Below are 576,716 nucleotides of genomic sequence, written 5' to 3'. Positions count from 1 at the left end.
CCAGAGAGCTGCTTTGGGTCAGTTTAGAGTAGACAATGCAGTAAGCCTGCAATTTACATGCATTTTTGTGCATATTCAGCTTTATGCACGGGGCAAAATAAAAAATTACAACAATTAGGAAGTGGGGTCATAAAGGAGGCAGCATTCTAGGATAAATGACTTTGGCAATCCTACCTGCCATTGACCCCCAACATGGTTTGACAACACCTGATTTTGGCTTTCGGCACGATCCCTGGAAATGTAAGGTTCTGCACTTAGGCAGGAAGAACCAAATGCACAAATATAAGATGGGGGACACCTGGCTTACTAGCAGTACATGTGAAAATGATCTGGGGGTCTTGGTGGACCACAAGCTTAATGAGTCAACAGTGTGATTCAGCAGCAAAAAAAGCGAATGCTATTCTAGGCTGCATCAATAGAAGTATAGTGTCCAGATCAAGGCAAGAAATAGGACCACTCCATTCTGCTTTGGTGAGACCACACCTGGAATACTGTGTCTAATTCTGGGCACCACTATTTAAGAAGGAGGTTGACAAGCTGTAATATGTGCCAAGGAGGGCAACCAAGATGATCAAGGGTTTGGAAACGAAGCCTTATAAGGAATGGTTGCAGGAAATGGTTATGTTTACCCTGGAAAAGAGGAGACTGAGAGGAGATATGATAGCCATCTTCAAATATCTGAAGGGGTGTCACATGGAGGAGGGAGCATGCTTGTTTTCTCCTGCTCTGGAGGGTAGGATTCGAACCAATGGCTTCAAGTTGCAAGGAAGTAGATTCTGACTAAACATTTGAAAAAACTTTCTGACAGCAAGAGCTGTTTCGGCAGTGGAACAGATTCCCACGAGAGGTGGTGGACTCTCCTTCCTTGGAAGATTTTAAGCAGAGGTTGGATGGCCATCTGTCATGGATGCTTTGAGTTTCCTACATTGCATGGGGTTGGACTAGATGATGATGATGAAGAGTTTGGATTTGATATCCCACCTTATCACTACCCGAAAGAGTCTCCAAGCGGCTAACATTCCCCTTGACCCTTGGGGTCCCTTCCAACTCTACATTTCTATGATTCTATGAAGAGTACGTAGTGAGAGCTGGACCATAAAGAAGGCTGATCGTTGCAGAATTGATGCTTTTGAATTATGGTGCTGGAGGAGAGTCCCATGGACTGCAAGAAGATCAAACCTATCCATTCTGAAGGAAATCAGCCCTGAGTGCTCACTGGAAGGACAGATCCTGAAGCTGAGGCTCCAATACTTTGGCCACCTCGTGGGAAGAGAAGACTCCCTGGAAAAGACCCTGATGTTGGGAAAGATGGAGGGCACAAGGAGAAGGGGAGGACAGAGGACGAGATGGTTGGACAGTGTACTCGAAGCTACCAGCATGAGTTTGACCAAGCTGCGGGAGGCAGTGGAAGACGGGAGTGCCTGGCGTGCTCTGGTCCATGGGGTCACGAAGAGTCAGACACGACTAAACAACAACATGTGCACTACTGAGCTAGGGGAACCTATGGTCTGACTCAGGATGAGTCCCGTACGCAGGACTGCAGTGGGGGATGGTGGGCTTGTGCAATTGCCTGCACTTTTGCAAGCTCGACTTCCTCCCCGCTCTGTCGCAAACGACGTGGTCCTACATCTCCTCCTGCGGTTCCTCTTCTTCTTCGCCGCCTCCTTCCCTTCTACCACCATCCCGACTCCGCCTCCCCCCCTCCCCTTTTAGACTCTGGCCCCGGCGCTGCTTCCCCACTCCGCCGCCGGGATTTCCGGGCGATCCTCCCCCCCGCAGTGCGTTCGCATGCTGCTGGAAGACGTCACCCGGGCTCCGGCCAATCGGCTCGCAGAACAACAAGGCATGGAGCAGCTCCACATGGGCACTCTGCTGCGTGTGTCTCCGACGGCGTCCTCTTTAAAGGGACAGGCGCCCCTTTCGCCCGCAGTCTCTCCCGGCGCTCCTTCTCGGGCGTCCTCCAACCCCTCCGGCGCGCGGGGTGGAGAGGGGCACGTGGTCACCCCCGGTGAACTCTGGCGGAGGAGGCTGCGCTTCCATCTGCGTGCCAGAGAGAGAGAGAGGGTTTTTCCTTCCCACGCTGCCGCTGCTACAGGCGGCAAGAGGGAGCTGGAGCGCCCAGTGACAGGAGGCTGTGGAGGTGATGCGTCCCCTCCTTGTCAGCGCCGCAGCTCATCGCAGCGCTGCAGGATACGCCGCGCACGTTTCGTTTTGTTGCAAGAAATCCGCTTCTGTTCTTGAAACCCAGGACTTGCGCATTGGATGCGTATGGGGCCAAATCATGAGCTTCTATATATATAATGAGCTTTTATATATATAATGAGCACGTGTAGTAAGTAAACCCCACGGAGTGCAAGGGAATTTGCTCCCAGGAAAGCTGGAGACGGGTGTAGGATTGCGCCTTTCGTTGAATGCATGCCGTGTAAGGTAGATTGTAAGCTCCTGCGGGCAGGGACCTGATCAGTCCAATGCTGCGCGCGCGCTCTCGCTCTCTCTCTCTCTGTGTACTGTACTTATATGCAACAACAAAATCATCAAAAATAATAATGTATTAATGTGAGAGAGGTATTTTCCCCACACTGGTATTGGGCAAGTGGATTCCTCCAGGTCTTATCTTTAAGGCTGCAGCCCTGTACAGAAGGTCTCAAGCGAACTTAACGGCGTTTGCTTATGAGTAGGATCTTCCCCACTGAATTTGTTCCTTCTGCTGCACCTGATGAGCCTAGGTCGGCAGTTCAGACCATTGGTCTATGTAGTTTAGCATTGTCCACACCGACCAGCAGCAGATCTCCGACCTTTCGCGGCAATCTCTATATTTCATCCTTGTTTTTTATGGTTTCACATTGGGAGAAGAGACCGAGTGTTGAGAGGCCTGCCTTGTAGGGGTTGGACTAGATGGCCTCTGGGGATCCCTTCAACTCTACGATTCTATACAGCCAGGGTTGCAAGGGCGGGCATGGGAAGCTGCACAGTTACGGAAAGCCCTCCGCCTTCCTCCTTTTGCAATACTTGGAGGACCAGGCGGCGAGCGGGGGGGGGGGGACAGGAGGCGTGGCTTGCCCCAATCCCACCCACGTGGCTGACTCTGCGGGAGGCGGCGCTTCGCCCAACCCCGGGACCTATCTGGGACAATCTGTCTAGTCATGGCTGGTTGGGAGCATGGCGCGTTGCATTCTTAAAGGAGCCTCGCCCTATTTCCACCCCGAAATGGGAGCGGGCGGGGGAGGGGGAGGAGGAAGCACGTGAACCCGGGATGCGTGATAAGGAGGAGGAGGAGGAGGAGGAGGAATTATTTGTGCAGCAAAACAGGAAAGGCTGCTGCTGGGGACGCGCTTGGCAGCCGGGCAGAGGGAGGGAGCGAGGCACCGCCTGGTTTGCGCCTCCCTCCGATGGTGTCAGATGAGATCACATGCAGGCATGCGAGGCAGCCCCGGGCGGGAGCGAGCCTGGAGGAGGAGGAGGCGAGGGAGGGGGCAGCAGCGCGCGCGTGTTTTGCAAGGATGAATGACAGCCGGAAGTCAGGCTGCAGAAATCGCACCCCGCCCCCGCGCCGAGCGAAGCTGACCTCGCTGGCTGGAGTTTCTGGCTTTCCTCTCCGGCAGGAATGTTTCGCTCCCCGTGATTCATTATTGCCCGACAAGATGCAAGCAGTCACAAGGAATAAATGCAAACGTCCCGACCGGGATGCAACAGAATTAAAAACAAACTCCCAGCCAAATTCGTAATAGGGTCCAGCAGTGAAGGTGCAAGAATGGAACGAATGTGGCAAGTCCAGCGAAAGCGAAGCATCTCCGGAATTAAATCTTTTGACCGCCCCCACCCCCGACGAAAATGCCTATACAATGTACCCCCACAGACGATTGCATAAGGTCCGCTCTTGAAAGTAAATTCCATAACTAAGTGTGAATGGTATTATTATTATTATTATTATTATTATTATTATTATTATTATTATTATTATTATTGCTGTTACAATATTTCTACCCTATCCTTCATCCCAAGGGAGCCCATGTCAGCAAACAGCAGAACAATAACAGAATCAGAATTGTAGGATTGAGCAAAAAAAATTGTTTTAGTGGATGGGCCTGATGAGACTGGTAGGGTGGAAGGCAGGGAGAGGAACAGTAGGTGGCGCCAGAGCCAATGATAGGGAGAACTGCCCCCTGCTGGCTGGAAGCAGAAGACAGGCAGGTTGGGGGTAGACTGAAATTGGTGGGGCAGTGTCCCATTTGCCCTCATGGACCAGCCTCCCCTGTAATTCACACACAGCACATCCGCACCATATAATTAAAAGACATGGCTTCCCCCAGAGTGTCCTGCGAAGTCCTGTTTGCCACTCACAGATCAATTCTCAGCATTCTTAAGGTTCAATGTATGGTGTGCCAGGGAAGGGGCAGTGCTTCTGGTGGGGGACACATTGTGCTTATTCTGGGGGCGTTTTTCCACCTTTGGCCCCCGCCCTGCACTCGGCTCTCCTCGGTGTCTCCTGGAAGCTGTCAGGATGCGACAGCGGCCACGCCTTGGGAAATGGCTTTGACTGACTGGCTACACCATAATAATAATAATAATAATAATAATAATAATAATAATAATATATTTATATCCCACCCATCTGGCTGGGTTTCCCCAGCCACTCTGGGCGGCTTCCAACAGAACACTAAAATACAATAACCTATTAAACATTAAAAGCTTCCCTAACTACCAAGTGAGAGGAGCCAATGGGTCTCAAACCCTTGGTGAGTTAGGGACATCTCCTGCCTGCGAAGACAAGCTCAATAGTGGGTCCAGCAAACAAGAAGGTAGTTTCTGCATGTGCTGTAGAGGGAAGTGAGGGGCAGATGGGGCTCATCAAACTGGGAAGAGAGCCCATCTAGGAGAAGGAAAAATCTGATCCTAAACCTCCTCTGCCTTGTGAGATATCTTCAGAGAAGAAAAGGCTCAGGAGTAAACCCTACACCTAAGGTGGTTGGTGGCGCCTCCTTCTGGCAACTCCTGCAGCCAAGCCGGGGCCAAAAATATTGCTCTGCTTTCCTTTGGACCACACCAGTGAGGCCAAGAGAGGCGTCTTGTCATCTGGGCAGCTCAGGACCTCCATACACACTGCCTAGGCTTGCACCTTGGAGAGGTCACTTCGGTGCTGCTAATGCAGTGGTTTGAGTTCACCCCCAGAGGTGCACTCCATTGTATCCTGAGACAGAGCGACACAAACAACAAGTCTCAGTTCCCAGGATTCTTGGGGGGAGATAGAGGAGAAAAAAATAGCTGATGTTGAAGCTCTAGAGCATGGGTAGGCAAACTAAGGCCTGGGGGCCAAATCCAGCCCTATCGCCTTCTAAATCCGGCCCGCGGGCGGTCCAGGAATCAGCGTGTTTTTACATGAGTAGAATGTGCCCTTTTATTTAAAATGCATCTCTGGGTTATTTGTGGGGCATAGGTATTTGTTCATCCCCCCCAAAAAAAAATATAGTCCGGCCCCCCACAAGGGACAGTGGACTGACCCCCTGCTGAAAAAGTTTGCTGACCCCTGATGAAGTTTGCACCTGGTGACTTCAACATCAACCAAGCACTCCTTTTCTCTCATACTCATTGCTCTGTTTACCATCTAACCCAGGGGTAGTCTACCTTTTTATACCTACTGCCCACTAATGCATCTTTCTTGATGGTAAAATTTCCTTACCGCCCACCAGTGCTCGATGGAAGGAGGATTCAGCTTGTGCCATGGAACCCCCTACCGCCCACCTAGGATCCTGAAACACCCACTTGTGGGCGGTAGGGACTGGGTTGACAACCCCTGATCTAACCTGATAAAAAGAGTGCTGGAGAATTCAAAAGTCTGCACATCGCTAGCTGCAGCAAGGGGGAGACCAAGCTGTCCCCATCTATTGGCCAGCAAAGCAGCAGTTTTTCCGGTGTTTGCTTTCCTCTGCCCTCCCCATACCTTTTTCCTTTTGTATCTTGTTCTGTACAGTGCTTTTAAAATAGTAAAAGGTAAAGGTACCCCTGCCCGTACGGGCCAGTCTTGCCAGACTCTAGGGTTGTGCGCCCATCTCACTCAAGAGGCCGGGAGCCAGCGCTGTCCGCAGACACTTCCGGGTCACATGGCCAGCGTGACAAGCTGCATCTGGCGAGCCAGCGCAGCACACGGAACGCCGTTTACCTTCCCGCCAGTAAGCGGTCCCTATTTATCTACTTGCACCCGGGGGTGCTTTCGAACTGCTAGGTTGGCAGGCGCTGGGACCGAGCAACGGGAGCGCACCCCGCCGCGGGGGATTCGAACCGCCGACCTTACGATCGGCAAGCCCTAGGCGCTGAGGCTTTAACCCACAGCGCCATCTGCGTCCCTGCTTTTAAAATGCTAGGTGCTTAATAAGTATGATAGATAGATAGATAGATAGATAGGCAGGCCAATGCCCCGATCAGCAGTCTGACTACCATGTTCTGCACCAGCTGGAATGATTGCTGGGAGGAGCGAAGGGAGAAGAAATGCAGTGGCGCATCTTCAGCAGAGCAACCAGACGCCTTCATGTGCCCCAGCTGCAACAAAACATGTCTCTCCTGTATCTACAGCCACAGCTGGCGCTGCAACCTTCCAGCAGTTTGACTTCACCCCCAAAGGTGCACTCCTCCATTGTCTCCCGAGACAGACGGGTGCCAGCAACAACAAGGAGCTTCTGAACCAGGCCCAAGGGCAGCCCCACGTAGAGTGCATGGCAGTAATCCAGCTTCCAGGTTACCAACTCATGGACTACAGGAACAGCCGTGTTGGTGAACCAGACCAAGCTGGCCAAATGCACGCCAAGGCTGGATCTAAACATGTCAAAGAAGCGATTCAGTTAAACACGTAAACTCATACAGGGAAATCTGGTAGGGAAAGACGGGACTCCACAGCGCCATCTGGTGTCACAGTGTAATATCGCATATAAATGCTTTTTCTTTACCAATCTAGCTGAGTCCCCAGGCTCAGATCCGCATGATGGTGAAGATTTAGGAATGGGAGCTCCAACCTCAGAAAGAACCTGCTTCAGATAGCACCCATCACTAGGGACGTTCAATTGAAGAGGGCATTTGTGCCCTCTTTGTGGGCTTCCCAGGTTAGCTCAGTCGGTAGAGCATGAGACTTTTAATCTCAGAGTCGTGGGTTCGAGTCCCACATTGGGCAAGTTTCCTGCATTGCAGGGGGCTGGACTAGATGAACTTCACGGTCCCTTTTCAACTCTACAATTCTGTGATTCATTTGGGATGCTGGATGAGTGAGACTTTTGATCCGATCAAGCAGGGCTCTTCTTATAACGACAAGGAAGGAATGCCGGTTCTTTTCCAATGGGTAGGGAAAGTGGGGAGGGAATAAAAAAACCCCTAGAGATTTAGCAGAAAAGGGAATATGATTTCCAAAGGCCTGTTTCCCACTCCCAGCTGCCATACTAAGAGGTCTCTGCAAATGGTTGTGTGTGCTTTGCTGGGTTCTGCCATACAATAGCCTGTTTGTTTGGCTTTGCAAATCACTTAACCAAGTTAGAGTCCTTTCCCTCCTCCTTCTTCCCTCATTGAAAAAAAACAACAAAAAACCATGAAGGGGATGATTTATCAAGCAGCACTTTCAACCCAGCATGGTTCCAGGAGGGGGAAGGAGGAGGAGAAAAAGCCTCTGGGCTTTTTTTGAACCCTGGCCTAGGATGAAGGAGAAATTTCTAAAAATACAGTGGTTTTTTTAAATAGCTTTAAAAAAAAAAAAAGCAAATCTCTTGTCCTTCGATAACCCCATCCTTGGGAACGGTTAGATTACGTGCTGAAAGTAAAAATAATAATAATGATCATAAAATCCTAAAGCCCATCATAGGGTAAGACTTTTATTAGGCCTGAATTTATTGTTGTTGTTTTTTTGAAAAGTGGGAAACTTTCAGGTTGTCTAGAATTCTTCAAGATATTGTATGAGGAAAAACAGTTTAAGAAGTAGAACAATTAGACTGGATCTTATGGCCGTGAGGACTGCTTGAAGCCAGGGGTGGGAGGGAGTCAGTTTGGTTCACACTTTTATTACCAGTGCTGCTTAGTGCCCATTGGGACTGATGGGACAGAAAGCAGGGAGCCTACCAGTAGGTGGCGCCAGAAATGCCCCCTGGTGTCACAGGAGCCAGGAGCAGGTCACCAGTAAAAAACACACCAAGTGCTAGCGAATTCTTCATTCAAATAAAGCAAAACAGTGGATGCCTAGTGATCCCAGCAATTATTCCCAGTAGCTCTTGCAGACCCAAGGAGGCAGTTGCAAGGACTGAAGGTCCCCGCCTTCCAACAGCTGTCTAAGACTCCTTCCTCGGGTCCTTTCCCAGCAGCCAAAGGTTCAATTGTCTTGCCTGTCATTGCTCTGTCCTCTTCATACCTCTTCTGGTTCTGGGGGACCAGGGAGCTGGTCGCAGCAGGAAGGGAAGACTCCCTGACTTCTTCAGCAGCCCGCCTCATCCCTGGTCCTCTTCCTCTCCAGCCTCTGAGTCTGGGCTGCTCTCTGTCACAGTCTCTTCCTGCTCACTAAAGCTTGTTGCCTCTTCAGCTTCCGATGCCTCCTCCTTCCAGCCTGCTCCCTCTTCTCCCTCTGACCATTCATCATCATCCCACCACCAATCCCCGGGCTCTGAGCCCAGAGGCAGAGCTAGCTGCTCCGGCACCCAGGGGTGGGACAATGGGGGCGGGGCAAGTGTCCTGGGGGGGACGACGACAGAGTGAGCCACCTGGGGGAGGAGTGAGACGCCCATGGAGGGCTGCTTCCTGGGCAGGGAGTGGGGAGGGAGGTGTGCTGCTTTGCCAGCAGCCTTCCTCCCTTCCCTCTTCCTTTTGACAGCTTGGGGGAGACTTTCCCCCCAGGAAGCAGCCCAGGAGCGGGGGGGGGGGGGGCAATGGCGCGCCACCTACCTGCGATTCCCAAGCCTCCCCCAGCTGTCAAAACGAAGGGGGGAGGGGGGAGGCCACTGGCAAGGTGGCGCAGCTCTGCCTCTTCCCCCAATGGCTCGGGGTAGGCTTGGGAGTCATGGGCAGGTGGCGTACTGAATGTCACCCCCCTCAGTGATGACACCCAGGGCGGACCACCCCCTTCCCCCACCCCTGTCTGAGCCTCCTTCCCCTGGGGGTTCCCTTCGGGGCCTCCCATCATTCCTTGGCATCCATCACACCTGTATGCAGAAGACAGGCAAGTGGAGGCAGACTAGGATTGGAAAACTCCCATCTAGTTTTATCCCTGTTCTCCTCCTCCCTGATAAGTTCTACAGCGGTACCTTGGGTTACAGATGCTTCAGGTTACAGACGCTTCAGGTTACAGACTCTGCTAACTCAGAAATATTACCTCGGGTTAAGAACTTTGCTTCAGGATAAGAACAGAAATCGTGCAGCAACAGCAGGAGGCCACATTAGCTAAAGTGGTGCTTCAGGTTAAGAACAGTTTCAGGTTAAGTACGGACCTCCGGAAACGAATTAACTACTTAACCCAAGGTACCACTGTACAAGGGCAACACTGAGAAGAAGGAGGTGGAGGAAACCGAGAGGCAAGACCATTCTCTGGACTGGTTGCTAGTAAAAAAAGAAAAAAGCAGGCAGGAGGCACCTCGCTGACAGCAGACTTGAGGTTGGTGGGGCAGTGCCCCATTTCCCCTCTGGGACCAGCCTCCATTGTTTTCTAGAAACCTACCCAATTCGCATTTCCCGAAATACGCAGACCAAAGGAAAATTTCCCCGAATTAAATGCAAACATCGCATGCAAGCAATATGCAAAATTGCATCACGGTTGGGGAAATTACTTGCAGAAGGGTGTTTGTTGTGGAAAAGTGTACGGGGAATTGAAACGTATCAAGAGAAGTTTGCACTAAGATGCTTTCCAAAAACGTTCCAAAACAGAGCCGAATTTTGCAATGCGGTTCGCTAGCCAAGTAATGTCTACAAAAATGCATGTGCCTAAAGTGTGCCTAAAAATGCAAATATCAGCATAAAAAAACCATGACAAAACTGCTTTGAAGAAAATCACACAATACAGTAAAGCTTATTAATTTTCATGGGGAACCCTAAAAATAATAATCACAAACTGATGTGGAAAATCAGACTCAAGATTGGGGGAGAAATTAGAATCAGAGAAGAAGCAAAACTGATAGATTCACCCATCCCTGTTAGGCCAAGGACTTGGCTTAAACTTTTTGAATATGATATTCTAGTGCCTTCTCTCTCCTCTGCCCCTCTTCCAATTTGCTAGTTGATGTCATGGGGTGTGTGTGTGTGAATCTCCCAGTTTTGATTTCTCATTTTTCCAATCTCAAACTCAGTCCGCCTAATTTCTGCATGTGATTCCATTTTTTGTTTTGTTCACATGAACACATGTATGCATTTGCATGCTCATTGCTCCTAATATGCATCAGCCGAAACTGATCCCACAACATATTGTCAGTTTTGGCATTTGAGACCTTCAGCCGCAGCTGTAACAAGTGCAGATTCAAGTTCATGCCTTGCACTTCTCACTGCGAGACACATTTTTGCACACTCTCTTTGGTTTGAGGACAGAACCGCAAAATTCTAAGAAGTGTGAATTTCAGAGGAGAGCCGAATTCCGGTTTGCCTATTAGTCCAGGGTGTGAAAATGTGGCAATGAAAACCAAATTTGTTTCTTCCTCATTATTCTTTACAGTGCAACCCTACACATGCTTACTCCAAAGTAAGCATTGTGGAATCCAGTGGGGCGTACTCCCAGGTAAATGTGCAGAGGACTGCAGCCTTAAAATTGTGTGTTGCTCCAAAGCTTGAAAGGGAGCAAAGAGGAAATAAAACCAAACCAAAACAGAAAAAAACGATCATTATACAGTAAAGGAAAAGACTGTCAAAAGTTTCTGTGCAATAATATTAAAAGCACATGGATTCTAATGCCAACTCTGCCATCTACTGGGCACAAGAGGAAGCACAATAACAAAGGACTTCATCTGCTGTTGGGGGACCAATCTGCATTTTACACAGATATATTCTCAATTGGACACACACACCTCCGTTTTTCAGCTAAATTCAGGCACATGCAATGGGAAATGAACCAGACTTTTGCAATATGGAAAGAGGCAAGACAACTTTCTGGAATGCACTAGCTAACATCTGCTGGGCACAACATCCCTGCAAACAAATCAGAATGCTCCATGAATAGCCAACGTCATCTAATGGCCCCACAAACTTCGTGCAAATAAAGCAAGAGTTGAAATAAACAGATTGCTTGGAAACGAACACAGGTATCTGCACCAGAGAGGTTGCAAGCAGCATCTTCTAACCAAAATGCGGCCCGTTCTTTTATCTGGCCACAAGGTGGTGCCCTGTTCCCACCACACAATAACGTCAAACTCCACTCTTTCCCTAAATATTATTATAATAAGCCAGCCTCCAGATCCAGTTTTTGCGAAGTAGAATAGTGATGGGCAGCTTTCCAAAGAAACCGGAGCTTTAAATCTCCCCTAGTGCAATCCTATATGCGGTAAAGGTAAAGGTAAAGGGACCCCTGACCATTAGGTCCAGTCATGGCCAACTCTGGGGTTGCGGCGCTCATCTCGTTTTATTGGCCGAGGGAGCTGGTGTACAGCTTCCGGGTCATGTGGCCAGCATGACTAAGCCGCTTCTGGCGAACCAGAGCAGCGTACAGAAACGTTGTTTACCTTCCCGCTGGAGCAGTACCTATTTACAGTGGTACCTTGGGTTACATACGCTTCAGGTTACATACGCTTCAGGTTACATACGCTTCAGGTTACAGACTCCGCTAACCCAGAAATAGTGCTTCAGGTTAAGAACTTTGCTTTAGGATAGGAACAGAAATCGGGCTCCGGCGGCACGGCAGCAGCGGGAGGCCCCATTAGCTAAAGTGGTGCTTCAGGTTAAGAATGGACCTCTGGATTGAATTAACCTGAGGTACCACTGTATCTACTTTCACTTTGACATGCTTTCGAACTGCTACGTTGGCAGGAGCAGGGACCAAGCAACGGGAGCTCACCCCGTTGCGGGGATTCGAACAATCCTTTAAGAGAGGATCAGACAAATGCATGGAGGATAGGACTCTGGAGGGTAGGACTCGAACCCAGGGCTTGGACTCTCCTTCCTTGGAGGCTTTTAAGCAGAGTTTGGATGTGCCATCTGCCAGGGACTAGATGACACTTGGGGTCCCTTCCAACTCTGCAATTCTGTGATTCTATGATAAGGCTATCAGTGGCTACTTGCCACAATGGCTATGTTCTACCTTCATTGTTCTTTTATAAGGCAGCATTGCATTAAAAATGGGCATATTAGGGGAAATTCTGGAGGGTTTTTGTGTGGACTTGTAAAAAACAACAACACCACACCACAAACTAATGCAGGAACAGGGCAAAATGCATTGAAGATTAGAAAAACGAGAAACCATAATTGTCAGATTCATTCAGTGCAGGGGGGCGGGATATTGAGTTCTATCAGCATCGGATACAAACATGGCATTCTGATAAAATTGGGCTTTAAAAACAAATCTGCAAAATGGCTAAGCACCCTGAGAGATGCATTTTTATATTTCTAATGGCTATTTGAGGAAAAACAAAGCACCCAGGTCTTTTTCAAGAGCGTACACAAAGAGCCACGCTTGAGCTTTGCAGGCAAGGAGCAAGCATACATTATTCAGCATTTTGCGATGTTTCCAGATTGATGCCTGACAGCGGCTAATCCAGCTTAATGCAAGGGCTGGGAGAGAGCCAACGAGTCAGCGCTTTCGGATGATGCGGAGAGGTGCTTCTGGAAACAGTTCCTCCGAATAAGATCCACCTTTCCTGTGTCGCTGCTCAGAATGTTAATATATCCGGGAAACCCTTTCGCCACGGTTTGGCAACATGCGCTGTGGCTTTCTGCACCGGGGGAATCGGCGTCGTTCTGCTTCTGATGTGAACGTTGATTAAAGCTGCTGCTTAAAAATGCTGACCTGCGTTCTTTTCGGGAGCTGCATTCATTGACGTGGCTTCCCCTGCGTGCGAAAACGGGATCTGGCACATTGAGCGGATGAGACCAATTGTGGGTCCAACGATCAAGAAGTGTCAGGGAATGGTCTGAAGATGAGGACTGGGGGGTGCATTGCATGGTAGACCAATTTCTCTCTGATGGAGAGGGAAGAGTTGCTCCCCTTGTCCACTGCGTGTTCAGAAGCAGAGAGAGAGAGACAGGAGCTGAACAGCTTAGGGAGGAGTTACCCAGTTAGGAGATAATGGCAAGAGAACCAGAAGGGAGGGGGCAGCTAGTTGAGACAACACTTGAGATTGTGGGGGACCCCCTCTTACCACGGACTCAGAGGTCCGAACGTATCAGAGAGCAAAGGAGTCAGAGGGAGGGAGGAACTTCCCGTTGGCACCTAAAATGCTGCGGAAGTTGGATTTAGAATAGCCAACTGCCCTCCTTGCCGGAAGCTGTGTACAGTATTTGTGCTTGCAACATCATGCTGTAATAAAAGGACTACAAATATATCAACTGCTTGTTAATTCTTATCTGTGAAGTTACCGAAGGGAGAAGAGGACTCTCCACACATGACAAGAAGGCAGTTTTTGCATGTTCTGTAGAGGGAAGTAAGGGGCAGATGGGGCTTGTCCACCTGGGAAGGGAGCCCATCTAGGAGAGGGAAAACACTGATTCTAGAACTCCGCTGCCTTGAGGGACATCTTCAGAGAAGAAAAGGCTAAAGAATAAACCCTACACAAATCCAGAGTGGAGTCCCTAAGATGGTTGGATGGTGCCTTTTATGCCTCCTTCTGGCAACTCCTGCAGCCAAGCTGGTGCCAAACATATTGCTCTGCTTTCCTTTGGACCACATCAGCGAGGCCATGAGAGGCGTCTTGTCATCTGGGCAGCCCAGGACCTCCATACACACCACCCAGGCTTGCACCCCAGAGAGGTCACTTTGGTGCTGCTAATGCAGTGGTTTGACTTCACCCCTGGGGGCACATTCCATTGTATCTCGAGACAGACAGATGCCAACAATTCATTGACATGCTGTACTGGAATTCCAGGGAGCTGATGTGCAAATAAAATTCCCACCTCACCCAGTGCTGCTGACTCAGACTGGCAGCAGTTGTTCAGTCAGGGTACCCGGGATCTGCAGGCAGTTACTGGGGCCCAGTCCTCTGGCAGGGGCCCCCTGTAAGTCTCTCCCTGCCCCCCAGACTGATGCTGTAAGCAGCACCAGGAAAATTGCAGAAAATGTTGGTCCAGATTGAATGAAGACACAGGAAACTGCCTTGCGCCAAGGCAGGCCGTTGCTTTGTCTAGCTAAGTATTGTCTACACTGACTGGGAGGAGCTCTGCAAGATTTCTGATAGTGATGCTTCTCAGACCTATGCACTTGGAGATGGCGGGGATTGAACCCGGTACCACTTGCAAGCAAGGCAGATGATCTACCATAGAGATGTAATATGGGATGGTGATTTGAAGAGGGTGCACACCGTGTGGACCCTGCGCAAAACCTCTGTGTGTAAGCAGGGCTACGTCCACAAGAAAGTCCCCCTGGGATCCCAGTGCCTTGTCTCCCAGGGGTTGGAAGTGTGGGATGTTATACATAACTAACAGTCAAGTACAACATTCCTTGTTTTCCTAGAGTGGACATGCAAGGGGATGTTGGACCAGCCAGTCGATAACTTCCTGTTTCCTCCTGGGCTGGGACATACTTCCTCTTGCAAGTGACTAGAGATGGGCATGACCTTACCTGTGCAGGTAACAAAAGCACAAGGCCCGCAGCCCTCCTCCCTTCTTCTCCATCTTCCTTTTGTCGTGTGAACTGCAGTGACTGCCAGTCTGCAGTCACTGGGATTAACCCCCCCATACGGGGTATATCCACATATATATATGTAACTAAGTCTGCCTTCAGGGATCCAACTGTGAACTGATGATGTGAGTAAACTACTTTTATATATCTTAAATAAGATTGTGGCATGTTTATTCTTTTAAGAAGGAAAAAAGGGATCTTACCAAGAATCTATATTGAGAAGCTTAAATAAGCTTGCAACCAGCTACCTGCTGTGCATTTAAAAGGGGAATGTTAAAACTCTCTGCTAAGTTATAGAACTTAGCACAAGTTAGGAAGGATATTAAAAAAGAATTTATCCTCTCCTGCCTCTCTGAACATTCCCACAGGAAGAGTAGCTGGCAGGGGGTGGAGGAATCATAGAAACAGCCCATGGGGAGAAAGTTAAGCTTCTTCTTTCCCCGCCCCTGCTGCAGTCAAGTTTGAATTCCGCTTGCATGTTGGTTGAAACATAAAAATAGCTAGAAGAGGCTTCACACATCTCCTGCATTCCACCTAGATTGGGGCAAGATTTGGCTGCTTTGTTTATTAGAGAAAGAGCGGTAAAAATGTAGAGAAAGAGGGTTCTTTGTTTCATTTGTGGTGGTCTTGTAAGGTTAAAGCTTACTGGGAAATGATATCTAATGAATTGAAAAATATGTTTAAAATAACATTTATTTAAAAAAACAAACCAGAAGCTTTTCTTTTAGGAATTATAAGGTCAGAACTAATTGTATAGAAATTTATTTATGTATGCTACTACAGCAGCTAGAATGTTGCTTGCCCCAAAGTGGAAAGAAGCAGAAGTCCCAGCAAAGGAGGAATGGATACAAAAACTTATGGAATATTAAGAAATGGCGAAAATCACCGGAAGAATAAGAAATCAAGATAACAAAATTTTTAATAAAATAATGGAAATGGATTATTGAATATTTACAGATGAATTGTAAACAGATGAAAACATTAGCAGGGTTAGTGTAATAATAATCTGCAGTTTTATAAGAGCATATATTTACAGTAGATAATTAAATGAGTGAGTTGGATATGCAGAAGATATTAAGAAATAAATCTAAGGAACCACAGAAAGAGGGGGCAGGAAGTCAAATTTCGGAATGTCAAATTGATTGTAAAACTAATGAAATGTATAAATTTGAAAACTATAAATAAAATACTTAGAAAAAGAAGAAGAAGTAAAAACTCTTCCTTATGGGGGACTCTCTGTTTTAGGTAAGCATAGCAGGGGATCTTTACAAGCCCCAGAAGGCAAGAACTCTGCTGGGCATGCAGAACATTAAGAAATAAACCTTCTGTATGCCTCTTTATTTCTTCTTTGTTAACATTGCATTGTAGCCAACACAACACTATATATAGAGAGAGAGGGATGTGGAGGCCGCATCTTTCCATTTGCCTCTAGGGAGAAGTTCTCTCCCCGGCAACGTGGCTGCTTTATCCCAAGAAGCACTCTCCTTTTGACTCCCGCTGTTCTCCATTGGACTAATGTGCTGTTTTCAAAACCTGGGGCAGCAGGATATCAAACAGGCTTTCAGGCTATTGGCCGTTTTCTCTTGCAAAGCTAAAATGACTGTGGCTGGGTTCCTGCGATGGGCATTTTGGAAGGAGGTTCCAGCTGGTGCAAAAATGCTGCGGATAGACTGTTCCTGGGGAGAGACTCCTGCCAGCACATGACTCTGGTTCTCAAAAGCTTGCACTGGCTGCTCATATCCTGTGGACCAGGTTCAAGGTTGCTGTATTAATTTTCAAGGTCCTCAACCAAGTAGGTCCAGTGTATGTCAAAGACCACCTGATCCCTGCTCTCCCTGTCTGATCACCGGGAACTTGCTCTTCTCCCGGATGTTTCCCAAACAGTCTCAAACTGCGTCTGCCCACCTCTGACCTCTGTCTTGCCCTCCTCATTACTGCATTCTTGGAGACCAGGAGAGAACAGAGCTTGTCACAGCAGGAGGAGGAGACTCCTCAGATTCTTCAGCAGCCTCTTGCCCTGCCCTCCTCTGCTTCAGCCTTGGAGTCTGAACTGCTCTTTGTCACCGGCTCTCCCTGCTCACAAAACCCTGTTGCCTCCTCCCAATCTTTCCCCTCTGACCTCAGAGTCCCACCACCAATCCCCAGGCTCTCAGCCTTCCTCCTCTGGGGTTTCTCTTGGGGGGTTTCCTGGTTGGTGCCTCCCACCACACCTCCTTGTCCAGCCAGCCCCTGACATCAGATAGGAGGAGGATGGGAAGGGGGGGGGGCAAATCTGGAATGAGTTGGCTCTGCCTGTCATTGGGTTTGGCGCCACCTACTGTTGGGTTCCTTGCCTCTCGCCCTACCCGTGTCAATGGGCGCTCACAATGCTGGAGAAAGTCCACTGAAGGGCATTCTGTTGGGGGCCCCCTCAAACCGAGAGACAATCCTGTGTGTAGCAAACACATCCCACCCAATTTATCCAGCCCCTGTAGCTTTGATGCTGGACAGAGCGGCCAACTGATGTCCTGCCCAGGATATTGACCCTCCTGGCTATCTTTGGCAAGGAAGAAAAACCCCCTTTCTGAAAGACCACATGGCTTTTCTTTTGCCTAAAGGAGCCAGAGGGCTCACTGGGCCAGAAAGCCAAAGTTACCATAGAAACAGTGCAACCACAGAGGTTCGGGTTTAGAATATAGGCCAATATTTCTGCTCAGCTGGCTCCTGGGCTTGATGTATTCTTCCGCCTACCCGGATTAAGCAAGGACATGTGGAAGAGTCGATTTCCCATCCCCCCCCCCACCAGGCAGTGGGGATGCCCTTGTCCCTCTCCCGTTCCTGGGAAAATGGTCTCTCTGTGTGCACACACATCGGCCGGGCCAATGCTAAGAAACTGTTGCTGGGTTACTACGAACCAAGAAGCCTCTCTCTCTCCCTCATTTAAGTGCATCTGGTACAGTAGAGCACAGGGGAATGCAGCATGAAAGCAAAGGGCTGGTGGCAGCTGCAGGATTTTGACAGGAGATGGCAACGGCTGAGCATCATGGTTGACCAAAGTCTTGAAGGTTGCCAGGCCAAAAAAAGGAGAGATACTGGTTCTCTTAAACATCCAAGTTTACAATATACAGTGGTACCTCAGGTTAAGTACTTAATCCGTTCTGGAGGTCCGTTCTTAACCTGAAACTGTTCTTAACCTCAAGCACCACTTTAGCTAATGGGGCCTCCTGCTGCTGCCGCACCGCCAGAGCATGATTTCTGTTCTCATCCTAAAGCAAAGTTCTTAACCCGAGGTACTATTTCTGGGTTAGCGGAGTCTGTAACCTGAAGTGTATGTAACCTGAAGTGTATGTAACCTGAAGCATATGTGACCCGAGGTACCACTGTATTGGCTCCCTAAGGGCATGTAAAGGATGGATAAGTCTGATAAGACCTAGGCATCTTTAGCGGTTATGTAACAGGACAGCGAGGGTCTTTGCTGGCTCCTAAACACACCAAGATTGTTTTGGGCAGACTGTCAGTGCTGCTAAAATATTGAAACAGGGCAAGAATCTGTGAAGACTGCAAAAATACTTACCATTTTTAAAAGGAAGGAAGGAAGGAAGGATTTTTATCGTTTTCCATTTTACAACAAAACATACAAATTAACAAAACCAAAAATAACATAAAATAATAACATCGAATTGACTCCCCTCCCCATCTGTAGTTCCTTCCATTTTATCTCTACTACTGCATCTCCACAATAATTCCTTAATTATTTATTTTCGCTAAAAATTTCCCTATGTTTTCTTTACTGCTCATTTTACATTAACCCTGCTAGCATTTTAAGTTGTCTACAATATCCAATATTCTTTCTTCCTGGTTTCTTATTCTTCCCATGAGTTTACCCATCTCCACATACTCCATCAGTTCTATCTGCCAGTCCTCCTTGGTTGGAACCTTTTCTCCCATTAGCTTTCAGTGTTTCTCAAATTTGGGTCCCCAGCTGTTGTTGGACTACAACTCCCATCATCCCTGACCACTGGTCCCGATAGCTAGGGATAATGGGAGCTGTAGTCCGACAGCAGCTGGGGACCCATGTTTGAGAAACACTGGTAGGTGCACCTTTGATTCAATTCATAATCTGCGCCTGCCATTTGTAACTGTGATTTTAAGTTGTGAAATCTGCAAAAACGAATATTTTTTTCCGGAGTGTGGAGAGGAAATAAAATAAAAGCAAATGGGCAAATCTTTCCAGTTTGGCATCTCTCAGTTTCTCATTGTTGCAAATGTCAGTTGTTGTTTTCCGGTCCACTGATGGATCCCACAGAAGAGGTGGGTCAGAAGTTGCAGGACCATGGAGAGCTCCAAGTGAGCCACCGGTTTGGACAAAGGTTGGAAGCAGATCTGGAGGGGCTTTCATGCCTCTGTCTCCAGACTGCCTTTTCCAGGTTCCACCAGCTTGTGGATAACTTTAGACTGAGCCTCAGAGGACTAGCCCTCTGCCTGGTTCCCTGTAACCGCATTTCTCGCAGTGAGGGAACCACCAGGAGGCCCTCAGAGCTGGACCTCAGTGTCTGGGCTGAACGATGGGAGTGGAGACGCTCCTTCGGGTACACAGGGCCAAAGTTGTTTCTCTTTACACAGCAGCATTTCTTTATTTTTAAAGCCCTTGTGAAATTTCACCAGTATCTTAGTGGGAATTGATCGTACCTTTTTTTTTTATAAAGTTTTTTATAAACAATTTCAACATATCAAAATATCAAAACGTATCATATTCATTATTTCCTCCCCTTTCCCCCCTCCCCATCAAGCCCTCCCCCTGAGACTTCCCTCAGCTCCTCTCTCTGATTTTTCAAAACATATTATTCTCTGCATACTGTGAAATTGTATAAATCCTTATCTATCTGCTATGGTAACAATCAATAAATTTGTGTATGTTTATTCAAAACCCGCCAAGGAGTCAAATTCATTTTGTTGTCTTTTAAAGCAATTTGTCAAAAGTTCCCATTCTTCTTTGAAGTCACAGTTGTCCTTATCTCACAGTTTATATGTTAGTTTAGCCAGCTCTGCATAGTTCATCAATTTCTCTTGCCACTATTCTTTTGTCGGGGTTTCCTCATTCTTCCATTCTTGTGCTATCAAGACCCTTGCCGCTGTTGTTGCATACATAAATAAATTCTTTATTTTCCTTGGCAAGTCTTGTCCTACGGGAATTGATCATACCTAATGCACAGGTTTTTATTTGCAAGTTTGCCTAGTGCACGCATTCGCGATGTCCCCTGAAAAAAATGCACACTGAGGCTTATTATGCCATCTTGTTTCGAAAAGCGGCTTTAAAGGAGAACTGAATCGAAATCCACACGCCCACCCCCACAATTCCTCTGTGGCCCTTATCATTCTTAAGTGCAGCACGTGTTGAAATCTCCTTGCTTACAAGCGCGCCTGACAGCTGGGGAGACAGGTGGCTGCAGGCCACACCTTTCCCTTTCAGAGGCTCTTGCAGGGACGGAACATCTCAATCTGCAAGCGATCTGTGTCAGTTCAGCTATGACAGCAGCCCGTTCTCTCATGCAGTTTCCAATTCCCTAGGGATCCACATAATTACATTGAGCTATCCGCTGGAGGGGAAGTCAATACAGAGGTACGACAGGGGGTGTGCGTTGGGTTTCTTTTCATATTGTCGCCGCTGCAATACTAAGGGTCAGGATGCCTGTCTGTTGCAGCAGGAAACGTGTCAGTGTGTTGCCGCAAATGACAACAAAGAGGGGCGACACCCAGCGCTCCGAGCAATCTCAAGCAAGCGGAACTCTCCCCCTGTTTAAGTTCCCATGATGCCCCTGACCTAGCGCTGCTCAGAGACGTTGTGAAAAATTAAGATCGCGCCCCAGACTGCAGGAGGGATTCAAGGGTATACTGGAAATTGAGGTTTATTTACTTATTAAAATTATATCCTGCCTTTCCTCCCAAAGGAGACCAGGGCAGCCAACACTTCTGTGATACAATTTAAAAGTTATTTTTGTAAGTGTTAAGAACATCTAAAAACGAAATAAGAGATACCATATTTTTTGCTCTATAAGACTCACTTTTTCCCTCCTAAAAAGTAAGGGAAAATGTGTGTGCGTCTTATGGAGCGAATGCAGGCTGCGCAGCTATCCCAGAAGCCAAAACAGCAAGAGGGATTGCTGCTTTCACTGCGCAGTGATCCCTCTTGCTGTTCTGGCTTCTGGGATTCAGAATATTATTTTTGTTTTCCTCCTCCAAAAACTAGGTGCTTCTTGTGGTCTGGTGCATCTTATAAAGCGAAAAATACGGTATATTAAACAAACTGAAGAACAGCTGCAGCCAAATCACACGTCTGAAGAGGCCTGCCAAATCAGAAAGGTTTTCAGCAAGTGTCTAAACAATTACGGTGATGGCAGCTGCCTGATGTCAATATGCAAGGAGTTCCGAAGTTCAGATGCTGCTATGCTAACGGAACGGTTCCTTACAAAAGGGGGAATGAACACTCTGTGGCATAGAGATGGCTGTGGACAGGATTCCTGCGCTGCAGAGGGTTGGACTAGATGACCCTCGTGGTTCTCTTCCAACTCTACAATTCTAAGTTCAACAGATTCAAAGTGATTGATTTGGCGCATATAGCTTCCTTTTGATTGTTTGCATTTAATTGGAATTCTGATTTGCGTGTGCGATTGAATCGTTCGTTTGCTTAGAAGCCCGCTTGGAAGGTCTCAGTGCAAAGTTGGGATGGGAGTGGCCGGAATAAGAGAAAAGCTTGTCCAATGTATCGTAGGGTGAACTTGCAAAGCCCATTTCATCACTTGCCTCCGCTGATGGGAAAGGCTTGCCTCCAGGCCAGGTTAGGCATTAGGAGGGATGCTTGGCTGCTGTCTCCGTGGCAACCGGGCATTGTGCTTTCATGCTCAGAGTTTCCCTGCCACCCACAAGTGACAGCTAATGGCAAGGAGTGATGTTGAGGGACAGCTATGAGAGTGGTGACATCACTTCCTTTATGGATAGTCTCGGTTGTAGCTAAGGTCCGACAGAACTGTCCATTTTGGTTTCTTGCAGCTTGTCGTTTTATAAACCTTCAGCTGAGTTCTCTGCATTTCCACATCAGTTTGTGATTTATTTCTAGAGTCCTCACGAAAATTCACCAGCGTTTTCATTCACATTTTTGCAGTGCAATTTTCCGTAAGATACGTAATGTTATTTTCACTAATATATGCATTTTGTGTGCAAGTTATCTTAACATACCTTTTTTTATGTTGTAAACTGCACTGTGATTTGTGAACGAAGGGAGGTATGTAAATTTAACAAATAACAGCAATTAGTAAATGAATTTTGGTACACATTAATGGGCTAAAGAACTGCATTGTTGAACACAAAGCAGTGTGAATTTCAAAGGACGGCATACAGGGATTGAAACACAGCTACCCTTCAAAGTGTGGCAGGTGTCTGAGGCAAAGAACGTATGCATTTGAGAAAATAACATTAAAAAGTGCATTATATTAGGGAAAAATGCATTGCAAAATGTATATATTAGGCAAGAATTGCATATGAAAATGCATATGTTTAGGAGAAATTTGCACTAAAATGCTGATGAATTTCATGATTTTTTAAAAACTGTGAACTGATGTGGACTTGTGCAGAATGGAATTTAAGTCTGGAAAAATGAGAAACGGAAAGAAACAAAAACGGACAGATTCACCCAACTCTCACTGCACATTCCTGACTGGGTCTTATTTCTAAAAAGCAACAGACACCTGAGGAATGTTCCACTGCTCTTGTTTCTTAATGTGCAAATTTCAGAAATTCTGTCAATGGAAGCAGAATTCAGGTTGAATCCTGATGCAAAGGCAGTTCCTGGAGCAATAAAGCAACAAAGAGTGTGACGTTTGCTGACTGCAGTCTCTAAGCAAGCAGCCTGTCTGATAAAAGGCATGCGCTCCACTTTGTGTTAAACCACCATTCCAGGTTTCTTTCGATGTTTAGGAAGTAATTGATATATGCTCTGTTGAGCTTATATGCTCAACACCTTCCTTTCTTAGACCATTCAGCATCTCTGAGTTGAATTCTGGGATGCGAGAGCTCAATTATTCCTCTCCTGCAACGCCTGTCATTTCAGCCACATGTGGCAGGAAGAGAAATCAGGCGAGACAAATGGCTGTTCCTTTGGTCCGCTCATTCGTCTAATGACAGGTGTGGCTGTCCTCCATAATTAGCCATCAAGAAGAGATCCTCTTCACCCTCCTCTGAAAAGCCGTTAGCGGCCTCTGTCTAACTTCATTAAGCCTTTGACAGTTCGCCGTGTACACATCTGTTTTTCGTTTGCTGGTTTGATTTGGAGAATGAAATGGGGGGTGGAATCAGAGGAGAGTGGCCGCAAATTTATTTAGTCTCGCGACTGAGAGCAGAGTCTACCTGGTTGCTCATCAAAAGCCATATCTCAAATGCATCGTGACGCTGTTTTCAGAAACGCCACCAGCTTTTTCGTGTGGAAATCCCATTCCTTGCACGTACCTGAGTCGGAGGTGCACATTGGTGTGCTTTACCTATGTGCTAAAAGAACGCCGCCTTTAAGCGAAACCCCAGCATTCAGCAGTGCGGCACAGTGGTTAGTGTGTCCCAGGCTGTGACTGAAGAGACACAGTTTCAAATCTCTCCCGTAGCCACAAGGCTCACCTTGGGACCGGTTCCTCTCAACTGATCCTAATGTGAAAAATGAGGCAGGTAAAGAACCACATATGCTGTCTTGAGCTCCTTGGAGGACAGCAGGATATGAATAATTTCAGAGTTATAATTGTTATTTATTAAATTTGTATACTTCCCTTATACCCTCCCTCTCTATCTATCTATCTATCTATCTATTTACTTTACCCCACAAATTTGGCTTGGTTTCCCCTGCCACTCTGGGCAGCTCCCAATAGAATATTAAAAACATGATAAATACATCAAGCATTAAAAACTTCCCTAAACAGCGCTGCCTTCAGATGTCTTCCAAAAGTCAAGTAGTTGTTTATTTCATTGACATCTGCTGGGAGGGCGTTCCACAGGGCGGGCGCCACTACCGAGAAGGCTCTCTGCCTGGTTCCCTGTAACCTCACTTCTCGCAGTGAGGGAACTGCCAGAAGACCCTTGGAGCGGGATCTCAGTGTCCGGGCTGAACAATGGGGGTGGAGACGCTCCTTCAGGTATAATGGACCGGGGCCGTTTAGAGCTTCTTTTTTTAGGTCATTGCTCACTAGGATTTTTTTTTCTACTTTCAATTAAGAATAATAAAAAACATCCAGGAAGCTCTAGGAAGAGAACATAGAACAATAGAAATATTGGAATTATAGGAATTACTCATCTAAAAGCCCCCCTCCCTTCTCCATTAGAATGGATTGGCTAAAATGAGTACAAAACCCCTAGATTTTCTTTTTTCTTTCAAATTCAAAATCCATATTCTTTTCTTACATAAGCCTATTACATAGATTACCTAAATTAAAATATACATAATTACTCTAGGCTTCCTTTTGTTATATGTAAATACAACAAAGTTAGCAATTTTATATTATAAATAATATTATAGATTCCCACATGCCCCCCACTCCCCTTCACACATATGTGATCTCAGTATTTTACTTCTTCCATTTTGTTGTGTTGTTATAGTTTAATAATTATTCAATTAATTCTATTGTTATTTTCTTGCTTACCCCTGCACGTTTTACCCATTATCTATTAATATTTCAGTTCCAGAACAATATTTTTTCATGTATTCCTTCACACCATCCCACTCTTTGATTATTCTCCGATTTGAGTGGCCTCTAATAATTGCCGTCAATTTTGCCATTTCTACAAACTCGCAGAGTTTGTGTTGCTATTCTAATAATGATGGGATTTTCTTCCCTTTCCAATTCTTTGCAATCAGTATTCTGGCCGCTGCAGATGCGTAAAGGAATACCGTTTAGAGCTTTAAAGGTCAGCACCAACACTTTGAATTCTGCTCGGAAACGTAGATCTCAGGGTGGTTCACAACAGAAAACCACAATATTTTAAAAAAAGACAAAATACAGTGGTACCTTAATTAGTTCCGGGGGTCCGTTCTGAACCTGAAACTGTTCTTAACCTGAAGCACCACTTTAGCTAATGGGGCCTCCTGCTGCTGCTGCGCCGCCGGAGCACGATTTCTGTCCTCATCCTGAAGCAAAGTTCTTAACCCGAGGTACTATTTCTGGGTTAGGAGAGTCTGTAACCTGAAGTGTATGTAACATGAGGTACCACTGTACATAATAAAAATAAGAACAAAAACAAATCAGTAATCCCCCCCTCCAACAACACTTTAAAAGGGCATCGGATGTTCATCAGCCAAAGGCCTGGTTGAAGAAGAGGAACGTTTTTGTCTTGTGCCTAAAGGTGTACAGTCGTACCTCAGGTTACAGACACTTCAGGTTACAGACTCCGCTAACCCAGAAGTAGTACCTCAGGTTAAGAACTTTACCTCAGGATGAGAACAGAAATCCCACCGCAGCGGCGCAGCGGCAGCGGGAGGCCCCATTAGCTAAAGTGGTACCTCAGGTTAAGAACAGTTTCAGCTTCAGAACGGACCTCCAGAACGAATTAAGTTCTTTTAAAAATTATTATTAGTTTTTTAATATATCATTTTCAACAATACTTAAACACACTTTAACATCTTATACCGCTTTTTTTTTACTTCCATCAATCACATCTGAAAATTTCCAATCTGTTCACTTAATATACATTTCTTACTTTCAGTACAGTGGTACATCTGGATGTGAACGGGATCCATTCCAGAGCCTCGTTCGCATCCTGAAGCGAACGCAACCCGTGTCTGTGCGTGCATGGGTCGCGATTCGCCGCTTCCGTGCATGCGCGTGACGTCATTTTGAGTGTCTGTGCATGCGCAAGCGGCGAAACCTGGAAGTAACGCGTTCTGATACTTCCGGGTCGCTGTGGAGCGGAACCTAAAAACACTCAACCTGAAGCTACTTCAACCCGAGGTATGACTGTATTACATTTAAATCTCATAACTAATATCTCTCAGAACGAATAACTGTATTTTTCACTCTATAAGACGCACCAGACCACAAGACGCACCTAATTTTTGGAGCAGGAAAACAAGAAAAGAAAAAATTCTGAATCTCAGAAGCCAGAAGAGCAAGAGGGATCGCTGCGCAGTGAAAGCAGCAATCCTTCTTGCTGTTCTGGCTTCTGGGATAGCTGTGCAGCCTGCATTCACTCCATAAGACGCACACACATTTCCCCTTACTTTTTAGGAGGGAAAAAGTGAGTCTTATAGAGCAAAAAATACGGTAAGTTCTTAACCCGAGGTACCAGTGTATAATGAAGGCACCAGCCGAATCTCCCTGGGGAGAGCATTCCACAATCTTCTCCCTCTGACCGCTCATTGTGGTCCCACCTCCACTCCTCGGGCCCTGAGACTTCTTCCCTTGTGGGGGATCCCCAGCTGGCTCCTGCCACCATTCCTCTGCACCCAACTGGTCCACGACCATTATGCTGAGCAGCAGCGGATAACCTGTACATCCTGGCAGCAGATAACCTGTAGCACGCTCTTGCGCCTGTCACTTCCCCGACATCTTTTTAATCGCCGACTTCCAAAAACAAAGCAGCTGGATTTTTTTTGAGCAATCTCCACTTGATGGTCGGAAGCAATTCCAGAGTTATTACGGAGATAATGAAGTGGAACAATTTATTAGTCTATCATCACTAAACAAATGGGTTCCCAGTCATATTAAAGCCTTAATGGAGTGTTCCGAGGTTAACCATCTCGCAAAGCCCCCGCAGGCGCTTCTCTATGTGGGGTGGGGCCGTGAAATAAATAAACAAACGAGCAAGATGGCTCCTGTAGGCTTGCGAGCTTCATCCTTGGACACGCCAAACCATACCTGGTAGATGTAATGAGGGTTTATCGCAGCGGCGGCGAACAGCGCAATCAAATTGCAGATTAATTTCCCTTCTTTTCTCTGTTGAGGGATGATTGCTTTAATTAGACCGAGCCCCATGAAAGCCGTTTCCCTCTCCCATATTAATTCTGGGCTAGCCGGAGGCAGTTCTGCACCACACGGCTCTGTGGAGCGTTGGCCCTCACTGCTGCAAGCGGGCAGCCAGCCTAGCAACTGTGGAGAGCAGAATGGTTTTTGCTAGGCCTGGCAAACTTAAGAACTAACTTTGCTAGCGCAGGGCGAGGACCCATCGAGCCTGGCGTCCTGTTCTCACAGTGGCCAACCAGATGCTACTTGGAAGCAGCCCGTCAGTGGGACCTGAGAGCAACGGTGCTCTCTGCACTTGATATTCCCAGGAAGCAGGATTCAATTCTCTCCTGGACCTGGGAAACAGAGGAGCGGGAGAGGTGCTGGCAGCAGCAGGAATCATAGAATCATAGAATCATAGAGTTGGAATAGACCACAAGGGCCATCAAGTCCAACCCCCTGCCAAGCAGGAAACACCATCAGAGCACTCCTGACATATGGTTGTCAAGCCTCTGCTTAAAGACCTCCAAAGAAGGAGACTCCACCACACTCCTTGGCAGCAAATTCCACTGTCGAACAGCTCTTACTGTCAGGAAGTTCTTCCTAATGTTTAGGTGGAATCTTCTTTCTTGTAGTTTGGATCCATTGCTCCGTGTCCGCTTCTCTGGAGCAGCAGAAAACAGCCTTTCTCCCTCCTCTATGTGACATCCTTTTATATATTTGAACATGGCTATCATATCACCCCTTAACCTCCTCTTCTCCAGGCTAAACATGCCCAGCTCCCTTAGCCGTTCCTCATAAGGCATCATTTCCAGGCCTTTGACCATTTTAGTTGCCCTCCTCTGGACACGTTCCAGTTTGTCAGTGTCCTTCTTGAACTGTGGAGGAAGTATGGAAGCCCTTATTGTGGAGAAGAAGAAGAGTTTGGATTTGATATCCCGCTTTATCACTACCCGAAGGAGTCTCAAAGTGGCTAACATTCTCCTTTCCCTTCCTCCCCCACAACAAACACTCTGTGAGGTGAGTGGGGCTGAGAGACTTCAGAGAAGTGTGACTAGTCCAAGGTCACCCAGCAGCTGCAGGTGAAGAAGCGGGGAATCAAACCCGGTTCACCAGATTACGAGTCCACCGCTCTTAACCACTACACCACACTGGTTCTCTAGACACCAGCCTGACCTCGCTTCACCTCTTCCTGCCCTGTTCTTCACTCTAATTCTGCAGCTTCTCCTGCCTCTGACTCTCGTCTCCTGGCTGATACAGGTCCCCCCAGTCAGAACGCCGCTTCTCCCGGTGCCCACTCATCCAGCCACCAGTTCTCAGCTTATGCCAGGGGACAGCAAACTTTTTCAGCAGGGGGCCGGTCCACTGTCCTTCAGACCTTGTGGGGGGCCGGACTGTATTTTGAAGGGAAAAAATGAACAAATTCCTATGCCCCACAAATAACCCAGAGATGCATTTTAAATACAGTGGTACCTCGGGTTACAGACGCTTCAGGTTACAGACTCTGCTAACCCAGAAATAGTACCTCGGGTTAAGAACTTTGCTTCAGGATGAGAACAAAAATTGCATGGCGGCGGCACGGTGACAATGGGAGGCCCCATTATCTAAAGTGGTACCTCAGGTTAAGAACAGTTTCAGGTTGAGAACGGACCTGCAGAACAAATTAAGTTCTTAACCTGAGGTACAATTGTAAAAGCACACATTCTACTCATGTAAAAACACCAAGAAGGCCTCACAAATACCCAGAGATGCATTTTAAATAAAAGTACACATTCTACTCATGTAAAAACACGCTGATTCCCGGACCATCCATGGGTTGGATTTAGAAGGCGATTGGGCCGGAGATCTGGTCCCCAGGCCTTAGGTTGCTGTCAGGGAACTGCCATCGGAGCCAGAGGGAGAGGGAGGGCTCCAGAGGGATTCCGAAGAGCGTCCCGGGAGGGAGAGAAGCAGCACATCTTCTGGGGAAGGAAATCAGTGTACCACCAGTGGAGAAGGGGGGCAGATGGGGGAATCGGCATGGTGGCTCCAAGACTTGTCGCCGGGAACCAGTGGGGAGACACGGGTCCTCCAATGCCCATACCCTCCCTGCGCAGAAGGCTTCCGCGCAGAGAAGCTAGGCGGAGACTAGGCGTCAAAGAGCTTCTTTGCTGGAAGAAGTTCAAGAAACGCCCACTAACGGATTCTACCAGCGATTGAGACAGCCACGGGCACGTGGCTGTCCAGACAGAAAGGGTTCATTCAGGCAACCAGCCAAGGGTGGCGTTGATTTACACACAAGCAACCCCTAGAACCATTACAGTTGTCTACCCATGGCTTATGCTCACCACCCTTGGGTGTGGACTTCCTACCTCCCACCCTTATTACTGAGCTGCAGCTCCTTCCCATTCCTCCTTCTCAAATGTTCCCCGAATCAGCCGTCTTCCTTCCCAGGCAAGGGGTGACTAGGGGTGAGCAAACCTGTCAATTTTGGTTCTTCGTCCTTCCATGCTTAGATTCCGTTCTCCACATCCGTTTTCATGTTCTTCGTTTAAAGAAAACATCCTCGTGGAAGTGCGTTGACTTGTTAGTGCAACTTTCTCCTGATCTACACGTTTTTTGGTAGGCTATGTTCCTACCCTCCAACATTTCTCCGATGAAAATAGGGCCATCCTATTCCATAATGATAACTTTACTATTTATACCTCACACGTCTTACTGGGTTGCCCCAGCCACTCTGGGCAGCTTCCAACATATATAAAAACATAATAAAACGTTAAACTTTTTTTTTAAAAAAACTTCCCTATACAGGATTTCCTTCAGATGTCTTGGGGGGGTCGGATAACTCCATACCCTTCAAAAATTCTCCAATGAAAATAGGGAGATCCTAAGGAAAAGTGGGACATTCTGGGATCAATTCAGAAACCAGGGCGGCTTCTCTAAATCAGGAACGTCCCTGGAAAATAGGGGCACTTGGAGGGTCTGTATGTTGCCAATAAACATTTATTTTTATTTTTGCAAGTGACTTCCCTGTATGCAATGCATTTCTATCACCACAGATATATGAAATTTGAAGCACTTTGCCCCCTATAGTCTGTGCATTTTTGTACGTATTACTTAGCCAGAGAAGAGCACCCCAAAATTCAAAGGTGTTGCGGCTGTCAAAGGGTGCTTTGGTCTGCGTATTGTCCTAGGAAGTGCAAATGAAGCAGGATGAGCTTTCAAGGCAAAACAGGCCCATATTTTCTCTCCATGCCAAGGTGTCCCTGACATTTGGGGCCACAAGCCCCATGACCCAACAGAGGTGCCTGCCCTGGGCCCTCCTCCTCACCTCTGCCACTTCTGCTTCCGAAGGAGAGGACTGTCTTTATGGAGAGCTTCTCTCCTCAGCCCCTTGGCTATGGGCAGCTGTCCCCAGCCCTCCATTGTGCTGCTTAATGGACTGGTGAAGCCGGCCGTGATAACCTGGATGATTTTCATGCATGACAGAGAAAAGGGAAATAATCCCCACGGGCTCTGGGTGTAACATTGGCACAAGGGCTTTTCTTTTCAGCTTCTGACTCTGCTGCGGTTCTTTCTGCTCAGATGGTAGAGTCAGCTGCCTCTGCGGTCCTTTAAGAAAAAAACACTATCTAAGAGGAGGGGGAAAAACTAGGTTAAGGCCTTTCAAAGTGGAAGGAGAAAGAGAGGGTAGGAATCACAAATCTGCCTGGTTGCATTCCCCGTCCCTTCCCACAAACCTCGGCCCTTTGCAGCTGCAACATTAAAAACATCACATTCCAGGTGCTCTCTTTTTGCAACCTCTGGTTTTTAAAAAATCCTTGAAAGGAGACAAACCACATGCTTTTATTACCGTATATCACAGCCCGCTTTGCAGCAGGCATTCCCTTGCGCCGATTAGCTCTTATATATTCCACGCCCCGCCAAAAATTAGATTTATTTATAAACCACTCATGCGTCGCAATGCAATCATCCGGGTTATGATGATATCAGCCGTGGCTGGGGGCCATTTTATGTGGATGCCTGGACCGTGAAAAGTGTTAAGTCGTTGCCTGGTTATGCCTGCAGAGGGCAGCAGTTCCCCTACAGCAAGGGGGGGGGAGGCAGACCTCGGATCACGACTCTAAATGGCGTATCCCCCCCCCTTTAGCGCAGTTATGTAATGTTCATGTATAAGAGCATTTGTGTACCACCATCTCATGTAAGAGATCAAGGTTGCGTTCAACAATATATACAAATATAATAAATTGGATTCTCACCTAAGTCGGATGCCTTTATAGTTTATGTAGTTGACTTTTTCTTAAAACAGATCCCTGGTATCAAAATTTCTCCTGCAGCTCAGAATAGCAGTTTCCTAAAATTGGGGGTGGATCTACACACAGGAAAACCCCGCTATAAATAAGTCAGAAATTAAATCGTTATAACAAAAGAGAGAGAAAAACTCTATGGAAAATTGTATAGAATTTTTTTTGCTCTCCAGCGCCATCTGGTGTTGCATGTATATAATGCATTCAAAAACACTGGTGTTTTTTTTACTAATGTAGCTGAGTCCTAAGTTGCAATAACCATATTCCCAGTGGGTTGGGGAAATGTAGAATTGCACCAGCCTGACCAGAATGAGGGAAAGAAGAATGTGGTTTTGTTGGGGGTGGGCATGTGATTGCTCTGAACACCTATGGCTGATGCTAGAATCCAGCTGATCAAACCCAAAGATGTAATTTGGTTGTGCCAGTTCTGATAAACCCCCTACACACCTGTGCCAGGGATTGCTTCCATTGCCAGGTGTTTGCCTCAAATTGCTGCTTTTAAGGACATGCGCACAGACCTGGCCTAAGGAAATTTGGCACCTGAGGCGAACCACAAAATTGTGCCTCCCCCACCAGGTGATTGAAGATCTACATTGGGAACACTGGTAAGAAGAAACCAGCAGTGCCTATTTCCATTTTCCGTTCTGCCCTGTATTTGTCTCATGCAACGCTGTTTCTGTTCTGCTGCACCCTGTCATCCACCAAAAAAATAAATGTCTCAGTGTCCGCTGTGACAGCATTATGTACCTTATGTAATTTACACAAGAAATTACTCTACTTTTCCATGTATAAGACTATGTTTTTTAATTCAAAAATCATGCTCAAAATTTGGGGTAGTCTTATACATGGGTAGTGGCATTGTGGGGACGTGGGATTGGTTGCTGCCACGAGTCTGAGATTGTTATTGATGAGTGCGGCAAAGGGCTGGTGTTGATTGGCTGTCGTTCTGGCAATTGGGCGGGCGATTTGCTGCTTTTGTCGGTGGGGGGACAGAGGATAGTTTGGTCTGCTCAACAACTCTGGACGATCCTTCTCCCAAAAAACTCAACAACTTTGGGGGATCTCCCCCCCATTTTCTTAATTTTGAGTCCCCCAAAATAGGGGGTGTGTTATACATGAAAAAATGCGGTACATTGTCATTATGTTATTCTACCTCATGCATTTCATTGCAAAGGAAATACAACACAAATGGGGGCGGGAAACATGAGTTATATATTGTTTGTGGGTTGAAATGCATGTGTTTATTTCTATATTGTAAGTCATTTTGAGTCACCTTGAGAAAAAGGTGACCAATAAACTTAATTATTATTATTAATTTGTAATGTTTGCTGCACTGAGAAATGACCCAGAGACACCTCTTCTCTTTTAAATCATTCCGTTCGTCTCTTCTAACAGGGAAAACTCTATTTTCTTTTGAAGTACATTTTAGCTATTTGCTCAGATCATGCCCGTGTGTGTTACACACACAGATATCCATGCAGACAAACGAACGAGGCAAGTCCACAGATCCAGATGCTGATCTTCAGCCTCTGGGAACGAAGGTGCCAAGTCCCAAGGTCACAAATGATTAATCTCAACCTATGAACCTTGAAAGCATCAAAGCTTCCTAATCGGCGCCTCATGCCGTACATCAAAAGCAGAACATGCTATGCAGCCTGTGCAAAATAATGAACTGAACCTTCCCAACCTGATTCTCTGGGTGGCAATTAAAACACTCTGCAGATGAGATCTTTTAACCTCTGCAGGGCCCTGTGGAATTAGGATGTTCACAATTTTCTGCGCTGTTTTCTGTCGTCTGTGGAGGGCGCGGGGCTGTGTATATTTGAGCACAGCATTTCCACTGATTTCGGGTCTTCAGAGAGCTTTAGTGCTGCTAACAGGTCGACCAGACAATTGCAGTATTAATTACAAGTCGCTTGGAGACCTTAAGAAATATCAATAAATAATAGTATAGATTATTTGGGAACAAATTGTTATACAATTGTACACACACATGCAGGGTGTATGGGGATAAATGCACTTTGCACCAAGCTCATAATATTCTCACAACCGAGCAAAACCGAGGCTACGTTTAGCCCTTTTAGGTAAAGGTAAAGGGACCCCTGACCGTTAAGTCCAATCGCAGACAACTCTGGGGTTGCAGCGCTCATCTCGCTTTATTGGCCAAGGGACGGACACACACACACACACACACACACACACACACACACAGCAGTGGGTATGGGACACTGGCTTGTGTTTTATTGTTGTTGCTTTTATCATGGACTTTGTGTTTTTATATTGTACAGTGGTACCTCGGGTTAAATACTTAATTTGTTCCGGATGTCTGTACTTAACCTGAAACTGTTCTTAACCTGAAGCACCACTTTAGCTAATGGGGCCTCATGCTACCGCCATGCCGCCGGAGCACGATTTCTGTTCTCATCCTGAAGCAAAGTTCTTAACCCGAGGTACTATTTCTGTGTCAGCGGAGTCTGTAACCTGAAGCATATGTAACCTGAAGCGTATGTAACCCGAGGTGCCACTGTATTTTTATGTTGTAAACCACCCGGAGATCTACTGACGAAGGGCGGCGTACCAATTTAATAAATCATCATCTCACTCATACCAGTCCCCCAAACTCTGCCGTCAACTCTGGCTTTTTCTGTCGAGGGACGTCCCCCTCCCCCACATTTGCTGTCTTGCACTGAACCCCACATCACCTCACCAGGAAAATAGCTTGGCCATTTCCTGGAATTAGAAGGCTGGGTTAGATTGTAACACTTGCTGAAACCAGGGATTAGAGGGGTCTGGCACACAAACACACAATTTGCAAAGGAAGGTCAGGGAGGGCTGGTGGGCCTGAGGAGCTGAGTTGCGTCCTGGGTTCCAAGCGCTGGGCAGAGAACCCCGGAGGGCTATGTGTGGTTCTCCACCCCTATTGGAAAAGAACCAGATGTAAGTTGGGTCAGACTGGATGAACTTTGGGTCCCTTCCAACTCTACTTTCCATCTCAACAATTCTGTGAACACCAGCACCAGAAGCAGGAAAAGACAGTTGGAAGTTGGCAATGCCGCTTTCAGCCGAAGAACAGTAGTTAGGTAAACCTGAGGGCCAGCCAGTCTGAAGCAAACTCTCCGCTCCCGTATAAACAGGCTGTGAACTGACCATTCACGCTGGGACCTTTCTGCTCTGAGATTTAGCCTTAGGTCAAGACAAGCCTTTCTCTCCAGCCCCAGAACCTTATCTGCCGCTGCTCGTTTTGTAAACTTCAGCAGGCGGGTGATGTGGCAATAATTTATTCCGCTGGGCTGTTTATGTTTCGTGTCATAAGGGCTGCTTTTCGCGGGAGACAGTCTCGCTTTTGTGTCAAATGGCTCCCAGAAAAAAAGGCTTGTTTATTAGCCGAAATACAATATTGCCATTATGTCCTCTCTGGCATCGGAGTGGCACCGGGCCTCAGAGCCAACTTAATATGTTGGCTGTGGAACTGAGGTCATGTGTGAACCGGGCAATGTTATAACACCTTCCCAAATGTACAGCTCGCACCTCAGCTTCCCTCAGTCTCGCGCAATTCTGCAACTTGTGGACATCCAATGAAGGCGAACGTTGGAAGATTCAGGAAAGACGAAAAGGGAGGAGTTCTTCACTCAGCACCTCTCCCACAAGAGGCAGTGATGGCTGAAGTGTAGGTGGGTTCCCACAAGGCAAGACACGGTGATAACAGCAGGGGGGGCAAACTCGGCTCTCCAGATGTTTTGTTCCAGGTTTTTTGTTCCAGGTTTTTTATATTGTCATTTGTTCCAGGTTTTTTATATTGTGAGATTGTGGTCTGGAACATGAATGTTTTGCTTGTACAATATCTAATATGTTTTTATTTCTAAATATTTTCACCCCACACTTCAGCTATAGTGATAGGACTGTTTACAAAATTAATTGTTTTATTCTAACTCAGGCATAGGCAAACTCAGCCCTCCAGATGTTTTGGGACTACAACTCCCATCATCCCTAGCTAACAGGACCAGTGGTCAGGGATGATGGGAGTTGTAGTCCCAAAACATCTGGAGGGCCGAGTTTGCCTATGCCTGGATAACAGCAAGAACCTTTATTGAACTAACAGAACTGGACAACAGGGCCAAAGCAACTGCTTATATACATTTCTGAAGGCCTGGGCCACTCCCACTCCCACTGTGACTGGCTGTCTAAACTTTCAAGCTGCGAATCATGAATCAGACTTTAAGGGCCAATGGCAGAGGCCCAAATCCTGAAATGTCCTGTGATTGGATATCATGTATCAAATCAGAACACAGGGGCTCAGAATCCTTAGTCCAGGCTCAAGCTCAGGCAAACACAGACCCCTGAATACATAACAATGGCCACCATCTTAGATGACTTTGAAAGAGGATTAGACAAATTAATGGAGGATCAACAGCTATCAGTGCACCTAGTCATGATAGCTATGTTCTGTCTCCATTATTGGAGGCAGCATGCTTCTGAATTGTAGTTGATGGAAACCACAGGAAATGGTGGTTCTCACAGTGGCCAACCAGATACGCAGGGAAGCCCACATTTTAATGTATTTTTAATCTTGAATGTAATTTTAATGTATTTTTAATCTTTGTTGGAAGCCGCCCAGAGTGGCTGGGGAAACCCAGCCAGATGGGTGGGGTACAAATAAATTATTATTATTATTATTATTATTATTATTATTATTATTATTATTATTATCATCATCATCACCTGAGCACAATTGCACCCCCACTTCCTGTGCCCTTCTTAAACCTGGACTGAAAGGCTCATCTAATTCGACAGCCGTTATATCAGAGACATTCAATGAGGTGCCCTCCATAAACTTCCACCTTCCCTGATCGGTCGGTACTGATGGGTGCTGGAGTCAAAGGAATATTGCACTTTCTAGCCCACAGTTCTCCGTGGCCTCTCAGGCAGAGAGGGGGTTTCTTTCCCATCACCTGCTCCCCAAATCTTGGGGAAGTCAGGCTTTGAACTTGTGGCCTTCTGGATGTGAAGCATGTGCCCCACAACCGCCTCTTATTTCTGAGCCAATAGAAAACCTCCTTTCCAGACCCCAGGCTGGTGGCGAGGGCAAAGGCATTCTGAACAGGCTTAGCATCCTTCTCCACTTCCTAAATTCCAGCAGAGAACCCTGAGGGGCACAGCATTCTGCAGAAGCAATGAGCCAGATTCACTCCAGATTCATTTGGGGAGGCAATGCCAAAAGGCACAGGAGTGGGTACACAACTGCACTGCGAGCAGAGGACAATGGCAAAAGGGACATGACCACCTGCTCCATTCCTCTGTAACTCCCCCCGCCTCCACCTTCCCGGCAAGGTCACATTTTGCGTCTTCGTTCCGGTGATCTATGGCGTCTCTGAGTTGCCCCGGGTGATGGACAGCTCCCTGTCCCTTCAACGGGCTTCTCGGTGGATGGCTGCCGATTATGGCTCAGCGCCTCCTTCTCCGAGGGAGAATGCGTGCCCCACAGATCTGCCGCAGCTGGGGGACAAGGATGGATGGCATCACAGATTGGCTCAGACGGCCCTTGGCACCGGCACTGTGCCGCGGCTTCCAGTTGGAAGGGCACTAAAAAGCCCGCATTGTACCCATGGAGGAAGTCGGAGCTGCCAGGTGTCCCAGATCATCCTGGCCTACTGACTTGGCTCTGGTGGTTTGGGGGCTTTCTTTTCTCCCCCAGGACAAAATGCGAGGAGTGAGGTTTTTTTAACTAGTCGAGACCTGATGTACTTTCAGAGCCACGCAGTCCTCTGCTTCATTTCATACTGGTGGTAATGAGGAAGGAAAGGGGCTGGCAGAGAGAGAGAAGGAGGAAGGGAGGGAGAAGTGATATAAGATTCCTTACCTTGTGTGTGTGGGTTGCCAAACTGGGCTTTTTGGCCCTGGGTGAAATAAAGTCTAGTTTTACCCCTGCCCAAGGAAACTGTCCTCTCCAGAAAACTAAAATAAAAATTCTGTCAACCTTGCCTTACAGCAGCAGATCACTCCCTACAGTCGTAACTTGGTTTTTGAACAGAATGCATTCTGGAAGTCCGTTCGATTTCTGAAACATTCAGAAACCAAAGTGTGGCTTCTGATTGGCTGCAGGAGCGTCACGCCACGGAAGTCACGCCAGACGTTCAACTTCTGAGGCAAAGTTCGCAAACCGGAACACCTAATTCTGGGTTTGCGACATTCAAGTTCCAAGTTGTTTGTGAACGAAGCTGTTCGAAAACTGAGGTACGACTGTATTTGACCACAGGGGCACTCTTGCAATCTCTCTCTCTTTTTCTCATGATTTTTATTAAAGTTTTTCACAATGCAATAAGATAACAGCTACAAAAAAACCCAAACAGAAGAAGTAAAATTCAGAGTCCTCTGCTAAAGGCCATTCTCAGCCTCCACCACCCAGAGAAGGGAGCAGCCCCTCCTGGCTCTCCCCTGGGATCCTTCCTTTCTCCTCCCAGCCTCTTACCCTGGGAGTCCGACATTTTCCTGTCTCCCACCCAGGGTCCTTCATCCACCATCTACCACCCTCAGGAGTACGGTGGTACCTCGGGTTACAGACACTTCAAATTACAGACACTTCAGGTTACAGACTCCGCTAACCCAGAAATAGTACCTCGGGTTAAGAACTTTGTTTCAGGATGAGAACATAAATTGTGTGGTGGCGGCGCGGCAGCAGTGGGAGGCCCCATTAGCTAAAGTGGTACCTCAGGTTAAGAACAGTTTCAGGTTAAGTTCTTAACCTGAGGTACCACTGTATGCAATCCCTGGACCTTAGCAAAGGCTTCAGACGTGGGACTTCAGAGAAAGAAGGAAAGGAAAGAAAGGACAAAAAATAGAAGAAGAAAAAAAGGAAAGGAAAGGAAACTCTTGGAATTCTAAGGAACTGCTGTGGGCACGCCAAACGACCCATTTCCCAGAAGGAAAAACTGGTGATGCTCACGACCCTCCTTGTGGAAAAACTAGGCAAAACACCTACACCTCCCCCCCAAATAAAACCAGGCAGAAAAAGCCAGCGACCACCCATGAAAACGAGCAGCCTCAAACCTGCCCCAGCAAAACAAAACAAAACAAAACCCTCCATTATAAAAATAAAAAACTGAAGGTGCAGAGAATGTGCCATGGGTGTGTGTATCTGAGGGTGCTGTCGGCACTTTTTCCGCTGAACCTACATTTGAGGTGGACCCAGGGCCTGTCCGCCCATGAGGCGAGGTGAGGCAGTTGCCTCAGGGTGGCTGGGCTCTGGGATCCAGCTTCTGCAGAGAACACCATGCGTTTGTCAGCCTTAAATTAGGGCTGCCATATTTCAAAAAGTAAAAACCAGGACACCTCCAAACTGTTAAACTTTTAAAGGAAAACCCAAGGTTTTTTAGACAAACCCCAAGTTGCTGAGGTTTTTTTTGTTTTGTTTTTTACAAACCGCCCCCCCCCCCCCATTTTTGGATTGACTTGCCTAAGATCCAGGACAAAGCGCCACATTTCTGACATATGGCGGCCCTAGTTAAATAAAATATGATAAAATTCTTTTCCTATACATACATGCTTATACATTATTTAAATAATCATATTGCTTGCAAGTCCTACTCAGAATAGACCTATTAAAAATAATAGCCGAACTTGGGCTGTACGCTGAGTAAAACTTGGTTGGCGACGACCCATTGCTATTTCCCACATGCAATCAATTAATTAATGGCTCGATCAATTCAGGGACTCGTATGATTAAATCAATCAAATTGTAGAAGTTAATTGGCTTACAGCACTACGTTATGCCCTTTTAGAAGATCCTGAGGATGATGGATGTAAATTTCACACACATTGGCAGGACTCAGAGATTCTAGTAAAACCAGACCACACAGGCTATATGGCCCACCCTGATCCATAGGACCTTACAATGCCATTTCATCAGTAATACACACAGTTCATTATATAGCATGCTGATATCTATGAATCATTTAAGTCTGTATGAATAATTCATTTTAGTTTCAAAAAAGAAGGGGAGGGGGCCCTGCTGGTTAAAGGTGAATGGCTGTTTAGGGGCATCCCAAATTATATTCAAAACCCAGAAGTGAAAAGTGGGAGGAACCAAAGAGGAAATGTCCACCTTTGTCATGCAGGCTATGTGCAAAATGATCATAGAATTGTGGAGTTGGAAGGGACTACGAGGGTCCTCTAGTCCAATGCTCTGCAATGCAGGAATCTTTTGTGGGGCTCGAACCAACAGTCCTGAGATGTCTCGTGGTCTACCAACTGAGCTATGCCAGGAAGTACGGTGGTACCTCGGGTTAAGTACTTAATTCCTTCCGGAGGTCCGTTCTTAACCTGAAGCTGTTCTTAACCTGAAGCACCACTTTAGCTAATGGGGCCTCCATCTGCTGCCGCGCTGCCGGAGCACGATTTCTGTTCTTATCCTGAAGCAAAGTTCTTAACCTGAAGCACTATTTCTGGGTTAGCGGAGTCTGTAACCTGAAGCGTATGTAACCCAAAGTAGCACTGTATTGCAATAAGAATAAACAAAGGCTTATATGACAGGTGAAAACAATTAAACAGAGGGACGGTTCGTATTTCGCAGGAGATATTCCAATGCGTACCAGATCTCGAGGTTTGCGCGATTAAAGTGGATCAGAGTGCGCTGATCCAGCTTGGAAAAGAGCTGTTCTCTACAAAGGGAATGGAGCACTTTGATTGATAAAAGGGTATATAAAGGTAAAGGTACCCCTGCCCGTACGGGCCAGTCTTGCCAGACTCTAGGGTTGTGCGCTCATCTCACTCTATAGGCCGGGAGCCAGTGCTGTCCGCAGACACCTCCGGGTCACGTGGCCAGTGTGACATCGCTGCTCTGGCAAGCCAGCGCAGCACACGGAAACACCGTTTACCTTCCCGCTAGAAAGCGGTCCCTATTTATCTACTTGCACCCGAAGGTGCTTTCGAACTGCTAGGTTGGCAGGCGCTGGGACCGAACGACAGGAGCGCACCCCGCCGCAGGGATTCGAACCGCCGACCTTTCGATCGGCAAGTCCTAGGTGCTGAGGCTTTAACCCACAGCGCCACCTGCGTCCCAAAAGGGTATATAGCTCCTGCTATACACTAAAAGCAAACTCAGTTTGGTCAGCATCAAGACAGCATCACTTATGCGAAAGGGGAAAGTATCGGCAGGCTTGAGCGGATCTGAAGTTGACAGAAGTACCATTTTGCAATGGGGGGGGGGGAATTAAGGAGGGGGGGAATCCCAAAATCAATCTAATCAGGACTGACGTGGCAACAAAATGCTTACTGACTATTGTGGGGAGGAATTAGAAAACCAGGGAGGAGGAAGACTGGAATGGGAAATCCTGAGAAATGACTTGGCTAGCTGGCTGGAATCCTGACCAGGAGCAGTCTACGCTGCAACATTTTGTTGTAGGGTCACAGATGCAGAACCTCCGGGGTAGAATTCCTCTAGATAAAGATGATCAGACCAATAATGGGATCTTCATCGTGCTGTCAAGTTTTCTCTAGAGTCCATTGGATCTTCAGAGTTCTTTTCAAATCCTGGGCAGACAGTGCAGGTCAATGACTCTCATTTCAGCCTCAATTTTATTTTATCTGACTTTTATTTTATCTGACTTCCTAGAACCCTCAAAGGCTTGGACGTATATTTGCCTGTAAGAGTAAAACTGTGTACCTGCTGGATGGAAACGAGACTCCATTGCCTGGAACTGTTTGAGGGCAAGGATGTGTGCAGGATGAATATGTTCATTAAACTGTCAAGGTATAATGCTGGATTTTACAGCTTGAGTAACCAGTCCAGTGGCTGCAGCACGCTGTCAGTTACAGGCCTGCCTTTGCTTAATTAATGGTAAGGATAGATTGATAGGGCTGCCTTGAGCCAGGCGAAGAAAGAGGATTGCAAGGAGAAAGTTTATTCAAGTGAAGCAGGAAGTGGAGTGAGACCTGTCTGCGCCCCACCCTGACCCAGGCCATTCTGTTCTGCAGCTGTGAATCCAAAAGATCTGAACTCACGGTCGGAAAGGTGCAGTAGAATCTCCTTCCGTTGTAAGTATGGACTGAAACAATGAAAAGGAAATTTCCCCCTCTCAAGTGAGCTAAAGGAGCTGGATCCATGTTGAGCAGAGCTAAAAAGTGTGCTGGAGGGAAATTCAGATTTTAATGCAAGTCTACCCAATTTGCATTGGGACGCAGGTGGCACTGTGGGTTAAACCACAGAGCCTAGGACTTGCCAATCAGAAGGTCGGCGGTTCGAATCCCTGCTACGGGGTGAGCTCCTGTTGCTCGGTCCCTGCTCCTGCCAACCTAGCAGTTCGAAAGCGCGTCCAAGTGCGCGTCCAAGTGCAAGTCCTCCGGCGGGAAGGTAAACGCCGTTTCTGTGCTCTGCTCTGATTCGCCAGAAGCGGCTTAGTCATGCTGGCCACGTGACCCGGAAGCTGTACGCCAGCTCCCTTGGCCAGTAAAGCGAGATGAGCACCGCAACCCCAGAGTCGGTCACGACTGGACCTAATGGTCAGGGGTCCCTTTACCTTTTACCCAGTTTGCACTTTCCAGCATTTTCATGCCTCCAGCTTTGGTGCAATGCAATTATCCAGACAAATAACACATACAAAAATTTCCTGCAGGAAAGCATGCCCCCCCCATCACATCTGAAAAGCTTTCTATTGGGGCACTTTGCTTGCAAAAAATGTGCATGTTGGGAGAAATTTGCATTGAGATGTCAACAGATTTGAAGCTTGGAGAAATGACAAACGGAGAAACCGAAATTGGCACGTTCTATTCTGAGCTGCAGGTGGGTAAGTGTGGGGCTGGGGAGAGGCAGCAAGGGGCTTGGGCTTGGGGGACCTTCCAACTCTATGATTCTGTGTTGGAGGGTATGATGATCCCGGCTAACCATTTAGCAGCAGGAAAGTTTGATGGAAACCCACATGCCTTTGCTTTGTCCTCATGCTCTTTAGGTACAAGAAAAATAATGGCCATGTTCTCCCCATCAATATTTAACCATATTTGAAACAAAAAAAATTCCTTCCAGTAGCACCTTAAAGACCAACTAAGTTAGTTCTTGGTATGAGCTTTCGTGTGCATGCACACTTAACCATATTTGCTTCTGCTGAGTAAGGCCACATCTGCCATCTGGGTGCTAATAAGCAAACAGCTTAAAAGGGGAATGTTTTCCTTTTGGCCTCCAATAGTCTGATCACATCTTCCCAGCCCTCAGATCCTACAAAGGATGCAAAGCCGATGTTCCTCTGCTTTCTAAAAATTATACTATGCACACACTTTGACTGTAGCCTTTCCACATTTGGCTGGACAATGTCACCAGGAGGGCTGTGGACTCAGCTTTTAAAATATGATTTTACTAAAAAAAAATTCTCACCATTTTGCAGCTCCTCTTGCTTTTTATAAAACCTGCAGGTTGCATTTGTTGTATTAGAAGGAATATTCCCCTCATAGGGGAGAGAATAAAGGAGATCCATCTCCATTGCTGGCTTCAGATATCATCCCTGCCTGATCTGCAGGCTCCAGCACCATCTGTCTGGTCACAACATGCAGGGATGCCAGATAACTCCGACCAAAACAGAAGCAGGAGCGGCAATTGCTGATTTTTGCTTATTCATCCCATGACCACAAAAGAAATCGATCCAGCAAATGCAATCGTCATTCGCCACTGTTGCTTTCGGTCCGCGATTAACACGTAATTGATTTACAGCTCTCCACCATTTGCTTTGTGTTTCCTTCGCAATGAAATGAAGTTTATATAGCTATAGCTCTAAAATAGCAATGGGAAATACACAATACAGTGGTACCTCGGGTTACAGACGCTTCAGGTTACAGACTCTGCTAACCCAGAAATAGTACCTTGGGTTAAGAACTTTGCTTCAGGGTGAGAACAGAAATCGATCGGTGGCAGCAGGAGGCCCCATTAGCCAAAGTGGTGGCTCAGGTTAAGAACATAAGAACAGTTTCAGGTTAAGAACGGACCTCCAGAAAAAATTAAGTTCTTAACCCAAGGTACCACTGTATACCTGCTAGCTTCTTTTGTTCATCAAATCCAGTACAGTCATACCTTGGGTTAACTACGCTTCGAGTTGAGCGCATTTGAGTTGCGCTCCATGGCAACTCGGAAGTAACGGAGCATGTTACTTCCGGGTTTCACCGCTTGCGCATGGGCAGACACTCAAAATGACGTCACATGCATGCGCAGAAGCGGCAAAAAGCGGCGTGCGCGTGCGCAGACATGCTGTTGCTAGTTACGTTTACCTCTAGATGAGAACGGGGCTCCAGAACGGATCCCGTTCGTATCTAGAGGTACCACTGTAACTGGTTGAATAGACAATACAACCTTTAAGGCACATTCAAAGCACATTTCCCCCCTCAAAGAATTCTGGGCACTGTAGTTTACCCCTTATGGATTTACAATTCCCTGCAGCCCTTCACAAACGGCAGTACCCATAATTCTCTCTCTCTCTCTCTCTCTCTCTCTCTGTGTGTGTGTGTGTTTTGAATGTGTTTTAAGGGTATAGAGCATATGCAGCCTGTGAAAGGGCAATTTGTCTGTGAAGAAGACCTGCTGCTTCTTTCCTTTAGGCAACATTCCTTCTCTTTAGTTTTTTCTGTGCTCTTCAGGGAACGTCGCTGCCTTTGTGAGTCTGGCTGGGCCACCAACATCATCTAACCCAAATTTTGTTACAGCAGCCATGCTGCACGTGGCAAATTCAGGGTGGAAAGGGAAACAATGCCTTCTTACACCCCAAATGATGTGTAAACTGAATGTTGAGCAGGATAGCTCGGTGGTCTAAATCAGGGCTGGTGTCATGGGGCTGTCAGGCAAGGCATGTCCAGAGGAAGGAAGTAACTGTTGTCAAAAAGTACACTTACAAGTTAGGGAAAGGCACGTGCATCAGTCCTACTTTTTTCAGCTAGTCCTAGGTGAGCAGAAGCAGCAGCAGATAGCCCCCCCCCCTCCAATTGCAAGGGGTAGGACTAGATGACCATTCTGGTCCCTCCCAGTTCTACGATTCTATGATTGTATTCTATGAGCTCGGCTTGTGTATTTCCCCCATCCGAGCTGCGTGCAAGCAGGAGAAGGCTACACCCACAGGTACACAGGTAACTTTCTGCTCTTTTCTCTTCAATCCTCTCCTGGTCCTGGGAGACAGTGGAGCAGGAGAGGGAGGGGCAGGAGGAGGAGGAGGAGGAGGAGGCGGGTGTGTGGAAGCCAATACATCTCTCTCTCTCTCTCTCTCTCTCTCTCTCTCTCTCTCTCTCTCCTGCTCCTGTTCTTCACTCTCCAATCCTGCAGATTCTCCTGCCTCAGATTCTCATCTCCTGGCTGTTTCAGGCTCCCCCAGACCACTACAGTGGTACCTCGGGTTACAGACGCTTCAGGTTACATACGCTTCAGGTTACAGACTCTGCTAACCCAGAAATAGTACCTCGGGTTAAGAACTTTGCTTCAGGATGAGAACAGAAATCGTGCTCCGGCAGTGCAACAGCAGGAGGAGGCCCCATTAGCTAAAGTGGTGCTTCAGGTTAAGAACAGTTTCAGGTTAAGAACGGACCTCCAGAACGAATTAAGTTCTTAACCCGAGGTACCACTGTAGTCCCTTCTTCCAAGTCAGTCTCCAACCCGGCTTCTCTCGGTGCCCACTCATCAGAATTCAGCCACCACTCCTCAGGGTCTAGCCAGTCCATGGTAAAGGTAAAGGGACCCCTGACCATTAGGTCCAGTAGTGACCAACTCTGGGGTTGCGGCGCTCATCTCGCTTTATTGGCCGAGGGAGCCAGCGTACAGCTTCTGGGTCACGTGGCCAGCATGACTAAGCCGCTTCTGGCGAGCCAGAGCAGCGCACGGAAACCCCATTTACCTTCCCGCCGGAGCGGTACCTATTTATCTACTTGCACTTTGAAGTGCTTTCGAACTGCTAGGTTGGCAGGAGCAGGGACCGAGCAACGGGAGCTCACCCCGTCGTGGGGATTCGAACCGCCGACCTTCTGATCGGCAAGTCCTAGGCTCTGTGGTTTAACCCACAGTGCCACCTGCGTTCCGTGCCAGTCCATGGACTCAGCTACATTAGGAAAGAAACAGCGATTTGGTACCATTGGTCCATGCTTACCTGTCAGGAGTAATCATGGACCAATGGTACCAAATAGTATGGGAAACAGCCTTATTAGAAAAACTAACCAATAAACTGAAACTGACACGGGGACAAATGGAAGAAGACGCCTTCACCCAAGTATGGCTCCATTTTATCACATACACAGCCCAACAAGACAACGACAAGAACCCACCAACAGCATACAAATCAATATGGCTAACCTGATTCAAAAACACCCACCCACCCCATTCACACATGAAAACAAAGTTCACCACAGCCAGTCACAAACAACCACACCCTAGGCCAACCCCCAACCTCTCTCACCACCAAAGGAACACAAGCGAATAGTAAAGAACCCACACAAGCCACACTGGCACAAAATCTCACACATACATTAAGTAAAATAGAAACATCGCCACCCGACTCCACCCCCACTCACCATTCCCCGCCTCCACCTCTTTCCCCCTTTTCCTCCTAATGTAACACTAATGTCTCAACAAATGAAACTGATCTGTAGAAAATGTAACTTGAAAAAGAGACATTGCACATACTTTTGTAAACCAAGAAATCTTTAACAAAAAATACGTTAAAAAACAACGAAAGTGATTTGAATGCACTACAGTGGTACCTCAGGTTAAGTACTTAATTTGTTCCGGAGGTCCGTACTTAACCTGAAACTGTTCTTTACCTGAAGCACCACTTTAGCTAATGAGGCCTGCTGCTGCCGCCGCGCTGCCGGAGCATGATTTCTGTTCTCATCCTGAAACAAAGTTCTTAATCTGGAGTCTGTAACCTGAAGCGTATGTAACCTGAGGTACCACTGTATAAATATGCAACACCAGATGGCGCCAGAGAGCAGAAAACGTTAAAAAGCAGTAGAGATTTTTTTTCTTTCGTTATAACGATCTAATTTTTGACTTATTTATAGCGTTTCCCCCCTGTGTTTAGATCCACCCTATGTCACCTGCTGTTCTCCTGATATGGATAGGTTCCAGCTTCCACCAGCCCCTCCCACCATGACCAAGGCCTATGAATGCTGGGAGCTGTAGTCCCCAAACATCTGGAGAGCCACAGGTTCTCTGCTGCCGCTCTGGAAGATTAACCTGTTCCACACTGCAGATGTGCAACGAAACCCCAGTGCACTACAGAGAATTATGGAATGTGCTCTAGGCCTCGCCCTGCACCTTTGGGACTTCCTGTTGCACCATCTGACCTGACAGCGCCTTCCTGAGTACACCCTTGTCAGGGCTGAGCTGTGGGCAGCTTCCCGAGGGGAGCCAGGAGTCGAGGAAACTGGCGTCGCAGCCAAGGAACAAAGCAGAACGCAGTTGATCAGGCAAAATTCTGGTTCAAACCAGACAGCTTTTATCGTCTTTTCTGTCTAGGAGGGTCCAGTGGACAGTCTAGGTGCGCAGAGGCCACTTCACTGCCAGGAAGGTGTCTAGACCTGCAGTTCAAATGACTCCTCACAAAGGATGGCTTAAGGTTTGTTATGTACTGAGTTGAATAGGATCCAAAATCAACAGTCTGATTGGTCCTAGAACAGTAGGATTCAGAATGCAGCAGTCTGGTTGGTCCTAGAACAATAGGATCCAGAATGCAGCAGTCTGATTGGTCCACAGGAGCCACCCAATCCAGCTCCAGGTGGAAGTGAATCCGCAACCTGATTGGCCTACAGGAGAATCCCGGAATTAGCCAATCACGCGGGACCCATTGTGTAAATAATGTATATAAAGCAGACATCCTGGGGGAACTTCCATTCCTCCTTACACTATGAGCTCAATCAAGAGCATGTAATCCACTCTCGACTCCGAGTATATTTCTGGTTCCTGGTTCTTGCTCTGAGAGGGGGGGCTCCTCCCCCTACCCACTGTTGCACAACCATAGGAGTCAGCTCCTATTGGCTGAGGTCCCTTTAGCCCCCCCAATAAAATATTTAAGAGGCCCAGCGCCCCTCAAGATGTTGGGCATTGCCATTCAACTGGTGTGTGTGCCATTGTGATTGATTACATGGGGTGGGCCTTACCTCCCCCCCACCAATATTTCATTCATGTTGGCACCCCTGCCCACAACTGCATGTGGTTCGACTGTCTTTCCAGGGAGTTCATCCACCATTGGTCATCCTGTTGAGAAATCGCAGATAAACCCAAGAATTTAATCTGCTCCAACTATCCCTATTTATCAGAGCCGGCCTCAGTGTGCCCTTAGTGAATCATTGCAGCAGATTGGGCAATGCCCAATGGCCCATTGCTTCATGAAGTGGAGATGGTGTTTACCCTATTTCTCACCTGAAAAGTATATAGAGGAAGTTGCAGTGGTTGCAGAGGAGAGGGAATTTCAGCAGGAATGCCTTCCGCAACACATGAAAAGGTGCAAGGAGCCCTGCTCTCTTTGCATCTTGAACTGGGCCACCCTAAGTCCCACTGCATAGAAGCACAGCATTCATCTGGATCCTACAATCAGGGTTTGCACCTAACCATCACACTTGGATTCAGCTGATTCCTCCTCCTCTTGCCAAATTAGGGTAAGTGACCAGGAGGGATGCAATGGCGTATTGGAAGAAATAAATGCATTTGCCCCAGGAAACAGCACCCAGGGATCATTCGTCCTGATTTGTTTTTCAGGATGAATGCCCCAGATGACCTGTTTATTGAGCATTTGCCCTAGTTTATTTGCACCAAATATGTGCGGGGATCGTATGAAATCACCATCAAGTGGCAGTTGTCCTGCATTTTCCAGGGCAGGACTTGGGCATCTTAAAGACAGGTGAGAATAAATAACAGAAAGGCAAATTTAGATTGCACAGTTAAAGTGGACTCGGGGTTTTTGCATAAAAACCCACTTCTCTGCCCTCTTCCTACCCCACCTACTTTTTGCAGTATGGAAAATCATGGAAAAACACACTGGAAAATGTAGGATAGCAATTGATTCACACAAAATTGTGTGCATAAACAAATCAGTATTAAAGATCAATAAACAGATTGTCTGGAAGAACCCCTTCTGCAAAAGAGTCTCTTTTTAATTTTTTAAAAAGTGGTTTTGATGTGCAAGAGTTCTATAGTGCCATTAATATACCTGCCTTCTTTTGGTTAGATTACGAAGGCACACTTTTTGCATGAATAGTGCATACTGGCATCTGAAGTGATCTGGTCATACTGCTCTCGACTCCCTTTAAAGCAATTGTCAGCCTCCAGTCTTTCCTTCCCCAACCCTATGCAGATTTTCATTTTTTAAAAAGGATAGGACTCCTGATCTCTGAGTTTTGAAAAGCACCATTGCAGAACTACCATTCCCAGGGTTCCTTTGGAGGAGCTAATATTAGCACAGTTCATATTAACTCGCCGCAAGCATGATGCAACCCAAGCAGGGAGAATACAAACAAAACAAAACACCAAGCCCAATGCTCAGCTATATTATCGTATTAAGAACTGACCTGTCAATCTTTTCTGTATCAAACTTTCTGTTCTTCTACCTGTCTACTTGAAATTGCTACCCTGATCAACCTTTCCCAGCTCCTAAATTGTGCTTTGTCCATTTCCTAGTGAAAGCTACCAGTCCAGGAAAGATATTTGTTTGGTCTCGGGTAGGCCTTGTCTCCGAGCAGCCCTGGGGCCTCCGGAGAATCATATAACGCTCACGCGCCACAAGTTGTCACCAGACACCTTGCTATGTACGTCGACTGGGCGTGGGGGATGCCGTCATTGGGGAAGGGGAGGGGGGAGAGGAAGGACAGAATAATGGCACACGAGAGAACCACCAGCCAGCACGCCGATTGCTGAAAACATCACCACGTCAGCAGGGAGGAAAGAAGCCCCGCCTTGCTGTGAGCATTCCTGAAAGGGAGCATGTGGGCAGCGATGCTTGCAGCCAGCTAGCTCCTCCAGTCCTCATTTGGCTGCTCCTGTGGCAGCTCTGCTGAAAGAGGGAGGGGGAGAGGGAGGATGATGCAACCGCTTTGGCTTCACTTGTGGCAATCGCTAGGCCGTGCCCTTTTCCAGAGGAGGAGAGCAGGCATGTGAATCCAGGACAGACAACAAGGCTAGGCCGGAAGCAGCAGTGCCAGAGATCAGAGGAAGAACACCTTCCTCTCTTCCTTGTTAACCGTCTCTAAGTGAGGGAGAGCCGGTCACCACAACTTCGGCTAAGCGCTTGAATTAGGGAGACTCTGGACTCTTAGTATGTTCCGGGAGGAATTCAGGCGCATACCCAGATTTTTTGTTTGTGCAATTAAAAAGCAGAGTAAAGTACTCATTTGTTACCTTGTCACAATGTTTCCACTTTTAAAAAAGCATAGGGATGGATGAATTTGGCCATTTCAGCTTCTTGCTTTTCCGAGGTTCAGTTCAGTTCTCCACATTCCTGTGCAAGTTTGTAAGATTTTTTAAATGAAAAATTCTGGAATTTTTCAACCTTTTAGTGTGCACTTCTCCTAACATACACATTTGGCCTAATATACACATTTTCAAAACTAATGTTTCTTAATTGTATGCATTCTGCAGGTTGTTTTTGTGCATTTTGTAAATTGTTTCCCCTCATAGACATTTTTCTGTGAACATTGTTTCATGGGAGAATTGCATTGCAAAATTCAGAAAAGTGCAAATTTCGAAGGAGAGTTCTGTTCCAGTTTACATATTGTTTGGGGAACTGTGAATCATGTTAAAACGCAAACTGAAGCTTGGATTGAGTGATTAATGGGAAGGCGTGTAAACTCTCTGCAAACAAATTGGGATTGAGGCAGGACGAAGGCTCATTGTCTACCCACCCTATGAACAAATCAGAATGCTTTCAGAACGAATGTGCAGCAAAGATTTGAGCTTTGCGCAAGGAAATCAGGGTGAACGCTGAACAAACTGGATGTTGAAAGGATCACTTAGAATGGTTGTGGGTGTCTGTCCCTGCTCCCTTGGCCACTGTTTTTAAGAAGGTTACAAGGGGTCCATGGTTTGGCTAAAAACTTAACGGTGCTTGGGTGGTGTGGCTTCAAGCTCCCTTCCTTTCTCCCCACAGTTCTGGCACTGCTTCCCATTCTGTTCCAAAATGTATCTGCACATTTTGCAGGGTTACAGGTGCATCAATCTGGGTTGCCCCATCTCTGCAGTTCAAATACACTCAGCTTAAAGGTCCTTGAGGTAAGTCGAGAGGGGCTCATGCGGGCAACAGGAAGATACACAACATGGCTTTTGTTGCGCCTTCAACTCAGTGTTGGACTTGGCAGTAGCAATCACTTAGGACTAGTTGGCCAGGCATCTCTAAAGCCGTTTCTGTGCCCATAGAAGCAGCTTTTGAACTGCTAGGTTAGCAGAAGCTGGAACAGAGGAACAGGAGCTCACTCCATGGACTTATCTGTCCAGGGGTCCTTTAACTTACATTTTAAAGGCAACTTCTTTATCCTAAGTCGGACCACAGGTCCATCTAGCTCAGAACTGTCCACAGTCACTGACAACAGCTGCCCAGATGAAGCGATCTCACATTGCTTTTTTGTTCCTCACTGGCCCACACAAATAGTTGCATGCTTATTACGGCTGCAGCTGGAGTCCCATTTGCCTGGTCTGAATTCAGCAAGGCTTCCTTCTGAGTAGTCACGGTATTGCGCTTAGCTAGCAAAAATGCTCCTTCCAAACTGATGCCACGTTCAGCATGCTAACACGACACACGATACTAATTCCCAGATGTTTGCAGCGCATTTGGTGCAGGCCAGAGGAGTGTTGCCACTACACCAAATCAAGACTGGCATGTGGCAGAGCACAAACGGGCGATGCCCACTTCATTCTGGTTTGGGGAGGTTGCCTGCCTATTTGGCTTTGGGCCAGGCTGATTGTTAATTGCAGCCTGATAGAGCTGGCACTCTCCTGGGCTCAATCAGCTCACTTGGCAAGCTAAGAGGAGAACAGGCCACCTGGCTAATAAAAGGGCTATGGAACATTTTGCTAGCTTGACTATCAGCCTGATGAGGCAATTTTCTGTAGCTGACATTGAAAGTAGCCTCTCTTTTCATCCTTGCTCAGTGGCCTTGCCTGAGTTTGCATGCTCCCCAAGCAAGGAAGACTCGTCCCCCTCTCCTGTCTGCCGCCAAGGATAAACGGAGGCCTTTTTCATAATTGCTAAATTGAAGTCAAAATAGCACTTTCTCCCCTTTCAGTTTCCTTAGTTTCGGGTGCCACATCGCCTGTCCTGAATCCTGGTCTCTTAATCGTTGCTGATTGCAATTTCATATTTCTGTCTGCATCGGTGTACGTGTTTATGACGGTTTGCATATATAAGCACATTTCTGACAGTGGAACTGGGTGGGAATGGTGAACTCAAATTCTGTTCTTATTTACCGGTCAGGAAGGTAAAACAAAACAAAAAAATATGACTGCAATCACAGTATGGGAGTATGGAATATAAGGGTTTGTAATGCAAAATTCAGTCAAACTCCTAAGAGTCAAGTTTCTGGCCCTCGTGGTTGCAGAAAGAAAACTGAAAATGTGTACAGTAACATCTGTTAGTGTAGAATAGCTAGAAATGGGTTTCCACTCCTGTTCCTTTGATATTTCTTCGGTTGCCTTTGGAGATCTGTGCTGTGGGTTGGGTCTAGCCTGCTTCTTTTGCTCCTCAGAACCAATGACTGCATTTGCAGTGTGTGTGTGTACAGAATAAAGCTGCAGTTTCATTCCATTCCCCTTTTCAGGTGCCAAAGCATCGCAGACACAACTTGTCTGTTTCCCTGTCAGCTTGCTGCTTCCTCTCCATCTCCCGGAGATTAAGCAGCCAAGTTATTCGGTAACAGCTCATTGGCTCTGAGGCTCTTCTGATACCTTTTGCTGCCTCAGCCTTTTTCTACCCAAGAGAGTGCTTTCTATTTTCCCCGGCTGACAATGCAACCCTTTGGCAAGGACCCACATTATTATTATCGTTTTTAATCTTCAGCTGGAAAAGGGCTGCAGAACAAGGAAGCACAAGTGTCCTTTCTGAACGTGACATTTACCGCCGCAAAGTGTTTGACTCTATTGCCTCTGCTGAGCATGCTGGCGTAATTCTGGGATTATGGGCTTAAAAACAACAACCAACAGCCAGGTTTCTATCTCTGGTGAGCACAGCTCATGCAGTCACAACAATCTCAGGGGTTGCCAGGAACAGTATATTTCACCCACAAATGGGGAGCTGCCACCGAAAAGGCCCTGTCAAGAGTCACTGCCAACTGGGGCAGCTCCCAGTGGCAACATCACCAGCAAGCTTCACCTGTCAATCATAGGGTCTGAGATGGCTGACATTATTTGGGTAGCCTGTGTATTTCATAACAACTATTATATTTCCATCCTGGTGCTTCAAGTCACAAATTTTCCTCGCTGTCCTCCATTTTGTGTGGTTATATCAATTATACGGCAGTTCTAGCTAATTCCCTCAAGTTAGCAAGGCAGTCCTGGCATTTCTAAATTTGTAATAATCCAGTTCAATAACCACAGTGGCAAAAATAAATGAATGAATGAATATTCAGCTTAAAGTTCCCTGAAGTGATCACTTTTGTAAACATACATGTAAGATATGGATTCATACGTAGCTGTGAAGGGATACACAACCAGATCTGTTAACAGCTAGAAAATGTGTGTCTAATTGTGCAACAGTCATAGTACATCGTTACTGCCTCCTTCATTAGTTATTTCGAAGCCTTGATCAGTGTGTAATGCTACATGTTTTAAAAAAGTAATTTACTGGGCTTTAAAATAAGGTACACTGTACGGGATTAGGTTGCTTTGAGGTTCTTTCCATTTCTCTGGCCCAGGTTGTACAGGAATAGATTTCTACAGAGCAGTAGGCACAGCATGTGTAAGTAATGACAGATAATGCTATCAAGGACTTTTCCTAGAATGCGAGGCTTAAAGCATCTCATTAAACAGTACAGGATTCCGCTTAGTCTGATGTACTACGGCTTCAGGAGTGATATTTATGCCAATCGGAGGGCATTATCCTCCACGAGGGACAGAGCACTCCCAGCACGACCTCGGTGCATTTGGATTTTCTTTGTCCTCACAGGTTGGCACTTCAAAATGAGAGTGGCAGGGGCTAATACAAAGACTTAAAACCGAGACTTTCCATTTGATTTCACAAAGAGCACACAGATAGGAAACTGATGTGGCCAGTATACACCGTAAATTGGTACAGTCCTCATGCAGTGGATTGCAATGATGAAGGGGAGCTTTTGTGTGCAAGCGCTTCTCCCTGATGAGGTGTATGTTTCGTAAGGCACATGGTGCAGGGAAAACCCTCTGGACAGAGGAGGATAGCAGAGCTGGACACACATGAGGATTCAACCACAATGGTACAAGTAGGCAGCCCCTTACTTAATATACCAGTGATGCCAAGAACCCAGAAGTGGCTGAAGGCTTGTAGAGATTAGCCGCTTTTCCCGATTGGTTCCTTTACTATTCTGTAAATTCACCCCACCTTGCATCCAACACTTCCTGAGCTCTGAAATAACCAGAAGAATTTATGGAATTTATTAATGAATTAATTCCAGTTTGCTACAAACTTTCATTTCCTTTGTTTGACTGATTTCCCTCTCGATGGTGGCAATCCTATACACACTTACCCGGGGATAAGGCAGATACAGAAGGACGTGCTTCTGAGTAAGGATGTTGAGGAATTGTGTAAACAAAAGGGGGGACATGGAAATTGCTATAGTTCGCTTGTTCGCTTGCAGTCAGGAATGAAAATCAGTCAAGCGAATATAATCTGTATCAGTTCACATTTTTAAGTCCACAAAAGAGATGTAATTAATGACTTGCTTTTGACATTTCCTTTTTATTGAAATGAATGTAAATCTTGAAAATGAAATAGTGTTTGGTGAGATGATTCATGTAGGATTCGTTGGGAACTGATGTGCAGTGGAACAGAAACAGCACTGATTGTGACCATTAACAGTTAGAATGGAAATTGCTGCATTCTTACATCCCTGCTTCTGAGTAAACATGCATAGGATGGTGCTCCATGCTACCAATGTGCAGGTGCAAAAAAAAGGGGGGGAAGGGTGCATCTGGCATTCAGAAGCATATTGCCTCCAACAGTGGTAGAAGTTAGGCATTAGGATTTGTGGCCTCTCTGATAGCCTTATTCTCCATCCATGATAGCCTTGGAAGGAAAGTCTGGGTGCAAAAGTCCCAGCATCTTTCCCTTCAGCTTTTCAGCATCACAAGGAAGTATGGAGGAAAGGACTAAATTGCCAGCAGCCTCTTAGATGGGTGAGGCTGGCTCACCCTAAATTTTAATTAACACTGGAGGGAATCACAAGGGCCCAAAGCTGAGAACTCACAACAAACTAGAAAAGGTTGTCTTCTGCTGGCCCCTGAGCCAAAGCAAACTGAAGTCTGGCTGTCTAAAGGCAAGAACAATGTGGATGTCCCTGTTTTCAAATTGCAACCTTATCTTTTCTCTTGAAAAAGAAAGAAAAAACACCTGAGACCATTGTATCTCAAATTTCAGGGTGTGCTTGTCTTGGTCCCCTATGATGACAGAAGTGTCTGTGAGAAATTCTGTTGACATGCTTGTGTCTCGTTGGACCGGCATGTCGTTGGAACAGATGGAGAAACAAGGTACTATGCCTGGTTTTTCATACAAAGATACCTGACAGTCAGGCCCCTGCTCTATCGAGCCTAGTAGTATCTGCTAGGCCAGATATAACAAACAGCATCAAAAAGATTGCATCAAAAAGGTTTCTTGCATTTGTGGCCATGGGAATAGTTATAATGGCCATTATGGAATGTTACCTGGGAAGAGCCTTTTGTATTACTGAATCACATCCTAAATCATTTCATTTCACTATTTCCACTTCCCCACGGAGTGTGACAAAATCTTTAAAATAATTAAGCCTTATATTCTGGATTCTCTCCAACATCTATATTGGGGAAAAATAACTTTGCCTCCAGCAGAGAGGAGACAGACACCTTCAGATTTACATAATGTTCATTCTGTTGACTTGGCACACTCTCCTTATTTGATTCCCCTATAACCACCTTCCCAAACACCTCCTTAAAAGGGCATGCTATTTCTTAAAACAAAGAGAAAAGGAGAGCAGCTCAATAACCATAACATTTTAGAAACATTCTATTGATTGCACGCCTGGGATCAATGCCTTTCTACACCAACAAGCCGCATGCTTTGTAACCTGTCAGAAGGACGTCGAAATGATTATTGTATTCTCTTGCATGATAAAATGTCAAAAGTGGTTTAATTTAATATAGCTTTCACAAAGCCACCTTAATACTAAAAGAGCTCCTGTGTTATGTCTGGAAGTGGCTGCAGATTTAATGGCAGAACCTGTATATGGGGATGAGGCCGGACGGGGGAGGGAGCTCAGGGAGAGAGAAATGCTTCTGGTTGTCAGAGACGTCCACAGGGATTATTCTCTTGGAATGAACTGAACTCTCATTTCGAAAGAGGTAGCAGACTGCCAATTGATTCCCACCACCTCAAAATGGGAAAAACAAACCAAAACCAGCTGGTTGTTATATATTGAAGGATGGGTCGGATATAAAATTGCACAAGTGATGGCGGCACACCAGGGGGTTGGACTAGACGACCCTTGGGTCCCTTCCAGCAATTTATTGAAATGTTTTCATGAAGAAAAAAAAATCCCTGTTTTGTTATTTTTCGAAGAGTATTTCTAAACACCCAACTCATAAAAAACCGTGGTGGTGTACAGTAGCATCATTAAAACGTACTAAAATAATAAAATCCAATATCAGTTTTGCTACAAGGGCCTTTTCAAGGAAGTCTCAGGCGATTCATGAAATTAGGAAACAGACATTCCCATTCAAAGGAAAACAATACAGGTACTTCATAATTACTAATTTGTCTTTTCCAGTTTTCTGTTCTAGAAGGCAGACAAATTTCATGTCTGAGTGGATTGGCAGCTTTAAAATTATGCCTGCTATTATTTTAATAAAAAGGTGTGTGTGTCCCACACTATGCTCCTCTCATATCTTTTTGTGAGGCGTTACCCCCCCCCTTTTGCTATTAACAATTTATTGAAATATTTTCATGAAGAAAAAAAATCCCTATTTTGTTATTTTTCTAAGAGTATTTCTAAACAACCAACTCATAAAAATTGTGGTGGTGTACAATAAAATCATTATAATGTACTAAAATTATAAAAGCATACAGAGCAGAACCAATTCCCAACAGTGAACTAAATTAATTCTCTAAAAAACAACAACACTTGACGGAATGTTTTTACCAGGCAGTGAAAAAGCAGAGTTGTTTAAAAGAGCACCCCCTCCTCTTCTTTTGAATATCATGTATCATGCTGCATACCTACGATCCATTTAAAGCACACTCCCCCCCCCCGAACCTTGGGAACTGTAAGGGTGCTGGAAATTGTAGCTCTGTGGGGGGCAAACCACAGTTCTCAGGATTCTTGGGCGGGGATGTGTTTTAAATGTATGGTGTGTCTGCAGCCATAAAGAAAGGGAATGTATATGTATGTACACGTACATATGTAAGTGGATAAGTCATATAAAACACTCCTGATTTTTAGCTAAAATTTACACAGTGAGCATCCCCCTTTGATGTGGTCCAGGTGACATCTAGACCATGTGCAGCTCCAAGAACAACATCCAAACACAGGTCCCCCCTCCATGTAAATGACTGCAGTGAGTGACCCTTTTATGATATCCTTTCTTTGCTCCTCATATATCAAATCTGGTGCATGTAGAGAGGAGAGAAAGATTGGCAGCTACAGCTCTTAGAATAAATAGCTGATACTCTTAGGGAGGGGCGTACAAATCTGTCAGTTTCCATGTCTCTCATTTTCTCATTTTCCCAGCCTTCGGATCATCCCATTTCTATCTTGATTTTTGATATTTTTTCTTTAAAAAGTCTGCATGGAAATTTGCACTCATTTTTTTTAGCTCATTTCTTTTAACATACTGTTAGTGTGTGTAGTTTTGTTCAGCGTGTTTCTTTTTGCAAGCCATTTCCCCTATCAGAATGCATTTTTGTACATTAATTTCACTGATATATGCATTTCTGCGCACACTTTTCACTAATATACACATTTTGGCATGCATTATACGGCTGGAGAACCATATCACAAAAACTGGAGAAGAGCACAGTGTGAGGGAGAGGAATGTTTTACCTTTACCTATTAGTTTGAAAGTGCACGTCTGGTAAATTACATAAAAACCAAATGAATAAATCCCCCAACACAACTCTTGGGCCAATTGACTGGAGGACAGTAGCATGTACAGTGGTACCTCGGGTTACATATGCTTCAGGTTACATATGGTTCAGGTTACAGACTCCACTAACCCAGAAATAGTGCTTCAGGTTAAGAACTTTGCTTCAGGATGAGAACAGAAATTGTGCTCCTGCGGCGTGGCAGCTGTGGGAGGCCCCATTAGCTAAAGTGGTGCTTCAGGTTAAGAACAGTTTCAGGTTAAGTATGGACCTCCGGAACGAATTAAGTACTTAACCCGAGGTACCACTGTATATCCTCTTGGAAGAACAGGGAGATGAGGTCTCCTACCTGCAGTAATACGGCAAAACTGCTACTACCTTTGAGAGAGCAGTACCAGCCATTTGAAGAACTACATAAGACAATCTCTCTTTTCCTTACACATTGGCAAGATGTACTGTATAGGAAGAGGAGATAGGAATGAGAGAGGTTGCCCAATGCCGTGTGTATGCGTGCAAGAGTGTGAGAGGTGAACCATAGGCCTGGATGAGTCTCTCTGCCGCTACAGCTACTTGCCCAGCTACAGCCAGGACCAAGCCAACTACCACACAGCAATGGCAAGATGGGATGATCAACCAGTGCTAGTCAACTTTGTGTGTGTAGATAGGTGCGTGGGAGAGTTTCAGTTCAGTCTCTTATTTCCCCCCATGCCAACCACTCTGATACAGGTTTTGGTATGAACATATGTATTTCCTATTCCCTAGAAGTGGGGTGAGGCAAAGTTAGAAGAAGCTGGGGCTTTGAGTATCTCTCTCTCCCTGCTACAAGGTTACCTAAAGCAGGAGATACTATTGCACTTTGATAGCTGAAAGGGCTGGTATGCAAAAACCTAAATCTGGAGAGGGAAAGAAAGGTACTGTCACTGCTCCAAGATGGGTGGGTTAGATAGGAGTCATTTCCTAGGAGGAAATGACTATGCATGCCATAAGAAGAGCCCAGCTGGATCAGGCCAGGGGCCCATCTAGTTCGACATCCCCATTTTTACAGTGGCAAACTAGATGCTTTTGGGAAGCCTGCAAGCAGGACCTGAGCACAATGGGAGCCTCCCCTCTTGTGGCTTCCAGCAATTGGCATTCGGGGGCAGACTGCCTCCAACAGTGGAAGCATAGTCATGTCTTCTTTTCAGCCGGAACTCAGTTATGGCACCATTCTAAGAGAACGAGGGAGGTGCTCATGGTGAGTTCCAGCATGTCTTTTTCTAGAAAAATAGCACTGCCCACAGTATATAAATAAGATCCTTAGCATTGGAAGACAAAGGTAGTATTAATTCCGCCATGCTGAGATGACCTACAAATGACCTACAAAGAGCTTACTGGCTTTGGCTTTTGCCACCACAGAATAAGTTTTATGTGATATATGTAGGTGACAGAGATAATGGCATCGGCAGGCATGCCCACTGACTCATTAAATTAAATGGTAAGATATTTCTAGGAGTTAATTTCCTTCAGTAAATACACGGACAGCTAGTTATGACAATATTTGTGCCGCCAGATTTATGCCTGATTGACAGAGCATTAATCTCCCATACCAGGTCCATGCAAGCGATTCTGCATGTCATTTCATTAAAAACAACTGATTATATTGCAGGGTGGGATAATTATCACTGCTGCTCTGTAAGCAATTGCTGGCAGGGTAGTACTGAAAAGCAGTGGTCTTTGGGGGGCTGCATGAGTTGGGGGTGGCACAAAGGGGATTGCCTTTCCTTGTTATCCATCATTTTAGCTGAGGAAGGATTCTTCTGTACAGAGTGATGGTTATCCAGCGAGCTTCATAGCTGACCAGGGAATTTAATCCGGGTCCCCATGGTGTAAGTCCAGCATGTACTATAGTGCACTTGGTCTCAAATTAAAACAGGCTAATAAATGAAAACAGCAAGCGACTCAAAGCAGCAGCACCAAATTCCATAAAAGTCTTAAATTAGCCTAACACACTAGATTTAACTGATAGTAGCTTAATAAAGGAGCCTTCACTTGGCATCTAAAAGTGAATGACGTATGAGCCAGGCAATATGCCCAGGGAAGGTATTCCATAATCAAGGTGTCACAGCTACTGAGCAAAGCCTCTGCCTAGTAGCCAGCCACCCTCAAAATGAAAACTGCATTTTGAAATACAGCTTTTTATGCATTTCCCTCCAAACCAGCTCTGATCCTAATTGAGAAAAAGAACGACCTAGCTGCTTTTAAGCCAGTAGTGTATAAATAGCCATTCCCATCAGGCCCAATTGGAATCGACATGCTGGCCGGAGCTGATGGGAGTTGTAGTTCAAAACACCTGGAGGGCAACAAGTTGAGAAAGGCAGGTGTAAAATGTCAAGTAGCCCTCATATTCTCTCATCCTGTGCCTGCTCTTCAGGTGTGGTAGGACCACCGAGCGCCTGCCGCTTACCACTGAGTGGTCACAATTTTAGGATCAGGGCTTTACAGTGCATGTGCTGTCCAAGTTCTGGTCCTGGATACTTGCCATGCTTGCGCATTCTGCTGCAGATAGACTAGTCTGTAAATCCTTTTCCTGTTTTATTTTTAGCTAAGGAAGTGATTTATGGAACATAGCCACAACTCAAAGCTTCTACTTTGGGAAATACAATGGCTTGCACCCAACATTAGTCAAAGTAGACCCACTTAAATTAATGGAAGTGAATCAAGCCAACTTGAATAAAATATTGGGGGGGGGGCAAGTAAGCCCTACCCTGCATAACTGATCACATGACGCGGTGCATGAATCCCATTTGAATGGCAATGTGCATCACCTTTGGAGGGTTTGGCCCCCTCAAATATTTGACCCTTGGACCCTAGGATTTGGCTCCTGTGGAAGTGAAGGAGTGCTAGGGACTGACCTTCTGCACTTTAAGTTTCTTACTTGCTTGAATGCAGAATCAGGGCCCCATATCAGGGACTCTGATAGAGAACTGTTGGGAGTTAGGTGCAGATGTGGGGAAGGACCTGGAAAATGCATCTGATCCTTTTATAAAAGGGGTTCTGGAAGCAGGGAGAGGGGCAGGATCAGAGGAGCACACTTGTGTCCCTAACAAGTCAGAGACAGATGGAGAGAAAACTCCTGGATTAGTAACCTTGGGCACTCAGTGAGTGGTAGTCCTTATACGAAGAAAGGAGCAATCCTGAGTCCCTAAAGGGAGTAAGTGTAGACAGGGAAGCAGACCTTATGCAGTGTATCCCTTTACCTCAGTGTTTGCTGACCTGGAAACATGAATAGCTCCTGGAAAGGAATGGCAAGAGAGTTTTCGCCTTCTTCATACCTGTCCCAGAAGAAAAGCCAAGTCACAGTTGTTTCAGAAAGTAAGGACTGCACTTACTGTTTGTAAGAGAGCTTTTAAGTTGGGATCACTGGCATGGACAGGGGCAGCGCCTTTTTCTAAAAAAATGCTTAGGGGTACTCTCATTTTCCTACTCATTGAAATACTGCCCCTCAAAGAGGCCAAACTTTGATTCTGTGTCCCCCCCAGAAAAAAGCACTGGACAGGGGTATTTAGAACATGCTGTAATACCTAATAAAAGCTGCTGAGGTTGGTATTGAGAAAGGAAGCATGATGTGCCCGTCCTAGAGTGGACAAGACTGGCTGAGCTCCATTAAATTCACTGAATCTACTCTGAGTAGAACTTAGATAAACAACAGTGTACTTGCTGCAGTTTCAACCTCTCTTTCCTCTGTGTTTTGCCATGGTCTCCAATTAATATAATGGGCACATCTTATTTAACAATATACTCAAGTAATAACGAAGGCAGATTGGATATTGCTAATGGGGAAAACAATTGTTCCATTCTGTGGGTGAGACTAAATTCAGATCTATGCTATGTGCCCTAAGCATTTCAACCAAACAACAGTTGCTAAATTATTAGAATGCTATGGTATATTTGTATGCTTAAGAAATAAACATGTAATATAAATTTCTGGTGCCTCACCGAAGCTTAGATGATATTGTGAGACCTCAGCCCACTGAAATTCTCTCTGAAATTTTTTATTTTATTTGAAGAAAAAAACTCCCATAGATGATCACAGAGAAGTCTCTTTGATGCTATACACACATATCTGCATGCCCAATCTTCAAAGGCTTTCTTTTTTAACAGAGCCATGGTTTAATACTTTTTAAAAGTTTTGTTCCTATTTCGTACACCATTTGATCTTGTCTTCAATCACGCGAAGTGAGCTTTAAAATATAGTTTGCAGTCTTTCATTCCTTTTACTAGTCTTCCCTACTGAAAAAGCTCATAAAGACCAACGGCCCTTCTAGGGCAAGACTGCATATGTTGGTTCTTTTTCATTATTAGCATGCTTCTGTCACATTCAAGACAGCAGGGAGACCTGATTTGTTACTTAAGAGCCATTAATAGATTACTACATCATAATTGAGTAGAAGCCATTTGTCTCTAGAAGTCAGGTGTTTAAGCCAATTGCAATCAAGCAGGCTGGATGCACATCTGTTTTAACACTGGTCTTACCTGTTGTCTAATCTACTGTATATTTTGGAAACAGTTTGTCTGTCTGTCCATCTGTGCTCTATAAGTTTGGCCACCTCTTTTGAGATACTGCCGCCAAATTTGACACGAATGTTCCCGAGGTAGGGGCTGCAGTCTTGGTTGACGTTTGTATGCCGTGCCATTTTGAATCAAGATGGCAGACTAAAATATGACTAAAACTCACAAATTACACTGTCCATCTAAAAATCTCACAGGGGTTGTGTTATTTGAATTCCTAGGCAGCGCTGGACTGCTAGTGGAAACTTGAAGGATACTAAAGTTTAACAAGAGGACCTTCCACAACTTTCATCATTTCTGACGATTGGCCATTATAGCTGGGGCGGATGGGAGGAGGATTCCAACAATATCTGGAGAGCTGCAGGTTAGCTGCCCCTGTTGTAGAGGGTGAAGCACCATTTACAACTCCTTACATAACATGTCTGCATTATATATTTAAGTCAATTCAAGTTTTGTACAGACCAATTCACCCATGCACCTCCATCTAAGCCAGATGGATTATACCTCTCTAACAGGATGAGGTGTATCTACTTGCTATTTTGCGGCATCACAAAAGTACCAGGAACCCCTGAGAGGAAACCTTAATCCCAATCTGTGTTAAAGTGGATGCAGGAAGGTATTATTTTCATTCCCACCATGTATTTGTCGCATTCAATACTGCTTCCATTCTGCTGCAGTTCAGCTTCCACCAAAAACCAAACTGGAAACTATACAAAATTTTGAAAAAGTTTCTCATTTCTATTAATAAAACCATAATGAACAAAGCAAACTTCTTTTCTGAGTCACAACATTATGTGTCATGCTTGGTTGTTGTTGTTGTGTTGTTGTTTTTTTGCTATTATGTTATATATTTTGTGCTTTTATGTAGCAGACCGCCCTCAGATCTTCAGCTGAAGGGTGGTACATAAATTTAATAAATAATAATATCAATAATAATCCATCTCACCGAAGTCATGACAACTGCGAATAATGGAGAACCACAAGTCCTTCCATTTCTCTCTCTTCCGGTTCTTCCTCTTCAAAACAAACTTGGCTCCAACTGTATTTCAGATAGAGGACTCCTTTAATAGCTGTTCATCAAACAGAGGAGATTTCTGCAAATGAAGACATAGAATTGAATCATAGAATTGTAGAGTTGGAAGGGACCCCAAGGGTCTTCTAGTCCTGCCCACAACTGTCCCTGGGTAGGCTTGAACCACCAATCTTCTAGTTAACCATAAGCAGCATTGACCCACATGCCCACCCTACCTCCTATGCAGGTTAGAGTCCATGAGACCTGCTTCCAAGCAGACATGGGGTAGCCAGGTTGGTTTTGACCATACACAATTTTGGCTTTACATGGTCTCCTTGGAATGTAACCCCAGCATAAATTGAGTCGCCTGTATGTAACTTTGAAAACAGCAACCTTTGTGTACTTGTTTTCCTCTTCCCTCCCCATTCCCTTTTCCTCCAATGTGGTGTCTATTAGACTGTAAGCCTATGCACAGGTTAATCTGTGTACTGTCCCTAGGAAAATTAAAGTGCTTTGTAAATGATAACAGCAACAGTATTTTCCCAGTATACTCCTGCCTCCACTTCCTTGTGAGTTTAATTTTAGATTACTAGCTTTTAAGACAGCGAACTGTAGTCTTATACTTTGCAACCCCCGTCACCCCTTTTGAATGAAAGTTCAGAATGAAACTATTTATTAATTGGCCAAACTTTTAACTCTTACCTATTTTGGGATTTTTAAATTTTATTTTCTTCTTTGAATTGTATTGTTTGGGGCCATTTCAATGGCTGAAAGGTTGTATTATAGAACAAAACACCTATGCTGATATTTCCACCTACGTGGTGCTGTTAGCGCAACTAAGACTGACACTATTGTTATTCCAAAGCCTTTTTTGAGGGTGTGAGAGTAGCGCTATGAATGCTTTTATAAAAAAGGCACATTGAAGTAAAAATAAATGAATAAGGCCGCCACTGTATTTTTTTACTTGGGAATAAGACCTATGGAACTCAGGAGGTTGTACTTAGAGATTTAGCTTGTAACAACATAAAGATGTAAGAGGTGTTGAGAACAAATTTTAGTGGACTAGACTGTGTAAGAGAATTTCCACCTGTTCTGTAAGAAAAACGTGCAAGAGGACGTTAGTAATGTCATTAATAATATAACATTTATATTGCTGCCCATCACTGTATATTTCATGGGTGGTTTACAAAAAAAAGCTAAAAGATAATGAAAATGAACCGCCAGTCGTTTAAGAAACACAAAAGACATGATTGTTCATAAAATAAATAATTGGCTAAGACATTTTTCTCCGCTGCTTGTCTGTGAAGGACTGCTGATTTCTGCGGGTGGGTTGTTGTTGTTTTAAAAGGGGGTCTTTAATTTTAAAATATTGTTTTGACAGCGCGACTTGTGAGCCGTTTTTGAATTTTAAAATGTTGTTGTTGGTGCTGCGGTTCGTCCGCCGCCTTGAGCTCGTCAGAAAACGCGACGATCACAACGACGATTGTTTGAAATTAAGACCAATAGAAGTATTTTAATAATCATAACCATAATCATATTGTTGATGAGTGTGATAAGAGAGTAACAATGGTGATTGTAAACGGGAGAGGGTTGAGGAGAAACCGACCGACCGCCACACAGGCAGAAGCAGCCAGGCGGGCTGAGGTAAACTGGCCGCGGTGCATGTCGGGAACAGAGTCCGGGCGGGTGCTGCTGCTGTGGCGGCGGCGGCTACCCTCGTCGTCGTCGCCGCCCACCCCGCGCCGCCGCCTTCTCCTCGGCCGCGCTGCACGCCGGGAGTCGGCGCGCGTCGGCCTCCCCGCAAGATGGTCTCCGGGCTGCTATCCCCTCCCCTCTCCGCACATGCGCAGTTCTTAAAGCGGGCCGAGCCTGCTCCCTCCTCCGCTGCTGCTCCCTCCCTCCTTCCTTCCTGGCGGCCGGGGCGCCACTGACAAGACCGGGGCGGGAAAAGGGCGGTCGACGTCGCTGCTGCTGCCGACGACGACGAAGGAAGACGACGACGACGACGACGAGCGCGACGACCATTACCGCCGAAGAAGGAACACCGCTGCGACCCCTCCGCCCGCCCCTCCTCAGCCAGCCTCCTCCCACAAGCTTCCTCCATCTTCTTTCTCCACAAGCCGGCAAAAGGGGAGGGGGCCGAGAGAGCCCTTCTTCGTCGAGGCCGGCTCTGTGCCTCCCCCGGGCCCAAGGAAGCGACCAGCAGCCTTCCCCCTCACTGTACGCGCTCCTCTCGCGCGCGGAACCGGCGCCGGTGAACTGGTGGGAGCGGCCTCGGAGGCTCGGGTAAGGCCGGCCGGCTTCTGGCTCCAGCGGGAGAAGGGAGGGTGTCACACCTATAAGGCGCGACACGGGCTTGTACTGTGGCGCTTTGCTTTATTATGGCTTTATTTATATATGTATAGGGTGGGTTGGGCGCGGGGTGAACAGGCGGTAGGCCCCGGCTTGGGGCTGCTCGTGTTGCTGCTGTTGCTGCCGCCGCCGCCTCCTCCTCCTCCTCTCCCTCCCTCCTTCCTTCCTTCCTCGCTTCTTTCCAGCTCGCTCTCAAAATGGCCGCCGCGCCCGTTGATATTGAGACGGGGGTGGGGGGGGGAAGGGAGGAGAGAAGGAGAAAGGGAGGGATGAATAAGGCTTCCCTCCCTTCTCTCTCTCTCCCTCTCCGACTCGCATCCTTACCGTCGTCATCGCGGGTTTGTGTTCACGCCCCAGCCTTCATTCGCACGTCTCTCTGAAATGCACGCTGCCCATTCTTCTCCTCTGTCGGATACCCCCCCCCCTCTTCTCCCCTTCTTTCCTTAGGTGACTAGGCAAGAAAAACGCGTATGGCGTGCTTTCCATTGCTCCCGCTCATCCACCCTCCACACACAAACGTTGTTCTTCCTCCTGGCCTTTAGCCACCCCTGTACTATGATTACCTCTGCCTCTTTCCCCGCATCCAGCATCTCTCCTAAACATCTCTCCATGCACCCGCACCCACCTCTTGACAAACGGCATGACCCTGTTTATTCTTTTCCCTGTCCTCCCCCCCCCCCATAGTAGGTGGGTGGGTTGATTGGTTCCCCCTCTTTGCACACCCCCCTTTTGATATATTACCCTTTCTCAGTCTCTAGTGGAATCAAGGTTATTTTTGCTCTTTCATCTTACTTTCCCTTATAACCGGAGTGGGGCACGTGTGACCCTCTCTAGTGGGGCTGCGCCTTGTTTCTCCTCTTCCACACCCATCGGATAGGTGACACTTTCTTGTCATCTAATAGGAAGAGAAAGGGCTTCCTTCTTACCCCTCTTTCCTGTTAGAGAGGGTGTACAAATGGGTATATAGTTGCCCTTTGACTTCCAATTTTGTTTACCTATAGAGGAGGTCTGTGGCCCCTCACCTTGGCTGAGAAACTAGCCTCCCTTTAATGGAGAATCTGTTACATTTTCCATTAAAGGATATAGATTTTCCATTGGAGGGGAGGGGAGAGGCTCCTAATACTGCTGTTTTACTATTATCTGAATTCTCAGCATCCCTCTCCAGCTGGATGTGATCTTTTCCAGTTCTTCAGTTCCTCAGTTCTGCCGTAGCATCTCCGCCCCATAATCCTGCGTTACTGCATTTCTCCCCTCCCCTCTGTACACACCTCTTCATCTCCTTTCTCTAGCTGGAGGAGTCTGATCACACCCTTTGCTCTCTGGTTTTCCCCATTCTCAAGCCATCTTTTAAAGCATAATTTGTTGGTACCCTCTACCTCCTACTACCGCAGCATCTCTCTACATCCTCTGTTACTAGCTCCTTCTTGCATCTGCTTTGTCACTCTGAAACCTCATCATGCTGCCTTGCTTGAAGGCCCTTCGTGCTCTAGTCTAGACCAGCCTTTGCACCCATCTTACTTTTGCTTCTGACATTCAGAATCCTGCTTTTCTTCAGCTTTAGTCCTCTACTCCCAGCTCTGTTGTTATATCTGTAGTATTTCTTTACTAGCCTCTTATTCTTGAATCTCCCTCCTTGCAACCTCCGGTCCATTTTTCAGTTCCATATTTCTGTAAGCTTTGTCTCACAGCCCACAACTCTGGTCTCCTACCACACTCTTCTCTTCTTTCATTATCTTTTCTTCATATTTACTGCCACTCCACTGCTTGACCACCTGCATTCCATAATGATGTTTTCTTCTGGCGACTTCACAATAAATGGGGTGGAGGAGGTTGTAGTGATAGTGACCCCAATAAAGGCCTGTAAGTCAGATTGAAAGGAAATATATCATAGATCTCTCCCCCCCCCCCCCCGCATGCTCCTTACATTTCTTTATTCCTTTCTTGTTGACAAAAATGGGAGGAGAATTACTGTTTGTTGGCAAGTTGGCCTGCTTCTCTGTGTTGTTTGTTTTAAACAAGATGAGTGTTGGGGTACTGGCTCATTAAAATAAATGATCTGTGGTACACAACATAAAAGAGATGTCTGGCAGCTCTAATCTGGTGGTCTGTCAAAAGGCCCTTTTCCACCCTTCTCCCTGCAGTGACTGAGTAAGAGAAAAATCATTGCTAGGAGGTGGCTCAGACCTTCAGAACAAGCTGCAGCAAAAATGGGAGGAGGATGTGATGGAAGACTTAGGGAGATCAGTTTCCACATGTTGGGGGTTAGCACCTCATTGCTGGCAGAACCTCATTGCTGGCAGCTTAGAGAAGAAATTGCCCTTTTGAAAGATGGGGAGGAGGAGGAGTGATGCTAGAGATGCCAGCAAGGAATCTCATCCCATTAAGGTGCTTGTTTGTTCTGTATTGTTCAGAATACAGCTCTTATTGTAACAATTTAGCTTTGTGATTCTCTCTTCCCTTTTACCTTACTTCTGTGAAGAAGTTAAGGTGGGTCACACACTTATAGGAGAGGTTTTTGGAGTGGTGATGTGGGTGGGGGAAAGAGAAATTATGCACTCAGCCTCTGAGACTAGTCACATCCTATCTTATTTGCTTTAGTAGCATTGGCTGGGGAAAAGAAATGTTCCGATACTACTGCAGTATGGCTTGATTGATGCAGGTCAAATATTTTTGCAGTGAGTTTCCTAGCCATGAGTGTTGGAAGCTATACTAACAGTTTTTACTGTGCCTCTCCCTCTGTCCACCCAAAGGGCGGCGGGGAGGGGGGGGAAGAATAGTAATGTATTTAGGTGCATTAACCTGTTTGCATATTCAATCCCCCCCCCCCGAATTCTTTTACATCTTGCTACTGTGCATATGTCACATTTGTGGACTTCATTAGCGGGTGTGGAGGAGGGGGTGGAATGGTCCGAATTATCAGATTTATAATTAAACAATTGTGTACCATTGAATTTCTTGGCAGTGTGGGACAGGATTTTTCAGTAGCTGAATTATTATTATTATTATTATTATTATTATTATTATTATTCAAAGTGGTTTAGAATATCCCTGAATCAGATATTTTGAACAAAGAGAACACTTTTAACAAAAGCCTCTGCCACAGATACATTAGTTTGTCAGTAATGTTTTGTGTGTTCTTGTTTGGTTGGATTGTGTTTATGGAGGGCGAGTACAGCGAGCACAGCCATTGAGGAGAAAACTGGGTGGAGTAAGGCAGAAGCTGTGAAATGGCTAGATTACCCTTTTCATAGCATTCACACCACCCATTTTCTGCTTGTGTTTTTGCTGGAGTGGAAGGTATAGTAATTGCAGTAACAATGAAGTCTGTTCTTTAGGGAGGAGTCTAGTGGTATCGAAATCAAGTGAATGTAGTAGTCTTTATTTATCTCACCACCCCCCTTCCGTAGATCTTGATTTGTCTAGCAGTAAAGTAGCCAGTCAATGTTGGAAAGCAAGGGTTTTTGTTGTTGTTTGATTATCTTTCTGATTGACACAGATTTTCACTTTTTTTACTTCATTTGGGATATGATATATTTACACACATAGTACATATCAAATTTCTACATTAGTGAATGGTGACTTCATTTGTTCTTACATTTTGTGGTGGTTTTCTGTAGCAGAGTGTTACCTTTACACTCTGTCTTGTCTTGTCTTCTCTCCACAAATATGATCAAATTGAGCACTGTTATCCTTTGACACATTTTTAAAGAGTACAGAAAAAATGTAGGACAAAAGGATATGGAAAACACTCTGATGGAATGGTAAACATGATGTTCCATCTTTCTTTACACTTACCTAATGAAGGATGGCAGTGTTCTCATTGATATTCAATCTTTGTCATGCCAAATCCAATTCTTAACAAGGGTGAATATACATAGATTGTATCGGACAAAGCACAATTTGATTCTTATCAATATGGGTGTGGATTAAACTGTACCATATACAGTATAATTTTTTAGCATTTCTTTTATGAGTGGCTACTGTTTCCTGCATTTCTTCAAACCAAATAGTTTGGTTGTTCGCTAGAGTGTCTATTGTATTAGGGGACTCAAACTCTAAATTGACTAAAACCATTGACCTTGAGATTTGGGTTGACCCTGAATACTCACACTTAACATAAGAAGAAAATGCATATATGCAAAGAAAAAAATGAGAATTAATAGGATTATAGGTCCTGTTCTGTCTCCTCCTCCCACTTTCAAGGCTTATTTATATATAGATATATAGTTATATAGGTAGTCTTTTTAGCTTATTATATGCCTATATGATTTGCTTGTTGATTATATAATCTTCCTTTTGGCCTTGCTGAAGTGCAACCTAAAATGGAACACGTTTTAAATGTTTTGCAAAGTTTGTGGCAAGATTTAGTATCCTTTCTTTTGGGTTAGAATGTCACACATTGCCTTTAAATATAATCCAGAAATTAAAAGGGTCTTAATTATTATATATAGTGATATTCAGTGTTGAGGTGCTTTTATTTTGTGAATAGGTTAAAGTTGTCATTAGGAAAATCTGTTTTTGGTGTTTTTGTTGTTGTTTACTTCCAAACGGTACTACTATAAGACTTCTAAGGATGCCTACTGTTCTAGCCTGTTGTATTTACATTTTAGGTGGCAAAAAGGTTTGACCCTTTCTATATTTTTCAGTGCCTGTTTATGGGTGGACAGTTCATGTCTGACACATGGTGAATACAGAACAAAGATTGTGGCTGTCATTATATTAGCATAAAATTTAACATGTTGTGAATGTTGGGGTGAACTTCTGCATCCTGGTGTGTGTGTGCTTATCATGTCTCTTAGAAGTATGGGAAACCTTCCCTAGTAAAAGGATGCATTGTCATGTTTCTCAGCCTCTGTAAAAATCTTTCTGGTTTATGATGTTGTACTCTGCAATTTCCATTCTTTCCCTTTTAAATTGTACCTTAAATTGTTTTGTAATATAGCTAAATTATGCTATGCATAATCTTTGTCAGTGCTGTAAGCTGAGTCATGGAATCAGCTGTGCAAATGGAATCATATCTGGGCAGAGGTCTCACTGTTCATTAGTGCATTTAGAATTGCAATCTAAGAGTTCATAAAGTGAATTTATGGCTTCTTGGAGAATAGAGCCCAGATCCAAGTCCAGTCAGATTCTTAACTTTTTTGTATTGCTGTACTTAATTTTTTCTTGATTCCTGTTCATCCAAATCTTCATTTGGGACAGTTACTGTCTTAACTATGTTCTTATCTTCTGTACCATGTCTTAGGCATGATATGGTAGAGATGCCACTCAAGTCATCTGTCAGTAGAACTTATAAATATGCATCAGAGTGGATTTAGAACTTCACTTTTACTAAATACTATTAAAAAAAACCTCCTTTGGATGATCTGTTGATTGTTCAGTGTGGTGTAATAAATAGTGTTGGACTTTGAATGGGAAATCCCAGGTTCAGATGCCTGCTCAGCTTTGAAGTTTATAAGCTAACCTTAGACCCAGAGAGAATCACTGGTTCAATGTACATCACAAGGTAGTTGTGAGAATAGAAGGGAGCAGGGACATTATGTATGCCCTCTGAGCTTACTGGAAGAAGCTGGGATAACTTTTCAGAATATAAAATTTAAGAAATCATGAACAACTAAAATGTAGGCAAGATTACAAGTATTTAAACAAGGATAAATTCAGGAGTAGGACTTAACAGGTTGTATCAAACTTAAGTTCTACTCAGAGTAAACCTATTGGAATTAATGGACCTAAGTTAGCTATGTCCATTAATTTCAGTGAGTCTGCTCTGACACTGTATATTATTATCAAGCTGTGTGGCATAATGGAAAGTCAAAGATAGCAATAATATAGTGAATAGGATACACATGGCCTGTCGAGTTAACCTTGTATGCTACCAGTCATAATTGGAACTCTGCTTCTGTCAACTGTAAAATAAGTGAAAGGATGCTTAGCTACTCTTGAGTACTACACTTGCCTTAGCACTACTTTTAATGGAAGATTAATAGTGTCTTTATTTGAACATGGGACAATGTGTCTTAAATAGGATAAACCTGGATTGAGACTATAAATTAGAGTTCTGGTTTTGGAAGTTGTGGGTTCAATTGCAATAATCTGGGCTGGGCAGTCATTAATTGTTAATGTATGGTGTTTGCTAATTAAGGTGGGGTTTCAGATGGAACATTGTTTGGCTTATACGTCACCTAATCTAGTCTACCATGCACTTTAAGAGGAAAATTAAAGGACTGCTAGGAGTTTGACAGACTTGACTGCTGCTGCTACTACTCATTGACAGTGTACTCTCTTGAATACAAATACACAGCTAGGAATCAAATGTCTTCATTCAAGGCTACCCCATTAGAAGAGAAACATCTATGTCTATTAAAAATTGACATGCATCAGGACAATTTAAATCATTATTGTAAATCAAGTTTCCCATTTCTGATTATTTTTTTTGAACAGCATGCCTGCAAACTAGTTGCTATAACAGTTACCACATATTGGCTGATAACTAAATGAGTCATTATAGGATTACAATTTAAAACATTTGGCCTTGCAGCCCATATGTCTTTTGCACTGCAAAATTATACCTGCTTAACTAGAATTCGGCTTTGTCTGACTCTACATATATATGATGATACTAAGCAAGATCACTTGCTTGAAGGCTCAGAATGCAGTCAAAGTGAGATTTACAGCTCAGTCTCAGAAGTAAGTGTTCAGAACTTTCCTGAAAAGGAACTGGTGGTAGTTACTCAAAATGTATTTATCAATGAGATGGAAGTGTCAGTGCTGTTTAGCTGTTGTAAACACTCATAATTTGAGAACAGAATACATGGCAGAGTTGAGATACTTGGATGGCGTAAAATAGGAGTACAAGAAAATTAATGTGGGTCCCATCCTGATGAGACACGTGATGGCATCTCCTGAGATGTGACACCTTTGACACCCTAGTCCCTAGGTCCCATAGAAAGCACACAATAACTGAAATATTATGTATTACTACTTATGTTTCTTATAATGCTTCAGTTCAAAAGTTTGATATGTCTGCATATGATTTTATTACAGAACATTTAAATTGCTGTTTGGTATGTTATGACTCAGTTTTATGGTAAATGTAGACTTTAACCAACTTTCCCTTTTAAACATTGGCTAAAGAGAAAAGAAAACCCCTACTGGATCAGGCCAAAGGCCCATCTAGTTCAGCACCCTGTTTTCACAGTAGCCAACTAGATACCCAAGGGAGGCCCACAAGCAGGACCTGAATGTAGCAGGATTCTTCCCATTGATTCCAAGCCACTAGTATTCAGAGACATACTGCTCCAACTCTGGAGGTAGAATACACCATTGTGGGTAGTAGCCATTGCATAATTGTAGATTTAATATACCGGTAATTGAAATTTATAAGTTCAATCCAAAATACATTTAGTTTGTAAGAACTTGTAAGAACTTGAAAAAAAAAAATCATACAAATAATTTAATTACTTCTATTAGTGACAGCTTCCCAAATAAATTGATCTGTCAGCTTAACAGATACACAATATATTTTTAGCCATTCTGTTCTAAGTTTTCTTACAGTCAACATTAGGAAGTTCATACAGTGTCCGTTTGAGTACTGTCAACTTCATTCCAAACACTATTTTAAAATTTCATCCATCCAAATTCCTGCAGTGCTTTTAGGTGGTTTAGTTATGCTTACAGTGTTAAGAATGTTGGTATGTTTGATAAATAAAAATTTGCAGTCTTAAGAGGTTGCTCTTGTAAAGTAGTGTGTGATAACGCATTAGGAGGCCAATTTGAAATGTGCCTTTTAAGTTGAGGTATTAAATGAAGCAATTGTTCTGACAATTCTGAAACATTGTGTGTGCTCAGCTTAACCAGCAATGAGTTGTTTAAGCTTAATGTGTCCCACAAGTTTTTGGATGAATCTTCTGGAACAAAAAGGTTTTCTCTGAGGGAGCCACTTACTGGTGCTCCAAGCATCTGTGAAGCTATTGTTTCTGAGATGTCAAATTTCTCTTCCCATTCTTTTTTTGACACATCATGGAAATGTTAAGCTTACTGTTTTAGATGATTTTAGCATTCTCTTCAGCATAATTTTCATAATGCTTTTCATAATTTTTGCTTCTGAAGTATTTCTTTAAAGTGTATCTTTGTTAGAGATTGGACACAGAATATCAGTGCTCAGCTAGTGCTGAAATGGCACTTGAAGGGATATCTACATTGTGGACTTAAAGCAGATTAACAATTGGGGCTGTTTGAGAGCAATGGTTGTTTAGGGCAATGGTTGTTTAGGGCCTAAAGCGTTGGGTTTAGGTGTGGGGGAATGGGATCAGGTTTGAATTCTGCCTTGCAGCTCACTGAGTGGGTTTAGGAAAGCTAGTCAACAGTGTTTGAAGCTTAATGATAATTTAATGACATGTCTGAACTGACAAGGCATCAGCTGGCAAACCACAACTTTAAACAAATGGTTTGAAGGGGACTTGCAGACTGTGGTTTGGTGTGATGCTTGAATCAATAAACTATAGTTTAAAACAATGCTCTGCCTCTGGAGGCTACTTCCTTGTAGTGAACTTGCAAAGCAAAGATGATAAAAAGCAATGCAGGCAAGCCGCTGTAAGCCATGTTTGTAACCATCGTTACAATATTGTTTAAATTCCGCCATTGTCTATTTGCTTTATCTACCAACAATGCAGTCCTAAGGCATACAGCTCAAAGCTTCTTGAAGGAAGGACAATATAGAGATGTAACCAGTAAATTAAGATGAGAACACCTAAAGTGACCATAGGATTGTATTCAGTGCTAATCCTATTCAGAGTAGACCCGTTGAAAATAATGGCTGACTAATTTGGGTCCATTAATTTAAATGTGTTTACTGTGTGTCTACTCTTGAGAAAATTTAGTTGGATACATCCCAAGCATTTTATTCTTTGGAACATCTCTGTGCCTGGATCAGAAGATTTTCATAGATTGTATTGTCCACCGGTACTAATCAGACTTTATCAGGAGATGCTTCTGATGAGAACACTCTATTTTGTAATCAGTGATTAATTGATGCAATCAAAAATTTTCCTACTTTAATTACTATTGACTTACGGTATCTGTCCTTTCTCTTTAATGCATATGTTTTAATCCATTTCCTTTTGGAAATGAATTCATAGTTATTGTCAGGTAACAAAAATAATGCTTGATTTAAGATGGAATATACATCTTTTTGTTCATACTGTTTCAGTATGATCTACTTTATGTAATCCTGCAGCTGGTCAGAGGTGGACTATTTTTACAGAATTCTGTAGTTGTAGTATGGTAGTCTTGCCGAAAGACTTACCTCCTCCAAGCAGAACATTTTGCCCATGAGTGGCTTTCTCTTATCCCACTCAGTCACTGCATGTAATCCAGATAAGTAATCCATGGAGAACTGATGTGTACTGCACTGAGTTGCTAAGTGGCTTAAAATGTGATGATGTTTTTCTCCTTGACCATGAAAAATGAGAACTCGTAACACCATGATGGTGTGTTCTCTTTGCAGCATGTTATGATTTGGATGAGATGGGCTAACTACATAGGAATGCATATAAGGTAGAGTATTGCCTCTTTGTAAGTCCTACCATCCAATTCTGTTGCATTCTGTTTGATTGACTTTTAGACCTTGTCGCTGTTTATTGTTGTAACCAAGGGAAATCAGATATGGTCACCAATTTCTGTGCCAGATGCTTGGCTGGCCATTAGTGGCACACAAGCTTTCTCTACATAACTCCCCTCCAACCCCATATGATTTACTGTATCTGGTGTTGACGTTAAAAAACTAATCAGATATGAATCTGTTCAAGTTATTATCTGTTCCAGTAACTGAAGAGCCCATATAAATTGTAGGGAAGTGTGGTGATTAAGTGTGCCACTTCATTAATTAAAATACAGCCTTCAACATTCCTCTTTCCACAATTTCTTGCTGGGCCAAAGCTTCAGTTTTCCAGAGCTTGGGTCAAGCAATATAAACATTCTTTTTAATTATTCTTTTTAATTATTAATAACTAATGAGGGCTGTTCTTAAGCACTATGTATATACTTGGATCAAATTACCAATTTCTCCAGTTTCTCTAATAATAAATAAATCGGACGTACCCTTTTCAAAATGGTTATATTGTTTTGCCTTTCAAAGGTATATGGACAGCTGCAGTGCTGGTGTAATGAGGCAAGTCAGGGAAGATGTGACTAATAAAATAGCAGTAGAAATGTGAACAGGTAGTGCAGAACTTGGGTCATTAGGCATTCTCTCTTATCTTTCCTATAATAGGAAATGAAAGATTGAAAAATCAGTTTTCTCTGAATAAACTTAAGAGTTTGAATCTTTTCATGTTACAAATTGCCTTCCATCTTTGAGTGACTTAATTTTTCTTACAGTGAACTGTAGTGCACATGCAAATTGCACTGAGGAATTTTAAATACCTTCCTTTTAATCTAATGGATATCTGCCTTGTTAATTACTTGCACTGTAATTCTTAAAGTGTATTAAAATATCAGGTGATTATCACTCAAGGAATTGTGAGACACACACACACACACACACACACACACACACAAACACTCATACTCACTTATAGAAAAGGGTGAGAGGGTTTTTGTGTGTGGCATTTGGGTGTATGTTTTGCTCATACAGGAAAACCAACAGCATAGCTGTTATTAGGGCCAGCAGTTCAATATATGATCTGCAAAACAGATTAACCAATCAACTCCCTAGATTAGGTTTGCATATACCCTACCAAACTTTAAGTATGATCTATTCTTTAAGTGTAATATTATATTTCAATATTATATTTAAAAACTGTAGAAGTAACTTCAGGAATTGTTTTCTGCATTAGAGTGAAATCCCGAGCATGTTAACTTAGAAGCAAGCCCTACACTGAGGTCCAGCGTCGAGGGCCTTCTGGCGGTTCCCTCGCTGCGAGAAGTGAGGTTACAGGGAACCAGGCAGAGGGCCTTTTCAGTAGTGGCGCCTGCCCTGTGGAATGCCCTCCCAGCAGATGTCAAGGCAATAAACAACTATTTTACTTTTAAAAGACATCTGAAGGCGGCCCTGTTTAGGGATGTTTTTAATGTCTGATGCTGTATTGCTTTTAATATTCAGTTGGAAGCTGCCCAGAGTGTTGGGGTATAAATTTATTATTATTATTATTATTATTATTATTATTATTATTATTATTATTATTGCTACTACTGCGTCTAACATCCAATTAAGTTTACTTCAGGATTGCAGCTTTCAAGATGTGGGATCAGGCCTTTACTAGGACATATACAGATGGGATGGAGAATATTTTTTTTTTTTTTAAGTCAGAGGCAGTATGCCACTAACTACCAGTTGCAGATGAACAGCAGACAAAAGTTACTGCCATCATGTCCTGCTTGTAGGCTGTGCAAATCACCTGGTTGGTCACTGTGGGAAACAGAAACTAGATGGACCTTTGATCTGATCTGGCAGAGCTCAGGTTCTTTAAAGAAATACGACTTTAATCAAACCATTCAGTCACCCTTTACATGAATTCAGAAGGGACTGTCCAGTGTTTTCCTTAAACGAAGCCACCAGTTTTCTCCAGGTCCAAATCATTGTGTTGGTGCTTGGTATTTGTGTCCTCATCAAAACTTTGAAGAACAGCAGCTAGCCAGGATGTTTAGTGCCATTTCCCTTTGGAAGATGAGAATATCTTGCTCCCCTCCCCATGTCTGAAAATACTTAGTTATGTATTTGCATTTTTATATCATGCTTATGAGAGGGACCCAGTTTTAATGTTAGTTTTTAAGCATATGGAGTTTTTTGAGACCATATTTTACTGTGTTTTTCTCCATTTTTGGGGGTCAATATGCATTCAAAACTACTGTGCCAAAATACCCACCCACCCACCCCGGTCCTTATATTGTGAACAGGAACTTAAGACAATTCTGTGTGAGTGTTTAAAAGGGGAGAAGTAAGATTACTTTTTAAAATAATGGCGGCTTCATCACTCCTTACAAGAGATCAAGGCTTTAGTTTAGTTCCTAGTAGAATTGGGATCTAAAGCAGCATTTACATTTATGTACATGAAATTGTATCCCGTGATTACTGAATGCATTAATGGGATCATAATGGAAAAGCAAAAGGGAGAAGGAGGTGCAGGTGCTTGAAAGTAAACTTTGTGAACATTTTTACAGAGAATTCTTGCTTAAAGGAGCAAAATCCCTTTACCTCATAAATGCTAGTGAAACAGATAGATATTTAAAAGTAATTTTATTTTGTAAAAAAAGTGATGCATATAACAAATCCATGATGGGAGAGTTGCTTGTCTTGGTGGATAATTTTTTTTACAAAGGAAATATCCTGTAAATTCTCCCTGAGCAGTTTACAACTTGATAATCTGGTCCCATCTCAAGAGAACCTCAGATAGATTCTTGTAAAAATGGGTTGAAATAAAGGTGATCCATAGTCTGACACTACACATACTTACTCTGAAGTAGCCTTTCTCAGTTCAGTGGCTCTTAATCCCAGGTTGTTATGTACAATATTGCTGTCATAGGGTTGTTGTTTTTAAATACCACCTTTAGTGGAAACCAAGGTGGAACTACAGTGGCCAATGAGGACTAATGGTGCATTTGGGTATTGAGCAAGCTTTGTAATACTGGATTCTTTAATAACACACAAACATATCAGTGTTGCAGACAACTAACCATCCTAAATTTGTATGTTACTTTATATTCTTGAAAATGTTTGCATAACTAACATTTCTTGTTTGGTGAAATGTTTTGTTTGGTCCAGGTTGAAAAGACCCCCAGTTTTGAAATAGAAATACAATAGACTTCTAGAAAGCTAAAAACTTGGGATAAATAGAAACTAACTTCTCAGCTTTTCATGTGCCGTTTCTTCTACATGACGTTCAACTGAGGCAGTCAAGAAGCAAGAGCTGAACAAGTTTCCAGAATGCACCACTGATCCAAATACCTGATGTTAGTCTCTGGTTTGAAAACATTTTTCCAGCACAGAATTTAACACACACACCAAATTAACATCTACTTTTTATAATTTGAATTTCAATTGGAAAACCTTTTTCTTTTTATCTAGCTTAATTTCTGTAGGTGGACTTGAATTTTTAAATTGATAAGAATAATGTGTGGAAAGTGGTCCCATGAGGTGGTTGATTATTTTCTGTTACCCTGTTCTGAAAACCTTTAACTCATTGCTTAAACTGTGCAAAATCTGCACATGAATTTTAAGTTCACTGCTTGTATAGCACTGAGTGATAGTGGGATACTACATTAATTTTTAGTAGTAAATCTCTGTATGTTACTCGTGAAAAATGTCTGCTGTTTGGTGGCATTACTGAAAACATAATATTCTGCCTCTTGCACTTGTAGTATCTCTTTGCATAATGCCGGTGCCATGAAGACAGAAAATAAGATCTAAAAATGTAGACAGGAAGCTGCCTTTAAAGAACCGATCCTAGTTAGGAACTTTGGAAGGAGACTGAGAACAAAGCACATGGGAAGAAAAACGGCCAGATCAAAAGCATTTCAGCCATCTTGACACTTTAGTACCCGGTCAGGCCTTCCTTACAACAGACTGAGCAGTATTGACTTTATCCTAATAAGTTGCTTTTTGAGCAAAACATTCAAGCAGGCTGTAGAATTACTACCAGGTGCTCTTTATAGCTTTTCCATTGTGCTTGAAACTTTAGTAGAGTGGGCTAGAGATTTACTTTTTAAAGGACTCGGTCTGGGTCCCATGCGGCTCTGGGACCAGTACAGCAATATACCCCTTTCAGTAACCCTGCCAACTACTCTGATGGATCTTGAATCATAGAATGATAAAACCTGCAACCTTGGCGTTATCAGCACCACGTGCTAACCAACTGAGTTATCTAGCTGCCAAGACAGAGGTTTCCAGACGGGTCTGTGGACCACCAATGGTCTGCGAGCTTCATTCAGGTTCTCCACAGTGTGCCTGTGGATTTCCAGTTGAAGCTGGGAGACAGCAAATCTATCCCATTATGTATTCATATGGATATTTAATTGTACTGAATTGCTTTTTAAATTTCTTCTATTGTATTTTACTATACTAGAATTTGAATTCTATGGAATGCAATAAAATACAATATCTAATAATAAATAAATACACAATAAAAAATCATACAGACTCTAGCACAGCTCATTACAATTGCTAAAACGGGCAAAATAAATAATTAGCAAGTGGTTTGTGGAGAAAAGAAGTTTGTAAACCACTGCTCTCAGTGGTGCTTTCAGGGCAGGACTTTAAGACCAAAGTTCGGGGCCCTACTCAACAGAATAAGAAAGAGGAACCCCAAGCACCTAAACAATCTAGTATTAGGTCGAAACCTTAACAAACAGGCAGGAAAGGTCATCTCACTCCCCAAGGTAAATATTAATCCCTATAGTCCTCTCTGAAGTGAATTTTAGAAACATACTTTTTATGTGTTATGAGCAGGCAAGGCAGATAAAATGTTCCTGCTACACTTGGACATTTGTTTACAACTTTCCCGTTGTTTTATGGTAGTGGCCAGCAATCAAACCTTTGACCGCATTGTTGGCACTCTTTGCTGTACTTTTATCTATATGAAAGATTAAGTTAGCCGTGTATTAATATCAAAAGTGAAAGATGAAACGGCTATAACTGAAATGAAGATAGCCAGAAGTAGGTGGATGTGTTCTTGTGACTGTTTTTTTCTTCCTTTTTCTTTTTCTAAAAGAGATGTACGAGAGTAAGAAATGGCAGCACAAAGGCTAGATGAACACTTTTCTTACTGAACTCCTTAACATAGAATTGTTCTGGGATATATAATTAAGCTGGACAGGTTTAAGAGACATCATGTAGCTTAAAAAAGCACCAAGATGGTTGGATTTAAAAAATGTTTCCGTTTTAGACACCTCAGAAAAGCACTCGCCACAATAAATATTAATTGGGGTGGACCAGGTGAATTTCCAAGTGGCTCTCCATGGCTGGGGTTGATTGGAGAGCAAGTAAAACCAAAGGCAATACAAATCAGTCTTTTTATTAGAGAATTTTTTATGACACACATACGCACAGCCCAGTGTTACGAGCTGGAATAAAACCTGCGTAAGACGAAACAAGCTTATTAAAAAAACGTAACAAGAGCCTGTTGGATCAGGCCAATGTCCCTTCTAGTCCAGCATCCTGTTCTCACAGTGGCCAACCAATTTCCTATGGGAAGCTTGCAAGCAGGACCTGAGTGCAACAGTACTCTGCCCACCTAAATGTCATCTGGTGTTAGCGTTCTTTGTGTTGGGGTTTTTATATATATAGAAATACAGTGTGTGTGCATGAGCGCTGTTAAGTAGATGGGAGCAGTAATGTGCAGAGGCTTTATATATAGATCGCCCACTCATATGGGGAAATGGGTTGTGTGCCTTTGATTTTTTTGCTGGAATAGACACTTAAATGGATCTGTTTGTGTATATTCAAGGCTCAAATTGGTTTTGCTCAAAAAACACAAAAGGCAGCTTGACTCATGCTGATGTTCGGTAAATGCTGTTAGACTACACTGCTTTCTTTTAAACAGTTTACTCTTGAATTTATCCTAGCATGGGCACCTGAATCTTGGCTGCTTCAAATCTTGATCTTTTGACCCCTACTCTAGCCTACCACTTAAAATACCGCGTCTGCTCTTGCAACAGAATGTATGTATTTCTGCTGGTGAGAGTTCAGCTGATGAGAGATGTCACTGGTAACATAAACTGCTTTACACACCTCATGAAACCATGAAAGTTCTTTATATGATTTTAGAGCTGGTTTGAGCAGGGATGTTGAGCCTTTAACAACTGTTGGTTAAGACCTTTTAAACACGGAAAAACAGTTTGGGGCCCTGATTTGCTTTTGGGCCCTTCACCCCATCTACAAGAAATGATATAAATTTGCTAGCTGTTTTTTGTTTAGCCAAGCCTATCCAGATATGCCAGTGTGCATTTTCTTATGTAATTTTAGCCTCTATTTTTAATGCTTGATTTTATGTATTTATTTATTTAAGAAACTTGTTTTAACATTGATGTTTATTAGGTATCCCGATGTATATATTTTTATAAACCGCTTAGAGGCTTTATTTACAATTAAGTAGCAAACAAATAATGTTGCTAAAATTATGTCACAAAGCATATGTAAGTGTGTGCCATTTCTTGCTAACATAGCAGAGGATGCAATCAACATACAGTGCACTGCACCCTTAAAATCCTCTTGACACCCCTGGTTCTTGGCTGTATTATGATGAAAATATAGGATACATTAGCTGTGTTTGGATCTACTTATGGAAGGTGGTATGAAAATTGGTAATATCCTAGCTATTCCAACAGGAATACAACATTTCATCAAACATTTTCCAGGAAAAATTGTAAGGTGGGCACTTACTGGCCAAGCTAAGGTTACATTGAGTAGGTTTTTAGAAATTTGATTTGATCTTGCTGTTTCTGTATTTATATTTTAGCTTGGATGTGTTGTAACTAAGCCTTTGGGACAGCATAGAATAAAAACCTAAAACAAGCTTGGGTATGAATGCTTTTTGACATTTTTTAATTTTTTTAAATTCATTGCATTTATATTGCACTTCTCCCATAGGGGCAAGTGGCTGATACAGAATTTTTTTTCTATTTGAAAATCTAACATCTAATGATTTTCCTCAGCTTCCTGTTGTATGTGATACTCAGGTCACAAATTAAGGCTTAGCTCTGTTCATCGATTGTTTCGGGAAGTTTTAATGTCTGTTCTAATTCTGAAGCAAAGTTCTTAACCCGAGGTACTATTTCTGGGTTAGCGGAGTCTGTAACCTGAAGTGTATGTAACCTTAAGCGTATGTAACCCGAGGTACCACTGTATTAGCGCTGAGAAGCATTGCATTCTTGCATGGAAGCAGCTTTGGTGTCTGGATTTTTGGTGATGAATGCTTAAAAGATTTCTAACTTTCCCACACAGTAACTTTGTAAGAGTGTGAGTATTTGTTTTAGTACGTAGTGGTTAAAATGTTGACAACCATGAATCTAGTCCTGCATAAAAGTTTTCAAAAATTAAGTCACAAAAGGCGTACTAGCCTGCTTGCTTGTCTTTTAAGATACACAGGCAGTCTGCAGCATTCTTATCTTGTTTAGAGCCACCATGGTTTAGCACTATTATGATCAGGTATAGTCATCCTAGGCTATTGGGCTCCTTCTGTGCAGCACTTTCTATCCAAACCAAGCAACCAACCAACTGCAGTTAGCTATGTTTAGTCTCAAAACAAGCCAATTTCAAATCACAGGGTATGAAGCTGGCTTTCTGAAAGTAACCCTAGTTAATGTTAACCACAGTTCCTGGTTTGGATGAAATTATAAGCTACACTTAACTAAAAGCAGAAGCAAAAATTTCTGAACTCATGCAGTGCTGCTCATGAAAATTGAAGGGAGCATGTGTACCTGGGAGGCCAATTTTTGTTCCTGTGGCATTAAGCCCCTGGTTTAGCTTTGTGTCCGAATGTGGTTACTGTGTCAGGGAGTTCTATGGAAGTGGCAACTCTGGTGAAGCTGCACTGTCCATAAGAGTTCTATCTAACCCTAGTTTGGTTGACTAGGAAATCTACCTACTGACACTTGTTGTGTGTGGATAGCCATCCATGTGGAGTAAATGCACTTTAACCAGATCAAAAGGTCAGGGTCCTTAGTCTCTCTTGGTATTAGCATATAAATAGCAGCTAATGCACCATGGTAATTCTATTTAGACACAACTGTGTGTTTCTATAATTATTAGGAAGTGCATTTGCTTTAAAGGGAAATGTTCATGTTAGAACCATCTTTGGTTCAATGCGATTTGATTCCATATAGGTTGCACATCTACCACAGTAAACTCTCTGTGAGGAATTTAAACAGCAATCAAATTCAGGTGAAGAAAAGCCAATAAGCAATGAGTATTTTTAAACAAGTAAATTTTGTACTTTAGAAGCGCATTGTGATGTCACAGGAAAAAACTGATCTCTCCCTACTTCCCCACTCTGCCTACTTGCTTGGAGTGAATTCCATGCACTTTGCTGTATGGAACCAGTGGTGACCAGGGAAGTCGTAAAATACAATACACTCTAGTTGTCATGCATTAGGGTTGCCATACGTCTGGGATTTCCCAGACATGTCTGTATTTTGGGGGCCAGCACCCCTATCCGGGCAGATTTTTGCATTTGGATTAAATGTCAGGGGTCTGTTTGTTTGTTTGTTTGTTTGTTAGTTAATTAATTAATTAATTTGTTAGTTAGTTAATTAATTAATTATGTTTTTGGTTTTTTTTGTGGGGCACGTGCATGCCCAGAAGGCACTTTGTTCCGGAACAGGAAGTGGGGTGGTCTGGAGTGGCCTTCCCAGGGCTGTGCTAGGCCCTGTGCTGGTCCCGGCGGCTGCCAGGCCTTGTTTGGCTTTTCTGGGGCAGCTCAGCCTCCCATCATGAGCAGGAGGCCAAAGACAGGAAAGGTAAGACAGGGGAAGGAAGAGGGAGCAGGCCAGCGAGGAAGGGGTCAGAGGCAGTGAGGGGGTGAGCGAGGGAGATGCGGGATGGTGGGGTGTGTGTGTCCCGATGGTGGGGTATGTGTGTCTGGGTTTTTGATCCTCGGAATATGGCAGCCCTATCACACATGGCATGCCGCTGTATTGTCCAACATTATTTTTTCCTCTGCCTCTGTTCATTTGATAGAAATTGCGCTTTTGGGAATACAGGAAGCTGCCTTACACTATTTCAGACCTTTGGTCCTTCTAGTTCATTACTGTCTACACTAACTGGCAGTGGGTCTTCAGGGTGTTTCTGACCAGCAGTCTCTACCAGCCCTTTTGGGAGATACTGGGAATTCAACCTTGGATGTTCTCTGCACAGAGCATGTGCTCTACCATGGATCTGCAGCCCTTTGTACATTATATTCTATCATTGTTATTTTGAAAATCAAAACCTAAGCTGGAAAAAAGCAAATGTCAGGTATCAAAATCAAACTCTTATTTCTACTTGAAACTAAATTTCTTCAAAATCAAAGCTACTTGTATTGGATTTCTAGGTGCCTGCATGCTAGGCTGGAAAAAAATGATTCTATCTTCCATTAAAAAAATTTGATACAGGCCTTTTGGATCTGAAAATAATTTTCAGCTCTCATTTTAGATAAGTAGCTATCTGTTAAGAAAAGACTCGGGTTCATGAACTCCCAGGCTTTCAACACCAACAGTGATGTTTTGTACTCTGTATACAATCAGATAATCCTAAAAGAAGCAGGATAGTTATTTGTAATTTCTGAGAATTTATTTGATATATGTACAAAGCTGATCTCTGTACTGTGTGCTTTAGCCTTGCAGAAGGAAATGGGTCCTGATGGTAACGTTGGAGTGGACCTAGGCAGAGAGGCAGTGGCTCCACTCTCAGTAGCTTCCCAGTGAGTTGTGTGAATGGATAACAATGTGGGCCACAGCTGAGAGGAAACAAAAACGATCTGATTTGTATTATTGTCTCTTGCTTTATAAAGGGTAGCAAACTTCCTTTCACCTAGGAAAGCCATTTTTTGTTGTGCTTTGTACGTACTTGTTCACTTATCCTGAGGAAAGATCCCATTTGAAGAGGACAAGGAAACATGCATGCACATAAGTGCCATTTAACTCACCGTTGTTTTTTTAACTCAACTCACGTTGTTTTCCCCCCAACCACTTTACTTAGAGGCAGAAGAGGATATTTCATTTAGGTATACTGTTGTAGGGCGATTACAACTTGATTTTGATGGATCCTCTATCTTAACCATGGTGATAATGAAATATGGAAGGTTGTGGCAGGTCTTTGAGTGCAAGGTTCTTTGCTTGGGCCTCTGACAGAGAGAAAGGAGTTAAAACAGCTGATTTTGGGGGGTCCTCCCTGGCTAGGCCAAATCTAGCATGGGTTGGATTCTGTGACTTACAATAACCTCTCCAGCTCTATGTTTAGAATGAAGGTTGAAATAGATTTGCTTCAAGGTTAAGAAGCACCTTGCAAAAAGATTAAAGAATATCACTGGATGGTGGTCTTACTCTGCTTGGCATGGAGTGCAGAATATCCGGTAGGATCAAAAAAGCTGCTTAAGCTCATAAAATTGATTTGCATCTTTTTAAAACGGCTGACTCTTCATTTTGAAAGCCTCCTTACTTTCAAATGCAGTTTATTATTCAGCAAGAGTGGCTGTTGTTCAAGACAATGTAAATCCCTTTGGAATCAAGTAATATTGGATTCGGTTTGAGACTGTTAGTATCCCAACAAAATATTGATTTGCTGCCATTAGAATTCCAACCTCCAGCTTATAAGCATTCTTCTAGTCCTCCTCCTCATGTAGAAAAATGAGAAATTTAGGATCATCAGATGGAATTCAGTAGGAGTCATGCATTAGTTCTTAAGTGTAGACTGGTTTAATGTGCATAAATTATGGCAGACATTCTTTCTGCTTCTGTTTCAGAATTATGATGCAGACTTCCAGACTTTCTTGTTTGTGATTTTGGGGAAATACTTACTAGTTACAGCATTTATACCCCTTCCTTGAATGGCTTAAGAGTAAGTAATAAAAACAACACAGTCCCTACCTTCAGGCTTAGAATCTGAAAAGATGTGACACAAAAGAATAAAGTGATGGGGAGGGAAGAGAAAAATGACACCAGGCTCCTGATAAAAAGTTCTTGCAATGACCAGCTTGAAGGGAAACGAGCTGCTTATAGTCAAAAACAAATTAGGTCTTAATGAGTCACACCATCTTGGAAGTGACTGTAATGCAGACAGAAGTTGTTGACTTTACAACCACCTTCCCTGACAGATGTTGCCTGGGGCTTATAGGAGTTGCAGTCTAAAACATCTGAAGGGCACTGTGTTGGGAAAGGCTCCCTTACAGGGTGGGGCCTGGTCAGCCTAGCTTCATAGGCCGGTGACTTATTCCTCCCACTGCTGCAGGTAGGTTCTCAGGGGCCCAGTTGATACCATCATCCTCACAGCAGATAGTTGCTGTTCTTATAGGCAGTTGGTTCCAAAATCCTGGGGAGGGACCACCTGACCTGGCCCAGGTAGTGAAAGCAATGAGTGGATATGGTAGATCCTTCTGGCGGTTCTTTTAAAACAGGGAGGCTGCAAATGTTATCTGGTAGGAGTTTGTTTTTAATGCACTTTGACCTCTTTTCCTGGATCTAATTTATTTCGATTGCCTTTGTAGCTTTGGTTGCTACTAGTGACTTGTGGCATGCAGAACTTCTTGTCAGAGTACATACATAACAACCAGGCAGTGCTTCTGGCACTGTGCAGGATGACGACACTGCTGTTTACACAGCAGCAACACCTGCAGTACTTGGATTCCTTCTAAGATCATAGAGGCAGCTCTTTGTCGGAATGGCACATTTGTCCTCGCTGAGAACTGCAGCAGCGGAATGATGCCAGTTGAGAGAAGAGGCACTGTGTGTGTGTGTGTGTGAGGTCAACAACAACAAATAATATTCTGTCTGACTCCTAAAATGATAGCAAATTGTTATCATAGGTGAAAGAGTCCATCCCATCCCATGCAAGCTCTGCTAAGAATCTTTATATGTTCATGACTTCTCATGTTTGGGGAATAAAATAAGAGTCTCCAAAGTAGTGCCAATGAGAACTCTAATGAAGTTAGCATCTGTAAAAGAATGCTAAAATTCTTGAGGAGCTGAATTGCTTTCTGTGTGCAAAATTCCAGGAAAAATCTCAAGTGTTTCATATTTACCAACTCTAGTTTGATAGCCAAGTTTTATGAAAAACTATGTAGATACAGTAAGCGTGCAACTTACTGGCATTTAACTTGTGCGCTTTCAGCTTCATGTGCTTGGTAATTTAAAAGGGGGGGGGCAGGTGCCTGCAGAAAAAAGACTTTGGCAATCCCACATGCCATTGAACCCAATGTGTTTTGACTACAGTGGTACCTCAGGTTAAGTACTTAATTCGTTCTGGAGGTCTGTTCTTAACCTGAAACTGTTCTTAACCTGAAGCACCACTTTAGGGCCTTCTGCTGCTGCTGCGCCGCCAGAGCACAATTTCTGTTCTCATCCTGAAGCAAAGTTCTTAACCTGAAGCACTATTTCTGGGTTAGTGGAGTCTGTAACCTGAAGCGTATGTAACCTGAGGTACCACTGTATATGCAATTTTGGCTTTAGGCGAGATCCTGGAATGTAAGCCCCCGCATAAGTTGTGGGCTTACTTCACAAGCGGACTATATACTTAAAACAGGATGCACGAAGTATCTCAAGTTGATATTGAGCAGCTCTTCCTTCCTCATTGACCATTTTAAAAATAGCATTTAGGCCAGGGGTCTGCAACCCGCGGCTCCGGAGCCGCATGTGGCTCTTTTACACCTTTGCCGCGGCTCTGGGGCGGATACTAGTGAGGGGAGGAGGCACATTGTGGGCCCCGACACTCCCCACTGTGGCGGGCGCTGTACTGGCTGTGACGTCGCATGGGGGCGGTGCGTGCGTTAGTCACGCACCGTCCTGACGTCACCTTCCCGGTTTTGCGGCTCCCAGTTTTTTTTTCTTCGGAAACGGGTCCAAGTGGCTCTTTTTGTCTTAAAGGTTGCAGACCCCTGATTTAGGCAGAGCTTTAGGTGGGTCAGTATTATCCTAATGCATATGGGGTAAGTAAAGCCATCTAGTGAGCTCATGGCAAAGTTAACACTTTGTGTAGATACTTAAGGTTGTGTTTTCTTTTTTTAAAAAATCATTTTGTTGTGCTGTTGCTTGAATATTGCTATGCATTAAACCAGTGATTTTTTCTGGGGGTACACGGGGGTATGCATACCCCTAAACATTTTGTCAATCTAAGTTTGGCCTCATTGAGGGGCAGTGTTTCAATATGAGTAGGAAAATGAGAGTACCCCTAAACATTTTTTTTAAGCAAAAAAGCACTGCATTAAACTCTTCTCCCCAAAATGCCACCTTTATACCACCAAGGAAAGTTGGTATGGACTAGTTTCATTGAGGTGTGTAGTAAACCTGTGTCTTGAGTTGTACCACTTCAGTCTGGTGTTTTAAACTCTTTGCTGCACTTGATCACCTGAAAATAGTTGATGATCACAATTCTCTCTTTAAATGTTTCATTGATAGTTGTTTTTGTAGGACTGGCCTTGGAGAGGTTCTATGGATTGAGTGTGTGGCAGTTTGGCAAAGTAACCCTGCCATTCTGGTGTCATCAAGGCTTCAGATTTCGTAGGAGAGACAGTGACAACATAAAAAAATAATGTAAAAGTAAATGCCTTTTCATAGAATCATAGAAACGTACAGTTGAAAGGAATCACAAGGGTAATCTAGTCCAACCCCCTGCAATACAGGAATCTTTTTTTACCCGCAGAGGGTTGAATCCATGGCCCTGAGATTGAGTCTTATGCTCTATTGACTGAGCTGTCCTGTCTGTACCCCATAAAGAAGTGGAGAAGTGTTCAATCATAGCCGTTAACTCTGAGTACAGAAATGACTTGAGTTCTTGGGTCACTATGGTACCCTGTAACCCGCCTGTTAATTTTTTGCATGTTGAATGTAGTAATAATGTTATTGGACTATTGTCTGTAGTTCACTGGGTTTTGGCTGCTCCCTAATTTGTATTGAATTGTATTAGTGGTGTCAATACCGTTTTCAGTTTTAAAAATATTTTAAGAGGAAGAGAGAACATTTTAATGCTATAGGACTGACTGTTTTTACAGTTGTTTCTTCTTCTTGGAGACCCCTGCCTGGAACTGATGTTCTGTGGGAAGGGAACTAAGGGTCTCTAGCAAACTAATTTGCACCTCATCAAGCGATTAAACCAGTACAAAGCCAATACAAAGTTTGGCATGTGTCCACAAACTGAGAGAAAGAAAGAGGATGAGGAGCAAGGTGGCCACCTCTAGTAAAAATAAAACAAAATAGTGAATTTCATATGGCAGGATGGAGCTAAAGGTTGGTCCCCATTCTAAGGGCCGACCCTAGTGGAATTGCAAAAGTATTTATTACATTTTCTGCACTCTGCATAGTTGTTGCTTTTCTCTTTGTTACGATGGATGACCAAATTATATGCAACCCTTAATTTTCCCAGCTTCTACCAACAAGACTTACTTTTCTGCCCCGGTATGGAATCAGCCCCTGTTTAATGTGTTTGAACTTACTCTTTTTTCTGTGTTAGATGCTTTTATGTTTTATTAACTATGTTTTATTAGCTGTGTGTTAGATGCTTTTATGTTTTATTAGCTATAGGCTGTAATTGTCCTTTAATAGAATATTGTACACTGCATAAGAGTTTTTTTAAAAACTTATTAAGCAGTTTATAAATGTTTTCAACAAATAAATAAAAATAACATGAGTAGTCAGTACTTCAGTGTTGCCGAAGTTGTTCATAGCAATAATTGCACAAACTCTTGCATTTTCTAGATGGAATGAATCTTCCTTGTTGAATGCATCCGGTCTGCTTGGTAGAGTTTACTTGTGGAGACACATTGTCCTTTGGGTTGAAGCCACTTTGTGGCAGACTGAATTGTGGATCCCAGAATCCCAAGCTGCTTGACGAGGAGGAGACAGCTGAATCACGTTAACTTGACATCACAGCCACAATGGTGCTGTCACAGAGGCAACGAGATGAACTGTAAGTAGCTCAAGAATATTAATCTTACCTTGCTTTCAGTTGGCTGTTATGGATCGGACGCGATCATGTTTTCTTAACCAATTTTAAAGCTTTCTGTGGGCATCTTAATAAGAATGCACTAGACATTAGTTTTTTAAAAATAATTAAAAAAATAGATCTGGCCACAAAACAAAAATGAAGAAATGGGTTTAGTAATTTTGTGGGATCCTCCAAATTCTGGAGCTAAGCAGTGTGCTGGCCATGATGTTAATTTGTTTTTTTGAGAGATGGGTGGGAATAGGATGGAATTTGTATTCTGGGAAAAAAAAATCTTCCTACTCAACTTGGCAGGCTTTGTAAGCACATGTCTGATATGCTTCTGTTAACTTTGAAGCTGTGGTTATGGGCTGTTCCACAGTTGATGCCATGGGATATCAGGAGTGGGACAGGTGGGAATGGCTTGGGAGAAATTGCCTTGCAGGCCAAATTGGGACCCAGTTACCTCACATTCTGGAGGTTCCTTACTCATGCTACAGAAGGTCCTTACAAGAAATCGGTGGCAAGCCCAGTTCTTTTCAGGTTTATTTTTACTGCTCAGAGGGCTGTCTTTGCCAAGTCTTCAATCTGGACTGAGCATTTTGTTCCTCCTGCTGCTGTTCTAATGATTGTCGATGCTGTTAATATGTATAAGGATGAAATTTTTGTTTTATTGTAGACCATCCTTAGTGCCCTTGATTGGTTGGACATACATTCTTTATAAAAAGAAACACAGACCTGTCAGAAACCTATACAGATAAGCCTGAGTACATTCCTGACTCCCTGCTTTTCTTCCCTATCTGCCTGTCATTTGCTCCAGGTTTTTTATATTGTGAGATTGTGGTCTGGAACATGAGTGTTTTGCTTGTACAATATCTAATATGTTTTTATTTCTAAATATTTTGACCCCACACTTCAGCTATAGTGATAGGACTGTTTACAAAATTGTTTTATTCTAACTCAGGCATAGGCAAACTCAGCCCTCCAGATGTTTTGGGACTACAACTCCCATCAAACCTAGCTAACAGAACCAGTGGTCAGGGATGATGGGAGTTGTAGTCCCAAAACATCTGGAGGGCCAAGTTTGCCTATGCCTGTTCTAACTTGAATACCAAATTTATCTTAAAAGCTTCAAAGTTATAAATGCAGGATTAAAATGACATCTAAAATGCACAGGAAAGTAAGAAGGTCTTTCTTTACTTGCTGCTGAAAGGACAGTAAGAAAGGTGCCAGGTGGAACTTCTGTGGAGAGTGTACCACAACAGGGGTGCCACTACTGGAAAGACCTTGGGTGGGGAAAGCACCTGTTAGATAATATATGGAGTGAGATGTTTCTTAACGTTCCCAGTCCTGACCTGCGAAGGGCTTTACAGGTCAAAACCAGCTCTTCTCAGTTGGGCCTGAAAATGGGTAGGAACTGTTACAGTTTTCAAAGTATGGCTATAATATACCCAGTCCCAGTCTGCAGAATATGGTTTCTATGTTGCTAACAAAAGTTTGTGATAAGAATAAATAATTGTAATGCTCTCTTGAGGAAGGGTTTATTTTCCGTAAATGTACATCTATTGCAGTTGCTGGTGCACATTTTTCTGTATTTGGGGGGTTTTGGGCAGAGTTGGCTTGCATATTCCAAGGAGAGCATTTAGTGAGTAGAATGTGTTTGAGTTCTATTAACTGGATAAGCAAGATAAGGATTCACTGAGGCTGAGAGCACTTGCTCACAAAGGGCACTGCTTTTCTCTTTCTGCATGAGTTGGGCAGTAGACAAAATTATTTGATACTCCTGTTAAGATACTTATGGCGTTCCAAGAACTTAACACTGTATGTCAAGCAAACTTGTAATGCTGGCAAGGTGATCTTTCAGCAGTATTTGAACAGTTAACTGGTCAGTTAATTGCTAACTGATCTGCTGACAAATATTGTCCTGCTTCAGCCAGCCAAGTAAATGCCAGGTCCCTTTCATTTAGGCCACAGTCTACCTTGACTGTCAGAGCACCATCTGTTAGAACAAGGGTGTCTCTTTTGTCCTCATCACTGCAGGGGTCAATATCTGATGCTTGCACTGACATGCATGCTAATCTCTGGAGCATGTGCCAGCATTGTGATGTCTGCTGCTGTTAAATTGACTCCTTGCTTTGCTCATTCTTGGTCACATGGTAGCTCAAAAACAACTACAAATGGTTGGAATAAAGACTGTGTGTTCTGAAGTTTTAACTGCATAACATCTGCAAATAGGATGACAAATTATGTGACAAATGCTAAATTTATATCTCCACGATTGATTTCATTGATTAAAAACATCGTCTAGTAATGGTTCTGCTGGCAGTCATGAGGAGGAGCAGAAAGCTATGCAGAGCCTGAAGCCTTGTACCCACACTTTCAACACTATCTCTGCAAGATTTTGTTTAAAAAGAGAAACAAAGTTCTGTGCCTTCCACAAATTAGTGTATTTTTACACCCACACCCACATACCTGTTTACAAGGGAAGGTGACTCCTAGCCTGCACAGTGCCTCTGATGACTACAGCATTTTAATGAAGGTGTGGTTGAATAGCCTGCCCACACTTTTGCTTGTAACAGAAACTAAAATTGTTTTCAGGAGTTGAACTGGAGTCATGGTCTACGCATGCAGGAGAATGAGGTGGGAAGAAATGCCACTTCTCATTGCTCTCCTGTGTGCTAAGTGTCTTCCAGGTAAAAGTTACCTAGGGTACCAGGGTACCAGGTACCAGGGATACCCTGTGCTATTAGTGTTTTGATTTCAGAGCATTTTTTAATACAGCGAAACATTCAGAAATTGATCTGGCCGCAATCTGAAATGAAAATAGTCCATTCTGCCACTTCATTTTTGCTGCATGTAAAGATCAGGCATAACAGTTCGTTGCTGCATGTCTTTGGGCTGTGTTATGTTATCACAGTGTGTAAGTGCACGTGCTCCATAACTGCAGAACCCCTTACACTGCTCTTCCTGGGATTGGTGATGCTGTGTGTCAAGGTTAACTTCTGTTTCCTGGTCTTTCGTTTTAAGAAATAGTGATTGCCTCCAAGCCTTGCAGAATTTAGTCAACCCTGCTGTGACCAGATACAGATATAAGGTGGGATTTATTAGACCAATTCAGCAATGAGCACACCTTAGGCAAGCAGCTCCCCCATAGGCTCTTATTCCCCTTCCTGCAATTTGGGATGAGAGATAACCAGCCTATAGAATAGTCCAGTATTTTAAGGAATACTTGAAAATGTCTGTAAAGTACTTCCAACGTTTGATTTTGACCCTGTAAATCAGTGATGACCAAACTTGGCCCTCCAGCTGTTTTGGGACCACAATTCCCATCATCCCTGACCACTGGTCCTGTTTGGCAATCACCTCTGTAAATGAATATTATTATTCTAGCCCATGTCTGTCAACACTTGGCAATGAAAATGCCCCTGTAGACCAGCAACACCTGTGTGCAACTTGGTGATATAGCCAAAACAAGGACAACGAAGTCCCCAAAGTGACAGTTTTTATTGAATGCATATCCCACCTTTTCTCCAAGGAGCTCAGGGTGGTATACACGGTTCTGGCACCCATCTAATCATCAGATCCAACCCTGTGAGGTGAGGTAAGCTAAGCTAAGAGCAGTGACTGGTCCCCAAGGTCGCCCAGTGAACTTTGTGGCCAAGTGGGTATTTGAACCCTGATCTCCAAAATCCTAATTTGATACTCTAACCCACTACACCACACTGGCTCTCAGAGTTAACAAGTTGGCTTGTTAGCCATTTATATATTTGAGAGATTCATTTTGTTCTTGTTCCATCTGGTATGGGTGGGGCTGCCTCAAATTAGCAGGTGTGACGTTGCAGAGCAACAACAAACACAAGGAACTTGTGCATCCTGTTACTGCGCAGCAAGGGTGCATCTGAAGATGTCAGGCCAGTGCAGTGCAGGTTTTGCTGACATCCTCGTGCGCATGTTACTTGCATGACAGGAGGACAGAGCTGTGAAGATGCCATTAGATTAATGTTCCTCTAACTTGTATGTGATAAGTGAGTTGGTGGTTTTTTTGCAAGTCTGTTGGCACCCTCCTATGAACCTAGTTCAGGGGTCAGCAGACTTTGTCAGCAGGGGGCCGGTCCACTGTCCTTCAGACGTTGTGGGGAGCTGGACTATATTTTGAAGGGGAAAAAAATGAACGAATTCCTACGCCCCACAAATAACCCAGAGATGCATTTTAAATAATAGGGCGCATTCTACTTGTGTAAAAACATGCTGATTCCCGGACTGTCCGTGGGCCGGATTTAGAAGGCGATTAGGCCAGATCTGGCCCCCGGGCCTTAGTTTGCCTACCCATGACCTAGTCATTATAAAAAGCAATAGTAAATGAGTAGTAGAAAGGCCAATACTCATGTTGTTTTAAACCAGAGGTTGCTAACCAGTGGGCTTCTGGATGTTGTTGAACTCCCAACCTCCAGCAAGATATTGGGAGTTGGGAGTCCAGCAACATATGAAGGGCCACAGTTTTCTTTCACCTGCTTTAAACCACAGCTTAGATTAGACTTATGCATCCTGTTAGATCTGAACCTGCCAAGCCAATGCAATGCAGTTCTTAAACTCTGAGTTGAAGTGAACCAGTAATGTTCTGGTGGTGCATGTTGTTCTAATGTCTCTGTGTTTTATTTCCTCCCTAGAAAACTGAAGAAAGGAGTGAAGCATGATTTGCTTGTTCATCTTAAAGCATAGTTTAAAATAAACTAAGGTTTAATGTGATTGTGAATTGGGACACACACACACACACACACCTCCATCACAGGGAAAGCCCAAAATTTTCAGTCCCTGCGAATGAGTTATATTTGTTCCACTGAATAATTAAACTAAGGGCCTTCATTTAGAGAGAGAGAGAGAGAGAGAGAGAGAGAGAGAGAAAGAGAGAAAGAGAGCATGAGCAATTTTTTAAAAAGTAAATAAAAGGGAAAAATCAATTGTAGCACAAATTGACTTTAAGAATGGGGATATTCTCATTCTCCCGTTGACATTTAGAGATGCAGATGCTTCATGATCTCTGCTCCATCCAACAAGGAGCAGATTCTGGGCCAGAAGGCACTTCCTTCCAACAGTTATTGTACTGGGACCTCTGTAGTAAATAGGCTTAGGTTCCAGGTGGCCTTATCGCTGGTGATGCATGTTAGCTTTGTTTGATTTATTTCAGGCCAATTTGAAGAGAGGTTCAATTGAACCACTCTCATCTTAGCTCCCTGCTTGTCCATTGTTCTTAAAACACCAGAGAAGAGAGTTTAAGCCAGCTTTGCAACTCTGCTAAAAGCTCTCTGAAGTGGAAAGGTTTTCATCCTGCCTTCAAAAGGCTGAAAGAAGTTGCCAAGGGAAATTTTTGGGGTAGGAAGTTCATAACTGCCATATCACTGCCAAGAAGCGACTAGATCAGCCTTCACCATCTTGGTGCCATTTGGGTCTTTCAGACTCCCAACAATCATTAGCCCCTGGCTGGAATGGCCAATGGCCACAGGTGATGAGTTGCAGTCAACAAAACATTTGGAAGGCACCAAGTGGGTGAATGCTGGTCTAGATCATATGACCACACACAGTACCTCAGATAGCAGGAACATTTGCAAAGGAGACTCTGGATGGTCCTAATGTATAGAGGAGTGTCTTGTAACCAGCTTTTTATTATTTATATGAAGTTGCTGGAAGCAGTCATTGAAGGATTTGGTTTGAGGTGTCAGAAAATAATGCTGATGACACCCAAGGTGTCATCCAAGGTGGTTACATTGAGTTAAGACCTAAATTACCTGGGACCCCTAAGGATTTGAAAGAGCTCATTCTCCCTTACCGATCTGTTCATCTCTTTAGATCGGCAAGTGAGGCCTTCCCGTTGGTTCCTTTTTTGGATGAGATAGGAGGTCTGGGATCTGGGGCAGGGCTCTGAGTATATGCAACTCTCCACTGAGGTGCATGTTTCCATTTCGTATTTTAAACAAGAAGTAAGGACCTGACTCCTACCAATATTTTGGAGGGGAGTAGTAGGGCTTTGACAAGTTTTTCTATTTTTGTACTGTTTGTTTTTAAGATGTTGCTTTCTATGTTGTAATTTTGATTCATTGATTTTTTTGATTAAATTCCTACTTGTTTTATTTTTTTTGCACCGTTCTGTGAATGTAGGGGTGTGTGACACACACAAAAATAAAGGCACAGCGTCTAAGTCTGCAAACACCCTTCTAATTGAAATGTGAAATCGACTTAAAAAGACACATATTTTGGGAAGCAGCAGGACAATGGCATGGCTATGAAATTTGAGAAGCAGTTTTATTACGTTTGGGTGGCTCAGCAATTTTTCTATCATTTTTAGCTCCAAAGAGCCTAAGTCTAATCGCAGTAGATCAGATAAGGAAGAACAAACTCTTGGTCTGGTAATCCAGCACCCTTTGTTCTTCTAATTATTTCGGATGATCAAAACTATCTGATCCAACTGCAAACACTTTCTAGTGGGGTGTGGGCCATTGGTCACGTTCCAGGGCCAGAATTTTGTCTGAGCATCTTGGGTGCTCTTCCTTGATGAATTGAAGGGCTCCAGCCTGCTTGGTTGAGCATTCTCATCATTCTTCCCCTGGGGATCAGGGGACCGCACCAGGCTCCCCTCCTTCTGACCCCTCGCCACACAATCCTCAATGCTCTCCAACTTCCAGACGATCAACGCTAGAGACCTTCCAGTGAGAAGGCTTTGCTCACCAATCAAGCTTAACAATTCTCCAGTAAATAACTCCTCTGTTGCTCCAGGCAGATTAGTTAGCTTTTGAGATGTTATTTGAATGGCGGTATGGGCTGTTACTTTGAGCTGCTTGGGTTGCTTTAATCTTTGTGGGCTTTCCTGTAGGTCTGTTTTTCTTTGAACCTTTTGATCTAAGGCCTTTTAGCTGTTTGGGGGGATCTTCCCATTCACTGTCTAACTGCTGGGGATTGGAACTATCTAGGGATTGTTTGTCACCGCCATGGAGATTATCTCCCTCCGCCGTTTGGACTTCCGAACTTGTTCCTAGCCCATCATCAGTAGCCCCTTTGCTATTTTGGGAGTTATCCATTCCGAGAAGTCAGTCAAACTTAGTTGTTTAGATTTGGATCTGGTCAAGTGGCTTGGCACAACTGCTTTTTCTTGGGCATCAGGGCAGGGTCAAGACCCCCGGAACAATCCAAAACAATCCTCGCTACTTACGATTTGTTCGGTTTCTGAACTGGGGATGGAAAATTTTAGTCAGTAGACAAAACTGCAAGTCAGTTACAGAGTCAGGTTTCATCGGGCGTTCATTGTTGTGGTAAATCAGTTTGAGCGTTAAAACAATAAAACAATAAACTAAAAACAAGGAGAGGCGATGAGACAGCCAGTAAGACGTTAAAAATGTGAGATTAGAATCAGGAAGTAGCTAAAAACTACTTAAAAGCTTTATTGAAGGCAGGAGCTCTGCCTAGGCTGCTGTCTCGGCCACCATCTTGGAAAAGTCAGGACTATGCCATTTTTACTTTCGCGAATGAGTGGCCCCCTGTCTCCATTACCGAAGTTACAAGTTTAATTGATCAGATGAAAGCAGGAAAGGCTGCCAGCCCTGATGCTATTCCCTCTGAATTGATCAAAGCCAAGTCAGAGTGGTGGGCTCTGATACTAGCGGATCTGTTCACTGTGATAGATAGAGCTGGTATCATGCCTAACTCATGGCAGCAATCTATAATTATCCCAATCTTTAAAAAGGGTGACAAAAAGCTGCCATCCAACTATCGGCCAATGTCTATTGTCAAACATCGGGAAATTGTGCGCTAAACATTTGCTAAATAAACTACTTGGCTTGATGAAAATAACATCATAGGTCCAAGAGCAGGCAGGGCTTAGGCCAGGGAAATCCACTTTATGCAACTGCATGGTGTTATCTCACTTAGCCGCTAAGTATATGCAGCTTCATAAAGAATGTCTTTGTGTGGCCTTCCTAGATATCAAGGCTTCTTTGGACACTATTGACGGGGCTGTTATGGACCAAATTGGAGACAATGGGCCTAGAACCTAGATGACTATACTTGATCAAAAAGCTTTATACAAAGAACACCTGTCATATAAGAACAACACCAGGGAATGTAATGACAGATCCTGTCATTATAAACAGAGGAGTAAAGCAGGGCTGTGTACTCGCTCCCTCTCTTTTTAATCTTTTTCTTAATGACCTCACTTCTTCACTAAAACAGGTGGATAACCCAAAACTCAATGCATCAAGCATCCCCATTCTCCTATACACAGATGACATGATTTTGCTTTTATGGACAAGAATTGGCCTAAAACAATTGTTAAATTCCTGTGTTGACTATCTGTCCAGAATGAAATTATGCATGAACTTTGATAAAACCAAAATAATGGTTTTTGGGAATTCACGCAAGAGCTATAGCAGGGTACTTGGTGGAAAACCCATCCAGCAGGTATTTGAATTTAACTATCTGGGAATTACATTCCATCATAGGCTTCTATGGTCTTTGCACCGTGCAACGGCGGCGAATGCCAGTAAGATGTCTATGCAGGCCATAATGCGATTTTTCATAACAAGAGGTAATTCGCATATCCCCTCTGCCCTCAAGGTCCTCAACACCAAAATAATAGCTCAGTTGCTCTATGGAATTCCAGTCTGGCTGCCAGGGTTTACCCAACTGGTAGAACTAGTGCAGGCAGCTTTCCTTTTTAAGATTTTTGCTGTCCCACGTTGTGTACCCTATGCAGCCTTGTGTCTAGAGGGAGGTCAACACAAGGTAGAGACCGTTGCCTGGGCGAGATTTCTTCTATGTTGGTTAAACATCTACCCCACATTAGATAAAGATCCTTTCTTCGGTGGTCTTGTCAGACCCCTTTCTTTCCCCAGGGCTACAACAGTTTAACATGAAGATACAGCACCTTGGACTGTCAATGGAACTTTTGTGATCGATGCCTCCACCATCTGCCAAGGCTATAATAAAAACGAGGTTGTGGGACATTGAATGCCAGGAACTAACAGCAGCAGCAGAGAAAACATGTTCCCCTCTTTACTTTCAGCTTTCTTGGGCACATGAAACTAATTATAATTATCTTGAATTTCTGCTTATCCCTCAAGAAAGAAGGGCATTTTTGATGGCCAGGTTTAATTCAAACCCATCAAACCTCCTTTGGGGTAGGTTCTCGGGAATGGTGGAAGGAGAAAGAATTTGCCCCTGTGAAGATCACCTGATGGAAACTCTTACTCACATGGTTCTTAAATGTAAACTATATGCTGATCTCCGCCAGCAGTTTCTAGAACAACGCTGCATTCCCAAATGGAAACCAGAGTTGGAGGTCATACATTTTCTATTAATGGGGAATGATCAGGAGCTCACCAAATTAGTGGCTAAATATCTGTATTTGGTTTTTTGTCGCAGAAACACATTGCAGACGCCTGATCTCCCCGGAGACCTAGAGATGTAATGTTAGATTTTTTTTGCCTCTTTTCATTTGACAAATGAAGGGGAGGTGGTAATTCTGTATTGATTTACTATGGATGTTTGTATGTGATGCCAATAAAAGGTTTGATGATGAGACAAAAAAAGAAAGAAAGAAAAGAAATAAAGGATATGGGAGGGAATGTTGCTTCAGATATTAATGCTAAGTAAGACTTTTTAGGGTCAAAGCCAGCACTTAAAATTGAAGATGGAAACAGGTAACCAACATAGATCTCTTGGGGTGTTGTGTGGTCCTTGCAGAGTGTACCAGTTACAAATACAGATGCTGGCATTTTTGACCTGTTGAAGCTTTTGAATTCTCTTCAAATGCAGATTTGCACAGAGTGCATTAGAGTGATAGGGCATGTATCCCTTATCAAGGCAAGGGTACAGCTGGCGCACTTTGTGAAGAAGGCGGCACTCTGGGCCACAGCCACCTCTTAGGAATCCTAGAGAAGCCCCATTCTGTGGATCAGCAGTTCAAGGATGCATATGCCACTGTCCAGGTCCTGTTCACTAATTACTTGATCAAAAAATCCTACACTCCCCACCACTTCTGTCACACCTGGGTTGAGTTTCAGTTTATTGTTTCTCAGCCAGCTCATTACTGGTTCCAAGCAATGATTCAGGGTTTCCACTGCCGCAGTGGGATTTAAGAAAAAGGAGAAGCATAATTGAATTTCATCAGCACACTGATGATGGTAAACTCTGGATCCTTGGACAACCACCTCCAGTTAGCAACGTCTAGATATTTGAGTAATAGGAAAAGCCCCTGGGATTATTTGCATTGGTCAGAAGAGGATGTTCTATCTCCCCTGCCCCCTGGCACAACAGTAGAAAACTCACCTAACCACAAGGGAACCGCAGCAAATTTTCCCATTCCTATTAGGTGGTCCAAGATTATACCATGGTCTATAAAGCATCTGAGAAGTTAAGGCAAAACAACAAGAATGCTTTTCCCAATCAGTGTCCTGGCAGCAGATAACTATTATCCTACAGCACGTGAAAAACCTTTTTTTATACTACAACGAGTATGGAGGAAAGTTATAAGGACCACCAGAAAGTTCAATAAACCGTTGTGCACAATATCCAAAAGAGAAATAGCCATTAGTTCAAAGAAAAAGGGAAGGAGGTATTCTTTTACTTGTTCTTTTACTTGTTCCAGTCAAGCATGTTTGGGTACATAGCTTTGTGGATGGGAGGGGGAGAGAAATTTCTACAGAATTAATTATAAAAAGAATATTAATTAAAGACCTAAATCTCACTTCATTTAGAAATCGAGCGATAGCAGATTACCTTCGTTCTAATGGCTATGAAGAGGCATACTCTGTTTTTAAAAAGGAAGCAGAGCTTGATGTGGTGAGTACAGACTTCGTATTCCTTGTGTGATGCTCCTGATTAACCTTTCTGTCATATATGCAGTAACTTTCCAAATAGAGGTAATGGAATGGAATGGAATGCTCACAAATCTCTGCAATTAACCTGAATGGCTACTTAAGCTTCTACTATCAGTGACTGTTAAGTTAACCAAGTTTGTGGAATTGTTAATTTCCCACCTATCTTTACTTGAGGTCTGTACATTGAGAATGCAAGGCAAATGGACCAAGATATTCACTACTAGCCACAATGGCCGTGTTCCACCTACACTGTCAGGCACTGTTGCCTCTGAATTCCAGGTGCTGGGAATCACAGGTGGGCAGAGTGCTGTTGCGCTCAGGTCTGCTTGCATGCTTTCCACAGGCATCTGGTTGGTCACAGAGAATAGGATGCTGGACTAGGTGGGACATTGCCTGAAGAAAGAAGCTCTTACATGTCTATAAACCTTTGCACCATGTCACATTGTCCTTGAAACTAAAAAGCATGAAGGATATCTATCCTATCACATTGTAGTTATTAACTTCACACGGCCTATCTCATTAAAAGAAAACCCATTCCTTAATCCAAGCCTATAGTCTTTAACTGTTCTAGAAAGGACCTCGTCGATCACCTTTAATTGGGGAATTCCTCTGGAATAGTTCTAGCTATGTGTAACGTATATAATACATTCTGAAATCAACATGTTTTACACTTGCAGCAAAAACTAAAGGCTCCAATAAAAAACTCAGATTTGGGAGAGGTTAAAATGGGTACTATAAATTTCTTCAGTGGCAACTCCAGCCATATTTCATCACATACAGGCCAAAATATCACATGGACATAGAAACCTTACCAAAGGACTGTGGAAAATGCAAGAGCAGTCCCGTATAGGAATTCTCTTTCTAACAGAAGTTTTTATACCATCTGCAGTTCTTGTTTTCAGATTATTTAGGATTTCTAAACAATTCCATCTTGGTATAATATTTAGGTGCGCTTTTAAGCACATTTCTTGTGAGACAGTGTTGTTTAGCACTTACTTGATTCTGCTTCTTGCAAAGCCTTGCCTGGACTGCCATGGCCTTGCTAGTAATGTGTCATTTGCTACCAGTTTATCCTCACCTCATCTGTACTTTCCTGTCTTCCTCTTCCATGTTTTATCCTGCTGACCTTATTTGAATAATACAGGCTTTCGGTAGAAACAGCAGTGCTGCTTCTGTGTTCCATGCTCCCTACGACAACAAGCATGCAGTTTATACTACCTAAATGTTAAGTGATGGCGTTTAGGCTTTCTTTGTAACGGAAGTGTATGTCTACCCGCCTTAAGGCATTTGACCCAACTCTTTTTGAAATAATTGAAACTCCTAATTCAGCTCTTACTTTGTAGGTTTTGAAGGAGGAATAGCTATCTTGGTGTGATCTATAAATACTGTGCTATTTCTTCAGATCATATAAGCGACTCTGACTGAACCATTTAAATATATGCTAATCTCCTAAGTACCCTTTAGGCCTACCAATCACGCTGTAAAAGCGTAGAATTTTGTCTGCCTTAACCAAAGTACCCACTTGAGGCCCTACATTTCATTTCCCCAAATCTCATTCAAATAAAGTCCTGGTTGTAATCTCATTGTACGCGTAATTGAAAATGGGGCTTGATGAAAGGAGTGCTGGCATACCCGTCAACCTCATTAAAAACTCTTTCCCCCAAAAGGTAAGAAGGAGGACCTGGATATGCAAAGCAGCCTTGTTATACAGCAGTCATTAGGGAGATGTGTTTCACTTCCTTATGAGAGAGCTGTGTAGTGAAGCTGTGGGAGTATGAATTAGGCAGAACTCTTAATGAACTAAAAGACCCCAAAACCCAAGCACCAGTGAATTGGAATCTTATCCGTGCAACTGCTTCAGGGGCTACATTTGGCTCCAGCACAAATTAGTTCCACAAATAACCCCAAATTCCCCCAAGCACAGAGGGTGGTAATGCCTCCACTGTGGCCTCTTAACCAAGAAGATAATCCAATTACCAGTTCTGACGTTCTGCTATTCTCCTGCCTTTTACAATCTCCAGTATTCCTGGACTCTCTGAGACCCCAGAACTTCAACGTTGCATATAGCATCTGTTTGCACTTCCTTTAATTTTTGAGATTAACCTCTTCCCTTAACTTATAGGGCACACAACTTGTTTAAGTAAAGTTGTTGTTGTTGTTGTTGTTGTTGTTGTTGTTGTTGTTGTTGTTGTTGTTGTTGTTGTTGTTGTTGTTATGGGGGAGCTGCTGCACTTTAACCAGCGCCACTCCCTCTGACATTCATTTCTCAGCTGGGCTGTGGTTTCTGGCCATGCCTTTGTTGAGCACCCTGACTCCACAGATAATCAGAATGGTGGCAGACCAGAGAGGAGGGTGTGATTTTTTGGTTTTCATAAACTCTTGAGAACTTCTTGTAAGCAAGAAGTTATTTCCCTGAAGAAATAATGTAAGGAGGGAAACTTGCTCAGGATGCTTCACCGGATAGTTCAGTGCTTGTGCCTGCTTTGTGCTCTTGGTTGATGTTGGATCATGCATATCCTGAGGATTGTGCCTCTTAACACAAACCTGTTCGTCAAGGTCATCCACTGATGATTACAGCAGTGGCTTCCTGGCAGAGTAATTGACAGAATGTGTGTGAGCATGGCACTGGCTGCCACAAGACGGACCCAAGCTTAGGGGATCAGACAAATTCATGGAGGAAGATGAGCTTATTAGGCACAATAACAAAACAGAACCTGTACATTTACTGGCACTGTGCCACAGAATACTGATTACAGGGGAGCAACAAAACATGGAGGGTTATTGCTTTCATTCCCTGCTTGTTCCTTCCCAAAGACATCTGCTTGGCCACTTGTGGGACGATGAAGTTAGATGGTTCTGGAAAATGTATATCAACCCATTAAACCACCACATTTGCAAGGGTTGCAGTTAGTTGCAGCCATGTTAAACAATTCACATGGTCCAAAGGGGGGGAAAAGACCCCCCAAAAGCACAGAAGCACTTGTGAAAGCAGGTGGAAGGAGCTTTCTCCCCTAAATAGTTAGTTCCTTTGGCTTTTAATCTGGATGTGTTTTATCTCTGGCTTCATACATGTTTGCATCCAGCTATATGCAAAGGTTTGTAGAGTTTCTTGATAAGCCCCACAACTCCATGCCTTCAATTTCTAAGACAGTAGAAAATGCTATTCTTATAAAAAATAAAAAAGCTGGCAAAATATTGCTCTGTTTGATGTTCTTAATTTTGGGAGAAAATGCTGCTAAGCAGGACTGATGGCACTGCAGGGGGGTTGGGCTAGATGACCATGAGGGTCCCTTCCAGTCCTACAATTTATGTGTTCACAACAATTGTCTTGATCTTCAGAATGAAGAGTTAGATAAGAAGTATGCTGGACTCTTGGAAAAGAAATGGACATCAGTTATAAGATTACAAAAGAAGGTAAGTACAAGCCTCAGTTGGTATATTGCTGGCAACACTGCTGCAGTGCTTTTAAAAGAAGTATGCAAAACAACCTATCCGGTTGGAAGTCCGTATTATGATAACCAGTTTTATAATTTTTGACCTGACAATATATTGCAAATCATGATTTATGTCTGTGTGTGCTATGCAGAAATCACAATGTGTGAAAAACCGTGAAGTCAGACAATGCCTCCGCATAGCTTCATTCTTATTTCAGACATTGTGATATATCAGTATATAATGATGTTTAGCTGGTTGAAAACCAGGTATCACCCAGCTCTAGTCTCCTAATTCCTCTAAATGTGCCCACTGGTCTCAAGGCTAGGAGGTATGTAGGAGATAGGATCCAGCTGAAGCCTTGGCAGGTTTTTGCTTTAAACAAACACAAGCAGCATTGTTAAAGGTAATCGTAGCAAGGATATTTGATGCAAAACGCAGGAAAGAGAAAAATTCTGGCCGATAAGGAAAGAATGACAGAGCAGTAGACTTGCACTCATATCTAAGGGAACAAAGTTCAGGTAAAGTAAAAATGACGACAAACACATTTTCTCAAAGCTAAAATGAGCTAAGGAGGGTTGGATTGATTTCAAGATAACCAGGCAGATATTTTCCTGTGGCTCTCAGGTTTTGTTCGGTTCCTTTTAGCTGTTACAGCTTGTACTTGGTGATAATTTGAGAGCTGTGTGGCACAGTTCCAGGGCTGCTGTAGATTTGGTGATGGTCAATGTGTGTTGGTCCTTCATGACTTGCAAGGTCTTTTTTCAGACATTGTGATATATCAGTATATCATGATGTTTAGCTGGTGATATATCACAAAGTTGAACGCCAGGTATCACCTTTTGTCTTACACTTTTGTTTGTTCTCTCCACTCCTCTCTCCCTGCCCTCTCTCCAAAACCATTTAGGTTATGGAATTGGAATCCAAACTAAATGAAGCTAAGGAAGAGTTTACTTCAGGTGGACCACTTGGTCAGAAGCGAGACCCTAAAGAATGGATCCCTCGTCCTCCAGAAAAGTATGCGTTGAGTGGACACAGGAGTCCTGTCACAAGAGTAATTTTCCATCCAGTTTTCAGTGTTATGGTTTCTGCTTCAGAGGATGCCACAATAAAGGTAAGACTCTTCTATAAACCTGGTCTGTCTGTGCACCTCAAGGGGATGCTGCAGGCTATTGACACAGGAGGTGTGAGCTGATCAGAATTGGGATATGGCTCCCATTGTGCCTTTTGGACTGTGTTGGCCCAAGTAATATATATATATATATATATATATATTTGCAAAATGGCATTCTGTGTTTGTGGTCACCCATAGAAATGTACAGTGGTGCCCCGCAAGACGAATGCCTCGCAAGACAGAAAACCCGCTAGACGAAAGGGTTTTCCGTTTTGGAGGCGCTTTGCAAAACGAATTTCCCTATGGGGTTGCTTCGCAAGACGAAAAATCTTGCGAGTCCCCGCGGGTTTTTTTCGCTCTCCCCCCCCCTTTTCCTAAGGCGCTAAGCCGCTTATCAGCTGTTCCACTGATAAGCCGCTTAACAGCTGATCGCGAAAAGCCGCTAGACCGCTGTAGCGCTAATCCGCTAAGCTGTCAATGGGCTTGCTTCGCAAGACGAAAAAACCGCTAGACGAAGAGAATCGCGGAACGGATTCTTTTCGTCTTGCGAGGCACCACTGTAGAAGCTTCAGTTAATATGCAGCCTGGTGGTTTGCCTCCTGAAGCTGGCATGGGTTGATGTACTATTCTCACCCACTCTTCGAAGCCTGCGTTCGTTTGCTGCAGGCACGCTCCTGGCACAATATAATGTACAATCTTAAACAGCTTAGGATTCTTCAAGTATGCCACTTATTGTACTGTAGTATTGTGGCCCTTAGTAAGAACACCAAGAACACATGATGAGTATGTTGATAGTAGTTTCCAGTCTTTGGGACTCATTCATGTGGAAGCTTGCTGGAGCCTGAATCTCGTTATAGCTTCATTCTCAATGAGGTGGTCAACCTGTTATCTTCGCTCTGAGGCTCCACTTTGGGCCATAACTATTGCTCTTCTATACACAACACAGATTCCCTCCACAAAGGGCTAGGCTTCCCCCTGACATGCTAGATTTCTGTATGCAGGGATAATGGTGGTGATTATTGGATGGAGGAGCATTCCATCCCTGTGAACTGGTAGAACACAGGTTGGCCACCTTGGTGAGTACTGGGCCCATATTTTGTTGGTGGAAGAATTTTTGCTTAGAACAAGGGTCCTCATACTTTCTACCCAGGGCCCACTTGGGATGGCTAAAAAACTCAGGCCCACCAGTGAAAATTGGGGTGCTGGGGGCAGAACCAGTTATAAAAGTGTGGCAGATAGAAGCAGAGTTTGGCACAATCAGCTGGCAAATACTAGCATAACTTTCTTCTGATATTAATGCATCATTGGAAGTAGCTAAATACTTTGCCACAGCATTTTCCTTGTGGCAGGTTGAGTTCTATAGCTCAACTTTCCTCAAGCTAAGTGCAGACATTTGTTCTTGGAGGCATTGTGATTCAGCCTCCCTATTTCAGGCAGCGTTTGCTGATCTAGTGTCTTTAATTGGAGACAGATTTTCTTCTATTTTTTTTGTTCCCACCCCCACATGCCTCTCATAAGTATTTTAGCCCAGCTCCTGTAATGTCTTTCCTCATTCTCCTTTTCCACTCAACTTGTACCTTATTCCTTCCCCACAACTGCTAGTTTCTTTCATCCCTGCTTCCATGTCCTTTTACATTCATCTCTGTTCCATTCCCCTCAGAGGACTCTTCCCCCATTCCCTGAACTTCTCTGTCTCTTAGCCACCTTTACTCTGCATATAAGGAGTTGCTGGGGCTGGCATTGGTACAGTCAAATATCTTTGGCACAGTTAGTGGGGAGAGGCTGGCAAGCAAGGAGGCACTGGCCAGACTTGTAGTGAGTATATTAATACTTAGGGCTGTGTCGTATAATATATTGTTTTAATACATCACCTGAAGCAATTGGGTTTTTCATACATGACCCATAAAAAACAAAAACAAACCCCAGCACACCTTTTGCTCTGGAGTCACAAGAGACTGAGTTGAACAGTGGAGGATGGGGTAATCACAAGACAGATCCTTAAATGGCTTGGCCCTTTAAGCCTCAAATACTTTAAAGCAGTGATTCCCAATTAGCTAAGTACTGTAGATCCCCTGTTTTTCAAAAGCCAAGCCCCTACTTTTGAAAATTTTGGTATCTCTATGGTAGTTTTTGTTACGTGAATGTCTGCTGAACACCAATTGGGAATACTGCTTTAAAGACTGACTCGTTCCCTACAGACCCCCTTGGCTGCTAAGATTGGCAGAGGAAGCCCTCTTGGTAGTTCCACGTCCCTCAAAAAGGGGGGCATGGCCCAAGAGAGGGCATTTTCTTTGGCAGGCCCTAAGTTGTGGAAGTCGCTATTGACAAAGATGTGTCTGGCATTTTCATTATATAGTTGGTGGCAAATGCTGAAGATACACCTCTGGCTTTTGACACTTGAGAATGTATATTTTTAGGACCCACTTTATTTCTGTAGTTTTAAGTTGCTTTAAACTGTTTTTAATAACTGTTTTAATTGTTGTGACCAATGCTGGAACCTTGGCGTGAAGGCAAATGGAATAATATTTTAAAAACTTGTGTTCTGCCCTGCATCCAATGACCCATTTGGGTGACTGGTTTCTCCCATTTTTTATTCTGGCTTTATTCTTAGTTGCCAATGTGTGCAAGGCAGATATTCAAGAATTTGAAATAAAGTATTCTACCTTGGTATGTCTGAATATTGTTTTTGTCTCATAGAAAGCAGGAGTTTTATGTGTCTACACAAATAAAACATGCGCATCATCCCATAGAAAGGGGGTCTGCTCTTGTTTAAGGCAACAGGAAGAGCAGCAAAATGTGCTGTCTTCTGGCTTATTGATTTATCTTGGAAATGGGTGGGTGGAGAGAGGAGAGGTGCTTATTATTGTCTAATTAATTTGAAAAGTCAGTATACCCTTCGAAAATGTTATTGGTTCTTCCCTTGCTCCATCTCTTCCATTTTGAATTAATGTTGAACAGAGTGCCAGACAGCTGCTTTGAATGCAAATGAGAGCCTGGAAGAAATATATATATATTTTGTGAGGGCAGATATTCACCAATTTCTTTGTCTGCTTCCTAGGTATGGGATTATGAGACAGGTGATTTTGAACGAACCCTGAAGGGCCACACAGACTCAGTGCAGGATATTTCCTTCGACCACAGCGGCAAGTTATTGGCCTCCTGCTCTGCAGATATGACAATTAAGCTATGGGATTTCCAGGGCTTTGAGTGCATCAGAACCATGCATGGTAAGGAATTGAGGAATCCCACACTTGGATTGTGAGTTAAAATCAAACCAGTCCAGACTTGCCCTTTTCTTGAAACTGAAATTAGGAAGGGGATGCAGAACTCTTAAACCAAGGTTGGGGGGGGGGGATGCTGCAAGATAGCGATTTGCAAGGGGCTTCTCAGCTGATTATTGGGTCCTGAGAAATCCCTTTCAGCGTGCTTTGCAGATGCTGCTAATCAGCTGATTGAGGGTACCCGCCCCACACCTGATGGTGTACTGGGCAGATAGGCACGGCTTTGGCTTTGCAGGTCAAATGGGGGAGGGCAGGAGGTTTCCCACCCCTGCCTTACACATATGATGTGGTAAACTCATGGCTGAACTATACAACTTCAGTCAGCAGACGTGGAGGGGAGGGCATCACACGATTGAATGCTCTCCTCTCAATAAAAATTACTGCACATGTAAAGCTAGTTGTTGGAAAGAATGATTCTAGCTTAGCTGTCTCTCTGACTCTCCAGCAGAGAATTGTTCTGTATGAAAGAAGATAATCATGGGGGCTGTCACTTGCAATCTGAAATTTGTATAGTCAAAACACAGACCCACCATGTTCGCATTTTGAGTTATTAGATAAAAAGATGGTTGTTACCTGGTCAGTATCCTGGGTATATTTTGCAGTCTGTGCTTGAAATGTTAACAGGCTTGTGTTCCCTATTGCTAGTTGGACGAAGTGGGAGCTGTAAGGCTTTAATATGGGCCCATTTCCTTAGCTTGCTGGGAAATGAGACGAGGCAATCTTGCTCTACTGTATAGTATGGTTAGAGCTGAAGTACCCATGGGAAGCATCACATTTTGGTTCATTCTGTTGCCAGCTATATAAGAATCTTGGATATTTCCCAAGGAGGGCATAATTTTTGCTCCATAGTTGAAACCTGCCTGCCTTCTGTGATCAGACCATAGCTTGCTTGTTTGAAGCATTGTTAACTGCTCAAAACAATGGGAAGGACTCAACATTTGAAATGGGAAAATATGACTTGAAAGGGATTGAGTGAATTAGGCTAGGCTAGAGTTTTGCAAATGTGAATTCTGCTTCATGTGCAACCCCCCCCTGCTCTGTTCAGCTTTCTGGAGGCAGCTGCCTGCCTTTCTTACCAGGGAAAAATAGCAGAAGCAGCGGTTCTGGCCATTTCTTGTTGCTGCCTAGGAATGTCCTTAAAGAGCCTGTATAAGCAGAATGTGCCTCTATAACTGCATTTACGGCCTGCGGAAAGGAGTACTGTGTCACTGGACCCAGCATGGGAGAAGATGGTTGCTGTTTCCCAGAGAAGCATTGGCGAGAGAGCACATCTTCACAAACTCCCCTCCCGTTCCAGTTCTCTAGAATCTGAGAAAAGCTTCTCCCATCACACTGAGCTTTGGAGCAATACAAATCAAGCCTCGCTGTGAAAGAAAGACTTGGGCTGCTTCTGCTTGCCCCCAAAGCTAACAGGATAAATAGATTTCGCCGCGTCGCTTGCCCCTTGTCTGCTATGCATGCTTGGAAAACTTTGGGGAGGGGTTTCTTCATGCAGTGAAGGAAATCCTCTAAAGAAGAGTGTTGCTGCTTCCAGCTTCTCCTAAGATTTTGTAGTACAAAGATGAGAGCTGTGTGAGGTCTTCTGGCATGCATGCAAGATTTGGGCAAGGGGGCAATGGTGTTTCCACCTTTGCACCTTTTTGCCTGTCCCTTTCAAACTTTTGTTACCAGCTCAATGATAGATTTTTGAGATGTGGCAACCAGAGTGTTCTCAGTATTTCATATATGACCACCTGATGCCTGCTTGCCTGGAACACCACGGTACTGCACACTCCCTCTTCATTGCTGCTGCAGCATCACTTTCTCTTTTGCTGGCAAAAGTGCTGAACATCTAACGCACCTGCCTTGCCTGACTTTGAAACTGGGAAATGCAGCCATGATAGTTTCATGTTGCTCATTACAGCCTGCCAGTGGGTGTGTGGATGTGTGTGTTTTGGGGGTGGGTTAAGCGCCCTGGTTTCTTGCTCAAGTTCATTTAAGAAGAATTTAGATTCACGAGATTCTTTTTTGGAAACCATGCCGCGCACTTCTTCTAATAGCCAGATCACCACTGTAGACATCCTGTATTTCTCTCATTTGGGTCCCTGGTTTGCATATTGAGGGTTATACAGGATTATTGTCGCTTGTGTGAATCGAGTACTCTTCACACACATTGTGAGCTAACACAGTCACAGTAGAAGCCTGATGTGAGCGTGTTTGTTGTGTTGTTTTCTTCTTCTAGGTCATGATCATAATGTTTCTTCAGTAGCCATCATGCCCAATGGGGATCATATAGTCTCTGCCTCGAGGGATAAAACCATCAAAATGTGGGAAGTTCAAACAGGGTAAGACCTTGCAGATGTGTTCATGTGATGGAAGAAACAGTGCCTGGTTGCTTTTTGAAGATTCTCCCTAATACATGGGGATTGGGAACCTCATGTGCTCTTGTTAGACTTCAACTCCCATCAGCCCCAGCCAGAATGGCCAGCAGTTGGGAAATATGGGAATTGTAGTCCGCAACATCTGGAAGGCTAGTGACTAGTGGTATATGCCATTGGTCTTCAGCAAGTGGGATAGGGCTCACGAATGGATGAACAGCCTGATGTAGGCAAGGTTCGGTGCAGTTGCTCTCAAAACATGCAGAAAGGTGGAGAAGACTGCAAGCAAAGGGATATCTTCTGTACAAGCTTAACTGTTATACCTCCCTCCGATCCTGTGGCTTGGTGCTTCTTGGAATCCTATTAGATCTCTGAGAGAAGGAATGACAAACTAGTATGTCACTAGTGTAGAAATGCTGAGAAGGAGAAAGAACAGTATGAAGGAAGAAGAAAACTGGCATAATTAATGTTCATTTTTAAAAAGAGTCTCAAGATTGCCTCAATGTTGAGGATTCTCCCAACTTCTCCTTCTGATATATATTTTGTATTACCTTTTGGAAATGGATTCTTTAAATGATCCAAATAGCCTTTGGTTTAACCTTCTGCTCAGCCCCTTGTTCTAGCTGCTGTTTTCTTGCGGTCCATTCGCCCAGACTTCCCCCAGTCTTTCAACTCAATTTAGACCTTTCATTTATCAAAACATTCTGTTTACAACTGCTGGCAACGCCAGCATTGTCCCTAAACCATCAATACTTCAATTCTTGCTTTATATAGTAGTGTTCTGTCAACAGCGGTCTTCTTTTTGTTTATTTTCCTTGCAAACAGCTACTGCGTGAAGACTTTCACGGGGCATAGAGAATGGGTCCGCATGGTGCGGCCTAACCAGGATGGCACGCTGATTGCCAGTAGTTCTAATGACCAGACGGTGCGTGTCTGGGTGGTAGCAACAAAGGAGTGCAAAGCTGAGCTCAGAGAACATGAGCATGTGGTAGAGTGCATCTCTTGGGCTCCAGAGAGCTCTTATTCCACCATATCGGAAGCTACGGGATCTGAGGTAAGGAGTCTTATATTGCGCTTCTCTCTCCTTTCCTTTCCTCTCCTCTCTCCTCCCCTCCCCTCAGTGTACATTTCAACCTCTTACTCTTCATTGGGGCATGCATGGACATGTGGGATTTGTAGTGGGTGTCTTGTTGCTTCGGATTTCCATCACATGCTGGTGCTGTCTCCCACAGCCATTCCACCCCTTTGATTCAGATAAACATCTGATCTAAAGCTCAAAGTCCCTTTTTTTTTAACTCAAAAAGGAAGAGGTGGTGGCTTTGGGCAAACTTGTGTGGTTACATACTGAAAACCCATTTTTTAAAGAACATCCCTCTCCCCAAGTGCACTAGACTCTTACTCCTTCTTGCTCAGTGCAGTGTTCTGGAGCTCTTCTAGAGCGTGTCAGAATCCTACATACTTGGCCTCTTGAAATAGGCTATCTCCCTTTATGGAAGTGACGTTTCTTTTCTGAATTATTTGGGGCACCACAGTGGACATATGCTATCACTCAACAGTGGCCAAGTTTGAACCTGGTCCCTTTTTTCACTTACTTAAAATAAAAGGTGTGTGTGTGTGTGATTTAAGGTCATATCTCTCAGCTGACTGCTTAGCTGCTTCACTTTCTCTCCTCTGCCCTCTGCTGGCTCGTTGCAGAAATGATTCCCCAAGAAAGGCATGGAAGGTGAAGAGAGCTGTGAAGCTCAAGAAGTCATTTTAGCCTGAGCCTATCCTGGCTTAGATATTAATGGAGGCGTGTACAAGGGAGACGCATACACTTAAGAATTCCGGACTCTTAAGAGAGATGAATGCGTTTTGGCTGAATGTGAACAATAGATTATGGAGTTGTGCATTTATCTCTTTTGTTCTAAGAGCAAAAGATCAAATGATAGATGTCCCTGGTTCCCTTCTCTTTTAGACTTCCCAGTTGAATTTTGGGGGGAGTATCTTAAGCAGCTCTAGTGGGTGTCTTGAGTGAAAGGAGAAAGGGGAGACACACGTATTTGAAAGAAGGAGGTGTGAGCCTCGGTGGAGAATAACGGTGAACAGAATAATTGGCAGTGGGCATGACAGTCTGACATAGAAATGTGGCCTCAGTGTAAAACTTAACAGTCCAAAACAGTAGCATTATGGTAATGGGCTAAATAGTCGCACCAGTTAGTGACTTTAAATTTTCGAGAACTCTTCTTCAGGCTGGATACTGAAGGGAGGGAGTAAGAGAGAAGAAAACAGCCAGTGGAGGCCAAATTTGGCAGGAGTGCCTAGTGCTTGGAGGACATTTCTCTCCCCTGCCCCACATGTTACCCCAGGCAATGTCGTTATTGAGGGGTAGGGAACTTGCTTCTAGTTCTAAGATTTCTTTGAGTGGCTAAACTATTTGTAAGCTTAAAAAAATGCAGACAGTGGTATCGGTGCATTAGAAAAACAAGCTTCTCTTTAAATAGATCATTAATTGTAATTGAACATAAACAACTTTCTATGTTCATTGGCAAAGTCTAAAGAATTATGTTTTAAAAGTGTGTGAGTGTTGCTGCCATGTTCATTAACATAAAGTGTTTAATTGACTTCTGAGTCCTGTTTACCTGGAGCACAACTTTCTTTGTGCTTGCTTTAGGTCTCAGGTACTCCAAAGGTGGGTCTGTGTTTCTACCACCTGAAGTATTCATTTTTGTAATTTCCTTCTCTTTATAGACTAAGAAGAGTGGCAAGCCTGGGCCTTTCCTGCTTTCTGGCTCTAGAGACAAGACCATTAAGATGTGGGACATTAGTACTGGCATGTGCCTTATGACACTTGTAAGTTCCTGTGTGTCCCCCTCCTGTCGGACTGCAATCCTGTATACTGTTGCTTCAAAAGGGAGTAGATGAGACAATATTGCCTGGATGACCTCAAAACAGTCTCTGAGGAATCCAGCCAGACTAGTTAGAATGACTAGAATCTGTACAGATTGAAGGAATAATCCATCACAGGGCCCTGTTCTCATCTGGGGAATTCAATTTCCTATAGTTCCAAGGCGGTTAGTTTGGGGCAAGTAGTGGAATGATCTTACCATTGGATTTCAAATCATGTTGCGAATGTTCAGGTGTGCACACAATACATACTCTCTTGTGACCTTGTGCCATTTTTTCTCTCTCAACAGGTGGGCCATGATAACTGGGTACGTGGCGTCCTGTTCCATTCTGGGGGGAAATTTATTTTGAGCTGTGCTGATGACAAGACCTTGCGTGTCTGGGACTACAAGAACAAAAGATGCATGAAGACTCTCAATGCGCACGAACACTTTGTTACCTCGTTGGGTATGTATGTGCACTTATTCCAGCACAGCGCAGCTGAGTACAGACCTAGGTCTTCTTTGTAGGTTGGTCTTTACCTGGAGCCTGGCGCATAAACCAGTGCCACCACTCTGCAGCTAAGAAGGGATGAACAGCACTGCATTAAATACTCTCTAGACAGTATACCTGTGCCAGGCTGGCTTAAAAGTCCCCATGCTACGAAAAATGTCTGGCCTCCCTCTCTTCACAAAAGAAGAAAGGGGAAGGGGGCATGTTGGAAGTTACAGGGAAAGTATATGCTAGTAGTGTTTTGCCAAGCTAGTGAAGACAGTTGGGTTTCATTTGTTTCTGTGCAGCAATCTTTTTTTCAAGCAAAGGAAAAAGTGGGGAAATTGGTTGCTTGTACAGGCATAATGAAAACTGAAGCTGGTTTCAACAGGAGCAAAGCTCCTTTATATCCCTTGAGGTAGAGGTTCCCTGTTCCCTGTTCCTTTGTTCAGAGCTGGTTGTTCCTCTGCCCCCACCTCTCCAGTTCACAGGACCCGTAAAAGCCAAGCTGCTTTACATTTATTGGCTAGCCATCCCTGACTTGCTGTGCTGACTGTACTGCTAATGATGGCTGATGGCTGATCTGTGACGCGGGCCTTTCAGCTAGTGGTTTGCTGACGTAACTCAAGGTGCGTTGCATCAGTGGCACCATAATTTTTCTTTTAAAAAAATGTTAGGAGGAGGAGGGCAGAGTAAAGGTATGTCTGCACTGTTAGTTTACACTAATAGTATGCATCATCTGCTGGCATGGCTGTCCCTGTGAGAGGGGGAAATAATGAGGGCTGTAGTTTAGGGTAAGCTGGGTATCTCCTCCTTTCACAGATCTGTGCACAGACTGCACTTCTCAAGGTTCCTTAGGGAGGAGGAGCAAGTGTGTTTTTGGAACCCTCAATTAATACAACCCTTACCCAAGAGGAGACTTGGAGGCAGTTTCTCCACTGCCTCAAAATACAGGTTTTTGATGAAAAGCTAAAGGAAGACAATGAAAGCCGGCAAGTCCTAGCAGGTTCCCTTCAGGCATAAACTCTACAGTGTAGGAAACAATAAAGATTTGCCATGGCCACTCACAGTATATGTACTGAATTTTAAAATATTCTGGCTGATCCAGCATCATGGGCATTTTTCAGCTCTAGTATTGACCTATCCTTTGTGGTGCTGTTAGTAACTTCCTGTCTTCCCCCGCCCCCCTCTCTCTTGCAGATTTCCACAAGACAGCGCCCTTTGTGGTTACCGGCAGCGTAGATCAAACAGTAAAAGTGTGGGAGTGCCGTTGATTGAATTCACACCTGGCCCACCCCCCTCTTTCCCTCCCCCTCTGGATGCACTCGGATACCATGGTTACCCATTGAGCTCTGTTTAAAATAAATATTGTCCTTTCATGTAAATTATTCTGGATGTAGATTGAGCTTATTAAATGTTACACACAAAGTATTCATGCATGGTGAATCCAAATTGTATACTGTAAATTTACATACGTTGTCTAGAAGTACCATAGGTTTAAGGACATGGGCTGGCATTGGTCACATCAGACCTGCGAAGGCAGAAGCTGGTTGGTTGAATTAAGGGCACTTAAACCAGCAGCAGCAGCAGCAGCAGCAGCAGCAGCAGCAGCAGCAGCAAAATCCCGTTCTGTGCTGGATAAACTGAACACCCGTTCTCTTCTGTTGGGTGGTGCCTATAACTAGTGACTCTCATACGGATTCTTTTTTTGGGTGGGGTGGGGAGGGCTCTTTCAAGAAACACGTATCTCTGTAACAACATCACTTAAGTGTGCTTAAGAAATCTAAGGATACTAGATAAACAAGGCTGCAACTTAGAACCTTATGTAATTAATGGAAACTAATTAAAACTTCCAGTTTTTTCTCGTCCTGATATATTTGCCAAATCAATAGGATATATTTTTATTTTGGCTTCCTATCACGTTTAAAAAAAAAAAAAGAGGTTAGTATCCTGATACTAACAAGCTGCAATATAGGAAGAGAAACCTTGGTATGATGTGACGTGTATTTTTTTTTTAAAGAAATGGTTGTTGGAGTTCTATTGCATTCTAACACTTGGAGCTTAATGCTTTCCATGCAAAATGTGTCTTAGGGAGTCTGTCGGTCTTGCTTGAACGTAGCTCTTAACTGGACAGTTGGACTCAATCTCCCAGTTGACTCCTGACAGTTCAGCTTTCTGTTGGCTTTGGTTGTGGTTTATCAGGCTTGTGCGATGTCCACAATATCTGAGGGTGTCCTCTCTCCTCCCCTGCTTTCCCTGGTAGTTGGTGAGTGTGCAGCAAACAGGGTAATAGTGGTGTGATTCCCTCTCCTTTCCAGTTAGCGAAAAGGTCTGAAAGCAGGACAGGGAGCCACAGGATGGTCAGATGTGATGGGACATGAGAGCAGAGTTTGCAGTGCTCCAAAAAAAGCACTGTAGAAAGAAAGAAAAAAAGAAGGAAAGAAAGAAGGAAGGAAGGAAACAGGAGGAGGAGGACCACTTATGCTAGCAGGTACATTGCAAGCTTCTAGATAACCTTACAACCGCATGTTAAATCCACCTGTTGACATGCAAAAGCCTGCTCTTGTTACAGAGTTTTGAAGCCAGCTTCAGTTTGGAAGCTGCCCCCTTAATTTGAAGAGCTCTAAAAGAAAGAAATGCCTCCCAATTCATCTTTTTTCCAAGGAGCAAGCATCGTTCAATCAGCCTTTTATTGGTCACGTTCTGTTATAGGCATTTTTAAGTCCAGCCCTTCACTAACCAGGTCTGTTCCAAAAACCCACGTACCCCAGTCTGGACAAACTGCCGGTCTGACAAATTTTAACACACGTGAAGTATTTTGTTTTGTTAGCTCTGTGGCTTTTAAAAGAACTGGCCCTTAAAACAAAAAAGCAACAAAACCCCCCACTTGTTTGGAGGGTTACTTGCATGTCAGTAGAAATAAGGCTTAATCACACATTTTGGTTCACCCGCAAGGAGGATTTTTTGGTGCTTGGCTTCTTTTACGGGAGCTGGGAAACCAAAGGCAGTGAATGACTTGAAAGGGTGAGGAGTAAGTTAGGCTGCAAGTCCTGACTTCTGGAGAATGCAGTTTTTTAGTGAGCAAGTTTCCCACAAGCCGAATCTTACACATTTTGAAGTCTTAACCCTCGTTTTTAAGCTTTGACAGGAAATTCATTGCTGTTTTTGCCTTTTTGAGAATTTCTGAATCTGTAGTGGGGCAGTCATAGCAATGCTGGTTAGCAATTGTAAAGTAATTCTTGGCTGAGGTGTAGAAATCCTGGTTCTTTTCTTTTTTAAGGGTTAAAGGTAAACTCTGCATTTACAGACTCTATGAAACTATGGTACCTATTAACATGGGAGCTTGACCACTATTCCCTTCACTCCTTTGAACATAATACATGGTTTTAGGATAAAAAAGGAACCATTTTGTAGCCTCTAGTAGTCACGAAACCTCCTTGGCATTGAGTAACTTTAAAATTGTAAGCTACACGTCCATTTAGCCGGTTTACAATAATAAGCGCATTACCATGAGTGGTTGTAGACTGCACCAGCAGTTACACCCCTGGTTTTAAAACAAAAGAAAATGGAAGAGGGGAGAAGTTGGTGGTGTGGTGGAGTTGTCCCTAGGAGTTGGCTTTTGTGCTTCTCTCTGGCTATCTTAATCCTGTGCCTTTTCTTTTTCTCCCGTGAAGAGTCTCAAGCGCTGAGGTTTACTGGTTTGGATTGAAAGAGGATTTTTAAAAAATATATCGGAAGGTATTCAGGAGTGTATTGCTGTGTGTTCCGTCACACAAAGAGTGGCATTCTGTTTTTAAAACTGAAAGGGCAGTGGTCAAGCACCACGCTTCCAAACAGACCAGTTTCGGTGTCCAGTCTCTTGAAACAAAGCCACAAATACATACCTAGACACGTATATCAAAACACACACACACACACACACACACACACACACACACACACACACTCCAGAACTGCATGGATTATTAAGATGTGCCCAGGAAAAAATTAATAAATCCTAGATTCATTTTTCTTTTTGAAAGTGCAAAATCCACCCTCCCCTCTTTTTTGATTTGGACACAATCTGAGAGCTGATGACTTGGAGCATCCTGCACTTTACCATTTTCATTTTAAAGCCGTCCTGCTTTTGTGTGTGGTGTGACCAATGAAGTGCCCAGGGCACAATTTTTTTTTTTTAAAGAAACCCCCAGAAAATACTAGTTGCTAGCAAGTTGTCAAGCTGTGGAGCACTGTAGTATTTTGAAAGCTTTGGCTCTCGCCTCACCAAGCTACCCCTACCCCTCCACCCCTGGTCTAATCTGTTGACACCTGGCTGCTTCTCCCATTTACCTCTAAACTCTCTCTTTTTTTTTAATGTGAAATGAACTGCCTGTTTAAATCATTCTTAAATAGCTTTCTCTTCTCCTCTCACCTCACTTCTCTGCCCGTCCCTCATCCCATCTTCCCACCCCATGAAAGCTATTTAAAAGGATACGGTTTGGGTTGGGTTTTTCCTCCGCAGTGGCTTGATAATCCTGACGTGGATTGTTTTGAGTGCAAAATTTTAACAGAATTTGAATGAAGGAAAAAAGAAAAAGAAAAAATCCACTTAATTATTCCATATTCTCACTCTGGCTGTGTATATTTAAAAATAAATAAATACCCAGGGTACTAGCTACTGCAAAACCTCTCCATTAGTGGCAGAAATGATGTGTATAAAATAGGGAAACTTGTTTGGGGGGTTTTCTTTTTGGGGGGGGGGCAGAGGGTGGGCAAAAGTTTGAGCCAGATTGGCAAGTCATGACTGGATGTTAACCAGCCTTTTTTATTCTCTTTCTGCTGTGTCCTTGTAAGTAACCACTTTCTTGTCCTAAGCATATCCTTCAAGCTGTCCAAAGTTCTTTCTGAAGAGAATTAGCAAAATATTCCACGTTTTTAGAAGTTTGATCCCAACACTGACATGACGACAAGCATCTTTATTTCTCCCCCCCCCCCATAAGAACGGTGTAGAGATTGCCATTGGAGAAAGCTTCCCCCCTCACCCCCAGACTGTAGGAGTTAACTGAAGATATTGACACAATTAAAATTTAAAAAAAATCAGTAAAGGAATGTATATAATACTGCTCTGTGTTTTACAGTAAGATTTGTTGCTCTCAGACTGTGTAAAACAAAATTTATTCATGTTTTCTGCATATTAAAACAAAAATCTTATTGTACCAATTGGTAAACTATTAAATGCATATAAAACTAAATGCGTTTCGTTCTTTTTGTTTGTCTAGGTGCAGAAAAGATTATGTGCTTTTAGATTGTGCTTGATTAGGCAGTTAAAAGCAGATGGCAAAAGAATATCATGTTGGGTTTCAAGCTGGAGGAAAGCAGTGCTTCAAGTGACAATGCAAGTTGGGTGAGTGGTGTGGGGCAGAGCAGATAAAAGGAGGGGTGGGCTGGTACAGCAGGGCAACTGGCTTACACAACATTTGTCTCTTGTAAAAGCTCTAAAGGGGGCAGTTGCCCTCCATTTACTAAGTACAGGTGTCCCCCCACATAATGTGTGTTCTATTTGCGCACAACCACATATATGTGGAGCGCCAGGAAATAAATAGAACCATACCAGAAAATGGCGGGGGAGAGTCCCTGCAGCTCACGAGGTGACCCTGCCCAGAGCGGACGTCAGTGAGGGCAGAGGAAGCCCCAGAGAGACCTTAGGCACAGTGGGGCTTTTTTTAGGCTGCCCAGCCTCCCCGCCTGACAGCTGACTTGCATGGTAGACTATCAGCCGGTTTCCTGCACAGCCTCCAGCCAGCCCCAGAACTTCAGCTCTAGTTGAAGCGAGAGTTGGAGAAGCAAGGAAAAATTAAGTTGCGGCGGGGGACACCTGCAGTCAAAATCTGCTTGTGGAATTCATTGTCGTAGAATGTGGTGAGGGCCACGGGCATAGACACAGCAGAGGCTGGCATCTAAGGGCAGATGGGGCACTGCCCCACTAGCCTACCCTCAGCTGGCCCTTTCCTGCTTGCAACCAGTCCAGGAGGTGCTGTTGCCTCTCAGCTTCCTCCTTAGTTGGTGTTGCTCACTTCTAGAATGCAAGGATGGGAGCAAAGCTAGGCCTAGCAGGCTCAGGCGCCACCTCCTGTTGGTCTCTGTCATGCCGGTCTCAGTGGGCATCAGCCACCATGGCTTAGAGATGCATCTAAAAGCAGACATACTTGGAGGTCTTCTTGATGGTGACACAGAATGGAGTATGTTGAGGGGGGTGATTAAGGACAGTGGCATGTGGCTGTGTGTTGCCTTCAGGCCCCGCATTGGAGCTTCTTGCCGGCATCTAGCCAATGTTGAGTTTCTGCTGTAATGCAACTTGGGGTCTTGGTAAGGTTAGATAGCAGCACTGCAGAATGCCCTGTACATCTTGCCACTTGGAAGTGGGCCGCCCAGATTAATGCTTGAGGCTGAAGGTCCCTACTGGAGAACAGTTCGCTTGTTTGTGGGAATGGTGGATTTTTTGGTTTCTTAGCCTGTTGCTGCAATACTTAATTACCAAAACTCATTGGAGCCAATTTGTTTTCAAATGCTTGTGAAGAAGCTGCAGTGTCACCCAGGACTCTTCAGGCTTACTATCACGTATTTTGTGTTGACTTGCCACCCCACCCTCCCCCAGTGGGTAGCAACCCAGTGCAGAAAACGCCTCAAGTTACCAGGGAGGGAGAAGCCACATCAATTAATTTCAAGCCGTACAAATGTAATTTGACCTAAATAAATCTAACACCCAAATGAGCAACTGTGTTAACTGTAGGCAAGTAGAGTTTTATTAACCTAATTAGTATTGACTCTTTGACAGGGCGACCTCTTTCCACTGAGCTGATTTTACCTACATTACTATCGTTGACCTTGATTTTCCACAATAGGCGATAGCAGCCTTTTTAACTAGCATTGGAAAAAACAACAGATTTTCTGTGCTTCACACAAGTGGTTATCCCACAGTAAGCCTTTAACAGCTCTGACCTCTAAAATCTTCTAGTTTTTCTTGTTTTCCTTCTGATTGACTGAAACCAAAGAAGCTTGTCATCTAGAGTGGGTGGAATTTTTTACTAGTTTGATCTAATTTGAAATGGGGTGGTGATGGCAGGGTTGAATTCTGAGTGTCACTCCCCATGTAGCTGTTCTGCTAATGTGGCATCTATATCCCTTTTCCTAATCAGCTAAGACTAGTTAATTCACGGGTAGGCCAAAGGGATATCTAGGTTATATGAAGAAATGGCCCCCTGGTTGGTCCTATTGATGGGTATGTTGGGGAGATCCCATTCCCATTTAGAAGCTTGCTAGGCCAGCTCATGGAGGTGGCCTATAGTTGTTTTCACATGGTTTAATTATGCCAGTTAAATACAGTGGTTCCTTGGTTTACGAACTTAATCCGTTCCGGAAGTCCATTCTTCAACCAAAGCGTTCTTAAACCAAGGTGTGCTTTCCCATAGCAGTGGGGGACTCAATTTACAAATGGAACACACTCAACAGGAAGCGAAATCTGTTCTGCTTCCAAGGCAAAGTTCACAAACCAAAACACCTACTTCCGGGTTTGCAGCGTTTTTAATCCAAGTTGTTCATAAACTAAGCTGTTCTTCAACCCAAGGTACCACTGTATCTTTTATCCTTGCTGGATCGGGACTGTAGAAATAGTCTAGATAGCAGTTTTTTGTTCTCAGCTAAATGTGGATGAAAGCACAAGAGGCCTGTAGAGTTACAAAGCATCTGTGTGTGAACAGTGGCGAGAAGATTGCCTACAGGCGAGGCTCCTAACCTGGCAGCTGTAGTCAGGCACCATGACACCCCAAGATAGATGCAGACACCCTTGCTGAGGGCTTACTCTTTTAGGGGGGATGTGGGCAGAATGCAGATCAGTTTTCTGTGCAATTGGCACTTTGTGGTGCCCTCCCACCTTACAACTGATTGAGACGACTAGGCTCAGAGAGGCGAGCTCAAATCCCGTTGGCTACGAAGCTCACTGGTGACCTTTTTAGCCACTCACCTACACTAGGGAGTGGAAGAAGCAGACAAAGCACTTCCTTCATGCAGTGCATAGTTAAAAGTATGGAACTTGCTTCTACTGGAGGGCAGTGATGGCCACCAAGCTAGGAAGCTTTGAAAGAGGATCAGACAAATTAATGGTGGAGAGGGCTGAACTCTGCTTCCACAGTCGGAGGCAGCAGTGCTGCTGAATACCAGTTGCTGGAAACTACAGAGGGCGCGAGAGCTTTTGCGCTGGATCTTAGTTGCAGGATTCCCACAGGTATTTGGTTGGCCACTGTGAGAACAGGATGCTGGACCAAGTGGGCTGCTGGCCTGATCCAGCAGGCTTTTCTTAGGTTCTTAAGCATGTGTGCCTCCTTGAGGTCATTAAGCTAAGGACTGGCGGGCAGACCTTTTGGGTCTCCCTCTCACTGGTAGTCGCAGCACCCCAGAACATAATGCACACCTCTGGACCCACAAATTATAGAGGTCATGTAGTCTGTAACGTAAGGAAATAACGTGGCAGAATGTCTGAGCCACAGCGTCTGGCAAGATTCTGACCATACCACCTTAGCCCCTCAGGAGACACATACCCAAGGCTGTTGTTGGCTTTAACTACCAAATTAAGCCAAATTGTCCACTGTCTGCGAGAAAAATTGGGCAGATGGTTCTTTTTCTGCTTATGTCACAAATTTATTTGAGGGGAACCATTACTGGGAGATACTACTCAAAACAAAGCACACAAAACCTAAAGTAAAAGTTGCATTGAAATCTGTTCTTTATTCAGACACTTCCAAGGAAATTCTGTATTTTTCTCTCTCGCCCCCCACCTCCACATCTGGACCAAAGAACATTCTCTCCCCCAGGGAAGGGGGGCAGGGCTCTTGCTATGTACCTAAATTGCACTCACGTCAAGGAATAGGCAACCTTCGCTATCTGGGCCCCAGAACCAATGCCAAAGTTTCGCTTTATTTTATTTTGCCCTCTGTAGCAGCAATTTCCAGCCACGCTACGATGACATCACTCACTCACACACTCCCCTCCCACCCACCTTTCTTTGGTAGCCGTTTTTGGCAGGTTTTATAGGGCCGCAGGGACCGTAAGTTGCCCAACCCCTTGCACTGAGTCTGTAACACAAGTCCTGCCCCCCCCAACCCATCCTTTCCCAAAATACAATATTCGAGTCACATGGTAGAAACATGACCTCTCACTCTTGTGGTTTTGAGCAGGGGTGGCGGCTGACAAAATGCAATTTAGTACAAAAGGGAGAGGAGGGAGGTGGTGACCACCAGACTCTGCATTTTGAACTCAACATGATGTGTGTTTTTCTAGGCAGGGAGGGCAGAGCTAGGAAATCAGCTTTATTGTTCTTATGAACACATTCAACCTGTCGGTAATAGCAGGGACGTACAGTAGTGAGAGCTATTAAGAGTAGCTGAAGAACATATCACCGTTTTCCCCCTTCAGGGGAGAGCAGAATATTGGGCAGAGCATCCATTGCCAGCAATGAATGCCTTCTTGGGAAGCTTGTGTTCTAAAGCTGATGAGGCTTTGGGACAAAAAACCTCCACACGAACAAGACCCCCCCCCACACCAATCATCTTGTTCCGTACTATATAGTATCTAATACAAATTTATTATTGTTTTCACTGTGAGAAGGAAATTAGGGGGAGAGAAAAGAGCTTCATTTTAGGTTCATGATTCTTGTTTAAGTACATTCACAGATAAACCTTTTAAAAACAACAACCCAAACATTGATTCAATTCAGCTCACCAATTGAACCAATTGCTTTCGAGACAGCAGTCTTCAGCTCCTCCGGTACGATTCTGGGGCGCGTAACTTGTGAGAGACGACCGAGGCGCTTTTGTTCCATGCCATTCACACAACTCTTTGAGAAGGGGGTGGGGAGAGAGGGAAAGTATAGGCACTAGGGATTTTCCATTGTATAAGGTGAAAAGGGTAGGGGGGGGATTTATACCAGACTTTAGGGATGCTTTGACATGGGAGGAGCCAGCCTAGTTACTCAGCACTCCCTCCCTGTCCCCCAAGCCATCAATTCAGCTTTTACAGTTAACTTGGCATAGGGGGCAGTTGGATGACCAGAGCTGTAGCATCCCATGGCTTGGTTTTCTTTTTAAATACCCCCCCCCCTTTTTTTGGATGCTGTTTCTTATGCTGTGCTCAAGAGGGAGCAAAGCACAAGGAATTTAGGCGGACACAAAAACCACACAACTTCTCCTTTCCTGGGCCATGAAACTTGCAAAAAAAACAAAACCGCACCCCACGTTCCCAACAAATCTAAATAGTTTGAGGGCGGGGGGGAAGACAAGGAAAGAATAAAAAGAGGAACCCTAAAAGGAATCCAATGGCTGTCTCCTAAATTTAGACCAAAAAAAAGTTCTACGCCATCTCCTCAAAACAGTTTCCTCTGCAGTACCAACTCTGCTCAGGCCTTAAAGATAAAACATTGAGATAAAAAATATGGCTGAATTTATATTTAATATATAATATTTATAGTGACACGATCACCTAAACAGTGCAGCAGCAGGCTGAGCCTCAAAAATTGGAAGAAAAAGAACTTTGGGGGGTTGGGGGTTGGGGAGGAAGAACCACCAGGCCCGGAAGGTGGGGAAGGTTCCTTTTCTGCAAAGTTATAGATGTCCTTTAAAAGTCAACAGAAAAAATGACCTGAGAAATGTTATTATACCTCACTTGGAATTAAATCTCTTATGTACACGGTAAAAATGGATTGAAACGTACACGCACACACGCATGCCCCCTTTCCACCCTCCCCACGGCATCCCTGCATTCTCCCGCCCCAGTTAGACTCTCTGGGCACCGCCCCGTTTCGGGTGCCCAGTGCCCGCCTTGACAGGTAGGGTTCATTTCTCAAAATTTAGTTCTTTGCATTGTGTATTCATTGTACCAGTGCAAATTAAAAAATAAAAACAACAACAACACAAAAACACATTGCCGAGGAGAAGCTGCCCCAAGGAGAGGCTGAGGAACTCCCTAAACCCCACCCCTGGGACAGATTCAAACAGCCAGAGCCTTCTCCCGACGTGGACCCCCAAGCTAGGGGGCCGTGGCTGCAGGCGGGCTTGCTTCGGGCTCGCTCTCTTCTGTGGGTTTTTCTTCCGACTCCAACTCTTCGCTGCCCTTGAGGACCTCCTGAAGTTGCTGGCGCCGCTGCACTTCGGCTTTAAGGTTCTCCAAGTCTTTTTGGCTGCAGAGGGAGAAGGGGGAAAGGCTGGGCAATCCCTGGCAGAGCAAATTCAGAGGAATAGCGCGCAGAGCGGGGCGCTCGGGACGGAAGACAAGAGGTAGCTCATCTCCCGAGCTGTTGCCGCAACAGAAAGACCTGACCTGTGTTTATGCATCTCTCCTATCCAAGCTACGTACAAGCAGGCAAGGACTCCGCCTGCGATTAACCTGCTTCTGCTCCTCCCACTTCAATCCTCTCCTGGGTCATGGGAGACAGAAGAGGGGTCAGCAAACTTTTTCAGCAGAGGGCCAGTCCACTGTCCCTCAGACCTTGTGGGGGGCCGGACTATATTTTGAAAAAAAATAAAAAATGAACGAATTCCTATGCCCCACAAATAACCCAGAGATGCATTTTAAATAAAAGCACACAGTCATCTCACGTAAAAACACGCTGATTCCCAGACCATCCGGGCCAGATTTAGAAGGCAATTGGGCCAGATCCGGCCCGGGCCTTACTTTGCCTACCCATGCCCTTGACTCTCCACCAGCCTGAGCTCTCTGTCCCCCTTCTCCTGCCTCTGACTTTCATCTGGCTGTTACAAGCTCCCCCAGTTCACCTACCCCTTCTTCCAAGTCAGTCTCCGACCCCCACTCCTTGGTGCCCAGCCATTCCTTGATAATCTTATACCGAAAGATAGCTCCTAGCTTTTTCGAAAGGTAATGTTGGCAATGCAGATTTGGCCCTGGTGCTTTCTGGGGCAGGGGTATGGAACTGCAGGCTAGCCCCCCCCCCCAGCTTCTCTAGAGACTCCCCCTTGGCCACACCCCCTTCCAAGTCACACCCCTCACCAGCCTTGCATCTCAAGTGCTTTTGTCCTGGCTGAAATGTATCCTTGAACTCTGATGATGATTCAGAATGGAGGGTCGTGTGTGTGTGCTAGCCTACCGTACAATGTTAAAATGTGCATCGGTTGCTCCGCCCATTTTGGGCCCTGGCCCCGCCCACCACTGCCATGTGTCCAGCAGGGAATCTGTCCCTTGGGATGAAATCCTTTCCCCCTCTCCTGCTCTAGAGGAACAGATAAAGGCAGGAGAGACTTAATAACCCAACAAAGGAACTCCCATCACTGTAGAGCAGATGAAGAGTTTGCTATGCACTTTAAAGTTAGGTGTGGATGAATAGTTGGCTCTCCAACTACTGCTCATCTACAGCTTTCATAATCGCTGGCCGATGCTTGCTGGAGCTGATGGGAGTTGTAGTTCAGCAACCTCTGGAGGGCCAAAGGAAGTGTTGCCAAAGAAGTGACTTGTAATCGCCAACCAACCTACACCTAAGCTTCAAAATCCTGCTGAGACCCACCCCCCCGGCCCATTAAAAACAATGGAGGCAACATCCAGTGCCATTCATACACCTGGAGTGGTAGAGAGAAAGACAGCCGGATACACAAAGTCTGGGGTTGCTCTTACCTTAGTGGAATGAAGAGAATCCCATTGATTATGTTCAGCTGCTCCAGGACGCTGGCCATACTGGGAGCTGTGAACTAAACGAAACAAGAGATTAGCTTATTAACCAACAAAATAAAAGCAACACATGGGGCTAAGAAACCAACATACAGTTCTAAGCAGCAAACAAAAATGCTGGGCTGCCTAAATGGGACTGGATCCTAGAGGCAGCCAATGCCTGGTGATTTGGGTAGAAGAAGAAGAAGAGTTTGGATTTGATACCCCGCCTTTCACTCCCTTTAAGGAGTCTCAAAGCGGCTAACGTTCTCCTTTCCCTTCCTCCCCACAACAAACACTCTGTGAGTGGGGCTGAGAGACTTCAGAGAAGTGTGACTAGTCCAAGGTCACCCAGCAGCTACATGTGGAGGAGCGGAGACGCGAACCCAGTTCCCCAGATTACGAGACTACTGCTCTTAACCACTACACCACACTGGCTCTCAGGTAGCGAGCAGAACACAGGGTTTCTGACACAAACAGGACTCTGTGACTGGATGACTGGGAAAGGCTCCCAGCAATGAGGATACGAACACTGGCTCAGGAGCGCAATACCTCAAAGGACCGGCTCTTCCCCTATGAACCAGCCTGGACCCTGCTGTCTTCATCTGAGGCCCTTCTTCATGTGCCTTCTCCATGAGAAATCCGGAGGGCAGCAACACAAGAACAGGACTTTTCTGCAGTGGCTCCTCATATGTAGAATGATCTCTCCAGGGAGGCGCGTCTGGCGCTTTCATTACATATCTTTTGGCACTAGGCAGAAGCATTTCTTTTCTCCTTGGTCTTTAGCTAATTAAACTATGGCCTTTTACACTGGGGGGGGGGTATTGTTTTGGTTTGTTACTATAGTAACATTTTTTTAAAAACCATGCCTGGAATGGTATGTGGGAGCCAGGTGTACACCACACCTTGGGTTCCAGGTTGGAAGAAAGACAGGAAATAAATAAAATGTATGCACTTCTGCACCCTTCTGAACCTGATTCCCAAGAACAGGAACCCTTTAGGTAAGGTTAGGCTTAGAAGGGAGTTGTTTCCTGGCAGCTCAGTTGAGTGGGGAGGGAACAAGTCACCAAAGGATCATTATGCTGACTTCAGTTGCTTCATATCTGCACTACAATGACTTAAGCCTTGGTTTCATCTGCCATTTTTATCTTGCCTAGAGCCCTCAGTGCTTCACACACACACTCTAATGCGATCAACAGTGTGGCTTTGACCCAGACCCAAGTTCAGGTCCCTGTCCAGCTGCGAAGTGGTCAGGCTGATCTTCAACAATCAGCTGCTTGACCCCCACCGCTCAAGGATACTGCAAAGACAAGCAATGCCAAGCTATGAGACAGGAAAACACCACGGCCGAGCTCTTGTGATGAGATGGGAGTAAAAATTCCTGAGTAGTGGTGCAGTAGAGTAAACTGAACAGCACTCCTGGACACTGAAGTGTGCTAAGCATTGCTGCTTAATTCCTCAGACAAGGGAAATTAAGAGGTACGTCTTATGTCTTACTGCCAAAGCCAATCTGGGCAACTACCGCAGGGCAACTCACTTTCAAGGGCATAATGTTGGCGCTGGATCCGTTCTTGTAGATCTCATTCATTGTGCGTTGCAGGGCCACAGCCTGCTGAGTCAGATATTTCAAGTACTCCGAGCTTTCTTTGGTCTTATCGTGATGCTCACCAAGCTGGCCAAAAACACACAGATATATTTATTAATACTTATATATATGTATTAAACAAATGCACATACATAACGGAAACAGAAGGCGTCCAATGTATTAAAGCAAAGCAAGGGCCTTTACCTGGTTTTTGTAGATTGTGTAGCCTTCCTTTTCGTGCTGCAGAGCCGACCGGAACTCAGCTTTGCTCTCGTACACTCGGGCGACCAAGTGGTGACTGCAGAGAGGATGCAAAGGGAAGACGGCAGAATGATGTTTCTGCGCATGGTTGAAAAGCGATTGCGCACATGGGTGAGAATTCGGTTGCAGAAGCAGGTCTGGCAGATGCCTCCCCACCAACTTAACACTAAACAGTGTTTTTCAGTACTTTCATATAACGTTTGATCAATTGCATTTCCGTGGCTGGCAGGTCACGATATACATATTTGCATATAATGCATATATTTTAGCTGCAAAAGCCCCTCCCTCCCCACTGGGCAAACAACAGGATTGGGCGTTTCACCTGAGTGCAACTTTCAGAGACTTGGCGCCGTGGTACTTGGAGTTGATGAGCAGCGCGTTCTCCAGAAACCGCAGGGAGAGATCGTACTCCATCACTCCATGGAGGACCAAGCCAATGTTGTTCTAGGGGTAGAAGCAATGTTCCAGTGAGGCAGCACCAGAAGTAGACCTTTAGTGCTAGAGCTGGCCTTCTCACAAACAAAAGAACCCCTAAGGAGCCCATCCCCCTAATCCACCCTCATGGCACGTACAGGACACACAGTGATCAGAGGTGTGGCAGGGGGCGAGAATCCCACCCCCCTATTTTTATGCAAAAGAAGAACTTGCGCTTGTCAGAAACGCTGCATAAAAATGAACGATCATCATAATCCTTACAATGCTGTATATACAATATTTTAAATCAAATCTGAAAACAAGGGACACAGGAAGATAGCAGTCTCTCCCGTCCCCCACAATCCGTTGCAGTTACTTTTGGTTATTGAGGGAATTTCTTAAAAAGATTTATACAGCACAGAATCAAGTCTGCTGGATCACAGAACTAGAAGCCCACAAGGGGAAAGGAAACTTGCGTTCCAAATTAGAAACGCAAAAGGCAGAGGTTTTTCAAGACGCTGCATCTCATTGGAAAAAGTCAAGTTCAGCTTTAGGTGTTCCGCCTGATGAAACCACACAGGCTCTTTAGCTGGGGCTCCAGAGACCCTGGCCGGCCAACAGCTAAACTTACATCCAAGAGTGCCATTTCTGGGTGATCTTCGCCAAAGACCAACAGCATGAGGTAGCGTGCGCGGTATAGCAAGTTGAGCGCTGTAGACAGCTGGCTGTTTGCAAAGCAGTACAAAGCAAGGTGCATCTAAAAGAGGCGTAAGAGAGAATCTGGTTGCAGATGAACAATTTAGACACACTAATCATCATCATCGTCATCATCTCAACAGGAAACAAAACGGTTAAAAGTCAGAATCATCCCTCCTTGCTGTCCTCCCCCCCCCCCCCCGAGAATATTCCTTCTGTTTCTAAAATTTGGACTGTGATGCCTTTTAGTTCCATAGTCCTAATTGGCATCATTTATGGTATTAGTATGGGACGCAGGTGGCGCTGTGGGTAAAAGCCTCAGAGCCTAGGGCTTGCTGATCGAAAGGTCGGCGGTTCGAATCCCTGCGGCGGGGTGCACTCCCGTTGTTCGGTCCCAGCGCCTGCCAACCTAGCAGTTCGAAAGCACCCCCGGGTGCAAGTAGATAAATAGGGACCGCTTACAAGCGGGAAGGTAAACGGCGTTTCCGTGTGCGGCTCTGGCTCGCCAGAGCAGCGATGTCACGCTGGCCACGTGACCCGGAAGTGTCTCCGGACAGCGCTAGCTCCCGGCCTCTTGAGTGAGATGGGCGCACAACCCCAGAGTCTGGCAAGACTGGCCCGTACGGGCAGGGGTACCTTTACCTTTACCTTTATGGTATTAGCAGCTGGAGGTGGAGGGTGATGGGGGTTTGGAGAAATACACGTATTTAGGATTTGGGGGTGGGTGGAAGGAACTCAAAGATAACCCGGTGAGGATAGAATGTGTTCAGTGACTATGCTAGGATGAAGAAGATAAAAGTTGCTTGCTGCTGGGGATGGAACAGGCTGCATCCTGAGCAGGCAGGACTTTGCGCTGCAATGTTTTGTTGCAGAACCCCGCTGTCTCCACCAAGGGAAGAACACACAATCCAAGGCTGCACCTGCACCTTATATTTAAAGAACTCTTATGCCGCTTTAAACAGTCAAGCGTTCCCCACAAATAATCCTGGGAACTGCAGGTTGTTAAGGGTGCCTGGAGTTGTTGGGGGCACCCTGATCCCCATCACAGAGCTACAATTCCCAGAAAGGTTTAACCAACAACTCTCCTTCCTAGAGAGCTCAGAATTGTAGCTCTGTGAGAGGAACAGGAGTCTCCCAGCAACGCTCGGCACCCCTTAATAAACCACAGTTCCCTGGATTCTTTGGGGAAAGCTGTGACTGTTAAAATGCTATAACAATGCTTATTTTAGTGCATGGTGCAGATGTAGCCCAACTTCCGGGGGGGGGGGGGGGAAGAAACTCAGAACTCTGACACCAACCCCCAAAAGACTGCCGCTTGTAGGCAACAGATCTCAATAGTAAAAAAGTGGGCTGATTTTCTTTTTCTTTTTTTTTTTGGGGGGGGAGACTTCAAATGCAAATGGTAAGGGGAATTGGAATGTTCCGATTTCCAGATCTCCCCGCATTGAGAAAACACAAAAGCTAGCACCTCAGGGAAAAGGGTTCTGACTTCTCCTTGACGTGCTAGTTTTCTGTGGGCAAGGGGGTGTTTGCATGATGCTTCCTCCTTGCCTCCTCATCTGCCTGCTGCAGAATCCCTTCAACCCTCCCCGCTGTCTGCTACTTACATATTCCTGAATTGTGTTGGGGTGCTCTATCCCAAGGACTCTCTCGCTCATGAGCACTGCTTTCTGCTGGTTACTTAAGGCCTGGAACGAAAGGAAGGAGACAGAGTTGAAAAGCCAGGAAAACGTAAAACCTCCTCTGCCTCTCACAAAAAACCCCCAGGAGATTTTCGGGTTTGGGCTTCATAAAACCAGTTGTTCTTTCTTGCTTTCTCAGAACGCTTAAACTATAGTTCCCAGGATTCTTTGGGAAGGAGTGTCGGCCTATAACCCAACGGTGTCATCCGACGAAGATAATTGGTGGGGGAGATTCGGGAGAGAAAAAGGAAGTACTTATTCACACCATATTATAGCTAAACATGCGGAACTCATTGCCACAAGATGTGGGCGAGTTCCCTCCACCAATTTGTCTAAAACCCACCAAGGGCTAAAAGTCATGATACTTCTATGGTTAGTCCTCAAGGTTTCAGAGGCAGGTGTCTTCTAAATGCCAGTGGCTGGGGAGTCAGCAGGAGGGATCTGTTGTTCTCCTGCCCTAGTTGTGGGCTTCCCAGAGGCACCCGATTGGCCACTGTGGGAGACAGGTGGCCAGACTAAACAGTCTAACTGAGCTGGTCTCCTGCTTACGTAACGCAGAAGATTTGGGAGCAGCGAGAGGCCAGGACTGTCCGTACCTCTGAGTAGTCTCCCATGATGTAGTTCAGGCGAGACAAGAGACGAAGGCAGGCGCAGATTTCCATGTGCATGGCGCCATACACGTTGTTGAACAGGTTTAAGGCCTCGCTGATCAGCTCGCAGCCCTCCTTCAAGAAACCTGAAATGCGCAAAGAAAAAGCACTCTTGAGATTGCAGGTGATGCTGAACTATAAGCAGTTGTTGGCATCCGTCTGTCTCGAGAGACAACAGAGTGCATCTCTGGAGGTGAAGTCAAAACCGCTGCATTAGCAGCACTAAAGTGACCAAGCCTGGGCAGTGCATATGGAGGCCCGAATGACAAGACCCTCCTCTCGGCCTCACTGGTGTGATCCAAAGGAAAGCAGAGCACCAGCTTGGCTGCAGGAGTTGCTGGAAGAAGGCATGCAACACGCCATCCAACCATCTTAGATACTCCAGATTTGTGTAGGGTTTACCCCTTAGCCTTTTCTTCTGGATGTGGAGGATGTAAGCAGTGGAGGCTGGTTTTATCAGTGCAAATGGGGCACTGGCCCCACCGCCTCTCAATCTGCCCCCACCTTGCTGCTTACAACCAGTCGGGGAGGGGAGACGCCTCCTTTGTCTCCATATTGCCCACTTGTAGAACTCAGCAGGGAGGAGGAAAAGGAGAAGGTTGCTGGATAGCTCAGTTGGTAGAGCACGAGACGCTTCAAGCCCCACATTGGGCAAGCAATTTCTGCATTGTAGGGAGTTGGACTAGAAGACCGTTGCAGCCCCTTCAGTGTCTGCAATTCTACGAATTACGTGGCCATGTCTGCCGCTGGATCTGGCGCCACCTAGTGTTGGGCTCCCTGCATTCTGCCCTACCCTACCCCAATGACTGTGTTTGCAACATACGTGTTGCAAAATAAGTGCCTATCTCCCTGCCACATGCCTTGCACAGAGATCTGGGTAAACATTTGTTTTTAAAAAAATTATTTTTAAACCTCTCAGGAAGTCAGGATCCGGCATGTAAGAGCCCCTGGGCTGCCAAGGTTAAACCCCACCCCCAGGACCTATCCATCTTGGTTCGAAGCCGAATTCACAGCCAGTAGTACATTGCAAGTGATACCTTGCTGCACTTTCGCCTGGCCGCTTTGGAAGAAATGGAAGGCGTCCGAGGCTTTGGGGTTGACGTGCTTCACAACCGGGAAGATGTTGAGGATGTCCTCTTCTGTGAACGTTGGCTTGTGGCGGTTATCAAAGTTGTATTCTTTCAGAAGGATCTGAAACACAAACACACACAAATGCTTCCATACCTTTCCTAAGAGAAAAGGAAAAGCCAGTTGTTAAGTACCACTCTACGTTGCCTCGGTCCAACCCCAATTGGGAGTCCTGCGCCCGGGTTCTGGATGCCACACTTTAAGGCGGCTATCGACAAGCAGTGTTCTCAATGAGGGCTGATCCTAAGGGCTGCTGTTGCTTGCTTCCATAAAAAACTTTTTTGAAGCTTTTCTACAATGCAATAAAAAGCAAACTAATCTAACTAAACTTTCCAGAGATGGAAAGAAGATAAAAGTCTCTACTAGAGAAGAATGGAAGATTAAGTTGATGGATTATGCCAAAAAGGCAAAAATGGCCGGAAGAATCAGAAATCAGGAAGAAGACCAAAATTTTAATAAGGAATGGGGAGATTTTTATAATTTATCTTAAAAACCATTGTAAACTGCTAAAATCGTTAGTAGGACTGGAGTAACACTTGCAGTTTAATGGTGAATTTTGGACATTATGGAGAGGTAACAGATTTGGATTATTATAAAAGATGCAGCAGGAAATGATTAACAATAGGACCCACAAAGGGGAGGAGGGAAGTCCAGGAGATTCTTTGGAATCTTGTTTTTATATTGTATGCTGGATATGTGCAGTGCTTTCCCCCCCCCCCTTTTAAAAACATGTTTAGGGGTACTCTCATTTTGACTCAAGAAAATCACCATTTTATAGTTCAAATCGGGAAAAATAAATACAGTAAATGGACAAAAGTACAAAGATTCACAAAATGTTTAGGGGTATGCGTACCCCTGCATACCCCCATAAAAAGCACTATATAATATTATCTAAGTAAAAACAAAAGAGAAAAGAAAATGCAAATTCCTCTCTCAAAAAATAGATTTTAATACCCTCCAATGATAATAGGGACATTTTCATCAGAGGAACTATGCAGAGTATGCTGCCCCTTCGGCACCTGTGTTTCTGCTGCCACCCCCACCCAGGATTTCTCACCCCCCCAAAAAAAAACACCTGACCCTCATTGACTGCTCTTTGAGTTCTGAGCTGCTCTGCAGCTGTGGGGTGGCGATGGCTCCTTGACCATAGCTAAGGAGGAGGCCTGGGTCTGCGCGTAATAGTGAGCCATGGTTAATGGTGACCAAATGAGGCTTGTAACCAGAAAGCATAGTCAACTATCTCATTTTAACCGTGATTTATAAACCATAGTTAAGCTGCAGGGGCTGGGTTCACGAGACCAGCTACAGTTAACTAAAACCATGGTTTATAAACCATGGCTCAGAGCAGATGTGGGGAATGTTCTGGCCCTCCAGTTGTTGCTGACCTACAATTCCCAACATCCCTGGGCCACTGGCCATCCTTGCTGGGGAGGAGGAGTTGGAGTTCAGCCAACATCTGAAGGGCCAAAGGTTCCCCACGAGTTACAGATGAACCAGGCATCGTGGGCAACTCAATTGGGAGCCATCCTCTTAGTCACAGTCTTAAACTAAGAGTGTAGGTGGAGATTGCAGAATTAATTGGATTAGGCTCTACCAGGTGGTGTGTGGGTTTCAGGCTGCACCTACGACTGCTGAAGCACAGTAGCAAAATAATGGTTAAAATACAGCAGTTACTGTACTTTTCTCCTGCCTCAAGCCAGAGTTCCTTCTTAGGGAGATTACTGAAGGGGATGCATGACAGTTTCTATCAGCAAAGCTAGAAATTAATCTTAGGTGGCATTGCCTAACCTAGTGGCTGGCAGAACGCAATGCGTCCCTCCTGTTCACTAGAAGAGCTCAGTAACTAAGAATGAGCGATTCCTCCCTCTTCCCTCCCAGTTCCTTTTCCTTTCGTGCTGTCACCCTTAAGATTTTGAGAGCTTAAGGCCTGGGGCTGTTTTACCGCTGATATTTGCAAACTTGCTTTGGGAGCCTTTTCCAGCTAAAGCGGTGTTTCTCAAACTTGGGTCTTCCGCTGTTGTTGTAACTACAACTCCCATCATCTCTGACCACTGGTCCTGAGAGTTAGGGATGATGGGAGTTGTAGTCCAACCACAGCTGAAGACCCAAGTTTGAGAAACTGAGCTAAAGAGCAGGATAAAAATGCCTTTTAAAAATAGTCTATGTTCTTCCAAGTTGTGTTCGGAGGGGTAAGTGAGGGGGAAGAACTTGGAGGTTGTGTACGTTGTTCCCCACCTGGATTCCAGTTTTGAGGGAAATCTCACGTAGCAGGGTGACCTTCTGTAGACTGTACACTTCCACTGCTTGGTCAACACTCTCACTGCAAAAAAAGGAGAAGGGGGAGTCAAAAGGAAGCAACGCACCAGAGGGAGCCACATTTTCAAACTAGGACTTCACAGGGGAGACATGCCCAGATTTACCTGGGCATGTCGGGGATTGAACCTGGGACCTTTCCACACATAACACAGGTGCTTTAACCCTGAGCTACAACCCTACCCCCTAAGCTCTGCACTGCCCAAGTCACATCCTGCTGCCAGCCAAAGTAGAGAGCACAGGGCAAGATAGAGATGTAATCTGATGGTCTCTGGAGTCCAGTATTGTGTGGAAAACCGTGGATCTCTCACCATGGACCGACAGCAATCCTTACACACAACAGCTGTGAGTTGCCTAGGTTTTATTTTAAAGAGACGTACCATTCCAAGCTGAAGTCAAAGTAACTTTTGGCTTCCGAACAAATGTTCTTCCACAATTCTTGAGGGCTCATGGTGGCCCAGGCAGTGTTGTCAGCGGCCCCCAAATTCCGATTTTTCCTCCTCTTGTTCTTTTTCTTGGAGACCAGCTCATCGGCCGGGAGATGGGCCACGGGGTTTGGGAAGGAGCTGAGGAAGCAGTTGAGGAAATGGCTGATGGCAGCTGATAAGCCCGACAGCTCCACTCCCTGTGGGAGGGAAAGAGGAGACCGTTAGCGCGCTACATGTTAGTGAAGTCAAATAATGCAAACGGAGTCCGGGGAGAAAAGTCCTTACTGAGCAAACCCAACACAAGCAGTGTGTGATTTGAGGAGAAGGGAACAGAGAGGTTTCGTTTTCCTTACTTCAGGCCTTCTACATGGCAGGGAGACATTCAACCAAACATACAGAGGAAAACTCCCTCAGGACTACCCAGCTAATCATCTGTTCATTTAGAGATGTGTAAACTGCACTTTCATAAAAAACCATCGCAAGGTGGTATGTCGACTAAAAACACGGTATCACAATAAAAAAACTTAAACCACATAAGAAAGAGCTGGTTGGCAAAGAATCTCAGGTTTGAAAAGACTGCCCAAATAACATGTTTTTATGAGACATCTTAAAAGGAGCAGGGACGGCTCCTGCCCAATTTCTATTGGCAAGGTGTTCCACAGAGCTGGACCTACCATGCTAAAGTCTCATCCCCTGGTGACGGCCAGACGAACCTCAGGGATAAGTGAGACCACCAAAAGTGCCCCCTCAGAAGGCCTTGGCAATTGAGGAGGAGGAGGAATCAAGCAGTCCTGAAGGTACTTTCCATCTCTGAGGGCCTTCTGGCATTTCCCTCACTGCAAGAAGTGAAGTTACACGGAACCAGGCAGAGGGCCTTCTTGGTAGTGGCGCCCTCCCGTCAGATGTCAAGGAGACAAATAACTATACCACGTTTAGAAGACATGTAAAGTTAGGAAGTTTTTAATGTCTGATGTTTTACAGTGAAACCTTGGTTGCCGAATGTAATTCGTTCCGGAAGCTTGTTTGGCTTCCGAAATGTTCGACGACCGAGGCGTGGCTTCTGATTGGCTGCAAGAGCCTCCTGCACTCCAGCAGAAGCTGCGTCGGAGGTCTGGCTTCCAAAAAAACGTTTAAAAAGCAGAGCATTTACATTCGGTTCGGGAGCCGAAATGTTCTAAAACGGAGGCGTCCGGGAGCCGAGGTTTGACTGTCTTATGTTTTTATAAATGTTGGAAGCCTCCCAGAGTGGCTGGGGCAACCCAGTTAGATGGGCAGGATACAAACAATAAAATTACTATTATTAATTCCTACTACTACTACTACTTTGTGTCCAGGTCATTCAGGCTTTGTGAATTAACAGGAGCTTGAACCTTGGATGGCAGTAAATCGATAACCAACAAAACCTCCGAGAATGATTACAGTGGTGCCTCGCAAGACGAAATTAATTCGTTCCGCGAGTTTTGTCGTCTTGCGATTTTTTTCGTCTTGCGAAGCACGGTGTCGGGAAAGTTTTGGAAAAGCTTCAAAAATCACCAAAGTCTTCAAAAACCTCAAAAAAGGCTACCACACCGCGTGCTATGAGTTGCTCCTCGAAGTCAAGTCGCAACTGTATTAACGGTGTTAAGAAAAAAGAAACAAACTTGCAAGACGTTTCCGTCTTGCGAAGCAAGCCCATAGGGAAAATTGTCTTGCGAAGCAGCTCAAAAAACAAAAAACCCTTTTGTCTAGCGAGTTTTCCGTCTTGCAAGGCATTCGTCTTGCGAGGTACCACTGTAGTTGCATCTTCTGGATCAGATTTGCCCAAAAAGTGAATGAAATGAAACAAAGACTGAACTGGATTTTTGGGGGGGCAGGGAGCTATTACACTGTGGGCGTCCCTCCCCAGCTGAGGCATCCGGATGCCAGAAGCCCCATGTGGGATTCCACACACACACACACACACACACACACACACAACTGTGGAAGGCGGCTGGGAGACCCAACTAGCATGCAAAGCATTTTGGAGGAGTCACTGCTCTGGAAACAAACCCAAGCAGATTGCTGCATGCGCTGAAGAAGCATTTTTGGGGGATGGGGGGGGTGGAGAAAAAGGAACCCTATGCAAGCCCCCCCCCCCCCAAGCTTCTCAGGGATCTGGGAACACCAGGCTTTCATTAACTGCGCTGTGGGTCTGACACAAGTTCACACAAACACTTGCCCCTCCTTGTTAAAAACCTTTCCTGCTGAGCGCAAAAGACAAAAACACAAGCTCAGCCATGAAGGAATAGTTTTTGAATCACTCTCTCTCTCTCTCTCTCTCTCTCTCTCACACACACACACACACCACACACAGACAAGTTGCCACTGGTTCTCCCTCAACCACACAGGCCTGCACTTATTTTAGGCCTTAATGAGATTGTGCTTCCGGTTGCTAGGCAACCTGTGCAAGAAGCCTAAGGAGGAAATGGCTTCTCTCTTGATCTGGGAAGACCGGGACTGGGCGGGGGGAAGGCAGAGAGAGAGAGAGAGAGAGAGAGAGAGAGAGGGGCAGACAACCCTTGCGCAGGAGAGGGCATGTAAGGGAAGGTGTTTGGGGTTGCATAATCCGATTTGTACCTGAAGGTATGTCTTGAAGATGTGCTTGGCCGACCGGGTGATCAGTTCTGTGATTCCAATTTTCTGTTCCAAGGAAACAAATTGGGGGACGGACGGACACAAAAGAGCAAACAGGTCAAGCAGGAGACAAGAAACACATTGAACCGCCGACCTTCTGATCGGGAAGCCCAAGAGGCTCAGTGGTTTAGACCACAGCATGTACCCAGAAAATCCCGGACGTATGGCAGCCCTAATATATGTGGGCTTTTTTTTTTTTTAAAGCTGCGGTTCATGAAAGACAAATTATCCCAGCTGGATCTCTGCCAGGGCAAATAATCCTCAAGAAACAACAACAACATTTATTTATTTTTAAGTGTCAATTAGAGGTTGGGGAAAAAAGAAATAAACTTTTGAGGCTTACATAGATGTGATCTAGCTGAGCCCGGCCAGGGGTCTTGGTGATGAATTCCACCACTCTGCCCAGGTAGCGCATGTTGATGCCTCGCTGGTGCATGGCTTCGGCCAAGGTGCCGCCGTCCATCGGGAGCATGGTGTGGTCAAGGCAGTCTTTCACCTGCCAAGGAAGAAGAAAACACACAGCAGAATTTAGCAAGCCTGGCTTTTCTGCATGCAGAAGGTTCAATCCATAATTACATCTCCAGACAGAAATGGGAGAGTCTTCTGGTCTTAAGCACCTGCCAGTCCGTGTGGACAATATTGAGCTAGATGGTCTAGGCCGTTCCTATGCTATGCCGTTCCTATATAAAGACTGCTCCCCACCGTCTTCTCTCCCCCCTTCCTCCTGGTGCAAATTCACTCACCAAGCCTGGGATTTGATAGGACACCAGAAAAGCAGCCGCGTCCTTTAGCAACCGCTTCTGATCCTGAATCTGCTCTTTGCTGGACTCTGGAAAGCGGACCCCTATGAAAACAGGAAAGGAAGATCAGCCAGCTGGAAAAGGAAGCTGGAAGATCAGCCAGATGGGAAAAGGGCCATATATATATGTGTATATATATATATATATATGCAGGTTTTGGTGTCCTCGGGTGTCTTCCCGTGTAAAAGTTGGGGTGTCTAGGCGACGTTTCGACGAGGTCTCACTCGTCATCTTCAGGCTGGTGCTTTCGGCTTCTTGTTACTGGAACAGAGCAGGATCTCAGTGTTTGAGTTCCTATAAATACTGTTGAGGGGTGTGTTCTGGGCCGAGAGGAAGTTCCCAGGCTAGTGTGCCTTTTCTTCTTTTGTTCCTTAATTGCTTGAGGGATATCTTGAGTGATTTCTTGAGTGATATCCTGAGTACCACTTAGGTGGGTCATTAGGTGTGGATTAGTTGCTAAAGCCTTTGTGTCTTGACCTCTTGAACTTTGTGAAGAGTTTTTCTGAGAAGATGGGTGTACTGCATTTAGTTGTGCTCTGGCTTGGCTTCGTGTATAGGGGCGAGATGTGGTTTTGTGGCCTGTGCCAGCCAGATCTGTGTAGGGATTGCAGGGGGGTGCAGCATATATATATATGCGTGCATGCTCGTGTGTATGTACACACACATACGCACACTTATTGCATGTAATTTAAATTAACAAGTTTAAATTTAAAAATACAGTACTAAAAAGAGGGTGGGTGTCTGGGGAGAAACAAAAGGTTTTCACAATCCCACCCACCACTGGCTAGATGGGAGTTTGGCTTTTGTGTGCTATCCCTGGAATGTAACTGCTGTGTTAAGCTGAGAGTTGCCTTTATGGCATATATTTCTGTTAGCAAGATTTTGCCAAGTTCTGCCCAACTCTGCCGGGGGGGAAAAATACACACCTCTCAGAATTGGCCAAAGCTGCCTCCCCTTCAATGTTAACCCTGGGGAAGGATGGTTAGCTAGGAACTTTCCTGCAGCAGGTCAGAGAGTGGCCTGCATTCACACATTGCACTAAACCATAGCTTAGAATGAACGATATGGAAATCATGGGGCTCACAGCAGGCCCACCCCCCTTTTGCCCAGGATAAGATAGGACTAGTGTGGTGTAGTGGTTAGAGGGCTGGAGTAGGAGACCAGGCCATGAAGCTCAGTGGGAGACCTTGGGCCAGTCACTCACTCTCAGCCCAAGCTACTTCACCGTTAGGATAAAAATGGGAAGGGGAGGGGGAAGTATGCAGGCCACCCAGAGCTCCTCAGAGGAATTGAATGAATGAATGAATGAATGAATGAATGAATGAATAAATAAATAAATAATAAAAACCTTCCACTTTCGCTCCAGGTCAGAACCCATCAATTCAACCAGACAGATTGCTTAACATGGTTTCAAGCCATTACAGAATTTTAGAGTTGGAAAGCACCCTGAGGATCGTCTAAATCAGTGATGGCCAAACTTGGCCCTCCAGTTGTTTTTGGACTACAGATCCCATCATCCCTAGCTAACAGGACCAGTGGTCAGGAATGATGGGAACTGTAGTCCCAAAAACCAGTTGGAGACCCAAGTTTGGAAAACCCTGACTAGTCCAACCCCCTGCAAGGCAGGAATATGCAGCCGCCCCATAGGGGGATCGAACCTGCAACCTTGGCGTTACCAGCACCATGCTCTAACACAGTGTTTCCCAACCTTGGGCCTCCAGCTGTTTTTGGACTGCAACTCCCATCATCCCTAGCTAGCAAGACCAGTGGTCAGGGATGATGGGAATTGTAGTTCAAAAACAGCTGGAGGCCCAAGGTTGGGAAACACTGCTCTAACAAACTGAGCTATCCACCCATGTCAGTTTGTACGCCATCTTCTCTTGGTTTAGCGATGGTCAAAGTAATGGGTTGTACTTCAATGTTAGTCCCACTTAGAACAGATCCACTGAAAATAATGGACATGACTAACTTGCAGTCTATTTATTTCATGGGACCGACCTACTCTGAATATAAACTTAGCTTGCTACAACCCAATGTTAACCAGTTTGGACAAAAATGGGCTCAGCTATCTACAGTTTGTGCCAGCAGAAGCAGATGCTTCTGAGCTTCTCCTAGCAATTGCACAGGAAGCGTGTGTTGGCCCCAAGGCTTGCTGCGGATCCTATAATTGTGATTTATTTATTGATTATAGCATTCACACCCCACTTTTCCTCCAAGGAGCTCAAGAGGGCGTACGTGGTTCTCCCCTCCTGTTTCTCACTGTTTCTTGCAGCTTAGGAGCTGCTTTGATGATCGCTGACAAGAAAGGCAGGATCAAGATGCATTGGGGAAAAATACAGAACTGGAGATGCTGGGTGGATTAAAAGCTGGGAGCTTCTGTGTGCAGAGCATCTCTTAAGTGTCCGAAAGAAAACACACAGACGTCTAAACTCAAAAGGGTCAAACATTTGAAGGGGTTACGTGCTGCAAAGGACTCCAAGCGCACCTGAGGCGCCTTCTTACCTGGCGAAAAAATATCTGGGTTAAACCGGATATCGAAGGACGTGTTGCTGATGGAACCGACAGCTTTGCAAGCATTCTGGATCACTTCCCGGCTTTTGGGGTCCACTGGGTGAAGGAGAAAAAATAGGTTGCAGAGCAAATGTGGGGGACCTTTTCCGCTTCATGGAATCACAGAACTGTGTAGCTGGAAGGGACCCCAAGAGTCATCTAGTCCAAGCCCCTGGAATCTTTTTGCCCAATGTGGGGCTCGAACAAACGACCCCGAGATGAATAAGAGCTCTACCGACTGAGCTAAGCATGTAAGTCACGACCAGCATCCTTATTGGGATTGGCCTTCATGGGCCAAATTTGACAGGTGGGAGGGGCTGCGGACCTTTCAAACCCATGACATCACAAAACAGCTGCTAAAATGAAGACTACCCCCCCCCCTTTTCCATTTTAAGCAGAGCTTTCAAATTTGCTTATTGATTCAGGAAGGGCTTTGCATGGAATGTTGCTGACTTGAGCAGGATTTGAACTCTGCTCAGCAGATGATGTGATTTTATCATTTGAACCACCCTGAAGCCTGTGGGTATACGGTGATATACAATACAGTGGTATCTTGGTTCTCAAACGCCTTGGTATTCAAACAGCTTGGAACCCAAACGCTGCAAACCTGGAAGTAAGTGTTCCGGTTTGCGAACTTTTTTCGGAAGCCCAACGTGCTCCGATTTGAGTGCCACACTTCCGTTTTGAGTGTTACACTGAAGTCTGTCTGTTTTTGCTATTTATTTTGCGTTTCTGTTTTTGCGGCTCTTTTTGTTTGTTTTTGTGACTGTGTGGAACCCAGTTCAGCTACTGATTGTGTGACTGCAGTACATTGTTTGGATCAATGGTCTCGTTAGAGAGTAAAATTCATGTTAAATTGCTGTTTTAGGGGTTGTTTTTAAAAGTCTGGAACGGATTAATCCGTTTTGCTTTACTTTCTATGGGAAAGTGCACCTTGGTTTTGGAATGCTTTGGTTTTGGAATGGACTTCCGGAACGGATTAAGTTTGAGAACCAAGGTACCACTGTAAAATAAAGGAGGAGGAGGAGGAGAAGTGATGGCAGCTGATGAGCGCTGAGTGTGTTCTGGGTAAATGTCACACGTAGCCAATGCAAAATTTAACCCCACCCATCAGATGATGTCACAAGTGGGAGCGGGGAGAACAACCTCACTGGCCAACTTGGACCCTCTAGTGGGCAAAGGTCAGCTGACAGGCTGGAGGTTCCTGACCCCCAACTGCAAAGGTGGAAGAAGTGTGACCTTCCAGGTTCAACTGGAAAAACCTAAAGCCTGCCAGTTTCATGATGTCCTTATACAAATCTGTGCTGCATCTGCTTGGGAATTTTTGTATCCAGTCCTGGTGCCACTCACCTCTTCCCAAAGGACAACCAAAATGATCCAAAGGTTGACGTTCTTTCCCAAAAGGAGATGAGGGAGATTTGGCCTAGCAAGGGTTTTTTTTTTTTTTTTTTGGGGGGGGGGATAATGTAACCGAGAAGGGACGTGGGTGGCGCTGTGGGTTAAACCACAAAGCCTAGGACTTGCCGATCAGAAGGTCGGCGGTTCAAATCCCCGTGACGGGGTGAGCTCCCATCGTTCGGTCCCAGCTCCTGCCAACCTAGCAGTTCAAAAGCACCTCAAAGTGCAAGTAGATAAATAGGTACCACTCTGGCAGGAAGGTAAACGGCATTTCCATGCGCTGCTCTGGTTCACCAGAAGAGGCATTGTCATGCTGGCTATATGACCCAGAAGCTGTACGCCGGCTCCCTCCGCCAATAAAGCGAGATGAGCGCCGCAACCCGAGAGTTGGCCACGAATGGACCTAATGGTCAGGGGTCCCTTTACATTTACCTAATGTAACCGAGGGAACTCACTACCATCAAATGACTTTGTACCAGCCTTTAAAAAGGCAGGCAAGCAAATGCATGGAGAAGACCTGTGGACAGCTACGAGGTCCGACGGTCAAATGGATCCTATGGGTTCAGACGCAGTCTACCTCAGATCCAGCATAAAAACCCCATTCTTATGAGTGGAAGGGCTTCTTCATGCACAGGAAGGGGGGTCTTCCTCTTTTTTGGGGTGGTGGCAGTGTTCCCAGTGGGAGAGAGTGCCAAGTTACCTGCTCCATCGTCCGACGCAATCGTCTCCGTGAGCTCTTTCACCTGGTCCAGCCCTGCGACGCTGTCCTCCATCTTGCCGTCCTCCGAGGGGGGCTTCTCCTCACCGTCCTCCACCCCGTTCTCAGGAAAGGAGGAGGAGGAGGAGGGGCTCCCGCCGTTCTCCAGAGGGGAGGGGGTCTCTTGCTTGATCGCCTTCTGCTGCATCAGCTGCAGCGCTGCCAATTTCATGAACATGAGATACCTATCGAGGAGAGGGAGGAAGAGAGACGGGATGAAGTAGCCCAACGCAAAAGGGGTTGCAAGAACACACATATTTCTAGCACCACCTTTTATCCAAGAAGTTTAAGGTGGGGTGCAGGGGTCTCCCCCCTCCCTCACTGTATCCTCACAACCACCCTGCAAAGTAGGCAAGGCTGAGAAGCAGCCACTGGCCTCTCCAAGGTCACCTAGTGAGATTCATGGTCAAGTGGGAACTTGAACCCCGGTCTCCCAGATCCTAGTCTGGCACTGTATCACAGTGGCTCCCTTGTTGGTTTGGAGCAACGGCTACACACAGCCCTCAAAGCTTCCATCACGAGGGCTAGAAACTTGGGGTTTCTGTTTGTGATGATGTAGGATTTTGGGAGCCACAGGTGAGCTGGAAAATGCCCTCGGAAACTTACAACAAAACATTAAAAAGGTAAAGGGGCCCCTGACCATTAGGGTCCAGTCGTGGCCGACTCTGGGGTTGTGGCGCTCATCTCGCTTTATTGGCCGAGGGAGCAGGCGTACAGCTTCCGGGTCATGGGGCCAGCAGGAATAAGCCGCTTCTGGCGAACCAGAACAACGTACGGAAACACCGTTTACCTTCCCGCCGGAACGGTACCTATTTATCTACTTGCACTTTGACATGCTTTTGATCTGCTAGGTTGGCAGGAGCAGGGACCGAGCAATGGGAGCTCACCCTGTTGCGGGGATTCAAACCGCTGACCTTTTGATCGGCAAATCCTAGGCTCTGTGGTTTAACCTACAGCGCCACCCCTGTCCCAACAAAACATTATGCAGCTCTAAAACCAATGGGAGGTTGGACTGGGCATGTTTGGGCCCAAGTGTCTGCCGTTGTTAATTTTTCACGCTGCAAAAATACCTGAAGAGATTCCCCCGCTGCTCAACTGCCGATGGACTAAAATTTGGTTTACTCAGCGGGTGGATGCTAGAAAATGAAGTATGTTCGATATGTAATATTCAAACTCAAAACTTTACTCGACAATACTGAAAGGTATCTTAACTGCACAGCCTCCCCTTCTATAATATAACACTTAAGAAAAACAATTGAAGGCGCTGAAAATTTTTTCACGCGCAATCCTGTGTCTGCTCCACAGACAATTTCAGCAGACACCTCGTATCATAAGCACGGCAGTTGATACGTTTCCGAGCACAATTAAAAGTGTTGGTGCTGAGCTTTAAAGCCCTAAATGGCCTCGGCCCAGTATACCTGAAGGAGCGTCTCCACCCCCACCATTCGGGCCGGACACTGAGGTCCAGCACCGAAGGCCTTCTGGTGGTTCCCTCACTGCGAGATATCAAGTTACAGGCCTTCTCGGTAGTGGCACCCGCCCTGTGGAGTACCCTCCAACTATATGCCAAGGAGATAAACACACAACTTTCCAAAGACATTTGAAGGCAGCCCTGCATTGGGAAGTTTTAACATTTGACGTTTGCTGCCCTTTTATTATGTTGGAAGCTGCCCAGAGTGGCTGGGGCAACCCAGTCAGATGAGTGGGGTATACGTAGTAGTAGTAGTAGTAGTAGTAGTAGTAGTAGTAAGAATAATAATAATAATAATAATAATAATACCTCAGGGCTCCCACTCTCCTCTAGCTTACACCCCTCCCCAGCCTGCTCCAGATCAAACTCAATTGCTTTTCCCTGCCTGAACTCTCATAGCCCTTGCATGGTTGAAACGCAAATTATTGTACTAAGCCAAAAATCAACACCATTGCTCCACCCACCTCTGCCTCTGGCCCCGCCCCTATTGACATGTGGCCCCTGGAAGGTTGCCCAAGAAGGAATGCGGCCCTTGGGCCGATGAGGTCATTTACTACACCCCCCCCCCCCGGACAGAAACCTAGTGCAGCGATGCAAAAAGCCTGAATAGCTTAGTTGGTGAGAGCGTGGCGCTGATCACACCAAGGTTGCAGGTTCGAGCCCGGCTTTGCCGGGGGGAGGGGGGTTGGACTAGATGATCCTCAGGATCCCTCCCCACTCCATGAATTCTCTATAAATTCTGGGCGGTGGCGAGGGTTACCTGTGCTCGACGAAGGCGTCCACCAGCTCTTGCCGCAGGCAGCAGAGCTTGTGGCGGTGCTGTTTGGGAAAGCCCATTTTCTGGCATTCCTCGGGCATCTCCTCGCCGTCGACGGGCAGGAAGTTCAGGTCGGGAGGGAAGGTGCGGAGCAGGTCGAGGATGTAGTGCCGCCCGTCGTTGCCGATGATCCCCTTGCACTCCACGGACGAGCAGAGCTCCACCTCCTCGCCCTTGTCGTTCAGGACCGCGTGCTTCTGGATCTTCAGGGGCCGGCTGGTCTTCTCCAGCAGCTCCAGGTACTTGGGGTGAGAGACCACCGTCTTGCCAAAGTCGATGGAGCCATAGATGACGCTCTGCTCCTGCTCCCGCTCCAGGATGCCGGGGATGATGGACTGGGCCGTCACCCGGTAGCCCCGGTAGTCCACCACCACCGTGCCCAGGGTGTAGAGCCCTTCCACGTCCACCGCATTGTACGTCCGGACCCCGTTGAGGTCGTTGGTGGGGGCCACGTAGGCGGCCACGTCCCCGCCAAAGTCTTTGTAGTGGTCGCGGACGTCGAAGCCCAGGCTGAAGAAGATGTTGTTCCAGATGAACATCTGCATCTTGGTCTCCTCGCTGGGGTTGATGGCCATCACGTTGCCGTCAATGACCGCCATCGCGCCTCTCGTCGCCGCGGCAGTGAAGTCGCTGTGGACCTGCGAGGCAGAGAGGCAAAGTCATGGGAGATGGTTGGCCGCAAGGAGAGATGGCACTCGCCAGCCTCAGAGCAGCAGTGGACAGGAGCGAGCCATCAATAAACATAATGTTAATATAATTATTTTCTATTTCTCATTGGGTTTTTTTAATACATGGTTTTTAACTCTACATTTAATAGTATGCTTTAGGTATTGCATTGTGTTTTATGTGCGCCGTTTTTCTTCTTGTCTTCTCTACTGGTAATTGACCAAAATTAATATATATACAGTCGTACCTTGGATCCCAAATGCCCTAGAACTCGGACGTTTTGGCTCCCAAACGCAGCAAACCCAGAAGTGATTGTTCCGGTTTGCAAACGTTCTTTCGGAACGCGAACGTCGGACCTTCCTGCAGCCAGTCAGAAGCCAAGATTTGGTTTTCGAATGTTTTGGAAGTCGAACAGGCTTCCGGAAGGGGTTCCATTCGATTTCCAAGGTACGACTGTACATTAGTAAATCATAACAGAATTCTGCACGGGAGGGTCAGGCCTAATGAGCACAGCAACTCATCTCCACCAGGCCTTGCCTTACGAAGCAGTTGCTGAGACTGAAGGTCCTAACAGCTGCCTAGTCTCCTCCTCTCTAGGGTCTTCCCCACGCGATCTGAGACTACGCCTGCATGAAGCTAACTTCTCCTCTGCCCTCTTCATGCCTCTCCTGGTCCTGGGAGACCAGGAGGGAGAGGTGGAAGGGGAGCTCGTTGCAGTAGGAGGAGGCGACACCCTGACTTCTTCACCAGCCTGACTCATCTCCGACTCTTGACCTCCCTCCTCTCCTGCTTCCGGACTTCTGGAGTCATTGTCCCACCACCAATCCCCTGGGCTCTGAGCCTTCTCCCCCTGCGAGTTCCCCAGCTAGTTCCTTCCACCATTCCTCCATGTCCAACCAATCCATGACATCAGACCTGTCTGGGAAGCGCCTGGCATAAATTAAACCCAAAACACCATTCAAAACACACAATAAATATTTTTAAAAAACCAAATAAGCTGCAGCCAATGCTAGTCCTACTCAGAGCAGGTTTGCTGAAAAGAATTTAGTTATTTTATTTATATCCCACTTCTCTCCCAGTCCAGAACCCAGTGGCTCAGAGCATAAATTACAACGTATACAACCAAGAGCACACAGTAACACTCTCTCTCTCTCTCTCTCTCTCTCTCTCTCTCTCTCTCTCAAATCGAATAAGCAGCCCACTTAAAAACAGCACAGGAAAACCCTTAACATCATTTAGAAGTGCACACACGCAAACACACATGACAGCACCCACCCTCAGTAGATCCTGCCACAACAGCCAGCTGGTGGCCAAAGGTCTGTTGGAATGAAAATGCATTTGCCTGCTGGAGAAAGGAAAGCAAGGAAAGGACCGGACTGGCCTCCTGCGGAAAGGAGTTCCAACTATCTGAGAGCAGCCACCAAGAAGGCCTTCTCTTGTGAAGGCGGCAGGACTGAGGGAAGGGCCTCTCCAGATAATCACCAAACTCAGGCAGGCTTAGACTTGGTCTTTCAGAGAGCCAAGGCCCAAGATCCATAGGACTTTGTAGGTCCTAAATAAGCATAAGACGGACGTGGGTGGCGCTAAGAGTCATGGGGGTGGCAAGAGGGAGAGAGAATCCCATAGTGCTTTGTTTCTTTTGGGTTGTTAGTTTGCCAACATTCATACAGCTTTGTGTTGAAACGCTTTGTGAATTTCATGACTTTTCTTGTGGCTGTGCTGTTTTGCCTATTTTTTAAAAAAGTTGGTTTGTTAACAAACAGTGTTTTACTGATGATTTTTAATTTGTTCCAACTGATGATTTGTTAGTTATTTTACATGATTTATGTTGATATTGCACATTTATTGTATGTAAGCCGCTTTGTGGTTTGTGTGAGTAAAAAGTGGCATCGAAACAGAATGAGTGAATGAAATTACGTTTTGAGGAGGTTTGCAGCTGTGCTGTGTCTTCCACAACACACCTCCTGGGCAACTCTGAACAAATCCTTATCAATTTAATTTGTTATCCACACACCCCTCCTTCATTCATACATCACAGGGCACCCTGTTCCAACCTCCCTTTTCCAATTACTGAGCAGCAAACGGAAAACTGAAGCTGTGCTCATGGCTTGGCTGCATAATGAGGACTAGAACCTTGCTAGTCCTCTCTGGGCTGCCTCTCTGCAGGGCTCAAGGTTACCTTAAAGATTGCGCGTTCCCTCAGCAGCCTCTCTGGCAGATTTTTGCGTGGCAGTTCCCTGGTTGTTTGCAACTCTTCGTTCCAATCTCTGGTCTGAAAGGAAGGTTGGGGAAGAAGAGATAACAGGCATCACATGAAATCACAACTCTAGCCTGGGAAAGAGAGAGAGATGCAAAACCCTCTCTAGATCAGATGAAAAGGGGACTAAGAGGCCCCATATATCTTTGCCCAGCAACTGCACTGCTGCTGAGTACCACCACATGCCCCAAAGAGGTACACGGTATGTACTAGAAATTGGGCTTTTAGTGCTGTAGTTTCAGACCCCTGGAAACAGCTACCAGCTCAAGTTAGGCAAGGGCCTGGTGTCTTGCTATTTAGGTGGCTACTGAACAAATTTTTGTTTAAGAAGGCTTTTCCTGAAATGTGACCCGGGCACTTAATGGAGCATTAACTGCATGGTTGCAGAAACTGTTGTATTGCTTTTAGTTCATTAATTTGGTAATCTTTTGAATTTTATCTTATTTTATTATGCACTGCTTTGGTAGTTTTTGGCTGTGAAGAGATTTATAAAATGGAAAATTATTATTATTATTATTATTAATAATAATAATAGATGCACACAGGACCAGTTAAGATTTCATTATCTTAACTTTATGTTTCCTCTGCCCTCAAGAGGACTAGAAATGGATGCTGAAGGGAAACATTCCCCCCCCCCCAGGCATGGCAAGTGTGTGCTAGATATCAAAAAGTAAAAATCTGAAGTTTTTCTCTTTTTCTTCTCCAATTGTTATGTTAAAAAAAGTTTGATATTTCATGTATATTTCTGTATGCTGTTCTTCTTTGTTCTTTCAAGGTTTAATTTTTTTAAAAAAGTAAGACAGCCAAGGGTGGTGCAATGGTTAACATGTCAAATTATTTATTATTATTATTATTATTATTATTATTATTATTCATTAAATTTATATACCGCCTTTCATCAAAAGATCTCAGTGCAGTTGACAGAATAAAATACAAAATAAAACACAGGTAAATAATCAAACCAAAACAAGAACACCCCCTTCTCACAGAAGCATTTAAAAGGCCGTAGGGTATGAATAAGCCAAAGGCCTGGTTGAAGAGGAAAGTCTCTGCCTGGCGCCTAAAAATATATAATTTTAGGCACCAGGCGAACCTTCCTGGGGAGAGCATTCCAGAAACAGGGAGCCACTACAGAGAAGGCCCCGTTCTTGTGTAGCCGCCCTCCAGGCCTTTCGATGAGGCGGCACACAAGGAAGGGCCTCAGATGATGATCTCAGGGTCTAGGTCTTTTCATACGGAGAGAGGTGGTCCTTGAGGAATGCAGACTGCAGAGAGACCCCAAGGGCAAGTTTCAGCCGAGAGCCAAGGCAAAGAGCAGCCCCCCAAGCCAAGCCAAGCCAAGCCATCTCTACCTGTCCTGGGATGTGCTCTTCGTAACCCAGCCTTGAGGTGTAAGCATCTTCCGCCCTCACACAGTCCATGGCGTGCTCAGCCAGAGGGGCCGTCCAGCTGTAGACTTGGAAAGGTGTGGATATCCTCTCCAGCGGGTGCCTCTGGACCCTGAGGGGTTGGAGTCAAACAATGCACAGAAGTTGTCACACTCCATTCTCCTGCAAAACTCCCCCATCTTTTCGCCACCCTGCTAAAGACCACGAGACTGATCAAACTCAAATGTAGAGTTTTGGGTCCAAGCTTTGGAGCAAAGGCCATGTTCTCTTCTTTCCAGTCAAGCGCCTTCATCTAAACTGCTCCCTCTCCTGTTTTCTGATTTAAGTTGCTGCTTTCCGTACGCTGCCTGGCTTTAACTGCCTTTAACGCATCTCTCGTCGTTTGATGCGATGGGGGTAGAAAACCAGAAACCCTTCCTGTACTTTTGCTACAGCTTATCTGCCCGTTTATAAGGTGGCGCTGTGGGTTAAACCACAGAGCCTAGGGCTTGCCAATCAGAAGGTCGGCGGTTCGAATCCCTGCGACGGAGTGAGCTCCCGTTGCTCAGTCCCAGCTCCTGCCAACCTAGCAGTTCGAAAGCACGTTGAAGTGCAAGCAGAAAAATAGGTACCGCTCTGGCGGGAAGGTAAACGGCGTTTCCGTGCGCTGCTCTGGTTCGCCAGAAGCGGCTTAGTCATGCTGGCCACATGACCCGGAAGCTGTACGCCGGCTCCCTCAGCCAATAGAGCGAGATGAGCGCCGCAACCCCAGAGTCGGCCATGACTGGACCAAGTTTGGGATAAAGTTTGTTCTAAGACAAGAGCTTGGGGTGGGGAGAGAGAGAGAGAGAGAGAGAGAGAGAGAGAGAGAGGAAGGTTACCGTTTCTTCTGCAGAGAAGCAAAGTTTCTTTTGAAGGCTGGGCTGATCTGGTTCAGAAGCTCGACCAGGGAATGGCTGAGGAAACTGGGGTTGGCAGGCTTAGGGCTGAAGTTGTAGGCCGTGGACCTGAAAAGAGAAGCCGCCGGCAGCATATTTTGGTCAAAGAACATCGCAAGGAACAGCCTTTCAAATAATCCACAATTTCCCCCCAGTCTGTGATAAAGTTTTCTTTCCTCTTGGTTCCTTTATTGCTCCCGTATGTTCTGCGATTTCGGCATCAGCCGTTAGTTTAGTCTGCCGCCACTCCTTGGTTGGTACTGAAAATCTTCTTTCCGTTTCTGAGCATAAATAATCCTGGCTGCAGTCGTGGCATAACTAACTCCTGATTTTATATGTACCTTATATGTTTTACAAATAAATACCGTATTTTTCGCTCTGTTAGACGCACCAGATGATGATGAAGAAGAAGAGTTTGGATTTGATATCCCGCCTTTCACTCCCTTTAAGGAGTCTCAAAGCGGCTAACATTCTCCTTTCCCTTCCTCCTCCACAACAAACACTCTGTGAGGTGAGTGGGGCTGAGAGACTTCAAAGAAGTTTGACTGGCCCAAGGTCACCAGCAGCTGCATGTGGAGGAACAGAGAAGCGAACCCGGTTCCCCAGATTACAAGACTACAGCTCTTAACCACTACACCACACGGGCTCTCGATAAGACGCAGCTAGTTTTTAGGGGAGGAAAACAAGAAAGGAACGCAAAGCATCCTGAGCTAAGAGGGAGCGCTCCTCCATCTTCGCTCAGGAGGCTTTGCGGGACTACCCCTGAAGCCAGGAGAGCAAGCGGGATCGGTGCGCACCAATCCCTCTTGCTCTCCTGGCTTCAGCGAAGCAAGCCTACTGGCTTTCCTCCTGCAAGGGCCGCACGCTCTTTAAAGGGAGCGCAGCTCTTGGGGGGCTTTTCTGGGAGGTGGGGGAGGGACAGAGCTGCCCTCTCTCTCCCTTCCCCCACCTCCTGCAAAAGCCAGAGATAGCCCCACGAAGCCTTCGCAGGGCACAGGGATGAAGGCTCTCGGTGCCCTGTAGAGGCTTCGTGCGGCTAAGCCAGAAGCTAGAACAGCCAGCGGGATCGCAGCGCAGCGATCCCACTGGCTGTCCTGGCTTCTTCTTTAGCCGCGTGCAGCATCCCCTGAGCAAGGGGAGCCCTTCATCCCCTGCCTGGGAGAGGCTGTGCGCGGCTAAGGCTCCCCCAAGAGCCGTGCTCCCTTTAAAGAGTGTGTGGAGTGTGTGTGCGGCTCTTGGGGGCTTTTCCCTGAGGAGGGAGAAGGGCTGCCCTTCTCCCTCCTCAGGGAAAAGCCCCCAAGAGCTGCACACACGCTCCGCACGGCTCTTTAAAGGGAGCGCTGTCAGAGCCTCCATAAGCCTGTATTCGCTCCATAAGATGCACACACATTTCCCCTTACTTTTTAGGAGGGGAAATGTGTGTCTAATAGAGCGAAAAATACGGTAAATGGTTTTTTTTTTTGTTTTTTTTTAAATTCAAGCCTGTCTTAGCCACTTACTGATTGAGGTAAAAGCCACGGGTGGAGGCCGTGATGCTCACATGGCGATCTTCCATCGTGATGACATACAGGTACATGAGGTCTCCGTGCATCTTGCGGTTGCCGGGAGGAGGATTCCAGCCACTCATGGTCAATACTTTTAGGCACTGTAGAGGCTTTGGGGGGAGGGGGGAGAGGGATGGAGTGGGAAAAGAAAGAGGTCTGTGCATGTGGAAAGCTAGCTTCTCAGGGAGCAGGTGACCCTAGAACACCTGTCTCCCAGCACACTAGTTTTGAATTACAGTGGTACCTCGTTTTGAGTCCGACTCGTCGAGCGTCTGCGACAAACCCGGAAGTACCGGAACAGGTTACTTCTGGGTTTGATGCTCGCACATGCGCAGAAGCACTAAATCGTACGTCGCGCATGCGCAGAGCGGCGCTTTGTCGTGCGTCCTTTCCGTATAGCATCCGGGGCTCCAGAACAGATCCCGGTCACAAAACAAGGTACGACTGTACTGTTATATACACTAGTGGCCAAAATTGTGGAAACCTTTTGGGAAAAAGTCTTATTTCTGAGATCTGATGGCTCATAACACCACTTCTTTTGGGAGTAATACCATAAAATTATGTATCAATGGAAAGGTAATTAAATGAAGAATCTAATGCCACGAAGTTTGTTCAATTATCTGTATTCTATCAAAGGTTATAGCCAAATAACTAGAAAAAGGAAGCACAATTGCTCAGGTTGATATGCAGCAGCTTTCCTTGATTTGAATGTAGCCAATGAGCATGAGTGTGTAGAGAGCCAATCAGGTGCCATTGGCAATGATTCAATCAGGGGGTTGGACTAGATGACTCCCAGGGTCCCCTTCCTATGAGACACTGAAACGGGCCACAACTCCCCAGGGTTTCAAGCCAGGGAGTCCTTCTAGCTGGGGACAGAACCTGGGACCAAGCAGATACTCTGCCCCCGAGCTATGATCATCTGGGGGGGGGGGCATGAGGGGGCAGGCAGGTGGATGTCCCGCCATTGGGAAGGCGCTGGCCCAGGTGGGAGAAGCCTGGTGCTTCCCCCTGCTCAGTTCTTAGGTCTCTACCTTCCAGTCTCTGTTCTGAGGCTGAAGGGGGCAGAGGGGGCGCTCTTTACTCCCAGGCAGGATATGTTCAGGAGGGGTACAGTCGATCTGCTCCAATTCTGCGCCCTTCTTCTTCCTCTTGCCGCTGTCTGGAACAAAGCACAGGGGAACAGGAGAGCAGTCAGCACAATCAAGAGGCAACCTTTGCAGGGGAGAAGCAAAATCGTCACCTTTTTTGCATTGGGGCTGGGTGTGGGAAGAAAAGACCATGAGGTGTAGAGCAGGCATAGGCAAACTCAGCCCTCCAGACGTTTTGGGACTACAACTCCCATCATCCCTAGCTAACAGGACCAGTGGTCAGGGATGATGGGAGTTGTAGTCCCAAAACATCTGGAGGGCCGAGTTTGCCTATGCCTGGCCTAGAGACTTGCTTCATGACACAAGCTCATTCTCGGGACCCTGAATTAAAACACCCAATGCTTACTCCTAAGACAGGCTTCCTCAGACTTGGCCCTCCAGATGTTTTGAGACTACAGTTTTTTGGACTACAAATCCCATCATCCCTAGCTAGCAGGACCGGTGGTCAGGGATAATGGGACTTGTAGTCCAAAAAACAGCTGGAGACCCACGATCGAGAAACCCTGACCTTGCTTAACAGGCCATGGGAGCACAAAGCAAAGCATCGCTTCCCAAAACAGAAGCAACAGGCAAACCACGACCCCTCTTTCTCTCGCGTACCTCCAAGGTCCCCTTCGGTGAAGACGGTGAGGAACGACAGGGAGTTGCAGTCGACGCCGTTGAAAGCGTCCGAGGGGTCGAGGCTCTTCAGGAGGTCTCGGATGTGGCGGACGTGTATTCTAGCTTCTCGGACTGTGTAGGGTTCTGGGAAGGTTTGGGGGTTGCAAGGAGAGGAGGAGAAGGGGCAGGGGAAAGAAAAAGAAAAAAGGATTGAGGAGCATGCCTGGTTTCGTCTGGAATCCTGTGTCCAGTTCTGGGGGCTGCACTTTCTGAAGAACCCGAGGGATGCTTGGCTGACCCAGTGAGCTTGATGGCAACATGGGGGTTGTGAAGGCAGGTTTCCACAGCCCTAGTCCAGCAATGTTAAACTCAAGCCGCCCCCCCCCCCCAACCTCCAAATGATGTTCTGTTCCAGCCCTCATGAGCCCCAGCCAGAAGGCCATGGGTTTCTTACTTATGGCTGGAACTTTTGCTGGTTGAATAGCGTTGGGTAGGACCCGGGTTCAAGACCTCCCCCAGGCTTCAAGCTAACTTGGGTGAGCTTGGGGGCCCGTGACTGTCTCTAACCATTCTGTCCTAGGTATGCACTTAGGAGAAAAATATGATGTATGAAAAGCTGCTTTTAAGTAGGCTTCCTTTTTAGGATTTCTCCTCTGTGGGCAGCGACTTCACTCCTAATCTTGGCTCCTTTTCCATGAATGAGTACTCCACAGATGGGCCAAGGCAGCGCTTGAAGGAACCGTCTTTATATCAGGGTGGGCAACTATGAGACTCTGGCCCAAATCTGGCCCGTACTGTATTCAGTCCTTGGCTATCTCTGCTGCATTTCCACATTTCTCCCTGCCCAGTGCAGTAGCCAAGCAGGTTGCCTAAGGAGGAACAGCTCAGTGTGTGCAAATGGCTGGGTCAAGGTCTGTTGCATGGCTGCGCAGTGCTTAGCTTTTTTTTTTTTAAAAAAAATCAGTTTAAAGATATTTTAACAATACAAATCCAACGTTACAATTAACAGGAATAGTTCAACTTCCTCCCTTCTGAGGTTCCCTTATATTATTTTAATTACTGACACTGCATTTTCTTCATTATTCCAGTTATTAGTTCATCCTTGATTTCTCCTTGAATTTCATTCTGTTTGGTTTTAGTTAACTCTGCTAATTAACTTATATATGTGTGCAATAACCTTTCGAAGAATCCACAGTTTCCCCCCAGTCTCTGTGCAATGTTTAGTGGCTAGCAGCTTAGCTTTCTTTCCTCCAGATAAAGTGAGCTGGACCTTACAACTTATGAAACCTTATTGGGCACTATTAGGTCTGTGAAAAGGAGCTCGTATTTGGGCATGTGGGTGTGTAAATGGGTGCGGGAGAGTGGTGCATGAATTGAGAGGGAGTAGGGATGAAGAGGCAAACCTAGACAGCATCTTAAAAAGCAAAGACATCACCCTGCCAACAAAGCTCCATATTGTTAAAGCTATGGTTTTCCCAGTAGTGATGTATGGAAGTGAGAGCTGGACCATAAAGAAGGCTGATCACCGAAGAATTGATGCTTTTGAATTATGGTGCTGGAGGAGACTCTTGAGAGTCCCATGGACTGCAAGAAGATCAAACCTCTCCATTCTGAAGGAAATCAGCCCTGAGTGCTCACTGGAAGGACAGATCCTGAAGCTGAGGCTCCAATACTTTGGCCACCTCATGAGAAGAGAAGACTCCCTGGAAAAGACCCTGATGTTGGGAAAGATGGAGGGCACAAGGAGAAGGGGACGACAGAGGACGAGATGGTTGGACAGTGTTCTCGAAGCTACCAGCATGAGTTTGACCAAACTGCGGGAGGCAGTGGAAGACAGGAGTGCCTGGAGTGCTCTGGTCCATGGAGTCACGAAGAGTCGGACACGACTAAACAACTAAACAACAACAACAAGGGATGGAGAAACTCTGGGTATGTTGTAAGCCACCCTGGGATCTTTGAATGAAGGGTGGAATACAAATTTGATTAATTAAATAATAATAATAAGAGCCTCATGTTGTGAGGATACTAATGGAGAGGGGCCCAATGGCAACAGCATCAGTTGCTGTGAGTCTTATTCCAACAGCATCTAGGGTACCACAGTCTCCCTACCTGGAATTTATAGGTAGCCCCCTGTTTTAAGAACTTTCCTGCCACGCATCGGAGGCTGCAAATGTTCTCCCAAGTTTTACCTTCAACTACTTTTAACACGGAGCCTTCTTGCAACCCTTCAATGGTTTTCAGCTCGGCAAAGTTGTCCAGGACGTTGCCGTCCAGCTGCAGGGAGAAGCACGTTCGGTGACAGGTGTCCTCGCGGTCCATCAGCACCTGGTGGATTTCCTGCACCATCTCTTGGGGGGATACCTTGAAAGAGAAGCCAGGACACAGAGGTTACATATACTTATTTTTTTTATAAAGGGAAGAACGGTATCAACTCAAACCGGCTTACCAAAAAGGTTCATTGCACATGAAACAAAAACGACAAACTTATTAAGGTGCACTTAGTTTGTACAAAACAAAAACGGGCTTTTAGTGTCGCAGTTCCAGCCCTCTGGAATCAGCTCCCAGTTGAAATTAGGTAGGCGTTGAGTGTCAGGACGTTTAGGCATCTACTGAAGACTTTTTTTTTGCTTGAGGAGGTTTTCCCTGGAGGGGAAGGTCATTTATAAAATATTTTAAAAGTTAAAAGGGAGGAAGAGTTTTGTTCTCCTTCCTTAGAGAACTCCACAGCTTTTGAACTAGCAGTGAGAAGACCCTGTCTCATTTCTCCCTCTTGCCCTGCACTGCTTGTTCTCACTGCCAAGGGGCCTTCAGGCAGACACCTGCTCCCATCATCTACTCCCTGAAGTTTTTTGTTTTGGTCCTGGAGGTGTCAGAGAACCTGGGACCTTCTGCATGCAAAGCAGGGGCTCTAACCACTGAGATAGGGGGTTGCTCCAGACCTCCCTTTACAGTGCATTCTGGATGGTTTGTGCTTATGGTCGCATCCAGGCAGTTATGCATGGATCTGCTACCCATACCACTCTGTACCTGCAAACGTTTTGGTGCAGGCACACAGCTTCGTTCCCATTTGGTACATACCCCAGAGCTTTGTTTTGCCTTCTGGTTCCCACTTTTCTTGTGCCCCTCTGTAAAACTGGGAAAGCACTGCAGAACCACTAACAAACTAGAATGATATGTGGATGCCCCAGTATAAACCCATCACCAATTGTTGCACTACTGTCGCATCAATGGCATCTTGCAAAATACACCCACGCACACACACAAAAACCACCCACCACTCCATGGGCAGGCAAACTAAGGCCTGGGGGCCGGATCTGGCCCAATCGCCTTCTAAATCCGGCCCGCAGACGGTCCGGGAATCAGCGTATTTTTACATGAGTAGAATGTGTCCTTTTATTTAAAATGCATCTCTGGGTTATTTGTGGGGCATAGGAATTCATTCATTCCCCCCCCCTTCAAAATATAGTCCGGCCCCCCACAATGTCTGAGGGACAGTGGACCGGCCCCCTGCTGAAAAAGTTTGCTGACCCCTGCACCCGTCCATAGCAACCCGACAGTCACCCCCCCCCCAAATGGCAGGGGTCCTTATACTGCCTTCCTACTTTATGTTCCTGAATGCACAGTTTGACTCCAGTTTCCTGGGGTTCCAGGGTACATCACTACTGGGAACAAAAAAAGACTGCGTACAACAAAACAGTTTGCCTGCCCCGCAGCCTGCTATTTACACGTTTCGGCTGCGTGCGCCACGAGGCTGTGTATCAAGCCCTCTGCACGTTCCCCAGGGATGCTGGAACGGACTCTTCCTCTTATCATCACCACCACCACCAAAAAATAGAAATAAAAATAGAACCCTGCTAGGAATTGCCTGATAAATGTTATCACCGGACAAAGGCCACCCAGACTGATCAGGTTAAGCTCCTAGATTGGAGGTGGTTTATAGTAAGCTGTTGCTGCTGTTGCTGCAGAAGCAGGACACTGGCTAATCTAAGCTTATTTTGGAACCAGCAGAAGCAGCACTTTGAAGAGAAAAGCAATTCCTCCCTCTGCCCCGTGTGTGCCTCAGTTTCCCTTGCAAAGGCTGCTTCACTGACATTCTCCTCCCCGCCCACAAGGGCAGCCTGGGAAGAGAGAAAAGAAGCTCAGGGACATTTTTTTAAAAAAAGTAATTTTATAAGTTATGTGTCCTTGTTTCTCAATTTGATCCTTTCACGTGGTTTTGTATGTTTTGCGGTATGTAATGCATTGTGACTTGCCGTTAATCCTAAAGAATTGCTAAACTATAAATCGAGAGAATTAACTATTATTTGCCGATATTTAATTTTACTTTACTATTATATTCCAATGGATTATGGAATATTGCTTTATTTGATTTAAGTTATTCTTATTTTAAAGTTATTGTGACTTTTTGTATTAGATCAGATTGTCAATATTAACGTTTGATTTTTTAAAATTATGTTTTATATGTGTTGGAAGCTGCCCAGAGTGGCCGGGGCAACCCAGCCAGCTGGGCATGGTATAAATAAAACAACAACTATTAGAGGAGGGAGAAAGGTTGTTTTCTGCTGCTCCAGAGAAGCGGACACGGAGCAATGGATCCAAACTACAAGAAAGAAGATTCCACCTAAACATTAGGAAGAACTTCCTGACAGTAAGAGCTGTTCGACAGTGGAATTTGCTGCCAAGGAGTGTGGTGGAGTCTCCTTCTTTGGAGGTCTTTAAGCAGAGGAGAAAGCTAGAGAGTTCCAGAAAGACATCTACTTCTGCTTCATTGACTATGCAAAAGCCTTTGACTGTGTTGACCACAGCAAACTATGGCAAGTTCTTAAAGAAATGGGAGTGCCTGATCACCTCATCTGTCTCCTGAGAAATCTCTATGTGGGACAAGAAGCTACAGTTAGAACTGGATATGGAACAACTGATTGGTTCAAAATTGGGAAAGGAGTACGACAAGGCTGTATATTGTCCCCCTGCTTATTTAACTTATATGCAGAATTCATCATGCGAAAGGCTGGGCTGGATGAATCCCAAGCCGGAATTAAGATCGCCGGAAGAAATATCAACAACCTCAGATATGCAGATGACACAACCTTGATGGCAGAAAGTGAGGAGGAATTAAAGAACCTTTTAATGAGGGTGAAAGAGGAGAGCGCAAAATATGGTCTGAAGCTCAACATCAAAAAAACGAAGATCATGGCCACTGGTCCCATCACCTCCTGGCAAATAGAAGGGGAAGAAATGGAGGCAGTGAGAGATTTTATTTTCTTGGGCTCCATGATCACTGCAGATGGTGACAGCAGTCACGAAATTAAAAGACGCCTGCTCCTTGGGAGAAAGGCGATGGCAAATCTAGACAACATCTTAAAAAGTAGAGACATCACCTTACCAACAAAGGTCTGTATAGTTAAAGCCATGGTTTTCCCAGTAGTGATGTATGGAAGTGAGAGCTGGACCATAAAGAAGGCTGATCGCCGAAGAATTGATGCTTTTGAATTATGGTGCTGGAGGAGACTCTTGAGAGTCCCATGGACTGCAAGAAGATCAAACGCATCCATTCTTAAGGAAATCAGCCCTGAGTGCTCACTGGAAGGACAGATCGTGAAGTTGAGGCTCCAATATTTTGGCCACCTCATGAGAAGAGAAGACTCTCTGGAAAAGACCCTGATGTTGGGAAAGATGGAGGGCACAAGGAGAAGGGGACGACAGAGGATGAGATGGTTGGATAGTGTTCTCGAAGCTACAAACATGAGCCTGACCAAACTGCGGGAGGCGGTGGAAGACAGGAGTGCCTGGCGTGCTCTGGTCCATGGGGTCACGAAGAGTCGGACACGACTAAACGACTAAACAACAACAAGCAGAGGCTTGACAACCATATGTCAGGAGTGCTCTGATGGTGTTTCCTGCTTGGCAGGGGGTTGGACTCGATGGCCCTTGTGGTCTATTCCAACTCTATCATTCTATTATTATTATTATTATTATTATTATTATTATTATTATTAGGTGTGTTTATGCAGTTACTATCAGCAGTGCATGGATCTTAAACCTATAAGTTCACATGAGCCTTCCAGATGTCCAAATAGGTACCCACACAAAATCGATGCATATATTATTATTATTATTATTATTATTATTATTATTATCACCACCACCACAACCGCTACTACATTTTAATACACGTTCTTCATTCTGAATACGAAATATGTTCAAATTCAGCCAGGGCAGTACTTTCCTCAGTCTACTGCATAATAGATGGATGCAGCCAACCTGAGATGCTTTAAGCTGAGTTTCATAGAATGTGGAATTGCAGAGTTGGAAGGGACCCTGAGGATCATCTAGTCCAACCCCCTGCAATGCAGGAATATGCAACTGTCCCATACGAAGACCAAACCCGCATATTTACTCTTTCCAGGCTCAAAGCCTAAGTCTCTTCTAAGCCACCACTAAGGGCTGGCAGGCCAGATCTACCTGCAGGATAGCCACCCCCTGGCTCCAGAAGATGGGCTCCCCTCAGAGATCTGCTTGCTCTTTTACTCACCTGAGCTCTTGACCAAGTTGAGGACACTTGGAGGCACCCAATGCAAACACCAAAATGGCGGCCAACCCAGTTAGCCACTCTGGGCTTAAGCAATTGGGATCCAAGGCAGCTTTCCCCAATGCAGTATCCTATAAATCAGGGTTTCCAAAACTTGGATCTCCAGTTGTTTTTGGACAACAGCTCCGGTCATCCTTAGCTAGCAGGACCAGTGGTCAGGGATGGTGGGAACTGTAGTACAATGGTAAGGTAAAGGTAAAGGGACCCCTGACCATTAGGTCCAGTCGTGGCCGACTCTGGGGTTGCGGCGCTCATCTCGCTTTACTGGCTGAGGGAGCCAGCGTACAGCTTCTGGGTCATGTGGCCAGCATGACTAAGCCGCTTCTGGCGAACCAGAGCAGCGCACGGAAACGCCATTTACCTTCCTGCCAGAGTGGTACCTATTTATCTACTTGCACTTTGATGTGCTTTCGGACTGCTAGGTTGGCAGGAGCAGGGACCGAACAGCGGGAGCTCACCCCGTCGCGGGGATTCGAACTACCGACCTTCTGATCGGCAAGTCCTAGGCCCTGTGGTTTAACTCACAGCGCCACCCGCATCCTTGGGTTATAGACGATTCAGGTTACAGACACTTCAGGTTCCAGACCCAGAATTAATACCTCGGGTTAAGAACTTTGCTTCAGGATGAGAACAGAAATCGGGTTCTGGTGGTGTGGCAGCAGTGGGAGGCCCCATTAGCTAAAGTGGTACCTCAGGTTAAGAACAGTTTCAGGTTAAGAATGGACCTCCGGAACGAATTACGTTCTTAACCCAAGGTACTACTGTACAAAAAACAGCTGGAGACCTGAGTTTGGGGAAACAGTGGCCTAGATGTTGTTGGACTTCTGCTCCCATCAGCTCTGACCTCCATGGACAATTGTCAGGGATGATGGGAATTGTAGCCCAGCATAATTTAGAGGGTATCCTATCGGGGGAAGACAGATTCGGAGGCAATAACAGCAACAGCAATGAAACACAGCAGTCCCAATTTGTACACCTGGAGAGGATGGGGGGCCAGCCAAGGAGATTTAGACCCGAAGTACTTCCGAGACACTCACTTGCAGGGGGAAAGGTTCGACTGCTGGCGCATGGACTTTGACCGTAAAACCGGTGTCCTGGATGACGATAACCTCTTGGTCGTTCCCATCGTCTGCGTGGTCTGTTTCTTCGTGGCCGTTCTGCCTGGTCTCCTCGTTGTGGTTCTCGTGCAAGCTGTCGCCATTCATCAGGGTTATGCTGGGCGGGGGTTGCTCTAGCCGAAAAGAAAGGGAGACCAATTTAGGTTTTCGCCAGCTGGAGACCCTAAAGGACACCGATACAGACAGTGGTCTCGGTTTTCTGGAAAAGTAATACAGTCATATCTTGGCTCCCAAATGCCACAAACCCGCAAGTGAGTGTTCTGGTTTGTGAACATTCTTTGAACTCGAAGCTGCACTTTGGTTTCTGAACATTTCGGAAGTCAAACGTACTTCTGGAACAGATTCCATTCGACTTCCAAGGTACGGCTGTAGTTTCCGCTGCCCTAAACCACATGGGATCGGGAGCCTCAACTAACTTCTCTCCCAACAGTCAGAAATATTGGAACAGAAACACCCGATTATGAAAACACCAGATAAAAGCGTCATCGACATGAGTTTAAATGCTGCATTTTCCAGTTCTGAAAATGTCCAAGGCAGGACCATTCAAACAACAATTCAACCCCTGTCTTCCCAACCTCCTCCTCGCCCTTAGTCTCAGTGCTGCCCTTGCAGAAATCAGCAGGGAGGATGGGGGACAAAACAGGAATTAGTTGAATCTGCTTGCCGTTGGCTCTGGCGCCACCTACTGTTGGCCTCCCTCCCTTCCATCCAATGCGTACCAGACGCACTGCCCACTAAACCACACTTCCTATGAAACAGCACAAATCCTGGCACAGCAAGGAGAGGGAGGGAGAAGCTGAAACCAAGTCTCTTGCCTTCCCACATTTCACAAAAGCTCACCTCGGTGTGGGTCGCCGGCAGGAGATCCCAACTTGCCACAGGGAACCAGCCCTGCGAGGCTCGATTGTGACAGCACACGCCTTGACGGTTCACAAGCTGAAAACACAGCTCCCGAGCTGCACTAGGCCAGGAGCCCGGTTGCAAATTCCACTCAGGTTCTCCCTCCCCATCCCCTTTTCAAGCTGGTGCTTACGAGAAAGGCGCGTTTAACCTTATCTCTCTTTTTCCCTTGCCCAAATGAGCAACGCCCTTTTCTCTGCCTGAGGCAGGGGACATGCCCCAAGAGGGGAAAAACACAGGGAACCAACAGAGTAGGACTGTACACCAGGGGTCAGCAAACGTTTTCAGCAGGGGGCCGGTCCACTGTCCCTCAGACCTTGTGGGGGGCCAGGCTATATATTTTTTTTGGGGGGGGAATGAACGAATTCCTATGCCCCACAAATAACCCAGGGATGCATTTTAAATAAAAGCACACATTTTACTCATGTAAAAACACGCTGATTCCCGGACCGTCCATGGACCGGATTTAGAAGGCGATTGGGCTGGATCCGGCCCCTGGGCCTTAGTTTGCCTACCACACAGTAAAGGCACATTTAAAGCACCCAAAACAAGAACCCTGGGAAGTGTAGTTTACCTCTCACAGAGCTACAACTCCCGGCACCCTTAACACAGGACGTTTTCCAGGATTCTATTTTTTGGGGGTAGGAATGGAGTGGGGAGTGCTTTAACTGAATGGTTAAAAGAAAAAAAGAGGCAAAAATGCAGGGAGGGATTGCAATTCTCCCCCCCCCTTTTTTTTGAAGAGTAAGAATCATTCGCAGTACAAGTTTGAAGAGACTTATTTAACTAAAATCACCAGGCGCTGGGCGTGGGCAGAGCTGCAGAGCCCAGAGGCATCTTCCTGCAGAGGAGCTGCCAATGGCACGAAAAGTGATTGTTACCTTGATAATCTTCCTTCCTCCCGCGCATGCAGGAAGGGAGGGAGAGCAGAGAGTCTTGTGCTGCCGCAGTTCTTTCCCTCCCTGCCCCCTGAACACCACACATATGGTTCCTTAGCTTGCAAAGACAGGGGCTTAGGGGACTCTGGCGACTTTGAGGAGTTTCAAGTCGGAAGGCAGGACTTATTCTCACGCTACGTACCAGAGCGTGCGGAAGGGAGGCGGAGAGAAAGAGAGGCCGTGCGACCAAGCAAGCAGGCGTGCCTTTTGAGAAGCGGCGTCCCTTTCAGCGCCACGGGAGCAGAGTTCAATTCCCAAGTCGTGCAACTTAAATAAACTTTGCACAACTTTGCAAAATTCAAGCAAGTAAGGCAAAAGGAAGGAAGGAAGGAAGGAAGGAAGGAAGGAAGGAAGGAAGGAAGGAAGGAAGGGGTACTACACAGTCCACCCCCCATGGCCACTAGAGGTTCTAATTCGCACACTGAGGACTGGAAACTTGCTGCATATTGTGGAGTTCTCAGGATGCTTCTTTCCTGCTGCCAATTCTGCATTTATGTGACGCTCGCGGGAGACACACAGTCCTGCCAATCAATGGCCCAACTATTCTTCTTCTTTTCAAATCGTATCCTCCCTGGCAACCAGATTGGGAGCTTGTGGCGAATGTGAGTATCAGTGCTTCCTAATGTAGCTTACAAAAAACACACCCAAGGGCAACTGACAGGCCAACACACAACATCAAAACCTTCGGGCTTCCCGCTAGGGCAACTGGTTAGCGACTGAGATCAGGATGCTGGACCAGATGGGCCTTTAAGTCCGATCCATAAAGGCTATACTCATGTTGCAACACAATTCTGCCCTCTTACATTCTACAGCAGCTTGGGGCTACCACCGAGAAGTCCCTGCCTTCAGCAAATGCCGACTCAACTTCTGAATAGCCTCGGATAATCATTTGCGTAAGGGTTGAGGACAGCACAAATGATTTGGACGCTGAAGTTCCAGATTCATCCCCCTAGCAGATCTGCAAAAGATGCCAGTCAAATCCTGTTTTAGTTACTAGAAAGGAGATTCTGAGTGAACATCAGGAAACGCTGCAGCCAATCGGAAGCCCCGCCGGCTTCCAAAAGAACGTTCAAAAACCGGAATATTCACTTCCAGGTTTTGATCGTTCGGGAGCAAAAACCTTTGAAAACTAGGTTGTTCAAAAAACAAGGTACGACTGTATTGTATCCGGACTGTGACACAATCGGTCGTTTGCTGCCCTGGACTCCTAAATAGGATGAAAGAGGGTATGCAGAGATCTTCAATAAATAAGATAAAGGAAGGGGGATTTTATGTGGGTGAAAAGGCATGCGGCACTCCTTTAGGCAAAAACCACTGGTGCTCAATCTAGGGTGGTGCAGTGGACCAGCAGCTGTCTCCTTGCCAAAAAGGCCAAACACCGTGAAGCCAGAAATTGCAACACAGCAAGATCAAAGGGCAATCATATGAAGGAGGGGGTACCTTTGTCCTGTAAGTTTGGGAAGGGAGAGGGAAGAGCAGGAGAGACAGAAGAACGGCTTGCAAGGCAACATCCTTCCCAGAGATCTCTCTCAGCCCCCCCAATTTAAAATGAACAAACTCCAGACCCTGAATAATGTTCCTTCATTCCAGGACCGTTTCCTACAGAGGGAAGTTTCAGACGATGTGGAAACACCGCGAACTTTTGCACAACAGCATTCCTGCACAGGGGTTGGAATACTTAAAAATCCATTGCACAACCAATTTCCACAGCTATCCTATCACATCCCGAGAGTTCAGAGGGACCCCCTCTGCATGCCCATTTCGGCTCTGCTCAGTTTCTCAATCTTCCAACCTTCTCTTCAGTTCCCTACATATGGTTGTGGCTTTAAAAAAAAGTTCCCATGGAAATTCACGAGCATCTTAGCGCCAAGTCATCCCAACACAGGCAGCGAGCAATTTACGCGCAATCCAATCGACCTGTGACCTTGCACACGCGCATCGCCGCAACCCGAAAGTGGCCAGAAGGGAGGAGGCAGAATGGGCTTATGCGATTGCACACAGGGCTCAGGAACATAACCGCCACACACAAAGGTTGTTGCCTGCGTACATCTTTCTGTAAAGCTGTTTCCCTTAACCTAATTGTCAGGGAACTGCCATCAGCTAATGGGCGAGGGGGGGGGGGAAGGCGGATGGATAACAGAGAGCCCCCAAAGATCGTGGGAAGCAGCACTTCCTCAGCGGAGGAAGGAAGCCACGCCTCTAGTGGGGAGGAGCTTCAGGGCTCGGAGGATGCAAGGTGGTGCCAGGACACCTTGCCTGAGCAAAGCGGGGAGGAGGGAGGTCCCCAGTTACCCAAGCCTTCCTTGCGCAGTAGGCTTTCGTGCAGAGAGGGGAGGCGTAGGCTGGGGGTCAAGAGACTACTCTGCTGGGGAAGATTTAAGGACCGCCCACTCTCAGATTCTGCTAGTGAATGAGCAAGACACGGAATAGAGGCACTCTGCATTGTAAAGGTTTTTAGCACCAATAATAAAGCTTTAGAACAGACCAGTGAGGCATCTTGCCTGATTGCTCTCGAGCAACCACCCGATAGCCTTAACACTAATGCACTTGCGTTGATTTCATTAATAATTGGGTGTGTTGGTTTCAGCAGTACATGCATTTCCATGTGCATTGTACCACAACAGATGCATTTTTGTACACACTGGCAGATTTGAAAAATTCATAGGAACACGAATCTCTAAGGGTGACTTTAGTCTCACAAACTGTTTCAGCCATCATGAGATAGGTAGGTTCACCTTTCATTGTGAACTGAACCGATTTCTTCTCCATCCTTAGTAAGAGCTAAAGGGTGGTGGGTGGTGGTGGGGAATAGCAGTCACACAGCGAGAAATGTGAGCTCAAGTGAGCATAAACACATGAAATTGCCTTACTCAAAGCTTGAACTTTGTCCATTCTGGTCTTTCTCCTCTCTCTCCTCCTCCTCCGAGAGAGTCTTTCAGCTGAAAGCCCCATGGATAGAACAAGGGAACTATTGCATGCAGAAAAGTATCTGCTCTCTCAGCAAGCCAGTGGTTCTCAAATTTTTCTCTCTGCAAGAAGATTTCAGCGTCTGAATGCCAAGCCTCACAAGGGGGTGGGGAGAAGACGCGCAGATCTTCTATGGGTGGCATGCAGACAATGTCATAGAATCATGAAATTGGAAGGGGACCCAAGGATCATTTAATCCGACCCACTGCAATGCAAGGAATATGCAGCCATCCCACCCAGGGACCGAACCTGCAACCTTGGTGTTATCAGCACCGCACTCTAATCAAGAGCTGATCCTGTGTATCGGACCTTGAAAAGTTGTTCATGCAGCAGTGTGGGGAACCTTCAGCTCGCTAGGTGTTGAGGAACTACACCTCCCATCATCCCTGGCCACTGGCTCGCTTGCTGGGGCTGATGGGAGTTGTAGTTCGGCAACATCTGAAAGGCCAGGGGGTTTCCCGCAGTGCTCATGACGCAGCCACAGCGCCGGCACACTTCCCAGCAGTTCCACATGGGGTGGGAAGAAGAAGAATGTGGCTATAGGGCTGGAACGATATGTGAAAACGGCAGGCATCACTTGATAGTCCCGCTCCCAGAGCAGACTTTGTGCTCACATTTCCACAGTCATTGTCAGACGGAGCAGTCTCTCTAAGAACTTGTGTTTAAACAGAAATATCTCCAATTGGATTATCCGTGTTTAAGAGATTAACCCGTCTGTGTGCCAGCCACGCAGGTGTTAAGTTTCTTTTGGGTTTTGTTTCAAAGAGACACGCAAGTCTTTCAACCTTGAAGAGCAAGAGGATGCTACACTGGTGCGAGGGCTGGCACTGCTTAAGTTCAGCAGCAAGCGTGCTTGCTAGCCATAAGCTATTTTCAAATGCGACCCTCTCGGAAGCACTCCCCCCAATGTGGCCCTCTGAACGTTGCTGGACTGTGGGGACTTCTCTTTGCCCCAGAGGAGAGTTGGGGGTTTGTGGGAGTTGGCAACACCCGGAGGGACACAGGTTTTCTGGATTCTCTACATCATCTGCTAATACAACTCCCAAGAATTTCGGCAAAAATATTTCTGCGTCTCGGATGGAAGCTCATTCAAAATTCCTCAACTGACTCTTCCATTAGCTGGGATAGCTCAGTTGGTAGAGCATGAGACTCTTAATCTCAAGGTCATGCGTTCAAGCCCTACACTGGAGAAATAGATCACTGCATTGCAACTCTATGCTTCCATGATATAACACTGGTCCTAAAGGATCTACTTTGACTGCCAATACATTTCCAAGCCCAATTCAAAGTGTTGGTGCCGACCTTTAAAGCCCTAAACGGCCTCGGTCCAGTATACCTGAAGGAGTGTCTCCACCCCCATCGTTCAGCCCGGACACTGAGATCCAGCGCCAAGGGCCTTCTGGCAGTTCCCTCATTGCAAGACGCGAAGTTATAGGGAACCAGGCAGACGGCCTTGTCGGTGATGGCGCCTGCCCTGTGGAATGCCCTCCCATCAGATGTAAAGGAAACAAACAACTATTTGACTTCTAGAAGACATCTGAAGACCACCCTGTATAGGAAAGTTTTTAAACATTTGATGTTTTATTGTTTTTTTAATATTCTGTTGGGAGCTGCCCAGAGTGGCTGGGGCAACCCAATCAGATGGGTGGAATAATAATAATAATAATAATAAATAACAACAACAACAACAACAACAACAACAACAACAACAATTCTGATGGTAGGGGAGAAGAGGAGGTCGATTACAGGACCTCAGGGGTCCAGGCTTTGGCCCAGGGCTGCCAAGGTGGAACATTCTCAGTTGGTTAGAATGTGGTGCTGATAACACCAAGGTTGTGGGTTCAATCCCCATATGGGACAGCTGCATATTCCTGCATTGCAGGGGGTTAGACTAGATGATCCTCAGGGTCCTTTTCCAATTATACAATTCTATGACATGCTGGGTGAACCATAGACACACACAACAGACGGCTTCTGCACTTCCACAAGGTTGTTTTTTAAAAAAACACATGACTCCCCCCCTTCTGTCAGGAGGAAAACGTTAAAACTACCACACCAAGGCGAGGTCAAGGTTCCAAGTCCTCTTTCTGGCTCGATGTTCGATCTCCAGGCACGGCCTGCTTTTCTACAGAAGCCGTTCTTCTCCGTAACAACCATCAAAAAGGCATTTGAATGGCGCTCCGCACTCCTGCGGCTGGCCTTTCTACATTAAACATTAACCCCTGTTCCCTGAAAGCACGCACAGGAAATCAACATACATGGTGCATGTGTGTGTGTCTACTGGAAATTCCAGGTTTACAATATATAAGGTACGTTCTCCTCCACTGACAAGTTTTAGAAGCAGACGCAAACACAGAGAGCAGAAGCCAGTCTTTGCCCAATCTGGCACCCTCCAAATGTTCCGGACTACGTTTCCCAGCAGGCCCAGCCAGCACAGCCTGATGGGAGTTGTGGTCCAAACTATCTAGAAGCCACCAGGGCTGGTGAAGAGTCCACCCGAACCACACTCTAGCTTCACCATAGTTGAATGATTTGAAAGCTGACAGGTCCTCTACAGCTGCCATTACTAAGCTTATACCTCAGCTCTTCTCCACAGAGCTAGAGGCGGTGTGTATGGTACTCACCCTCTCCGCTTGCTCCTCACAACAACCCTGTGAGGTAGGGTTAAGTTGATGTGCGCATGGCTGGTCCAAGGTCCCCCAGCGAGCAGTCAGACCCCAGTCTCCCCGAGTCCTAGTCCAAAACTAACCACGCTGCATAATCGTTGCAACACCCAAACATACATGCTCCAGGCTTCAATGGAAAGGGTTGCAAAATGAGTGAATGAACATGGCGTCCTGCTCTGATGCCTGGACCCACTGGGCCTCTGGGGCCTGACTGGCAGAAGCTGCCCAATGCCTCCCCCAGCCGAGTTACCTGTGGTCCTTTTAACAGGTGGCGCCAGGGATTGAACTCTAAACCTCTCCATGCTCAAGAAACCATGTTCTCTACTCACAAAGGGACTGGGGCATAGGGGAGAGAGAAATATAAAAAAATAAAGACTGCCACGTGTTGTTGCCATTGTTTCTGGCACTTCAAGCCTAAAACTGGACCAGATGGCTTTTTTTTTTTTGGCAGTGGGGTGGAGTTTAATGCAAAACTACCTGGGTTTCACAATGCTTACGTCAAGAGCGACTCCACTCTGAGTCCAGATGGGAATAATGTGGTCAGGAGCCGCCTTTGAGTTCTTTCAGAAATCATTCCCCCATCTCTTCCTGGCCTTCCATATCAACTTCCTCTTCCTTCACACGTATCTGCTTTAAAATCGCATGCAGAGCCTTGTGTCCAAAACCGGTTGCAAGTCCAGATCGTGATTATCAGGTTTCATGATTTCTGACCGGGCAATATATTGCGAGTCACGATGTGTGTGTGTGTGTGTGTGTGTGTGTGTGTGTGTGTGTGCTTTGCAAAAATCACAATGTGGGGGAAACCCTGAAGCCAGCCAAGGCCTCCACATAGCTCTATCCTTATTTCACACACTGCGACTTATCACTATACAGCTGTACCTTGGTTCTCGAACGCCTTGGTACTCGTACGTTTTGGCTTCCGAACGCCGAAAACCCAGAAGTGTTCCGATTTTCGAACATTTTTCAGAAGCCAAACATCCGACGCGGCTTCCGCTTGAGTGCAGGAAGCTCCTGCAGCCAATCGGAAGCCGCGCCATGGATTAAGTCCAAGAACAAAGGTTCCACTGTATTGCGATGTTTAGCTGGTGAAAGATCACAAAGCGGAAAACCCAATATTGCCCAGCTCTAGCCTCACTTGATGCTACATACAGACTAGGCCCCAGTCAGGGCAAACAGGATATATACCCCAAGGCGGGTAGTAGAAACCTCCCCAAGACAAATGCCCTTCTACTCCTCCTCTGGTTGTATCGTGGACCAGCTTCCCCTTCAGGTGCAAGGCCGAACTCTCTACCTGCGTCCCCTTTAGCATCCACAACTCCTTCCACGCTTTCAACTTCCTGTGGCTCATACGAAGAAGCCTGGAGGACAACCAAGCTCTTCTCTCCCGATGGATGAAGCGCAGGCTTCTCCGACGGCACACTGCCCCTTGAGGGCCCACCAGAATCGAGGGCAGCAGAAGAGACTTGACGACTGCAAGCTGCCAAGCCAGTATCAGCTGGCGTGGGCCCCAGAGCCACGTTCTGGCTCGCCGCCACGGTTCCTTGGCACCGGTGCAGCCCAGGAGCTGGTGTCCCGTGCCTGGCATTTGCTCCACTGCCCAGACTGCCTTCCAGCTGGTTTGATTGAAAGCTTACACCTCCAAGAACCTCGTGGGCCTTGGAAGCTCGACCAAGCGGCCAAGAATAGTTTGGAGGCCGCGATGATTCTCGCTCAAGGTCGGCAGGAAGGGCATGCACCAGACAAGATCTCGGTGCATGCTGCAGCAAGCCAGGAGCCACGAGTGTCAGGCACCTGACGCAAGCCTTGCTGGGCTCTTCCACCATCTTCCCCTCGACTAAGCCGCTGGGCAGCTCTGCCCCTCTCTGCAGGTATTCGTGCGACACACTGCTCATGACGATATCCGGGTACGGTGCAGAGCCCTCGGATGCTCTGGAGACGACCAGCATGGCTTGGATTTCCCGGGCACCCTCTAGAGCCACGGCAGCTGGCACAGGCAAGAGGGGAGATCTCTCGTCCGATGAGCCCTCCGCACGGACCTGGAAGATGAGGTTGGCGATGCAGCGGCAGCAGCTGGCAAAGAGGCCGTTCCCCATGGTCCCCTGCCAGGGGGTACGTGTTAAAAACCAGCACGGGACTTCCGTCACATCCAAAGGCAAATCTATGAACAGAGCGACGCTCTCCGGAAATTCACGGTCTGGATGGCAAAATGCTTTCCAAAGGGGCACATCCTCTTTTCCCAGAAGGTGGGCCAAGGTAGTTTTTAATCAGGGAGAACACATGCAGAGCGCCTTGGTGAATCACTGCTTTAGTCATGGGTGGTTTCTCTTTGGGAAAAAAAATATATAACGTCACCAACATCTGACAGGCTGCATTTCCGCGGTCAAAATTCTCCCGGAGTTCCCGCCAGCGACCTTCATTTTCTGCAAAACCAGACGCCAACCGTGCGTTGCCAGGGAAGACTGCAATCAAGGCGCGGTGGGTTTTCTTCCGTGTTCTCCTGGAGAACAAAGTTCCAGCAGAGAGTGCTTCTTTTCCACCCTCAACTCTGCAAGAAGACTGAAAGCAGGAGGACAGTGTTGGCTCCAAAGCCAAGTTATAAATAGAGCCCGGAGCCCGGGCTCCGTACCAACGCAACCTGGGACTGCGGCTAAAGGGTTTTGCCCTTGTCAAGCATACAAACAAATGGGGTTGGGGCTGAATAGCAGAGCCAAGGTCGGTTACTATAGCACGTTGAGACTCCCACACAGATATCCATACTAAACAGAGTCCAACAGAAGAACAATTATGGGGCAGAAAGTAGGTCTGGGGCCCAGTTCGCATTGAGGTAGCAAAAATATATATCTGGGTCTGGACTGGAGAAAGAATAAGGCAGAGCTTTCCAGGCCACCCTAAATAATAAATAATAATAATAATAATAATTTATTATTTATACCCTACCCATCTGGCTGGGCTTCCCCAGCCACTCTGGGCAGCTTCCAAATAATAATAATAATAATAAAATACTGTAATACATCAAACATTAAAAGCTTCCCGAAACAGGGCTGCCTTCAGATGTCTTCTAAAAGTCTGGTAGTTGTTGTTCTCTTTGACATATGGTGGGAGGGCATTCCACAGGGCGGGTGCCACTACCGAGAAGGCCCTCTGGCTGGTTCCCTGTAACTTGGCTTCTCGCAGCGAGGGAACCACCAGAAGGCCCTCGGAGCTGGACCTCAGTGTCCGGGTAGAACGATGGGGGTGGAGACGCTACTTCAGATATACTGGACTGAGGCCGTTTAGGGCTTTAAAGGTCAACACCAACACTCTGAATTGTGCTCTGAAACGTACTGGGAGCCAATGTAGGTCTTTCACATGCAGCGCTGTTTCCATTTCGCTGCGTATCGTCCTCCACCGTGAGGTAGGTTAGGCTAAGAGAAGGTGGTTGACTCCAAGGTCACCCAGTGAACTTCATGGCTGAGTGGGGATTTGAACCCTGGTCTCCCAGGTCCTAGTCTAACACTCTAATCGTAACTCCACACTGGTGCAGATGGAGCAATGGTCTGACTCGGTACATATCACACACACACAAATGCTTTTCTGACTCAGCATAGTTCAGCTTCACGTGTCCCTAGTTGGCACTAACAATTGCAAATATAAAAATGGGATGTAACAGCTATTCTGCATCAGTCAGCACCGAGAACAAGTACAGTCATCCCCCCCCCAATTGAAACAGGAGCTAAAAGTATTGGTTTTAAATTTTATTTTACGGTACTTAATTACTGCTTAATCACGAGCATTTCTATGCACCATACAAAACAAACATTCACCATAAAACTGAACTAAAACCCGGATGCTACCTTAAAACCCCTGTGGAAATACAAGCATTTGTTCTGCGCCTGGAGTTCAGCAGGGAGGGTGCCTGTTTTCTAATACAATCTGGTGGCGGAGAGTTCCACAGGTCTAGGCCCACAACACTGAATGCATGCATGGCTTCCAGGCATTGCAAGCCTTGCATCAGAGCTGTGGAGGAATCACAGGACACTCCCCAAAAGTGATCAGGCAGGGGAGAGAAGGGATCAGGAGATCCTTAAGATACACGGGACCTAGATTGCTGTTGGCCTTGTAAATTAACACAAGGGCATTGAACCTGGCCTGGTAACATATAGGCAGTCCGGAACTGCCATGTTCATTAGTTTTAAAAGATATACTGTACCCTGTCGCCAATCAACATTGGAGGCAACCCCACATTCCCAGGACTGACAAGTAAGAGATTAGCAGGAGCCAGAAACCCTTAAAAACTTGGGAGAGTTGAGCGGGGAATACTTTACTACTTCTTTAAAAGGGGAGTATGGAGAAAGAGAAAGAAAAAAAAAGAGAGTTAACTGGGAATCGGTTTAGTTTGACAAGCCTTCGGCTCCTCCACGCTGGCATTTCTTGGCAAGAAGTTTGGTTCTCATGCTCCGTAGAACAATGGCGGCTTTGCAGTCTTCCTAGGAAAGCTTTCTTAACAGGCACTCTCTGGGCCTCGGCAGGGAAGAAAGGTCCATGTTGGCACCCCTGCCAGCGGCCATTAGAGACGTTGGAGAACGCCGACGAAAAAGGGAGCGGAAATGGCCAATACTTATATGTCCAGAACAGAAAACAACCCAGCAAATGAAGGTGGGATTCCACATTGCCGCTGTTGTGTTCAGTCAGCAAATGGTACACAATTGATTACACCCCTTTTGAACCAAAATCAGTGGGGTGGAATGATGCAACCTTCACCATTAATTACGTTAAGTTACGTAATCCCGCCGCAGCAGACAGAAGGACGAGCAACATGGTTTTCGGCAGAAGGTGATCTGCAGGGGAACAGAAACAGCTCCGCAGGTGGCAAATACAGAAAACGACGCCTTCTTACCTACCTAGGAACCATGCATTCAGTTCATGAGCATACTGGGAAAGTCTACGAAACACTTGCCCCGTAAGAACAATAAACGTCGTTGAGTTGCTGGCTGTTCTTGCAGTAAGTATGGTGGAGAGCAGGGCAGAAGACATGGGGGTGATCCGAGGTTCAAACCCAGCCACTTGCCTGAAACCCTGTTGTGGACAATAGGTAAAGGTAAAGGGACCCCTGACCATTAGGTCCGGTCGTGGCCGACTCTGGGGTTGCAGCGCTCACTTTACTGGCAGAGGGAGCCAGCATACAGCTTCCGGGTCATGTGGCCAGCATGACTAAGCCACTTCTGTCGAACCAGAGCAGTGCATGGAAACGCCGTTTACCTTCCCGCCGGAGCGGTACCTATTTATCTACTTGTACTGGCATGCTTTCGAACTGCTAGGTTGGCAGGAGCAGGGACCGAGCAACTCGGGAGGGAGTTCACCCCGTTGCGGGGATTCGAACCGCCGACCTTCCAATCGACAAGCCCTAGGCTCTGTGGTTTAACCCACAACGCCACCCGCGTCATTGTGGACAATGAGGAGCTACATATTTGTTTAATCAAGTTTATACACTGCTTTATTGGTCTCCCCCTAAAAACCCCCCACCTCAAGGTGATTTAGAGAAAGATAAAACAATTAAACTAAGAGATTTACAACCCTACTTTAAAGCATACCAAAATTGAAATACTACAACAGATTAAAAGGACCTCAGCTTTCTAAAGCACCTGGGTGGGCATTTCTAAGTAGGAATGTTCTCAGCAGGCACTGAAAAGAACAGTGAAGGTGCCTGCTCGATGTCAAGAGGCAGGGAGTTCCAAAGGGAAAGCACTGCCACGCTAAGCAGCCCGGTTCTTACAACTGAGGAAGGGGCATCATGCTTCATCTGTGGTGGTGCCAATTCGATCAAAGCAGTCTAGGGGGCCCATGAAGGGTAAGGCAATCTCGTAAGGGAACTATAATAACCAGGTATAAGTAGGGCAAACTATACGATGCTAACTAACCTAAACTATACTATACTAGGGAGTGGGTGGCGCCGTGGTCTAAACCACTAAGCCTCTTGAGCTTGCCGATCAGAAGGTCGGCGGTTTGAATCCCCGTGGTGGGGTGAGCTCCTGTTACTGTGTCCCATGCTTCTGCCAACCTAGCAGTTCAAAAGCATGCCAGTGCAAGTAGATAAAAAGGTACCGCTGCGGCAGGGAGGTAAATGGCATTTCCATGCGCTCCGGCTTTCATCACAGTGTTCTGTTGCGCCAGAAGCGGTTTAGTCATGCTGGCCACATGACCCGGACAGCTGTCTGTGGACAAGCGCCGGCTCTCTCCGCCTGAAAGCAAGATGAGCGCCACAACCCCATAGTCACCTTTGACTGGACTTGACCGTCCAGGGGTCCTTTACCTTTTTATTAACTATACTGACCAGGTTCCTATTATACCCTGGGCACTGACATGGAATTTAATATTGATTTCACATGGGTAGTATTGTAGCTGGGCCCTACAAGGTATGGTTGCTAAACTTCTCGGCAAAGTACCACTGAAGGTCAGGGGGCCAGAAACTTTAGCCAGGTGCAGACTGGTCTCAGTGGTCCATCTTTCCCAAGCACTTACTGAATACACACACACACACACACACACACACACACACCTTTGATTTAAGACCTAATGCTTTTTGCTGATCGGGCTGATTTGAGAGCCCGGCTCATTCCACAGCACTCAAGAAGCAGAAAAACCAGTGTTACTGGTCACCCCAGATGGCTCGTGGGACTGGTCAGGGTGGGGGATGGAGAACAGAAAACAGAGAAGTCGCCTCCTGTAACTGGATCTCTCACTCTCTTCTGGGCTGGTCAAAGGCAGCCTCCTTCTTTGCAAGGTAATCAGTGCAATTTTGCGTTACGCAATTTTCAAAAAACATGTAGTTGCACATTCCGGCGACTTAAAAGGATCTCCGCGCATACATGTATGGGTAAGGGTGGTTCCCACGGAGATATACCAGGCCGCTGAAGAATTAAGCCAGCCATTCAACGCCAAATTATTAAAACAGGAGGGTTGAACCAGTCATAGGTCCAAATGTGAGCCAGCGCAGCAAACGCACCCCCAGTCCTGCAGCAAAACCACCCTACCTCCTGGAAGAAGACCAATTCAGAAAGTATAGTGCCCCCTCCGCGCTCTGTACAACAAGCCACGCCTATAGCCCATGATGCAAAATTAGCTCCACCCACTTCTGAGTCACGAGAGGGCCTCTTTACACGGGTATCCAAGAACGCGAAGAGAGGGGCTTATAGGACCACATCAGCTAGTCCTGACCCAAATCCCTGACTCCCCTTCCCTGGAAAGTGTGGTTTTACAAAGAAGTGTCTATAGCAGGAGTCAGCAAACTTTTTCAGCAGGGGGCTGGTCCACTGTCCCTCAGAACCTGTGGGGGCCCGGACTATATTTTGAAAATAAAAATAAGAATGAATGAATTCCTATGCCCCACAAATAACCCAGAGATGCATTTTAAATAAAAGGACATATTCTACTCATGTAAAAACACGCTGATTCCTGGACTGTCCGCGGGCTGGATTTAGAAGGTGATTGGGCCGGATCCGGCCCCCAGGCCTTAGTTTGCTTACCCATGGTCTGTAGGGGAAGAATCCTCAGCACCTCACAAACACTATGGTTCCAATTTTTTTACAATTTTTTTTTGGGGGGTGGTGGTGGAAGAAGCAATGGCTATGCCCCAAGAGAAATGTTAAATTTGCTGTGTAGATTTCAGGGCCCCAGTGTTAGAAGTAACCCAGGCGTGTTTGGCAACTGGTGTGGGTCCAATTGCAACCACGCGGGAGATCTCTGGAAATGCCAGGTTGACACCTGGGGAAAGCCAACTTAGAAAAGGCTCTGAAATATTTTCCTTGAAGCTTGAATTTTGTTTTATTCCGGATTATTTTAACTGATGTTTCAATGTGGCGCAAACCACTTTGAGATTTATTTTTTAAATATAAAAAAGAAATGGAATCACCATCATCCCACTGTAAAAAAGACATTCCATTGTGGCAACCGCACCTTAGGTTTAAAATGCAATTTGGTGATTACCGGTATATTATATACCTGAGTTTCTAAGGTTGCTTCTGATGGAAGATTCAGATGTAGTTCCAAAAACCCGGAGAGCACATTGTTGGCAAGCTCAGTGGCACATGAACAACCAGGTGTGCTACACCTGCGAATCCAGCACTACACCAGTTTGTACATGTTTTGCTTATATGTTCAAGCACCAGGCTTACCGGGTTTGGTCCCGCAAAAGAGGTGCGGAGACCTTTCGCCCTTCCAGATGTTGCAGCTGCAACTTCCATCCACCGTTCTGGGTAGCCAACACAGCACACAAGGCACCAGTGAACCAGTGAGGAGAGTTTTCTAGGAAATTCCAGGATGGAAAGTTTCCCACCTGAGGATTCACTTACTAGATGAGTCAAAAGTACACAGGGAGACTTATTGCACGCTTCGTGAGAAAAAGGATCCCCAATATGCACTGACATTTGTTGTTATTGTTAGGAAAGGATTCAAGAGCACTTAATGGGCTCCGGGTACTGTAATAAGTTAGAGGCTATATGATTTGGTGGGAAAGCTAAAGATGTTTTACGACACAAGTATCGCACAACTTCCTTCACAATGTCTCCCCCCCCCCATAATTTTTTATTTTCCTTTAAACAACATTTCCAACATTACAGTAACAAACACAAAACAACCTTTTGCTCTGCCGAGCTTACGACTTCCTTCCTTCCCTTCAACAGGTATTCCATATCACATCCAGTCACGCAATTTAAATCTTTACTATATATCCACATTGTAGGATTTATTTCAATCCTGCTAGTGTCTTCAAATTTTTACAATCATCATTCTGATCGCCCTGGTCTCGGCTCCTGCAAGTCAGTTTGGCCAACTCTGCAAAGTCCATCATCTTCGCCTGCAACTCTGCAATAGTAGGTATTTCTTGTAACTTCCATTTTTCGGCCAGCAAAGTCCTCGCTGCGACTGTGGCATACATAAATAGTCTTTGATCCACCTTTGCAATCTCATTTCCCATCAAACCTAGCAAAAATGCTTCTGGTTTTTGGGGAAAGGTATCTCTAAACATCTTTAGTTCATTGTAGATCATCTCCCAAAATGTTTTTATTTTATCACAGGTCCACCACATATGATAAAAATCAGCGTCTGAATCTTTACATTTCCACCTTCACAATGTTTTTTAAGGGGGAAAGGAACTGAAAACAGAAGCTGCCGAATTTTTCATTCGCGCGTTCCTATGGAACCTTGCAGCATTTTGAGAAATAAGCAGCATCGTGGCGCACTGGTCAGAATGACGGATAAGGATTGGAGGAATCCTGCAGGGTCTACTAACACTCTTGGTAAGGGAAGGCGCACTCCCCACTGCCATAGCAGTCTGCCAACCCAAACACCCACTAGCCAAACCAGATTTATCAAGCAGGCAAATGCGAACAGGAGAATGTTGACAAAGAGGTTATGTACTTCCCAAACACCTTTGAGAGGAGGAGGCACGCTCTAGCAATAGCTCCCGCCAATGTAGACACAGAAACGCTCTGGCAAATTTTGGCAAACTCCCCTTGCAGGCAGCCCTGGCACACAAGAACCGGTTTTTAAACAAGTTGAGGCAGAAATAGATGCTAGAGAGAGAGCGATCTCTGAACCCTGGCACTGCCGTCGCCAAACCCCGGAATGGATGGAAGCCCACAGAAGCAATTTTTTCAGCCTTAGGAGGAATTCGCACCTTGTTCCACCCTACGGGGAGAGCCTCCGACAACCCAACACAGAGAAATTAAGTGTGTTAAGCATACTGGTTTTCAGAGGGTGGGAAGAAGGAAGCAACCGTGAGTGGGAGATGACTTTATATTCTATGCACACAGTCTAACACAGTGGTTCTCCAGATGTTGATGGACTACAACTCCCATCATCCCTGAGCTCTGGCCTTGCTAGCTAGGGGTGATGGGAGTTGTAGTTCAACAACATCAGAGTAATGCCAGACGTGTGCAGGATGGTTTGCTGGGGTCTAGCAGCCTGCCTTGAGGAGCTTACAGTCTCAAGCAACAGAGAAGCAGCAACTCCGATGTGGGGGAAACTTTGAAGCTGCCAATGTTCTGGGCTACCATCAGCTCCAGCAAGCAAAGCCAATGGCCACAGATGAAGGGAGTCGTAGTTCGGAAACAGTGTTAGAAATTCGTTGGGCGCCAGGCATGTTTTGCCCCTGGCGCACGTCCAATTGTGACTACGTGGAGATTTCTGGGCGTCAGGCTGGCAACTGACATCTCCATCGAGCCCGTTTAGAACCCTCCGCCTTAGTCCAGAGTTAATAACCATTTCCACTTCCACTGTGCGAGTTTCTCCTTGTTGCATATTGGGACAAGTGAATTGTAAACGCAAGCTGCAGTCAAGCAATGTGCAGTCATACCTCGGGTTACAGACGGTTCAGGTCGCATTTTTTCAGGTTACGGACCCACCGAAACCTGGAGGTACCGGAACAGGTTACCTCCGGGTTTTGGGGGTCACGCATGCGCAGAAGCACTGGATCGCAACCTGCATGTGCGCAGGTGCGCCACTGTGGGTTGCGAATGCTGCAGGTTGTGAACGTGCATCCCGCATGGATCACGTTCGCAACCCGAGCGTCCACTGTACTCCAGATCACGGAAACATAGAATTGTGGCATTGGAAGGGATCCTGAGGGGCATTGAACCCAAACCCCTAGCAAATCGAGATTCTGCTGTGGCGACTAACCTAGGTTTAAGGTGCCATTTGGCTTAGACAAGGGTCAGCAATTTTTTCCAGCAGGGGGCCGGTCCACTGTCCCTCAGACCTTGTGGGGGGCCAGACTATATTTTGAAGGGGGGGAAAATGAACTAATTCCTATGCCCCACAAATAACCCAGAGATGCATTTTAAATAAAAGGGCACATTCTACTCATGTAAAAACACGCTGATTCCTAGACCATCCGCAGGCAGGAAGTGGAAGGCGATTGGGCTGGATCCAGCCCCCGGGCCTTAGTTTGCCTACCCATGGGCTTATATATACACAAAGGGACTGCCTCCCTTCAGATGCCACCGGCTGCAGAAATATAATATCCATCATCTTAAAAAGATGCATCAAAAATGCTTTGTAAGTGAGAGTTATTCTTCTCCATACAGACCCTTCCAGTTCATCCCAGGAGATCTGGAGTGAATTACACATTTTAACTCAAACAGCACTCCAAGCCCACCACTTATTAATAACTAACTGTAAGCTCCTTGTGGGCAGAGACCTGCCTTCTTATACTCTGCATAACCCTCCCCCCGCACACCGAAGGCACCATATATACAGATTATTCTTCACGCAACAATCACTACTGCCCTCCTCGAGACGATGACCTGAATAGCTCAGCTAGTACAGAAGGAGACTCTTAATCTCAGGGTTGTGGGTTCGAGCCTGACGTTGGGCAAAAGATTGCAGAGGGCTGGACTAGATGACCCTCGTGGTCCCTTCCAACTCTACGATTCTATGAGCAAACAACCAAAGGAATGTTAGGAAGCTGCCCTATCCAAAGACAAGCCATTGCTCCGTCTAGCACCACACCTTTTACATTGTTTGGAAGACTTTCAGAGGTCAGTCCAAGCCTAGAGACCCCTGGAGGATTGAACACGGGACATTTTGCATGCAAGTCGGACCACCCGCCCTATGGTCCTTCCTTGCAAAAGCCCTGTTGCTACCTTAAGCCTGCTATGCGAGGGAAGGAAAAGGGTGCTTGTCTCTTTAAAAATATTGCAGGAATGTGGGAGCAGCTACAGAACTGCCAATTGCATGCATGGAGGGGGGGGAGGAGGGGGAGAGGCCATTTCAGACTGGGAGGGGGGGGCGGGAATCCCCTTTCCAACCAACGCTGAAGGACAACTGGATTCCCCGGGACTCTTCCGCTTCCTAAGCCAGAGATGAGACTTCTGTAAAACCACGTGCGCGCACACACCACGTTAAAAGGGATATAGTTAATTTTGGACTCCCCTCTTGAAGAGGGGAGATGGCAGGAATCAGGGGGTGTGGGGGTGTTGCGTTCCCACCCCCTCAATGAAAAGATATGGGGGGGGGGAGAGAAGAGAGGATACCTTAAAGGATCCTGTGATCTTAAACAAAGAGAGGAGGGGTAGAGGGGAGGAAGGCCCTCCCACTCTGCTCCGATTGGCTGGGCGAAGCCTGTACCCCTTTGAAGGTCACCTTGAAGGAGGTGGCGGAAGCTGGGGGGGGGGCAGAAGGAGACAGAGGAACCAGCTGCAGAGGGCACAGAAGTAGCCCTGGCAGGCCTCGTTTGGGATGCAGACTCTCCATGTTAGGCCCCCTCCCCACTGAAAAAACACACAAAAACCTGGCACATATGAAATCTCAAAGTCACCCCTTCCAAAAATTTATCTACAATCCTCCTACTTTCCTTTCCTCCCTCCGATTTCCCAGCCCCCTCCCTCAGATTATAACTCTGTAAACAGCAGAGGAAGCTGCCAGGGACCAGAGTGAGGCCATCTAAGCACAGAACTGTCCACTCTGGCTGGCAGCAGCTCTCCAGGTTTCCAGGGGCAGGGAGACTCTAGGCCCCGACGAGAGTGATGCTGCCAGGAATTGAACCCACGACCTTCTGCGCCCGAGAAGAGGATGCTCCACCTAGTGAGCTACACTCCAAGTGAGTGCCCTCTGTATGCATGCGTGCTACAACTCCAAGATGCACCTCAGGGCTTATGGGAGTTGTAGTTTGGAGGGGGCCAGGGCTGGCGATGTCAGCTCTGGGCTCTTCAGGTTATTCTCACAGGTCTCTCTTCCACCAGGTGAGGTTCCACTATGCAATCTTGCCAGTCGGACCCATTCTCTCCCCCCCTAAGGTAAAGGTACCCCTGCCCATTCGGGCCAGTCTTGACAGACTCTAGGGTTGTGCGCTCATCTCACTCTATAGGCCGGGAGCCAGTGCTGTCCGCAGACACTTCTGGGTCACGTGGCCAGCATGACAAGCTACATCTGGCGAGCCAGCGCAGCTCACGGAACGCCGTTTACCTTCCCGCTAGAAAGCGGTCCCTATTTATCTATTTGCACCTGGGGGTGCTTTCGAACTGCTAGGTTGGCAGGTGCTGGGACCGAGCAACGGGAGCGCACCCCACCGCGGGGATTTGAACCGCTGACCATGCGATCGGCAAGTCCTGGGCGCTGAGGCTTTTACCCACAGCGCCACCCGCGCCCCCTCTCTCCCCCCCCCTACTGCCCCCTAAAATTCACCCATTCATTCTGACATTTATATCCCACTTTTCCTCCAGGGAGGTCGAGGTGACACACACTCATCTTTCCCCATCTCAGTTTAATCCCCACAATGACCCTGTGGGGTAGGTTAGGCGGAGAGATCGCTACCAGCCCCCCAGAGTGGCAGAGTGGGAATTTGAACCCTGGTCCCCCAAATTCTAGCCTAATCCTCTACACCATGCCAGTGCCATCTGCCGCTGCCTCCCCTACACAAACACCACATTAAGAACACACTGGAAATTACATCCAGGGATCCAACCCAGAACATCTGCACGCTCAGAATGCGCTCAACCCCTGAGATGTGCTTCATTTACAAGGCTATGGGGAATACCTGTGGCCCTCTCTGGCTGTCGCTGGACTGCAACTCCCATCAGCCCCTGCCAACATGCCCAGTGGCAGAGAATGATGGGAATTGTAGTCCAGCATCATCTGGAGCAGCCTTTCTCAACCTGTGGGTCCCCAGATGTTGTTGAGCTCAACTCCCATCACCCCTAGCTAGCAAGGCCAGAGCTCAGGGATGATGGGAGTTGTAGTCCAACAACATCAGGGGACACACAGGTTGAGAACCGCTGATGAAGGAAAGCCTGCTCCTCGTTTGTATTCTGCTGCTATTATTTTATTATTTCATGAAATTTATATACTGCTTGATTGTAGGGAAAACGGGGGGAGGGGGGACCTCAAAAGGTAAAAATAATAAAATTATCCCTAAAATTTTTTTACAACCGCAATTAAAAACATACAGAAAGTTAAAGCCACAATAAAATATACCCAAACACATTCAAACTCTTACAAGCTTTCCAAACATCTGGTTGGCTCATCAACATTTGAACCACAGAACTGTAGAGTTGAAAGAGACCCCAAGGGTCATCTAGTCCAACCCCCTGCAAGGCAGGAATCTTTTGCCCAATATGAGGCTCGAACTCACGACCCCGAGATTAAGAGTCTCATGCTCTACCAACTGAGCCATCCCAGTGATTATATCTTTAAAGGTACAGGTAAAGAGACCCCTGACCATTAGGTCCAGTCGTGGCCGACTCTGGGGTTGCGGCGCTCATCTCACTTTATTGGCCGAGGGAGCCGGCATACAGCTTGCGGGTCATGTGGCCAGCATGACTAAGCCGCTTCCGGCGAACCAGAGCAGCGCACGGAAACGCCGTTTACCTTCCCGCAGGAGCGGTACCTATTTATCTACTTGCACCTGCCTGGCATCAATAGGCAGGGAGTTCCAAAGTGCCGGTGATGCCACACTCAACAGCACAAGCCTAGGAAGCAGCCACATCTCTTATGTCAGTATTGTCTACACCAGTGTTCCCCAACCTTGGGCCTCCAGCTGTTTTTGGACTACAATTCCCATCATCCTTGACCACTGGTCTTGCTAGCGAGGGATGATGGGAGTTGTAGTCCAAAAACAGCTGGAGGCCCAAGGTTGGGGAACACTGGTCTACACAACTTGGAGATCATCCTGCATTCTCTCCTGTGGGGTTTTCTAAAGACTTCAGATGAATTCATGATTATTGTCAACAGAGCTTTTCATCAACATAAAATTTAAAAAATACAAATAAAAAAGAAAACACCATCAAAACCACAAACCACAGGAGCAGTACGGAGCTTGTATTTACCAAACAGATAGAGAGCAGGTAATGTGGAAAAATAAAAGAAGCGAAACACATCCTGGAAAGCCGAATTTTGTGATTTGGTGGGGTAAGAATCATCCAATGGTGGAGCTGGAAAGGACCACAAGGGTCATCTAGTCCAACCCCCTTGCAGTGCAGAAATATTTTGCCCCAAATTCGGGCTTGAATCCATGATCCTGAGACTACGAGTCTCACGCTCTACCAACCGAACCAGAGTTTTGCACATCTGAATTTGACATGTAAAAATAAAATGAAATCCCACCAAGCAGTGCAGGAATGTTCTGGGTCTCCCTTTCCCTTAGAAATGTGCAACTTGTGGCTTATTTTTCATCGCGGGAGCCAGATTCCACATATTTCATACTGCAACGTGAAGCTGAAGCATGCCTTCCATTCCTGGGCCAAATAAGTTCTCACTGCGGTTTGACCATCATACTTGCTCAAAAGGGCTAAATATGGGAAGCCCTGAATGGGGCATTAATTTCCCCCCTGATATCTCTTCAAAAAATAAATTTGGATGCCCAAGAGCCTTCCCACCCCAAGTGGAAAAAGGTCCCCCAACGATCCTTATTATGACCTGGGTCGAATCGCTTTGAAAGCGGCACAGAGGACAGGACAAAGGGGGGTTAAACTAATCAGAGCAAACAAAGTTCCCTCCACCAATAAACTACAGTCCAAGGAAGGCAGCAATAACAATCTAAGAGCTGGTCTGGGGGAAGGTTGTCAAAGAGGCTGACAATTATATGCTTAGACCAGGCGTCAGAAAACGTTTTCAGCAGGGGACCAGTCCACTGCCCTTCAGACCTTGTGGGGGGCCAGACTCTACAGTGGTACCTCTGGTTACGTACTTAATTCGTTCCGGAGGTCCGTTCTTAACCTGAAACACCACTTTAGCTAATGGGGCCTCCTGCTGCTGCCGCGCCACCAGAGCACAATTTCTGCTCTCATCCTGAAGCAAAGTTCTTAACCCAACTACTTCTGGTTTAGAGGAGTCTGTAACCTGAAGCGTATGTAACCCGAGGTACCACTGTATTTTGAAAAAAGAAAAGAAAAGAACGAATTCCTATGCCCCACAAATAACCCAGAGATGCATTTTAAATAAAAGCACTCATTCTACTCATGTAAAAACACGCTGATTCCCGGACCGTCCGCGGGCCGGATTGAGAAGGCGATGGGGCCGGATCTGGCCCCCGGGCCTTAGTTTGCATACCCGTGCTCTAGCCAGTGGTTCTCAACCTGTGGGTCCCCAGATGTTGTTGGACTACAATTCCCACCATCCCTGAGCTCTGGCCTTGCTAGCTAGGGGCGATGGGAGTTGTAGTCCAACAACATCTGGGGACCCCCAGGTTGAGAAAGGCTGCTCTAGACGCAGGGAGATAAGGCAAGGAAGGTTAGGTTTGGGGAAGCAGAGTGCAGGGAAGAAGTTTAATGATTGAAAGGTCAGGGTTTCAAACGAAAGGTTGGTCTCACCAAAGCTGCAACGATATGCACTCACTTGGAAGCCAGGCGGCTCAAACCCAGCAGGGCTTGCTTCCTGAGTAAAGCAGGCAGAGAGGATAGGTCTGTATCGATTTTCAGCCAGGTTCAGGCAGGTATCACTGAGATTTAAGTGGGAGTGTGTTAGGGCCCCAATCCAATACAAAACATGTCAGCCATGGGAGTGGGAAAAGCAACAGAGTCAAATGGCTGACATTTATTTATTTATTTATTTATTTATTTATTTATTTATTTTTATGGCTGACTTAAGCTTCAAAGTCCATCCAGCTTCTCATGGCCCCTGGGAGTTGCCAGTGTTTGAAATTAAAGGTAAAGGTACCCCTGCCCGTACGGGCCTGTCTTGACAGACTCTAGGGTTGTGCGCCCATCTCACTCAAGAGGCCGGGGGCCAGCGCTGTCCGGAGACACTTCCGGGTCACGTGGCCAGCGTGACAAAGCTACTCTGGTGAGCCAGAGCCGCACACGGAAACGCTGTTTACCTTCCCGCTAGTAAGCGGTCCCTATTTATCTACTTGCACCCAGGGGTGCTTTCGAACTGCTAGGTTGGCAGGCGCTGGGACCGAGCGACGGGAGCGCACCCCGCCGCGGGGATTCGAACCGCCGACCTTTCGATCGGCAAGCCCTAGGCGCTGAGGCTTTTACCCAAAATTAGCCAGGCGCATTTTGCACCTGGCTTTTGACTACTTGGGAACAACTGACATTTCCGCCATCTGGGGATCATTGGATGCGGACCGTTTTCACACACTGTAGAATTCTATCATTTCTATCTATCATATCAATTCTACCTATCATATCAAATTTTCACTGTAGAATTCTATCAGTTATACTTTATCCAAACAAGCAGAATGAATTTCTGGAACTGAAATGCTCAGCAGGAACAGTCACCATTAAGAAAAAGAGGTCGGAACAGCCCAATATACTCTATTTTTCCGTGTATAACACGCTCGTGTATAAGACGCCCCCTATTTTGGGGGCTGCAAGCAATCACCCGGCCCCACAATGTACTGCCTGTGTATAAGATGAGCCCCGTTCTAAACATTATTTTTGAGTAAAAAAACCTAGTCTTATACACGGAAAAGTACGGGATATGTCCTTGAATCAAGGGACTTTTCTTCCTTTAGGTTCTCAATGTTCTTAACCTAGCTCAAGGCTGCTATCTGAACTAGGCAGATGTTTAACTGAGAAACAATCACAGTCAGTCCATCATTTGAAAAACAAGACTTTAGAGCCATTGGGCCCCTAGCTTTTAATATCCGAGTTTCTAACACGGGCTGCGTTGCCAATTTTGACTCCCATTAGCCTCTGGGTTGGAAGAAAGTAAGAGATTAAATGCATGCACACAAATTCTTCACAAGAGATCTGGTGAATCTGGGCTCTGGCCAAATTTTATCTGAGCCTTGGAAAGCACATAGAGCTGAAAGAGGAAGTGGGCCAGAGCGCCACACTTCCTCCTTCAACTCTATGCTCTTTTTCAAGTGGGGGAGGTAGGCACTCTGGTCCCCACATGACCAAGGGGGACAGTTCAGACGCACCAGAAAAAGTGGAGGTGGGGAGTGGGAACATTATGCTCACTGACACCTGCCCAAATTACACTGCTTTCCTTTTGGGTCATATTGAGCTAGATCAGCATTCAGTTTGCCAAATATACAGGTGATAAGGAATTGCATTCAGGTGCAAACCTGGCAGAGGAGAGATGGATCGCTTAGTCCCTCTTGTTCGATCCTGCTTGGACAAAAGGGGTGGGGAATCAGTCCTAATCAATGTTTCTATGCTGACTGCAGGGAATGCAGGCCACGGGCCTCCCAGCAGGCTACTAAAAATATTTTTAAAAATCAGTGGAAGTCTAGGAGAGTTTGTGAGTGCATTTAAAAGAGTGAGAGACAGTCATCCCTTCCACTATAGCTAGGACAAAGTTGTGTGGGTCAGTGTCAAGACTATTTCAAATAGCCCTGTGTGGTAGCCTTGGGGAAGCATCATAGAGCAACTAATAAAGCAGAATAAAAGGTAAAGGGACCCCTGACCATTAAGTCCAGTTGCAGACGACTCTGGGGTTGCGGCACTCATCTCGCTCTATAGGCTGAGGGAGCCGGTGTTTGTCCGCAGACAGCTTTCGGGTCATGTGGCCAGCATGACTAAGCCGCTTCTGGCAAACCAGAGCAGCGCACGGAAACGCCGTTTACCTTCCTGCCTTACCTATTTATCTACTTGCACTTTGACGTGCTTTCAAACTGCTAGGTTGGCAGGAGCAGGGACCGAGCAACGGGAGCTCACCCGTCACGGGCATTCGAACCGCCAACCTTCCTATTGGCAAGCCCTAGGCTCAGTGGTTTAACCCAGAGCGCCACCCGTGTCCCTATAACAAAGCAGAATAACCCCCCCCCCAAAGACTATTTCAAATCTGCACCAAAGAGTGCCCTCTCTGGGAGGAGCGAAGTGTGCAGCTTTCGCTTTCCAGCCTCAGTTTTCCCCATCTGTAGAATGGGAAGCACTGCAACCTACCCCATCTGTGTTACCAGACCGAAAGCACAATACATTTTACACCCCCACTTTTGCTCTTGAAGCGGCTTCACCTGTTGTAGTCCACCGGCTGACTTTCAGCAAGTCCACGTGATGGTCACTTGCAAGTGGGCGCAAATTCACAGCAGCAGTTCTTTGCTACCTATGGCAGGTCCGTTGGGCTGCATTAAGACCGTGCAATGTTTAGCAGCATTAAACGCAGGAAAGTTTAGTAGCAAAGTTTTACAGCAGCATTTACAAAACTCCCAAAGATTCCTGGTCTACCAACGAGCTGATTCAAGTGTGCGGTTAAATCAGGGCGGGGCAGGAGTCAGGAAAAACTGCCAAAATCAAACCTATTTTATAGCCTACGATGCAGAGAATGACTGTGCAGGTGAGAAAACAGTATGTCTTGTTACGTTAGAACAGGAACCAAACAGCCCAAACTCAACTCTGTACTACTTCTTGGGACTTTTCCGTCCAGCAAGTTTTCATACAAGGCTGAACCGCTTTCAAAGCTTTATTTAGGATGCTGCTGCACATGGCTGTGATGTTTTGTGAGAGGGTGGTAAGGCCACTGTAACCCGTATGTGCCCAGTGTTAGAAATTAGCCAGGCACGTTTTGCAACTGGCGCAAGTCCAATTGCAACCATGTGGAAAATAAACATTAGAACACCAATATGGATTCTCAAAGTCGGATTGCAGGATTCTTATTCTCCCCGGCAAAATAAAATATATACACAGAGAGCACACAGATTCGTACCCACTGCAACTTTCCCCAAGCCCATTGTGACTTCGCCTCAGCAGTGTGTGGCAGAAAATGTTCTGTTTTAGAAGTTCATTCATAAACAATGAATAGGTGCCAACTGCAAATAAGTATTAGGCCAACCTAGCATAATAATTTTATTATTTATAGCCCGCCCATCTGGCTGGGTTTCCCCAGCCACTCTGGGCAGCTTACAGCACATATAAAAACATAGTAAAACACCAAACATTAATTGCATGTTAAGCTTTATTTACTAAATGCAAGTAAACTAAACATGCCAGGTTACATCATTCTTAGAGCATCCGAATTTCCCCCTGAGGCAAACTAAAAATTGTCCAGTGAAAACCACCCTTCCTTCAAAAGTTTCTGAAAAGCTCACATCGCTGCACTCTGCACATTCTCAGGGTTTGTTAGGACACATGTGCCGGAATTTAGCCCCAGCATTAGAGTCTGGCACAGATTAAACCCCGTACAGTACAAGCCTCTGGCTCCAACTCCGTTAGAGGAGGGAGGGAGGGAAAGAAAGAAAGAGAATTTAAGTTCTGGCAGCAATACCAGGTAACACCTTCTTTACACCCTCCCCTTCCTTTTTTTAAAAAATGGGGGGAAAACACCAGCCTAGGATTACAAAAGAGAAAGCCAACACACTCACTGGCAAAGCCCTGCACTCAAAAGATTACCAAAATAAGGGTAAGCTACAGGAATCATCTATACTGTCATTTAACTCTGAATGGTGAAGGTTCTCCAAATACCTTCCCACAATTTCTCCAGCCCTCAGTCCAAAAGGAGAGGGGTTTGAGAAACCCCAGATAGAGGGACGGCAAAATGATTAGGTGGAGAATGTCATACAGGCAACAGAATTGACAGAGGTACAGGTACACACCTTAGAATATGGAATTGTAGAGTTGGAAAGGAACACAAGCGTCATCTGGTCCACCCCCCTGCAAAGCAGAAATCTTTTTGGCCAACGTTGGGCTTGAACCCACGACCCTGAGATTTAGAGCCCCATGCTCTACCAAAGGAGCTATGAGCCTTCCTACAAGCAGAATGCAAGCTGCTAAGCTGGGTGGGTATCTAATGCCACCAAATGCACATTTAGAAGGTGTAAGGAGCAGGAACGTGGGTGGCGCTGTGGTCTAAACCACTGAGCCTAGGGCTTGCCGATCAGAAGGTCGGTGGTTCAATGGGGTGAGCTCCAGTTGCTCACTCCCAGCTCCTGCCAACCTAGCAGTTCGAAAGCACGTCAAAGTGCAAGTAGATAAATAGGTACCACTCCAGTGGGAAGGTAAACAGCGTTTCCGGCCACGGCTGCCATCTTCCTCCATCACCATGTCAGGCCAATGGTCCATCTAGCTCCACATTGGCTATATTGACCAGCAGCAACTCTCCAGAGTTTCAGACAACATCCACTCCAAGTACTTCTGCTATGGGGCAGCTCTATTAAGTAGGTAAATAAATATGGGGAAAGGAAAACGTCACATAGAGAAAGATCCGAAATATTTTCCTTGATGCTTGAATTTGTTTTGATTCTGGGTTGTTTCTATTTGATGTTTTAGTGTGTTATAAACTGCTTCGAGATTTTCTTTCTTTAAAATATATAGTGGTATAGAAGTGAAACGAAAAATAATAAAAAGGCACCTAGACATTCCTTCGCGGCAACCGTAATCCAGATGTAAGATCGGCTTTTATATCCAAGTTTCTAACAGTAGTTGTAAATGGGTCTCCAAGATATCGCAAGCAGGGCATCGGCTACAGGTCTACATCGGTTTTTCAAAATTATCAGATTTCCCCCAGAAAGGATAAAAGTGGATAAAATGGGACAAAATAAATGGCTGCCATACGGATGAGAAGATGTTATTTGGATGGATGGATGGATGGATGGATAGATCCGATTCCACAACAAACCAGCACCAGGAAGAACTCTTAGATCCACAGTCTGGCTCTTCACAAAATAAGTTATCACAAAGCCCTCTCAATGGAACCTTCAGAGATCAGAGTTGCCCTCCCACCTGGCCTTTACTGGCACATAAGAAAACATCTCCTACCAAGTCAGAACATCAGTCTATCCAGCTCTATGTTCTGAACACTGACTCTCTGAACACTGACTCTGAAACAGACCCTCTCTAACCCAATGACCTGTCCTTCAGCAACTTACATCCTTGGGTCCTAAAGAGATTTGGGTGTTGCCGCCATTTTAACGTCACTTTTTTGCACTGTATTATTTCGATGATTTGCGCTATCTTGAGGGCCCTTCTGGGACAGCTGAAATAGCGGATATAAACCATTTCGTAAATAAAGAACCCCCAATATTAGCCCATGGGCTCTTGGTGATTATAGCATAGGTACCTACCCGTTTCCCCAAGAGAGCACCCAATACCCATCTGACTGGGTTTCCCCAGCCATTAACTCAAGTGTGGGAAATTCTGATCAACACCAAACTTCGCAAGTGTAGGAACCTGTGGTCCTCTAGGCAGGACTGCCAGCATGGATGGGAGTCCAGCAACATCTGGAGGGCCAGGATTCCTCCTCTGTCATCCTGGTTCAATTCTGAGCAACAGGAGAGCAAGGGAACCCCCCCAAAAAGAGAGGACAGAAACTATGGCTCCCCCCCCCCAAGCCGGAACTCAATTCCGGCACCTCTCAGGTGGGTGCCATTGCCATTACAAGAGAACAAGGGATGCATTCATGGTGAGTTCCAAAACCATTTCCCCCCTAGAAAAATAGCACTGACAACAACTGTTGCCATGGGACAGCTCAGTTGGTAGAGCATGCAACTTTTCATTTCACGGTCACAGGTTCGAGCCCCACGTTGCGTAAAAGATCCCTGCATCACTGGGGGTTGGACCAGATCAGGGTTTCCCAAACTTGGGTCTCCAGCTGTTTTTTTGGACTACAACTCCCATCATCCCTAGCTGGCAGGGCCAGTGGTCAGGAATGATGGGAACTATAGTCCAAAAAGAGACCCAGGTTTGGGAAAACCTAAATTAGATTATCCCTGTGGTCCCTTCCAACTCTACAATTCGGTTACCCCTTTCTAGTTATTCACATTGCCTCAAGAAACAAAGAGACCAGGTTTGTCAGCTTCCATTTCACTTATTCTGGGTTCGCATTCCACAAAAGAAACGCCCTTCCACTGTCTCCCTCAGCTGATGTGTAGTTCTGGCCCTCTTCTCAAAGAGGAGGAACTGAGGGCGCCTCACTCAATTTCTACAGCTCTAACCCCCCACCCTCAAAGGAAAGATGGGGAGCTCATTCTCCACTAAGAAAGCGCCTGTGATTCCATGTGTAGGAGATAGTACAGTATGTGCCGCTGGACGACCAAGGTGAGAACCTCCATTGCCAAGAGCAGTGTATCTCGGGAATATCAGATGATGAGGACCTGCAACCAGAGGGGACACTTGCCTCTGTGTGGTGTAGTGGTTAAGAGCAGTGGACTCGTAATCTGGTGAACCAGGTTCGCTTCCCCGCTCCTCCACATGCAGCTGCTGGGTGACCTTGGGCCAGTCACACTTCTCTGAAGTCTCTCAGCCCCACTCACCTCACAGAGTGTTTGTTGTGTGGGAGGAAGGGAAAGGAGATTGTTAGCCGCTTTGAGACTCAAAGGGAGTGAAAGGCGGGATATCAAATCCAAACTCCTCCTCCTCCTCCTCTTCTTCTTCATCTTCTAATTACATTACTTATTACAGTGGTACCTTGGGTTACAGACTCTTCAGGTTACAGACTCTGCTAACCCAGAAATAGTACCTTGGGTTAAGAACTTAGCTTCAGGATGAGAATAGAAATCATGCAGCGGCAGCAAGAGGCTCCATTAGCTACAGTGGTACCTCAAGTTAAGAACAGTTTCAGGTTAAGAACAGACCTCCAGAACGAATTAAGTTCTTAACCCGAGGTACCACTGTACAAACATTTATGCCCCGCACCTACCAATAAGCTCAGCATAGTTACATGGTTCACCCCCCTTCATTTTACCTGCACAACAACCCTGTGAGGCGGACATTGGAGGTGGCAACTGGTGCCAAGGTCACCTACCAAGTGAGCTTCATGGCTGCGAGGAGCATTTGAACCTTTGGCCTCCCAAGCGCGAGATCAGTACCCTTACAGACAAAACACACTTGCAGGGGTAGGTGTCAGGGGACTCCCAAGCAAAGCGTGTGAATCAGATCAGATGAGACAGTTACTACAGGACAGGCCTAGTTCACACCGGCTAAGGGTGGGGGTGGGAATCTGTGTGTGAGCTGTACCATTTCAGGGGAAGGGGGGGGGGCGCTCTCAAAGGATGGAATGCTCTTCAATACAGAAAAACAAATAAATCATTGCAACTGGGTATTATCAAGGAAAAAGGCAAGGCTATCCGCCCTCCCTTCTTGCCAGTTAAGAACAGTTTCAGGTTAAGAACAGACCTCCAGAACGAATTAAGTTCTTAACCCGAGGTACCACTGTACAAACATTTATGCCCCGCACCTACCAATAAGCTCAGCATAGTTACATGGTTCACCCCCCTTCATTTTACCTGCACAACAACCCTGTGAGGCGGACATTGGAGGTGGCAACTGGTGCCAAGGTCACCTACCAAGTGAGCTTCATGGCTGCGAGGAGCATTTGAACCTTTGGCCTCCCAAGCGCGAGATCAGTACCCTTACAGACAAAACACACTTGCAGGGGTAGGTGTCAGGGGACTCCCAAGCAAAGCGTGTGAATCAGATCAGATGAGACAGTTACTACAGGACAGGCCTAGTTCACACCGGCTAAGGGTGGGGGTGGGAATCTGTGTGTGAGCTGTACCATTTCAGGGGAAGGGGGGGGGGCGCTCTCAAAGGATGGAATGCTCTTCAATACAGAAAAACAAATAAATCATTGCAACTGGGTATTATCAAGGAAAAAGGCAAGGCTATCCGCCCTCCCTTCTTGCCAGTGGGACGTCGTTTGCAAATAAGGTTACGCAGGGGTCATTCACAAATCCTGGGAGTCGTGGGGGAAGAGGGCCAAAGGTCATGACCCTCAAGCCTAAAAAGATGTGTTATGATGTAAGCAGATGGGGAGAGGGGGGATTAACAGTTATTTCTCCCCCCCCCCCCAGTATGGATCCGTCCCAAGAGTGGGAAAACCAGCCCAAGGATTACTCTTCTGCAATACACCGCAGCCACTGCTCCGCAATATGGACAAGTAGATCTAGGCGTCCATGCGTGGGCTGGGGAAATGATTGACCACGTGAGGTTGCAAATAACTCCCCTTAGGAGTCCGAAGTTCAACACTTGGGAGGGTCCCCAAATGCAAAGAAGGTGCCGACTGGCTGTCAACACAAGGCCGACACTTTCACAAAGTTCGCTACAACCAAGGGGTGGGTGGGAGAATCTGGGTCACACAGCTCACGGCCCATGCTTCTGTTGTCAAAGTCCCAGTGAGTTCCACCGGGCTTACTCGCAAGCAAGGATAGACACAGGAGGCGAAGCAGGGACCTCAATAACCCACTGTAGCGGCCGAGTTGTGAAAATATGGGTCATGTTCAAGGAGAAAGCCCCCTCCCCCCCATATAAATATCTCATTTTATTTTCTGTTCTAATGGCTTGGCCTTGTAAGCCGCTTTCCATGCATTGCTGGGAATGCGATGTGAGATTATTCAGGAGCAACCACCTCCAGAGCAGGGTGGGCTGGGAGATTTAGCCCAGAATGTGGTGAAAGCAAGCGGAAGTTAAGGCCGCCTACTTTAGAAACCCACCTTAGAGACTTTTACTGACAAGCAAGCGTCACTGGCCTGGAGACCTTGCCCCTAACACCACATAGAGCAGCAGTAAGGCTTAATACCGGGGCGGGGGGGGGGGAGCGTATACAGAACTGCAACCTTTTCACACGTCACAAGCCACCTTGCAAACCACCGTCGGAAAGGTCACATATATGGAACCGTAAGAGGCCAAGGAACAGGAAATTTTTCCGGGTCGCCATCTCCAAAGGGCTGGGAGAGGGGAAATGGAGTTAGAGACAGGGGTCATTACCCCAAGAAACAGTCCAAGCGAGACAGCTACACTGGGGCGGGCGCTTTCTCCCTACCCTAACCCCAACCACCCCCAAATAGTAAAACATGCTTAAAAGGATTGCAGCTTTCTCTATTTTTGGGGGGGGAGGGGAGAGGAGAACAGGTTTGAGTACACTTGTCGGAAAAGCAAAGAAAAAGAAACTAACCGCGCGTGCCTATATACACACTGCACCCATAAAAAAAATAAGAGGGTGGCGAGTTGTTCCAGCGTAACTCCCGTCCCCAAAGCGAAAAAGGCTGCACCCAGCGTTAGGTCTGCTCGAGAGTAACGAAAAGGAGTCAGACCCACCCGCGCCGGGCTGGGGTCTTACTCGCGAGTAGGAAACAAGCCGGAGCAAGGAGAGTTTGAAACACTTTGCCCATGGGCAAGGCTGTCATTCCTTGGGAAGGTGAAACGCTGCAGGGAACCCGGAGGAAGGGTCCACCCGGGATCCGACCGCGCAAGACGGCTCACCTGCGCTGAGCTCCGGCTCCTTGCCGGCCGGGCCCTGGCTGCCCCGCTGCTGCTGCTGCTGGTCCTCGTCCGCCGCCGCCCCTGCAGGAGCCACCTCGTCCGCCTTGATGACCATGGCCGGTCTCTCCGCCGCCTCCGCCTGCCTTCCCTTCCTCGCTGCCTCTGGCGAAGGCGCCGCCGCTGCTCCTGGCGCTGCTGCTGCTGCCGCTGCGAAGGACGGAGAGAGCCACTCGCAGCCCCACGTGGTGCGCGCTTCACCTCCGGCGGCCGCTCTCTCGCTCGCTCTCCCACCCTCTGCCCGAGTCAAACTCCGCCCGGCGACGGCGACGGCGCCCCGGCTGGGACAAAAAACGGGAGGGGGCGGAAGAGGCGGGGCAGAAACGCCTTAAAGGGACAGCGGAGTCAGAGGGAAGGGGGAGGGCAAGGGGGGAGGGGGAGGACAGAGGAAAAGGAGGGGAGAAGAAGATGGGAAGGAGTGTAATGACCAAGCTGCAATTTAAATTATTTTCTAAAAAATAAGTCGTGTCTCTTTGCTTCCCAATTTGTATTCCCCCCCCCCTTCCAGATTTCTTCATTGGAACTTTAAAAAGTACATCATTCTAGGTGCGCTAAACATGGCGAGGCGTAAATGAAAGAAACAGCACCCCGTTTAGACGGGAGAATAAAGGGGGCAGGGGGACAACCCCCCCCAAAGCTGTATACTTTACAAAGTTGTTATGGTACTTCACCAGATCTTAACCTATTACAGTATTTGTAAGAATGGATTCACTGAATTTGTCCAGGGTGAATCTGCGTTTATAGTCACGTTGTTCATATGTTGCGAGTTTGTATAAGTCTCCAATCACAGAAGGGAGCAGCATTTTTATTTTTCCAATTCACCTGTATCAGTCTTTTGGCCGTGGTAAGGGCACGAAGAGTCCGTTCATATTGTCCTTTTGTAAGGTTCCATGTGCTGGACATATAATTCAAAAGGATATTTTTGTTCTGTAAACGTAAGGTTGTTCCGTACAGTTCTGTCAGTGCAGGAGAATAGCCAGTGTGTTGCTATGCAAAGCCCCAAAAAACCCGGGGCCCAGTTTGCCTTAAGGACTGTTGTAGCACCTGGGTCACTGAGAGCATCCAGACGAATACTTTTAGTCCTCTCCCATTTAAACAGGCCTCATTGGCTTCAGCTAGAAGTCAGGCATTTAGTGTTGCCCATATTATGCAGTGGTATACTTTTTCTCTGCAGAGATTTGGCAGGCATCATTGCATTTGACATTCAGGTGTCTCTTGAAGACTTTCCCTCTGAAGACAGGCCTAAGCAAGTATTTTTTTAAAAAAAATGTTTTTGGGCATTTTAATGATTATTCTGTATTCCTTCTGAAAGTCTTCTGGACGCTGCCGTGATGTTTTGTGAGAGGGAGGTATATAAATACCTTTATAAATAAATAAAGAGCAAGGAGCAATAAGAGGATGGTCCCTAGCAGCCACCTAACTAGACACTGACCTGTCAACCCTAATTGCAGCAACATTATAGTTTTTTTCATGTTGCTAAGGTTGCAATCTGATGCACACTTACCTGAGAGCAGGGATGGGGTGGGGAGTTTGATTTTTGTTTGGGTTTTAATGAGAAACTACCTACCTAAAACTTCTCAAACCAATACACAAGCCGAGACATTGCTGTCCTTTGAAATCCACACTTCTCTGAATTTTGCAATGCAGGTCTCCAACCAATAGGTGCAAAAATGTGTATATTTGGAGAGTGTGTGTGTTATATTGGGTGGGAAATGGCTTCCAGGAATGTGTCAAGAAGCCAGGCAAAGATGTGTGTATTAGGGTAAATTCTCACTAAAATCCTGGCAAAGTTACCTGAGAGTAACACAACGGAAATTGCTTTCGAGTCAACTTGCGTGCCCAGTGAAACTGAACCCAGAAGTGAATCCTGAGTCAGCATCTTCTTCTGAACAGGTGTCCCATCACCTGTAGATGCCACATTCTCAGACTTGGGCTCAACGGTGACTAGGAGTGACTCACTCATGGGAGAAAGTACCTGTCACTCTTTGGTTATTTATGTAATACGCCATTTATCCTGGGCACTTCATTATCAGCAGATCTTCACCCTGTTGAATATCTCTGGCTTTCCTTCGTTCTCTCTGAAGCCAAGTCTCTTGGCTCTTCATCTCTTCCAATGCTGCTTTATAATAACATGACCCACTCCCTCCAAAAACTTTCTGTCAGTGGCGTGTGGTCGGTGGACTAGAGGGGCTAGGCTAGTCCCCTAAATGTCTCCTTGGTGCCTCCTTCCCCAAGTGTGGAAAGTTTCTGCCCAGCTTAGGAGAGAGCCACGATACTGATACGTGGGACGTCCGGACGTCACAACATCACACGTGCAACGTAGGCCCCCCCATCGCCCTTGCACTGTTCCCCTATGAAAAATATCACTGCACGCCAGTGCATTTTGTCTTTACCTGTGTGTATATATTTAGAGATATATAGATACACGTCTCTTGCAGAAGATCTGTTTATTGAGCATTCATCCAGCTTTGCTTGCATAAAGCTTACATGGAGGTTAGAATATATCCACATTGGACTGACGTCAGTTCCGATTTGTTTGAGGGGAGGTAATACAACAGTGAGCACCCTAATTTTGCTTGCACACGGTATATATGTATTTGTGTTTCCTTCTCCCCCACTCCTGGCCCTTTTAAGTGCGTTTCCCTGCCACTTTCCAAACCGCAAAAAGAAAGAGTTTTTAACAAGTGGGTTTGTTGTACTGGGGCAACAAATCAATTCAGTCTGCTGTAATTGTGGATTGCAGGGGATTAGATGACCCTGAGCTGTATACCCACTTTGGTGGCCAAATGCCAAAGAGACAGGGCTCCTCTGACTTTAACAGTTGTGCAGATGGGGGAACTTCAGCAGGTGCAGCTTGTCACACAAGGCACACCTGCTGAAATTCCCCTTTCAGTGCAAGTTTTAAAGGCACAGCGCCCCTTGTCCTCTTTTGCATCCAATCAACCTGATGCCAACTTAGGATAGCATCCTGTGCCTCAAGTGAAGTGGCATCTGGCCACAATGAACTGGGAAAGTCGTTAAGGTGCTAATGCTTATGTTCTAATATGTATTAGATTGGTGAGAGTGTGTGAGTGCGTTTATGATGTCTGTAGGATTTATAATGCATGCATAGGAAACTTAACAGTGTAAACCTATCCATACCTACTCAGAGAGAAGTCTCCTTGTGTTCAGTGGGGCTTGCTCCCAGGCAAGGGGGCAAAGCAGGAGAGGAAACCTCTTTTTCTGTTTAGGGTCTCATTCCTTTGGGGGCAATACATTGAGGGCTGCAGGCCAGTGGTGGGAAATAGGGCCACTGCCTGTGTTAGTTAAATGGCACTAGCCCTAGACTAGGTAAAGGTAAAGGGACCCCTGACCATTAGGTCCAGTCATGGCCGACTCTGGGGTTGCGGCGCTCATCTCACTTTATTGGCCAAGGGAGCCGGCGTACAGCTTCCGGGTCATGTGGCCAGCATGACTAAGCCGCTTCTGGCCAACCAGAGCAGCACACGGAAACACCGTTTACCTTCCCACCGGAGTGGTACATATTTATCTACTTGCACTTTGATGTGCTTTCGAACTGCTAGGTTGGCAGGAGCAGGGACCGAGCAACGGGAGCTCACCCTGTCGCGGGGATTCGAACTGCCAACCTTCTGATCGGCAAGTCCTAGGCTCTATGGTTTAACCCACCGCGCCACCCCATTTCCCTTTTCTTTTGCCTCTGCGCTCTCTCTCTCTCTCTCTTTCTTGTGCGCGCCCTATTTCTCTCTCTTTCCAGCACACCCTTCCCCTATTTTTTCACCCTCCCTGCCATTCACATAAAGTTAGGCAAAGCCACATGACCCCCACCGGGGTGTAGGAATGGCATACACACCAACATTTCTCCGATGAAAATAGAGATGTCCCATTCCATAATGATAATTTTAATATTTATACCCCTCCCCCCCATCTTACTGGGTTGCTCCAATCTGGGCAGCTTTCAACACACACACACTGTTAAAAACCTTCCATATCCAGGATTGCCTTCAGATGGTTCAGGGGTAGGGCAACTCCATAATCTCCAACATTTCTCAAATGAAAATAGGGACATCCTAAGGAAAAACGGGACATTCCAGGATCAAATCAGAAACCGGGATGGATTCTGTAAATCAGGGATGTCCCTGGAAAATAGGGACACGTGGAGGGTCTGGAATGGAGCTTGAAAGTAAGAGCTAATTCTCTGTCCCGCCCAACTAAAAACTGATCATCGCCATTTGCAAACTTCTATACTTCAGCGTGGAGTACGGAGAGAAAGGTTTGAATCGGCTCCTGTTAGCTCTGCCCCTTTAAGAATGGTTTGTTCTAGAAAGCAACCAGCACAGCTATCAAGTGATTTGTGCTATTGAGAGCTTCACCTGCCTGCTTCTGTGGTGAAACACCTGTTAAGGTCTCTGTGATTGGCAGAGTTGGCAGATTCAGGGAGCTTCAACCTGATTCCTCCAGAAAAGCAAGGTAGTTTTTCTTACTCTCACACAGCTGGGGCTTCAAGCTCATTGGTCCTTGTTCAAGAGAGTACTCATGCTTATCGTATTAACACACTTGGCCCTATTGTCTCCCCAGAACCATATGACCTCTCATTAGGCATGGAGGAGAAATTAACTCCAGCTGGCATTTAAAGGGGGAACTGCCTAATTCACTTCCTGAAACGATATTTGAACTGAAACCACAGCCAAGCTTTGAAATTTGCAGTGCAATTATCCAGCCAAATAACTTGTTTTAGGGAAAATGCATATAGTTCTATGTGTGTGTCAAGTGTACATAAAATGCATACATTTGTGAAAATAACATGTGAAAAAAACATGCTATTAGGCAAGAATTGCTTGCAGAAATGTGCACAACCTTAGGAGAAATTTGCACTAACACACTTTTTGCGAATTTTCACGAGGACTTAAAAAAATGCAAACTGATGCAGAGGTCATCATCATTGGGTACAGGCAACCCCGAATATCAGGGGCAATGGAAAGACCCTGTTCTGCCCCTGCTCTACTCTTTGAGTGATGACTTTCATGACATTTCCGGATTCAGCGCTGTGCGTGTGTGCGCAATTGCACACATATCAGTCATGCCTAAAATGGGGGGTTTGCCTGTACTTGCAATGGCCCAATAGGGAGCCCACATTGCGATATATCAGTATATCACAATGTTTAGCTGGCGATATATCACACTGTTGAAAATCGGACATCCCCCTAATTTTGACCAGGGAAAAGGCTCATGCCACTTTGACCCAGCCTCTGAAAACAGACGTAGCAGAATGCCTTCAGCCTGTCCCCTCACCGCTGAAGATCATCTCAGTTGAGGATGCTATGAGACTTCTTCTGGTGTGGTGATGTTTATCCTATGCTTGTTTCCAGGCCTGGCAAAGATGGTGGTAAGAGGGATGGTGCACTGTGGAGTGCACCATCACTTCCGGCAGAAGACGTCATGGATGAGTTTCCTTGCTTCCTTGCTTGCGAATGCAAGAGTGCCATTGTGCGTCCTGGGGGTGAGTCAGCGCGAGTGTGGCAGGCACCAGAGCGAGGAAGGGATATCCCTCTTCGCCACCCCCACCCCGAGACTCTGCACAGACAGGCTTAATTGTGGCAACGCAGCAGGAGGATGGATGAGAAATGGACAAGAACAGGCACGTTCAGGAAGGAGACTCCGCTATTTAGTCGAGCACAGTTCCTCTGAGTCGCAGATCAAGCACCTCATTCCCACAACAGTACTAGGAAGCAGGCTGCTAAGAAGCCTTTCTGCGGCACATCACAGCTCCCCTCTGGGAACTGTAGTCAGTTAAGGGTGCTGAGCATTGCTGGGAGACCCCAGCTCCCCTCACTGAGCCTCAGTTCCCAGAGGGGTTTAACAGTGGCTTTCCTTTCCCAGGGAACTCTGGGGATTTCAGCTCTCCAAGGAGAACATCAGAAGAGGCTGCTGGATCAAGCCAAGGGCCCAGCATCCCGTTCTCACAATAGCCAACCAGATGTCTGTGGGAAATCTGCAAGCCTGACCAGAACACAAGACCACTCTCCTCATCTGTGGTTTCCAGCAATTGATATTCAGAAGCATTGCTGCCTCTGACCAGGGAACCGGAGCTTAGCCACCACAGCTAATAGCCATGGATAGCCTTTCCCTCCAGGAATTTGTCATCTTGTAACTCTCAGCACCAGGGAGGGACGCAGGTGGCGCTGTGGGTTAAACCACAGAGCCTAGGACTTGCTGATCAGAAGGTTGGCGGTTCAGGGGCGGTTCGGGGTGAGCTCCCATTGCTTGGTCCCACCTCCCAACCTAGCAGTTTGAAAGCACGTCAAAGTGCAAGTAGATAAATAGGTACCGCTCCGGCGGGAAGGTAAACAGCATTTTCGTGCACTGCTCTGGTTCGCCAGAAGTGGCTTAGTCATCCTGGCCACATGACCTGGAAGCTATACGCCGGCTCCCTCGGCCAATAAAGCGAGATGAGCGCCGCAACCCCAGAGTCGGTCACGACTGAACCTAATGGTCAGGGATCCCTTTACCTTTACCTTAAACTCTCAGCACCAAACTTCCCAATATTCTTTGGGTGGCGGGGGGGGGGGGAACGACCCGTGGCTGCTTCAAGCGATCTGATACGGCTTTAAATGTATAGTTAAAACAGTTGAAGTCCAGCAGTTTTTTTAAAAAAAACCAGTCAAATAACTGTGCTAAAAACGGCAATTTGCTTTATTATTCATAGAGTTGCTATCAAGGCAGGACTTTTGTTGGGGGCCCTTCCCAGTAGAAGGAGAAGGAAGGGACCCAGGATTTACCACATTTTGATGTAAGTTAAATAGAAAACAATGCTGTATAAAGGCTGAGTGTGTGCTAAGACATGATAGTATGCAAGCCAACCAAATCCTACTCTTTAATGGATGAAAATTAGTCCAGTCTGTTAATTTCAGTGGGTCTGCTTTAACAGCCATGCCCCCCCCCCCCCAAGAATCCTGGAAACTGTAGTTTGTTAAATGTGCTGAGAGTTGTGAGGAGACTGCTATTCCCCAACAGAGCTGGGATTCCCAGCATTCCTTGGGAAGAAGCCTTGGTTGTTAAGCTACTCAGAGAACTGGAGCTCTGTGAAGGGAACTGTGGTCTCTTCCCAACTCTCAGCACCCTTTACAAACTACAGTTCCCAGGATTTTTATTTTTATTTATTTTGGGTGGGAGGGGAGCCATGACTGTTTAAAGTGTTTCAATACTGCTTTAAGTATCCGGGGGCCTATGTTAGGTCATTTCAATGCATCTAGTTTGTAAAACTTAATTGAATACCGCACCACAGATCATTACTGTGCCTATTCTTAGATTCAGCCGTCCCTGGCATTTCAAACAAATTCAGGGGCAGGGGGGTGTTGCTGACACAGATTAAGCCTTGAGTAAAGGTTAAGCCAGCCTTCCTTCTCCCCCGAGCAAAGCAGGCATGGGAAACACTAGGACAAGATTTCCTTGTAATCAATCCAGGTTTCCCATTATAAAGCCAGACCCTTCAAGCGCCCCTATTTCCCAGGGATGTCCCTGATTTAGAGAAGCCGTCCCACTTTCTGATTTGATCCCTGAACGTCCCGCTTTTCCTTATGATGCCCCTATTTTCATTGGAGAAATGTTGGAAGGTATGGAGTTATCTGACTCCTGAGCCGTCTGAAGGCAATCCTGTGTAAAGGGAAGTTTTTTTTTAATTAAATGTTTAATGTTTTTATATATGTTGGAAGCTGCCCAGAGTGGCTGGGGCAACCCAGTAAGATGTGTGGGGTATAAATAGTAAAATTATCATTATGGAGTGGGACATGTTGGAGGGTATGGTAGCACTTAAATCCCCCGGTCACTGAGAGCATTTGAAGAATTACTTTTCGTCCTCTCTCATTTAAAGAGGCCTCACTGGCTTCAACTGATGTAAAGGCAGTTTCCTTTGTCGTTTCAAATGTATGAAATTCCCACAACTACACTGTATTTTTCCGTGTATAAGACACCCCCATGTATAAGACGTCCCCTATTTTTGGGGACTCCAAATTAAGAAAACACCCTTCAGCACTATCCATGTATAAGACGAGCCCCAATTTTAAACCTTTTTTTTTTGGTAAAAGCCCCCCCTAGTCTTACACACGGGAAAATACGGTATGTTGCGAGGAATCTAGTAGCTAAATGGACCCAGTTTCTTGGAAAGGGAGGAGGAAATTTGGAGCAATGGATGCCTTTTACCCCTGGGCTCCAACGGATGGTCAATTGATTCGACTTTTGCTGAGTCATCCTTTCTGAAAAGTCGCCAGGTTTACAGTATAAACTTGGCAGGGGAAGGGAGAAAACAAGAGCTCTCCCCGTTCGGCAGCAAGCACAGGCATATTCCTCACGCGGGTGACTCAACAGGAGTGTGCGCGCACAAAATCTCTCTCTCTCTCTCTCTCTCTCTCTCTCTCTCTCTCACACACACACACACACACACACACACACACAGCAAGGCCTCTTACACCTCTCCCCAGTGTAATCTGCCCCGAGACCATTCTGCGAAGGACAGGGAATGTGCAAACAGTTAAAAAAAAAAAAGTAATGTAGTGCTTAGAGTTTTGCACTAGGATAAATCTAATAATTTTAATTAATTTTTTTTTGAGATGGATCTATTTTTTAAAAAACTTGGACTCAATAATAAAGATAAATAAGATAGGACGTGTGTTACAAAGAAAAAAATTACCGTACTTTTCCGTGTATAAGACTAGGTTTGTTTCTTTAAACATTATGCTTAAAAGTGGGGGTCGTCTTATACATGGATAGTGCATAGGGTGGACATTTGATTGGTTGCTGCTGCGGCTGTCAGCGGCTAGTGGGCGTGTTATTGGTTGCTGCGTCAATGGCTGGTGTTGATTGGCTGACGCTGCGGGAGTCGGGCGGGCGATTGGCAGCTTCTGCCGGCGAGGGGACGGATGAGAGGCGGATTTTGGGACACGTGCAGGTGAGTGATTTTCGGCAATCCCCCCTAAAAAAAGCTCAGAAACTCTGCGTAATCCCCCAGTTCAACAACTCTGGGGCTATCCTCTGCAAAAAAAAATGCTCTGTGCCATCTTCCCCCATTTTCTTAAATTTGAGTCCCCCAAAACAGGGGGGTGTCTTATACATGGGGGCGTCTAATACACGGAAAAGTACGGTAGATGTGATTTGCCTTCCAGAAACTCATGTTGCAAAACGACATAGAAGAGTCTTGATAAATAAAAGATTGGGTGTGGACTGTTTAACATCAGTTAAAACTAGAAAAAGAGAGGTTGTAATCTATATACCTGAATACCTGTATACCTGAAGGAGCGTCTCCACCCCCATCATTCAGCCCGGACACTGAGATCCAGCGCCGAGGGCCTTCTGGCGGTTCCCTCATTGCGAGAAGTGAGGCTACAGGGAACCAGACAGAGGGCCTTCTCGGTAGTGGCGCCCGCCCTGTGGAACGCCCTCCCATTAGATGTCAAAGAGATAAATAATTACCTGATATTCAGAAGACATCTTAAGGCAGCCCTGTTCAGGGAAGTTTTTAATATGTAACGCTGTACTGTTTTAACACTGATTGGGAGCCGCCCAGAGTGGCTGGGGAAACTCAGCCAGATGGGCGGGGTATAAATAATAAATTATTATTATTATTATTATTATTATTATTATTATTATTATTATTTTAAATCCAAATATGACCCGAATCAGTGGTTCAAGGATGCACAAGGAAGAATGACTGGGATACAGATAACAGTCCCGAATCTTGCTGGGTGACCTTGAGCAAGTCGCCGACTCTTTCACAAGGTTGTTTTGAGGATAACATGGAGAGAGGGAGAACCATGCATGCTGCCTTGGGGGGAAATGTGGTGTGTGTGATAAATAGCAACACGTACACACCACCCGTGCTCTTGAAAGTTGATATGCTATATAGCCAGCTCCAGAATAATATTTTGCTATTCAGGATAGGGCGAGTCCTCAATATATTGCAACTGGACACACACACACCCTGCACCGACACCTCCCAGAGATTGGCCCCAATCCCCAACCACTTTGCAGTGCATTGCGGGTCGCTCCCCCTGCTGTGTTGGCGCGACTGCTGTTGCAGCCACTGCCTGCCACCTCCAGTCCTGGGCTAGTGAACTAGCTAGCTAGGGACTCAGCGACATTAGTAAAGAAACAGCGATTTGAATGTGCTATAAACATGCAGCACAAGATGGCGCCAGAGAGCAGGGAATTTTAAAACGCGATTTTCCGTAGAGATTTTTTGTTGTTGTTGAAAAGATCTAATTTCTGACTTATTTATGACTCCCCCCCCCCCCCCGTGTCCAGATCCATCCCAACTTAGTTGGCTGTGGGGCTAGAATTAGCTAGGAGGAAGCCGTTTTTATACCCCGTCATGCAATGCAGAGCTAGCTATCCCAGAAGAGGTTGCTGGAGTAGCATGCAAGGCACCAGTCCCTGTGGACCCTGCTAGAACTCCCAGCTTTTGTTCAGTTGTGCTGCGTGTTGACACTGTGAATCCTGCCACCCCCAGTTGTGCAGCATCAGACGTGCGCTCCAGGAACGGCCGTTTCTCAGATCGGAAATTGGTTCAACGTAGGTATCCATCAGTAACAATGGACTAGTTTGGAGAATATGGCTTTTAATTGAAATGGTTTGCGCTGACCGGGAAAGACGTTTCCAACATCCTCAGGAAAGCAAAACGAAACAAAAAAAGCACCCCAGAAGAAACCATTGTGTACATCTGCAGTCTGTGTTAGGCCCAACTCTCAGAAACAGAAATGAAGTGGTAAGCTTATCCACACTGCGCTTTCAAATCACAGGTGAAACACTTTGTTTCCCCGAAAAAATCCTGGTAAACCACAGCTTGTTAAAGCTGCTGTCTGGACTGTACCACTTCAGACTCTGGGTTTGTGGCTGCGTCAGTTCAAAGGATGGAATTGTCCTCTACAAAAAAGAATCCTTACGTGTTGAAAGCTAGCATGTCAGGGAGAAGGTTGCACTCGGACCCTTCCTCTGACATTGAGGTTTCTACATGCAGAGACATATGCAACGTTTTGTACTGAGGAAAGCAATATATATATATTTTAAAAAAACCAAATGCACAGGTATAGAATAAGGGGTCCCTGTCTTGGCAGCAGCAACATTGTCTGGGGGTAATGAGCCTGGTTTTTGTTATTTTACGGCAGGCTTTAATGGCGTTGTGTGCTGCCCTGGCACCTCACGATGAAGAGCAGCTAAGAAATATAATGAATGAATGAATCAACAAGCTCTCAAGAATTGTCTCCTGGGCATTGTCGGCCAATTGGTGCCAAAGAAGGATAGAACTTTTTTTATGTATGCTACAACAGCAGCAAGAATACTCATTGCAAAGCACTGGAAGACACAAGATCTACCCACCCGGGAAGAATGGCAGATGAAGCTGATGGACTACATGGAGTTGGCGGAAATGACCGGCAGAATCCGAGACCAGGGAGAAGAGTCGGTGGAAGAAGATTGGAAATATTGTAAAATTAATGAATGTTAGAAGGATGCTGGAATGAAGCTACATGGTTTTAGCAGAAAGGTTATGAAGAACTAAGTAAAAAAGGGGTTAATGGGTCAAAGTGTAAAATTTAAGGTTAAATTGTGTTAAGACAAATTTTAGAACAAAATCTGAGAAAGATGGAAAGGATTTGCTGAAACAGTTAATTGAATCAGAATACAAAAAAGGGAGGTGTGAGGAGGTCAATGAAACAAGCAAATGAAAGATAAGGATATGGAAATACTGGATGTGTTTTTAAATGTTTTTGTTTTTTAAATGCTTTTGTTTTTCTTATTTTGTTTTTCTTATTGCTTTGTTGTACGGTTTTTTATTGTGTTTTTTTTGAAGTATTGTAACCTTTTGTTGTCTTTTTTTTTATTTCTGTAATTGTCAAACTTTAATAAATATCATTAAAAAAAAGAATTGTAGCTGACAGCAAGCTGAGCACAAATCAGCAGTGTGATGTGACTGAGAAAAAGAAAAAAGGCTACTGAATAATAGAGCCATCGAGTTTCCTAGCCACCGCCACCGCCAGAGTGCTACTTTATTCTGCAAGAGCTACTTCAATCTGAAGTGCTACTTCAGTCTGACCTCATCTGGAGTCCTGTCTCCAGGTCTGGGCACCACATCTTAAGAACAGGGATGTAAAGGAGCTGGAAGACGTATGTTGATTGGAAGAGGTTAGAATGAGGTTGTCAAACATGGCCAGGGCTAAGTCCTATGAGGAAAGCAGTGAGGGACTGGTTATACAGTATTTAGCTTGGAGAAGATTGTGTGGAGACCTGCTAGTCTTATTCAAAGTGCTGTCGCCCTGAAGAGCACTTTGTTTTTTTAAATTTTTTTTTTATTATTATAATTTATATGTTGGAAGCTGCCCAGAGTGGCTGGGGCAACCCAGTATGAGGTGTTGGGTATAAACAAAATAAAATTATCATTATGGAATGGGATGTCCCTATTTCATCAGAGAAATGTTAGAAGATATGCCATTCATATACCCCAAAAGGGGTCATGTAGCCTTGCCTAACTTTATGGATTTACAGAAGCCATCCCAGTTTCTGATTTGATCCCGGAATGTCCCACTTTTCCTTAGGACGTCCCTATTTTCATCAGAGAAATGTGTGTGTGTGTGTGGGGGGGGGGTAATGGAGTTATCCAACCCCCGAGCCATCTGAAGACAACCCTTATAGGGATTTTTTTTAATGTTTAATGATTTATTATGTTTTATATATATTAGAGTGGCTGGAGCAATCCAGTCGGATGGGTGGGGTATAAATAGTAAAATGATGATGGAATAGGACATTCCCATTTTCATCAGATAAATGTTGGAGGGTATGGAACATCTGGAGCAATTTATTGATGGGAAGAGCAAAGACTGTAGGATTTTATGAACGCTATTTCAGCCAAGTAACATTCAGTGACGTGAATCTGCGTCTACAGTCTCTAGTGGCACAGTCCAGAGATCTGCATTTACCACCTCATCTAGCGGTTGTGAGAAGATGGCCTTACACTGTCATTGCCAGATCCAACATCTTACATTGGTGTGGGCAAGCTTTGGTCTTCCAAAGTTTGCTGCATAACAACTCCCATAAGAGCAGTATTCATATATTCCTCCCCGCCCCAAAGTTTCACTTTAAGCGGACACAATTCTCAGAGCGCTTAAAAGCTAGACACACACATTGTGGTGGGGAGGCAACATTTTCATTTGGAAGGAGAACGTGCAATGAAATAAGACAAAAAGAGATGTTCAGCCAGCTGGACAATTCCAGAATGGAGGAGACGGATGCAAAATCAGGAAACCATAGCCCAAGTGATTGTTAAGCAACACCAAAGGCATCTTTAGCCCATGTGAATATAACAAGACGTACTGTTTACATAACTACAATGAGTTATTGCTATGCTATATTGCCTTCCCAAAGTCTCGTTGTGAAGCTGTACAAGTTAACAAAACATTTGAATGTTGGTCCTCATCGTACAAAGCGGGCCAATTTCATTTGGTACGCTCCCTGATAAATGTAAATACAGCAGATATTTACATTTGCGACACCTTTCCCAAAGCTGGCGCCCTTCAGATGTTGGGTCCCATCGGCCCCAGGCAATCCTTGTCAGTCACAGGTGATGGGCGTTGCCGTTCCAAACATCTGCAGGGAGCCAGGTTGAAGAAGGCCAATATACACAACAAATGCGCAACCAGTTATCAGTTCCAGAAGTTAAGTTCCACCTAGTTCAGTGGGACTTGCGCACGGGTAAAAGTACACAGGTAAAATGTGCCATTTCAGCTATTTATAATCCTCTTGCAGGAAGCCTATAACAGAAGATGGAGAAAGAACATCGTAAAAATCTCTTGTTCAGTGTATAATTTATACAAGGCAGTCTGTACAACCACATACACCCATCCACAGCTGTTAGAAAAGATTCTGCATTTCATCAGGTGTGTGCTTTTGCGAGTTATTCCTTCAGACGCAGGGACTCCTTGCTTAAAAATGTAAAAACACTGGTAATATATATATTTATATATTTCTGATTGTGTATATAGAAATACAAAGGTTTTTTTGTTATTGTTATTATTATTTAAAAAAGAAACCCAAATCTTTTTGAATGTACAGTAGTTGCTCCGAATGAGCAAAGCCGCATTGCATACCCAGAAACCGCAACGCTTACGTAGCGCTACATGCGTGCGAAAGCGGGCTCCGTTCTGAGCTTTTCTCTGCGCATGCAATGGGGAAATCTTCGCCGCGCATGCACAGCGCTGGGCAAAGCAGCCTCAGGCGAGCCAGAGCTTCATTCCCATCTCAGAAGCACGCGGAGCTTCGGGCTGCAGCGAAACAGCCACTGAAGAAGCAGGAAAGGAGCGGAATTGCCCACATGTGGGTGTGGAAAAGAGCAGACAAGAATGCGTTATTTGAGGGGAAGCTGTTTTGCAAAAAGAAAAGAAAAGAGGGGGTTTCAGTACTGGAATGGGCATAGGAAGATGCTTATGTTAGGAGAAGTTTGCCTGAAGAGGCTGATGAATCTCCACAAGGACTTTAAATAAGATTCGCAAACTGATGTGAAAACACGGGAAAACTTAAGACTAGAAAAATAAGAAACCGAAATTGACAGATTTGCTCATCCCTTGTGCGGCACAGACACTGGTTTACCAATCCAGTGAGAAAATGGCTTCTGTTTATGTGTCCTGTAGCCTGTTTGCGGGCGCTGATTTCTGGTGCTGTCTGTAGCTGCATATATAAGCAGCGGAGGTTGTTCCCTTAGGACGAATGAGGCTCTACCCCCCCAACCTCAGTCTGCCTCTAGTCAGCGCCCATCTGCTTCCCTTCTTACTTACACACAGTCCAGAGTGGAGCCCTGGCTCTCAGCTTCTTCTTCCTCCTTGATCTCAGTATTGGCCTTGTAGAACTCAGCAGGGAGGAGGAGGAGGACAAAGCTAGAATGAATTCTCATTGGCTCTGGCGCCACCTACTGTTGGGCTCCCCACCTTCTGCCCTACCAGTCGCCAATGGGCATGAGCCACTACCATTCATGTGATTGCCAACATCCCATTCGCGTTTATTCCAAAGGTGGGGAACCTGTTGCCCTTGAGATGTTGCTGGACTACAACTCCCATCATCCCTGGCTATTGGCCACACTTGATGGGAGTTGGAGTTCACCAACCTCTGGAAGGCGACTGGTTTTTCAGCCCAGATCTATACGTTTTCCCAACTGCTCTATGCTTCACAGCATAATGCGACCCTCATGGAAACAAAACTCCTGATGACTGGAACGTTTGATTGCCCAACTAAAAAATAATTATGTTACTGTGCACCTTGTATCTTTTTGCACTATGCAACTGCATGGATTTGCTCCTTCCTACACAAGAGGAAAAGGAAACACAGGACTAAGAAAGACAAGCTGTAAATAAGCAGAGCCTGGTTCTGCGGACTCCGCAGGTCATTCAAAAGCTTCATTCCAAAGAGTGCCAAGTTGGTACCTCTGAACTGCTTCATTCATTAGATAGGATCCAGTCTATGTCAGTTGAAACATAGTTCCCTCATGATTTCAATGGGAAATAAAGTAGGAATACAGGAAGCTAGCCCAATAAGTTTTACTAAGAGCAAACCCATTGAAATTAATGAACATGACTAAGTTAGGTCCATTAATTTCAACTCTTGAGTAAAACCTAGTTGTATACCACCCATAGCAAGCTGTCTTATACCAAGTCCATCTATCTTGGTATTGCCTACTTTGACTGGCAGCGAATTTCCAGGCATTCAGAGAGGGAGTCTCTCCCAGTCCTACCCAGAGAATCTGGGACCTTCTGCATGCGAAGCAGGTGTTCTACCACTACCACTGCTGTCCTTCTCCAAATTAACTTGTCCAATTGGTTTCCGTGGGACCCAATTTCCGCTTACTTGTCTGGAGCCAACCTGCTGAATGTAGTACACAGAGTTACCGGGTTCTGGGTTTGACCCAGAAGTTTGGGGGTTTCATCTCTTGATATGCCACACAGGTGGAAGAGTGATGAAATAGACTAGAAGACCTCTTACATCTGCACTCCTAATCACAGTTATCTTGGAGTAAGTCCCTGTGGGCTGCATCCAACATTCTCTTGTGCTAGCAGACAGGTGAGTCTTAATGTTGAGCAACAGAAGACTCCAACGCAACAGTTGCAGAAGCAGAAACTCTCTGCACTGATTGCTGATTGCAAAAACTATCATACAACCACCTGATGCATTCCTTTGTGCAACCACGTTCCTCTGGTGCAAAACATTTTGCCCACAACGCAAGTATACCATGAAGTGACTTTCACTTTCAAGCCACGTTGAATATAACCCACTGAAATCAAGAGGGCTTACTTCTGAGTAAGTGCTGTAAGTTATTACTGGCTTTTGTGTTTCCTGAATCTTCTGTTGGCTCGTGAAATGTATCAAAACACATTTCTAAAATGTGTATGAAAATACCTATTTCAATGTGAATTTTTGTGCAGTTAAAAAACAAAAGATGAATGTGGAAATGGGATCGGATGGATTTATCCACGCATGCAAAATGAAATGGACCAGATCTAGATTTGATTTGTGCACCCCAGGCTTAGTAATCTGCTCTTGAATAGATTTTAGTCTTCGGAAACTCAGGGCTCATCCAAACTTGCCCTTGCACCTGATCTTTACAGCTGAATCGGAGCAAACTTCAATCAGGGTTTCTCCGGATTGTTGCTTGCACTGATTTATTGCTAAAGAGCGGGTTTCTCCAGGGAAAATGCAGGACAAGGGCAAAACCACTCAGATCAGTGCCGAGAAGGGACAAGTGGAAGCCCAAAGGCATGTAGAAGTTCACGCATGCAGAATATGTAGCAAAACAAACTAAGGGGTCAGCCCCCTCCCAAGAAGAATCCAGTGGAGACTGAGCATGCCAGTGGGCATGGAAATCTGTCAGGGCCCCCATCTGCACTACACATTTAAAGCAGTTTTACACCCCTGTAAACAGTCACAGATGCTCCCAAAGGACTGCTAAAGGTAAAGGTAAAGGTACCCCTGCCCGTACGGGCCAGTCTTGACAGACTCTAGGGTTGTGCGCCCATCTCACTCAAGAGGCCGGGGGCCAGCGCTGTCTGGAGACACTTCCGGGTCACGTGGCCAGTGTGACAAGCTGCATCTGGCGAGCCAGCGCAGCACACGGAACGCCGTTTACCTTCCCGCTAGTAAGTGGTCCCTATTTATCTACTTGCACCCAGGGGTGCTTTCGAACTGCTAGGTTGGCAGGCGCTGGGACCGAACAACAGGAGCGCACCCCGCCACGGGGATTCGAACCACCAACCTTTTGATCGGCAAGCCCTAGGCGCTGAGGCTTTTACCCACAGCACCACCCGCGTCCAAAGGACTGCTAGAAGACCCTTATTTCCCTCACAGAACTATAATTTCCAGAGGTCCCTTAGGAAGAGGAGTTGATTGTTAAATCTCTCTGGAAACTGTAGTTGTGTGAGCGGAATGGGGTGACCTCCAAACATTTCTCAGCACGCTTAACAGGCTACTATTCCTAGGAAGGGACACGGGTGGTGCTGTGGGTTAAACCACAGAGCCTAGGACTTGCCGATCAGAAGGTCAGCGGTTCGAATCCCCACAACGGGGTGAGCTCCCGTTGCTCGGTCCCTGCTCCTGCCAACCTAGCAGTTCAAAAGCACGTCAAAGTGCAAGTAGATAAATAGTTACCGCTCCGGCGGGAAGGTAAACACCATTTCCATGCGCTGCTCTGGTTCGCCAGAAGCAGCTTAATCATGCTGACCCAGAAGCTGTACGCCGGCTCCCTCGGCCAATAAAGCGAGATGAGCACCGCAACCCCAGAGTTGGTCATGACTGGGCCTAATGGTCAGGGGTCCCTTTACCCTTACCTTATTCCTAGGAATCTTTGGGGGAAGTGGTACGATACTGCTTTAAACATACCGTATTTTCCCGTCTATAAGACGCCCCCATGTATAAGACCCCCCCTCTATTTTGGGGGATTCAATTTTAAGAAAATGAGGGGAAATGGCCCAAAGTTGTTGAGCTTCTCCCCCCACGCAGCTGTGGACAGGAAACACTCCCTACATCGTTTCCCGCATGCAGTGGCATCGGGGGAAGTTGTGCTCCCGCCAACCGGCTGGCTGGCAGGCGCACCGCTTCTCCCCCCCCCATGCCACTATCCGTGTATTGGACGACCCCAGTTTTTTTACATGATTTTTGAGTCAAAAAACCTCGTCCAATACACAGAAAAATACAGCATATTGTGCAGCTGATTCTCAGTGGCAGGGGAGGAAAATAACGGAATGGAGTATCCTGGAAAAAGTCATTGCTGAATGGCTGGAATCCTAAAAAGAATATCACTTCCTACTGCAACATTTTGCTGCAGGCCCCACTTGCGTTCCTAGTATTTCATTCATTCATGACCTCTCTCCCCCACATTTGCTCTGCGGGTACATTGTAAGAGCACTTTGGATCACTGCCTTGAATAAGCACAACGTCGCTATGGAAGCAGATGAGCAAAACTTGTAAGCAAAAACTTGTAAGCTAAACTTACACACCGTACATGTTAAGCACCTCCCCACCCACCCTAAGAATCCTGGGAACTGTGGTTTGCTAAGGGCGCTGGGAGTTGTAGCTATGTGAGGTGTGAACTATAGTTCCGAGGATTCTTTGCAGAGAGCAAATGTGATTTCCGTGCATGGCGGGAATGCAGCCAAGCACATGAGCATGGACACGGACGGATGCGTATTTTTAGACCTCGGTGGCTTTCCCAGAACTCCTGAATTCCTGAATTCCAAGCCATACCCTTTCAACCGTCTTGATTGTCATTCAGCAGCCCATCTTCTGCCTCAAAAGGTAAAGCGATCTGTCGACGAGAATTTGGAACCAAACCTCTCCGTCTCAGAACTCCATGGAAGATGGTGGAGTTCTAGCCTAGACTGAGGCTGGTTGATTTTGCCCCGTTCACTCCACTTCAGTGAACAGGTTGCTGTGCAATTTTTTTGTCTCTTCCTACACATGGCTGCATTGCAGGGGGTTGGACTAGATGGCCCTTAGGGTCCCAACTCTACAGTTCTATGATTCTATGCGTGCATATCCAACCCCTCCCCCTCACCATTATGCTGGATAGGCTTTCAGCACCCTAACTTGGGAGGCCAACCAAGGCTGGAAAAATCCCCAGTCCTTCATGATTTGGGCCCCCAAACATATTTTTGAAAGACAAAAACCAAAAACCTGAATTATTCCTCTCGGGCAGGTCAGTACTCAAATTATTGGAGCGGGAGACAGGAATGCATAAGCTCCACAGTCAACTAAATTCTACTCGGAGTAGAGCCATTGCAATTTAAACTGAATTACACCCATTCATTTCAATGGATCTGCTCTGAGTACGGCTAATGTTGGATGCTCCTGTTGGCTCCCCTTCAGTTTTACCCAAATCATGGTCCTCTTGTGGTCATCTAGAAATAGTCACCAAAGGCCCCTCTATCATTTGAGCACTGAGCAGATACTTTAAATTGAGCTCTTAGTATTGTGATGTTAGAATCAAGGAACTGGAATGCATAGATACATACCCCTGTGTTTATGATTCAGCTTTTGCCCTAGACAAACATTTGTCCAAATTCAAAACTTGGCCAAAAAAGAAAAAAAAGGGGGGAAAGAACCCTAAACCCAGAATTTAAGATTGGCTTGAAATTCAGATTTCACTTTCAAAATCTCCCCATTTAACACTGGGTGTGCCTAGGAATTAGAAGCATCTTCCCTGCCTGCAGAGTGCAAAAGCAAAGAGAGAAAAAGAGGAAGACCACAGATGGGGAACTGGTGGCCGTCCAGATATTCAGCTCCTATAATCCCCAGTTGATGATCAGGGAGTTGTAGTGCAGCAACATCTGGAGGGACACAGCGTTCTCAGCCTTGCAGGAGAGACTTAAGACTTAGGACTAATCTACACTGGTGAGTTATAACGTTAAAAATGTGTTATAAAAATGTGACACCAGAGGGCGCCATAGAGCAGCGAACTTTCGCCAATGGGAAATTGCATTGGGAGCTATATTTTTAACAGCATTTTTTATAGCGTTTTCCAGATCAGTGTAGACCCAGCCTTAGTTAAATCCCTCCCCAAATACCTCTGAGGATGGATGCCTGCTATCGCATCCTGTACTGCACTATGGCCATTGGTACTTGCATTATGGGGGGCAGGGAGATAGAGGGCATAACCCCATTGGGCAGAACACCCCTCACAATTCTAGACAAAGCCTCCCCTGTAGCTTCCAAAAAATAGCCAAGGAGGCAGTCACAGAAGACCAATGGGCTAAAATCTCTCTGGCAGCCCTGTAAGTTAAGCCTGGGTATCCATCACAAATACTTTCCAGGATTTCAACTCTGGTATTATATTGTTCTCCTATACTTAAGCAGAACAATGGCCACCATTCATGTTTATGTTTTCTAGAGTTGCACTTTGTTGTCCAACCCCTCGTCGTGCGACCCCCCCAAAGGAGGTGGATTGAATGCTACTTTCTTAAAAGAATACCCTGCTCTAGATACTCCCCCCAAACCCACTCCCTCCCCAGCACATCCCATCAAAGCCCCCTCCCCAAACACTCTCCCATAACCAGCCTCTGAGGCCACCTTCTCTTTGAGCCAAAGGTATCGCAACTAGTGCTGAAACGGAAAAGAAAATCACACCCATTTAAGATGGGATGAATCGTACACATTCAGAAGAGTCAAAAACCCAGCTGCCAGCACCGAAGCATCAGTTTTTGCCGCTGACGCAGAGATTTCAGACAGCAGGCTTTCGAAGCTGATGTCAGAATTCGAAACGGGAAAACTAAAAAAGCAAACAAACGCAAAAAGCTGTTAATCTGAAGGCACGGAAACTTCAGGTTCAGTTCCTCGATCGTCTTTACCGAGACGTTGTGCAGTGCTTGTTGAGTCGTGTGGTGGCTACATTCACTGCGGCTCCGACCGCAATGTCCAAAACCACTCCAGCCTTGGCAGTTCCGCTGTTGTGGACGCCGTTCCCAACTTGGTAGACAAAATGGTGGCACCTACGAGGCCCCACAGCACTTCCCCTCGAGACTACCTCTAATTTAGGGATGTACTTGAAAAGATCGGCCCCCCCTCCCCAGTGTGACCTCTTAAGAAAAGCAATTTCAAAATGGCTGCATGTGTCCCCCCCCTTTTCTAGCATATCTCTCTCGCTTGCCTGCCCCCTTTTAGTCAACATCTTTCGAAGTTTGGGGGCTGGGGCCGCTTCGCTTGCGCTGCTCCCCTTTGGAAGACGGCCGCGGCTTGCCCAAAGTCCTGGCGCCTCCGGAAGCTTCCGTTGGCTCCGAGGAGGCCTGCCGGGCGGACGACCTCATCCGGCTGCCTTTGGGGTCGCTTTGGTCGGCGCCCGCCTTAGCGGACAAGGCCGAGGCTTTGTGATGCTCCGCTCTCTGGCGGTGAGGCGGCGTGTGGTGCCGTTTCATGTACAGGAAAAGCGCCGGGTCGGGCATGGGCTCGACGTCTTCGAAGCTGCTCAGCCGGTCGCGAGGCGGAGGCTCCTTGAAGGCCCCCCTGCTGTGGAAGTTGCTGGAAGCCTGCCGGCGAGTGTGGGACTTCTGCGTCCGTTTCTTGGGCCTCGCCTCGCCGCAGGGCGGAGGGAGGAAAGGTTTCTCAGGGGGCATCTCGGGCAGGGCCTTCCCGCTCTGCCGGGAACTGTGGAGCTTCTGTTTGGTGGCGTGGAGCTGGAAGGAGAGGTAGGCAGCCGCCTCCGTCTGCTTCTGCAGCTCTGTGTTGAGGATGGTCACCCGGTGGCTCCTTCTCTTCAGTTCCTCCAGGAATTTCCTCTCTTTGTTCCTCAGGTTGGAGCGGAGGGCAGCCACCAAGCTCTCCTTGTGCCTCAGCTCCTTGCGCAGCTCCACGTTGTTCATCTCCTTCTCCTGCAGCTGGGCTTCCATGATCTTGCACTTCTCCTCCAGCTCCTGGTCAATGATGTCTGCATTCAAATAGAGAACATATCAAGATATTAAACTGAGAAGAACAGATACTACACTTGATCTTAGCCAAAAGGAAGCGCAAGGAGAAGGAAGGCATGTTCTACCACACGTGGTGGACGTGCAAGACAACAAAAGCATTCCTGGAAATGATATATATACATTGGTACCTCAGGTTAAGAGCTTAATTCGTTCTGGAGGTCCGTTCTTAACCTGAAACTGTTCTTAACCTGAGGTACCACTTTAGCTAATGGGGCCTTCTGCTGCTGCCGTGCCGCTGTAGCACGATTTCTGTTCTCATCCTGAAGTAAAGTTCTTAACCTGAGGTAATATTTATGGGTTAGCGGAGTCTGTAACCTGAAGTGTCTGTAACCTGAAGTGTCTGTAACCCGAGGTACCACTGTATATATAATGAGTTGGGGAAAAAAGTTTAAAATAACATTTCTGGGAAAAACCAGAGGCTTTTTGACTAGGAATTTTAGGTGCAGAGATACCAAAGGAGCAGAAACAATTGTTTATGTATGCGACGACAGCAGCGCGGACACTACTGGCCCAGAGATGGAAAGAAGAAAAAGTTCCTACCAGAGACGAATGGCTTATGGAGATGATGGACTATGCCGAAATGGCAAAATTGACCGGGAAAATCAGAAACCAGGAAGAGAGGAACTTAAATAAGGAATGGGGGGAAATTACAATTTGCATAAGAGAACATTGTAAGCAACTAAAAACTTTGGCAGGATTTGAGTAACGCTTGTAATATACTAAAAACTAAGGTAAAAACGGATTCTTTAAGAAAAATGGAGAAAATATGTGATGCAGTAGGAAAAGATTGAAAATGGAAACCATGGAAGGGTGGAGGGGAGTCTAAGGATTCAGGGAATCCTAAATGCTGGTGATGATGTCTAATGTTTGAATTTAAATGCATAGTGTAAAACTGAATAAAAAAGATTTTCAAAAGAAAAAAGAAAAAGGTCTACATTCAAGAGAAAGGGAGAGGCTTTTGGGCTTTCTTTTTCTTAACTGAGATTTTTCAAGTGGACAAAAACAAGGGCAGACGAGATGCAGAAGACGTAACTGTGAACTTAGTCCTGGTGCTACTTGTGGATGCACAGAAGAAACAGAAAACCCAAACAATCATGAACAGGGAGGGGGGCAGCTCCTGAAGGCTGAGCCCTTTTGGGGGGGTCCCCAAATATATTTGGGCTATAGAAATATTTTTAAGTGAAATGAAAACAAATAATGCTCTACTGAGGGCACATCCACACTTTTGCTTTGAAAAGCATGGGGCTGAGCGGTTTCCTGCTTGACCCACACTTTCTAGATATGGGTCCAAGGAGTTTCCCCTTGTCCCACTCCTTTCCCTGGGAAAACCTGATCTTTAGTGCGGAATCAGAGAAAATATCCACCTGGAGAAAACACATTTTGCTCCACTTGATCACTGTCAAGAGCAGTTTTACCCAGGGGGAAGCAGATGGACAAGGGGAAGTGTGGATGAGTCCTGAGACCCTTCAAGATGTCCTCAGGGGAATCATAGTATTGCAGGGACCCCAAGGGTGCTTAGCCCAGCCCCCTGCAATGCAGGTATTTTCCAATGTGGGATGAAAAAGTAAGAACCATGGATGGGGTTGAGGTTGGACTAGATGTTCTCTCAAGTTGTCCTCCAACTCAAGGATTCTAGAAGATTGAACACTGAAGATTCTAGAACATTGAAGATTAACAACAACAACAACAACAACACCCCAGCCATCTCACTTGGTTGCCCCATTCACTTTGGGAGGCTTCCAACAAATATAAAAGCATAATAAAACCTCAAACATTAAAAGCTTTCCTATACAGGGCTGCCTTCAGATGTGTTCTATACGTCAGATAGTTGTTTATCTCCTTGACATCCGATGGGAGGGCATTCCATAGGGAAGGCAACACTGCAAAAAAGGCCCTTTGCCTGGATCCCTGTAACCTCACTTCTTGCAGTGAGGGAACCACCAGAAGGCCCTCGGAGGTGGAACTTCAGTGCCCGAACAATGGACAACAGTCCAAAGAACAGCAGTGGCTGAACAATGGAGTTGGAGCCACTCCTTTAGGTTTACAAGGACAAGGCCATTTAGGGCTTTAAAGGTCAGCACCAACACTTAGAATTGTGCTCAGAAATGTACTGGGAGCCAGTGCAGATCCTTTAGGACTCGTGTTCTATGGTCCCGGAGGCCGCTCCCAGTCATCAGTGCAGCTGCTGCATTCTGGATTAGTTGCAGTTTCCGAGTCACCTTCAAAGGTAGCATTGCAGTAGTCCAAGCAGAAGATAGCCAGAGCATGTACCACTCTGGCGAGACAACGCACAGGCAGGTAGGGTCTCAGCCGGCCTACCAAATGGAGCTGGTTGACAGCCGCCCTGGACACAGAATGGGTTTTCTGTCAATGTAGGCTGCAAAGCATGTGCTCTACCACCCTTTTCACTGCCCGATGACACAGTTTTTGGAGGAACGACTCCCTACAGATAGCTGCACAAGCTCAGTGCCTGGTGAGTAGTGTTCTTGTTGATCTTTGCCATGGACCTGTTTTGGCTTGCCAGACCGAAAAACCAGGACTGGCCCAGGCAAAAGACAGCTGGAGCGCACAGATCTGGTGTGCCTGCAGGATGATATCCAGTCTCCGAAGAAGAAGAAGAAGAAGAAGAAGGAGGAGGAGGAGGAGGAGGAGGAGGAGGAGGAGGTACTTTGCTTCCACTTCCAGCTTTCTTTGTTAATGCCTGCTAACACACCTCTCAGACACTGTAATGCGAAGACATCCTTGCCAAAGGATTAGCCATGCAAAAACCTGTCCAGAGGGCGTTCCAGTTTGTGGATTCCTTTCATTATTATTAATATTATTATTATTATTTCAACCCTTCTCTTACACGCAATGGCTTCCCAGCATTGCCTCTTCAGAGGCTTACAAGGAGCTCTTTGAGAGACGTGGATGTACACAAGGTGACAAGGGGGAAGCAATGATTTGACTCATCATCAGTTTATTGTCCTATAAGATGTTGGGATAGCGGAAGCTGACATAGGCAAAGAATCCACAGGATGGGAGGCGGGCTCTCGTGTGGAATAGGGTTGCTCGTGAGTCAGTTGCTTGCAGATTCAAGGATGCTGAGGAGGAAATGAATTTGCTCCTCTTGATCTTCCCCTATCACCTCGCTTGCCCTCTTCTAGTTAGGAGTTTAGAGAGCAATGAGTCATTCCGATATCCCATGTTGTCATGCACAGTCCTCACCTAGCCCAGGGATGGGGATCTGTGGTCCTCCAGAAGGTTCTGGGGCTACAACTGCCATCCCACCCTCCTGCTGACCATTGGCTAGATGCCACAGAGCGGTTGGATGCAGAGGAATGGCGGGAGGAGTCAGATGGAGGACCCCCAAGAGAAGAAGGCTCAGAGCTTGGGGAGCGGTGGTGGGACAACATTGAGTGGTCAGAGGGAGAAGACTGGGAACAGGAGGTGTCAGAAGAGAAGCTGAAGAGGTAGCAGGGCTTAGTGAGCGGGGAGGGTCTGTGGCAGAGAGAAGTCCAGAGTCAGAAGCTGAAGCAGGAGAGGAGAGAGGCCAAGAGGCAGAGATAAGTCTGGCTGGTGAAGAGGCATGGGTGTCTCCTCCTGCTGCTGCAACAAGCTCCCCTACCCGCTGGTCTCCCAGTACCAGGAGAGACATGAAGAGGGCAGAGGAGAAATTAGCTCCATGTAGGCGCAGTCTAAGATTGCTTGGGGAAAACCCTGGAGAGGAGGGGACTTAGGCAGCTGCGGGGAGGCAGAGACCTTCAGTCTCAGCAACTGCTTCATGGGGAAAAGACCTGCCGGACATATGTTGCTGTGTTCATTAGGCCCGACACACCTGTGCAGATCTTGCTTTTGCTAATAAAGAGTTAACGCCAACTGGCTCAGTGTGGTTTCCTGCTGGCTCGCTCCTGTCACCATGCTGGGGCTGCTGGATATGGGAGAATCCAGCAACATCTGGTTATACATCCAATATAAAGGTAAAGGGTAAAGGGACCCCTGACCATTAGGTCCAGTCGTGGGCGACTCTGGGGTTGTGGCGCTCATCTCGCTTTATTGGCCGAGGGAGCCGGCGTACAGCTTCCGGTTCATGTGGCCAGCATAACTAAGCCACTTCTGGCGAACCAGAGCAGCACACGGAAATGTCGTTTACCTTCCCGCTGGAGCGGTGCCTATTTATCTACTTGCACTTTGATGTGCTTTTGAACTGCTAGGTTGGCAGGAGCTGGGACCGAGCAACGGGAGCTCACCCCGTCACAGGGATTCGAACCGCCGACCTTCTGATCGGGAAGTCCTAGACGCTGTGGTTTAACCCACAGTGCCACCTGTCTCCCTCTATACATCCGATATACAAATTTAATAAATGATAATAATAAATAAATGACATCTGGGTGGCCACAGCCTCCCCACCCCATGCCTAGTCTTCCAGAGCAGGGTGAGGAAGAAAGGAAGCTGTCTCAAACAGAGCCTGGCCACTGGGCCCATCTAATTCAGTATTGTCTACACTGACTGGCAGTGGCAGGAAGATTCTTTTTGCAAATAATAAAGTCGTATAAATAAATAAAGGTATTCTCCACCAATGAGCTCCACCATTACTGGGAACAAAGCTTTCGCATAGTCTTAAATGAGCCAGACATTTGCATGTGCTGGTGGGACCGAACAACCTCCATATTTGCCTAGAATCATAGATTTGTAGAGTTGGAAGGGGCTGGGGTGTGTGTGTCCTCAAGTCCAACTGTCTGCAGGGCAGGACTCTTTTGCCCAATGTGGGACTCGAACCCACAACCCTAAGATTAAGAGTCCCACACTCTTCCGATGGAAATAAATAAAATCGTGCCCTATCGCAAAGAAACGGTCCTTCGAGTTCTGCTCTTTGGATGCTTTTAGGGACTGGGACATCTTTTCCAGAAAGGCAGTTATCAAAGGCCGGTTTCTGAGGGCTGGCTGAGGTTGGTGGGGCTGCCCTTGATGACCCCTAATGGGCTGACTTCTGCTTTATCTGAACCTACAAAGGGCAGCTGAGGACATCAAGGCGCACCGGATACGTTTCGCTCTGTGCTGTTTCCTCCTCCAGGGTGTGGCAGAGAAGGAGGAGAGGCTTTTTTCGGAATCGGCCACTCGCTTCTCTGCGTTTGCCTTCCACCAGCATTCCATTCGCCTGAGACTTCCTGCTGCCGTCTACGCCTCAAACGCCTTTGTTGTGCCACTTGCAGCCTCGCCTTTTGCCTCTGGGGCCGGGGCGAGGCCGCCAGACGCTCTGCAGCTCCACCTCGCTGTGATAAAAGAGCTGCTCCTGGCGATAAAGATCTTGGGACCTTTTCTCTCTCCCCTTCATCACTCGGCAGCCAAGGTTGCAGGACTACAATTCCCATCATCCCTGACCACTGGTCCCACTAGCTAGGGATGATGGGAGTTGTAGTCCAAAAACAGCTGGAGACCCAACTTTGGGAAACACGATACTGAGCTAGATAGAACTACGGTCAGATATAAGGCAGCTTCCTGTCCTCCTATTGGTGGCTTTGTCACTTGACCACGAAGGCCACTGCTGGTTTGGGGTTTCAGCAATCACAAAATCATAGAATTGTGGAGTTGGGACCTCCTGAGGGTCATCTAGTCCAACCCCCTGAAATACAGGAATCTCGGCTAAAGCATCCATGGCAGATGGCCATCCAAACTCTGCTTTAAAACCTCCAAGGAAGGAGAATCCACAATCTCCCAAGGGAGTCAAACAGCTCTTACTGTCAGACATAGGTGCCAACTCCCAGGGGCTGATGCAGTAGAATATTTTTCTGGACGGGGCTGAGCCCCCTCAATATTCAGAGGATGTTGCCCCCCCCCCAATCCTCTAGAGAAGCTGGCACCTCTTGCTGTAAGAAAGTTCTTCCAAATGTTCTCCTTTCTTGTAACTTGAAGTCCTGGGTTAAAGTCCTACCACCCAGAGCTGGAGAAAACAAGGAGGTGCCATCTTCCATGTGACAGCCTATTAGATATTTGAAGATGGATATACAAATGTAAGAGAGAGAGAGAGAGAGAGAGAGAGAGAGAGAGAGAGAGAGAGAGAAAGTGTCGGATACTCTAATGATCACACCGATCCTGGGCAAGAAATATGGGCGATGTGCAAATAATGAATGTCATGGAATCCAATCTGGACCACTGATCCAAACATCTTGACTTCTTTTTCCTGTGCACCCACGCAGTGGGAAGCGGTGAGGAAAGAAGGCTTCTGAGTACCCAATGCCAGCTTGTTCAGTCTGAAGACTTTCAAACAATACCCGTAAACATCATTGGTAAAGAGCGAAACTAGGCCAGGCCAGAAACCGAGACGGCAAAGCGGAATAATAGTGGAATCCTTGGGAACTGTTCCAAGCCTAGAAGGGAACGTCAATCACACGCTCACTCAGCACCCTCTGCTGGCCGCACTGTCGCTAAGAATTAGGACTTGGTCGAAAAGCATTCACCCCTGGGAGAGCTGGGGAAATGAAACTATTTTCAAGGCCTTGGGTTTTAGCCACGGCTTTTTTTTTCCAGCTGGAACTCAGTTCTGGCACCTCTTATGTGGGTGCCATTGTCATTATAAGAGAACAGAGGAGGAGTTCACGGTGAGTTCTGGCACCTCTTTTTCTAGAAAAAAATAGCACTGGTTTTAGCCAAAGCTAGTCGGAGGGACGCGGGTGGCGCTGTGGGTTAAACCACAGAGCCTAGGACTTGCCAATCAGAACATTGGTGGTTCGAATCCCCATGACGGGGTGAGCTCCCGTTGCTCGGTCCTTGCTCCTGCCATTCTAGCAGTTCGAAAGCACGTCAAAGTGTAAGTAGATAAATAGGTACCGCTCTGGCGGGAAGGTAAACGGCGTTTCCGTGCGCTGCTCTGGTTTGCCAGAAGTGGCTTAGTCATGCTGGCCACATGATCTGGAAGCTGTATGCCGTCTCCCTCGGCCAATAAAGCGAGATGAGCGCCGCAACCCCAGAGTCGGCCATAACTGGACCTAATGGTCAGGGGTCCCTTTACCTTTTAGTCCTACTCAGAGCAGGCCCATTGAAAGGAATTTTTTATTTTATTTATATCTCACTTTTCTCCCAGTGTGGGATGCAAAGTGGATCTTAGCATGAAACAGATACAACGAAGAACATGCAATAAATATAGATGTTTTAAAAATAGCAAATAAGCACTGTTGTATCTCGGAAGTTGAATGCCTTGCGAGTCGAACGTTTTGGCTCCTGAACACCACAAATCCGGAAGTGAGCGTTCCGGTTTACGAACGTTCTTTGGAACCCAAACGTCCAACGGGCCTTCCACGGCTTCTGATTGGCTGCAGGAGCTTCCTGCAGCCAATCGGAAGCCGCGCCCAGGTTTCCGAAAGTTTTGGAAGTCGAATGGATTCCGTTCGACTTCCGAGGTATGACTGTAGCCCTATAAAAAACTGCACTGGAAACACTTAACAACATTTAAAAGCATACACACACAAAAAGACAACAGCTAGCTAGGGGCCAAAGGCTCATTGGTACAAAAAAGGCTTTGTCTGGTGGTGGAAGGAAAACAGGGATGAGGCCAGCCTGGTCTCCTGTAGAAGGTTAAAACACATTATTAAAGTTAATATATATATATTTTAAAGAATTAGCACCGTGGCCTCTGAGGGGTAGTGGCTTTCGAGGGAGTCAGGCAGAGAGGCATCTTTTCTCACCTCCTGCTACCAAACCCTTTTAACTGGAGAGTGCGGGTTTTGAATCTGGGACAGAGCTATACAAATGCCTCGTCTGCTTTTTGAATCATAGATGAAGAGTCCCATGCTCTTAACTATACCTCACCCACAAAGGGGGCTTCCTCTTACCTTGCTGGCTGGCTTCCAGTTCCTTTGTTTCAAGATCATGAGTCAATTCTAGAAGAAGAAAAGAGATCATAAGAACATAGAAACGTAAGAGAAGCCTGCTGGCTCAGTTCAACGACCTGTCTAGTGTAGCACCCCGTTCTCACAGCGGCCAACCAGATGGGATTTGTGAACTACGAACCCCGAAATCTGGGATCCCCTCCAACTTCGTGCCAAAGTTTTGCAGTTGTTTTGCAGCGTTTGCAGCAAAAAAAACCCCCACCCCCATGTTTTGCAATGTAACCACTCTGGGTGGCTCCCAACAAAATATTAATTAATTAATTTTTTAAATGAAGAAACACATTGGGTGGCTCCCCACAAAATATTTTATTTTTTAAAAAATGAAGAAATACATTGGAAAACAAAAAGAAACCACAGTGCTTGCTTTAAAACATAGAATGCAACCACTTTATAATATGATCATGGGACATCCAGAAAGTCTTTATTTTGGGCGGGTGTGTGTGTGTTATTGGGTTCTTGTTTTTATTTTGATCATATATACATTGTGGTTTTATATGTTGGTCTTTTCTGTGAACCACCCTGAGACCTCTGGGTATAGGGCGGTATATAAAAACAACAACAACAACAACAAATAAACAACACAACTACATAAGAATATGAATCACTCCCAAAATATAATTATAAACGAGCCCCTTACATATGTGCCTTAAGTATGTACGTAAAAAAAATCATTGAGAGGTGTGAGCTTGCATTGTTGGGCAATCTCATTTATTTTAGGTGTAATTTGAGCCAAGCCAACTCTCATCTCCACATCAACACAAAGAGGCCTTTCTCTTTTCTTATCATTCACATTTGTCTGAGTTGAAAACCCCTGTTCAGAACAAGGTGTTGTGGGGAACTGCAGAAGAATAGCCAATGCTCTTGAAATGTTTAAATGTTTCTTTGATTTCCCCTTGAATTTTCCTGCCACATTTGCCATCCTCTCTTGCCACACCAGCGCTTCACTCATTGAGAACCACTTCTCTAACCACTACGCCACACTGCCAAATAGCAAGGTCCAAGCTGAGGTGGCGAGGCCAAAGGGATCGCCCTTCCAGATCTGCTCCTGCGCCCTGAGTGCCTTGGATTTCATGCTGCCAGATTCCAAATCAAACTCAAATGCTGGCTGTGCAAATTGAAGGCCGTTTCGGCCTGATTAACTCCGAGAAGCTGAGGCAGGCCCAGAAGTGGGGCAGAAATGCATGCTGGGAGAACACTCAGTCTATCTCCTTCCTCTCTTGTAAAACCAGGCCAGCCCCAGAGGTGGTTGCATTAGAAGGGCAAACAGCACTTTGCTTGGCAGCAAAGCATGAATCCCAGCGCACTCCATGCCAGACTTGGAAACCAATCCTTTTTCGGATGCCGGTTTCTCTGTGCGATGCAACAAACCCAGTTAAATTTCCAGGGAAATTCCAAATGGCGCTCTGTTCTGGCAGTGTGGCCAACAGCGTTCAATTAAACACGGTTTTGTGCCCTTTGATTGGACCTTAATGGCACAATCCTATGTAGAGACATGAATAGGGCAATGAGATTTACTCCATTGTAAGTGCATATCTTGAGAGTCCCATGGACTGCAAGAAGATCAAACCTATCCATTCTTAAGGAAATCAGCCCTGAGTGCTCACTGGATGGACAGATCCTGAAGCTGAGGCTCCAATACTTTGGCCACCTCATGAGAAGAGAAGACTCCCTAATGTTGGGAAAGATGGAGGGCACAAGGAGAAGGGGACGACAGAGGATGAGATGGTTGGATGGTGTTCTCCAAGCTACCAGCATGAGTTTGACCAAACTGCGGGAGGCAGTGGAAGACAGAAGTGCCTGGCGTGCTCTGGTCCATGGGATCACGAAGAGTCGGACATGACTAAACGACTAAACAACAACAACAACAAAGTGCATATCAGATTTCAGCCTTCTGTCAAGGCTCTGTCAAGGCTACGGGAAAGCTATTCCTTCCCTGGTTGCAACAAGAGCAGAGAAAACAAGGTAGAGTCCTTTTTAATCAGTTTTATCCAATGCTAATAGCGAGAGACAAAAGAACGCAACAAGCCTTAACAATGGCGTTGCTCCAAACTGGGTTCCTCCTCCCTCCTTCGTAGCAGCAGCACTTTCCCTTACGGTGGCCACCTGTGGTCAAATGTATCTGATTCTGTTGTTCCTGCACCTTTAATGAACGCCGAGTTCTGGGGGAAGGGGGATCAGAAATACTCTCCAGTGACAATGTGTCAGCTGGTTCCCCTTCCACATCTCCCCCCTTCTTCTAACACTTCCCAACCCTTCTGTTCGCCTGTCTCTGAGCTGTGACTTCCCTCAAACTCCTCAAAGCCCTGCTGTAATTCAATACTGCATTCCTCTCCTTCAGCAGCATCAGGAGAAGCGGGGGGGGGGGGGGGGGGGACGATCCCCACCATTCCTCCTCCTCTCTCCCGCCCCCTCTCGTCTCCAGTCCCTGACACCTTCATTTGCCACCAGGAGCAAGCCCCTCAACTGAGTGGTCTTGATGTCTACCAGCTCCATCTGGTACGCAGGCTGAGACCCTACCTGCCCGTGGACTGTCTCGCCAGAGTGGTGCATGCTCTGGTTATCTCCCGCTTGGACTACTGCAATGCGCTCTACGTGGGGCTACCTTTGAAGGTGACCCGGAAACTACAACTAATCCAGAATGCGGCAGCTAGACTGGTGACTGGGGGTGGCCGCCAAGACCACATAACACCGGTCTTGAAAGACCTACATTGGCTCCCAGTATGTTTCCGAGCACAATTCAAAGTGTTGGTGCTGACCTTTAAAGCCCTAAACGGCCTTGGTCCAATATATCTGAAGGAGCATCTCCACCCCCATCGTTCTGCCCAGACACTGAGGTCCAGTGCCAAGGGCCTTCTGGTAGTTCCCTCACTGTGAGAAGCAAAGCTACAGGGAATCAGGCAGAGGGCCTTCTCGGGAGTGTCGCCTGCCCTGTGGAACGCCCTCCCAGCAGATGTCAAAGAGATAAACAACTACCTGACATTTAGAAGACATCTGAAGGCAGCCCTGTTTAGGGAAGCTTTTAATGTTTGATGCACTAGTGTATTTTAATATTTTGTTGGAAGCCGCCCAGAGTGGCTGGGGAAGTCCAGCCTGATGGGCGGGGTATAAACAAACAAACAAACAAACATTATTATTATTATTATTATTATTATTATTATTATTATTATTATTATTATTAATGATGATGGTAGGAATGCCCTATTAAAAAGAAGACAACTCATGGTCTTGATTCAACAGGAACAAAGGGAGCTGCCTTCCTCCAAATTGGCCCATTGGCCCGTCAGTCCGTAGTGTCCACTCTGTGGTCAGTAGTGTCCACTCCGACTGGCAGCAGCCAGTCTAAACCTGGACCTTCTGCATGCAAAGCTGAGGCTCTGCCACTGAGCAAGGGCCCTTCCTTCTGACTCACGAGAAGACACTGTATGTTCATTGGGAAAGGGGACGCAGAGGGTGGCAGGTTCAACCCCCAGCATGTTCAAGTGGGACCAAACAAGAGCCTTGCATGGATCCCAGGACAGCTGCTGCCAGCCAGGTAGACCAGTGTCTATTCACACCTGCACTGACATCTCTGTGACCTGGGGGACGGAGGAGGCATTACTGCCTTCTCATAGGTGGACAGGACAGGTGGCGTAACAAACAGGTGGGACTGGACATAGATTCATAGAACTGTAGAGTTGGAAGGGTCCAACTCCACCAGGGCCAGGGCCTTTTCAGTGATGGCTCTGACCTGGTGGAAAGCTCTGTCCCATGAGACTAGGGCCCTTCAGGATTTAACCTCCTTCCATCGGGCCTGTAAGACAGAGCTATTGCACCTGGCCTTTAATTTGAATTCAGCCTGATCTTTTCTTTCCCTCCCCTTTCCTCCCTCTCCCCTTTTATGAAGTTCGCCCGCTCTGAGACCCCACAGCTAATTCTCCCCTGGCCTCCTCGCTTGCCCAAGTAGGACCAATTCAGCCAGCTAGCCCTGGTGACCATCTAATGCTTATTAGATGGATTTCCCCCAAATTGATTTCTGAACTTTGAATTTTATTGTTATTCATGTTTTTATACTGTATTTTATGCTGCTTTTACAATTAAGTGTTTTAAATTTGTTGTTAGCCACCCTGAGCCTGGTTTTCTGAACAGGGAAGGGTGGGGTATAAATAAAAAAATATATTATTTATTATTATTATCTTATATTTGTGCAGCTGGACATTCCTGCCTTAGTGCAGATCATGGTTTATGACATTCCCGGAGGCAAAGTTGGTGGCACCACAGGCTTCAAGTTGCAAGAAAGGAGATTCCTACTGAACACCAGGAAGAACGTTCTGATGGTCAGAGCTGTTTGACAGCTGGAGCTGGAGGTGGAGCCTGTGCCTTGCACTGTGGGGACTGGTGGGGAGACAAGGCAAGGGAAATTCACCCCATTAGGACTTTCCCCAGGACCCTCTTCCTTGGGCTCTCCTGACCCAGGTAGAGACCTCCCCAGCCCACTGGATCCTTCTCAGTGGTCATTTGTTGGCCCCTTGTCTCCTCTGTCCTGGCCTGGCCAGCTCCTGCTCCACTCAGAGCCTGTGACATCAGGCTGCTATTCATATCCAGTGTTCTAAACAAAGAACAGAATGAGCATTCTGCAGCCAGCCCCTAAAAAAGCACTGCATTCTTTGACTTGTACAACTCATGCAAGCGTTGCAAATTAAAGTTGCAGTTCAAGCACAATTGCTTCTTCTTTGTCCTGTCTCTTTTCTTCTGTTGCCGATCACAGAGCTGCAACAAATCAAAATTAAACACGGGCTCCTGCAAATCATTTAGTTGCAAAGAACAATTGAAACCACATGTCCCAACTGCCTCTGTTTACAGGGGTTTGTTCCAATTTTCTTTTACCGATCGTAGGTAGTTGTCCCTGTTTGGTCCCCATTGGGGAAAGATCGGATGGGTACCTTCTTCAGACTGCATCAATGTGAGCTGCAAAAAGTCACCACGCTGGAGTTTCCCACCTGCTCTCTGGATTCTCACTGGGGCGGAGAAGCTTAGAATCACAGAGCTGGGACTGCCTCAAAGGTTCACCTATCAGGGATGCTGTTACCAGAAACCCATTGCTCTGCTATCTCTGATAGGTGGCCATTTGGGCTCTGATTACGAAGGAGAGTCCACCACATTCAAGGCACTGAACAGCTTGCACCACCAGGAAGCTCTTCTAGATTTAATTGTAAATCAGCATGGCTAAACTGTGGCCCTCCAGATGTGGTTGGATTTCAACTTCCATCAGCCCCAGCCAAACTGGCCACTGTTTGGGGGTGATAGGAGCTGGAGTTCAGCCGAAACTCTGGAGCCATCCTTCCTCACCCCAGCCCTTGTGAGCTCAACTCCACCACGTCTGGCCTAAGGATGGGGTGTGTGTTATTCAATTCAATTCAATTTCAATTTATTTCACGTCCTCATTTTTCCAGCCTTATGTTCAGTTCTCCCCCTTTCTGTCCAATTTCTCTCTGTGTTGTTGTTGTTTAAAAAAGAGGACCTCATGACCTCACTAATATATGCATTCATGCACACTTTCCCTACTATATGCATTTTTGTAAACATTGTTTTATTGCAGAACTTCTATTGGAGAACTTTTGTAAACATTGTTTGGTTGGAGAACTTCGTTGAAAAATCTGCAGAAGCGAAAACGCCAAAGGACAGCTGCGTTTTGGTTTGAATTAGGTGGATGTGCCTTTAAATGTCAACTGAATTGAATTTCTTCCCTTTAGCTTGGACACGCAGAAGTGCTTTGAAGCAAAAGCAAGAACCACAGGTGAGTCTAAATCCTGGATCTCCCGTGGCGCTGCATCTATTTTTGTTCCTCAGTCTTTCTTTTCTAATAACTGAGCCTGATAGAACCCTGGAATGGTGGAGTTGGAAGGGACCACGTGGGTCATCTAGACCAACCCGCTGCAATGCAGAAATCTTTTGCCCAACGTGGGACTCAAGACCACAACCCTGAGCTTAAGAGTCTCATGCTCCACCAACTGAGCTATCCCAGGCCTTATTTGATGCCTCCAAAATAATTAATGGACTGCCATGAAATGAAGAACAATAGTGGAACAAAACTGGGAGGGGAGGAAGCACTTAGGGAAACGAGGAGGCCGAAAAAAGAACAAGAACTGTAATAGTTAATCGTTGTCTTTCTTAAAAATAAAATAGTTTTCATGTTGACTCTAACCTTCCTTGCTTGAGCACTGTGGTGGATCAATGTTGCTGGAGAACAAACCCCATGACCCCTGGCCATTGGCCATGCAAGCTGGGGCTGATGGAGGTCCAAGAACATCTGGAGGGCCACAGGTCCCCCCCCTTTGTGCTAGTCATTGCTGTGACTTTGAGACAGTGATCAACAGGGCTGAACCTTCACTTCCTCTCCCTCCCCCTCCCCCCCCGGATCCTCTGAGAATGAGATCAGTGGCGGAAACATGCAAGTAATGGACCAGGCACAGCAATTTCTGGTAAGCTATTCAAATCTCTCCTGCTATCCTATTGCAAATCAATACGGGCAGCCTTATGCCCACCTCCTCCTGCCTCGTTCCTGCAGCTACAGTAAAACTCCGCAGCATCTCTCTGGCAGAGATGGGCGAATCTGCCAATTCCAGTTTCTCAATTTCCCCCCAACATTATGTTCAGCTCTCCCCATTTCCACATCAGTTTGCGTTTTTCCAAGAAAACAGAAAGTCCTCATGAAAACCCACTAGCGTTTCAGGGCGACTCGTTCTCAGCACAGACAGTTTTGTATGCAATTTTAACTAATGTGCAGATTTTTTGAAACTCATAGAATTGCATGGAAGGGACCCTGAGGGTCATCTAGTCCAACCCCCTGCGATGCAGGAATCTCAACTATCTCAAAGCACCCATGACAGATGACAATCCAACCTCTGCTTGAAAGCCACCAAAGAAGGAGGGGTCCACCGACATTCCACTGTCAAACAGCTCTTACCAGCAAGAAGTTCCTGTTTAGTCAGAATCTCCTTGCAACTTGAAGCTGTTGGTTCGAGTCCTACCTTCCAGAGCAGGAGAAAACAAGCTTGTTCTATCCTCTGTGTGACAGCCCTTCAGATATTTGAGGATGGCTATCATATCTCCTCTCAGTCTCCTCTTTACCAGACTAAACGTAACCCAACTCCCTCAACCGTTCCTCATCAGACTTGGTTTCTAGACCCTCCCCTCTATACGTTCCAGCTTGTCAATATCCTTCTTGAATTGTGGTGCCCAGAACAGGAAACAGTATTCCAGGTGTGGTCTGACCAAGGCAGAATGAGCGGTACTATTATTTCCCTTAGCTGGCCAAATCCATTGCCCAATTCTGGCATTTCATTATGGCTTCAGAAACAAAACTGAACGTTTCAGCTGAGTGTTTTGATGATTAGCGTCTAAAGAAACACAGCCTCACGGTCCCTTTGTGTGAGACGTCCACTTCTTTTTTGTTCATGGCAATGCTAACTAAGGTTCCCATTTTACCTTCCCAGGACTACAGAAAGAATGGGGTGAGGAGAACTGGAAGCCTACATTTTCCGCCTAAGTTTAGGCAGGATGGGAGGAGGGCCAAGTTGCGCCTTTCGTATGTCAGGCTCATTCCAAGAAATGACTCATTCCAGAATTGTTAACAGCATTTATCTTCCCACAAAACCTGATACTGGGAAAGTGGGGATTACAAAGGACTGTAGAGTTTGGCCCTTTTTCTTTCTGGTGGCTACTCAGGGAACACAATTGTGTTTCGGAAATGACTCACACATGGGAGCCGGATGGGAGTCTTTGGGCTTAGAGGCTGACCGCAGCCATCCAGGCCTCTCTATCTGACTCACGGGGTGGGGGTGGGGTGGGGTGGTCCTCCCTAAGCTGCCCTCCCCAGCCATACAGTAGAACTGTAGAATTGTAGAACTGGAAGTGATCTTGAGGGTCATCTAGTCCAACCCCCTGCAATCTCAACACACAGTCCCCCACCCAATTTGAAACCATACTGGACCCTGCTTAGCTTTGCAGATGTGCTAGCGGTTTTATAGCTGCACCCCTTCTCCACAGACCCTACACCTCACCTTTTGCTTCACTACGATGCGTCCTTGCATTCTGATAATGGGTAGAGGACAGAGGGTGTTGTCTGAGTAAATTAGCATATGTGGCTCCACCCACATTTGCTCCTGGTCTTGCCCACCACTGGCATGTGGGCCCAGAAGGATGCCGGAAATGAGATGTGGCCATCCGGCTTAAAAAAAAAAGGGTTCCCCACCCCTGATGTAGAATAAGCTATTAGGTTTACAGCCTTGCCTAGCTTTTGAACCTGGGAGGCGGGTCTCCTCAGTGGAAGAAGAAGGGAAGCAGGATCCCCTAGCTGATCTCCATGCCACTAGGGAGCTGTCTGCCTATTTCCTGCACCTAAAATACCATGAACAACTTCCAGAGCAGCAAGGCAAGCAGAAGCAAGTGGGCTGACTTGGGGGTAGCACATTTGCTGTAACCGTGGGTCACTAATTCAACCCCCATCCTAAAAGGTTAATGCATTTGAGGCAGAAGGAAGGCATTAAGCAAGTTCAGTCTGCTTTGTTGGTACGACTGTGTCACTGGAAAACAAATATTTCATTTGGCGGTTCCATAAAAAGAAAATGCAGGTGGGCAAGACTCCTGAAGTAAGGGGAAAACAGAGCGACTTTATTTTGAAGTGTAGTCAAAGTGATACATCTCTTGCCTCTTTTTTTTTTTGGGGGGGGGAGCGAGTCAACTGAAGGTTTTCTTATGAAACTGGAGCAAAGGAGAGAGGATGGCGGAGGGGAAGCATCCACTCCTGTTTTGGCTTAGTCCTTCTCCTATACAATGCGTAACAAAGCTCTGATTGAAGGTTACAATTTTGAGCAGTGAGGAGTAAGTGTATGCTTAAGTCTTCCAGGCTTAGTTGTTTTCCTTCACTAAATCACCCCCAAGATTCCTTTACCACTAACAAGAGAGCAAATGCCTACCTGCGGCTCAGCCAAAAACTGCTGAAGCAACATCACCCACCTTTCCTTGGGAGGTCTCCAAGGACCTGAAGCTACCTACCGCTGGACAGTAATATATGTCCTCCCTAGGAGCTCTCCTAAGTCCTGAAGTGGCTCACCCTGCCTACTGCCTAGAGAGCAGCAGTTCTAAGTACAGTGCTACCTTGGGTTACATATGCTTCAGGTTACATACGCTTCAGGTTACAGACTCCGCTAACCCAGAAATAGTGCTTCAGGTTAAGAACTTTGCTTCAGGATGGGAACAGAAATTGTTCTCCGGTGGCGCAGCAGCAGCAGCAGCAGCAGCAGCAGGCCCCATTAGCTAAAGTGGTGCTTCAGGTTAAGAACAGTTTCAGGTTAAGAACGGACCTCTGGAACGAATTAAGTACTTAACCCAAGATACCACTGTACTGTAGTAAGCAGGTTAAGCCTCTTCAGGACCTCGGAGAGCTCCAATGGAAGTCATACATACACTGTTGTCCAGCGGGTCGTAGAGAAGTCAACCATAAATATGTTTCTACCACAAGAGCACTCCAAGATCATGATTTGCTAATATGGTGCCCATGGGACAGAAGTCTTCTCTGGTGTTCACAGGGTCCTGCCCCTCTTATCCTACCCCCATTGAAATTGAGTGAGTTCAATACACAGGGAGTTTCAAAGTGTAGGTTGCTACTAAAAGATTGATTCTCTTACAGTTGCAGAACGAATATTATGGGGAACCCGTCACCGTGCCAGTTCCACAGATGGAAGAAGGTTGAGTGGGCATATGTTGGCTAAGGTGACCCTGCACATAAACTGGTCCCAAGCTTGTTAAAGCTTTATATTCTAACACCTTAAACTTGACCCAGTAGCAAATGGGCCGCCGGTGCAGATCTCTGAGAACAGGTGTTATATATGCTGACTGGGGCTTCACACCTGTCAGCAACCTGGCTGCAGCATTCTGCGCCAGCTGCACTTTCTGGGTCAAGTGCAAGGAAGAATGACTTAACCCAAAGCCAAGTTAATCTCCTCACTCTCTGTTGGCAATATTTTGCCTCTCGACTTTCCTTTCGGATTACACTTCTGGAACTTGAGCAGCAACCGAGGGATCTAAATGTTGGATCCACAGCTTCCTTTGTCTCTTCAGAAGAGACTTCTGCAAGCTGGCTGGATGCGCGGTTGCCCGCCCGTCCCCCACCCATGCGCCAAAACCGGTACAAATGAGATCACTTAACACTGATGCACATGGCACAGGGCTGAAATTAATCCTCTTTGAAGAGGAGGAGACACAGGGGGTTTAATGATGGCTTTGTAACACACAATGTACTTTGCCCCTCCCCCACAGTGGCTCCCTCCCACAATCTTGGATCAGGCAAAGGACTGCTGGATTAACAAAATGCTCACACTCATATGTTCCCCTCCCCGCCCCCAGGCTTTTGTCTATTGTAACTCAAAACACTGTTTAGTCGTCCACCCTAACAGAAAGGAACGTCTTAAACTGGATTGCATTGAAATCAAATTTAGCCCAACCATCCTAATTACAATTCCAACTGCGTTTCCTAAAAGACAGACAGAGAGAGAATGTGGTAGAAAAACCTCTCTCTTTCATTCAACGTGTATTCCCAGAAGGAAACCAATTAGAGAACTGATTACTAACGTAAGCCACATTTGCACCATACATTTAAAGCACCGTGGTGTCACTTTGATCTGTCATGGCTTCACCCAAATGATTCTAGGGGCAGCAGTTTGATAAGGGGGCTGAGATTTGCTAGGAGACCCCTGTTTTCCTTACAGAGCTACAAATCCAGAAGAGGGAAGAGGAATTGACTGTTAGATCATTCTGGGAACTGTAGCTCTGGGAGAGGAATAGGGGTTCTCCTAACAACTCCCAGCACCAAACTACAGCTCCCAGAATTCTTTGGGGGAAGTCATGGCTGGTTAAAGTGGTGCCATAGTGCTTTAGATATAGGGTGTGAATGTGGCCTTACTCTGGCATCCTTGAAACCTTTCCAGGCAGCAGATTACACAATCTCCCAACACCAATGTGTTCAATTGCTGTCTGACTCTTAAAGGTCTTTCTCAGAAGCTGTTGGGTCTATGACCATAAACTTCTGGCTGTGTGTGCATACTGATGCTCTTTGTCAGGGATGGGGATCCAGTGGTCCCTCCAGATGTTGTTGGAATCCAAATCCCATTGCCTCTGACCACTGGCCATGCTGGCTGGTCCTGATGGGAGCTGAAGTCCCTTGGAGGTGGCGTGGAGGGAACGGTCAGATCAGGAGGGGTGGGGGGTGGGAGGAGCCTGGAGAGTTAGAACCAGATGACACCAGGGACAGTCCCAGTGGAGTCCAAAAAGCAATGCTGGAGCCCCAAGAAACTTTGGAGCCAGAGAGGGAGTTGGTGGGCACAGTGGCATAGCATGGGTTGTCAGAGCCCGGGGCCATGAGGAGCGGATGGGAAGGAGGGAAAGGGACAGAGTACACATATGCATTCAACTGCCTAGTGGTATCTGCATCACCCAGGAGATCGCCGCCGCAGAGATAGGAAAAGAAGAGTTGTTTCATTGTCTGGAGAGGCCACTTCCTGGTTTGCATGAAGAAGTCATTTTCAACAGAGCCCAGTGACAGAAGCAAGCAACTGTATTGAAGCAGCACCAGGTGTTGGAATTTTGTGTCCCTAAATTTTTTGGGACTCGGGCAACCACCCCATGCTATGCCACTGGGTGGGGAGGAATGCAAGGAGCTGCAGTTCAGGAGATGGTTTAAGCCCATTGTCAGGGAAAGACCTTTCCCCTGTGTTACCACCCTAGCCAGTTCCCTCCAGAGCCTCCTCTAATAGTAAGGTTTCTCCCTTGGAAGAGACAAGTTGGATGCTGAGCTGGCATTGACTCCCCTTCCTAGGTCCTGGAAATTCCAGCGAGAACATCAACCAACTCAGGGCTTGTACACACTTCTGCTTGCCCCATGCCTAGAAACCACGGGTCTGAGAGGTTCTAGGTTTGACCCACACTTTCCCTGGGAAAACCCACTCCTTACCACTGAATCAGAGCACACATCAACTCACAGAAAACCCGTTTTGACGTTTACTCTGATTCAATGGCAAAGTGCAAGTTTTTCTCAGGGGAAAGTGGTGGGACAAGTGGAAGTTGTGGATGAGCCTTCTGAGCGGTGCCTTGTCCAGTCCCGAGACTCCTCTTGCTTGCTGTGCAAACAGACTGTACCTGGCCTGTTCTAAAGGAAGGTGCAGCGGGCATGTTGCTGGTTGCATCCACTTCTTAGCTTGCCCATAAGCCATGCAATTCACCTGTAGTGCCTTTGAACCTTTGTCTTGCCGATGCACCATAGTGAATAAAGTCTGAACGATTTGGGCAGAAGCAGACATTGGAAATAAATTAAAAAATTGTCCAGTAGCATCTTAGAGACCAACTAAGTTTGTTCTGGGTATAAGCTTTCGTGTGCATGCACACTTCTTCAGATACACTGAAACAGAAGTCACCAGACCTTTATATATAGTGGGAGGGTGGGGTGGGGTTTTTCTCAGAAGGGTAGCAGGAGACGGGTGATTGACTCAGTGGGTATGGTAAACCTGTTGATGACTGTTAACAACTGCAATTAGTCCTACAGGAAAAAGCAAAGGATAGTATGCAGAGGTTGGTGTTCAAGATCTCCCTCCAGTCAGAGACAGGACACCCATAACTTCTGGAAGCCCACAACTCCCACCAGACCCAACCTGCATGGTCTGTGGGGTCAGGGAGCCTCACGAGACTTGGAGGGCCACCGGTTCCCTGCCCCACAACCCGCTCAGCTCACCTGTGCAGTGCTTCTGTAAGTGGAGGATCTCCAGGTGCAAATCGTGGAGGAGTTCCATCTGCTCCTTCTTCAAGAAGGCGATGTGTCTTTGCACACTTTGGATATGGTGCTCCAGGGACAGGGTCTCCATCGCAACACAGTTGTCAACCGTCAGAGCCTAGAGGGAATTAGACGTGGATTCATGAGTTGCCCTCACGGCAATAGTGGCTTGCGGCGGGAAGAGGGAGCTTCTTCTTCTCTCCTGCTACCCTGTCTCAAACGATTTCTGCAGGTTGATGTACTGAAAGACATTGGCTTTAAACAAATCAAGCAATTGATATATTTGAATATATTTGAACATTCCACCTGTTTGAATAAAAACAAATCAAACAGGCTGCTGTTCTTGCACAGAACAGTCGTAGGGTTGGAAGGGGCCACAGGGTCATCTAGTCCAACCCCCTGTGACGCAGGAATTTTTTGCCCAACATGGGTCTCGAACCCACAACCCTGAGATTAACAGTCTCATGCTCTGCCAACTGAAAACTATAACCTGGGAGACCAAGGTTTGAATCCCAACTCAGCCATGAAGTTCACTGGGTGACCTTAGGCCAGTCACCATCCCTTAGCCTAGCCTACCTCGCAGGGTTGCTCTGAGGATGGAATGGGGAGGAGGCGAACCATGTGCACCACCTTGTTCTCCTTAGCAGATAAAGGTGGTTTATAAATGCAAAAAAATAAATAAAACAAAACAGCTCTTTTTAAAAAATTCCAAATATGGTGTTTAATTAGACACTGAATGAGAAATCAAGATTATTCACAGAATTGTAGGTTAAGTGATTGACAGGGAACTGCCATCGGCTCAGATTCTGTTGAAGCAAGTCCCATTTTCAGCTGGCTTACACCTAGATATGCGCTCACAGAATTGCAAAGTGGCTTCAAAGCCTATTTATGCAACTCCTTCTGCTAGGCACTTAGCTGAATTTATTTATATAGTCATGGTATCATATCTGAACCAGCCTTGGAGTTTGACTTCTGATGGGCTTGCTTACAAACCCACATTTAAGATCCTTGGGATTGGAGGGCGTGAGACACAGGGCTACTTTGGTGGTGGCTCCATGTTTGTGGAACCCCTTCCCAAGAGAGATACATTTGGCCCCATCAACAAGGGTTTTCAAACAGGCCTTAAAAATCCATCTCTTTTGGTTTCCAGCTGAGATACTGGTCTGAATCTAGAAACAATTTAATGATAGTGTTGCAGGTGTTAAACCATTTCACTGTTTCAGTTAATGTTACACGAGTGCCCTGCTGCCACGTGAAACTTTTAAAACACCTATTTCAAATGACTAGATTTTTATTAGAATATGATTATGTAGTTTTATGTGGTTTTTTAAAGTTGTCAGCCACCAGCCTAAAAGATGGCCCAGGAGCACAGAAACACAGAGAGCTAGCTGCCTTATACAGAGTCAAACTAGCGGTCCATTTAGATCAGTAATGTTGGCACTGACTGACAGCATCTCTCCAGGGTTCCAGGTAGGAAGTCTTCCCCAACCTTACCTGGGGATTGATCTCAAGACCTTTTGCTTTCACATATGCTTTATCACTGAGCCTCTGAACTATTTCAAGATAACAACCAACCAACCTCTGGCAGATATTTCTCTGTCTGTGCTCCTAATACAAATAAAATAAATCAATGATGCAGAATAATGTCTTATCTCTCCCCAGGAAAAGATCCATACCTGGGAACCTCATAAAGGACACCAATTCATTAGAGAGGGAGCAGTGGAATGTTATATGCCTACTCAGAAGTAAGCCCCATTGAGTAAAATGGGAGTTGGTTACGTTTTTCTTGAACTGCACCCTTCAGACATTGAGATCTTGCTTTTCCGCTGGTGCTATTAAAAGTGGCTTACTGTTTTTTAAGGAAAGATTTATAAACTAAACAATAAATGAACAAACTCAGGTGCTTTTCCCTTGCGGGTTTCTGTATAACCGCAGACCTAAAATCTTGAAATACAAGAAGGCAATTGCAAAGTAGGTACAAATGCATTAAGGAGCATTGAGACCGTATACCCAAGAGAATACAGTGATGTTCTCTAGGTACTTAACTAATATCAAGGGACATGCCAAGTAAACATCTCTAGCAAGAATGTTTATTATTAGTATTAGTATTGGAACGGGGAGATTCTGCTCTTGATCTGCCCATCTAACCTCCAACCAGTCAAGGCTTGTCCGTAAGGTCAACCAGGGTGCTGCCCACCAGCCTCAGTCTGCCTTCAGCCATTCCCTACTTGCCTGCCTTCTCACATGCAACCAGTCCAGAAGGTGGCCCTGCCTGTCAGCTTTCTGCTCTGTTGCCCCTGCAGAACTCAGCAGGGAGGAGCATGGGGCCCAAACTAGAAGCCGTTTGCTCTGGCTGTCATTGCCTCTGGCGCCACCTACTGTTCAGCTCCCTGCCTTCTGCCCTATCAGTCCCAATGGGCACTTGGGAACCAAACCAGGGATTCCAATTATAATATTTCAACCAGGTTCATAGGAAAGAAGGGGACGGACCCTTTCATGAGAAGAAAGGCGTGTGGGTCAGAGGGAAAGTGACTGTGGAAAAGAGGAAACAAGGTGCATAGGAAGTTGCCATACATTGAGTCAGACCACTGGCCCAGCTAGCCCTATATTGTCTACACTGACTGGCAGTGGACCTCCAGAGTTTCAGACAGGGTTCCCTTGACCCCCAGTAGGAACCCTACCTGGAGATGGCAGGAGATTGAACCTGGAACTGTCTGGATGCAAAGCAGATGCTCTTCCATTGAGCTACAACCCTTACCATAGGACAGATCTGCGATTCCACAGCTGTACCGCAGAAGCACAACATTTGCTCTGGAGATTCATCTTCTCAGGACTTTTGGTTGTTTTAGGATTACACAGGCAGGCTGAGTTGCCTGCCAGAGCAGAGGCGGCTATTTGTCTGCATGGACCAATGATCTGACTTGGTATATCAAGCTGCTCCCTTATATGGGAAGTGTTTCCAGTTCCTGGGCAATGCAGTTTTCCTTGGTATCTTCCAACTCAAGAGACATCGCTCCCGGTGGCGTTTTTACTAGACAGACAAACTCCAGAGAGGAAGCCTCGGTTTGTGTGTCGCAGCAAAGTCCAGCCGTTGAGTCTGACGAAACTTTTAAAAGGAAGAGGTTGATGGTGGTGTCACTGGTATGTGTGGGGTCACAGCCCACATTGTCAGAGGCAAAACGTAACCCCTCCTCCTGTGACAGCAGTCTAGAGCACAATCTACCCACTGAGTCCGAAGATACAGGTTGCTCACCTGGAAGCGACCCAATGGGACATAGGAAGCTGAGTGGGATCCTCAGCTCAGTATTGTCTGCCGCCAGTGTGGTTTAGTGGTTAGAGTGTTGGACTAGAAGCTGGGAGACCAGGGTTCAAATCCCCACTCAGCCATGAAGCTCCCTGGGTGACCTTGGGTCAGTCACCATCTCTCAGCCTAAACTCTACCTCGCAGGGTTGTTGTTTGGATAAAGTGGGGAGGAAGAGAGCCATGTATCCCACTTTGAGCTCCTTGGAGAGGAAGGTGGGGTATAAATACAGGCAACAAATAAATAAATTCCCAGACTGGCTTTCCATGGTTCCAGGCAGGAGATATTCCCTGCCCTACCTGGACAGAAGCTGGGACCTTCTGCATGCACAGAAGATGCTGAACCCTTGACCTATGGCTCTTCCCTGTGGTTATGACCTCTTCTCCAGATGTTTGCCCAACTCATAGAGTTGGAAAGGACCTTGGGAGGTCTTCTAGCTGAACCTCCACCCATCATTGCAGGTCAGAAGAGCAGAAGGACCAGACTGAGTGCTCAAGTGGTATAAAGGCAACACTTCAAGGGGGACGAAGAAGCTGACAGGCAGCGCCACCCCCTGGGCTGAGAGTAAGTAAGGAGGCAGGCAGGTGGGGGCTGGCTGAGGGAAGACACTCAGGTTGGTGGGGCAAAGCCCCCTTTGCCGAAATGGACCAGCTTTCACTGGGTATTTGACCTCTGAGTCACCACTTTATCTGCTTTCTTTCTTTTTTTTTTAAAGTTCAAAGATCTTGGGTGCCAACTCTTTTATTCTTCTTGGCAGCTGGAGAGGAGAACACTCTGGTGTTTGCACTAAGGGAAATTGAATTGCTGCTCTCTTGTTTCTGCCTAGGGCAACTGCCTTTGAGCATAAGCAGAGTGCTTTTTCTGATCCCTCCCACCCACTCCAATCTGGGCTTAAAAAGGCACCTTCCAAGCCTGAGGAGTCCCCATCTCTGCTGCCCCGAAACTCAACACCTCCCTTTGTTGAATTTAGGAACAGAGGAAGTGTCTTATACCAAGCCAGACTATTGGTCCATTCAGCTCAGGATTGCCAACACTGCCTGGCAGCCTCTCTCCATGGTTTCAGGTAAGGGCTGTTCCCAGACCTACGGGGAAATGCCAGAGACTGAACTCTGGATGCTCTTCTGCATGCTCTAAACACTGACCTATATGGCCCTTCCCCTGAAATTAACCAGAGGTGGATGAGTTGAGACTGTGCCATGGATTCCAGGCACCAGCAGGGGGTTGGACTAAATGACCTCTGGGGGACCCCCTTCCACCTTTCCAGGACTGCAAAGCAGCTCTGCTCCCTGGCCCTTTTAAAAAGCAACAACCAGCCAATCCACAAACTTCTATTATTTAGCAGGGAGCCAGTGGCATCACCATCTCCAGAAAGCGGCAGCTGCTCTGTATTCAGGTTTCCTTGGAAAATCTTTCTCTCTCTCTGCTCCAAAACAGATCTCAATATGCACATCTTTCCCTCTCCGTCTCCCCCGCTTCCCACCGCCTCGCTTTCCTTACCTGGGCAAAACGAGGAGGCGACAGCAGGAACTGGTGGCCACGACTCGGTGTCATCAATGGAAGGAGATGCCAAGGCAAGGAAGGGCGAACAGGTTGGGTCCTCCTCCCCCCTGGAGGGTTATCCAAACGCTCCCCTCCTCCGTGTCAGCCACAAACCCCCGGCGGGTGGCGGCGGGGAGGTATTAAGGAGGGAGGCGGGAGGGAATGGAGGGGGAAGATCCCCTCCCGCCACCCCTGGCGCCCCCTTGCTGGGTTTTCTCCTCCTCTTCCTCCTGGATCTCCTTCAAAGCCTCCTGGCGCAGTGGACACACAAGGGCACCCGTCCCAAAGTTGCGGACTCCATGGTGGCTCTCTCGGTTGCTTCTCCCCCGTCTCCCCGGTCCCCGTCCTCTTCCTCCTCCTCTTGCGCCCTCTTGGCAAAACTGGGGAGGTGATGGTGATGGAAATGGTGGGCGCCGGAGGTGGTTTGCAGCAGGCCCTGGCAGGTTAGAGGAGAAGCAGAGGCGAGCGAGGGAGCGAGCGAAGGCGTAAACACAGAATAACGTGACCGGAACTGGTGAGATCAGTCTGGGTTGGCTTGTACAGCAGCAGGAGCAGCAGGGAGAGGAGGAGGAGGAGGAGGAGGGAAGAGGAGGATGGCTCCACTTGACAACATCCAGCCGATGAAATCACCTCTCTGTGCCTCCCCCTGGGGACTCGGCCATGGCATTGGAGGCTGCTGATTCAGCACAGAGCCAGGGGAGAGTGGATGGAGACTGGGGTGGTGGTGGCAGAGACCCACCTGGGGAACAGAGGCGGAGACATCTATTTTAAGCCAGACCTCCTCCTCCTCCTCTTCTTTCCCCCCTCCTTGCTTTTCCCTGCAGCTCTCTGAGATCCCAGAGCAGGAAGCGGAGCACCCAATCCGCCAATCGGGTACTTAGAGGAAGCTCACAGGCAGGAATTGAAGGCAATAGCCTAATATCATTTGCTGGCTTCCCGGCGGCTGACATTCAGAGATATGCTGTTCCTCTACATGGAGGTTCCACCTTCGGCCAGGCAGGCTGTTCTCGCACAAAGCAGGGCTACAGCTGCTTATATATGAGTTACCTGAAATCATAGGAGCCTACTCCTAGGGGCTAAGGTCCCACTGGCCCCCCAATAAAATATTTGGGGGGGCACCCCCAATGTTGATGAACATTGCCATTCAAATGGTGTGTGCACGCTGCATCTTGTGATCGATTATGCAGGGTGGGGCTTACCTGCCCCCCCATATTTTATTCAAGTTGGTACCTCTGCTTGAAATGGTCAAGTTCCAAGCAAAGGTGACTTGTACTTTGTCACTGGGTCCAAAGATGCAGCCAAACTGAGATGCTTTAAGCTGAGTTTCATAGAATCGTGGAATCATAGAGTTGGAAGGGACCCTGAGGATCATCTAGTCCAACCCCCTGCAATGCAGGAATATGCAGGGATCAAACCTGCAGCCTTGGTGTTATTAGCACCACGCTCTAACCAACTGAGCTTTCCATTTTGCCAAAAAAGTTGGTTTGGCGCCCAAGCCTGAAACTAAGAAGCAAGATACAATATGTTGGCTTTTAAGTGCCCCACTTTTATTTTAATGTTTACTGGGCACAATGTGCCCAGAAAAAGGTAAGATTTTGAGTTGCACAGAAATGGAGAAAGCTCTGGGACATGAAAGCTTACATCATAAGCAACCATTCTCAATCTCTCTCTCTTTTTTATTTTTTTTAAAATAAATTTTTATTAATTTTCCAAACACATAATAAAAACAAACAATACACAAAACAAAGACATACAAACATGTAAACATGTATAATTTCATAATCTTATTTTCATGCACCTTACTTCCCGGACTTCCCCATACCTCCCCTTTCTCTCTCTCTCTCTCTCTCTCTCTCTCTCTCTCTCTCTCTCTCTCTCCCCCCCCCACCCACACACCCACACCCACACCCACCCACACACCCACACCATTATACAGCTGTATCTGTAGAAATATAAAAGAGAATTCCAAATGATAGCTTTGTCAATGTTTATATGCAGAAGCCCACCTTGGTGTAGGGCTTAGGCCAGCCTTTGCCAACCTAGCACCCTCCCAATGTCATTGGACTGCAACTCCCATCAGCCCCAGCAAGCATCGCCAGTGGTCAGGTTTGATGGGAGTTGTGGTCCGACAGCATCTGGTTGGAAGGGAGGATCACATGCACTGCTCTGAGTGTGGTGTGGTGCTTCAAAGGCCAACAGATTTATAGCAGCAGAAGCTTTCACAGGCTAGACTGTAGAGTCCACTTAATCAGGCTACCAGAGTAATCTCACTAGGAAGGAGCTGACCATGGTGCTGAACTCCAGCAAATGCAGTACCCCATCCTTCTTCCCACACTGTCAGACCTTAGTAAAGCATTGTTGCTCATAAACACAACTATTGCCCATTGCTTCCATCTTCCATATGTAAATTGTATTTAGTAGTCCAAGGTCTAAATATTGCTTAGAATAAACAGTATTAACTTCTGGTCTGGATGGTAACTTTCTTTCTTTCTTTCTTTCTTTCTTTCTTTCTTTCTTTCTTTCTTTCTTTCTTCTTTCGCGATCACTTGTAGCCAAGTAAGATTGTCTTCCATAAACACGGTTTTAACAATGAGTCTGTAAGTGACTGTGGAGACCAATTCTGGATCCATATGTCCTTTCACAGCGGGGACATTGGTTTCTGGGCAGGAGTTGATCACGCTGTGGATTTGCCACATGTGCCTTCCTCTTAGCACATTTCTCCCTTGTGTCCTGAGCTTGAGTGTCTTCAAAGCCCACAACACCTTTGGTAAAGGCTGTTCTCCAATTGGAGCTCTTGCAGGCAAGTGTTTCTCAATTGTTGGTGTTTATACTACATTTTTAAAAAGATTTGCCTTGAGAGAGTCTTTAAACCTCTTCTATTGACCACCAGCATTATGCTTTCCATTTTAATGTCCGGAATAGAGTGGTTGCTTTGGAAGACAATAATCAGGCATCCACACAACATGACCAGTCCAACGAAGCTGATGTTGAAGAATCATTGCTTCAACACTGGTGATCTTTGCTTCTTCCAGTACACTGGTATTAGTTTGCCTGTCTTCCCAAGTGATGTGTAAGTTTTTTTTGGAGACACCGTTGATGGAATCTTTTGAGGAGTTGGAGATGGCGTTTATAAGTGGTCCATGTTTCACAAGCATACAGTAAGGTTGGTAGTACAATAGCTTTGTAAACAAGCATTTTGGTTTCCCTGCGAATGTCCTGGTCCTCAAACACCCTGCACTTCAATCGGGAGAAAGCTGCACTTGCAGAGCTCAGGTGATGCTGGATTTTGTAATCAATGCTGGCCCTTGTGGAAAGATAACTGCCCAGGTAGGAGAAGTGATCAACATTTTCCAGTGTTATACCATTGACTTGGATTCGTGGCGCTGCAGAGGGGTTATTTTGTACTTGTTGGTGCAGCACTTTGTTTTTTTGGATGTTGAGTGAGTGGATGGTAACTGTGGAGCCCAGCTGTCCAGCTACTTTGTGGGTACCACACAATATATCAAATATATGCACCAGGTAGGGCTTGGTGTTGGCACAGGCTGGGGTGAAAAATGGAACAGCAGGGATGGTTTTTACTTTATCATTTTCCCCAACTCTACACAAAAAAGGAGGGCTGTAGCCTTGGTAGCAGAGCACCTGCTTTGCTTGCAGAAGGTCCCAGGTTCAATCCCCGGCAAATCCAGGCAGAGATGTCCTAAGCTCTGCTCATCAGCGTCAACAAAACTGAGCTAGATGGACCAATGATCTGACTAGGTATAAGGCATTTCCTAGGTTCTCATGTTCACATGGGAACAGGCAGTTCTAGAGGGCCAGTAGATAAGATGCAGAGATATGGCCAAAGATGTTGCATGCATATGGCCCCATCAGAGGGTTGTGTCCAGCTAAGTTCTACTCAGAATAGACCCATTGAAATTAATGGAACCAAGTTAGTCATACTCATGATTTTCAATGGGAAACAACCCAATGTGGGATACAACCCAATGGGTGGTATTCAATGCTAGCCCTTCTCAGAGTAGACCCACTTAAGTGAATAGGCATGGCTATTAGACATGACTGCTCTGGTCCTGCTTATATGGTAGGTTTCCCACAGGCATCTGGATGGGCCCTTTGAAACAGGATGCTGGACTAGATGGGCCATTGGCCTGATCCAGCAGGCTCTTTTCATGACTAGGTAAAGGTAAAGGGCCCCCTGACCATTAGGTCCAGTCGTGGCCGACTCTGGGGTTGCGGCGCTCATCTCGCTTTATTGGCCGAGGGAGCCGGCGTACAGCTTCCGGGTCATGTGGCCAGCATGACTAAGCCGCTTCTGGCGAACCAGAGCAGCGCACAGAAACACCGTTTACCTTCCCGCTGGAGTGGTACCTATTTATCTACTTGCACTTTGACATGCTTTCGAACTGCTAGGTGGGCAGGAGCAGGGACCGAGCAACGGGAGCTCACCCCGTCGTGCGGATTCAAACCGCCAACCTTCTGATCGGCAAGTCCTAGGTTCTGTGGTTTAACCCACAGTGCCACCCACGTCCCTTTCATGACTAACTTAGGTTCATTAATTTAATTGGGTCTACTCTCAGTTGTTGGCATCCATTTGTCTTGGGAGACAATGGTGTGTGCCTCTGGGGGTAAAGTCAAATCACTGCATTAGCAACACTCACCAGGGTGCAAGCCGCCCAGGCTACAAGACTGGTAAGAGGTCCTGGGCCGCCCAGGCGACAAGACTCCCCTCTTGGCCTCGCTGATGTGGTCCAAAGAAAACCAGACCAATACATTTGGCACCAGCTTGGCTGCAGGAGTTGCCAAAAGGAGGCATACAAAGATGTCATGCAACCATCTTAGGGACTCCACTCTGGATTTGTGTAGGGTTTACTCCTTCTAGGGCTTTGATTGCCTTCTAGGGCCAATGTTAGAAACTAGAGAAGAATATTCTGAAAAGTATTGGGCCTTTTTATTTCATTTCAAAGAGTTATCTGAGAAAGCTAACAGATAAGGAGGCAATTGCAAATGAAGGTGAAGGGTTTGCCTATCGCTAGTAGTGTGTCAATACAAGTGGAATGTTAACGGTCATGCTTTGACTGCCTTCAGTTTGCATTTGGTTGAAAAGAAGGAAAGAACGAAAAGCAGAAAAAAGCAGAAAAGGAGACATCACCAGAAGTCATGTTTATGTGGCATGAAATTTGAACTTCTTCTGGCACAGATTATGAATAGCTGAAGCTCTGTGTTCTTAGGAGGTGTCTCTCAGCTCCTCTTTGTGAAAGCCTCCGAAATTATATTTCAGCAGAGCTAGTCGGACAAGGGACATATGATTTTTTTGAATAATTTATTTCACATAAGCTTCTTATTGACAATGAATAATTCAACCGGCTCTATTTAAAGCTTAAGAGCCATTTCTGCTAGACCCCTGTTAAGATAGTATGGCAGGTTAGAAGAAAGAGGTTGCTGCTGGAATATTCTCAACTGCCTGGTGAAGGCTTTAAAATGCCAACTGTTTCTGAAATCGCTTGAGTGGAGAAGTGGAGAAACACATGCACCTTGCTGCTGCAACTTCAGATTTGCCACATTTGCGTGGGTTGTGAAAAGAGCACCTTACATTTCTGAACTCAACATTTAGCTAGAAATGCATGACTAGTTTTGTGAACCCAGACATCTGCGCCTCCATGTGCCTCTGTGGCGATGGATTTATGTTTCTTAAAGAGCACTTTCCTCTGGAGCAGGAGTGGGGAACCTGAAGCCCTTCGGTTGTTGACAGACTCCTAACTCCCATCAGCCCCACCCAGCGTGGCCAATGGTCAGGGATGATGGGAGTTGTAGTCCAGTAACAATTGGAGAGCCCACAAGTTTCCCATCGCAGCTGTTTTCTACTACATGTTTTTGGGGGATGTGTATGCTTTGGCCACATGCACCACTGGCATAGTGTCCCTGGAGGGATGGCCAAGGGCGGTGTGTGTGTCTTTGGCCCTCCAGATGTTGCTGCCATGCTTGCCTGCCTTAAATCAACAGAGCCCCATGTAATAACCTCAGTGACCCACCATCGTTTCCAGTAAAGACCTCTAAAATGATAAGCCTGTGAGTATGTCTGCAAGATATAGCATCCCGAGTGTATAGATGCATGTGAGTAGGACTGGTAAGAGCTCCCCTTTCAAGATGAATCTGGAAAACATCCACTGTCTTCTGCTTGCAAAGAGTCTCTAATCAAAGGTGCATTAGGGAACTTTAGACTCCAGACTTAATGGACTTACAGCATCCCTACCTCCAGATGATAGCGTGTTTTTATTTAGCTTACAACACAATATAGCAAGCTAGCAACATTTGAGGGTGGGGGAGCTGATGGTGGTGGCTTCTCAGCTCCTTCTGCAGAGTGGGACCCCTGACTACTGCCTGGAAGCCCTGATCCAACAGGGCCACCATCTCTATTGCAGATAAACGTCCTCTTTCTCCAGTGCCACAACCCATATGCACAAATCAATATTCAACCATCCAGACTTTGAGGGTGTCTATTCTTAGCTTATTATGTGCCTCGCCTGTTATGCTGCCTGCTCTTTCTGCCTCCAGCCCCTTCACCCCCCACCCCAGGCAAAGCCCTAGCTGCTTCCTTCTTATTCTAGGAAACTATACATTTCTGTGAATGGAAGAGAGGGGCCCTGATCAAAAAGGGTCATCGTTTCTGCAGTGCACAGCCCTTTCGGCTTTCTTCATTGATTTCCTATTGCCTGAAACACACACACACAGCCCTCCATGCAACAACGAGACAGGGTTGCAGAAAGATCAAGGTCAGATATTCAGGGACAGACGGCTGTCTTCTTAAATGAGGTCATCGCTCCAGGATACAATCAGAGAGAAGAGAATGGATGGGGTGAGGGGGGGGGGAAGAGGGAGGAGGAGCCATTGCATCACAGTCCTGCCACTCCTCCAGCTAAAGGTGAATGAGAAGCTGGCCATTGTCATCTGAGCTGGGGATAATTCCTGCAGCGATTCATGTTCTTGTTTCAAAACCTTCCACTTTAGCTGGACAGAACTCATGCCACAGAATCAGGGAAGCCAACGCTGTGCTAAGTTGCCCATTCAGAGAGATCCCTATCAATACTCTGCAGGATCCTGGTGTGTTGAAGGCTATAATATGAATTCAACAAGTAACCTGGCAAAAGCAAGGCAGCCAGTTCAGGTGGCAGGTACTGGGGAATGTGTTTGTGTGTGTGTGTGTGTGTGTGTGTGTGAGAGAGAGAGAGAGCAGTGGTGGCAACTCCCCTCCCTCCGGCATTTCTACTTAGCCTAGTGGTAGCTGGTGCCCCTTGGGGACAGAAGGCTGGGAGGTCAACAGTAGATGGCGCCAGAGTCAATGACAGGTGGAGCCACCTCCCTGTGAGTTCTACAGAAGGCAACATTAGGGCTAAGGAGGAGGAAAGAGGCAGTGCCAATCTCCCCACTCTGGACTGGTTGTAAGTAAGAAGGCCAGAAGATACGGATTGGCTGAAGGCAGACTGAGGTCAGTGGGGCTGAGTTTTATTCACCCTAACAGACGGGCCTCCACTACCTAAGCTGATGGTCTTTCTCTTTGCAAGTAAGAGCTGTGCATGTGCTGTTTGGCTTTGCCCTGGGCCCACTAAGCTAGCCTGCTGCCCTCAGTGTGGGGTTTGCAGCCCAAACCACAAATGCATGTTTTGCTAGACAAGCACAGGGCTAGTATGCAGAGAGTTCCTTCTGTGTGTGGTCACTTCCTTTGCCTCCTTTGGGCGGGGACTCTGTAACAAAGAAGAAAATCCTTTACTGTATATTTCCTTCTGCCTGTGAGGAGGACACAACATAAAACTTCTTTGGCTCTTTGGCTGTTGTTTCAGAGGTACAAAGAGTGCACAGAAATTTTCACTGAGTTTGAATAACACATATTTTAAGGGTTTGCTGACCATATATAGTATCCCTGGACTCATCACTGATTGGTGTTGTACATTAAAACTGTTTTCTTTATGCGATACTGACCTCTGGTGACATAGAAGGGAATTACAAACTTCACTTTTCAAATCCTTGATGTAGTTAAACCTACCATAGATATACAGTGGTACCTCGGGTTAAGTACTTAATTCGTTCCGGAGGTCTGTTCTTAACCTGAAACTGTTTTTAACCTGAAGCACCACTTTAGCTAATGGGGCCTCCTGCTGCTGCCGTGCTGCTGCTGCACGATTTCTGTTCTCATCCTGAAGCAATGTTCTTAACCCAAGGTAATATTTCTGCGTTAGCGGAGACTGTAACCTGAAGCGTATGTAACCCGAGGTACCACTGTATCTTTCAGGGGTGTGTGTGTGTGTGTGTGTGTGTGTGTGTGTTTATCCCACTTTTCAAACAATGTTAGAAGTGGCTTACGTGAAAATAAAATATAATAACAATAAAAACACACTTTGAAATTCCAGGTAGCATTAAACCAGCAAAGCACAAATTAAAAGAGGCAGCAGAAATCAGTGATAATGCCTCTCTTTCAGAGCTTCCAGCTGTCTTGAGATCAGGGAAAAGAGGCTTCCCACTTGGAGGAAACAACTTCTGGTCACCTTTGAACACCGGCATCCTCTGCATTCATGAGCAAACCCCACTGTAACTTGCAAGAGCCAGATTCCTACCTGAATCCATGGTTACAGCCAGGTCATTTTAGATCCTGGACTCAACATTGTCTCGCTGGCACTTGCTTTGCAAAACCATGTGGATTACTTCTCCTGCGAAGCACACCGTTAACATTCCTCTCTCTTGGAAGAAATTAAAGACTATTTAGCTAAATATTGTAATATAAGACAATTAGAAGATACTTGAAAGTATCTGAGAGGCCTAGGATTAGAATAAGAATGTTGTATAGTAATATGGATTTAAGTGAAAAAGAAAAGAGATGAAGATAGCTAATTGAAGGAGTTAATTGTATTAGAAAGAGGATTTTGGAGAACTGTTACGAAGGTGTTACAATGAAATTCAGTGAGGGGGGAATTGAGGAAGTCAGACTACAATGAAAGTCAACTTGGATTCTAGAAGTAGTGACTTTTTATTCTTTTGTTCTTTTAGTATTGTAAGGTGTTTTGTTTTGTGTTTTTTATATGTTATATTTGTTATAAATGTGGAAAATCAATAATTTTTTTTTGGAAAAAAAAACCCAACAACATTCCTCTCTCTGCTCCCTCCCAATGTTCCATGCTTTGCAATGGTTTCTACATCCCTGACAAGTTAAAGCAGGAATGGAGGACCTCAGAGCCGGGGTGGGGTGTGGGGTGGGGTTGGGTTCTCCAGGCCTCTCTATCAGACCCTACTGGCTTTTCCCAGGCCACTCCCCCTTTCTGCAGGCAATATATGTCACTGGTCCTGTTTTGCCCCTTCTTCAAGTGTTTTTGCCTGGCTGGAAGTTGTCCTTGGACTGTAACGATGCTACTTCCTTGCCTGGATGGACGATAGACAGGCATGCTTGTGAGTGTGTGTAGATACTAGCCCCTGCACAAAGGCAACATTCACATTATTGCTCCGCCCACTTTTGCACAGGCCACACCCACCTGTGGCCATGGGAAGGTTGCCCAGAACGGATGAATGTGGGATGAGAAAAGCTCCTCACTTCTGTGTCCTCCCCCCTCCCCCCAAAACCCCCGAACTGTTAAAGCAAAAAGCGAAACCCAGTTTCTCAGCCTTGGTCAAAGACATACTCTGAACATGTGCAGGTTTGCATTTAAGGAAAGCTTTTAAATCCTAGTCCCATCACGACTGCAGGAATAAAATGGATCTTGTTTTTGCTGGCCCGTGCAAAGTGGATTTTGGCTGCAGGTTTAACCCTGCTTGCTCGGGAGCAAGCCCTATTGAATTCAATAAGGCTTCTGAGTAAACATGGTTAGGATTGCACTGTTACTCAGCGATATGCAGGTGGGGACTAGCTGAAGGCAGACTGAGGTTGGTGGGGCAGTGCCCCATTTTCCCTAGAGGACCAGCCTCCAATCTTGGAGAGCTGCTGCCAGTCAGTGTAGACAACATGGGGCTACATGGACCAATAGACCAACTCACTGGGTTGTCTCCAGGGCTAGTCCTCCTCAGAGTAGACACACAGAAAATAATAGGCATGGCTAACTTGGGTCCATTCATTTCTGAGTAAAAATGAGTTGGAGGCAACCCAGCATAAGGTAGATCCCTGAATTGCTGGGGGTTGGACTGGATGCCCCTGGGATCCCTTACACCTCTACAGTTCTGTGATTCTGTAAATCTATGATCCCTATGCCTGGCTTGTGGGCTTGAGCTCCAAGGTCAGCCCTCCAGAATGCATCCAGCCTAAACCTCTAGGGGAGGCAAAAAATCTCTGAGCTTTACCTTCCCTGACTTCCACTGGGACCTGGCTTGTGTGCTTGAGGCCAGGACTGGGAGGTTAAGGCAGGCTCCCTCAGCAGTTTTGCTGCTTCTTGATGCACCAACTGAGTACCTGGTTTGGCTGCTGAGTAGCTGCTGCTGCTGCTGCTGCTGTTGCAAAAACACCCTCTATTTGTCCCTGGCTGAAGGCAGAGCATCCTTGGGCTAGGTTAGAGCCGGTCCCTTTCCCCCAAGATCTCGAGAGGAGGAGGAGGAGGCACCATGGCTACGAAGAAGAAAGGGCCGGGGGAGAAGAAATGGGAGCTGGTGCGATGGTGAGTGAGAAACAAGGAGACAAAGTGATGCAGGAAGGATGTCGGCTGGTGAGGAGAGCAGTGCCTCTGCAAACTCCTGCCAGGAAGGGGAGGGTCCAGGCTGCACCACTCTCTGTGTGTGCAGGATCCACGAAGGACAGGCTCAGTGTTAGGACACCTGCTCTGCAGGCAGGAGGTCCCAGGTTCAAACTGCAACATCTCCAGGTAGAGATGAGGAAAGACCCTTCACTTGAATCTCTGGGGAGACGCAGCCAATCACTGTGGACCAGTAATTCAGGACCACCATCTGAAGGCAGTGGGATTTCCTTGGGGTGTGTGCTAAGAAGCTTGTGTGTGTGTGTGTGTGTATGTGAGAAGCTGGTATTGCTGGACTGATTTAATCCATTTGGTTGAATTAATCTAAATAGTTGGTTTTGAGTAGATGTGCAATGAATTGCGACTGTTTTGGATTATATTGTGCGACTGTGAGCTGGGCTAACTGTGAATTTATTTATTATATATTTTTTAATTAGGTTCCACATTTTTGTATATATTGACATTAACCATTTCACACATCCAAAAAAATTTAAAAGATTCCTTAGAACCTACCGGACTTCCCTCCCTCCCTGGGTCCTTTCTATAATACAAAGTTATCTGCATACTTTTAAATTACTCAGTTACTAATTTTCCCATTAGGAAAAAAGCATATGATAAGAATTTCACATTACAAGCATCTTCACATTCCTGCCAGTGATTTTCCATGTTTACAGTAGTTCTTTAAGTATTGTAAAAAATTATTCTAAAGGTAAAGGTACCCCTGCCCGTATGGGCCAGTCTTGACAGACTCTAGGGTTGTGCGCCCATCTCACTCTACAGGCCGGGGGCCAGCGCTGTCCGGAGACACTTCCGGGTCACGTGGTCAGCGTGACATTGCTGCTCTGGCGAGCCAGAGCCGCACACAGAAACACTGTTTACCTTCCCGCTAGTAAGCGGTCCCTATTTATCTACTTGCACCCGGGAGTGCTTTCGAACTGCTAGGTTGGCAGGCGTTGGGACCGAACGACGGGAGCGCACCCCGCCGCGGGGATTCGAACCGCCGACCATGTGATTGGCAAGTCCTAGGCACTGAGGCTTTTACCCACAGCGCCACCCGCGTCCCAAAAAATTATTATTCTAGTCTTTTTCAAATACTTGATCTTCCTGGTTTTGGATCTTCCCTGTCAATTTCGCCATCTCCACATAGTCCATCAATTTTGTCTGCCATTCTTCTTTCGGTGGTACTTCTTCTTGTTTCCAATTCTGAGCTAGCAATACTCTCGCTGCTGTTGTTGCATGCATAAATAGTTGTTTATCTTCTCTAGCTATCTCTTCACCTACTGTACGTAACAGAAGGGCCTCTGTTTTTTTTAAACAAATGTATTTTTAAACATTTTCTTCAATTCATTATAAATCATCTCCCAGAAAGCCTTTACCTTATTGCAAGACCACCACATATGGTAAAAAGTAGCTTCTTTCTCATTGGATTTCTAGCTGGAAATGGAAGGGCTAACTTTAAATAATGCTTTTCAGGAGATAGGAAACACTGGGGATGAGTTTATGGAAACAAGGGAGCAATGCCCCCCCTTTGGAATTAAGGGCAAAAATGAGCTAGATTAGTAGTCTGACTTGGTGTAAGGAACCATCCTATTTGATAAATAATCCCTTTCTGTCTTGAGCATGAGGCAAGGAGAGGGGCGATTTTTTAGAGGAAGCAGGAGCACCTCTGTAAAGCTTAAGAGTTCCTGTCCAAAAGAAGCAGGTTTTAAGGTCTTAAAGAGATAGGGGGTGGGGCGGGCAGCAGGATCCCACCTGGGACACTCTAGAGCAGCCTTTCTCAACCTGTGAGTCCCCAGATGTTGTTGAACTACAACTCCCATCACCCCTAGCTAGCAAGGCCAGAGCTCAGGGATGATGGGAGTTGTAGTCCAACAACATCTGGGGACCCACAGGTTGAGAACCGCTGCTCTAGAGGAAGAAGATTTATCTGTAATGTTGGAGAGGGATTGCTACCTGAAGTCAGAAATTCATCTGCTTTTAAAAGGAGGAGCATAGGATGGTGTGTTATACTGAGTTGAGACCCTTGGTCCATCTAGTTCCATATTGTCTACACTGACTGGCAGCAGCTGTCAGGGGTTTCAGGCAGGGAATCTTTCCCAGCCTTACCAGGAGATGCCAGGGATTGAACCTGGGACCTTCTGCATGCAATGTGGGTGCCCCAACCACTTAGCCATGGAGCCCTTCCAGACCATAGAGGCAGCGAGTTTCTCTATTGGAGACTTATAATGATGCTGTTGGTGTGTTTAGAGTTTTTGACTAGGACTGGGTAGACCTAGGATTAAATGCACAGCATTTCCACAGCATCTGAAAAACAGATCAGTTTGATAGTGGTGAGCTCCTCTTCTTCCAGTGCAGCAGGGCAACTGGGAGGAATACCCCAACCCCACACTTTTGCTGACCAGATGGCTCAGTGAAAGAACAGGGGCTGTGGGTGGGTCTTCTTTAACCCCCCTCTTTCTCTGCCTGCCCCTCTCTTTTTCTGTACAGTGTGCTAATGCATGCACAAACTTTGGCCTGGAGGCCAAAAATAGGCTAACCACTTCTGTTTTAGTTTAGTTTAGGGTTTTTTTTTGTTCTCACTGGTTTGATATCTCACCTTGCTACCCTGTGACAAGGTGATGAGATGTTGTTGTTTTTCTGGGCTACAGCTTTTAGAAAATTATGTAAGCCTTGAAGGCCAGCCTGGTTTTGGCTGAATGTGCTTCCACCTTTGGATCGTAGGCAGGAAGACTTGGGAAGGCAGGACCCAAACGACTGCAGTTGCACTGACCACTGCGCTGGCACGTGTGAAGGGCAAGGAAGAGGGCCTCTGAGGCATGTGCAGAGTGCATACCAGCTGCTAGGATCTTGTGTGCTTAGTTTTCTTAAAGCAAAATAGTGGCACAGGAAGGCTGTATGGCTGAAGAGTTAGAACTTGGCTCAGGAAATAAGCCTGTCTTCCTTCTCCTAAGCAATTGTTTTAGGCATATAGACATTTCTTCAGATTGATGAATTCGGTAAGCTTAAAGCCGTTAAATCGGGTCAGAGCCCAAACTGACAGCACGGCAAATATTTCAGCACCTTGGACAGCAACCAGCGCCATAGGTCGGCTTGGACCAAGGCTGCCCTTTTCATTTCCTTATATGCCATAATCACACCCACTGCTCATTTCACATCGTGACCCTGGACTGGGGAAATCTCAGGTCTGGTTGCTTCCAGTTGCAGATCCTTATAGAACATTTAAAAAGCCTATATACATTAACAGCGAACTCATGGTTTAAGGGCGGGTTTCCTGCATGTTGTGCAGATGCAGTCTGCATCTCTAAACCATTGCCAGCTCCCTGCCCTATAAAGCAATATTTCGATGCGTAAGAATGGCACAGGCCTCCAGCTTTAGGAACAAAGGAAGCTGCCCAACCCCCGGACAGGATTCTCTGTTGCTAGAGCTCTCGGCCCCATATTATTCTGTTTACGGGAGCCACATATCACCCTGTTTGTTCTGCTGTCCTTGCTTAATGCTTCCCTCTCAATACTCAGGTAGAGAGCATCCTGAGACCAAGTGTCCTTGACGCCTCCTCCCAAACAACGGCAGCCGTGACGTGATGAATGGGCTGAATTGCCTGATTCAAGCTGCTCGTAGCAGAATGACGTTCTGTCGGCGTCTCATGCGTTTGAATGAAACACGTCTCCACCAATACAAAGGAAGGGAGCCTTAAACCAATGAGGTTCTGGAAGGGGGTTGAATCACACCTAACAGGCAGACTCCCCCCCCCTTCACATCTGAAAAAGAGGCTCCTAAAAAGGAATGCTTTTCAGCTGCTCACTCAGCGCCCTCTGCTGCCTACGGCGGGGCTAGGAATTAGGATGGAATCAAAACAAATCAATTTGAGGGGGGGGGGTTTCAAGCAATTTCAGGAAATCAGCTCCTGTTTGCAAAACAATTCATTTCTGCAGATTGCATTTTGCGAAGAGCAAACAGTATCATAGAGGGAGAATATAACTCTCACCATCTTTTCTTGTGGCATTACAAAGACAGACAGACAGACAGACAGACAGACAGACAGACAGACAGACAGAGTAAACTGCTTATGAGGCTTCCTTCCTGTCAAACAGTATATAAATACTCTGTGGAACTCGCTGCCCCTTGACATTTGGCAGGGGATTTTGTTGCACTATTGTTATTATATAGGAACCATAAAAAAGGGGTCAAGGTGGCACCTAGGAAGCATGGCAGCCACCTGCAATTTCAAACAATATTATTATTATTTATTAAATTTGTACACTGCCCTTCATCTGAAGGTCACAGGACAGTTCGCAAGGCAAAAATGCCAAATGAGAACACAACGACACAAGACAGAGCCAGAGAGTGCTGTTCTACTTCAAATTGCCTTCCCTTTGCAGCAACCTGCTGGAGACTCCAGTTGTGGCCAGCACTGAATAGTTCTCTCTCATATATATGTACACATAAGCTACATTTGGTCTTCTATCTCACACCTATGCCACATGCCCCTGGCAGCCTTTTTGTGCTTTGGCCCTGCCCAAATAGCCATTTTGTGACTGGTGCCGAAGGACCCTTTTCAAAATTCAAAATGTGCCTGCAGGTCTATGAATATCTCTGATCCCTGGTCTATCTAGTCTGCCTTCCTGCCTGCCTTCCTGCTCCCACCTGCATTCACTGAAAAAGCTGGAGAAAAGCAAGGCCAACGGACAGCATGCTTATTATTTAGCACAATGTACATCGCTTACTTGCACTTGGGTGGCGTTGTGGGTTAAACCACAGAGCCTAGGACTTGCTGATCAGAAGGTTGGCGGTTCGAATCCCCGCAACGGGGGTGAGCTCCCGTTGCTTGGTCCCTGCTCCTGCCAACCTAGCAGTTCGAAAGCACGTCAAAGTGCAAGTAGATAAATAGGTACCGCTCCGGCGGGAAGATAAACGGTGTTTCCGTGCGCTGCTCTGGTTCGCCAGAAGTGGCTTAGTCATGCTGGCCACATGACCCGGAAGCTGTACGCCAGCTCCCTTGGCCAATAAAACGAGATGAGTGCCGCAACCCCAGAGTTGGTCACGACTGGACCTAATGGTCAGGGGTCCCTTTACCTTTACATCACTTACTGAATCAGAAAATGAAGACTGTCTCTAAGCAGAAGTTGTGGACTCTCTTCAATTAGAGTATTTAAGGCAGAGGCTACCACACACCGTTCAGCTGTCACAGAGGATTTTTCCTGCATTGGGCAGAAGAGTTGGGCTAGATGCTCTTTGAGGTACCTTCACATTCTGATTCCAATGTTCTGTGAAGATGACATGAGTAACTGTGGCTGGGTGACTCCTGTTCAGGAGAGGGTCCCAGCCGGTGCAGAAGGCTGATGCAAAGGGTCCAGCGACAAAGCTAGATCTAGGAGAACCTCCAATCTTTGAGTCTGATCCTATTTACTGACACCCTTCCTCTCTTCTCTCCAGCTCCTTGACTTGGCAGCAGCCAGAGAATCCAACCAACTGCTGGGGTACACATATTCCCAATCAATAATAATAATAATAATAATAATAATAATAATAAAGTGATTACTATTCCCCCCCTGCATTTTCAAAATGTAGTTGCTTCTATAATACATACGCAAAAGGAACATGATAATCTAGCCTTGGAACCAGTAACTAAAAATGAGAAATGTAAAATAAAAAGGCTTGCTTTGACCTCTGATCCTGACCTTTGACCCCCACACCACTGCCTTGCCAGCTGTAGTCTCCATTTCCCCCTCTAATGCAGCATATGCCATCTTTCAAATTAGATTTGGTTTTGATTTCTGCTTTTTCTTCTCCAGAAGGAATGGGGCGCGTGCGCCGAAACACAAAGAGAGAGAGAGAAAGAGAGAGAGAGAGACAAGTATAATTATTCTTTAACAAGGAATCACTTGCCCGTAAACATTTCATATGCAAATGAGTTGGTACTAACTAATGTTCCTGATTGCCAAGTGGAAGTCGTGGAACATGCCTTTGTTCCTTCTCTAAAGCAAAGGAACAGTTGTAATTACAGATATTTTTGCTCGCACATAGGCGGAGAAGCAGCCCTTAATTGGCATAACAAGCCTTGATTCATCTTAACGTTGCTTAATAAGTGCCGGCATCTGCCGTGACATTCAGAACGAGATTCGAGGGGCATTGCTCTGGCACCTTCTGAAATAATCCACAACTGAAGAAAGGACTCGCTGTGTGGTTTTGTCAAGGCAATCATAGGAATGAAATGGCAAGCCTTTACAAATAAAGGTCAATGCTAGGTCTACTAGGAGCTGTGATCCATTTTTTTCTGTCTGGGAGGCAGCCAGTGCAAACTTATGTGATGTAGGAAATTTCAGAGTATGGCAGTGATGGGTGACTGAATCCTTAAGTGGCTTTAGCACTGGGTGCTGAGTGCTCAAACATGGCTTCTAGTTAGTGCAACAAGCCTCAGGTTGGTGTTAGATCGGCTGTTATTGCGAGCCTTCAGGATTTACAGTGGTACCTCGGGTTAAGAACTAAATTCGTTCTGGAGTTCCTTTCTTAACCTGAAACTGTTCTTAACCTGAAGCACCACTTTAGCTAATGGGGGCCTCCTGCTGCTGCCGCGCCACCAGAGCACGATTTCTGTTCTCATCCTGAAGCAAAGTTCTTAACCCGAGGTACTATTTCTGGGTTAGCGGAGTCTGTAACCTGAAGCGTCTGTAACCTGAAGCATCTGTAACCCGAGGTACCGCTGTACTTTGACCCCAGTTCATATGGTATCGGAAGTGAGCCAGCAGTAAATAAGACCTTGCAAGTTGGAGTGAACTCTTCACTGGCAAAAACACAATTGGCACAGAGCTGGTGGAGTGCAAGCAACTCATCTCTGGTACGTTTTGCCCTCCATGAAGCAGTTGCTGAGACTGAAGGTCCCTGCCTTCCCACTGCAGCCTAAGTCCCCTCCTCTCCAGGGTTTCCCCCAAGCAATCTTAGACTGTGTCTGCATGAAGCTGGCTTCTCCTCCGCCCTCTTCATGCCTCTCCTGGTACTGGGAGACCAGGGGGGAGGGGAGCTTGTAGCAGCAGAAGGCGGAGACACTCATAACTCTTCACCGGCCTGACTCATCTCTGCCTCTTGACCTCCTTGTTCTCCTGCTCCAGCTTCTGCCTCTGATTCTGGACTTCTCTCTGCCACCAACTCCCTCCACTCACTAACTCCTGTTACCCTTTCGGCTTCTGACACCTCCTCTTTCCAGTCTTCTTTGGGAGGGTTGGAGGCTGCAGGGTCACCAGATGGAGAGGCAGGTCAGGGTCAGGGCTTAGACCAGAGGGAGACACCTACACCCAAGGCTGATGGACAGGAGTCCCCAGAGGAACATCCCAAACTTCCAGGCCCTTTAAGACCAGAGCCAAGATTCTAAGGAATCGTCCCCTGAAGACATACCGTATTTTTCTGTGTATAAGACTAGGTTTCCCCCCAAAAAATAATGTCAAAAATTAGGGGGTGTCTTATACACGGGGCCATCTCCCCCCATTTTCTTAAATCTGAGCCCCCCAATTAGGGGGCATCTTATAGACAGAAAAATACAGTACCCTCCAACATTTTTCTGATGAAAATAGGGATATCCTGTTCCATAATGATTTTACTATTTATACCCCACATATCATATTGGATTGCCCCAGCCACTTTGGGCAGATTCCAACATTTATAAAAACATAATAAAGCATTAAACATTAAAAATTCCCTATATAGGATTGCCTTCAGATGGCTCAGGAGTCGGATAACTTCATACCCTCCAACATTTCTCCCATGAAAATAAGGACATCCTAAGGAAAAGAGGGACATTCCGGGGTCAAATCAGAAACTGGGACGGCTTCTCTAAATCAGGGATGTCTCTGGAAAATAGGGACACTTGGAGGGTCTGTGAAGAACCAGGTGCCTTCCATTGCACACCATCTACTCAGCAGTGCAGGCCAGAGGGTTGATCTTCTGAGGCTCTGGGGTTCCCACAAGGGGGTGGAGCCTGGAGGAGGTAGCCCAGAGACAGAGGCTGAATAGTCCTCAGTCTGCCCCCAGCCTTTGTTGGAGCAAGTTGCTTATGTGGAGCTGTCTGTGGTGCTGTAACCTTGAATCAACCTTGTTGCACCACTTTTTCCATTGGATCTAGCACTGGGCCAGAACATGGGAGTTGAAACCTTGTGTGCTACCTCCATTATCCAGACTTTAATAGCCATTTGGCTCAAGAGCTGCTTTTGAGAGGCAAGAGGGCAACACCGACATCACAAGCTCTGGCTCATCACCCTTGCTGATTTAAAACCCTGACCTCATCTTGATTTTTTTTAAAGGGCTGCTTGCCACACCTTTAGCCATGATTCCTGCTTTGCAAGGGGTTGGACTAGATGACCCCTTTTGTTCCCTTGCAGCTGTACCACTCTGATTCTATGTCTTCTGTTCAGAGATGGCCTATCCAGAAAGAATGTTTTCTCTTAATGCCAAGAAGAGATTCTGGCCTCTTCCTGCCCTACATTTCTCCTTCCATGGAGATTTCAAAACGATTTTAAAGCATCACCGGAGAAATGGCAGCCATGTTTAGCTGTGGATACCTTGTTAGTCTAGTACCCTGGGTGATTTAAAAATGGTGATTCATACTTCGCAACATCTTTGTAAAATCCAGGGAGATTGCTCTGCCCTTTGAGAAGGAAAATAAATTCAAGAGTCTGTGAAACACCAGGCGCTGTGTGAGGTTCCTTGGAAGAGCAGCTTCACATATTATGGGTTTTATCTGGTGTTGTGTCCAGAGCACACTCACCAAAAGGAATGGACATGACTAACTTAGGGCCATTGATTTCGGTGGGTCTGCTCTGATTGAAACTTAATTGAGTATGACCCTAAGATCTCTCTGTACAATCTCTGTATGATGGCTATGCTCTATCTCCACTGCTGACGATAAAAACAACTCAGGCACACAAACAACCTGCTCCTTAATTACCACAGAGATTTCCTCTTGGACCACCGTCTAGAAAGGCTGAATACCACCCAAAGTGCCTTTAACATCACTGCCCCAGAAGTTGGGGCTACATGCAGTTGTTATATGCGCCAGCTGTGGCAGTGTTCTGTGCCAGCAGTACAATGTTTTCATTGGAATTTCACGAATACCGGCTGCTGCGGTTTTAATTTTTTTTGGTTCACTGACTCACCCAGACAGGGTCTGCTGTTGCTATATTCAAGTCCTATTTCCAGTTTTCCTTCTGTCCTCTTTGAATTCCTATTAAGTCACAGACACTGTCCCTTTCCCACTGCTAATAATGTTTGTTCAAATTCAATCAAAGGTTCAGTTGCATGAGATTGAACAATGTGGTCCCTGATAAATTTCATGAGCTGATGTTTATGAAACTGGTTAGGGAGTCAAGTCTCCCAATGCCACATGAAGCTGCTCTAAGGTTACCAGGCTTGTTCACTTAAAAATTCTTTAATATAAAATACGTCTTTCTTTGCACCCCGGCACCCGATGCATATTTTCAGTGACTGATACACCAAACCCAGGTAGGTTTGTGTTGGAGTTAAAGGAGAGCAGAATGCTGAAAGCTGTGGTTACTATTTATGCCAAATTAAAGAAGTGGTTTTAGAGTAGGGATGTTGCATGCCTTTAGTGACTTTTACCTCGAGTGAGGACCAAGTCCCACCAACTCTCCCTCCAACCCCTGAAAAGCTTCCATCAGTCAGTGTAGACCACTGCTCTACAACTGGTGGGTTGGGACTCACTAATGGCTTGTGGCTTGAACCAAAGTGGGTCACAAAAGGAGTGCTACCATGAGTGCAAATACATGGTAAAAGTAATGGGTCTCCAAATGCATGTTTGGACTAAAGGTGGGTCCTCCTGGGTCTGAACAGGTTGAAGATACCTGGTGGAGGCTGTGCTTAGCTAGGTGGCCTGATGGCCTGTCTCAGTATAAGGCAGCTTCCTATGGTCAGGCCTGTGTGGGTGACCACCTGGCAACTCCATACACATCACTGTGGGTTCCATAGCAGAAGAAAGGCAGGATAGCGATATAAGAAGATGAAACTCGCTGAAGGACCTTGTGGGGGCAGTCACTGCCTCTCAGCCTAACCTACCACACTGTCAGGCATCAGGGAATTTGATCCCCTCTCCCCAAGGCAGGCTGCCAGGGATAGATAACACGAAAAGCTCTTACCAAAGTCTTTTATTTAATATCCACAGAGAGAGGCTTAGAAATGCTTCCTCTTGGAGTAATGGTGTTGCTCCGAGTAAACTCCACCCCCCATCTCTCCTCAATCGCCAACAACACCCCCCCCCCCTTACGGTGGCTGCTTAGGGCCATTTGCCTATTAGCTTTTTGTCCTCCTACTTTCAAAGCTTGCTGGGTTCTGGGAAAGGAGTCTGGAATGCTTTCTAGTGATAATGTGTCAGCCAGCTGCTCCGGCTCTGCTTCCCCCTCCTTCTCCCGTTATTTCCCAGCTTTGCCCCTCTGAGCTGTGACCTTCTGCAAACCACCATTGTAAATCTATATGGTCTTCCTATTCTCTGGAAGATTCAGGAGGAGGGGGAGGCGGACTTCACCATTCCTCCTCATTCAAGGGCTGCAAATAAATAAGCATGACAAACAAGGGGAAAGGGGCAGGGAGTGGAGGGTGGGGGAAGCACCCGTTGTGAAACAGTCATTCTTAAAATGACTAGCTGGTATAAGAAACTGTTCAGGGTAAGAGGTGGGTCCATACTGTCTGCACATCTTTCCACTGGACTAGTTGTTCTAGGGTGCTACCCCAATGGAAGCACAGTATTGTTGCACAGCCTCCTTGAGTATTTTTGCCCAGCTGGAATGTATCCTTGAACTCTGAGAATGTCTCTTGTTTGCTTCGATGGACGTGCGTGTGGAAACCTCTGACTTTTGCATGGCTGGAATGTAGCCTGTTGTACAAAGGGAATAGCCACTCCTATAGCTCCACCCACTTCTGTCTCTGGCCCCTCCCACCATTGGCACACGACCCCTGGAAGGTTCTCTGTGAGGGAACATGGCCCTGCGGCTGAGTAAGGATCCCTGCCCCTGCTTCATGGCCTCCTTTGATCCATGGCACCTTGTGTCTCAGCTGCTATTCCACCTTCTTGCCCTGACAAACATTCCCATGCTGTGCTCCCTGCTCTTCAGGTACGTGAGGGAAGGTCGCTTCCGGATTGAGGAGAGGACCCTGACAGCATTCCAGTGGCTCTACTCTCCGCAGCAGCATCGCATCGTCAGCAGAGCAGACCTGGAAGTCCCGAGCCGGTGAGCCAAGAAACCTTGTGTGGTCTTCAAAGAGTGGGCTGTGATCCCTGAAGGAGCCTGTGGGACAAGTGGCTTGGGTGGGGGGCCTGTGAAGTTCCAGGCAGAGATGGGAACCTATGGAGAGTGCCTTCCTTCTGGGGTTGTTGATGGTCCAGCAATACAAATGTGACCAATTCTGGACAGTGGTGGACAGAAGGCAGGGAGCTCAACAGCCAGAGCTCATGAGAGGTGGAGTCAACTAATTCTAATCCTCCTCCATGCTGAGTTCTACAAGGGCAGCAATGAGACCAAGGAGGAGGAAGATGGATAGTTGTGCCACCCCAACGGTGGATTTAGGGCGGCACAACTGGTTCCCCTGCACAGTTGCCGAGTTGAGAGGGCACCTTCTTGCCTCCTTCCCAAATCCTGGTAAGCGTTTGGGAAAGAGACACGAGGGTCCGATAGGCTCCTAGAGTCCCCCTCTTTCTTTCCCAAGGCCCACTTAGTGCATGCACAGTTTTGGGAAGGAGAAGGAAGGCTCTAGGACCCTGCCAGAGCCTTCCCAAACCCTTGCGCTGAAATGCAAAGAAGTTGATTACGTCATTAGTTATGTTAGTTTCACCGGAGACGAATAATGTACATTTTAGCGGAAGCCAAACTGCAGTGGAATGGAAACAATGCTGATTGTGATGAATACAAGGCAGGGTGGAAGCTGCTCCCTCCTTGTGTCGTGACCCACAATTCCCCTTGCATGCTCCCCCCCCCCCGTTTTCAGGGGGACTGCGTATTAATCCCTCTTACAAACCTGCTCCTCTTTCCACCACTGAAAATCTTGGAGGCTATGCTATTGCTTAGCCTTTTCTCTCCTTGCACCATGAGTTTTGTGAGGGTAGAATCTAATTATGCCTTATGCGTGCCCAGGGATGGATCACAAATCTGAGAGATAAATAGCTTTCTGCAGAATTTGTAGCTGGAAGCAATTCTAAGAGAAACAACCTAGCCAGATCTGTCCCCTATGAAACCTCTGTGTTGAATGTGTTCTACGCCTCGGAGAAGAGGCTAATGGCAAGGAAATCGATACTCCTGCACTCTCTGAGTTTGATTCTCTGACTTTGGTGGACCTCGGAAGCTTTTAGAGCCATTAAGCCCTCGTACTCTGTTTTCCAAATTCCCCGAGTAAATGTAGGCCTCTGCGCTGTAAGGGCAATTCCCTCCCTCCACCCCCCGTGGCAAATGAATGTGTCCATGGGATCTCTTGGAGCCTGCAGATTTATCTCTGCCAACCTGAAAACTCATTTTTATAATTACTGTACCATTTGATACCGGGGTTAAGACAACAAATGGGACCTGGAATGAAAGGAAAGTCCATCCTCATGCAGAACTATTATGGGCTGGCTGGATGCAGAGGAGTGGTGGGAGGCACTGGCTGGAGAACCCCCCAAAGGAACCCCAGGGGAAGAAGCCTGTGGATTGGTGGTGGGGCGACAATGAGTGGTCAGAGGGAGCAGAGAGGGCAGACTGGAAGGAGACAATGTTGGAATCTGAAGAGGGAACAGGGTTTAGTGAGCAGGAAGAGCCTGGGGCAGAGAGCAGCTCAGAATCAGAGGCAGGAGAGGAGTGGGGCCAGGAGACATACCGTAGATGAGGAAGCTGCTGTAGACCCCAGTAGGTCTTCCCCTCCTGCTGTGACCAGCTCACCTCCCCTCCCTTCCCCAGAACATGCCGAGAAATGAAGAGGGTGGACCAAAGAGAGAGACAATATGATAGAGGCTTTGGCTACTGGGGAAGGAACTGGGTGAGGATCCTTAGAGGACGGTAGGAAGGTGGGGACCTTCAGTCCTCACAACTGCCTCGCTCAGGCAAGATCTACTGGGAAGAGTTGCTGTGATCACTAGGTCTGCACTGTTTTAGGTTAACTTCACTGACACCTGGTGTTAAGCTGGACTAGAAGGACGTTTGGCCTGATCCAGCAGGTCTTCTTAATCAACACTAGAATAGTCATTCCTTCCAACAAGGCAACTTTACCGGAGCAAAAATACATGTGTTACTTTGCCCACAAGTTACACCTCTTTTTGCGAAAGTGTGTGAGCCATCTCCTGGAAGCATGATGCTGAAACAGGGAGCTGCAAATAATTCATTTAGGGAAGACATGCACTTTGAGAGATGGAGGAAAGAGGTGGGGAGGGAGATAGTGTGATTGTTGGAAGAGTGCCTGGCAGTGTGGAATAAGACTGCGGAGAGCCACAGCTGGTCGTAGTAGGTAGCAGTAGTGTCTGACTCTGTATAGGGCAGACACAGATGTTCAGCAATGGCTGGTGCCCATTGGGACTGGTAGGGCAGAAGGTGGGGAGCCCAACAGTAGGTGGAGCCAGAGTGCACAACAGGCAGGGTCAGAGCCAGAGCCAATGACTAGAAGAGCCAACTAAGTTCTGCAAGGGTATCACTGAAACTGAAGGGGAGGAAGCTGAGACGCTGTGCCCTGCCCCATGTCTTTTAAATAAGAAGGTGGTCAAGGTACAGCTGGCTGTGGGAAGGCTGGTAGGGTAGTGCCCCATTTGCCCCAGTGCATATTTTCATGATAATAACTGAGAAGAGTCACTGCTATCAGATTGGGATGAGCAGGGCTAGATGGCCCGTGTGTGTGTGTGTTTGTGTAGAACAAGCGGGAGAGCATGCTCTGCGATAGGGTAAGGTTACCAGATTTTTTTCAATGAATCCAGGGACACTTCATTGAAATGAGTTGGAATGATAGGTTTTGGTCAGGGGACTGATTTGTAAATCTGGGGACTGTCCCCGGGAAATGGGGACGTCTGGCAACCTTATGATAAGGCGCATGTTTTCCAGGCAGATAGTTCCCTCATTCAACCTGTGGCAATTCCAGTTGAGAGGGAAATAGCAGATGATGAGAGAGGCTTTCGCTTGCTAGCCCAGAGAGCTGCTGCCAGCCAGAGTTGACGATGCTGAGCTCGATGGGCAAATGAACGACATGATCTGATCTGTTAGAATGCTGCGCAGCGTAGCAGACAAGGGTGTGATTCCCCACTCAAACTGGGATGCTTAGCTAATTGATCACGGGCCACTTCTTAAACTATCCCACCTCATGGATTTGTTGCGGAGATAGAATGCTGGGTGGAGGGAACCATGCAAGCTAACTTGCGCTGCTTGGATTATAAAGGCAGGATATAAATACAGTATTTCTTAAAAATAAATAAACGAACAAGCATACGCAGTTATGAGGTCGGCTTCACAGCTGGCTGGGGGTTTGAACCAAAGTCTCCTTGATGCATCTAACAATAGTGGCAGCATCACTGCACTGGCCGAAGTGCAGAATGGAAGATGGGTTCCTCCCAAAGCCCTGTGGGGTCCCCCCCTCTGTTTTTCTTTGTTTCTCCCCCATGTATAGTAGCCTGAATGCTGCCGAACCAATTCTTTTGTGTTTCTTGCAAGAAGCGTGGAAGGTTTGCGAGATGTGCGGTGGCTCATGAAAACACCGAACGCCCCCTTGTGGCTGGGAATGCTGCTGGTTTCTTGCCAAGAGACCGTAGAGCATTAAAACAGCAGGTTAGCAAATGCAGACACATCATCTACTCCAAATCAACAATGCCATAGAAGCTTTTCTGCGAGAGAAACACTGAGCGGCTGGCTCCATAACTGCATGCCCTCCTTCCTTGTCTTTGAAATAAATAAACCTTGCCTTGATGTTGACTGTGAGCATCAACGTCGCATAAAGTGAAGCAGCAAGGCAATTTTAAGGTAAGGATCCGATTCTTGTCTCGGCTGAGCCATAATCTGAACGTAAAACAATGCTCATATGACATGTGCCAGAGCATGATGCGTCGAGAGAATTTGCACTCCGGAACGGCAGAGATGCTCTTATGCACAAAGTCTGTCTGTCTGTGCTTCTGTATATTTTGCATCAATGGGGACGGGGTGCCTTTCAAGCTTCTCAAGCAATAACCATTTCAACATGTTTGCTTTTTCTACTATTACTACCGCAGAACCGTAGAGGCATGTGTAGCCTTAGGAAAGGGGCTTTACAGGAGGTTGTGTTGTCTGCTGATGTTACAGGGTTGTGGGTACGGAAAATCGTTTTGAGGAGGCTGAACAATTCTCGGGCATCTGTGGGGCAATTGCGAGGGTCCAAGGAGGTGGCGGCAACTTGGGACAAGGGTTCCTGTTTGAATATGTCATAGACGAAATGGGGCACGCTCCAGATTGTCTAGGCGTGCAAGCCTTAATTTGCTAACTTGTCGGAAGGAGAAAATGCAGGATCAATATTGTGCTAAGAGAGGGAGATCCCCTTCCCATATCTTTCACAAAAGCGCTGCTTTGCTCCTGCAACTCTGGATCTCTTGCTTGCTTAGGAGGAAAAAATGCATTCATCTATAGGTCACACCGTGTTGTGCAAGTGAGGCTCCCTGTTTATAAACTAGACCAATGCAGCAGCAAGAGAACGATTTGGCAGAATGTTTTTGACCTCCACTGTTAAATGACCAGAGTGAGATTACTGCTAGCAAGAGTGGCAATCGTCTCCTTTTGGTTACCCTTTCCCAATAACTGCACTGCAAAAGGTTGAAATTGTTTAGCCCCATATGGAAGCTGAAAGAGCAACACAAGGGTGCAACAGGATATATGGTTTGTAAAGTGGTCTGGTCTGTGTCGAGGGGCAGAACATTGCAAATATTGCCATAGTCCCTCCAAGAACCACAAGGGCTAGGTGCCTGGGCACTTTCTATACAGAGGCTTCCTGGCATGCAGATGGTTAAAAACGGTTGTCTACAGCAACCTGCTGTGTGGTGGTGCTCACTGGGACTGGTGGGGTGGAAGTCAGGAAGACCAGCAGAAAGTGGAGCCAGAACCAGCGAGAAGCAGAACTAACTCCTTCTAATTTTGTCCTCTTCCTCCTCTTCCTTGCTGAGATCTGCAAGGGCAATGCTGATACGAAGAAGCTGACAAACAGAGCCACCTCCTGGTCTGGTGGCAAGTAAGAAGGGAGATGGGCTTGAGGAACTGAGATGGAGGTTGGTGGGGCAGTGACCCACCTGATGATCCAGCCTCCACTGCTGCTGGGTATGATATGAAGTCTTCCTTTGGACTGACCTGAAGTGGAGGGAAGTCTGCTTTCACTGCGCCACTCTGTAACCCACATCTAGGTGGGGTGGCGGTGGACCTGGGAAGCTGTCCTATGCCAGGTCAGAGAGCTCAGCTGGTAGAGCATGAGGGTCGTGGGTTCAAGCCCCATGTTGGGCAAAAGATTCCTGCATTGCAGGGGGTTGGACTAGGTGGCTCTTCCAATTCTACGATTATGTTTTTTTCATCTAGCTCAGTATACTCCAGGGACTTGGGGAGAGACAGACAGACAGACACGTGTGCGTGCACACACAGGACTTTCCCATCACTCGCTGTCTTTAAACTGAACGTGCTAGGGAATGAGCCTAGGACCCGTCTTCACACTGTCTCACTCTGTAAAACCAGCAAAGAGATTCAGTACAGTGATTCCATTAAGATTAGTGGCAGCCAGTGCCCATTGAGACTGGGGGGACGGGAGCCAAACAGTTAGTGGCACCAGAGCCAATTCCAGTTTCTCCCCCATCGTCCTCCTGGATGAGCTCTACAAGGGCAGCGTTGAGCCTATGGAAGCTGGACTGGTTGCAAGTAAGAAGGCAGGCGTCTGGCGTCTGGCTGAGGGCAGAATGAGGTTGGTGGGGCAGTGCCTCATTCACCCTCATGGCCCAGCCTTCACAGGAGCTTCTGCACATGAGCCTGTACCCTCCCTCCATGTGGTATTAACTGCATGGCAAATGATGCTCCTGGGCAGGGCTACTGCCTGCTTGACTTCTGGTTTCTGTGAACCAAGAATGCAGAACCTGGTGCCCTTCCAAGGTGGCTGACCTCTTATTCCCAGTAGGCATAGCTAGCTTGGCCAACAGCCACGAATGATGGGAGATGGACTCCAAGAAGGCCACAGGTTTCCCCATACTTTGCTTCCTCTCTCTATTCTCTATGGAAAGATTATGGGTTCAACTTGGTGCCGGTCCATCCATTAGACAAAACGAAGCAATGACAGGAGATGGAGGTGATGGACAAGCACTCCTCTGGGCGCTGCTTTCTTGTTTCGCCTGAGCACCGTGACTCTTCTTTCCCACCTTGTTTTTCTGGGATGCTGTCCAGCAGAGGTGGTCAGCAGCTACCCGGCCACTCCTGTGAGCTGTGGCTGCTGTCCGCAGTGCAGGATGCATGGGTTGCTGTGGCAGCAAGGGATGTGGCTGGCTGGTGTTGAAGGCATCTTTAAAGGCTGTGGGGGCGGCTGCTCATATCAACACTGTCATGGCAGTCAGGGCAGCAGGAAAGGGTGGGCTTTTGCTTTCCCTGCTCACTACCTTGGAAAGATGAGGGGAGAGGAGCAATGGGTCGCCCTGGGGAGGGGAGAGGTTCGATGGCTCGCTTTGGTTGCATCTTGCATTAGCCCTGGCTTGGTTTATGTAGTACATTTCATTTACACCTCCATCTTTTCCTCCAAGGAGCTCAAGGTGGTAGACCTGGTTCCGCTCTCCCCATTTTACCTGCAAGGTACGGTAGATCAGGCTGAGAGTCAACTGCAGGTCCAAGTTCACCCAGTGAGCTTCATGGCTGAGTGACGATTCGAACCCAGATCACAATCCAACACTTTAACTGTTATAACTTTGCCACCAACACGTTTGAGATCCTGGGGTTTCAAAGGTGCTTGATGAACCACCCCCTCACCGCCCCATTTCTCTGCTCTTTCTTTTTGTTTAAAATCTTATTTGCTGGCACTCACCCACCTGAGACACTGCTAGAGGGAATGAGCCCCCCCAACCCCCCAACCCCCCGCAGAGAAGACCTGCTGCTCAGCGATAGAGCATTTGTTCAGTCCTCATTATCTCTTGGTAGGACTCTCCTCTGCCTGAAACCCTGGAGAGCGGCTGCCAGTCAGTGCAGACAATACTGCGCTGGGTGGGCTAATGGTCTGACTCATCCTAAGGCAGATTCTTTTTTTTAAAAAATCTGATTATTTACTGGAAGTTTTCAACATAGAATACAATAAAAAACAAACTAAATAAAAATAGAGAAGGGGGGAAAGAAAGAAAGAAAGAAAGAAAGAAAGAAAGAAAGAAAGAAAGAAAGAAAGAAAGAAAGAAAACAATGAGAGGAAATAGGAGGGTAAAGAAAGAGAGAGAAAAAAAATAAAATACAGAGCCCTCTTTCAAGGACAGATCTTAACCCTTATTTCACCCAAAAAGGAGTGGAGCTTCCCAGTTTTCAGTTGGGAGCTTCCATTTCTTCTTTCAGCCTCCCACCTGGGAGTTCTTCCCTTCCCTGCTTCCCACGCAGAGTTCCTCTTTGGTCACCCATCACCTTCTTGTGAGTATCCTCCTCAACCCAACATAGGTAAAGGTAAAGGGACCCCTGACCATTAGGTCCAGTCTTGGCCGACTCTGGGGTTGCGGCGCTCATCTCGCTTTACTGGCCGAGGGAGCCGGCGTACAGCTTGCGGGTCATGTGGCCAGCATGACTAAGCCACTTCTGGCAAACCAGAGCAGTGCACGGAAACACCGTTTACCTTCCCGCCAGAGTGGTACCTATTTATCTACTTGCACTTTGATGTGCTTTTGAACTGCTAGGTTGGCAGGAGCAGGGACCAAGCAACGGGAGCTCACCCCATCGCGGGGATTCGAACTGCCAACCTTCTGATCGGCAAGTCCTAGGCTCTGTGGTTTAACCCACAGCACCAACCGCGTCCCGCAACCCAACATAGAGGACATCAAAAAACCAAATGCAACTTAAACAACCTCCCCCCCCAAAAAAACAGCAACAAAACAGACAAAAGCTAAATGTCATTAAAAATAATTTCAGATAGCATAAAATAGAAAGAGAAAGAGAGAGATAAAGGAAAGAAGTAGAGAGGACTTCTCATTCTCCATCTGCCCATTTTTCAGATTATTCAAAATACAGTGGTACCTCAGGTTAAGTACTTAATTCGTTCCGGAGGTCCATACTTAAGCTGAAACTGTTCTTAACCTGAAGCAGCTAATGGGGCCCCCCGCTGCGCCGCTGGAGCACTATTTCTGTTCTCATCCCGAAGCAAAGTTCTTAACCTGAAGCACTTTCTGGGTTAGCGGAGTCTGTATGTATGTAACCCAAAGTACCACTGTATCCAAAACATTCGCTCCAGGGCAATGTCCAGCTGTTCCTCAATCTGTGGGCATTGTTTCTTCAATCTTCAATCCCAGTCGAGCCTAAGGCAGATTCCTATACGGCACCTAAACATCTGGCCTGTCTCCTAAACGCGTCATTCTTTCAAACATCTGTTGACTATCTAGGCACCTTCATCTATGCATTCACAGACGTGGAGCTGTGCCACACTAACTGGGAAATGGATGGAATGTCCTTAGCACTGGGGTGAAATGATGCCTATATCTTCACTGCCAGAGGCAGGGTACCTCTGAATACTGGTTGTGGGGAGTGTCACAGGTGCGTCAGGGCCCTGCTTCTGGACTTGGGCAGCTGGTAGGCCAGGAGACTGAATTGGTAGCAGAGGGCATGGTGTTGGGATGGGGCTGGTCCGTAACAGCTGGTACCTATTGAGACTGGTTGGATGGAAGCCCAGCAGGAGGTGGAACAGGAGACAATGATAGGTGAAGCAGGCAAGCCTATCTCCAGCAGGCCTCTCCTTATGTTCTTACAGATATATGGCAGAGCTACGCTGAGAATATTTGTGTGAAACTCTGCTTGCACCTTTTCCAACTGCAGAGAAAAGGAAAACCCTGAAGGCTGCACATTTGTAGCTGGCCCAAGACATTATGGCGCCTGAGGAGAATTACAAAATGGCGTCCTCCCTTGCCGAAGGGGTGAATGAAGATCTACGTTGGGAACAAAGGGGAAATAAAGATCTACAAGGAGGGGAATCAAATCAACCTTACCGGATGGTTGAAGTGGAAATCAAAGGCAGAGTGAGGAGGGTCCCAGTCCTGAGCAAGTGGAGACCCCGGGAGACCCCAGAGGGCAGCCATTCTGCCACCTGAGGCAGTGGCCTCACCTTGACTCATGAATGGGCCGGCCCCAGTGCCAGATTTATGTATAAGCTAAACAAGCTATGGTTTAGGGCCCCTAATCTCTTGCCCTTCCCCCCAAATTTAAAGGAAATAAAACCTGGATGTACATTTCCAAAATATAAGATAAAAAGCAAATAAAATAAAACCTACATACAGCAACAGTGTTTTTGGTGTTGTGTAGGCTCCTATTTGTTATGTGCAAATGGCTTTAGATATCTATTAGGACCATAAATTACCATATCGCATATATTCAACACAAAAAACAGTGACAATTTGTTTTGATAAAGGACAGCTGGACATATAAAGGGCCCCATTACCTTCAGTAGTTTAGGGCAGGCATACACAAACTTGGCCCTCCAGATATTTTGGGACTACAACTCCCATCATCCTTAGCTAACAGGACCAGTGGTCAGGGTTGATGGGAATTGTAGTCCAAAAACAGCTGGAGGGTCGAGTTTGCCTATGCCTGGCTTAGGGCCTTACCAAACCTAAATCTGGCCCTGATGTGTGGCATATGTGGTATGTGTTTTTCTTTATTTTGCATGTTAGAACATGATGAAGGCAGGATGCTTGAGGAATTTAATTTGTGCCACACAATCTCAGGGAGAACTGGCCCAATCCACACTTCCCACCTTATTGTATGGGTCAGAAAGGACATGCTCCTTGCCACACAAAAACACCCCAAGGTGTGGGTGGAGCAGGAATGGTGGGATGTGACCTGGGCCAGATAGAGAAGCCTAGGTAAAGGTAAAGGGACCCCTGACCATTAGGTCCAGTCGTGGCCGACTCTGGGGTTGCGGCGCTCATCTCGCTTTATTGGCCAAGGGAGCCGGCGTACAGCTTCCGGGTCATGTGGCCAGCATGACTAAGCCGCTTCTGGTGAACCAGAGCAATGCACGCAAACACCATTTACCTTCCTGCCAGAGCGGTACCTATTTATCTACTTGCACTTGATGTGCTTTCGAACTGCTAGGTGGGCAGGAGCAGGGACCGAGCAACGGGAGCACACCCCGTCGGGGGGATTCGAACCGCCAACCTTCTGATCAGCAACTCCTAGGCTCTGTGGTTTAACCCACAGCACCACCTGCATCCCATAGAGAAGCTTAGTCAGCTGCTTTAGGCCCATGGGTGGAGGGTCCCTACCTCTGCTCTACACTGACTGGCAGCAGCGCTCCAGAGTTTCTGGCAGGAAGTCTTTCTCAGCCACCCCTAGGGATGCTGCTGGGGATTGAAGCTGCAACCTTACAAAAGAGTAAATGGGCAATTCTGCTGCTGCACTGAGTAACCAAGCCCCTTCCCAGAAGGATTTCTCCACTGACACGCAGCAGCCGTTTCTGATAATGGTATTTTTGAATTATTGCGACCTCTCTATTGAGCAACATTGATTCTTAATTGCATTGCTTGTTTTTGCTTTCTCGATGCACCACTGTGTTGATTATATTGGCGGAAATGTGCTTCTGTGTGTTTTTAATGCCTTGTTATTGTTGTGAGTGGCTTGGAAGTAGGCTTCGGGGAGAAATTCACTTCCATCTGCATTTAAAGGGAAACTTGTCCGAATCCACAATGTTGTAAACTGAAACATCCCCATTCTTTGAAATGGACAACTCTGTGAATTCTGCAACGTGGTTCTCCAGACAACTATTGTGTTCAATGATGCGTAGACTCAAGGCTTTTTCCCCCAGCCAAAATTCGCCAGAACTCAGTTCCGGCTCCTCTCAGGTGGGCATTGCCATTATAAGAGAACAAGGGAGGTGTTCATGGTGAGTTCTGGCACCTCATTTTCTTGGAAAATTTGTTGTTGTTTAGTCGTTTAGTCGTGTCTGACTCTTCGTGACCCCATGGACCAGAGCATGCCAGGCACTCCTGTCTTCCACTCCCGCAGTTTGGTCAAACTCATGCTGGTAGCTTCAAGAATACTGTCCAACCATCTTGTCCTCTGTCGTCCCCTTCTCCTTGTGCCCTCCATCTTTCCCAACATCAGAGTCTTTTCCAGGGAGTCTTCTCTTCTCATGAGGTGGCCAAAGTATTGTAGCCTCAGCTTCAGGATCTGTCCTTCCAGTGAGCACTCAGGGCTGATTTCCTTCAGAATAGATAGGTTTGATCTTCTTGCAGTCCATGGGACTCTCAAGAATCTCCTCCAGCACCATAATTCAAAAGCATCAATTCTTCGGCGATCAGCCTTCTTTATGGTCCAGCTCTCACTTCCATACATCACTATCTCGAAAAATAGCACTGCATATACTAGGGTAAAGTGTGCCCAGGAATGCGAATGTTAGTGCAAAGAATGCATGGAAATGCATTACTCTATGCCTTGCAGGAATGTGGACATTAGGCAAAATTGCATATAAAAATGCGTATAGCAGAAGGAATTCGCATGAGAATTCTGATGAATTTTCACAAGGACTTCTTTTTTTAAAAAAAGCAAAATTCACAAAGTGACATAGAAATGTGGAGAACTGAATTTAAAGATGGGAAAATGAGAAACGGAGAGAAACTGGAATGGATATATTTACGTGTCAGAACGTAAGACGAGCCAGCCAGATCATGCCAATGGCCCGTCCAGTCCATCACCCTGCTCTCACAGGGGTCAGCAAGATCCCTCCATGGGAAGTAGGAACTGAGCACAAAAGCCCTCTGCCCTCCTTGGGTTTCCAGCAAATGGCATTCAGAAGCACGATTGCCTCCATCTGTGGAAGCAGAGCCTAGACATTATGACTTGTAGCCACTGATAACCTCATCCCCCGTGAGTCTGCCCAATTCTATTTGAAAGCCATCTAAGTTGGTGGCCTTTCCTGCCTCCTGAGGCAGCAAGTTCCATAGTTTAATTGTGTGCTGCATGAAGAATTATTACTTTCCTTGTCCTGAATCTTCAGCTTCATTAGGTGCCCTTCAGTTCCAGCGTTATGAGAAAGGAAGAAAAACTTTCCTCGATTCACTTTCTCCATGTCATATATCATTTTACCATGCTACCTCTTTTCTCTAAACTAAAAATGTCCAAATACTGCATTTTTTCCTCATAAGGGAGCCACTCCATCCCCTTGATGATGGGTAGGCAAACTAAGCCCCGGGGGCCGGATCTGGCCCAATTGCCATCTAAATTCGGCCCATGGACGGTCTGGGAATCAGCGTGTTTTTACATGAGTAGAATGTGTGCTTTTATTTCAAATGCACCTCTGGGTTATTTGTGGGGCATAGGAATTCGTTCATCCCCTCCCCAATATAGTCTGGCCCCCCACAAGGTCTGAGGGACAGTGGACCGGCCCCCTGCTGAAAAAGTATGCTGACCCCTGCCCTTGATCATTTTGGCTGCCCTTTCCAAACCTTTCCCAAGTCTGCAATATCCTTTTCCAAGTGAGGTGACCAGAACTCTACACAATACTCCCAGCAACAATAGATTGGTATAACGGCGTTGTGATACTGACGGTTTTGCTTTCAATTCCCTCTGTGGAACTCAGTGCTGCTGTTGGAAAAGGGTACTCCAAACTACGTAACCATGGTGACTGGAGGTTGGAACGAGTCGTATTCAGAACATCCATACAATAATGTCTGTGGGAGCTGTTAACGTTCTGCATTGTGTTTGCCTTTGAGCAGGTGTTTGATCTCGATTCCTGGGGAATATTTCCCCCTGGTATAACAGTTTTTCAGGTCTCTCTCTCTCTCTATCCCCCCCCCCCCCCACTCAAAACTATTCTTGTTAACTGTTCTTAGATAGCTTAACACAACGAGATTTCAAAATTCTTGGGTGAGGGATGGTTGAATCGACCAGTTTTGGTTTCTCATTCTTTTCCATCTCAAGTTCAGTTCTTCACAATTCCATATTGGCAGAATGATAATAATAATAATAATAATAATAATAATAATAATAATAATAATAATAATTATTTATTATTTGGACCCCGCCCATCTGGCTGGGTTTCCCCAGCCACTCTGGGCGGCTTCCAACAAAGACCAAAAATACACTAAAATGCCACACATTAAAAACTTCCCTGAAGAGGGGTTGATGGCTAAACTACTCTTGGAATCGTGACACTGCAAGGGGAATAGAGGCTCTCTTGATGCCTCTCAGCACCCCTAACAAACTGCAGCTCCCAGAATTCTTTGGGAGAAGCCATGGCTGTTCGAAGTGGTATCCTAGTTCCTTAAATGCACTCTCCAGATGTGGCTGAGGGCTGCTTCCCTAAACTGGGAGCATGCAACCTCAGGTTGGTATGGGGCCAATCTGCCTCTTTCTCCACAGCCCACTGGATGGGGAAAGTTAGGATGAGCTAAGTGAGTGGAAGAAAGAGAGAAAGGAATGCCCCCCATTTGACAGGAGCCCCATCAACCATCATCATGTGGTCCCTGATAGATTTGCCCTGATGGAATAAAGGTAAAGGGACCCCTGACCATTAGATCCAGTTGTGGCTGACTCTGGGGTTGCGGCGCTCATCTCACTTTATTGGCTGAGGGAGCCAGCGTACAGCTTCCAGGTCATGTGGCCAGCATGACTAAGCTGTTTCTGGCGAACCAGAGCAGCGCACGGAAACACCGTTTACCTTCCCGTCGGAGAGGTACCTATTTATCTACTTGCACTTTGACGTGCTTTCGAACTGCTAGGTTGGCAGGAGCAGGGACCGAGCAACGGGAGCTCACCCCATTGCGGGGATTCAAACCACCAGCCTTCTGATCGGCAAGTCCTAGGTTCTGTGGTTTAACCCACAGCGCCACCCGCGTCCCTACCAGAGCAGCTACAACCCATTAAAAACACATGTTTATGCCCACCCCTCTCCCCTAAATGTTAGGCTCTAATATATTAGAATCGATGTGCTTTCATGGTTTCTGGACAACAACCCATTTGCCCATCCTTTATATACCCAAATTACATTTCTCAACGCCCTTGCTGCTGCATTCCTCACTTGCCTGATCCAGTCCCAAACAGATGGATAAGCATTTTTGGAGCTGCTTTTCTTCCCTGTTGGCAGCCAACAGGATTTATATTGGTTTGTTTTTGTAGGGATTTTATATAGTGGCAGAGGGGGAAAAAAACCACAACCCCAGAGATATCTCTCTCATGTTGTGTGCGGGTGTGTGTGCCGATTTGCGTGTTTCGAAAGGGGTGCGACTGCCAGAGTTTCCAGTCCTCCAGGACAAATCCATATCTGGAAACGCTACACAGAAGTGAGCCTCTCGCTGCTTTTAATGATTCTGGAGTAAATCCAGGGCAACACTGGTCTTGTCTGTGTGCTGCTCAAAACAAACAAACCATCCTATTTGGATATACAGATAGATTTGATCTCAAGGTCACCTGGCTTCTAAAAATGGCTCCTTTCTTTGCTTCCTTATTGGGACTCAGCCCAAGTCTGCAAGATCTTGTTTGTGGGACTAAGAGATGCAGTCGGGGCCACCTTGCAAACAGGCTCTTCAGTTGTGTAACGCGGCCATTGTTTCTTTCCCCCCTTAAAATATAGGCCGGCCTTTGAGTTATGATTAATGGCCTTGATTTCCAGCTACCGCTCCAGTGCTCCCTGGAATTTCTCTTACAAGTGGAGTGGGTGGAGCCCAACTTTGGGACTCCTCCGGAGCAGGAGTGATGATGTCATCGACTGGAACACCAGGGGAATTGATGGGCTGTTCTTGTTCTGGATAGTAAGTGAAGCAAGAAGGAGGCTTTTGAGTTGCACTATTATTTTGCAACAGCTTAGCACAGCTAAGACTGAAGGAAACAGCCAAACAGAGGCTGGGTACAACTTCCCTTTTCTTCCACGGGCTTCTTATTTCAGGCTAGCAGTTTAAATAGCAACGCTTGTTTGCAAGTTTGTCTTTGCAACGTAAAGCCTTTCAGCAGGCTGCAGATCTATTAATAAAGGTCATTGTGCTTTACAAGTTAAACCACCACATCACTGGTTTTGGACAGAGATGGATGAGCTTGTCTCCACTTGGCTCAGATTGAAAACCCTTGGAAAGCTTGGTTTATTTTCCAAATCACAGCACTGGACTACGAGGAAAGCCTCCTAACTCGGTAGTGTGATGGGAAGGGGAACCCTTCCAAAATCAAGCACTTCTTCTTAACCTTTCAAAACCCCCACGTCTCTCTTTCCCATGGTACTATTGGTCCAAAGTCTGCAGAGAGGAAGGCTGTGTATGCACCAGAGAACTCTGGAGACCTGCAGTTTAGCCTTATAACTCTATAACTCCCAGCACTCTTTACAATCTGCAGCCCCAGGATTCTTTGAGGGAAGCCACCTGCTTCAAATTGTGCTTTAAATTCTGGTGCTTACCCACAGCCCATGCTTCTGTGATCATTCTTGTTACGTAAGATACCAGTAGCCCAGAAGAAGAAGCTGCAATCTCCCAGAGAGCAACATTTCAGAATCTGTGGGCTGGGCTTTCATCTAAATAATGCATCTTTTCCTACCGCCTCCTTTTTTTTTTTATTTTACAAGATGACATTTTAGACATCGAAAATAATCACTGTGGCTTGCTTTTCTGCTTCTGGAGAGTTGCCAAACTGGCTTTGAGTCTAGAAGTAACATGAAATCTGGGGGGTAGGAGAAGACAGCAGGCGAGGCTCGCTTACAGACTTTGGTCCGCATTCCCTGCGGAGGCTGGTCGATAATGCTAAAAGCACATGCGTTGCATTTTTATCTAATGCCATTGTCTGTGTTGCAACCTCCCGGCCCTTCATATCTCTGCGCACCATCACCATAAATAGATGAACTGCCCCACCGCTGCGTGAAGTATTAATGGTGCAATCAATCTTTCATGGCGCAAGGTTGCAAAGGAGAGAATTATTTCGTCCTTCCTAGGCATAATTTCAGAACCTTGTCGACTTTCTCCCCCCTGCCTCCCCAATTAGTATGAAGAAAATAATAATAATAATAATAATAATAATAATAATAATAATAATAATAATAATTAATTAATTTATTTATACCCCGCCCTTCCTGGTTCAAAAACCGGGCTCAGGGCGGCTAACAACAAATTTAAAACACTCTAAAACACTTAATTATAAAAGCAGCATAAAATACAGTATAAAAACATGAACAACAATAAAAGACAAAAATCAAAAATCAATTAGATAATCCCCAGGGCTAGCTGGCTGAATATACTAAATTGTAAAGATTTTCCTGGTTAGCTGCCTTTCGATTCTCCTGAATTGTGGCCCAACTTGGATGGCGTTAAAAGAAAACTGGGCAAATTCATGGAAGAAAAGATGATCAATGGCTACTAGGCAAGATGGCTAAGCTCTGCCTCCATGGCTGGAGGCAGTAACACTTCTGTATATTGGTTACTGGAAACTGCAGGTGGGGAGAGTTGTGCTGGGCCTCAGGTACCATTTCTGGGCTTCCCCTTTGGGGCATCTGATTGGCCACTGCGAGAACAGGATGCTGGATGAGATGGCCCACTGGCCTGATCCAGCAGGCTTTTCTTGTGGGAATGTTGTGGATTGTAGGAGAGGTTATATCGCTTATATCAGGAGCCAGTGTGGTGTAGTGGTTAAGAGCGGTAGTCTTGCAATCTGGGAAACCAGGTTCGCGTCTCTGCTCCTCCACATGCAGCTGCTGGGTGAGCTTGGGCTAGTCACACTTCTCTGAAGTCTCTCAGCCCCACTCACCTCACAGAGTGTTTGTTGTGGGGGAGGAAGGGAAAGGAGATTGTTAGCCGCTTTGAGACTCCTTCGGGTAGTGATAAAGCGGGATATCAAATCCAAACTCTTCATCTTCTAAATATTATCCTTCCTCACTCATGCTAGTGTGTCAAGTATACATTCCCCTTATACAGCAGGAAGCTAGTTTGCAGATTCGTTTGAATCTCTTAAAGGTAACGGTAAAGGGACCTCTGACCGTTAGGTCCAGTTGCGGACGACTCTGGGGTTGCGGCGCTCATCTCGCTTTATTGGCTGTGGGAGCCGGCATATGGTTTCCGGGTCATGTGGCCAGCATGACTAAGCTGCTACTGGTGAACCAGAGCAGCGCATGGAAACGCGGTTTACCTTCCTGCCGGAGTGGTAGCTATTATCTACTTGCACTTTGATGTGCTTTTGAACTGCTAGGTTGGCAGGAGCAGGGACTGAGCAACGGGAGCTCACCCTGTCGCGGGGATTTGAACCGCTGACCTTCTGATCAACAAACCCTAGGCTCTGTGATTTAACCCACAGTGCCACCCGCGTCCCTCTTAATTAAGATTATTTCCTGGTGTCCCCTTTTATCCCTCCTAAAAGAAGAAAGACATGAGAGTCTTTCTGAGTAAGTGACAAACAAGTTTACTCACATTTCAGTTCACGATACGATCCCTGAAAGGCAGGCTTTACTTGATAGTTACACAATAAACTGTGAGTTCATCTCATAGGGAGACTGAACTCATGTGCTGCTGGCTGAGAGCCAGCAGACGGCAAAATTTCATTAAGAGTCCAGCTCTCAATAAGTGTGCATTCTTGAATCTCTTTAGTTAAGCAATCCAGTCTGTCTTGCCCAGATTGGATTTATTCCTGATAAAGTCCCTTTGATCCCTCTCAAGAGAATAAACACACAACAGTCTTTCCTTAAATGTAACAAGAAGTTTACTCACATTCAGTTCACAGTATGATTCCTGAAGGCAAGCTTTGGCTTGTAGTTACAGAGAAAGGTGTGGATTCATCTGGCTGGAGTAAGATCCCCCTGTCTGTGTCCACTCTAGGAAAACAAGGAATGTTGTATTTGACTGCTCCAATGGATTACATCCCACACTTCTGATGTTCTTACCCTATATTAACAATAAATGTTAATAATAATAGTAATAGGGAATGTAGAAAAATAACTAATAATGCAGAAAAATGGAAACGATGCAAATAAACATAACTAAAATCATGTTACAATATTTCATATAGGTCAATAAATGATATTGATTTATGTTGAACTGAACCTAATCATTACAAAATGCAACAAAGATTGAGTTCTATGAATTTGTTTGCTTGCTCTCTTGTCTCTCTCTCTCTAATATGATATGCAAGTTTTCTTAGTATTCCTATATTCCAGATGTTTTCCAGCCAGTCTAGAATTGAGGGTGCCCAGCTTTTCCCTGAAGCTTTAGACATAGTTATCTTTAGCAATAGAAATCTTCATTGCTGTAAACAATTTCTAAACTATTTCCAGGCAAAAACTGAGCCCTATAGATATCTACATGGGAGGCACCAGCTTTGTGAAGGATGTTCTCTCTATTCCTCATATATTTCCCCAATGAATGGCTGTTTTGTCTATGTAATAAGAGTAAAATATATAAGCATGAATGTGTTACGGTGACCCCAACAGTGATATGTTTCCTTGAGCTTTATTACTCTGGTACATTTTTCTATAAAAAGTCTCTCTGTTGCCTTTGCTTTCTAACCTTGACTGTGTTGAGTATTTTGACCATGTACACTATGTCCCAAAGTTTTACGATCCTGTCCTCGACTGTTGGAGTTCTTCCCCCAACCCAGTATACACAAATAATAATCTGGACAGCCATTAGAAGAAGTGCTATCATTTATTTATCCTCAGATGAAGCTAAGTCCTTTGTATAAGAGAACAGTACAGTTGACAGGTCTAAGAGTAGTTTATAGTCTGTTGTTATTGAATAATATACAGGCGACTTCTCACTAACAAAGGGAGAGAGGCAACATAACAGAACCTCTATAATACTATGAAAAAAATTAAAGGGAGAAACATCGTCATTTACTTTGTCGTTCCAGAAATGTAAAAGGAAGGCCCACCTCTCAATAAGTGTGCATTCTTTTTTAAAATAAGATCATATTAAAGCTTTTTCACAATACAATAAGACAAAAGAAACTAATCTAAATAAAAACACAGAGAGAAAGATAAAAGTAAATACAGCGCCCTCTCTCAAAAGCAGCTCTTAACCCTTGTCTCTGGAATGCTCTTCAGTTCACACAAAACCTTTGTTTTCAATTAATGTCTTTTCTTGATTGTAAAGCACAGTATTACAGATAGACTCTGAAACTAATGAAGTTTAAGATCAGGGCCCTTAATCTTGGAGCGACTTTAGTCAACATTTCTTTTTTAAAAATGGGTCTAGTCGATCCAATTTGAGTTGCTTGACTCAAATTGATTAATTTTTTTGTTGTATGTATTTTTCAACAAACCCAACGTTTGAGAGTCAGCAGCACACCCTGCTTGCGAGATTCGCACTGGGTGCCAGGTTCAAGGTGCCGGCACAAATACAGCTCAGGATCAGGTTACTTGAGAGGCCACCTTCTCCTGCAGTCTGAGGCAACGTCTCTCTCCTGCAAGTTACAGATCCCAGAAGCCCAATAAGTCAGAGCAGAGCTTTTAGTGTGGCTGCCCCTGTCTGTGGAATAGCACGCCCTTCAAGATATAAACAAGGGCTTTGTACTTCCTGAAAGAAACTGAAGACATTTTTGTTCGAACTGGTTTTCCCAGCTGGATAAATAGGTCTTTGCTATGATTACGTATTGTTCTAGTTTTCCGTTAAATTGACCTGCCTTTTTCTTATCTTTTCTAACAAAATCTACAGCTGTTTTGACTGGACACTGACTTGAGACAATTATGTAGACTTGTGATTAATAATAATAAATAATAATAGATGGCTTTTGAGGTAAATTTCAATTCTACGATGAATATTGTGAAGAAGTGTTCTGAATCTGGCACCAGTCAATGTTATTGTTGGTCCTCTAACTAGCCCAGACCCTCCAAGTGTCCCTATTTTCCAGGGACGTCCCTGATCTAGAGAAGCCAGCTTGGTTTCCGATTTGATCCCGAAATGTCCTGCTTTTCCTTAGGACGTCCCTATTTTCATTTGAGAAATGTTGGAGGGTATGGAATTATGCAACCCCTGAGCTGTCTGAAGGCAGCCCTGTATAGGGAAGTGGGTTTTTTAAAATGTTTAATTTTTATTATGTATTTATATATGTTGAAAGCTGCCCAGAGTGACTGGGGCAACCCAGTAAGATGTGTGGGGTATAAATAATAAAATAATTCTTATGGAATGGGAAGTCCCTGTTTTCACCAGAGAAATGTTGGAGGGTATGTTAGTCCTCTATCATAACTTAATCTAAGTCTTTGGGGCCTGAATGCCTGACAGGGAGTTCCTGGCCTGGCTGGGATAAAAAAAAGAGCTCAACAACTTTGACCTGAACCCCCGAAAGGGGGTAGATCACTGCCAGGTTTTAACTCTGTGAGTAGATCGCAGTCTCTTGCTGGGACATGGCCACCTCTGCTTTAGAACAAGGGGAAGTCAGGACAAGCAGCTGCTATGAGCTCAGCCAGCAGGGGGCGTATTTCCACGCATCTCATCTGCCAACCAGCGACACATTAATTAGCCAAATGGAGCTTTGCCAGCTGTGGCGTGAAGCTTCGTTATTTATGCACCAGCTGTGTACAAACAGCATCGAGAGATCTGACTTTGCCCAATGCAGAGATCTAGTTCATATCGACCTAGGTTTGGCAGCGGCTCACGGCGAACGATTTTATGTGGCTTCCAGGTGGTGGAGATGGGTGAGGACTTGCAAATGACGGCTTGGGAACGCCGACTCTCTTATTGCCTTGGTTCTTGAGGGGCTGAATCCTCTTTAACAGGTTAATTAGAGCAGTTCCCTTTGGGTTTCATTTCCAGCATATAACACATTTTTTTAAAAAAAAACCCAACAACAACAGAAAAACTGCCCTTGAAATGAGAACAGGAAAAATAGCTTAGGAAGGGTAGAGAGGTGTATGGGCTCTGTTTATCGGGGAACTCATTCTGATTTGCTTGCAAGAACTTTGTTGTTGTTGTTGTTTAGTCGTGTCCGACTCTTTGTGACCCCATGGACCAGAGCACGCCAGGCACTTCTGTCTTCCACTGCCTCCCGCAGTTTGGTCAAACTCATGCTGGTAGCTTCGAGAACACTGTCCAACCATCTCGTCCTCTGTCATCCCCTTCTCCTTGTGCCCTCCATCTTTCCCAACATCAGGGTCTTTTCCAGGGAGTCTTCTCTTCTCATGTGGTGGCCAAAGTATTGGAGCCTCAGCTTCAGGATCTGTCCTTCCAGTGAGCACTCAGGGCCAGTGGTGTAGCGTGGGGGGTGCAGGGGGGGCCAGCCGCACCGGGCGCAACATCGGGGGGGGGGGGCGTGCTCGCCGCCTCCGGAGTCGCTGAAGACGAGCTGGCAGCGGCTCTCAGCGCTCACCGCGGTCCCCGCGCGTCAGGGCCGCGGAGGGCCCGCCAGGCAGCCCCTCCTCACAGCCCCCCCCCCGCCGCCGCCGCTGCAGCTGCTGGGCCATCGGCGGGCAAGCGGCGTCGTTTGGGCGGCAGCGCCAGCGGCAACTCGCCTCAAATCACCTGACACGGACCCGTCGCCGTCGCCGTGGCTACCTTACCGTAAATGCCCCAGCCCAGGCAGCAGCAAGAAGAAGCTGGCAGCGGCGGCAGGTTAGGGGTTAGGGGGCGCAAATTACTTGCCTTGCCCCGGGTTAGGGGGCGCAAATTACTTGCCTTGCCCCGGGTTAGGGGGTTAGTGGGTTGCTGACAACCCACGCTACGCCGCTGCTCAGGGTTGATTTCCTTCAGAATGGATGGGTTTGATCTTCTTGCAGTCCATGGAACTCTTAAGAGTCTCCTCCAGCACCATAATTCAAAAGTATCAATTCTTCGGTGATCAGCCTTCTTGATGGTCCAGCTCTCACTTCCATACATCTGCAAGAACTTTACATGGTCTTCGTTGAACATTCATCCCGATGTACACTTCTTCCCATTAATGATTCACTTGCCCTGCAATTTTCAACACATTTTCCCGTCACTCTCCAAATTGCAGAACGTCTGTTGTTATTATTATTATTATTATTATTATTATTATTATTATTATTATTATGTGGATTTGTTCTGCTCAGGCAGGGATCAGAGCATTTTTTATCACCCCAAAGGCAGCACCAGTAGTGGATGAAACATTGTGTTGTAGGCTGCAGTCTAGCCATGCAAAAGCCAGACGTTTTCTTCTGCACATCTCTCCCTCCAAACATAATTGCAATTCAAGACTGTGTTCCCCCCCAGGCAAAGGAACTGGAAGAAGGCATGGAGCAGAGTCAAGAGGGAGTGTATTCCGGGGAGACTCCCGAGGGCCAGAGACAAAGGCCTGAAGGGCCACATTCGGCCCCTAGTTCTGACGTTCCTCATCCCTGAGCTCAGAGCCTCGGCCAAGCGCAAGAGGCTGAGCTCCACTCGCTCCACCACTTCTGCCGATTCTCTGAGAGAATCCTAGAAACCTAGAATTGTTGGAAGGGATCCTGAGGATCATCTCATCCAACCCCCTGCAATGCAGGAATTTGTACCATACGGGGATCAAACCTGTAGCACAGTGCTCTTAACTGACTGAGAGGGAGGTGTTGTGGCTTGCTGTGCTGTTGCTTATCTTCTGGTCAGGAGCTGGCAATTTCCACCTCGCCTCGTGTGGCAAAGGGGGACGAGAATCTTTTAATATCTGAATCTTCCACTCTCTCGAGAAAGCAGCAAAGGATTGCTCCCCTCTTTCCACAGGAGAACGGTTGTGGAAACTTGGGGGGGGGGGGTTGTCAATTTTGGCCCCAGTTTAACTTCTGCATGCAGAGTCACAACACCTCCCTGCCAACTCGAAGAGCTATTGTTTAACCTACCACTGAATTCTAAGGCATGGCCTTTGACTCCACTAGCAATAAAGAGAATTGCGCAAACCTCTCTTCTCGAATCTCTGCACTGTCTTCTGTGATGGGGACATTGCAGGGGGTCAGGCTGGATGACCCCTGGGTTTCCTTCCACCCCTACAATCCTATGATTCTACAATCCTATGACTTGTGGGTGCTTTCGATTAGCACTGGCCAGGCTGCGGCAGATTAGCTCTCACAGGCGACCTGTTTCTTTCATAAGCCATCTTATGTAACCTGCTTAACGGGATGTGCTTTGCACATAAGGCGCACTGGTGCTGCCTGTGCCTCGACGCTGCTTTGCTTGCATCCTAGGCAGAGCTGTGGCTCAGATTTCTTGTGCGCAGAAGGTCCCTGGTTTGATCCCTGGCCTCTCCAGGCAGGGCTGGGAGATGCTCCCTGCCTGAAGCTCTGGAGACCTGCTGCCAGTCAGAGCAGGCCATACTGAACTAGATGGACCCAATGGTGAATGCCTAGGCGGGTGACCATGTGGGGACTCCATGCATATCCCAGTGGGTTTCATAATGGAAGAAAGGCAGGATACAAGAAAATAATTTTTAAAATGTGTATGCTTGTGGGGAGTTGAGCACAGCTGTTCGCTACAACTTATTGGTTATTATTTATTTCAACCGCTTGTATTAGAGAGGCGTCTGCCCAGACGCTGAGGTACAGCGCCGAGGGCCTTCTGGTGGTTACCTCATTGTGAGAAGCAAAGCTTCAGAGAACCAGGCAGAGGGCCTTCTCGGTAGTGGCGCCCACCCTGCGGAATGCCCTCCCACCAGATGTCAAAGAGAACAACAACTACCTGACATTTAGGAGACATCTGAAGGCAGCCCTGTTCAGGGACGTTTTTAATGTGTGACATTTTGATGTATTTTTAATCTTTGTCGGAAGCCACCTAGAGTGGCTGGGAAAACCCAGCCAGATGGGCAGGGTATAAATAATACAATGGGCAGGGTATAAATAATACAATAATAATAATAATAATAATAATAATAATAATAATAATAATAATAATAATAATAATAATAATAATTCCTTGCATCCAGCCATCAGCCTCCTCCTCCTCCTCCTCCTCCTCCTCCTCCTTTATTGCTGCCCCTTGCAGAACTCAACAGAGAGGATGGGGGCCAAACTAGAACTGCCTTGGCCCCTAGGAGTTGGTCCCTATGTCTGACAGTCAGAGCTGTTGGACAGTGGAATGGTCTCCCTTGGAAGGTGGTGGCCTCTCCTTCCTTGGAGGCTTTTAAGCAGACGTTGGATGGCCATCTGTCATGGATGCTTTAGCTGAGATTCCTGCATTGCAAGCGGGTTGGGCTAGATGACCCCGGGGTCCCTTCCAACTCTACGATTCTATGATTCTAACTTGGCTCTGGCGCCACCTACTGTTGGGCTCCCTCCCTCCCAACCTACCAGTCCCAATGGGCAGCAGCCACCACCGATTTGCATGTCACTTAGTCACCAAAGTTTGGCACAGCTGTCTGTCCTTTGCCTTCGAAGGTGACGCTTCTAAGTCGCAAAGGGCATTGCTTCTTGTAACCGAGGATGCCTCCTCCACGATCTTGGCAGAATCTTTTCTGTAAATGTTACCCAGATGGTTTGTGCTGAGGTCATTCAGTTCTGCCAGAGATTTAAGAGGGCACGGACGGAGACACAAAACTGCCTTGCGGAGCCCTGACACTGGGCAGCAGCAAATCTACTGCCGCTTTTGCCTTTGAGATATTAGTGTTTATTCCCTTCATTAAAGCTGTGTTGCCTTTGAGGCAGCTTGATACTGCTGGTCTGGCTGCCGTGATGTTCCAGGGCTCTTAACATCCAGGAAGCAGTTTTCACCCAGTATCCTTGGGGTTTGATGGATAGCTGTCACTTTAAGTCATAGGAGACGGCATCTGTTTGTTTGTACTTTGCAATTTACTGAGGACCATTATCTGCTGTTGGATGATGGCTCAGTTCTGGACAAAGGTCCAGTTAAATTCCCATTTAACTAAGTTAACTCTTCACATTAATTCCCAGGCTTGGAGCACCTGCAGTGTTCCAAAGTTCTCATTTCTTCTCTTGCAAACTTCCCCTGGCATCCGTCTGTCCCAAGAGACAATGGAGTGTGCCTCCAGGGGTGAAATCAGGCCAATGAGCCACATCTCACTTCCCTCTACATACAGCAAGTGCAGAAACTGCCCTCTTGACCATCAAAGTCTCTATTGCTCTTGCCCACTCAATCTGGTGTCGCTCTGTCAGCTGGGTACATTTCATAGCTGAGACACCAGGCAGAGGACACTCGATGGGGATAAACTCAGCCGATGCTTGCTTCATATGGAAATGAGTTTTGAAGATGCCCTTATCTTATGAAACAGCCTGCCACCCCCACTACAGAGCATCCTTCAAGGAAGAGGCCAGAGTGCATATTGCTGCACTTCATGCAGCCAAAATGAGCAGCAGGAATGGAAAAAGTGGAATGTGTGATGCTTGGAAGGGGCACCAACTTAGCACTTAGAAGAAAAGAAATCTTGTTCAGCTCGCAGCTAGTAATTTAAAAGACTTTCATGAGAAAGCTGAAGGTCAAGATTTACATTTAAATGGGGTTTTGAAGTCAGGTCAGTCTACTTGCACGGAGTCGACTAATTTTCTTCCAGGAAATGGAACCACGCAAAGAGGGATGTGAGTTCTCATGGTGTCAGTGGGGCTGTCTTAGGCAGGTGTGGAAAACCCTTGGAGCTCCAGATGTTGAACCACAGAGCCCACCCTCCCTGTCCAACTCCCTGGCAAAAGCTGGGGTCCCGAAGCTTTAGGGGACAGCAGACATCAGAGCATTTTTCACATTCATAACAGGCCCCTCCAGGACTTGTGTATTCCCCCCCTTCCCGTGAGTGTATTCTACAACAGTGTTGGTGTAATAATTGTGCATTAGTCATGGGTTTAAAATGGAACAACCCCATTGGGCTGAGGAGCCCAGTTATGTCACCCCCTGCCTGCAGAGTTGGCAGCCTCTCACCCTTTTTTGAACACCCTCCCTCATTGAGTGTTCCCTCAGCCTCCTCTCCTCTCCCCTCTCTACTTGGGAGTCCTCTGAGCAGCTGCTGCTGCCACCCCTGGTCTCTGAGCTGTCCCCCACCCCAAAGAAAGGGGCCTCCAAGAGGTACCATTTGCCTGTGGATCTTATAGCCAGGACTGCTGCAATACACAGCTGTGCAAGCCTTTGGGAGGCAGAGACGTGAGAGGGCATCAGAGGAGGGAGGGAAGGAAAGAGGGATGGAGGCCTGTGTTGCCTGAGGCACCCCTGACCATCATTCAGGGCACCCCAGGGTGCCCTGCCACACTGCTTGAAAACCACCGTGTTAAAGGAATGAATAGTAAAGGGAGGACAAAAAAAGAAAGAAAGAAAAAGAAAGTTTTGCGGCACTTAAAAGAAAATAAATAAATAACTGGGCACGCTGTTTCCCAGTGAGGAGGGACCGCACCTCCTTAATCGAGAATCGCAGAGGCGTTTGGGGCAGGAAGTGGTCACAGCGGTTTCCTTCACGTGCCAGAAGGATACAACATGTAGCTGCAGTTTAAGAAACACCCTTTGAAATATGTGTCTCCCCGGTTGTTCTACCTCGGTGTGAGCGAGCGAGCGAGCAGCCCTCCTGAGGAATAAGAGCAGGTCACAGCATCAGGAGCCAGAAGCAGCGGCCACCATGTTTCAGAGGAAGCGGAGCGTCTCCTTTGGAGGCTACGGATGGTGGGTCTGTCTTCATTTACTTTGCAGAGCTGAGGTTGCCGAGGGAGATCTTCCTGGCGTCTTTCTGACCCATTCGAGCCTGGATAGCTCAGTCAGTTAGAGCGTGGTGCTGATAACGCCAAGGTTGCAGGTTCGATCCCTGTATGGGACAGCTGCATATTCCTGCATTGCAGGGGTTGGACTAGATGATTCTCAGGATCCCTTCCAACTCTACAATTTGTTTAGAATTTCAGAAAGGGGCTCTTAAGCGCAACCTCAACAAAGTATGTTTTGACAAAGTGTTCAGTTTGTGTTGTCTGTACCAGAGGTTTAGGTACTAGGGGGTGGGAAATTTCTGTTCATAAATATCCCCATTACCGAGAAGCTTTCAGACAGCACTTTATGCCATTTTCCTAATGTTTCTGTGCCCAATAATTTCAATGCTTTAAGTTATCTTTCACATGGCACAGAAAACCAGTGAAATCTAGTGGGAGCATGGCGCTCATTTCCATGTTATTTGCTTCCAGACAAAATCTGTTTGCAACCTTGTTGATCCAGACAAATGTGGGAGTTTTGCGTCGCCAATTTCCCCGGGATGAAATTTGTGCTGGTATTCAAGAACACAGTTCTTTCGCATCCTTTAAAATTTAGTGTGATGCGCAGGTATACTGATCTAAAAGCCACCATTCCATAACGCAACAGGCAATGAATGCAGTGCGACGAATGTGGTTGGACTCCAGGGTAGAAGCGCTAGCATTGCACTCAGGAAATCCAGCACAATAACACACCCACACCCACCCACACCTGAAATGTATCCTCACATTCAGGAGGACTTAACACCACGTGGCCCAAATGTGCACACATTACCCTAATCTGTATGATGTCGAGGTTTTTCTGCGTAAGTTTGTGAGTGTTTATCTTTGGCGCTGGAAGAGGGAAGATGGAAGAAGAGGAAGGAGCCCCTGATCTTTGAGCAGAGAGAGAGAGAGAGAGAAAGAGAGAGAGAGAGAGAGAGAGAGAGAGAGAGAGAGAGCCATTGTGATGCAGAGGCTTTTGGTTGCTACTCTGCCCACCTCTTTCAACAAAGGGTGGAGGGCGAATCCTTGGATTTTGCACGGAAGGCTTGACCCATCCAAATTCTGTTGACCCTCCTAATACTGTATCAGACCAGTGGACCATCTAGTTTGGCATATTGTTCTCACAGCAGCCAACCAGATCTCCCTAAGGGAAGACCCTAAGCCAACACGATGCCCTTCTGTGGCGATCACACAGGGTCCCCGGACATTTCACCGTCTATTGATCCCTGTACCACCACTTTATTTCTCGCTGCCACCACCCAGGCCCTACCTGGTACAATACTGAGTCCAGTCAGGGTTAAATTGGAACATAAACTTCTGTTTATTTATTGCAGTTTAACAAGCGTGTGGTTTCATAAACAGTATCGGTCAATTACAATCATGGGGTGCCTATCCAGACCTATAACTTCTGCTACCTGCTCTCACTCACTAAACCACCTCTCAGATATTTACTTGTCTTCCTAGCCCCTAACTGTTCCTGACTCAGATTATTTCGCTACACTAACTCAACCTACCCACAGACTATCCCAATTCACTCCCACGCCAACCAACCACCCAACTCCCAACGAACTCTCCCCTTCGCCCCTCCCACAGCTGGTTTTATAGTCCCTCTGACTCCACCCCCCTGGGTTCTGATTGGGTAACCTGTTTAACTATTTCACCTCCAGCACTCTCATATGTTAATGTCACACCTCCAACTAATACCATCCCTGTCAGCTTGCCATGTTGACTAGGTCGGATGGGAACCGGAGTCCAAGCACATTGTGAAGGCACCACATTGCCTACCTGTGCCAAGGTAGTTAGTTATGGGCAGCACAAGTCCGCTCCACTTCACCGTGGGGAGGAGTTGCTGTGGACCACATGGCCACCCACTCTCCTCTGGGGGCATGGGACAAAGTCCCACATTGCCCGGGGATCCTGGCCACATCAGTGACCGACCAGCCAATCCGCTAGCTGGTAGGAGGTGTGGCCATCACCTGCCACTCCAAGCTTAAGCGTATTCCATTAAAGGAATCCGGGGGTGTGGATCTTGTCCGAAGCCTGGGGTGGGGCTACGGCTATGACACGACCCTGACGGGAACACCTGGGGGAGGTTGAGTTGGTATGCATCGACGGGGCTCCCACTTCTGGTGGTTTACCCTTACCAGACTGTGCAATGGAATGGGCAGGAGTCAGATACAGTCGGGTTCATTCAATGCCTAAGCCAATACCGCTCACATTCTGCAATCAGTAAAGTTGTGGCCAAAATTAGCCCAATAACATTAACCTAATATCTGTGTCCTTGTGTGTGTTATTCTTCAATGAGGGGGTGGTTTCGGGGTCTTGACACGCAACTGCAACTTGCCCATCCTGCAGTTTCTTACAAGTGGCCTTTAGAAGCACGCTGGGGCAGGCATTGAGAGGGGCTCCACTCTAGCAGGGGAAGGCCTGGCTGGCTGCATCCTGTCTTCACTCACAGCCCACCCGGCTGCCCAGGAGACACCTGTGCCATGCACTGCCAGGCCAAAAAAGGGAGCAAGCTCCCTCCCTCCCAGTCTCGCAGCACCTTTGGGATTGCTGCGGTCTAGTTGCGCCCTTCAGAATTTGCACTCAGGCTCATGGCCACTGCTGCCCACCCCACGCCACCTGGAGATGCTGGGGACTGACCCTGAGAAGGGCTACATGCAAAGCAGGTGATCTACCACTGACCTCTGCCTCTTCCCCATTGTTCTTCTTAAGAAGGAACAGAAGAAGCTTCCTCATTTCAAAACTGGGCTTTGTCTCATCTTTCACATTGCTATCTGCACTAGTGATGGGCCTCAGCCAAATATTGGGCAGTGGGGGGGGCTTTTCAGATGTTTGTTTGGCTTCTCTTTTTAAAGATAAACTGAGGGGTTTCCCCCCCTTCTTTCTTAATCACCGAAGAACAGAAGAAGGCTCACCACCACTTCCTGTCACGCCCAGCAATATTCTTTGGGGGTAAAATATGACTGTTGTATCGTGGACAATGCCTGAAAGTCACATAGCTCAGTGGCAAAGTGTCTGCCTCACATGCAGGAGGTCCCAGGTTTGATCCTCGGCACCTCCAGGTAGGGCTGGGATTCAAGCCTGAAACCTTGGAGAGCTGCTGCCAGCCAGTGTGGACAGTACTAAAGTAGATTGACCAATGGTCTGATTCCTATGTCTCCTCCCACCCCAAATTTCATGGGTGATGAAACAGTTCCACAATAATGACCATGCATGGAGATTTTACATGGACACTCCAGGAACCTAGGCAATAATAGTAGTAGTAGTAGTAATAGTAGTAGTAGTAGTAGTAGTAGTAGTAGTAATAATAATAATAATAATAATAATAATAATAATAATAATTTTTATACTCTGCCCTCCCCAGCCAGAACCGGGCCCAGGGCGGCTAACATCAATAAAATTGTTTCCTAGGTGATGTGTCTGAAAGATTAGCACAGAGGAAGTTAGAGAAGGAGGAAAATGATCAAGCTGGGTCTGGATACGTCTTTCCTTTTCTTTGAAGAGGTTCATATTTCAGGCTGGCTGTTTAGTAGTCATGATGAGTTCCTGCACTTAAAAGAAAAAAGAAAAAAAGACCACTCCACTACTGCAGTCCTTTATCTTGTGTTTTATCTTTTGCATGTAAGCTGCCTTGAGAATGCTTTTGTATTAATAGATGACCTAGAAATATATAAAACGAACAGTCACTAAACTAAGGGAAGGGGACGAGTGAAAAAAAGCAACCATCAGCATGGGAACTTGCGCCAGAGTAGCTCAGACCTATGAATCAGCGGGTTGGCTGCAAATGCACGGTATTCTCGAGTGCTGAGTTCAAGTACAGGAAAGTCTGTCTCTGTGTGTTTACTGAAAAGGAAGCGGTTGGCAGAACAGCTCTTATCTTGGCTATCTTGCTAAATGTGCTTTTGTCTGGGTGGAGTGGTTGGTCACACCCATTACCGTGAGAAATTTGGTGCTTTTAGCATTGATTTCTGGGCCTGCACAGGACAGGGAATGCACAAGGCAGTGGAGGTGCTTAGCTACCCCTATCTGCCCACCTCCTTACTTCCAACCAGCCGGTGGTCATTTCTCTCCTCCTTTAGTCTCAGTGTTGCCTTTGTAAAACCCAGCAGGGAGGAGGAGGGTAGGGACAACGAGTTGGCTCTGCTTTCCATTGTCTCTGGCGCCACCTACTGTTGGCCTCCCTGCCTTCCAACCTACCAATCCCAATGGGAACCAGCCACCAGTGATGAAGCCCACTGGCCCATACACTAGAGTCGGCTCTTTGGTCTACGTAGCCCCCATAAGGACAATGCCAAGAGTTCTTCTGGGCCAGATCAAAAGCCCTGCTAGATGCAATCCGGCATCCTTTTCTCACAAATAGATGCCTGGTGAGTAACCCCGCTCCCCATACATGCCCCCCAGAAACTGGTGCTTGAAGACATGCTGTCTCTGGTAGTGGAACTACTACATAGCCATTGTGGCTAGCAGCCATAGATAGCCTTATCATCCATGCATTTGCATACTCGCCTTTTAAAGCTATCCATGTCGTGGCCATTGCTGCATCTTGTGGTAGTGCAGCAAATTCCTAAGTTTAAGTTATGACGAAGTGACTTCTCTCTCTGGGATCTTCCTGCATTCAGCCTCATTGGAGAAAGATTCAGTTTTGCTTGCATTTTTACGAGAAACTACTTGATCTGTGCTTCTTGAACCAATACGGAAAATAGCATTCAGCTGTCCTTTGCCATCCTCCCAAGCTACAATTCTCAGAGCGGTTTAACCTCTTCCTAGGGAACTCTGGGAACTGTATAGCTCTGTGGCAGGAATAATAATAATAATAATAATAATAATAATAATAATAATAATAATTTATTATTTATACCCCGCCCATCTGGCTGAGTCTCCCCAGCCACTTTGGGCGGCTCCCAATCAAATGTTAAAAACAGTACAGCGTTAAATATTAAAAACTTCCCTAAACAGGGCTGCCTTCAGATGTCTTTTAAAGATAGGATAGCTGCTTATTTCCTTCACATCTGAAGGGAGGGTGTTCCACAGGGTGGGCGCCTCTATCGAGAAGGCCCTGTGCCTGGTTCCCTGTAACCTCACTTCTCGCAATGAGGAAACCGCCAGAAGGCCCTCGGCGCTGGACCTCAGTGTCTGGGCTGAACGAGGGGGGCCTCCTCACAACCCCTTAGCACCTATAACAGGTGGCAGTTCCCATAATTCTTTGGTGGGGAAGCCATGGCTGTTTAAAGTGGCTTTAAGAGTATGGCCTTAAGTATGGCCTTAATGTGACTCTTCTAGGCCACCTGCAAAAGATTTTGTGCATTCGCAGGCCACCTCTGTCAGGGCTGTTGTTGAAAAACAACCCCTCCCTTCCCATCAGCTTGGTCAGAGTGAAACTCTGGCTTCCTGTGGGTGATCTAGGTTTTCTCGGGTGAAGAAACGGCAACTGGTAGCAGATATCCCCACCCGCCAACTCACAGGTCCACTGCTGTGAAATCTAAACTGTAATTCTGCACGATAAATCTTTCATTTGCTTCTTCGTTTCAGAAGGAGGGCAACAGCCTTGTTCTCTCTACAACTCCCCGAGCTCATTTTCATCTATAAAAAGGTTCACCCAACAAGGATTCTCTCACCATGCACACACAGACACACACAGTCTCGAAAGCCATTTTAAAAACCAGAAAAACCAGCAACGGTGCATAGCGAAATAATGCAATATGTTACAACAAAATGTAGGGAAGGTGTCCATCTTAAATGGGTCTCAAAGGAGACAGCAACATCATTGCAGCCTGGTTAGATTGGTTAGATCATTTTTATTTGTGTGTTTGTGTGTTTGTGTAAAAAAAACAAAACAGCTTTGAGTAAAAGGTGCTGCCAATTTATTGGAGTAGCAGATTTTTTAAAAACTATTTTAATACAAGGACTCAGAGCCAACCACCCACAGGTATGTTTTTTTTTAAATAAAAAAACAGCAACTCAGAGGCCTTCTGCTTTATTTCTCACATAGGAAAGCAAAGGCCTCTCATATCTCGCTGCTAGGAGACATGCAACACAATATCTAAAATGGGCTGGAGAAACTGGGCTGGATGAGGAAATCTATCTATTACTGTTCTCTCCAACCTTAAGTCTACTTCTTCACATTTCCACATCAGTCTGTGCCCCCCCCCCCCCAAAAAAAAGTCCTTATGAAAAATCATCAATACTCTAGTGCAAATTGCTACTAATCAACACATGCAGGTATTCCATTTTGCCTAATATACCCTTTTGTTTTGGGCAAAGCAGTGTTCCCTGCTATACAGCATGTTGCTATTTTGCACAGATATATGCATTTATAGGCACACTATATACCCCAGTATATGCATTTTTTTGTATGCGTTACTTGGCTGGAGAACAGCATTACGAAATTCAGAGAAATGCGAAGTTTGAAGGACAGCTGTTTGGAAAGTGCAGATTTGGTAGTTTTGGCTTGAAATGTGAACTGGACTGAATTTCTCCCCCAAAGCTACCTGTGGCTTAGCAGAGGTTACTGGATTCCAACTCCCATCATCCCCAGCCAGCAAAGCCAATGGTCAATGATGATGGGATTGGAGTCCAGCAACATTTGGAAGGCCACAGGTTTCCTTACCCTAGCAGCAGCAACAACAACAACAACAATTATAAGTTGCCCATCTGACTGGGTTGCCCCAGAATGTTTTCTTTCTATTCACCTGTAAAGGTAAAGGGACCCCTGACCATTAGGTCCAGTCATGGCCGACTCTGGGGTTGCGGTGCTCATCTTGCTTTACTGGCCGAGGGAGCCGGCGTACAGCTTCTGGGTCATGTGGCCAGCATGACTAAGCTGCTTCTGGCAAACCAGAGCAACGCACGAAAACGCCGTTTACCTTCCCGCTGGAGAGGTACCTATTTATCTACTTGCACTTTGACGTACTTTTGAACTGCTAGGTTGGCAGGAGCAGGGACCGAGCAACGGGAGCTCACCCCGTCGCGGGGATTTGAACCACCAACCTTCTGATCAGCAAGTCCTAGGCTCTGTGGTTTAACCCACAGCACCACCCTGTACTCTGTCTTAACTAATTTAAGACTGCAGACCTACACACACAAACACACACACACACATACAGCCACTGGGAGTTCACTCGACTGAATATTATGGGATGGCTTTCTGAGTAAACATCTGTAGGGGATACTCTTCAACAATGCAATCCTATAGATGCTTCCTTTGAAGTAAGCACAGAATTTAATTGAGATTTACACCCGGGCAGGATTTCATCCCTATTAAGAGTTTTGAAAACTGGGTGGCCACCCTACCTTTGGGCCATCGTTAATGTTCACTCCTCTAGTCATGAGTAGGTGAGAAAAAAAGACTGTCTAGGGCATTAAAGCCTTGCTTTCTGTACCCTTGGAAATCCTACCCATTGCTTCCGAATATCAAGCTTGCGAGATGGCTGCTTTCAGTTCTTCCCATATTTTTCATTCATATCCCATTGCTTCTATGAACTATGGATCTTAAAACAACAACAACTCTCAAATCTTGATTTTATTTTTATGATGATGAATTGAGGACCCATCCCCATTTCCCGCCCTTGTAGGTGTGGTGTCGGAATACACACCACGGGGCCTGCTTTTCAGCCAAAAAATGCAGGAAATGAGGGATATCTTACCAATAAAATAACAAGAAGAACAATCTGCTTAACATTCTCTCCCTCCTACCCCTCATCTTTTCCAGGATTGACAAAACCATGCTTGCAAGCCTGAAGATCAAGTGAGTAATTGATTATTTTATCTAATTCATTCTTTACACTGCTTGGTTGCCATCCCATGTGATAATAAGTTCTCTGGGAGGCTTATGGTGGCCTCTTTCCTACAAGGCGTGCTTCTCTTCCTTCTTCGATATGCTTGCAAAGCTGGTAAACAGCGGGTGATCTTATGTTCTTGGACTTGATGGAAGCTTTATATAAGTGGTCCCAGTGAAAGAGCTGGCTGGTTGTGGTTCGAGGACCCGATCCCCGCGTAGTGGAATGAAAACACGAGGACACGTGATATAAGGTTAATGGGCAAGAAAAGGCCACAACTTTATTGATTACAGCAAGTGAAAAGGTATTGGCTTAGGCATTGGATTACGTCAGCTGACTCCACCCCCTCAGAGAGGGGTGAGTCTAAAACAGGGGGGTTTATTCACCAGTAGGTGGAGCCTGTTGATGCTAATCCAACTGTAAGCTATCACCAAGGGTCGTGCCATGGCCTCCCGTCAAGCAGGCATCGGACAGAATACACGACCGCCAGATTCCTTTAACGGAATACCCAAAAATTGAAGGCATAGGCGATGGCCACACCTAGCCCTTCGACACACCACAACACATTATTCCAATGCCTAACCTACCCACCAATACCACAAAAGTTGTGACGATTGCTACAAGGTAGGCGAAAAAACCAAAAAGCCTAATGCCAAATCGAAAAATTCCTACCAGGCCCCCCGGACAACCAGGGCGACCAACCTAAGGTCCATAGCAAGGCCAAAAGAAAACTGAGACCCTGAGCTCTAAGGGAGTGGAGGGTGGGTGACTTGCGACGGGACGACGAAAAGTGAGGCCCGAAGGCTGGTGCTGCAGCAATTTGGGCTGCTAAACACGCCCCCTCGCAGTGGGAGGCAGGGGGCTAACGCCCCCTGCTTGAAGCAGAGTCCGGCTCCCGACCACAACCACTCCCCTCTCTTGCAGGAGGAGAGTCTTTGTTACTCATTCGGTTGTGTCTTCCTTTCTTTTGTCTTTGTTTATATATAAAAACCAACCGAAATGAAATTGGAGGGGCGGGACAGTTGTAAGGAAGCAGCTCTTTCCGTTCCAACCTGTATTCCTTACAATCACTGCTCCATCCATTCCAGTTCAGTGTCTACCAAATACTATGTTATTTGCCTTGCTGTCTGCTCTTCAACGCAAGTTGAAGAGTTAACTATTTAACGTAATTTAAGTTCATTTCGATGTGAAGGAAATGTCAGAACAATGGGAAATCAACAACACTGGTTTTCATTTCTGACCACAGATTCACACGCGAACGGCAGCAATTCCGTTTTCCATTTTCACTGGAATTCTCAGACATCTCTACCTGCTATTTGCCCAAGGAAGTGAACTGTCACTAGTGCTTTCAACAATGTCCTTGATAGACCCAAAGTAGCTCAGGGAAGCGCTATAGCTCAGGTGTAGAACATCTCCTTTGTATGCAGAAGGTCCCAGGGTCAACGGCCTACATCTCCAAGGGGAGCTGGGAAGGTCCCTTGTCCGAAACAATGGAAAACCATTGGCAAACAAGGTTCCTAGCTCCAAGGGTGGAATTTGGGAGCATGATTTTCCTTGGAGCCATTTTGCATGTGGGTGTGATGGCCAAATCCCCTTTAAGTATCAGGCTAAAGGTCCAGCACCCTATTCTCACAGCGGCCAACCAGATGCCGTCTGGGAAGCCCACAAAGAGGACCTCAGCGCAGCAGTGTTCAAGTTGGCTTGGCTGGCTTTAAAAGAGGGTTTAGAAAGGCAAGTTTGTGGACAATAATGGTCAGTAGCCACAATGGCAATTTTTTCCTTCCACTGTCAGAGGCAGCGAGGTGCTGGATCGGCAGGGGAGGAGAGTGTTGCTGTGCACAGGACCTGCTCGCAGTCCTCCTCCTCTCCAGTTTCATTTCTGGTTGGCCACTGTGAGAGCAGAGTCTTGGACTAGATGGGCCTCTGGCCTGATCCAGCAGAGCTCTTCTGGCGTTCTTATGGCAGAGTCACTTCTGATAGGGCAGGGTCAAGGTAGCAGGCTGATTAGGATCAGTGAAGGCAAAAAGCATGGTCTTTCAGGACCCTGGACAGATCATCAGCACAGGTGATGACTGGAACACATTCAGGGAGATGTCTACTGAAATCTGGCTGGTCTGGACCTGCCGTTAACATGCCCCCATCCTGAGGAGCTCTTGGTCGGCTATTGCTTGATTTTGCACCCGTTGACTTCTATGGCTTTGGGGTGGTGAGGACTGCATCCTGGGCTGCCCTCAGTGTCTGATGAGTTGGGTAAAGCTGCATCCTTTGGCCTGGAAGGTCTTGAAATTGGAGACAACCCCTCTCCAAATGCTGCCTCCTCTGAGCCACAGGGAGGATTGAGGCCAGAGAACATGAGTCTGGATGGAAGGGTGGTGTAGCTTAGTGGTTAGAGCATCTGCTTTGCATGCAGAGAGTCCCAGGTTCAATCCCTGGTTGCATCTCAAGGTAGGGCTGGGAAAGACTCCCTGTCTGGAAACCCTGCACAATCACTGCCAATCAGTGTTAACAATAACGAGTTAGATGGACTGCTGAGACTGACACTGTATAAGGCAGCTTCCTATGCAGACCTGGGAAGGAGAAATTGCTTTCACCATGGACCAAATGCATCTTCTCCTTGTAGCCATAGAAGCTGCCAGCTCCTGGCAACTCCAAGCAGGGAAGGGGAAACCGGAATGCTGCCTTCTGCCCCTGTTTTGTTTTCATTTCTGCTGCTGCACTATTTTTAATCTCGGTATGCCTGGTTATTTCTCTCTCCACCCTCCACCTCCTGCAGCCCCCTTCCGAAGGCCGAGGTGATTCATGTTCTGAACAATTATATCCAATTCAGCCCTTTTCTGTTTGAAGTGAGGCTTGGGCAGTAGGCTGTAGGAATCATACAGTTTTTGCTTTGTGGGAACAAGAAAGGAACACTCTCAAACAGAGGTTCCGGAAACCTGGTCCGTGGAACAGCTTCATTCAGGACCACGACATCTAGCATAGCGTATTAGAATTGCCAAGCAACCAGCAGAAAAATCATTGATCGGTACTCCAGGACTCTCAGCAATTCTCAAGTGGTCTGGGTGTGTGTGTGGTGGTGGAGTTTGACCTAGCAGCCTTTCACAAAGAGGACTGTCCTCTGCAAAGCAGAACACACCTAGAGAGCATTTCCCAACCCCCTGTTGCAGCAATTTGTTTCATTAATTTCTGCATCGAGGTAGACCACCCTTTCCCAACCAGGTCCCTTCCTGACGTTGTTAAGACTCAAACTCCCATGAGCTACAGCCACAATGGCCGTTGCGCAGGGATGATGGGAGCTGTAGTCCAAGGATATCTGGAGGTCCTGGGGTTGTAGAAGGTTGAGTTTGACTTTGTCTGGTTCTGCGACCCCAAATATCCCCAGCTGTCAGTACCTGGGCTGGTTGCACTGGCACCAACTCTATAGGGCGAAGATGTCTTGGGTCCCATCAGTGTTGATGGGATGGAGGAGCCAAGTGCAGGGTGGCTTCAGTGGCCGTCTCCTTCTGAGCGCAAGAGAGGAGGAGCCTCTGGCTATTGAAGCCATGGGCTCTGTGCTCAGCATCCTCCCAATGATGTGATGTCTTGCGCACAGTGCGCAACGCGCACATGACATCACATGTGTGTATTAGGATAATAAACTTATGCATATCTGTTTACTAATGTATGGAAGTGTAACAATATCCCCCCTTTTTTCATTCTCACTCACTCTTTTTCTTTTGCCACTCTATCTTTCTATAAATGAAATTCTTCTAATAAAACAACAACACATGCTGTTGGGTGCAAGTCAGCGCCTCCGCCTGCTTGCTTCCCCTGCCTGTTCTCCATCCAGTGATGGATCTGTTAGCCTCCGGATCTTGTTGGGCTACAGCTATGGCCAAACGTTCAGAGATGATGGGAATGAGTCCAGCAACGTCCAGAGAGCTACAGCTTTCCCCTCCACCATCTAGTCGATTGCCATCGATGTCCTGTCAACCGTTTCTTTATGATCTCCCCGCACAGCGCTTGACACTTTGGTTCTCCAAGAACAATATTTGCCCTCTGTGTGACAGTTTGACAGACTGGCAGCTCTTCCTCATTAAGCTGACGCACAGGCTGGCAACGCTGTCTGATGCCTCCTGCGATTCCTGCGTCGAGATTGGTTTCGTCACATCCTGGATGAGTCAATGAACAAAAAAGCAATAACATTCCTGGCTTGGGGCTATTGCTCCATGTCGTTTCTCTCAATCAGAGCCCTTGCTTTTTTTTCCCTTTAAAGAGCTATGTTGTTCTCTTGGGCCATTTGAATTTGAAAACAATTTCCATCTGCCACCCCCGCTGATGACGGCTTTACTTGTATTTATGGTCGGAGCAGGGAAGGATGTGTTTGAGAGATGCTTTCTGCTAAGTCAAGCTATTTTGCAATCTATCTCAGTGTTGTCTTCCTCTGACCGGCTTCACCTAAAGAGCCAGTGTGGTGTAGTGGTTGAGAGCGGTGAACTCGTAATCTGGTGAACTGGGTTCACGTCTCTGCTCCTCCACATGCAGCTGCTGGGTGACCTTGGGCTAGTCACACTTCTCTGAAGTCTCTCAGCCCCACTCACCACACAGAGTGTTTGTTGTGGGGGAGGAAGGGAAAGGAGAATGTTAGCCGCTTTGAGACTCCTTAAAGGGAGTGAAAGGTGGGATATCAAATCCAAACTTTTCTTCTTCTTTTCTAAATACCTGGTTTTTTTAACTAGAGATGCCAGCAAACTGGACCTTGAAATTCAACTGGCTGCTTTTCAAGAGCCATTGATGCAATTAACATGGTGCCTAGATTGTCCCGAACCTACAGGCCAATCAGTGAGTCCCATTCATAAAGTTCTTTCTTTTTTCTGTCCTACTACAGAGCCTGTCCTAAATCTACTGTGGGGAAGGGGTGTAGCTCACTAGCACAGCATCTCCTTTGCAGGTTCCAGGTTCAAACCTCAACATCTCCAGGCAGGGCTGGGAGAGATTTCCTGCCTGCCCCAAACCTGGGTCAATACTAAAGTAGATGGGCCAATGGTAAAAGACACCTGCCTATGTTTCCTAGGTGATGTGTTCAAGTTTATTATTGTCTGATAGATTAGCATAGATGAAGTCAGGTGCTGAGGAAAATAACCAAGCAGAGGCTAGGTACGACTTTTATTTTCTTTAAAGGAGTTCCTATTTCATGCTGGCAGTTCTATTATAAGGCAACTTCCTATTTTTTTCACTGGGTGATGGCAAAATCTAGAATCATGAGAGCAGGGAAAATAAATCCATTTCACGGGGTGACTGCAATCTGTAGAATCATGAGACAGGGAAATGTCACAATTCTGCCCCCATGCTCAATTCAAAAACCTCTATCACAAAGGAGATAGAGAACTGGTGTGCCTCTTGGTTTTGCTGGACTACAACTCCCATCACCCTTGCCCTTTGACCTATACAGTGTGTGGCTTCTGGGACTTGCAGTCCAACAATATCTGATGTTCTCCATCCCGGGACTACAAGTTTAACAGCAGCTTCTTAGGTTTGTTTTGTTGTTGTTTTGTGTGGGCAACTGGATTGGAGACACTATTAGGCAAAAATAGATCACATCTGCACCACAAGTTTAAAGCACTATAATACCACTTTAAACAGTCATCCCCCCCCCCTAAATCTTGGGAACAATAGTTTGCCGAGGGTGCTGAGAGTTGTCAGGAGACACCTATTCCCCTCCAAGAACTACAATTCTCAGAGTTCCGTGGGAAGAGGAATTCATTGTGAAACAGCTCTGAGAATTGTAAACAGAGAAGACTATTGCACAACTAATCTAACAATTGCTGATCCTAGCCACTGTTATGTACTGAGTTGAATAGGACCCAAAAGACAGCAGTCTGATTGGTCCTAGAGCAGTCTGATTGGTCCACAGGAGCCACCCAATCCAGCTCCAGGTGGAAGCGAACCCGCAACCTGATTGGCCTACAGGTGAATCCCGGAATTAGCCAATCACGTGGGGCCCATTGTGTAAATAATGTATATAAAGCAGACATTCTGGGGGAACTTCCATTCCTCCTCACCACTATGAGCTGAATAAAGAGCATGAAATCCACTCTCGACTCCAAGTATATTTCAGCCACCCTAAAGCTATGGGTGGAATGGAACTCACACCACCCAACTTTTTCCAATGCCAAACTGTGACGTTCTCCCAGGCAAGTCACATGGCCTGCACTTTGCTCTAGTCCTGAAAAAGCAATTTTTTTTGCAGCCCCCTCCCCCCTGATCTCTTGCAGAACCCAAAAATGCAGTGTGCGATCGCGGCTCAAAAAAGGACACTTTTTTGGGGGTGAGAGTGCAAAAGTTTGAGGCGCCCTAGATGGCCGTTGAGCTCTTGCAAGAAAAAAATGGGATGTCTTGTGCCCCCCCCCCAGACACTTGGAAGGTATGTCAATTCCACAGTCACAGCTGAGACATAACTTCCTTGCACTTCCCTAAACAGAACCCTACCTAAAACAGAACTATATAACCAATAATATATCTGTTCTATCTCTCCATCTTTCCCTCCCTGCCCTGCTGCAAGCAAATTATCACCTTTTTTTGCTTCTTCGGTTGATTCACTCACAGCTGGGAGGTCTTATTATTTTTATTTGTCTGTCTCTTCACACACCCCTTTACAGTTTAATTTGGTTTTCATTAGTTCCTATGGTAACCATGAATGCATCTGTGGAGGGTTTTGAAATTAAGAGCAAAAGAGCACAACAATACGGAGCGTGATAGGAGAAAGCAACAGAGAGACAGTCCTGCCTGAATAGTTTGCCTGGACTAATTATTATATAAAATAATAATTAAAGAAAGGGGGGAAATGTTTAGGGAAATATATCCTTCTCATAGCAATTAGCCAGGAAGAGCCGTGCGAGAAAGTCCTGATAGCTTGACTCTTGCTACCTGCTAGGAGCCTTCTGACAGAGAGAGATACTCTTCTGTTTCCCTGTTTCAATTGTTCAAAAATCGCAGAAGGAACTCTGGTAAGTCTATTTCATTTCATTCCATCACCCCTCCTGTCTGTGTCTCCTTAAGTGGGTCTCCCTAAGCATCAAGACAAAGCGCTGCTGAATATTTAGGCACCATTTCCTATTTTGCTTCCTTGTGTGGCGAAGGAGGCCACTGGTCAACAAGTGTGGTGCTAGGAATGCTGGAAGAGGTAGCGTCGACTAGTGGGTAGACCACACCATAGACCTCTTCTGTTTACTGAGCGTTCATCCTCATTTGCTTCCACAAAGCTTACGCAGAGGTTAGATGATATCTGGCCTTCATTGCACATTCATTCTGATTTGTTCACAGGGCAGTTATATGTCTATGAACATTTGTCCTGCTTTGCTTGTGGGGTGTTTACTCATCTTTCTGTTATTTATTCATTCACATGATTTAGTGCTTCTGCGCATGCGCCGAAGCCTGGAAGTAACCCGTTCTGGTACTTCCGGGTTCGGCGCAGTGTGCAACCCGAAAACGTGTAACCTGAAGTGTCTGTAACCTGAGTTATGACTATATATGGATGCCTTAAGATGGTCTATTTCTGTAATGCCCAATAAGGGTTTAGAGAAAGAAAGAAAGAAAGAAAGAAAGAAAGAAAGAAAGAAAGAGAAAGAAAGAAAGAAGAGACACTATATGTACTTTCCCTTGTTTATTTGCTTGTTTTGCAACATGACAATCTTTAATAGAAACTAATTTTAAAAAGGAGGCAGAGGTGTCACTAACAAGCCCTCTGATCTCACTTCACATTGGAGAAGTTCTCAAATCTCTCTCTCTCTCTCTCTCTCTCTCTCTCTCTCTCTCTCTCTCCTGCATGGCTTCGCAGGAAGAAGATCCCAGGCCCAGTCTCCTCTACTGGATGACTTGTGTCTGTGAAACTGTAGGTTTGCCACCTTTGTTCTGGCAAAATTCATGATAGGGCAGGGCGGGGCAGTTGGGGGGCAATTCCCCCCCCCCATCTGCTGTTGAAGTGACTTCAAAGCGATCCATTACAATCTCTTGCAGCCTAACAGGATGGCCCCTCTGGAATTTGTCACACATGCACATTCACACACACATATACACAAATCTATAAATCTGTCTGTGCTTGGCTACCCAGAGCTTAAATACATGACCTTTCACACACCCTTTCAAGCACATGCAGTTGGAGAGGATCCCTAACTTGGCGCAGAGAGAGAGGGAGGGAGGGAAGGAAGATCTGAAATACAGGACAGAACTGTATCAATACTGGACAAAGCATTTTACATTGAAATACAGGACAATCCTGTACAGTGGTACCTTGGTTCTCAAATGCCTTGGTCCTCAAACAACTTGGAACTCAAACACTGCAAACCCAGAAGCAAGTGTTCCGGTTTGCGAACTTTCTTCGAAAGCTGAACATGCTCTGTTTTGAGTGTTACACTTCAGATTTGAGTGCCACACTTCTGTTTTGAGTGTTACACTTCCATTTTGAGCATTACGCTGAGGTCTGCCTGTTATTGCTATTTATTTTGCGTTTCTGTTTTTGCGGCAGTTTTTGTTTGTTTTTTGCGACTGTTTGGAACCCCAGTTCAGCTACTGATTGATTGATTGTGTGTGTGACTGCAGTACATTGTTTATTGCTTTCATTTTATGGATCAGTGGTCTCATTGGATAGTAAAAATCAAGTGAAATTGCTGTTTTAGGGGTTGCTTTTAAAAGTCTGGAACGGATTAATCCATTTTGCATTACTTTCGATGGGAAAGCGAGCCTTGGTTTTGGAATGCTTTGGTTTTGGAACGGACTTCTGGAACGGATTAAGTTTGAGAACCAAGGTACCACTGTATTATACAGGACAGGTGGCAACCCTAACTGCCACTCTTGGAGTAAGGGAGCTATGTGCATCATTTCTGCAGCAGGCGGACTTCTCCATAATTGCTGCGGAAGGGTGTGTGTGTGTGTGTGTGTGTGTGTGTGTCGTTTCATGGCTCCTCCTTGCTGCTTCTGCATGCAGTTCTTTGAGCATTATGCAGCAGCACTCACCCACAATCCTGGGCAAAAAGCACGGAACTGGTGAGACTCAAGTCTCAGAAACCTCTGCACTGAGGAAGTGAAATTGACAGCGTTTTTGCAACCTTATGGGAAGCCGCTCTTTCTCTTGGTGATAGTTGCGTAGGGAAAAGGTCACGTCCCAGCCCTAGTTCCTAGGGCAGGGATAGGGGTCCTGTGGTCTTCCTGAGGTTCTTGAACTGCAGTCCCCACCACCCCAATACAGTGGTACCTAGGGTTACAGGCGCTTCAGGTTACAGATGCTTCAGGTTACAGACTCCACTAAGCCAGAAATAGTACCTCAGGTTAAGAACTTTGCTTCAGGATGAGAACAGAAATTGTGTGGTGGCGGTGCAGCGGCAGTGGGAGGCCCCATTAGCTAAAGTGGTGTCTCAGGTTAAGAAAAGTTTCAGGTTAAGAACAGACCTCCAGAACGAATTAAGTTCTTAACCCGAGGTACCACTGTAATTGACCAAGTCGTGGTCCATCCACATCTGGAGGGCCACAGTTTGTCCAGTTTTGTTTTGATAGAAGGAATCTTTGGTGGCATTGCCTAGTGGGGTGAGGTTGTTTGCTCACAGTTTGGACAAAATCCCTTCCAAAACTGTGTGATGGAGCCCAGGTGGCCAGCCTCAGAGGCAGATCGGTCCACGAGGACTAGGTGGCCGAGGGAAGCGTAGTCAAAGCGATGGGCGTGGATGAGGAGCTGGAAACAGCTTGATGAGTCAAAGAAGGAAAGAAAACGAAAGAAAAGTGCAGGAACCGAAACCATCAAAAGGGAACGGCTAACCAGCATTTCACACTTTTGACCTCAGTTGGAGGAGCTGCTTTTGACATGGGCTGGATTTCAGCCCACAGAGACCACAAGCCCCAGCTGGCTGGGGGCCAGAGGCTGTTCAGCGGGATGGGGCAGCTTCTCAGCAAGCCCCCTTCCTGCTCTCAGTTTAGAAAGCTGCAGCGCTTATTCTCCAGGTGAAAAGAGAAGTCACACCCAGGGTGTTCAGCGACACGAGGCCTGCTTTCAAAGCAGCTGTGCCTTCCTGTAAAACAAGGACGAGGCGCTTTTTCTTTTTGGCCTGGGGGCTGAATTGCCCCAGAGGCAACTTTCCGGGGACAACATGCTAGTGATGGACTGAGCCAGAGGCAGAAATAGATTTCTTACCTGTAGTCTGAATTCCAGCCACGCAAAAGCCAGAGGTTTCTGCACAAACGTTTCTCCACCCAGGCAAGCAAGAGACATTTTATCTGCCCCAGTGTTGGGGGGTATCTGGCCCAGAGACCAATCCTGGCCCACCATGGGGTGAAATTTGGCCTGCGTGGGCCAGAACCACAACTACCTGACAATCAGCTGGCATCACTGTAAGTCTGCTTTGGCTCTGCACACTAGGGCAAGGTGTAGGATTTAACCCTTACTCATCAGCTGATGAGTGGGGTTAAGCATACCGTCCAACATTCCTCCGATGAAAATAGGGACGTTCTATTCCATAATAACAATAATTTTATTATTTATGCCCCATCCATCCGACTGAGTTGCCCCAGCCACTCTGGGCGGCTTCCAACAGATATAAACACATAATAAAACATCAAACATTAAATAAAACCGTTCCCTACACAGGGCTGCCTCCTGATGTCTTCTACAGGTTGTACAGTGGTACCTCGGGTTACATACGCTTCAGGTTACAGACTCCGCTAACCCAGAAATAGTGCTTCAGGTTAAAAACTTTGCTTCAGGATAAGAACAGAAATCATGCTCCAGCGGTGCGGCGGCAGCAGGAGGCCCCATTAGCTAAAGTGGTGCTTCAGGTTAAGAACAGTTTCAGGTTAAGTATGGACCTCTGGAATGAATTAAGTACTTAACCTGAGGTACCACTGTATAGTTACTTATCTCCTTGGCTTGGGGGTTGCATAACTCCATACCCTCCAACATTTCTCTGATGAAAATAGGGATGCCCTAAGGAAAAGCGGAACATTCCAGGATCAAATCAGAAACTGGGGCGGCTTCTGTAAATCTGGGACTGTCCCTGGAAAATAGGGACACTTGGAGGGTCTGGAGGCACATGCATCCAAAATGCAGTGTGGGGCTGTTTGCAAAAGGGCTTTTAAACCACCTCACACTTGGAAGGCCCAACGGTTGGGGCTTCAAAGCACAGCATCATCTGATGTCACTGTGATGTCAGGCAGTTGACAGAGGGGTGTTCCCACCTGTTAAACTTGGCCCTCCATTGGTGGGAGATAAGGATCTGGCCTAATGGCCAGAAAAGGTTCCTTACCCCTTCTCTGAATGGTCACCACCCACTTGATCTCGGATGGTGGGGAGACAAACAGCCTTATTAATAATATTCTGCCCTCCATCGTAGGAGTACTGGGTGGCAAAGGTAAGAGGTGAAACAGTTGGACCGTACAGAGTGGTGTTTTGGATCCCATAACTTCCTTTGTTGGGAAATAATTTTGTATAAAATTAGATCTAGTGTTGCATTTCCTGTAACAGAAGTACTGTACCACAGGATGGTTCCTCCTTCTAATCTGAGAAACAGTTTCACCCAGGGCTGAAATATAAATATTTTTAAATAGTGGAAGGCTGGGCAACCTGTCAACCTCCACGTTAGGTGGGATTTATAGGCAGGATAGGATATATTTTACAATTTATCCTCCCTATGACTCAAGTATGTGAGCAGAACATTTAAACTTACAACAATTAGCAGAGTTTTAAATACCATCCCTTGCAGCATTAAAATGGAAACTTTGGGATGAGGCTGTGTAGTCTTATGGCAATTTATCCAGGTTATTAATTAAAAGAATCAGTCTGTAAATTAAGCATAAAAATGGTGTTTGCTTAGATAAAGTCTCACACTTGATTCATGCAGTAACAGTAATGAAAGGAAGGCAGGCAAATTCTACTTCTAGATTACAAAATGCATATTTCAGTTCAAAATGAAGTCTCCACTTGAAGCAGAGACCAGACAGGTGTCTGTCTGCCTCAGAAGCATGGTGAAAAAGAGACTGGGGTCTGAGGAGAAAGGAAGTAGTAAGGATTATTTTCCTTACCTTTTCCACCAGGAGGAGCAGGGGATATGACCTCACAGAGTGTCCTCTCTAGGAATTTACAGGGGAACTCCATGTGCCTTAACCCTTTGCTTATCTAGCAATACTTGAAATTTTATTTAGGCTGCGAGATTATTTCCCACACTCCAGATGTGAAACTCTAACTCCCATCATCCACATACAGCACGGCCAATGGTCAGGGATGATGGGATTTGGAGTCCTAGCACATATGCAGGGCCACAAGTTCCCCAGCCCTGAAATCAAGCATGCCTTAAAGCAGGCTTCACCAACAGGGTGCCCTCCAGACAGTTTTGGACTACAGTTCCCATTAGCCCCTGCTAGCACAGCCAATGGATGTTGTAGTCCAAAACATCTGGAGAGCACCAGATTGGTGAAGGCTGCCTTACAGCATAATCCAGGGCATGTTTGTTGAGAAATAATGGCTGCCACAGAGGGTAGCCGCTATAAGTCCTTTGCAGCAAAAACAATAGAATCAGCTCACTTGCTTAAAGCTTGTTAGATATCTTCAGAGTCCACAAGAGGGCGCATTTTGGCAAAAAAAGCTTTGCAAAACTTCAAAAAGTGAAGTTGTGTATTGCTTCTGCGCTCAAATGCTGTTTTTACAGTGCAATTCTCTACATGTCCAGTGAAAATTAAGTTAGCTAAGTTCAATGCAGCTTACTCTCAGGAAATTGGGTCTAGGAATGTGGCCTTTAAAGGCCAAAGATCGATCTATCTATCTATCTATCTATCTAATCTATCATCTATATCTATCTATCTATCTATCTATCTATCTATCTATCTATCTATCTATCTATCTATCATCTATCTATCTATCTATCTATCTATCTATCTATCTATCTATCATCTATATCTATCTATCATCTATCATCTATCTATCTATCTATCTATCTATCATCTATCTATCTATCTATCTATCTATCTATCTATCTATCTATCTATCATCTATCTATCTATCTATCTATCATCTATCTATATCTATCTATCTATCTATCTATCTATATCTATCTATCTATCTATCTATCTATCTATCTATCATCTATCTATCTATCTATCTATCTATCTATCTATCATCTATCTATCTATCTATCTATCTATCTATCTATCTATCTATCTAATTGTCATATCCACACCATGTATGGTATTTAAACCACTCATGTACCACTTTAACAATCATGGCTTCCCCAAAAGAATTCTGGGAACTAGTCTGTTATGGGTGATGATGTCCACTGGTGGAGGAAAGGGGGTGTGCAGGGAGCAGACCGCCCCTGGCACCACTATTCTGGTAGGGTGCCATCACGGCGCCCCCCCGGACACACGCCACCCCCCCATGTGCTGGGTGCTATGCCCCCAGAACATGCGCCACACCCTCGCGGGTGGCGTGTCACACCCCCAGGATGTGTGCCACACCCCCGGGGGACACCAGCCACGCCCCCGCCTGCTCTCCGCCCCTGGTAGTGGAGCATGCAGCTTTGCCACTGATGATGTCACAGAGCTACAGTTCCTGCTTAATAAGCCACAGTTCCCAAGATTCTCCATGGTTGTGAAAGTGGTATAAGCATATTTTAAATGTATGGTATTGGCACGACATATCTATTATTCTTTTTAAAATTTTTGCTGAGTGTTAAGCTAATTCATATGTCATGCGGGTGACCATGAATGTATATATAGAAGTTGGGAGTAACGTTCCCCCTCCTTAGCTGAAATACTTTTGGGGTTGCATTTAATTAAGTCCTATTCAGAGTAGGCCAACTGAAATGAATGAACCTAACTTAGTTATGTCCATTTAGATCAGTGGGGTTTCTTCGTTTGGACTCGCATTGAATACCATCCTTTATATCCTAGGAACATAGAACAATCCTAATACAATCTCAAGACAGTTTGAAATCTGATTGAATACAAATGTATTCCTGGGCACATCGATTCGAGATAAATATCCAGCTCCTGATAGGACTAATGTGTTGCTAGAAATATAATAATGAATGGCTAAAAAATTCAGGTTTCTGAATGAGAGATGAGCCAGAAGGTCTTCTTTATAAGCTTAAAATGGATTGTGTGGCATTAACTAAGTTTTACTTAAGGTAAAGGTAAAGGGACCCCTGACCATTAGGTCCAGTCGTGGCCGACTCTGGGGTTGCGGCGCTCATCTCGCTTTATTGGCCGAGGGAGCTGGCGTACAGCTTCTGGGTCATGTGGCCAGCATAACTAAGCCGCTTCTGGCCAACCAGAGCAGCACACGGAAATGCCGTTTACCTTCCCGCTGGAGCGGTACCTATTTATCTACTTGCACTTTGAGGTGCTTTCGAACTGCTAGGTTGGCAGGAGCTGGGACCGAGCAACAGGAGCTCACCCCGTTGTGGGGATTCGAACCACCGACCTTCTGATTGGCAAGTCCCAGGCTCTGTGGTTTAACCCACTTTGCCACCTGCGCCCCTAAGTTTTATTTAGAGTGGACCAAATGAAATTAATGGACCCAGGACTTCCTGTTGATCGTGAAGCTGTGAGCAAGCGGGATTCAGCCAATACCACTCAATATGTTTTTCAAGTGAGGGCTGGCTAACCTGGTGTCTTACCATCAGCCACAGCCAGCGCAGCCAATGGTTGGAAATGATGGGAACTGTGGTCCAACTTCTGCTGTGCCATAGTTTCTCCACCCCTGCTTTAAAGGAATGACCATTTCAAATCCTGTGCCGGTGATAATACATGCCAAAAATCCATGATTTTGAGACAGACATGCACAAAATTACAAACCACACCTCCTGTAGTTGTCCCAGGCAAGTTGTATATTGGGAGGAAGTTGGGACTGAGAACCTCCTTCAGATCCCTGAAGGGCAGAAGGTCCTATCCAACATAGCGCTAAGTTGAAGTCACTCAGCTTGTTTCACAGCCGGGATGCTTTTTGTGCAAGGGAGAGCAGATGTGCAGAACGGAAGATTGCCGTGAAACAGACAGCACAGCAAGAACCAGCTGTTGCACAACCATCCTCTAGTGCAGCGTTCTCAACCTGTGGGTCCCCAGATGTTGTTGGACTACAACTCCCACATCCCTGGGCTCTGGCCTTGCTAGCTAGGGGTGATGGGAGTTGTAGTCCAACAACATCTGGGGACCCACAGGTTGAGAAAGGCTGCTCTAGTGCAACTGTTGCACTGGATTCCTTTGAGTGCTTGTGCAAGTGGACTGAGAGCATTGCATATGACCCACTGACCAGATCTGAAGGCTGTAGGTTACAGGAGGGTCCATTTCAATTGCTCCGTTAAGCAAAACTTCTTGATGACAGCAGCCGTTCAGCATTGTAGCCAATTGTTTAGAAGGGCTGGTGAGCTCTCCTTCACCGGAGGTGTTTGAAGGGAACCAAACAGAGGCGATGATCAAAGTTTGCCAGGAGAGTGAGGGGGTTAATGAAGGTAAAGAGAGGGCAGAGACTGAAAAGTCTGCGAGGGTTGAGGATGATTCAGATGAGGAAAGGAATTAGTGATTCACAAGATAATATCTGCTTAATTTGTTTCAGTAATAATTCAAGTCTTTTGATGGCTGCCATCTCCACCCCTCTGGTTTAAATCTGTGAACAAATTGCTCATAATATTTTGAGGAACAAATCACTCTTTGTCCCCCAGGAGCATTGCTAAATAGTGTAGATCAGTGGTTCTCAATTGGTGGTTTGCAGACCCCAGTGGGTCTGCATAACCCATCCAGGGGCGTCTGTGGCACCATTCAAATAACAAAAGCTACCACAGAGATATCATGATTTTCAAAAGTAAGGGGTCCGTGACTTGGCTTGTGAAAAACAGGGAGTCTATGGTACTTAGGCGTTGGAGGAGACTCTTGAGAGTCCCAGGGACTGCAAGAAGATCAAACCTCTCCATTCTTAAGGAAATCAGCCCTGAGTGCTCACTGGAAGGACAGATCGTGAAGCTGAGGCTCCAATACTTTGGCCACCTCATGAGAAGAGAAGACTCCCTGGAAAAGACCCTGATGTTGGGAAAGATGGAGGGCACAAGGAGAAGGTGACAACGACAGAGGACGAGATGGTTGGACAGTGTTCTCAAAGCTACCAGCACGAGTTTGACCAAACTGCAGGAGGCAGTGGGAGACAGGAGTGCCTGGCGTGCTCTGGTCCATGGGGTCACGAAGAGTCGGACACGACTAAACGACTAAACAACAACAACAATGGCACTTAGCTACTCGGGAACCACTGGTGTAGATCAAAAGTGGGGAGCCTGTGGCTCTCTAGATTATAACTCCCATTGGACAGCTTTCCATGCTGTCTGAGTCTGATCAGAAGTGGTGTCCAATGACACAAAGAGGGCCCAGGGCCCTCATCCCAGCCAGGGTCAAATGCATCTTTTTCCAAAGTGAACATTGCAATGTTTTTTAAATTTATTTGGCCACCAGATGGTGCTATCAAAACACAAAACTGCATCCAGCCATTGGCTATAAAAATGGTTGGCAAGCATTTATGTGTGGCCATGTTAGGACTGTCACCTGATTAAAAAAATCTTAGTTGATTCATTGTATGTGTTTTAATTGAACAATTGTTGGGGAGGGGCTGAGCCAGGAGCTCAGAGACTAGGGCTGTGCACACCCCCTAATTTGGTGCTCAGAGTGCAGACCAATTTTGGGGCCTTGCAAAGTGTTTAATTGGGGTTTTAAACCCCTGAGGTGGCCTGGAGGGAGGCAGGGAGAAAGAGAGGTAACTTGGGTGCACATTTAAAGAGTTCAGTGAGCAGGATGTGGCTGCTTGCTCACGAGAAGTCCAACTAGGAATCAGACAGGATGGGACTGCAGCTGAATTAAGAGTGGGGCAGATGAGAGGCTGCAATATTTCAGACTGGGACTGACAGCCTCTGAGCCTCAGAGGGAGCCAGGGAGGGAAAGAAGAAGGTGGAACAGTGCTATTTTTCTAGGAAAAGAGGTGCCAGAACTCACCACGAACACCTCCTTCGCTCTCTTAGAATGGCAAGGGCTCTCACCTGACAGGTGCTGGAACCCACCTGAGAGGGGCTAGAACTGAGTTCCAGCGAGTTCTGGCTGAAAAAAAGCCCTGAGGATGAGTAAGGCAAAGGCTGGTTCTGGAAGGAGAGTTTGAGGGTGGGCTTCGGCCATTAAGTGGCTTTTTCTATTCTCTCCATGGTGAGCAGGACTTCTCTGGTTTGACAAGGAGAGCAAGAAGGAAGGGCAGTCTAAGTTTGGAAGGTTCTGAGACCCTGGGACTAGGAGCTGGCAATTCTGTCAATTTCTGTTTCTCTCCTTTCTGATTTCCACATCAGTCTGTGATTATTTTTATACCTCCTGAAAATTCATCAGGGGTTCAGCGCAAATTTCTCCTAATCTACACAAAACGGCAAAGGGGATGGAGGAAAGGTTGCAGCATTTGGAGCTTATGAGTTCTCTGGCTGGTTCTCTCTTGGGTGCTGGATAGTTTCCCGAGTAGAAGCAAAGGCTACCTAGTGAAAGTGACCTACTACAGGTAGTTGTAATTAAGCATCATCTGGAGGGGCATTAAGTTCCTCACCCCTGAGCTAGAGGAAACTATGGTCTGTCTCAATATAAGGCAGCATCAAATGGTCCTTCTTAATGTAAGGTTACCAGATATTTTTTCAATGAATCTGGGGACACTTTTCAACTTCAATGGATTTTGCATGGGGACAGATTTGTAAATCTGGGGACTGTCCCTGGGAAACGGGGACATCTGGTAACCTTATCTTAACGGTGCAAAACCTTAAATCCATGGATTTAAGGGGTCTGAGATGTATACAGTGGCATCTCCTGATGCAACAATGAACTCACCTGTCCCCAAAGGGGTCAAGCATCACTGGGAAATTTGGCTTTCATCTTTTCTGCTAGAAATAAGTCAGGCGGAGTTCATGGGTTCGTTGGCCCAGCAACGGAGATAACATTGTTTCTTCACAGCAACTCCAGTGATTAGCTTTGAGAAGATAAAGTGGTTTCCCCGCACCTCTCTCCCTCTCCCCCTCCTCCTCTGTCTAGTCTGAAGTTAATAACAAAACTCTTTTCAGTGACTGGGCTTCAGTCAAATGCCCAACGTTGTTAGGAAGCAAAAACTAGAACATGAACTATCTTTGAGATTCATGTTTGTGTGTGTATGACTGCAAGTGGTCCATACTGACTCTCCATGCAGATGTTTTTAGGGTGACATAATTGAACTAGATAGGTCTTTTTCTTGATCCAATGGGTCCGTTTCTAGTGTCTTATTTTTAGCTGTGTGGTCCTGTTCCTATAGTCCAACCTCCAGCTGCCTGAGTCTGAGAGGCTGCTGGAGTTTTTGCTGCCTGTTCCAAAATGGAAAGGGAAAAGTAATAAATAGATGGCTTCTGACTTTCGGTCCCCGTCTGTGATTACCCTGAAGGTGACAGACCTTCATAGGTGAAGTAAATAAGACAAATAGAGGGGATTTTGCAGGAGACAAATCCATCTGGAGAATTCCCCCTCCTCCTTTCAGGGTCACAATGTTAGTGGAACATAACAAGCTCTCTCCATCTGTCTCTCTTTTCTGTGGCTCATCCATCCCCAGTAAATATATTTATCTCAGAGAGAATGAAGTCATCTGAAGAGTGGGATGAGGTGATGTGATGTGTGTCTGTGTGCACAGAAATGGAGTGATGTGGAACAAAAGGAAAACGCATTTGTGAGTGTCATTGTGGTGGTTGTGTGTGTTTTAGAGAGAGAAATAATACTGGTTTTGAAAAAAGAGGCACTTGTAATAACTACTCAATTGTTCCTGCAGAGACGAAAAAAATGACCCGAAAACTATGCTACCATCACTCTGTTTCTCAAGGATATTACTTCATACAAAGTCGTAACATAGCTTCCAATGCTGTCTAGATTTAATTATTTCATTTCTACTCCATTCCCATGCTCTCAGCATAGAAGTTTCTCTGGGGTGGTTTTAATAAAATAATGCACATTGCCATGAGCCCCACAGGGACTCATGTCAGGACTAGGTTGGCAAGCCTGGATACAGGTGGAGGTGGCGGCAGCTACATCTGATCAGGGGCTGGGACAGAAGGGCACTATATTGTCCCCTAGAGCCTGGTGCCACCTCTGCAGACGGGAGAAGACTCACCAGTCTCAGAGGATCTCATGTTTGCAATCTTGACCTTCTTGTCAGGAGTTCAGCCTACATTTGAGTAGGACTCTGGCAGAGACACATGCCCGACTGGCATGTTCCTCCCTTCTGGTCTTTCGTTCAGGAGCTTCATAAGCTTTCTTCAGCCGGAACATCACAGCAACCGATGCCAACCGACACCGGCACACTTAGGGATCTGCAGAGTTTGCGCATCATGCGCGTGACAGACCTCAGCAACTCAGCATTTTGGCTAATCTACTTTATTTACATATAAACACACACGGAGCACTGCAACATGGCTCCCTCTCTTTCTAGCATCAGACAGCAAAGAGAGAAAAACAAAGGACAATAGTCCTCCTTCACGGAACACAGTAACACAAACATCCTGTTTCCGTCACTTCCCACTCTGTGGAGTCAAAACATATACTGTAATGTGATAGACAACAATCCCATGACTGCAATCATAGAGCAGGAATTCTAACACTTCTCACATAATAAGCAACTGTCTGAAAGCTTGGCGGGTAGGGCATGGAAACCATTGGGACATCTTAGTTGCTTCTGTTCAGCTTTGAACACTTTGCTTGAACTCTTGAGTCATGCCTTCTGAGCTCTGTGTCTGCTGCCAAATCCGTACCATTACATGCTTGAATAATGATCTCTATTTTCCTTACACATATGAGCCTCTGTCTCTCTGTGTGCTGGCTGTGAGGCAGGTTACATGATATATAATGGAGCATCTGCCAGGGCCCACTCAAACTGGGACCAAATCCTAAGAATTGCTGTGCTGATTGAGACCAAAGGGCTGTGTGCATTGGCATCCTAAGCATGTTTACTCAGAAGTAAATCCCATTCAGCTTAAGGGGACTTGTTGCTATGCAGGTATCTTATTATTTCACCTGGTTCAGGTAGATGCCTGCTGGACTTCCACAGGCAAGGCTGGATGGCATAATATGTTTCCTTGTTTGCTTACAGCAGTTATGTAATCCGAGATATACTGCTTCTGAATACACAGGTTCTATTTTTAATTGTCATTGCTAATAGCTGTTGCAAGAACCATTCTCTGTATATCTGCCGATTCATTTTTTTTAAAAAAAAGCTTTTGAAGAATAAGTACAGGGAGTAAGCAAAACAGTTCCGCAATTTTGTCTGCAAATTATATAATACAAATGTTTCCAAAACAAAGCTAGGCTGGCAAATTGCAGGCTACAGCCTGTACTGCATCGATTAAGAAGCATCAATAAAAATAAACAATCATAAAGGAAAACACACAGTGAAATTCTCAGTTTCTAGAGAAGAGAAGCCCAACCTAGTTTTGCAAAGGCAAAGGGAGCCACTTCTTCAGCTATTGACCCGTTGGTGTTTGCAAGCAAAGGCTCACTTTTTTTGATGGTTGGACCAGCAGTTGAGTCCAACCAAACAGCGAGCCAAGTATTTGGATCTTGGTTCCATGAGGATGATCATGAAGGATATCTGTCATCACTTTAGCTTTATTATTATTACTGCAGCGGGAAGGTAAACGGCGTTTCCGTGCTCTCTGGTTTCCGTCACGGTGTCCCGTTGCATCAGAAGCGGTTTAGTCATGCTGGCCACATGACCTGAAAAGCTGTCTGCGGACAAACGCCGGCTCCCTCGGCTTGAAATTAAGATGAGCGCCACACCCCATAGTTGCCTTTGACTGGACTTAACCATCCAGGGGTCCTTTACCTTTACCTTTTTACCTGCTATTATTATTTACCTGCTATTATTTTGGGACGCGGGTGGCGCTGTGGCTTAAACCACAGAGACTAGGACTTGCTGATCAGAAGGTCGGCGGTTCGAATCCCCGCAACGGGGTGAGCTCCCATTCCTTGGTCCCAGCTCCTGCCAACCTAGCAGTTCGAAAGCACATCAAAGTGCAAGTAGATAAATAGGTACCGCTCCAGCGGGAAGGTAAACGGTGTTTCCATGCACTGCTCTGGTTAGCCAGAAGTGGCTTAGTCATGCTGGCCACATGACCCGGAAGCTGTCTGCGGACAAATGCCGGCTCCCTCGGCCTATAGAGCGAAATGAGCGCCGCAACCCCAGAATCGGTCACGACAGGACTTAATGGTCAGGGGTCCCTTTACCTTTACTATTATTACATTTATATCAGGTTGTGTACAGAGTACTCCCCTTCCATTTCACATTTACAATCACTTTGGGAGGTAAGTTAGGCTAAGATATAACGACTGGTCCCAGCTTACCCAGTGAGCTTTATAGGCTGAGTGTGGATTTGAACCTAAGTCTCTCTGCTCCTAGTCCAACACTTTAACCACCACATTATACAGTAGCTGGTGTCTCTGAGCGTAGGAAATATTGCTGTAACTGCTCTCTGGAACTGGCATTGCAGTGTCAGTGAGGTGAAGACTATACAGGACCGCAATGTTCAGAGATGCTGTAATTCTGTATATAAGTTGCTAGAGGTATTTAGAGGTACACTGCCTCTGAATGTGGAGTCTCAGTTAAAACAGTACCCTACTGCTTTTGACAGTCATGGTGCCCCCCAAAGAATCCTGGGAACTGTAGTTTGTTAAGGGTGACGCCTCTCACAGGCCCACAATTCCCAGAGTGGTTTAACAACCAGCCCATCTTCCCAAGGGACTGTCCTAACTGTAGCTCTGTGAGGGGAATAGGGGGTTATCCCAATAACTCCCAACACCCTTAAACTACAGCCCGCAGGATTATTTGACAGACGTAAAGGCTGTTAAAGTGCTTTAAATGTGGCCATAGAGCCTTGTTCAGATGGTACCCAGTGCATAAGCTTGCAAGTCTCTCTCTGTTCCAAACCCACCCATCCTTCTGATGTGTTTTAGACAAGCGCGTCTCCTTCCCTTATCTCTAAGCTCCATGTGGTGCACACCACCAGGACATCTCTTCCTCGGAAGTTGCCGTCATACCATTCAGAAAAGCCAACCTGCCAGAAGCGGAATGGATAGATTCACACTTATCAGGCCCTGCCATTCCAGCCAAGGAGTGAAAGACCTGGCGGGACCTTTCATGCTCAGTGCTTGCTCTCTTTCCTTGATGGAAGCCTACTACAGACATTTTTTGCGGTAAGATTCTAGAATAATAGAATTTCAGAACTTTGAACTGTTGGTTTCAATGAATAAGATCAGTGAAGGGAGGATTCTAGAACTGCTGGGTGCCATTGGGCATGTGCAGAGTGCTTTGCTTCTCAGTGCTGAATAACCACAGCTCTACCCCCATGCTACTGTAATATGCCAAGGTCTTGTTTGTTTATTTATTTATTTCACTTCTACGCCACCTTTCTTCCAAGGAGCTCAAGGGGGTGTGCATAGCTCTTCTCCCCTTGTCACCCCCACAACAACCTTGTGGGGTAGTCTAGCCTGAGAGTGAGGGACTGACTCCAAGCTCAGTCAGTGAGCTTCATGGCCGAGTGGGGATTCGAACCCCAGTCTCCCAGGTCCCAGTCCAACAAGGTTCAGCCCTGTCTTGTAAAACTCCAGTTCATGAGTCTGGAACCCTGTCAGCTATGTTATTGCAAGTCAGCTGTCTTATCCCAGGTCAGACTGTCTGTCTAGCCCAGTATGGTCAATTCTGACTGGCAGCAACCTTCTAGGGTCCTTGGACAGAGGTCATCCCCATCATCTGCTGTCTGAACCTTTTCAAACTACAAATGCCTAGAGCTGAACCTGGGACATTTTGTAGACAAAGCACATGCTCTACTGCTGAGCTTTGTCTAGAGAGGGGCAAGAATTTCAGCTTCTTATTTTTTCCATCCTTAGGTTCGGTTCTCTGCATTTCTACATCAGCTTGCATTTAAAAAGAACCCAAAACCCTGCCAAAAACTCATTCCTCCTGATAAGAACATTCTGCATGTTATTTCCCCTAATCTACACGTTTCTTTTGCAAAGCAATTGACCCTAATACACATTTTCTGCATGTTATTTTCATTGATATATCCATTCCCTCACACCAGTGTGTGCATTTTTGTGCTCATTACTCTTTACTGCAAATTTCAGAGAAGCACAAATTTGGAAGGACGGCTCCGTTTCAGTTTGCGAATCATTTTGCAAAGTGAAAATAAGCAGCTTCACCATTAAATGCGAACCTCACCCAGTTTCTCCTCCATCCCTAGTTAATGACCCATTGTGCAACCTGTAAAGAATATATTCTAGATTGCTCAGAATCAACATCTGGCATGAGAGAATAGAGCTTCCGGGTGGTCTTCAAGCCCCAGTACTTCTCTGCTAAATAAATAAATAAATAAATAAATAAATAAATAAATAAATAAATTACACATCAGATTCTGATAATGCAGATGGCCATTTCAAAAAACAACAACACAGAAAACGCAGTCAATCTGCCAGGAACACATGCTGTTCGCAAATTCCATATGCTGGGAATGTAGCACAATTATCAAGCCAGCTTGGATGTATTTAAAGGTGGATTAGTTCACAGTTACATCTGTATGGGAGGCCCACTATTGCTACAAAGATATATCTGCATCTGCCTATCTGTCTGTCTGTCTATCTCCCTGTCTATCTCAAGCTCTGTCTTAGAAGAAGTCAACTCTCCCTCTCCTTTGAGGCTCGCTAAAGAGAGAGCGATTTGCTGGTGGCTAAATGGGAAGTGGCTTGCAGAACAACCTATTGAAAGTAAATATTAGTTGACTGCCTCCTTCAGCCCCTGCCGTTTAATGGCCTGTGAGATAAAGATACCATATGGGTTATGGATTTTCACTCCCAGGTCTCTTAGTTTTGAGGAGGATTTTTTTTTTAACTAAGCAGATTACTGCTTTTAGCTGAGCCTTACAAAACAAACATGCCTAGCAGAACAAGATGGAGCTTTCTTGTTGAAATCTGGGAATGGGAGTTTATTATGAGGCCTGAGCAAAAAAAACCCCAAACCCCATTATTCCCTCCTTCAGAACACAACCCTGACTCGCTTCTGCTAGGGTAAAACCCACAGTGGCAGAATCACTGTTGATCATAACCCACCTCTCCCCCCAAAGGCCAAAAGACTACCTATTTATGGTCTATGGAGAGCTGAAGATGGAATGGGTGGTGACAGCAGGATAATGTGCATTCAGAAACCAAACTTCTCCAGGTAGGAATACTCATACCAATAATTGTTGTTGTTGTTGTTGTTGTTTAGTCGTTTAGTTGTGTCCGACTCTTCGTGACCCCATGGACCAGAGCACGCCAGGCACTCCTGTCTTCCATTGTCTCCCGCAGTTTGGTCAGACTCATGTTGGTAGCTTCGAAAACACTGTCCAACCATCTCGTCCTCTGTCGTTCCCTTCTCCTTGTGCCCTCAATCTTTCCCAACATCAGGGTCTTTTCCAAGGAGTCTTCTCTTCTCATGAGGTGGCCAAAGTATTGGAGCCTCAGCTTCAGGACCTGTCCTTCCAGTGAGCACTCAGGGCTGATTTCCTTAAGAATGGATAGGTTTGTTCTTCTTGCAGTCCATGGGACTCTCAAGAGTCTCCTCCAGCACCATAATTCAAAAGCAATACCAGTAATTAGTTGAGTCAAATGCCCCACTCTGAAGGACACCTCAGCTAGCTCATTACTAGTTTTGCTCAGCACTGCAATTGTTTTTGTTTTTGTTTTATTGCTTATTAAATTCAAATGATGGAGGAAACATTGAAAAGTGTGTGATGAACGAATGGTTCACGGGAAGATGTATAAACACCCTTCAAGCAAATCAGGTGTATTGCTGTATAACTGTTCTATAAACAAGCCAGAACAATAAAAGCTGGATGTAATCTAACCTTCATGTGAGCTTTGTGCAAGCAAAAGGATCGACAGGTCAAATAGAGGGGCCCAAATTAGAAAAAAATTAAAGCTTGTGTTTAACAAAACAGTATAGGAATATGATTTCCGATCCAGATCTCCCAGCATTCTAACACATAATTGAGATGCAAATCGGTAGGATTTTGCTCGGCATTACGTCTTGGTTTTAGCACCCTGCCATCAAAACAACGTATTTCAAACATCTCAACACTTCAGAGCAGCAAACTTCAAGCACATTGTGTAAGAACCGACAGTGGTGTCTCAAGCAACGTGGAGTCTCCTAATTGCCTTTCTGCTGTGCTGTGGTTTGATATCTTGGTGCATAAACAGACTGCAAGATGCTTTTGAAGGCTGTTGATCAGGACTGCTCAACAGAACCATGTTTCAAGTCGCAGATTATATATATCAGGCATGCATCCAGGAGAGATTCACATGACGATCTGCAGTTACAGCCTCAGGAAATCTGCCAAATTCTTCTCACCTTTTTTAAAGTAGATATTAAGGCAGCAGCCTTGCACGTCAAAGATGGGAAACATTTGGCAGTCTAGATGTTGTTGGGCTACAACTCCCATGAGATCCACCCAGCATGGACCAGGGATTATGGAAGCTGTGGTACAACAACATCTGGAGGATATTTCATTGGATACCCCTGTTGTACAACATCTGGAACGCCACACAATTCATGGCCCTCATGGATACCACCAACCACGATACCTTTCTGGAGACGTTGTCCGAGTTAGGTGTGGGTGGCACCCCTTTGTAGCGGTTCCAGTCCTATTTGGGTGGTCTGTTCCAAAGGGTGATGCTGCTGGGCCCCAAATAACCTTCCATATGGAATTCCCCAGGGTTCATTTTCATCCTCTATGCTGTTCAACATCTACAATGGTACCTCTAGTTACGAACTTTATTCGTTCCGGAGGTCCGTTCTTAACCTGAAACTGTTCTTAACTAGAGGTGTGCTTTCGCTAATGGGGCCTCTTGCTGCCACTGCGCTGCTGGCACACAATTTCTGTTCTCATCCTGGGGCAAAGTTCTCAACTCAAGGTAACTCTTCCGGGTTAGTGGAGTTTGTAACCTGAAGCATTTGTAACCTGAGGCGTTTGTAACTCGAGGTACTACTGTACATGAAACTGCTGAGTGGGGGTATTTAAAATCACTTGGATGTCAGTCGCTAATAATAATAATAATAATAATAATAATAATAATAATAATATATTTATTTATTTATATTCTGCCCATCTGGCTGGGTTTCCCCAGCCACTCTGGGCAGCTCCCAACAGAATATTAAAAACACAATAAAACATCAAACATTAAAAACTTCCCTAAACAGGGTTGCCTTCAGATGTCTTCTAAAAGTCAGATAGTTGTTTATTTCCTTGACATCTGATGGGAGGGCGTTCCACAGGGCGGGTGCCACTACCAAGAAGGCCCTCTGCCTAGTTCCCTGTAACTTCACTTCTTGCAGGGAGGGAACCGCCAGAAGGCCCTTGGCGCTGGATCTTAGTGTCCTGGCTGAACGATGTGGGTGGAGACGCTCCTTCTTTGAAGAGTAGATGAAGACTATGTGACACAAAGGGGCGGCAAGCAATATTGTTAGAGTAGAGCTGTGGTTTTGCAACAGAATTGGGGCAGGATGCTTTCCTTGAAAGAGCAAAAGGTTAACAACCGCAACAAATGCCATGTTTGTGATCGGGAGCTTCCACCTACACATGTGACAGGCGGAAGTCATTATTTGCTTCAGTTAAAGGTTATGGCCTGGTTGCATAAATGCAGCCTTCAAAGAAGCGAAATCCCTCTTTTAAGCAAGGAGGCAGTTTCTCCCACCCGCCCCTAACAGCCTTCTCTTGCTATGTTACTGTGAGTGGCGAAAGAGCAGAACAGTAGGAAGGCACAAGTCACCATCAACGTACTTATTTTCATTTATTTATTTCATAAAATTTATACACCACTTGAAATATGAAATATGAAAAAAACCCTCAAAGAGGAAACAATTAAAATCAAGGAAAAATTACAACAATACTTTTAAACATGCAAAGTTAAAATACTAAAACTGATACTAAAACAGCGAGGGGTTTGGAAGGGGAGAGGGAAATGGTTTCAGAACACCCAGCTCAGGGGTCTGCAACCTTTAAGACAAAAAGAGCCACTTGGACCCGTTTCCGAAGAAAAAACAACAACTGGGAGCCGCAAAACCATTGCGACATTTAAAACAAATATATCTCCGGAGCCGCGATCTGACAGCGGGTGGGAAGGTGACGTCGGGACGGTGCGTGACTAACGCACGCACCACCCCCATGCGACGTCACAGCCAGTACAGCGCCCGCCACAGTGAGGAGTGTCAGGGCGCACAATGCGCCTCCTCCCCTCGCTAGTATCCGCCCCGGAGCCGCGGCAAAGATGTAAAAGAGCCACATGCGGCTCCGGAGCCGCGGGTTGCAGACCCCTGACCCAGCTCCTTTCCTACCACGTTCTGTGTTTTCATCAGAGTGGTTTTTTAAAATAATAAGAATTGCTTTTTACCCACAAGACACCACAGGGAAGGCAGGAAACACCTTCGTTTGACTTCGGACGACATTATTTAAAGCCAAATTTGAGTGAGATCAATATCTCCGAGCCTTTGCATCCAGGAAAGTAGGGAGAGTGAACCTTTTTTTTGGGGGGGGGATACTGAAAGGGGGACCATCCCTGGAGCCAGTGAAAAGTGTGGCAAAGTTGGGTGGGGGATTTTGGCTTGGCAAAGGCCCCATCTGTTCAATATATATAAAGTGGTTTAACAATCTACCCCTCTTCCCAGGGAACTCTGGGAGATGAAGCTCTGTGAATTAATAAGGGTCCCCTTAACAAACCACAGTCCCCAGGATTATTTGTGAGAAGCTACAGAGACATCACCTTGCCAACAAAGGTCCGTATACTTAAAGCTATGGTTCTCCCAGTAGTGATGTATGGAAGTGAGAGCTGGACCATAAAGAAGGCTGATCGCCGAAGAATTGATGCTTTTGAATTATGGTGCTGGAGGAGACTCTTGAGAGTTCCATGGACTGCAAGAAGACCAAACCTCTCCATTCTGAAGGAAATCAGCCCTGAGTGCTCACTGGAAGGACAGATCGTGAAGCTGAGGCTCCAATACTTTGGTCACCTCATGAGAAGAGAAGACTCCCTGGAAAAGACCCTGGTGTTGGGAAAAATGGAGGGCACAAGGAGAAGGGGACGACAGAGGATGAGGTGGTTGGATAGTGTTCTCGAAGCTACTAGCATGTGTTTGACCAAACTGTGGGAGGCAGTGGAAGAAAGGAGTGCCTGGCGTGCTCTGGTCCATGGGGTCACGAAGAGTCAGACACGACTAAACGACTAAACAACAACAACAACAACAACATGGCTGTTTAAGGTGGAATAATACTGCTTTACGTGTAACAGTGCAGATGGGGCCCAAATTTATTGCATGAGTCTACATCTCAGCATTCATTTTAGAAAGTATATTACTTCTGTGTATAGCAAATCTATGTAAGAATGGAGGCTAAATAAGTTATTGGGCGTAATAGTTCCTTCTCAGAAAACTATCAGGCCTAACATTCTACTGTCTTTAACGGCAAAATGAGTATGTTTAAATCACCCAATTCACTAGCAAAATGGAGCAGAACGTCTGTATCACAATGTCTTATTTCCTCCACTCGGTGAATTTATTTCCATTTAACGCTGAGCTCTTGGAATCTGCATCATTTTCAAACGAGGTCCCAATTTGCAGCCAAGGTCAGAAAATGCTCAAAATATCAATTAGGGCTGAGAAGAATTGAAGGGACAGGTGTAATCTGTGGTATTCTCTGCTTTTTGCAATTTTGTGTGTGTGTGTGTGTGTGTGTGTGTGTGTGGAGCTGTGAAATGGGGCAAAAATATCCTCCTATTTAGAGCAATGACAAAAAAGTGCTGCCATCACTCTGAATGGGCTCTGCAAATCAAATAGTTTGCAAGGGCAGATTGTGATACGAGGCCCCTCCCCCCATGCTTGGGGATAAGAAAGACACACGGACACAGTATTTAAGGTTAATGGGCTAGAAAAGGCCACAACTTTATTGATTACAGCATGTGAGCGGTATTGGCTTAGGCATTGGAAAAACCCTCAAAGTTCGACTCCGCCCCTCAGGGAGGGGCAAGTCTAACAGGGGTTAACCACCAGTAGGGGGAGCCTGTTGATGCAAATGCAACTGTAAGCTCTCCCCTGATGTCACCGGGGTTGTGCCATGGCCCCCAGCCCCAGCAGGGCATCGGACAGGATCCACGACCGCTGGATTCCTTTAACAGAATACCCATAAGGAAGGGGTAGGCGATGGCCACACTCACTCTGAATGGGCTCTGCAAAGTCAAATAGTTTACAAGGGCAGATTGTGGCCCAGTCTTGTCTAAATGTTTACAGGCAGTCCTTATATTAGATACCTTAAGATTTATTTAGCAGGCCTTTGTCTTCCTGGAAAAGCATGTTCCCTTTTCTCAGAGCATTGTAGGAACACAAATTATTTAGTTAATGGCTAAATACAAGAATGGCTTGACATATACCGTTGTTAATAATTAGCTTGCAGAAGGGAAAAGGTTGAGTCCATTGATGGTGACACCTGATTTCTTTTTTAAAGTTTGAGATTTTATATATATATAAATGGGATTTCTCCCTCTTACAGCCTATGCATTATATTTATTTATTGGCTTATCGGTGTATTTTTGTGGTTTCCACTTTGCCCAGGTTCAGGCAAGTTCTCAGGGAGGTGTACAAAGTCAGAGACTAAAAAGAAGAAAAGAAAAGGATGTTGCAAGCAGCTTTGAAACACAGAACCATATAGCTTGTCTTATAGCAGGCCAGACCATTGATCCATCTAGCTCAGCACTGTCTACACACTGACTGGCTGTAGCTCAGTGGGCAAGCATCTGCACTGCATCCAGAAGGGTCCAGGTTCAGTGCCTAGCAACTCCAAGGAGGGCTGAGAGCCCTGGAGAGCTAGTACTAAGCTAGATGCTCCACTGGTTTGATTAGGCCAGGTGTTAAGTCGTGGGTTGACATAGCAGCCGGCACAGCGATCTCTTCAAGTAGCTCTTTATTATGGTAAGCTGGAATAGAACTGACAGTGAACAGCTCAGCCGGCCTGTATTTATAGGCAGCCGGCTGTCACATTGTAACCACAACAGCCCAGAGTTCCCGCCTAAAATAACTGCCGCGGACCTGAGTGAAAACTATCTACAGACCTGAGTGAAAACTATATACAGTATCCCCCTGTTGGCCCAGGGTGAAACTACACTACATAACACCCCTCCCCACCGAGATAAGGCGTTAGTTACAATCGTAATGGTTTCCTTATATACAGCACTACGCGTAATGGTTCAATTAGGCACAAAAGCATATCGGTTACATTTCCCATACTTAGACCAACAGTGATACCTGTCCAACAACATAGTCCTTTAAATGAGTTGGGCGCTTGGAAACTCTGCCAGACCGCCGGGGACTGGTAGCCAAGTCCGGAGGGCCACACAGTTCTCGCTGAGGCTGTGGTGCGACCCTAGGTGGCGTTGGAACCAACTCCCCTGGATCCGCTGCTGTGAGTGGAGCCTCCGCAAGTGGAGTGGTCTGAGTCTGTTCTGAGACGGCTTGGTTCGGCTCCACGCTGGCAGTTTGTGAGGGAGGTGTAGGTGGAGCCTCGCCATCTGTACGTGTCTCTTCTGGAGCCGCAAGCGCAGTTGGGGGCACCTCGGTAGTGTCCAAGTCCCCAACCCTGCGCCTAAGTTGGTCTATGTGCCGTCGCCACAAGCGCCCGTCTTCGAGTGCCACCTGGTACGAGCGAGGTCCAGTGACTCCCACTACTGTGGCTGGCACCCAAGGGATGTCCCCCACATAGTTCCGGGCAAAGACCTGGTTTCCTGGGACAAATGACCGTGGTGCGTTGGCACAGCCTGGGGGTTCAGCCACGGCAAAGTCTGGGTGTAGCCGGTCGAGCGGTGACCTGAGGCGGCGGCCCATAAGCAGTTCCGCAGGACTCCTCCCTGTGGCCGCATGAGGGGTGATGTGTTGCGCGAACAAGTATTCGGCGACCCGCTCATGCCAGTCTCCCCGGTCCAGGCGCGCCAGTGCCTCTTTTGTCGAGCGCACCATTCTTTCCGCTTGCCCGTTGCTGGATGGATGAAAGGGTGCCGTTAGGGCATGGCGGATGCCCAGTCCCAAAAGATACCGCTCAAACGTGCCTGATGTGAACTGCGGTCCGTTGTCAGAGACAAGGACATCAGGACACCCATGCGTTGCAAACAGGCCTCGCAGCACCCGGATGACAGCTTCGGTAGTGGTGGAGGGCATCAGGGCGACCTCCAGCCATTTGGAATAGGCGTCCACCACTACCATAAAGGTCCGGCCGTGAAAGGGGCCAGCCAGATCGATGTGCACCCTCGACCAGGGTGTCTTTGGCGTCTCCCACGTGTATCCCTTAGCTGCCGGTGGTGCAGGCCTCGACTCCTGGCACGCTTGACAGGCGGACACCCAGGCAGTGATGGCATCGTCCATATTAGGCCACCAGACGTAACACCGAGCCAACGCCTTCATTTTGACAATTCCCGGGTGGCCAACGTGCAGAGCCTCCAGGACGCGCTGACGGAGTCCCTGGGGAATCACGACGCGGTCTCCCCACAGCAGACAGCCGCGATGAGCTGAGAGTTCATGTTGTCTGGTTGCGAAGGGCTGGAACTCCGATGCAAAGGGCCCTTGTGGCCACCCCCTCCACACCCAGTTGAGCACCCGGCTGATGGTGCGATCCTGGGCAGATGCGGAGGCCACAGTGGCAGCCGACACAGGCGCTGCCGGAAGATCCTCAATCAGAAGGAGCGATGAAGCTGGAGCCGGGTCTTCCACAAATGCTGGAAGAGGGCAACGGCTGAGGGCGTCGGCATGGCCCATCGATTTCCCCGGGCGGTGGATGAGCCGGTAGTGGTAGGCAGCCAGGAAAACAGTCCATCGCAGCATGCGTGGTGAGAGGACCGGTGGAGTTGGACGATCACCGGCGAGGAGGCCCAGGAGTGGCTTGTGGTCAGTGATGAGGTCAAAAGTCCTGCCATAGAGGTATTCATGAAACCTCTTCACTCCAGCCACAAGTGCCAATGCCTCCTTGTCGAGCTGGCTGTAATTCCGTTCCGTCGGAGATAGTGTCCTGGAAAAGTAGGCGAGCGGTGCTTCTCTTCCATCTGGAAAACGGTGACTAAGGACAGCCCCGATGCCAAAAGGTGAGGCGTCGCAGGCAAGGACCAGCGGCCTGGATTCACTGTACTGTACCAGCACACTGTCCGAAGAAAGGAGAGCCTTGACCGCGTTGAAGGCCGCCGTCTCCCGATGACCCCAGGCCCAAGGCGTCTTAGTGCTAAGGAGTCGGTGAAGAGGCTCAGCCACTGTGGCTTTGTGGGGCAGGAACATGTTATAAAAGTTCAGCAGCCCCAGGAACGCCTGCAACTCCGTTTTGTTCTTTGGAGTGGGGGCCTGCTGGATAGCGCGGATCTTGGATGTGGTTGGATGAAGACCGGAGGCATCGATAAGATAGCCCAGGAACTCTACCTGTGGAACGGCGATCTGGCACTTCTCCCTTTTTACCTTGAGCCCGGCCTCCTGGAACCTGGTCAGCACGGCACGGAGGCGCTCGAACAGCTGCTGGTGTGAGTTTGCAGACACCAAAACGTCATCAAAATATGGTACCACGCCCGGAAGCCCTTGCAGGAGACGCTCCATAAGGCCTTGGAAGATGCCAGGAGCCACACTCACCCCGAACTGCAACCGGCGGCAACGGAATGCCCCCCGGTGGGTGACGATCGTCTGGGCTTCAGCAGTGGCATCATCGACTGGCAGTTGTTGATAGGCTTGGGCAAGGTCCAGCTTAGCGAAGACCTTACCCTCACCCAGGGAATGCAGCAGGTGTTGGACAACAGGAACCGGATAAGCGTGCTGCTGAAGTGCCTTGTTGATCGTGCACTTGTAGTCAGCGCAGATTCTCACCGACCCATCTGGCTTGACAGGCGTGACGATGGGGGTTTCCCACTTTGCGTGGTCAACCGGCTCCAAAACTCCTTGGGCGATCAGTTTGTCCAGTTGTTCGTCCACCTTAGCCTTGAGAGCAAAGGGAACCCGGCGTGGCTTTAGCTTGATGGGGGCGACTTGTGGATCCAGGCTAAAGGAGATAGGCGTACCTGTATATTGGCCCAAGGTGCCGTCAAAAACCTCGGCAAAGTCTTTGACCAGACCCTCAGTCTCTGCGTTAGAGATGCAGTTGATGCCGGTGACTTCCAGGCCGAGGGCATCAAACCAGTCTAGCCCTAGGAGGCTTGGCCGCTGACCTTCGACCACCACCAACCGGAGCAGGCCCGAAAAATCCTTGAAGGCGATCCGGAACCGGCCAACGCCTACCACGGGAACGTCGTTTCCCTGGTAGTCTCTCAGGTGTACGCGGTGAGAGTCGAGTTGCCTTTTGGACACTCTGGGTACCAGTCTTTTGATGGTGCTCCATGACACGATGGACAGGGCAGACCCGGTGTCGATCTCCATGTCACATGGAGCTCCTTCAATGAGCACCGTGACGTTCAGCTTGCGTCTCGTAGGCGAGTCGGTTTGGCCAATCGTGGTTCCAGACGGGCAGCGGCAGTTGGTGAGAGCGAAACAACTTTCCTTGGCAGACTGGAGTGAAGACTTGGACTTGCGAGTCGATGAAGGGGGGGTGTCAGACGGAGCCGATCGGCAGACCTTAGCGATGTGGCCCCTTCTGGAACACCTCCTACAGATGGCGTCTCTGAATCGACACTTGGCACGGGAATGGTTGCCTCCGCAGCCAGCACATTCCGGTTGGCCCTTGGACTTCTGTTGGAACTTCCTGCGCTCCCGCTTTGTCTGGTGCACATCATCGTCTTCACTGGAGGATGCCTCCTCACTGCTGGCCTCTTCATGATGCACCGGAACGGGCTCCCTAGCAAGACGCAGGCTGCTGGACTTGCGGATCTCCTGAGCGGAGCGTTCAGCAGCTTCTGAGGCCACAGCCTCCTCAATGGCTTTCTGTAGCGTGAGGTCTGGCTTGGCTAGGAGACGCCGTTGCAGATGGATGTCCCGGACCCCGCAGACGATTCGATCCATCAGGGCATCGTCTAAGTCTCGGAACTCACAGTGCATTGCAGCCTGTCGCAGGGCGGTGGTGTAGTTGTTGATTGACTCCCCCTCTGCCTGGTTCCTGTGGTAGAACGCATGGCGGGCAGCAATCTTGGACGGCTTTGGTGCGTAGTGGTTGCGGAGCTTCTCTTGGATCGTGTCCCATGGTGATGCCTGGACTGCTTCAGGCGCAACCAACGCTCGGGCCGTCTCAAACACCTCAGGCCCACAGAGGCTGAGGAATAGGCCCCGCTTCCGATCCTGTGATACTGCTGTCAGTTCGTTGGCTTGGAGGTAGCAGTCGAACCGAGCGAGGTAGGAGTCCCATGATTCAGAGGCTGGCGCAAACGGCGGTAGAGGCACAAGTGAAGCCATGATTCCGATGCCGGCGTGAAGGGCGATGGATGGAACACAGTGCTCTAGCCAGAACAGTCAGCTCTGAACTGGTTCTGCCCAGTGATTTCGCTCAGTGATTTCGCTCTGTGATTCAGCTCAGTGATTCAGCTCAGTTCAGAGGCTGGCCGCATCTGGCTGTGCTCTGATGTCCATCCATCCCACCTTCGTCGCCAGTGTTAAGTCGTGGGTTGACATAGCAGCCGGCACAGCGATCTCTTCAAGTAGCTCTTTATTATGGTAAGCTGGAATAGAACTGACAGTGAACAGCTCAGCCGGCCTGTATTTATAGGCAGCCGGCTGTCACATTGTAACCACAACAGCCAGAGTTCCCGCCTAAAATAACTGCCGCGGACCTGAGTGAAAACTATCTACAGACCTGAGTGAAAACTATATACAGTATCCCCCTGTTGGCCCAGGGTGAAACTACACTACATAACACCAGGCATGGCCAAACTCGTCTCTTCAGCTGTTTTGGGACTACAACTCCCATCATCCCTAGCTAACAGGACCTGTGGTCAGGGATGATGGGAATTGTAGTCCCAAAACAGCTGGAGGGCCAAGTTTGGCCCTGCCTGGACTAGGCCCAAAGCAATTTCCCAGACTCCCATTGCAAAAAGAGACCATAGCTCAGCTTCAGAGGACCTCCTTCGTATGCAGGCAGTCCCAAGTCCAATCTCTAGTGGCATCTCCAGGCAGTGGTGGAGCAAGCCAATTGGGCACCTGGGGTGGTGCGCGCACACTGCGCCCAGGGGCGGGGCCAGCCACCCATGGGGAAGCCAGGGAAGGACACTCCATGTGGCCTCCGATGTGTCTGCCTGCCTCCTCCCACTCAGCCACCCTATAGCTGGTGGAGGGAGGCAGTGGACGGACTGTTTGGGGCAGTGTGGAGTCTGTGGGCACCCAAGCCACCACATCACTCCCAGGAGAGATGCGTGACTCAGGCGCGCTGCAGGCCCTGTGGTGAGTGCCATCCGGCATATTGTCACCCCCCTCAGTGATGAAACCCAGGGTGTACCACCCCCACGCACCTTCCCTTCCTCTGCCCCTGTCTCCAGGAAGGACTGGGAGAGACTCCCTGCCTGAAACCCCAGGGAGACATTGCCCATCGATGAAGACAATACTGAGCTGGGCAGACCAAGGGTCTGGCTCAGTTAAAGGCAGCTTTCCATGTTCAACATGTAGCTCAGTTCGTTATAGCATGGTGCTGGTAATCCCGAGGTTGCAGGTTCAATCCCCGTATGGGGCAGCTGCACATTCCTGGACTAGATGATCTGCAGGGTCCCTTAAGGTAAAGGTAAAGGGACCCCTGACCATTAGGTCCAGTTGTGGCCGACTCTGGGGTTGTGGTGCTCATCTCACTTTATTGGCCGAGGGAGCCGGCGTACAGCTTCTGGGTCATGTGGCCAGCATGACTAAGCCACTTCTGGCGAACCAGAGCAGCGCACGGAAACGCCGTTTACCTTCCTGCCGGAGCGGTACCTATTTATCTACTTGCACTTTGATGTGCTTTCAAACTGCTAGGTTGGCAGGTACAGGGACCGAACAACGGGAGCTCACCACGTTGCGGGGATTCGAACCGCCAACCTTCTGATTGGCAAGTCCTAGGCTCTGTGGTTCAACCCACAGAGCCACCCGTGTCCCTTACCATTCTACAATTCTATGATTCCTACAGCTGGCATTTTGGACTGACAGCAAGGTGGGTCCTCCTGAAGGTTCGGGCCATTGGCAACTGCCCAACAGTGCTGACCCCTAACTCTGGCCCTGAATGTATAATATCAATAGTGCCTCCTTAAATCGTGATTCTATTTGTACAGAGCCAGTTCCTAGGAATTCTGTGTGTATACAGATGGACACTTTTCCAGGGCCAGTTGCTATATGGGTTTGCAAAATGGACCATCCAAATAGCCTGCCGTAAAAATGGAGCAGCAAAAGACCAGAGTAGACTTTCAAAGCAGATAGGAATTCTACAGTGATATCAGTTTAAACAAAGATATTTCAAATGGGATCTGTATTTTAATTGGCCTTGACAGTTAGAAGGCATACATCTGAGCAGTTTATGTTTTTACCAACAACACTTTCTAATAATGTGAATGTGTTTGAACCCATCTCTTGATATAACCGAGGTTCGCGAACTAGGGTCAAAGTTTGCTGTCACCTTGCCACCGGTTGGCATTTCTCGATTTCTCATTTTCTTAGAAAAGTGGCAACTAGGAGTTTTGACGAATAGGCCACAGTTGGAGTACCCAAATGATATATTCACCATGGCGTCTAATTGACTGTGTATGTGTAGGACCTTTTTGTCCTTCTGAAATTATACTCTCTATCTAGCAGCAAAGCTCCCTTCTTTGAAGAATAAATGTCAAGGAATTTTAATAGACTTTCCCCCTTTGCATAGCTAATGGAACTCTATTTCCTAAAGGTCATGCAAACTGAAGTGTGTGTTCACATACCAGTAGTTTGAACTTGCAGTTTCCTGGCATATTTTTGGCTGCTGCTGAGCTTTATTCGAATGTAGGAAGAGACAATTTATCTTTCCTGGCCCAACATGGAATTTGCTCCCACAAGAGGTAGTGGTGGCCACCAAACAGCATGGCTTTAAAAGAGGATTAGACTGACTGATAAGGCTATCAATAGCTACTACCCACAGTGGCAATGCTTTTCCTCTTCTATTAGAAGCAGTATGCCACTAAATGCCAGTTGCTGGAAACCGCAGGAGGCGAGAATACTGTTGCTTATGGTCTTTGCATCTGGTTGACCACTGTGAGAACAGGAGGCTGACTAGATGGCCTGATCCATCTGGTGAAAAGCAGCATGATGACATCCTTACAATTTTCTTATATAGTAAGAAAACTCATCTTGAAAATTCACCAGCAGTTTAGTACAAATTTCATTTAACACACATGTTTGCAAGCAATTTAGCTTTGTATAATGCTTTCTGTATATTACTTTCGCTAATATATGCATTTTTATGAACAGGTTAAACTCTTCTATGTATTGTTTATATATTACTTGACTGGAGAACTGACTTGCAATATTCAGAGCAGTGTGAGTTTTGAATGATGGCTGTTTTTTTATTTGTGTATTGTTTCAGGAAGTGTGAATTAGGTAGGTTCTGTTGGTATATTTTGTATTTGGCTGAAGGAAAAAATACTTAGGTGTTATAAAAAGAAGAACCCCAGCAGAGATTTAAAATCACAAAACATGCAGCAATGTAAAGCATAGAAATATAGCCTGTACAGCCTTTAAAATATGCCCTTCTAAGTTGCTTCCAAAGTGCCCCACTTTCCTTTGCATAGAAAGAGCCCACATGTTTCGTAAGTTAAAAATGCTTTACTTACAAACGGTTCAAAAGTCAGATTCATGTGGTTTTCCATACAGCAGTAAGAAAACACAGGCAGTAAAATGTAGGTTCCAATGTGATGAGGATTTCTAAATTATTTTTATAGAAACACAAAGATGGCTTGCTTAAGCCACACAGTCTAAGCTTGAAGCATCCAGCTTAGACCTCCTTACTGATAGCGTTCACATGGTTGAATGGGGAAGAACAAAGGCTAGACAGCTCTTCCTCCCAAGGTGGCCCATCGGCTCCTGTGTGGGCTCCCAGACAAAACCTGTTCCTGGACCCTTTTAACGAGGTACCTGCTCAGTTAAGGATCCAACCCAAAGCCTTTTCTGCCAAAAATTGTGACGTTTTCTATTAGGCAGGCGGAAACAGTAGACCAGCCAATTTGCCTGCAAGAAACAAATTGCTCCCTGGCCCCAAATATGGCGACCAAATGTACCATAGCAAGTTCCTCACATTACCCTGTCCACTCACCTTCAGGCAGGGCACTTACAGACTGGGTGGGTGGAGAATCCATTGGCGATTTCCTAAGAGTGGGGACCCCCGGGTGCAGCCTTCCTTTTAAAGCATCACATCCCTGCCCTGTGCAGTCCCCTGACTGGCTAATTCAGACAGCCATCGGCCAATGTCCCACGTTGCAGGAGGGGGAGGCGCTGAGAATCCCACGTACGGCTGTATAGGGAAAAGACAATGATTCCTGGGGGACCAGCCCATGGCTGGGCCATGCAGAAAATGCCATATCTCTGGAGCCCCAGGAAAGTGGGAATTCTGGATGACAGTGGTTACATCTCAGGTGTCATATACCTTGCTGACTTTAGGAGTGTGCAGCTTGACAATGCTAATCTGTAGGCGACCGGCAGAAGTGAGCTGGGATCTAGAACTGAGCTAGGGATTCAGGGCCAAGAGACCAGCCCAGAGTCAGATCCAAGTTATGTACAAAGAAACACCAGAGGCAGGAAGATCTTCCTGCTCAGGAAAGACCGCATCCCAAACAGGAAGTCCTCTATACCCCTTCCTTCCCAAGAGGGAATGATGCCCAGGCTTGGGGTGGGTACAGCCAACCCAGAGCATGTTTCACTGCCATGAAGATGTTCCAAGCTGCTATTCTTTTAACTCACCACATGGGGCAGCAACATGCACCAAATGGAAGGTGCTCAGTTTCAGCCTGAAACTGAATAGTATTGTCTAAATAGTATTGTCCTATCTGTAGTGTGTGTGTGTGTGTGTGTGTGTGTGTGTGTGTGTGTGTGTGTGGACAAAGGCTGTGCATTTGATATTGTGGTCCCAAACTAAAGAGAGGTTTGAAAGGTCATAACCAGCGCATATGAACTGTGGACTCAGAGAGGTCTAGCTTATGACCAGATCCCTTTGCTCTGGAGTTCATTTCAGGTCATGGATTTTCTCTCAACTGAGCTCTACAAACTGGCAATGTGGAAAATACAGTTTTAGCAGAGCTACAGGAAGTGTGAGTGATGCAGCGCCTGGCAAATGTGACATTAATGTAGCATCAGAATCAGCCTTAAGGGTCAAACCAGACATTTGGAGCTTTTCACCCTAGTTTATGCCTTCTTTTCAGCACATTACTTTGCCTGGGAACCTCAATGAAAAATTCAGAAAAGTGCAAAATGTGATGGAGAATTGCATTTCAATTGTAAACAGCCTCCCTGCTACTCTTTCAACCTTCGAAACCTGGAGGTTTAAAGAGCAGCGTGAGGCTGCTTGGGAAGGGACTTCTAAACAGCCCCATTCTGTGCTTTGAAATCTGTGCAGTCAGAGCTTTAAAGTGCAGTGTTATTGTGTCATGGTGACATCAGGGGATTGATAGGTGAGTCGCTCCACTCACCTGTCAAATTTGGCCCTCCAGAGGTGAGGAAATAGGGATCTGGCTCCCTGGCTGGTGAAGTTTCCGCAACATGTGGTCTAGATGGGCCTCGTGACCTGGTCCTCTAGGAGTCAGAGGTTCTTAAACATCAGAGTTTTGAGCAGGGCATTTCATTTTTGGAGGCAGTCCACCTCTGAATACCAGTTGTTGGGGAATGACAGCAGGGGAGGGCTGTTCCCTTCACTCCCTGCTCCGGTGCTTCATGGAGTCTCCTGGTTGGTCACTGTGCAAAAACAGAATGCTGGACCTTTAGTCTGATCAGGCAGGGCTCTCCATATGCTATCGTTAGCCTAGAGCAGGCATGTCCAGCTTCCAAGAGACTGCGATCTACTCCCACCATAAATAATCTGGCAGTGATCTACCCATTGAATTGACCAGAGTTGTTCAGCTTTTTTGGGGGGAGGATTGACCAGAATTGTTGAGCTTTTGGGGGGGAGGATGTGCCAAAGTTGTGTGTGTGTGTGTGTGTGTGTTTTGGGGGGCGATCAATCAGTAACCCACAATTGACCAGGAACAGCCAGGGACACCCTGCGGTCAACCAGTGGATTGCGATCGACCGGTTAGACATGCCTGGTCTAGAGAATGCATCGCAGGGAGTTACATTAGATTACCCTCGGGATCCCTTCCAATTCTACAATTCTAGGAATTTATTGCATTCTCTGGCAATGACTGCATCTTGAGCCCTGTGGAGACATCTTGACAGGACTGGCCTGAGGGAGGAGGAGGAGGAGGAGGAGGAGGAGGAGTTTGGATTTGATATCCCGCTTTATCACTCCCCAAGGAGTCTCAAAGCGGCTAACAATCTCCTTTCCCTTCCTCCTCCACAACAAACACTCTGTGAGGTGAGTGAGGCTGAGAGACTTCAGAGAAGTGTGACTAGCCCAAGGTCATCCAGCAGCTGCATGTGGAGGAGCGGAGACGTGAACCCGGTTCACCAGATTACGAGTCCACCGCTCTTAACCACTACACCACACTGGCCCTCTGGGAACTGTCAGAATGGGACTCTGGGGAGGAGCATAGCAGGCTAGTGGCTGTTGACTTGGACCCTAGGAAGGGGCTGAGCAGACTGCCAGGTCATCAGACACCTCAGTGGTGCCAGAGTTGCTTCCCACATCCCAAGAGCCCCATCCCATCTACAGAGAGATCTGGCCATGAGTTGGCATCGTTGACTCTACCTTTGTTAACAAGGGTGCAAGAGATGACTGCGACAGTAAGAACAGACTCAGAAAACCAAGCCTACTGGATGGGAGTGCCTGTTTGCTTGCCTAGTCCCTTGGCTTGGAGTGCCAACCATGTGGATGACTACGTCTTCCCTGTTTTTCAAGATGAGAACCCAGGGGGCATGTCAAACATAGCTGAACCTTTGCCACAACCAGTGACAGACTGTAACCTGAATTGTATGCCGTAGAAACCTACGCCTTAAAATCCTTTGGTAGAAAGCAAGCGAGGCCAAGCAACACGTCCACCAACGGGGGCCAGGACAGGCTCTGGTTTCTCTTTGTGAGTTAGGAAAGGGCACCATCGAAAGGGCATTAGTACAAACGGGTGGTGGTGCCCTTTCAGAGGCAGAAAGGACGAGCCATTTCGCTTCTTTGCCCTGAATGCCTCTGAAAAATCGGGCCCATAAACTACATCTGCCAGGAGGTAGCCAGGTGAATCCCACAGTTACTCAGACAAATCAGTTTGGGCTTCATTGATTCCAAGGGTCACATTTCCACAGAGAAGAAGTGCCCTTGAACATTTGGTTGGATGTACAGTGGTACCTCGGGTTACATACGCTTCAGGTTACACACTCCGCTAACCCAGAAATAGTGCTTCAGGTTAAGAACTTTGCTTCAGGATAAGAACAGAAATTGGGCTCCGGCGGCGCAGTGGCAGCGGGAGGCCCCATTAGCTAAAGTGGTGCTTCAGGTTAAGAACAGTTTCAGGTTAAGAACGGACCTCCGGAACAAATTAAGTACTTAACCCGACTGTATCCTACAGAAGCGAGCAGTGAAAGTCATCCTTTTGTTGCCCATCAGGCCTAATTGTGTGCCCCTTTAACACCCCCACCCCACCCCCAGTGATCAGGGACTTGTACCTCTCTGTTATCCAGATTTTGTTCTTTTTTTTTTAACGTTGTGCTTGCTATCTAAAACAGATTGTGGACTTTGCTAGACAGCACTCTGTTTCTTGTAAATGATTAACACGAGGTAGCCCAGGACCACAGCTGTAAGCTGCCCAGGAATGAATGAGCGGAGCAGAGAGAGCAAACATCAGAAGATACTGGCTGCAGGATCTGGCCAATGGCCCATTTCCTCCAGCATCCTGTTCTCACAATAGCTGGCCACATGCTTGGTAGGAAGCACACGAGCAGGACCCAAGAACACTAGCACTCTTCCTGGGCACATTTATGTAAGCTTTACTTGGCTAGGGAGCAGAATTTAGAGACGTGTGGATTTCAGAGGGTAGCTGTGCTTTGGTTCATAGAATTATAGAGTTGGAAGAGACCTCAAGGGTCATCTAGTCCAACCCCCTTGCAATGCAGGAATCTCAGCTAAAGCATCCATGACAGATGACCACCCAACCTCTGCTTAAAAACCTCCAAGGAAGGAGAGTCCACCACCTTCTGAGGGAGTCGGTTCCACTGTCCAGCAGCTCTTGCTTCCAGAAAGTTCTTCCTGATGTTAGTCAGAATCTCCTTTCTTGTAACTTGAAGCCATGGGTTCGAGTCCTACCATCCTGAGCAGGAAAAAAACCAAGCTTCCTCCATCTTCCATGTGAAAGCCCTTGAGATACTGGAAGGTGCCTAGCATATCTCCTCTCAGTCTCCTCTTCTCCAGGCTAAGGTCCATGTGTTGTTTTGTGAATTTGGTAGGTTTGCCTCTACCTATGAACTGAATCTCATTTCCCCCTCACCCCTAATCACCTCTTGAGGAATCCTGAACCACTGGCAGATCCAACACAGCAAGACGATGGCAGTGGGTGTCTTTTTTTCAGTGCCTGTCAATCAGCATTCTAAGCCACCTTTAGCCAGATATTCACACACGTGTGAATCAGGGAGATGTTTCACGCCTTGTTTCTGTGTGTATTGCTGCCCTCACCCCCTACTTTCTTTAAACACCTAAATTTCATAACCCAGACATTGTGGGGTTAATGTTTGTCTCACTGGCTTGTCTGGGTAAGTGGATGGGTGAAATCATTAGGGTGTTGGTGGAGTCCGGGCATGTTTGATCTCCATGGCAACTAAATCTTGAAAGTCAAATTGTGTCATAGCTGAGGGCTCTCGAGAAGCCCTCCTAAGAATGTGAGAGAAGTTGAATTTGGGTGAGAAACCACCTAACTTGCACTTCTTGAACCAATATGTGAAGCGAAACACAGCTATCCAATAGGCAAACCAGAACACTAATGGAAATGTGTGCAGTTAAACTACGGAACTCACTCCCACAAGAGGCAGTGATGGCTGACTTGGATGGCTTTAAAATTTGTTGCTCCACCTGCTTTAGCCCTTGGCCCCACCCAATACTGGGATGTGGCCCTTGGAAGCTTGCCTAGATCAGAATATGGCCCTCAGGATGAAAAAGGTTTCCCTTACCCCTGATGAACTCAATACCAACGATCAATTCTCCCCCATTGCATAACAATAATAATATGAATAATATTATAATATTTTTATTATAATAACATGCACAGTACTGCCCTGAGACCCCCAGGTATAGGACAATATATAAATTCAATAAATAATAATAATAAAAAAATACACACCATAAAAAAGCTGATACAGGATTTTTAAAAATTTAATGCAGCATCATAATGCAATATAAATCTACAAACACGTTGACCTCTCAAACCAGCAATGTGATCAATAAGATCACTATAGATTCGCCCGTCATGAGCAGGGGAGAAATGTTCCTTCTGGTTCTTCAAATGTCTGTGCTTTTACCTTGATCCTCAAAAGCAACATGGGCCAGAAGGTTGCAGCCCACGTTCCTGATTCTGTGTTTTAGCACCGAACAGGAAGTGTGGGAAGCATTTTGTTTGGCGGTGGGAGAGGGGGATGGAAGCAAGATGTGCTGTATAGTTTCTGTCCCTGGCAACATTCATTCCTGTACGTTGCCTGCAGCTCATTGTGTACAACAGCCCACCCTTCTCTGTAGCAGCAAAAATGAACAGGCTCTTGGGTTGTAGTGCAGCAGGGGTCTCTGCACAGGGATTCTGTGTGCTTTGAAGGAACTGCACCCAGCAAGTGACTGGTGCCCGCTGGAACCACTAGGGTGGAAGGCAGGAAGACCAACCGTAGGTGGCGCCAGAGCCAGTGAAAGGCAGAGCCAAGTAGCTATGGTTTTGTCCTCATCCTCCACCTTGCTGAGTTTTACAAGCATCGGACTAAGGAGGACGGTGCTGATAGGCAGGGCCACTCCTTAGTCTTTGATTAAGGAGACAGGCAAATAAAGGGCTGGCTTGAGAGGTTGGCGAGGCAGTGCCCTAATGGAGTAGCCTCCACTGATTGCCTTAGACCAAGCCATTGGCTCTACTTGGCTAAGTGATTTCTGCACTGACCAAGTCCAATACATTTTGGCACCTGAGGCAGGCCCCCAAATGGTGCCCTTCCTCCTTGCCAGGGAAGAAGGGGTCAGGGAAGATCTACATCAGAGACAGGTTGTTGGGTGGGTAGGGGGAAAGACTGACATCAGGATCTGCTGCCCCAGTGGACCCTGCCGCCTGAGGCAGTTGCCTCACCTTGCCTCTTGTATGGGCCGGCCCGGGCACTGAGTGGTATAATCTCTTCTGATTTTCGGACAGCTGTCTTTTCCATCCCTACCTGACAACGTCAGAGATTGGATCCAGGACCCTGTTTGCGGCCTCTTTAACTTTGTTTGCACCATTGCTTCTCCAGTCAGATGCTCGTTCAGTGCCCCCCTCCTTGTTCGAAAAAGAACTAATATTTTCCTTCCTGTGTATTGTCACATGGGTGACCCACGTGGGATCACTTGGCTACTGTGATGACATTGCTGCACTGTAGCCAATCAGCTTTATTTACTTGATGATGTCACAAAGTCAACTGAGAGTGAGAGCAAGACCACATTGCTTTCTGGATCTTCATTGCTCTCATTCTGATTTTGTGAACTCAGCGTGCGTGGGTCATCGCTGCAAAAACTTTTTGGAACAAGGTGCCCCTCAACTTCCAAGTTTGCTGCGCCTGATCTCAGGCTATCCAGGCAGTTTCCACTCATCTTCCAGCATGCACAGATGAAGTGATCTCTTTCCCATGCAGTGCAGCCGCCAGACAGTTCCAAATCAAGCCCCTTTCATTTTAATACTCTTAAAATGTTTCTAATCTCTAACAGCAATCAGTAAATTGCATCCAGTAAAGGTTGGGGGTTGGAAGCATTTATTCATTGCAGCTGCTGCAGTTACACTGACAATTGCAATACAAAACATGATCCTCCGAATAACCCATTTTCCCTAAGCAAGGGAAACAATTTGTTGTAGAGAAAAATGCGTCCCCAAACCACACACACAAACCCCGCCCTAGCAATTAATCATACCCACCTCACAGAAAGCTTTCGTTTCCACAACATCAAATCACAGAAGCGTCACCCTCTTCCCCTTTTATATGGATGTACAAAAACGCACATGGATTTGGAGAAAATCTTCTGCACAGCAATGTTAAAAGCGCAAAGTCGCGTCTGTCTCCCGGTGGCAAGTGGTCCTGTCACTTCGGCTTGTAGATCTTTCTCCTTGCAGCCCAAAGACAAGGAGAACCTGTCCCTCTTAAACTTCTGCACCTGCTTGCCTTGATGGAGTGCTTTTTCCAAACGACCATAGCGAACATTGCAAAAACAAAAAAATAGCAAAGCACAAAACAAAGCCACAAGAATGCTCTGAAGCGAGCCCTCAACTTCTCTTCTCCTTTCGGGGCTGAGCCGGGAGCTGACGCTGACGGCTTGTGAGCGCAGGCGTGACAGATTGGCAGAAAGCCGGCGGCCGCATGTGCAGCTGGGTATGGTTGAAAGCGATTTAATTGACTGGGGAATGCCACCTCTGCTCCTCTGGCTTGGCAGTTCGGCAACCCCCCTGCATGCAAGCGGAGCTCAGAAGAGGGGCTTGGCTAGCAAAAAGGAGCAGGCAGGCTCCAGGTGACTTGAAGGTCGTCCGAGTGGGAAGAAGTCACCTGATTCCGGGAACGGACTTACCTATCCGGCTGCAGTCACAGCAAAAGCAGAAAAGGAGGGGGGGGGAATGAGCCTGTGTGCGAGAAAGGGAGGGAGGGAGGTGTGCACTTTTTAAAAGCAGGTCTCCTGCCAGCGGCTGGCGACATCGGCAGCACCACCTGCCTGCAGAAGTGTCACTTTAACTATGTCACAATCTCCTGGTAGGATGCACGCAAAACGAGCAGGGATCCGAGCAGCTGTTGTCCTCATAGGGTTGTTACACAAGTCCCGAAAGCAAAATAAAGAGAAAAGGTAATTCCTCTATGTGCTATCTCTTTTGTATGTTGTGTTTCCGTCTCTTTGAACACAGGGAGGGTGGGTGGGGGGAAGGAGAAGTGCAAGAAGCAGGAGCAAGCCTTTGGCATGGGAACAGCAGCGTTCCATCGAGGGCTCTGCCAAGCCGCTAAGCGCTCGCTTTGTGTGGCCATTGTTGGGATGTGTCAGCTTGTGGGCGATGATGAACGTTTGTGTCTTGGTTGCTCTGCTGATCGGAGGTGCGCGCAGCTCTGGACGGGAGCAGGAGACCCGGTGGTGACAAAAGATGTACTTGAGGGAGACCCTGCGGAGGCAGGAAAGGAGTTCTCCCTTAATCTGCTGCCGAGAGTTGCAATGCCCAACTTGAGATGGAGTTTGGCAAGGTGTCTGTGGGACGTCATGCTGACGGAGAGCTGAAGGAGTCGTGTATGAGGCTCATCTCCTTGCCTGCAAAACTCAAAAGCTAGGACCGTTGCGGTGGTCGGATTGATTTTGATTTGCAAGAGTGATTGGAGGAACACCCCCCCAACCAACCCGGGGCGTGTGGGGCAGAACAGAAGCTGCTATGATGTTGCAGCTGCGCGGGCAATGCCCTGTGTTCAAAAGATGAGGAAATGTGAGTTTGTTAACCTTGTTGTGTTCCCCTGTTGGAGATCAACAGTCGATCAGTGACAATTCAGGATGTAGCAATCACTTCTTATTCCTCCCCATGGCGACGGGTGTTTTTGTTTGATTTCCCCTTCCCCCACCCTCTATTTTTGGGACTTAACAATGTTTGACTTTGATTTTTCAGGCGTGGTTTATCTCTTTTTAACTTTTCTCTCTGGCAAAGAAGACCGTCTGGATCTACGCAATACAATGTGTGTGAATAGATGGGAATTATTGTCGTGGTTTTTGTTGTTGTTGCTGTGGTTAGCTATTTCTATGGGGGGGGGAGAGAGACTGAGAGACTGGTCTGGACCATTATAAAGTACATTAAAACAATTATCTCCTTGGCAGGATTCCAGCTGGAGACAAATAATTGAGTGGGAATTTAACAAAGCAAGGTTAAAATCAAAGCATGGAGACTCCTCAATGTTGCCTATTCTTCGTATAGCACTACCACTGTGCACAACATTTTGCAAAGTACAAGAGGGTAGGCCTCTGCCCCAAGAAGCTTACAATTTGAAATTCGACATGAGGAAAGCAAGGCAGGGAAGGGGGTGGGAGATGGAAATGGAGTCGTCCGTCAAAATGTTAAAGGAATATGCATGTATTTTAGCTAATGCACCCTTCACTTGGTTACAGGAAAGGGATGCAGATTAAGGTGTTGTGCCAAAGCCTTTGTGGAAGGAAGTGGGTGTTGATGTTGTTTCAGTGCGATGCCCCGACAAAGCAAACAGATTGCCTTAAGAACACAAATACCCCTCTGGCACCATTATGATTGGCACAGTGATTATGATGCCATCTGATCAAGCCAGATCTTCCCTTCAAAAGTCAAAGTAAAGTTTGCTAGAAGTGATCCTCTCCACTTTACTGCCAAGTAAGTCCTCAATGCATTGGGAGTCACTCTCAATTAAGTAGGTGTAAAATTATGCCCTCCTTGCTAGAGGTAGGTGAACCTCTCCATTTCGATTCTTGTCAGCTACTTATTTCTCCAGTTTTCTTCCATTCCCCACATTTCCACATCAGTTTGCAAACTTGTTTTGAAATGTCCTCATGAAAATTCACCAGCATTTTTTATTCCTGTAATTATCCCCAAATATAGGCATATTTGGATGAGTTTCCCCCCACATTTTTGCAAAGGGTTTCCCTTTAATATAATGCATTTTGAATGTTATTTTCTTTGGTTTATGCACCATGTATGCTAATGTATGTATTTTTGTCCAAGTTATTTGGCTGGAGATCTATGTTGCAAAATTTGCAGAAGTATGAATTTCAAAGGATAGCTGTGCTTCAGTTTGCAGATTGTTTTGGAAATGCTAATTAGATAGGCCCACTTTTAAATGAAGATTGAATTGAATTCCTTCCCTCCATAGTCCTTACTGGGCTTCTTGGCCCATCCTGCAATGGTTTGCACAAAGTTCACTCTTCTATTGGAAGTTGTCCTAAGGAAACCTTTTGGTTGATTAGTTTGTTAGAAAAGGCTTATGCTCTCCCCTTCCCAAAGTATACGCCCTCCCTTAAGCACAGGATCAATTATCAGTTAAAGGGATCAATTTAGGAACGGAAAAAATAACCACTCATGATGGCTTGGTCCTTTATCTTGTTAGACAATCTGTAGCTCAGTAGTTGCTGCCACACTTTAGTTTCTGCAAAAGTTAGAACATTGAATGATGCCCAGGATAGTTACTTCCCATCAGGGCTGGAGGGAAATGTGATTCAGTTTGCATGTAAACAGGAACCTGCCAAATTCTGCACATTTCTGAAACAATACAAGGATCAAGACACAGCCAACCTTTGAAATTCACACTCCTCTGAATTTTGCAGCACTACGTACAAAAACACATATAATATGCAAAAATGCATATACAAGTACTATGTACAGAAATGCATAGACATGGATAAAGGATGCAGGAAAATCCTTATGTTGGTGAAAACAACATACAAAATATGTGTATATTAGGAAAACCTGCACACAAGCATTGTATATTAGTAGAAATTCATACTAAAATGCTGGTGAATTTTCACAAGAATTTTAAAAAAATAATATTTCGCAAGTGGATGTGGAAAAGTGAAGAGCTGAACTGAGCTTCAGACTGGAAAACTATGGAACTGTGAGAAACCAAAATTTATATGTTCAGCCTTTCTTGCCACCATCGTGTTCTGCTCCCCGAGAGAGAGCTGGTTAGAGTGGTTCAGTTAGGTTCAACAGTGGTTAGAGTATTCAACTAGGGACAGGGAGACCTAGGTTCAAATCCCCACTCAGTCACCACCAGGGAATGTCTTAGAAATTCCCTCCCTCAAGTTATCTGAACTAATAGGCATCAATAGGGTTATCCGCCATGTGCTTGTCTAATCCTTTTCAAAAGCCACGTAAGCTAGTGTTCAGCAGCACATCTTGTGACAATTAATGCCGTAAGTTAATTAGGTCTCTTGTGTGAAGAAGGGCTTACTTTTGTTTGCCTGGAACTTAGGGACAACTAATAGAATTGGGTGACCATTTCTAAACGGACAGGAAGAACAGTTCTCTTTGCCTCTCTTTCCCTGTTTTCTTTTACAGTCTGCCCACTGGGGTTCTGCAGCTTTTGACACCAGTATTTGACCAAAGCACAATCAGCCAACGCATATTTGGCTTAAAAATATATGGGTGCAATTGGGGCTGAGAAACTCTAGAAGGTTGTTCCTGAAATCACTTTCCACTAAAATGCATTAGCTGCAGAGGACTAAGTGCATCTGCGGCAGCACTTTGTGCCCATTGTGTCTGGTAAGGTAAAAGTTGGAGTCCAAACAGCAGATGGAGCCAGAGCCAAGGAATCATTCTACCCCACCAGCCTCAGTCTGTCCTCAGCCAGGGTGTCCATTCTTGCCTTAATCAATCCAGGGGCTGTTGTTGCCTGTCAGCTTCCTCCTCAGTTGCTCTTGTAGAACTCAGCAGGGAGGAGGAGGAGGATGGGGACAACACTAGCATTGCTTGGCTCTGCCTGTTGCTGGCTCTGGCGCCCCCTACTGTTGACCTCCCTGCCTTCTGCCCTACTAGTCACAATGGCCACTGTGTGCGTGGGTGTCTGTAAGTAGAAGTGGCTTTGCAACTTGAAGCACTTGTGGAGAAATATAAAACAGCAAGATGGTTAAAGTTGTTGTACATTACACAGGCTGCTCAACGCCCACATTGCTTGGGTCCTAAGCTCACACAGTTCCTGTTGCAGAGAGAGAGATATTATTATGTGGATTATGTGTTATGTGGATTAAAGGTGGGTACTAGGGAAGCAGGGAAGCGGGTGGCGCTGTGGGTTAAACCACAGAGCCTAGGACCTGCCGATCGGAAGGTTGGCGGTTCGAATCCCCGCGACGGGGTGAGCACCCGTTGCTCGGTCCCTGCTCCTGCCAACCTAGCAGTTCAAAAGCACGTCGAAGTGCAAGTAGATAAATAGGTACCGCTCTGGCGGGAAGGTAAACGGCGTTTCCGTGCATTGCTCTGGTTCGCCAGAAGCGGCTTAGTCATGCTGGCCACATGACCCGGAAGCTGTACGCCGGCTCCCTCGGCCAATAAAGCGAGATGAGTGCCGCAACCCCAGAGTCGACTGCGACGGGACCTAACGGTCAGGGGCCCCTTTACCTTTACTAGGGAAGCAGGCAAAATGAAGCAGAGGCTTCCAAGAGGAAATGCTTGCCAATGTAAATGATGGGTTTGGGATCAAAGGTAGTGAGTTTAGGGAAATGAGAAAGTTAGAGGAAGGAAGGAGGAGGAAGATTCTAATAATTGCCCATTCCAAATAAGGGGGAATAAAGAGGAGTGGCTTCCTGGGTTTTCCTGTGACCTCTGGGTCTGGGATAACTGGCAAAGGCCAGGCACAAATTCTTTGATGGGGAAAACTGCCCAGGTGTCTGAAAAGAAGGCACTTGTCTCTTGTTATCTATGAACATCCGAAAAAAGTTCTCCAGGCACAAGCGGTGATGTGGTAGCTGGAGGTGGTATTGCCTTCATCGGCTGGCCTTGAGCTAAGTCTGCTCACAACCCTGGGTTACTTGAAACGCTCCTAATGTAGTTTCAGAAATAGAAAAAGGATTGCATGAAATGCTAGTTGAAAATAATGGGCATGACTTACTTGGGTCTATCATTCAATGGATCTACTCTGAGTAAAGCTTAGTTGGCTACAGCCTATCATTATCATCATCATTGGGCTGTATTCAGCTAAACTTTACTTAGACTAAACCTGTTGAAGTTAGTGAACCTAAGTCATGCCCATTAACATCAATGGGTGTAAGGCTAGCATTTAGTACCATCCATTATTAACATCAGAACTGGGTTGTATTCAACTATGTCTTGCTCAGAGAAGACCCATTGAAAACAATGGACATGAGTAACTTGGGTGCACCTACTCTGAGCAAAACTTAGTTGGCAACACCCCAAGGCCTCCTTTTAAGGTAACTCTGGGTTGTGCTTCCTTCAAGCGTCCTGTCAGGATGCCGTCAGTGGCTCCCGGCTGGTTGCCCAGGAAAGTATAAAGACAAGGAAAAGTTTCTTACGGTCCTTTTTAATTTCAATCTTTACAGAGAGAGGCTATAGAACCCTGCATCTTGGATAATGGTGTTATCCCAAGTGACCCTCCACCCCCCCGCCTCTCCCACTTCCTCATCATCTCCTCTACAGGTGCTTCTACGTGCCCTCTGTCTTTGAGCTCTTTGCTCTCCTACTTTTAAGGCTCACCGGGTTCTGGGAGATGGAGGGTCTGGAATGCTTTCTAATGACAACGTGTCAGCTAGCTGTTCTGGCTCTACCACGATTTCCCAGCTTTCCCCCTCATCTGCCTCTGAGCTATGACCTCCCTTAAACCCCTCTTGTAAATCTATACTGTCTTCCTCTTCTTCCTCCATAGAAGAATTAGGATGGGGAGGCAGTCCTCACCATTCCTCCTCTGCCCAGTCCCTGACAGGTCCTGTCTAATCTGGAGAAGATAATATACACAGCTCAGAAGCAGGAAGGCAGGGAGAGGAGGCAAGGCTAAAGATCTAGCTAAGCTGAAGAAGAGGTCTGACTCCTTCAGGCATCTCTGAGGTCAGAACATGCTTGGAATAGGGTGGCGGGGAGCAGTCCAGCAAGCACATTACTCAAAGGAACGAACAAAGCGGAGACAGAGATGTGTCTAATTAAAGGAAGAAAGATTCCTGACTGGTGTTCGCTCTAATACAAAGGGTGATTTCGTTCAGGACAGGGCTGGGCAGAGAGGACATTGACCAACAAAGGGCACAGGTAATGAGCTGTCAGTGAGCATCACAACACCCTTTTCCTGCTGGAGCGTGGCAAGGATGTCATGAGGGGTTCCCGGCCAACCAGAACGTGCAGCCAGGTGATGTGTCCTTTGTTGGGAAAGGTGGAGATGTTTCCTAGGAAATGTAAATTTAGATTTCATTCAATTAGCAGGGGGAGATGCTTGCTGGAGGATGTGCCATTGTAATTTCCTGAAAATTAATTACTATCTGTATAAAGGCATAGGGATGGACGCTTCCATTGGATATGGAAAAAGATTCTGGAGACTAATTAGGTGTGCATTCATGTCAATGCTGCTATAGCAGGGGAGATATTGAGTAGCACAGCTACTATGGAAAGGAAGACTGGCTGGAACCCTTAGGGTTGCCCCTCGTTGGGCAATGCTTGGCTTGAGTGGCTGCAGCTTTCTCTGATTCCTTGCAATAGCACCATGATCATCGCTCAGAACAGAGATGGGATACATTCCCATCTGGGCCACCTTCGGGAGGATGCTTATGCTAGTGGTGGGCAGTGCCATATACAAAAGTAGGTGGAGCAATGGATGGAAGTGTTGACCTTTGTATAGTAGGCTGGTTTCTACATGCATTCACACAGCCTCCGTCCACACAAGCAAGAGACATTAGCAGAGTTTAAGGACTCATTCCAGCCAGGTGAAGCCACTCAAAGAGAACTCAAAGTAGGGTTGGTGAGGAGTATGTTGTCATTTTACTTGGAGTTTCAGAGCAAATCCAGTGAACTCATTTTTCAAGGTGGGTTTATGCAGAGTTCCAGCTGAACTGAGTTTCTTGGTAACAGTTCATAGTTACCTGTAGATGTGAATCTTGGAAAGCTACTGTGGCACAAGTGGTTTTTGTATTTGTACAGTGCAAGATCTTTGGCCACAGATAACAACTTCTGTTGGATGGTTGCCACCTTGGGGCACTTGGGCCACCTCTATGGCTGGCCTGGGAGCAGCTGCTGTTGTGTCTTTCTTAGCTGTCTTGTCCCACCTGTCTGCAGTTCTAACAAAGCGGCAACTGCTGGCCTGGTGAGGGAGGCAGCAGTGGCCACATAAGGAAAAGGGCAACAGCGGTCATGTTCTGTACCAGCCTGCAGCTTGCAATGGCCAAGCAAAGGCAAGGGGCACATGCTAGGTTGCAGGTGTTCAGGACTGTGGACAGCTCACTGTTGGGGTTGGTGGCAAGGCGAGGCTGCATACAGGGCAACACATGGCTTCAGCAACAGTTTAGAGCCAACCAATAGCTTGAGTCGAGGATGGGGAACCTGTGGCCATACAGACATTACTACATTTGAACTCCCGTCAGCCACAGCCAGCATGGTCAAGCATGGTTGACGGAAGTTGTAGTCTAAAAAAATACCTAGAGGAACATAGGTTCCCCAACCCTGTTCTATGTACTCTGGGAGGATTTTTAAATTTTTAAATCTAATTTATATTTCACCTTTCTCCCCTAAATGACCCTAGAGTGGAGACCTGCAACTAGGGATATGCCAGTTTTGGTTTTTCTGAATTTCTCTCCATCTTAAGTTCTGTTCTCCATATTTCCACATCACTCTGTGATTTATTTATTTATTTATTGCAAAAGGTTCTTGTGGAAATTCAGCAGCATTTTAGTGTAAATGTCTCCCAATACACACATTTTTTGCAAACAGATCGCTCCTAAAATAATGCGTTGGTGTGCGTTGTTTTCACAAATATATGCAAGGCAATGGAAATGTTGCCCAGGTATACACATTTTTTGTGCATTACTGGGCTGGGGGCCACCCTGCAAAATTCTGAGCGGTATGGATTTCAAAGGGCAGCTGTGTTTAGCTCTGAGTATTATTTTGCAAAGTGTGAAGTAAGTCCGCCTTCAAATGTGAACTGAAACAAATTTCTCTCCCAGGCTTCCTTGCAGCTCAGCACTGGACCTCCTGGGGTTCTGAGTCTGGAGAAAATGTCCCCTTCAACCATAAGCAAAAAAATGTTTAACTTTGCAACTTTTGCACAACTATCATCTCCTCTACCAAGGGCTGGAGTAATAATAATAATAATAATAATAATAATAATAATAATAATAATTTATTATTTATACCCCACCCATCTGGCTGAGTTTCCCCAGCCACTCTGGGCTGCTCCCAATCAAGTGTTAAAAACAGTACAGCGTTAAATATTAAAAACTTCCCTGAACAGGGCTGCCTTAAGATGTCTTCTGAATGTCAGGTAGTTGTTTATCTCTTTGACATCTGATGGTAGGGCGTTCCACAGGGTGGGTGCCACTACCGAGAAGGCCCTCTGTCTGGTTCCCTGTAGCCTCACTTCTCGCCATGAGGGAACCGCCAGAAGGCCCTCGGAGCTGGATCTCAGTGTCTGGGCTGAACGATATATACAGGACCGATATATACAGGTATACAGGACCGAGGCCGTTTAGGGAGGATGTAAGAACATATGAAGAACCTGTTGGCTGAAGCCAAAGGTCAATATGTCCAGCCTCCTGGTCTTACAGTGGCCAACCAGATGCACGTGAGAAGCCTGCGGACAGGACAACAGCATTCTGCCCATCTGCAACTGGTACTCAGAGGTATACTACCTCTGACAGTGTAGAACATAGCCATCATGGTTAGTAGCCATCAATAGCTTTGTCCTCCCTGAATTTCCCTAATCCTCTTTTAAAGTGATCCAGGTCTTCACTGCTGCCTGTAGGAGTGAGTTCCATAGTTAAACTGGGTGCTGTGTGAAAAAGCACCTTTTAGAAATCTGTCCTGTAGTCTTGACGTTGCAAGTGACATCTTTGAGTTTGGGGCTTTGTTCTCCACCTGCAATTGACCATCACCCCATGCGAGGGAGCAAGCGAGCGAGCCAAGCAAGGTTGGCAACAGATGCTGACTTCCAGGAGGTCAACACCGCTGCCTTATTAGCAACCCAGCAAAATCTAATGCTGCAAATTGATTGCTGTGAGCTTTCCTTTTCCTCCCAAGCCAGGATGAAGCTCTCCCCCACTGAGCTCTTTCCCAGAACAATCAATCACAACGAGGCTTGTTAATTTGAATAACAACCCAGGATGTCACTGTTGATCCTGAGTGAATATCCAGTGACACTCTGCAGGAACAAGGGAGAGACTTTGCCTGTTGAAGTAACCATGAGCGCAGTGGTGCTCTGAACAGGGCGTTGTTGAATGTGGATCTGTCTCGTAGTGGCACAGACACGAAGCTCTAGCTGCCTGAAAATGCATTGTTGATTATTTGGCAAGGGGTCCATGGATCTAATGGAGGGGCTCACAAAATCTTATGCCGTAGGCAGTGCCGGATTTACGTATAAGCTAAACAAGCTATAGCTTAGGGCCCCACTCTCTTGCCCCCCCCCCAAATTTAAAGGGAACAAAACCTAGATGTACTGTATAGCTATAGCTTAACTCTCTTGGCGCCCCCCCCCCAAAGAAAAAAACCCGGATTTCCAAAATAGAAGATAAGTTCAACAATTACTTTGATAAAATACATATTTTGTTATGGGCAAATGACTTTATATACCCATTAAGTCCATAAATTACCATATAGCATATATTCAACACGAAAAAACAGCAACAATTTGTTGTTGGCAAAGCTGGACATATAAAGGGCCCCATTACCTTCAGTAGCTTAGGGCCTCATCAAACCTAAATCCTGCTCTGGTCGTAGGCCCCATTTGCATGGGTCTGGTAAAGGGACCCCTGGCCATTAGGTCCAGTCATGGCTGACTCTGGGGTTGCGGCGGCGCTCATCTCACTTTATTGGCTGAGGGAGCCGGCGTACAGCTTCCGGGTCATGTGGCCAGCATGACTCAACCACTTCTGGCGAACTAGAGGAGCGCATGGAAATGCTGTTTACCTTCCCACCGGAGCGGTACTTATTTATCTACTTGCACTTTGATGTGCTTTCGAACTGCTGGTTGGCAGGAGTTGGGACCGAGCAACGGGAGCACACCTCATTGCAGGGATTCGAACAGCTGACCTTCTGATCAGCAAGTCCTAGGCTCTGTGGTTTAACCCACAGCGCCACCCATGTCCCGACTTAAATAGTCATAGCTCCCTCCAAAAAATCCTGGGAGCTGTAGTTAGTTAAGGGTGCTGGGAGTTGTTAGGGGGGCCTTTTCCCCTTTACAGAGCTACAATCTGTGTTGCTCCAGGGTCCCATTTTAAAAATAATAATGTCTTTCTACACCCACAAGCACCACAGTGAAGGCTGTCTCAACCTGATCAGTACATAGCCCAGATCTGCCCAAACCGGCCTGATTTCTTCCTCCTCAAGGGTAAAGTTTTCCCGGTTGGGAAAGAGGCAGAGCTTCTGGCAGGCAGTGATGGGGCAGCCAACATTGAGAATGGATCCTACTCCAAGCTGCACGCAAATTTGGGATGTGTGTGTGTGTGTGTGTCCCATGCCCAGCTTGAAACGAGGCAAGGCTTTTTGAATTGGTGTGTGTGTGTGTGTGTGTGTTTCATATTTCGAACCTCTCAGACTGCAAATCCCCTCCCTCCCTATCAACGCTGCATGCCCACGCGAAATGCACGTTCGTAGCGGAAACCACAATGTTCCTGTGTCAAGTTCCCTGGGTTGCGTTGAGCAATATTTATCCTTGATTTGGAGGAAAGTAATTAAAGCTCAACCCGTTTTCTGTTAAATGTCACCTTGGTTCTTGCAGGTCTACACCTCCCTTTTCTGAAGTTGTGAATCGCGCCTCGGAGGGAAGGCTACTGTCTATAGACAGAGGCATAGCTGTTAATTCGAAAATGCATAATTTATTTTGAGAAAGCATCGAGCCAGGTTCTTTTTTTAAAAAAATATATAATCCTTTTTGGTCTTTTAGCTGATTCTTACTTCCCATTTCCACAAGGCAGGAAGGAAAATGCTTAGCAAGAGAACTTGGTATTTTTAGAAATGGGAACTTGTTTCTGAATCCAAGTTGGCTGCAAGAAGATTCTCACCCTATGGGCTGCCACGACCAAAATAACCTTTTATTTTATTTTAACTCCATGCTGTGCAACTTCAATGACCACGAAAAACTAACATGAAGAATCTTAACCATTTTGGGAGGGAGAATAATCTCTCCCACTAGCACCACAAAAAATAATAATAAACTGATCTGCTTTTGACACTTGGGAATATAGCTTGAAACAGTTGTCAGACCAAATTCTCTCTTCCCCCAATATCACCATGCTTTAGATTTGTTAATGACCCAGGACAACAAAAATGTGGCAGTGTATCTTTGTTCCCAGCGGGAATGCTCTTGTGCCTGGTCTGAGCCAATCCGTGGAGCTCTCTTTCAGAATCCTAGATGACCTCCAACCATCTGGAACTACAACTTTGCAAAGTTACTGGACAAAGGGTGGTTAAGTGTCTGGAATTGGCTTTATTAAATATTTTCTGTATGGAAAATGCAGCTGTGAGCTTTAAACTGCTGATAGGGTATCTCTTATTCAAAGCAGGACTTACTGTAACTAGGTATTGGAAATATATGGAAGGAGCTTCTTTGATGAATCGATAAAACAAGGTCTGGAAATTGGCATTTTGGGTTCATTTGGTGATTTTTTTTTTATGTTATCCTTTGTGGACCTCTGGAATCTGGATATATGATTTGGACTTGGGTGGACTTTGGATCTGGATATGCAGACTTCATCTCTTAGGGAGGGGGTAAATTTTTACTTTATCTTTTTTTAAAAAAAGAACTACAACTCCCATCAGTTGATGGGTCACAACTCATGGGACTTATAGTCCAAAATAGGCAGAAGGCATTAGGCTGGTGGCGGCTGATATAAGCCGAAAGAAGCAAGGATGCTATTCCACTCTTCCCTTCACCTCCTGCTTTTCTGTTTTGCTTTCCCAGCTTACAGTGAATGTCATGTGGCTCCTATGCATGCCCAATCTTCATTAGCATTTCTTCAAAAGTCTTTATTTTTGTGAAATTTGAGATTCCTCTACTCGTGCTGATACCCCCCTCTTGCTTATCAGTACAGTGGTGCCCCGCAAGACGAATGCCTCGCAAGACGAAAAACTCGCTAGACGAAAGGGTTTTCCGTTTTTTGAGTCGTTCCGCAAGACGAATTTCCCTATGGGCTTGCTTCGCAAGACGAAACATCTTGCGAGTTCTTGCGAGTTTGTTTCCTTTTTCTTAAAGCCGCTAAGCCGTTAATAGCTGCTAAGCCGCTAAGCCGTTAATAGCCGCTAAGCTGCTAAGCCGCTAATAGCCAATAAGCCGCTAAGCCGCTAATAGCCGTGCTTCACAAGACGAAAAAACTGCAAGACGAAGAGACTCGCGGAACGGATTAATTTGTCTTGCGAGGCACCACTGTAGTATTGTTTGGGTACCAATCCTATTGGTATGTCTCTATCAGAAGAAGGAGTGGTGGCTTCTTCAGACTGGCTGGGGTTCTTTCTTTCCTCTTTTTGATGGGTCTATTTTGCAACATGTCATTGACACAATATTGGTGCATTAGGAGTGGATTCATCCTGGGGCATCCACACATCATTCTGTTGTATTTGCTGTTCCGTGAGGCTTCCCCAATGTCACTGCATCACTGACATCTGCTGGAGGAGCACTCTTGCACTATAGCACAACAAAAGTGGGACAAAACAACCCCATATATGATGAAAAGGTATTTGATTTCCGCAGGAAATTATGGGACATGCACCAATTGGAAACAAATCTGTCTGGCTGCTCCAAAGCCTTTGCAGGTGCAAATGGTATTGAAAATGAGATTGTGAATAACTGCCTGGATATCACCATGAGCACAAATAATTTTTATTATTGTACATGCATAATTATTTGTGCTCATGAAGGAGATCTAGAGTAGGGTTACCAGATGTCCCCAGTTTCCGGGGACAGTCCCCGGATTCACCAATCTGTCCCCAGACAAAATCTGTCCCCAGAATGTCCCTGGATTTCAATTAATGTCCCCGGATTAATGCCGGGGGACTTCCAGCGAGGCAACATGGCGGGCGATGGCAGCGAGCAGCACTGGAGGTCCTGGCCATGTCAAAGTTCCAGCCAGCCAGTCCGCTGGCTGGCTGGGGGGGTGCTATTTAAACCAAGGCGTGAGCCAGAGAGCTTCTTTCTGTCATAGTTCTTCCTGATGCTAAAAACAAGCTTGTTTCATCTTCCACGTGACCACCCTTTAGATGTCAAAAGATGGCTATCATATCACCTCTCAGTCTTTTCTTCTCCAGGCTAAACATACCCAACTTCCTCAACCGTTCCTCATAACACTTGGTTTCCAGATCCTTAACCATCTTGGTTGCCCTCCTCTGCACACGTTCCAGCTTGTCAAAAATTTTCTTAAGTTATGGTACCCAGAACTGGACACAGGACTCCAGGTGTGGTCTGTACAGATGCCCTTATGATCTGGCAAGGAGTGTGAAAATGAAAGCTGCCTCAGCAATGCTTGCATTAGGATGCAGGGTCTGTAGACAATTCCCTGAAAGATGAGGTTTCAGAGTGCTGAAGGACTGTGGGCGATTAATGGATTGCTTTGGTTGCTGAGTAGGCAAGGTTGAATGAGTGACAGGCAGAGATCTTTGGACTTCTGGACTACATCTGCAGTGACTGATATCGCTTCCTGCATTTTGCATGGCCATATCTTTAGCAGGTGCCCAAATATTGGTACCGCTGAGGCCCAGCTCCTGGCCTGAGATGAACTTCTGCAAACAACAGATGTTCCAACAAATCCTTGTTTATCAGTTGATTTGCCGTCATTGCATTTGCTGAATCCCTACCTCTGGCCTGCCCTCATTTTGCTTTTTGGAAAGATGTTTGGACATTAAAAAACAACAACTCACAGCCCCTCTACCTTTTACATCTTAACACTCGTACAGGGTGATAAATTTGGTTTGGGCTGCATATTATTTATTTAGTAAATTGATATCCCACCTCTCCTCCCAAAGGAGCCCAAGGTGGCAAACTACAAGTTAATTTGTTTGTCTTGAGAGACAATGGAGTGCGCCTCCAGGGGTGAAGTCAAACCACTGCAATAGCAGCACTGAAGGGAACTACCTGGGGTGGGAAGCTATGCAGTGTGTATGGAGGCCCTGGGCTGCTGAGACAACAAAACCCTCAGTCTCACTGATGTGGTCCAAAGGAAAGCAGAGTAATACATTTGGCACCAGCTTGGCTGCAGGAGTTGCCGGAAGGAGGTGTGCAAGGTGCCATCCACCTATGTTTGGGACTCCACTCTGGATTTGTGTAGGGTTTACTCCTTAGGCTCTTCCTCTCCTGAAGATGTCCCACAAGGCAGCGGAGGTTTAGGACCAGAGTCTTCTTTCTCCTACATGGGCTACCTTCCCAGGTGGACGAGCCCCATCTGCCCTTCACTTCCCTCTACGGCGTGTGCAGAAACTGCCTCCTCGACCATTGGACCCACTTTTGGTCTCATCCACTCAGTCTCCTGGAGCCTGTCTCTGCCTGCAGGGGAAGTCCGTAACTCACCAAGGGTTTGAGACCCATCAGCTATCCTCACCTGGCTAAGCCTGCCAGTTGAAGCCATTTCCTGGCCTGTGCCGCTGTTGCATGATAACAGCATGCTGAGAGCTGAGTGAAGGGTGTGGACCAAAGGTGGACAAGCTACTCCACAAAGAGTATGATGTGTTTCCCACTTACTTGCACTGAAATCAGCTCAAATTACTTCTGGGGTCACCTGTGCAGGATGGGGCTGCCAGGGTATCAGGCTGAGCAACAATTCCTGCTGCCAAAGCTCTGGCTGACTCTTCCCAATCGATGCACGGACCTCTGCACTCCTGCCATGCCTGCTCAGTTGCTAAATGTAATGAGGTTAATAGGTGAGCGGCAGAAAGGAGGTCCAGACAGGGAAAGGCTACAAAGCTCTCGTGAAAGAGAAAGATGAATCTGCCTTCATTGATTCTTTTGTTCTGTGCTTAATTGCAAGGCGGAGAACAAAGGCTTCTGACCTGCCAGTCGATAAATCACGGAGCCGACGTCTCTGGAAATGCCGAAAGGAGCCCTGGTGGCTGCATTGCTCATCTGAAACTGTACTTTGATTCATTAAAATACACTTGTTCCAAGACCTGCTCCAGGACATTTTGCTCCACAGCAAAAAGGCCTCTTCCCATCAGTGGGCCTTTCTTCCACCTTAAAATTGCCTCTATTTTTGTAATGGTGGGCTGTTCAATGCCATTCTCTTGAATTTACCCCAGAAGTTCTATCATCCTGGAAAACTGTGGGTGGAGGGATTAAATGCAGCTAACACAGTCCGCCATGTTATACACTTCCCTGGCAGTAGATCCCATTGATCCACCCAAATGAATCAGTTGTCTGCAATCTGGTGCCCTCGATATGTTTTGCATCCCATCACCCTTGGTCACACTGGCTGGGGCGGACTGGATTTGGAGTCCATTGTATTTGCTAGGGTATCAACTTGGGAAACCTGATATATAATGAAATATAGCAGGAGGGAACTGAGGGGGGCTGTGTAAGCTTTCCCCCTAATTCCTGGATCTTTCCCCCCTCTGTGCATGGGGAAGCAAACAAAGTTCAGGAAAGGATTTGGCTGGGTTCTGCCCCCTCCCCTTGTTGGTCTTGTATTCTCAACTGAATCTGTTGTTATAGGAATTCTAAGGTCTCAAGATTGCACAAGGTAAACACACATACCTAAGTATATAAACCACATGTCTAAAATAGTATAGGAGAGTAATCCAAAAGCCATCTTGGCTCTTCTAAAGACTCTAAATATTTCCTCTGCCTCCTTAGTCCTCCTTGCCTGAGAACACAGAGGCAGATAGCAATCAGGGGAAGTTCCTGAAGGGATTCCTCTCCTATATCTATGAACCTCCTTTGTATTAATTGTCATTGTTTGCCCAGATGCTCTGCATTGAGGGATGTCTGACGGGCATCCAGATTGTCTTATCAAATGCTAATGTTTTGTGTAAACTGTGTCTGGAACTTTGTAAAACTTAACAAATCCTCAGGAATATCACACCTTGGCCTGCCTGAGCAACAGTAACCCCACTTTATGTGTGATGCAATTTTGTAGAGGGGATGTCCTCCTTCTCCACACCAAAATGCAAACCCTTAAAAGAGACGTGTCTTCTTGGTTCTGGGTCTCTCTTGCTCCTTGCTAGGAGGGGAGGGAACTCTGTCGCCACAGAAAAATAAAGATCTGCCTTGCTTTCACTGCATCCTGCCTCCATCCATTCATCTCTGACCGATCATGGACTTAAGGGACTCAGTCCCTTGGGGAGTTGGACAGCAAAAGCCAACCACCCCTCTTTTTCTATATCACTGTGTTTCTTTTATTTATTTATTTTATTTTTAATGGGAGGAAAAATCATGTCACATGTTGGGATGGGCAAACCTGTCATTTTCAGTTTATCCTTGTTTCTCATTTTTCTAGTCTTTGGGTAAGTTCACATCATTGCTTATTCTGCATCAAGTCCACTACCACGGTTAGTTTTTGAAGTCACTTTCATACGACGCTGGCCACAAATCGTATTGATCCAGCAGTTTCTTTACAATACTGCCTTCCGATGCACCTTTTTCTCTCTCAAACCAGCTTCCACCGGACTAGAAAACTTAAGCCACATTCATCTTTGTTCTTCAGAATGATGTGTGCATTTGAGGCAGCCACCACACATATACAGCTGACAGCTTCATGAATAGGAGTTGCGGGGTTTTGTTTTGTTTCTTTGCAGAGGTGGGGAAACCAAACAGGTCTCGTGTGTTAGATGAAGGCCCCCCACCCGCCTTTCTGATGTGAGCAACACTCTACAAATGTGGCTTGAAATGCAGGAATAAGGAAGAACAATCTTGCTGAACACAGACATAAGTACAGTTTTCCACATTTCCATGTCAGGTTTTGGGTGAATTTCTACAGATTTCCCCCCTATGCAATTTTGCCTGATATGCACATTTCTGCAACCTGATTTTTATCTCATATGCCTCTTTTGTATGTTACCTTCACTTATATATGCATTTTAAATGCACAGTTTAGACATATTATTATTATTATTATTTCACACATTACTCAGTAGGGAAACTGTATTGTTTAATCTGGAGAGGTGTGAATTTTGAAGGATGGCTGCATTTCAGTTCTTGCCACGTTTCGGGACATGCAAACTAGGTAGGCTCGTCTTTAAGTGCGAACGGAACTGAATTTCTCCCCCACCTCTTGCCAGACATGGACTCACCTTCATTATCATTTGTTGTGTCAGAATTAGCAGGTAGCTTTCGAAGCAGCACAATTAGGAGAAGTGTCTGTGGGAGGAAATTGAGACAGGGAAGTCAACATATTGTCTGCTTTCTTTTTTAAACGTGCCGCTCCCAAAAGTAGTTTTTTTGGGTTGAACGTTTGAAATGAACTTCCCATCAACTTTGAGCCATTTGAATGGATGTGATGATGGCACCTGTGGCTTTGTCTCTTGGCCAAATCAAAACTTTATAAAGAAGTTCGGTGGGATATGCACCTAGGGTTGCAAACCTAATCAGATCAGTGGGCTGCAGGGGGTGAGGAGACACTTTTGATGAAAAACGGCACCTCCCAGGGCGTAGGGCTTGAACTAACAGGTGGAAATCAAAAGGAAGCCGATTTTGGCGTGGCAGTACGATTACTGTCCTAACAGTAAGATTTGTTGGACAGTGAAATAGGAGGTGTTAGGAATTGTTAGAATTCTTGCTCCATGATTGCAGTCATGGGATTGTTGTCTATCACATGACGGTGTATGTTTTGACTCCACAGAGCGGGAAGTGACGAAGACAGGATGTTTGTGTTACTGTGTTCCGCGAAGTGGGACTGTTGTCCTTTGTTCTTTTTCTCTTTGCTGTCTGATGCTAGACAGAGAGGGAGCCATGTTGCAGTGCTCCGTGTGTGCTTATATGTAAATAAAGTAGATTAGCCAAAATGCTGAGTTGCTCAGGTCTGTTATGCAAGTTGCGCAAACTCTGCGGATCCCTAAGTGTGACGATGTCTGTTGGCATCGGTCGTTGTGATGTTTGGGCAGAAGAAAGCTTTTGAAGCTCCGGAACGAAAGACCAGGAGGGAGGAACATGCCAGTCGGGCATGTGTCTCTGCCAGGGTCCTACTTGAGTGTAGGCTGAGTTCCTGACAGGAATGTGGCCCTCAGCCAAAAAAAGGCTCCCTGCCCCTGGTGTATAGGATTGCAGCCAGGGGCAGAGGAAGGGGGGCAGTGGGGGCGATCCACCCCGGGTGTCATCACTCAGGGGGGTGACATTTGGTGCGCCGCCTGCCCGTGAATCCCGAGATGTCAGGGGAAGGGGCGGAGCTGTGCTGCCTTACAAGAGGCCTTTCCCCCTTCCCCCTTCATTTTGACAGCTTAGAGGAGGCTTGGGAGTCATGGATGGTGGCGCGCCATTGCCCCCCTCTCCCGGGCTGCTTCCTGGGGGGGGGGGCGGGCGGGAAGCCTCCCCTGAGCTGTTAAAAGGAAGAGGGAAGGGAGGAAGGCTGCTGGCAAAGCAGTGCAGCCCACCCCCCACCCAGGAAGCAGCCCGCCATGGGCGGCTTGCTCCACCCCCATGGGCGGCTCGCCCCCTGGGATGCTCACCCCGCCCCCATGGCCCCGCCCCTGGGTGCACAGCATGTATGCCACTGCAGGTGCTGGAGCAGCTAGCTCCGCCTCTGATTGCAGCCTAACATTGCATATTGCATTTATACCATGTTTACTCGCAACCCATTTTAAGGCTAGATTTAAACCCAAGTTACCGTATTTTTTGCCCTATAGGGCGCACCGTCCCATAGGACACACTTATTTTTTTGGGGGGGGGGGAATAACGGGGAAAAAAATTCTTTCAATGCGGTCGCCAATATAAGCATTTTCTATGCACAATTTACCACAGCACAAGCATTTTGCTACATCTTACCTGGTGGGAGAACCATGTTGCGAAATCTGGAGAAGTGCCAGTTTCAAAGGAGGACAATGTTTTCTGTTTGCACATTCTTTTGAAAATTGCAAATGAGGTATTTTCCCTTCGTTTGTTTTATCTGCTTCTTATTTTGTTTCCTTTGGGGGCTGGTCACACTAACTGCAACAATAAGGCTTTGATTTGAGGTAGGTTCCCCCTTCAGATGCAACCTTAATCTACTCCACCCACCACATCCCTTGCTGTAATACAGTGGTACCTTGGAAGCTGAACCCCTTGGCTCCCGAACAAATTGGCTCCTGAATGATCGAAACCCAAAAGTGAGTGTTCCGGTTTCTGAACAATTTCCGGAAGCTGAACGTCTGGTGTGGCTTCTGCGGCTCCTGATTGGCTGCAGCATGCTCCTGCAGCCAATCAGAAGCCACACTTTGGTTTTTGAATGGACTCCCAGAACGCATTCTGTTAGAGAACCAAGGTACGACTGTACTCTCCTGGGATTTGAGGTGACTCTTCCAAGACCACTGGCAGTAAAGGTAAATGTAAAGGGACCCCTGACCATAAGGTCCAGTCGTGGCCGACTCTGGGGTTGCGCGCTCATCTCGCTTTATTGGCTGAGGGAGCCAGCGTACAGCTTCCGGGTCATGTGGCCAGCATGACTAAGCCGCTTCTGGTGAACCAGAGCAGTGCACGGAAACGCCATTTACCTTCCCGCTGGAGCGGTACCTATTTATCTACTTGCGCTTTTGACGTGCTTTCGAACTGCTAGGTTGGCAGGAACCACTGGCAGTAGGTGAATGCAAAAAGCCCACCAGTTACAGTTGCTCTTGATTCCAGTCTGACACCAACAGGTACTGTATGTAATGAAAATGTACTTTTGGGGACTATACCCCCCCCCCAATAGGTGTCCGTTCAACACACCTGTGCAAAGTGACAATATAATTCCGTTAACAAAGACGCTGGATTCCTGCCAGCCCAGATTCTGCCCACTGTTCATTTGCTCGCTTCACGGTCAAGCCAATTCATTTCCTCTAGGCTCCAATAATTGAAAACCCAATTCCGAACTCATTTCAGCCTCCTCACATCATAAGTTCTCCATTTTCAAGGGTAGCTTCTCTTCAGAGTCCGATAAAACAGTCCCTTCGGCTGTTGGCGGGCCCTCATTTCATTCCGTAGCATGAATTCGCTTGGGCCGAAGCTTTCCTCTATTCCCCCAATTTCAGAATTACAGCACAACTCCATGCAGGTTATGAACGCCATAAATCTTTAAATAAAATATTAAAAACAACAACAGTGTTTGTGCTGAGGAAAGTCTCGTCGGTTTCCAACATATCCTACCCGCTTACTTGGATGGTGGGTATTGTTATAGCCCAGTAAGAAAGAGATTGTGCATCTGTGGAAATGGTTCCATAGAGGACGAGTACATTATATCAGAATATAAGAGGATCCCTGTTGGATCAGGCCAATGGCCTATCTAGTCCAGCATCCTGTTCTCACAGCAGCCAATCAGATGCCTGTGGGAAATCGTCAAGCCACACCCAAGCGCATTTATTCCTCTGTCCACCATATGCCAGCCCTAGAAATAAACTGTTGCCTTACTTTGAGTTGCAGTGTACGGGATGGCCAATACAGAGCATGGTAATTGACTTGCTATCTGATGAATATGAGTACATATCTTATCAAGTTGTTTGCAATTGTTTGCAACTGCAGCCAAGAAAATCCTAGCGAGAGTCTTGAACCAAACGTCCGTGGGGTGTAAAAGTGGCTTGTTAATTTGAGCAAGATAAACCCAAGACTAATCCCAGGAAGTTTTAAGGTTGATTTTAATTTTGATTGCATTTTAAGTGGAGAGTATATTTAAGCATGCTTTATGTCAGTGCTAGGCATTTTGTACTGCATTCGCAATGGCCCATGTATACAGGCAACAAATATTTATTGGACATTGGATTTCAGTGCGGCTTTCTCCCATGTCTGTTGCCTTCTGTAGAACTCTTCAGGGACCAGGAGGATGGGGACAAAACTAGAATGAGTTAGTTTTATTTGTCATAGGCTCTGGCGCCACCTACTGTTAGGCTCCCTTCCTTCTGCCCCAATGGGAATTAGCCACCACTGTTGTCATGGGCTCTGGCACCACCTACTGTTGGGCTCCCTACCTTCCACCCCACCAATCTCAACGGGCACCGGCCACCACCCGTAAACAGGTGTTCCTCGACTCGTGCATGACCACGTATATGCACAGTGCCCGGAAATATCTCATATCTCATAGAATCAGAGTTGGAAGGAACCCTGAGGATCATCTAAATCCATCCACCTGCAATGCGGGAATATGTAGCTGTCCCTTACAGGGATCGAACCTGCAGCCTTGGTGTCGTCAGCACCACGCTCTAACCAACTGAGCTAAATAAATACACAATTCAATTCAAATGGCAGGAGAGAACTGGAGAGTCCTTGTGGCTTGTGAGGAGATCCTTCCCAGAGCCTGAAGAAGACATCAGCGAGGGTAGAGGAAGCCCCATAGAAACTGTAGGCACAGCGGGGCTTTGTTTATACTGCTCAGCCTCCCCGGCTAACAGCTGATGTGTGGGGTAGCACAGTAGCAACAGCAGTAGCTACTATGCTGTGTGTCCTCCAGCTGGCCCCAGAGCTTCAATTCTAGTTGTGGATATTTTGGGGTACAGTATTTTTGGTATGGATTGAAGACAGAGTGGTAGAGAGGGCATTTAAAGGGCATTAAAATGATGCTCCCCACTTTACATGATTTCACTTATGGCCGGGGATGATTGGAACGTAACCTCCATGTAAGTGGGAGGATGTCTGTATATGCTACCACCAGGTTGAGAGGTCTCTAAGTCTCAGTGGCTCAGGAATAATAGCAGGGTTGAGGCTTTTGCCTTCTAGCCCTCCTTAGGTAAAGGGACCCCTGACCATTAGGTCCTGTCATGACCGACTCTGGGGTTGTGGCGCACATCTCGCTTTATTGGCTGAGGGAGCCGGCGTACAGCTTCTGGGTCATGTGGCCAGCATGACTAAGCCACTTCTGGTGAACCAGAGCAGCACACGGAAACGCCGTTTACCTTCCCGCCAGAGCAGTACCTATTTATCTACTTGCACTTTGACGTGCTTTCAAACTGCTAGGTTGGCAGGAGCAGGGAGCTCACCCCATTGCAGGGATTCGAACCACCGACCTTCTGATCGGCAAGTCCTAGGCTGTGTGGTTTAACCCACAGCGCCAGTCGCGTCCTATAGCCATCTTGCATCTGGCTGGGAAATAGGTATATTGTGGCAAACTAGATGTTAGATCGGGTGTGATTCAGCAGAGCTGTTACGTTCTTCTAATTGAAGAACTTTTTTGCCCAAGCTTTGCTAGTCTGGTTACATGTTATTGCCGTTTTTCTTTACTCTGTTCTGCATTGATTCAAATGCCAAGTGTCTGTACCTTTTGGTAAATATATACTAGAAGAAGAAAAGAATGTCCCATGGTACGTTGTTGATCTAGCCATCTTCAAATATTTGAAGGGCTGACACAGGGATGATGAATTGCCTTTCTGGCACTGCAAATGGCCTCAGCTGGATCTACTCAAAACAGATCCATTTTGGGTAGTGCCAATCCTAGGCACACAATTCCCAGAGTCCCCTGGGGAGAGGGATTGATTCTTAGAGCACCCTTAGAATTGTAGCTCAGTGAGGGGAATGGGGGGGTCTCCTAACAACTCTCAGCACCTTTCACAAACCGCAGTCCCCAAGTTTCTTTGTGGTTAAGCCACGAGTCTTCAAAGTGGTACAACAGTGCTTTTCTTCTTTTGGACATTTTGAGTGAAAAAAAAAAGGAGAATCTGAGATGCCTGGAAGTGAAGACTGAGAATATAACACCTACTTGATTGGTGAAAAAGCTGGACATTAATACAGCTAGAAGTCATCTTGGACTGTATACCTTGAATACTTTCAACAGTGTTTATAGATACAACTGGCAGGCAGAGAATCAGAAGACCCTCTCTTTTCTTTTCTTTTCTTTTCTTTTCTTTTCTTTTCTTTTATGGTTTTAAAATTTTCATAGAATCATAGAGTTGGAAGGGACCTTGAGGATCATCTGGCCCAACCCCTTGCCATGCAAGAATATGCAGCTGCCCCATATGGAGATAGAACCTGCAACCTTGTTGTTATCGGCACCACTCTCTAACCAACTAAGCTATCCAGTGGTTGTTCTGTTCATCGTCCCATATATATGTTTATGCTTTGCTTTTGAAGTTTTCTCTCTTGGATTAATGAAGATCCACACAGGAAGGTGATAGACAGGAGATGGAGGGCTCTGCATGAGAGGCAGGCTAGAGAGGATCTCCCAGGGTGGGAGGCTGAGGGAAGAGGGGGAAGCTCCCAGGTGAGAGCTGGGAGGGTTCACTTACCTGTGTGTGGAGTAAGGGTTAAGATTTACTGTATTTTTCCACGTCTCAAAATTAAGAAAACACCCCTCAGCACTACCCGTGTTTAAGACGAGTGCCAATTTTAAACCTAATTTTTTGGTAAAAAAACCCCTTAGTCTGATACATGGAAAAATATGGTAATTATGACGGAGGAGCGTGCGCTCATTTCTTCTCTCTTTTTCCTGTTTCTTCATTTTCTTCTTTTGCTTATTCCTGCTTCTCTATTTATCTTCTTTAGATTAGTTTGGCTTTTGTTGCGTTTTATGTTGAAAACTCCCAATACTTACTTCCTATCTGTCTATCTATCTATCTATCTATCTATCTATCTATCTATCTATCCATCCATCATCTATCTATCATCTATCTATCATCTATCATCTATCTCTATCTCTATCTATCTATCTATCTATCTATCTATCTATCTATCTATCTATCTATCATCTATCTATCTATCATCTATCTATATCTATCTATCTATCTATCTATCTATCTATCTATCTATCTATCTATCTATCTATCTATCTATCTATCTATCCATCTAATAAATAAAATAGTACAATAGTGCTTTCAATGTATAATGTAGATGAGGTCCATACATTCATGTGTATTAAAGAGAACGTGCATCTACTCTCCACTCTGACTCCATTCATTTAAAGTTTTATTTGTTGCGTTAGTCATTAGAATCACATTTATTTTATTTCTGATATGGAATGGGGTTCCTTTGTTTTTGTGTACCACCCTTTCATTTTTGGTTTGCCACTGACTTCAATGGGTTGGCATTTTCTGCACAGATAGCATGAGGCTTCCCATCAGCAGGGTGTCAGATCTTCCAAACTTCAAACCGATTGGGGCAAGTGTCCTCACTTTACAGAGAATTTAAAAAGGAAGGCACTGATCCTGAAAGTATTCCATTCCTTCAGTGGCAGACTGAGCTGCTCCTCTTCTGCTTGTGAGTTCTGTGTTTACCATCCCATTTGGTTTCACAAATCCCATTACACCCTGCAAGAGATAAGGTGTCTGAAATTTCAGATGGTTGGGACAAAAGTCTCTCATTTCATAGGATTTTTATTATTCTTTAAAAGCACAGGTATATGAATGTGCTGCTCCTTTCCCTTCCTCCCCTTTATGTCCCTTTTCTGTGATGTTCCAGCAGGATTCCACTTGAAAGAAATGAGAAAAAAAGGAAGTTTCATTCTGAACTCATTCATTTGTATTCCCATTCGTGTCCATTAATGAAACAAATGGCTGTCATGCAGTTCATTTTTCATTTATGGGAATGCGCTGAATGCCCAAGCAGTCATCAGCATGAAACCCAGAATGATGTGCGAACATTCAGTGTGACCTGAAGGTCTGAGAACCTCTGAAACTAAGCACCATCAAATTGGCAGACTGAACCTTTCGAAGCTTCAGAGTTTTTCAAATTTTCAGTCTATCCAAATTCTGCATGATGGATCAGGAGCAGGTTTTCATCTAGGTTTGGATACTGCTGTACACTTGAAGCTTTGAGAAACTGAAATAAGCCTAGACTTCTAAAAAATAAATAAAAATAAGCCCAAATGTTTTTAAAATGGACCTTCTTGCATTTTGAGGAACTATGTCAACCTCCAGCTTTCACTTATTTGAATCTCAGAGCAGATTTCCTTGACCATTCTCTCTGCCCTCTGCAATTTATTTATTTGATTTTCCATATTAAAATTTACATTCCATCCTCCCCTTTGCGGGTCTTATTGTTAGTCCTTTCCTTCTGCATCTTTTGTAACAGTCCAAATTTCTGTATCTCGATTAAGTCCATAGTTCTTCAAGTGTTATTGCAATCCCACTAACAATTTTAACCGTTTACAATGGTTCTTAAGGTAAATTATAAATTCCCCCCATTCCTTATTAAAGTTTTGGCCCTCCTGATTGCAGCCCCACTACCCCCCCTGCCAAGATCCTAAATCTATTCCAAGAAAGTTTCCCCAATTACCATAAACAAATCCCGGTGTCCCCAGAGCACCTGTTACCCAGATTTTCCCCAATCTCTCGTTCGAGTCATCTGTCATGGTGTGTGTTATCGTGCTTTGCCATCATCCTGGAGGTTGTCATAGAAACAAAGGACAAACAGTCGGGTGTTTGGACTGTGCAACCCAGGGATTAATGTGCCAGGCAGAAAAGAAAATGGGCTGAAACCTCTGATCGTCTTTCCCTGAACCCTCAACATCTTGACGCTAATGCTCTGCACATGAAAAATTAATAGTCTGGAGATAAATGATTTTAAACACGATCACAGGGCGGGCAGGTCCCTTGATGCCTTTTCAAGACACACAAAGGAGAGAGGGTTTCTTTTTTTAAAGGAAGATAGAAACTTATCTTCCAGTGGGTCAGACCACTGATTCATCTGCCTCCCTGTTGCCTCCAAACTGATTGACAGAGCTTCTCCAGGGTTGGAGACAGGAGTTTTTATAGCCCTACCTGGATTGGAACCTGGGACCTTCTACACAGTGATGGCTGGTAGGGCAAATGGCAGAGAGACCAGGGGCAGTGCATCCCATTTTGCTGCTTGAGATGGCAAGTGCAAACCCACCCTGCTGCCGCCGCAATTGTTGTTGTTGTTTAGTCGTTAAGTCGCGTCCGACTCACCAAAGCTTCCTTTAACTAGGTTGTGCAGCAGCAACACAAAGTGGTAGCGGCGGGTTCCATCAAAATCTCACGAGGTTTGGGTGAAAAATTGCTGGAAATCAGCACTGTCTCTATTGCCACTTCTCTGCCTCTGGCGGAGCAGGCAACAGGGGTTTCCGCTGCCCGAGGTGGCTATTTCACCCCACCTCATGGGTAGGAAGGCCTCGAATGAGAGGCGGAGCCAGAGTCAGTGACAGGCAGAGTCAGCTCCTCCTAGTTTAGTCCTCATCCTCTCCCCTGCTGAGTTCAAGAAGTGGGGAATGCTGAGACTCAGGAGGAGGAGTTGATGTTGTTGTCCTTCTGTCTCGAGAGACAATGAAGTGTGCCTCCAGGGGTGAAGTCAAACTGCTGTGTTAAAGGCACTGAAGTGATCTTATGGGGCAGTGTGCATGGAGGTCCCAGATGACAAGACCCCTCTCTCGGCCTCACCTATGTGGTCCAAAGGAAAGCAGAGCAATACGTTTGGAACCAGCTTGGCTTCAGGAGTTGTTGGAAGGAGGCGTACAAGATGCCATCCAACCGTCTTAGGGACTCCACTCCGGATTTGTGTAGGGTTTACTCCTTGGACTTTTCTTGTCCTGAAGATATCCCACAAGGCAGCGGGTGTTTAAGACCAGAGTTTTCCTTCTCTTAGATGGGCTACCTTCCCAGGTGGACGAGCCCCATCTGCCTCTTACTTCCCTCTACAGCACATGCAGAAACATCCTTCTTGACCGTTGGACGCACTATTGGTCTCGTCCGCTCAATCCGCAAGAGCATGTCTTTGCACACAGTGGATGTCCCTAACTCGCTGGTGGTTTGAGACCCATTGGCTACCCTCACATGGTTTAGCCAGCCAGTCAAAGCTGTTCCCAGGGTGTGGCCACTGTCACATGCTGATAGCTTCCAGGAGGCACAGAGGAGAACTGACTGTTGGGTGGGGACCAAAGATGGGCAAACTACCCCAGAAGGAGTATGATGTGTCCCCTACCATAGGCCCTCCCCCTCCCCTAACACTCCACACACCCCATGTGTGTGTTTTAAATTCATTTTTATTAAATTTTCCACATTCACAATCTGATCTAATCACATTAAATATTCCAAATTATACATATACATATCAAATAATCCAAATAATCTGCCAAATTATAATTTTTTTAATAGGACTTCCCATCTCTACTGCTTTTCATAGTCATTTCCGATGGTTCCTCTAATTCTCCCTGTTGTTAACCTTCCTTCTTTTACGGCCTCTGAGTTGTTCCCACAAGTGAGTTGAAACAAGCAATGATGTGTTTCTGTGTGGATTTTATGTCTATGATTCCCCTCTATAGGTATGCAGCATCTCCTCACACGCTGGTGTTTCTGCCAAATCAATCCAAAGGTCTCTTCACTGCTGGCAGCCGCCATCTTCACTCAGTTCCGATGAAGTGTGTGTGTGTGTGTATTTTTACATTCACCACCTCTCTCACATTTGCTGTTGGCCCTGTCCACATCCAGTGGGTGGTCCTTGGAAGGTTCTTGGGGAGCAATGTGACCCTCAGGCTGAAAATGTGCTTCCCTTCTCCTGGATTAAAACATAAGGAGATCTCTGTTCTCAACCAGATTTCTTCACAATCAGGGCATAAGGACAGTAGCCCCCAGCAGCTGTCATCTGGAGAAGCGCTGTCTCAGGACATGAAGGTTCCAATTCACTATTGTAGTTAAGAGTCATGGGAAGAGTTCTCCACCCATTTTTTAATCCTCTTTTTTAAAGCCACTGGCTGCTAGCACCTCTGATCCAACAGCCTCTTCTTAAATTCTGAAGTTCTCAACTATCTTCAGAGGAGGCTCTATTGCAATGGAGTAGTCTAACCTAGAGGGGGACGCGGGTGGCGCTGTGGTCTAAACCACTGAGCCTCTTGGGCTTGCCGATCAGCGGGTCGGCAGTTCAAATCCCCGCGACGGGGTGAGCTCCCATTGCTCAGTCCCTGCTCCTGCCAACCTAGCAGTTTGAAAGCACGCCAAAATGCAAGTAGATAAATAGGTACCCCTCCGGTGGGAAGGTAAACGGCGTTTCTGTGCGCTGCTCTGGTTTGCCAGAAGCGGCTTAGTCATGCTGGCCACATGACCCAGAAGCTGTATGCCGGCTCCCTCGGCCAATAAAGCGAGATGAGCACCGCAACCCCAGAGTCGGCCATGACTGGACCTGATGGTCATGGCTCCCTTTACTTTTACCTAGTCTAACCTAGAGATTACAGGAACACAGACAAACAAAGTTAGGCTATTCCCCATCCTGACAGGGCCACCGGATGAAGATGGAGCTCTGTACCACAGAAGTCACTTGTGGGTCCATAGACAGAACTGCCCTCCGAGTGAGCCTTTCCTTCTAGCCCTCCATTTACAGAGGCAGAATTGCACATTTTCTGCGGCAGCAAGGAAAACCGCACTTGGAGCCGGTTGGTTAAAAGATAACGGATTCCGACTTGTCCCTTGGTGGGACCAGCTCATCGTAATTCTGCTCACAGGCGGCATTAGCTGGCACAATTATCCTGACCGCACCAGCTGGTGGGTGGTGCTCTGCCCATGTCCGCCACCAATTATTCATCTGTTCTCAGTTCCTGGGGTTAATTTATTTGGCATTTTTAGTCGCAAGCGTTTCATTAGATGTGTGTTTGCTAGGAAGCAAATGGTATGGATTTATGCAGAGGGGCAACGGGCAGGAAGAGTCAAGTGCAACAGTCTTGTAAAGGTAGTGAGCGTCCCTGATGCTGGTCAGCAGGCTGGAGTGGAGGTCCTGACACCCTCCACACTCTTCACAGCTACTTTCCAACAATGTCTATGTTGTTGTTGTTTAATCGTTTAGTCGTGTCCGACTCTTCGTGACCCCATGGACCAGAGCACGCCAGGCACTCCTGTCTTCCACTGCCTCCTGCAGTTTGGTCAAACTCATGTTCTTGCCATCTCATTTTTGACCACATATTTTTCTTTACAGCATTGGACTTTCCTTTCGCTTCCAGGCATATCCACAACTGAGTGACCTCTGGCTTTGGCCCAGCCGCTTCATCAGCTCTGAATCTACTTGTACTTGTCCTCCGCTCTTCCTCAGTAGCATGTTGGACGCCTTCCGACCTGAGGGGCACATCTTCCAGCATCATAACTTTTATATGCTTGTTGTCTTTGTCCATGGAGTTTTCTTGGCAGGGATACTGGAGTGGCTTGCCGGTTCCTGCTCCAGGTGGATCACGTTTGGTCAAAACCCTCCACTATGACCTGTCCATCTTGGATGACCCTGCAAGGCATAGCTCATAGCTTCTCTGAGTTATTCAAGCCCCTTCTCCATGGCAAGGCAGTGATCCATGAAGGGATCTATGTCTATACTGTGCACCAGAGGTCTCCAATGTGGTGCCCTCGGGCACCAGTGTGCCTGCCAGTTTTTGTCCTATGATGGCCGCAAAACTTCTTAGTAAATATCCCCTCGAAAATCCACAATGCGCAAGAATCCTGGGAACTGTAGTTTATCCCCGCACAGAGCTACAAATCCCGGCACCCTTAACAAGCCACAGTTCCCAGGATTCTTTGGGTTAAGTCACATGCTTTCAATGTGCTTTAAACATATGGTGTGTGTGCATAGCCAAAGCTTAGCAAGGGCTGCCTCTGGAACTTGACATTATTCAGAGAACAAGGGAGTGTGCAATATTAAAGAACTGTTTCCAATTTGTTAAAATAAAGAAAAAAGAATTCTGCGCTATGAAGCGGTTGCAGTGAAAAACATGCTTTGTACGTTTCCCTGTTCATTAGGCTTTCCTCCTGAAGTTCAGCCTGGGCAGGCCATGATAAACTCAGAGCGGCACATTTCTTCCTTTCTTCCTTTTTTGTGTGATTCCCTGGCGGTGATCTGGCATAACCGTGATCAGCATCTGTTCTGCTGTGCATCGTGTCCTTTCTGTCGAGCGAGAAAGATATGAGCAAACATTACAGAGTCAATAGATAAGACCAGATGGAGAAACTGGGGACAAGGAAGAGTGGGGCGGTGGGGAGGGAGGGAAATATTTTTTTTGCAAGAGTGTTGCCATAGAAACCCAGCTCTATATAGCTAACCCTCAGCTTAGCCCACTAATAGAAATTACCTGGAATGGATTTTACCTGCAACTTACATAGCAGGTATAGGCTCTGTTGATGTTCCCTACTTTGGATGCCCCAATGAAAGACCTTCTCTGCTTTTAGGGGCCATAAATAATTGGATAAAACAAAGGATCAATATGAATTCTCTCAAGAACTAGGGTTATTCTCTCTCCCCCTCCCTCCCTCTTAAAAATAATAGAATGGAGAACTTTTTTGGGTTCAGAATTCTCAAAAGTTTCCCCTTCTTTTTCTCTTTGGGGTTTTCTGTGCTCTTTAAAAGGCCAGGAACGAAAACGTTAAGATCAATTTCTCCTTGTATTACAGGAAACAAGACGTGTTGAACAGCACAGATATGGCAGCTCCAGAGAGACCCTTATCTCCACCGCTCACTGCTCCGCCAAGCATGAAGGTAAGCGGCTTATGGGATGCATTATGGCCGGTGCGTCGCATGTGTTATTTGCATGGCTGGGCACTGCCCCAACTGCAGGATCTTGCAGTTATATTGGAGCAGAACGGTTCGGCTTATCTGTTGCAGTCACATCTAGCCTAAGAGTTGATATAGTTTTTGAGTCGCTTCCTTCCAGTGTTGCATTCTTGAAAGGCCCAGGGAAGATAATGTGAAAGTGCATATTATTATTATGTTTAATAGTAATCTTAATGATGATAATAATAATGATAATTACTTTTATTAATTTATATACCACTTACAATAACTCCTAAGCAGTTAACAAGCATGGTAAAATTCAAACACAATAAGAGCACGCCATACAACAATTCTAACCTTAAAGATACCTGAATATAAAATATACAATCAAAGAAGTCCGTTAAAAAAACATAACAAAACAGTTAAAAGAGCAATTCAAGCAGTTGTACCAGGAAGTTCAAGTTCAGGGGAATGCCTAAACAGGTGTGTCTTCGAGAGCTGGCGGTATGCCAATGCAGATGTGGCCTCACATACACATTGTATGCATAAGGAATGAAGAACACAATGCAGAAGCTGCAGTTGCCACAAAATTGGAATCAATGGTAAAGGCTACCATATATCTATGAGGTGGAAAAGCTGTTTCTTCCATTATTGCCAGACTAGTGACCTCAGGTATAAATGCAGCAGAATGTATTGGAAATGAAGTGATAAAAGCCTTTTTCCAATGAGCGAGAAGATTTTGGCAAGGCGACAGATACCATACCTGTCAACCATCCCAGAAATAAAATGGGACATCCTGTTTTTTTATTGCTAGAGGACAGTGGCCAAAATGGCCGCCGCAATCTTGTGTGATTTGGGGCTGCATTTTGGGGGGGCACGGTGGCCCCAAACGCGTGTTTTCGGGTGCTGTTCCTGAAGAAAGCACTTGGGGGGCCATGATCAAACATGAGTCAAGTGACTCACACAGGAGTGAGACCCAGAAGATGGCTTCCTGGGTTTGGGGCGTGTCATGTTGGAAGGTATGAGATACCACTGAATATTTGGGGGTCAAAGCAGGAAGTTGGGGCACTGTGAAGAAGTCCCCTTCTATCAGGCACTGCTTGCTTCCAGTACTTGAGATGAGTTTTCACCAACCTGTTGTCCTTCAGCTGTTGGGCGTTGTTGCCGACTAAGTCCTACTCAGAGTAGACCCATTAAAATCTGTGTGCTTAAGTGAGTCATTTCCATTAACTCCAGTGGCTCCACTCTGAGTAGGACTAGCATTGGGTGGAACCCTTGGACCACAGTTTCCATGAGCTGATGGGAGTTGTGGTCCAAAACACTTGGGAGGCACTAGGTTGCCGATGGCTGCTTTAGATAGCCCATCAGCTAAATTATTCCTTTAGGATCAGAGAGCTAAAAAGCCTAGCAGGAAGATTTTGGCAACCGCAGGGAGCATTGATCAAATATTTCCAGGGTGCCCAGATGTTATCAGAAGTCTGCTCTGGAGTTCCTAAGCAACCACAAGATGATTCCTTGAGTTCTTCCCTCCTTCAAAGATTGTACAAAGAGCTCCACTGTTTGTTTGCATCTTTGTTCAATTCTGGGGGGGGGAAGAAAGGATGCTGCTGTTGCCTAGCAACTGTAGGACTCACTAACTGTCATCCACAAATGGTTGGAAATAGGATCGCCACCTGCTTGCTTTTTTTTTTTTTTTAAAAAAACCCCAATTCCATATGGGAGCTGAAGATCTACATGTTGTGTCTGGATCTAGAAGAACGCCTTGGAAGGGAGGTGAGCAGGTTGGTTAGATCAGCCCCCCAGGTAAGGGCCAACATAAATGTGATATGTTTCACTAAGAGGCAGCCTCAGGGATTGCTTTGAAGATGAGGGAAGTGGTGTTTTGGGAGAGGGTGTTAGGCCTTCCCCACAGTCCAAATGGCGCCCTCTATAAACTCTGCAGGTGTGGGACACCTGTCCCCCCTTACAAAATGGTACAATCGGTAATGTCAACTGGAGTCAGCGGTAGGTCTTCTAGAGAATGTAGCCTCCAATATGTAAAATGCTTAGGAAAATGAATGAGATGATGTTCAGGCTGGATCATCAGTACAGTGGTACCTCGTGTTTCGTATTGTCCCCCTTACGAATGCTGCGGGTTACACGCTCTGCTAACCCGGAAGTAGATGCCCCTTGTTGTGACCTTTGCCTCGGGATGTGAGCAGAAGTCGCACTCCGGCAGCGCAGCAGCAGCAGTGGGAGGCACCATTAGAGAAAGCGTGCCTCATGTTACGAGCGGTTTCCTGTTACGAACGGACCTCCGGAACGGATTAAGTATGTAACACGAGGTACTACTATACAAATTGAATTTGGGCATGCCATGCAGTGACTTTGTAAGAAAGCAACATATATCTCGGGCAGGGGTGTCAGAGAACATTTACAGAAACAAGAGCATGACTTGCAGTAATTTGCATGTTTTGTCTGAGGCCAGGAGTGGAAATCGCAAAAGCAAATAGGACTTGTATTTGCTACTGTTGTTTTTTCAGTCTGAAAACGTTCGACTTCTCCCTTCCGTCAAAATTCCGTGCTGATTGTGATGAACACAGCCTAGGATGCTTCCTTGTTGCATCCCGAATCAAGGATCATTCCTTGTTAGAACAGTATTTTCCTCCTCCTCCTCCCATAGAGACTGGTGCATTAGGAATAATAATAATAATAATAGAAATAATAATAATAATAATAATAGAAATAATAATAATAATAATAATAATAATAATAATAATAATAATAATAATAGTACCCCTGCCCATCTGACTGGGTTTCCATACCAATAAGTACTGCCCCACCAAACTTAGGCTGACTTCAGCCAGCCCCCACCTGGCTGCCTTCTTCCTTACATCCAGTCAAGAGGTTGGACCTGACTGTCATCTTCCTTCCAAGTTTACCCCTTAGTCCAGGGGTTGTCAACCTGGTCCCTCCCACCCACTAGTGGACATTTCAGGATTCTAGGTGGGCGGTAGGGGGTTCTACGGCATAAGCTGAATCTTCCTTCCATTGAGCACTGGTGGGTGGTAAGGAAATTTTACCATCAAGAAAGATGCATTAGTGGGCAGTAGGTATAAAAAGGTTGACGACCCCTGCCTTAGTCTCAGTGTTGCCCTTGTAGAACTCAGCAGGAAGGAGGAGGAGGGAGGCAAAAATAGAATTAGTTGTCTTGGCCTGTCATTGGCTCTGTCTCTACCTACAGTTGTCCTTCCAACCTTCTCCCCACCAATCCCAACAGGCCTCAGCCACCACTTCCCCTCTTCCTTTTGGGTCAGAGCTTTTATACCAAGGAAAGCACCACAACATATAAAGACAGAGAAGGCCCAGCCTCTCTTTGCTGTTGTCTCTTATCTCACAAGGATAATACAGAAGCCTTTTATGTTAATCCGCATGAGGAGGGATTAGTGTGATTTTCGGTTTCATTGGAGGCTCCAGACAGCACAGCTTCACGGCTTCTTGTTGTTTTCACTTGCAATGATGGAGGAAGTGATGAAACACACTTTATGCAGACACTGTATATGAACTGCCTTATACCTTTAAAAAATGCAATCTGAAAAGCAGCCCCAGAAGCTCCAAACGGCCTTCCCATAATAAGCTGGCAAATGGTCTGCCAAGGGAGAAGACAGAATTGCAAATTTGCAGCAAAAATATCCCCGCCTTCCTGGCAGCCTTACTCCGAAATGGCCCATTGCTCTTCAAAAAGCACAAAGCCCATGATCGTTCTCCGCAGACTGTCTTGAACCCCTTCACCACCTGCAAATGACAGAAACCTGTAAGTAATAGCCCGATTTCTCTGTAAAAGGTCCTGCACCTCTCCCCAAAATGGTCTGTGGAAAACATAAAGCCCGGGGGGGAAATCTCAGCACAGCCCGAAATGTTGTGCCTCTCTCCTGCTCTGCACCTGCAAGCGAAAGCGGCCTGCCATTTATTCCCAGCGTGGCGCTCCTCGAGCCTTTCTGGCTGAGGCAGAATAAATAATTGGGTGTAATAATGAGCTGCCTTGTCAGTCCGTGAAACGGTAAATTAATCCCGGCGGGGAGTTGTTTGTCACCTTTTGCCAATCACTCCTTCCCGAGTTCTCTGGGCTTCTTATCACATTAAGTTAATCACACGTTGCCGACCTTTTTTTTTGAGGTTTATTTTAAAGCAAGCCTGCTGGCTCCCTATCTCGGAGGCAGGAGGAGGGCAGAGGGGTGATAACTAGGTAATGAGAGGGACAAACGCTCAAAGGGTTTGTCCACGTCACCTGGGAGGGCTTCCTCACGGAACCCACACCTTCAGCTCGAGAGCGGCTGCTCTGTTCACCTGGCTGAAGTGTATAGAGAGCAGGATGCAATGAACCCGTTCAGCGTGGATTCCTTGCAGGCTGCAGGTCTGGGCCCTAGGCCTTGACGAGCTTGGAGAGGGAATCTCAGCTGGCAGCTCCAGTGTTGAACACCCCCAGCACCGGGCATTCGTTGCTGACTTTGTGCCGGAGTTTGAAAGGTAAGCCCTGTGCCAATTTCATTTGTGTTTCTGTTTGAAGCCTACCCGACATTTTAGCAGAGGTAAACAAATCTTTCCCCATGTCGTTCCAATCAGGGGGCTGGTAACCTATGCCCCCAGGCCTGCACACAATCCTCATCCTATTTTTTTTATGAGGCGCTCTTCCAGATTTCATTTGGGTGACTGGGAGGGGGAAAGACAGGGGAGAACAGGGACAGAAAGGGGGCACAATTCACCTCAAGCTCTGACTCTGCTGACTACAGTGGTACCTCGGGTTACAAACGCTTCAGGTTACAAACTCCGCTAACCCGGAAGTAGTAACTCGGGTTGAGAACTTTGCCCCAGGATGAGAATGAAAATTGCGCGGTGGCAGCGGAAGCCCCCATTAGTGAAAGCACACCTCAGGTTAAGAACGGTTTTGGGTTAAGAATGGACCTCTGGAACGAATTAAGTTCGTAACCCGAGGTACCACCCTACTGCCATGAATGCAACTCTCAACAGATTTTCCCTGATTCCTACTTTAAGCCAGTTAGATTATGCCCAGGGGCAGAGGAAGGGGGGTGCGGTGGGGGTGGGCTGCCCTGGGTGTCACCACTGGGGTGTGGGTGACAAAATGCTGGGTGGCACTCACCACGGGGTCTGCAGTGCACCTGAGCCACGCGTCTCTCCTGGGAACACGCGTCTCTCTGTACTGCCCCGAACAGTCCATCCACTGCCTCCCCCTCAGCTGTAGGGTGGCTGAGTAGGAGGAGGCAGGCAGACTCCCCCAGCGCCCGATCGGCTTGCTCCGCCACTGATTATGCCTACGATGCCGACGATGCCCATTTCATGGATGAGACTGGGAGGAGCTGACTTGTGTAAGGAGCCCATTGTGAAACAGGGGGTCACAGATAGTGTGCTGGAGAAACAAGTAAGAATGAAAGCCAATGACTCATCTAGTCCAGCATTCTGTTCTCGCAAGGGCCAACCTGATGCCCCAATGGAAGTCCCAACCCCAACATTCCTCAGATCAAAATAGGGACATATTCTACATTAGTGTCATGCCTCTACTGAGCCTCCTCCTCACAGGCTGGGGCAGGGATGCAGTGGCCAAACAAAGCAAGCCAGAGTCAACAATGGCCACTCTTCAGCCCCCACATGCCCTTGGTGCCCCTCACAGCCATGCTAGTGGTCTCACGGAGAGGCTCCACCCCTTTGCTCCCCCCCACTTTCTTTAAGGGAGACAGACAGACTGATTGACTGAGGAGAAGAACTTTGATTGGGGCATTGACGTGACCCAGATCTTGTTTTCATTAAAACAGGAAGTGATGTCATATTGAGTGGTTTTTTTTTTTGGGGGGGAGGGAGCAGACTTGCTTTCTACTGCTCCCGAAGGCAGGACTAGGACCAACAGGCAGAAAAGGCAAGGAAGCAGGTTTCGGATGAATGATAGCAAGAACATCCTGGTGGAATGAGCTGCTTTACACCGGGAGAGATTCCACTGAGAAGTGGTGGGCTCTCATACCTTCCAACTGCCTCCATTTTACCAGGACATTCTGGATTCGCAATGCAGTTTTGAAAGGCTCCAACTGCCACTTTGATTCAAAATGGTGTCTGGTGGTAGCAAAACCCAGGGCTTTCCCCCCCAGCCAAAACTTACTGGAACTCAGTTATAAGAGAACAAGGGAGGTCTTCATGGTGAGTTCCGGCACCTCTTTTTCTTGAGAAATAGCACTGCCAAAACCTAGACCCAAACCGACTCCTGGGTCTTAGGATCCACCATGCCAAATTTGGTGATAGCAACTTCAGGGGTGCGTGCCTGCAGATGGATGGACAGACAACTTTCCAAAACGTATAGAATACAGAATTCATCTAAAATTTACTTTCATTGTTCTGCCTGTGGGCCCCAGAAAGTTGCCCAGGAAGGTGACAAAGTGCCTTTTGCACATGCCTAGAGAGGAATGCTGGCGGAAGTGGTACTTGAAGGGAGAGAGACTGGCCAAACTAGTTGCACAAGGAGTTGGGAAGGAACCCAGTGCTACCTCCCCCTGCCCCAATGTCCTTAAGCAGCTACTGGAAGATAAATATCTACGAGAGGCCAAGTTTACACCTGCATGACTGAGCAGCCAAAAGATTCAGGAGAGCAGTAATGTATACGGAGAGAACAGAAGGTTCAAAATAGCTGTGGGGAACCCTAGGCTCAGCCAATGTGGCTGAACCAGAACTCTCATGAAGCATGGCCACTGGCCAGGGATGATGGAAGTTGTAGTTCAGCAGCATCAGGAGTCAGCTCTGGGTTTAGGGCGGTGTGGGGCAGATCCTCTGCACAGGGTACTGGACCAAGGGGGCACAACAGCAGCACCACCATCATAATGATAATACAGTGGTACCTCGGGTTAAGAACTTAATTCATTCTGGAGGTCTGTTCTTAATCTGAAACTGTTCTTAACCTGAAGCACCACTTTAGCTAATGGAGCCTCCTGCTGCTGCCGCGCCACCGGAGCAAGATTACTGTTCTCATCCTGAAGCAAAGTTCTTAACCTAAAGCACTATTTCTGGGTTAGTGGAGTCTGTAACCTGAAGCTTCTGTAACCTGAAGCGTCTGTAACCCGAGGTTCCACTGTAATAGTACAGTGTAATAATCCATAAAAAGCAACTGTACCAAAATGAATTATTATGAAAAAAAGAAACATTTTTGAAATATTTTTTCTTTGATTATACAAGTGTAGAATTATAACAATTCAAAATACAGATCTATATTTAGAGATTGCTCTGAATCTCCAGACTTCTCACCATCCCCTCGATGGGTTCTATTGACAACTTTTTACAACTGCCTATTATTTCATAATCCATGTTTTATATGTCTCCATATTATCCATGGTATTTGCTACATCACAAGTGTTATTAAAATCCTGATAACGTTTTCAGCTGCTTAAAGGGGGTCTCCTAAATAAATTATATCCCCCCCATTCTTTATTGAAGTTTTTATCTTCTTGGTTCTTGAGCTTTCCAGTCAATTTGGCCATTTTGGCATACTCCAAATAGCTTGGTTTGGCATTCCTCTCTGGTACAAATATTTAAGGGTGAGGAGCCAAATTTCCCCCCTCACTCAGGGAGCCATATTACCAAAGTCTGCCCCTGTGGGGGGTCCCAAAAGATTCCCCACACTTCTTTAAAAAACAACAACTTTTGAGGTGTTGCCTGTGGAACCTCTTTCTTCTGAAGAAATGCTTAAATAGGTGTGGCGTTGTTGTTGTTGTTGTTGTTGTTGTTGTTGTTGTTGTCGTCATCTTCATCATCATCTATACTGCCTTCATCCAAGGATCACAGGGTGGTTTACCACATAATACAATATAATTTTTAGAAGACGTAACACAATATGACTGAGGCTTCCTGATGTGAACAGCAACCAATGCGGACTCCTCCTGTTCAGTGTATGAAAGGGCAATCCTGTACCCACTTACCTGGGAGCGGTGGTGGCTGGTACCTTTTGAGACTGGTGGGGGAGGAGCCCAACAGCAGATGGCGCCAGAGCCACTGACAGGCAGGGCTGCCCCCTGATTGGTTGTAAGCAAGAAGGGAGGCAGGTGGCAATGCCTGCCTGACGGAAGACAGAGGTTAATCATCATCATCATCACCATCTATTATTTCTGCCCTGCCCACCTGGCTGGGTTTCCCCCCTTTGCCCAAATTGGTCACATTCCACTGCCTGTGAGTAAGCCACATTGGGCTCAAGATTAGATATGCATGTGTCAGACTGTGCTGCCAGTCACTCGGTGATGCCCTCCTTCAGGACACTCCATTCTATTCCTCCTCCCTTATTGTTTTCACCCCCTCCTGGACAACCAACCAGCATCCATTTGCCACAAAGGACACTCAATCTGCATGGGGCTGTTTTGTTTGGTTTTCCCTCCTTAGGCTTCCCCTCCAATGGTCTGTCCTTCTGCAAACCTTGGGGTTTGCTTGCAAAAATGTGTACCATAACATTATTTATTATTATTACATTATTATTTATTGACTATATATATCCTGCCAACTGCCAACCTAGCAGTTCGAAAGCACCCCCAGGTGCAAGTAGATAAATAGGGACCGCTTACTAGCGGGAAGGTAAACGGCGTTTCCGTGTGCTGCGCTGGCTCGCCAGATGCAGCTTGTCACGCTGGCCACGTGACCCGGAAGTGTCTGCGGACAGCGCTGGCTCCCGGCCTATAGAGTGAGATGAGCGCACAACCCTAGAGTCTGTCAAGACTGGCCCGTACGGGCAGGGGTACCTTTACCTTTATATATATCCTGGCTTTCCACCTGAATGAGCCCTGGTCTTATAACTCGCCAAAGCTGCATGCTAAAATGTGCTTATCTGGGGAGATTTGCAGTGAAATGCTGGTAAATCATTTATTTTGGGGGGGGGGGGAGTGAATGCATATCCTGGTGAATGTAACACACACAAAAAACTAGATGCCCAAAGGGGTCCCTTCCAACTTTATGATCCTATGAAACAGATCATCTAAGGTCAGCTTAGATTCTATTGAAAATGTGCTACTTTAGGAAAAAATGCTTTGCGAAAATGTAGACATTAGGCAAAATTGCACATGGATGAGCGTGTTAGGAGAAATCTGCTGACAACTTTTCATGAGGACTTGGGAAAATAAATGAGCCTCAATTTTTTTTGCCCTTTCTAGGGTGGCACTGTGGTCTAAACCACTGAGCCTCTTGGGCTTGCCGATCAGAGGATCGGCAGTTCGAATCCCCGCGACGGAGTGAGCTCCCATTGCTCAGTCCCAGCTCCTGCCAACCTAGCAGTTTGAAAGCATGCCAAAAAGTGCAAGTAGATAAATAGGTACTGCTCTGGCGGGAAGGTAAATGGCGTTTCCGTGCACTGCTCTGGTTTCGGTGTTCCGTTGCGCCAGAAGCAGCTTAGTCATGCTGGCAGCATGACCTTGAAAAACTGTCTGCGGACAAACGCCGGCTCCCTCGGCCAGTAAAGCAAGATGAGAGCCATAATCCCAGAGTCGTCTGCGACTGGACTTAACTGTCAGGGGTCCTTTAATTTTTTAGGCTCTTCTAGCATCATTTTTCTTTTTTTCTTTTTTATAATGATTTTTATTGATTTTCCAAACACAAAATAAACACAGACAATATACAATACATAAACAAACAAACATTAAACATGTATAATTTCATAACCCTCTTTTCATAAACCTTACTTCCCGGACTTCCCCATGCCTCCCCTTTTCTGCATCCTTGTTTTTACATTTCTTCAGCAACTCCCCCAGTTAACTAATTATTCAATTCATTTTCTTTTTGGTTCTTCTCTAACTTCTAGCATCATTTTTCCAATTTTTAAAGTAAGCTCTTGGTTTGGTGCAATGTGCATGTACATGGTTGCACGTCAATTGGACGTGTGTAAATTGGTTGTTTGCTGTACTAGTTTTGCAGTTATTTCCCACCCTCTGAAACCCCTTCCCCCACACCTCAAGGATCTGGCGAAATGACTGCCAGCACTTCATGTATTTATTTGTACCCAAGCACATGACTAGGTTGTTCTGGAGAATTTGACTGGAGCCGTTTCCATAAGTCTACATTTGAGGTGCATTATTGTTGCCATAACTTATTTTGGGAGACAGAAAAGCATGAAACAGAAAAAAAACCTTTTACCTCCAGTCAATGGATGTTGTGTACACTTTCAAGCAAGGGGGTGGCAAGTCGCTTAGTCTCCTAAGACTATGTTGTTGCTGCAATCCAATTACATCCTTTTTTCGGAGGACCTCCCTGATGAGTTCTTAATTCTATGAGTCGACAGTGGGTGAATTGAGAGTGTCTGTGCATATTATTATACAATCTCTTTAGAAGCGCAAAACAAACAAATTAATCCCAATGTACCGCTCTTGGTGGATTGCTCCTCCCTCTCCCTGTTTGCTTTAACGATGTTTCTGATAGAAAGCTGAAATTGTAATGGCCTTCCATAGGGGGAGCTGAAATAGCCTCAGTGCATCTGAGCTGCTGTTCCGCTTTTTATTATTCCTCGTAAATTTCAAGATCGTAACATGTGCAGCGGTGGAACACTGCCTTAAGAGCAGTTTTCATAAATATTTACTTATTTAAATTTGCACCTTGTCCTGTTTTGAAGACTCAAGGCAGAGGCTCAAGTCTTTTTTAAAACAGATTTGTTTTTTAAACAGATTTTTTTGCCATTTTTTTAAAATAAAAAAAACAATAACAAAAAGAGGGGGGGAAGGTGAGCCCTATACAAGTAAAATAACATTTACTGAAAATGGGGTTAGGAGAGTACAAAGGGTGGGATATTGAAACAAACTACCCTAAACTGAGGACTATTCAGTATCACGCTCAAGAACACAACATCTTTAGCCCAGGAATGGAAGACAATCACTGAGTCAGTAGAACATGAGACTCTTAATCCCAGGGTTGTGGGTTCGAGTCCCACACTGGGCGAAAGATCCCTGCATTGCAGGGGGTTGGACTAGATGACCCTTGTGGTCCCTTCCAACTCTACGATTCTCTGGTTCTACAGGACTTAAACCTCTTGATATGTCCCCGCTTAGCCGTATAAGCAGGAGGGTCCACAAATGCAAAAGACGTGGCTTACCAGTTTTTGAAGAAGTAGTGGTAAAATACAGATCTTTCCAATGAAAGAGCCCCTATCCCCTAGTCCAAAGTCTAAAATTTCAGCAGGATGAGCGGGAGAATCCTCAAATACAACAGGGCTGGCACCTTCCTTTGAAGAAAGCAAAGCTATGTGTTATGTACTGAAGTTCTCACCCTGGGCCAGCAGGGGGATACTGTAGATAGTTGTCACTCAGGTCCACATATGCAAATAAGGGATTGAAAGTGGCGTTCAGTGATTGGATAGTTACAGAAAGTGGTTACTATTGCGTTGTAGTGGAGCTCTATATAAGCAGACTGGCTGAACCCTTCAGTTCAGTTCTGTTCTGGCCTGTGAATAAACAAGAGCTGTTTGAAGAATCACTGTGTCGTCTGATATGTTCATCCACAACTTAACCCAATGCCTTTTGCATCTAAAGTGGGTGGGCATTTAAACCAGTGCATGCAGAGTCTAAAACTACCTAACTGCCCAGCTGGAAATTGGCAACAGAGTGTGTCCTTGCAGCCACGCTCAGAACAAACTTAGCTGGATCTGCAGTTAACTTTTCCCTCACAATGCTCCAGGCCATTCCTAATAAGTAAGGGAATTTTGCTTTCCCTCTGCTTTCCTAATACTTTCTGGCACTCTCCTTCAAGGAGAAGAGGGATTACTCTCACCTGTATCGTGCTCAGCTTGTAGAAAAGACCCCCAATTCTTTCCCCTTGTTGCAATGTAGCAGCAAACTGTTAAATCTTTTAAGCACCTTCATTGCACAATGTGTGTTTCTTTGGGGGTGGGGGAGAGGGAGAAGGAGTGAAAGAATAATCAACAATGAACTGAAAGTGTGCCAGCTGGCACCTAGAGTCTGACTTTGAGAGGCCTTTTCTAACAAGGTGTCTCTGGAAAATCGGGACACTTGGAGGATACGCTGTGTGAAGAAATTAGGCTACGACACAAAGGCAAACTTCATATTTGTGTGGGTTAAACCACAGAGCCTAGGACTTGCTGATCAGAAGGTCGGCGGTTCAAATCCCTGCGACAGGGTGAGCTCCCATTGCTCGGTCCCTGCTCCTGCCAACCTAGCAGTTCGAAAGCACGTCAAAGTGCAAGTAGATAAATAGGTACCGCTCTGGCGGGAAGGTAAATGGTGTTTCGTGTGCTGCTCTGGTTCGCCAGAAGCGGCTTAGTCATGCTGGCCACATGACCCAGAAGCTGTACGCCGGCTCCCTCGGCCAATAAAGCGAGATGAGCGCCGCAACCCCAGAGTCGTTCACAACTGGACCTAATGGTCAGGGGTCCCTTTACCTTTTATCGCCACCGCTGGCATGTGGTCCTCAGAAGGTTTTACAGGGTGGGAAAAGATTCCACGCCCCTGGGCCTTCTCTAGATCCTCTCTGAGAGAGTGGATTGCTGAGAAAGCAGCAGGCAGCGAGGGAAAAGGCCTGCTAGCTGCCTCAACCCAGGTTGTCACCAACAATTTGCAGTGGGTGGGAGTTGAGGGATATTTCCAGGCAGCAGAGGGCTGGAGGATCTCAGGAGTCCAACAGCCCCCCGGAGACTGTCATGTTCAATTTACCAACCTGTCTGCATGCAACGATTGCTCCACACAACTGTGATCGTAGCCCTCTGCGCCAAAGGAGCGTTCGGATCTGTAGGCTGGCATGATGCAAGGATGCCTGTGTTTCATCAGGGGCACATCAACCTTCCAGAAATGGGAAGCTTCAGACACAAGCCAAACATCGCCAAAGCAGGTTCAGCATTTGAACTGGAACCAAGAGAAGTACAGTGGTACCTCGGGTTAAGAAGTTAATTCGTTCTGGAGGTCCGTTCTTAACCTGAAACTGTTCTTAACCTGAAGCACCATTTTAGCTAATGGAGCCTCCCGCTGCCGCCGCCGCGTTGCTGCTGCGCAATTTCTGTTCTCATCCTGAAGCAAAGTTCTTAACCCGAGGTACTCTTTCTGGGTTAGTGGAATCTGTAACCTGAAGCGTCTGTAACCTGAAGCATCTGTAACTCGAGGTACCACTGTTCAGGCTTGGTGGGTGAGTTGATAGAAGTCATTTTGATGGTGGCATCATCAGATCATTTTGGTGGTGGTGGTGGTGGGGCATTGTCCAGGGCGTCACTCAACAGAATGAGAAGGTGAGCAGGGCTGTCTTTCCACATTTTGATGTAACTGAAGCCATACACAGTGTCATCTGAACCACCACTCCCTGTTACTATACCCTGCAACATCTTGGGAACCAAAATCGGGACACTCCTTTGTTTGGTCCCAAATGCTCACACCTGCGTGAGAGCGCAAGACCAAAACATGCTCGTTTCTGGGTCTCACAAGACTGAAAAGTGAGCATCATTTGGTCCGCTGCTCTGGTGTGAGCCACCTGACTCACTCCAGAGTGCCAGAATGAAAAAAATGAGACGTTCCAAGATCCAAACTGTAGCCGGGATTGGCTTCTGTAATTCTGGGATGTCCCGCTTAATTCAGAACTGTTGAGTGCCATGTGATAAGACCATGAGGTCCAGTGTCTAAAATACCAAACCTTACCATTGCAATTTGATATGGGAGAAGTGCCATTGGGTAGCACATTAATCCGAAGAATCATTGCGTTGGAAGAGATATCCAAGAACGGCTTCCTGTTTACTCATCAGGTGTGGTCTGAAAGCATTGCAAGTCTGTGCTATAAAAAGGACAATTAATAAGGAAATGTTGCTAGGATGCCAGCTAGTTTATAGTGAAGTAATAATTAGTATTGGGGTTGGGGGTGGGGCATGTTCCCCTGCCGATTTACTTGCAGGGGTTCCACACAGTCCCCCCCCCCCCGCTGTGGTCAATAAGATCATATCTGAACTTCTGAATAGCAGGGTGGAATGATTGGTCATGGATCTGCCATGGATGCATTAGCTGAGATTACTGCATTGCATAGAGTTGGACTAGATGATCCTCGGTGTCCCTTACAGCTCTGCGATTCTATGAAGTAAAGGGACTAGAAACTCAACTTTTGAATAAATAAAATGATGATAGCTGAACATTTTAGGAGCGTCACCCCGGAATGTCCTGGGGGGAGGGAACCACAATCCCAGAGCGCCCCTCCTTGGTGTGTATGCCTTGTGTATGCCCTCCCCAACTTTTCAGCCTGTGGAGAGGGCAGAGAAGATGGGGACATTTTCTCCCTGGTCCTTATTCTAGTTCAGGGGTCAGCAAACTTTTTCAGCTGGGGGCCAGTCCACTCTCCCTCAGACCTTGTGGGGGGCCGGACTATATTTTGAAAATAAAAATAAAAATGAATAATTCCTATGCCCCACAAATAACACAGAGATGCATTTTAAATAAAAGGACACATTCTACTCATGTAAAAACAAGCTGATTCCCGGACCGTCCGCGGGCTGGATTTAGAAGGCGAATGGGCCGGATCCAGCCCCTGGGCCTTACTTTGCCTACCCACTTTCTAGCTGGTTTGCCTTTGCTAGTCTGAGCACAGCAAGACTCTGCACAAGTCCATTTGCTGAAGCGGAGGTAACCTTTTGCTCTTTTGGTGGCTTGCATTTAATAGCGACTGTTTTCCCTCTCCCCCCTCCACACACATTGTTTTACCCGATATCAAATACACTAGCACATTTGCCTTCCACATTTAGAGGATTGTTACGTCACAGGGTGCCTTTGATCCCGTTCCAAATTGTGAGGCGGGAGGGAGGAAAAGAAACACAACTCACTCACTCTCTCTCTCTCTCTCTCTCTCTCTCTCTCTCTCTCTCTCTCTCCTTTGAAATATTAAAATGTGCTTCCTGCACAACCTGTTTTGGGTGCTTTCGCCTTGTGATTTGGCACGCCCATTTAACCTGTCAAGCAGCCAGCGCACAATGTCTCACTTAGAGAAATATTAACAAAGGGATGTTGGGGGGCGGGAATAAAGCACAGCCTATATGGATGTTCAGGCTGGTGTATGGCTTCAGGAGAGCTCTCCAGAAGGACGCACGGTGGTTTCGGATATATGCGACGCTAGCGTGGATTGGTGGAGCATTGGAAACATGATGGACCTCCTTAGCAGTTTTTTGGTGAGTGTTGTGCCGCAGGTGTCGTGCAACAGACGTGCAATCAGCTCGCACAGTGAGCTTGCTTGACCCTCTGCTAAATAACTTCGATCCTGGCAAAAGCACCAAGTCAAAACTAGCCGCCTTAGGGGAATGGCTGTAGCTCAAGGATAGAGTGTCTGCCCTGCAAGCAGAAGTTCCCAGGTTTGATCCCCACAGGAATCTCCTGGTGGGGTTTGGAGAAACTCCTGCTGGAAATCCTGGAGAGCTGCTGCCAGTCTGTGTAGACAATACTGAGCTAGATGGACCACTGGTCTGAGTATAAGCCTGGATAGTTGGTTAGAGCGTGGGGCTGATAACCTGCCAAGGTCGCAGGTTCAATTCCCATATGGGACAGTTGCTTATTCCTGCCTTGCAGGCGGATGGACTTGACAATCCTCAAGGTCACTTCCAACTCTACAATTCTAGGATTCTATGTAACCCAGACTCCAATTCTTGATTAGGGATGTGTGTGTGTGAGGGGAGAAATTCAGTTCAGTTTGCATTGCAGGTGAACCTACAAATCTGCACTCTTGGAAGCAATACACGAGCCAAAACGTATTGTACAAAATTTGTACTGCTGCTCATTCTGCAATGCACTCTGCTGGCTGAGTAAAGTGTACAGAAGACGCATGTGCCACGGCAAAGTGTGCATGAAAATTAAATTGTGTAAATTGCATACAAAATACGTTCTATAAGGGCAATTTGCTTTGTGAAAATGCGTACATTAGGCAAAACTGCATACAAAATTAAAACCGTGTTTATGGAAGACAATCTTACTCAGCTACAAGTGATCGCGAGAGAGAGAGAGAGAGAGAGAGAGAGAGAGAGATTAGACACGTAGTATGTTGACACGTGTTTGGATCTGGTTTTTAGGTTATTGTTGATGTCAATCACTTTTTAATGTTTTAATCTGTATAATAAGTAAATAAAATATATTAGAAGTTCTCTCCCGAATGCTGATGAATTTTCATGACAACTTTTTTTTTAAATGACCAGCTGATGTGGAAATTGGGAGATTCTTGAAAATTCTGAATGTTTTACCAGAGGCAGGTGGAGTTTATAGTGTGGATTGCAAAGTCTTGCCATGCCTCCCTCCCTCTATTGTTAATCTCCACTTATATTATCCCTTCTGAGCTGTGAACTTTCTGGCTCTTATCTCCTGGAGTGCAATATGTGTGGAAAATACCCTTGTACCCAAGAACTGTTAGGAGAACCATGTATGCTGGGTCTAAAACATAGATAGTGTTATGGTTTGGGTGGAAGGTTAGAGGGACCGAATGACATTTTCAGGAAGACATGCTAAGCCTTCCCTACTCTCCAAAGCCTTCCCTCCCTGTCTTCTGAGAGCCTTCAGAGTTCCCAAGAACCCAACTGATACATTTTAATGCAACGAATATGGCATGTCGTCAAGGTCTAACATTTATTCTGGGTTGAAATTACAGTAATTAGAGAGTTTCTGCATGAGAATTGCCGGCGTAATGTTTTGCACCTTGAAAAACCACCTGGTGTCATGGGAAGGGTGCATTGTTGTTGTTTAGTCATTTAGTTGTGTCTGGCTCTTCGTGTCCCCATGGACCAGAGCACGCCAGGCACTCCTGTCTTCCACTGTCTCCCGCAGTTTGGCCAAACTCATGCTGGTAGCTTCGAGAACACTGTCCAACCATCTCGTTCTCTGTCGTCCCCTTCTCCTTGTGCCCTCCATCTTTCCCAACATCAGGGTCTTTTCAAGGGAGTCTTCTCTTCTCATGAGGTGGTCAAAGTATTGGAGCCTCAGCTTCAGGATCTGTCCTTCCAGTGAGCACTCAGGGCTGATTTCCTTAAGAATGGAGAGGTTGGATCTTCTTAAGGGTGCATTAGAGAGCGACATTTCTAGCAAGGCATCCTAGTTGAGGAGAAACCATAGCTCAATGGTGGAACAACCCAAAGATACTTTGCATGCTAGAGATGCACACTCTTGCCTCTGCCATCAGCTGGAGAGTTGCACCCTCTGCTTCCCAGGAAGAATGTCATAGCAAGGGGGGAACCAGCACAGCCACTTCCATTGGCCAGTGAAAGAGCAGCTTTAGGGGGTGGGTTTTCCCCTGCCCCATTGTCAGAGACTCAGCTCCTGCTGCTGGCTGGGCTGCGACTGCAGGACCAAAAGGCAGCAAGTTCTGCCCCCGACCATCAGCTGGAGATCTAAGGGCATTTGGACCATGCATGCAAATGGGTGAGTGAGTGTTGGGCGTTTTCTTGTATAGCCTGCCAGAGGAAGCTGGCACGTTAGGGCAGATGGGGTGCTGTCCCGCCAACAGCAGCCTTATTTCCTCCAAGCCCATCTGCTGCCTTTAACCAGTCCAGAAGGCCACCCTTGGCTGTCACTTCCTTCTTTCTCTTTAAGTCTCAGTCTTGCCCTTGCAGAACTCAGCAGGGAGGAAGGGGATAAGGGACGGAACTAGAATCAGCTGGCTCTGCCTGTCATAGCCTCGGGCTCCACTTACTGTTGACCTCCCTTACCTCTGCTCTACCAATCCCAGTGGGCAGCAGACATCACTGCTTTGGCCCTGTCTACATACCCTGTCTACATACCCTCCAACATTTCTCCAATGAGAATAGGGACGTCCGATATAATAATAATAATAATAATAATAATAATAATAATACCCCACCCATCTAGCTGGCTTGCCCCAGACACTCTGGGCGGCTTCCAACATATATAAAAACATAATAACACATTGCACATTTTTAAAAACTTCCCTCTACAGGGCTGCCTTCAGATGTCTTCTAAAGGTTGTATGGTTACTTATCTCCTTGGCTCAGGTTTCGGATAGCTCCATACCCTCCAACATTTCTCAGATGAAAATAGGGATGTCCTAAGGAAAAGCGGGACAACTCATCAGAAACTGGAATGGCTTCTGTAAATTCAGGACTGTCCCTGGAAAGTAGGGACACTTGGAGGGTCTATGTCTATCAACAAAGCTCTAAGGGTTGCTGGATTGTGTGTGTGTTTGTGTTTGTGTGAGAGAGAGACAGAGACAGAGACAGAGACAGAGACAGAGACAGAGACAGAGACAGAAAGAGGCAGGTTGAGGTTTCTGTTGTAGTATTGCCTGCTGCCTATAAGTTGACTTGAGAATCCTTTGATTGGAAGGTAAAGGTAATGGTAAGGGGACCCCTGACCATTAGGTCCAGTCGTGGCCGACTCCGGGGTTGTGGCGCTCATCTCGCTTTATTGGCCAAGGGAGCCGGCGTACAGCTTCTGGGTCATGTGGCCAGCATGACTAAGCCACTTCTGATGAACCAGAGCAGCGCACGGAAATGCCCGCTGTTTACCTTCCTGCCGGAGTGGTTCCTATTTATCTACTTGCACTTTGGCGTGCTTTCAAACTGCTAGGTTGGCAGGGGCAGGGACCAAGTAACGGGAGCTCACCCCATCGTGGGGATTCGAACCACCGACCTTCTGATCGGCAAGTCCTAGGCTCTGTGGTTTAACCCACAGCGCCACCCGTGTCCCTGATTGGAAGGTACAAGTCTTCAAAATAAACAAGAAGGTCCCAGGTTCAATTTCTGACATCTCCAGTTAAAAGGAGCAGGCAGCAGGTGGAAAGCCTTCTGCCTTAAGGTGTTGGGGAATCACTGCCGATCAGAATAGACAAGATGGCCCAAAGTCTGGCCTGATGTAACACACAGTTTGCTGCATTCACAAAACAGCTGGCGGACCCCATTCATAACCCTGCAGAGGCATGTAAGGAGATGCTATTGCAGTACAATGAAAAGTCGGAACTCTTGTCAGACTAGAAAGGCAGAGCTGACAGCTCCTCTGGGTCTGAGTGGCAGGCATGTCAGCTTAATTACACTGCTCTTCTCCCTCCCACCCTCCTGGCATTGTTCTCACCCATGTCATCTTCAGTGAGATTTCTTAGATCAAGAAGGTTGACTCTGGAGGCAACAAGGTGTGCAAGGGCTGAGCTTGCTGGAGCAGCTTGCAAGGAACGCTGAGCCAATGTTCCCCATCATGTTCCTCTAAACAGAAGTGAGTGAGTGGTTGGATGATGGATATGTGAGTGGGGGAGAGGGAGAAGGAGAGAAGGGACATGGGAAACCGCCTCTCCTGGTATGTCCCATGGAGGACCTTACGGTCTTCAAAACATCTTGGAGATCCTGGGCCACCGGGAGGTTAGGCTGGCTTCGACCAGAGCCAGGGCTTTTTCGGCCGTGGCCCCGATCTGGTGGAACGCTCTGTCTAGGGCCCTGCGGGACTTGACATCTTTCTGCAGGACTTGCAAGACGGAGCTGTTCCACCAGGCCTTTGGCCAAGGCACAGTCTGACCCCCTCTCTCCTTCTGTAATCCTCATAGACCTCTAACCCAATGGTTGCCATTAATTTGATTCTGAATTGATTTTAGAATGTATTTTAATTAATTGAGTGTGTGATTTTATGTACACTGTGCTATTTTTACATGTTGTTAGCCGCTCTGAGCCCGGCTTTGGCCAGGGAGGGCAGGATACAAATAAAATAATAATAATAATTATTATTATTATTATTATTATTATTATTATTATTATTATTATTATTAAAGTCAGACCACTCTTCCACCTAGCTCAGTATTGTCCACCCAGGATGGAAGTGGTTCTCTGGGATTTCAGAAAGCGTTCTCTTCCAGCCCTACCTGAAGATCGGGCTGCATGGATGGAGGAGCCACCTGGCTAGAATGTGATAACGCCAAGGTTGCAGGTTCGATCCCCGTATGGGATGGCTACATATTCCTGCATTGCGGGGGGTTGGATTAGATGATCCTCAGGGTCCCTTCCAACTCTACGCTTCTATGGTTTCTATAGTACTGTTGTGCTTGGCTCCCTGAGACTGGCAAGCATGGAAATGGAGGGTGGCACTTATGCTAGATTCAGCTTCCCCAGCTTCCGTTGTCTGCCTGGTTTGTTGTTTGTATTAATCAGAGAGACCAGTCTGGCCTGTTAGGGGCAGAGATTGCTTATCGGGGACGGGATTTCTGGCCTCAAGCAGGGCTCAAGGGATGTACGGTAACTCAGAAGGCACCGGTCGTGCCACACGTGCTCTGGCAAGCTGCCACATCTTTCTGGCTGCAAAATGGTGGTAACGCCACCAGCTGCTCCATGCTGATAAGTCCTAACAGGCACGCTTTTGTCTCAGCTGAACCATAGGAACATAGGAAGCCACCTTATAATGAGTCAGACCCATTGGTCCGTTTAGCTAAGTGTTTTCTACACTGACTGGCAGCAGCTCTCCTGGGTTTCAGGCAGAGAATGTCTCCTGGCCCTCCTTGGAGATTTCTGCATGCAGATGCCCTACCACTGAACTTCAGAAGCAGAAATCTCAAAGGGTCACATCTTAGGTTTGCAGCAGAGCACCGTATTTTTCACTCTATTAGGACGCACCTTTTCCCCACCAAAAATTAAGGGGAAATGTGTGTGCGTCCTATGGAGCGAATGCAGGCTCCTTGGCTTCAGCGATAGAAACGTGAAGCCTCCGAAGTGCAGAGGGAGCGCTCCCTCCGCGCTTCGGAGGCTTCGCGTTGCTTTCGCTGAAGCTTGGAGGGGTGTGCACTGACCCCTCTCGCTCTCCAGGCTTCAGGGATAGCCGCCTGAAGACTTCGGAGTGCAGCGCGAGTTCCCGCTGCGTTCCGGAGGCTTCAGGTTCCTTTTGCTGAAGCCAGGAGAGTCTTGCTCTCCCGGCTTCTGCAAAATAAATCCAAAGCCTTTGGAGCGCAGTGGGAACTACCGCTGTGCTCCGGAGGCTTCGGGTTGCCTTCACTGAAGGAGACTGAACGCACCTTGAACGCACTGAACGCACCTTGTTTTAGAGGGGGAGAACAAGAAAAAACAAGACGGGGAGATTTTTTTTGTTTTTTGTTCTCCCCCTCTAAAACAAGGTGCGTCCTATGGTTGGGTACGTCCTATAGAGCGAAAAATACGGTAATTTCAGGGATGCTGGCACAGCCTGCCAAGCTCATGTGTGGAAGTGGATCTTGGAGTCTTAGAACTGTAGAGTTGGAAAGGGACCACAAACGTCATCTAGTCCAGCCCCCTACAGTGCAGGAAACCTTTGCCCAATGTGAGGATTTGAACCCACAACCCTGAGATGAAGTCGCATGCTCTACCGACTAAGCTATCCCCCAACTTAGTCTTCTTTGTTTCCCGTTCATTCCACACTTCTGAGGAATCAGTCCTCCACCATGACAGCACCTCTGGAACTCCTTGCCTATTGATATTATGCAGGCACCTCTGCTGTACAGTTTTCTAAGCCTTCTAAGAACCCCCCCCCCATTTAAGCAGCCTATCCATATATGCAAATCTGACATGTATTTTGAGATGCAATTCAATTTTATAATGTATATTTTAAAATGGCTGACTTGATTTTGAAATCCGATAATATTGTGTGATTTTTAACGTTTGTTGTTGTTTCCTGTCCTTTGCCAGGAGGTCTTGGTGTGGGTTACAATGATATAAGGGTCAGAATGAAACAATGAAAACAAATTACTGTCACCAGAATACAGTGGTACCTCGGGTTACATACACTTCAGGTTACATACGCTTCAGGTTACAGACTCTGCTAACCCAGAAATATTACCTCGGGTTAAGAACTTTGCTTCAGGATGAGAACAGAAATCGCGCAGCGGCAGTGCAGCGGCAGCAGGAGGCCCATTAGCTAAAGTGGTGCTTCAGGTTAAGAACAGTTTCAGGTTAAGAACGGACCTCCAGAACGAATTAAGTTCTTAACCCGAGGTACCACTGTAGTGATAAAATACGAAGAGCAAGAAATCTTGATGCAATTGGACATGAGACCACATCAAGATTGCTTTATTTATTACAATGTTTAATATCAAGGTTGCTTTATTGCAGTGTTTAACATCACGATTACTTTATTGCAGTGTGGTTTATCAGGGTCCATGCAAGCATCAGCACTGAAGACGGGAAAACATGCAAAAGGCACTGAAATTTTAGGAAGGACCCTGACAAACCAGACCATGAATTAGTGTTTTAAAGCCTTCCAAGCTGGTGGCCATCACTGCCTGCTGTGGCGGTGAGTTCCATAGTTGAATTATGCGCTGCGTGAAGAAGTACTTTCCATTATCTGGCTTAAAGGAGTAAAGGAACTTAGATCTCTCCTGTGAGCAAACAAAGGTTTGATTAAAAGATGTCAGGAGGGCGGAGATGAGGAAAGACAAGACAGACTTCTCTTTGGTACTCTGTACCATCTTTGGAAAGAAAAGCCGTGTTTGTTTATTAGGAGTGTCCCAATATTTGACAAGGACTCCCAGAGCAGCTGGATAGGCTCTTTATTTTGTTTTTTTAAAGGAGGGCAGCTTCCTGAGAAAATAAACCTGCAATTGAATTACCGGGCTGTTACTAGACGAGGGAGATGACCTTGCAAATGACTGGAAAATTCAAAAAGCGATACAATAATCGAGTTTGGTTGGGCGAGCTCTGCTGGAACCTTGCCACTAATTAACTTAATGGTCTGCATCTGCCTTTGCTCTGGCTTTTATTTTCCAGCCTGATTGTCACTTTGCTTTACGTTATCGGGCACAATTTTTGGGGGCTGCCACACCCCTCATTCGCTTCCTGAGCTTGCCTTTCCTTTGCCGGTGCAGGAGTCTTAGTGCTAAGGTGAGCTTCATCCCCATCTCTGTGCAACCTCATGGAATTGTAGAGTTGGAAGGGGCCATTGGGGCGCAGTCATCTTATCCAACCCCCTGCAATTCAGGAATCTTTTGACCAACATGGGGCTTGACCCCACAACCCTGAGGTTAAGAGTCTCGTGCTCTACCGGTTGAGCTGCCCCAGGGCATTGAGCCCAAGCTGCTGCTGAACAAGAAAGGAGTCTTCCTCCCACCAGGCCAGCGCTGTCTATTTGAGATGCTGTTGGACTCCAGCTCTCTTCAGCACTACTCAGCAGAGCCAGTGGTCAAGCATGATGAGTGTTGAGCTTCTGCAACAGAGTCTCCACCACTGGCAGCGGTTCTCCAAAGCCTCAAGCACAGGTGTACTCCAATCCCATCACCTGTGACCACCTAGTGAAGATGCCAGTGCTGAATCTGAAGCCTTGGGAAAATGGCGTCTATCAGGTCATCTAGCCTAGTATCCTCTACTCTGACAGTGGCTCTCCAGGATTTCAGGTCATGGAAGGCTGGTGGTGAAGCTCTGGAGCAAGTCAGCAGTAAACCACACCATGCATGTTGGAGTTATCTCTTTATTAGCCAGAACAGACTAGTGTTAGGCCCAGTGAGCACAGGAACTCATCCCTGGTAGGTCTTGACCAATGGATCAGTTGCCAAGAATTATGGTCCCTGCCTCCCCGCAGCTGTCTATGTGTCCTCTAGGGTTCCCCCCCCAAGCAATCAGGCACCTGCATGCCTGTCTTTGTTCTTCCTGCTTCCTGCTTCTTCTGGTTCTGGGAGACCAGGGAGGAGGGGAGCTAGGGTTAGGGTTAGCTGCTCACTAAGTCCCATTACCCCTTCAGCTTCCAACACCTCATCTTCCCAGTCTTCTCCCTCTTACCATTCACCATTGTCCCACCACCACTCCCCGGGCTCTGAGCTTTCTTCCCTTGGTGGTTCCTCTGCTGGTTCTTACCACCATCCATCTGCATTGAACCGGTCCATGACTTCTGGCCTGTGGGCTTTATTCAGCCCACAAGTCCTCTCCATTTGACTTGTGAGAGCATGTTTTGCCAAGGCACACCTACTTGCCCTATGTGATTTCAGCTGTGGTGCAAATAAAACAACCTAACATGGTCAAAGGTGGCTTTGCAGTTACCACCAGTCAACTGATCAGCGCTACCTGCAAAGATCCACTGCGAAAGCTACCTGCCCAGTTCCGTTGCAAGCCCTGACAAACAGCTGGTTGCAAATTGCAAAGCCCAGGCAATTCAAAGCGCCATGTCAGCTGCTGTCATGGTGATGTCAGGTAACTGGCAGCTGGGTAGCCCTGCCCACCTATCAAACCTGGCTTGTGCGGGGACATGGGTGGAAGGTAATGACCTGGCCCACCAGGTGGATCCACCTCCCCACTTCTGTCCTACACAGAAGAGCAGAGCAATGGGAGGAACGGAAAGAAGAGGAGCATTGTTTCATCACAGGGGGAGGGGAGTTCTGGGCGGGGAGGAGCCAATGGCAGCTGGAGTCAGGCAGGCTGACACCTCACTTGGCAGCAGGTGGATGGAGTTAGCTATGGATCAAGGCCTTTCCAGGGACGGAGGGGCTGCATGGCAGTTGTCTACAACCAAGCCTACCTAAGTTCTAAGACCTGGCTCTTCACAGTCTCATGTTTTTTGTACAGTAGGCGGACCAAGTGCTTCCTCAGTTTTTCCAGGAGGGTGAGGCGCAGGCTCTTACCATAGACTGGGGAGGATGTCGATTGCAATGGAGGTTCCCTCTTGGCTCCTCCTCTGACGCCTGGGCCCTGCCTCCATTGCCCCAGCCCTACTGCAACCCTGGACATTACATTGCAATTAAACGAATGCCCCAGACGTAGGGTTATTCCACAGCTGAGTGCGTTGGGGGAGAGAGGGTAACTGCTTCCCAAAATGCCGGGGAATATTTTGGTATAACACTTCAAACCAATATAATCCTACAAAGAAACAAAGGAGCTGACATTTTCTGAGAAAAAAAGGTCTTCTAAGAACATTTGGCTCAGCTATAATTTTATATAACCCTTCTGACTCTGTTTTTTCACGGCGACTTTTATTATATTTCATTGGGTTGTGTTTTTTAAAACTTCAGTTCCTTTTAAATTGCTTTATTGCTGGCTTTTATTGCTGGCTACTTCCTTCTATATACACCTTTTTTTTTTTAAAAAAAATGCATTTTACCGTTTTGAAAACTGTCTGGACCTCTAATGAAGAAAAGCGGGTGTCAATATGTTATATCAATAAGGGTTTCCTCGCCATCCAGTGTTTTGAGCTCATCCTGCGTTGACGGAAACAAAAAAGGGGTTTTTCAAACAGGGGCAAGTTCTCACAGAGTCATCAAGATATAAGCTGAGGTGAACCAGCAGAATGAAGTGGGGATTTCTGGGTTTATAGTAGTGGCTGACATTTTACACTAGAGCATCATAAGAACATGAGAAGAGCTCTCCTGGATGAGGCCATCAGCCACCTAGTCATAGAATCACAGGGTTTGACGGTACTCCAAGGGTCATCTAGTCCAACCCCCTGCAATGCAGGAATCCAGCGCTCTGTTCTCACAGTGGCTAACCAGATGCACCAATGGGAACCCTGCAAGAGGGACACAAGTGCAACTGCATTCTCTCCACCTGCAGTTCCCAGCAGATGGTGTTCAGAGGCGTTGCCCCCTCCAGCGGATTTTGGTTTGCAATCAATGAACGATGGAGAATCAATATAAAAACCTAGACTTTTCTGTGCATGTCTATTTACTTGTTAGGCCCCCCACGAACACGTTCTCTGGGCATCATGCGTTGCAGTTAAAAGCCTAAGAATAATGTCTGTAAAAATCCAGCATAAATCTTAGAACCTGGTGTAAAGCCCAAATACAAAAAATGCACACTAAAATGCAAGAGAAAACTCAGGCGCTAAACACTACCACCAAATACAGTAACTAAAGCCACTGGCCAGAGGGATTTAAGCAAGAAGGCTTAAGTCTTAGGCTGGTGTCAGGCGAGCTTCCCTGGCGGAGTATTCAATAGCTAGGGGGCCACCACAGAAGAAGCCCTGTCCCTCAAGGCACTCTGAGCTTCAGACTGAGGAAACTCAGAGATCTGCCTCTGTGGATGACCTTAAGTTTCAGGTAATTCCAGGGAGAGGAGATCTTCCTTCTGGCATCAAGGTCCCAAGCAATTTAGGGCTTCATTATTCAAATCTCTCCGAATTGGAAGCAGTGAGTGCAATAAACGATCTGATTGCAGTTGTCATAAGGTGTTGACTTTTAGCTTCACTCCTTTCTTTCTTTTCTTTGTCTCCCCCAGTCTGCAGAGTTCTTTGAAATGCTGGAAAAAATGCAGGTATGTGGCATGTCAGTTCTGCCCAGAACTTGTTCCTCTTTGCAACTGTGCATGCGTGTTTTCAACGTAATTGTGGCAGGCTACTTTGGAGCAGGGTGTGGGTGCAAAAGGCCTTCAAAGATGTTTGCGATCTTTGGTGACTGGGAACTATGTCTCACGTTTCTGAAAACACGTGTGCAGTGGCTGATCTGATAGAGAAGAAGTGGCAGAGGATTGCATCCTGTCTTTCTTCAGCTTGCAAATAAATGCCTTGCCAATAAATCAGGCTGCAAGAAATGGAAGCAGCGACCCAGCGGAATCACCAAATGGGAGTTATGCTACCCCAGGGGCTCTCAACCTTTATAGGTCTATGGGCATATTTTTATTTTTGAATGAGGGCTGTGGGCACTCTACCCCCTAGAGCAGCGGTTCTCAACCTGTGGGTCCCCAGATGTTGTTGGACTACAACTCCCATCATCCCTGAGCTCTGGCCTTGCTAGCTAGGGGTGATGGGAGTTGTGGTCCGACAACATCTGGGGACCCACAGGTTGAGAAAGGCTGCCCTAGAGCCTTTTCTCTCTCTTGCCCCCAGATCTGCACACACACACCCCCAGGAGAGAGAGAGGGAGGGAGGGAGGGAAGGAGAGAGGGAGGGAGGGAGGGAGGGAAGGAGAGAGGGAGGGAGGGAGGGAGGGAAGGAGAGAGGGAGGGAGGGAGGGAGGGAGAAAGTGCATATACATAGACTCCACTTTTCTAAGACATGGTCTCCAAAAGTGCTCCTGGGGAGGAAGACTGGTGAAATGATGGTCATCCTTGCCAACTTGAAGTAGATATATGGCTGTCCTCAGTGACCAGTGGAAACAGCCATAATTTTGAACGAAAGCTGCATCACAGCATCCCATTGTTCCCCCGGGGGCCATTTGCAATGAGGATGCAGCTGCTGTTTGTTACAGCTCTGCCACTGCCCCACATCCCAATATCGAAAGTGGGGAATGGGGCTGAGAAATGTCTGTGGGCCCTATGACAGTGGTGGCTGGTGCCCACTGGTGACTCGTGGGGCAGAAGGCAGGGAGCCCACCAGCAGGTGGGATGAGAGCCAATGGCAGCCAATGGCAGGCAGAGTCAACTCATTCTAGAGTTGTCTCCATCCTCCTCCTCTCTTCTGAGTTATCTCAGGGCAAAGCCGAGACTAAGGTGGAGGAAGTTGACAGGCAGGGCCACCACCTTCTGGGCTGATTGTAAGTAAGAAGACAGGGAAGTGGGGCTGGCTGAGGGGAGACTGAGCTTGGTGAGCCAATGTCCCATTTGACCAAATAAACTAGACTAGTAAGAAGTTCTGTGTTGCAAATTTTAACCAGGAACATGCACCCAAGACCTCTGGCATGTATCCCAAAGTAACTAAACAAACTGCATGTCATGTTTTTCTACAAACAGGGGCCAAAATTAGAGGAACAGAGAAGTGGAAGCCAGAAAAATAAGGTCAGTTTCAGGACAAGGTCCAAACATGGGTCTCCTTTTCAATGTCTAGGAACAGATTATATCTTTGCTCGGATAAGGTGGTTCATAATGTAATGCGCTTCTGAATTCTCCTCAGTTCCTCCACAGGCTGAAATCCAACAGGCAGATCCTAGCCCAGGGGTCAGCAAACTTGTGGGGAGCTGGACTATATTTTTTTTTTTGGGGGGGGGAAATGAATGAATTCCTATTCCCCACAAATAACCCAGAGATGCATTTTAAATAAAAGCAAACATTCTACTCATGTATAAACATGCTGATTCCCGGACAGTTCGCGGGCCAGATATAGAAGGCGATTGGGCCGGATCCAGCCCCCAGGCCTTGGTTTGCCTACGCATGTCCTAGCCCCACTGTGGGCCACTTCAATGGGTAGGTGGTGCTGCCCACCTATTGATCACCTGACATCACCATGACGTCAGGTGTCCCATTTTTCCTTTGTAGCATGGCTTTGGGTCAAGCTGTGCTGTAAAGGTGGATCCAAGCTGATCCAAGCAGGATTTGAACACACGGTGCTTTGGCGTGCTGTCTTCCTTGACTGGTGCTGCGTTTTGGTGAGGATCAATGGTGCTATGGAGTTCCTGATTGGGGATTTCATAGCACAGTCGATTCCAACCGTCTCCCCAGTCAATCAGCTGATCAGCAGTGGCAGCAAGCCGCCCTTGTCAAGGAACAACCAGGAGCCCACTTTAAGGCTTGCTGGCAGCCATGTCCCCAGCTGCCCAAATATGGCATCCAAAGTGTGGCAGGTGGGCGTGCTTCTGGGGAAACAGCACCAGGGGCCAAAATTATATCTGTGCTGGGTCTAATTAGACCCATGGACCAGAGGTTCCTCACCCCTGCTATTCACACCTAGGAAGAGGCCTCATGTTTATTCATTGAGACTTACTTCTGAGCAGTAGACACAAACAGTTTTCTTGGGCCAAGTAAACACTAGAGAGCAAATTCATTTTATAACATTGTATAATTTATAATAGCAAACACACTGCATTTTAAAAGAAATCCATATTGATTCAAACATAAATTTGATAACATTCAGTTACATAAACTTTAATATAAGCAATAGCTCTTATTTTGCTTTTTTGCGTCTATATAGTTTATTTACAAATAGGAAACAGAAAAACCCAACTGCACACTCGCTTTCCAAAAGCAAAAACTCCCACAGCATTCAAGGGGTCTGACTAGCCCATTCAATTCCAGCTAGAAACTCTCAGCTCCCTAAGTGCTTAAAAGACTTGTTGGGTCAGAACAAGTGTTCATGTGGATGGTGCCAGGGGGCTGAAACTGGGGGTTGTGGCAGCAGGGACTTGCTTGCCTTTACTCCCAGCTTTCAGGCTGGATGGCTTAATTGGCCTGATATTTTCGATGTGCTGCAGCACCAACCAATGTAGCTGTTGAGAGAGAGTATTGGGCTCATTGCCCCAACCAGACCAGGTGACCCAAGGAACCAGTTAGGGGCTGGCTGGCTCTATGGCACACGTACCATGCACAGGGTGTGAGTGGTCCTCCTTACTGGGCATATAAGGGATCTTCACTGGCTGCCTGTTATGCACTGAGTCAGTTTTAAGGTCCTGCTACTTACATAGGTAAAGGTAAAGGTACCCCTGCCCATACGGGCCAGTCTTGCCAGACTCTGGGGTTGTGCGCCCATCTCACTCAAGAGGCCGGGGGCCAGCGCTGTCCGGAGACACTTCCGGGTCACATGGCCAGCGTGACATCGCTGCTCTGGCAAGCCAGCGCAGCACACACGGAAACGCCGTTTACCTTCCCGCCAGTAAGCGGTCCCTATTTATCTACTTGCACCCGGGGGTGCTTTCGAACTGCTAGGTTGGCAGGTGCTGGGACCGAGCAACTGGAGCGCACCCCGCCACGGGGATTCGAACCGCCGACCTTTCGATTGGCAAGCCCTAGGCGCTGAGGCTTTTACCCACAGCGCCACCCGCGTCCCTACTTACATATAAAACCCTAAACCACTCTGGGCCAAATCATCTGAAAAGCTAACTTCCCCTCCACTGTCCACTAAGCACATTAAGATCAGCAAGCGGAACGAAGCTAGTTTTGCCATGGCTTGATGTGCATTGATTTGAGATGACGCAGCTTTGTTCCCTTGTGGTACCCGTAGTGCAGGAAGTCCTTCCGGCTTAAATACGAGCATCCCCAATCAGTATTGGCATCCCGCCAACTCTTGAAGATGCCCCTGTTTAGGGTGAGCATCTTGATCCAACTTTTAATTGCTCTTTAACTGCCTTGTTAGTTGGTTTTATTTTGTTTATATAAAAAAATGGGATTGTTTTATTGAACATTTAAATATGTGTGGTTTTAATGATTTGATTCAATTGTTTTATGGTGCATTTTATTAATGAATGTATTGTATAAGTGGTGTCAAGCTTGTAATCATTCTGGCATGTAAGGAGTATATGCGTAAACAAATGACAGGCTAACTGCTGTTCCAGGCTTGGTTTCTCAGTCTGAGCAACGCCTGAATATCTTGTTCCTTCTGCATTTGACAGAGTCCAAATGCAAACTTACAGCAAAATATGTCTCTGCCCGTATGTCTATGTTCATATCAGTAGCCAAAGTGTGTCACCTGTGTGTGAGAGAGAGACTTATTGCCGTCAAGGAGCACCGGTGATCTTTTGTAAGATCCTCAGCCATCCATTAGTTTTTTCCTCAGTAATCCAGATGCTCAAAGTCAGAACAAAAGTGATGGCGCCGGCAGAAGGATTTGAGTATTATTGAAAACCGAGGCTCTGATTAAAAATGCAGGGATCAACCCTATGGGGAGGGAGAGCCCTTAATCCTGTTTTTCACCCGCCCTCTTCCTGTGCTGAGCCTGTAAGAAATATGATGCTGGAGAGCTCACGCTGATAAACAACATGGATACAATAGTTCTTGCTCGCATTCAGCCGCCAGGAAAATTTTCGAAGAAAAGGACCCTGGATGAATTTATGACCAGTCCTTCAAAATACACACACCCCACAAACACCTTTAAGAATGTAAGAAGAGCCTGCTGGATTTTGCCAGTGGCCCATCTAGTCCAGCATCTATTTCTCACAGCAGCCAACCAGATGCCTATTATGGGAAGCCGGCAAGCAAAACATGAGAGTGTTAGTTCTCTACAGCTTGTGATCCCCAGCAACTGATGTTCAGAAGTCTTTGACCATGGAGAATGGACACAACCATTACCACCTTATTGTCCTATGCATTTGAGTAATCCTCTTATAAAAGCCACCCAAGTTGGTGGCCATCACTGCCTCTTGTGGGAGCAAATTCCATACTTTATGCTTTGCCTGAATTGTTGTTTTTGTTTAGTCGTTTTGTCGTGTCCGACACTTCATGACCCCATGGACCAGAGCACGCCAGGCACTCCTGTCTTCCACTGCCTCCCGCAGTTTGGTCAAACTCATGCTGGAAGCTTCGAGAACACTGTCCAACCATCTCGTCCTCTGTCATCCCCTTCTCCTTGTGCCTTCCATCTTTCCCAGTGTCAGGGTCTTTTCCAGAGAGTCTTCTCTTCTCATGAGGTGGCCCAAGTACTGGAGCCTCAGCTTCACGATCTGTCCTTCCAGTGAGCACTCAGGGCTGATTTCCTTAAGAATGGATAGGTTTGATCTTCTTGCAGTCCATGGGACTCTCAAGAGTCTCCTCCAGCACCATAATTCAAAAGCATCAATTCTTCGGCGATCAGCCTTCTTTATGGTCCAGCTCTCACTTCCATACATCACTACTGGGAAAACCATAGCTTTAACTATATGGACCTTTGTCGGCAAGGTGATGTCTCTGCTTTTTAAGATGCTGTCTAGGTTTGCCATTGCTTTTCTCCCAAGAAGCAGGTGTCTTTTAATTTCGTGACTGCTGTCACCATCTGCAGTGATCATGGAGCCCAAGAAATAAGGACTTCCTTTTCTCTGTACTCCAACGTTCAGCTTCGGATGATCATGAAGTCTAATGTTCTCAAAAAGGGAGAGGAAAAACTAGTCTCTGTCCAATTTCTTTGTGCCACACATGAACCATTGTCTATATCCCATGCCCAAATATTTCTCCCATTGCAAATTGTGTTAGAATTAATGGCCGCCTTTCCTTTGGATGTTTTTCAGGAGGACTACATCCCGTATCCCAGCATTGATGAAGTGAGTATCGCCAGACCTGCTAGTCCATGCATGTTTCTGTGTGAATGTGCATCTTGCACACGTACTCACTATAAAAGGCCAATCAGCTGTGATTCCTGAATTGCAGGGGTTTGGGCTAGTTCTGTGATTCTATGGGGTGGGTGTTCACAAGCATTGCCTTGGCTGACCATGCTTCATCAGGGAAATTCAGTGTGGGCCAATGCTAGTGCAATTGCTCTACAAAGAGTCAGCAATCCACACACCCCTGCAACTCACTGAGTTAGGGACTTCCCCTGCATGCAAAGACAGGCAGATTGAGTGGATGAGACCAACGTTAGGTCCAGTGACCACAAAGGTGGTTTCTGCATGTGCTGCCGAGGTACATCAGGGGCAGGTGGGGTTTGTCAACCTGGGATGGTATAAAAATAATAATATTATAATAATAATTTATTATTTATATCCTGCCCACCTGGCTGGGTTTCCCCAGCCACTCTGGGCGGCTCCCAATAGAATATTAAAAACATGATAAAATTTAAAACACGATAAAATATCAAACATTAACAGCTTCCCTAAACAGGACTGCCTTCAGATGTTTTCTAAAAGCCAGGTAGTTGTTTATTTTGTTGACATCTGATTGGAGGGCATTCCACAGGGCGGGCGCCACTACTGAGAAGGCCCTCTGCCTGGTTCCCTGTAACCTCACTTCTAGCAGGGAGGGAACCTCCAGAAGGCCCTCGGAGCTGGACCTCAGTGTCCAGGCTGAACGATGGAGGTGGAGATGCTCCTTCAGGTACACAGGGCCAAGGCTATTTAGGGTTTTAAAGGTCAGCACCAACACTTTGAATTGTGCTCGGAAACATACTGGGTATCCAATCTAAGAGAAGGAAAACTGCTCCTAAACCTCTGTTGCCTTGCAGGATATCTTGCAGGGAGAAGGAAAGGATAAGGAACAAACCCTACACAAACCCAGAGTGGACTTTCTAAGTTGGCTGGATGGCACCTTGCATGCCTCCTTCCAGCAACTCTGGCCACCAAGCTGGTGCCAAACGTATTGCTCTGCTTTCCTTTGGATCACATCAGCACGGCTGAGCTGGGCAGGGTGTGTGTGTGTCCCCTTGTCATCTGGGCAGCCCAGGACCAGCGAGGCTGAGCTGGACGGCAGGAGGCGGGTGTCCTTGTCATCTGGGCAGCCCAGGACCTCCATGCACTCTGCCCAGGCTTGCTCCCCAGAGAGATCACCGTTGTTGCTGTTAATGCAGCAAAAACAACATGGGAGGCAGCCATTACAAGTTACTGGTCTCTGCAGCAACAGCAGGTGCTGTGATTCTCCAGTGGTTTGCCCTTCCCTCCACTGACTCTCAAGACAGATGAATGCCAACATGCCTCTGCAGTGGAGGCAGAACATAGCCATCATGGCTAGTAGCTGTTGAGAGCATTATCCTCCATGAATTTGTCTAATCCTCTTCTCTAATCCTCCAAAGTTGTCAATCATCGTGGCTTGAAGTTGGTCAGCTCTGCCTCTGAAGCCTGCTTAATCTTTCCCCAGATTGTAGAAAAAGGCGGCCCCTATCCTGTCATCATCCTGCCGCAGTTTGGGGGCTACTGGATCGAAGACCCCGAGAACGTCAGCACACCCACCTCATCGGAGAGCAGCATCTGCGAAGAGGACGAGGAGCAGCTGAGCCCCAGTGCTTATGGCTACAAGCTGGAGTGCAAAGGAGAAGCCAGAGCATACAGGAAACACTTCTTGGGAAAGGTCAGTGGGGAATTGTGAGCATGGACTTAAGACCCCTTGGGCCGCCAGAGGTTTTTAAAGAAAGAGAGAAATCACTACTGATGAGTATTGATCATGAATAAGTTTGGTAATAAAAATGGATTGAAGTTTAATTGTTAGCTGTTAATTAATTAACAATGACCACACTTTGGCTCGTGATGGCCATGCATAGCCAGCAAAATGCATGTGATGGAGGAGGATGAGGGCATTTGAAGGAGGGTCCATGCATTCGAGTGGGGTGGGGTGGGGTGGGGCTATATCGCCTTCAGTGCAATCTTCACCTGCTGCCAGAGGTGGGTTGGGGCCAGTGGGAAAGTGGGTGGAGCAAAGAATGCAGATTTTTCACTCATTGTCCAATTGCACAGTAGGGTAGTGTATGGTAGGCTAGGCACTGCACGCGCTCACAGACACACCTCTGTTCTCCATCCATGCAAGGAAAAGGCAATTTTGGAGCTCAAGGACCCATTCCAGCCAGGCAAACACATTGTGGGTGTGAAGCCGGACCAGTGAGAGATGTCCAGAGGGCCAGTTAGAGAGGGCTTGGCAGGCCTGAGGTTTCCCACCCATTGTGACCTCTTTGGAAGTGCAATACAGGGAGAGGGGAAATGGAGGTATGTTCTGAGTGTTGATTTTCCCCCATCACAATTTTGCATGAGTGCTGGTCATCTATTACACTGCCCTCAGAGTTGTTGATATAGCTCCTGTAGCTTATAGTGGCAAGTGGTGTGGATCAAATATTGAGACCTATGAGTGAAGTGTAAATAATTGCTTTTTGGTTTCCCAGAGGATGGCAAGTTTGTGAGATGTTCTTAAGATAGCAATGAGTCAGCCGTGATTCCTTCTAGGCGTCAAGACCCAACTCTGAGGGAACAGTCGGGGCGAGATCAAAACCCTTGCTTTCCCCTGGGCTTCTTCCTCACACTGTTAACACTTCCCTTCTATTTTTAGGATCATTTAAATTTTTACTGCACAGCTAGCAGCCTGGGAAATTTGATCCTTTCTATTAAATGCGAAGAGGCAGACGGAATTGAATACCTAAGAATTATACTCAGGTACAGTAAGCGGAAAAGGGGTCAGTGTCTCAAGCAAACCAATTTCCAAAATTTTGTTTCATGAACTCCTCGAGTCATTTCTGCTACATCTCATATGCTAATGGCAAACATACATCCCTGTTCCTTTCGTTAATTCAACATCGGGCTCTTACACACTTCTACTTGTCCCATGTCTTTAGTGGCGTTGTGGTCTAGACCACTGAGCCTCTTGGGCTTGCTGATCAGAAGGTTGGCGGTTCGAATCCCCACGATGGGGTGAGCTCCCGTTCCCCAGTCCCAGCTCCTGCCAACCTAGCAGTTCGAAAGCACACCATTGCAATTAGATAAATAGGTACCGCTGTGGTGAGAGGGTAAACAATGTCTCTGTGTGCTTTGGCTTCCATCACAGTGTTCCATTGCAACAGAAGTGGTTTAGTCCTACTGGCCACATGACCCGGAAAGCTGTCTTTGGACAAACGCTGGCTCCCTCGGCCTGAAAGTGAGACAAGCACCACAACCCCATAGTCGCCTTTGACTGGACTTAACTGTCCAGGGTTCCTTTACCTTTACCTTTAGTGCTGAATCGGAGAAAACATGAATTCCATGGAAAACCCAGCTGATGTTTGCTCCAATCTAAGAGTGCGTTTTTTCCAAAGAAAGCAGTGGAGCAAATGGAAGTCTGAATGATCCCATTGTTCTATATCATCCTGCATACTAATACTAATGTTAAAGGTAAAGGTAAAGGTACCCCTGCCTGTACGGGCCAGTCGTGTCTGACTCTAGGGTTGTGCGCTCATCTCACTTAAGAGGCGGGGAGCCAGCGCTGTCCGCAGACACTTCCGGGTCACGTGGCCAGCGTGACGAAGCTGCTCTGGCGAGCCGGCACCAGCGCAGCACACGGAAACGCCGTTTACCTTCCCGCTATAAAGCGGTACCTATTTATCTACTTAGGGGTGCTTTTGAACTGCTAGTTGGGCAGGAGCTGGGACCGAAAGACGGGAGCTCATCCCGCCGCGGGGATTCGAACCACCGACTATACGATCGGCAAGTCCTAGGCACTGAGGTTTTACCCACAGCGCCACCCGCGTACCAATACTAATGTTAGGGGATAAATTAAGGGCATATCCTTCCTCCCCAAACAGCCCAGTGAGCAGTGAGCATGCTCAGTGGCTTAGGATTGCTGACGGGGAGCCAACATTTTTGGGGGGTTGGAGGGGATGTAATGTATAAGAGGCTGGCTGGAACACTGAAGAGCATCGCTCTGCACCGTCATTTTGCTGCAGGTCCTACTTGTTCTTCCCATACCTTCTATAGTCTTAGTTCCAGGGCAGATTTCCCTGCGGAAAATGAGCAAAGCTTTGTGTGTTGTGGAACTGCCTATTGCCCAAGTATTTGTACAATTCTGGTTCTGCAACCTCAGAATGGAAACTTGTAAGCTAAGAATGGGCAAATCTACCCATTTCACTCTCTTGGGTGTTTTATTTTTTATGCTTCCAGTCTTAAATTCAGTCCTCCACATTTTCACATCCGCTTGCATTTTATGTATATAAAAAAAATCCTCATGAAAATTCATCAGTGAGAATTTCTTCAACTATACACAAAGCAATTTTCCCTAATATAATGCCTTTTAGTATGTTATCTTCACTAATATGTACATTGTTATGCGCACATTAATATCTGTGTGTGCGTTTTTGTGCACCCTATTTTGTTTGGAGAACTCCGCTGCAAAATTCGCATTTTGGTTCACACCTTGTTTCAGAAAGTTCAAAACAGAAAGGTTTTCCTTTAAACTGAAAATGAATCAAATCCCCACCCCTACATCCTGGCCTGTGAATATTCTGGCTGGAGGCTGGGCTCTGTAGGGTCCCAGCTTGATCCAACGTGCCTCTTTTTACATTTTTATTCATTTTTGTGGCCATGTTTGCCCCCACCCCCACTGCCTTTTCTATACTAGAAGAGGCAACCCTAAATGCAACCCAGGAATCTCATGTCAAGGAACAGAAAGGGGGCACAATTACAGATTTTTGTATTCTTGATGAAGTGCAACTGATAAGGTCCTTTCTCATTGGTGGTGCAGGCTCCTCCAGTCCTAATCGCCAACTGCTAATATTGCAAAGGGCTGCTCACTCATTTGAGTTCTCTAAAGCAGTGTTTCCCAACCTTGGGCCTCCAGCTGTTTTTGGACTACAACTCCCATCATCCCTAGCTAGCAAGACCACTGGTCAGGGATGATGGGAATTGTAGTTCAAAAACAGCTGGAGGCCCAAGGTTGGGAAACACTGCTCTAAAGGAGCATATCCTCTAGTTGCTGTTTGTGGACTGATGGACTGAGGAAGAAGAGGATCATTTTAGCTCCCTCAAATATTTTAGTGTGGGGGCCGAAGCCCCCACAGACCCGAGGAATTGGCTCCTAAAGATCCTCGGTTTCCCCCAGCACCAAGATTGCGTGGTCAATCTCCTCTTGAGTCGGGAACCTTTGCTGTGTGAGAGGAAGGAAATGGTGATAACCCAGAAAGCCAGGCTAAGAACCCATGCTGCTATAGATCTCCCTCCCCCGCTGCCGCCACACACTTTGAATTTTGAGTCTGTTCTTTCAAGATTACTTTGGTAATGAACGTCATTTTGCTTGATCTGCAGCCAGCCCCTAGGAAACCAGATGTAAAATAAAATAAAATAAAAATCCCTGCAAGGATATTGGAAAGTATCAATCATATTTAGCACCGTTCCTTCTCAAAACCAAGGAAAACAAACTCCTATTTGACTTATCCTCTTATTTCCTAGGCAAACCCATGAATTTTTAAAAAGATCAGGAGACTAAACAACTGTAACGTTCACTGCCAACAGTCCCCTCCCCCTGCCCAAATGTTCAGTGAGGTTTCATTTCCAGACATCTGGTATAGCTTTGCATTGTGAATTTTGCAGATATTGTGTGTGTTTTACTGTTTTAAGCCCAGAGGTATCTGTACACCATCACAGCTTATTTCCGACTTATGCCCTTTCTCCCTCTCTCTTTGCTTTCCATAGGTCCAAAGCAAAAACGCTGCATGAAAGAATCCCCTTAGCTGGACTTAGCAAACTACCAAGCATCCCACAGATTGCAAAGGTGGGTTGCTTTGAAATGATATTGAGGATGGTGGTGATTATTACTGCCCATCTGACTGGCTTGCCCCAGACACTCTGGGTAGCTTCCTACAGAAAACAAAACAAAACAAAAAACAGAACAAAACAAAACAAAACAAAACAAAACATCAAATTCCCAATATAGTGCTATCTTCAGACGTCAATAATAATAACAATATTTTATAATTTATAATTTATACCCCACCCATCTGGTTGAGTTTCCCCAGCCACTCTGGGCGGCTCCCAATCAAGTGTTAAAAACAATACAGCATTAAATATTAAAAACTTCCCCAAACAGGGTTGCCTTCAGATGTCTTTTAAAAATAGGATAGCTGCTTATTTCCTTGACATCTGATGGGAGGGCGTTCCACAAGGCGGGCGCCATTACCGAAGAAGCCCTCTGTCTGGTTCCCTGTAACCTCACTTCTCACAATGAGGGAACCGCCAGAAGGCCCTCAGCGCTGGATCTCAGTGTCCGGGCTGAAGGATGGGGGTGGAGACGTTCCTTCAGTTATACTGGGCCAAGGCCGTTTAGGGCTTTAAAGGTCAGCACCAAGACTTTGAATTGTGCCCGGAAACGTACTGGGAGCCAATGTAGGTCTTTCAAGACCGGTGTTATGTGGTCTCGACGGCCGCTCCCAGTCACCAGTCTAGCTGCTGCATTCTGGATTAATTTCAGTTTCCTGGTCACCTTCAAAGGTAGCCCCACATAGAGCGCATTGCAGTCGTGTAAGTGAGAGATAACTAGAACATGCACCACTATGGTGAGACAATCTGTGGGCAGGTAGGGTCTCAGCCTGCATACCAGATGGAGCTGATAAACAGCCGCCCTGGACACAGAACTGACCTGCACCTCCATGGACAGCTGTGAGTCCAAAATGACTCCCAGGCTGCGCACCTGGTCCTTCAGGGGCACAGTTACCCCATTCAGGACCAGGGAGTCCCCCACACCTGCCCGCCTCCTGTCCCCCCAAAAAAGTACTTCTGTCTTATCAGGATTCAACTGGGAAGTCGTATAATTATTTGCCTCTTTGACATGTTTCTCGCTTTGACCCCTGATGGGAGGGCATTTCACAGGGAGGGCATATCTACCAAGAGGGCCTTCTGCCTGGTTCCCTGTAACCTCACTTCTCGCCAGAAAGGGCACCATGTTGGAGACCCCTAGCCAATGCACTCTTCCTCCCCTTCAAAACAAAACCCAATGCCTCTTTCAAGTTGCCTTCAACTATCTGAAAGAAACATTTACTCATTGGTGGCCTTTGCTGACAATCACTTCTCTTCCGTATCTGGGCAGGCTTTCTGCGATGATGTGACCGGACTGAAGTTTAACCCTGTGCTCTACCCCAAGGTGAGATGAAGGACGTGCCAAGCAAGGACTCGAGAGGGCCTGTTTCAGAACTGGTGTGCTCAGTGCTTGTGTGTGTGTGAAAATGGGAGTTCAGAAATGTGCGGTCTTCCTGATCATAGGTTTCCACGATCCTTCAGATTGTTGCTAGACTACAACTCCCAGCATCCTTGCTGGCTGGGGCTGATGGGAGTTGGAGTCCAAGAACGTGTCTCAGTGGGGTTCACATTTGCTCCCCATTAATAGGCAAGGATCGCGGGACGCGGGTGGCGCTGTGGGTAAAACCACAGTGCCTAGGACTTGTCGATCGTATGGTCGGCGGTTCGAATCCCCGTGGCGGGGTGAGCTCCCGTCTTTCGGTCCCAGCTCCTGCCCACCTAGCAGTTCGAAAGCACCCTTAAAGTGCAAGTAGATAAATAAGTATCGCTTTATAGCGGGAAGGTAAACGGCGTTCCGTGTGCTGCGCTGGTGCTGGCTCGCCAGAGCAGCGATGTTACACTGGCCACGTGACCCGGAAGTGTCTGTGGACGATGCCGGCTCCCAGCCTCTTAAGTGAGATGGGCGCACAACCCTAGAGTCGGACACGACTGGCCCATACGAGCAGGGGTACCTTTACCTTTACCTTTAATAGGCAGGGAAGTTGTCTGCTAAGGGAGCACTTTGGCCATTTCAAGAGAGCAAATTGTGAGAAACTAGACTGGACTAGAGTGATCCTCCAGGGCTCTCTTGTTTTTAACCATGAGTGGGGGTGGGGGTGGAGATCTTTTTGGCTCCATGGAACAGATTCTGATCAAGATTGGCTTTGAAGACCAAATCTGACAGGTGAGAGAGGCTGCCATCCTGTCAATTGTCTGCCATTACAATGGTGTCAAGTGCAAGGTGCTTTGAAGTCCCAAAGTTGAGACTTCAAAGCACCTTAGAAGGTGTTGCTAAAATGAAGTCCCCACTTTCATTTTTACAGAGGTCTCTACGCACACCCTTTCCTGACCTAGGAAGAGGCTTGCATGGAATCCTGACAAACTGAGCAGGATTTAACCCCTACTCAACAACTGATGAGTGGAGTTTAAATTCTGCTGCTTTGGGAGCGCATCTTTGTTCCCTGCTGAAAACAGGTGTGTGCAGCCAGAATGACCAGAATTTACTCCCTCCACACACACTCATCTCTTTAATCCTGCTGCTTTGGCTGTGTGTCCTTCCTTCCTTCTGGGAACAGATGTGCACAACCAGAATTTCACCCTGACATCAGAAATGGGTGGGTGGTTTGAGGAAGATGTTCTTGTGGGCCAAATTGGACCCCTTTGGTGTGCCATGTTTGGCCAGCTGAGGGGAGGTTCCCCACCCCTGCTCTTAACCATGATTGTTAGGAGTAAAACCTCCATGTTCAGAGGCACTCTACCTCAGAGTGCCAGTGGTGGAGGACATACAGCTATGCGGCCAGTCTCTTGCTGCCATTCCTTTCTTGCACACTTCAGAGACAGAGTTTTTGTCTCATTCAGTCTGGTGTCCTTTCCAGTCTTTGCTTAAAAACCTCTCATGGAAAGTGGTGGACTTCTCCTTAATTGGAATGTTAGTTGGGGGCTGGGATTTCAGCTTGTGGAACAGAATATTTCCGCCCTCTGCCCCCCCCCCAATTAACCTGGTCTAGGGGTTTTGCCAACTCTCTGGAACAGATCTGGGGAGGGCATGGTCTTATTGCACAAGCGAAATTCTTCTTCTGGTGGGACACATTGGTTGAATACCACCGTACGATTCTATCCCATGACGTTATTCTTCCGCCCACACAACACTGCACATCAACAAATTTTAATTTAGCGATGGAGTTGTTAGTGGGGTTATCAAAACAGAGTGGAAGACAGAGTAGTTTTCTTAATTCTGATAGCATGTTCTTGCCTGCTCAAAAACAACATCGGATTCTTTTTTATATAACACCTCTTTATTATGTTTCAACAATTTGCAATGTGCACTTCAGAATTGTCATGAGTTTGCATCCCCTGGGTCCTCGAATAAGCTTTGCAATTATACACAAGTAGGGTTGCATTTCATTTTCCAGCTTGTTTTCTGACCTCAATTTCAAAACAAGAGGGGGAGAATTTGAACCAAATAAACTCTCAGCAGGTTGGAGATTGTTGCTCAGAAGGGAGCCCAAGGGGTCCTTCGGATGGGGGAGGGAACAAAGCTGAAATGCAAAGGCGTATTTTGACTCTGTGCAGGTGCTTCAAAGAGGCTGTTGGATATTTTCAGAAGGACATGAGAGTCAAAGCAAGCCTTTGGCATGGGGCAGGTACAGCTGGCCCCTTCAAACAAATCAAAAATAGTTTCTGGCTGTTCCCATGGCTTCTGATCTCTCCCAAGGAATAATAATAATAATAATAATAATAATAATAATAGTAATAATTTATTTATACCCCACCCATCTGGCTGTTTCCCCAGCCACTCTGGGCAGCTCCCAATTGAGTGTTAAAAACAATACAGCATTAAATATTAAAAACTTCCCTAAATAGGGCTGCCTTCAGATGTCTTTTAAAAATAGGATAGCTGCTTATTTCCTTGACATCTGATGGGAGGGCGTTCCACAGGGTGGGCGCCACTATCGAGAAGGCCCTCTGTCTGGTTCCCTGTAACCTCACTTCTCGCAGTGAGGGAACCACCAGAAGGCCCTCGGTGCTGGACCTCAGTGTCCGGGTAGAACGATGGGGGTGGAGACGTTCCTTCAGATACAGTGGTACCTCGGGTTACATACGCTTCAGGTTACATACACTTCAGGTTACAGACTCCACTAACCGAGAAATAGTACCTCGGGTTAAGAACTTTGCTTCAGGATGAGAACAGAAATCGTGCTCCGGAAAAGAAATCACGCTCTTAACTTCTGTAGCACTGCAGGCTTCAAAGCCCTGTTTTCATAGCAGATATCGGAAATCAAACCCGGGACATTCTGCAAGCAAAGCATGCACCGAGCTGTGCCATTTATATCTACCTATCTCGTAAGCTACTATGAAATCGACGCTCCCTCAAGTACTTCTGATGGTTCTGTTTGGGAACAGAATGTCATATATTTATTGGTTTTCATATATACATAATTAAATAATGACCTGTCTCCTATTTCAGGCATCTCAGATGATTGTCTCCTATGATGAGCATGAGGTCAACAACACGTTCAAATTTGGGGTGATTTACCAGAAGCTTAGGCAGGTGAGTGACAATGTTGTTGTGCCAGCAGTCATTTTATTCTGGTTAAAGGAATGATGGTGACATTTGCATTCATAAGATGCCATTTTAGAATGTTCAGAGCTGTAAGTTCCCAGCTGGTAAATTTCTGGCTTTAAAATAAGGCATGTAGTTGTGGCTTTAAAATAAGGCATGTAGAATTAAATGTTTCCTATGCTTACAGGGGGTTGCTTTTAAGTGTTTTCAGAGCTGTTTCTAATAGGGATATTTATTTGATTATTATTTTTTAAAAAATCATGTTTATTGTGTGTGTTTTCATAGAATTATGGAATTGTAGAGTTGAAAGGGACCCGTATTTTCCAAACTTGGGTCTCCAGCTGCTTTTGGACTACAATTCCCATCATCCCTAGCTAGTCAGGGATAATAATAATAATTTATTTATACCCCGCCCATCTGGCTGGGTTTCCCCAGCCACTCTGGGCAGCTTCCAACTGAATACTAAAAACAATACAGCGTCAGACTTTAAAAACTTCCCTAAACAGGGCCGCCTTCAGTTGTCTTTTAAAAGTAAAATAGTTGTTTATTGCCTTGACATCTGCTGGGAGGGCGTTTCACAGGGCAGGTGCCCTCTGCCTGGTTCCCTGTAACCTCACCTTTCACAGCGAGGGAACCGCCAGAAGGCCCTCGGTGCTGGACCTCAGTGTCTGGGCTGAATGATGGGGATGGAGATGTTCCTTCAGGTATATAGGACTGAGGAACTGTAGTCCAAAAAGATCTAGAGATGCAAGTCTGGGAAATACTGATCTAGTGCAACTCCTTGCAATGCAGGAATATGCAGCTGTCCCATATGGGGATCAAACCTGCAACCTTGGTATTGTTATTGCCACGCTCTTAACCAACTGAGTTCCACACAGCTAAGCTGTGTAATAGTTCCATCTGTTTTAGTTTGTGCTGTGAGCTGCCTTCAGGGCAGGGCACTGGGAGAAGGGCAGAATATAAATGAACAAATAAGAACCCTGGAAGGTACTTCGCTACGAATATCCCCGTCTTGCAGACTGGAGGCTGAGAAAGAGAGGCGGGCGTGTCTATAGCAGTGATAAGATTTAAACCAAGAAGCTTCCTATTAGATAGCACTTTCCTTTATCTGCTGTGCCACACCTGCTCTAGATTCCAGGAACGTGCTGCATTTCTAGGTACTGAGAGAGGGCAACCAAGATGATCAAGGGTCCAGGAAACCAAGCCTTATGGGGACTGACTGAGGGAGCTGGGTATGTTTAGCCTGGAGAAGAGAAGACTGAGAGAGGATAGGATAGCCGTCTTCAAATATCTGAAGATGGCGTAAGCTTGTTTTCTGCTGCTCCAGAGGGTAGGACGTGAACGATTCAAATTATAAGAAAGGAAATTCCAACTAAACATTAGGAAGAACTTTCTGATAGCAAGAGCTGTTCAACAGTGGAATGGAAGGTGGAAAGACTCTCCTTCACTGGAGTTTGAGTTTTTAAACAGAGTTTGAAATCCTGCATGGAGTTTCTTCTAACCAGTGGGCCAAACCCTTTCGGGGGGCCCAATATTTTTTGGGAAGGACCTGCCCACCCCATGTCAATAATAATAATAATAATAATAAAAATAATAATAACAATAATAATAAAAATTATACCCTGCCCATCTGGCTGGGCTTCCCCAGACACTCTGGGCGGCTTCCAACAAAATATTAAAATACAGTAATGCATCAAACATTAAAAGCTTCCCTAAGAATAAGGGGCAGAGGAGACTGAGCACGCAGCCAATCACGGTGCGGCTTCAATGGCCAGCTCCTTTCCCTCCTCCTCCTGGCGTAGAGGGGAAGGAGGGTCAAAGAGCCTCAAGCAGTCAGACAGGAGGAGGAGGAGGAGGAGCCACCGGCTATTAAAGCCTTGCTGCTGCCACATTTGACTCCACCCTGGCTCTTCCCTATGTCCTGACATCGCCCACATGTGCCATCACACACAACGTCCCATGCATGATGTCACCCCTCCCAGTCATACTTGCAAGATGGCGCCTCTTCTCCCAGCTCTACAATTCTATGGTTCTTTGTTGCATCCAATAATTTCCAGTGTCTGGGAGGAAATAGTGTTGACAGTCCCTCCTGAAAACGTCGATGTTCAAAAATACAGTAAAGGTTCGCTATCTATGCTAGCTTTTGATTGACATTGGAGAGAGACTGAGTTGAGAAATAAGACCAAGGGTACATATTGATATAGGAATGTATTAGATAAAATGTAAAGAAATATACAATGATAAGAGTACATTCATTTGTAAAAAAGGAATATACAACAGGATAGACAGGAAGTCCAAAGTGTTGGTACATATATGATTTTGGAATAGTTTTTTTTCCCTTTAGGTATATAAACTTTGTATACATGCCAAAAATTATATTATAATAAGCTCTGTGATGTAATATGATAATGTCTACCGATTTAACATAAGAACGTTAATAAATAAATAAATTTCAAAAAAGAAAAGAAAACGTCGGAGAAATTTCTCACCACCGCCCTTTAGAAAGCAGTGGGAATCCACCCTTATTATTATAGAGGGAACATATTTTTGGAAACTGTGTAGGAGGGAGGAATTTGGCCTAGCCTTACAGTCCCCGCTTGAAAAACAAAAGAACCTTCCCACCATGTTTCTTTCTGGGTCCATTTGACTCTACAGACGCAGGAAGAAGAGCTGTTCGGCAACAACGAAGAGAGCCCTGCCTTCAAGAATTTCTTGAGCTTGCTGGGAGATACCATAACACTCCAGGACTTCAAGGGGTAGGAGAAAGAAACAGTTGCTTGCATGTATATGAGTATTTCTGTTTTCTGGGATTGAGCGCTGAGGGGAATTGCATAAATAACTGGTAACCAGGTAGTTAAAGACCCCAAGTTATGCCTGCTCTCCTGTTGTTCAGACCTTTGGTTAGATTCCTCTCGGCCACAGCCTATATAACTGTAGCTCAGGGCTGCAAGGATGCCTTGGATTTTACATAATATGTGTGGTATAAAAAGATTCTGAATATTGTTTCCTTGGAGAAGCTAACTCATGAACCAAGGGCTCTGCTGCTCCACAAGATTTTGCAGCCATACGGGGGATTTTTAATTTATTTTTCAACATATATGAACACTCACACAATGGAGCACCTTGTTCCAGCCCAGTCAAATTTTATGTGAAACATATTGTTGAATTTTAATTTTAAAATGTTTCAGCTCTAGATTCATCTACACACGCACACATGTCTGTTCATTCACTGACAGATTCAAGATGGAAGTAACTGTACCGTCAACCCAATGGCAATGTGACAATTTAGAGGGGAAAGCTTCACTTAAATTAATTGGTGATTTGGCTTAACCCCACCTTAACATCCTTCAATTTCTGTCTGCCGCCCTAAACACACCTACTTGGGAATCAGCCCAACTGAACACACAGTGGGGTTTATTTCTGAGTAGAATCATAGAATAGAATCATAGAGTTGGAATAGACCACAAGGGCCATCGAGTCCAACCCCCTGCCAAGCAGGAAACGCCATCGGAGCACTCCTGACATATGGTTGTCAAGCCTCTGCTTAAAGACCTCCAAAGACGGAGACTCCACCACACTCCTTGGCAGCAAATTCCACTGTCGAACAGCTCTTACTGTCAGGAAGTTCTTCCTAATGTTTAGGTGGAATCTTCTTTCTTGTAGTTTGGATCCATTGCTCTGTGTCCGCTTCTCTGGAGCAGCAGAAAACAACCTTTCTCCCTCCTCTATATGACATCCTTTTATATATTTGAACATGGCACCCCTTAACCTCCTCTTCTCCAGGCTAAACATGCCCAGCTCCCTTAGCCGTTCCTCATAAGGCATCGTTTCCAGGCCTTTGACCATTTTGGTTGCCCTCCTCTGGACACGTTCCAGTTTGTCAGTGTCCTTCTTGAACTGTGGTGCCCAGAACTGGACACAGCACTCCAGGTGAGGTCTGACCAGAGCAGAATACAGTGGCACTATTACTTCCCTTGATCTAGATGCTATACTCCTATTGATGCAGCCCAGAATTGCATTGGCTTTTTTAGCTGCCGTGTCACACTGTTGGCTCATGTCAAGTTTGTGGTCAACCAAGACTCCTAAACTCACATGGGTTAAAAAAATGGGGAAACAGATAAGAAATAGGGAAATCCATGAATCCTGACCTCTAACTCTATGCTTTTCCATTTATTGGCTAATAGTAGTAGTTGTGGTTTTTTTGGGAGGAGGGATTGGACTGTGGATATGGCATTGGGGAGGGACAGAGTTGCCAGCCCCCACTCTGCTTTTTCTTGGATCAAATTTGGATCCAGCCTCCGCTTCCCCCAAACAGCAGGAGATCCATTCATGGATCTCAGATATTTCTTCATTTTTAGCTGTCAATGACCTGGACATGCAAGATTGCACACACACACACACACACACACACACACCCTGCCCCTGCCACCCCTCATTGGTGAAATCAGTATTATTGTACTTGGTGTCAAAGGTCTGTTTTATTCTTACTTCTTTCCAGCTTTCGCGGTGGTCTCGATGTCACTCACGGCCAGACAGGCACAGAGTCCGTGTACACGGTGTTCCGGGACAGAGAGATTATGTTTCACGTCTCTACCAAACTCCCTTTCACTGAGGGAGACACGCAGCAGGTAACAGGGCCTTGTATCTTTGGGTATAACATCAAGTGGTGCTAAAAGCCCCATGGCAGAACTTGTCTCTCTCTGTGTGTCTGTGAGAGAGACTTGGCCTTCATTAAGTGCCCCAGGGGTTCGAGAAAAGGTGAGAATTGCTTTCCACCAGGGTACCAATGGCCTGATGGGCCAACTTTGCACAAGTCTCGTGGAAGACCGAAGCAAACTTGTTTTCTACAGGAGAAATCTGAGAAAGGAAAACAAGTGTTCCACAGAGTTGCAAAGGGGGGCTAGACCTAGATACACCATTTGAAAATGTTTCCATCCACTCCTAAGGACCCTCATGTAGACCCTTACACTTTTGTAAATCTTTTCAGCTTCAGAGAAAGCGACACATTGGCAACGACATTGTGGCAATTATATTTCAAGAAGAAAACACTCCCTTTGTTCCAGACATGATTGCCTCGAATTTCCTCCATGCCTACATTGTTGTGCAGGCAGAAAACCCTGAAGCAGACAGTGCAACTTACAAAGTAAGAGGACTGGGTGGTTTCTCTCTCTCTCTCTCTCTCTCTCTCTCTCTCTCTCTCTCTCTCTGCATCTGTTTTTAGATCTGACAAATAACTGCTTTGGGAGCTTGTGTAAAGTGTACCTGCTTGGCCAGAGATAAAGAGTTCCTGCTAAGCCTCTTCGGAAACGGTTATTTGTTCTCTGAGAGGCAGCTGGCGCTCACCACGTTGCCGCCGCTCCAGAGGGCGAAGCTATTAGCCTATCTGCGAGTTTGCAGCAAAATTCATTAAGCGCACCGAGTCTGCGTGCGTCTCTCGTGTCTGTCCTTGAAGCGCGGGCGGATTCAATCCGAGCAAAGGTGGCCGAGCAGGTGGCCGGCAGGATGCTCGCTTCCTTGCGCTCCCAGCTTTGGCCGTGTTAATATTTGCAGTCAGCAAGAGATCAATTCTGTCTTCCGTGGGTTATTTATGGCCCCCTGTGTTTGCCCGGTGGATTAAGATGGCTCTCTGTGGAACACCAAGGGCACTTTCGCGAAGTGCCTAACTAAACTATGGCGCTCACTCCCATGGGAGGAAGGGATGGTGGCCGAATTGGATGGCCTTAAAAGAGGATGGGACAAATTCAGGCAGGAGAGGGCTATTGATGGCTACCAGCCACAATGGCTGTGCTGTGCCCCCACTCTCAGAGGCATTACAGTGGTGCCTCGGGTTACAGACGCTTCAGGTTACATACACTTCAGGTTACAGACTCCGCTAACCCAGAAATAGTACCTTGGGTTAAGAATTTTGCTTCAGGATGAGAACAGAAATCGCATGGTGGCAGTGCAGCAGCAGCGGGAGGCCCCATTAGCTAAAGTGGTACCTCAGGTTAAGAACAGTTTCAGGTTAAGAACGGACCTCCAGAACGAATTAAGTTCTTAACCGGAGGTAACACTGGAAACAGCAGGAGGGGAGCGTTCTCTCGCACCCATGTCCTGTTTGCAGGATTCCCATAGGAGCATCTGGCTGACAACTGTGAGGTCAGGAAGCTGGACTAGATGGGACATTGGCCTGATCCAGTAGCCTCTTCTTACGTTCTTTCTTTTTTCCCTGCTATTCAGCTTCATTTACCTCTTTATTCAGGTTTCGGGACATTGTACCTCCTCCTCCATCGCCCTGTGCTGCTGATTTGTTATTCTGACGTTGATTGTTTTTCTGTTTTTTAAAAATTTCTACTTATTTTAATTGTTACATTTTCGCAGCACTCCTTTAAGCCACAAACAGCTGGGATAGCTCAGTCGGTAGAGCATGAGACTCTTAATCTCAGGGTTGTGGGTTCGAGCCCCACACTGGGCAAAAGATCCCTGCCTTGCAGGGGGTTGGACTAGATGACCCTCGTGGTCCCTTCAAACTCTATGATTCTATATATATTTAAAGCACTCTTATGCCACTTCAAGGCCCCACCTGGTGGGGCAGTGCCCTATTTGTTCCAACGGACCAGCCCCTGCTGAAGGCAGTGCTTCTATTTGTGCATTCTGGGTGCTCTGTTTTTCTATATCTGACTTTGTGCATTTATTCCCTGTGCTTTCCTATCCCCCCACCCCCATATAGGCTTTCAAATGTGTTTTTGCTTCATCCCGGATAGGTGGCTGTAACTGCACGAGAAGATGTCCCTGCGTTCGGTCCTCCGCTGCCAAACCCTTCTGTATTTCAAAAAGTAAGGAACGTTTACTAGTTTGCGGGCTAAATAGACCTCCTGCTTGTTTTCCCTGCAGGGACAATTGATGAGGATGATTTAGAGAATTTGTTTCCTGCTCTTTAGCCAAAACGGCTCCCAGAGTGGCTTACTTAAAATCAATTAAAGCAAGACAGTCTCTGCTTGCAGGCTTGCAATCCCCAAAAAACAACAACAACCCATGACACACAAGGGGAAGGGACAGGCAGAGAAGAAAGGGGGAAATCAAACTCAGGTACAAGTTTTTAACCTGGTGCATCCCATAATGACCAGCTGGTGCCTGATGGAGCTGGTCTTCCAGCAAAGCTGGTGGGAGGAGCTCTGCTTTCTACGTCTCCCACTGAGGCAGTCTGATGGAATGACTGCTCTCAGCTACTTATTTCCCATGAAAGTGGTAGGGGAACATTTTCAGTGACTTGGCGGAGGTGGGGTACACTGGGCAAAATCTATCTCTATCCCCCCCCCATTGTAAGATGGCAGAGACTTAACATCCCCGCCCCCTTTAAGCTTCTGACACTGATGTCAGAAGGCGAAGATTGGGAGGAGAGGTGGGATGCTGAAGAGGCAACGGGGTTTTGTGAGCAGGGAGAGCGGGTGACAGAGAGCAGTTCAGCCTCCGAGGCTGAAGCAGAGAAGGGCAGGGCTAGAGGCTGCTGAAGAATTTGAGGAGTCTCCTCCTGCAGCGACAAGCTCTGCTCTTTCTCCTGGTCTCCAAGAACCCACAGAGTAATGTGGAGGGTGGAACAGAGGTCAGAGGTGGGCAGACACAGTTTGAGACTGTTTAGGAAACATCCGGGAGAAGAGGAGCCTTAGAGAGGGAGGAAGGCAGGGGCCCTCAGTCCTGGAAACTGCTTCACAGGGGCAAGACCTGCTGGGAAAGCTTGTTGAGTTGTACGTTGCTTCCTCGAATAAGAGCCAGATTCATGACAATGGAGCCCTGCGTCTTTTGTGCTGACTCCAGCCCTGACACTATGCAATGTTTCTAAGATTCACTGCCAATCTAGTGTGCTGCTGCATGAGGGATGGGTGTGTGTGTGCTGTCTTGTCCTTTGCCTCGGGCAGCAAAATTCCATAGACTGGCCTCAAGGGCGAATAATATTACTTCAGTGGTGAATCCTTGGCTTTGGGGCTCCAGGAGTGTGGTGTAGTGGTTAGAGTGTTGGACCTGCGAGACCATTGTTCAAATATTCCCTGCTTGGCCATGAAGCTGACTGGGTGATCTTGGGCCGCACTCAATGTCTCTCTGCCTAACCTCTACCTCACAGGATTTGCTGTGAGCCTAATATGGAAGGAGGGAGCAAACATGTACACCACTTTGAGCACTTTGGAGAAACTTCAGAGTATAAAAGCAATAAAAGGGAACCCTGACCATTAGGTCCAGTCGTGACCGACTCTGGGGTTGCGTGCTCATCTCGCTCTATAGGCCGAGGGAGCCGGCGTTTGTCCGCAGACAGCTTCTGGGTCATGTGGCCAGCATGACTAAGCCGCTTCTGGTGAACCAGAGCAGTGCACGGAAACACCGTTTACCTTCCCGCTGGAGCGGTACCTATTTATCTACTTGTATGTGCTTTCGAACTGCTAGGTGGGCAGGAGGAGGGACCGAGCAACGGGAGCTCACCCCGTCACGGGGATTCGAACCGCCGACCTTCTGATCGGCAAGTCCTAGGCTCTGTGGTTTAACCCACAGCGCCACCCGTGTCCCATAAATGCAATAAGAAACACAAATAAGGATTTGGAAACTGTAGCCATGATCACTGGAGATTGCATCCAAAGAATATGAAACGGGTGTGGACTTTCCAGCTTTCTTTCTGAGCCGTTCCTCCACTCCTTTATTTTCTCTCCTCCAGAACTCAGAATTTCGAGAGTTTCTCCTCACCAAGCTGATCAACGCAGAGAACGCCTGTTGCAAATCAGACAAGTTTGCAAAGCTCGAGGTAAGTCAGGTTGACCTGGAACAGATTAGCAGGTGGAGGACCTCTTCACCTCAAATACTTCTTGCTTTGGAAACTCAGGTCATTTCTGATTTGTTTATGAGGCGGTTATACGACCGCAAGTTCTGCATTCATCCTGATTCCCTTGCAGAACGTCTTCCCATTAGTCATTCCTTCTTCCCACACTTTTCAAAACATTTCCTTTTCACTTTGCAAACCACAACAAAGTCTGGTTCTTTTTAAAAAGTAGATTTGTTGCACCCAGGTAACCCAGCCAGATGGGTGGGGTATAAATAATATATTATTATTATTATTATTATTATTATTATTATTATTAGTGTTATGTACTGAAGTTCTCACCCTGGGCCAGCAGGGGGATACTGTAGATAGTTATGCAAATGAAGGATCGAAAGTGACATTCAGTGACTGGATAGTTTTAGAAAGTTGTTACAGTAACGTGGTACTGGAGCTCTATATAAGCAGGCTGACTGAGCCCTTCAGTTCAGTTCTGTCCTGGCCTGCGAATAAACAAGAACTGTTTGAAGAATCGCTGTGTCGTCTGATATGTTCACCCGCAACTTAACAACAACAACAACAACAACAACAACAACAACAATAATAATAATAATTCCCTTTCATTCGCCTTAAAGGAGCCAAGCTAAAGTTTTAATATGTATTTGAATCCCACCTGAAAAACACTGGCAGTCTGGAGGCACATTTATACAGCCTGTTTTTCAAGTAAATACCTTTAAGTTCTTCAGATATTTTTTTTTGAAATATTGTTGAGCTTCTTGCCTTTTACCCTACCAGTCCCAATGGCCACCAGCAACCACTGAAAATATTAATAAATTCCCCATGTAGCCTTATCATTATTAGGGCTGTCACTTGCTCAAATAATTCCTAGCATATTAGTTATATGAGCCTTAGAGTGCAATCTTCTCAGGGAAGTGTGTATAGGTTTCCACTTTGTGTGTGCGTATACCCACCAATTACACTTTGCCCTCCCTGATTAAAATTACCTCCCACTGATTAATCCACAAAAGCTTTAGTTGATTAATCTTGCTTCATCTGCAGATTAAAGCTTGCAGCTCTATTAATTACATACTTATCGCCAATTAACGGCTGAGCTGCATACAGTTTCCTGAAACAAATCTGATGGTTTCTCTTCATTCTGAAACCCCATGAGCTCTCATTACAATGAATAATAATAATAATAATAATAATAATAATAATAATAATAATAATATTTTATTTATACACACTCTGGGTGGCTCCCAACAGAATACTAAAAACACGATAAAAGATCAAACATTAAAAACTTCCCTAAACAGGGCTGCCTTCAGATGTCTTCTAAAAGTCAGATAGTTGTTTACTTCCTTGACATCTGATGGGAGGGCGTTACACAGGGTGGGCACCACTACCGAGAAGGCCCTCTGTGTGGTTCCCTGCAACCTCACTTCTCGCAGGGAGGGAACCTCCAGAAGGCCCTCGGTGCCGGACCAGGCTGGGGGTGGAGACACTCCCTCAGGTATGAAGCCTATTCAACCTACTCATCTGCTAGTCTGCCAGCCCTCACCTGCCTAACTTCTTACTTGCCACCAGCCCAGGGGGTTGGCATGGGCTGTCAGCTTCTTCCTCCTCCTTAATCTCAGCGTTCCTCTTGTGGAACTCACCAGGGAGGAAGAGGACAGGGATGAAACTAGAATGAGCAGACTCTGCTGGCCGTCTGCTTCTCTGCCACTTACTGGTGGCCTTCTCCTTCTAGTTTTGTCCCCATCCTCCTCCTTGCTGAGGTCTATAGGGAAAAAGAGAGACCAAGGAGGAAGGTACTGAGATACCATCTCCTGGAATGGTTGTAAGTATGAAGGCAGACAGGCAGGCAGGAGGCAGCTGAAGGGCAGGATGAGGCTGGGGGGACACCATCCCATTCACTTTCTTTTTAAAAAATAAAACAATATTTATACTTCTCAGGTTTATATATTTCACTGATTTTGCAATCATTTTGACATTTCAAAACTTGACTTCCTTCCCCCTCTTTCTGCAGTTCCTTAAATTTATTTTTAACATCTTCTGCATATCCTAATTAACTTAATTTGCTCATTTATTCATCTTCTCTAAATATATACTCTTCTAAAACTGCAGGGTATTACAAAAATCCTGCCAATGTTTTTTATCTGTTTACAGTTTATCTGTAAATATTCAATAAACCATTTCCATTCTTTTATAAAAAAGTTTGTTATCTTGATTTCTTCTTCTTCCGATAAGTTTCGCCATTTCTGCATATTCCATAAGTTTTTGTCTCTGTTCTTCCTTTGCTGGGACTTCTTCTTCTTTCCATTTCTGAGCAAGTAACATTCTTGCCACTGAAGTAGCATACATAAATAAGTTTCTACAAAGTTTAGGTAGGTCCGTCCCTATAATTCCCCAAAGAAAAGCTTCTGGTTTGCTTTTCTTTTTTTACAAACGCTATTTTAAACATCCTTTTCCTTTCATTATATATCGTTTCCCAGTAAGCCACCATCCCATTCACTCTAATGGAACCATCTCTAGGGGCTATGAAGCCATCCTCAGCCTCTGGATTCCTCTTTGCCAAGGCTGTTACAGCATCATGAGAACCCAACCTATCAATGCATTGCTACTATGCCCATGATCAGTTGTACCTTTAAAAGCCATTGTTGCCTCTCAACATGCTTTCAGGACCGGACGCGAGCTGCCCTTTTGGACAACCTCCATGACGATCTCCATATCCACACACAAATGATGCTAGGCTTGGGCTCTGAGGAGGACAAGCTGGAGAATGGGGCCCACGGAGGATTCTTGGAATCGTTTAAGGTAATGGAGAAGCTTTGTTCTCGATTTCCGGTTTTCGTCAGGTCTGGGGCCTAGACTGCGGTGTGGGGGAAAGGGTTGAAGCTAGGACTGTGCACCAGATCTGGCTAAATCCAAGACCCTGAACCAAATCAGGCTGATACGGGATTTGGTCAAATTGGATTGAGGCAGCCTCATGTTGCCTGCAGTTGGGTCGTGTCCACTTGGAGCAGTCCAGTGCTGTAAAAAGGGGGCGGAGGGGTGTCTGGTGGCAAGGAGAGAACCATAGAATGTTTGGAATTGTGGTCCAAATTTGACCCAAATTTGGGGAACTCTGGTGTAAACTATACTGAACTAGATGGGCCAGTAATGTGATTCACAAAGGCAGCTTCCGAATAAGGCCATGGGGTGGGATCCTTTCTTCCTAGATCCCCAGCCTTTTCCTGCGCACCACACTATCTTCCCAGCTACAGCTGCTTGGAACATCTCCCAAAACCTTTGTCAGAAAGGACCATTTCGTTACAAGATAACCCCCCCCCCCCCGAGACATGCTAACGCTTCTCTCTAATGCCTTCTCCGCGTTGATATGAAATTGGATTTCCTTGCTCTTTTGGCATTTCAGGGTGTCCCAGGGCTTGCGAGGAAAACAACTGTCGAAATAATTTTGCAGCTGCCTTTTTACCTCTGGACAGCTCTGCTGGTCTGCTTGATAGCTTATTTACTTCTCAGCGTGTTTCCCGTGTAGATATATAATGGGACGAGAGACGGGGAAACAGACGGGTATCTCTCTCCCCTCCTCCTCCAGGACGCAGCAAGGAATCACAGAAGTTCATTTTCACTTTGTTGCCACTTTCACAGACTGAGGCAATCAGATTTTTCTTTCCAGTTAGCTCTGAAGTCAGGCAGGTAGTGGTAAGTAGCTTGAAGTAATGGCACAAAACTGTACGGATCTACTCAGAAGTCCCGCCTGCTTCAGGGGCTGTTGTTTCCTGGTACTGGATTGTCCTCAGTCTAGAAATGGGGGAGGAATTTGATTCAGTTAGCCCTTAAAGGCTCATCTACCTCATTCACGCTTTTCGAAACAATATGCAAACCGAAACAACCCTGGTTTTTTTGAAATTTTGCAAAGCCAGCCAGAAAAAAATGTCCAAGAATGCATATACCACTGTGAAAGTGTGCATGTAAGAAAATGCAGATATTGGTGAAAATAACAGAAGTGCATTACATAGGGGGAAATGGGATACAAGCAGAATTCCACACAAAAATGCGAATCAGTTTTCACAAACTCTTTAAAAACAAACAAATCACAAACTGATGTGGAAATGTGGAGAAATGAACTTGAGATTTAGAAATTGAGGAACGCTTCCCAGTCTTTCCTTGAATGGCCTTTAAGGAGTGCCTTCACTTGTGGATTCCTGGATTTTGTTTTCTGAAGCAGAGCCGACATTCTTTTATTGATTTCCGCCACTCCACCCAAAATAAATCTGCATGTGAACAGTTTTCAATTCCTTCATTTACATCTCTTCCATGCACTTCCCCACTGCTCTATTGCCCATATAAAACATGGTTTTAAAAAAGTAATATTGAGATATGATATTCATGGCTGCATAGAGATTCTCAGTGGGCAGTACATTTTACTAATTCCTTTTGTGCTTTAATAAAACTCTATAAAGATGCAGTCTTGGCGTGGTTGAATAGATACGGTTTTGTGAAGATATTTATTGAATGCTTTGACCTTGAAAACCCTTAATGGGTTGAGATGGAGGTGGTTTGGGGGCAGCATGACCAGTTTGACCAAACTGGACACCATGCTGCAGGATCCTGTAGAATGGAGCACGAGAGGTAGGGGGAGCTGGATTCTAGCATTGCACAGGGCACCCCTGAAATTTGTCCATCACTGCTCAGGACCGCAGTATTTGAAGGAGAGCCTCTTCCCATGTGCCTCTGCCTTGAGACTGTCATCCCTCAGCTAGTGAGGCATGCTTGGGTGGCTGGAAGGAAAAGGGTGTTTTCCCAACATAAGCCACTACAACCCATTGCCTACACAACCCAAAAGAAGCTTGCAGCAATTCTACCTGTGACATGCAAGCTTCAAGACCAGCTTGCAATTGCATCATGCATCAGTGGCCAACTGAAGATATGGAAAGTTGCTGGCCAATTGCAAACGCTTCTGTTCTGAAATTCAGAAACTTTATTCTAGGAAGAGTGGAATTCAGGGCAGAGCAGGAACAATAAAAGCATCTAAAGTTGGGAGGTAGGGGGAGGACTATTAAGAACATAAGAAAAGCCTACGGGATCAGGACAATGGCCCACCCAGTCCAGCATTCTGTTCACACAGTGGCCAACCAGATATGTTTGCAAGAAATGCAGAGAATCCCAACTCATGTGTTTGTGTTCAGGCATCAATTTCCCCTTCTCTCTCTGTTATATGTACAGAATACTAATAAACTGCAAACTGATCTTGTGTTCAGTGTTGATTTGTTTCGAGAACAATCAGACGTGTGTATTGGTGTCTATGAAATGTGTGCAACTAGCTCTTGTTTTGATGTGAGCCATTCTGAAATAAGTAGCCCATCATTCACAGGGCTCATAAAACCTACAGAAGACAAGGGAGCTGATGCAAGAGAGCAGGGAAGTTCGGGTTCAGCAGGCTGATGAGGTCGCCACCAAGGGGCAATCCTGGATTACGAGGCAGAGGCAGAACATGGTGTGACCTGGGAGAAGTCACAGAAGTATAGGGCTGAGGAAGGGACAGTCAACCTTGGCTGAAATCCCCCCAGTGAAGGACAGCCCACCTCCTTCTGAGGCAACACGTTGCATTGCCAATCAGATCCTACTGTTGGAAACTTTCTCCTAAAGTTGAGCTGAAATCTGCATCCCTTCAATTTCCACCCATTTCTAACCTTGCCTTTTGGAGTGACAGAGGAGGGGTTACCATGATGTGACCTTGAAAGGCTGTGACCTTGGAAGATGGTGGACTCTCCTTCATTGGAGGTTTTTAAACAGAGGTTGGGTGGGCACTTGTCATGGATTCTTTAGCTACGATCCTTGTGTTGCTGGGCTTGGACTAGATGAACCTTGGGGTCCCTCTGTGATTCTATGACTGCTCACCAACAGTCCTTTAATGGTCTCCCCTTTGAGATCCAGAGATGACTAGGGACTGCTCCATCAACCTAGCTGCATCATGCATAGGGAATCCTCGTAAGATTCTCAATGTATGCTGCTTGCAGAGTAGGGCCAGAGGTATCTTTGCACATGTGCACACTCTCTCCCAATGCCAGTGTGGGGTTACCATCATCCACCCAGAGATTCTCATACCCCCAGAAAGCTCTCCAGCTGCTACCAGTCAATGCAGAGATAATACTGAGCTAGATAGATCAAGGGTCAGACTGCCTTATACTAAGACAGCTTCCTGTGAAGTTATGAAATGCTTGCCAACTTATGCCAGGAGATGAATGGAGGAAACGATCTGTTAATGCTTCTTGAGCTATCAGCAAAACTACTGGCAACGACATCCTCTGGGAGCCACTCTGCAACTCATGGAGGGAGCATGGTGTGTCTCCAGTATACGGACAACACTTAGCTCTGCTTCCCCCTTGCATCTGGATCAGGTGCAGCACAGTTGTCTAGAGAAGGCAGGACCATAGAATTGTAGAGTTGGGAGGGACCCCCAGGGTAATCTAGTCCAACCCCTAGTGGTGCTTGAGGACCAACAAGCTGAAACTGAATCCTGACAAGATGGAGGTGCTGTGGATTGGTAGATCTGGGGTCCAGGAACTGTACTCCCCCTGAAGGACCAGGCATATAGTCTGGGGGTCCTCCTGCCTCCTGCTTTGACCATTGAGGCCCAAGTGGCTTCACTGCCTGTTTCCATCTCCCCCTGGATTGCTAGCTGAGGCTGTTCCTGAGCTTGCAAAAACAACCCATCCTGTGGAAGCCTCCTAGTTAGATTACTGTTGAATACACTCTGTGGGGCTGCCCTCAAGGATGGTCTGCTGATTGCAGCTGGTGCAAAATGCAGGTGCTGGACCATCAAGCGGCTTGGCTGCCTGGAACACATAACACTGGGTCCTAGAAGGTTTCCACTAGTTGCCCATATGCTACGAGACCTTCTCTCTGAACTGAATGGCTTAGGACCCAGGGTTTTTTTTGGAAGCACAACACTGTAACGTTAGCCAGATGTGGACTGGAATAAAAATCCCATTAAGGACCTCTCGGAGACTAGCAATGAGGGAGCCATTTCCCTAGGAAAGGAGTTCCAAAGTGCAGGGGCACCACCCGAAAAGTTTTGTTTTGCCTGTGGTACACCGTACAGACCAGTTTAACAGCTGTCACTGGTAGCCCAGATGTCAGGGTATTTGATGCAGATCTTAGGTTGGACAGGCTCCTACAGGGGCAAGCATGCGCTCCTGTGCGCTGCTAAAGCACCACACAAAAATAATCTCAATGCAGTCATACTATGAGTATATCAAGATTGCACTCCTGCAAAGCACCACACCAAAATGATGGATATGCACAATGCTCTGTGCAAAGATACGCTTACTGGGAACTTGAGATAACTCTATAACACCATACTGTCTAGTTACAGTAAACAACCAATCTCTTTAACTATTACAGTGAGCGCTCCTGTCAGAGGAGTCAAGTTTTACCCAACATTGGGGGGGAGGCCGGGCGGGCGTCAAACACATGTGATGTCACAAGCATTGTGCAATGCATGATGCGCTTCAGGAGGAGGTCGATAGTGGGAGGAGGCAAGGCCCAGCGAGGGTCACTGCTGCCACGAGGCTCGCCCCCACTGCCGCGAGATCCAGCCCCTCAAGCTTGGGGCGGGGGCAGGGCTCAGCCCAATCCCGACAGACTTCTTTAGAGGGGAGGGGAGGCTGAAGACACTTCAGCCCTATCGAGTTGGCGCCTATGGCTCCTGTTAACCTATTATGAACATAATTTGTACACTGCCTTTCATTTCATGAAGAAATTCCAAGGCAGCTCACAAACGAAAAAATAGCAAGAATCAAACTAATGATAAAAGAATACAGGTACCCTTCATTAATACAGATACCCAAGCAAGAACACCAGAGCATCTTAACTGTTAAAACAACAGCCAAAGGAAGAGCTTCAAGTCAGGGGATGCTTATCTAAACAGGTGTGTCTTAAAGAGTTGGCAGAATGTCAGTAAATATGAGGACTCCTGTATTTTGGGGGATCCAGCCAGTCAGCCACACCCTTTCCCACGCTACGCTACTCTATTCCTATTCAGTATTTCATGCCCACTGAGCATGCATGATCTACATTTGGCAGCTGCTCTTTTCACTCCTTAGTATTTCCCCCATAAATATTTCTGTACTGCTACAAACCTGTATTAACCACCCCCCCCCCAACCTCCCGATGTACTGATAATGTGGTTTCGGGTTGTTGTTTTTTTGGGTGACTTAAGACCCACAGTTTGCAATGTGTAGATTTGTTGTTGTTGTGTTGTTGTTTAGTTATTTAGTTGTGTCTGACTCTTCATGACCCCATGGACCAGAGCACACCAGGCACTCCTGTCTTCCACTGCCTCCCGCAGTTTGGTCAAACTCATGCTGGTAGCTTTGAGAAGACTGTTCCACCATCTCGTCCTCTGTCGTCCCCTTCTCCTTGTGCCCTCCATCTTTCCCAACATCAGGGTCTTTTCCAGGGAGTCTTCTCTTCTCATGAGGTGGCCAAAGTATTGGAGCCTCAGCTTCACGATCTGTCCTTCCAGTGAGATTCTATAGTACAAAATCGTGATGTTATTTCAAATGGTAAATTGTGGCAAATTTCTGATCAAGATCTTAACTTTCCCCTTCTTCTTGTCACCCCTTGCCAGAGAGCCATCCGGGTCCGCAGTCACTCCATGGAAACCATGGTTGGGAGTCAGAAGAAGCATCAGAGCGGAGGAATCCCTGGTAGCTTGAGCGGAGGGATTGCGCACAACAGTGGCGAAATAACAAAGGCCACCTTTTCTGTAAGTGCAGTACAACTAGGGTGTGTCCAACCCTTGTTTGTGACAGAACCTGGCTCTGCACAGCACTGACTGGCTGGCGGCCATGCCGTCACAACCTCTTCTTCTCTGTGTGTTTCAAAACATTCATTCCATTCCCCAGTCCAAAAAGGAGATGTACTCTTGATTGCATAAACCAAGTGTGTTTGTTTGTACAACAGTATCTTATGCACTTATGGAAGATTTGGGCTATGTTTGGGATTATTTTATAGTCTTATATGCATTGCCAGTATGTAAAATAAAAAAAAAAAGTTTGCTATGCAGTTCACAGGCAACTGTGAGCCTGGTAAAAGGGTTATAATTTTGTTTGCCTGTCTCCTCAGCCTCCGGTATCCGCAGCTACAGCCAAGAACCAGTCCAGGAGTCCCATAAAGAGGCGGTCAGGGCTGTTCCCTCGTCTGCACACTGGATCAGAGAGCCAGGCAGAGCCTCGGACTCGATGGTAACTTGCTCAGAACAGATGGATAGTTCTGGTGCAGTGTGTTTCTGGAGCCATTGCAATACAGTGGTACCTCTGGTTACGAACTTAATTTGTTCCGGAGATCTGTTCTTAACCTGAAACCATTCTTAATCTGAGGTACCACTTTAACTAATGGGGCCTGCCACCGCCGCGCCGCTGTTGTGCAATTTCTGTTCTCATCCTGGGGCTAACCTGAGGTACTACTTCTGGGTTAGCAGAGTCTGTAACCCGAAATGTTTGTAACCCGAGGTGTTTGTAACCCGAGGTACCACTATATGTTTTATTTTCTTTGCAGCCATAGCTCTTAAACTCTGCAGCCCCTGGGACAACTTGAAAATTGTTGAGGGTTGAGGTTAACGATTATTCCGTTATAACGATTAACGATTTTTCCATTTGTTTAGCAGTTGTAATTAGTTGTGCTGGATGCTAGCGTGTCTACATTTATATATGTGTTTACTAGGAGCTGTACCCAGCTCCACCTGATTGCCACCCCTCATCTCATGAAAGCCACTCTTCCTCTCACCCCATACTCTTTGTCAAAGCCACCCTTCCCTTGACACCTCACCAAAACAACCCCCTTCCCTTAGACTTTGCAATACCTTCACTCACTGGCCTGGGGCACCAGGCTGGTCATTCACATGACTCACTTGCCTGACAGCCACCACTTCTGGTTCCCTTCTTCTCACCCTCCTATACTGCTGCTATGGCCCTGCATCTCTGGGAGATCACTTTGTTGCCATGCTGTAGTTTGCAGTGACACCCGTTGGCAGCCATGTGAACTGCAGCGTGACAACACCATTAGAAAAATATTATTAGCAGAGATATTCCTCACCTTCCTGCCAGCCACAAATTTATTCCTCTGAGGAAGGCAGAGATTCCTACCTCATCACTTCTGCTCTTCCTCACTTCAGGGACAGACCTCTGGATTCAAAGAATGATGGAGCAGTCACTGAGCTGACCGCTCTGTACACACACACTTATTTATGCTGTTCCTATCCAGCCTTACATCTACATCTGAGACCTGCTGAAACAGAATGTTAACGGTATGAGAAGGCAAGATAGATGTGTTTGAAAGTTATGCTACTCTAGTGTTTTACTCTCTTCATAGTGACAGTGGCTCAGGAACACCGAAGACCCCTGAAGGAGGACACACCTCTCAAGAAATCAGGTCCGAGGCCTCTTCGAACCCAAGCTCTCCAGAGATCTGTACCAACAAAGAGAGGTAAGTAAACACAAATCCCATGCGTTGAAACTACATGGCTTCCCCCAAAGAATCCTGGGGGTTGTAGTTTGTAAAGGGTGCTGGGAACTATAGCTCTGTGAAGAGTAAACTACAGTTCCCAGGATTCAAGAGAGATTGATTGTTAAACCACTCTAAAAACTGTAGCTCTGGGAGGGGAATTGGATTCTCCTAACAACTCTCAGCTACTCCTGAACAAACCACAGATCCCAGATCTGTGTCTGAGGGAGGTTCTGCCTGTTTAAAAGTGGTATCATTGTGCTTTAATTGTATAGTGTGAATTTGTGGATACAACCCAAAGTCTGAACCAGGGGGGGGGGGCGGGGACAAAAAAGAATGGCAGATGAGCTTTGGAAACAAGATGGGGTATTACAGAACCCCAAATCCTGGGGGAGGAATTCAGAGATGGAGATTTTTCTAAGCTCCATCACCACCATCGAGCTTTAATTTTCTGCCTTCTTCTCCTTTGACTTCCAGGCCATTTATTAAACTCAAAGAAAACGGAAGGTCAAACATCTCCCGTTCATCCTCAAGTACCAGCAGCTTCAGCAGCACGGCAGGGGAGAGTGAAAACATGGAAGAATATGAAAGCCTGGTAATAATGCAGTTTTCGCTTCCCGGTATTGACTGGTCTCTCAGGGGGCCAATGTTCCTGAGCCGGTTGACATTTGCATAAACCAGGAGGCACACGGCTGCCCCCATCTTCTCCTTGGGCACAATATCATTTCAGCCTCTCAGTCTCGCAGCCACATCCGTCTCTCCGACACGCCAATAAACCAGGGGTCGCCAGCCTTCCTGGGCCAGGGGTCGCATTTGAAATTGTCCCACGTGTCACAAAGTGGCTGCCATGGGGCAAATTACAAAATGGCCAGCGTGGCGCATGTGGAACATTCCAAAATGGCTGCCGTGGTTTGTTTGGCGTACTGAGTTTTGCATAGGAGAAAACCAGCCAGGCACTGAATAAGAGAAACAAACATTCCCTTGAGTGTTGTGGTTTTTGAGGGGATAGTTCCAGAGACCTTTTGCGGATACCGTAGGAGGAACTGGCCAGCACACGGGCACTTGCAGGCTCCGCGTTGGTGACCCCTGCCCCAACCACATAGTTCCCCCTCCTCAAATATACTCCAGGAACGAAATGTGTGTTGCACCTCGCCATCAAGCCTCCAACTCTCTCCCTTTCCCTTGATCTCCCTCAGGGCAGCCAGCCTTCCACAGCGTCACCATTCAAGCAAGACGTCTTTGTCTACAGCCCTTCCCAAAGTAACGAGAATCCGGCTCTGGCATCTGCCGCCACACCGGTGATAATGAGCAGGAGCCCAACAGGTGAGTTGGGAAAAAGTTACCAAGATGGTATTAGTAGGAGCCTGGTGGTGGATTCCAGGCAGTATGGGTGCTGAGCTGAGGGGGTCTAAAAATTGAGAAGATCCATAATTGAGAAGATCCATTTGGAGGTGCCAAGTTTGGGGCCCACTCACGTTACTAAAGATTACCAAAGTCTGCCCCTGGTTATGGCAATGGATGTCTCATGACTCAGCTACATTAGTAAAAAAAAAACCAAAAAAACCCCAGCATTTTGAATGCGTTATAAACATGCAACACCAGATGGCGCTGGAGAGCAAATAAAAAATATTTGCGGCTTTCCATAGCGGTTTTTCTTTGTTAAAACGATTTAGTTTCTGACTTATTTATAGCATCCACTCCCCCATGTGTAGATCCACCCTCAGTCAGACACGTTGGGTGGCAATTTTTTCCTTCTGTCCTCCGCCTTCAAACTTGTACTTTTTTATATAGTTATTGGTCTGTGGGTGCTAAATGGCTAGGTTCAATAGATGTTCAAATTTAATTAGAGCTTGAGTGTGGAAAGGGAATGTCAGACGTGTGTGTGTGTGTGTGTGTGTGTGTGTGTGTGTGTGTGATAGGTTGTGTAGCCCCACTTCGAAGCCCCTGAAAGTAACATGTGACTAAGTCAGACCCTGTATGCTGAGCAGGATGCTAACCATCACAAATCCAATGGAATCAACAAGTGTAAGACAAGTGTAAAAGTTAATTAACTGCGGCTAATTTTCTTCAAGGTTGTGATGGCCTGGGGATAATGATAAATTAGTGCACCAAAAGGAGTAGGGCCTTTGCCACCTTGAGCTATTTAGAAAAAAGGCGGTCTGTAAATAATAGAATTGTAGAGTTCGAAGGCACCCTGAGCATCATCTAGTCCAACCCACTGGAATGCAGGAATATGTAGCTGTCCCAAATGGACCCCATGCTCTAACCAACTGAGCTATCCAAGCTGACATGAAATGTACAGTAATAATAAATAATAATAATTTTAAAAAATCAAGCAGAATCAGTGCACACGTAAGATCAGAATGTGCTGGGCAGCCTTGAAACCATCCTACTTATCTGTGACAAGTTTCCCTTAGCTCCCCATGAGGCTCTTACAGTGACAAAAATAGAAATTTGCTTCACTCGATTAACCAACTTGGATTGCTCTTGGTGATTAGTAAGCACACCTGCATGGCTGGGGCACTGTGGAGAAATCAGCATATATAAAAAAAGGGTCTGTTTTGTCACATAGATCAACCTAGGAAAAAGAGGAAGATCTTCAGGTCTCCTTTCCTTCTCTCCCACCCTCATTTTATTTCACCCCCCTCCCACTCCTTTCATCAAAAACTTCAATAATTGGTTAAGCATTTCATTTCCGGTTGCTCTCCTCCTGACACATGTAAAAGATGATCACTGGAGAGTCCTACTTAGAAATAAGCCCCAGTGAGGTTGAGCGGAACTTGCTATCAAGGAAGTGGGTTGAGACTGCAGCCATATTGCCTGTTTTCCTGGGCAATTCATTATTACTATTATTATTATTATTATTATTATTATTATTATTATTATTATTGCAATTCTTTTTTATTATCATCATCATCATCTATTTTTTATTTTATTTATTTATACTTTTCAAGTTTATACATTTCAGTAGTTTTGACATTTCAACCATTTTGACATTTCAAAATTGACTTCCTTCCCCCTCGTTCTGTGGTTCCTTAATTTTTTTTATAATATCTTCTGCTTATCCAAATTAACTTAATTTGCTCATTTATTCGTCTTCTTTAAATATATGCTCTTATAAAACTGCAGGTTGTTACAGTAATCTTGCCAGTGTTTTTATCTGCTTATAATCTATCTGTAAAGATTCAATAAACCATTTCCATTCTTTTATTTAAAAAATTGTTATCTTGATTTCTTCTTCTTCCGGTAGGTTTTGCCATTTCTGCATATTCCATAAGTTTTTGTATCCGTTCTTCCTTTGCTGGGACTTTTCCCGGGCAATTCTTAACTAATCTGAAATAATGAAAGACTCTAACCCTGCGTACATCACAATAAAGTTAAAGCACATGGCTCCCCCTGCCCCCAAATCCTGGAAACTGTAGTTTGTTAAAAGTGCTAGGAATTGTAGTTCTTTAAGGGGTAAACTACAGTTCACGGGATGGCTTGGGGAAAGTCATGTGAACAGGGGGCCCTCCGCCCACTTCCAGGCCACTGCAAAATTAACACATTGATGTTTCCATTTTAACAGTGGGCTTCTGTTAAACTAAACTGGTTCCAGTCTGGTTTAGATTCATTCCATTAAATCTGGGGTAGCCAAAATGGTGCCCTCTAGATGACTCCAACTTCTATCATTCCCAGACATGAATGATCAGGAATGACAGGGGTTGTGATCCAGCGACATTTAGAGAGCACCTCATTGGCGACTCTTGAGTTCAATCATTTGAAGCAAACACCGTTTTTTTCACTGGGTTATTATTATTATTTCAAACAGATATGAAGAGCAGGAATTCTCCGAGGTCAAATCTTAAATTTCGTTTTGATAAACTTAGCCATTCAAGTTCTGGCCCGGTAAGTTTGAACGTATCAACCTGCCGTAGACTTGGTCAATCTACAGCTGGGGAACCTTTGCGCCCTCCAGATGTTACAGGAACTACAACTCCCATCACCCCCTGCCATTAGCCATGCCTGCTTGGGCTGATGGGAGTTGTAGTTCAGCAATATAAGCATACAAGAAGAGCCTGTACATTGGCCAGTCTAGTCATAGAATTAGAAGGGACCCTGAGGACCATCTAGTCCAAAGCTTTGCAATGCAGGAATACGCAGCTGTTCCATACAGGGATCGAACCTGCAACCTTGGTGTTACCAGCACTACGCTCTATCCAATTGAGCTATCCAGGCCCTGTTCTCACAGAGGCCAACCATATGTGTATGTCCCAAGGGGAGGCTCGCAAGCATGACATGAGTGAAGCAGCAATCTCTCCATCTGCAGTTCCCAGCAACTAGGATACAGAAAAGTTGGGAAAGGTTCAGAAAAGGGCCACCAAACTGATCAAAGGGAATGGAGCAACTCCCCTAGGAAGGAACATTCAGGACTTTTTTTTTAGTTTAGAGAAAAGGCAACAAGATTGAAGTTTAGGAAATTATGCATGGGCAGGAGAAACTGAATAGAGAAAAGTCCCCACCCCCTGGTCTCTCATAACGCCGGAAAGCATCCAAAGAAGATTGTGGAAGATAAAGGAAAGTGGAAACAGTGGAACTCACTGCCACATGAGGCAGTGATGGCCACTAACTTGGACGGCTTTAAAATTCCTGGAGCTGAAGGCTATCAGTGGCTACTAACTTACTATGTCTAAGGACGTAATAAGAATAGCCCTCCTGGATCAGGCCTGCCCTCACAGTGGCCAACCAGATGGCTGTGGGAAACCAGGCAGCGGAATACAAGTTCCAGGACCCCATACTTCTGGCCATGCATGGGGTGGGTGGGGGCCAATGGGAGGTGGAGTCCACATACGTGGAGGGCAACACATCACTGCAATAGAGCAAATGAGGCATGAAGTGAAGTCAGCCGATCCTTTTCCTTTCCTTGCAGACACATTAGCTGAAGGATAAGACTACAGACCTCCCAAAAAGGTGAGTCGGTTGGGCTAAGGTCTCACAAAGATGGTCGTCCTGTACGTTCTGTTTTCTGTTTTTGCATCCAGCAGGAGGTAAGAGGCAGAGGTGCTGAGGAGGGGGGTGGCAGGGGCTTCGCCACCCCAAATTTAAATGAAGGAGCCAGGTCCCCTCAAAGTTCTGTGGAAGCTGTGCATGCATGCCGTGGGGCATGTTGATGGCGTGTGCACACATCACAGGGCATGCGTGCCCAGCGTGCTAACGTCATGTGGCCCGGGACCCCACAATTGCAAGGGCAAGGCAGCACATGTGGGGTGAGGGAAGACTGATTCAGTCCAGAACCCAGACCTGAACCCAGATTGAACTTGATCAGGATAACCAGTTACCATCCAGGAATGCTTGCAGTTGTTCCACCACAAACTACTGCAACACGCTCTGTGTAGGGCTACCTTTGAAGGTGACTCAGAAACTACAACTAATCCAGAATGTGGCAGGTAGGCTGGTGACTGGGAGCAGTCGCCAGGACCATGTAGCACTGGCCCTAAAGGCCAGTACGTTGGCTCCCAGTACGTTTCCGAGCAGAATTCAAAGTGTTGGTGCTGACCTTTAAAGCCCTAAACAGCCTTGGTCCAGTATACCTGAAGGAGCATCTCCACCTCCATCGTTCAGCCCAGACACTGAGGTCCAGCTCTGAGGGCTTTCTGGCGGTTCCCTCACTGCGAGAAGTGAGGTTACAGGGAACCAGGCGGAGGGCCTTCTCAGTAGTGGCGCCTGCCCTGTGGAACACTCTCAAGGAAATAAACATCTGACTTTTAGAAGACATCCGAAGGCAGCCCTGATGTAAAGGAGATAAAGAACTACACAACCTGAAGGCAGCTCTGTATGGGGATTTTTTATAAAAAAAATGTTTAATGTTTTATTATGTTTTTATGTGTGTTGGAAGCCACCCAGAGTGACTGGGGCAACGCATTCAGATGGGCAGGGTACAAATCTAATAATAATCACCGTGGGCTTTTCAAGGATCAGGTGCACAGCAATCTTTTTAAAAGCGGAAGGCCCCACCCCATCATGCAGTGATACGCTCGGCTCAGTTCCTGTGCACAGTGTCTAGGCCTATCCCACAAGGAAGCCATTGTACCACGCATCATGTGGCAGCCATTTAATGCCATGTGCACGCCTCACTTTCTCAACATTTCAAATGCACCCACTGCCCCACTAAAGCTTGATGATCTCTGGACTAAGGCTTCCAACCCTGTGGACATCTGATTGGGAGTAAGCCCCATTGCTATGCTGTATGATGCCTTCTGCTGCAAAACAAACATACATTCAGTGTGAATATTAAGTGTACCCCTGCCTAGCTAAGGACCATCTAATTTCTTTCCTCCTCTTTTCCAGGGCATTTCTGTTTGGGTTTTTCTTCCTTCCTTCCTGTTTTTCTTACGTGAAAACGCTCTTTTCGACTGACAACGTCCGTCCGCCACACTATGCGCCACTGCCACGTATGAAATGTGCTTCACCCAGGCAGATGTTCCCGTCTGACCCTGAGGGAACTGCTACCTTGCCACGTCTCGGCTGGGATAGATGCCCCTGGAGATGAACCTGACAGGTTTTGGGACTCTCTTCCCTCGCCGACCCCTGTCTCTGCTCCGTCCCTCGTGATCCAAAGGACATCTGGGGAGAGGAGATGGGTTTGCTGCTGACATTATACTTGAACCCGCTTCTTACCCTGTTTCCGTTCGGTATTCTGAAATCTGCAAAACCAGTGTGCTCCTTGTCCTTAATTGTAGCTGTTTGACTGAAGGTCATGAGCGCTGCTCTCCTGATGATTTGAGAAAGTTACTTTGGTTTTAAAAAAATAATCACTCATAGTGATATTATAGGCTAATTTCTCCCCTTCCCAGGGGCTAAGGTCAAGTGTCCTTTTTCTAATGCAAATGGACTTGTTCTGCAAGTGGGACTTTTCCCCCTTGAAAGACAACCACAGCCAATTCAGAATATGGCATCTTTTCTCCTTAAGTCCTGCTCTGTTCCTTATCTCCCTTTACTTCCCAAGCCCAGTTCTAGAATATAAGAAGAGACTTACTGGACCAAAGGTGTGTCTGGCCCAGCCTGCTGTTCACCACAGTGACCATGCAGATGTCCCTAGGAAGATGACTGCCAGAGCGAATGGCAGCCCTCACCCCCGGCACCCTGCCTGGGAACCCGGGAGCCTAATTCAGCTACTGGATCTGAAAGCCAACAGCAAATTTCTCCCCCCCCCCATGAAATTGTCTAATCTCCCCCTAAAGCTATTGTAGCGAATGGCCATCAGAACATCTTGTGGCCAGGAGTTCCGTAGAGTGGGTTTTTGGAAGACGTCTTGCTTTATGTGTGGAGATCAGTGCACACTGATCAACACACAGTCCTCGCAGTAAGGCGCTATTCTGATGGCATGAGTAGTCACAATGTCCAATAGTTTCTTATCTGCTGCAGCCTTCATCTGCCTTCACAGTCGTTGTAACTTACCGCTTGTTATCTTCCACCTGTTCTGCTGTTGAGGACTTCTTGGATCGTTCTTTGTCTTGCTTCTCTCCCTTGACCTTTCAGCTGTACTAATACGTCTATAAAGGGCAACTGAGCTCCCAAGTGAGCCTATTTTTTTCTGGGCTGACTTAAGAGAGGCTCTGACCACCCCCCATGTGGTCAAGCCATGGTCATCACTGTCCACGAATTTGGCACCGATGAGACTAGGCTGCTATTGAATATTTGATTGTGTGTGAGAAGAATCAAGGCTGCCTTCTCCTGTGGGCCATATTAACGCAACAAGATGGCGGCCATGCTAACTGGGCCCAATGGCAGTTTTAGTCCAAAAGAGCTAGAGGACTACTGTTTGGGGAAGATTGCCTTAAAGCAGGTGTAGGGAACCTTCACTGGCCCACTGGCCAGATTTGGCCCACCAAGTCTCCCCATTTGGCCACTGAGGTGGTTTTCCCCAAACCACAGTCATATGTGGCATTGAGGGTGGGGCAGGCAGAAAGCAAGCTTGAACTTTATGACTTCAGGTGATTGGCAGCTGGGTGGTCTTGCCCACTGGTCAGAGTTGGCCTGTGGAGCAGGGGCTAAGGAAATAAAGATCTGGTACTCTGAGCCAAAATGGTTCACGAATCACCTTGAAATGCTTCCAGAATTCTGTAGGGCAGGGATGAGGAAACTCTAGCGGTGAAATTTCCTCAAAAAGGGTGTTGCTCCAGCTCTTTGCTAATTTTGGTTGCTTCTTTCTGTACCTCTACCCCCTCTGCACACCAGTGTGTGTCCCCAGGTCCAATGACCTACTGTGCCTGATATCTCCACCTTCTATGAATTTATCCTGATTCCCTATGAAAGTCAACTGAGCTGGTGGCTGTCATCATGTCTTCTTGGCAGCAAAATATGTGCTGCTGCAAAGAAATCCTTTTTTTGTCTGCGCAGAACCTGCTGCTGGTAAATATCCGTTGCCAATTCTGCATTCTAGAGTTTTGAAGAAGGGATAAAAATGCACATTTTCCTTCCTTGAAACTCCACAATTCCATTTCTCCTTGAATTCTAAAATAATTTTGTTTTTGTTGGGTGAAAAAACAAAACATACAAAGCATGCATTTCACTTTTCTTCTTTTTCTTCTTCATGGTTGTAGCATGGTATTTAAAATGATCTCCCTCGAAGGAAAATGCTGGATTTTGTGGGTATCCAAAAGGTCTCATTCATTTCAACAGAGCAGGAAAATTTTCCTCTTAATTAGGCTCCTAATGAAAAGAAAAAAAATGATAGTTGCAGGGAGTGTGAGTGCGTGAGAGAAAAGCAGAATTCTTTTTCGAAAGGTCTCTGACAAAATGAAATATAATTCTTTTGTTTGTGAGGAGGCGACGCTTTGTAGCCGGTTGCTGATGTACGTTGTAAATAATGTATATTTAATTTATTGCTACGGTAGCCTCTTGTATTTGTTATTGTATAAAACAAATTCTACAGAAAGGTCAGAAATGTATATTTTGTTGCTTAAATGTGTCTTTGCAAAATTCACAATTAAAATAAAATATTTTGTGTCTATCGGTGTCTTAGGCTTTTTGTTCATGCAGGCGTCACAGGGGGGAGGATGAAGGAACATGAAGACAGGTGTGTGTCACAGTGTTTAGACCCACCCCCTGCCCCCAACATGGGCTGCAAGCCCTGCCCCCCCTGCCCCCCACTTTCCGGCCAACATGGGAAGATCTCACCAAAATCCCCTTCAGGGCCAGATTTAGGTTTGATGAGGCCCTAAGCTACTGAAGGTAATGGGGCCCTTTATATGTCCAGCTGTCCATTGCCAACAACAAATTGTCGCTCTTTTGTGTGTGTTGAATATATGCTGCATATGACACCTTTCTGCAGAGCCTGCAAGACGGAACTGTTCTGCCAGGCCTTTGGTCGGGTCCCAGTCTGACCCTCCTCTCTTTATAAGACCCTGCATGTAAGTGGTCTCCCTAACTCTTCCCACCGGCTCATATAAGACCAGCACAAATAGCTAAGACTTGCACAAATAACACAAATGGGAAGAGTTGGGGCCTGGTGAGCACTTAATGTTCCCAACCCCTATAGTTATAATTTGTGGGTTGCCATCTGATTTTATTGTGATCTTAATTTAATTTTAAGCTGTATCAATTGCTTGATTTTATGTTTTTAATGTATTATATATTTTGATGTTAGCCGCCCTGAGCCGGGTCCTGGCTGGGGAGGGCGGGGTATGTATAAATTAATTTTTATTTATCATATCCTGCTGTTGGAAACTTTCTCCCAAAGTTGAGCTGATATCTGCTTCCCTCCAGTTTCCATCCATTTCTAATAATTGCCTTCTGGAGTAGTAGTAGTAGTAATAGTAATAATAATAATAGTAATTATTATTATTATTATAGTTATTATAATTATTATAATAATTATTATTTATTTATTATACCACACCAATCTGGCTGGGCCTTCCCAGCCTCTCTGGGCGGCTCCCAACAGAATATTAAAAACAAAATCAAACATTAAAAACTTCCCTAAACAGGGCCGCCTTCAGATGTCTTCTAAAAGTCAGATAGTTGCTTATTTCCTTGACATCTGACAGGAGGGCATTCCACAGGACGGGCACCACTACCGAGAAGGCCCTCTGCCTGGTTCCCTGTAACTTGGCTTCTCGCAGTGAGGGAACAGCCAGAAGGCCTCGGTGCTGGACCTCAGTGTGCGGGTAGAACGATGGAGGTGGAGACGCTCCTTCAGGTATACAGGGCCGAGGCCGTTTAGGGCTTTAAAGGTCAGCACCAACACTTTGAATTGTGTTCGGAACAACAGAGCAACAGAGAACAGGTCCCATGATATGACATTGGAAGGTGGTGGATTCTTTGTCACTGAAGGTTTTTAAACACAGGTTGGGAGGGGGCATGTGTCAGGGTTCCTTTAGCTGTGATTCTTCCATTGCAGAGGGTTGGACTAGATGACCCTTGGAGTCCCTTGCAATTCTATGATTCTAAAAAGATAACTCAAGAAACCTGATTCCCCCTCCCCCAATGATTGGCCAATATTGATGTGGACTTTAACAGCAAAAGGAAATGGGTTGAGGAATGAAAACATTGTCTTGTACACTCCTATGAGTGGTACGATCACAGAAAATACACACCACCCAAGTCCTTAAGATGAAGTTTGACATACAGATGATAGAGAGCAGCCCAGTTGGACATGTTTGCATCGCAACTTAAAGCACACATTGAACGTCTTATGCTGGGGAGAAAGACTTTACATTGTAGATGTTCTTGGGCTCCCAACTCCCAGCAGCCCCAGAAAATTGCCAGCCAGTAAGAGTTGCCGCCTTCATTTCATCCTGCATCTGAATCTGTGGGGGAGTCTGAATTAGATTTCTCTCCCCACCCCCATTCTCCACTTCCCATTTCATCTTCGCAAAGCTCCCGTTTGAATAGTGTTTGTCGATCCAATTTTGTTTCCATCAGCGGTGTCTCATACTGCCACCTGGTGGCCCCTCAAGGTCTTGTTCTCACTGGCAGCCGATGCGTTTTTCAGACTTAAATCCAGAGCTTGCATAAAATGGAATGCGATTCCTACACTTGGAAGGAGCCCAGGACATCAATACATACTGCAGAGACTTGAACCCCAGAGGGGTCACTTTGGTGCTGTTGACACAGCAGAAGCAACGTAGGAGGCAGCAATTACGAGTTACCAGTCTCTGCAGCCACAGCAGGCGCTGTGATTCTCCAGTGATTTAACTTCACCCCTAGAGGCACACTCCATTGTCTCTCAAGACAGATGCCAACAATAACAGACTCTGTATTGATACAGGTTGTAAAGGTAAAGGTAAAGGGACCTCTGACCATTAGGTCCAGTCGTGACCGGCTCTGGGGTTGCAGCGCTCATCTCGCTTTACTGGCCGAGGGAGCCGGCGTACAGCTTCCGGGTCATGTGGCCAGCATGACTAAGCCGCTTCTGGCGAACCAGAGCAGCGCATGGAAACGCTGTTTACCTTCCTGCCGGAGTGGTACCTATTTATCTACTTGCACTTTGACGTGCTTTTGAACTGCTAGGTTGGCAGGAGCAGGGACCGAGCAACCCCGTCATGGGGATTTGAACCACTGACCTTCTGATCGGCAAGTCCTAGGCTCTGTGGTTTAACCCGCAGCGCCACCCGCGCCCCCGATACAGGTTGTAGCTCTGGGCTAATTAGGTGCCAGATCAAAGGGGAAGGGGGGCACTAACGTTTGGCATGGTATAACATTCAGTAATGGGAGTGTAGCCAGAAGTAGTTCAGCCAAAACACACCTCTTTCCATTTGCCGTTTCTGAGATTGGAACTTCTTATTTCATATCAGACGCAGATGGCAGAATTGTGTTTGTGTGTGTACACACAGCAGGAGTGGCACAGGGCTTAAGAATATGAACATCTGCTGAACTATGTAAAAGGCTTCAGAATGATAAATATTCACACCCACCCATGCTTTGTATATCATAACACTGGCTATGATTTTATATGCGAAATTAGGGGGTGGGAACAGCTGAAAACCCAACAAAAGGGACCTCTTCAGAAAACTCTGTGAGCGACTGAATACTGTTAAGATATCAGCTTTGTTGAGAGAGAGGGAGGGAGGAGTCATCAACGGCTGAAAAAATAATAATCAAATTTTATTCCCAGTATAGCATTTTGTAAAAGAAATTAGAAAAGTGTTCTTGATAGCATATAAGAGTGTTTTTTTTAAGGGGGCGGGGCGTGAAACCTAAAGGAAAAATGCTACATATCAGTTATACAAATACAATATATATATGTATATATAAGTAAATGGATATATAAATATCCAAGAAATACGTGCTGGATCAATATGAGAAAGGTTACAGAGCACCAGTTTGCATGTAAACAATCAAGGTTCAGCTCAAACATGGGGAGGAACTGAATTCTGCAGAGAAAATTCCATTTACAATTTCAGCGCGATCAGGTCATTTTCAGGCAGTGCTTCTCTTTTCCCTTCGGTGCAAATACAAGACAAAGTTTGCTCTCGCACCGTGAAATGTAGTTGCTCAGGGCTCTTTCTGGAAATCCTCACCAGGCTTCTGCAGAAGCCTAGCCAACACAAAGCGCTGTAGCCAACTAAATTTTACTGACAGCAGATCCTTTAAAACAAATTGGCTCAAGTTCATCATGTCTATACTTTTCAATAGGTCTACCAGGAGTAGTATTGGCTGCAGCCCAGAATCACATTTGCAGAGAATAGGCTCATTTGAGACAGAAATCTGACCCATTGAGAATCCTTGTTGCAAGCATTGGTTCCGAACAGGGTGGGAAATTTTCCATACCACTTCCAAGGCCAGCTGCTTTCCAGGGGAATTGATTGTATAATTGTTTCATTTCACTGGAAAAGCGGGGTTTAAATTATTTTTTAAAACAGAGCATTTGTATCAACACATCCAAGCCAGAAAGGCTGAATATACACACAAACACACACAATGTCCTTTGGAAGAGCCACAAGTACAGATTCCCCTCTTTTCTTGGCATGATGGTCTGGCTCATGAATGCACCGACAAGCAGTGGAAAGAAAATGGAATGCACCAATAACCAGAAAAGGGGTGAAAGAGGGAGATGGGTGCCTTAGAGGATCATGGGACTAAAGATGGCCTTCTGAACATGGCTGCCACAGGGGCACCAAACATGGGGCACCCTGAGACCTCAGTCCAACCTTCGCCAACCTGGTGCCCTCCAGATGTGCTGGACTACAGCTGCCATCAGTCCCACTGCACCAGATTGGTGCAGGCTGCCTTGTTCCATTTTCCTGGTGGAGGATGCCATGTTGCAGAAGGAAGCCCTTCCAGGGGAAGACATTTTTAGAGCGTGTCGGGCCATTAAAACCTTATTGCTTCTGAGACACTGTCTTTCCTTCTTCCTCTTCTTCTTCTTCTTCTTCTTCTTCTTCTTCTTCTTCTTCTTCTTCTTCTTCTTCTTCTTTCTGCATTAAGCTGGCTGCTGCTGGATAGAAGGAAGAGCTTTTTGGAAGCTGATGTAGAAGAACTGGGGACCTCTTTTGAACCCCCCCCCCCCAAAAAAAAAAAAATCCCAATGACCCTGTACAGGAGGCTGATGTTGGGCCCCAGCCAATGGGTGAGGGATTGTGGGAGTTGTAGTCCAATATCATTTATATGCTTGGGATATGTAAAGCTTTGGGCTGGATCAGAGATTGGTCCAATAACAATATTATTATTATCCAGAGGTGCTGGCCTACAGCTCAGTTCACCCCTAACCAGTGTCCATGCTGTCTGGGGCTGATGGAAACCAGTGTCCAAAAACATCTGGAAGGCCACAGGTTTCCCTCAGCCCTGACCCACACCAGTGCAGGCTATTAAAACATCTGGTTGGGGGCAGTAGCAGTCGTGGTGGTTGGGAAAAAGATGGTCTCTTCGAACTGGTGAAGCAAAACTGTGAAGGCGGAAAACTTTGTACCATCAGAACCAGGATATCCCAAACTTTGGCCTCCAGCTGTTTTTGGGCTACAATTCCCATCAACCCTGACTGCTGGTCTTGATAGCTAGGGATGATGGGAGTTGTAGTCAAAAAACAGCTGGAGACCCAAGTTTGGGAAACCCTGATCTGCACAAAGGGATGGTCCTGTGGATCTCTGGAGACTGCGGCCTAGTCTTTTGTCCCCAAAGGTTGGGTCATACCAACGTCACTTGGACTTTTTCCACCGCTCTGCTGGGCTGCCGGCTTTCCCCATCCTCCATTCGCAAATGCCGGCGTAGGCACAATAGCGGCACTTCCAGGCGTCCTCAACATCCACCCCTCTGGAGTCCCGCTGCCCTTTCCAGTAGGCCAAGAAATACCGCACTGCGGCTCCGACCTCATCCTGGTCATAGGCCACGACCTCAGTGCCAAGTGCGGCGCCGGAATCCTGGTGGATGTACTCAATTTGCAAACGGTCGATCGCGGGGATCTCACAGTGTGTCAGGTTGAGCGAGAGCAGCTCCAGGAGATCGCGGAAGCGGCTCACTGTGAAGCCCGACTTCCGGGCCTGATCCTGGACGTGGGGGCCAAGCGGCTGCTCAGGCCTCAGGTCGAGTCGCTGGAGGAAACTGTCCGGCGCCAGGCACCCTCGCACCATGGCGTCAAAGAGATACTTATACAGAAAGACCTGGAAATAATACCAACGATGCGTATGTTAAGACAACAGACACCTGACACTTAATTCGGGTGCGTTATTTACAAAAGCATTTGCCTTCATCAGCCTCTCACAAAACATCAAAGCAGTGTATAGCAATAGAAAATCGTTTCAGATTTCCCTGTGAAAAGGGATTGGCTGTCACACCACTCTGGAAGTTCTGCGAGGGGGATAGGAGCTTTCTAGCAAGTGGATAGCTCAGCTGGTTAGAGCCTGGTGCCGATAACGCCAAGGTGGCAGGTTCAATCCCCGTATGGAACAGCTGCATATCCCTGCTTTGCAGGGGATAGGACTAGATGATCCCCAGCTCTACAATCTATGGTCTAACTCTCAGCACTCTAAACAAACTACAGCTCCCAGAATTCTCTGGGAGAAGCCATGTTTGTTGAAAGGGGCATCATAGTGCTTTTAAATGTACAGCGGTACCTCGGGTTACAGACGCTTTAGGTTACAGATGCTTCAGGTTACAGACTCCGCTAACCCAGAAATAGTACCTTGGGTTAAGAACTTTGCTTCAGGATGAGAATAGAAATTGTGCGGTGGGGGCGCGGCGGCAGCAGGAGGCCCCATTAGCTAAAGTGGTACCTCAGGTTAAGAACAGTTTCAGGTTAAGAATGGAACTCCAGAATGAATTAAGTTAACGAGGTACCAATGTACCAAATTGGCCAAATGGGGCACTGCCCCGCAAACCCCCACCTGCCTGCCTTCTCACTAATAACTAGTCCAGGGGTGGCCCTGCCTATCACCTTCCTCCTCCTCCTCCTCTGTCTCTGTGTTGCCCTTGCGGAACTCAACAAAACTGGCATCAGTTGGCTCTGGCGCCACCTACTGTTGGGCTCCTTTCCTTCCACCCAACCACAGTCCTAACGAGTGCCAGCCAACACTCTTCCTCATGAACTGAACCTGGGATGTCTTGTGTGCAAAGCAGGAGCTCTGCCACGTGCAGTCACGCGGCACAGCTGCACCTGGCTTAGCAACTCGCAAGCTAGGCAGATGCCTCCTGCAGCCAGCGGCTCGTTGGCTCACCTGAAAACGGTCCCGCTTTTTCTGTGCTGCCGAGGGCATGGAGGCGTTGTTCCGGGTCTTCAGCTCATTCAGCTCCAGCTCTCCTTTGGGTGTATAACCCAGCTGATCAATGACCCCAACCACAAAGATGTCTTCCAGCACTCCAAACACTGGAAATTCTCGCACACGGTGACCTTCAGTAAAAGAGGATGCAATATATTAGATCATCATCATTTTATTTGTATGCCGCCTCTCCATTGTTGACAAGATTTACACAATTGCAAACACAATGTCATAAACAATAAATAAAACTCATCAAAAAGTACACAACCAAATGGAAACAATCTCCATATATTTGGAGAATGGAGAATGAAGATCATATTGTACCAACCACACCATATTAGCAGAACTTGAGTGATACTTGTAATCACGACAAATACCGTTTGTGGAGTAGCCGTGAACAATATTAAAGAATATAAAACTGTGCGGGAAAAACAACGGCAGTATAAACAGTACAATGAGAATGATTGGAAGACTCGTTTTGTCAGAAGTCTTTTTTATTTAAGTGTTTATTTAAGTATTAATTAGGAAGATAAAGTTTTTTTATGCATGTATATCTGCATTTTCTTCTTTCTTTCTTCTGTATTTTTTTCTTTTCTTCTTTTCAATTGTTTTTTCTTTAATTTTCTTTTTGGAGTATGTGATTGTAAATTCTTTGTGTATGTGTGTAATTTAAATTAATAAAGATTATTAAAAAAGGAAACAATCTCCATATAAATCACAAGACCCAAAACCAAAGATACAACATCAATATCAGTATCAGCATATCTATATATAGTATAGCCCCAGAGTAATGTGGGCGGCTCATTGACTCAAGGGAAGCCCCCATACCTTCCTGCAGCACCAAAAGCATCCCCAGAAGATTCAGCACTTTTATCGCCCAGGAATCTTCTCGACTTGTGGTGCTGACTGTCACCAGGTCATGGTCTTCCAGCTCTGTGTTGAAAACAAGGACAGGGGAAGAGAAGGATGAGCCCAGCGGATGCTGGTCCATGTGGAAAAGGGGGTACCGCCCCATCAACTTCCATCTTTCTTCACCACACCGGACTCCTTACTAGTGGGGTAGGAGAGGTAAAAAGAATTCACCTCTGGCAACCAATGCCCTTCTTCGGTTTCAGACAAGACATGGGGAGACGAGTCTAAAAAGCACACAAATTTCAGGACACAAATTTCCACAGCCCTCTAGTGGCTATGGGTGGCTCATTCACCAGAAGTAGTGTATTTAGCGTTAACTCTGGAAATGTACACTCGATTCTGACCAAACTAAGCCTCTTGATGTGTATTGTGGTCTTCGTTCAGAATCAAGGGTACACTTCCAGAGTTAACACCTAGTTAACACACCACCCAGGCTTGCACCCTGAGGAGGTCACCTGGGTGAGGTTTGACTTCACCCCTGGAGGTGTACTCCATTGTCTCTCAAGACAGACGGATGCCAGCAAGACCTCCACTGTGAGATGCATTATGCCCCTGAACACCAATCGCTGGGAACCGCAGAAGGGGAGAATTATATTTTGCTTGGGTCGTGCATGCAGGCTTTCCGCAAGGGTCTGGTCGGCCACTGTGAGAACAGGATGCTAGACTAGATGGGCCATCAGCCTGATCCACTAGGCTCCCTTTAAGTTCTAAATCAGAACTTTGTGCTGCAGAAAAACATGTTTTGAAGAAGCAGGGAATGGACTGCAAAGCACCCTTACCTCTGGCGAGGTGGATGCTCTTTCCTGTGTTCAACAGCACAATATTTTCAGGCGTCGTCAGGTCTGGACGCTCTCGCCTGTAAACCATTTGCTGTTCGCACCACACCTGCGCGGATATATCCGTGACTGAAAGGTAACGCAGGTGGAAGATTTCGAGCGGCACATGCGATCTCTTTCTTTTCGCTGTTTCAAGCACGTTCCCTTTCGCCACATCGCCACCCTCAGGTTCTGTAGGAGGGCCAAGGGAACAACTTGGCTTCTCAGAATGCCTGGTTGAACGAAAGGCAAGGTTATTTTAAAAGTCATTACTGTGGTACCTAGGGTTAAGAACTTAATTCGTTAATGGGGGCTCCTCCTGCTGCCGGAGCACAATTTCTGAAGGGTCTGTAACCCGAGGTACCACTGTACTATGTTTACTTGCCAAGTTATATTTTGTTACATATCTAAGGAAACCAATAATACAGTGGTACCTCAGGTTACATACGCTTCAGGTTACATACGCTTCAGGTTACAGACTCCGCTAACCCAATAATAATAAAAATAATTTTTTTTTATTTATATCCTGCCCTCCCCAGCCAAAGCCGGGCTCAGGGCAGCTAACAACAATAAAATAAGACAACATTTTAAAATCATTTCATTAAAAAATTACTTCAAATCAAATTGATGGCAACCATTGGGTAGATTGCCAAAGGAGGGAGTCAGAATAGTACCTCGAGTTAAGAACTTTGCTTCAGGATGAGAACAGAAATCGTGCTCTGGCGGCGCGGCAGCAGTAGGAGGCCCCATTAGCTAAAGTGGTACCTCAGGTTAAGAAAAGTTTCAGGTTAAGAACGGAACTCCAGAATGAATTAAGTTCTTAACCCGAGGTACCACTGTATCTGTCCCCACCCCTGCAAGCGTTATCTATTTATTTCATTTCCTCTGAGGAGTTCAGGGCGGCGTACATACTTCTCCCTATTTTATCTTCACAATAACCCAGTGAGTTAAGGTTTGGCTGAGGGACAGTGACTGGCCCAAGGTCACCCCATGAGCTTTGTGGCTGAGTGAGGATTTGAACCCTGGTCTCGCAAGGTCTTGGTCCAGAACTCTAACCACCATCCCACACTGGATTTCCCCCAGCTGCCAGCAACAAGGCAAGTCTTTATAATATCCATATTCAGCCCCTCCTAGGTTATTCTGCCATCACTGTGCGGAAGCATTCATCAACAACAAGGTCATCTTCTCCAGCTAAAGTAAGTATGCATGGTCACAAAATCCAGGTTTTAGTGATGTGTCTGACATAATATTTTGTCAATCCTTTCCACTAGTATATAAAATAAATAGACCCCTGATGGCATAAAAGGCATTTGTTTCCCCCCCTTTCCTTTCCGCACCATTACATTGTGGGTTATCTTCTCAGTGACACCCAACCTCCACGGTCTATACCAAAGGTCTATTTCCAAACTCAACCGATAGTCTTGCTGCAGCAAGCAAAAGTATCAGCTTGCCTTACCAAACGTAGACATTTCGAAGGGTTATACACAAATTGTTCTTGTGTAATGGTCACTTCTTCAGATACGATGGACTTCCATTTCACGCGGCTCAATGTTCCTTACATGGTTCTAGATTCAGGTAGGTAGCCGTGTGGGTCTGACGCAGTAGAAATATATATTAAAATTTTTTTTTAAGTCCAGTAGCACTTTAGAGACTAAGTTTGTTCTTGGTATGAGCTTTCGTGTGCATGCACACTTCTTCAGATACCTGAAGACACGAAAGCTCATACCAAGAACAAACTTAGTTAGTCTCTAAGATGCTACTGGACTTTTTAAAATTATATATATATATCTACCTACTGCGTCAGACCAACACGGCTACCTACCTGATTCTTGTGTAATATTAGACATAGCTCAGTTGGTTAAAGAATGGTGCTGACGACGCCAAGGTTGCAGGTTCGATCCCCGTATGGCACAGCTGCAAATTCCTGCGTTACTACGGGGTTGGACTAGACTAGATGATCCTCAGGGAACCTTCCGACCATACAATTTTATGAGTCTATGACACTAATCCCCCCAAGCAAACCTCGTGGAGACCCGGCGGGAGCGGGTGGTAGTTTTGGAACTGCGGATGCGGAGGTTGTCAGAAACAAAATGCAGGGCGCCTGCTTACCCAGTCTCCGGCTCCTCGATTTGCAGGAATTCGGAGTCGCTCAGATCGGAGAAGCCAGACGCCGCTTCAGCTTCCTCCAATCCGGAGTCACGCCCGGACATGACTTTTTTCCCGGGCTTGCCGCTGCTGCTATTGCAAAACAGCCATTCTTCGCCGCGCAAGCACCTGGGAGGCGGAGTCGGTGACGTAGCTCGAGGGATCCCCTCCCTTCCATTCCGTAAGAAGCGGCGGCCCTTAGCCATAGATTTAGGAAGGAAATGTAGAGCAGTGCACTCTCCCCTTACTCCAGAGACGACTACAGCCTTTACAATTTCTTAATAAGAATATTTTTTGCTGTTGATCCAGTGCTTTTTTTCTGGAGGGGACGCAGGTAGGGTACCCCCTTAAACACTTTGTGAATCTAAGTTTGGCTTCATTGCGGGGCAGTATTTCAATATGAGTAGGGAAATGAGAGTACCCTTAAAAAAAAATTAAGGAAAAAAAGCAGTGTGTTGATCTATCAGGGGTTGGAGAAATGCTGGGGAACAGATCCCGCAAGACTGAAGATTTTTAAGAGTTGCAGGAGAAAACAATCTTGTTCCCTCTTCCCATCTGACGGATCTTTAGGTCCGTATAGTTAAAGCTATCCCAGTAGTGATGTATGGAAGTAAGAGCTGGACCATAAAGAAGGCTGATCGCCGAAGAATTGATGCTTTTGAATTATGGTGCTGGAAGAGACTCTTGAGAGTCCCATGGACTGCAAGAAGATCAAACCTCTCCATTCTGAAGGAAATCAGCCCCGAGTGCTCACTGGAAGGACAGATCCTGAAGCTGAGGCTCCAATACTTTGGCCCCGTCCTGAGAAGAGAAGACTCCCTGGAAAAGCCCCTGATGTTGGGAAAGATGGAGGGCACAAGGAGAAGGGGATGACAGAGGACGAGATGGTGGGACAGTGTTCTCGAAGCTACTAGCATGAGTCTGACCAAACTGCGGGAGGCAGTGGAAGACAGGAGTGCCTGGCGTGCTCTGGTCCAGGGGGTCACGAAGAGTCGGACACGACTAAACAACAACAATCCTATTTCCTCTCAGTCTCCTCTTCCCCAGACGAAAACCTACCCAACTCCTTCAACTGTTTCTCATAAGGTTTGGTTTCATAGCTAGTGTTGCTTCTTCTTCTTTTTTTTAATCAGCTTAACGCAAGGGGAAAAAAATAATACCATCAAACGTCACCAAGAAGAAGTCCCACGAAGGAATGTCAGTCTGTACTTTATCTCTACGATCTTGGAGGCGGCGCACTTTGCTGGCTTGGAGGATTTGCATATGCTCCATTCCGCCAATACGAACTGTTTTCGAGCCCCGCGAAAGAGAACTCCCGGTTCTCAGGGAACCAGAGTATCAATGCAGTTTTAAGAGAAGGTTATAAAGTAAATGGAGGATTTCTCTACTGTTATTAGCGGGAAGCCATTCTCAGCCCAGTCGGTGGAGGAAAAGAAGAAGTGTATTTTACCTTTTACAGCAGGCTAGTTTCTACTAGGGCTGTGCACGCACGGACCCTTCCCCCCAAAAGCCCTCTGACCCCCAGATTGGGCCAGTTTAGCCCTGTGCCGTCCTGGGGTCCTTCCACGCCACCCCACATCCACCCCTGAAGGAATTCCAGGATGGGGCTAGGGATGTGTGTTTTTAAGCCCACTTTAACATAAAGTAAAAAATAGGGATTTAAAAAAATGTTGGGCTGCATGCCCTGGCACTGCACAGGATCAGAACCTCCTTTTCGTTAGGTTATGATTTGATTACCTGCTTATAAATATTAGAAGTAAGTTTTTTTAAAGTATGGAGATAAGGTAAATAGGGTGATTTAGAAATGCTAAGATAAAAGTGATTACATATGGAAGTCAAGGGAGGGGGACGGGAGGAAGTAAAAGCTCAATTTGAGCAAAGATATATGTGATGAAGAAATTTTATTTCGTTGTTATAAAGGAAAAAAGATTTTTTTAAAAAATAAGTTGGTGGTTCTAATCCCTGTGGTGGGGTGTGGTTCCGTCGCTCTGTCCCAGCTCCTGCCAACCGAGCAGTTCGAAATCACACCAGTGCAAGTAGATAAATAGGTACCACTGCGGCGGGAAGGTAAACAGTGTTTCTGTGCGCACTGGTTTCCGTCACGGTGTTCTGTTGTGCCAGAAGTGGTTTAGTCATGCTGGCCACATGACCAGGAAAGCTGTCTGTGGACCAACGCTGGCTTCCTTGGCCTGAAAAGCAAGATGAGTGCTGCAACCCCATAGTCACCTTTGACTGGACTTAACCATCCAGGGGTCCTTTACCTTTTTTACCTTTATGACTGTCTAGTAAGGTGTGTTGGATTGTTCCACTTTCAAATTCCTAAAACTAAGGAGTGTGTTATGTACTGAGTTGAATAGGATCGAAAAGGCAGCAGTCTGATCGTCCTAGAACAATAGGACCCAGAATGCAGCAGTTTGATGGGTCCACAGGAGCTACCCAATCCAGCTCCAGGTGGAAGTGAATCCGCAACCTGATTGGCCTACAGGAGAATCCCAGAATTAGCCAATCACCTGGGGTCCATTGTGTAAATAATGTATATAAAGCAGACATTCTGGGGGAACTTCCATTCCTCCTCACCACTATGAGCTGAATAAAGAGCATGAAATCCACTCTCGACTCTGAGTATATTTCAGAGTGCTACATATTCCAAAACAAAAAAAAATTCCTTCCAGTAGCACCTTAAAGACCAACTAAGTTAGTTCTTGGTATGAGCTTTCGTGTGCATGCACACTTCTTCAGATACACTGAAACAGAAGTTGCCAGATCCTTCTATATAGTGAGAAGGTGGGGAGGGGTATTACTCAGAAGGGTGGTGGGAATGGGTGATGGGTAGATAGCTGTGGTGAGCCTGTTGACTCACCACCCTTCTGAGTAATACCCATTCCCACCACCCTTCTGAGTAATACCCCTCCCCACCTTCTCACTATATAGAAGGATCTGGCAACTTCTGTTTCAGTGTATCTGAAGAAGTGTGCATGCACATGAAAGCTCATACCAAGAACTAACTTAGTTGGTCTTTAAGGTGCTACTGGAAGGAATTTTTTTTGTTTTGACTATGGCAGACCAACACGGCTACCTATCTGTAACTACATATTCCAGCCAGTCAAAAACAAGGTGGTGCAAACCAGGGCCAGTAATTGGGGTGTTCTTGGGAGAAGGAGTGTGACATGGCGAGAGCACTGAGGGCCAGATACAAGCACTGCATCCGGCCTCCAAGCCTGAAGTAACAGAAGATGGAGTGTGCTTGCGCTACACCGCTGTGTGACATGTGTTAAGGGGAACGGAAGAACAAAGCATGCCAATTATGAACAGCAAAGCGGGGAGGGGAACACACACGAAGCTTTTGTACCAGCGGAACTCAAAGTGAAAACAAATATTCCCGCAGATGTCGCTGCTGTCCCTGCTCACTTCCCTTAGGTATTAATCTTCCCAGCGGGGAACAAAGATGTGAAGTGTAATCATCCCCGTAATAGGAATTATTAGCTATTTATCTCTGTTGAAGCCCGCCAAGATGTATAAATGGTTTTCCTGTCGCCATGGTTATTTATTAAACCACTTCACAGGAGGAAAGGCAGAGACAAATTAGAGCTGTCATATTTGGGGAAGTCTCTCTCTCTCTCTCTCTCTCTCTCTCTCTCTCTCTCTCTCACACACACACACACACACACACACACACACTCCCCAACGGTTGATTAAGTACCAGAGAATCGGAGTTTGTCAAGTGAGCAGGTGTCAAAGCATCTTTCGTTGTGCAAATACAGCAGGTACATTGCCCCAGCCTGGTGGGGGTAAAAGACAAAATGGCCGCAGCCAAAAGAGTTCCTCACAGTTAAAAACAAGGGAACACCCCAGCCATGCCTTTGAAAAAATGTTATTCCAATGTATTTTCAATGCAAAGGAAACATAATTCAAATGGGGGAACCATGATCAATTACATAATATTTGTGCACTCAAAACAGCAATAATCATGAATACCGACTGAATTCGCTGGATTGATTTCCGTTCTGGACATGGGATGATTAAGCAAACCGGCAATTTTCAATCCTTTTTTTCCTGTTTTTGTCCAAATTCTCTAGCATGCCTGCTCTGAGCCACAAGGCCTCTCCCCCAAGCTGTACATGATTTACGGTGCGTCAGTTTTCGCTCCATAAATCACGGGACTTGTAGTTTTCTGTCCCTTGAGGACTTGTTGAGTTTTTGTCTGGAACACGGCAGAAGCACAATTAATCTTGAGCGGAGGGTGTCTGTAGGGCCTCAGATATCCACACGGCAGATCCTGAGGAAGATGCTAAGACCCTGGAAATTTGTGGCACAGATCTAGAAACTTTCCTCTTATCCTATGTCCATGGGTTCGATGCCATCTGGAACCCACAGCACATTGTATTGATATCGTTGATTCTGCCGTTAGCATGCACATCAAATTAATTGCTTAATTAATAACAGCAGAAGCCACCCCCCTCCCCATACTGCTGCCGTTTTATTTTAATTTTTCAAGCTTATCCATGTTGGCAGAGCAATTGCGCTGCGCTATCAGAGTTGCTGATAAGGCCCTTTGTGCCTTTAATGAGTGTCCCTAACCGGGTGAAGTTCAAAACCCAGCCAAATATGTTTGAAGAAGTTCAGCACTTGCGTCTAGCAGAACGAAACCTGGAAACTGTCAGGTTCTCCATTAATTACAGGGAGAAATTGGTAGAGGGGAACGTGAAGTGGCTGTCTCATCGTCAGATGATTATCAGCACGAAAATCTGCACATATTAATTTCCTGTGCCTTTTCTACAGAGACCTGCATCATAAAAGCAAACATCTATGCTCACCCAGCCATGAAACAAAGGCTCTGTACAAATAATAATAATAATAATAATAATAATAATAATAATAATAATAATATTGTTTATACTTCATCCATCTGGCTGGGTTTCCCCAGTCACTCTGGGTGGCTTACAGCATATATAAAGCAAAGGTAAAGGGACCCCTGACCGTTAGGTCCAGTCGTGGCCGACTCTGGGGTTGCGGCGCTCATCTCGCTCTGTAGGCCAAGGGAGCCGGCGTACAGCTTCTGGGTCATGTGGCCAGCATGACTAAGCCGCTTTTGGCGAACCAGAGCAGTGCACAGAAACACCGTTTACCTTCCCGCCGGAGCGATACCTATTTATCTACTTGCACTTTGATGTGCTTTCAAACTGCTAGGTTGGCAGGAGCAGCGACCAAGCAACGGGAGCTCACCCCGTCACGGGGATTCGAACCGCCGACCTTCTGATCGGCAAGTCCTAGGCTCTGTGGTTTAACCCACAGTGCCACCCGCGTCTCTCTTACAGCATACATGAAACATAGTAAAATATCGAACATCAAAAGCTTCCCAATCCAGGGCTGCCTTCAGATTTCTAAAAGTGATGTAGTTCTTTGTCTCCTTAACATCTTAATTTGTATTGTATTATTTTATGCACTGTAGCTTGCCATGGTTTTATTGATTGTAGTTTATAAATTATTTATTGTAATTGTTAAGAGTTATTTTTGATATGCTGATATTTAATATCATTCTATACTATTGTAATGATTGTTGAATGTTACTTGATTTGACGTAGGCTGCTTATTTTAAAGTTATGTTTTATCATCACATTTTTGTATCGCATTAGATTGTTATAAGGTGTACGCTCTTTGTTTCTTCAGCTTGTAAACCGCCTTGGGTATTGTAAGATAGAAAGACGGTATACAAATTAAAAGTGATGATGATGAGGATGAAGAGAAGGGGGGTGAGTCTTTTGCCACATCATCCTTAGAAGGAGAACAAGCCAGGAGGGCTGTGTGTAAGAGACAGTTTTGTAGATAAAGAGACACAGAGAGGCATAACTTTCTTTGTGCAATGAATCCATAGGGGTTTTTTTTTGGGGGGGGGTGTCCCCAGGAACCTGTTGGGGAGGAAATATTTGTTGGAATGGTAATGTTTCAAGCCCTACTGAAGGAATGGGTTTCTGTGCAGTAAGTTTAAAACTGACTCAAACCCCCCCTTTTGTTTAGAGCACTCTAAAATGCGTAAAACTTGAGCTGTTGAGCAAAAAGCATAACAAGGACACAGCTGCATAAACAAGCTCTCTCCTTTATCGGTCACGGCAAGGGATGACCCCGGCTCTCTAGGGGAACAGAGAAAACACGTCAGTACCTTATGTGCTGACCACAAAATACGCGCAGACCGATTTCCGGGGAAAACGCCAGAAGCATGTTCCCGGAGATGATGACCTCTTTCCTCCCAGATAAGAGTAAGAAGGAAGATCCTTTTATGGTCAGAAGTACAGGAAGGAAGATCCTTTTATGGTTGAGAATACCAGAGCAGGAACATATGTGATGTCAGCCTACGTACATAGGCCGACGTGGTTGGGTTCCTAGGGGAGGAGGGAGAGGGTGCCTGGAGGATATATATACTGCATGAAACTTCTCATTTCTTTGGACTTGCTGTAGACTCACCACGCAAGTGCCTTCTGCTATCCGGAGAGCAGAATAAACTCTTTCTTTGAACCAACTCGGTGTCATTTGACTTCCTTCCTCCTGTCCCAGAGTAATGCAGACCCAATCGGTGAACTCCAATAAGGCTACACTACAATCATCCTGCAGCCACTTCTACACGGGCAACATCCCTGGTACGACATAGATAAGAAAAATAAACATCCTTTCCCCAATTACTTTAATTATGGCCCTGTGATTTCATTGAACAGGCAGTTGTGAGGTTTATGGTGAGATTTATGTTTCCATTGCTTTCCTTCTTCATAATAATAAGACGTTTACTCTGCTCATCCCTTAAATGTCATCCCCGGGAGCTGTATGAATTTATTGAGCACTAAACAAATTTGACGAGCATTCTCTGCAAAATTAGAATTTTTGATACAGAGAGGGTGTTTTAAACACACAGCTTTCAGCACCAAAGATCGATGGGACCCTGAAAATATGTTGGTACTTAAATTTCTGGAGTATTGTGGAGTATCGCCAGGCTCTCTGAGATTCAAGAGTTGTGATGATAAGTGGCCTGGGCAGCAGATGGCGCCGGTAAACTAGAAATGAAATTGTAGGCTTTTCAGAGGTTGCTCATCCAAAAGCACTCACAACAAATATCTACCCAGCCTTTTCTTTGAGACCTCCCTAGGCAGACTTGTTAACTGCTGCTCTAGTTAGAAAGCTCTCACTATTCTGTTTCTTTCAGACTGTGATGCCGCAAAACAGAGTTTCCCAAGCCTCTCTGTTCATTGACCCCTTGGTGATCTTATGAAGTTGCCATCGAACCCAACCCAAATTCTTAGGAATGCAAATGAAAAATCAAGAAATATTCACTATATAATCAGTACATATTAATTGTCATTCACCATTGCTAGCATTCATAAAATGTAAAAGATAAGGTATAATGTACAATGGTACCTCGGGTTACAAACACCTTGGGTTACAAAAACTTCGGGTTACAGACTCCGCTAACTTGGAAGTAGTACCTCGGGTTAAGAACTTTACCTCAGGATGAGAGCAGAAATTGCGCGGTGGCACTGCAGCGGCAGCAAGAGGCCCCATTAGCTAAAGAGGTATCTCAGGTTAACAATGGTTTCAGGTTAAGAACGGACCTCCGGAACGAATTAAGTACATAACCAGAGGTACCACTGTATTGCGGAATTGTCTTTGTTATGTACTGAAGTTCTCACCCTGGGCCAGCAGGGGGATACTGTAGATAGTTTTCACTCAGGTCCACATATGCAAATAAGGGATTGAAAGTGACGTTCAGTGATTGGATAGTTACAGAAAGTGTTACAGTTGCGTTGTAGTGGAGCTCTATATAAGCAGGCTGGCTGAACCCTTCAGTTCAGTTCTGTTCTGCCTGTGAATAAACAAGAGCTGTTTGAAGAATTGCTGTGTCGTCTGATATGTTCACCCACAACTTAACAGTCTTATTAAATACAGGTGTTTAGGTGCACTTGGTGCATGCTCATGCTCTTTATTTTGAAGAGCACGGTTCATGGTTCCTATTTTATCAAACTATACCTCATAAACCTCTTTTCTATCTCTAGGCCCTTTCAACCCCATTCGACCCCTAGTTCTTTATTCACCCCCTACACAGTCCCATTGACTCCAGAGGATTGGAGGGGTGGGGATTGGAGAAATTCACTTCACTGAATTTCTCAGGAGAGGAAAAATTCTCCCCCAGTTTCTACAGGGTAGATGTTTTGTCATTCTGAGTTCAGCCCCAGTTCATAGCAGGGAGACATTCAATCAAAACATTCAGGTGAGAAACTCCCTCAGAACTACAAAACTCACCAGAGCAGCTGCCAGAAAACATCATGCCACTCTGACTGTTTGCTACATAACAGCCATTCCCCCCTTTTGATTGGTTCACATTAGCACTAGAAGAATTAACCCTTAAATTACCAGTTGCATGATCCCTGCTGTTGCACTTCAATTGCTTTTCTCCTCCACCCCCCATGCTGCTACTGAAGTGAAACAGCAGCAACTGTTTTCGCAGCCATTTTGACTCTGACGTAGCATCATTCTGGGGGATATGGTCTGTTCAGGTGGGATGCAGGTGGGGAATTGCAACAGTTGCAAAATAAAGTCAGGGATTATTTGGAGGACATTCTACATACCCTCCAACATTTTAGGAGGGCAAAGCATGACACTCCCCCCTCCATCCCACCCGATGTCCACTCTCCCCACCTGCCTGATCCCTGCTCTCCTTCACCTACCCAATCTCCACTTGCCCTCACCCACCCACCATGTGAAACTGGGACACCCCAGGATGAAGGCAGAGGCTGCAGCATCTTCAAAGAAACCAGGGCCGTCCCACTTAAAATGGGGCACTAGGCAGCTGTGCATTCTGCAGTTAGGGCCTTCTTTTTCCAGAGAAAGAAGGGAGAATTAGAAAGGTCTCCCCTAGAAAAAGGCCCATAGAGTAATCCTGGCCCAGCTCATCATTAAGGTTGAATCCTGACAAGACAGAAGTACTGTTTTGGGGGGGACAAGGGGCGGGTGGGTGTGGAGGACTCCCTGGTCCTGAATGGGGTAACTGTGCTCCTGAAGAACCAGATGCGCAGCCTGGGAGTCATTTTGGATTCACAGCTGTCCATGGAGGTGCAGGTCAATTCTGTGTCCAGGGCAGCTGTTTACCAGCTCCATCTGGTACGCAGGCTGAGACCCTACCTGCCTGCAGATTGTCTCACCAGAGTGGTGCATGCTCTAGTTATCTCTCGCTTGGACTACTGCAATGCACTCTGTGTGGGGCTACCTTTGAAGGTGACCCGGAATCTGCAATTAATCCAGAATGCCGCAGCTAGACTGGTAACTGGGAGCGGCCGCCAAGACCATATAACACCAGTCCTGAGAGATCTGCATTGGCTCCCAGTACGTTTCCGAGCACAATTCAAAGTATTGGTTCTGACCTTTAAAGCCCTAAACGGCCTCGGTCCTGTATACCTGAAGAAGCGTCTCCACCCTCATCATCCAGCCCAGACATTGAGATCCAGCACCAAGGGTCTTCTGGTGGTTCCCTCATTGCGAGAAGTGAGGTTACAGGGAACCAGGCAGAGGGCCTTCTCGGTAGTGGTGCCCCCCCCTGTGGAACGCCCTCCCACCAGATGTCAAGCAGCTATCCTATTTTTAAAAGACATATGAAGGCAGCCCTGTTTAGGGAAGTTTTTAATATTTAATGCTGTATTCTTTTTAACACTCGATTGGGAGCCGCCCAGAGTGGCTGGGGAAACTCAGCCAGATGGGCGCGGTATAAATAATAAATTATTATTATTATTAACCAGGAGTGAATGGTTGACCACCTTGGTCCTTTTGAAATTGATGAAACTAACATTTCACATTGCTTTCGATGAGGATAAATGTGACTAGCTTGGTTCCCATCCAGCAGGTGATTCAAAACTCCAAAGTCCAAGGAGCACATCCAGAATTTTTAAGTGTCCCTAAACTACCAAGGGCGCCGGCTAAACCCATCAAAGAGGCGAAGGCCTTTTCACAGGAAACCATCAAACAGCTTTCATAATCTCGGTAAAATGCAATCACACAGGACTGTGAAATCAGTGAGGGTGGATCTAATTGCCCTGAAGTGCCTTTCAGTTTATCTCGGCTGACCACTTCAACTGCGGCTGATTGTAGATCAGGAAAGGAAGTCTGAGAGAAGCAGGAGATAGAATCAGCCATTCAAGTCTTTGGACATCACATTTGCCTCTTTTGATGGAGCCAACACAACTCCTTTCTGGGAAACAAACTTTGAGCAATCTCCCACTTCCATTGATTTGATTTTAATCCAGTAATTGAAAATGTGGCGGAAAAACACTGCTGCCACAACAACCACCATCACAGGTAGGCTTCTATTCTCCGTTCTTAGATGTACCAAGCAATGTGTTCTGTGTCTTGTTCGAAGCTTCTATACTCTCCGAGTGTTCTGTGCTGGAGGTGAAATGCAGTTTATGCTGCTGTTATTATCATTGCACTACCGCAACCCACAATTTATTATTTATTGTATTGACTTCAAGTCTTTATACACCCCTTTTTTTACCGGAGAAGGTCACCCAGCAGTTTACAGTGGAAATCAGACAAGACTAAATTAACGCAAGGAAGAAAAATGAAGCAGTATATAAAAGATCAGAGAACTGCGGAGTTGGAAGGGACCCTGAAAGTCATTGAGTCGTCCCTGGATGGGCTCAAACCACCAGATTTCTGGTTAACCGCCAGATGCACTGAGCCGTTTGCCTTTGCTCATCTCTAAAGTAACACTGAACCTCAGAAAAGGGATGGAAAGGTCTGTCAATTTCAGTTCAATAAGTTTCTCAAGTCTGAATTCGGCTCACCACATTTAAAATAATAATAATAATAACAACAACAACAATAATAATAATAGTAGCAGCAATATAACTTTTTATTTTAACCTTATGTAAATCCACTTGCATTTCAATCAGAATTTCACCTAAAAAACACATTTTGTACAGTGCTACCTCGGGTTAAGTACTTAATTCGTTCTGGAGGTCCATTCTTAACCTGAAACTGTTCTTAACCTGAAGCACCGCTTTAGCTAATGGGGCCTCCTGCTGCTGCCGTGCCGCCGGAGCACGATTTCTGTTCTCATCCTGAAGCAAAGTTCTTAACCTGAGGTACTATTTCTGGGTTAGCGGAGTCAGTAACCTGAAGTGTATGTAACCTGAAGCATATGTAACCCGAGGTACCACTGTAGATGTATTTTGGACTAATATTTACAAGCAATTTCCCCTAATAGAGTACCTTCTGGCATGTTTTATTTTCAGAGGCTGGATGGCCAAGGTTGGACTAAATGACCCTCAGGGTACCTTACAATTCCATGATTCTATAATTCTATGATTCATATCTTCATTTTAATGCACACTTTCCCCGTATAAATGCATTTCTGGAAACATTGACTGGAGAACTGTGTCACAAAATTTGGATATGTGCGATTATCGAAGGATAGCTGTGCTTCAGTTTGCATATTGTTTCATAAAGTATGAGTTCAATGTGTACTTGATTCAGTTTCCCCCCTCCATCCCTACCTCAGAAAGAAAATGAGTTTTTCAAGGGTTGAAAGAGGTGTGTGTGTTCTCTCTAGCTAGGCAACAACTGCTCAGTGAGCAGCAAAGGTCACCATTTTTAAAATGGTGTGACTTTCCAAACATTCAAAAAGCATCTCAGAAAAGAGGATGGGAAAACACCTAAAGGAATGGAAAACGGCTCAAACAGAGAACTGAGTGTGCTCAGACATCAAGGAATGCTGATTGATCTGAAGGTGGGTGGAAAACCGAATGGGGAAAAGAAATGATGACCCAGAAACTCCAACTAAACCAGAATACAGCAGCTAGACTGGTGACTGGGAGTGGCTGCCGAGACCACATAACACCGGTCCTGAAAGACCTACATTGGCTCCTGGTACATTTCCGAGCACAATTCAAAGTGTTTGTGCTGACTTTCAAGCCCTAAATGGCCTCGGCCCAGTATACCTGAAATAGCGTCTGCACCCACATTGTTCTGTCTGGACACTGAGGTCCAGCGCTGAGGGCCTTCTGCGAGAAGTGAGGTTACAGGGAACCAGGCGGAGGGCCTTCTCGGTAGTGGCACCTGCCCTGTGGAATGCCCTCCCACCAGATGTCAAGGAAATAAACAACTATCAGACGTTTAGAAGACATCTGAGGCAGCCCTGTTTAGGGAAGTTTTTAATGACTGATGTTTTAATGTATTTTTGATCTTTTGTTGGAAGCCGCCCAGAGTGGCTGGGGAAACCTAGCCAGATTGGTGGGGTATAAATTATTATTATTATTATTATTATTATTATTATTATTATTATTATGCATCCTGATAAAGGGAAAAACTGGCTGGCTGAAAGCGTGAACATGCTGCAACATATTGTTGCAGGTCCTACTTGCATTTCTAATGAATATCCTGACACAGGATTGAACCTTGTAAGATCTAAAGCAGACCTAGTGTTTCGGGTTGTTCTAACATCATCTCTCTTTAGATAAGCTACATTAGGGCATTTTATCAGCACTGATGAGCTGCTGTGTTCAGAGTCGTGCAGAAAGAATGGTCCTTGTACCATTACATTTCTTTTATTAGTTTAATGAGCTTGGCTTTATTCCTAGAAATGACATTGCCTTTCCCCTCTCCTCTTTTTTATTTTTGTGTGTGCTGCCTCTACAGCTTCAGGAACATCATTAAAACAGGAATCTGCAGGAAAATGCCTCATCAGTTAATGAATGTACTTAGAAAATTGCATATTCTTGGAACTTCCATTCTGCTGGTGTCATCTTCAAGAAAACAATTAATTTGATAGGCTTTGAATTGGTGAAGATGGATCCCTGGCCTTTCTTTCTGACCACTTCTTAATGGGAGAAACTCCCACAGCAAAAGTGGGGTCAACCAGAGCTTCTGTGGCTGAGCAACTGGACTTAAGACTGGAATGCCTATAGAAGCAGAAATCTAAAGTCGTTCTCCCACTTCTCAGACTTGATCATCCAATATTTGTCTGCCTTGCACTGTGCTTTGAAAGGGGCTTCTGAGATAGAGGAATCTCATCCTATTTTTATTTTATTAAACAAAATAAATCAAAGTGTATCTGCAGTGAAAAAATTTCTCACATACCCTCAAGCATTTATTAACTAAGGAAACAAACAACAGAAGCACGTTCTCTCTCTCTCGCTCTCTCTCCTATGCAAATAGCAAAGTCCTTTGCGAGGACATGGGAGAAATAATTCAGGAACATGTTGCTTTATACCAGAATGATAGAGACCAGTGCTTTGTTGGCTGCTGAGATCTTGTTACACTCTGTGCTGTTTTTTTCTAGAAAAAAAGAGGTGCCGGAACTCACCATGAACACCTCCCTTGTTCTCTTATAATGGCAATGGCTGGCGCCCACCTAAGAGGTGCCAGAACTGAGTTCCGGTGAGTTCCGGCTGAGAACAAACCCTGGTTACACTGTTAGTAAATTCTCCATCAGTTCTGAAAAGTCCTCACCTCTGATAAAGCCCTTCTTATCAGCAGAACTGGACGGAGGATCCCTTTCAGCTTAATCTGCAAGCTTGCATAGCTGTAGTACAGATGGAAATCTGCAGCAGAGGGAGGAGAGTTAAGGCGAAAGTAAAATATAAAAACGATTCTGAGGAATTCTGAGGCATAAGATGGCAGGGTTGGCGCCCATCCCCGAGGTAACGCTGCTTCAGCCAACGAAGCCTGCCGCAGTGTTGAATTTGGCCTGGTGACAAAACTCACAACGTGAGCTGTTTCACAGAGTCTTTGTTCCTTGACGCCAGCGGATCCAATTTGGTGGATAATCAGGTCGGATAATAGCTTTTTTGCTTCTCCATTCTCAGGATGGTGGCAGCTCATTAAAAGTTTTGTTTGCTTTTCTCTTATCTCCAGCAAAACTTGTCAACTGCAGAGGGGAAGCGCCACAGAAGAGAGGTGTGTGGTGACATCCTCAGCTATGCTAGGCGCTGACGGAGAATTGGCATGGACAGCACCAGCGCTCAACGTGGGGCCCAGGTGTGTGTGTGCATGCACGCAAACTAGGCGCAGGGGACATTCAGTTCACATTCCAATTCACATCAAAAGGCAATCTTACCTGACTCACACTTTCCACAAGAATACACGAACTGAAACACAGCCATTCTTTGAAATCCACGCTTTGTCTGAACTTTGCAATGCAGCGAACTTTGCAATTGCGTACAGCAATCGCATATACTGGAGCACACATGAAAATGTGTATATTAGGGAAAGTAGCCTACAGCATGGCGTTATGTTCTGGGACACTACTTTGGGGGAAAATGTGCAAAGATTTCATATAAAAACGTTTATCGTACGGATGAATTTTCACGAAGCGTTTAAAAAATCCCGAATTGATGTGGAAATGTGGAGAGCTGAACTTCTGTAGAAGAAAGGGATTTTGTGTGTGTTGAAGTATGTTATTTTATAATACTATCTGAATAATGATGACATGTGGCAGCAGGCCAATCCGCCCCCTGATAAAAACCTAGCAACTATTCCATTATAAATGGTAAGTGGAGAAAGGTCCAAAGGAATAATTACTATGATTTAAATAAAAATCCGATACGTCTCATCCTAGTGGGGAGGATGCTGAGCAGCTAAACTGCATGCCTGTTCCATTGACAGGCCAGGTTGTTCTAACTGTTCATAGGCAACTTCATTGCTCTTCCTTGTCTCCCCTCATAGCTCTTTCTTTTTAAACCAGACGTGAGGTGCATTCAGATGTAGGGAATATTGTGTTACCTTTGCTTATTCTAATGGTAGTGCTTCTGTCCTGTCTTCTAACATTCCTTTCACACCACAGTCCCTGTTGCGTTGTGCAACCGTGACTTTTTGACCAATACATCGGCATGTCACGCTAAATTTCATTCACACTAGTGGATTCATTTCCCATGTGACAGTCCTTTGGGTATTTGAAGATGGCTATCATATCTCCTCTCAGTCTCCTCTGCCCCCCCCCGGCTAAACATAACCGGCTCCTTCAACCGCTCCTCATAAGGCTTTCTTTCCAGGCCCTTGATTATTTTGGTTGCCCTCCTCTACACATCTTCCAGCTTGTCAACATCCCTTCCAAACTGTGGTGCCCAGAAATGGGCACAGCATTCCAGTTGTCGCCTGACCAAGGCAGAATAGTGTAGTACTATTACTTCCCTTGATCTGGACAAGATACTTCTGTGGATGTAGTGTGGCAAAATGATGAACGCCATTAAACAGCATTACTGCTCCCAGACTCTTTCCACACATGCTGGCTTTGTTTCCCCATGATTCACTCATGAAAAAGGCAGGAAAGAACTGTATACTGGTGTACAGATAGCTCCCACTTGCGTGCAATTTACTTGTGCACAACTGTGCACATGGGCAACACCGGGAACTAAGAAGTGCTGGGTGGCTTCTGAGGAGACCCTCTCTGGAGCCTGAAGAAGATGCTCTCCTCGTGAGTCAGAGGCGCAGCAGGGCTTGGTTGAGGCTGCTCAGCTGACACGCAGGGAAGCGGCTGCTGCGCTACCCCACATGTCGCAGGGAGGCAATTGCGTTACAATCGTCACAGCCGACACCGGGATGAAGGCTGGTCAATAATTTGTAAATAAAAAGAAGTAACAACAAAGCTGAGCTTGGTTTTTATCTGTTTTCCATTCTTTATTGAATACCATCTGTTCAGTTGCTACTGCTAGGCTGTCTCCCATGCAGAGGCGCGGACTTGGGACCCGGTCTGTGGGCGCCCTGCAGCGTGTGTGTGACATGACATCATGACGTTGTGCTGCTTGTTGTGTGCATGAGCAACCCCTGCTCTCTGGCTCCCATGGCAGAGGCCCTGGTCCAGTCACCACCATGGCACCAGAGAACCAGAGGTAAGGCAGCAGGCAGCAGCAGTGCTGGCATACAAAGGCTGGGCACCTCCAGTGAAATTTTTGTGGGTGCCCAGGCACCCAGGGCCCCCTGAAGTTGGCACTAGTTTTCCCATGGAATGAAGTTATTAGAGCTTTGAGCACTCACCTCAGAGCAAACATACCGTACTTTTCCATGTATAAGACTAGGGTATTTTATTCAAAACTAAGGTTTAAAAACTGGGGGCGTCTTATACATGGGTAGTGGGTAGGGGTGGCGGGTGATTGGTTGCAGCCGCGAGCTGTGGATTGTCATTGGCAATTTGTAGCGTGATTGGTGGCTGTGGCAAGGGTTTCTTTGTGTTGGCTGTGGGAAATGGGTCTGTGATTGGTTGCTGCCTCAAGGGCTGCTGAGGATTGGTTGCCACTGCAGCAATTGTGCTTGCTATTAACTTCCGCTGTCGGCGATTGGGCAGCCGCTTGTAGCAGAAGCGAGCGATTTTTAGCGAGCGGTTGCAATCGGCGGGTTAGTGATTTACCCCCCCCCCAAAAAAAAAACAAGGGGGCGTGTTATACATGGAAAAGTAAGGGATAGCTTTCGAGAAAACAATTCGAGAAGATAGCTTTCGAGAAAACAATTTCGAGAAGATAGCTTTCGAGAAAACAATTGTTACAACAATATTCAACAATTGAATATTCAATATTCAACAATTGTTACAACAATTGTTACAACAATATATTGCCCACCCTTCCCAGGGTGTGTTACAAAAATGAAAACACCTTAAAAACAGTTTAAAACAACCTGCAGTCACCATGGCACCAGCTTCTCATCTGTGTTTTATTATTATTATTTTCATTTCGCATCCAGTTTCCCTCATGCCCTAAAAGAATAAAAGAAAAAGAAAAAATCTGATCCAGGCCTACCACCCGATTAGATCAGCCTGTGACATTATTATTGGGAAGTGTTGAAAACTCATCTCTGTTACCGAATGTAAATCTCCTCTGGAAAAACAGCTTCCCCTTGAAAAATATATTGTTTGATTTGCAACGTGATGTTTATGGTTGCCTTTTCACATTATCGTTTTGGCGATGTGGAGCGATGATGCATATGCGGGCTTTCCAGGCGCCGAGAAAATTAGTGCTTTGGAAAGATTCATCTTTCTCCCTCCCACCATCTACCCCGTCCTTGTTATTGATGTCCTGTCAGTAACCATGCTCTAATATTCTTTCCAGAGAAGCTAATGACACCAGCAGAATACACTGAACTGCTGTTTCCTTCAAGCTGTCTAGATAAAAGACAGCACTGTTGGATGTGGAAAAACGATCATCTGGTGACTGGGAAAAAAAAAAAGACGACTGACTTTTTCTCCTCATGGATGTCGTGTGCATGTTAAGATAATCTGGGGTGGGCGCCAATGAGAATGGTTGTCTCCTGGCTGTAGTACGCTATCCCTGACAGGTTTGGCAAGTTCATGGAAGACCAAGAGAGAAAGAGACAGCATGGTAGAGGTGTGTAGAATTATTGTATTGTGTGGGGAAAGTGGCTTGAGAAAGTTTTCCTACATCTCTCATAGCACTCTAACTAGGGCAGAGCTTTCCAAACTGTGTGTCGCGACACATTAGTGTGTCACCTGCAGTGTGTAGGTGTGTCATGTGAATTCTCCCCACTTCTTTGACGTTCTCTCATAGCCGAGTAAGATTGTCTTCCATAAACACAGTTTTAACAGTGAGTCTGTAAGTGACTTTGTGGAGGCCAATTCTGGATCCACACGTCCTTCCACAGTGGGGACAAAGGTTTCCGGGTGGGAGTTGATCACGGTGAGGGTTTGCCAAGCGTGCCTTCCTCCTAGCACGTGTCCTGAGTTCGAGCGTCTTCAAAGCCCATGACACCTTTGGTAAGGCTGTTCTCCAACTGGAGCACTCACAGGCCAGTGTTTCCCGGTTGTCGGTGTTTATACTACATTTTTTAAAGATTTGCCTTGAGAGAGTCTTTAAGCCTCTTTTGTTGACCACCACCATTACGCTTTCCATTTTTAAGTTTGGAATCCCGTAGTTGCTTTGGAAGATGAAAATCAGGCATCCACACAACATGACCAATCCAAGGAAGTTGATGTTGAAGTATCATTGCTTTGACGCTGGTGATCTTTGCTTTTTTCCAGTACACGGGTATTAGTTCGCCTTTCTTCCCAAGTGATGTGTAAAATTTTTTGGAGACACCGTTGATGGAATCTTTCGAGGAGTTGGAGATGGCGTTTATAAGTGGCCCATGTTTCACAAGCATACAGTAAGGTTGGTAGTACAATAGCTTTGTAGGTGTGTCATGTGAATGCTCCCCACACTCCTCTTGAGGCTGGAAAGGGGTTAGCTTCACCTCCGGTTTGCTAGTAAAACTGAATGACTGTGTTGCAAAATGATGCATGTCTCAAAAGTGTGTCACCAACATGAAAAGTTTGGAAAGCTCTGAACTAGGGGGACATCTCATGAAGCTGAATGCGGGGAGATTCAGGACAGACCAAAGGAAGTACCAAAGATGGCAGAGGTACTGGTACACCTCCACTCTCCAAGGCAGTATGACTCTGAAGATTGGTTGCTGGAAACCACAGGAGGGGAGAGCGTGCTTGTGCTCAGGTCATCTTTTGGGACTTCCCAGTGGCATCAGGTTGGCCATTGTGAGATGAGGTTACTGGACTAGATGGGCCTTTGGTCTTGTGTGTGAGTGAGTTATAGAGCTAAATAACGTTGTGGCTCTACTTTCAAGGAGGGACATTCTGGGGCCCTTCAGTTGCTTTAAGGACTGCAACTCTCATCATCTCTGACCATTGACTGTGGTGATTTGGGCTGATGGGTTGGGGTTCAGCAACATCTGGAGCAGTGGTTCTCTACCTGTGGGTCCCCAGATGTTGTTGGACTACAACTCCCATCATTCCTAGCTAGCAAGGCCAGAGCTCAGGGATGATGGGAATTGTAGTCCAACAACATCTGGGGACTCACAGGTTGAGAACCACTGATGGAGGGTCACAGGTCCCTCCCCCCATCCTTGCTCTAGTACAGCCAATTACATTTTTCTCCCACCAGGCATGGGGGCAACAGAGGTGTATTCAAAACCTCAGTCTACCAAACCTCTGGGCAACATAGAGAACTGCCCAATGAGCAACTAGACCTGCAAGCTTTCTTGTCTCATAGACAAAACAGTTTGACTTCTGGATGAGGTCATCCACCTTTTGCAAATCCCTCATTTAACTGACACCAGAGCCAGACTGCCAGCTGCAGAAATAATGACACTTCTTTGCTTTAAACAAATGGAATCATCCAAATGAAGAGAGGATTCTACCAAGGCTGAAAGTAACCTATGGAATTTTACATGGGTTTGAGGAGAAAGACACGGCGGCTGGAATTTTGCAACAGCAATGACAGTGCATGATCCAACAGAATGGCTTCATAGAGGTCATTTGTTGTTGAGATGTCTACACTTACCATTACAAGTTCCTGCCATACCATGGGAGGAAACTAACCAGGAGCACCCAGGACATTGGCCAGAAAAGCATCTTGTCATGGGGACCTGGAAGAAGACCATCACTGGTGGCAATGCCACCATGTCCCACTTAATCAAAGTCGAGAAAAGAGACTGTAAGAACTTCTGCAAACAGATAAGCAATGGCCCAATAGTGACCAAGCACAAAACACCAAACGCTCCATGTAACTGGCTCAATGAACTGACCGGGTTTACTGTCCTGGTCCAGCCCAGAAGGAGACTAAATCGGAAACCATTGGGGCTGCATTTGGTGGGGGACACTTAGCTTGAACCACTGCAGATATGTCCAGTTTCTTTGCAACAGTAGCCCACTCTCTGGGTTGTATAGTGCAGATGAGACACAAGTTATACTCAGAGCGGACCCACTGAAATTGACAAGCCTAAGTTAGTCATGCCTATTAATTTGAATGGGTCTACTTTGAGTAGAGCTAACATTGGCTGAAACACACAATCAGAACAAAGTCAAAATAAGCACTTGGTTCCAAGATCTGTGCTGAGTTCTGGCTGAACCCCATATATCCTTTCATAACCACAATAAGATCGCCTCAGTTGGCTGTCACTGTTGAAGGAAATGCACCCAGGACATGATCAGGGGTACTGGAAATGCTGAATGGATGTGTATGTACAGCATACACATATCAACTGAACAGGTTCCCTTCAAGGAAGCAAGAAGCAGCCATCTGGGAAGAGAAGGGGCCAATGAAACTGGGTTGTTAACAGAGACGTGCAAATACTGCACACCCATGACTCACAGTTGACAGGGCAGGAATATTTCATATTCAAGTTTTGCAGGAGAGGCCACAGGATGCCAGGAATTCGAATCACAGAACTGTAAAGTTGGAAGGAACCGTGAAGGCCATCTAGTCCAACCCCCTGCAATGCAGGAACCTTTTGCCCAACGTAGGTCTCAAACCCATGACCTTGAGATTAAAAGTCTCATGCTCTACCAAGTGAGCTACCATGTTTGGTGTGCCTGTGGTCTTACCCAGAAGGGCATTTCCTAAATTTTCAATGTACTTGAAGACTTTTTTTTAAAGTGATAACCGCCCCCCCCCCAATTTCTCACTTCAAATCTCATGACTGGATCACTCAAGCTACGTTACCACAAGCACCCATATTTTTAAAAAATGACACGAAATGGGGGTGGAGAAGGAAATGGCTTGTCCTGTGGCGAGCTTCCTAATGAATGCAGTGGTGATCAATCAATCAATGCTTCCAGAACGCTTGGCTCTTGGCTTGCTGCATCTGTGAACGCAAATTGAATGGACAATAACGAACCCTCCCTAATTAGTCTCCACAGCTGCAAGTGTTACGGCCTCGTATAGGACATACCTTGTTAAATTTCATGGTATGTATAATAGAGTGTTGTAGTTAAAATGATTAAGATTGGCCGTGTGTATTGCTTAGTAAAACAAAATTAGCCAGACTCGGCAGCAATAAATGCGCTGCTTTCGGCAGATGGCCTTGGGATTAACTAATACTGAGATCCCTTTAGCGCTAAGACAGTTAAAGTACAAATTGCAACAGAGAGAGCATGATGGGCTGGCATGTTCTGCATTAACATTTTGGCCCAGGATCAGCGGTTGGTTGGAGCACTGTCATTTTGATATCGAAAGGTGAGCCAGAGTTCAAGCAGATACGGGGATGGAGCTGTTTAAATAGTCATGTCCCCATGTTAGCTTTGTAGTCTTAAATTATATCATCTGCTGTTTCGGAGTCGTAGCATCAAAGAGTTGGGATGGCTCTTGGAAGTCAACTCCTGACCCCCAAGCAAGATCTGCCATGTAGGATGCAACTGCAGCATCTATGATCGGTTGGCTCTCCAACCGTTGACTTAAATGTCTCTGGTAGGGATGAGCAAATCTAGCCATTTCACTTCTCCCTGTTTCTCATTTTCCCAGTCTTAAATCCAGTTCTCCATGCTCCCACAGAAATTTGCGATTTCTATCTTCCCTTCATAAAAAAATTGTCAGTGTTTCAGAGTGATTCCCCCCCTAATATCCACATCTCTGAATGCAGTTTTGCAAGCAATGATCAGTGGAGCCAATTAATTCCAGGTTCCTCCCAGTGGCATAGCGTGGGTTGCCAGGGCCCGAGGTGCCAAGTGGTGAAAGTTCCTAAATTATTGGTATAGGAACTCAAGAGTGGCTTATTAGAGCCATGCGGTTTGAGCTGAGACCTCCTCACAAGTTGAACTTCTCATGAGCTGGGCTGTTGAGTAGTCTCTCACCCCGGAATTTTTCCTTAACATCAGATAGACTGGAGGGGAACAATAGGCTTGATTACCTATTGATTACCCCAAGGCCTCAAGAGTATTGTTATAAGCCACCACAAACTTTGCCTAGTGGTGCATGAGATTCATGGGGGTCTAAGCCCTCCACCAGGGTCTGTGTTCCTTTGGGGAGATTTGGCACAATGGAGGCTAGTGTCTTTATGATACATGGTTTATTTTACACACATATACAACTGTTAGCCTTCAATGGAGGGGTGCAGAGAGGCAGTACCCCAAAACACACCAGTTTATCCTTGCAGCAGCATAAACAGCATCCTTTTTGCTCTGCAGTCTCTCTTGGTCTCCAGGGCTCCTCCAAGCATGGTTCCTTCTCTGCTTCCTGGTACCATCTCTCCCAATTCTGCTGTTCCTAAAAACTAAGCCCCCTCATTCATTTGCATTCTAATACCTAGTTCTTTCTATGCTTTGAAGTATTAATGGCTAATCCCACAAAGGCTTCACCTAACAAAAGAGTTTGCCTGACTTCCCCAACACTTGTTGACATTATTAAAGGTGGCGTTGTGGGTTAAATCTGGCTCTTAATACGGCTAAGACCAAGGAATTGGTGGTGGATTACAGGAAAAAAAAGGCGGACATTCAGCCCTTGTATATCAACGGGGAACGGGTGGAGAGGGTGGCGGAATTCAGGTTTTTGGGAGTAACTATCGATCAGGGCATGACTTGGAGCGCAAATACCACTGCTCTGGTGAAGAAGGCCCAGCAGAGAATTTATTTCCTCAGACTTTTGAAGAAGAACAATCTGAGTGAGAGACTGCTGGTGTCCTTCTACCGAGGCTCCATAGAGAGCATTCTTACATACTGTATTTGTGCTTGGTTCTCCAGTTGTACAGCTAGGGAGAGGAAGGTGCTCCAGAAGGTCATAACCACAGCCCAAAGGATTATTGGTCATCCTCTCCCATCTTTGGAAGAACGTACGGTTCCCGTTGTCTTAGGAAAGCAAACAACATCCTGCAGGATTCATCTCACCCGGGACACAGTCTGTTTGCACTACTGCCTTCTGGCAGGAGATATAGAAACATCAAGTCAAGGACAAATAGACTGAAAAACAGTTTCTATCCAAGAGCTGTGGCCTTTTTGAATGCTGTAACTCGATAGTGTGACCTGGGAGTTTGATGGGTGTTGGTGTGGGTGTGGCTGGAATGTGGTTTGTTTGGTTGTTGTTGTTGTTTTGCTTTTGTTGTTTTTAAGGGATGGCATCCAATTTCGTTGCACTTGTGCAATGTTGCACTTGTGTAATGACAATAAAGAATCTATTCTATTCTATTCTAAATCACAGAGCCTAGGACTTGCTGATTAGAAGGTCAGCGGTTCAAATCCCCGCGATGGGGTGAGCTCCCGTTGCTCGGTCCCTGCTCCTGCCCACCTAGCAGTTCAAAAGCACATCAAGTGCAAGTAGATAAATAGGTACCGCTCTGGCGGGACGGTAAACGGTGTTTCCATGTGCTGCTCTGGTTCGCCAGAAGCGGCTTAGTCATGCTGGCCACATGACCCAGAAGCTGTACGCCGGCTCTCTTGGCCAATAAAGCGAGATGAGCGCCGCAACCCCAGAGCTGTCCGCGACTGGACCTAATGGTCAGGGGTCCCTTCACCTTTACACTTAAGAAGAGTTTGGATTTGATATCCCGCCTTTCACTCCCCTTCAGGAGTCTCAAAGCGGCTAACATTCTCCTTTCCCTTCCTCCCCCACAACAAACACTCTGTGAGGTGAGTGGGGCTGAGAGACTTCAAAGAAGTGTGACTGGCCCAAGGTCACCCAGCAGCTACATGTGGAGGAGCGAAGACGCGAACCCGGTTCCCCTGATAAGGAGACTACAGCTCTTAACCACTACACCACACTGGCTCTCTCTCTTAAGACATTTACCTAGTGGAATTAACTCTTCACATGCTAATTGCTGATGCTCAGAAGTAGGTCCATACACGTATTCCAACACACATGAATATTGACCACATTTGCAAAGTCTGACACACAGTCTATACACGAGTGCTAATCAGACACCTTGAACCAGTTCCAATTTAGTGAAGAGGCTAAGCTGATGTTAATGGGCAGGGAGTTCCAAAGTTCCCCTCTCACCCCCAAAGATGTTGCCTTCTACCCATGATCTTATACTCTTCCCCCCTGCCCCCCTCAGTTGTCTGAAAACGGGTTCCTCACACCTCCTCCTTTCATTCTCTTTGCTATCTTGTCCACAGGCTGTCTGATGATGGTCAGGTGGGCCAATCTGTCAATTTCAGCCCCCCCCCCCACTAACGTACACATCTGCATACACATTATTTTGTTGCAGAACTGCATTGCAACATCTGGAGAAGTGCAAATTTTGAAGGCTTAGCTTCATTGTGGTTCACTTATTGTTTTGGAAGGTGTGGATTAAGTCACATTGAATGTTTACATTCGGAAGCGGACTGGATCCTGTTTCTCTGCTGTTCCTGGCCTGCAACTCTGTTTTAAAAACCCCCTAAAAGTCTTCCTCTTCTTAGGGAAGGCCAATCCTGATCCAGTCCTATTTCAAGAGGGAATCCACCAATGCCTCAAGAAGCAAACAGCATTCAGATTCCCACCCCTGCCATACTAGAAAAATAAAACCTGACTCCCACTCCCCCTTGCAGACGTTCTGTCCTGGTAATTTCAGATGTATTTCTGTTTCTTTGTTTTATCTGCATGAACAGCCTAAATGGGTTTATAATTTGCTCGTGCTTCCGTTTTTATGATATCTGCCTTCCATCTGTTATTTTTATGGTTTATGCAGCCGTTCTCCTCTTGCTTACGCCAGCGGCGCCAATGTAAAACTGATGCTGCCTCCATCAAACTTATCGCCCCCTCTCCAAAAATATATTCTGTGCACAGTGGCATAAGTGCAGCCTGGAGAGGGATTCATGGATCTTTCTTTAATAACACAAAATCCGCTTCTCCATTGCTCAATGCACGGCTACATAATTATTGCAAATTAGGTAGATGTTATCAGATGGAGATGGAAGTTCCAGGCAAGTTAGCCTCTACTCGACACACCGTATGCTTGCTTCAGAATAAAAATTGCCATCTCTCAGCTTGTAATGGGATGCTGGATGGGCTGGTGATGGTGGGGGAGCTGGTCTTCCAGTAAAACTTTAAAGGGTAGGTTTAAAATGTTCAGGGTTTGTTTGGCAAGTACATATGAGCTGAAAAAGTTTACTTGCGACACTCTTACTGTTATGTATTCAGGGGTCTGTGTTTGCCTGAGCTTGAGCCTGGACTAAGGATTCTGAGCTCCTGTGTTCTGATTTGATATATGATATCCAATCACAGAACAATTCAGGATTTGGGCCTCTGCCATTGGCCCTTAAGCTATGAGTTATGATTCACAGCTTGGAAGTTTAGACAGCCAATCACGTTGGGAGTGGGAGTGGCCCTGGCCTTCAGAAATGTATATAAGCAGTTGCTTTGCCCCTGTTGTCCAGTTCTGTTAGTTCAATAAAGGTTCTTGCTGTTATCACTATGTCTTGCCTTGTGGGAACCCGCCTACACTTCACTTACATTTCATATTCTCCTCCTCCTCCTCCTCCTCCTCCCCCTCCTCCCCCTCTTCTTCTTCTTCTTCTTCTTCTTCTTCTTCTTCTTCTTCTTCTTCTTCTTCTTCTTTGTACCCTGCCCATCTTACTGGGGACTCATCTACACTTGTTGACTTACAATGTTATGATGTTGTAAATGCATTATCACAATGTGATACCAGATGGCGCTGTAGAGCTGAAATCCAAAGTCAATGAGAATTTCCATTGTGAGCTTTTATAACATTTCTTTTTATAGCGTTTCATAGTGGGTTTTTTTTAAAAAATAGCTGTATAGATCCAGCCCAGGTTGCCCTAGCCACTCTGGGCGGCTTCCAACGCATATAAAAACATAATAAAACGTTAAACATTCAAAGGTTTCCTTATACAGAGCTGCCTTCAGAGGTCTCTTAAAGGCTGTATAGTTACTCATCTCTGAGACATCTGGTGGGAGGGCATTCCACAGGGTGGGTGCCACTACCGAGAAGGCCCTCTGCCTGGTTCCCTGTAACCTCACTTCTCGCAATGAGGGAACCACCAGAAGGCCCTCGGCGCTGGATCTCAATGTCCGGGCTGGACGATGGGGGTGGAGATGCTCCTTCAGGTATACTGGACCGAGGCCGTTTAGGGCTTTAAAGGTCAGCACCAACACTTTGAATTGTGCTTGGAAACGTACTGGGAGCCAGTGTAGGTCTTTCAGGACTGGTGTTTTATGGTCTCGGCCTTGAGTCTTGGGGTACCTCCAATGTACTATGGCAAATGTACTATGGTAAAGCTATGTAACCACAAAGAGGGATTCCTCTGCCTATCCTAGCACCCAGGAAGGTCTGTAGGGAAGGAGGTGATTTTTCAGGCATGTGGGGCCTGAGTCGTTTGGGCCTTTAAATGCTAATGTGAGCACCTTGAATTGGGCCTTGAAAGGAACTAGCAACCAGTGCAGCTGTTTTGAAACTGGTTACATGAGATCTGAAGGGAACCCCTTGCATTTGGGACCAACTCAAGTTTCCGAGTCGCCTTCAAGGGCAGCCCCATGCAGAGCACAATTACTATAAATCATTTGGTTGTTTTCTTTCACTTCAGCCCATGAAATTAAACATAAACACAAACCTATGCAGGAACCTTCTGAGGACTGGAACGGATTAAACGGCTGATGTCTCTATGGGACCCATAAATATGTGCAGCATTAATTTTTTTAACACACACACACACACACACACACACACACACAGTAAAAGCACATGGTGCTAAAACATCAGTATTTAATTAACATCCTTTTGCCGCATTGCTACAAATTTGGCAGTCAGGAAGAGCTGGGTGAAATATGAGAAGGCAAAAATCCTGGACACTTTCCTGACATGCCCTCAAACATTCCAGGTCTTCCTGTTTAGAAAGGATGGTTCCTGCTGCCTAAAGGTAAAGGTAAAGGGACCCCTGACCATTAGGTCCAGTTGTGGATGACTCTGGGGTTGTGGACTCATCTCGCTTTATTGGGCGAGGGAGCTGGCATACAGCTTCTGGGTCAGCATGACTAAGCTGCTTCTGGTGAACCAGAGCAGCACACGGAAACACTGTTTACCTTCCCGCCGGAGCGGTACCTATTTATCTACTTGCACTTTGATGTGCTTTTGAACTGCTAGGTAAATCACTGCAATTTATTTCACCCACTTGGGGGACACCTTCTTAAAATGGCATTTGTCTGATCAGGGTTGAGTACCTTGGCTTGCCACCCTAGTAGAATCCTCCGTGCTACCCATCATCACACAGGTGGAACACTCTAGGCAGCACTGGCTCAAGATGTTTTGCCGATGTAGGCAAAACACCCTGACACCCTAGTGCCTGATGCTGCCCCGATCTGGGTTCCCCCCTCCCTGCCTCCACCACTGTGCCTGCATGGCTGCCAACCCCATCACCACAACTGCACCCCAATTGCAGCAGCAGCATTTGTGGTGCAGGCAAAGCCCCAGTGGAACCGGAAATGGAACAATGGTAGGGGCAGGGCGGGGGTCAGCTCCGCTGCCTGAAGCAAATGCAGGCCCTCCAAGTGTCCCTATTTTCCAGGGACAGCCCCAGATTTACAGAAGCCGTCCTGGTTTCTGATCTGATCCCAGAATGTCCCGCTTTTCTTTAGGATGTCCCTATTTTCATTGCAATGAGAGCATCTTAAAAAGCAGAGACATCACCTTGCCAACAAAGGTCCCTATAGTAAAAACTATGGTTTTCCCAGAAGTGATGTATGGAAGTGAGAGCTGGACCATAAAGAAGGCTGATCACCAAAGAATTGATGCTTTTGAATTATGGTGCTGGAGGAGACTCTGGAGAGTCCCATGGACTGCAAGAAGATCAAACCTATCCATTCTGAAGGAAATCAGCCCTGAGTGCTCACTGGAAGGACAGATCCTGAAGCTGAGGCTCCAATACTTTGGCCCTGTCCTGAGAAGAGAAGACTCCCTGGAAAAGACCCTGATGTTGGGACAGATGGAGGGCACAAGGAGAAGGGGACGACAGAGGACGAGATGGTTGGACAGTGTTCTCAAAGCTACCAGCATGAGTTTGACCAAACCGCGGGAGGCAGTGGAAGACAGGAGTGCCTGGTGTCCATGGAGTCACAAAGAGTCGGACATGACTAAATGACTAAACAACAACAACAAGAACAATTTTCGTTGAGGAAATGTTTAATCATAGAATCGTAGAGTTGGAAGGATCATTTAGGATCATTTAGTTCAACCCCCTGCAATGCAGGAATATGCAGCTGTCCCATGCAGGGATCGAACCTGCAACCTTGGCGTTATCAGCACCACACCAACCAACTGAGCTATTCAGGCGTGGGTTAAAATGTTAGAGGGTATGGAGTTATGTGACCTCCCAAGGGCAAGAGTCTCACAGAAGATAGAAGCCATGAACAAGCATCAACAGGAAGGAAGGAGGGGGAGAAAGCGTCTCTTCCCTAGCACTCTTCCTCTCTGAAATAAGCACTCAGGTTGATTTGGTTAAGCACACATGCACTCACACACCAAGAGCTCTTTGTATTGTGACATTTGGCCAAAGCCAAAGCGATCATTGTCCCCCTTACTTGCTTTTCAATGTGCTTTTCTCCAGGCGTACCTCAGCACAATACCTTCTTTCTTAATATCCAGGGTTGCAATGCTTAAGATATGCAAATAGGTCTCTCTCCCCCCCTCTCCCCCAGTTAATGAGCCTACTCTGCAGCAATTGAATGCAATTCAAGAATTCAAAGTGACCTTATCACGACAAGGGAGACGATTCCCCATTTCGCTTTGAAAGGCAAACCGTGAAAAGCCATTTGTGTTTTTGCTGAATCTGGATTATTATTATTATTATTATTATTATTATTATTATTATTATTATTATTTTTCCTTATTATTACGTGTGTCTATAGACGGGTGAAGGCCAGGGATTATGGGGATTATGTTTTATTGGAAACCCGTAGATTCCTGAAATTTTTCAAAAGCGTTTTATATTTCAATAGAAAGGGGAGGAGGGAAGAGAGAGCATTCATTCTACTCTCCCGTGCATGTGATTAAATAACACAGTTCACACAATGCCCCGCTTCCCCCCCTCCTCATTCTTAGCATTGTCTCATTAGACTGGCTTTTTTTATTTTATTTTACTGCTTTCCCTATCCATCATGATTTGTGTCAGCTGAGCGGTTATGTAGATGGACAGCTTATTATCAGCTTTAAGCAAAGGAACAGAATGCAGGGCTGGCTGCAGAGCTGTGTGTGTAGGAAAGGCAATTAAAGTCAGCTCCAGAATATAAATGAGCCTTGGCCTTTTGATGGTGTACGTACAAATTAACCCCTGTTGTCGCAATATTCCATGCCACTGGAGGACAGAGAGAGAGAGAGAGACCCAAGCCTTAATTGTCTCCTGAATTAAGGACGGCCAGTTTCTATTGCTGTTTGGATCTACAGTATCCATTTCAGCTTCTCATTTTTGCCATCTTAAATTCCACTCTACATTTCCACACCAGTCTGCAATTTTCTTCATCTAAAATTCCTCTTGAAAAAAATTCAGCAGTTTAGGGGGAGGTTCCTATAGACATTTTCTAGTGCATTTTTGCTTAATAAACATGTATTTTGCAAGCAATTTCTCTTAATAGATACGCATTTTGTTGTATCTTCACTAACAGATGTTCACTGCTTGTAGGTTTTTTCCACTGTAATTGATTGGGAAAGTTTTAACTGATTTAAAATGGTTTTTTGTTTGCTTCAAGCTATGAATCGGTTTGCCACCCTGCGTTCCTTTGAGAGAAAGAGCAGGATCTAAACTCCAATTAATAATAATAATTGGGCAATAATATGGTGGACGTTCGGTCCCAGCGCCTGCCAACCTAGCAGTTCGAAAGCACCTTCGGGTGCAAGTAGATAAATAGGGACCGCTTACCAGCGGGAAGGTAAACGGCGTTCCGTGTGCTGCGCTGGCTCGCCAGATGCAGCTTGTCACGCTGGCCACGTGACCCGGAAGTGTCTGCGGACAGCGCTGGCTCCCGGCCTATAGAGTGAGATGAGTGCACAACCCTAGAGTCTGGCAAGACTGGCCCGTACGGGCAGGGGTACCTTTACCTTTACCTTTATGGTGGACGTTCACCATAGCTCAGTCGGTAGAGGATGAGGCTCTTAATCTCAAGGTCGTGGGTTCAAGCCCCATGTTGGTCAAAGGATTCTTATATTGCAGGGGGTTGGACTAGATGACCCTCGTGGTCCCTCCCAACTCCACCATTCTATGATTCCATCTCTAGCTATGCAAGTAATTAAACAACAGCATATAGCCATATCTGTATCTATATCTGAATCTGTATCTGAACCTTTAATTATCTTTTGGGGAAAGAATATAGCTCAGTGGTAGAGCATTACCCTTGCATTTAGAAGCATTTCCCTTGCACTGAGACTCTCAGTTTCAACTGATTGGCTGCTGCCAATCAGTTTTGACAACATGCGTCTCGATGGACACTGTTCTGACTCAGTACAGTGGTACCTCAGGTTACATACATTTCAGGTTACATATGCTTCAGGTTACAGACTCTGCTAACCCAGAAATAGTACCTCGGGTTAAGAACTTTGCTTCAGGATGAGAACAGAAATCGGGCTCCAGCGGTGCAGCAGCAGCGAGAGGCCCCATTGGCTAAAGTGGTGCTTCAGGCTAAGAACAGTTTCAGGTTAAGAACAGACCTCCGGAATGAATTAAATACTTCACCTGAGGTACCACTACTGTATAAGGCAACGTCCTGTGTTCCTAGAACTAGGAAGCAGGGGAGGTGAACAGTCTCTTAAGTTAATGGGGGAAGATTTGGGGAAAGGGATGTAGCTTGGTGGCTGAACATCTGCTTTGCATGCAGAAGGTCCCAGCTTCAACATTTGGCACCTCCAGGCACGGCTGAGAGAGACCCCGCCCCCAGTTTGAAACCCTGGAGAGCTGCTGCCTGTCAATGTAAACCAGCCTTTCCCAACCTTGGTTTTGCAGATGTTGCTGGACTACAACTCCCATCATTGCTAGCCAGGGTGGCCAGTAGCCAGGGGTGATCGGAGTTGTAGTTCAAGAACATCTGGGGTTCCAAGGTCGAGAAAGGATTATGTAGACAGTACTGAGCTAGTTGGACCAATAATCTGATTCAGCAGAAGGCAGTTTCCTATACAGTGGTACCTCGGGTTACATACGCTTCAGGTTACAGACTCCGCTAACCCAGAAATAGTGCTGCTCTTCTTCTTCTTCTTCTTCTTCTTCTTCTTCTTCTTCTTCTTCTTCTTCTTCTTCTTCTTCTTCTCGAATGGGGCAGAAACCCAGATTGTGTTTTGTAAAAAAAAATCCACACTCTTGGAAGGCAGAAAGGAAGGCATAAGGCTGGCCTGTCCCTTCCTGCCCTAGAGCGAGAAGGAAATGCCAAAGGGGACAAGCAAAGATCTCTCCACCTCACAAGCCTGCAGGACATCCCCTTCAGTCAATCCCATGGCAACACTCAACAAGGTTGAGCAGTACACTTCATCTCCCCTCCCTTGGACAAATTAGTGAACCTCGGCTATTTCAACTGGCTAATAGTCTTTGTAAGGTGACATAGCTAGACCTCTTCAGCACCAAATTAGGGGACAGCTCTGTCTTTCCTGGGACCTAGCTTCCTCCCATATGGCGGACACTGGTTCCTGACCAGGTGATTGGTTGCCATCCACTCTTATCATAGGGATTGTATTGTTTCACACCACCCCAGTCTCCAAGCAGTGAGAGACTCCAGGCTTGGTTTCCTTGTAAGGAAAGTCTGTGGAAACTGTGGTGCCCTTAAGACATATGGTTTTATTTGCACAGATATGCAACTTGAGCATAAGGGGACACAGCATCAACACACCAACAGATGTTGGTTCTCTGTTAGTTACAGCTTTCATTCCAGCACAGAGCAATCCATTCATCTATCTACCCTGCATCTCATTTTTATAGTCAGTTTTGGCCAGGGCTGATTTGTTGCATCTGGGAGAAAGACATAACCCAGGTGAACAAATTCTCGACTTTTTTGGTTTGTTTAATTTACAGGCACAATCAGTAGCAATGACCTAGCTCAGACCTAGAAGTCTGTCAAGCTGAAATGCAATGCTGAAAAGCAAACCTTGATGATCTCTGGTGATTTCTTGACACCAAGAGATCTAGATTGAAATCATTTCCTATTGTTTAGGTTAGAAGCTGCCAGGAATCGATTAAGTGAAACCAAGAAAGGCTTTTCAACCTTCCAGAATGGTTTTGGGTTTTTTTTAAGAACGAAGGCTTACATCAGCCAGCTGAAACAATGTAGACATTCACTAATTCTTTCCCAAATGGAAGGAACAATGGGCCTCTTCACAGGATGCATTAATTAAAGCTCTGCCTGCATCTTAATGATCCTTGGGAGCATGATAAACAAGGAGAACAGGGCCCATAACAATCTCTCTTGTCTCGACATACGCAGGGCTTGTAGGATTCCGTAAATGAAGAACAACTAAACTGAAATCAGTGTACACTGTTCAATTTGAGAAGCCTCTGAGAAATTGGCTTTCACAGGATCATCAACCTTTTTAGTCCCATGGACACATGAATTTTTGAGTGATCTCCTTTGCTCACTTCTTCAGTGGATCACACACACACTCCCTCCTCCCCACAAGACAGAGAAAGTGTGCACACATCAAACCATTTGAATCCTGTGGAGTTAATCTGAGCTTCAAAAAGAACATAGAGTTAGAAGTAGGTAAGAGCATCCATATCCTTTTTGAGGCAACCAGTACTCCAAACGCAGCTGCAAAATAGATTTGCGCAACGGCATTACGATCTGGGCAGTTTTATTTTAAATTCCTTTCCTAAGGATCCCTTAAAGAAATGGGAGTGCCTGATCACCTCATCTGTCTCCTGAGAAATCTCTGTGTGGGACAAGAAGTTACAGTTAGAACTGGATATGGAACAACTGATTGGTTCAAAATTGGGAAAGGAGTACGACAAGGCTGTATATTGTCTCCCTGCTTGTATGCAAAATTCATCATGCAAAAGGCTGGACTGGATGAATCCCAAGCCAGAACTAAGATTGCTGGAAGAAATATCAACAACCTCAGATCTGCAGATGACACAACTTTGATGGCAGAAAGCGAGGAGGAATTAAAGAACCACTTAATGAGGGTGAAAGAGGAGAGTGCAAAATATGGTCTGAAGCTCAACATCAAAAAAACTAAGATCATGGACACAGGGCCCCATCACCTCCTGGCAAATAGAAGGGGAAGAATTGGAGGCAGTGAGAGATTTTACTTTCTTGGGCTCCATGATCACTGCAGATGGTGACAGTAGTCATGAAATTAAAAGACGCCTGCTTCTTGGGAGAAAAGTAATGACAAACCTAGACAGTTGTAAAATGTTCCCATTCTTTTCCAAAGTCACTACTGTCCTTTTCATGCAGTTTATCCGTTAACTTTGCTAACTCTGCGTAGTTCATCAGCTTTTCTTGCCATTGTTCTTTGGATGGTATTTCTCCAGTCTTCCAATTCTGTGCTATTAAAATTCTTGCTGTTGTTGTAGCATACATCATGTTTTATTTTCTTTCGGCAATTCTTGTCTTATAATACCCAACAGAAAGGCTTCTGGTTTTTTTTAAACAAAGGTTATTTTAAACTTTTTTTTCAGTTCATTGTACATCCAGCATGGGTGTCTTGGACCAAGGCAGAAATGTACACAGCCTGTTGCATGAAGCATTTTGGATCTGTATGGGGGTAGCGAGCCAGAGCCATTGCAACTGGCTTGGCTGACCACGCACCTGTTGGCTTATCTCATACATGTGATGATTTGTGACCACGAATAAATTAACCCCTTCCTCCATGACCAGCTCCTCCAACACAACGTGGTAGCTTTGTGGTACTTATGCCTTCTCTTTGGGGACTAGAGTTTGATTCCAGGAAAGGAGGAATTTCATTTAGGACCATTTCTTTTAGTTGGAAACTGTGGTTTTGGTGTATGGTTGATATTCCAATTGGTGGAACTTCAGATGTTGTTCAGCTCTGGGTCCCATCTGCCCTGATCTAGCATGACCAATGGTCAGGGTTGATGGGCAACACCTGTAGGGCAGAGGACCCCTTTCCTTGGTGTTTAGGAAGGAAGAAAGGATGGTTGCCCTTGTTTGCACGCTTCTTTCTCTCTTCTGCTTTTGCTGCTAGTTTGATGTCAAGCTAGATAGGTTTCTGATTGTTAGGCCTCTTCCTATGAACCGCTGAATGGATTTCTTAATGTGGATATAATGTTGATGTTATTGGCACTGGCTATAGCTAACTGACCGCATTGATATCTTTGATGCTCATTTAAACTTTTTTGATATGGCTTCGCCGAAGTGTTACTTGTTAAACAGTCAATATTCTACTGTAATGGGATTATAATTTCCATTGTATATTACAGTATCGTGCTATAATTGTATTTACTGTCCATTTTCTGAAAAGTGCTTTGAGAGTAATGCATCGTTGTGGGATGAGGGATATGCACTGCTATGGTTTGTTTTGGTCTCTTGCACAAATCCCAAGTTTCTTGTTCAAAACAGGTAGCAGAAGGGTGTGGTACAGTTCAGTACCAGCACTGTTCTTGAACCTGCTATGTCAATCCTTACCTTGCCCCTCTTTGTCGGTCAGGTGAGGCATTGGGCATGTTCCAGGCATCCTAGCACTGTCATCATTTTTAACTTGCTCCCCTTGCACATTAACTGGTTAAGCTCGGAAGCAAACAGATTGCAAATGTGAGCCTTGTATTACAGGGTACCTTGCATTACAGGGTACAATTCCCTAGAATTCCACGGAGAGATGAACTGGGAAGACCTAGGAAAAGATATACCGTATTTTTCCGTGCATAACACGCCCCCATGTATAAGACACCCCCTATTTGGGGGGACTCCAAATTAAGAAAATGGGGGAGATTGCTCAGAGGTGTTGAGCTTTTTGGGGAGGGGAGGATTGCCCTTACAGTGGTACCTCGGGTGACGAACTTCATTCGTTCCAGAGGTCTGTTCTTAACCTGAAATCGTTCTTAACCTGAGGTACCACTTTAGCTAATGGGGCCTCACGCTGCTGCTGCACCACTGCAGTGCGATTTCCCTTCTCATCCTGGGGCAAAGTTCGCAACCCGAGGTACTACTTCCAGGTTAGCGGCGTTTGTCACCCAAAGCGTTTGTAACTTGAGGTACCACTGTAGTTGCACTTTTTTGGGGTGGGAGGGGGATTGCCAAAAATTGCTCATTCGCCTGACCTACGCTGCCAATCGCTGACCTACACTGCCAATTGCACGTGTTGCAAAAGCCATCTATCGTCTGTCCTGTCACCGGCAGAAGACGCCAGTTGCATGCCCAATTGCCGCTGACAATCTCCAGCTTGCGGCAGCAATCAATCCCAAGTCTCCACTATGCACTATCTGTGTATAAGACGACCCCCAATTTCAAAAAACCTCGTCTTATACACGGAACAGTATGGTAAGTGATGGATACCGTATGATGTGTGTATAAAAGTTGTTAAAATTGCATAAATAAAAGTTTAAAAATAAATAAACCTTGCATCACATGTCAGTGGGCTTTTTAGCACTCGGGAGGAGTGAAAAGAATTTACCAGTTACCTGAATGCAATCCTAAGCATCTACACTTTGGAGCTCCCTCTAGCTTGATATTAGACAAGCACCTTCACTGTACAGTTTTTGGCACCTGTTAAAAACTTTTGTTTTGTCCAAGCAAGCCTACACAGAGATGTACATCTGACTTGTCTTTTAACATGCAATCTTATTTTCTACTGTTTTTTTAAAACTGAGTTTAATTTGAATCTATTTAGGCAACCTTCTTTTTAATATCTGATTTCATGACATTTTATGTAAGCTGCTTAAAGGTGTTTTTTTATGACTGAGTGGTATATAAATCCTGTTAAACAAAATAAATATTAACTCGGAGCTGGTCCAGATGACCTGCTTATTCAGCATTCAAACAGATTTCGCTTGTACAAAGATAACTTGGTGATTTAGATTTTATTGAGCGTTCATCCTGAACTTTTTCTCATGGGGCAGTTCCATGACAAAGAGCATTCACTAAGCATTCATCCTGATTTGCTTATGGGATGTTTACACACCTCCCCATTAATTATTCCCCCTCCCACACTTTTCAGTTCATTTCCTCCTCACTTTCAAAACCACATAAAGTACTCCCCCGCCCAAAAAAGTGCATTTCTTGCAGTAGGGTAACAGAGCTCTTTATTACATTTCACTCAGGGCCTTTTCAGTGATGGCTCCGACCTGGTGGAATGCTCTGTCCCTTCAGGACATGCCTTCAGGATTTAACTTCCTTCTGTCGGGCCTGTAAGACAGAGCTATTCCGCCTGGCCTTTAATTTGAATTCAGCCTGATCTTTTATTTCCCTTCTCTTCCCTCCCCTCCCTTTTATGAGACCCCACAGCTAATTCTCCCCTGGCTTCCTCTCTGGCCCAGGTAGGAGCAATTCAGCCAGCTAGCCCTGGGGATTATCTAATTGATTTTTTATTGTTATTGTTATTCATGTTTTTATACCGTATTTTATGCTGCTTTTATAATTGTTTTAAAGTGTTTTAAATTTGTTGTTAGCCGCCCTGAGCCTGGTTTTTGAACCAGGAAGGTTGGGGTATAAATTAAAAAAATTATTAATATTTATTATTATTATTATTATTATTATTATTATTATTATTATTATTATTATTATTTAAACAAAAAATAGTAAAAGAAATACAAGAGAAGAGAAGAAGAAAAAAGGCTAAAGGAATACAGGGTCCTCTTTCACAAATATATCCTAGCTCTTATCCCATACAGAGAAGGATGTACCCACCCATCTTTCACCTGGGAACATTTGCCTCTTCCCCCAGCCTCTCACCCGAGGAGATCTTCCCTTCCCTGCCTCTCACACAGGGTTTTTCACCAGCTGCCCATCATCTTCATCTTCATGCAATTCTTACCAAAATACAGTGTGAGAAAATATTAAAGAAAGTAAAGGGTGAATAATTTCCATGAGGACTAAGACAACACCACAAGTCGCTGCAGGAATGTGGAGAACTGAATTTAAGATTGGAAAACTGAAAAACTGAGAGAAACAAAAATGAACAGATCTGTCCATCTGTACTGCTAAGTTGAAATAGTCAGACTGCACCAGTAACTCCCAGCAGGAAAGAAAACAAATAGGAACAAGCTGAGGTGTCCTTTTTCTATGGTGATCCTTTCAGCTCTGGGATCAAGCCTTTTCAAAAGACTCGGGAGACCTACCTACTTCAGCTGACTTTCACATGACTGACAACTATTAAGGCTGAGGTGCGCCTTGTTTAATTTCTGCACTGTGAAATTGTGCTTAATACCTCAGACTGGGTATGGTTTTGTTGCTGCTTTTAATTAATGTTGAATTAGCAACTCTGGAGTTACTGCAGAATTGTGTTGTGTTTTTAGATATCATACTGTAGATTCTGTATCAAAGCTTTCTTATGTGAGCTGCCTTGGATGAGTTGCGCTCAGGAAAGCAACCTATGAATATTTGGAACTAAATAAGTAAATGCAGTGTTATAAAGCTGCTGCTACACACACACACACACACACACACACACACACAGAGAGAGAGAGAGAGAGAGAGAGAGAGAGAGAGAGAGAGAGAGAGAGAGAGAGCCGCATAATGCAGTTTTTGGCATTTACAAATCCTTTGTGAAAAGGTCACCCTGTTCTTGGGATCTTTTATTAACACTGAAGAGCAGGCCAGAAAATGTCACATCTTTCTACCATGATATTTACACAAAAAAGTATGACTAAGCACACACAGTTTTTCAAGTGTGATGGCATTAAAGAGACCTGCGATCATCAGTTCTCTAAGGGGAGTCGATTGCCTTGCCAGCTCGTTCTTATTAACCTGCAAAAAGGAGTGGTTCCTAACTCCTCATTTTCACTTAAGAATATGAGAAGAAAGAGCAGAAGAACATCATAAGCTCCTGTTAGATCAGGCCAAGGGTCCATCTAGTCCAGCATTCTGCTTTCACAGGGGCCAGCTGTGGGAATGTTAAGGATAATAGAAAAGGATATATTGAATAAGTATTATCCTTCTTTCACTCACCCTAGTAAGTGATGTAGCAGCGCAGATTCACCTTAATATAGCTGGAAGCTAGTTTGCAGATTCGTTTCAATCTCATAGTTAAGATTATTTCCTGGTGTCCCCTTTTACCCCTCCTAAAAGAATGAAGGCACAAGAGTCTTTCTGAGTAAAGCAACAAAACGTTTACTCACATTTCAGTTCACGATACGATCCCTGAAAGGCAGGCTTTACTTGATAGTTACACAATAAACTGTGAGCTCATCTTATAGGGAGACTGAACTCATGTGCTGCTGGCTGAGAACCAGCAGACAGCAAAATTACATTAAGAGTACAGAATGGCTGCTGGAGAGCAGCATGGCAGCAAGAGAGAGCAAGACAAGAAGAGACAAAAGAAGACAACTTCAAGACGAACTAGACTGCAAGTGAGAAAATGGCTGCCTGACTTGGCTCTTTTGTGGAGTGAGCCAGAGCCACGCCCATCTCCCAGGTCACATGCAGGGGGAGGAAGCTCCAGACCAGTGGAACAGGAAGTTACACTGACTGGATGTCCCCCTGCTTGTGCCCACTCTAGGGAAATAAGGACTGCACCAATGGATCACATCCCACACTGAGGTCCACCTCCGAGGGCCTTCTGGTGGTTCCCTCACTGCGAGAAGCCAAGTTACAGGGAACCAGGCAGAGGTCCTTCTCGGTAGTGGCACCTGCCCTGTGGAATGCCCTCCCACCAGATGTCAAAGAGAAAAACAAATACCAGACTTTTAGAAGACATCTGAAGCCAGCCCTGTTTTAGGGAGGCTTTTAATGTTTAATAGGTTATTGTATTTTGGTGTTCTGTTGGAAGTTGCCCAGAGTGGCTGGGGAAACCCAGGCAGATGGGCGGGGTATAATTAATTAATTAATTAATTAATTAATTAACTACCAACCACATGACTGTGAGAAGCCCAAAAGCACAAGCCAAGCACAAGAGAGCTCTCTCATCCTATGGCTTCCAGCAACTAGCATTCAGAGGCATAGGACTCCAATAGTGGAGGCAGGACATAGCCATTATGGTTAGCAGGTCTTGAAAGATAGCCTTGTCCTCCATGAATTTGCCTAGTGGTCATCACTGTTTTTTGGAGGAGCAAATCCCATAGTTTCACTGTGCACTTATTGTTGTCTAACACACCACGGGCCACATTTCATTGGATGCCAGAATTGCCTATCCACCCCTCCTTCTATTCTGAACAGATGAAAGCTACAACGCATTTCTATGATTGACTGATGTAGGTGTCTCCCACCCTCACATTGGTGCATGTATGTGGAAGAACTGAGGCCTGGGTGTTGGGGCTGGTCCAGCTGCAGTTCACCATGGAGACTCAGAGATGAGCAGTAAAGAGAGATTAGAGACTGGTTCTCTCCTAATTTTTCTGCTGGCATGCTAAGACATGCCTTTGAAAACTAAGGTGCAGATGAGACTGACCACCAGGCTGAGGTTAAAAAGGTAAAGGTACCCCTGCCCATACGGGCCAGTCTTGACAGACTCTAGGGTTGTGCGCCCATCTCACTCTATAGGCCGGGGGCCAGCGCTGTCCGCAGACACTTCCGGGTCACGTGGCCAGCATGACAAGCTGCATCTGGCGAGCCAGTGCAGGACACGGAACGCCGTTTACCTTCCCGCTAGTAAGCAGTCCCTATTTATCTACTTGCACCCGGGGGTGCTTTTGAACTGCTAGGTTGGCAGGCGCTGGGACCAAGCGACAGGAGCGCACCCCGCCGCGGGGATTCGAACTGCCGACCTTTCGATCGGCAAGTCCTAGGCGCTGAGGCTTTAACCCACAGCACCACCCGCGGCTGAGGTTAGGGCAATCCATATTTTAATGCTGGTTCTAAATGTGTTTTGTTTTGTTTTTTGAACCAATAGTTTGGTTCTGTTTCTTTGTATTTTAGAATGATGGTTTTAAAACGTCGTACGCTGCCTTAGCTCACAACTTGGGAGAAAGGCAGGATATAAACGCATCCATTAAATGAATAAATCCTGCTGGGTGCTGCTTCGGAAGGCAGGACTGAAACGTCTGCTCAACAGCTCATGACCAGGGGGCAAAATCCTGCTAGGGGTTACTTCCCCAACATGTTCATGCAGGGAACTTCCTGGCAAAATGAACCATGCAAAGGCTGCCTGACTCCTTCTCCCCTCACCCTGCTGCTCAACTGCTCTGCCTTTTTGACAGCCCTGGATTGCTGAGGTGGGATAGCCAGGGTTGTCTCAAACAGAAGCTTGAATTGGCTTGATTGGCATCAGGGCTTCAGCCGGATTTGGTTGCACAGACCTAAATGGTTTGCTGCTCAGCACAGTGATGTATCGGAGCACATTGTCCAACTTGCTGAAAAGGCCTTCTCTCTTGTTGCCACCTGGGACACACACACAATACATCCAAATAACCACCTGAAACAGCCCAGACAATCGCTCGCCCTGTCTGCCCCAATCTTTCCCCTGCTTCACCCTCCCTCCCTCCCTCCCTTTCCCAGCCAAGCGTCCTCCCTGGGAAAATTCCAGCTCCCTTTCAAAGCCACAAAAGCCACTTTGTTGGACCAATCTAATTCCTTACGATAACATTAACGTATCAATGGAGCGCGTTGCCTTTGCTGTAATAGCTCCCTTTTGAACATTGCCGGCCTCATTATGTCCTCCCTTGTCCGTTCCAGAGGCGCAGCTCCTCCAGAGAGTCGCACTGCAGCACCGGTAATGACGATGAAGAGCCCGTCGGATGCATGGGTGGGCAGCCAAATGGGGAGGTGGAGCTGGAGGAAGGGCAGATCTCCCATGGAAGGTGGATAAGACCTGTTCTGCTGGCACTCGGTGTCATTATAGGCCCAGGGGTGGTGGGGAGTTATTGCAAAGTGGTGGGCTGTTGTTGTTGTTGTTGTTGTTTTGTAAGAAGATATAGGGCTTAGGCCCAGGCTACTCAAAGGACCATACTCTCCCATACAGAATCAGGGCAGTAAAGAGATTTGAGTTAACACGCCTTATCGAACGATATGGGAAGACAAAGAATAACAAAAATTGGTGATTTGTAATGGAATTAAGATGGATTACAGTGGTACCTCGGGTTACAGACGCTTCAGGTTACAGACGCTTCAGGTTACAGACTCTGCTAACCCAGAAATAGTACCTCGGGTTAACTTGGCTTCAGAATGAGAACTGAAATCGCGTGGCGACGGCAGTGGGAGGCCCCATTAGCTGAAGTGGTACCACAGGTTAAGAACAGTTTCAGGTTAAGAACAGACCTCCAGAACGAATTAGGTTCTTAACCCGAGGTACCACTATATGTGAAACTCAATAAAATATAAATTTTAAAATACAATCATAGAATTATAGAGTTGGAAGGGACCACAAGAAACATCTAGTCCAACTCTCTGCAATGCAGGAATCTCAGCTAAAGCATTCATGACAGATGGCCATCCAACCTCTGTTTAAAAATCTCCAAGGAAGGAGATCCCACCACCTTCTTGAGGCCAATTGCCAGGGATGATGGGAGTTGTAATCCAACAACAACTGGAAGGCTTAAGTTTTCCCCACATCTGTTTTGGAGTCCCAAAAACATCTATTTCCAACTCTGCTAGATAATTGTCTCCTCTCTACCACCATGGGTTTTCCCCCCAGAAGAGCTGACTACAGCAATAAAACTGCTAGCACATTTGCAAAGCTAAGCAGGGTCTGTTATGGTTCCTGGTTGGATGGGGAACCTCAAGTTGAGATTCCTACATTGCTAGATAGCCCTGGGGTACCTTCCAACTCTACCATTCTACAGTTCTAGGAACAAAGACAGAACTCTCTTTTTTGGCCCAATGTGGAGCTAGAACCCACAACCCTCCATGACCAGCAGCTCCTCTGGTCTCCTCCTGCTGCCATGGGCCGGGGGCTGCTTCCCCTCCACGTCAGGATAAGGAAGAGGGGGAAGCCATCACTGTGCCCCTGGTTCACATGGCTGTGTGATGCCCTGTGCAATATTGTGTGTGACACCTGGAGGAATATTGAGGAGGCCCAGCCCCACAACAAATATTGGGATGGTTCAAAGGGGTTCAGTCCCTAGGAGTCAGCACCCCTGTCTCCCTTTAACATTTCAGCTGGGGGGGGGGAGAGCAAGGATTGGTCCACAGTGAAGGGTGAGGGAGGGGACCATGGCACATAAAGTGTAATGCACATCCTGCACCATCCCCCCCAGTTGCTATTTTTTAAAGAGGGGGAACCCTAACAAATGATTCAATGCAATATCACACTTAACGTCTTGTGTGTTTGGGCCTTTAATATCTAAAACAACTTTTTGCTAAGAGCTAAGGCTCCCAGACAGCTCCCTACTGCACAAATAATACTCTTTTAATATGTGTCACAAAACATTTGTGCCATTTTTTTTTATTATTCCCCTGTACTAATTATCTCGGAAGTCTTTTTTTAAAAAAAAAACTTTCCCAGAAGTGTAGGCTTGTTATAGCAGCTATATTATGATAATTATGCTCATTTGGGTGCGTAAACCATCATATTTTATAAAGATGTGAACTTTGCAGAGTAATGAAGTCAATCAGAAGAAATTAAAGCAATCAATTGCCTGGGATGGCGTGTTTTAGGAAAACACACATCCTTGCAACCTCCCCATAAGGCATATTGTGAAAATCAATGGGGAGAGGCCATAGCTCAGCGAGAGAGAGCATCTGCCTGCATGCAGAAGATCACAGGTTTCCTGGATTCTCCAGGTAAGAATGGTAGAGACCCCTGACTGAAACCTTGGAGAGCTGCTTCCAGTCAGTGTAGACAAAACTAGATGGACCAGTAGTGTGACTCTATATAAGGCGTCTTCCTATGTTTCTAATGTAATTTAGTCTATTAAGACTGAGCAGTCCTCAGCTGCTATTAGGAACTTATTCCACCCTTAATCTTACTTGGAGTTCCATATGGAGTGCGGCAAAAAATAATATTGCAGTACAAAATGAGCACAATAAAACAGCAGATTATGTCCTTAGCAAATGTTACCTCTGCCATTAACCCACTTGGGAGGGGGTTGGCAAACTTTTTTTTTTCTGCTGAGAGCTTAATTTCCTAGGGAGGGGGATCTGTATAAAATATTGCCTGTTATGTGCTTTTTTTCCAAGCAGTTTCCCCTAATGTGCTTTTGTATGTTGTTTCCACCCATATATGCTTTTTCTACACATACTTTTTGTTTCTGCATTACTCACCTGGGAATCCGTGTTGCAAAATTCAGAGAAGGGTGAATTTTAAAGGGTGACTGTGTTACACTTCACATCTTGTTCTGGGAAGTACAAATGAGGTTTGGTTTTCCTTTAAATGTGAACAGAAGCAGATTTCTCCTCCATTCCTACAGGAAGAGTGTGTGTGTGGGGGGATGCATTATTACCCCTATGTATCTGTTGGCATCCATCTGTCTCAAGAGACAATGGAGTACGCCTCTGAGGGTGAAGTCAAACCACTGGAGAACCACAACACCTGCTGCAGCTGCAAAGACCAGTAACTTGTAGTTGTTGCCTCTTGCGTGCTTTTTGCTGCATTAGCTGCACTGAAGTGACCTCCCCGAGGTGCAAGCCTGGGGAGTGTACATGGAGGTCCTGGGCTGCACAGAGGACAAGACCCTCCTCTTGGTCTCACTGATGTGGTCCAAACGAAAGCAGGTCAATATGTTTGGCATCAGCTTGGCTGCAGGAGTTGCCAGAAGGAGGCGTACAAGATACTATCCATCCATCTTAGGGACTCCACTCAGGTTCTGTATAGGGTTTACTCCTTAGCCGGTTCTTCTCCATGAAGACGCCCCAGAAGGCAGTGGGTATGGATCTGAATGAGTATAACCCCAAGGCAACAGAGGTTTGGGATCAGAGTTTTCTTTCTCCTAGATGGGCAATGATCCCAGGTTGATGAGCCCCATCTGCCCCTCACTTCCTTCTACAGCATGGGCAGAAACCGCCTTCTTGACCATTGGACCAACTCTTGGTCTTTTCCACTCAATCCACTGGAGCTTGTATTTGCATGCAGATTAAAAAATGCCCATGTATTATCTATTTGGAAAACATATAAACTGCTTGCTGAAATACATACATACATACATACATACATACATACATACATACATACAGGTAAAGGGACCCCTGACCATTAGGTCCAGTCGTGGCCGACTCTGGGGTTGCGGTGCTCATCTCGCTTTATTGGGCGAGGGAGCCGGTGTACAGCTTCCGGGTCATGTGGCCAGCATGACTAAGCCGCTTCTGGCGAACCAGAGCAGCGCACGGAAACGGCATTTACCTTCCCGCCGGAGTGGTACCTATTTATCTACTTGCACTTTGACGTGCTTTCGAACTGCTAGGTTGGCAGGAGCAGGGACTGAGCAACGGGAGCTCACCCCGTTGCGGGGATTCGAACCGTTGACCTTCTGATCAGCAAGTCCTAGGCTCTGTGGTTTAACCCACAGCGCCACCCACGTCCATACATACATACATACATACTAAAATTCTCTTCTGCCACCCTAGAAGGAAATAAGATATGGAGAAGTCAAAGCATAGTACTGTTCTCTTACTTTCCCCTCCTCATCCCCAGTCTTGGTTTGTTTACTTTTCCCAGTCTCTTTCTGTGTTTGTTCTTTTGCAGAGTCACTTCGTCATTTACGTTCAGTGACAGATCACCAGTGTTCCAGCGCCCACATTCTGGAGCAGTGATTTATGACTATGGGATATGCACCGCTCTATAAAAAGAGAGAGCTTTCGCATCTCTGGCGGGCGCTTGACAATTGTGGATGCTTTGTCTATGTCTTAGGTGAGCTTTTGGCTCAGAAAACTAAACAAAAACAAAACTCCCCCCACCACCACCTGTCAGCTACAAAAAACAAATTTAAGTGAGCTTCTTAAGAGCTGAAATATAGAACATACTCATTTCCTAATAATTTCTTCTTCTTCTTTGCTCCTTGCCCTGCTGCCTACTAGCTGCCTACAAGCGAGTGCGGCTATCCAAACCTCAAGACCCCAGATGTTTACATAGATAAGAACATAAGAATAGACCGCTGGATCAATGGCCCATCTAGTCCATCCTCCTGTTCTCACAGTGGCCAACTAGATGTTTGTGGGGATTCACAACCAGGTTCTGTAGATGAGTAGTCTCCCCTCTTGTGGTTTCCAGCAACTGGTATTCAGAAACATTGCTGATTCCACCAGAGGAGATATAGCATAGTCCTCATGCATTTTTAGGAACCTGCTTAGTTGGTATCAGGCTCTTACTGGTTACTGCCCAGGTGAAGAAGAAGAAGAGTTTGGATTTGATATCCTGCTTTATCACTACCCGAAGGAGACTCAAAGTGGCTAACATTCTCCTTTCCCTTCCTCCCCCATAACAAGCACTCTGTGAGGTGAGTGGGGCTGAGAGACTTCAGAGAAGTATGACTAGCCCAAGGTTACCCAGCAGCTGCATGTGGAGGAGCAGGGAATCGAACCCAGTTCCCCAGATTACGAGTCTACTGCTCTTAACCACTACACCACACTGGTGAAGCTGAACCTGGACATTGAATACTCATACTTTCCACCCTCCATCTCAAGCAGGAAGACATGTGTGCCCCTCTTTCCAGGAGCTCCTTGAAAGCCACATGTGAGAGACAGGAGCCTGTGCCCTTGATACAAAACATGTCCCTTAGGAGAAACCGAAACATCCAAATGCTGATGAATTTCCAAGAGGCAATGTGGCTTTTTGACCAAGCTGCCCCAAATTTTAAATAGCAGCAAATACCTTTGTGCTGGAATACCGCCCCCGATTTTGTCAAATCGCAGCCTAAAACTTCTGCGATTTTCCAGATTGACAGGGTTGCAAATGCATTTCCCCCCCTGGAAGCAACTAGCACAGAGATGAGCACAATGTCTGCTAGATTTGGCTAGTTTTCCAGAAGTCACTTTTATGTTTCGTGAAAGATCGCATAAAACACCATAATTATCAGGCAAGGAAACATTGGGATAAAATGCTGTCTGAATGCAGCCTCAGTGTACAAAGGCAACAATCAGCTCTATGGCTCCTCCCACTTTTGGCCCCACCCCTATTTGACTTTGGCCACACCCACCTGCACTCTCTGAAAGGTTGCTCTTGAAGGAATGTGGGGTAATGCATTTTAGTGTCCTGGCTTGGCTTTGGGTCTCTCCCACATCACTCACAGCCAACTCTGTGAGCTCGCACTATTTCTCAGAGTGTTTAATAACAGGAGAGCTTATTGGAAATTTTTCAACTAATTATCGGAGGCTTAGAAACACCCCCCCCCCACGCACCGCGTGATTCCCCTATGAACTTAACAATGAAAGGTTAATATATTTTCTGCAAATGAAATGTGTTCAGTCAGACAAGGACTAACACCTTAGCTCATGAATATAATGCTGCAGAGAATTGTCTTCCAAACAAATTTGATGCTGGTCTGGCTGCCTGCCCCCAAAAGATATATTTGGAAATGTCTAATCTGTGTGAAAGAATGGGCCATGCATTTCAGAAAGATAATCAAATAATTTGGACTGCTGGGGCTCCATAGAGATTCAGTGGGCTTGTGTATATGTGTAAAGGGAATCACAGAGTTGAAAGACACCTCAGAGGTAATCTATTCTAACCCGCTGTCAGTCCAAGACATCCACTATGTCACAGATAGGTGGTCATCCAATCCCACTCTAATGAATGAGAATCAATCACCTTCCAAGGTAGCTTGTCAAACAACTTGCACCATCAGGAAGCAGTGAAGCAATGCATTGCCGGCGGTTGGACTAGAAGATGATGCTTGGAGGTATGCTTCAACTCTACAATTCTATGATTCTGTGATGGTCTAGTTGAAATCCCCCTTCTTGTTATTTGAAACATCTGGTTCAGGTCCACCATCTGGGGCAACAGAAAACCATCTATTAATTTAAAGATTCTCTCAATGCAAATCTTTAAAAAATGCAGTATAAACACTGACAACTGGGAAACCCTGGCCTGTGAGCGCTCCAATTGGAGAACAGCCTTTACCAAAGGTGTCATGGGCTTTGAAGACACTCAAACTCAGGACGCAAGGGAGAAACGTGCTAAGAGGAAGGCATGCTTGGCAAAACCTCACCGTGATCAACTCCCATCCGGAAACCTTTGACCCCACTGTGGAAAGATATGTGGATCCAGAATTGGCCTCCACAGTCTCTTACAGACTCACTGTTAAGACCATGTTCATGAAAGAATCTTACTAAGCTACAAGTGATCGCCAAAGAAGATATATCTAACTGAGCACTGTGCTCTGGAGAAGAGTTCCTCATCGGAAGGTGCATTCCATAGGATATAGGAACTGAGCCCTTCGTTTCATGGGTCCTGTGGGCCCAATCAAGGTGGAACGAGACTGGAACGAGAGTGATCCAAAGGGGATGAGGGGGAAAGCTCTGAGTTAGGGGTGGGGACAGCTAGGTGATCTAAATGTGGGTCCTACCTTGGAGCTGTCGGGCATCCCAGAAAGGAAGGGGGAGTCATCTGCACCCTCTTCAATTTCATCTCCAGAGAGTCATGGTTCCACAAGAGCTAAGGAGTTTGCAAGCCCATCAGTAGAGTTGGAATCAGTCAGAGGTGGAAGGTGAATCAGAAGGTTAGCAGTGACGGTCACCAACATAGATGGCTTTAAGAGAGGATTTGGCATATTCATGGAGGCTATGGCTACTAACCATGATAGCTATGCTTTTTCTCCATGGATGGAGGCAGTGATGCTTCTGAATACCACAGAAGGGGAGAGTGTTCTTCTTCTCTGCTCACAGGCTTCCCATGGGCATCTGGGGTGGCTTCTGTGAGAACAGAATGCTGGACTGGGTGGCTCTTCTTACATTCCCAGGGCATCCACAGGATTACTCATAGATCATAGAATTATAGAGTTTGAAGGGATGCTGAGTACTATCTAGTCCAACCCCCTGCAATGCAGGAATATGCAGCTGTACCACATGGGGATCAAACCTGCAACCTTGGTGCTATCAACACCCCACTCTAACCAACTGAGCTATCCTGGTACTCAACATCAGAGGTGCAACACTGTTTTTATGCTTGTATCTCTGTTTTATTATAATGTTTATTATTTGGCTGTATTCAGTGGCGTTTACTCCCCACTACTGAAGATCAATGGCACCATCAGAGCAAGACTTTGGGGCAGAAGTCCAGAGCCCCACTTGCTAGAATGAGCAGGGAAGATTCCCCCAAGCAGGGCTTCCTTACCACATTCTGAAGTACACGAACAACTGCACATTGCTATCTAAACTGGAAAACACCCATAATAGTCCACTAAATCCAGAGCCTAAAATCACCCAAGTGCCCAACTGCTTAATATGACAGCCTTGATTCCATAGTTAAGTCTCTCCTGCTAACATCAAGGAGGCTTAGAAAGTGTTTTAACTTTGGCTGGATAATGCCCCAAAGACGTATTATGTCTTACATCCCTTACCTTTAAATTGTCTGCCTTCGTTTTCTGTTTATCATCCATTTGTACGCGGTAACCACAGTGGTGCTTTTTGCAAGGCTTTCATTTGCTGCGGAAGCAAAGATTTCCCCTTCAATGTGGGATTTTCATATGTCTTTCTCAAGTCTCATCTCCTGAGATTTCCCCCCCTACCCCACCCTCCTACTCTATTAGCTGTATCTGGCGTGGTTTTGTTTGCTTTGTGTTCCTGCACATTCAACAGCCAGAAGAAAGGGAAAGAGAGAGTGTGTGTGTGTTTAATACGGCTTCAGATTAGCCTATGTGAATTGTCAGCTATATTGCAAGATTGGACACCATCTGTTCTCTTCCACAGATCTGAGGGCCCTCAGGACAAAGGAAAATATTTCCGTGGGGGTTATTTAAATGGTAACATTAAGAGTTTTCTGCAGGAGAGGAGAGAGAAAGAATGGGCTTTGCATGGCAGATGGCATTAGGAATGTGTATGAAATGGAATCCTAAACCCGGCATGAAATTCACTATACAATGCCTTTTGCTGTTGAAAAGAACCCCACAGTGGCGAAGAGGGAATAGAGATCCAGCTCTGTAGCCAAATGACATAAGCCCCTTTGACTATATGCTGAAAGCAAAGCAGGGAATATATATATATATATATATATATATATATATATATATATATATATATATATAAAAAACTGGCCCTGCAATGTATAACGTTTGCTGTACCAACAGAATCAACTCAACTTAAAATAGCTGTGCCTATTTCCAAAGCTGAAAATAGCACCTGTCTATTCTGTTTCCTTCATTGTTACATACAGATGCGCTGGCTTGGGCCCAAGATTTGGGGCATGGGAATGCCTTGCAACACATCTGCGACAACACAAATATGACACATGTCATGTGTAGAATGTGCATGTATCCAGTGGCGTCACAATGGGGGGGCGGTGCGCCCCGGGTGCCATGTCTGCAGGGGTGACAAGAAGTCACCCCGTAGAGGCGCAAGCAGCCATTGCGCCAGCACAGCCACATGTGGAGGATCCTCCGTTCGCGGCTGCAGTGAGCAGAGGATCCCAGCGCCGATGGGAAACCACTATGTACAGAGCATGTGCAGCATCGCACGCATGCGCTGTAAATAGCGACACAGCACATCCACTGTACTTAGCGGTTTGCCGGCAGCGGCACTCCAGCGCCTTACGGACGTTGCCAGGATCCCTCCGTTGCCGCTATAGCCACGATCAGAGGATCCCGGCACCGTCCGTACAGCACTGGAGCAGCGGCGCCGGCAATCCACTATACAGCACATGTGTGGCGTTGCTACATATGGTGCATGCGTCGTATGTAGCAATGCTGCACATGCTCCCTACGTAGCGACGCCTGCCCTGGGTGTCATGACGCCTTCCTTCGCCCCTGCATGTATCGCTTGGAGGGGGCTGAGCACTGGGCCCAGCACCACACAGCTTCAATGATTGCGGCTCCTCTTGTGCTCAGGAGGAGCAAGCCACTGATGCGGCTTTGTTTTTTTTGTTTTTTTTGGAAATAATATTTATTAATAGTTTCAAGATTACAATAAGAAAGATAAAGAGAAAAAAGAAAAAACAAGAAAAAACAACACCACAATATATGAAAAGAAAAAAAAAGAAAAAAAGAAAAAAAATACATAAAAAACCAATACATCATCACAACAACAACAAAAAAGAAAAAATCCCTTTTTGCCTATCTTTACCTTTCATTTGCTTGTTTCATTGACCTCCTCACACCTCCCTTTTTGTATTCTAGCTTAATTGGTTGTTTCAGCAAATTCTTCCCATCTTTCTAAATTTTTATTAAACAATTTATCTTAACCGTCTAACCTATTACTTAACTCAACAGATCCTTTCCATCTTTCACCATATTCTGTTATTCAATTTGCCTCAATTTATTTAACCTTATCTTATCGTAAAATACCTTAAAGCTTAAAACTTAAAACTTATTTATACGTAACTCCTTATATCATTTCTACTAAAGCCAGATAGTTTCATTCCAACATTTTCCCCAATATTCATTAATTTACACTAATTCCCAATATAACAATTTTTCTTTATAAACTTTTTTCCAATCTCCATCCAACGTCCCTTCTTCCTGGTCTCGGGTTATGTCAGACCTTACTGTCCATTCCATCTAGTTCATCAACCTGGTAATCTTATGTCTGAGGCTCTTAAATCTCTTCCATGCCCCTTCTGCAGATCTTCTTCATCTTGTTTATACTTGCACTTTCCCTTGTCTTTTGTTGGTCTCTTTCTTGATTTCTTTCCTTTCTCATTGAAGAGTAGGTGTCTGGGGGATTCCAAACCAAAATGATCTCCCCTCATCCGACCAACCCATTCCTCAGAGTCCCACTCCCCGCAGTCATCAGAATAACCCAAAAAACATTTAACAACATGTTTCAAAGTCCCTCTGAAATTAAGAGCCTCCTCATCTCCAGACTTCTCCTGGCCCATTCCAAATTCAATCTTCAAAACTGATGCGGCTTTGTGCTCAGCGTCCTCTGTCCCTTCAATTTTAGAGGGGGTGAACCCCCCGCTGGAAAATTTTGAGGAGCTTGAAGACACCTCCGCCCCCAGGAGATGGTGCCTATAGTCCCATGGGTTTCAACTGCCATTAACTTGATTAACTGTGAGAATTTCACACACTGATCCCAAAACTGGAGGTGGTATTGTACTGGCAATGTGATTTTTATTTATTTAATGACATGTTTAGAGCACCTAAGTGACAGACATACAGTATCTCCAAGCAGTATACAAAGAGCGATCTTACATATCTTTAGGTGCCAGGCTATAACTTTCCTTTATAACTAAGCCTCTGGCCTTTAACTATCTACAACCTTTTAGAAGTGGGCAGTGTGTTTTTAATGTGTTTCCTTTTCCTCTTCATTTTAATGTATCTATGTAGGGGGTTTTGTCTGACTGTTTGGTTGGTTGCAAGTCACTCTGGGTTGCCCTGGACCACGGGCATAGCCAAGGGTAGGGGGCTGCCCCTCCCTTAATCCTCAAAAAGTATTAAGAAGCATTCAAAATACTTATGAAACTGAGGTTCTGCTCCCACCTAACATAAGACTGCCTCTCCAGGAGAAAACTGCCACCCTAACAAAAGCCTTCCCCCGTAATGTCCTTTGGGGGGGGGGATTTTTGCAACATTTGGGAAGATCGTCCAAAAAAACCCCTACAACTTTTTGCTCCCCCAACAAAAATCCTAGCTATGCGTACGCCCTGAGGAAGATGACTAATGCCCTAAGGAAGATGACTAACAAAGTGACTAACAAATTCAATAAATAATAAATAATACAAATACTAATCTAAAACGTCATTAAAAAATACCAATAAAATAAGACGGGGGGGGGATTAGAAAGGCAAGCAGACAGAATGGGAGAATAAAATATTAAAGGGGCTGGGCCCCCCAAAGAAAATTATTGGGGGAGGTCCAAGGGCCCCTGGCCCCTAGAGTTGGCACCTATGTTTGAGGGGGTGATAGTCTGGGAGATTGCATTCTCTGTAGCAGCCGCTAAGTTGTGGAACTTGCTCCCCACAGTATATAGCTTTTGGAAAATTCTGAAGGTGCATTTCTTTACTCTAACCTCTTGTGGTGTAGTGGTTAAGAGCGGTAGACATGTAATCTGGTGAACCGGGTTAGCCTCTCTGCTCCTCCACATGCAGCTGCTGGGTGACCTTGGGCTAGTCACACTTCTCTGAAGTCTCTCAGCCCCACTCACCTCACAGAGTGTTTGTTGTGGGGGAGGAAGGGAAAGGAGAATGTTAGCTGCTTTGAGATTCCTTCGGGTAGTGATAAAGCGGGATATCAAATCCAAACTCTTCTTCTTCTTCCTCCTCCGCACAGTGTAAGTAGTAAATGGTAACTTGTCATATGACCAGGACAGAAGACAGGCACCTGAGACAGTAAAACCAAGGACAAGGTATGTTGGATCAGGAAGGGATCAGATACTGAGCTGGAGAGAGATGAGCAAAATCTCCAATTCTCATTACTATTGATTGCAAGTCCTGGGGTGTGTGTGTGTGTGTTTGTTTCCCTCCAGGTCTCTGTGAACCAGCAAGTGTTGGCAACATGCAACAATCCATACAGCTTCTGTCAGGTCAGTAGGAGTTTAGTGCAGCAGCTTAAACTGACCCGGCTTTGCCATAAACATGCATAATCAATTGAGTCGCCGCTTTCAGACTGTAAGTCACTTGCTCAATTTTAATGGCCGGTATATATTGAAATTCATGCCACCAGCAGCTCAGTACTGAAGCACCTCCCTGTCTTGTCCCTAGAGACTGGCTTAGCTGCCGCCGCTGCCGGCAATTTATGATCTTTGCCTCCCTGCACACCTTTTCTCTTGAAGCATCATATCAAAAGCAGGTAAGCAGGGCTGTTTGTCTTCTTGGGTTTCAACGCTGGGGGAAATTCGATGCAGAAGATGGTGCCTGACGCAGAATGCAGCTGGCCGTGCATCTTTTCTTTCTGTTCCTTTCAACGGGCACAATACTAGTCCTGATGGTTGTCTATGGGCACAGATTTGAAACTAGGAAAACCACGTCTACCAAATTACTGTGCTGGGCATTACAAACCAATATTGTAACCAAAGCGATCGAGGGAATGGAGACGTCCCCTATGAAGAAAAGTCTCAGTGTCTGGGAATTTTTAGTTTAGAGGGAAAGCGAGTTAAGAGGCAACATGGTTGAAGTTTATGAAATTATGCCTGGCATGAGGAAACGGCTAGAGAAAAGTTTGCTCCCCTCTCTCATAACACTAGAATTCAGGGTCATCCGCGAAGCTGTATGTTAGAGGGTTCAGGACAGATACAAGAAAGCACTTCTTCAGGCAGCATAGAAGTTAAATTATGGAACTCACTTCCACAGGATGGTTTCATAGAATCATAGAATTGTAGTGTTGGAAGGGATCCCCAAGTGTCATCAAGTCCACCCCCCTGCAATGCAAGAATGTTAACTAAAGTATCCATGACAGATGGCCATCCAAACTCTGCTTAAAAGTGTCCAAGTAAGGAGAGTCCACAACCTCCCGAGGGAGTCTCTTCCATTGTTGAACAACTCTTATGTAAGAAAGTTATCCCTGATGTTTAGTCAGAATCTGCTTTCTTGTAGCTTGACGCCATTGTTTCGAGACCTCCCCTCTGGAGCAGGAGAAAACAAGCTTATTCCATCTTCCATGCGACAGCCCTTTAGATATTTGAAGATGGCTATAATAATTTATAATAATAATTTATTATTTATACCCCACCCATCTGGCTGGGTTTCCCCAGCCACCCTGGGAGGCTTCCAACAAAATATTAAAAATACAGTGTTCTGTTAAACATTAAAAACTTCCCTAAACAGGGTGGCCTTCAGATGTCTTCTAAAAGTCTGTTGTTGTTCTCTTTGACATCTGGTGGGAGGGCGTTCCACAGGGTGGGTGCCACTGCCAAGAAGGCCCTCTGCCTGGTTCCCTGTAACTTGGCTTGTCACAGTGAGGGAACCACCAGAAGGCCCTCGGAGCTGGACCTCAGTGACTGGACAGAATGATGGGGGTGGAGACGCTCCTTTAGGTATACTGGACAGAGGCCGTATCATATCTCTGTCTCCTCTTTCCCAGGCTAAACACACCCAGCCCCTTCAGCAGTTCCTCATGAGGCTTGGTTTTCCAGACCCTTGATCATCTTGGTCGCTGTCCTCTGTACACTTTCCAGCTTCTCAACATCCTTCTTAAATTGTGGCGCTCAGAACTGGACACAGTACTCTAGGTGTGGTCTGGCCAAGGCAGAATAGAGCTGGGATTATTATATGTGACTATTATATTCCCCACAGTCCCCTCTTCCAAAACAAAATGAAAAATGTCTGCCTAATACAAGAAGACTACTATTCCCATCATGCATCCCAGATACGCAGCATCCATTGCTGACTGAAAGGAACTACATGTCCCACCATGCCTTTGGAGACTTCCCCCTCCATCCCCTACAAAAATTATTGAGGGGTTCTTGATGGAAACTTTGACTTGCACGTGGGTAAAATAGGCAGGAGGCAGGCAGGGTCCCAACAGGAGACCTCAGTTCTACCTACAGCACAACAAAGAAGAATTGTGATCTTCAGCCAGTTTCTCCTTCCAAAGTGACCCAACTAACCAGTTGACTAAAAATGCTCTAGTCTAAGGCCTTTCTTTTTAATCAACAGAATGGTCTGTTGTAAGTGGCAACGCATTTCCATTTCATATCTTTTCTTAAAAAACCAAAACCAAAACCCTAGACCATCTTTTCTCCCCAAGAGACATATATGCAATTTCCCCCTGCAGACCACATATTGATTTAAAGTGTTCCATTCTATTTTTGGAACCTTCAAAGAACAGCTATTACCGCTCAATTACTGTACATCATTAAGCAAGTTAGGATCCATATATATATTGCGAGTCTCTGGTTAAAAGAAGAAATATAGGAGAGAAGACTAAAGTTGAGCTAAAATTCCACAGAAGGCAACCCCCACACCCTGTGAAAACTTCTGAGATGTTTTCCATTTGTTATTCCTCTAGAAAAAGAAAGCTACTTTGCAGAATTTTCTGTGGTGTGTGTGTTTGCTGGTGGCTCCTGCACTTGGTCTGGAATATTGTGGAGGATACATAGATTGATCAGTCTGTTTCTGCTATGGGTCAATTTCACACAACGTACATTTGTCAACACATTTTGCACTGTTTCTGCATTTATCTGCATTTTCTAAATAAAAATCTGCACCCAAATGTGTACTTTATTTATTTATTATTTATTTTTAAAATATGAGACAATTGCTTTAAATTAAAGTATTTTAACTAAGTAATAAGTACTTTATCACAAAAAATGCACATATACAATTTTATCTCAATGTACAGACATTTCTAAATGTATTTTATTCTAAAATGCACATTTTAATGCATTTTGGAATATTTTTCTTTAGCTGCATCCCCCCAAAATCAGAGAGGGATGCGGTCTGAAGAATAATTATGATTAAGTCCATGTGATTTAGTCCAGGTGGTGCAGAACAGGTCCACTCACAATGAAATTCAGAGAAAATCAAAATCTTTTTTGAAAAGCCATATTGTAGAGGTAACAAGACTCAGGCTGCCAACGCAGTTGCAGGGGAAATCCTTAGGAGGAAAGAAATATGATGTTTTACTGCTAATGGTGAGCCCTCCCCAAAACTGGTGGATAATTTCTCCTCCTGCTGGAGATATTTGGTGAAATTGGTTTTTCCCATTTTTTACCTGCCCATAAAAAAGGTAAAGGTACCCCTGCCCTTTCGGGCCAGTCTTGCCAGACTCTAGGGTTGTGCGCTCATCTCACTCTATAGGCCAGGAGCCAGCGCTGTCCGCAGACACTTCCGGGTCACGTGGCCAGCGTGACAAGCTGCATCTGGCGAGCCAGCGCAGCACACACGGAAACGCCGTTCACCTTCCCGCTGGTGAGCGGTCCCTATTTATCTACTTGCACCCGGGGGTGCTTTCGACCTGCTAGGTTGGCAGGTACTGGGACCGAACGACGGGAGCTCACCCCGCCGCGGGGATTCGAACCGCCGACCATGCGATCGGCAAGTCCTAGGCGCTGAGGTTTTACCCACAGCGCCACCCGCGTCCCATTACCTGCCCATAGTTAGGGTGAAACATTACCTCTGCATAGCTCTAGGGAGGATTCCAGTCAGCACTTGGGTTAGAAGGACTATGTGGACAACTGCAGCTTGATCTGTTCACCTCACAAGTTATAAAGTCCTACGAAGTTGAGGCAATAAGGAGCCTGCTGGAAGTTATTGTACTCAAGTTCCCAGTAGCTAGTGTGACCAATGGCTAGGGATGATGGGTGTTGTAGTCCAGCAGTATATTGAGTCCCACAGATTCTCCACCTCCCGTCTATGGGAAGCTCATCCAGATCCCTGTGTGCACATTCTGCTCAGAATACAGAATGTCTGCAATAAAGGGAGATCATCAAAGTAACCTCTCATGAGTGTATTGGGCCAACATCACGATGTGACTCAGAGCTCAAATTGAATGTGGCAGAGAAGCTGAGCTGAATCACTGCTAAAATGTACTGTTCAGAGAATGATTGCCAGAAGCTGTAACTTTTCATCCTCTCAGGAAACCGTTCTGCCATTCTCCAGGAAACAGTGTGCAATTGCCTGTCATTGATTCTGGATTGCTTCTCCTAAGACTAGCATGCTCATTGCATGACGCGGGAGAAAGTTAGGACAGATGGCAGTCATTCAGGGTAGAAGGCACTCTAGAAGGAGGAGGACGTCTGTCTCTGTGGGTTTGATTTGTTTCCAAAAGAGGTCTATGGTGGATTCACAGCAGAGCCAGGTCAAAGCTGGAGAGGAGGCGTTGTGAATCTTATAACCAGCAGTGACCTGGTCACATAGTTGGAGGTTGCAGGGGTACCAGATGGGGAGCAAGTCTGGGACAAGGCTCAAAGCTGACTGTGGAAGGTAGGAAGACCATTATACCTGAATGGTTGAGCCAGAAGGTAGGGCTAGGAAACACGCCAGGAGGCAGAACCAAGAATAACCAGGGACATGGCAACACACGAGAAAATCTTTTTTCCTGAACAATGCTCAACTGGCAGAGGGTGCTGACAGAAATAAGCTATTTCACGGGTCAGCATGTGGAATGCACCCCAAATTTGGGATCGTTAACACTTTTTCAAGAAGGGCAACCAGACCTTTGTTATAAAGAACTAATTGTTGTTGTTTTTAGCAGTGTCAACGTATTAGTGGTACAGAATTGGAAAGGATTGGGACACCTGTGTATCTCCTGTTGGAAACAGAATGCATGGTCTATTGCTGTAACAGAAAAATAAACAAAGAGATATAGACAATTTTATTGTAAGATGGCATCCTTTCATAAAATACATTCCTGATAATCCTGAATAATGGCAACTATCACAAACTGAATTTTGGCAAACTTATCTAGATTGCTCTGTCCTGAAGGGGGAAGGAGGGGGGCGAGTTGGGATTTTGTTTCTGTATTCTTTTTAAAAAAATGCTATATATTGGAAATCAATAAAACCATCTATCTCATCTATCATCTATCTTGTCTATCTATCTATCTATCTATCTATCTATCTATCTATCTATCTATCTATCATCTATCTATCATCTATCTATCTATCTATCTATCTATCTATCTATCTATCATCTATCTATCTATCTATCTATCTATCTATCTATCTATCTATCATCTATCTATCTATCTATCTATCATCTATCTATCTATCTATCTATCTATCTATCTATCTATCTATCTATCATCTATCTATCTATCATCTATCTATCTATCTATCTATCTATCTATCTATCTATCATCTGTCTATCTATCTCTATATCTATCTATCTATCTATCTATCTATCTATCATCTATCTATCTATCTATCTATCTATCTATCTATCTATCTATCATCATCTATCTATCTATCTATCTATCATCTATCTATCTATCTATCTATCTATCATCTATCTATCTATCTATCTATCTATCTATCTATCTATCTATCTATCATCTCTATCATCTATCTATCTATCTATCTATCTATCTATCTATCTCTATATCTATCTATCTATCTATCTATCTATCTATCTATCTATCTATCATCTATCTATCTATCATCTATCATCTATCTATCTATCATCTATCTATCTATCTATCTATCATCTATCTATCTATCTATCATCTATCATCTATCATCTATCATCTATCATCTATCATCTATCATCTATCATCTATATCTATCTATATCTATCTATCTATCTATCTATCTATCTATCTATCTATCTATCTATCATCTATCATCTATCTATCTATCATCTATCATCTATCTATCATCTATCTATCATCATCATCTATATCTATCTAGCTATCTAGCTATCTAGCTATCAATCACAATGCTCAAAAGAAAGTCTCTTATACCCCTTTCGGCCCAGGAGTATCCAATGGCTGGGCTTGTGTGCATTGAGTCAGTTGAGGGCCATGAAGGTATTTCACTGAGAAGATGCTTCCTGCAGTTTGGGTTCATCACACAAACATGCTGCCCACAGAGCTGTCAGCTCCTGACACTGTACCAGGATCATCACTGCAACTAGGACAGACCTGACCCCACCTCCGATTTAGGATAAAGTTGTGTGGGCAGTCCCATACCAAAAGCAGAACCGAGATGGCTCTCCAAGTATCTCCAAGCCCCATTTGAAGCAGAGCATGTAGTAAAAACAAACGAAAACACCCCACCCCCTTTCTTCAGACATTCCCTTGTTCTTTCTCCCCATAATTGGACATCAGCACTTCCTCTTTGCACGACCCCTTTAAGAACTTTTCAAGTGGTAAACAATTGGCATTGTGTCCAAGGAAAAAGGCACTCTGCTGCCAAAGAAATTATTTTTCCCATCAGTTTGTGTCATCTTTGATTAATTTTCATATCTCGCCTCATTATAGCTCATCCCTCTGTTTCAAAGGTGTCCTTCAGTTGGGACACAGGGAAAGTCAAGAAAGCACAGAAGTAAATGAATCCAGTGAAAACTGGTCTCAAAGGAATCGCCTAGCGAGGCTTAACACTTCTGACACCAAATGGCTGGTTGGAGGGATTATTGGAGAAGAGGCAAGGGTACACTAAGCACTTCATGAGTGGACTCAAAGAATGACAGCATCTTAAAAGTGTCTCCCTCTCCTCATCCAACCCAGGTGTTCAACAAATTTATACCTGGCCTTCCTCCAAGCAGTTTTCCTATATTAAAGGTAAAGGGACCCCTGACCATTAGGTCCAGTCGTGACCGACTCTGGGGTTGCAGTGCTCATCTTGCTTTATTGGTCGAGGGAGCCGGCGTACAGCTTCCGGGTCATGTGGCCAGCATGACTATGCCGCTTCTGGCGAACCAGAGCAGTGCACAGAAACGCCATTTACCTTCCAGCTGGAGCAGTACCTATTTATCTACTTGCACTTTGACGTGCTTTCAAACTGCTAGGTTGGAAACAAATGTAGAATGAGCCTGACTGTGGTACTGTTGGTAGCCATTATTACAATTTGGGTGGAGTGATTTCCATAGTTTACCTTGTTAGAATGACTGGCAGTAATCTCCACCCCAAAGATCCTTACTCTTAAAAGGCTATGTGGCGTTTGCCCATATAGGTGTGCGACATCATACTGGGTTAATAAGGAAAGGGTTAACCAATTGTAAAATGACTAACCAATAGGAACCCAAGGGGAGGAGTTAGGTTTAGAGTTGTTAAGAAGTCAGTCTGGAGTTAGAGAAGAGACGGAGAGCATAAGTCTGTGGGTTGGGTGAGTCTCATGTGAAAGAGTGAGAGAATTTGTTAAGAGGAGTCAGTCAAACAGTTGAGATAATTAGTCAGAAGGTATTAGGAAGGCATAGGCCGGTAAAGAAACTAAGGTTAAGAAACTGACAAGAATATTATCTGAGAAACCATAAATTTGTTAATATTTATAAAATAAACTTGTTTATTTGATTTAATTTCAACAACTGTCTGGACTCCATGTTTTACCAGAGAGTAACGGCTTGATAGCAGCGGGGAAGTAAGCACAGTGGTGGCACAGGGATCAACAGACCGTTAAACGTTCCTGTGTGATCGCCACAAACGTGGTAGCTTTGTGGTGCTTATGCCTTCTCTTTGGGGACTGGAGTTTGATTCCAGGAAAGGAGGAATTTCATTTAGGACCATTTCTTTTAGTTGGAAACTGGTTTTGGTTTTGTGTATGGTTGATGTTCCAATTGGTGGGACTTCAGATGTTGTTCAGCTCCGGGTCCCATCTGCCCTGATCTAGCATGACCAGATGGGTGGCCATCTGTCAGGGCTTCTTTAAGCTCTGATTCCTGCATTGCAGGGGGTTGGACCAAATGAATCTCGGGGTCCCTCGCAACTCTATGATTCTATGGTTCTACGGCTTGAGTTGGTTCATTTTCTCGATAGGCAAATTGCAATTCATTAGTTGATGTTGTTCCTTGGTCACCATGAAAGCATGAACACTGAAAGATTCCTGGAATAATGACCACAGTCATGTTTTGCTCCCCAGCAAAGAGCTGGTGTGGTATACCCATAGCTGTCAACGTTTCTCTTTTTTTTAAGGAAAATTCCCTTATTCCGAATAGGATTCCTCGCAAGAAAAGGGAAAAGTTGACAGCTATGGGTATATAGCGGCAGAGGAAGCTGCTTGGGCAGCAGGGGCGGGGCGAGCAGCCCCTAGGGGTAGGATGAGCTGCCCATAGGGCCGGGGCACACTGTGGGGCCTCTGGAGTCTGCCTGCCTCCTCCCATTCAACCACCCTACAGCTGGGGGAGAGGCAGTGGGGGACCTGTTTGGGCAGCACGGAGCCTGCGCGCACCCAAGCCACTGTGTCTCTCCCAGGAGAGAAATGTGGCTCAGACGTGCTGCAGGCCCCGTGGGGAGTGCCACCTGGCATTTTGTCACCCTCCTCAGTGGTGACACCCGGGCCGGCCCACACCCACCACACATCCCTTCTTCTGCCCCTGGTGGTATAATGTTTAGAGCGTTCAGCTTGGTTCAGATTCCTACTTTAGCCATGGAACTATCTGAGTGACCTTGAACTAGTTATTCTTTCTCAGCCAAAGTTACCTCACGGGGCTGTTGTGAGAGGAAACACAACCACGTGTGTGATGCTAACCTTGGTGGAAGGATGGGATGAAGAATAATGTAGTAAATAAAAAGTTTCCCAAGTGCAGGAAATTTCAGAAGTTGTCTTACGGTGTGTCAGTGTCATAGCTGTCAACTTTTCCCTTTTCTTGCGAGGAATCCTATTTGGAATAAGGGGATTTTCCTTAAAAAAAGGGAAACGTTGACAGCTATGGTCAGTGTCCTTAGATTTGGTTCTATAGAATCATAGAGGGGGAAGGGACCCTGAGGATAATCTAGTCCAATACGTAGCGGGGATTGAACCTGCAACCGTGGCACTATTATCAGCACCACACCCCAACCAACTGAGTTATCCAGCCCTGTTCCAATTATGTTTTACTCAAAGCAGGCCTGAAATTAATGGACCTAAGCTAGTCACGTCCATTAGTGTCAATGAGTGGGACTAACATTGGATACAGGAGCATTGAAACAGGAGCAAAATGTGACTCTGCTGTAACGGCAACACAGCTTGCGGAAAATCAGGGAGCTGGGAGTGGGTGGGAGATTGTGAGGGAGAACAATATGGTAAAACTCGTGTAAAAGGGAGAATCATAAAGCAGCACTCCATTCCTCGTACACCTTTATGTGCTTACATTTGCATTTCAAAGTTGTCATGCAAGATTTATGGCTCCTATTCTTCCTCTTTTTTATCTTGTGTGTCATAATTAAACACAAACAATTGTTGCTTTTTTTAAAAAAACACGTTTGCCTCTACTGCGGCGCCGTTCATTTCTACAGGTCCCTCTCTGTTGAAAATAAAAAAACACAGATGGAAATGCTGTCAGAACAGCACCCTTGGAGGTATTAACGAGTCAAAGTGACATTTCAAAGGAGACCAGTTACCTGCTTAATAAATAGAGCGGGTTCTGTGTTATTTTCCAGCCTGACACTCGAGTTCTTTTGCTAATTACCTGCTCCGAGAAAATGATCTGAGAGTGATGCATAGGTCAGTGCCAGTTCAGACATTCATCTTTGTACTGAAGAGCTATGAAAAACAACAACACGACAACACAAGAACAACTCAAAGCTGTGGCTTTCAGGATGATCAAGGGAAACCGGAACATTTGTAAGCAATTTGTTTTTGAGATTGGCGTGTTGAGAAGGGATTAGTCAAACCGCTCTCCCAGCCTGCTTCCTAATCTTATCTCTTCCAAAACTCTCGCATTTATTTCTAAGGCTGCATAACGATTTGGAGTTTAGAACGCCATTGCCAACTTCTTCCCAAATAAGACTCTAATAAGAATGATTTATGTAAATAAAACAACTCGTGGTCTCACTGTCACTACCAATGTGTTGGGCAGAGTGCTTGACACTTGCCAGCTCTTTGGAATTCTTGTGAAGCTACAGGGTTGACCTATAGGGAAAGGAGGGAAACACAGTTGGTGTATGTATGTAACTGACCTCCTTGTGTTCAAGCTCCGCTGACTAGGAACTAAGATTGGCTATACAGTGGTACTTTAGTTTTAGAACAGCTTAGTCTATGAACAACTTGGAAATAGAATGCGGCAAACCCAGAAGTAGGTGTTTCGCCTTGTGAACTTGGCCTTAGAAGCTGAACATGTTCCGTTTCCTGTTGAGTGTGTTCTGTTTGTAAATTGAGTCCCCCGCTGTTAGTCAGAGGCTTCCTGTTGAGTCTGTCGGCTGTTGAGTCCCAAGCACCCACGAAATGCAGAGGTGATATTTGGAGCTTTCGTTTTTGCTATTTTTTTGCGTTTTTGTTTGTGTGGCTGTTTCGTTTTTTTGACTGTGACTTGTTCTTCGTTTTATGGGACTGACTTATGTCTGTGGCTTGTGACTTCGTTTTTGTGACTTGTTTTTGTGACTGTGTGGAACCCAGTTCAGCTACTGATTGATTGATTGTGTGACTGCAGAAATGGATAAAAGCCATCCATCCAAACAATGACTATCATCAGTGCACATAAGAAAAAGGGGATTTTTTTAAAAAAAAACCTACAATACTGTCTTATTTATTTTATAGTACAATACATTGACTATTGCTTTCATTTTATGGATCAATGGTCTCGTTAGATAGTAAAATACATGTTAAATTGCTGTTTTAGGGGCTGTTTTTAAAAGTCTGGAACGGATTAATTCATTTCGCATTACCTTCTATGGGAAAGCATGCCTTGGTTTTAGAACGCTTTGGTTTTGGAACAGACTTCCGGAACAGATTAAGTTTGGGAACCAAGGTTTCACTGTACTGCGTTAACATCTTTCACTTTCCTTGGGACCGATCCACACTATAGATTTTAAGCATATCCAACACACATTGAAAGTGTTTGACTTTCCCCAAAGAATCATGAGAACTGTGGTTTGTGAAGGGTGCCGGAAACTGTAACTGTGAGAGGGAAACTCCTGGTCTCATAAATTCTTTGGGGGAAGTCATGTGCTTTTGATGTGCATTGAATAAACTTTAGAACTATGGTGTGGATCTGCTCTTAATTTACTCCCAAAAAAGCATCAGCACTGCAAACAATGGGTAGTAAATAAATATGTCACAGTTTATAATAATTAACCTGGTTCAGAATATACATAAATATGGCCACATTTTAAGTTTTATTTCTCCCCTTTCCACCTTTCTTTCAAGGATCTCATGGTCTCATGGATATACATGGTTCTCACCCTCGCCACATTATCCTCTCAACAACCCTGTGAGATGAGTTAGGCTGAGAGCTGGTGATGGGTCCAAGGCCACTCAGTAATCTTCATGGCTGAGTGAGGATTTGAACTCTGGTCTAAGTCCTAGTCCAGCACTCAAACCTAGGGTTGCCATACACTTGGGCATACCTGGAACACTGGAGTCAGAAGCAGTGTCTGGGCATCAGTGTTGTTTTTGGCGATTATAAATAGCAACAACTTTGCCAAAAAAAAGCAATACTACCTAACCACTACATCACACTGGTGTAATGTTGGCTGGTACTGATGGGAACTTGACTGCAACAATATCTGGGTGGTCGCAGGTCCCCTTCTGTGGTCTAGGTCTTTTTTGAAAATGGAAAGTCAGAAATAGCTAATAGATGTGCTACTATGGAAACAAGACCTGATCATTCAGAACATAAAGATCCAGAATTTTGGGGAGATGCATTGCATGTTGTAAAGTAGCCAGATATCCTTTTGATGATGATAGCTGATAATGAAGAGGAAAATTCACACAGCTTAGCTCAGTTGGTTAGAGCATGTTGCTGGTAATGCCAGGGTTTCAGGTTCGATCCCCATATGTGATAGATACATATCACATATGTATCTATCACATATGCAGAGGGTTGGACTAGATGATCCTCAGGGTCCCTTCCAACTCTACAATTCTATGATACAAAGAAATCCAGCGTGGAAGAAGCCCATGACATCTAGCATATACAATTAGCTATGAATAGTTTTGCTCAGTTTTTAATTAAATCCTGAGGGCCCTTACACAAGGAAATACTGCCATATGAAACTAAGGGCAGGTTTCCTTTATGGATCTGCATAGATTTAAACCGTTCCTACTTTCAGTCACCTCTCCAAATTCTGTCCAACCAAAGGAACGCTATTCTCCACCTCCCTTCATTCCCCAGCAAAGTTGTTTTCCTTATCTGGAGGGTGTGTGCATGAAATCCTCAGTGAAATGTTAGCATTTTAAGTAACTCTTGTAACTGAAATGAAAATCAGGAAAGTGAAGCTAGCCGCAGCAGGAGAGAAAATGGATTTCATTTTCTATATATCAGTTTCTATTAGTTCTGAAGATAGGTCTATATTACCAGAGGTGTTTGCCCCGTGGTCAAAGCACATTGGATAAATGGACTTTCAAAAGCACCTACTGATGAAGCTGACAGTATCATTAGAGTTAACTATCAATCACTACCCGAGAAAGGCGTAATGGAATTCATTCAACATTTGCCTTGTCGAGTCTTAAGTCATATCCTGGAAGCAAACAAACGAGCATGAAACACAACCTTGCCACCACCGTTCCTTGATAAACAGACAGAACTAAGTGTGTGCAACACCCATCCTTATTCAGGTTGGCAACAGACAGCTAATATCCAAGGAGAGGACCGTGCTCTATCTCCCAGCCAACCAAGAAAAGGAACGCAGATGGAATTTGCTAATCAGCAGTAGTTGTTGTTGTTTAGTCGCGTCCAACTCTTCGTGACTGCATGACGCCAGGCACTCCTGTCTTCCACTGCCTCCTGCGGTTTGGTCAAACTCATGTTGGTCGCTTCTATAACACTGTCCAGCCACCTCATCCTCTGTCGTCCCCTTCTCCTTGTGCCCTCAGTCTTTCCCACCGTCAGGGTCTTTTCCAGGCAGTCTTCTCTACTCATGAGGTGGCCAAAGTATTGGAGTCTCAGCTTCAGGATCTGTCCTTCCAGTGAGCACTCATGGCTGATTTCCTTCAGAATGGATAGGTTAGATCTTCTTGCAGTCCATGGGACTCTCAAGAGTCTCCTCCAACATCATAATTAAAAAGCGTCAATTCTTTGGCGATCAGTCTTCTATATGGTGCAGCTCTCACTTCCATACATCACTACTGGGAAAAAAATGGCTTTAACAATATGGACCTTTGTTGGCAAGGTGATGTCTCTGGCTGGTCCTTTAGGGGAGGAACACAGGAAGTAGCTTAATCATCATCATCATCTAATAATAATAATAATAATAATAATAATAATAATAATAATAATACATTATTTATACCTGCCCATCTGGCTGAGTTTTCCTCAGCCACTCTTGGTGGCTCCCAACAAAATATTAAAAATACAATAAAGCATCAAACACTAAAAACTTCCCTAAACAGGGCTGCCTTTAGATGTCTTCTAAAAGTCAGATGGTTGTTTATTTCATTGACATCTGATGGGAGGGCATTCTGATTTACTGGGAGTAGGCCCCACTGAACTCAATGAGACTTGCATAGTTTATGCTCTAAGTAAAGGAAGGGGACCTATTTTCTTGAATGAAATATAAATCCTTTACAATACTGAACCACAGCAACATGTTAAAGCCATAGAGGTAAGCCAGTGCATTCTGTTGTATATTCTTTTAACGATAAATAATAAGATCTGTGGTTTGACTCCATACAAGTTGCAGAAAATCTATAAGACACCTACTGCTCCACGTTGGAGATTTGGTTGGAGACATGATTGTTTGAAAGTCAGTCATATTGTAAAAATGTAAGAATCTGTTGGAATGAAATTACTGGGACAATCGATGAATTAGAACTGGTCTCTATTTAATGAGGAACACTAAGGGGGCAGCATCAAAATAGGAGATAAATGCTGGTTGCAGAACTATTATGGTTGGCAAAATGTTGGAAGGAACAGAAACTGTGGCACTGTATCCCTGAGAAACAAATACCATGTGGTTAACTTTGGGATCACCAATCTGGAATCCATAGGCACCCTGGCACCCCCAGAGCAATGCTAGGATGGCCACCAGACTATCAGCTCTCCTCTGGGCCCAGTTGCTGATCTAATGACCTCTTGTCAGGAGTCCAGGTTCCCAGCTTGATAACACAGTAAGCACAGGTAATTAAAAAGGAGGACTTATTGCAAAAACAAACAGATAGCTCCAGACGGCTCTGACAAAGCCTCCGGCATCATTACTCAAGATGACCCTTCTGAAGACTTCTTCCAGTTTCTGCAGATGATATTGAACTTTCGCTTATGTCTCTTGTTTTGCTTCCTGTCTAGCAGCCCTCCCCTTCTCTGACTGTGGGGACTTATTGGATCAACTCCAACACCTTTTTCCGTGAGGCTGTCTCTGAGTTTGTTTGCTCCATTTTGTGCTTCCTGCGAGCTTTGGCTGTGTTGTAGCCTGCTCCCATCTGCTGCCTTATCAGACTGCACGCCAAGGTCAGCAAGAGCTGCAGTCTGCAGCTGCTGGCTCTCCACTGTCTGACTAACAGCTAAGTCTCTCTGTTCCTGGCTGCTTTCTGGATTTGGCTGTAATTCTTCACTGGGAGCTGGCTCATTCCTGACACCTCTGTGGTTCCTCCAATGCCAGCTAAGGCTTAGTTCCTTTCTGCTGGGTCTTCTGTTTCTACAAGAGGCATTGATGACCATCAGACCGAATGGCTTTCAAAGAGAATGAGACAAATTCATGGGAGAGGATGAGGCTTCCCCAAAGAATCCTAGGAAATATAGTTTGTTAAGGGTGCTGGCAATTGTTAGGAGACCCCTATTTTCCCCATACAGCTACAATTCTGCCAGGGAGTCTCTAGCTGTCATTCCTGCATTGCAGGGGGTTGGACTAGATGACGTTTTGGTCCCTTCCAACTCTACCATTTTATGATTCCCCGAGTTCCCTAGGGCTGGCAATTGTGTCTCTGAAGGACTTACTCACACAGGTCATAGCTGGAACTATGGTGTTCGCTTCCATAAGAGGCAGTAGTGGTCACCAGCATGGATAGCTTTATCCATGACACAAACTGATGGAGGATGAGGCTTCCAATGACTGCCAACCCGGATGATTATGTTCTACCTCTGTTGCCAGAGGTAATATACTTCTCAGCTGCAGTTGCTGGGAAGCACAGGAGGGGTGAGTGTTGCTGCACCCAGGTTCCGTTTGTAGGCACTGGGGGTTGGTGTTGTGTACTAAGCTTGGATCCTAGAACAATAGGCAAGTAGGATCCTAGAATGCAACAACTGATTGGCCTGCAAGAGAAGACCAATCAGGCTCCAGGAGGGAAGCAGAATCAGCCGGTCAGACGGGACTCATTGTGTAAATAATGTATATAAAGGCCTGAGGTTTTTGGGGAAATTCAATCACTGTTTTACAAGCTGCAATAAAGAGCATGAAATCACTTCAGGACTCAAGAGTATATTTCAGTTGGCCACTGTGAGAATGTGATGCTGGACTAGATGGGCCAGTGGCCTGATCCAGCAGAGAACTTCTTATGAATCTTAAAAGGTAATAGCATAGGAGCATAGGAAGTTGCCTTTTACCAAATCAGACCATTGGTCCATCTAGCTCAGCACTGTCCTCACTGACTGGCATCAGTTCTCCAGGATTTCAGGCAAGAAGTCTCCCTCCCAGCCCTACCAGGAGATGCCGGGGATTGAACTTAGGACCTTCTGCTTACAAGGCAGACACTCTTCCACTGAGCTGTGGCCCTCCCACTACAACTGCAGCACTTCCCCACTCCACTTGGCACAGACCTCCATTGCATCCATCTCCAACAAGACACTACATTTCCCAGCACATTTTTTTGGATCCAAGCAGATGTCCTCTTTTTGCATTCTTCTCCCCATCCTTAGGTACCACTGTTCCCTTCCTTCTCTAGTGCTGTGCCTTTTAACTCAACAAGCAGCAGGCATCTGTATTTATGAATAAGGATGGATTTTCCCCACCTCTCCCTTCCCAAATAGTTCTGAGCTGCTCTTTTTGCCACATTATATCATTGCCGAGTTAATGCACTAATGGACATTTACAATTACCGGGACTCTGGTGTAATTAATGGCAAATAAGGGAAACCTCATAAAATCAAATTTACTGTACACATTTCCCCGCGTTCCCCATTAAGGGAAACTATTGATAAGGTTAAACAAATTGGGAAGATATAGACACACATGCCTCTTGCACTAATTAGGCTAACTAGATATTTTTAGAATCACCTCTTTCCAAGTTCTTGTTTAAGTCTGAAATGGAAGTTTGTAATCCCATCAAGAATAGCTCTGACAAAGTTTATCAATGGGCAATATGTTTTATGGCTTCCTTTTGCTCATCCTTGTGGTTTAACTACCTCTTATTCCCCTCACACCCCATAAGCAGCAAGTGCTGTTTCTCAGTTTGTCACCACTAAAGTTTGTCACCACTGAAGCCAGTTGAAGAATCTGCACTGACAAAGGTGTTACTGGAAAAACCCCAGTGGTTGAGCAGAGCTTACTAAGTTTCAGTTACCCTGAGCTGCCCATGAACTAAGCAAGTTATTTCTCCTAAATCCTCTTAATTCCCAGCTGTCTATCCAAACCTGGCCTTCTGTGATGTCAGAGCAGCTAAAAGAACGACAGTCAAACTAGGCCTCTAAAACACTTAGGGGCTGGGTCCCTGGTTACAGAAGACAGAAACCTTCACCAAAGTCCTCACCAGTGAGGTCAAGGTTATAGATGGAGCACAGTGCAAGCAAATGAAGAACAAGCAGAGAGAATCAGTCGAGATCCAAACGTAATCCGGAGACAGAGACGGGCAGCAGTCCAAGGTCAACAACACAGGAAGTTCAGACAAGGTACATCACAGTAAGGCAGGGAAACGAGAAGCTAGAGACTTGTCTTGTCTTCAACAACTAGAAGACCCAAGAGAGAGGCGTTATATACTCTGGTCTCCTAAAGCACACCCTAACCACAGTGAAGGAGTATCAGGGATTGCTTACCCCTGAGTAAACCACATATTCATGAGTAGACTGACAACTTGAGTCCATAGATGTGTCAGGGCTGGAGTCAGACGCAGGTCAGCAATAAAGGAAGCAAATCTCTGTTGTCAGTGAACTTAAGTGTTCAAGGAAACAAACATACTACTCAGCCAAGTGGCCTCAGCAAAACTTCCCAGTGTCTTGCCCCTATGGAGCAGTTACCAGGACTGAAGCTCCCTCCCTAAAGCTCCTCCTCTACCAGATGTTCCCCAAGCAGTCTCAAACTGTGTCTGTGCACCTCTGGCCTCTGTTCTGCCTTCCTCATTACTCTGTGAGTTATTGAAGACCAGCAGGGAGGGGAGCTTGTCTCAGCAGGAGAAGGAGATTCCTTGGATTCTTCAGGAGTCCATTGACCACCTCCTCTGCTTCAGCCTCAGAGTCTGAACTGCTCCCTGCCACAGACTCTTCCTACTCACTAAACTCTGTTGCCCCTTCAGCATCTGACATCTCCTCCCAATCTTCTCCCACTGACCTCTCAAATGTGTCTCAGGATAGTCACCATCTGTTTCAACCTCTTGTTTAACCCCCACACATCTGCCAAGTTACCAAAGCCAATTAAACCAACCTGCCTCTAACTGCACCTACCTAACACTACAATGTGGAGTAAATGGGGGGGGGGAATCCCCTCTGCAGGCTAATCACCCAAAAGGAGGAGAAAAAAATTCCTGCTAAACAATCAGGTAAACTCACACTGCATACTGGGAGAGCGGACTGGGTGCCACATTTGGAGAAAAAGAAGAGGAAGGGGCAGGTGGCCCAACTTTAAATACACTGCTTGCCCCTCCCGCTGGCTATGATTGAGAGTTTCTGGAGCCAGAAGTGAGTTCATGCCACTTTCAGTGCCTTGCCAATGGGACTCCTGCCCAGACACCTTTTCAGGTCAGATGAGAGAGCAATCTGGTCTTATAAGCACCCTGCAAAATCAGAAGGATTTTGACATAGTCCAAGATTAGACATAGTCCAAAATCTACAAGCAAGCAAATCAAGATGGTTGCTCAAGAAGTCAGCCATTTGGAGGAGCCCAGATAACAACCAAACGTAATAAATAATAGAGCAATCTATTGTGACTATAGAATACCTATGAAAATGTGGGCTGCATCTGATGAACTGGTTAAATGCATCTGATCTCATCTAAGCTGAGACCTGGTATCACTGCATTGGAAAGGGAAAATAAAAATCTTACACAAGGGAAACCAAAGACTCCATAGGGCACTGAATTTCATTTTAGATCCATGTCAGAAAGCGGAGTCTCTCCTATATCTCATTAGAGAGCACAGCCTTTTATCACAGTTCATTTGGTCGGCTGAAATTTATTCCATCAGCATGAATGGGCGGAACATTTTTAGCAAGCGAACACAGGGAGTTGTTTGTTCATCGGGCCCCAGCAAATCACTCACCCTAGAATCATTCCCATCACACCCACCTCCATCCATGCATGTTAAAAGCCATTGATTCGAACTCAAGCAAAGAAAATATTTACTACCTTCCAAGAAAGGGTTCAAAGCACAACCATAAGAAATGCTTCGAGTAATATCAAAGATAAGTAAGAAAGAGGGTGGGATAAATAAAGTTGATCAGTCACGGCAAAGAGTAAGCGATGCTCATTATGCACCATCCATTTCGTGGAAAATAAGCAGCGCTGAGATATTTAACATATAGATTGCTTGCATCCAAAGACAGACAAAATGTATTAACCGTCGATAAAACAGACCTTTCTTTCTCCTTAAGGCAAGAAATTACCAGCATCAGGCGATTGTCTAGAATAAAAACTTGCTCATGGCTAGGGATGGCTATGCTCTGCCTTTACAGCCAAAGGTATGATCACTTCCAAATAAGAGTAATGGAAAGTGAAGGAGTGGGAGAGTGTTGATGAGCTTTGGTTCACCTTGTGGGCTTTGCATAAGCATCTAGTTGTAGTTGGCCACTGTGAGAAGGGGATGCTGGACCAGGTGGGTCATTGGCGTGAACCAGCAAGGCTCTTCTTATGATGGCAGAGAAAACTGATCCACACCAAAAGGCAAACTTAGTGAATTCACACTTTCCAAGATGAAATGCAAACCAAAACAGAGCTTTCCCTCAAAATTTGCAGTTATCTGAACTTTGCAATTAAGATATCCTGCCAAGTAATGCAACCAAAACTATATATACCATGGTTAAGTATTCAGTGAAATGTAAAGTCGTACCTTAGAAGTTGAACGGAATCCATTCTGGAAGTCCCTTGGACTTCCAAAATGTTCAGAAACCAAAGTGTGGCTTCTGATTGGCTGCAGGAAGCTCCTGCAGCCAATCGGAAGCTGTGGAAGCCCCGTCGGACATTCGGGTTCCAAAGAACATTCGCAAACAAGAACAGTCACTTCCGGGTTTGCGGCATTCGGGAGCCAAAACGTCTGAATACCAAGGCATTCGGGATCCAACCTGTATATAATGCTGAACAAAAACAGTTCACATTGGAGAAAATGGCTTTGCGAAAAAAAGGAGTGTGTATTAGGAAGCAAGGCATGCAACAATGTGTATTTTAGGAAAGATTGTCACACTAAAATGCATAAGTCAGATCAACACGTAGGTAAAGAACAGGTTACAAGGTGTAACAGGCACCTAATAAATATTGTTATTCTCCTTTTGTTACTTTCCCCTACCAAGACAAGCAGGGGATGTGACCTCACAGAATGCCCCATCTAGGAATTAACAGGGGAACTCCATGTGTTGCAACCCTTTGCTTATCTAGCAACATGTGAAATTTTACTTTGGCTGCGTCATTGCTTCCCACACATCCAGCAAGCAACACCCACATACCACATACCACATCTTCGTTTTGAAGACCAAGGCAGACACAGCATTAGAAGGCCAAGCAACCAGAGTCTCAGGAGTGGGCAAGCAAACAGGGACTTTTTTTAGCTGGTTAAGTTTGTGAGGTCTGTTCATGCCTGTGCTGGCATCTCCATGTTGTGGAAGACAGAGGCAGTGTCAGCATTAACTCAGCATCCAATTTACTGCCAATTGCCCCCGGAGAAAGGGGAGGTGTCTCACTGACAGGAGTAGGCACTGGAGATGACTCCACAGCAGGAGACATAGGGTGGGGTGTCTAGTGTCACAGGAGTGGAACACTCATTTACCAGCCCAGCTGGATTCTTTCCTTGGATCCACCCTCCTGAGTGCTGGCCTCCTCCCTGGGTTCAAACACTTCTTGGGGGTCTCAGTTTTAACTCCCTCATCCCGCTAGAACTCTCCCCAGGGGCATCCATCTCCAGCTCCCTGCAGTTGTCCTGCTCCTGCTCCAGATCCAGCCATCCCCTCCATGACAGATATTCCCATCCCTACTCAAAACTCTGGAGCACACCACACGACATGCTTTTCTTAGTGTTGGACATTTAAAAATGTAGTCTGAACCATGAAGCACCAACGTGATGGCTGAACCAGGACTGGGGAGATGTAGCTTCAAGTCCTCCCACAGCTCACCTAAGGCTGGTCCATCTCTCTCCTTTTCTCCCTCTCTACCCTGGACCTTCCAACATTCAGCTCAGAGAGAGCAATCACCATCAGCATCAGTCACCCAGTTTTATCAGTGCTGCATGACCTTTCATCTCCCCTCCCTCTCCATCTGGCAAGTGGCCTCCTATGCTTTGCTTCTCCAGTTCCAAACTAGGTACCTCTCCTGGTGCCCACCTGTCCACCTAATTCACTCTCTATGCCTGCGATGTATCAGAGGCTCATAGGGACAACATGCCTTCAGGGCCGGCAGGGGAAAAGAGACAGATGAATCTGAAGGAAATGTTCTATGACATGCTCTACCCTTAAAAAAAGAAGAAGAGAAGAGAAGAAAGATCTATGTCTTTTGTGCCTGCAGACTCATCCCTCATTATCCCTCCAGCTTCCTGCTGTGATCACGCTGAGGATGTGAGCATCAGCTAACGGGCCCAGATGCTAAAGCTCTGCAATCCATTTCCCAGTGGTGGCATTTTGGCCCTTGGCTAACTTCCTCCATTCTCATTTTTTTAATTTTTTATTATTTTGGAATGACCTCTTTCTCTCTCAGCTCATCTGTTGCGGATGCCAGAGGCAAGAGGCTTGATTTTCAGTTTGGTGTGCAAGGAGTAGGCAGGTGGCTTCTGTTCCTCGTTTCCCCTCTCCTGATATAAGAACTCCTTTGTCTCTCTTTATTGAGAATACAAACCAGGAATCATGTCGACTGTGCCTTTCCCTTCTAAAGCAGATCAATACTGAGTTGCGAGTAAAACAACAATGCTTGAAATAAGTTGGCTGAACCAGCAGGGGAGGGGGTGATAGACGGAAAGGCAGCCAATTCTTCCCTCGCTGATTCCTTTTTGAGTAGCTCCTTGTTGCAGTGTTCCCATGATTTATTTCCTCTCTTTTTCTTCTTCCCCAATCAGCCTTTCTTTGTATGTCCAATGTTAGGAGCATTTTGTTAACCTCGTGACCCTGTGATGGTCACATATAAGCTTGTACTCAGAATGGCTTTGTTTGCCAGGAGGAAGGTACCTTAACATTTCTTTATTCTTTCAACCAGAAGTCTTACCAGACTATTTATTTCTGAAACTTGCTGCTATATAAATATATATTCCCAACATACAGAGAGGCCACATTCATGAGATGTGCAAGAGTTATATTCTGGATTTTGCTGTCAGTGTCTGTAAAATGTAGTGACTGGAGTGCTGGCCGCAGAATAGTTTTGGGGGCTGGGCTGTGGACAGCAGTCCGAGGTGAGCCATGGACAAGAAACAAGTCAGGAGGCAGGATTGAGAACTTCAAAACCCATGGTGCGTTTCAACTAGGAACAAGATACACCTATGCAATTTTATTTTTTAAAAAATGCCCAGTTCCTGCAGTGAAATGTAGGTATCTCTGATGCTAGTAGGGCAACAAGAATGAGTGAAATCTGAAAAGACAGGCACATTCCACCATAAATTCATTGCTCTGGTCTGGGGAAATGGACTGCTGGGCAGAGCAAGATGTCAGTTTCATCTCACTCTCCTCCTAAGGTAAAGGTAAAGGTACCCCTGCCCGTACGGGCCAGTCTTGACAGACTCTGGGGGTGTGCGCCCATCTCACTCAAGAGGCCAGGGGCCAGCGCTGTCCGCAGACACTTCCGGGTCACGTGGTCAGCATGACAAAGCTGCATCTGGCGAGCCAGCGCAGCACATGGAACGCCATTTACCTTACACATCATTTGTGTACGGCAAAACTGGGTGACCATTTTTAGCAATTGGAGGGAATCAAAATTTGGAGTTTGAAGCCTACCACAGCATCCGTGTTGGTTTCTTGGGCTCTTCCTGGCAACCACTGTCTATTGGCTGCGACCATTTTGTCCTCAAAGCTCACAGTCACGATGCTATGCTGTGGCTCGGTGGTACGTTATCTGTTGTGCATGCAGAAGGTCCCAGGTTCAATCCTTGTCATCTCCAGGTAGGGCTGGGAGTGGCTCCTGGCTGACAACCTGGGCAGCCTCTGCCAGTCAGACAAAAATGAGTTAGATGGACCTGTGGTCTGAATTGGTATTAGGCAGCTTTCTTTGATCCTATAACTCAACAGTGGGGAGGCATGGGTGTCAACTACAGTTGTCAGGTACTGACTGCCAAAAAAGGTCCAGATACCACCATGGAAGGCTTGGTGTGTTTGGGGCCACCACCAACATTTGTTGGGGTGTGTGTGTGTGTGTGTGTGTGTGTGTGTGTGTACCAGCCCTCTCTTTGCCCTTTTGCCCATGAAACTCAGTCACTCATTTCAGGACCAGATTCTTCCTGAGTGGTTCAAGCACTGGTTCACAGGCATCACAGCAAGTCAGGATCTATTCCCAATCGAGTTATGGAGCAACATCCCCTATGTAGCCAGTTAGACAAGTTCTATTCAGGAACTGCCCCCTCTACCCCCCAAGCAAATAAATAAGCAGGAATAGTTCATGAAATCATATGCAGCAATGGGAAGTCCTCACAGGAAGGACATTTTCGCTTACGATAAACAAAGAAAGGAAAGATGTTTTGCAGAACAGATTGCTCGCCATTATGTCAGAATGCCAAATATTCTCTTCTTTTTTGTGTGTTACAAAAACACAGTTACGCTCGCTTCCTGAGAAATAAATGAGCCGAAATTCTATACCCTATGGACACAGACATATTGAGCTGACAATATGTTTTGCTGCCTCAATTTCTGAAATCTTTTCAGACGGTGATTTTACCGCAGCATCTACAGCTATCAGATAGTAGCATATCGGAACAAACAGTATATTTGTTGCCGAAACTGCATTTGAGGAAGGTGTTGAAGCTAGACTGAATTGGACCTCAGTAAACAAGGAGAAATTGAAGGAAACTCATGTGAACAGCTACTTCCACACACACTAAACCCTTATTATGCATTCCCTCTTGTTTTGATGCCACCAAAGTTTGGGTTAATATGACATATGAAGCCTGATCCTATTAATGCTATTCAACAGTAAATCTTGAGTGCGATGTGATTTGTGATATTTTCTAGGAATCTTTTGGAGAGAGAATTCAGAATCTTTTTGAGTAGGGATGTGGCAATTGTTTTCAGTCTGAGGGATGCATTCCTTTTGAGGGTAACCTTCTATGGGCCACAGAGAAGTTATGGGTGGTGTCAGAAGTTAGCTGGCATGAAGCCATGGATACACATTTTAGTTGTGCAGTATGGTAGTTTCTACACATATCCACTCATTTACATCTCTCCATTTAGGCAAGCAATATCTACAAAACCCTTGGCCACAAAATGTGACAATGGCCTGTGGCTTAGATGCTTTGGGGATGGAGTGAGATACATTAAATTGCTCTGTTGATATGTATTTGCCACAGTGGCAACATACGATGGGGTGGGAGACCTTTTTCAGTCTGAGGGCCGCATTTCCTCCTGGGCAAACTTCCAGGGGCCCCATTTCAGTGGTGGAAGGCAAAAGTGGGGAGAGCAATGAATGTAAACTCTGCTGTTGGACAGCAGGCTAGTTTCCACACACACACACACACACACACACACACACACACACGACCCTCTCTATCCCACATCCAGGCAAGGAAGAGATTGGAAGCTAGAGCATCCAATGAACAAACTCCAGCTACCCCCCTCATGGCATTCTCCTTATATGGTTTCATCATTCCTAATTGCAACACTATGGAGACAGTCTGTCTGGCTTTTTTAGAGACCATTTTGAGCTCCAAATCAGTGCAATTTGCTACAAATCAATTCAGGTCCACCAAGACCACTCTGCAGTGATTTATAGCTGCCTCAAACATATCCAGATTCAGCACCTAATATGATTTGAGATTTGGCTAGTTTGGTTGCACAGTTCTAATAACAATAAAGAAAGTGTTGCCTTATTTTTGATTACCCTGATTATCTTCTTTTTGAAATTAGAAGGAATGATAAGCAGGATCTATGAGAATATGTTGCACTGTAGCCTAACCTTCCAAGAGGAGCCCACATTCTCCCCTCTAGGAAATACTCTTCCACCTGCTCCCAGTTTTATGCTTTTTATTGCCCCAGCTGGGGGGAAAAAGTCTACTGAGCATGCTCAGTCTTCATTAAGCACCATCCTTTCAATAGCCTCTCCTCTTTTCTTATCCCCCAATGGCTCTGCTTTGGTAACACTTGCCACCTAAGATCTCTATCTGAGGGAATGTTGAAGATTTATAAATGGTCATCTCTTTTCATCCCCTACCATTGCCTAGCAACAACAAAGGCCTTCATCTCCCATTAGAACTGAGGAAATGGCCAGTTCTGGGATGAAAAGGGGCAGTGGGATGCTTAGCCATCCTTTATGAGCATAGGGCATGGGGCAATCTGCCCTAATAGCAGGTGATTATGTGGAGCTATGTACCAAACAGTACATCTTTTGTGTTTTTATGTACTACAAAAAGCCATGGTTTTGTTCTCCTGATGGCTCTGCATTTGCTCAGGGTCACGTCAGGACACGATTATGCCTTCTGCTTCCCATCAAAAGTCACAATTTTGCTCTTTATCTAACAACATTCACTTCTTTAGTACAAGGCAAAGGAGTGGGTGGGGCAAGGGGAAGAGAACAGAGGCATCTCAAAATGTAATCGACTCCCTGAATTGCAAAGAACAATATGTTGTTTTTAATGGGTAATATCATCTCCCATCAAGGCAGCCTTCAGCATTTAGCTTTTCTAAGATTTCACCATCTTCAATAAAGAACCTATTTTACTAGGCTATGAAAGAAGGGAAGGAGGGACTGTAAAGACAGGATTGCTTTTATGAAATCAGGCGTTTATACAAAATCCCATGATGGTAGTAGGAAGGGGGAATCTAGAGGTATAGGCAACTATTGAGAAAGAATGGGCATTTCTGTCATTTTGGCTTCTCTCAGTTTTTCATTTTTTCCAGCCCAGAAATTTGTGATTTTTTTAGGGGCAACTTTTCTAATCATCAGCATTTCCATGCAAATTCCCCCGAATACAATGCACATATGTGTGTTACCATCACTAATACACACATTTCGCCCTAGTAAAATATGAAAACAATTTATCCTAGTATATGCATCTTGTATACATTACTTGGCTGGAGAAAAGCACTGCAAAATCTGGAGAATAGCAAATTTTTGGCAGATACCTGCATTTCACTTTGCGCATTGGTTTGGGAAAAGCGATTTTGGTAGTGTTCATTTAAAAATAAAAGAAAATCGACCCCCCCACCCAATTCCTACTATTGAGAAACAAAAGCTCAACCCACTGGTCTCTTCATATTTGTTGAATGTGTAAAGTCTACACTGTAGACACCATCCTTCCCTTTAGTCCCAGCCAATTATCACTTGGGTTAGCTCCAGAAGCTGTTTCTGCACAAGCAGCCAGTCCTAAAGAGGTCCTCATTTCTAGATTTGGCCCAGTCTTCTGCTTGCTGCCATGCTGTGGCCTCCAGGTCATCCTCTGATGAGTTATACCCCGGCTGACACCTGGCAGGATACTGGGCTAGATCAACAAACAGTTTGATCTGGTGCAAAGCTTCTTCTTCTTTTAAAAAAATGGTTTTTATTAAGCATTTCCTTGTGTAACAAACAAATAAACAAAAACAGCAATGTTTCTAGCTGCTGAGAGCAAGTGACTTAAGAGTTCCTTGTCACATGAATGTGCATCGTTGTCCTGGAAGACATTTAATAGGGTTAACTCTGGAGTTGCCTCTATTACTTGTTTTGTTATTTTGCAGAATTCCCCCAGCACTGATATATAAAAGGATTGAACTTTGGGACATTCCCACCACATGTGGAGGTATGTGCCTGTGGAGGTTTAGCCTCTCCAGCATTTAGGTGAGGTTCCTGGGTGTATCAGTGACAGCTTCCGTGGTTAACGGAAACCTCAACAAACTGTATAATCAAAACTACTCCCCCCCCCCCCCCCGGTGGAAAATCAACAAAGACCTGAAGAGATGGAGTAAAACCTGCTCCACTCTCTCAGACAAAATAGCTATGATTAAAATCATAATACTCCTTAAGCTAACCTACTTATTCCAAACCCTTTCAGTCTGGATTCCCCCAACCCAACTCCGTAAGTGGCAGAAAAAACTGCACTCATTTATCTTCTCAAACAAAAAGCCATGAATAAACTCCTGCAGCTCCCCTCCTCAGAAGAAGGATGGGGAATTCCTAACATAGAACTATACTATATTGCCAACCAAATGAGCCACATAACCCCATATACCCAAGAAGAGGAAACGAAAAAATGGGTGCACATGGCAATAGATGCATCCAGAAACATCCCCACTACAGTGTGCAAAGCTGCTACTGAAGTTCTTCTGAAAGTAAGGGTGTCACAGTTGTGGGTGTGTTTTCCTCTGTGAGATGCTGACAGGTGTGTGCTCTTCCACCATCTTTCCGCAATCCTCCCTTGCTATTGAAAATGTGGTTTGTGGGTAGCCCCACATTGAGCCTATTGCAACAATTGATTCTCAAGGCTACACACACACACACACACACACACACACACACACACACACACACATATATGGTTCCCCTAGCTTCCCTTAGAATTCTTTTTAGAGTGAGCATATTCCTTTATGCTGATATTAAGACTTGCACCAGGGGTATGACTCATTTGGTATTTACTGCATATGAATGGCATTTATGGCTGCAGAAAACCCAGAGAAGCTGCGATCAGCAAGGCTACTAATAGCATTTTGCAAGAGCCAAAGGGAATATGTAACCTAATTAAAAACAGGGGGCTTAGCAGGTGACAATAAGAATCTATTATTATTCAAAAAGTGTTTTCCTGTATTGAATGGGGATGTCAGTGGCTGTTCTGGACAACAGCTACGTGGAGTCTGCATGCTTAGAGATAGCCTACCTCTGAATGGGGAGAAACAGCTCTTGCCTTTATACTCTGCTTTGTGGGTTTCCCAGGGACATATGGCTGGCCAGTTTTCTGGGAGACAAACACTGTCAAAGAGCTATTGCCTGCCTCATGTCCTGAGCTTCATGGAAGCACTGGATTGGCCATGGAGGGAAAGAGGATACAGAGCCAGGTGGACCTTTGATCGATCCTTCAAGAGATGTTCTTACCCCTTATATACTCACGGGGTTCTGCAAGAGAGGTAGATATCATCTTATCAGGCCGGTTCCATTCCTGCACAAGATAAGAACCAGGGCTCTAGCACTATGGCACCTCTCCTTTGCATTCCCCTACCATTAAATACCAGGCAGGTGCCATTTCCATTGTCTTTTCAGCAGTGACCGAAGACTTTCCTCTTCTAACAAGTCTCTTAAGTAAATATTATTCCTGGTCTTTGTATTTGAACTGGTTTTTAGGTGCTTTATTGTTTGTGCATTTCCCTCCCTGGACTCCTTTACTTCATGAAAAAATAATAAAACTTAATAAGTCATAGAATCTCAGCAATATTGTTGTTGTTTAGTCGTTTAGTCGTGTCCGACTCTTCGTGACCCCCTGGACCAGAGCACGCCAGGCACTTCTGTCTTCCACTGCCCCCCACAGTTTGGTCAAACTCATGCTGGTAGCTTCGAGAACACTATCCAACCATCTCGTCCTCTGTTGTCCCCTTCTCCTTGTGCCCTCCATCTGTCCCAACATCAGGGTCTTTTCCAGGGAGTCTTCTCTTCTCATGAGGTGGCCAAAGTATTGGAGCCTCAGCTTCAGGATGTGTCCTTCCAGTGAGCACTCAGGGCTGATTTCCTTCAGAATGGAGAGGTTTGATCTTCTTGCAGTCCATGGGACTCTCCAGAGTCTCCTCCAGCACCATAATTCAAAAGCATCAATTCTTTGGCGATCAGCCTTCTTGATGGTCCAGTTCTCACTTCCATACATCACTACTGGGAAACCATAGCTTTTACTATACGGACCTTTGTTGGCAAGGTGATGTCTCTACTTTTAAAGCAATATAAGTAATAACAATAAATCATAGAATCATAAAATTGTAGAGTTGGGAGGGACTACAACTTGAACCCACAACCCTGAGATTAAGAGTCTTATGCTCTACTACATAAATAACACTTTAAAAGGATGAGAGTGATGCATGGCACAAATGTCAATGAACAAAGGTTTATCATGAAGGGCTGTAGCTGCTTAGCTTGCAGAGGATCCAAGTTTCAACTCCTACCATCTCCAGGTAGGGCTGGGAAAGTCTTCCGCCCTGGAGAACCACCACTGACAAAACTAAGCTAGATGGACCAATTGCCTGACTCAGTATAAGGAAGCTTCCTATGGTAGCACAGACTACAATTTCTTTGTCCAGAGGCCTTTTGGTGTACAGCTGCAATGGATTTAGGGTGGTATGGGTGGTTCTCCTGCACAGGGTGCTGAGCCGAGGGAGTGCAAAACTGAGAAGATCCATTTGGTGGTGCCAGATTTTGAGCTTGTACAGGGCACCATACTATAAAAGATGACGAAAGTCTGCCTCTGTGTACAGACAAGTGAGGGCTGCTGTTTTCATGCCCTGCTTGTGGGCTTCTCTGTTTGAATTTCTTTGCGCGCGCCCCCCATTTATTTATCAATACCTATTCAAAGATACAGAAAAATACATACCCATGACAAAGTATCTTTTTGGAATATGCTGAGATAAAACAGCTACTTCATCTAAGAACAAAGTCAGAAGGAAGATAAGTCAAGAAAAGGAGAAACCTAAAGAAAGAGAAAGCTAAAGAAAAGGGGGGAAATGAAAGAAGCATAAAGAAAAAAATAAATAAAGTGACTGCAAGATTTCTGTCCTGCAGCTACATATGATATTCATTCATTGGCAAATTGCTGTGGAAGTGTGGAGAACTGAATGTAGAGTTTGAAAAATGAGAGAAACCAAGAGGAAGAGATTTGTCCATGCCTTGCTGATAAGGGCACTTTGCCCAGGGCCCATTTGATTCTGTTTGATGAGGGATGGGGTAAAAATTTTAACTCAAAAATACCTTGGGAACCTTGATAAATCTCTTTTAAATCTGTCATTTGCACAGGTCCAAGAGCACAAAGAAAAGCTAATTTGCCCACACTATCGTGAGTGCACGATTAAGAGTTGCCTTGTGTGTATTCCCCTCTCTCCAATAAAATAAAATAAATAAAAACTCAATTTTTTTCCTTAGTGAACTGTGAACAGCTTTGGCTTAATATGCGCAGCCCTTGTTTATGGAGGCCTCCAAAGGGGTGCATTGCAAGGCAGAACTATTCTCATTGCAGTGTTAAATTAAAATTTTGAGCAGGAGAGGCACAAAGCGGAATCAATTTTGAATTTCAAATCTAAACTTGGTTACGGCAAAGCAGAAAACCTGAGGGAGTTCCTAAGCGTCTTGTGCATGAGAGGCATTTAATGTTTCATTTTATTCCACACCCCCGCCCTTGGAATTACTTTGCTAATTGATCAGATTAGGGCTGTCTGTTATTTAAACTTAAAGCAAATTGCAGGGCTACTCCAGTGAGCTGTCAGTCATAGCTCAGTACTCTCTTTCCTCCTGGTAAAAGAGGAACCTGCCATTTGTACAAGCAGGAATCTGGGAGTCCCTACCCACCACCATCCTGGCATTGGAGAAGAGGTGGGGGGGTGGGAGAGAAGCAGTCAGAAACAGAACAATGTTGTTGTTGTTGTTTATTTTTATTTTTTAATCATATTTATTAAAGTTTCCAGACAAGATACAAAAAATAAAAATAAAAAAATAAAAATAAAATACACTTTAGCTTTACTTTCATATCCTTCTTTCTGGGACTCCCCCCTCCCCCTCCCAAATTGTTTTCCCCTTTCATTAATTTGTTTCAACAAGTTCTTACTCCCAATTTAAAACTTAATTTGTTTAACCCACCATTCAATTTAATTATACAATCATTCCACTATCCCTTATCATTAACAAAAATAAAATTTTCCCCTAAGGTCCACCCCAGTTTCCTTCCACGAATTCCCTTTTTTAATAACCACATCCAATCAAAGTAAAAAATGTCAAAAAGATATAGAAAAATATAAAAGATTAGAAAGAAAACAGATTCAAAAAATAGTTACACAGCCTTTGGATTCCAAATCTCCCCCCCCTTCCCCAGATTAGGTTCCCAAAATCCATCAATCTGTCTATTTATCAGCCTGGAGGTCTCAAATCCATAGCCAGCTTCCCCAGTTCCACCTTGCCGGTTTTTTATTTTTTAATATGTTTAACTTCAAACGTCCAATCCTGAAAAGGCCCCCAAAGGGCCTTTAGTTTCCTTAATCTTAATGGCTCCTCCCTTGTTCTTTCCAAGTCGTCGTCAGTCCTTTGTTCTTTTTCCTCACATTCTCTCTTTTCCTGTTCCGCTGCTAAAACGTTCTAATTCAGAAGCTTGGTACCTCTACAGAGGTTGTTGTTAGTTCAGGAAGAAAAACTTACGTCCAGTCCCTTCCGTTCTTCAATAGATAAATCTATTGTCTCCTTTTTAAAATAAACACCTCTGTAGACGAAATACTGTTTCATTTTTGCAGCTTTCCCAGGAGATAACAAGTCCTGTACAATTCCAAGAGTATTTTTCCACTTACGACCGTTCTTGTAATGTCCCGAAACCCCTCTAGGGGGATGTTAGTAACTTTGTTTCCTCTAATCCAAAAGTCAAATTGTTATTCCTTATTTTCGACAGTTTATATCCAGATTGTAACAAAACTAACCAGCAAAGTCCTCATGACAAAGTCCTCATTGTGTTTTTCAACTTTGACAGCTACTTTGACAGCTGTCAAAGTCTCTATCTCTCTTCACCAGGCTCTTTTCACGGGTCACCCCGGTTCCCGGGGGGGGGGGGGGGTTGCACTTTCATTCTCACCATCCACTTTTCTCCTCCAGCACAATTCTTATAATTTCCCATCGTGGAATTAATAATTTTGATCAATAAACGAGCTCCTTTCTCGACCTTAGTTGCCTGGTCCTTGTTTTAAGATGTTTACAATCGGGAGGAGACTGACTTCCTTTTTGGATCTCCCCCGTTCGTACCGAATCCGAAAAATTTTTCCCCTTTTAAATCCGATTTCCAAATTACTCACGGGTTGTTGTTTATAGTCCAAATTTTCAATAGAAGAAGTCAGTGCTCTCCGTCGAATGGCATGCGGCTTCGCTCGGCAGGGAAAGTGGAGGACTCACAGCACCACGCCACTCCCCGGCACCCGTTCCGTAGCCTTTAAAAAGGCTACTTCACGAGTCGGGAGGGCGCTAACGGTGCCCGCCGAGTCAACCATGTCCACTGGCTCCGTGCCAGTGGTTTTTAAGGGTCCCCGCGTCGCCGGCGCGGTAGGACCCAGCCCCTGCCGAGCAGGCTCCCTCCGGAGCTTGGAGGGAGTCCGCCATTCGGCGATGGCGCCAACCCAGAAGTCCTGCTGTTGTTGTTGTTTAGTCGTTTAGTCGTGTCCGACTCTTCGTGACCCCATGGACCAGAGCATGCCAGCCACTCCTGTCTTCCACTGCCTCCCGCAGTTTGGTCAGACTCATGCTGGTAGCTTCGAGAACACTGTCCAACCATCTCGTCCTCTGTCATCCCCTTCTCCTTGCACCCTCCATCTTTCCCAACATCAGGGTCTTTTCCAGGGAGTCTTCTCTTCTCATGAGGTGGCCAAAGTATTGGAGCCTCAGCTTCATGATCTGTCCTTCCAGTGAGCACTCAGGGCTGATTTCCTTCAGAATGGATTGGTTTGATCTTCTTGCAGTCCATGGGACTTTCAAGAGTCTCCTCCAGCACCATAATTCAAAAGCATCAATTCTTTGGCAACCAGCCTTCTTTATGGTCCAGTTCTCGCTTCCATACATCACTACTGGGAAAACCATAGCTTTAACAAACAGAAGAATACCAGATGGCTTTGCTGATTTCCAAGCCAGGGACATTTAGAATAAATATGCCAGGCAGGTGTTTACCTAAGGATTGCGCTGAAGGTCCCTTATGAAAAACCCCTTTGGGGGAAAGAAGGGGTAACTTGGGGGGGGGAGAGAAATATAATCTCTTAATACTGTTGAAAATGTACCAACTGTATACTGCTGAAGTTTCATGACAGGTTTCACGACAGAGAACTGGAAACAGGAGAAACAGAAAAAGTGAAATGAACCAATTTGCCCGGATTTGCCCTAAGCATCACCACTTGAATCAGATGAATTTCTGCCAGCCATGGTACTTTTGAAGACAGGGAGGAGAAAACCAAGACACAATCCTTTGTGAAGGAAGAGGGAATGCATTTGCCTGGCTCTCGCTTAAACACAGCGTGGCTTCCTCCGCAAACCATGTCTGACATGGCAAAAGGAGATGCAGAATGTGGAATGCCTGTAATAAGGGGGTGGCGATGGAGGGAAGCAGAAACATGTCACTTGCATTCCTTCAGCGTTACCGTTTGCGAACGCAGTGCTAAATTAAGCCTCATTAATTCATTGTGAAAACAAGTCTCAGAGAGGAGGATGGAATTTACCATTCTTCTCCGGAATTAACAGCATGCAGTGGCAATTTATTTTAAGTATAACTGATGCTAACTCGAAATGGGGGAGGGGGGGATTCTCCCAAGGCCATATTGTCAAATGTTAATGGGTGCTCTTGTATGTTGTTGTTGTTGAATTTTTTTAAAAAAAGAAAAGCACCAATATTTCTGGACATGAATGTCTGAAGAGTCCCAGTTTTGAAGGGTTCTAAATTATGCAGGGAGATAGGTGTTCTAGGTGACCCAACCCAGAGTGATCTTGGGACTGTCCCAACCAAGCACAGATTTCCCTCCCTCCCCATTTGGCCCAATTCAGCTCAGGATTTGAATGAATACAGTACACTACCCTCTCTGTCTCTGTCTGGTCAACATCTGGATCCTGGTTGGTGGAGGGCGTGGGATGGATCATGTTTCAAGAAAACCACATAAGAAGGTCTTAACCCAGGTGAGAATCACACAACTGCCCTCATTAAAATACCAGCAGGTCTAGAAGGAAAAGATTTGCACTCACCGCAGGAGACCAGCCGTGATCAATATGTTCCAACATATGTTTTAATTCTTCCTGGCTTTCTCGGACGCATCTCCTGGGACCTTTTTAATGTTTTATGTTTCTCTCCCTTCAAGGTTATGTGACGCCAAGTGCTTTACTCTGCATGTGAAGAGAGAGAGCGAGAGCGAGAGCGAGAGCAAGAGAGAGAGAAGCTTTGAATAAGCCTCCTGGTTTATGATGAAAATCATCCCAAAATTTCACAGATGAAAATGAGGACATGTTTGTAATACCTAAATTCTTGAGCCAAACATGCAGCTACCATTCCCACTCCTATTGTTTGTTGGTTTGTTGGTTTTTATCTCTTTATTTAATAAGACTTTTTTGCCCCAACAGGCCTCAAAGACATCTTACAGCATATCAAAAGCATAATACCCCACCATTTAAAGAACAAAGAGCCACAGAGGATAGTGCCTATTGGGGCTGGTGGGCCAGTAGAAGGAAGCCAACAGTAGGCGGAGTCAGAAATAATAATATGTGCCGCTGGAGCCAATGACAGGCAGGCTTCCTAAGGTTGGTGGGGCAGAGTCCCCTTTGCCCCTTTGGACCAGCCTCCACTGACAAACAGTCTTGTGGCATGTCAAAGACTACCAAGTTTACCATAGAATAAGTTTTCATAGACTAGAGTCTATTGCACCAGTTCCACGCTCATTTAATTCAATTCAGTTAGCATTTAAAGGTCAACAGGCCTAGTTCACACTATCTGAAAAATACACAACCTGGAACTTAGCCATGCTTCGAAATTCTCACTGCTCCAAACTATGCAATCCAGTTCTCTACCCAAGAGATCCAGTTCTCTACCCAAGTCATGTGGACAGAAATGCAAGTGCTTTTTATTTTTTGGCCACGTGAAATGTGCATTAGAATGCACACATATTAGTGAAACAATATGCAAAATGCATTGTATTAGGGGAAACTGCTTTAGGAAAATATGCATACAATTCTGGCATGTCAGGATAAGTTTGCACTGAAGTGCTGGAAATTTTTCACTGAGTCTTGTTTTTTTAAAACATGATGAGGAAATGCAGAGAACTGGGTTTAAGATTGGAACAATGAGAACCTGAGAGACCCATCCCTAGCATTGCCACTTCAACCTGATACATTTCTGCAAGTCCTGGTGCTTTGGAAGACCTGCCAAGCAGCAACCCTTTGTGAATCTGCCCACCTCCAACCCATTGAGGAAAAAGATTTCCCTTCACACCAATGACTCCCCTTAGTGTTGTCCACATTCAGAAAACTCACATTCTGCTTCTGTGTTACCTACTAGCAAACAGCTATATAATTTTCCAAAGAAGCCGTGGTTTCTTTGTCCATTTTTTTTACAGCAAACATTAACTCAAGAGGGGATAACACAATTATTATCTCAGCTGATGGGCCCCATGGCTGATAGGTGTGTGCCAGCAGTCTATTCTTTTAGGGCAGACCATCTGAACATAATTAAAAGATGGAGCTTTTAGGTGGTGTAATAAAAAATTAAGGTTATATATTTATATATATTGTTCATAAATGTACCAACCAAGCACGTACATAGATATGTGGACCACATGTCTGGAGCAGCACAGGAAGACCGTCCTGAAACCATTTTGACTCCCAAACTGACCAAAGGTTTTCTCTGCAAGGAGGGAGGGAGGGAGGGAACCTTCCCATTGTCTCAGGAATTGGGTAATCACCATCTCAAAGGAATGGGCAGACTACCAGGAAGGGCAATCAGATAAGGCATTATCAGATAACCTGGCAGACAGATAAAACAACAACATTCAAATTTCTGTTGTAGACCACCTTTTCTGTGATGTAGGTATGATGTTTGTGGGGGGTGGTCTTGGGTTGCACCCCTTCTGTGATGCATGTATGATGTATGGAGGGGTGGTCTTGAGCTCCAGGGCAGGGAATTTAAAATGTCTATATAAGGGCAGGCACACCTTGGTTCTGGGTCCTCCTCCATCCTCCTGCGTGTGAGGGGAGCACCCTGTTGCAACAGCTTTAATAAAAATCAGGTTTACTAGCTGCTTTGCTTCTCAATATTCTCTGGTTGGCTTCTGTTATTTTCTCCTACAGACTGAGAACCTACAAAGGACTCTATAAAGGGCTCTTGTATACCCCATAAGGGAATAAGGGCAGATTTTGTTTACAACAGAGGTCTGCTGTTCTTTGGTCAGGGTTTTTTAATTAACCTGTTTCTTTACCCTCTGCTGCAAAGTTAATTCTCCTCTGGTCAACAATATGATAATAGAAATATGATTATGAGATGGCAGAGGGGGAAACTATTTTTTAAAAGTACTGATGTGGTGCAACTTCAAACACTGAATGCTTCCCCAAAAAGAGCTGCCTTCAGATGTGTTCTAAAAGTCATACAATTGTTCAACTCTTTTACATCTGATGGGAGGGTGTTCCACAGGGTGAGCACCACTACCAAGAATGCCTTCTGTCTGGTTCCCTATAACTTCACTTCATGCAGGGAGGGAACCACCAGAAGACCTTTGAAGGAAGACCTCAGTGTCCAGGCTGGACGATGGGGATGGAGACACTCCTTCAGGTATACAGGGCTAAGGCCCTTTAGGGTTTTAAGATCAGCACCAACACTTTGAATTGTGCCCAGAAAAAGTACTGGGACCCAAAGTACAGTGGTACCTCGGGTTACATACGCTTCAGGTTACATACGCTTCAGGTTACAGACTCCGCTAACCCTGAAATAGTGCTTCAGGTTAAGAACTTTGCTTCAGGATGAGAACAGAAATCGGGCCCCGGCAGTGTGGCAGCAGCAGGAGGCCCCATTAGCTAAAGTGGTGCTTCAGGTTAAGAACAGTTTCAGGTTAAGTACAGACCTCCGGAACGAATTAAGTACTTAACCTGAGGTACCACTGTAGTTCTTTTAGTTTGTAATGCAATAGGGGAAGAACTATTTCCTCAAGCGTCCCTATCCATGCTGTTTTAACTTGAGTTTCCATAACAACTGTAACTTACAACCTCATCAAGTCAATTACAACTGCAACACAGAACCTCACAGAGTCCCTTTTAGGTACCACTGAGCAAACATTGTGTGTGTGACATTAAAGTGGCTATAAAAACTTTTTAATTTTCCTTTCCTTTTTTCATTCTTTCTAGGATCTGAGGGGTTTCAAGGAGAAAGCAGCCCTAACGTTGACGTTCGATGACAGTTAGTCAATGAAGAGAGCAGGGGAGAAAAGAAGGGGAAGGAAATCTGAGCAGCGTTTCTGTCTATCTCACGGCTTTCTCGGGCACTAAATTACAGAATTAATAGGCTTTTAGGAGAGACTGACGCAAAGTTACTGTGAAAAAGACAATTAAATGTGGAAAGCTACTGTTTGCACCACATTTAATTTTAACGGGAGGCTTTGAGACTCTATAAATCTTTCTTATTTCATCTCCGCTCCTTCCTCCCACCCTTCCCCAGGTATTAAAAGTGTCAGGAAGGAAAGAAAAAGATTTTAAGGTCTGACACTGTCCTCTGAAAGATGCATTTCACTGTGACGCCTCCTGTCTATATGGCATGAGCAAATAGGTGAGACTCTGGGTTTATGATTTTCAGGGTATTAAAATAGACTACTTTGGGAGGGGGCAAGGTAAAGGTCTGTGAAACAATGTAAGTGGTGGATGAAGTTGATGCAAGAAACTTTCTCCTTCTCCCATAATATATAGCGATGTTTCTCAACCTGGTGCCAGAGGGGTGTAGGAAGGGGGTGCGGTGGGGGCGCAGCGCCCTGTGTGTCATCGCTGGGGGTGTGTGTGTTGACATTCGGCACGCCACACGCCCATGACTCCCAAGCCTCCCCCGAGCCATTGGGGGAAGAGGGGAACTGCTCCTCTTTGCCGACGGCCTTTCCCCCTTCCCCCTTTGTTTTGACAGCTCTGGGGAGCCTTGGGGGGCACGGACAGGTGGTGTGTCATTGCAAACAAGTCTGTCTGTCTCAAGAGAAAATGAAGTTCACCTCTGAGGATGGAGTCAGATTTGTGTGTTAGCAGCAGCAAAGTGACTTCCTCAAGGCACAAGCCTGGGCAATGTGCGTGGAGGTCCTGGGTTTCCCAGAAGACAAGATCCCCCTCTTTGAGATCTCTCAAAGTAGCTGTTTTACTACAAAGGAATTTCAGAATTAGACTGGAAAGAGAAGCTGCTGAATTGCAACTCATTACCAAACTTAAAACCATGGAGCGACCTGGTCTGAACAAAGACATTGGATTCTTATCTCATTATACATGACAACGCCATTTTTCACCTTCTCACCCCTTGCTTTTTCCTGTAAGACCTATTGCAGTCGTTAAGAGTCGTCAACAGGCTCATCACAGCTATCTGCCAATCCCCCATTCCCACCACCTTCTGAGTAATACCCCTCCCCACCTTCTCACTATATAGAAGGATCTGGCAACTTCTGTTTCAGTGTATCTGAAGAAGTGTGGATGCACATGATAGCTCATACCAAGAACTAACTTAGTTGGTCTTTAAGGTGCTACTGGAAGGAATTTTTTTTTTTGACTATGGCAGACCAACACGCTACCTATCTGTAACTATCACTACCTGAAGGAGTCTCAAAGCGACTAACATTCTCCTTTCCCTTCCTCCCCCACAACAAACACTCTGTGAGGTGAGTGAGGCTGAGAGACTTCAGAAAAGTGTGACTAGCCCAAGGTCACCCAGCAGCTGCATGTGGAGGAGCGAGCGGGGAAGCGAACCCAGTTCACCAGATTACGAGTCCACCGCTCTTAACCACTACACCATGCTGGCATAAAAGGTGCCAACTGTCTTGGGGACTCCACTCCAGATTTATGTAAGGTTTACTCCGTAGCCTTTTCTTGTCCCATAGATATCCCATGAGACAGCAGAAGTTTAGGACCAGAGTTTTCCTCCTCCTAGATGGGCTACCTTCCCAGGTGGACAAGCCCCATCTGCCCCTCGCTTCCCTCTACATCATGTACAGAAAACGCCTTCTTGACCGTTTGACCCACTATTAGTCTCATCCGCTCAATCTGCCGGAACCAGTCTTTCGCCTGCAGGGGCCTATCCAAATTAAGGTGGGCTGCAATATCCTTCAAACCAAATTCAATAGCCAACCTGATGTGCCGATATTGTAGCCTTGCCAGCAAGTTAGGTATTTATAGAATCATTTTCTTCATTGGCCCAGCTTACAGTTAAGTACTACATCTAATTTCCTCTGGAGAAATGGGCTGGAAACAGCAAGGAGATAAATCTGCCAGCATAAATAGTAATAAACAGAGATGTGCACTTGAAAATCTTTAAACTTTCCTCCAAATCCCCATAGGTGTCTCGTCTCAGCAGGATCCTCTAAATCCACCTTTCAGAGACGTGAGTAACTCTGCTGACAAATGCCATTAAGCTTGCTGAAGCATTTAACTTCCCTCAACATTCCCAAACATGTGTCTCTGGAGAAGGACCTTCCCTCTATGCCCTCAGTATTTTGCCCTCAGTAAAGTTTGGAAGCACCACGTCAACCTTCTGACACATTTCCTAATAGAGTATTAGACGAATGTTGATTCCCGCCCCTCTTATAAATTTTCTCTGCTAAAAGCTTTGATACATGTTTTTGGAATGTCCAGAGAACAAGTGTTGGCCAAGGGTCTGCCAGCCTCATCCACGATGGATCCTCACCATGAGACATGATAGGGTTATGGCAGAGAGGAACGAATGAAATTGCTGAGAGGCACTTTAGTTCTCTTATTGCCCCCTATTTTCCCCCTACAGGGGATGGGACTAGATGACCCCAGGGTCCCTTCCAACCAGGGCTGGATTTAGGTTTCATGAGGCCCTAAGTTACTGAAGGTAATGGGACCCTTTATATGTCCAGCTGTCCTATGTCAACAACAAATTGTTGCAGTTTTTTGTGTTGAATATATGCTATATGGTAATGTATGGACCTAATAGGTATCTAAAGCCATTTGCACAAGTCACCATGCAACCAGTCCATGCAGAATATAAAAAAGGTAAAGATAAAGGTACCCCTGCCCGTACGGGCCAGTCTTGACAGACTCTAGGGTTGTGCGCCCATCTCACTCAAGAGGCCGGGGGCCAGCGCTGTCCGGAGACACTTCCGGGTCACGTGGCCAGCGTGACATCGCTGCTCTGGCGAGCCAGAGCTGCACACGGAAACGCCGTTTACCTTCCCGCCAGTAAGGGTCCCTATTTATCTACTTGCACCCGGGGGTGCTTTCGAACTGCTAGGTTGGCAGGCGCTGGGACCGAGCAACGGGAGCGCACCCCGCCGCGGGGATTCGAACCACTGACCTTTCGATCGGCAAGCCCTAGGCGCTGAGGCTTTTACCCACAGCGCCACCCGTGTCCCTTATGCAGAATGTAGGGACCCTATATATAGAAATGAGCAAACCAGTGATATTTTAGGGAGCAAGGCTAGCAGGCAGGGCCGATTACTTAGGAGCCTAAAGGTAAAGGGACCCCTGACCGTTAGGTCCAGTTGCGGACAACTCTGGAGTTGCGGCGCTCATCTCGCTTTACTGGCCGAGGTAGCTGGCATACAGCTGGCCAGCATGACTAAGCTGCTTCTGGTGAACCAGAGCAGTGCACGGAAATGCCGTTTACCTTCCCGCTGGAGTGGTACCTATTTATCTACTTGCACTTCGTGCTTTCGAACTGCTAGGTGGACAGGAGCTGGGACTGAGCAATGGGAGCTCACCCCGTCATGGGGATTCAAACCTCTGACCTTCTGATTGGCAAGCCCTAGGCTCTGTGGTTTAGTCCAAAGTGCCACCTGTGTCATAGGAGCCTACACAACACAAAACACTGTTGCTGTATGTAGGTTTTCTAAATTTGTTTTTATCTTATAGTTTGGAAATGTACACCCAGTTTTTCCCCCAGTATTTTTTTTGGGGGGTCCCCAAGAGAGTGGGGCCCTAAGCTATAGCTTGTTTAGCTTACACATTAATCCGGCACTGCTTCAAACTCTGCAATTCTATTCTTTCCTCATCATGATACAGGATAGATTTATGGCAGCCTGAGAAGTACTTTAGTCCCCCCCCCTACATAGAATCAAACATGAGAGTGGCACACTTGAACCCTGTCTTGTGCCATTTCTTATTCCTTCTCTCTCAGTGGTTGACTATCCATACCCTTCAATGGGTTTGTGCCTAATTGTTCGCTTCTGTATGTAACAACAAGGAAGGGAAGCTGTCCAGCTGGGTGAGACAGGGGTGCAAAACCTTTCTTTGGGTTAAAGGAATCCATATACTAGTGGAAAGCTGTCTGGGGTCACATACCAATATTGAGTTGGGCCAGACCCCAAAACAGTCAGGTCCACAAAGACAGACACACAACTGTTCCACATGATAACAGAGGTATTTATTTAATTCTTAGTAATGTCATTCAAGTTTACTTTCTATCTTCTCCACATATATTTTTTTTAAATAAAGTTTGTTTGCACCTTTTATCATTGCAAAAGGGAAATCAGAACTCAGTGGTGCCAGAAGAATGTGAATGTGAATGATGTCAATGGGGTTGAAAGGCCTTCAAAGAGAGAGAGCCAGTGTGGTGTAGTGGTTAAGAGCAGTGGACTCGTAATCTGGTGAACCGGGTTCAATTCCCCGCTCCTCCACATGCAGCTGCTGGGTGACCTTGGGCTAGTCACACTTCTCTGACGTCTCTCAGCCCCACTCACCTCACAGAGTGTTTGTTGTGGGGGAGGAAGGGAAAGGAGAATCTTAGCCGCTTTGAGACTCCTTCGGGTAGTGATAAAGCGGGATATCAAATCCAAACAACTCCTCCTCCTCCTCCTTCTTCTCCTCCTCAAATTTCAAAGCGCAGTTGCACCCTGAAAATTGCATGCTTGCAATTGCAAAATGTACTATCACTTTTTGCATATTTGTCAGGAACGTATGTCTACCTCTCTGTTGAGACCCCCCCCCATGTAGCTGTGATTCCTGCATTGCAGAGAGTCCCTTCCGATTCTATGGTTCTGTTCTTGCAGCATATTCCCACCCCTGTTTTGTGACAAGGTTATTGAAACAGCAGGAGAAATAGCAGCCACAAATAGTACTTTAGCACGAGAGACGAGGAGGTAGATACAAGAGAGGTCACAACAGCTACGCTCAGGTAGCTTCTGAAGGATTTAATACCTGGATCTGCAGCCCCATATTTCCATAGGTACAGCAGTGGACCGACTCCCTCATAGCTGGAGCTGGGTGATATGCAGCACTGTCAGATGTTGGATTTCACCATTCTGGGTTGGTCTAACCCTGGGTTCCCAATGGAACAGTGCTTTCGATCGCTGCATCAGTAAAGCTTGTGATCCTCATTCATAGGACTCATTGCCTTCAAATCCACCCACAAAAGAAAAAATTAGGGAAGGCACTAGAGCATTCGGGGAATGGTTTTCTATGCATTGGGGGACGGAGCCAGTACTTTCCCCATACATTGTAATGTACAGCCTATCCAGACCCTCCAAATGTCCCTATTTTCCAGGGACAGTTCCAGATTTACAGAAGCAGACCAGGGTTCTGATTTGATCCCGGAATGTCCCGCTTTTCCTTAGGATGTCCCTGTTTTCCTTGGAGAAATGTTGGAGGGTATGTGATTCCCCAAGACAAGGAAATAAGTAACTGTCAGGGAACTGCCATCGGAGCCTAGAGTGGAGGTAAGGCTCCCCAACGATGCAGGAGAAGGGACCAGCAGGGGGAGAGAGAACACTTCCTTTGAGGAAGGAAATAGGAGTGACACCAGGAAGCAAGGGGGAACTGCGGAGAGAGGGCTCCAAGACTCTTCCACAGAGACCAGCGGGGAGAGCCCAGGACCTCCGTTGGGCACACCCACTCTGCGCAGGAGACTTGGCATCAAAGAGTTTCTATGTTGGAAGAAGTTCGGGAAACTCCCACTGACGGATTCTGCCAGCGACTGACACAGCCATGGAGAAAGGGCTGTCCAGCCAGGGAAAGGTTTAGCCAGGCTACGTTGCCTAGAACAGTAGCACCCTTTATGCACAAGCAACCCCAACTCCCTTTACAGTAACTATACAATATTTAGAAGACATCTGAAGGCAGTCCAGTAGAGGGAAGTTTTTTAATGTTAAATGTTTTATTATGCTTTTATATATGTTGGAAGCTGCCCAGAGTGGCTGGGGCAACCCAGTCAGATGAGCAAGGTGTTGTTGTTGTTGTTGTTGTTGTTGTTGTTGTTGTTGTTGTTGCTGCTGCTGCTGCTGCTGCTGCTGCTGCTTTTTTCTAGAAAAATAGATGCTGGTACTCACTGTGAGGTTGCTGCAGTAAGTGTCACACTTTTAAACAACAACAACAAAAGGAGGTGCTGGTACTGCGTACCTTTGAGTACCCCCTAAAATAACCACACCACTGATTATTATTATTGAATAAGACATCTCTATTTTCATTGTAGAAATGTTGGAGGGTATGCCTATTGAGCGCAACCTCTATTGATATGAGCCTACTTACTTGCTATTCTCGCAGGAGGCTTTGTCACAGGCATAGGCAAACTCGGCCCTCCAGTTGTTTGGGGACTACAACTCCCATCACCCCTAGCTAACACGACCAGTGGTCAGGGTACAAGAAAACTGTGTGAACAGCCTAACAGGAGTATATCGACTAAATACCGCCAGGCCTATGCAGGCAGTTGGACGCAGGTGGCGCTGTGGGTAAAACCTCAGTGCCTAGGACTTGCTGATCGTAAGGTCGGCGGTTCGAATCCCCGCGGCGGGGTGAGCTCCTGTCGTTCGGTCCCAGCTCCTGCCCACCTAGCAGTTCGAAAGCACCCCTAAGTGCAAGTAGATAAATAGGTACCGCTTTATAGCGGGAAGGTAAACAGCGTTTCCGTGTGCGGCACGGGTGCTGGCTCACCAGTGCAGCTTCGTCACACTGGCCACGTGACCCGGAAGTGTCCTCGGACAGCGCTGGCTCCCGGCCTCTTGAGTGAGATGAGCACACAACCCTAGAGTCGGTCACGACTGGCCCGTACGGGCAGGGGTACCTTTACCTTTACCTTTACCTTTATGCAGGCAGTTAAGAGTACACCCCCAACAGTGGTCTATTGATGTTTGGTTTTAATTTCTCCTGGCTTTCAACTCATTTTTAACCTTTTAAGACATTATTGTTTGGTATTTTTTTTTATATTGTTGTAAACTGCTGTGATATATTTTTTTTAACGATGCAGCAGTATATAAGTAATTTTTTATAAATAAAACCAATCAATGAAATAAATCCTCTGCCCTTGGCAAAACCACTGCTTTCTTGGTAGGAAAGCTGGACTAAAACAAGTGGGTGTAAATGGCAGTGTGAAGGAGATTTTGGTGGAGATTTAGGAAAAATTTCCTAATGGTACAAGCTGGAACAACCTCAGCAAGTGCTGAGGGCTCCACCCCCCAACCCCCCACGGCACTGCTGAGCCTACCTGCCTACATTTAAAGTCAGGACTTGATGTCCTCCAATGCTGCCCTCTAACTCTATAATTTTTATCTAAATATAGCTTTTTAAAAATAAATAAATAAATAAACTGAACGGTGCAGCAAACCGTAGACGCAGAGTCCTGCTCAAAATCTGGAAATAACAAACAACAATATGAGCATAATGGATCAGCTCTGCTGAGAAAAGGGGGGGAAAGCAAATATTTCAAAGCTGCAAAATACAAGACAGAACTTGGGTGAGGAGCATCCCCAGTTACATAGCAACTATATCCTTCACAGGTGCAATGGTAGCTAGCGGAGTTGTCTTCTAAATGCCTCACCTGCCTACGTTAGAGAGCTGGCTCCATTATTCTTCTCAGCCCCTGTACGCTGCAGGCGACATTAGGGTGGGCCTCGGTGTAACTCGGTATTCTAAGCTGCTGCCTGCTGTCTCAGTATAAGGAAGGTGTTTTGGCAGCTTTGCTGCGAAGAAATGTAAGGTTTCACAACAGTGCCGAGATGCATATTATCCCCTTGGGCCCTCTTTTTCTTTTACTCATCATGTTGTGTAATAAAATGCAAAAGCTCTTTCCCTCCTTCCCTTTCTTATTCCAAGTGAAGCATCAAAATAATGAACACAAATGAGCAGAGAAGTGCAGTGACTTGCTGGGGAAAAAGGACTGGGCTGCAGCAGGCGGTGGTGGGGGCGTGAGGAACCAAGATATATAATGCACAACGTGCTAGATTTGGCTGTTTAATGGAAAGCAATACACGGAATGAGCCACCCTCTTTGCTTTTCAACCTACTCCCCCAGCAGCGTTCACAGGCTGTCTAATCCCAAAGTTGTGTTTTAGTTTTCCCCTTCGACTCCATATTCCCTCCTGTTGACCCCTCAATTCCATTCTTCCATCCTTCTCATCTCTGTATCTCTTTGAAGGGCTGTATGTGGGCTAAACCTTTAAAGAACCTTTTAATGAGGGTGAAAGAGGAGAGCACAAAATATGGTCGGAAGCTCAACATCAAAAACACGATGATCATGGCCACTGGGCTCATCACCTCCTGACAAATAGAAGGGAAAGAAATGGAGGCAGAGAGAGATTTTACCTTCTTGGGCTCCATGATCACTGCAGATGGTGACAGCAGTCACGAAATTAAAAGACGCCTGCTTCTTTGGAGAAAAACTATGACAAACCTAGACAGCATCTCAAAAAGCAGAGACATCACCATGCCAACAAAGGTCCGTATAGCCATGGTTTTCCCAGTAGTGATGTATGGAAGTGAGAGCTGGACCATAAAGAAGGCTGATCGCCGAAGAATTGATGCTTTTGAATTATGATGCTGGAGGAGACTCTTGAGAGTCCCATGGACTGCAAGAAGATCAAACCTATCCATTCTGAAGGAAATCAGCCCTGAGTGCTCACTGGAAGGGCAGATCCTGAAGCTGAGGCTCCAATACTTTGGCCACCTCATGATAAGAGAAGACTCCCTGGAATAGACCCTGATGCAGGGAAAGATGGGGGGCACAAGGAGAAGGGGATGGCGGAGGATGAGATGGTTGGACAGTGTTCTTGAAGCTACTAACATGAGTTTGACCAAACTGCGGGAGGCAGTGGAAGACAGAAGTGCCTGGTGTGCTCTGGTCCATGGGGTCATGAAGAGTCGGACATGACTAAACAACATGTGGTCTAAGTGTGGCTTAGTTTTTGACAGCAGTAAATCACACCAAACAAATTGGACTTAACTCTTTATCAGCAAAACAGGATCATGCCCAATGAGTACAGCAACTCAAGTCTTGCCCATATGAGGCAGTTGTCAAGACTAAAGGTCCCCACCTCCCCCCAACCTCCTCTCCAGGGTCCTTTCCAAGCAATCTGAGACTGCGCCTTCAGGCCTGTCTTTGCTTCTCCCACTTTATGCCTCTCCTGGGTCTGAGAGGCCAGCAGGGAGGAGAGCTCATCGCAGCAGGAAGGTGAGACATCCGTGCCTCTTCACAAGCCTGACCCATCTCTGCCTCTTGGCTTCCGTTCTCTACTGCTTCCGTCTCTGGTCATAGAAGGGACTCCAATAGTCATCTAGTTCAATTCCCTGTAATGCAGGAATATGCAGCTGTCCCATATGGCAATCGAACCTGCAACCTCGGCATTATCAGCACTGTGCTCTAACCAAATGAGCTATCCAGGATTCTGGACTTCTTTCTGTCCCAGACTCTCCCCTCTCACTAAGCCCTTCTGTGCCTCCCACTGAATTCCCTGTTGATCCCAAACCTGAACACAGACGGCTCTGACTTTGCCTCTCACCTGTCTTGGACTGGTTGGATGCAGAGGAATGGATGCAGAGGAACCAGTTGTAGAGTGGTGGTGGGGCAACAATGAGTATTCAGAGGGAGAAGAGGGAGAAGACTGGGAAGAGGTGTCAGGAGTTGAAGTGAAGAGTCATGGGTGTCTTCCCCTCCTTGTCTCCCAGAACCAGAAGAGGCATGAAAAGAGCAGAGGAGAGGCCGGCTGCATGCAGGCACAGTCTCTGATAATAATAATAATAATAATAATAATAATAATAATAATAATAATAATAATAATAATAATTTATTTATACCCTGCCCATCTGGCTGGGCCTCCCCAGCCACTCTGGGTGGCTTCCAACAGAATATTAAAATACAATAACCTATGAAACATTAAAAGCTTCCCTAAACAGGGCTGCCTTCAGATGTCTTCTAAAAGTCTGGTAGTTGTTTTTCTCCTTGACATCTGGTGGGAGGGTGTTCTACAGGGTGGGTGTCACTACCGAGAAGGCCCTCTGCCTGGTTCCCTGTAACTTGGCTTCTTGCAGCGAGGGAACTGCCAGAAAGCCCTCGGCACTGGACCTCAATGTCCAGGCAGAACTATGGGGTGGAGCCGCTCCTTCAGGTATACTGGACCGAGGCCATTTAGGGCTTTAAAGGTCAGCACCAACACTTTGAATTGTGCTCAGAAACGTACTGGGAGCCAGTGCAGGTCTTTCAAGACTGGTGTTATATGGTCTTGGCGGCTCCTCCCAGTCACCAGTCTAGCTGCCACATTCTGGATTAGTTGTAGTTTCCAGGTCACCTTCAAAGGTAGCCCCACATAGAGTGCATTGCAACAGTCCAAGCTCAGAAAATGCCCTGGTGAGGTGGGGATGACTGTGGGGAGTTGAGGACTTCCAGTTTCGGCAAGTGATTTTCATGGAGGAAGACCATCAGGAATGAGCTGCTCTTCTCCTTAGGCATGACACCCAACCAAGTCTGTGGAGATTGTGTTTTTGCTAATAGTTAACACTGACTTTGAACTTTGTGATTACTGGCCGGCACAGTCCTGCAACATCACCTGACCCTGGTTATGATCTCTGCTCACTTGGACTCTGACCTTGGACCTGTCCTGGATACTGCTTTGGTTGCTACCCACACTGATGTTGCTGTCGGGAAGTCCCCTGTTCACTCAGGAGCCCATCGAGAGCAGGACACCATGAGGCAGGTCACAGAACTGGCCAGGACCATAGAACAATTGGGATCAGAAGGCAAACTAGGGAGCAGAGCCAAAGAACAAGGCAGGACTGAGAAACTAGAGCAGACACACTAGGACTCAGGTAGGTGTTGTTGCTGAAGGAAGGCTCAGCTGCAGCAGATAGTCCTTTATAGTCTTTGATGCTTAGGAGGAGCCAATGGTCAGCCTCAGCAGGCAGAGTCAGGCCAGGTCCATAAAGTTCTTCCCTGAGAGGCTGCAGTTATACATCACACCACATGGGGCAGTGGTCAGCAATCCCTGACACACATTTCAGAATCTCCTGCCCTAAAACCCTGTCCTGAAATGACACACAGGCTCTGAACAATTTTATACATACTTCTCGTGTTGCTAAAAATACCATAATCCTATTTCTCCTCATGTTGCTAAATGGATTTAAAAGAAAAAGAGTTTCCTCCCTCGCTCCCAACCTGAGCTAGGTAGATAACTTGCTATTGGCATATTTCTGTGGAAAGGGCAGGGCTGCTATTTAAAGCAACTGAGAATGAGTCACCCCGCCGGAGCGATTAAGCCTTGTGAGTCTGTGCAGGATCAGTTCAGAAGTCATATGTATTGAAGAAGCAAGGAGAGGACCTCCAGACTGCCCCTGTTTGCAGGAGGGATTCGATTGCACACTTCAGGTTTGCACAATTAAAGTTGATCAAAGTTGCCATACTGCAACAGATTAACTAAAAGAAGAAGCCAAATCATTTTGTTTGTTTTTTAAAATTTTTATTAAGTTTTTCTGTTTTGCATTTTTAAATAGTCATTTAAACAACCTTAAAATATCAACGACTTCCCTTCTTCTCTTTCCATGGTTCATTTTGCATACCATAAATTCCTGCAACTAAATCATTCAGTGTTCCATTGTTACATCCATCAAAATGTATTTTCACTGTTGAATTTATCTTAATGCTGCCAACGTTTTCAAATGTACACAATTCCACCCCCCCATATATTCAATAAACATTTTCCAGCCTTCTCTAAACATATGTTCTTCTTGTTCTCTTATTCTGTATGTTAAGCCTGCAAGTTTCAAAATCATTTTGGGAAGTGGCAGATAAGTCCATTGAAAAGTATGGGATGGATGGATGATGAATGGCAAGAAGTAAAAATACCCCAAATGCAAATCAGGAAGAATGTTCACTGACATATAGTCACCCCACAAACAAATAAGAATGAAAGCTCAATATAAACTAGACATAGTCCAACCTCTGTATAAGCTTTGTGCAAGCAAATCAGGAAGAATGCTGGATAAACAGGGAAGCTGGGGTAGCTCAGTTGGTTAGAGCATGAGGCTCTTAATCTCAGGGCCATGGGTTCAAGCCCCATGTTGGGCAAAAGGGGGTGGACTAGATGACCATAATGGTCCCTTCCAACTCTTTGATTCTATGATTTTATGATCTGCAGGAGCCCTAAGAAGCCAAACTACAATTCCCATCATCCTTGACAACTGGTTCTGCTAGCTAGGGATGATGGGAGTTGTAGTCCAGAAACAGCTGGAGACCCAAGTTTGGGAAACCCTGCTCTAACCACTATACCACACTGGCTTACTATTCCCCTTACAGTCTCTGTTTGAAGGGGATGCAAAAACACTGCTGTATAAAGAACTCTTAATCTTCCTTCTGTCGCCAGTTCAACTTGCCATTGCTTGGCATGGGAAGAAATTGAGTCCACATATGCTTGCAGATTGGCACCAGCCAATTTGGCAGGCGGCATTAGTGGGAAAATTGCCTAAGCCCATACACATACACAGAGGTCAAAGAGATGAAGGCAACCTTCATGAAGTCTGGTCCTGCTTTATTTTAGCATGCTAATAACTGAATGCACGACACCCACTTTCCTGTATCGCACAGTTCCTGGTGGAAATATCTCTTTGGCTGATGAGTGGGTCATTTTCCAAAGTCAATGGACAATAAATAATCAGTATTTCTGTCAAAGCACTTGCATTTTGATACTGTAGATTGCATATCGCCTCCTGGTAGTTATAAACAGGGAGAAACTTTGTATTAGGAGACCAAAATAATGAGGCAAGACACAAAGTATGGGGTAATCTAGGGTAAGGTTACCAGATTTTTTTTCAATGAATCCGGGGACACTTTTCATCTTCAATGGATTTTGTATGGGGACTGATTTGTAAATTCGAGGACTGTCCCTGGAAACAGGGACGTCTGGTAACCTTAATCTAGGGCTAATTTATTAAACAATAACTTAGGCGACCACATTTGGGGGGGGGGGGAATGAAAACCATGTAAGGAAATATTCCCAAAGTCTAGCAAGCTACTTGTTGATTGGGTGATTCTACCCTTGAAGGTGTGAGAGTTGACTTTAAGTCCAATTCTTTTCCCCTGCCATGCTCATTCAGGTGAGGATGGAACACTCACCTGTCTGGTTCCATTATTTTACTCTTGTTCATGCATGCCCTTAAAATCTTATTCTTAACAATCCAATTTTTAAACCTTATTCATCTTATTACAAGTGACTTTTGAAAGTTCAACTAATGTAAATAAGTAAAGGTAAAGGTACCCCTGCCCGTACGGGCCAGTCTTGACAGACTCTAGGGTTGTGCGCCCATCTCACTCTATAGGCCGGGGGCCAGCGCTGTCCGCAGACACTTCCGGGTCACGTGGCCAGCGTGACAAGCTGCATCTGGCGAGCCAGCGCAGCACACGGAACGCCGTTTACCTTCCCGCTAGTAAGTGGTCCCTATTTATCTACTTGCACTCGGGGGTGCTTTCGAACTGCTAGGTTGGCAGGCGCTGGGACCGAGCAACGGGAGCGCACCCCACTGCGGGGATTCGAACCGCCGACCTTTCAATCGGCAAGTCCTAGGTGCTGAGGCTTTAACCCACAGCGCCACCCGCGTACCTATACACAAAGCTTGCAAGGTTATGCTTTAAACATTTCTCTTGTTTAAAAGAAAAGAAAAGAAAAAAACCGATGTCCTTTTGGGTTTCAAGTTATCTAATGTGTCTTGCATAGTTCACTAATTTATTTTACCAGTCTTCTTTATCTTCTTTGGTGGTGGCTTCTTCCTTCTATGGGATAGAGGACATATCAGATATTAAACTGATAAAAACAGATACTACACTTGCTCTTAGCCAAAAGGCTGAGAAGCAAATTCCATAGTTCAGCTCTATGAAGGACTATCCCAAACTTTCTAACGTCCCGTTTCACTGCGTGTCCACAAGTTCTAGTAATATGACAGAGGGAGAGGAGGGGAAAAAAATCTCCCTATCCACTTTTTTTCATACAATACATCATTTTATATACCTTTGCCATGCTCCCCATACCCAACTTCTCTCTAAACTTAAAAGCCCCAAATGTTGTAAGGTGGTATACCAGTAGCAATTCTTGAGAAATTAAATATGTGCATATTTGAATAGGATCTGCACACCCCAGAATAACAAGAGCATACAGATGTTGTGACAAAGTTCTTAGCTTCAAAAACTGGTGGTTGTTTTTTTTTAAAAAAATGCATTTCTAAAAGAATTTATCAATGCTTATCTTAGGAGAAAATTCATTAAAATATGCATTTCATTCATTATTTTCTGATTGGATTTATCTGGAAATAGGGCAGGGTAGACTTATAAGTGAACACATACAGTACACAAGCAGGTGCACACTAGTAACATAAGGTTATAGGCAATGCTAGTCCTACTCAGAGTATACCTATTGAAGGTAATGGAAAGGATTGACTCAGGTTCGTTAATGTCAATGGGTCTCCTCTGAGTAGCAATCTGGATAGAACCCAGCTTGATTTAACCAGCCTTACAAAGTTGTGGCGAGGTCAATTCAGAAGAGAGCTGCCTGTACTTTAATCCAGGGATGGTTCCCCCCCTCCACTCTCATGACCATACACATTTCATGAAAAAGAAAAAGTTTCACCTTGCAGAAATCTCATCACAAAATAAAGATTTCCCCCCTCTTTCAAATTTCCCCAGAGATCTTATTGATCTAATTAAAGTTTGTATTGCAAGAGCATCGCCCAGGAGACAAATAAAATACAGTGTTCCCTTACTGAGTGTGCTATTCCTGATTCAGTGTTCCATTAGAATAATCACTCAGCAAAATCTTTATGCTTCTCCCTCCTCTCTGTTCGTCATCTTATAGCTCTTGTTCTGTGTGCAGATTTTGACAAACCCAAGGGACTTGTCAGCTGCCAGGTGGACTGCAGAAAGGATGAGATAGACAGACAATATATAGATAGCTAGATAGCTAGATAGATACAGACAGACATGTAAGATTCTGATTTAGACATGCACCACATTTTCTGATGTTCCTAGCAACTCCACTGATGTCCCACAGAAAATGCTGCATGCTCAAAGAACAGAGGAATAGGAGTAAAATCGACACAATAATTAATTACAGTGGTACCTCGGGTTACAGAGGCTACAAATTACAGACTTTTCAGGTTACAGACTCCGCTAACCCAGAAATAGTACCTCGGGTTAAGAACTTTGCTTCAGGATGAGAACAGAAATAGTGTGGTGGCATCACGGCAGCAGCGGGAGGCCCCATTAGCTAAAGTGGTACCTCAGGTTAAGAACAGTTTCAGGTTAAGAACGGATCTCCAGAATGAATTAAGTTCTTAGCCTAAGGTACCACTGTATTTCCTCTTTGGGCTAACCAAACACAGCAACCAAGATGAATGTACTCACCAGGACTATGCATCAAGGGACACGGGTGGTGCTGCGGTCTAAACCGATGAGCCTATTGGGCTTGCCGATTGGAAGGTTGGCGGTTTGAATCTGCACAACGGGGTGAGCTCCCGTTGCTCTGTCCCAGCTCCTGCCAACCTAGCAGTTCGAAAGCATACCAGTGCAAGTAGATAAATAGGTACCGCTGTGACGGGAAGATAAACGGCATTTCCATGTGCTCTGGTTTCTGTCATGGTGTTCCGTTGAGCCAGAAGCGGTTTAGTCATGCTGGCCACATGACCTGGAAAGCTGTCTGTGGACAAACGCTGGCTCCCTCAGCCTGAAAGCAAGATGAGCGCCACAACCTCATAGTTGCCTTTGACTGGACTTAACTGTCCAGGGGTCCTTTACCTTTACCTTTATGCATCTGTCTCCCCACCCTGATCCGATTTGTGCCCCAGTTTGGTGCTTTGGAGCAGTGTCAGTCCAGCCTGTCTCAAACTGATTCGGTGGGCCTTGCCCTGTGTTTAATTAGAACTTCAATTTTCAATTAAAAATGCAGTTGGAGAGGAGCGCATTTCCTTGCTGCCAGACCACCAACATTTTGACAGCTCCAGATTACTGTGGGTATTCTCAATATGATATGGGGATGCCTCACTCCATCCCAGTTAAATCTTGCAATGACCCAGATCAGTCCTTAAGGAAGTGAGGTCCTGAGCCATGTAAGGCTTTATAGGTCAAAACCAGCACTTTGAATTGGGCCCGGCGACTAATTGGCAGCCAGAACAGGATCTGTGTTAAATGCTCCAACCGCCTTGTTCTGGTGAGCAATCTGGCCGTTGAATTTTGCACCAGCTGAGGTTTCTGAACAGTCTTCAGAGGCAGCCCCACATATAATGTATTGCAGTAATCCAGCAGTGGGAGCCAATGACAGGCAGAGCAAATCAATTCTACAGGAGCAACACTGAGACTCAGGAGGAGGAAGCCAAGAGCCAGTACCAATCCCGGGGCTGGATGTAAGAAAGTAGTCAGATAGGTGGCTGATGGGAGAAGGAGCTTGGTGGGGCAGTGGCTTGCTTTCCCTAATGGAGCCACCTCCACTACACTACTGGCTGTTATAGAATCATAAAATTGTAGAGTTTGAAAGGATCCCAATGGTCATCTAGTCCATGTCACGGTCTGGTCTACGGGCGATCAAAGCCCCAGCTGAGGAAGTGGTGACCGGGGGCAAGATGGCAGGGTGGGAGCAGGAATGAGAGTCCAGAAGCCAGGGGTCTGAGGGTCAGGAAGCAGGGAGTCATGAAGTCAAGGGTCTGAGGTTCGAGAAGGAGTCCAGAAGCCAAGGTCCGAGGGTCAGGAAGCAAGAAGCCAAATGCAGCAAGGCAGGAAACGTGTTGCTGTGGCAAAGAGCCGAAGGGAAATGCTGACCTTATATCCCTTCCTGGCTCTTGCCACCAGTGGCAGCGAGTTACCAAGCGGCTTCATCTGTGCGGTTGTGCCTTGCCTCTCCAGAACAAACTTAGGAAGGCCCCAGTCCTGCAAAGCCCTGCTGGTCACAGGGTCTGGCTCCTGCATGCACTCCTGACAGTCCAACCATCTGCAATGCAGGAATCACAGCTAAAGAATCCAACCTCTGTTTAAAACCCTCCAATGAAGGAGAGTCCACCACCTTCCCAGGTCGTCCTTTCCACTGTCAAACAGCTCTGTCAGAAAGTTCTCCATAATGCTTAGTTGGAATATTACTTCATGTAGTTTGAATCTGTTGATTTCTGTCCTACCCTCTGGAGCAAAGAGAAAATGAGCTTGCTCCATCTTCCATGCGACAGCTCTTCAGATATTCAAAGATGGCCGTCGTGTCAGCCTTCTCTTTTCCAGGCTAAACATGCCCAACTCCCTAAACCTTTCCTCACAGAGCTTGGTTTCCAGACCCTTGATCATATTGGTCGCCCCTTTTTTGCACACATTCCATCTTGTCAACACCCTTCTTAATCTATGGTGCCCAGAACTGGACCCAGGACTCCAGGTGGGAGCCCAACCAAGGCAGAATAGAGTGGTACTATTACATCCCTTGGTAGTTGCTGGGTGACCTTGAGTCCCAGCATTATGAGAGAAGGAGAAACAGGAACTCTCTATCCATTTCCTCTATAAACCTGTGATTACATAGGCTGTGTTTATGGCAAATCCTCTACTGTGTCCCTCACCATTCTCGCAAGCTTCTTCTCCTTTGCCTCACACGGCAGGTCAGCCTTTGTATTCCCTCCGCTTCCTGTGTTAATATTTTGCACAGCGAAGGCTGATTGATATCAATAAGCAGGTAACTGTAAAAATGGCAACTCAGCAGGCCGGATTTCAGGTACGCATGTGGTGATTGCAGTATCTGCTAAGCAAATCTCCAAGAGTAATTGGCAGCTTTGCTACACAAAGTGGGCTATTGTTTTTAAAAGCCACACTGGAGAACATCGGGGACAAAAAGATTGCCGGGGTGAGCAAAGCTGCTCTCCAAACACAGCAGAGGATGAGTGAATGGGGAAGCTGTTCCTTCTTTCCTCCTTTCTCTTTCTTTCCTTCCATCAAATATAGAGAGGTTAACAATGAAAACCACACACAATGCGTCACAATGGAAGCTCAGTGTGTGAGCTTGGGCGTAAATAACCACAGGCAAAGAATTTCATTCAAGTGGAATGAGGTTTCTGAGAGCGCTGATAACTTTAAGTACCTGTGAAGAGAATTGTGTCAGGACTGACTGTGAACTGCTTTCATTGTGTCTTCAGAAACAACAGCAGCACAGCCCTGCTTTTAAACAGATTTGACCAAATCAAACCACATTTATGGTAGCCCTCAAATCATAGGCACCCCATGGCCTGAGTTCATGGGGGGTGGGGAGGCCAATGAGAGGAAGACTGAAAAGACAGTCAAAGCAGATGGGGCGATGGGAGGAAGAGGAACTGGGGGCCTTTTACAAGAGAACAGTGCAGATGTCCAGCAACAGCCATTTGCCCTTCCTCTGGTACACTGGGGGATGGAGAGATGTGAAAAGAGCCAAATTTCTCCCCTGCGTCCAGCATGGAAAATCACTTCTAACAGAACAAGTGTGCTTTTGTAGCAAGCTGCAAACAGGGATCCGATTCTTGCCAGGTAGATGAGGAACAAACAAGCTAGTTTCACATGTTTTTAATATATTGTAACAATGTGCAATATAATATATTGAAAAGGCTAAAATCATGTACTCCGTGTTAGTTGTTGGCTATAACCCATACCATTGCTGTTCGTTATTAAGAAGCCAGTATTGGTGTTAATCTCTATAACCTGCTTTCAATTTGGTGGTGTTACTAGGCAAGAACGAACTGTTGCTTTCTCTTATCTCACGACTCTCACCATCACTCAGGGGGACATATAAGAACCAGCCTCTTCTAACAGCTGACCACCATTCCATATTGAAATGGGTGCTCTAATCTTTATATGATTGCCTTTTCTGTGATAGAAATATGGCTCCGCGTAGGGTATTTATTGTCTGGTTCTCTCCAAAGTATTGACTTTATGTAACAGCTTGATATACATCAAACCCTTTGTAGATTTAATAAACTCTTCTTGGTCTATCCTCTGTTGTAAACACAATGAGATTTATTTTGGCCATCTAAGCACAATTCTCTCCCCCGCCCTTGAAAATATTCTACTTCCAGAGATCAAAATATACAAAAGGGAACATAGATCACTGAATGGCAGCAGAGTGAGCGGGCGGGCAGGCGGGACTATGGAGGAGGTTGTGTTTCTTTCTGTGTCTTTAGAATTTCAGGATATGCTGATGGCTAAATGGATTTGGCAACAGAGTTTGGTCAGTTAGCACAGTACCCAACCAACTTCAGCCAAGCCCCACCTGCCCACCTTCTTACTTAAAAACAGCAGGGTGGTGAAACGGGAAGTGCCGTCTTGCCCTGCCACCTGTGCCACCTGCACCACTATACTGCCACCGGCACCACTTCTCCACCTGCCCTACCAACTCTGTTGCTATCAAAGAAGTGATGCTGGCATTGGCACAAATTTCAGGTGAGATCTTGCACTGTTTCAGAGGTGATTTCGGTTGACAAGGATGCTGATACCGGGACTGCTTCTGTGCCTGCGGCAGAGGTGGCGTGGCAGGCATGGCACCCGTGGGGCTGCCACTGTGGGGGCTTCTGCAGCCTGAGACAACTGCCTCATTCTGCCTAATGGTGGAGCTGGCTTTGACAATCAGTCAGGGAGTGGAATCTCTCTTTCTGTTGTTGTTGTTTAGTGGCCTTAGTCGATTTCGACTCTCCGTGACCCCATGAACCACAGCATTCCTTGGAAACTCTCACTTTCTTCTCAAAGCTTCTCCTTTTTTATGTCCATGGAGTTTTTTTGGCAAAACACTGGAGTGGTTTGCCAGTTCCTTCTCCAGGTGGATCACATTGTCAGGAGCTCGTCCTACACTCGAGTAGGACCCTGGTAGAGATACATGCCTTACTGGCATGTTCTCTCCCTCCTGGTCAATTGTTCGGGAGCTTCAAAAGCTTTCTTCAGCCCGAACATCACAGCAACCGATGCCACAGATATCGGCACACTTAGGGATCTGCAGAGTTTGCGCATCATGCATGACAGAACTCAGCATTTTGGCTAATCTACTTTATTTACATATAAACACACATGGAGCACTGCAACATGGCTCCCTCTCTCTCTAGCATCAGACAGCAAAGAAAAAAAGAACAAAGGACAATAGTCCCACTTCACGGAACACAGTAACACAAACATCCTGTCTCCATCACTTCCCACTCTGTGGAGTCAAAACATATACTGTCACGTGAAAGACAACAATCCCATGACTGCAACCATGGAGCAGGAATTCTAATACACGTTTAGTCTAAACTCTCAGCTATGACCTGTCCATCTTGGGTGGCCCTGCGTGGCATAGATCACAGCTTCTCTGAGTTTTTCAAGCCCCTTCGCCACAACAAGGCAGTGATCCATGAAGGGGTCTCTTTCCATATTCACCCTCAGTTCCACCCCTGGAACAAGCCAATGGATTCCTCTTCCAAGGAGGAGTCGGGGTGTGTCAAACTCCCCCCTCCTGCACATAAGTGTGGGAGAAGCATTACCCTAGTTTGAAAACAGGATGCATTTGTGAAACAGCTACGGTTGAGAATGTAGCCCTGCGTCATCCTGCGTCATTACATCTTCTTGACCTTTCTCAGTTATTTTTGTTGCTGTCTCTAAATTACCACAAACACAGGTGCCAGCTTGGAGCAACCTTCGTTTCCAGGAAGTTCTCATTTTTCTCTCTTAATAAACAAAAGGGTCATAACTGGACAGACTGGAGTGGGTTCATTTTAATAGTCCTTCCCATGGGAAGCCAATGTGGTACCAGAATAAAGCTCACCATCAGTGGAACTTCTAAGGCATTGGGGAGAGGGGCGTGAATTTGCAGAAACGTGAACGATGTCTTGCAAAGGAGCCAATCTTTACAGTTCAAAATCAAATGTTATCAGTGTGGGATAAATCAGCCTCATAAAACTAACTCGGCATTTATATACTTTAGGACAATGGGCCATCAGTTGTCTAGGACTACAGTAAAATTCATTGAATAATATGTGTGAACAGTGGTACCATCAAGCCATGTATTGGGGGCAAAATTATCAAGGCCCTACTCAGTAGAATAACATACCCTTCAAGTGTCCCAGTTTTCCCAGGACATCCTGGAATTACAGAAGCCATCCCAGCTTCTGATTTGATCCCCAAATGTCCTGTTTACTCTCTCCAATGCCAACGCTGCTGAGCTCAGGGAGGATGAGCTGTTGCTTACAGCCAATGCTGTTGTTTGTAATGGTGCCACACACTTGTGCGATTCAGCTGGCTCACATGAGAGCACAGTGCCAAAAAAAATGTGTCCCAATTTTTATCAGCAGAATGTTGGAGGGTATGGAATAAGCAGGAAAACCCCCAAATGCAGTAGGTTTAGCTTGCCCAACCCACAGTGATTCAGGGCTGTCTCCATTTGACTTAGACAAAGCCTTGATCTTCAGGAATAGTGCCAATTCAGCTGAATCTGGTGCACAATCCTAGTTGTTACAAAGATGTTGGAAATTAACACAGAATCTCAATAAATTTCTACCCAGAAGTCTCATCCCATTGAGTTCAATAGGACTTATTTCCAGGTAAATGGGTCTAGTATTGCAGCCTAGGTCCTTTGCTTTGTCTCTTGTGCAGACTTCCACAGCCTTCTATCCCCCAACCTTAAGATATCATACCTATGCAATAACCTCATTTCTACCTTAACTAAAATATGGTTCCTCCTTCCCTTCCTTCACCTCCTTTGAGTCCCCCACTACCCAACCCGGATTCAACCAACAATATCACTACTGACAAAGAACATCATTTAATTCCTTGCCTCTGTAAAACACTTTCTAAATTAGGATCTGACATTCAGATTGATTGCAAAGACATGAGGGCACCATAAACTGATGCATGGCAATCCCATTGTGTTGACAGACCATGTCAGCTGTGTGCCCTGGATGAGAAATGATCTATCTCCTCCAAGCTGTGAATTAATTCTCCTGATGATTTACTCAATTAGAAAGGAAGAATGAAGGTGAGGGGCGAGTAATTTTAGGAGGGTGGTCTATTTCCCAGGAAATGGATTTTTTTTTATGAATTAATGTAGCAATGATGATTACCATTGCAAGGTGACTTATACAAGCACTTATACAAACTCCTCATGGAACTCAAGGCTCACCCAGAGGTGCAGTTTGCAAAAGGTTTCTATTGGAATTGCTGAGCACTCATTCTTTCGTTATGTTTTGTTTGACTACAACAATCCATGATGCATGCGTAGTGGTGAGCTAATGACTCTTGACTAGTTTCAGAATCAGCTTGCTAGGTACAAGCTTTCCCAGTAAGCATTCAATAACAAAAAGCAGCCTCTCGCTTTCCCCCTACACTATATAGATAGAGTCTGTTTGATAAGAGTTCTGTGCTATTTTGAAACATTGGGACAAGTGCAGTGATTATGGGTTATGAATGTGCATTCATGTATTTCCTTCTGTCAACTTCACATGGGACAAAGGGATGTAAGAAGCTATTGATTGTTTTTCGTCCGTGCGTTTGCCACATGCAGCATTGTGTCTGTTCAATTGCAGTTCACCTTCCACCAAAAACGATGTTATTCTCATTGTCCTCCGCAGCAAAATTATGTAGCTTGCATAATTTATGCAACGAGTTATGTGAATGCTGTCGTTTCACCCCATTTGTTCAATGGAAAGGAGCACAGATGCCATTGATTATGTCTCTTTTGCAGACGGAAAGCAACAACAGTGAATACCAATTGAATTCACGGGATTGATTTCCGTCCAAGACGTGGGATTAGAAAGTGAACACTGGCAATTTCGACTTCCATTTTCATTGGAATTCCCCAACAGGTTTTTGCAAAGGTAGAGAGGTGTGTGCGTGTGCTTTAGTGTTAATATTTACTAGTGTGATTGACAAGCAGTAGGTGGCAGTGCTTGCCACAACACCTTAAAATCTGTCTTTATGGTGACTGGCTTTTGATAGCTTCGAAAGGAAAACAATATATAGAAGCTTGCAGTCAGAATGTTGGCTGGTTCCAATCAACAGGTGAAATTCACAACACACACACACCTGACCCACCTCCCTAGGTCTCCTTATGGTTTTCAGCTCATACAGCTTGAGGAGCAGCTGAAGGAAGAGGAGAGAACAGAGGGTGAAGTAAGAGCTGCGTGTGGAGGAAGGCAGAGATGAGGCAGGCTGTTGAAGAAGCCAGGGGGCCTCTCCCTCCTGTTGTCACCAGCTCCACTCCACACTGATCTCCTAGGACCCATAGAGGTATGAAGAGGGCAGAGCAGAGACAGACAAGGCGTCAGAGTCTGAAATTGCTTGGGAAGGACCCAGGGGTTTAAGAGAGCGATGGGAAGGCTGGGACCTTCAGTCCTCACAACTGCCTCATTGGGGCAAGATCTACTGGGAATTGTTGCTGAGCTCTCTAGGCCTGGGCTTTTTGGTTGACCTGAATGAACTTCACTGACACCTCTTTAAAAAATATCATTTGGTTTTTCAGCTTAAAATTCTACAGTGATATATCAAACATAAATCATTAAAACAAGATTCCAAGGAATCTCCCGGACTTCCATCCTCCCTTATGTGGGTCCTATTATTAATCAGTTCCTTCCACATCTTTTATGATAACCCTTTACCTCTTCCATTGTGTCCAGAATTCAACCTTAAACTACAAGTGATCTTCCAATCCTACTAATGATTTTAACTGTTTACAATGGTCTTGAAGATAAGTTATAAATTCCCCCCATTCCTTGTTAAAAGTTTTGTCTTCCTGATTTCTGCCTCTTCCGGTCATTTTAGCCATTTCAGCATAGTCCATTAACTTCATCTGCCATTCTTCTCTGGTAGGAACTTTATCCTCTCTCCATCTCTGGGCCAGAAACATCCATGCAGCCATGGTCACATACATAAATAGTCTTTTCTGCTACTTTTAAATAGTCTTTTCTGCTAGAATTCCAAAAAGGAAGGCTTCAGGCTTTTTAACAAAGGATATTTTAAACATTTCCCCCCCCCCCCAACCCATTATACAGTGGTACCTTGGGTTACAGACGCTTAAGGCTACAGACGCTTCAGGTTACAGACTCTGCTATCCCAGAAATATTACCTCAGGTTAAGAACTTTGCTTCAGGATGAGAACAGAAATCGCACGGCGGCAGCGGGAGGCCCCATTAGCTAAAGTGCTACCTCAGGTTAAGAACAGTTTCAGGTTAAGAACGGACCTCCAGAACAAATTAAGTTCTTAACCCGAGGTACCTCTGTATATCATAACTTCACTGACACCTTTTGAGTTACTGCTCCCAGCACCCACCTTGACACCAGTTGAGGCAGTTAAATCCTTGGACTGGGAGGTACCTGCCTCATCCAGCTTCTGTCCCCATGTCTCAGCTGCTCCATTTCAGCATCCTGTTTCCCTTCCTCATCTGCCCCAGACAGGCATTCTGCTCTTGAGACTGGCGACAGACACCTCAGGACTCCTGACAGAATGCCCTTCTGTCTGAAGTTGGTGCACCAATAATAACAACCCTCTTAAAAACACCATCTTATGCAGTGACCTAAGATGACCTACTCTAAAAGCCAGCCGTCTCTCACACACATCACATCAACCAGTCTTGCGCATTCTAGAAGGAAGCTGTTTACGGCCGGGACAAATAAACAAATAAATATGATCTGAGTTCCACCCAGCTTGTCTTCTCCCTAGCCCAGTGAATTGCATGCATCTAAATGCAGAACAATGATTTATATGTAAAACAGCCACTAAATCCTTATACTCCTAAGCACAACTGATTCTTCTAATGCCTCGGCCCTTTTTGGATGCTAGCCACGCTCTCCTGTTCTAATAAGGAAAGAAACAAAAAAACACCCCCAAAGCCAAGAAGGAACTGCCTGCCAGAGTTAATATAAGCTTGATGGTTGCAGGATCAGTCTTAGTGAGAGAAATGCGTTCAGCAACGCTTTACTTGCAATTTTCTTTTTCTTGTAGCAAATGAGAGGTGGCCCCTCTTTATTCAAATGCTGGGGGTGGAGAGAGAGTTGGGAGTGAATAATGGAACAAAACATGAAAGGGCATTGCTAGCTTTCTGCCTTTTGACAAAAATGTAAGCTTGCCAGAATGAAATGAAAGTTTAGTGGGAAGTTGCCTTGAGTCCTTGTCAGGGAAACAGGCAGTAGATGATGATGATGATGATGATGATGATGATGATGATGATGATGATGGAAACTGAGAATGACCAGGAACATACCAGAGAGCAAACCCTATTGAACTCAGTGGGACTTAATTGCAGTGTAAGGCTGCCCAGTCTTGACCCAGTTACACGGAAGTAAGCTCCATTGAATACAGTGGGGCTTCCTTCTGATTAGACAGTGCAAAGCCCCATTTACAATAAACAATCCATGCATTTCCTTCAAAATGGCTTGCTGAAGAGGCATTGCAATTAGAGAATTTTAAATGGATTGGTGATATTTTCCTTCAAAATTATAGGAAGGGCTTCATATGCCAGCTTCAAAATTTCCTTCATTTGCTGAAGGTATTTCATTTTCAGGGTAAGCAAGCCTCCATTTCCACACCTACACACGCCTTTTCTAATTGTTCTCCAAGACATGGAGAAAAAGGGGAAAGCGGGACATCCCAGGATCAACCCAGGGACAGCTTCTGCAGGGTTGCCCAGATGCCGTTTTTGACGGACGAATCCCGGCTATGTCAGGGAAATTCAGGATGTGAGGCAGCCCTAGCTTATGTAATTCTGGGACTGTCCCTGGAAAATAAGGAAACTTGGAGAGTACAGTGGTACCTCGGGTTATGAACTTAATTTGTTCTGAAAGTCCGTTCTTAACCTGAAACTGTTCTTAACCTGAGGTACCACTTTAGCTAATGGGGTCTCCTGCTGCCGCCACACCGCTGCCCCACGATTTCTGTTCTCATCCTGAAGCAAAGTTCTTAACCCGAGGTACTATTTCCGGGTTAGTGGAGTCTGTAACCTGAAGTGTCTGTAACCTGAGGTACCACTGTATGCTGGTGCTCAACCACCCACCCTACTCATGGGACCACTAGGAAGTGTACAGTATGTCCTGAAAGACCATGTTCACTCCCCCCCCCAAAAAAAGCTTAGCACGAGAATACATTCAGCCCCACCAAGACAAGTACATATATTTCTCCTTTTCTCCCTTAGCTTGTTAACAGTAGGCAGCAAGACAGTATCCTTACTATGCTACAAAGAGTCCCGGAAGATGCAGGTGGACCTGAGCATGCCCTGGCTCCTGAACTGTGCTCTGGTTGCTAAGGAAACTGGATTTGTAGAACAGGGCTGGAGCATGTATGTGTTGCTTTTCACACTGAACCACCCGAAGCAAACTTGTAGAGGATAACGTTACCACAAAATAAAGACAGAAGATAGAGGTTTCCGCAGAAGCTTCCACCAGCTGATTTCTTTGGGTCTCCTCCGTTGTTTGGTGTCCTTTCATTTGTGGACTTTGTTGAGAGTGTGCCACAAGCCCACTTTCCCCTCAGTTTTCCTTCGTGACTTCTTCCTTTGCATTCCCGGATTAATTTAGCTTTATTCAATTTTCAGTGCAAACAAAGATGCATGTTTATATTGAGATAATTGAGGGAGAGAGAAAGATTCATAAATACAGATATACCTAAAAGAAGTAAATAAAAAAAGTTCACCAGTGTGAGAAAAAGGAAGCAGACCAAAAAAAAAGTTTTTTAAAAGATTTTTTTTTAAAAAGTGGGGGGAGGCTATTATCTGAAATTCACCAAACAGGAAATGAGCAGTGAAATGTTATAAATCAACACATTTATTTTTTTCTTATTCCTATGCAGATATATACAAGAAAAACAGCATCTAGTGCTCCTTAAATAATCAGTATCACCCAAAATGTATTTTGCATTCCAAATAGATGGATGCCTAGCTGGAGCAGTCTGAATTTTAATTGCATCATTTATATATGTTGCCAAACATTTGAGAAATTGTCCGTTTTATTTGCACCCCACCTAACTGTATTTTGCATGTCAACTTTTCAAATGTTAATATAAAACACGCCAGGCCTCTTTGCCAGTTACCTTCAGATGTTTCCAGCCTTTAGCTCTTAGCCTTCATTCTGCAGCTAGTAGATGGAGGGCCAGACTTTTATCATGTTGCTCTATGTTCAATCCATCCCAGGCACCCAGAAGAGCCAATGAAGGCACTGGAAGTACCATTGCATGGCCAATACTAATGTGTTCATGTATTGCCAAGAAACGCAACCATGTGCTGCTGCTATCAAGATCATTGTTTTGTTGATACTTACAGGAGCTCCTGTAGGTATTGGTAATTCACTGTGCAAGAAGAAGGTTGCTGTAATCATTACTGCGATCACATCATGATTTGAACATCATCAGCCACCTGAAGGTTGCTACATAGAAGGTGGATCAGATTAATCTACTTGTTGTTCCAGAGGGCAGGACTAGAACCAATTGATGGAAAAGGTTCAGACATATCCTGACTCAAAGAGGGACAATTAGGAAGGATCTGGGCTTCAGCCAGTTTGAGTGGAGACAACCCTGGGTTGGGTCAGGCTTCCCAGAGTGATCCAGGGCTGTCATGGGACAGGGCACTAAGTGGGAAAAAGGAGAGGCAGATTGTCCCAGCAGGAATGAATCTGTCAGGGACTGTGCTGAGGAGGAATGGTGGGAGCCACCGCCCCCCCCCCCCCGCTCCTGCTCCTGAATCTTCTCAGGAGCAGAAGGACAATATAGATTTGGAACAGCGGTTTGCAGAGGGGCATAGTTTAGCAGGCAGAAGCTGGGGAATACTGTTGTACCTTGGATCCCGAACACCTTGCGAGTCGAATGTTTTGGTTCCCAAACGCCGCAAACCCAGAAGTGAGTGTTCCGCTTTGCAAACATTCTTTGGAACCCAAACATCCGACACAGCTTCCGATTGGCTGCAGGACCTACCTGCAGCCAATCGGAAGCTGTGCCTTGGTTTCTGAACATTTTGGAAGTCAAACAGACCTCTGGAATTGATTCCGTTTGACTTCTGAGGTACAACTGTACTGGATGGGGAACAGTTAGGTAAAGGAACACAGGAAGAGAGAGGGTTAACAGAGTCACAGTTGCTGGACAGCATTCCTCCAATCTCCCCAAGGTCACAGAGAGCTCAGAAAGTTTCAGAACAGAAAGCACACAGGCACTGGCGGAGGAAGAGTGGACGGGGGGAGCGCACCGCCCCTGGCAGTGTGATCCTTGTGGGGTGCCATCGTGGCTGCCCCCCGCCTGTGCTGGGTGCCATGCCCCCAGGATGCACGCCACTGCACAGAGGGTACAAGCTCAGATTCTTCTTCTCCTTCTTTGGCGACCACTCAGAGCTGAGTAAGATTGTCTTCCATAAACATAGTTTTAACAATGAGTCTGTAAGTGACTGTGGAGGTCAATTCTGGATCCACACGTCCTTCCACAGTGGGGACATTGGTTTCCGGGTGGGAGTTGATCACGGTGTGGATTTGCCAAGTGTGCCTTCCTCTTAGCACATTTCTCCCTTGTGTCCTGAGTTCGAGTGTCTTCAAAGCCCATGACGTCTTTGGTAAAGGCTGTTCTTCAATTGGAGCGCTCGCAGGTAAGTGTTCCCCAATTGTTGGTCTTTATACTACATTTCATAGACTAATAGGGCTGAAGCCGGACACAATCCTCCACTCACAAGCTATTAATTGCAGAGTGCACTCCTTCTGGCTTCAGGATGCTGTTTTGCCTGCAGGGAATGTTGAGGAAACAGACCTCAGCAGGATTGTAACAAAGGCATGTGTCACCACGGCCAATTGTGGCATCTTAAGGACAGGGGTGAATGAAGGCGCCGTGACACCCGGGGCGGCAAACCGCTATGTATGGCGCATGTGCGGCGTCGCTATGTACTGTGCACGCACCATACGTAGCAATGCCGCACATGCACCATACATAGCGGTTTGCCGGTGCTGCCCCTCCAGCACTGTATGGACGGTGCCGGGATCCTCTGCTTGCGGCTGTAGTGGTGACGGTGGGATGGAGGGACGCTACATGTAGCACATGCGTGTGACGCCGCACATGTGCTGTACATAGCGGTTTGCCGCCGGTGCTGGGATCCTCTGCTTGCGGCTGCAGCCCTGAACGGAGGATCCTCCACATGTAGCTGTGGTGGCGCAATGGCTGCTTGCGCCACCACGAGTCCCCACAGGATGCCTTCTTGTCACCCCCCAGACATGGCACCCGGGTTGCACTTCCCCCCACCCCCCCGTTGCGATGCCACTGCTTAAGGAACTGGCACAGGTCATACTTGTGCAAACACTTGACTAATTTAGGTCCATTAACTTAAAGGGATCTACCCCAAGTAGGAGGGACGCGGGTGGCGCTGTGGGTAAAAGCCTCAGCACCTAGGGCTTGCCGATCGAAAGGTCGGCGGTTCGAATCCCCGTGGCGGGGTGCGCTCCCGCTGCTCGGTCCCAGCGCCGGCCAACCTAGCAGTTCGAAAGCACCCCCAGGTGCAAGTAGATAAATAGGGACCGCTTACTAGCGGGAAGGTAAACGGCGTTTCCCTGTGCGGCTCTGGCTCGCCAGAGCAGCGATGTCACGCTGGCCACGTGACCCGGAAGTGTTTTCGGACAGCGCTGGCCCCCGGCCTCTAGAGTGGGATGGGCGCACAACCCCAGAGTCTGTCAAGACTGGCCCGTACGGGCAGGGGTACCTTTACCTTTTACCCCAAGTAGGACTCTCGTTGGCTGTCTGTTCCTAGTGTTTTATCTTTTTTTAATACTTTTTTTTACTGAAAGTTTTCAACACAGAATACATTAAAGCCAAACGAATCTTTAAAAAAAAGAAAAGAAAAGAAAGGGGGGGGGGGAGAAAAAGCAGGAAAACACTTCACACAAAGGAGTGTTTTATGAATGTGCATCTGTACACAGGTGATGCAGAGTGGTGGACGATGGAAATGAACTGGAAGAACTGGTAAAGAGCCCGAGCAGTCCATTACTTTGATGAAGTTTTCACATCAAACACAACATTACATGAGATAAACTTGTGCAGTACAATTGTATGCAATATTTGTTCACATTACTGAGTGCTAAGGTACATTTGCTTCTACAGTCTTTTCTTCCCATAATTGTCTTTTTATGTCATAGTCCATTTCTCTGTATTCCAGGATATGTCTGGGCACAAATGGCTAAATAGCTCACACATTGTAGCAAGCAAGTATAACGGGGAGGCAATCAGCAGGGAGCCTGAGCAAAAACGCAACACCGTATTTGTGGGAGGCAAAATTGTAGGAGAATTCTACCAGATATTCTCTCCTGCGGGGTCAGGATGTGTAGAATCAAATGGGGCAAAGGTCCAGGAAGACCTGTAAACACCATCTTTGTAGTCAAGATAACCTCAAAAATATGAGCTGTAAAACGAGGTCATATATGCCTATCTGCTTGCTTTGAAGCTTTGAAGCCTTAATTTTGGTTCTGTTATTTGGAAGAAGAGAGGCTTCTCATGTTTGTCAGCTACCCTCTTACCTGAAAGATGGGTGGGAGTGGGGAAAGGGCCTGTAAGCCAGGGGTGGCTAATTGGGCTATTGTTGCCAGCTTACGTAGCTTGCTTTTTCCATGAGTAGCCCATAT

The 576,716-nt window shown here is 46.1% G+C and overlaps 5 protein-coding genes, 1 long non-coding RNA gene, 5 other non-coding genes and 2 pseudogenes across 25 annotated transcripts; 7 read left to right on the top strand and 6 right to left on the bottom strand.

The window, feature by feature from the left end:
• The first annotated feature begins 7,085 nt into the window (after nucleotides 1-7,085).
• Nucleotides 7,086-7,159, top strand: TRNAK-UUU (transfer RNA lysine (anticodon UUU)). Its single transcript has one exon. It is a non-coding gene; the product is annotated as a tRNA-Lys (tRNA).
• Nucleotides 7,160-60,420: 53,261 nt separating this feature from the next.
• LOC144325717 (uncharacterized) lies at nucleotides 60,421-64,506 on the bottom strand. 2 transcript variants are annotated; one of them, XR_013390925.1, is made up of 3 exons: nucleotides 64,399-64,506; nucleotides 62,727-62,874; nucleotides 60,421-60,543 (listed from the first exon to the last, which is right to left on the bottom strand). It is a non-coding gene; the product is annotated as an uncharacterized LOC144325717 (long non-coding RNA). The 2 variants fall into 2 exon arrangements; XR_013390924.1 differs by lacking the exon at nucleotides 60,421-60,543 and having other exon boundaries at nucleotides 62,498-62,874.
• A 193-nt stretch (nucleotides 64,507-64,699) lies between these two features.
• Nucleotides 64,700-119,382, top strand: PAFAH1B1 (platelet activating factor acetylhydrolase 1b regulatory subunit 1). Of its 2 annotated transcripts, XM_028708656.2 has the most exons (12): nucleotides 64,700-65,078; nucleotides 89,520-89,730; nucleotides 99,154-99,195; nucleotides 100,488-100,572; nucleotides 103,950-104,024; nucleotides 104,950-105,156; nucleotides 108,215-108,383; nucleotides 110,659-110,761; nucleotides 111,620-111,848; nucleotides 113,525-113,626; nucleotides 113,971-114,127; nucleotides 115,352-119,382. In XM_028708656.2, the coding sequence occupies exons 2-12, from the start codon at nucleotides 89,699-89,701 to the stop codon at nucleotides 115,423-115,425; spliced, it is 1,275 nt and encodes a 424-aa protein (XP_028564489.1). In that variant the 5' UTR covers nucleotides 64,700-65,078; nucleotides 89,520-89,698; the 3' UTR covers nucleotides 115,426-119,382. The 2 variants fall into 2 exon arrangements, with proteins under 2 accessions (XP_028564489.1, XP_028564490.1); XM_028708657.2 differs by lacking the exon at nucleotides 99,154-99,195 and having other exon boundaries at nucleotides 64,704-65,078.
• Nucleotides 119,383-122,891: 3,509 nt separating this feature from the next.
• CLUH (CLUH binding protein of NUMT mRNA) lies at nucleotides 122,892-196,489 on the bottom strand. Of its 2 annotated transcripts, none has more exons than XM_028707527.2 (26): nucleotides 196,190-196,489; nucleotides 162,584-162,777; nucleotides 157,147-157,318; nucleotides 154,958-155,101; nucleotides 154,241-154,368; nucleotides 153,165-153,319; nucleotides 151,609-151,734; nucleotides 150,713-150,860; nucleotides 149,283-149,375; nucleotides 146,381-147,075; nucleotides 144,093-144,334; nucleotides 141,947-142,051; nucleotides 139,388-139,488; nucleotides 138,988-139,140; nucleotides 138,588-138,650; nucleotides 135,945-136,189; nucleotides 135,487-135,571; nucleotides 133,161-133,314; nucleotides 132,070-132,209; nucleotides 131,399-131,479; nucleotides 129,727-129,852; nucleotides 129,004-129,125; nucleotides 128,625-128,718; nucleotides 128,373-128,507; nucleotides 126,803-126,876; nucleotides 122,892-125,357 (listed from the first exon to the last, which is right to left on the bottom strand). In XM_028707527.2, the coding sequence occupies exons 1-26, from the start codon at nucleotides 196,302-196,304 to the stop codon at nucleotides 125,207-125,209; spliced, it is 4,041 nt and encodes a 1,346-aa protein (XP_028563360.2). In that variant the 5' UTR covers nucleotides 196,305-196,489; the 3' UTR covers nucleotides 122,892-125,206. The 2 variants fall into 2 exon arrangements, with proteins under 2 accessions (XP_028563360.2, XP_028563359.2); XM_028707526.2 differs by lacking the exon at nucleotides 196,190-196,489 and adding an exon at nucleotides 171,427-172,689.
• Nucleotides 196,490-213,582: 17,093 nt separating this feature from the next.
• CCDC92B (coiled-coil domain containing 92B) lies at nucleotides 213,583-244,492 on the bottom strand. The gene is made up of 4 exons (XM_028708718.2): nucleotides 243,684-244,492; nucleotides 238,846-239,002; nucleotides 226,029-226,076; nucleotides 213,583-218,180 (listed from the first exon to the last, which is right to left on the bottom strand). Exons 1-4 carry the CDS (start codon nucleotides 243,735-243,737, stop codon nucleotides 217,417-217,419), a joined length of 1,023 nt encoding a protein of 340 aa, XP_028564551.2. The 5' UTR covers nucleotides 243,738-244,492; the 3' UTR covers nucleotides 213,583-217,416.
• Nucleotides 218,174-218,274, bottom strand: LOC114586004 (U2 spliceosomal RNA; annotated as a pseudogene).
• A 9,757-nt stretch (nucleotides 244,493-254,249) lies between the features above and the next one.
• Nucleotides 254,250-446,819, top strand: RAP1GAP2 (RAP1 GTPase activating protein 2). Of its 11 annotated transcripts, XM_028707778.2 has the most exons (26): nucleotides 254,250-254,347; nucleotides 265,535-265,651; nucleotides 299,818-299,853; nucleotides 376,232-376,316; nucleotides 402,430-402,465; nucleotides 403,879-403,923; nucleotides 408,054-408,086; nucleotides 409,612-409,821; nucleotides 410,788-410,891; nucleotides 413,895-413,973; nucleotides 415,285-415,338; nucleotides 418,441-418,524; nucleotides 421,192-421,292; nucleotides 423,035-423,164; nucleotides 423,524-423,679; nucleotides 425,280-425,351; nucleotides 427,217-427,303; nucleotides 429,998-430,132; nucleotides 435,954-436,091; nucleotides 436,451-436,569; nucleotides 437,696-437,809; nucleotides 438,305-438,422; nucleotides 439,024-439,150; nucleotides 441,639-441,715; nucleotides 442,737-442,777; nucleotides 444,155-446,819. In XM_028707778.2, the coding sequence occupies exons 1-25, from the start codon at nucleotides 254,295-254,297 to the stop codon at nucleotides 442,743-442,745; spliced, it is 2,319 nt and encodes a 772-aa protein (XP_028563611.2). In that variant the 5' UTR covers nucleotides 254,250-254,294; the 3' UTR covers nucleotides 442,746-442,777; nucleotides 444,155-446,819. The 11 variants fall into 11 exon arrangements, with proteins under 11 accessions (XP_028563611.2, XP_028563616.2, XP_028563613.2 ...); XM_028707783.2 differs by lacking the exons at nucleotides 254,250-254,347; nucleotides 265,535-265,651 and adding an exon at nucleotides 269,108-269,383; XM_028707780.2 differs by lacking the exons at nucleotides 254,250-254,347; nucleotides 265,535-265,651 and adding an exon at nucleotides 291,927-292,047.
• TRNAI-GAU (transfer RNA isoleucine (anticodon GAU)) lies at nucleotides 292,125-292,198 on the top strand. Its single transcript has one exon. It is a non-coding gene; the product is annotated as a tRNA-Ile (tRNA).
• On the top strand, nucleotides 302,253-302,325 carry TRNAA-UGC (transfer RNA alanine (anticodon UGC)). Its single transcript has one exon. It is a non-coding gene; the product is annotated as a tRNA-Ala (tRNA).
• TRNAK-CUU (transfer RNA lysine (anticodon CUU)) lies at nucleotides 424,918-424,990 on the top strand. The gene has a single exon. It is a non-coding gene; the product is annotated as a tRNA-Lys (tRNA).
• Nucleotides 446,820-449,896: 3,077 nt separating the features above from the next.
• On the bottom strand, nucleotides 449,897-457,594 carry EXO5 (exonuclease 5). 2 transcript variants are annotated; one of them, XM_028708550.2, is made up of 5 exons: nucleotides 457,338-457,594; nucleotides 455,193-455,461; nucleotides 454,330-454,434; nucleotides 453,460-453,632; nucleotides 449,897-452,406 (listed from the first exon to the last, which is right to left on the bottom strand). In XM_028708550.2, the coding sequence occupies exons 1-5, from the start codon at nucleotides 457,577-457,579 to the stop codon at nucleotides 451,945-451,947; spliced, it is 1,251 nt and encodes a 416-aa protein (XP_028564383.2). In that variant the 5' UTR covers nucleotides 457,580-457,594; the 3' UTR covers nucleotides 449,897-451,944. The 2 variants fall into 2 exon arrangements, with proteins under 2 accessions (XP_028564383.2, XP_077775514.1); XM_077919388.1 differs by lacking the exon at nucleotides 454,330-454,434.
• Nucleotides 457,595-558,153: 100,559 nt separating this feature from the next.
• TRNAK-CUU (transfer RNA lysine (anticodon CUU)) lies at nucleotides 558,154-558,227 on the top strand. The gene has a single exon. It is a non-coding gene; the product is annotated as a tRNA-Lys (tRNA).
• A 1,626-nt stretch (nucleotides 558,228-559,853) lies between these two features.
• Nucleotides 559,854-560,008, bottom strand: LOC114585999 (U2 spliceosomal RNA; annotated as a pseudogene).
• Between the last annotated feature and the right edge of the window lie 16,708 nt (nucleotides 560,009-576,716).

The sequence above is a fragment of the Podarcis muralis genome, chromosome 15 (assembly GCF_964188315.1).
Source record: "Podarcis muralis chromosome 15, rPodMur119.hap1.1, whole genome shotgun sequence".
NCBI classification, from domain to species: domain Eukaryota; kingdom Metazoa; phylum Chordata; class Lepidosauria; order Squamata; family Lacertidae; genus Podarcis; species Podarcis muralis.
This window is presented reverse-complemented; position numbering and strand designations above follow the sequence as displayed.

Coding starts and splice junctions, on each gene's coding strand:
- EXO5 (XM_028708550.2), bottom strand. CDS start 457,579: ATGGCTAAGGGCCGCCGCTTCTTACGGAATGGAAGGGAGGGGATCCCT. Junction 454,435..455,192: donor GAGCATCCACCTCGCCAGAG/GTAAGGGTGCTT, acceptor TTTTCAACACAG/AGCTGGAAGACCATGACCTG. Junction 452,407..453,459: donor AAAAGCGGGACCGTTTTCAG/GTGAGCCAACGA, acceptor TATTATTTCCAG/GTCTTTCTGTATAAGTATCT.
- PAFAH1B1 (XM_028708656.2), top strand. CDS start 89,699: ATGGTGCTGTCACAGAGGCAACGAGATGAACT. Junction 110,762..111,619: donor ATGTGGGAAGTTCAAACAGG/GTAAGACCTTGC, acceptor CCTTGCAAACAG/CTACTGCGTGAAGACTTTCA. Junction 114,128..115,351: donor ACACTTTGTTACCTCGTTGG/GTATGTATGTGC, acceptor TCTCTCTTGCAG/ATTTCCACAAGACAGCGCCC.
- CCDC92B (XM_028708718.2), bottom strand. CDS start 243,737: ATGACACCGAGTCGTGGCCACCAGTTCCTGCTGTCGCCTCCTCGTTTT. Junction 239,003..243,683: donor CGCCTCCTCGTTTTGCCCAG/GTAAGGAAAGCG, acceptor AATTCCCTCTAG/GCTCTGACGGTTGACAACTG. Junction 226,077..238,845: donor CTTACAGAAGCACTGCACAG/GTGAGCTGAGCG, acceptor TTCTTCTTCTAG/AATTGACTCATGATCTTGAA.
- CLUH (XM_028707526.2), bottom strand. CDS start 172,228: ATGGGGAACGGCCTCTTTGCCAGCTGCTGCCGCTGCATCGCCAACCTC. Junction 157,319..162,583: donor TCGAACCTTTCCCCCTGCAA/GTGAGTGTCTCG, acceptor TTCTCTTTCAAG/GTATCCCCCCAAGAGATGGT. Junction 128,719..129,003: donor TCTCTGAAAGTTGCACTCAG/GTGAAACGCCCA, acceptor TCCTCTCTGCAG/TCACCACTTGGTCGCCCGAG.
- RAP1GAP2 (XM_028707778.2), top strand. CDS start 254,295: ATGGCTACGAAGAAGAAAGGGCCGGGGGAGAAGAAATGGGAGCTGGTG. Junction 403,924..408,053: donor GTGGAAGCCAGAAAAATAAG/GTCAGTTTCAGG, acceptor GATGTTTTTCAG/GAGGACTACATCCCGTATCC. Junction 439,151..441,638: donor AATGAGCAGGAGCCCAACAG/GTGAGTTGGGAA, acceptor TATTTCAAACAG/ATATGAAGAGCAGGAATTCT.